At 58.3% G+C, this 533,782-nt stretch overlaps 1 protein-coding gene, 1 long non-coding RNA gene and 1 other non-coding gene across 6 annotated transcripts; all 3 read right to left on the bottom strand.

The window, feature by feature from the left end:
* Positions 1 to 47,713: 47,713 nt before the first annotated feature.
* Positions 47,714 to 47,786, bottom strand: TRNAG-ACC (transfer RNA glycine (anticodon ACC)). Its single transcript has one exon. It is a non-coding gene; the product is annotated as a tRNA-Gly (tRNA).
* Positions 47,787 to 53,119: 5,333 nt separating this feature from the next.
* On the bottom strand, positions 53,120 to 437,814 carry PTPRN2 (protein tyrosine phosphatase receptor type N2). Of its 4 annotated transcripts, none has more exons than XM_072964044.1 (21): positions 437,571 to 437,814; positions 427,899 to 428,001; positions 426,648 to 426,807; positions 418,191 to 418,551; positions 405,094 to 405,312; positions 403,791 to 403,831; positions 402,332 to 402,678; positions 391,984 to 392,070; positions 380,582 to 380,661; positions 278,179 to 278,243; positions 159,009 to 159,221; positions 137,782 to 137,976; positions 110,036 to 110,183; positions 96,546 to 96,619; positions 90,512 to 90,589; positions 79,849 to 79,968; positions 78,640 to 78,806; positions 73,670 to 73,723; positions 71,599 to 71,663; positions 61,595 to 61,668; positions 53,120 to 54,689 (listed from the first exon to the last, which is right to left on the bottom strand). In XM_072964044.1, the coding sequence occupies exons 1-21, from the start codon at positions 437,722 to 437,724 to the stop codon at positions 54,618 to 54,620; spliced, it is 2,877 nt and encodes a 958-aa protein (XP_072820145.1). In that variant the 5' UTR covers positions 437,725 to 437,814; the 3' UTR covers positions 53,120 to 54,617. The 4 variants fall into 4 exon arrangements, with proteins under 4 accessions (XP_072820145.1, XP_072820147.1, XP_072820148.1 ...); XM_072964046.1 differs by lacking the exon at positions 437,571 to 437,814 and adding an exon at positions 436,147 to 436,314; XM_072964047.1 differs by lacking the exon at positions 437,571 to 437,814 and adding an exon at positions 435,164 to 435,241.
* On the bottom strand, positions 272,152 to 272,607 carry LOC140697256 (uncharacterized). Its single transcript, XR_012074096.1, has 2 exons — positions 272,460 to 272,607; positions 272,152 to 272,350 (listed from the first exon to the last, which is right to left on the bottom strand). It is a non-coding gene; the product is annotated as an uncharacterized lncRNA (long non-coding RNA).
* Positions 437,815 to 533,782: the final 95,968 nt, after the last annotated feature.

The following is a 533,782-nucleotide window of genomic DNA, read 5'->3' as shown; positions in this document are numbered from 1 at the left end:
CCACGTCCGCGGCCACAAGGGGAAGGTCCCTCAGGACTTAGAGCCCCCTGTCAGTTGCTCACACCCTAGAACTTCCCTGTGTGGGACCAGGGAGGGAGGTGACCCCATGTGGGAAAATGTCGCCATCCTCGAGGCTGGTCACCTGGGACAGGACAGTGTCAGGGATGCTGTTAGAGCCCCCAGGGTCGTCTGGGCCCCCACGCCTTCACATGCCCCCGCGGTGGGGCAGCTCCTGAGTGAGTGGGAGAGGCCCCTGGTCACAGGTGAGGAGAGGGGCAGAGGTAGCGGTGGGCGGTCTGTCCACCGGCCCTGCCTCCTGCTGGAGAGTCTGCTCCATGGACCACGTGTTGGGGCCGGGGGGTGGGGGGCTGGCCTGAGCGGGCCCGCAGCCCTGCGCAGGCTCTCGGGGGGTCTGGGTGACGCAGAGAGGAGGGGGCCTTCTGCGTTGCCTTGTGATCTTCCCCGGGGTCCTTCCTGGGGGTGCTGGGCAAGCACCGAGGGGGTGGAGGACGGGGTGGGGGCGGCAGGATCAGGGCCCAGCCTCCAGCCGCAGCTCCTTCCCCCAGGAGGCCCTTCGGGGACGAGCCTGCTGGGCTGCAGGGAGCCGCCCCTCAGTCCCTCATCCCTCCCCTGAGGCTGGTTAGGGGCTTCAGAACTCACTGAAGCAAATACTTTGAAACGTCCTTCTAGAGATGCTTGTACTTTCACAGGAAATCCTGCCGCGTGCCAGGTGAGTGCCGCCCCAGCCCCCAGGGGTGGGTAGCACGAGAACCAGGAAAGTGACGTGGCACCATCCACAGGGACACTGCCGGACTGTTGCTGGAGCCTTAAAAAAGTGGGACCGTGGCAGTGGAAACCACACCTGACTGATTTGTTTATTTTTTACCTTTGAAAGTTGTTTGGCAGTGGGGAGACCGCGGACTCACCAGGCCTGGAACCCAGTTTGCGTCTCCGCCCTCGCTGGTGGTCCTGGTCTCCCTGACGGCTTCAGGGGCGGTTTCTGCCCGAAGCTGGAGCCGAGACCTCCAAGGGCGCCCACGGCCCCTTCCCCACTTCCTCACCATCTGGTCCTGCCGCCCAGAGACTGTCCTCTTGGGGGTCATTTGGCCTCAGGTTGATCAGGTTGATGTGTGGGCTCGGGGGTCGTCACCCACCTGGGACGGCCCCTCCTGGTGCTCCTTGGTCCTCACGGGCGCCCCGTGACTGCTCTGCATTCTCCCCTGGAATTCGGCGAAGGCGAATTTTTCCAGGTCCTCTCTGGATCCCTGAAGTACAGATTGTACAGAGAAAGCCTGATAGATGGCGTCCGCCCTGGTTCCCGGTCCTCAGAACGACCAGTCTTCTCTCTGGCCGCCTCTGTGACACCAGGGTGACCAGTCACTTTCGTTACTCACCACCAACCCCCAGGCTAGAAGCCCTTTCCTGTGTTCTGTCTGTTGCAGCCCCAGCCCGGGGCCCCCGGGGGCTCACGTCCTGTCGGTCCATGGGAGACAATGTTGGTGATCGTAATGAGCACACATTTCACCAAGGGTCATTCCAGGACTCGGGTGGTTCTGGGTGCTGAGCTGGGCCTGGTGCGCACATGTGACACAGACGGAGACGTGGCATGGAGCCCTGGCCCGTGACAGCCTCCCTCAGGAGGGCACGTGGGCCCCAGAAGTGACCGCCACGGCGGGGGTGTCTGTGCCATGACGGGGGGGTCCGTTTGTTATCAAACCTTGAAGTCCTTTGGGAAGAACCCGCGGGCGGTACTAGGAGGGTAAGAAGGCAGCACAGCCCCCCCGAGTCCCCGTGCCCCCCAGTCCCTGAGGAAGCCAGGCGCGAGGAACCGCAGGTCTGACCTCAAAGGACCAGCAGAGGCCAGGTGGCCCCAGGACTCCTCCCTCCCCCGGTGCCCCTGTGCCCCTCAGCCCCTTCCCCGCCCACTGGCCTAGTGGAGGAGGGGCCGCTGGGCGTGGATAGGGCCACCGTCACCCGCCCTCACCCAGCACACACTCGGTGTGTCCAGTGTGAGCCAGGTGGGCTCGTGGGGGCACCACTGAGCGAGCGGCAGCCCTGGCCTCCAGACCAGACAGACGTGCCATCCACAGGCAAGGTGACCCCCCTGTCCTGCCTCGTCAGGCCCTGGCCCAGGGCTCGACATTGGTGTGGAAGGAGGGCACCTGCTGGTGGGGGACGGAGGTGGGCAGGGGGTCCAGGCGAGAGGAACCCGTGGGAGGGGGCCAGGCCGCTTCCAGGGCAACCAGGGCTTGGTGCTCTGCCCGCAGGGCGGGCCTGGCCTGGACTTGGGCAGCCTGAGGAGAGGCGGCTGAGCTGCCTTCCTGCCGCCCCCGTGCGGCTTGTACTCTGGTGGCCCTGGTGGATGGGCCGCGCTGGGTCTGCCCATCTGAGGACCACGTCCATCCTGGTCCACCCCGTGAGCGCCCCTCCCAGTGTCGGAGAACCAGGGTGAATGGGCACCAGGGCAGGTCCCTGGAGCTCAGGCCTGAGTTTGGACATGGAGCAGCAGGAGCCAAGGGGGGTCTTCCAGATGCTCACACGCTCCCAGGAGATGGTCGCTCCTTCAGGACCAGTGACGTCTGTCTGGCAGCCTCGAGGGTCACCCGTGGCCTGACTGACCACTGACTCCAGGCAGGTCCCCCTTGGCTCTGGGTGTCCCTCTGCTTGGCCCTCATCCCCAGGACCCAGCCTCTGGCAGCAGCCGGCCAGCAGCCTGTGCGAGGCCTCCCACCCTCGTCCCCTGCGGGTGTCACCCAGGAGGGGGTCAGGAGGAGAACCCGGGATTCAGAGCCATCTGGACGACCTCCGGGCGGAACAGGCGAGGGGAGAAGCAGCGCTGGGTGTAGGACCACCCAGGCCGCAGGCGCCCCCCTGCTCCTTGCCACTGCTGCGTCCGGCCCCCCAAGACCCCGTGCCCTCCGCAGGGAGAGGGTCCCGCCCCGAGCCTGGGAGGAGCTCGCAGAGGCCGTCCAGCCGAGGGCCTGCGGTCTGGCCCGGCGTCCTGTAGGGGGAGCCCGCGGGGCGCGGCCACCGCCCCGGGCGCATCCCTGTCCCGCGGGCCCTGCTCGCGCAGGCGCGGAGAGTGCAGTTTCGGTGCCGTGATCCGGCAGCTTCCCAACTCTTAAAACCCCGCGCCGGTATTTTCTGAAAACTCCGCGTATCCGCGCAGCTTGGAGGGGGTTTTTCTTTGTCCAAGGCCCCGTCTGTGTGGGAAGTTGCTCTTTTGTGGCGCAATATTTTCCGTGGCCACAGGAGGGCGCCTCCACAAAGGAAAACAGGACTGTGGGCAGGAGCCCCGCCCCGCCCCCGCCCCGCCCCCGCCCCGCCCCTCCCGCGCACGCGTGCACACACGCCCGCGAGTAAATCAGCCCCAGCTCCAAACGAGGCTGAAGCGAGTCGGAGGGGGGCGAACAGAGCAGTCCCGCAGTTCCGTTGGCAGAATAAAGGAACTCCCCCGGGGGTCCGGGGTTTCCTTGCGCAGCGTTTGCCGTGGAGCCTCGCGTCAGAAACGGCCCGTCAGGAGTCACCGGAACACAGCCTTGAAGGTGAAGCCAGGCTCTGCCGGACGTTCTGGGTGTTCTCCCCGCACGCCCGCACCCAGAGCAATTTCACATGTTTTGCTCAAGTAACATCTGACAGCTGGTAATCGGTAGTTTCCTGGGCTCATAGAGACAAGTGAAATCTGCTGTTGCCATTTCTAGCAATTTCTGGCCGAAGCAGTCCCATGACCTCCTGAACCCTGCCCTGGTCCCCCAGCAGGAGGTGACAGGAGGTGACAGGAGGAGACGCCTGCCCAGACCCGCGCGGCCTGGTCGTCCCGGCTGCCCGGGCCTCGTCCTGGGAGCAGGAGCCCGGTCGTCTCGGGAGCAAGGGGGAGGCCTTGCTTCTCCGAGCTTGACGAAACCCGTCTTGGAATTGTTTCTGACGCTCTTAGAGTGAACATGCGTCTGTCTCATTAATCCAGATTTTCACGATGAGTTGCTTCTCCAAGGTGCAGTTTGACATCCCGGTAAATGATGTAGATCTTCCTTTTCCCCTCGGTTCTTCTGCGTCTCCTCACCTGAGAGCACGTGTGTCTCACTCCTGACACTAACTTCAGAGAGGGCGACCTCTAGTGTCCCCCACTGTCCTTCACTCCCCACCAAATTGTTACTGAAGCCAAGGTTAGAAAAACTCAAGCTGACAGAATAAATAAAATAAAAGGGAAAGAAGGCAGTGGCCAAACCTGGAACCACCCCACTCCTGCCGACAGTGGAGGGAGAAGTCACGGCCCCTCACCCTCATTTCCTGTATACAACGTGCAGGAGGACTTCGAAATGCGCGACATGCTCCGACGTGCCGGCCGCAGCCCCTTCTTCAAAACAACACCCCAACTCCAGGCTCAGACGGGAACGCAGACCCGGGAAGACCCTGCGGTGTCCCCAGCCGGGCTCGGAGAAGACCCTCCCGGGTTAGGTCAGCTGCAGTTTGATGCAAGTCAGTTGGCTTATGTGACTCCCCGGTTAACATAAGCCTTCTACTTGAAGGGTTTATTGTGTGAATTGCAAATGCAGTATCTGAGAGTAGAGTGTGTCTTCAGGCGTCCTCCTGTGTGGTTGTCAGAACTTCGCTTCACCTGGGGGCTGGGAGGCATTCCGGACACCACGTCCCCAGCTGAGCCCCCAGTCAGACCGTTTATGGTCTAAAGGGTTGTAGAAGTCGCAGCGAGCCCTTCGTCCAGATTTCGGAGCCAGGAAGTACAGCAGGGGCCAGGAAGAAACTCGCCTCTCCGTTCCTCTGCACGCCCCTTCAGCAGTGGTGAGAGAAACCTTTCAGTTTTCCGCTGCACCGACAAGTACTGCGCAGCAGGTGCCTCGCACCTCGGGAGAACCTAGATACTAGTCAGATCTGCCGGCTAAATCCATTGTATTAGAGCTGGGCAGCCAACGTCATTTCGGATTAAGAGGCTGCCTGCAGATTTCTGGAATTTCGTTTTTGTGTACAGCCTCTACAGTTTACATGCCTTTGGCGCAACGCCCGTCGTCTGCTCAGAACAGCAGGGCCCACGCGGAGGTGCTGGTCGGACGTGAGTGTCCTCTCACCTTCGTCTGAGCTGCAGATTTGCCAGAGGTGACGTCGCAGGCTCCACAAACACCCCAGCGGTCCAGAGAGTCGGCATTAATTAGGGAATGTCCCAAATGTCACATTGTTAAGTGAAGCTGTAAAAAGTAAGCTGTGGTCTTCGGCAAGCAAGTACTTCGTAAAATAAGAGTGCCTGGATTGGAGAGGTACCCGCCTGCTTTTATCGCCACTTTTAGGGACGCAGATTAACAATGGAAAAGGTTTAAACTTGAGGTGAACAGCGACGTGTCACAGCTGCCACAAGGAACCACGGGGTTTGGTGTCTAAAACGTGGCCAAAGACCGAGGGAGCCGCCAGTTCACACACAGTGCTGAGGTGTGTGTGTGAGAGAGACGGACACCTGCCTCTTGTGCTTTGCATTTTAAAAGCCGTTCACAAAGACAGACAATGTGGAGAACACTGGAAGCAGAAGTCAACAAATACAGGAATCTTCTTTGAAATAAATGATCAAACCGCTGGGAGATGACCTGGGGCCCCGGCAGCAGGGACGCCGCCTGGACACCGGCCGCCTCTCCTTTGCAACACGCCATCTGTGGTGACTAATGAGGCAACAGTTACCAGCAGCCTCAGAAACTTCCCCAAACTGAGATCTTGTCTCCTTTCTAAATTTGGCTCTGATGACACAGGAACAGTTTCTGTTTCGAGGCACCGATGTTCCACGCACTGGACAAACTGACAAGCGGGTCTAGGGGAGCGTTCGCGATTTTTTCTTTATTTTCAGTTGTTTTTGTTGAAAACACTTCTTTTTCAGTCTGGAAGGAATTAGTGAGAAGGTACAAGCAGCCTGTGTCTGCAGAAGCCTCTGCTGGTCTCAAAGTCCGGAGCCACGACCGCCAACGTTTGCTGCAGGACGCACACGTCTGGGGGCCGAAGGGCTGGCACCTCTGCCCGGAAGTGCAGACACCCTCCATGTCGCCAGAGAGAGGAGCTGGGGGACAGTGTGCAGACTTTGACGTGGGAGCGATAAAGCCCTGGTGTGCAAACACGATTGTGATAAAATCTGTCTCGTTGGTCCAAGCTGACAGCGTCTGACTGAAATGAGAGCAAAGACCACTTGTGCACAAAGGCCTCACGTGCCTCAGTGTGAACCCATCACAGGAAACTGTGGCCCTGTCGTGGCCATCGTTGGACGGTCCGGGGCGCTTCTCTGCGACATGAAGTGGCAGGACACGCTGGCCCTCAGGCCCTGGGCGCCACGTGCTCTGTGCGTCGCAGCCTGAGTCCTCGTCTTGCGCACACTCACACACACACACAGTCACGCACGGAGCACACCCAGATGCATCGCCCCCCAGTAGTCGGCTTGGGTCGGCTGTGTTTTCCCGGTGACGCTGCAGGGAAGATGCTTTGGGATGACGTCGGGTTGGGGCCTCTGTTCTCTGGTGCGAGGGTGTTTGATCTTGGGAACAACCAGGTGCTCAATGGGCGCGCCTGGCGAGGATGGAGCCCGGGAGGGGACCGGGGCCGTGGGGGCTCGGCGAGAGAGGAGAGACTTAACCCCAGCAGATCAACCGCGAGGCTGGGTTTCCCTAGCTGTTCCCTAAAGATGGACCCACGAAAGTTCTGCTGGTGACAGGATGACACCGTCCTCCACGAGGGGCCACGCCAGCGTTCTGCTGAGCGTGCGGACAGCTGTCAAATGTTAACTTGATGTTTCACGGGCTCAGCTCCAGTGTTCTGCCACATGCGTGTGAGCGCACAGACACACACACACACACACACACACACACACACACGTGTGCGCGAGCTCCCACTGACGCTGACTTCTCCCGGGATGGGGCCTGGGGTCGGCTCTGCCCCCCAGGAAGCCCCCAGCACAGCGTCCTGCCTGGGGACCCGCCCAGCCTTTCTCTGCAATGTCCTGAATCCTCATTTGCCTCCACACACGGTCAGCGCCAAAGCGGGGCTGAGAAGAGCCCGGGAAGGGCCCTAGGAGTGCTGACTGCAGGGCTGGCCACCGGCTGGGACTGCGGGGCCTGGCGGGAGGAGCAGGCAAGGCGCCAGGGGCAAGTGTCCAGGGAACCCAGGGCCACTGGCTGGCCTTGGAGCACGTCCTGGCCCAGGGGCTTAAAACCCTTCTTACTGAAGAGTGACACACGTACTGAAGTTCACACGCCCAGGTACACAGCCTGCACCCAGGACGGGAGGCGGACAGTGCTGTGGGCGCCTCACCGTGCGTGTCCCCAATTCCTAAGTGGGGCCCTGACCCCCAGTGGGGGCCTGATGGCAGGGGATCAAGGTGAACTGGGTCGGAGGGTAGGGCCTGATCCTCCTGAGGAAAGAGAGACACCAGGTGTGCACAGAGGGACGACCGGGTGGGGACACGGGGAGGGGCCGTCTGCAGGCCCAGGAGAGAGGCCTTGGGAGGGCCAGGCCTGCTGGTCCCCAGTCTGGGGGACACTGGTCTGTCCTTCAAGCCGCCCGTGAGGCGGGGGTGGGGTGGGGGGGCCCATGTCTGAGCCCCAGGCTGGCGCTGTCGGAGAGGAACCGTGCAAGCTTTGGTCCGCCTGAGTTCTTCCTGCCGCTTATGCCCTGAGACCCCTGGGAGGAGGGGGCGGAAGGAGAGATCTGAGTATTTTTAAGTATTAGAAAGTTTCCTTTTAAAAGCTGGTTCAATAATTAACGTTCTCTAGATCCTGCTGTTTCTCAAGTAGAAATAGAGAACAACGAAAGAGTCGAAAATAAAGCAAAATCACCAACAATGCGATCCGTGCACCGAGCCCCCTCCAGGCAGCCATCAGAGGGGGTGCGTCCACATCGCGCCCCAGTGCTGGGTCCGGCTGGGCGTCCCGCGGGTGGCGGCACCAGTCCTGGACGTGCTCCACGCGGGCTGCGCCGTGTAGAGACCTGGCACAGGGTGAGGAGCTGGCGCAGAGCAGGTGCTTCCGTGAGTGTTTGGGTAGCGGGGGGCCTGCCACCGCGTACACACAGTGGACGGAATCCTGACGGCCACTCGGTCCAGCCTCGGAGCGTCCACAGAGGGCCAGCCTGTCCATTCTGGGCCCCAGGTTGAGCCACTGGTGCCCAGCCTTCCTGCTGGTGGGGCCTTGGTTTGTCCCTGTCTGCACGTCTCCGCCTTGGCGGGCCCTGACTGTCCAGATGAGCAGACGCTGGCCACGTGGCACATTGTCCCCGCCTGGAAATCCGCAAATCCGCTCTGGCACCGCCTGCCCCAGGTTTCCTGGTCACGCGACGCGGCGCTGGCTCCTGGAGGGTTGGGCCCGACTGCCAGGGAGACCCCTTCCCTGTAGCTTGTGTTCTGGTGGCAGAAATGAGATTGTCTTGGCCATTCTGGGTCCCTGGAAATTCCACGTGAATATTAAATCAGCTGCTCTTTTTCCACAAAGATGTCAGCTGGAGTTCTTTTTTCTAAGTTCTTATTTTTAGCTGAAGTGTAGTTGATTTGCAGTGTTGCGTTAGTTTCAGGTGCACAGCGAAGCGACTCAGTTATACACGTACATACATACACATGCACACACATACGTATATGGTTTTTTCAGATTCTTAGCTGGGATTCTGACGGAGGCCGCATTGACGCTGTAGAGCAGCTTGGGAACGTGGCCATTGTAACAGTATTTTGTCTTCGCATCCGTGGCCACGGGAGGTTTTCCATTTATTTAGACCTTCTTTCATTTCTTTCAACAATGTTTGGAAGTTTTCAGAGTGTAGGTTTTGCATTTTGTTGTTGTTGTTGAATTTATTCCTAAGTGTTTCATTCTTTTGACACTTTTATGAATGGAATCATATTCTTAATTTCGTTTTCAGGTTGCTCATGGCCGTTGTACAGAAATACAGATGATTTTCATGTGCTGATCTAGTGTCCTGTAACCTCGTTCATTCATTCTAACATGTTTTTAGTGGATCCTTCAGGGTTTTCTATGTTCAAATTACGTCATCAGCAAATTTTTACTTTTTCCTTTCCAGTTTGAATGTTTTTTTCTTTCTCTCTCTCTCTTTTTTTTTTTTTTAACTCATTTGGTTTTCATTGTTTTTTGTTGGGGGGGAGGTAATTAGGTTCACTTACTTATTTACTGGAGGTACTGGGGATGGAACCCAGGACCTCGTGCATGCTAAGCACGCGCTCTCCCCCTGAGCTCTACCTGCCCCCCCAGTTTGGATGCCCTTTTCTTGCTTTCTTGCCGCACTGCCCTGGCCAGACCCTGCAGCACGGCCTTCAGCGGTGGTCGTGTTCCACAGACTCCGTGTTCCAGCCTAAGCTCAGGTGGGGTGCCCGCGGCCCCTCCCCCTCAGGTGCTGGGCTTTCTCAAGTGGAGAGAGTTCCCTTCCGAACTTCCTAGTTTCCCTGAGTGTCTTTTATCATGAAAGGGTGTTACATTTTGTCAAATGCTTTTTCAGCAAGTGAGATGGTGACGTGACGTTTGCATTAATTGATTTTCAGATGTTAAGCCGATCCTGCCTTCCTGGGGTAAACCCCGAGTGGTCACGGTGTGCGTCTTTTTCTGTGTTGCTGGATGTAGCTTGCTAGTATTTTGTTGAGGACTTTTGTGGCCATATTCACACGAGACACTGGTTTGTGGTTTTCTTGTGAAATGTTTGTCCAGTTTTGGTATCAGGGTGATACTGGCTTCGTAAGATGCTGCATATGACATCACTTATATGTGGAATTGAAAACGTGACACCAACGATCTTATTTACAAAACAGAAACAGACTCACAGACACAGGAGACAAACATGGTTACTGGGGGGAAGGTGGGGAGGATAAGTTAGGAGCTTGAGATTAACAGATACACACACGACTACACATAAAATACACAACAAGCACCTACTGCACAGCACAGGGAGCTGCGTTCAGCATCCTGTAATAACCTACGATGAAAACGGATGTGTGTGTGTGTAACTGAATCCCTGTGCTGTGCTCAGAAACTCGCACGACACTGCCAGCCGACTAGACGTCAGTGAAAATTAAAGGCCTCTGCATCTTCATAAAATACACCCCCGAGCCGTGAGGCACTCGGGCGCTCGGGGGGGTCAGCGGGAAGCGAGCTAGTCCTGCCGTTTCTGGACTCTCAGTCTGCTGCCACCTCTCTTTGGCTTCAAGATTCCATTGGGAAACAACCCTTGCTGCCTTGCGAGGACTTTCAGGGCGGACTCAGACTGACGTGTTGGCAGTTTGACGGTTGGGATCGGCTGCGTCTCACCTCACGGTTGGTGCGATAATTAATTAATTAACACCCCCTCACCTGCCACCCCTTACGGACGCCCACCTCTGCAAAATCCAGGGTCCTCAGAGCTCTCTTCACCCCCCGGCCTTCGGAGACGTCTCCCAACCTGAAATCTCGTCCCTGCGAGACGCCCGTTTTCATGTTGTCACTGCCACTGCTGACGTGGCGCTGGCCCAGCCCGCGTGGCCACAAAGCCTCCGCACGTGCTACCTTGTTGGGCCTTCACAGAAACCTGAGGCCGCCTTCGCTGCTCAGTCTATAGACGAGAAACTGGAGGCAGCGGGTGACCTGCCCTGCGTCCCCCAGTAGGTGACGTGGTGGGGGGCACCTGCTGACCGTCCCACGATCTTCCACCTGCAGCTGCACTCCCTCTCCCCGCCTCCGCTCCCATCAGCGGCCCCGGCCTGTCCCCGGTGGGGCTGAGAGCCACCAGGGGAGAGCCAGGTCACTTTGCGGGGCAGAGGCAGCACACGGCTAGTCCGGCTTGCTGGGCAATTTGTTCTTTAATCAGAACCTTTGCAATCCGAGGCCCGGCCTTGATTTCGCCTCCCCCGCGGGCCGCTGGTACCGTGCCTCAGTCCTGATTTTGGTGCTTGATTTCCTTCCCACTCTGCTGAGTTCTGGGTCGGGGGCTTTGAGACTCACTCTTGCTTCCAGTGCGCTTGCGCCTGAGTGTGGTCTCCCCGGAGGGCGCGGGCCGGGGGCGCCGGCCTCTCAGAGGGGCCGCAGCGCCACTCCACGGCACCCTCCGGCCGCCCCCACGGTGCCTGGACCCCAGCCCCCTGCCGAGCCCGGGGCTAAGGGTCACTTTCTCAGCCGCCCTGCTCTGGCTGGGGCTCATACTGGAAAGTGCGACGTCCCGGGAGGCCGCCGGGCTGCCCTGGGAACCAGGTGGGAGGGTCTCTGGTCTCTTGTCCCCTGCCTCTGGGGGAGGGCTGCCCGGGTTGGGGTCCCTGGTCTGGATGCAGTGAGGGCTCCCTCCTGTGCTCCCGGGTCAGCTCTGGAGGGAGGGGATGCTCTGCTCTGTGTCCCCTCTGTGCCCCTGCAGGGAGACGGTCAGTGTCACTTCACCGCCTGTGAGCTGGGTCAGCGAGGGTCACCCCCTCCGAGGTTCCAGGCGATGCCTCCGTCCTGTGAAAGGCGGTCAGCGTCGTCGAGACCCCTCGCCCTCTCCTTCTGGGGGAGGGACCAGCGGGGGTCACCACCAAGCTCTTTCTCCAGCAGAGAGGGGCTCACCGGCCGCTTCTTCTCAGAAGATAGCCCCTGGGGGTGCTCAGGCCGTGCGGGTCTGACGGGCCTGCGCGCAGGTCAAGTGCAGTGGGGCCGGCCCTGCCTCCCGCCCTGGGCCGCGGGCACCCCTCCGCAGCCCACCCCCGCCCTCGCTGGCCGCCCGGAGCCCCAGTCCTCACAGTCCCAGCACCTGCCTGGAAGCTGCCGCAGGCCGTGGTCTCTGGAACGTCTGACAGACGAGTGTTTGCTCAGCCCCAGTCTTTGTTAACTGCACCCCCTGCCCCCAGACACAGACGATCATTCGAGAAAAGCTGGACAACAGCAGGAAGTCGGACCAAGGCCCTATTGTCATCGGTCACCGTCACTCAGTCGGCCGGCCTGGGGCGCCTTCCTTCCTGCACTTTGACTTGGTGGCAGATTTTGTGTAGGCACGTATTTAATAAAAAACAGCAGGTCAGGGGGAGGGTGTAGCTCGGGGTAGAGCGCATGGCTGGCGTGCACAAGGTCCTGGGTTCCGTCCCCAGTGCCGCCATCAGAACAGATAAATAAATAACCCTAACCACCCCCACCCCCGCCAGAAACAACAAACAGCAGATGAGCAGCAAGGTCCCACCGTGCAGCACGGGGAGCTGTGCTCGACCCCTCGGAGTGGCCTCTAGTGGAGAAGGAACGTCTGTGTATACGGACAGCTGGCCCACCACGCTGCCCTCCGGAAGCTAACACAGAAGCGTAAACCTGCTGTGCTTCGGTTTTAAAAACAAGTGAAAGCCTCGTGCATATAGTTTTTGTTTGTTTTTTGATAGACGATTTTTTTAGAGCAGTTACAGATTTACAGAAGAACTGAGCAGAAAATGCAGAGAGTTCGCAGAGCCCTCCCCACCCACACGTGCATCCTCCCCTGCCCTCAGCCTCCCTCGTCAGTGCGGCGCATTTGGTGCACGTTATCGTCAAGCAAGGTCCACAGTTTACACGAGGGCTCACTCTTGAGGTTGTACAGCCTGTGGGTTCTGACAAATGCGTGATGACATGTAGCCACCGCTGTGGTATCACAGAATAACCCCATTGCCCTAAAAGTCCCCTGTGCCCCATCTGCTCATCCCGCCCTCCCTCCCTCTCCCCAGACCCCTGGAAACCACAGTCTTTTACTGTTTCTGTAGCTGCGCCTCTTCCAGAATGTCCTTTGGTTGGAGTCGTACAGTTTGTGGCCTTTTCAGACTGGCTTCTTTCACTCAGGAATGTGTCCTTTAAGTTTCTTCCATGTCTTTCATGGCGTGATAGCTCATTTATTTCACTGCCCGTATGTTTTTAGATTGACCTCTATGTACTGTTCATTGTTTCTAAGAACACTTAGAGCTTTAGCTTTTTAAACTTACATAGCTATCAAAGGAATAAAGCCAACCACAAAATAAGAATTAATTCAAAGATGCTTTGCCATTTGTAGCCCTTCATTCACTTTTTTTTTTCACTTCAAAAACCAGAATTTTATAACTGGCAGAGCCATTTCCATTACATCAAAAACAACAAAACAGCTAGAAATAAATTTAACCAAGGAGGCTACCTATACTCTGAAAACTGAAATGACACAAAGAAATGGAAAGATTTCTTGTGCTCTTGGATTGGAAGAATCAACACTATCCAGATGGCCACACTGCGCAAAGCAACCCACAGATCCAACCCAACCCCCATCAGAATACTCACGACATTCCTCACAGAGTGGGAACAAGCAATTCCAAAATTTATAAGGAGCCACAGAAGACCCCGAACGGCCAAAGCAATCTTTTGTAGGTCTTTTTTTTTTCTCTCCTTTTTGTTCTCTTTTCTTGTAGTTTGATGACTAGAGAAGGTCCTTTAACATTTGTTGTAAAGCTGGTTTGGTGCTGAAATCGTTCAGCTTTTGTTTATCTGTGAAGCTTTTGATTTCTCCCTCAAATCTGAACGAGAGCCTTGCTGGGTAGAGTATTCCTGGTTCTAAGTTTCCCCCTTGCATCACTTTAAATACACCTTGCCGCTGCCTTCTGGCCTGAAGGGCTTCTGCTGAGAAATCAGCTGATCACCTACGGGAGCTCCCTTGTATGTTTGTTTCTTTCCTCTTGCTGATTTTAATATTTTCTCCTTGTCCTTAATTGTTGTCAGTTTGATGACTGTGTGCCTTGGTGTGCCCCTCTTTGGGTGGATCCTCTGTGATTTTGGGTGGAACTCTCTGTGCTTCCTGGACTTGGGTGACTGTTTCCTTTCCCAAGTTGGGGAATTTTTCAGTGATTCTCTCTCCAAAAATTTTCTCAGGTCCTCTCTCTCTCTCTCCTCTTTCTGGGACCCCCCATGATGCGAATATCAGTGCACTTCATGTTGTCCCAGAGTTCTCTTAAACTATCCTCATTTTTTTTTCTTCTGTTCTGCAGTAGTGATTTCCACTCATCTGTCTTCTAGCTCACTGATCTTTTCTGCCTCATTCAGCCTCTTCTTGGTTCCTTCTAGTGTGTTACTCATTTCAGTGATTTTATTCTTCAACTCTGCGTATTCTTTATATTTTCCAATTCTTTGCTATAACTTCGCTCTGTGCATCTGTACTCCTCTTGAGTTCTCCGAACATCTTCGCCATCGTTACTCAACTCTTTCTTGGGTAAACTGCCTATCTCCTCACCACTTATTTCTTCTTCTGGGATTCTGTCTTGTGCCTTGGCCTGGGAGACTCTCCACTGCTGCCCCACGTCGTCTATCCATGTAGTTTTCGGTAGGTTAGTTACTTTCTCGCCCTTGGCGAGGTGGCCCTCTGTGGGAGATGTCCTGTGTGTCCCAGCAGTGCACTCCTCTTGTCCCCCAAGGGCCAGGGTCCTGTTGGTCCCAGTGTGGAGTCTGGCCTGTGTGTGTGGACTCCTTCCACGGGCTTTGGGATTGCTGTTTTCTCATTTCTGGTGCCTGCCCTGGTGGATGGGGCTGGACTAGAGGCTTAGGCAGAGTTCCTGGCAGGAGGAGCTGGTGCCTGCCCACTCCCTCGCATATACAGTTTTGAATCCTGCCTTCCACTCAGTAGTGTGTGTCCTGGACTTTTTTCACGTCTGACCCTTCTCAGGCACATCGTCTCGGTCACTGGAGGCTCCCGTCATTCAGAGCAGACACGATGGGCTTCGTGCTGTTGAGCTCAGTGTGGAAGCACTTCTGAGCACCGTCTCCACACGCAGCTCCAAGACGGAGCCACTCTGGGGACACACGCCCTGCCGGGCCCTGTCCGGCCCACGGGGCTGGGAAGCGGCCGTCTGGAGGCACAGGAAAGCTGCAGGTAGAGGAGTAAACCCGCATGTGCGTGTGTCCCATGTGTGTGCGTGTGCACACGCGTGTCTGCTGGCGACACGGAAACCCTTGACTGCTTCTCTCTGGGGACTGAACTTGGAGCCGTGAGGGTCCAGGCTTGTCTGGAGCCGGGCTTGCTGGGGTTCCGGGAGTGCTGAGCCAAGGGGGACGCCGAGTGCCCTGGGGCGAGGCCAGCGGCATGGCCGCCGCTGGGACGGGTGGGGGTGCGGGGGCGCCGGGCGGCCTCCTGCAGCTGTGGGCGAGGAGCAGGGCAGCAGAAGCCTCCCGCGGTCTTCTGCCTGCTGCCACCTGGTGGAGGAGGTCGTGGGGACGTTGCCGTGAGCCGTCTTCAGTTGTGGCGCACCTTTTCCGGGGAGCTGTGCCCTTGTCCTCGAGCGGTAGCCTCCGCCGCATCCTGTCACAGGCGGAGCTCGCCGGAGCGCTCCCCTCACTGTGGCGACCTGATCCTGACAGGCGTCTGCTTAGGAACTGGGTCGCCGGCCAATTTTCAGGATTTTTTTTCTTTTTTAGGGAACACTCTGTAATAAAAGAGAAATGTGCAAAGTTACTTAAAAATAGCAGGTGTCCTTTGAGCCCATCGCTGAGTTTTTACCGACGTGAGAGGGAATGAGACGCATTAGCTTACGTTTTTTTGCTCCCCTGGCGGCTTAAAAGCCGGGGCTTTTCCCCAGCGGACGCCTGCAGGGGGCGCGCCCCGCACCCCGAGGGCGGCAGGCGTGCGAGGAGCCACCGGCCGCCCCGGGTGCTCCTCCAGCCGCACAGACCAGAGGGCCACGGGCGTTTTCATCGAGGGCAGACCCGCCGTGCAGTCGTCTCGCTCTGTGACTACCGCAGCACAGAGCAGGTCATTACGCATCCGGCGTGCCTCGGGTCCGCAGCTGCACCCGCAGCCTCTCGCATTTCCATTGTGCTGACTGACCCTGGGTGTGTCCGTTTGTGCGTTTTTCCCCTTAAAGCGTGATGGGCTCTGTGGGGCCCGTTTGAACGCTGCAGCCGCGTGAGTGCAGTTTTAAGCCTCAGTCGTTGTTGGAGGTGATGCTTCCGTGTGACTCGAGGGGAGCCACCCGGTGCCAGCGCAGGGCAGACCCGCCGCTGACCGCTCAGCAGGCACCGGGCAAGGGTGCCGTCTCCCGCGAGACCTGCTCTCAGGACGGTTTCGGGGTGAGGCCCTCCCGCCTTCCAGAGGGGGTTTCGGGGGGAGGGGGACGCAGCCGCGACAGGGAAGCTGGGTTTTCCTCCTTGTTCTTGGCGGCTTTTGCTAATTTACTCAATTCGTCAAAGTTCAGCATAGGGCAGTGGACCCCGAAGTAGGGTTTGGAGTGCCCGTGGGAAGTGTTCCCGCCACTCACGCTGCGGGAGCCACAGTGCAGGCCCACGGGCACCTCCAGGAGAAGGGGCCTTGCCCTGGGCTCTGGCTCTCGGCTGCCCCAAACCCAGTGCAGAGCAATGAGCTCCTCGTTTTTCTGGAAGAGAAACACGGACGATTTCCTGTGAGCTTATTCCAGCAGCCAGCGCACGTCTGGGGAGCGTCAGGGCGGCCCCGGGGAAGGTGGTGCTCACGGCATCCCGGAGACTGCATCCTTGGGTGTCTTCCCGTGGGACGGACGCATGAAACACTCTGCCCGCGTTGGCTCACCGTGATTTTACAAGGAGTCATCAGGCACCTTCGAGTGAAGGAAGGGCGGGCGTCTGCGTGTCTGATGTGCACTTTCAGAGACGCCAGACGGCCAAGCTCAGCTTCAGGCAGAGGCCACTCCCGGACCTCGGGCCCGAGTTGCCATTGGGCCACCAGCTCGCGCTGCTGGTGGGTGTTTGCTTCGTCTGTGTTGGGGGGCAGCTGAGCAAAGCCTCCTCTGCTTTCTGGAGAGCCGGCCGGGGTGGGCCGCATGGTGTGAATTTGGCTGTCGCTCCATCGAGGGGCAGCTGGAGATTAGGCAGTCAGAGCTGCAGTGAAGGCGTCATCCTGAAAGACAAAGGGAGGCCCGGCTCCTGCCCTCTTGATTAAAGGAACGTCCGTGGCTTTTAACGGGTTTCAGGGCTCCTCCCGTGCGGGTTTCCTGTCGCCGTGGAGCGGGTATAGACGTGTCCCTCCGTGTGGCTGCAGGTCCAGCCACAACCGAGTGGTCAGAATCAAGTAGGTTCCTGGCTGGGTGGTGGGAGTCGAAGGGTTAAGGTGTCCAGAACCCTCCTCAGCGGAGTTTTAAACCCAGATTCATTCATCAAAAACAATCTGATAGAGAATTTGTGGTGTATTTATACAACGGAATGCTCCTCAGCCATAAAAAAGAATAAAATGATGCCATTTGCTGCACCATGATGGACCTGGAGATGGCCATTCTAAGTGAAGTAAGCCAGAAAGAGAAAGAAAAATACCATGTGGTGTTTCTCACATGTGGAATCTACAAAAAGGACACAAATGATCTTATTTACAAAACAGAACAGTTTCATATAGAGAACAAACTTACGGTTCCCAGGAGGAAAGTGGGTGGGAAGGGATAAATTGGGAGTTTGGGGTTTGCACATATTAACTACTAGATAAGAAATAGATAAATAAGACCCCACTGTACAGCACAGGGAACTATATTCATATCTTGTAGTAACTTGTAAGGAAGAAGAGTATGAAAATGAATACATGTATGTATATGTATCACTGAAACATGATGCTGTGCACCAAAAAGTGACACACTGCAACTGACTAGACTTCAATTAAAAAATTTTTTAAAAAAGAAACTGAAACGACAGACACAGGATTCTTAAATAAAGCTCTTTGCAATCTTGGAAAAACAAACAGACAATCTGGTTTTCTGTACATAAAAGATAAATAACAAGGTCCTGCTATACAGCACAGGGAACTGGATTCACTGTCTTGTAGTGACCTATAGTGAAAAAGAACATGAGAATGAATGTACGTGTGCACACGTCTGACTGAGACATGACGCTGCGCACCAGAACTGGACGCAGCGCTGTAAACTGACTGCACTTCAACTGAAAAACAAAAAACAAAGAAGAAAACAAGATTCGACTTGCAGACAAAAAGGGAGGGTTGAAATCTCTATTTTGGCACAATGGCCCCCGAGTGCCAGCAGAGCCCCCCCCAGAGCCGGCAGTCAGGGGCCTTTGTCGCGAGGCACGTTCATTCTGTGAAAACTACTGGCTAGTGAGAGACGGTGTTGTTTTAAACTCAGTAACCGGCGTGTTCACGTCCACCCGGCGAGTGTGGCAGCTACCTCTGCTCTTCACCAAAACGGGATCCTGCCCAGATTTCAGCTAATATTTTCTGCGGCTCAAATTCTCCCGCCCACACCTCTCCGCCCCCGCCCCAGGCCCGCCCGAGTAATAGTTCATAAAAAGCCGGTACAGATGCGCAGAGTCGGCACCGCGTGGCCCGGCCCGTCCCCTCCTCCCGGCCGGATTGGCTGCGCCGTTGCCAGGACTCCGTTGCTAGGACGGCGCTGCCTCCAGCCCCTTCAGGAAACATGCCATGAATTATGGATGGTTGATTTTCTCCGAGAGGCCTGGTCTGTAATGTAGATGAGCTCCCGTCCCCCTTTCTTCTGGCTTCTTAGGAGGGAAAAAAAAAAATCAGAGTTTTAAATCAGAAGCTGGCATTTGCGAAGTCCCTGTTGCCGGTGGAGAGGCTGGGCTGCCCGTGTTAATTCTTATGCAAAGAGAGGCCAGGGGTCAGTGTCTGTTATTTGTTCTGGAAAAGCCTGTAGGATTTTCACTGAACTCTGTGACCCTCGGGGGGCATCCTTCTTTGTGTGTCATCAGAGACAAAACGGGATAGAAACACTGGAAGTGGCATTTTCTGGATATTAGACGCTTTTCCCCTGCGCCTGCGGAGCCAGGGACTCAGGGGTCAGGTCTCTGGCTGGCGGATCAGATGGGACCCTCTCTCCCTCCCAACCTCCCGCTCCCACCTCCACCCCAGAGGCAGAGAAGCATTCGCCCAAAAGGGACCCAGGCCCTCAGTGCGTGGAGCGTGGACCAGTGAGGTCTCGGCGTGGGCCGCCCTCTGCCCGTTTTGGTTGGAAAGGGCCTCACGCCCCCTTCTGGGGACTGTTGCTGGGGTGGTCTCTGCAGGGTGGCCTCAGTGCTCACCCCTGCCTGGCCTGAGGGGGATAGAGGGCTGGGCCCCGCCTGCCCCTCCCCGCCGCCTGGCCCAGGCGCTGGTGCTGCAAGCAGGAGGTCACAGGAGCTCTGGTGACAAGGGAGCACTCCAGTCCCACTGAGGGCGCTTTCCAGAGAAAGAGCCCCCCTGCGGGCCTCACCTCCAGTGGCCTGCGGGGGAGGGAAGAGCAGCTGTGAATCCCACGCTCCAACTCCCGCCCGCGTTCCCACCCCTCCTGTGCCGCGGGCTCTTCCTTGCAGACGGACAGGGGGCTGCGTGAGGACAGAGGCACCGGGACTCACGGACACGGTGGCGCTGCCTCCGGGGCCCTGGGGCTCCGCACCAGAGATGATCGGCCAGCTTTCTGGGAGGCGCTGGACTTGGCATGGGCAGCGATGGAAAATCCTTGTTGTTACCTGCCTCAACCAGCGGGCAGCCTCTCACCAGTGCGGAGAGACCCACCATCACTGAAAGAAGGAAAGGGGAGAAAAGGAACTTCATCTCAAAGAGGCAAGGTCTTTATTCCAGAATGACAGAAAAGCAGTGGAAGTGAAAATTACAGTCGTCACCCCCGTATCGCAGTGTTTGTTGCGCGGGGACTGGGTCAGCCCAGAGAATTTCAGAGGCACGGGGCACCAGAGCCGCGGATGGGCGGGACGAGCTACTGAGGCTCCTTCCCGAACATTCCCTGTGCGTCTAAACATGATCCCTTCTGTCCTTCTGTTGAGAGGATGGTGTGGCTGTCTTGTTTCAGAACCTCGGGGACTTTAATGAGGGGCCGTGCGTCACCTTTTCTGGTCAGGGTCCCCAGGAGAGAGCAGCAACTGGTCACAGCCTTTGTCTAAGGATTTACGAGAGAGCAAAACAGAAAGCCGGGCGTGCTGCTCTCACCCGTGTCTGCCCACGGTGGCGGGGGGCGGGTAACCGGACGGAATCGGTGACAGCCCAGGGCGTGCAGGCGGCTGGCGTAGGTGGCGTTCCCTTTCTGGCCTGAGTCCTCCAGGCAGCTCCTGCGCTGTGCGTGTGTGGGCGCGGCCGGGGCCCCACTGGGGCAGGGACAGCCACGCGACAGGAGGCCCCGGGGACAGCCATGCGATGGGCTGGAGCGTCCGGCGTCCGGGGGACGTAAAAGGGTTCTTCTCTCTGGGAACGTCGCGCACGGAGGCGGCTCGCAGGAAAGTGCTGCTTACAAGACACGTTTGTGCCATCAGGTTCTTTTCATGGAAGCAATGGGACCAACCACCCGACAGACAAGCGCCAAGGAGGTTCCCCTCGGACGGCGACTTGAGATGCCCGTGCGCTGGGACAGAAGCAAAGCCCGGCGCCCGCCTCTGCCCGAGGAGCAGCAGCTCTGCTCCCAGGGCGCGTGCTCCTGTCGCCTACGCGCGGCCCGCTGGCCTCCCCGCTCCTAGCTGCCGCGAGCGCGTTATGCGTTCTGCCGCGTGGCTGTCAGGTCCGTTAGGCAGCAGAGTGATTGCCGCAGGGACGGGGTCACACCTCACGCTGCATCCTGCTCGGGACGCGGGAAGCCTCCCGCAGCCCAGGAGGGGGTCTGTGTCCGGGGCCCAGACAGCACGTGTGTTCTCAGCAGAGCTGAGACCGGGGCTGGGGAGGGAGGCTGGCTCAGCACGGCCCGGCCGGCTGGCTGCAGGGCGCCTGGTCCGGGGCTGCTTCTGGTTGAATTTAGGAGGTGAAATGTCCAAGTTAAGACCGAAGTATTTGCCAGCAGCCCTGCTGCTGAGCACAGGGCCTTCGGGGCGCCTGGAGACCCGAGGGACCTGTGCCTCGCCCGGTGGACGTTTTAGCGTCGAGGCGGCGTCACTGCGGGGCAGGATTAGCATGAAGGAGCCCAGCGCCGTGGCCGCCGCCCGGGTTCTACCCGGGGTCTGCGGCGCGAGGACGATCAGAGGGCCTTCAGGAAGCGCCGGGACGGTTGCTTGGTCTGATTTTCCAGAGCTGCTTGAATTTCTCACGGTCTTTTTGTAGATTCCACTTGCTGCGGTTTAACGTGGGACATCGGGCCGACAGGAGGAGACCCATCCCGTCCTCAGAGAAGGTGCTGCTCACCCCAGTTCAGCAGCCATCGTGGGGTGTGGACGGGCCGCGGGCGCTGACCCGATGAAGCGTGTGTGTCTGTCTGCGCCGTAACTATTGCCTCTCAGATCCGTCAGGACGGGGTGGTGTCTGGGGCTGGGAGGGAGGCGACCTCAGGCGCACACCCGTCACTTCTGACCTCGCTCCCTGGGTCAGCTACGTGACGCCAAGTCAGCTTCACACAGTCTCGCAAATGGACAGAATCACTGGACCTGCAAGAATTCCAAAGACAGAGGCGAGTCTCAGTCAGAACCTGGTAAACTGTGGGGCCGGGTGGAGGTCCCCCCAGCTCGCCGCGCCCCCACGCATGCTCCGTGCACCCTCGCCCTCCCCCAGGGGGCCCACGCGGAGAGGAGCCTGAGCACGTGGGGGCCCTGGACAGTCAGACGTGCGCACGGTCGCGTGAAAGTAATTCCCTTCTGTTGCGATTTACAACATGCTGGCCTGCGCCTGATGGGACTCAAATAACAGCTCGTGACACGTGGATCTGAGCTGCCTTTGCTTCAGGGGCCCTTCCAGACCAGGAGAACCTCCCCCACGATCATCGTTGTGGTCTCTGCTCCAGGGCCGAGCATCCTCGCACGTGGACTCACGGCTGAGGCCCAGGCACTTCTGTGCAGCCCTGAGCGATGCCCGGACCACTGCCAGGTGCTCTGGTGCGGATGGTGTGGACGCAGGATCCGCGGTGGGGCTGAGCGTGGGTCGTGGCTGGCCGGTGGCTCTGCGTAGCCCTTTCTGAGCGGGGGCCGCCGCACCCCCCGACACCTGCGAGGGCCTCCCAGCAGGGGCGTGGCCAGCACCTGCTCACTGAGAGGTGTGTGCACGAGGGCCGTTCCTCGGCCCTGGCGGAGCCCAGGCTGGCGTGGGCGTCGGGCCCCTGGGCCCCTGGGCCCCTGGCTGCTGTGGCCTCTGGCGGGGGTGCTGACAGGGCAGTTTGCCAGGTCGCGGGGACAAAGGGGGCTTTCTGCCCCTCACAGGGAGGTGCCACTGGACGGGCCACAGCCCACGTGGGCCTGTGGACCCCCGCAAGGCAGGGTGCAGGAATGTGTGGAAGGACATGTATGATTGAGCACTCAGTGTGACCCCTGTGCCACACAGTGATGGCCACTGGACACTGTCTACCATGGGAGGGGGACTGAGCCGCCCAAGTAACCTGGCGACTGCCACGGGCGGCCTCTGCGACCTGCCTGCTCAGTGGGCCCCAGAATGAAGTGGCCACGGGGACAGCGTGTGAACCAAGCGCACACGGGTCACAGCCTGGACTCCACATAGCCAGGCCGCTGGGTGTCCCGTCTGCTGGCAGCAATGTGGGGCCCCCGGCCCGGCACCGTCCTCCAGGGGCCGGCCCGGCCCTCGTGGGGAGTGACCGCAGGGAAGAGCCGTGATGTCTGGTCTCCCCAGCCCTGCAGCCGTGCCTCCCTCACTGCGCACACTGGCTCCCCACGGTCTTCCCGGGCGCTCCTCCCCGACCCGCCCTCTCCACAGTGCCCTCACCCTTGTCCCGGTTACCCCACTCCCGCTCGTCTTCCAGGACCCGGCCAGCCGCCCTGTCCTTTTGGTCTGTGGTCCCTTCTCTGACTCCCAGGGCGTGTCCTGCCATTTGCCCTTCTCCCGGGGGTGGTCCTTCTGTGCAGCGTGCGTCCTGCCCTCCACGTGGACTGAAGGCCCCGGGAGCAGGCGGGCTGGAGGCTGCTGTCCTCTCGGGTCCCCGGCCGCTCCCTTCCGGGGCCGTGGGGCCCTGAGACCGTCCTTCACGCTACTGTCTCCCTCTTGGCATTTTCCGCGTGGACACACTGATGACACCCTTTCCTCTTCGTCTCCCGAATGTGGACTTACACCTGCGGTACCAGCACATTACCAAGGAGGAGTTTCTGTGGCACCCGGGAGTCTCCAGATCCAGAAAACAGCCGGACCAGTGGCAGTGGCTTCTCGCACCCTCGATCCTACGTCACGGCCGACCTGCTCTCGGAACACAGTGCGGGGTGACGGCCCCTCTGGCTGCCAGCTCCCTGCTCTGCACGGGGACGTCCACTGCAGTTCAAGTTCTTGGTCTCCCGCCTTCCCCCGCCTCGTGCCCCTCTCCGAACGCCAGGACAGAAGTTCTCTGCTCTCAGAGTCCCAGGGATGTTTAGCAAGCGGGTGCTGTTCCATGAAAGCGAGCACTTCTGCCCTGTCTGGGGCCTGGGGCTCGGCCTCGTAATGCCTGAACCTCTGGCCTCTGCTGGTGGGACAGGTCCTGGCAGGAGGCTAGTGTTCCAGGGGCTGCAGGGAGGGCTCCCGGACCGGATCCGGGCGGGCGGTCTCTGAGGGCGGAGGCAGGGGTGTTGGGGAAGGTCAGGGCGCCCGAGCAGCCCGTGGGTTCGGCAGCCACGAGGGGTTATGTGGGGACCAGGGCGGGAGGCGTGTGGTCGGGTTTGGGTCAGTGTTTGTGCTTTGTTGCTCAGAGAAGTGCTGTTCGCCTCGCCACCTCCAGCCACGCAGAGCACAAGCAGAGGTGAGGGGTGGGCAGCCACGGGGAGTGCACGGAGTCGCTCAGACCGTGGACCTGGCCTCGGGGTCAGGACCCTCTCCCCACGGGTTGCAGGAGGCCAACATCAGACTGGGCAGTTGAGGGAGAGCACATGCCCTTGGTGTTTCCGTGGACGTCTGTGAACGTGGGCTCCTGGCTGGCGGCAGGGGGGCCCGGCCAGAGCGGCTCAGGCCGTGGGGACCAAGAGACGAGCCAGCATCACGGGCACGTGGGGCCCTGCGTCCTGCACCCAGAGCCAGGCTCAGCGCTGCTCAGCTGCCACCGTGGCCTCGGAGGGGATGCTGTGAGTCCTGCAGACCCGCAGATGCCCCTGGGACCACCCAGCTGGGGGTGAAGTCGCCTGCTGGGCCAGGAGGGGCCCGGCCTCCGGGGCCTGTGGTCGCTCCAGCGAACAAAGATGGCAGAGCAGCGGAGTTTGGACGGAGGGACGAGAGCTTGGGGTCCCTTCCTCCGGCCCTTCCCCGTCTCGGGGTGCTGCGTGCCGGCTGTTCTGGAGGGGCCTGTCCCGAGCCCCCGCCCACAGCGTCGCCTGTCTCCTGCCTCTTTCAGTGTAGGAGCCGGACCCCGCCCACCAGCCCTCTGCTGTGGGAACGGCCCTACCGCCCGGCCCTGCACGTTGCTGGACTGGCCGTTACGGTTCTAAACTTGGGGCTCTTAGTCCTGGCCTTCACACGCACAGCACATGCCTGGTTTATTTCTGGCATTTCTCTACTTTCAATTTTTCAGACCCTTTCATTGTAGACACCTTCTTATCAACTGTATCTGCTTTTTTTAAAACTCTAAGTTGAGATTCTATTTTAACTGATAATTAAGTTCAGTTGCATTTATTGTGAAGACGACTCACTTGGGACTTTGCTCTGCAGTCTTATTCTGTGTTGCTGATCATTTTTTCCCGTTGCTCTTCCCTTCCTGTGCCATTTGCCGTTGGATCGATCAGGTTCCTTTATTCTTTTGCCCCCTCCAGTGCCTCAGAGGTGCTGCCGCTCACGCTTTAAAGGGGCACCTGATCGACGCACCTGCCGTGGCACGTCCCCCCCCAAGCGCACAGACCTCGAATGTTCACCGCGACGCCCCTGCCCTGCTCCCATGCGACTTTCATCCGACGCTTTAGTTCTGTTTTGTTTAAAGTCGGCCCTAAAAATCGGTCGCTACGATCACTGCTTTTTACAGTCGAGTCTCTCTGAGATGCGCCGGGTTTTCACCAAGTCTCCCGTGTGTTCTGCTTCTGCGTCTTTTCAGCTTTCACCATCCCCTCCCCTCTGTGTTCCCCTCATTTTACATTGTATTTCTTTCTTCGCATTCTCTTTTTCCGATTTTTTATTCGGAAACACTGCAAACCTACAGGAAAGTTGCCCACAGCAGAGGGAACGCTCTGTGAGCTTCACCTGGACTGGCTACTCCAGGCTGCCCCGCCTCTCTGTCCCTAGGGTGTGCGCTTACTTGCACATGTGCAGGTTTTAATCGGCTAAACCATTCGAGAGTGAGATGTGGCCGTTACGACACTTCCCGATCCTTGAATATGTGTCTCTGAAGACAAAGTCCTGTGTGACCACAATAAAATTATCACAGGCAGGAAATGTAGAATGTTACAACAGCCCTGCTCTCCAGCCACAGCTGAAGTTGTGCTTTTATCTCAGTAATTTCCTTGCGGTTCTGTTTAAAATCAAAGAGTCGATCAAGCTGCACTCGGCTTTCGCGTCTAGCCCGCACCTCGGCTTCCTTCCTCAGACTTGTCTTTCTGCCTTTCATGACGGTGACATGTGGCGAGTCTAGGGCATGTTCTGTAGAACGTCTGCCCCAGTTTAGGTTCGGTGGTCCTGGCTTTAGGCCCCGGCCCCCTCGTGTTTCAGGGCCCAGGGCCCGGGCTCCAGCGTGAGGGGCCAGGGCGGCCGGGGCCTGGCTGGCGGGGATGGGGCAGCTCGGCACCCCTCACCCGTCCCCACTCCTCGCCCAGTCTTCCCCCTGCGGACTCCCTCACTCACGCTTCAGCAGGACACTTAAAGCGTTCCTATCCCTCAAAATCCATTTCCAGGCATTTGTTGGCAGAAAGGCTTTTCTGAGCTTCTGTTTCCACAAAGTGGGAGTTAACTTCCCTTGGGAGAGCCGCTCCAGTAAGTCCCCCTCTCGCCAGGACCGAGGTGCGGGTCCCCGCTGAGTCCTTGTGCCCTGGGGCGAGGCAGTGACTTCCAGGGCCCCGCACGGGCCTGTGAGCCCAGGGAGGCGGCACATGCCGCCCTGAGCCTCCGTCCTCGGCGTGTGGGCACGTCTTCCCTGTGTCCTCACACGGTTGTCCCTCTGTGTGTCTGTGTCCCTAGCTCCTCCTGTAAGGTCACTGGTCCTGTGGGGTCAGGGCCCACCAGTGACCCATGATTTCAGCCTTAATCACCTCTTTGAAGACCCCATCTGCACACACAGCGCGCCCCGAGTCCCAGGGTCAGGACTTTAGCGCGTGGATCCGAGGGGCCACAGCTCAGCCTCTGACAGGGCATAGGCCTCTGCCTTTGCTCCTCCTCCGTCCCCAGCTGCGTTCATCGGCCACGTTACGGGGGTTCAGTTCTGAGGTCACGGGAGGCCCCTGCTCCCCACACCCGCCCGGAGGCTTCCTTGTCTGAGCTCCCCCACCGTGGCCAAAGGCCTGGCCTCCTGTGGCCCAAAGGCAGCTTTGGAACTGAGGAACCTCTTTCTCTCTCGAAGAAGGCTGTCTCCAGGGCTGTGCCCTTCTGCGGACCCAGAGAACCGACTTGGGCCGCCCGTGTGGCTTCGGCTGGCACTTTATCACCGCCAGCGATGCTGGCCTCAGGCCCAGCCCCGCCGGGCGGGCCCACAGGGCCAGCAGCCCTCCTGGCTGCATGGATCTCTGGTTGTTTATAGAAACAAAGATGACCAACACTGCATTTGGTCCAGCGAAGCATCCAGTCCCTCTCGCTGCTTTAGCCAGAAGAGCACCCTGCCCTCCCGCCCTTCCTCCTCCTGGGATCGGAGCTCAGCGTGCACTCCGGCCCAGAGGTGACTCCGGCTGTCCTCACGCAGGGCTCGGGGTGGGGGAGGGCAGGGTCCCCGCCCCCTGGGAGTGGCCCCAAGGTCGGACACGAGTGGCCACGGCTCCCGGGTTTCTGTGGCTCCTGAGAGCCCAAGGGAGTCACTTGCTGCAACGCTTGGCAGAGGCCGTGGGGGTTGATGTCTGCGGGTGTCACAGAAGAGGAGGGATGGAAGGGGAGGGACAAGGACTTGGGGATGTCGGGTGAGAGCTGGGCAGCCTGTGCTGCATGTGGCTGGACCTCTGATGGGCAAGGCCTCCTGGGGCAGCCGCCCAGCGCCGGGCCTTCCAGGTCTCCGAGATGCGGTAGCCACTGCCCAGTGGTACCCCGGCCGGCCCAGGGCGAGTCCTGCTCGTGAGTGTGGGGCTCCGGCAGGTGCCAGGGAGGGACTCACATGCCCACAGACCTGAGCACCCCTCCCCTCCCCTGACAAATGCACCTTCACCTTTGTCGACATCAAAGGGTTATGTCAACACCTGAGTTTCTACAACTGGAGTTTGCAAACCGTCAGGCATGAACCAGCTTCTGCCCAGCCTGTCTGCATTCTGCTGATGGGCCGGTGCTCCCTGGGTGAGGTTTAGGAAGCGAGCTTAGTTTATAAATGGTTACACACTTGCTCCACAGGGTTATTTTCCTTCCCTTTACTTCAGCAACGTAACCAGTTATCATTTCATAATAAACATTTTTCACCAGGTCTTATACTATGGACGGTAACGATCTGAAGGAGAAAATGCAGCTATAGTTCCGTGTATAAAATTTGAATTAAAATGTAAATTGAAGTAAATGTAAAAATTAAAGTGTTAAGATTATTTGTTTTCAAAAAAGCTTTTCCTTTTAGAATGTTAAAATTGGCTCTTAAACTTAAAGGGCTTAGTGCAGACCAGAATGAATAAGTATTAAAACTTTAAACCAAAGTCATTTTTAAAAACCTCGCGTTTTATTTAATTTTCAAACACTGCGGTTAGTTGGATGTTGTGAAACATTGTTGTTAAGACGCAGCTAGTCTCAATTCTCGCCCCCGACAGCCGCCTGGTTTCCAGGGTCGGGGGCCGGGCAGTTCGCACGCCCACGTGGGGTCCGCACATGTGCCGGGTCGGGAGGGACGCGACTGATGTCCCAGCTGCTCCTCGGATGCCGTGTGCAGCTACTGGAACCCAGCGTTCGTTTCTCAGTGCCTCTGCTGCCGCAAACCAGAACGCACAGAAGCAGGGGGAGGGCTGCCCGGCCCTGCCGGGAAGATCCTCCGAGTCTGTGGCCTTCCTGCCACTTGGGAGGAAAGACTGGGCACTTAATCTTTCGTGGCTCCGACTCCAGGCTTCCACCGTCTGGTGCTCCTCCCCGTCCCAGGGGCCCCAGTGCGCGGAGGTGCAGCCTGTGGGGGGAGGGATCTGCTCTGGGGCCCGGGGGGCCCGTCCTGGAGAGGGGCTTTAGGGTCACGGGCTGGGCTGGGCCAGGGCTGAGACACCGGGTGTCCGTTGTGGAACGTGTGTGGTGTGGGCTCAGGCGGGGGCCCGAGCCACGGCATGTCCAGGCTGGCACTGCAGGGCCCTCAGGCCTCGTCAGCAGGATGTAGCCTGTGGGCAGGACATGGTCTCTACCGCAGCAGCCCTGTCGTCCAGCGCTGGCCCCTGACGGTGCGGAGACACCAGGGGGACAGCGGGAGCAGTGGCGCAGTCCCCTGAGCCTCCTGCACTTGGGGTCCGGCTCAGACACCGTCCTGACCCCTGTGTCACTCCATGGGGACCCTTTCCCGACTTTAAGTCAGGGCGTGACATTCCGAGCAGGCCTGGCCTTGTTCACTCGTGAGGGCAAAGTTTACGCCACACTTTGCACCTGCGTGATGGCTGACCAGGAAAACGCACAGCTCCAAGCGCTGGCACGGACGTGGAGCCCCTGGGCCCTCAGGGGCCGGTGGGGCGTGAGCTGGTCCAGCCACCGTGGACAGTGGCCTGGTGGTTTCTTACGACATTAGTGAGAAACCCGCCCGCGACCTGGCCCGTCCACTCCTCGGTGTTCACAGGAAGGACGGACTCGCAGCTCCCAAATGTGCACCAGCCTGTCCAGATGGGCTCTGCTGCTGACGGCCCCGAGCTGCTGCAGTGTGGTGTCCCTTCAAGAGTCCCAGGGAGTGAGTGGGAACCCGGTGGTGACCCCGCCAGTGTCCACGGGGAAAGCGCTCCCCGGGTGGAGGGGACTGTGATGCAGCGTGAGGAGGGAGCCCCGACCCTACGCCGGAGGACGGATGCAGGAGGCACAGCACGGGCCGCACTGGGTCTCTGGGGACGTCAGGTTCCAGAGTGTCTGCCTCCCTCTCCCACTTTCCCAAGCCTTCCTTTGGGCCTTAGGTGATGAGGTGACCATTCAGGTGACACCCCTGCTCCTTGGGGAGGGGACACAGCCAGGTGCTGGTTCCTTCCAGGCGGCGGCCGACCCTCCAGCTCCCTCGTCCAGGCGTCCCTGCAGGCGGGGCCGCGGCACCAACCCCTCATCTCTCCCCCTTCTCTTTCTACGCCTTATTTTTTAATTTAGATTTTGCTTTTTCCCACTTTTGTTTTTTTAGTGGAGGTGCTATACACACTCTGCCACTGAGCTGTGTACTCTCTCCCCTAAATCTTACTGTTTATTCAAAGTAACACAGGTCTTTTACAAAATAACCTCACTTTACAAGCGGCAGCGTCTCATCTCCTCTGCTGTTCTGCCGTGTTTGGGAGCAACACGCCTGCGCCGCCGCTCCCCGCTGCTCCTCTGGGGCGTGGCTCCGGCTGCGCCATCACGGGGCCCTTCCTCCTGCACCCCGTGTGCTCGGGATGTAACTTTTAATGCTCACAGTATTATACTGTATTGTTCAGAGCTGAAGCCACTGACTAAACAACGATTTTGTTTTGTTTCTTGAATTAAGTTTCGTTTTCCCGCGGAGTTAGAGGCCCCTCTTTTTGCCTCAGTGTGCTCTGTTTTTCATGCCTGGATCACCAACCCGGACACAGACCTCCCAGTGAGCCGGTAACACAGCTTCTGAGGTGCCCGGCACCTTCCCGGCCGCCCGCCCCCCCGTCCCGGTGGCCCCTCGGGGCGGAGCCCCCAGTCTGGCCCCTGTGCCCTCATCAGGGGCGTTTCTGGTTCTCTCCATCCGTTGGCTTCCCTGATTCCGAGAGCCGGTCTCCTCTTTTGGCTCGGCCCCTCGTTTGATGTAGTGCGTTTTCCGTGAGTTTCCTGAGAGGGTGTCTGGGAGACCTGCATGTCTAAGAAAGCCATGTTCTCTCCTCATCCTTGAGAACGAAGTGGAGCAGGAACCCCGCCCGCATTCCCCGCCTCTGGTTGATGGAACAGTGTCGGCCCCCTCGGCTTCCCCGAGTTCCGCAGAGCAAATTTAAGCAGAAAAATGAGAAAGTGCAGGAACAGAGAAAAACAGTCAAACGAGGAAATAACAACAGTTCCGCCACAAAATAAAGCCCGTCCCCTCCAGCCGACCCGAGGGCTGCAGGCGAGCCCTGAGCTGCACCCGGCTGCCTGGCAGATGTTGGAGGCCCAGCCGGTGGGAGACGCTAGCTGTGTGCTGCCCACCAGCGCGCAGCCCCCAGACCTGCGGGGACCAGAGGCTGGAGACGCTGACCCCCAGGGGCCTCGCCCCCAGCCCATCAGAAGAACGTCTGCGTGCGCCTCCAGAGGCCATCCCGAAGCCGCGGCCCGGGCGTCCGAGCTGCCCGCTCTCCCGCGGCCCCGCGCTGGGCGCCTGCAGGATGCGCCGCGTTCCGGCCCCGCGAGCCGGTGCCAGTCGACTGGCTTTGCTGCTTGTCGGACGACGGGACCCAGTTTGGCTCAGGAAGCAGACAAAACTCCGGTTGGACACAGTCTCCCTGGAACACGAGGCCGCCTGTCTCCCGGCGTCCCGGGCAGCTGTCCAGCGGCCCAGCTGTGGCTTGGGTGCCGCGGGGCCACCCGTCCGCCCGGAGGGCGCTGGAAGCCGCCTCCGCGCGGGCTGAGGGCTCCCGGCTGTGACGCGGGCGCCTCACTCCCTGGGCGGGGCCGGGGGGACCCCGCGCCCCCCCTCCTGCTGCGGGGGCTTCCTGGGGCCCCGCCCCTCCCCCGCCCGAGACCCGCCCGCTGCCCCGACTGAGCCGTGCCCCTCTGTCCCTGCACCTGTGCTCAGCTCCTGCTTTCACTTGTGCCATTTCCTCAGGCTCTTCTCCCAAACATTCTATGCAAACGCTCATTTTCACCGTCACAGTTCTTTCTCAGTTGTTCGTTCTTTTCCATTGTAGGTGGCATCCTTTCTTCTGTGACTGCAGCGTGTCTCCTTGTCTCTCTGAACATCCTCATTCTATTTTCCGTGGCATTTTGGTCTTCTTACAGTTTTCGTTCCATAAACAAGTAAGTTTATTTATTCGCCCACAGCGCTGGCCTCGGGGACGTGCTCCCGCAGCTGCCTGGTGCAGGCGCCGGCCGTGCCCCTGCAGGGACCTCTGAGCCCCTTTCTGGGACCCCTTCTCGGGAGGCCAGGGTCCCGACAGGTGGCCTCCGGTCTTGCTCTGGTGTCTGAGCCTTGTGCCCGGACTGTGGACCTGCCGTGTTTGAGTCTCAGCCTGACGTGGGCGAGGAGGCGCATGGCAGCCTGGCGACAGTGTAATTTGGGGGGACCCTTCAACAATGCAGTCACGAGGCTGGAACACGAGAGACACATTTAGTTAATGAGCCAAATTACAATCTGTCTCGAAACCATTGTCATCAGACGTAAGATCACGCTTCCGTCTGCGTGCAGCCCTGTCCTGTGCTGAGGACACTGGCTGTCCTTGCAAAAACCCAGAGCGAGCTCTGCCCGGAGGGTGTGGCGCTTCCACGCCCGAGCCTCAGGGCGCTCTGCTTGGGGTCTGTCGGCAGGTGACGGCAGGCTTTTGTGCAAGGGAGTGCGTGTGTTTCTGTAAGATTTTTTTTGAGACAGGCTGCTGTTTCTCTGCATTCAAATAATAGCCTAATTAATTTTAATATTCGCCCGACTGTGCATCTAAGTCAGTTGGAGGATGTGTCACAGGAGGAAAATACTAATAGGATATGTGCCAATTTGCAGCTTAAGTAAGGCTGCCTCTAATAGGCGCTGAAGGGCTCTGCATTAACCCCCGACCATGGGGAGAGTCAGCCTGGGTGCTGATCACTTAAGCAAGCCCAGATACACGCGTGCAGCCCCATTGAAATTCCAATCACTTCCTCCTGCTGTTCCCACCTATGTAATTGTCAACCGGCCTTTATCATCATTTATTATGCAAAATTGAATTTTTTTGAAGCGTGGAGAATGAAGTAATTTCGTATGCAAACAGTTAAGACTCCCCTGTGGACTCTGATTACGTACATGTTGATAAATTCACTTATGATGAGTGACAGTGTGAGATTCCGGGGTCGGGCTGGTCAGTCCGTGGACGACACTGATGAAAATGATAAACCAAGTGCCAGAAGTGTCCCCAGCGCGTCTTGGGATGAAATGTGCAAAACGTCAGTCTGGCCGACGTCTGTTAATAACGAAATATGATTGTGTGCGATGAGCAGAGATCTCCACGGTGATTGAAGGCGGCGTCTCCAGCCCCTTCCAGCTGTCGCTGCTCAGAAATCCCTATTGCTTTTTCACTGATAAATGCATAATGACCTTTGAAACCTTTTAACTGTTAAAGCTCCTGTAATTCGTAGCTCGAGAGGCGGCTGGGCTCACATCCCTTTACACGGGGGCCGACGTCCTGTCCTTTGTCCGAGGTGTCTTTCTCTTCCTCCCACCTCCACCGGATCTGGGACAGGCTGCACTGCTGCGGGGCTGATAGCAGAGGTCCCAGCTCCGGGGGGACGGTCCTGGCCGGCCTGTCCCCTCCGCAGAGTGAGAGGGTTTGCTCTCAGGGCCTGACCTGGTGTCGCCCGTGTCCCAGCATGTTGGGACATGATGGCCCATCCCTGACTCTCCGCAGGGAGCCCTCGGGCCCACGGCGCCCAGGAGCAGGAGGGGCTGGGGCTGAGCCGGGTTCCGGAGAAGCGAGACTCTCCAGGGAGGGGCCCCTCGTGAGTTACTAATCAGAGCGTCTCTGCGGGGCTGGACGAGGCGTGTGGTTATCCTCATGCTGTTTGTGAGCTTTCCATCTGCAGAAGCTTCTGAGGAGCACCCGAAGATGTCCCCAGCACGTGGGGCAGGGTGGAAATTTGAAGATGCACCAGGCAGTGTCCCCACCCTCCAGGACGGCAGACACAGAAGCATGAAGGCAGCAGACGAGGGGGCAGAAAAGTGGAGGCGCCACCTCTGCTGGGCCCCCCGGAGCAGGAGAGACTCAGAGACCGCGGGTGGAACCGGGCGGGGCTGCCTCCCTCGCTCTGGTCCTGCGAGCCCAGGCGGGCCCGCGAAGCGTGAACCCGCTGTGTCCAGGTGCCAGGCATCCCTGACGTCCGTGCTGCTCCGGCCACAGTGGGAGGAGCGGCATTTCCCCGCCACCTTGGTGGCGCTTCATTCTTCCCACGCCATTCGTAGGGCAAACCCCTGGTCTCAGCTCCAGTCACAGACGGTAGGGAGTAGACCCTCAGCGCTTCACAGACACGACGCGTGTGTGACGCTCAATGTCTGCACTACGAACACTGTTTAACGTAAAAAAAGAAGCACTCGAAAAGGTAAACAAAGAGACCCATGAAGGGACAGCAAATGAAGCAGGAGACAGCAGGACCGGAGCCAGCAGAAGAGGGCGCTCTGGGGTTCACGGCCTCCCTCCTCCTGGGGCCTCCCACGGCCAGAAGAGGAAACTCCAATAAAACGCGGCTAAAGGCAGACTCCCGTGGCCATTGTGGGTGGGGTTTTGTGTCCCTCAAAGGAAGGTTCAAGCCCTGCCCCTCCTTGTGCTCGTGGGCTTCCCTGGAAGCCGGTCTCTGCCCTCGTCCCCGAGGTGAGAGGAGGTCACCCTGGAGGAGGGGGGCCTGATCCAATGCAGGCGTTGGGAGAGGAAGAGGGGAGATGCAGACACAGGACCCCGGGACGGTGGAGACAGCACTGGGTGGTGCAGCTGTGAGCCTGGGAGCCCCGACGGCCCCCTGACTGCAGACCCCGAGCTGCGCGAGGGTCCGCCCCCCGCCCCCCAGGCACCGAGCGTCCACTTCCTGCCTCTGCGCATTTCCCCCCGTGGGCCTCACGTGAACGGAACATGTGCCGCGCGGGCTCCCGTGCGTGGCTTCCGCCCTTGAGCGCTGTGTGTTCAGGGTCCGCCCGTGCCGCGGCGGGTGCCGGTGCTCCAGCCCTTTCTCAGCTGACGTCATTCTGTGCCTGCACCGCGTGGTGTTTATCCAGCTGTCTGTCAAAGGACGTGAGGGTTGTCCCCACTTTTTGGCCGTGATGAGTAACTCGACCATCAACGTTCAAACCCAGGTCTCTGTGCCCACGTGCTTTCGTTTCTCTTGGGTGCTGCCTCGGAGTGGGGCTGCTGGGCCACACGGCAACTACGTCGGAGGAACTGCCAGGCTGTTTTCCGAAGCAGCTGCACCAATTTACACCCCCGCCCGCCACGCACGCGGGCTCTGGTCCCTCCACACCCGCCAGCGCTTGCTGGCGGGCTGTCTCGATTCTGCCCACCCAGGTGGGTGCGCCGTGCTCCTCACCGTGGGTTTCCGCTTGCACCTCTCTGACGACTGCTGGTGTGGCGCGTCTCTTCATGTCCTTGCTGGCTTCCTATGTGTCTTCTCTGAGGAGATGTCTGTTTAGATCTGTTGGCCATTTTCTAGTCATATTGTCTTTTTCTTACTGCACTTTAAGAGTTCTTCCCACAAGCCCCTTTCAGACGTGTGACTGGAAAATCTCCGGTTCTGTGGGTGGTCTAGGCACTTTCTTGCTGTCCTTTGAAGCACAAAAAAAAGCTTCAAATTTTGATGAAATCTAATGTAATTTATTTCCCCTTTTGTTGCTTGTGCTTTTAGTCAGGTGTGAGAATCTTTCCCCAAACCTAGGGTCATGAACGTTCACCCCACGCTTTCTTCTAAGAGCTTGTAGCTGTCGCTCTTACACTGAGGCCTCCAGCCAGTCTGAGCTCATTTTTGTGTGTGGTGTGAGGCGGGGGCCAGCGCCGCCCTTTTGCACGTGGATGTCAGGCTGTCCCAGCAGCGTTTGCTGAAGGCTGTCCTGTCCCTCGCTGAAGGGTCTCGGCAGGCAGCTGACCGACCGTCGGTGTAAGGGCTGGTTTCCTGGCTCCTGGCGCTGCACGTCTGTCCACATGCCGGTACCACTCCTTCTTGCTTTGTAGTAAGTTTCTAACCAGGAGGCGTGACTCCTCCTACCCTTTTCTGCTTTTCCAGGATGATTTCAGTTACCCCGGGTCCCTCACTGTTCAGTACTAATTTAGAGTCAGCACCTCAGTTTCTGCAAGGAAGTCAGCTGGGACCTGCTAGGTGCTGAGGCGGCTCTCCAGATCAGTGTGGGGAACGCGCCGTCGTCACGGTGCTACGCCTTCCGGCTCATGGACATGAAGCATCTCTCCATTTATTTAGATTTTCTTCGTTTCTCTCAACCATGTTTTGTAGTTTTCAGAGCGTAAGTGTCACAATTCCTTTGTTAAATTTATTCCTAAGTGTTTTATTCTTTGGATGCTGTTGTGAAAGTGGGACAACTTGACATCCACGTGCAAAAGGGCGGGGCTGGGCCCCTACCTCACACCACACACAAAAGTGAGCTCAGAATGGCTGGAGACCTCGGTATAAGAGCGACAGCTATAAAACTCTTAGAAGAAAGCACGGGGTAAACATTCATTGCAAGTGTACAGAAATGCAGGTGGTTTCTACAGATGGAGCTTGTCTCCTACCATTTTGATCAATTTATTAGCTGTGATAGTTTTTTAGCAGATTCCTTAGGCTGTTCTATATACAATATCATGTCGTTTGTGACTGGGGACAGTTTTGCTCATCCTTCTCCTGCTGGGATGTGTTTTATTCCTTTTCCTGCCTAAGTGCCCTGGGCAGAGCCTCCGGCACACTGGGCAGCAGGGGAGTGGGCATCTGTTTTCTTCCTGATCTTTGGGAAAAGCGTTCAGACTTTCACATGAAGTGTGACCTTAGCTGTGGGTTTTCCTTTGGCTGCCCTTTGTCAGGTTGAGAAATTTCCCTTCTGGTCTTGGTTTGCGGAGTGTTTTTATCATGAGAAGACGTGGGGTTTGCCTGATGCCTTTTCTGTGTGTGTTGAGATGGTCACGTGGTTTTTTACTCTGTTGATAACGATTAACGACCTTAATCGATTTTCAGATCTGAACTGCTCCTGCATCCCCAGGATAAGCCCCACTTCGTCACGGTGTTTAATTCTCTCCTTTTTCACGCTTTTTCAAAATGGAGGCGCTGGGGACTGAACCCAGGACCCCATGCACACTAAGCGTGTGCTCTGCCACCGAGCTGTTCCCCCTCCCCACAGTGTTTAATTCTTATGTTGCTGGGTTCAATCTGCTAGTATTTTGTTTAGAAGTTTTGCATCCGTCTTCACACAAGCTACTGCTCTGTGGTTTTCTTAACTTGTGGTGTCTTCGCCTAGTTTTGGCATCAGGCAGCACTGTCCTCATAAAATGTCACATGTTCTTAAAGAAAACCAATACTCCCCATCTGTCGTTTAATAAAGTGCTGCCTCCTCACTGGTGCTCAGGTCCGCACCTCGCATGCTTCCCCTCTGCCAGGGCCGGCCCCACGTGGGCACCTTCCAGATGCTACCGCATCCCTGTTAGGGCCACGCTGCAGCCAGAGTCTCAGAGGTGCTGGCGGCAAAGGAGAGGGAGATGCTGGAGCCAGGGTGCGTGATGAGCCCGAGGTGCGAGGGGGCAGGACCGGCAGCTCGCTGCAGCCTGGCTCTGGCTTCCTGCTGACGCTCCCGGTGTCTCCACACCGGCTGCAGGGGAGGAGGTGGCTCCGAACACCAGCTTTGCCCAGTTTCCTTCTCGAGGCAGATCCTGCAGAAAGCAGAAAAGCTGGTGGGCTGAGCAAACAGCAGCCTTTTAGTGGGGAAGGAGCCTGGGGAGGAAGGACTGAAAGACACTGACAGATTGGGCTCTGAAAAGCCTGGAGTCATAGACAGTTCTAGGACACGGCGTCCCGGCCAGTGTCTGTCCCCAGCGTGTTCACTTTGCTGCTGAAGCCAAAAACACTGAGATTCGTGTGGGAATCCGCCCTCCTCCCTGCTCTCCCACTGCCAGCCACGCCCCGTGCACCGTGTCCACGGCAGGTCCGGCAGCAACATGGTCAGGTCAAGGGTGTCCCGAGTCCGGTTGCTTCCCCACATCTGCGCCGTCCCCTGTGGGGACCCCTCTCTGGGTCCTTACACTTGGCCTGTCCTCCGTCTGGAAAGCTGCCCCGTTCTCCAGGTGGGCTCTGCCCGATCCCTCCTGCTAGTGCCCCCGCCGTTCCCGCCTCCTGACCTGCTCTGTCTCCTCCGCAGCCTTGTCACAGCCTGACCCCATAGAAGGACGCCCTCCCGCCCTGCGCTTGAGCTGAGCGGCAGGATGGCGCCCCTGTGTCCACGGTTGTGGCGTCCCTCTGCTCACCCAGCGCCTTGCAGGTGGGAATTCCAGCAAACGTTTGCCTAGTGAGTAGACAGACAAGGCCAAATCTGTCAGTGTCCCTCAGTCCTTCTGCCCCGGCTCCCTGCCCGCGCCTCGCCTGCCATCATCTCTTCCAAGCGGGTCAGGAGGAGGCCACGCCCGTCACTTTTAGCCGTTTTCTTTAAGCCAAGATGCTCCACTGATTGGGCTCGCCCTGTCTGCTCCCGTGAACCACAGTATCAGAATTCTGGAATTCCAGAGTTGGGAAGACCTTGATGGCACCCGGCCCAGCTCCTCTCTGCACCGTGGACCCCAGAGCTGTGGGTGCCTCCCGCCTGCCTGGCTGGGGTTCCTGAAACCTCTAGAGGTTTGCCCCCCGGGACGGCCCAGCTCCTTGGGGAGCGTCTCAGGATTAGAGATGGAATAAACGGAGCCTGTGTTTTCAGCAGCTCTTCCTTGAAGGATGGAGAGGGGCTTCTTGCCACCTTCCCCCTGTGACCGTGTGTAAACCAGTGGGTGGCTGTGCTCACACCCAACCCCCCCCAGTGAATGGCAGGGCTGGGCTCCCTGAGACTGTCTGGGGGAAGCTGGGCGTGGGACGAATGCGTATTTGTTGACTGAATGAATGAATTTATAATTTCAAGCCTCCGGCTCTCTGAGCCGGTCCAGGAGTCCTGGGAAGTCGCTCTGTGAAGTTTTGATCAAAGTGGCCTTAGATCCCTCTGGGGAAAGACAGGACAGAAATAACAATTTTACAGGTGGTGGATGTCAGCGCAGGGGAAGGGAGGGAGCAAGTGGTTTCCCACATTCCACAGACACTCGCTGACCGCCCACCACGCGCCAGGTTCTGAGGGCCGGGAAGAGGAAGACCCTACCACAGCACAGCTCGCCGGCTAGTTGTTGGTGGGCGCGGGGCGGGAGGGGGCGTAAAGAAACCCCAGGACTGCGCTGTGAAGTGAAGCGCCGAGCGGCCAGCTGGTGAGAGACAGGGGCTGGGGGGCTGGTGTCCCCACACCCAGCCCATCCTTAGGGACTGGCCAGGGTTTCCCGTAGGGACCAGGGGAAGAAGCCGTCGTCACGGCAACAGCCACTGAAGGAGACGGCAGGGATCTGCGGCGGCTGCAGTGACTGGATTTGCCTGTGGAAGACGGAACCATCGACGTGCGGACATGGGGTGGGGCAGAGGCAGGGGGAGGCAGCCGGGGGTGGGGGGGCCCGTAGAGCCGGCCCGGCAGCCAGAGCAGGCCTCCAGGCAGCGACTGCGCGGCTGGGGGGAGGGGTCTGGCGGAGCTTAGGAGGAGGGTGCGGACAGGGAGGGCGGAAACGCCAGGCAGATCTTCCGTGGACTTGAAGTCTGGGCAAAAGGTGTGTCCTCTACTTTGGAGGCAAACACAGGAGCCTTTCGGGAGGAGGTGTCCATTTCTGCCACACCAAGTTGGGCGTGTGGTGGGATTTTAGGCGGAAAAGTCGCGTGAAGCCATGGGTGGGGGAAGGTACGAGTGAAGGACAGACACGCAGGTGTTGTCGTGTGTGTGGGGTCTGCGGCTGGTGCCGGGACACCGCGGGAGCCCGCGGGCGAGGTGCAGCGATGGAGATAGGGAGACGGCGCCAGTGGGACGCCCGAGCAGTTCCCGGAGCCTCTGCCCAGGTCGCACCTGCCCCAGGCGCAGGGGCGCAGGGGCTGCGGGGCCGCTGTTCGGCTTGTGGGGGGTCCCGCACACACGCTTCTGTTTGTGTCGTGATCCTGTCAGCAGGTTTGTCGACCTCTTTCCCAAAGTGCGGCCCGTGAGTCTTCCGTCAGCCCCTCTGCTGGAAAAGGACCGCACGCGCCCTGACAGGACTTCAGGCGCGGGAGCGCGTGTCCCTGCCCAGACCCTCAGGAGCTGCCCCAGGCCCAGGCCGCCTCCCGGGAGCCGCGGCGCAGCCCTGCTGAGAACCTGGGGGCCGCGCTCGGCTGCGCAGCGAAATGATCCAGTCTGTCCCGTCCGCGCAGGTGTCATCACAGAGGAAGGAGGACAGGTCAGCCGTCCCCCGAGAGCCAGGGGGTCCCCATCAGGGTTGGGGGCAGGCCAAGGGGGCCCAGGGCCCAGAGGGAGGGCCGTGGGGAGGGGACCCCCGTGCCGGGCAGGCCACGGCCGCAGAGGACCTCGCCAGCTGCCCAGCTGGGCCTCCCGCGCCGCCCAGCTTCTTCGCCAGGACGGCTCAGGCCCGAGGTCACCTGCTGTGTCAGTGTCTCCGGCGAGCCCCTCAGAGCTCCCAGTGCCTCAGGGAAAACCACGCCTGTGGCCAAGCCTACGTGGGGTTCAGACCACCCCCCAGCCTGCCTTCACTGCGGGAGCCGGTGCCCGGCTCCGCCCACAGGTGGGCCCCGTCCCCGGGGCCCCGACGCCTGGCAGCCTGCTCTCCACCCCCAACACCCCGGCTGCACCGTCGCTGCGGACACTTGCTGCTCGGTTTTTAGGGCCCCTCAGGTGACCTGCTTTGTGGCCTCTGCTGACGCTCTGAAAGGCAGGGGCTGCTTATGTTACTTCCCTGAATTCACGCCACGCGCAGTACGTTTTGTTCGGAGAAGAAACGTGTAGGATGAATTGAAGAGAAAAAACCCTCTAGCTGTTTGGAAAGGTCTGCCTCCTAGAATGAGGTGCGTTACACGTTCACGGGAACCAGTCTGAAGGTGGGGCTGGCTTTCCAGACGCTGGCGGGAGAAACGGGCACGCAGTGTGGGGGCACGTCTGTCCCGTGGTCAGGAGCGGTGTGGCCAGGGCGTCCGCCTGTGGACCAGCTTCACAGGGGCACCCCTGCTACCCTGACGGCTGGGAAAATGGGAAAGACGCGCAGACGGAGGCAGACGGGGTCGTGCCCAAGAGCGACACGTGGGGCGGGGGCAGTCACACTCTCTTTTCTTCGATTTCGGGATGTAAGCGTGTTTTGGGGGTGGGGAAAAGGGAGGCGGGCAGGAGGACGACCCGCCCAGGACCAGGGCCCTGCAGCCCCGGGTCAGCTGTGCATTCACACCCTGGAGAGACAGGGCTGAGCCCCCACCGGGCGCAGGCCAGGCTGGTCCCCGCCGCTCTGCCTGGTGCGCGTGGCTGAACGCAGGTGGGTGAGCCCGCGGCTCTGGTGGGCGGGCGGGGGCGGGGGACGCTCCCGGCTGAAGGCTTATTAGCAGCATCAATCACCGTGGTGTCACTTCCAAACGCCCTCTCCTCACCTAATTTGCTAAACCTAATTCTTTATCACACCCAGAAGCTCGGATGAGAGACGGGCCTGCTAATGAGCACTGGCTCCCGGCTCCGTGGGTGGCGGGCGGGGGTCCGGTTTCCTTCTCTGGCCCCTGGGCCGGGGCGTGTGCAGGTCCCCTCGGTCTGGCCTGGGTCTGGCAGCCTGAGCCGCCCCCCCGGGGCCCCCCCCAGCCTCCTCCGGAGCCCCGGCTCCCAGGCTCGCAGCCTGGGAAATATTTGCTGCTCTCCGTCCGCTGAGCTCACCTCCGACGCCGTCTTTGTGCTGCTGGATTAATGGAAGGGAGGTGGGGGGCGGGGGAGAAACCCTCACCGGCAGTGTGCGTGGTGTTAACTCACATCATGGACTCTGAGCCACCACCCCCGTGTGGACCCGAAAGGCCCCTACAGTTGGGAAAGGTCAGTGGCTGTTGACCGAGCGTCACGTCCGAGCCGCCTGCCGTAGCGCGGGGGCTGCACACACCACTCCTCCGGCCGTGCCCTCACCCGGCTCGGCCCCCAGCCCCGCCTGACCAGCCTCGGGGCAAATCTGCAGCAGGAAGACAAAGAACACAGAGTTAGTGCTCCCTGGGGTCCGGGACCTCCGCCGGAAATGACCTTCGGAGTCCTACGGGGGCGCCTTTCAGCAGCGGAGACAAAGCAGGAGCGGGTCCACGGCCGGAGCGAGTGGCCCCGAAGCAAAGGCAGCAGGCGGCCTCCTGCGTTGGGAAACGGAGACACTGTCATTCTCGGTTTTCTTTGCGGCAGAGAGAGAGTGGCCATGCAGGTCCGATTTTCTGCGTCCTGGGTCATCCAGAGCCTTAGTCCCTCTGAAGTCCTGGAGGTTTGATTCTGCACCAAATCAGAGGACATGAGCAAATGCGGCAGCTGTGAGCTTCCCCTGGAAGAAAACAGGGCGGACCGGCCCCAGCGCCCTCAGGCTGGGCTAGGAGGCCACGGGCCGCCCAGGGTCCGGTCCGCATGCCTCTGGTTCTGGCTTTGTCTACAAGGCCTGTGAGATGGAGAGATTTGGGTAAAAACGCTTTTGCCAAGTCAGAGTGTGGTGGGCAGACTAGCTCTGAGCTGGCAGCCGCTGCAGGGATGTGGTGGGAGGTAACCCGGGGGCCACCCTGACCTGGGCTCCTCTTCGGCCCCCACGCGCCTCCCGCCATCTGCCAGCCGGGGGGCAGCAGGTCAGGCTCTGGTCCTGGCGTGTGCTGTCTTTTGCCACCTCTGGGACCCAGGCAAGGCGCCCACCCACTTGTCTGAGCCCCCATTTGCTCGTCTGTAAAATGGAGTGGTGAGCTCCCTGCTGTGACTCTGCCGTGGACACGGTCACGGGCCTGTGTGCACAGAGTGGGAGCTGCTTCCTTTATGTCTGCTGGACATCCCGACTCTCTTGAGCGATGACCGGGCCCCGGCGCCGTCTCGGGGCCGAGGTAGGAAGTGGCGGCATCAGAGGGTCGCTCCCACCCGCTGGTGCATACGGCTAATTTCACGTCAGGTTCACGGCTGACTCGCTCCCGTGTCACTGACGGGCGCCCTCCGCCCAGGGAGCTTCTGTTTTGGGAAATGGGGCCAAAGGCCGAGGGGAAGTGGTCCCACCAGCCACGTGGTGTGTGTCGTCCACGTGGTGTGTGTCGTTCAGGTGTGCAGGACCTCGCACATTTCTACACGAGCTTTTTCTCTCTTCCCAGGCTTTGCCTGTGTTTTGACCTGGGAAATCCTGCAGTCCCTCTGGGCCCTGATGCCCTGGTGTGCACAGGTGTGTGCGCACAGGTGTGTGTGTACACGTGTGCACAGGGAGGTGTGTGCATATATGCACCAGGTGTGCATGTGCGCACACATTTCTGTGTGGGTGTGTGCATGCAATGCACATGTGCCTGTGCACAAGTGTGCCACATGTGTAAGCCACACAGGCATGTATACACGTGTTTGTATGAGCACATTGTGGGGGGACACAGAAGATTTCTGAATCTCCCAGACCTGAAATGCTCTTGTCTCATCAGTTTTATCAATCAACAAACACTTCCCGAGTTTCCTTCCTGCATCAGGCCCTGTTCTGGGTTCTGGGAGCTGGCGGGTCAGGTGGGGAACCAGGCAGAGGGCTCGCTCCCCCAAAGTCCTGTCTTCTCTCAGCCTGTTCACCACCCCCACCTGGACTCATGTCCACCATGGGGGCCCCCGACTCCTGCCGGGGCGCTGAGGCCCCATGGTCCAGGTAGCAGCATCACATGAACCGCGGCCAGCGCCCCCGCTCGGACACTCCCTGCTGGCCCGGCCTGAGTGTCCCGGCGCCAGTGTGAAGGTCTGGGCTGGGGAACCGTCCTGCCTCTACAAACACTCCCATCTCTCACCTCTTGGATCTGTCGTCCACGTCAGGCGGTTCAGGGCCCCTCTGGCTGCTCGAATGGAGGAAGCCACATTGGCCAAGACCACCGGAGGGCCTCTGGCCACTGCTGCACCCTTGGGTTTTATTTTTAGGAGCTTCCGCAGCCTTTGTTCCGGGGGGGGGGGGCGGTCCCTTACCGTGTGCATGCTGGGCCTTCAGGTCCGACCTGCGATGATCATGGCGAGTTGCTTATTGTCCACAGCCTGACGTGGGTGCTGGGACGCTTCCAGGGACGTCCCCCGAATTTAGTCACTCATTGATTCATAGGCTTCTGAACCCAGGGTGTGACTTCAGAGGGACCTGGGGTACCCGAGACTGGGCTGGGGGACGGAAGACACCCCCAGATCGTACCTTACAGCTGTCACGGGGGTGCTTCTCACCTGCGCCTTTGAGGGGCTGACGTCTTGGCAATGGAAATTTCTATGGGGTGAGACGGTCGGAAAAGGGGTCACTTTAACGGCAGGACCGGCTCGGGCACCTGGAAGTCACTGCACTTACTGGATGGGACATGAGGTCTCCAGAGTTAAAATGCAAGTGTGTTAATAAGTCAATTGTCTGAAATTCAGAGTGTCTTCCACAGAGACAGTGTCACCAATGGTGGTACGATTCCCAGGCCGGCTCGGAAAAAACCTTCAGTGGCAGAAAATGACGCGGCTGGAGGGCCAGCACCCGGACGAAGCCCCAGCGCGGCGCACGGTGAGGCCGCGGCAGGCCGTTCTGACCCCCAGCGGGCCAGGGACGGACGCTGTGCTGGGGCCTGTGGCGGGAGAGCCGGGTGCCCGCCGGCCGGCCGGCACGGAAGGGCTTTTGAGGCGGAGCCTCTGATCCGCAGACGGGCCTGGCGCATTTCTCCACTTTCTAAGAGGATAAGCGTGAAATGGAGAAACACTGTAGACGGAGCTTTTCCCCAGGTGCGGAGGTCAGATCAGAAGAGGGAGGCGGGACTAGGAGGCTGCGCTGGGGAGACGCCCCCGGCGGAGGAGGCCCCTCCCTGCCGAGTTTACCGCCGGTCCCGGACGCTCCGTCACTGACCTCCGGCCTCTGGAAGGTGGGCCGAGGTCCCAGAGGCCCTTCCAGGCGTGGCCCTGGAGATGCCCGGTGACCGCCCAGGTCCTCTGCCGCGCGGGGCGGCCGGTTGAGCCCTGCTTCCCGCTGCAGAGCGGGTCACTCTCACCAGGTGTGTTCAAGACTCTTCGGCAGGCTGACTGCAGTTCTCCCAGGTGTGTTCTTTTTTCTTTTTTTTTCCCTGTTTACCCTGCTTGGGACTCACTGAGTTTCTGCAAACTGTAAAATCATGTCTTTCATCGAATTTGGGGATTTTTGGACTATTAATCTTCAAATATTTTTTGCCCCATTCTCTCGCCTCTTCGTCGGGGACCCACCCCATGAAAGCTGGACCTGGTAATGCGGTCTCGCGGGTTCTCAAGGGTCCTTGTTATTTTCTACTGCTGCGTATCGACTCACCCCAAGTTTGGTGGCTTCAGCCAGTAATAGCAGCACTTTGTTGTCTCTCCTCGGTTTCTGTGGCTGAACGGTCCACACAGGGCCCTGTGGGCCGCCTGCCTCGCCGCCTGGCGCCTGGTGCTTCAGCTGGAAGACGGGAGGCTGGGGTGGGACTCACCCTCCAACCTGGCGTCCGGCAGGCAGTGATGGCCGCGGGCCGAGGGTCCAGCTAGCAGGACACCCGGGCGTGGGCTCCCGTGGCCGGGACTCCCGTGCACGCTGTGGGCCGGGCCTGAGGGCGGGCGCGGGAGGCAGAGGAGCAGGGAGAAGCCATTAGGTGTCACCTCTGCTGTCTTGTTTTGGCTGAGGAGGTTACAAAGCTCTGCCAGGTGGCTGCCCGGCTGACTGTTCCAGCAGGGCCGCTCCCCGGCTTGACCTCACACCACAAACCCTGCCTCTGGGGGCCGCTCCAACCTCCGTTCAGGTTCTTGTCCTGGCGGGGCGCCCCGAGCCTTGCGCTTGCACCCTTCAGGGGCAGGAGGGGCAGGAGGGGCAGGAGGGGCAGGGGCGGAGTTTGAAGCCCCAGCCTCTGGGATTCCACCTGACTTTTCCAAGGCTGTGGGGGCCCTGGATTCTGGGATCTGGCTCCTCGGGCCAGAGCGACATCGCCTGTAGCTTAAGCTGCCCAGTGGCACCAACCACTGGCCGCCCTTAGGATAAAAGTCTCAAAGGGGGAAGTCGTTCTGTGTGTTCTCTCGTTCAGGGGCAACCCCTCCAGGACTCTGCTGCTGTGACTCACTACCCACCGCCATCGGCAGACTTCATTTCCCCCTGGGGTTTGTAGTCATGATCTACACGGTACGAGCTTACCTCGCCTCCACCAAGGCAGAGTCCAGTGCCTTCCTCCAAAGAGGAGGCACCTAAAGCCCCCCCATCCCCCTCTCCGGCCACGCGGGCGCTCCCAGAGGCTGTGGCACCCTGCTCTCTACCAGCTCAAGGCCTGGTCACACGCGGTGCTGCCAGTTTGCTCAGTTTCAGGGGGCACATTGACAACCCGTGATGGGAATTGTGCAGTGTGCGTCCTGCACCACTGTCTGCAGCTGCCTGCTCACATGCTGTTCCGACCTCCTGCAGCCCCTCCTTCTGCCTCGTCCCAGCGGCTAACACCAGCTTTCAGCTAACAGTGAGCCTCCTCCAACCCTCACTTCTGGGCTGGGGTCCTACATGCCGTTCTAATCCCCCCACACCGTCCTCTGACACTTGTAATCAGACCATCTGGGCGTAGGATCATGTGTCCTGAGCCAGGCGGCAGGAGCTCCGGTCCCCACCACCTGGCCCGTCCTTGGGCATGTGCGTCTCTGTGCTTCAGTGTCCCCATCAGAGAAGTGAAGGTAACAGCCACCCCTGCCCCGGGGGGTGGTCATGGGCCCCAGCGGGTTAGCACGTGGGGGGACCGGGTGCTGACTGGCTGGCCGTGTACACCTGTTCCTGCCTCCGCCACCTCCTTCACCTGCCAGGAAGTTGGGCCGCACCTCTCCCTCCCGGTAGTCTTTGGAGCAGACGTGCAGCCACGGAGGACGTGCCCTGGGAGGGACTTCCCTGGGGTCCTGGGAACTTGCTGTCCACGCCTTGGAGAGGGTCCTCTCACGGCCAGCTCGGTGCAGGGGCTGGGGGGCAGAGCTGGGCCTCTTGTTGCCCTCCTGGGGGTCCTGGCCGGTCTGTCGTCAGAAGGCCCAGCTCTGATGCACACAGACGCCATCCGCACCGTCTCCCCAGAGAGCCGTCGACACCCTGGGAAGGGCTAATTAAACCCGTGCACAAATATGACGAGGACTTAAAGAACTAATGGAACAGTTCACTTATCACACAGCCCTAGCTGGAAATGACTCAGGCTAAGAATGTCTGCTCAACAAGGGTTTAATTCTAGCCGACAATTCTGAGCCAAGCATTGATGAAAGGCAACTTTTCATTCCCACACCAAAAGGACACTCTCCCCTTTTAGATAAAAAGAGAAATTGCTCAGGGAGCTGACTGCCTCCTGGTCTGAGGGTCACCAGAGGCGTTCACGCTTATCCCTGGGCCAGGGAGGGGTCTGCTGCCTGGGAGGGTGGTGTGGGCCTTTCAGCCTCGGGGATCTGCCCGTGGGGCCCTGATGCACACGGACTGTTGTAAATTCTGAGGAGAACACTAGGAATGCGTGTGTGTGCACGTGCAAAGGAGAGAGAGAAGGGGGCAAAGAGAGACACAGAGAGGAACCGCAGGGGTCCAGCCCTGCTGAGCCCGGGTGCCCCTCCTGACAGCAGCCACACGAGAGACCCCAGTGACACCAGTAGTTGAGCCCAGTCAGCACCAGAGTCGCGAGAAATAGTAAAGCACTTTCTGCGTGAAGCCTCCAGGTGGGGGATGTTTGTTACCCGGCAATGGCTGACGGGCAGAGAGGCACTGGGCAGGGAGGAGCTCACAGGCTGGTCCAGGAGACAGCGCTCGGACCTCGGCCCTGATTCCGGCCTCCACCTCCCCCAGCCCCTGTGCTCCCTAGCCCTCCCGTCTCAGGGTTGGGAGACCTCTCACATCTCGTCTCGGACCCCGACCCCAGCACCACCTGCAGCAGCTCCACGCCCTCCTCGCTGGGCCTGCCCTTTTCCCGAATATCGTAGGCAAACTACCAGGTGCAGGTCCAAGGCAAGCCCCGGGGAGGGGCTCCGGACCACAGCCCCGCCATCTTCACACACAAAGGCCTCCTCCCCGCCTGCCCTCCTCCCCGGACCCTCCCCGGCCAGTCCATGCCCAGGTCCCACGTGTTGGCTCCACCCAGCGCATTGTACCCACATGTGTTCTGTGTGTGTCCCGGCTCCGCGGTTTCAGCCGGCTTGCCTGGGACCTGCTGGGACCCGGGTCATCCTGGTCAGGAGGGACAGTGGGAGGAGGGGCCTCGGGGGGCTGGTCACCGTCTGGGTCCAGCAGGGATCTGACTAGAGGTGCACAGGTGTTCACCTTCTGGCCCAATGGTTTATGACCAAACGGTCCAAGTTGAGGCAGAAGCCAGGTACCCCCGTCGCAGAAAGCGCTTCAGACCAGCTGTGCTGCAGCTACGGCTTGTTACTGGGAATCAAGGCAGCTGGTATTGAAGCCATGCAGCGGGTCGACGCAGCAGAGCAGCTCCTTCCCGGCGCGGCCAGCTGCTGGCCGGCGTCGGTTCCCCCGCGCACGTCCGGCCAGGTCGGGGGACTGGGGACTTCTGGGTCCCTCCTTGCCTTCTTTTCCCCTCAGACTCACTGTATTTTTTGCAGTTGAATCAAAGGGGATGCAATTTTGGATGGAAGTGGATGTCAGTCTGGACTGTTTCCTGCTTGTGAAATTGAGAAACTACGAAGTTAACGTTCAGCTTTTAATTCATTCTCAGAAGTTGAGATGTGTCCCCGAGGCAGAATTGTTCTAAGTACAGGCAAATCATTGAAAATTCTTAAAAAATTTTTTTACAGTTTTTTTTGAAGGGGGAGGAATTAGGTTTATTTATTAATTATTGTTATTTTTAATGGAGGCACTGGCGATTGAACCCAGGACCTTGAGCATGGTAAGCACACACTCTACCACTGAGCTATACCCTCCCTTCTGAAAATTCTTGTACGTGAATTTGTTTAACTTTATACTTGGACACCAAACGATCGTATAGAAATAATAATTTTGTTATCATCTGGTTGCTATATCCTGCCTTATGTTATCATTCACATTTTTATGAATTTCTTCTGAGCCCCAAAGCATGTAACGTTCCCCCTGAAGTTCCACAGGTGGCTCTCCTTACTGGTCATGTAAGTGCCCGCCCCCAAGGCTGCCCGACGGCCGCTGCCTCCTTGCGTCCATGCGCTGGCTCCACGCTCCCGCCCCTCCACCCTCGCTGGGCAGGGAGCTGTGACCTATGTCTTCCTGGGGCGGTGGCGGGGAGCTGGGCCTGGGGGAGGCCAGAAGGCGACCAGAGCGTGGGCTTCTTCCAAACTTGCCGAGGTTTGTGGACTCGGCCTTTAGTTTGGATCAAAGAAAACAATTTTGGTTTCATATTTTTGCTAAAATTAAATTTGAAGGCTGACCTTTAAAGCTACTTCTGTCTCCCACCGAAAACGCTCCTGCCCCTTTGGGTCCTGGTGCTGAAATCGAGGTCTGCTGAGCCGTGTGGAAGATGCAGTCATTTTGGCTTTTGCCTGAACCTCCTCTGCGAATAAAGCTTCCCTTGTCGTCAAGCTTCACTTCCCTTTGCTTCGTTTTAGAGGCTGTGGTACGTCTCCCCCTTTCACGGGAGCCCGGAGTCTGGAAACCAGCAGCCCCCCAACCTGGGCTGCATGCCGGCTCGTGGGGCCGGGTTCTCCGCCACCGGCCGCTCCCTTGGTCGGCTGGGGCCGCCACCTTCCTGACCTTTTGTTTCAAAGATTTCAATGCGTAAACAGCTGGGCTGCGGGCTTCTGCTGTTGGCCTCCCGCCCTCACCAGCCTGCGCGGACCAGGCCTGCGGTGTCGCGAGGAGGCCTGTTGACGCAGGGGGTCTTAGAATCACCTAAAATGGTCACAAGCTTCTGTATGTTTAGGGAAGTTTGATTTCAATGTAAGAAAAAGAATCGAATTTTTATGCAACCTAGTAAGAACAAGATTAAAATCTGAGACGCACACCCTGCTGAGCAGGTTCATTCACAGAGCAGGTCTCCCCTGCGCCTGTCGTCGCTGCTCGGTCTCTGGGGTGAGCAAGTCCCCCAGGGCCCTGCACGTGGCAGGTGTTGCTCTGCTCACAGGACACAGCAGACGCTTAAGGCTGAGTCACGGCACTGCCACACATCAGGGCTCCGAGGCCGGGGGCTGGGGCCGGGTGCGGCCCGCCCTGCCCCAAGCAGGTCTGTCCACAGCACAGGCGAGGGTGGCAGGTGCAGGGACGCAGCTTATAAGCGCACTCGGCCGGGACGCCCTTCCCTGGGCCCCCCCATGCAGACGCCTGTCCTCTGACCCCAGCCTCCGTGTGGTCTCCAAGTACCCTCTGGGCCCTGTGGCCCTGCCACCTGGCACGTCCCTGCCTGACTCCCTCCCCTGATGTTCAGGAGGGAAAGGGGAGGGGAGGAGATGCCTGGCTTTGCTGGCCCCTCGCCCTCCTTGTGCGGAGCTGACAGGGGCTGAGGCAGCAGCAGAGAAAGACCGTCAAGGCCGAGCGGTGATCTGGGAGGGGGTGGTGGCTTGAGTTTGGGGGGGAGCTGCAGGGGTGCTGGGGCTGGGTCCCGGGTGGGGTGTGAAGCATGAGAGGAAGAGGGGCCACCATGACCCCGCTGGTCTGCTCGGGCATCTGCAGGTTGCAGCTGCCACCATGGAAATGGGAGGACAGAGCAGGGCCACCAGGGCGGGCTATGGCCTCTTTGGGTTTGAGACCGTGGCTGGACGCCACAGAGGCTGGCAGGATGCAGTCCTGGGCTTCAGGGGGACGACTGAGTTGCACGAGACCATGTGGGGCGGGTGGCCCCTGAGGACTGCACAGCAAGGACTCAAGCCGCGTCTGTCTGACAGTTACCTCCACTCCCCAGCCCTTGTGGTCTGAGGGCAGGACTTCGATGCGAGGTCCGCTCTGGGCAAAGGGGTCCCTTCAGGCCAGTCAGCAGACATGGGGCTCAGGTGGTCTCTGGGGCATGAGCTCTCTGTGTGATGGACGTTGCCTCAAGCTGCTGTTTTTGTTTTCTGTCTTGTTCCAAAATAGAATTTGGAGCAGTTTGCAGAGATGAACACAGCAGAGGAGGTCAGGGAAGGGAAGAGGCGGAGTGAGGACCGCTGCCCTGGTCCTCTCCCCTTGCACTCTGTGCACCCGTGCTCCCGCCTAAGCCCGAGGCCGAGGGTCTCTCCAAACCACGGGCCGAACACTCCTGCTGGCGCTTGTTAAACACCCAGATTCCCAGCTCCTCCCAGGGAGACCCCGACTCAGTACACTGGGCCCTGGAATTGGCCCCTCCCAGCCCCGGGAAGAGCGGAAGCTTCCAAAAGACGTTTTGGAATTAGAAGCCGTGCCATTCCAAGCCATGAGACTTCTGTGTATGCTCCTCCTTCAGAGCAGACGCCCCCGGAGGGAGGAGAGAGCGAGATAAAGACAGAGAGACGGACGCAGGACAGAGGGACAGAGAGGCGGGCAGACCGCACACAGAGGTGCGCAGGCAGAGGCAGGGCGAGCCCAGGGGGGCGCGGAAGTCAGGCTCAGACACAGACGTGGGAGGGACGGAGGCGCCTGCTCCTTCGTGCATTTCCATCCTGTCTCTCTTCATCCTGAGAACCGACCTCCCCCGGCCTGAGACGGCCTCTCTGGGGACGAGGCTTCTTTTGGAGCCGGAAGCCAACCCACGAGGCTCAGATCCACCAGGTGCCTGTGAGCGGTCCCGCAGCGCCGCCCCAACCCAGCCCCTGGACCGAGTGTCCACCACGGCCTGACCCGCCACATGGGAACAGTCACACGGCCTGGAAGGGTGCCAGCCCCGTGGGGGCACCGCTCGCTCCCGCTCCAGGAGGGAGAGAGGGCCTGGCTCCCAGAGCGCCGTCCAGAAACCCGCGGCAGTGTTCACCAGCCGCGCTCAGCTCGGAAGACAAACGACACCCACCATATGGTTTGTCTCATAAACGGAGCAACCGAAATGGCTAAGACCAGCTTCAAAGCAAATATCCAGAATAAAATGAAAATCAGCCATTGTTTGGGAACAAAGGTGTCATCAAATTCTCATTTTCTATTCCAATAAACATCTTTGAGTTAATGCCTATTCCACTAATTATGAAGGTTTTTTATTAGCGTTCTACTTGATTAATAAAGCACACAGCACAGATTACATATAATATTGCCGGCAGTCCCCGCGGGACAAGTGTGATGGCTTCACGCACACAATTGAGAGCGAGAAGGGGGAGACGGCTGAGTGCTCGGGGCCGCGGGCAAACCCACTTTTCACACGTACGAAGCTAATTTCATAAGAAATAAATAAAGCATCTTAGTGTGCGCGCATCCGTGTACACCGTCCAGCAAAATACGCGGACAGCACCGGCTGGTCCTCGTTGGGGTGTCTTCTCTGTGGGCTGCACGTGGTTCGTCGAGCGGATTGCCTCTGCTGGCGCTGGGACCACAGGGCTTCGCTGGGGCGGAGCGGACGCTAAGCGCTTTTCAAGGAGGATTCCCTGCGCCACGTGGGTGGGGGACCCAGACCCACCCCGGCAGACAGCACCCGTCTCCTTCCAGCTGGACAGCTGCACCTGCCGCCCTCCAAACTCCTCCCGTCCTCACTGTGTGGCCCCGAGGGAGAGGCGCATCTCCGCTGGCTCGTGCCCACTCGCAGGAGCAGATGGCTAATTTTTTAGGAATTTTATGGGCTGGTTATTAATACAGCCACTATTAAAAATTAAATCGTGTGAACTGACAGATTGATACACAGGTAATATATACTCAAAACTTACAGCTCCCTGATTGATCTCACTCTGTCTTACTCTCATCGTTTTCACCTGCCGAGTCCACACTGAAGCCCTTCACGGCGGTGTGTTCCCGTCAGAAATCAGCAGACACGGCAAGTCAAGGCTTTGTTTTTGTTTTGTTGGTCGGCCGGCCAGACTGTAAGAAGAGGCGGAGACACCGACGATACTGATTCACCCTGAAAGCGAGGGCGTCACATCTGAACAGCACACAGCAGCTTCCTCCAGAGCCGGGAAACCACCGTCTGACTCGGCAGAGAAACGCGTGCCCCACGGATGAGCCAGGGAAGTCCTGACCCACGTCCCCTGTCGAGGCGGAAACACTGACCCGTGTCCACACCGAGGCCACAGCTGCTCCCCAGCCGCAGCCGCAGGCTGGCTGCAGACGCAGGAATCCCCCAAGACCAGAGCGAGCCTCCTGTGAGAACCCACGAGCTACGTGGCGGAGGACCGTGTGTGTGTTTTCACTGGTGCAGGCTGAGTGCAAATCTCGTAACAAACTAAGCACGCCTCTGTCCATCGTTTCAGAGAGTGGGCTGTGAGCTCCGGGTGGACACGCCAGGGACCAGCCGCACCTGCACCGGGCTCGGCATTGGCTCTGCCCACACCGACCCCCGTCTTTACTTCTCTGTCTTCAGAGCTGGCTACGCACTACATTTTAAAAGTGCCTTTGGTCCAGTGTTCCTAAATATTCCCAGAAGGAAGGGAATCTTGCAGCTCCCCAGTCTGCCGCCTGCAGATTCTGACATGTGTTTCTCACGAGACGCGCCACCTATCGCTATGTGCGCACGTGAAACGTCAGTGAGAGTAACTTTGTGGCACACGGAAAGCAGACGCTTCACGGCTGCCGGGCAGGATCCTGGCACGAAGCAAACTCGGGACAGGAGGTGCTGGGCGAGACGGAGCTGCTGGAATGTGAGTGGACGACTGTCTGGTGAGACGGAGGGGCTGATTTCTGCAGAAATGAACACTGACACGCTGGTGGACACCACAGGCCACCAAGTCTTGCCCCTGCCTGCTGACATGGGCCAGCAGGAAGAGAGGGACACCATCGCCTCACGCCCAGCAGGGCCGCCCCTCGCCGGGGTTCAAATGCTCCTGGCGTGAGCGCCAGCTTTGAGGCCGGCCCGTCTCTCTGCGAGGTGGTGGGGCGCCCCCTCCACCGCGGGCAGGAAGGAGGGGGCCGCCGCGGGGTTCCCCGGACACTCACCGGGTGCGAGGACGGGGCACAGGCCGTGCTCAGAGCGCACACCACTCCTCAGCTTTTGACTGAGACTGTTTAATCACTTTTTAATGAATAAAACCTTAGTGACACCTGACACTCTGGCCCTTAGCAAACAGCCAGCCCTGCGAATAACGCAGCACCTTGGCAGAGAGCCCTACGGCGCGCACTCACCTTGCGTCTGCGGTCGAACGCCCGCCTTCGAGGAACGGAGGTCGGACGGGGAAAGACCCTGCTCGCCTCCCAAATGAAGACCATTCAAGTGTGAAATCAGAAGTTTAATCAAACAAACACAGTTAAATACAGTCACGTGTCTCACACCGAGGAAACAAAAATGTCAAAAGCCACAGGCAGGTCTACGCTCCTATATTCAGGTAAGTTATTTCCTATTAATCATTAGGTTCCCGATAGAGAAACGGCTTTGGGAGAGGAATCAGAGCTATGTTAAAGCAGATTTACACGACAACGCCGTTAAAGACACAGACAATGTTTTGGCATCTTTCTCCCCACTCAGCCAGCCATGTTCCCTGGTCTGCTGCTCTCTGAGCTGCAACATCTGGTTAAGACGGAAGGCGTGGTGTGTCAGCCTGGAAGGACAAGGTACCAGGGCGTGTTTCATTGCCGAGACACACCTCCCTCCACATCATCGCCCTCGCCTTAATGAAACTCTCCTGCTGCTGGGGGCCCCCACTGGCAAATTTGGTGCACAAGTGCTTTTTGGCAAATGCAAACTCTGTCCAGACGCTGGTATCTGCGTGATGTCAGACAAGTGGGCAACCTAAGGGCCAGGGGTCTGAGCCCTGGCAGGAGCCCAGGGCGGTCACTTTTCTCCAGTTGCTGTGATCCGTGTTCCTCCCGTGGGGAAAGCAACCTGTCTTCTCTGGATGCCAGCAAGGCGCCCGCCGCCCCTGTGAGGGGCCACACGTGCCTGCCGGGGGCTCACTACGTGCTCCTCCCAGCCCTCCCTGAACTGGGTCAGCCTGCAGGAGAGCGTTCACTAGCTGCACTTGATTTTGCAAAGTGCAAATCCCTATTACAAGTTAAAACCGTGTCTGGAGATTGGAAGCCACCCTCTGCCTCTCCCAGGTGAGGCGTCTCGGGGGCGGGGGGCCGGGAAGCAGGTGCTCCAGTGGGACGGCACTTGTCCTCCGGGGCCCCCGCCCACCCTGGGGTGGGCGGTTGAGGGGGGCTGTCAGCCGTGCCTGGGGGGTGTCGAGTGGCCTGGGTTGAACCAAGTGCGGGGGTGGTTCTCCTGTCGCCTGCCCCCAAGCTGCGTCCGGCCCGCACGTCCCAACTAATGGTTTCTCCCCGCAAGGGACCGTCATGAAGACAGAGCCTGCGGCCGGGGGCCTGGCCAGCTGCCCTGGGCCTCTCCACGCACAGCAGAAGCTCCTTCAGAAAGTTCCGATCACGAGCCAGCTCTCTTCTGGGGGCCGTCCTGGCTGCGTGGGTCACTGCATCGTCAGGACGACAGGGTTTGCAGCAAGGAATGAAAGGTGTGCTTTAAGGAAAAATAAACCTTTTTTCCAAGAGAGTGAAAGTAGATGAACCGGCCGCCCCGTAACTGCATGTTCCCACAGACCTCTGTTTAGTACTGTCTGGCTGAACAAAAATACACATTTTAACTGCTGAACGGCACAGACCGCAGAGCCTCAGGGCCGACCACCGGGCAGCCGCTCCAGGAGACACAGCCGAGTCGTCCTCGGTCCCGACGGCGGCAGTGCCCGGGCCGGGGCTCCTCCGAGGCCCCGGGAAACGTGCTCACTGGGGAAAGGCTTGCAGAATGGCGTTCACCTCCTCGGCCACCGCCGTCAGCGCGAACTCGAACTGCTCCTGGAGACAAAGGAAGGAGATGTAAGCGGGTGTCCCTTCACTCGGGCCCTGAGCTCCGAGTGCTATTTTGCAGAAAGAAACCGTCCAGAACAGAAAGGGGACGCTCGCAGACTTCCGTGGAGAGAGAGGCACTGGTCTGCAGGGTGAGCCACGGCCGCTCACGCTGGGGAGCCTCAGCTCTTACCACTGGGAGGCGCTGCCGACAGAAACACCAGCAGGGAGACGGTGCCCGAGGCTCCCGGGACTGCTCGGCTCCTTCTGACTCCAGCCCTGAGCTTGCAGACCTCCTGACGGACGGGGCTGGACGGCGCCATCGCGCGTCTAAACTGCCCGTGGAGACAGTCACAGCAGCGCCCCTCGGGGCTTCCCATCCTTCCCATCCAGAAACATAAGGGGTGGTATTGTCCTTGCTCTGGAAACCCACCCATCACCCAGCCCCATCCCGCTCAGTTCCGTCTGCCCAGAAACCTCACGGCACCCACCACCGTCCAACCTAAGACGTGGGCGCACACACGTGCCCACAGACGTAGGTGCACCCGGCATGGGGCACGCCTCTCGTGCAGGTGACACCTGCCAAGACTTCTGGGGAGAAGGGATGGACTGTCCACCCCCAGGAGACTGGGGCTCAGCAGACGGAGGGCGAGCCCCCCCCCCCCGAGCCCCCTGTGCGCCCAAACTCTGTGCCAAAAACTTGAAAGCAGCTCATCAGGCACGTTCCAATCACGCCAGGGAAGTCACAAAAATAAGTGATGTGAACTCCCACCTGGTCAAGGATTTAGCTCAGGGAAAGCCCTGCCAAGGCTTGAACACTTGGCAGTTCAAGTCCTAAGCGGACTGGAGCACGAATGATTAATCTCCACCTTGGCCAGCACATCACAGAAAGTAGAAGCAGCTCCCGTTAGAACGGCAGAAAGTCAACCTAACTGAACGCTCACTTTGGGGCAAAAGTGTTTCTCACTAGTGTCCCCTTGGCCTGACACTGGAGGGAGGGTCTGCTCGGTTCCAATGTGGAGCCTCTGCTCGTGGCCACCAGCCTCCAAAGGACGTCCTGGAAACCCTCGCGGAGACCTTCCGGCGCCGCCTGCAGTGACTGCGTCCAGACTGGGGCTGTGGGAGGCATGTCCACGTGTGTCCAGCACCGTCCAGCACCGAGTTCCCAGGGACACGGTCCCTCCCCTCCCCTCCAGGGGCTGGCGCTCGGTCCTGCTGTCACCGGGACGCGCGCAAACACGCCCTCGGGAAGCCGCCTCCCGCCGCGTCTCTCACGGTCTGCTCAGAGGAACGGTCCGTGCAGGGCAGGGGCGGCCACCGCAGGTGGCTTCCTCCCCGACGGTGACTTGCCGACGGGCAGACCAAGGTCTTGTGAGGAGAGGGAGCCTCTGGGAATCTGCCTGTGCACATCACATGGTGGTTGCTATGGAAATTTGTTCTAAGAATTCATCTTTAAAGGGAGAAACAGACAAGCACGGGACAGGCACCATGGCCTCACTCCGTGAGATGCCGGAAAGCACCCACCGCCAAAGAGGAGTCCGTTATTTTACAGAAAAGGGTCTAATAAGAAAGCCAACGTTTATGGCCGCATGTTAAGTGACACACGCAGAGGCAGACTCGCGCCCGTGTCTGGACCGGAGTTACTCAAGCACTCCGTCCACAGCACAACGCAGCGCAAGGGGCACGAGGGCCAAGCAGGCGTCGTGCTGACCGTGCGGCCGAGGGGCTGACCTGCGGGCTTCCCGGAGCTGGGGTCTCTAACCGGGAGGGGCGCCGACAGCCCAGCTGGGAGGAGGGGGTCCCGGATGGAGGGCCTTGGCAGGGAGGGGTGCTGCGCCCTCGGGCTCGTTGGCGCTCTGCACCGTCACCCGCAAGGTGCCTGCCAGGCGGCAGCTCTGGTGCCGGCGGCTCGCCCCGTCACGGGGCCGGGGGACCGTGTGAGGCCCGCATTTCGAGGAGCCCCGCCTCGGCTGAGACATCTGTGTAGGAACCCTGGGACTTGGGAAGTCCCCAGCGTTTGAAGTCCTCTTGGGATTTTAAGGAAACCATTAGAATAACAGGCAGAAGCTGCACTTCAGGAATGAAACACAGTAAATGACAAGACAACACTGGCGCAGACCCACTCTCAGGACAGGCTCCCTGAGCAGGAAGGCTCGGAGCTCCTGGACGTAAGACGTCCGAGCCGGCTGGCTTTGCCAAGACAGGAAGTCAGGAAGCGGGCTGACAGCTCTGAATGAGAAAATGTGCTGAGCGAAACGTGGGCCCTGCAGGGCCCGGTCCACGGCGTGAGGGGTGACTGAGGCAGGACAGGGGAGCGGGGTTCAGGCTGGAGGAGTGTCTGTCCCTGCCCTGAGCCCACCCAGGACAGGGACAGCGAGTGGGAACGGCCCCTACCGGCCGGCCGTGATGGCTGGAGGACGCGTGTGCCAGCTGGGCCAGCTGCTGGACGGGCAGCGGGCAGACTGCCCGGCCCTGGGGCTCGGTCCCTCACCTCACAGGTCAACATGAACTGAGGAAGGGACGGAGCGACTCCGGCTGTGGGGTCTCAAATGTCGCGGCTTCACGTCGGCCACAGGAGGGGCCTGTCCTGACTGCCCGGTCCGAGACCCTGTGCATTTAAAAGGCCCGGACTGAGTGGCAGGAGAGGTGGGCTGGGGCTCAGCTCTGCATGGAAGCTGCGTGGCCCTGGGCAAGTCGCCGGGACTCTCTGAGCCTTCCACGCAGAGTTGGGGGGCCAGGTGGAGAGGCCGTGGGGCGGGGGTGGGGCTGCTCGCGTGTGTTTGGATTTGTAGTTCGTCTCAGATTTGAATCTGCCATCCTCCGGCTCACACGAGGACTGGTGGGTTTATAGGAACTGAGTGCACTAATCTCCCTTCATCAGCCCTGATGGCAGGGCCCAGGGAACGGCACCTCTACGGGGCTCAAGAAACCCCCTCCAGGCTGTGCTCCCAGCACCTCCCTTGAAGGGGTCAGGACGGAACCCCGCCTTGCGCTCAGATGCCAGCCCCTGGCTCCACCCGACCTCGGGCAGCAGAGCAGGGACAGGGCCCAGGCACGGCGTGCAGGCGTGCACGTGTGTCTGTGTGTGTGCACAGAGGGGAGACGGAAACAGAGACGGAGCAAGAGGACGGAGAGACGGAAGACTTTCGGCTGCGTGGGGAGGGTCCTGGTGGAGCGGGGACGCTGGTCGGGGTGGTCGGGGGATTCGACCCGGAATTACACTCACTTCAACCCGTGTTGTTCATCCAGGCCCCGTGAAAATGCCTGTATCTCCAGGAAGAAGGGGGCTTAGGGTGGGAGGGATACACGGAGAAGTAGGTCACAGAAAGGGTGAAGTCTCAGTGCAGAAACGGGACAGGCTGGGGGCGGTGCGCCGCCCGCCACCTGCATACACCGGGGCGAATTCCAGGCGGGCACACGCGGCATCATTGCCTGCAGGTGGTTGAACACAGCGGTCAAAAGGCTTTCACACCTAAGTGACGATTTAGTGCTTCTGGAGAAGCAAGTGTTAAGGCCTTTGGTTAAAAAGGCACCTTTCAGAAGACGGACTCGAGGCCAAGGCAGGAAGGAATCTGCTCAAAGACACACATGGTAGAGACGAGACGGACTGCTCGTTTGAAGTGTGTTATTCTCACCACATCCTGTGATTTCATCTCTCTTCCTAAAAATAAGCGTTTCGCGTGCTGGTGCGGATGTACAGCGACGGGGTCGTGTGGACAATGTTACGCCCCACGTGACGCCTTTCTCTGCTGGTGTCTTTTTGGCTCTGACCCTCGTACTGCCGCCCCACTCCCGGGGCCGGCCCGCCCCCCCATCTCCAGGAGGCAGCCATCCCTGAGGCTTCTGGGGTTTGTCTGACCACAAGTTTGTTTCCAGGTGGAGAACTGCTCTCTGCAGCTTTTTCTGAACATGAGACGAAGTTCTGCCGCCAGGCTGGGCATGAGGGGCTCTGAGGCCGTCCCAGGCCCCAGTTTCAGCGAGTCACAGTTTATCATTCTGACTGCATTCAACTCAAATGACGCGACGTGACCGTGGACGACCTTCCCTCGGCTGGCGTGGAAGCGTGTTCAGCTGGTGCGGCACGACACTGTCCCAGGGAATTGTCTCTTCCTGTTCAACTGAACGTTAGGGGGAAGTTCAGTTTGTGGAGGGACAGTGGGCAGAGCAGCCGTCAATTAAGACAGGTCTGGGGTTTTCTGTTTACTGTTCTTTACACCTGAGGTTCTGGAGCCGACCCGCTGTCGCTCTGCAGGACACACCTCTGACCTGCACCCCTGGAGGAGGGTGGGAGCCGGCAGACAGTCATCCAGACCAGAGGTCACGTGTGGGGCCAGCCAGGCTCTGCCCTCTGGCAGCATCAGACCCTGGGACCAAACACTCTGGCCGATACGACGTGCACATTTTGCTACTTGGTCGCTTAAAGAAACTGGGGTCTGTGACCACACGAGGCGTGACAATCACGAGGACAGCCCCCCCTTCCGCTCAGGCTGGCCCGGGGAGCCATGCCCGTGGGCTTTGCGGCAAACAGGCTGCAGACCACAGAGGGCTGAACGGTGTTGAGAGTATGAGACTTGGTTTTTCCTGCTTTGGTGAGAAGATACACCTTTCCGATGGCCGTGCCTGGACCCATCCCGGAGTCGGTCCGATCTGAACGTCCTTGTGTCCTCCGTGGGCGGGAGAGGCCTGCCTGGGAGGTGCCAGGCGCAAGGAGGGAAGAGACAGGTTTGGATTCGAGATCTGTGTGTTACCCATGCGGCAGGTAGCTGGGCCACGGCAAAGGAAGATTCGGCCGGAGACTAAATTAGCTTTTCACTCCTGGGTACGAGGGGTCCTTGCTCTCCCAGCCCCAGTTCTGAGCCGTGTGACGTTCCGAGGCTCCCATGGCCACGCAGGGCCCAGACCACCAGGGACACTGGACTGACCCTACATTTCTGGATGACCAGCCCAGCCCCCAGGACACGGTCAGGCCTGCGGGACGGACCTCCCACGGCACTAAACCCATGGGCTGCTTGGCACCAGCAGCGTCACTCCTCTCGCAGCGGCCTCGTGTCAGGACACAGCTTGACGGCAGACAGATGCGAGCAGGGTTCAGCTTCTGCTCGGGACACGACCAACGGCAAAGGCAGAAACAGTGACCAGCAGGGAACCCTGGGGGGGCGTGCCTCTGGGGTGAGGACACACACCGAGGCTGAGAAGCAACCCCAGAACCCACCACGGGAACACAGACACAGCCACGCCAGAGACAGCCCACAGGAGCCCAACCAGACCTGCCAGTCCTCACGGCCACACGCTGGCCACTAACGGAGGTGACGGAGACATGACCGCTGAGCGCACTGCGGGGTGGGCCTGAGGGCCAGCTGCAGGGGAAGGTCCTGGGGGCCGGCGGGTGAGATGTGAAGGTCTGCGTGGGAGCTGGTGGCACTGAATCACCGCCAACCCCCTGGCCGCGGCTGGCCCCTGTGGTCACGTCAGGTGTTAACCTTGGGGAGCTGGCCGTGCGTACATGGGGATTATTTGCATTATTTCTGCAAGCTTTTTGCTTAAAATAACTGCAAATTTAAAAATGTCTAAGCAAACATGAAGTGTGCGTTGACCTACAGAGCACCTTCGTGTAGTAGTCACGCTCCACACCAGGTTCCTGCACGTTACGGGGCCCAAATGAAGCAGAGGGACAGAGGGGAGTCTCCATGCTTGTGTCACCGAGCTGCTTCCAACCTCCCCCCAGTGCAGGCAGAGACCAGGGCAGGTGTGACCACCCACTGGACACGGCGTGGCTGGGCAGAGACCCTAAGCGCTTCCTTGGGTTCTACTTAGAACAGTCCTGTGAGTCTACAAGCGAGAACGAAGTTACTCCTGCCTCAGTGCTCGGGGCTGGCTTTGGCAATGTAGCACCAGGCAAATGACCATGTTCAGGGATCGTGAGAGATGAGCCCGTGTGTGTCAGGGCCCAAGTGTGCTGCCCAGCCGTCCAGGCTCGTGGCCTCTTCCCGCTCAGCCCACGTGCCCCCGTCGAGCTGAGACCCAGCGCTGCGCTGTTTTTCCTCCTGTGAGAGCCAGACCGAGGGCTTAGGAACTGTGTGCACTCTGTGGGGGACAGTAAGACCCCACCAGGGCGGGACGACTGGGCTGGGGTCCCAGAATAGTCGCCCCCGGGCACCAGAGCCCGATCCAGCTTGACCTCACCGGAGTGCTTCTTACAACTTACAGTCCCCTTACGTATAAAGCAGTGACTCTGCACGAGCAGCCGTAGTGATTTTAGGCCTTCTGTGCAGGCGCTAATCGCATCGGGAAGGTTGGGACTACGCTGAGAGAAAACTCTGTGTTTCACGGCTTCAGCGCCAGCGGGAGCTTCTGCTGCTGGGTGGGGACATTCCCGGCACGCTACAGGACCGGCCCGTCCTGTTCCCCCGTTCCTAGCTCTGGTCAAGCCCAGGTTAACTATAATCTTTCGTCTTTTGCAAACTTGGTCTTTTCAGTAAGTACGCACACGAGTGGCGCTCAGGACCCCGGGCACCCTGGGGACTTGTGATGACCGCACAGCGGAGCCGGGGCCGTGGGGGCTGGAAACACGGCAGGCGGCACAGGATGTTTCGTGAGTGCGGAACATTCCACGCGAAGGTGCTGAGGTTCACCACGGACCTGTTTCTATAAAAATGCCACGTTCTCCCCCTGCTCCCGAATCTGGTAAGTGGGGAGATCCAGGAACTTGAGATCTGACTGCACTTTCTTACGCTGGGATGTCGGAGACGCTGCCAGAAATGCCCAAGACCCTCCCGGGAAGGGCTGGCCGCGTCCTGCCCTGCCCAGGACTGGGGCGGCGGGTGGCCAGCGGGCCCAACCCTCGCTCCTCCGGGAAAACCAGCACAGAAGGACACCGCCAAAGCCCCTGCTGCCCCAGGGACCGGCCACAGTACCTTGGTCTGGACCATGCCTGGTCTCTGGTCCCTCAGGTGCTCCAGCGTCGCCGCAATGTCGATCTCCTTAGCACCTGCAACAAACACAAACTGGGCTGAGTTCCGACGCAAGGCAGTCCGCGGGCGCTCCCAGGCTGTCCCTCTCCTGATGCCAGGGTCCCTCTGGGCTAGAGGCCACCTGGAAATGACCCCTGCCAGCCCTCAGCAGGCCGGCCGGCAGTGGCGGTTTCAGCGAGCACGCGGAAACACAAGCCCAGGCTTGTCAGCACGAACTCGAGAAAGCTGGGCTGGAAAAGCATTATCAGGCGCCTGTCAGAGATTCGCCGCCAGCTCGCCAACGCCATTAGAGTCTAGGGCGTTCCTCATTTTGCATTTTGTTTTTGGTGGCATTTTAAAGAATGTTTTAAACCACAGAAAGCAGTGTAAGAGCTTCAATTTTTATTGCCTAGAACTTTTAATTAGGGAAATGAAAAATGAGGCTGACAAACCTCACACATCTCAACGTTGGCCGTAAGCGCAGAGCTCCCTCCTCTCAGAAGCCAGCGCTCCTAACGCACAGAAAATGCGAGGACGCCCGCCGTGTCCACAGGTCAGTCGTGTGGTCGGGAGCCCCCCCTACAGGGGTGCCCACCAGACGTCACGTGATCAGGAGCCAGGGACATAACGCTACCTGAGTTTTAAAATGTTCCTTTATCGTGAATTCCACATGGATTCTTGGTTTTCCATTTTGCTGGGTCCCCTGGTGGATGGACAGTGAACAGGACAGGCTCCCCAGTGTCTTATGGTGCAGAGGGGAGCTCCTCCCTCCGCAGCACCATGATGCTGAACGCTGCCGGGCCTGGGAGGGGCGGCACCTCTGCAGGCGGCAGGGACCCACATGCCAGACCCCAAGCAGGTGCACGTCGTGTGCAGAACTTCCTCTCTCAGCACCAGACCTGTTACCGCCCTGGGTAGAGGACGCCGAGGCTCGCCCAGGGTGAAGGCTTGTCCCGGTCACACAGAGCAGGTGGCCGCACTCATTGGGCCCGGGTGTGGAAGACAGACCCAGCCAGGCCATCAGAAGTGCTCCACCCCTCCCTCTCGCCCCAGCGCACACACTGCTGCCTCAGCTGTCAGCCGAGGAGGGGTGGGGGGAGCCTTACACCTTGGAGGCCACGCCCCGCACTGTCCTGAGCTTCATCCCGGGGCTGTGGCTTCGCTGGGTGTCCGCTGAGCAGCCAGCGCCGTGTTTCAAGCAGCAGGCTGAGACAGACTTTGGGAGGTGCCGTGGGGATGTGCGGGTGAGAGTGGGAGGGAAACGGGGGGGACTGCAAACTCTTGTGGGCGGCTGGCGGCCGGGAAGGAAGGCAGACGGTGGGGAGGGCCTGGGGGAAATACGTCCCAACACCATGTTGCATTTGCAGAAGGGGAAACGGGAGAATCTGGCAAGAAGTCGCTCAGGCTGGAGACCAGGGTCTGGGCTGACCCTGCTCGGCCCTTAGCGCCCGGAGGCTGTGGGTCAGCCTGGGCTCCACAGATCTCAGCCCGCTGCGCTTCCAGACAGCGAACGTGTCCTCCTGTGCAGGGCATCGCCTGGTGCCCCCGGCTGTTCAGTCAGAGCCTTTCTAGGAAGGGGAAGAATCTCGCTTTGGGAACAGCAGACGCCCTGGGCAGCTCAGCCGTCGGGGACCCCGCGACCCTTGTCCAGGCCGAGACGTGGTGACAGTGCTTTTGCTGCCATTTAATTTCACGTGTGACGCTGCCCAGCTGTGGGCGGGGCGCAGACTGCCCCACGGGAGGTCCCGGGTGGGTGCGGAGCTCGCTCGTGAGGACCCAGCGGCGGCGTGTTTACTCCACGACGCGTGGAACGCGTTAGGTGCTCAGTGAACCCGACTCTGCGGATCCTGCGGCCAGAGCCCTCCCTCGGAGCCGCCCTGCCCCCCAGCCGGGGGCCCCACTGCTCCGTGGGCCCCAGGAGGACGGGGCGTGCAGTGGGGCGTCTGAGCCACCGGACGGCGAAGAGCCTAGACCTTCCAAATGAAGTACTGGGGGTCCCTGTGGGATACGGACCTGAAGACCCTGTCTTTTTAACCTTGTTCACGGCCCGGTTTCTCAGTCTCTGAAACTGGCTTAAAAACTCAACGGCCGTTTTCCTCTGAAGGGCAAGTCTGAACTCCACAACCAGCAGTCGAGTCCCAAACACCCCTGGTCCTTCCTCGGGGGCCCGGGATGACTGTGTGGGGTCCTGCCTGGGGCCACGGCCGCTCCCGGCGCTGGGCCTGGAAGGGCAGCCACGCGGGGAGGTGGTCCTGCTAGCGGGACCCTGGGGTCGGGTGCTACGGACACGTGGCTCTCGTTTCACTGCCATGTGACTTCGGACGTCCGTTGTGAGGGAAGCGGGAAAAAAGGGAGGAAGTCTCATTAGGTTTTCCCCGGACAAGGCACTTAAACCTGAGACGCCGCAGGGATGGCATCTCAGAACCACGCTTCGCCTGAAGCCAAGACTGAACGGTGGAGGAAATCAAATTAATGCTTAAAAAACGTACAGCCCTGAAAACAGAGAAGCACCGGATTTATCACGTGAACCAACTGTCGGATGCGGACGACTAACCTCTCCCTGCGTGCTCGGGTTACGAATAATTAATTATCTGAAGCGTGTGCAGAGGCAGCAGTTTTCACAGAACGCACGCGCGCGGTCTCTTCTGTGGGGGAGGCATGGTGCTGCGCCCCCTTCAGCCACCCTGAGCCTCACAGCAACCTCGACCTCGTGGAACGTGAAACACACGATCCGTTTATAAAATGGAGTCTCGGGGTTGGGAGGGAGGGGGAGGGGTACGCGTCCTCCGTCACTTTATAAAAGGCTTTACTGAAGGTAAAAGGATTTATTTAAATCCCCCAAGATCCGGAACCTCCCCTCTAGCGTATTTAAAATGGAATCCTCTCTTTGAAAATCCCATTTTACCAAAAAGATGTCAAGTTCCAGGTGGACAGGCAGCTTGGGTGCGGCGCTCAGGTCGAAGGGCACGTGGAATGTAGAAGAATCAATTTAACAGGCAAACCAAAGCCAGAGGCCAGAGGGCAGAGGGCAGCAGGACAGCCCTCGCAGCCCAGGCCGGGATGCGCGGGGCGTGACCCCGGGGAGAGGTGGCCGCGAAGTGTCAGCACTGTGCTGATGGGAGAGGAATGCGTACCTACGTGCATCATTCTGGGCTTGGTGAAAGCTGGTGAGTCCATGAACAGATGTCCGGGATGGAGGCAGCCTGTGCGGCTGGTGTCCCGAGAGGGGACGGCCCGGTGCACCCCGTACCCGCTCAGCACACCCGAGCACCCTCGGCCGTGGTTTCCAAACACGCTCAGGGGTCATGGGTTTCCAAGGTCACATACTGGTGAGACACTCTTAAGACAACAGAGGCTTTTTAGCTTTAGATTCAAAAGTATTAACCGTTAAACAAGAAACGTGAAAAGAACGCTGGTATTGAAATATCGCAACTGTTCTGTACGATGTGAGAAGCAATTTGAAGCGAAAGAAAGCCAAGCATATGTGCCTCTTTACAAGGTCTGCTCTGATCTCTCCTGGGCTGGCTGGCTGGCTGAGGGAGTCCTGGATTCGCCGGGTGGCGGGGGCGCCACCTCCTGCCCGGGGACCGCGGCCACGGCCAGGAAGACGGTCCTCGCCAGGCTCTCCACTCTCTCTTTAGCCGACGCCCAGTAACCATCAAGCAATAGACAGAAACATGTTTTGTTGCAGACTTTTTACCCAGGAGATCTTGCAAATTGCAGGGGTTCCAAGTTTCCTTTTTCCTTCGGTGTGAAAAGGACGTTACGTGCCAGGTGCACGAGAGAGAAAGGCCTTTATTTTGCAGGAGGAAACGGCCTCGATTCCACCCCTGGGAAGAAAAGAGGAGACGCTCTGCTTCTATCTAAAGACACTCGAAGGACAAAGGGAAAAACGGTGACAATTACGAATCTGAGAACGGAGTAGAACCCCTCCCACGCCCAGGAGGGCGGAGCTGTTTGGCCGCTGGCGCTGGGAGTCTGCTGTCTTCGGTGGAGCTCCGTTCTGGACGGGAGGGCTGGACGTGAAGGGCAGGGGTGGGCGGAATCCACACCCTCATGGGCAGAACCTCCCCCACATCGGGCCGGGCGGATTCACAGCCAGAGCTCTCTCTGGGTCAACAGGACGACTGAGCCTTGAGTCAAGTGACCGTGAGTCAGGGAGGCTCCGGGGCACCAGTCAGAGAGCTGCCCTGGTCCAGCCTCCGGGGGTCAGTGCCTCCCCCAGGCCTTAAGCCCGCGCGGTGTCTGTGCACAGGGGCACACGCAGGGGCACGCGCACACATGGTCCTGGTCGCCTGTGCCCGACAGGGTTCCCTTCATGTCTCTGGATGCTCTCGGTCAACTCAGGATTTATCAGAATTGCAACCAGGAAGGTTTTTTGCTGGCTTTCTGGATTAAATTAGAATCTCTCCGCAAAGTTTCACTGGGATCCAAGGAGACAAATGGGCCTTCTAATCACTTGAAAATCAAAAAAATCAAGTGTATCAGGACCCGGACACAAGAGGCGTTTTTCATGCTTTTTTGAAGAACAAATGCAAAGTCACTTTACAGGAGAAACTGGGATGCCTCCAAATCTATAAAAAATACGAGTTAAGCAAAGTAGGCCCCTGTACTGCCTCTTTAAATTCACTGTCCGTCAGTACTCCGGGAGAGCGGGGAACGCAGAGCCGTGTGCTGGTAGTTTTCTGTCACGTGCTGGGACTCCTGGCGGCATCGAGCTGAGAGCTGGACCTGTGCCCACAGGCACTCGGCCACACAAGGAGGGCGCTAGGAAGGGACGCCTGTGGATGGAGTGCAGGCCGTGACCATCCCGAGGGCCGAGTGTCTCCCGAGCACCCTGCTCAGACCACGGTCCCCGCTGCCCCGTGAAAGCAGGCACTGCAGGCGCGGAGCGCGAATGAGGCGCAGATGCAGTGACGCCTTGATGGGGGCGCGGACGGCATCACGGCGCCACCCCACGACAGGGTGCCGCCGGCGAGCCTGGACATGCCCGGGGCCTCGGCTGCAGGCCTTACGAGCCGGCGGCGTGTGGGCTGCCCCGCGACGTGTGACTGCAGGGGCCCACTGAGCCGTGAAGGATCCGGCAAGGTTCAGGAGGGCAGAGGGGCTTGGATGACGTACCCCCGTTTCACCAGGAGACGACACGTTTGGGTCTCTGCCTCACGGAGCCAAGTGTTGGAGTAAATGAGCTGCCAGGTCCCCTTTGGCGAACGGTCTACGATCTACATGGTGTGCCTGGTGGGGGCAAACACACCCCAGACCCTGGCGCCCCCAGGGCCCCCATGGTGCATGCCACCCCACAAGCTACCAGCTGCAGACACGGTCTGTTTCTCTGCACAGAGTGTAAACCCCAGGAGGACAGGACTTTCCCTGTCTTGTTGGCCATGTGGTCCCGACACCCAGACAAGGTGCCCAGTAAATACCAGGTAGAAATAGTGCTTCCGTGGCCTAGTCTAAGATCTGCCAGAGGAGGTACGGGACTGAGGTGGCGGCCAAGATGGACAGCAGGACCTGCGGGAGGAGAAAGGGGCTGGGGGCCAGAGTGCACGTGCCACACCCAGACCCGTGCCAGGACCTGCGTCCTGCAGGAAAGAGCCGCGAGGCCCCGAGATGATGATGATGATGATGATGATGATGATGATGATGATGATGTGAGAGTGGGAAGAGGGGGCTCCTGGGGCCCTTCTCTTTGAGACATCCCACTGACCACCAGGTGCAGAAGAGATGGGGACAGAACCGGGCGGGGACACTGGTCTAGAGGCAGAGGCCTGGGCACACCTTCACCTCTGTTCCCTCGAGCGGAGCGCCCAGTGCAACTTACTGCCTTGGATGTGCTCTCCACCTGCACTGCCCATCTGGCAGCCCGTGCGCACCTGCGGCTCCAGGGCACAGGGCACGTGGCTGGTGTTTCAACCTTAACTCACGGAAGCTGCCACGTGTGGCTAGTCAGGTCCGGGGTAGTGCTGGCTTTCAAAGGTTCAGTGAGCCAATGAAATATTACCTCTCCCCGGATGGGAGAAAATATTTGCAAGTCACACCTCTGAAAAGGGTCTGATAGTCCCAATATTTAAAGAACTCCTTCCACTCAATGACAGCAAACAAACAGCTCGATTAAAAAATGGGCAAAGAGCCTGAACAGACCCTTCTCCAAAGGAAACATCCAACGGTCCACAAACACAGGAAAAGAAGCTCAACATCTCTCGTCTTTAAGAAAATGCAATCCTAAACCACAGTGAGACGCTGCCCCACACCCGCGAGGGCTACTACCCAAACCCAGAGAACCACACGTGCCGCAGCGGCTGTGGGGCGGCAAGCTGGAGCGCTGCTGGCGGGCGTGTACAATGGGGCAGCTGCTGTGAGAGACGGTCTGGAGGCTCCTCGAAAACTGAACACAGGACCACCACGTGATCCAGCAGTTCTGCTCTAGGAACACCCATGACCCTGGAAAATCGGAAGCAGAAACTCAGAGATACCTGCACACCCGTGGTCGCAGCACCATTATTTCCGCAGTTGAAAGCTGGAAGCAATGCACCTTATCCGTCCATCCATCGACAGAGGGATAAGTGAAATGTGGTCCACACGTGCGACGGGATGTCGTTCAGCACCAACAAGGAAGGGATCCTGACGCCTGTGGCAACACGGATGGACCTCGAGGACGTGATGCTCGGTGACGTAAGCCAGGCACAGAAGGACGGGTGATGTGTGGTTCCACTCCTGTGAGGCCCTGCGGTCGTCGGATCCACAGGGACCCAAGGCAGAATGGAGCTATGCACCCCCTCCTGCGGGGACATGCTCCCTGACGGCACCGTGTGACAGGAGGACAGGTCGGCTTGCTGAGGATGGAAGCCGGGTGCTGGACCGATGGCCATGCGGGCGCTGGGCCTGCACTCACACTGTGCTGCGGCCCCTCAGGAACAAACTCCCAGCCAGCCTGAGCGTAAGAGGCGGTTCCCGGCACGCCTGCCCACCCGGCCCGGTGGGACAGTCATGAAAGAAATTCCAGTCCCACGGCTCCTGCCAAACGAGGGGGCGGCCTCCCAGGACAGTCGGGGCTGGTGGCGGCTCAGCGCCAGGAGGCTCGGGCAGGACTGCTGCTTCGCAGAGGTGGGGTTTCCGCCACCGCCCCTGGGGACCGCATCTGCTGGGTCCCCGGGAAGCCCGCCGTCCACCCGGCACTCCCCGTTCCCTTAAAAGCTGTGATGAAAAATGGAAAACCCTGGGCAGACTGCTGTCACGGATGAAATGTAAAAGGCACAAGCTCGCACAGTGTCCCGGCTGCAAAGGCAGTGTCGCTGTGTTTGAGCCAGGGCCCTCAGCGAGAGAGGTGCGGGCTTCCAAACACTGACTCTGACCCGGAGTGTGAACGGCGAGCTAGAAGCATGTCTGCAGCCACAGGAAGAATGTGCAGAAGAATGTTACAGGTCGACACCTACTTTCCCACCACAAGCCTGGCGCAGAGGGCCAGGCCCCCCGACCGCTCAGACTCCACGCTGCATCACTGTCTGCTTGCAAATAGACCAGGCGGTGCAGAAAGAACTGAAATTACCCCTGGTTTGTTCTCAAAGGCCCCAAAGTGGCACCGAACGCCTTAATCCCTGAAAGCCTGTGTGAACAGCCATGGCTCCGAGGCAGTGGCCGCGGCCGGGCCAGCTCAGTCGGCGGGGCTCACACCCGTGCAGGGGCACTTCGGACAGCCATTCTTTGGTCCTCGTGCAATTCACCCCTTTCAAGAAAAGGAAACGGGAAGAAAGGGTGGGTGTCCAGGCCTGGGGCCTTTGATCATCTGATGGACGCGGGGCCAGCAGCGCAGGCCCCCAGCTTCTCAGGCCAGACAAAGGTGGCCCGGCAACACAGGCCCCCGAGCCCGGGCCAGAACAAAGCGTGGGCGGCCGCTCCCCGCGGCGGCCTGGGAAAGGCCCACCTCGGCTGGCGAGGGGCCGCCCTGCCCTTTGATCTCTCCCGAGACCCTGGTCTGGGCCCCAGGTCAGGGGATTTCACATCGCACGCCCCCCGGGCAGAGGGGAGCGGGTCAGGAACAGAATGAGGGGTGACCAGCCTCAGAAAGAGCCTGGAGGCGGCCCTCCCAGGCCGGTTCCACATGGCTGGGCTGCATTGTTGCTGCCGGCCCACCCTTCAAGTGGAATTGGACGGACGTGGCAGACGGAGCTGGTGAATGGCAGGCGGGGGTGGACGGGGCGGGAAGGGCCCTTCTCCCCAGCTGCCTCTCCGTGAACAGACCTGTGCCCCCAAATCTAGGTTCCATCACGTGGGTGAGGGGACCCCGAATGCTGAGAGGCACAGTATCCCCCGACCTGAGGCTAGGGCTCCCCGCCCCCCCTCCTTTCCTTGGGGTGAGCCAGGCTCCACGCCATGTAACCTGCGTGGGTCACAAACACAGGCGCCCCCCACAGACACGCGAGACGCTCTGTGTCCTGGGAAGGGAAACGAGGGACACTACACACGAGGCCGCGGAGAAGGGAGGAAACACAGATTCCCCTGAGCGCTCCGCCCGCGGTCGCCGCAAACTTGCAGATGAAGAGACACAGCTGCTGGGACGCAGCAGCCGTAATGAACAGGGGCAGGTGACCTTTCAACTAAAAAAGGTAGGACTGTGTTACGACCTGAAACCGAAACGTGCTGTCAGAAGCGCCGGCCTTCTGCCTCGGCTGTTCCTCTGTTTGCACGTCCCCGCGCACCGTGGCCTCAGGCGCTGGAAACGGCCCCCGGCGGCTCGGCGGCTCCCCCCCCTTCCCCCCGGCAGGGGCCTGGGGGCCGGGCGGGCCCCGCTCCGGGCTCCGTCTGGCCCTCTGGTCACTGCTTGCTGTGACAGCCTGCTCGAGCTCCCCAGCCCCTGCGTGTGACACGACAGCGATGGCGTCATCGTCACACGTCTAATCCTTGGGCTAAAGATGTGTTCCAGTTTCCTTTCTTTCTCAAATCAGGAGAAAACAGAGTCCGGAGAACGCCTGTCTGAGTGGCGGCATTTGTGTGAAAAGACATCGGGCAGGAGACAAAGAGTGGGGGCCCTGGAGGGTGGCCGTCCCACGTCACAGCGCACATGTGCACGCGCGCACGGGTGTGTGCGTGTGGACACAGAGAGGGCGGCTTTTCCACAGGCAGGAAGGAGACCATAAAACGCCACCCCCCATCACCCCCGCGCCTCCCCGCTGCTTCTTCCTCAAGCTCCGGGCGGCATCCGGACGGCGGGGAAGGGTCTTCCCAGGCCCTCTGCTCTGTGCTGATGCGCGGCTCCCCCAGGGGCGGGTCTGCAGAGTCTTCTCCCAGACATGCCCGTGGTGATCTTCCCGGCCTCTAGGGGGACCCCTCACGGGTTTGTCCCGGGGAACACACTTGAGGGGCCGCTGGCCCCGCTCAGTTCCCGCACTGTCCTGGGACGAGACGCGCCCAGAGGGTTAGACTTCACCCAGGTGATGGCCTCGCTGCTGGGCTGCTCTCGAGCCCAAGCTCCCGGGCGCCGTCTTTAGGAGGAAGCGGCCCAGGCCGCAGGGAGTGGGTCACTTGGGTAAAACAATGTTACCAGGGGTGCCCAGCAGTGACCTACTTTAGAGACAGCCCCCACCAGAGATTTTAGGTAGCTCTGGAGTGAAGCCTGAATTTTGCAGACGTAGTCTTAACACCAGGAAGGATATACTGAAGGGTATTCTGAGCCTCTACAACACTGAAGGACCCAGGCGGCCTCCTCCCAGTTCCGAAGCTAACACACGCCGTCCTCAGCAAGCAGCTACCCAGCACCCACTGCGCACTCTGCCAAGTGCTCTCCCCCAGGGGGACATGGCGACCAGGGAGCAACTGCGGAAGCCAACCTGCTTGCTGCAAACAGCTTTCCCATGATCTGGGGAAGGGACAACAGGCTAATTTTCCCCAAGGCCTCCCGTGACTAGTGCACCGCGGTTGCCATGGCAACGCCGACCTCAGCGCCGAAACAAAGCAGCGGCTCTGAGTCTTACCTTTGGCCATCTTATTGAGGACCATGTCGATCAGGACGTAGGTGCCACTTCTGCCTGCGCCGTCACTGTCAACAGAAGGAGAGAGGTGAAGACACACTGGGCCACGCCGTCCCCACTCCCCACACGCCAACCACAGCGTCTTCCCTCTGCTCGAGTGGGGCCCACGAGAGGAGGCAGATGGAGGCGGGGAATTTGAGAAACAGAAAGTGGGACGAGGAAGAATCAGGGTAGGAGGGGGGAGGAGGATGGGAACAGAGATGGGGAGGGGGTGAGAGAGGAGGGGGAGGGCGAGGGGGGAGGGGGAAGAGGGGAGAACTGTGGGGGAGGGGAAAGAAGAGGAGGGAGAGAGGAGGGGGAGGGAGAGACAGAGGGGTAGGAGGGGGAGGAGGGGAGGGGGAGGGGAAGAGCGGGAGGAGGGGGGGAGGGGGCTGGGAGAGCTTTCAGCCCTGAGCTAACAGCAGTGCGGATTAGCTATTGTGCCTGTGCTGATTTGTTTCTTTCTGCCTTTTTTCCCTCCCCCTTCGGCCAATTTTGACATGGCAAATTTTATCAGGAAAAAAAACGAAATAAAGAAATGCCCGGCTGTGTCAGAGGTGAGGCACTTGTGTTCCGAGCATCTGCAAGAGGCCATGTGTGCCAGGGGAGAGTGAACGGCCGGGGTCGGGATCCAGGACCCTGGGGGGCACCCGGCCCCCACTCAGGAGCGGGGCCGACACGTTGTCTGGTGCACGTCTTCTTGTCCCCTGGTTATAACTGGATATTTACCATCTGGACCAGAGTTGTAAACGTGTTCTTAATTGTGGCTCAAGAATCACAAATGCGAGAAAGGAAGAGTCCTCTTCCGGGAGGAAGGTGGCCCCAGCGCCGTTTCCGCGCACGTTTCGTCACTCGGCCGCCCCTTGTCAAGCAGGGCTGGGCTCGTGCCCACGAGCGCTTGGAAGTGCAGGACGCTGACATTTGTACCCTTGGCAAAATCCTCCGACTTCAGGAGAAAATGAGAGTTCCCTTTCAGGACGCCGGGAGCCCTGTGACCGCACGAGTGTGCTCTGAGCTTCCGATCTGGAGGCCCGAGGACCCGTCCCTGTCGGCGCGCCTGCAGGCTGACTTTCTCCAGAAGGGCCGCTGAGTTTGGCCTCAACACATTTCTCAAACAAATGGTTGGAAAAGCTGTGGTTGGAAAGAGACTCATTCCACCTGTGTGCTGTGGAGGTGGGGCTGCAGCCAGGCCGGCCCTCGCCGCTGTCACAAGTGCCTGCGGTCTCGCTCCTGGTGTCAAGGGCTTCCTCGCTTTTCTTCTGTGCTTGTTAACTCACAAAGCACGACTCTCCCCAGATCCACTGCGGAGACCGCTGCCTCCCTGCTCCCGGCTGGGCTCCGTTTACGGGTGAAAGATGCTTTAGTCCACTCTTTCCAGGGGGACCATCCTCTGCTGTCACAGACCGACACGGAAACACACACACGCACACAGACTCAGACACACCCACACAAGCAGACACACACTCACAGGCACACGTGTGCACTTCTTGACTGAATGGATGGACTTGGTGTCGGGCCTTGGGAGATCTAGTTCCTTTTTATCCCAGGCTGAAAGGAATATTCTGGGAGGCAGGTCTAGATGATGGCGCACAGGTCCTCCCCGAGACGGGCGAGTGTGGAGCCCAGGGGCGCGGCCCTCAGCACGAGTTTTCTTTGACTGGATCAGCTCTTCCAGGTTGGGAGTAACCCGTGTGAGTGCATGAGCCGCTGACTTTCACCCAGAGGACTCCCCTTGTGACCCCAGGCTGTGTCCCTGCTCATGACGGGCCCCAGCTGAGCATCCACATGGGGTCCCGAATGCTGGCCACGTCGCTGGTGCCGAGACCCCGCCCTGCACAAACACTCCGTCTCAGAGTGTGTGTGGTGGTGCTGTGAGGGTTCGAAACCTGGTTTGAATGAGTTTGTATCCCTGGCTTCCCCTAGAGGTGCAGTTAGAGGCGGGCACTACGCAACAAGGGAGCTCAGCTCCTAGACTTAACCGTGTTTATTCTGAGGTAGCGAACACTTCTGAAACCAGGTTAAAAGTTGTACTTGCCTGCAGTGGACAATTATTGGACAAGAACGGCCCCTGTAGCACTTGTTTACTTTTCTGAAATAAAGAGAGACAGAGAAGTTACAGTTATGCACTCTGCCTCTTGCGGCCACCACCCCAAAGAACAAACAGAACAGCTCCGGGACGTCCTTTTGCCACAGCCCGTTTTGACAAAGGAAATCAGAACTACACACGCGTTTTCAAAGGTTTATTTTTCTTTTCAAGGTTAGTTGTTCAACAGACCTTTGAAACATTCCTCACATTTTCAGTGTTCCTTCTCCCTTTACAGGTGTGAGCTCTGGCCTGAGGTCCGTGCCCCCCCCCCCCAGCCTGGCTGGCCCTGCCCTGCCCTCCCCCACGCCCCGTGCTGCTTCAGCTCATGTGGCGTCCTTGCTGCTGCTGCAAAACGTCTAGATGCCTCACTGAAAGTTCTGGTTTTGCCATTTCTGCTCCAGATTTTTTACAGACTGGGCAGCACCCTGGAACGTAGTATCACCTTGGTATCTCGCAAAGCATCTCACAGACACTTTTTGGTCGGTCAGTTTTGCAAGGATATCTAAATCACAGAGAGACCGCAGTTACACCCAAGACGAGTCTTTCTATTTTCATGAATTTGATCATGTTCAAAAGCAACTCTGTGGTGCAGACTTTAGATCAGAGTTTATGAAAACGAACAATCAGCATAGAGGAAGGTTCTGTAACCGAGTCCTCAATCAAAGCAGCGCCGATTTAAAATTCACTGTATAAGCTTGACATTTTTGGTAATTCAGTGAAACAAATAAACAGGTTTACAAAGTGTATCAAAATTCACAGTGAAGTATTTCTAAATAAAGAAAATCAAAGACAGAATTTTGGTTAATTGGAAGGGAAAATGCATGAAGGGTGTGCCCTAAAATGTGTGGTATGAATTTCCACAAAATGACGTGAAGCAAAATTTGGAATAGAGTGACAGAGCAGAGGACTCCGTCCCCAGCCGGAAGCGGGACGGCCACAGCTCTCTGCAGAGGCTCGCCTGCTCAGCACAGAACAGTCCGTTGATAGTGAAAGTCCAGCTGGCCAGCTTTTCTGCTACAAATGCCTAAAAGCCGAGGGGAAAAGGAGGCGGGGCGGGGAGGCGGAGCAGGAGCTGACTGGCGAGCAGAGGGGGTGTGGCCGGTGTGGAGCCCGGCGACGGGGTTGTTCTGCTTTCCTGCTTCTGCTGTGGAGCGAACAGAATGAGGTCCCGCTGCAGGGAGCCCCCGTCCCCCTGAGCAGCACAAGGTGGGTGGCGGGAGGCACCTGAGGAGCGCCCCACCCAGGCCCAGCAGGGCAGCACAAGCCCTGTATGCCCCGGGTCTAAACCCAACATGGAAGCTGTGGGCCTCGAAGAGCTGGGGGGTGAGCACCCAGAACACGGGCAGCACAGGCCCCCGAGGCCACGTCGCCGTTCCTGCCGGAGCCTGGCCTTGTTTTTGACGTGCACCCCGATATTAAGGTTCAGGGGAGGTGAGCAGAGGAAGGTGGGCTTATTAAAGTCGAAGGCACGTCAGTGCCTGAATGCCCTCAGCCTTCCCTGCCCTTTGAGGATGAAACAGATCGGAAAATAGACCCGCTTGCTCCTCCTCCTCCTCAAATCTCCTGTTCTCGACTCGGGTTGTCAAGGCAACGTGAGCTTCAGTTCCGACAAATAGGTGCCAGGCCAGAGGACGAGCCTCCCATGTGCGCGGCGGGGCGCCCGCCAGCTCAGTGAAGGCCGTGCGCATGCAAGTGTGCAGACGTGCGCTGTGTCCCGGCAGGTGCACAGGCGCGCGTGCGTGCACTAGGGCTGCGTGAGCTCACCCGTCAGGCCAGAGCTGCCGGCTCCGCACCTCCCAGCCGTGTGCTGCCGGGGAAGCTCTCAGTCGCTGAGTCTTTGCAGTGGGGGCCGCCTCGGCTCTGCAAATTCGGCATGTCGGTGCTCCCGGCCTGATGGTCTGGCCTGCGTTTCTAAAGACTGAACTCGACTTTTGGTCAATTGCTAAGTTTTGCTCTCTCTTTTTTTTTTTTTTGATGGGACCAAGCACAGAAAAGGTATGTTAAAAAAGAATAAACATACCAACCAGAGACCCTTCTTTAAATGGTCCTGCTTTCAGGAAACAAGAATGGAAGGAGTCGGCAGGCAGAAGTGCTCCATCTACACCGGCCAGGCCCTGCTTTGACAAAATGCAGCAAGAATAACCTCCTTGGCTGAGACGTGCTGCTAACAGGCGACCTGCTGGCTGCCTTGGCTGTGCCTTGCCTCTCAGTCCTGCAATTCCTGTCTCTACGGCACGTCTAAAACATGACTGTCTCCAGCAGGGCTGTGCCTGGGCAGGACCAAGGAAGGTTTCACTGTAATGTCAGTGTCCAAGCCGGCCCCGCCCTGTGCTAACCCTATTTACAAGCAGCCCCAGGCAGTCGAGGAGACGCGCAGTGAAGACATGTGTGCTGCTGCGGTGGAGAAGTTTATTCACAGAGGGCCAAACACTCGCATCATCACAACACAGAGCACCAGGTCAGGGGGCAGGGGCACCGCAGAGTCAGCAGAGGCGTCCATCTGGTTGACCCGAGGGAGTGGTGCACACGATTGGTGAAGATGAGCGGTGCACAGCGGTCTTATTTTACTTTTTCTAGAACAAATCAACAGGAAGCAAAAGGCCGTGGACACCGAGGACACGGATGTCGTATACACTCCACAGGAGGAACGCACTGAGAAAGAACGGTTAGTGATACAAACCGACCCGCCGGGCACTGAGTGAGAAGGAACCGCCGTGCAACCAACCGCAAGCAGGGCTCAGAGGTCGTTAGAGGCTCAGAAAGGGGCTTCCCACACTGTCCCTGCAGTACAGTCACAGTTTCCAATGATCACTTTTGTGACTATGCAACTGGGCTCATATTACTAGCTGCAACATCACAAAAATGACACTGGCCACCGCTAATTAGCTGGCAAAGTAAGGATTTGTCCACTCTTACAGTGAGCAGCGTTAGTGGTGTCATTGCGCACAGCGGACATGAGCAGCACAGAGGATGGAGAGAGAGAGAGAGAAAGAGGGAGAGAGAGAGAGGGAGCTCTTCTGCAGCAAAGACCTCAACATGTGATGCTAATTATCTCTTAGCTTAGCAGCTTCTCTTTAAAGTGTAAATGTGCTCCCTCTGGGCGCCAGGAAGATTTAATTACACATCTCGGTGTCTGAGGAACACACAAGCCGGAGCAGGGGCTGCTGGTCTACTGCTCCAAGGAGGCTGAGCAGCCCTGTCGCGTGGAAATGACCAGCGTCTTCCGCGGGGGCAGCCGCGCCTCCCGGTTCCGGACACCTGGGCGCTGTTGTACAGAGGAGATCCCAAAGCAGCAATCCGTGTGTAAGCGTCACGGGCCCTGAGAACGCGCTGTCCCAGGGTCCGGGGCCCGCGGGAACGGCCTCGCCGCCACGTGAGGGCAGGAGGCGCTGGCTCTAACGGACGCCCCAGCCCTGTCTGGGCTCACCGTCCTTTCAGCTGACACAGCCTTCTGGGGCCCTGTCCCCTGGGACTCTGCACAGAGGGGTTTGGGAATTCGACGTTTCTTCATGGTGAACTGCGAGCACAGAGGCTGGTTCTGTGTTGTGCACGTCCCTGTGGGGATGTGGAGACAGACCCGCCCACACGCACACATGTACAGACACGCCAGCGGGGCGTGAAGACCAAGAGAACGGGGAAGCCGCGGCCCGGCAGCTACGCCCTCTTTGCCAGCAATGACTGTGGTTTGAAGACTCCATCTCGGGAGATGTGGACGAGGTAAGGTCTTTAGCAGTACACTTGCACTAAGAAAACGTAAATAATGGCCAGGCTACCAGGACGGATGAGGGAGGACCTGTTCCAGGTGCGTCCAGGTCTCCGTGCGGTGCCCCTGGGGAGGGGACGCTGTGTCACAGGGGTGACAAACGCTCGTCTCTGCTGGAGCTCTTTCCCATGCTATTTGACACAAAGAGCTACTCAAATTAAAAAAAATTGTTTTGCTTTTCAAAAGTGGACTAACAGGCAAAAGAGGTGGCATCAGAATCACTTTCAGAATCTGAGGCACAAATTCAGGAAACCCAGGTACGCCTGGAACCCCACCTTGCCGACAACTCCTGCCAGTTCAGCCTCCCTCCGGTTACAGGACTGCGGGCTCTTCAGACACAAACCGCTTTACGGTCACGTGCAGTTAAGGGGATTCAAGTGCATTTTGTCCTTACTCTCGAATTCCTGGTTTGAATACTTATCTGTTCCCCGTCCTAGGTGGGTCTCCAACCAGATAAACGAGAGAGGCTCTAGAAAGCTCGGCGCCTGCTCCACATGCCGTTTGCGGTTCACCGGCTTCGTTCTCTCGGCAGGTGCTTGTTCATCCACCACCACCGACAGCCAGCGCCCACCGACTGCCGTCACCAGCTCTGACGTGCAGGCAGAGCTTCTGTCCTACGCTCTGCTTTTCCTTTTGCGTTGTCAGTATCCTCCTAGCATTTATTCAGTCAACACACTCTAAAACCATGGCCTGATGGGCGACCGGCTGACTAGAGCTTGAACGAAGGACTGGCTGTTTTTAAACTGGCAGCTTCAAAACTGCACTGCAATTACGTGGTCACGTGCTAACTCCAGCCAGGCGTTCATCCGAGACCGTCCAGTTCAGAATCTGGGCCTACACCTAACTCACCGCCGTGTCTAAGCAGATGAGTATCCAGACTAACATCCTGTGACGTCACCACTTGAAGGCCCACGGATCCAAGATCTCTGTCCCCCTCACTCTGTAACCCCGCGAAGGCTAGAAGACACCTTGCAACTAGTATGTGACTAAATGTAACTCCCCTCCCTTCTGCCGCATAAAACATAAATGCATCTACAACATGCACGTCTCACAGCCGTTGGCACCGCAGACACGGCAGCCCTGGCGCTGAGCGGCCCTCCCTCCCCTGGCGCCCACGCTCCGGACGCCTCCCTGGCCAGCGGGCTGCGGGTTTTACCTGCGGAAGTCCAGGAGGGACCGCGTGGAGGCCGGCACGGCCTGGTCGTGCCAGCTCAGGAAGTGGAACTGGCTCACGGTGCGCGTCTCACTGGTCCGCAGGTTCTTCAGGTAGAAGCTCCTCACCAGGAAGTCCTCGCACCAGATGTGCTCGGAGACCAGGTTCACCTGGGGGAGGGGCGGGGCGGGGACAGAGGCAGGCGTTGGCCGGGAGCCCGAACACCACGGAGCCAGTGGGCGGGGAGGGGGGCGGGGTGTGGGCGTGACCGCAGCGGCAGGCGGGCGCCCACCTTCCCAGCTATGACACGTTGTGCACAAACCATTGCTGCCTGGTTGTTTTTCTTAATTAAAAAAAAATTTTTTTATTAAATTTTTTTCTTAAATGTTTTAAAATTTTTTCTAAATTTTTTTGTCACTGGAGGGCCCAATTATTTGAAAAATTAATTGAAAAAAGTGGTACAATCCGAAACTATTTAGTGTTGGTCTTTTCTAAGCCATTTAAACCTTCAAGAAAAATCATCAGAGAAAAATTACACTTCTGACCAGAAACAGCAATGGGTTCCACCCAGCGGGGCCCCACTCGCTCTGAGACTTCACCATAGACAAGCTCCCAGCTCAGGGCAGGGACCCGAAAGCCCCAGCCGACTCGGGGAGGACTCTACGCTTCCAGCCAGGTTTCTGCTGTGGGTCTTGGGCGTTCTGACTAATTTCAGAGCCCGACACGGCTAAAGGAGGCGCTGGGCACTGGCTTAACTGCCGGGTTTATTTAGCCCCTTCTCGACGTGGACAGAAAGTCCAGGAGAAACAAGCTCCCAGCAGGTGACCCCCAAGTAAAGGGCCAAGCGTCACGAACACAGACGCCCGCGACCCTCGAGGGCCCGGTGCGGGGGCCAGCCACCAAGACTTAGGGTCACCGGAGGCCTGTTATCCAGAACTGGGCTCAGCTGACCACCCAGTGAGGTCATTTTTGAGGTCCTTTCTGTCCGAACTTAGATTCATAAAACTTGAAAATGAAACCCATGCCATTCTGCCAGTCCCTGGGGCACAGCTGCCTGGAGGGTCTGGGTGTCTGCTGCCTGCGGGAGGGGATGCCTCCTGTGGGCACCGACTGCCCGGTGAGGCCTCAAGGGACAGCAGCCAGTATCTGCACAGGGCAGGCCCACCCGCACCCGCCATGGCCCATGGCCCGTGGCGCCTTTGGGGCCAGTACCTCGTAGATGTGGTAGAGGTTGGAGCCTTCATCCGGCCAGTAGTGGTAGCACTGCCTGACGCCGTTCTCCGAGAGGGGGGTCAGCATGACGATGACCACACAGCCACTCTCCCACACCATCTGTGGACCGAGGACGCCAGCGTGAGTGGCTGCGCCCTGCACCCATGGAGTCCGTGCACTCAGAGTCCAGGTCGACCCCGTTCCCAGGAATGTAGCTCATTTCCATTCCGCGGTTCACCCTGCCGCCCCGCCTGCCTCCTGAGTCTGCTGGCCCCGTGTTCTGCACGGGCCATAAAACGCCTTGAAGAACCTCGGGAACTCCTGCCGCGCCTCTCAAAGCTCCCCGGCGCTGCGCTCCGCCGCCTGCCCGCCCCACTTCTCACCTGCCAAGGGGGCTTTCCGGAACACAGCACAGAGCAGGGGCAGGGCGCGGGCGCGCGCGGCCCACGGCGGGCGGGCTGACCCGGCAGGGACATGCCGGGACGCCGGGACACGCTGACTGTTCAGGTGCTGTCGTCACTTCGTGGGACTAGGGCCACCGTTCGCGCAGTGAGGCTGCTGTCCTGTCAGAAGTGCGCTCTGAGAGGACCTCCCCCAGGGCATGAGCGGGAGACGCCCCAGCCGCGTTTCATTTACTTCTCCCCAAACAGATGCAAACACACGCAAACATGACGTGCCTCGTCACGGCCACACCAGCGCCGGCTCCTGGACACAGGAAAGCAACGGTCCCCTGAAAACGTGCGGGGACGACAAAGGCCCGAAGCCCCGGAACCGGCTTGTCTTCAAACGCGACTCAGCACGACCGTGCGGCCCACGCGCTCGCTGGCTTTTTAAATTACACGTGAGGAGGGGTCTGCTCCTCCCGTGGTGGGTCGCATTACCTTCGCAGAAACATCTGTAAGCAACTGCATCTGGATGTAAATTTTGAGCCCAAGGGAGCGTCTGTTTCTTTCTAAATACAGATTTAACAAGCCAATGAAGGTCTCATTTAAAAGAAATCCACGTATCTCACCTAGAAAACGTTTTCTCTTCGTGTTCTTGTTACGAAGTTCCCCCTTTTAAATCACACTTAAAAAAATCAGACGTGCGCGGTATCTTCCTCTTTTGATATTGATTTATACTCCCCCGTGCCAGGAACAGTCAACATTCGGAAGGCACCTCACTGCGTTTCATTTATACCACAATTGCGTGGGACTTGCCGAAGTGTCGACAAGAAAGCCCACGTCAGCATGAATGATGTTCAGGCCACACATCTCCTTCTCCTCAGCGCAAACCCAGCCAGACGGGAATTCGAAGCAGGGACCCCATTTTGAGCTTTTCAGCCCCTCAGATCTGCCCCACTAACGGGTCCCTCCAGCACATGACAATTTAATGCGCCTTCACAAGGAGGAGACGCTCACTGGAGCCATCACAAAAATGAGGAGAAACACAGATTTTTATGAACATAATAAAAATACAATGATCCAGACCACAAACTATCGTCGAACAGCCTGCCTGGGCCACCCAAGCACGGCTTTCGGAAGCCCCTCACCTGAGGAGGGTCCTTCCGCTCAGGGACCCGGCTGGCTCTCTGAAGGTCTCGGGGAGACTCAGCCCGAAGGAAGCTTGGTTTAAACAAACGCCTTAAGGCACTCTGGGGGATGATATCTCTCTTTAGGTCCCCGTGTGAAAGCAGAGAAGAGGGTTTACTAACCCAAACAAATCCCAGCCCACTCGGGCACTGGCATCACATGGCTGCGCCCGGCTCTGCCCGCGGGGCCTTGGATCCGTGCGGGAAAACCACCGCCTTCCCCGCCTCTTCCCACCTCCGGCCTCGCTGCCTGAGCAGCCGACCCTCAGGACACACCAGCGGCGCTCAGTGCGTTTCCGCGGGGCCGCCGGACGCCAGCAGAGACTCCAGGTCAGGCGGCGCCCTTTCTGAAGAGGGGACGTCCCACTCTCGCGTCTTCCCAGGCTTGGTTTTGGCAGGGTCCTGCCCGACACCAAGAAGGTGCTGTTTTCAAGCCAAGTCTTTGAGAAACTGAAATCCTCCTCTTCCAGGAAGCAAAGAGCCCCCAGAGTCCCCACCTGACCTTGCTGGAGTCCACTGGAGTAAGCAGTTGGCTGAATTACAGAGCAGAACTCTGTGATTACAGAACTCCAGCAGTGGTGATTTCCAGCACCTTCCGTTTGGTTCCGTGTCAGAGGACACAGCATGCGTGGTCCCTGCCGGTTCACCGGGCACAGTTACTGAGCACCAGGCATGAGTCAGGAGATCAGAGGCCACGGTGGGGGTGGCGAGAGGTGGCCTGGCCGAAATCATCCTGCGAGGCGTAAACAGGGGACTTCCCCGCACAGGAAGCAGAGCCGCCACCCCAGGGTGGACAAAGCGCCAGTCGGGCAGAAATGAGCCCGGGCGCTGGCTCGCGAGCATCAATCCTTGGTGCTCGTCCGGAGCAGGATGGGCACTCTCGGGCCCTTCTGCGAGCTTCCCCGCGGACACGCCAGCCCGCCTGGGGAGCCCACCTGGCGGCCTGTTGCTGCCCGGCACGTGGGGGCGGGAGTGGTGGGAGCCTTCCCCGTGACGGTGCCCCCACCTCCCCGCTGGCGGCTAGGGGAGCAGGAGCAGCCAGCCCAGCCATCCTCGGTGACCGTGAGACATGCGGCTACAACCACCTCTGTGAGCCCGCCTGGGCCGAGCCCCTCAGGGGTGACATCGAGAAGAAGCCACGAGGACAGCACAGCTGACGCCACGCAGCCTGGGACCCCGGTCACGGTCATCAGCCAAGCAAGGGGGACGTTAACACTCCGTTGTTCAGACAGTTGGCCCCAGTGACAGGAGATACATACTGGGAAATAAAACCCATATTTTATGGCAAGACAAGAAAAATCTGCCCTTTGACCTCCTCTCCGCGCGCTGCGCACCATGCATCTGCACTAGGTATCGCCGAGCCTCCCCCGCCGGCAGGAGCACCTGCTCAGCCCAGCATCCTCCCAGCATCGACAAGACAGCCCCGTAAAAACCACGTTCCTCCTTGATTCTGTGCGGGGGCACATGCCGCACCAGGAGGACGCTCAGATCTGGATTATGCAAACTGTCAATAACACGTCATTTGATGAACAGCCCTCAGTCTCAAAAAACTTATAAAATTGTGCCTTGATTTCTAACCAGTGGAGCTAATTAAAGCAGATGGAGAGAAACAATAGGGTCTCTTCCTTCGAAACTTTTTTGAGGACTAAGTGTTTAGTAAACAAAGCTCTTTCGAAGCCCCGCTGAGACCTGATTACAGGGAAGCTGAGCCACCGGGGAGACGCCCAGGCCACTGTCTCTACAAAGCGCGGTCCCTCCAGGCTGGAAGCGTCTTCCGCCCTCCCCGCGTCTCTTGTGAGGCACCCGTTTCCGGCTGGTGTCATCCTCGTCTTGCTCGCATGCCTTTCTTCTTCACACTGTCGCCTCCTTGAAGCGCTTCTGGTTGCTGATTCTGCCCCCGAAGGCATCCAGCACAGGGATTTATTCTAACTGATGCTTCATTGAAAACAATACATATTTTCACAAGGCAGCATTTGAATATTCCTGTAGAAAGAGAACTCAGAGAAAACGCTATCAAAGGCTTGCCTGGCAGAGGTCCTCCCAGGACCTGCTTAATGTACAGAAACGTGCTTTTTTTTTCTTTTTTTTTTCGACGCCCATGGACTCTCGGCATGCACGCTGTCACTGCCACTGCGTGGAGTGGAGACAGTCTTCCCCAGACCCCATGCGTCCCCCCACCATCTTGACCACACAACTCATTTCCTTTGCAATTTCTTTTCACAGGTTGAACAGACATCGCCTTAATCCCGGCAATGGGGACGCTGATGAATATTGAAACTGGGAGTCAATCACAGAGGTCTAAGAACACTTGCGTTAGAGGTCCGTCAGCTGTAACCACGTGGTCTGGAGTGGGCGAAAGAAGAACAAGCAGGGGCGTCTGCAACCCCGCGGGCAGGCAGACCCCCGAGTGCCCCGCCCCGCCCGTGTCGTCCAGCCCTTCCAGCACCCGGGTGTGTTTCAGCCACGCAGTCACAGGCTTGTGTCAAACCGTGGATAGCTGGGACGGAGATCTGACTGGATGCAGAAGAGGCTATGAAGTCTTTGTTGTGACTTGCAAGCACGACTCGGGACACACCCACCTGACTTGTTTCCCAGTAACCCTATCGGTGTGGGCTTCCGTGAAGAGGTAGAACCAGGGGGTGCAGGTGGCAGAGCTGATAGGAAATGTGGACGCGCAGGAGGGCGGGTGGGGAGGGAGACACCCTGCAGCTGTTGAGATTGGACCCAGGCCCCCGCCAGCCACGCAGCCACAATCCGATATTTGATAAACAGGAGCAGACGCCTCTGGAATTTTTTTCCACTGTCGGTATTTTTGCTCAGGAGGGAAATAACCTGCCATTTCACTAGAATCAAGAGATCTTTTGCAAAGAGAGTGGCCAGCTTACTTCTCGAGCAGAGTCCACATGGCTGGTGTGACCACCAGCTGTGACATTTCCACGGTGGGACCACGTGCTCACAAACGAGGTGCGTTTTTTATCCGAACTTTGTGCAGTTCCAAGGGAGGTATCTGACCGTACGAGAAATCACCTGGGTCGAGGGAGCGCTGTCACTTAGAACCACGTACAGTCCCCTGGTCTGTGTTCACATTTCACATTAAATGTGCAGGTTGACGTCCCAGACTGAAATGCCCCTCAGGCTGCCGTTTTTTTTCCCTTTTCAAAATCAAGACCCGATGCATTTACATCAGGTCCGCTCGTGAGGCAAGAGGAGGAGGAAGAGGAGGAAGAAAGAGGAAGAAAGAGAAAGACAGGACAGACTAGGGAGCCAACATCACACATCAAAGCAGGATGTTTTCAGCTGAGAGCCACAAAAATTGGTTAAAAAAGAAACTCAAGGGACGTGTTTTTCACCCAAACCTAAGCTGATGTTCTGACACATGTGTGGCGGGAGGACACGCACACTTCCTGCTGCGGGGCCACCAAGCAGCGCCATGCTCACCCCTGCAAGATCCTGGCCTTCAATCCCCAAATTTAGATAAGATGGTCTGACCAAAGTTTGGGAATTCATGTATAGAAAATCCAGCAAGACTGCTAAATCCTTCTGGTCAAAGGACTTCTGAGCTCACGGAAATGAAAAGTCAGGTTTTCCAAAGAAATGAGCTGTCTTCAACTCTTATCATCCCTTTAATTAAATCAAACAATGTGCTTTAAAATCACCCCACCAATCCGCTGCTGAAGGAAATCTCTCCTACAGCCTCTCAGTCCAGAGCCGCAAAGTCTGCAGATCCTGCTCCACCACCCCTGCCCAGAGCTGTCCAGGACCAACAGCCGGGCGCGACTCACCCGAGAGTCACAGAGGCGCAGGGACGGCCTCCCCTCTCAGCCCAGCCTCTGAGGATAACCGGAGATCACGGGCCCTGACAGGATGTGGTCTCACAGGCAGGAGGGCGCCCTGCACACAGGGGGCCCAGGGGCACAGCATGGCTGGGCGGGGGCCACCCCTGGGTGCTCAGGCTCACTACCCGGGGCTTGGATGACGCCAGCCGTAGAGCGGTCATCTGTTGGCTGCCCCGCCCGGAGGTGGACACGGGCCGCCACCTTCGGCTCCCCATTGGCCGGGCCCAGCATGCAGGGGCAGCGGGCAGCGTCGCCCCCCCACCCGAGGCCTCCGGCACCGTGGCACCGGGCACGGCTCGCTCCTGTGCCTCTCGGTTGCCCTTCTGCTTCTGTCCCCGCCCCCGGGGCAGCGGGTCCCTGGAAGGGAAACCCTCACATTCTTTGTGTCTCCCACAGCACCTGGCTGGGCATTTTTCTTGACCACCCTAAGGACAATGACTGATGGCGATACGGAGTGACCCCTTTACCTAAATCAAGCCCACTGCTCTCAGAAGAGAGAAAGCGCACCCACCCTCCCCCGTGGACGTCCCAGCGGAACACACTTGCAGGAGGCAGGAAGCTGAGTCTCCAGGTGAACTTCTCTCCTCGGAAGGACAGCAGTCATAGTGATGAGCGCCAACGCGACCTGGGCGCCACTGAGCTGCCGACCGGTCACCTGAGTTGAGGCTTCAGTGACGGAGACACGAGGATGCTACCCGTGGGGAAGTTCTTAGTGCTGCTGGCTCAGTCAAAAACATGGAAGGAGGGACAGACAGCGGACTCCCTCACAGACAGGGCTCCTTGAACAAGTGGGGCCGGAGGAGCCCCACGGCAGGTGGCTGACGCCTGCCCGAGATGGCACGGGGCCCCTCACCTGTGCCCAGAGTTGGCCCCCACTCCTGCTCACAGCCCGGAGCCCGCTTTTCTCCAAAGAGCTGTCCAGATGCTCCCAAGGTGCCTGGGTCCTGGCAGGTGCACAGACCTCCCCTCCCGGTGGGGAGACCGCAGCCCCAGAGAAGCCTTCACCCTGACCTAGCCTTGGACACGCACACACTCTGGGGGACCTACTCACATCTTCTGTGCCTGGAGGGAAGCACCGTTGTCCCTCCGTCCCAGCAGGGGCTGGCTGCGCACCCTGGCAGCCCCACAGGAAGGGTCCCTCTCTCCTTTCACGGGGATGCGCCTGCCCACCCACGCACCCTCTTGGCGGTAAGGTGCGCGGTGCAGGGAGCAACGCGTCGGATGACGTGGGTGTGGGTCTGCGACGTGCTGGCCTGCCGCCGGCCGTGGGCTGGGGCCGCTGGCCTGCCACTGGCTGTGGGCTGGGGCCGCCGGACGTGGGCTGGGCGAGCTGCTAGGCGAGCTGCTGGGCTCCCGGGGCCTCAGCTTCTGCTGGGACTGGGATTACACTTTGCTTTATTCTACTAAAATACACACAACGTGAAAACACCCTCCTAGCCGGCTTTTAAGTGCCCAGTTCGAGGGCACTGGGCGCTTTCACACTGCTGTGCAGCCTTCTCCGCCACCGTCTCCAGGACCTTCTCATCGTTCCAGACTGAGACTGGCCCCGTCACCAGCTCCCCAGCCCCAGCCCCCACCACCCCGTCCCTGTGGGACCGCACCACAGTGTCTGTGTGTCACATACCGCACCGTGACGTCCTCGGCCTGGTCGTCGGGGCGTCACGTGCACTCACAGATGGAAGGTGCTCCGTAAATGGCATCTTCCTGCTGCACTCCTCCCCCAGGGCGCGTCTGCTTCCCTCTGCAGCCCTGTCGGCCGGGGCAGACCCACCGTCCTCACAGAGCAGAACACATTTCTATGGGAAGGTTGTCCAGCACGTGTTTGACTTTGGAATCAAATTCTTACAACCCACGATGTGAATTTAGAGAAAGCACTCTAATCGCAGGTGGTGAGCAGTGCTGGGTCAGGCAGAGGAGGGGAGTAGGGAGTGAGGGGTGCGGCTGGGGCTGGAGACCCCAGATCATGGTGACCGAGCTGAGGGTGGAAGGGCTGGCACTGCTGGCACACCTATGATGGAATGTTCTAGAAGGGCCGTGTCCCCGTGAAGACAGAGCCTCGTCCCTGTGAAGACAGAGCCTCCCTGCCCCTCCTCTGGATGTCGCCCTGAGCCTGCCGGGCCCACCTCGCGTCCCCCTTGCTGATGGCCTCGGGCCTCTCCGTGCCTCTGCTGCCCCTCCTCCGCCCATCCGTCCATCTGTGCGGTGTCCACTGGTCCTGCAGCAACAGCACCACACTGGGGCTCCACGCCTGTTTTCCTCTTGGCCGTCGTACTGGGTGGAACGACGTCCCCCCAGATCCACGGCCACCTGGAACCTGGGACCGTATTTGAAAACAGGGTGAGAGGGTCCTCTCTGCCATCTCCAGCTCCCAGCCTGGGCTCCTCTGTGCCTGGGAGCTGGGATGCCACTGTTTACATCTGCTTGCCCCACAGCGACCGTTCCTGCGTAAACACCCGTGAGCGCCTCCCAGGGAGGGCTTCAGGGCGGCACACGGAGACGCTTCGATGTTTTCCGTAACATGTGCTGAGTTCCTCGGTCAAAACTCATTAAAGGCCATAAATCCAGACAATAAGGTGAGAGCTGATATTCCTGGACAGCCCGGAATTTTTATGTTTCCAATCAGGCTTTATTCTTAAAAGCACTTACCCTTGACAGTGGCCTTTGAACGGCCCCGCCTTCTGCAGGAAGCCGTAAAGACAGGCAGTGCTTCCTCTGCAGGCATTCTGCTGGGCCGCAGTGGCCAGTGAACTTCCAAGCGTCGAGCCTGTGGCTTACGGGCAGGTACTGATACAGGGCTATGCTGAGTCGATGCCCACGTCTGAAACAACGGAGTTCAGAGCTGAGCCAACAAGCGTGGCTGTGCTGAGAAGCACGTCACAGACAGGACCAGCCCTCCGGCCAAGGCCAACATCTCGTCACTGGGTCCTCCTCGCGTGTCCCCGGGAGACCTCACCGTCTCGGTCAAGGGCGGTTGGAGGAGACAAGTGGGGCAGGACCTTTTGCTACAGGACTCCTCAGAGGCTGCAGTGTGCTCACGTGCCTGTTGACGTCCCCGAGGGTCACCTATCGGCCACAGCCCTTCTTGTGTGGAGAGTCTGTGACCACCTGGAGGGACGTCAGTGTCCCCTGGGACAGTCAGATAAATGCCCGTTGGGGTGTGTCTCAGAGCATCCTGCACGCCATCGCACCTGCATGTTTTCTCTGCTTGTGTCATCTGGAGACGCTTTCGTGCCATTTCAAGCAAGCACGCTCCTGACATCAGACCTCCATGAGCGCTCCGGAGCGTCCTGCGGACCGCGGACGCTGACACGTAAGCTGCCCCCGACAGCTGCAAGCGCTCCGAACAGGCAGGAAGAAACCGCACCAGCCCCCCGTTTACCAGCTGCGTGAACCGGGCGTAGCAGCTACGCGCCTCCAAGCCTCGCTGGCTGCACAGACCACGGGCCAGGACACGCGGAGCCGGACACAGGGCTGGCTCAGAGTGAGGGGTCGCTGGATGTGAGCGATCATTATGCCAAGTGTCCATGTGTCCTGAAGAAAGTCGTGGTTCTGTCTGTGAGAGCAGCTTTGCCCACAGGACGTGATGACTGGGGCTGACGGGCTGGTAAGAACGAAACAACCCCCCTTTGGGGCACCACGCACGCACCACACGTAGACTGCACAGCCTGGGCAAGGAGGAGGGCAGCCGCGGTGCTGCTGCGGTGCCGCGGGCATTTCTTGCTCCACCCCACAACTCAGTTTTCTTTGTTCTGTCTGTCCGAGCACCAGGAGCCTGGGGGGTGGGCACACGCTTCCGTGGAGTTCCGACGACGCCCCAGGAGCAGAGCAGGACCGGGGCTCCCGGCGCAGGAAGGCAGCTCTGCCTGACGTCAGGAAGTACCTCCTAGAGAGACACGGTCCCCAGACCCTCGGGCCCGCGCACCCGTGCCTGGAGGAGCCCCACCCAGGCGCCCAAGCTGTCGGAGGAGACAGCTCCCAAGGCGGGAGGGGCCAGCGCTTCCGCAGACCACCTGCCGCCAGAGCACGTGCCTCTACGGCACCGCCGCAGGGGCTCAGTTTGGTATCTCTCCCACAGCGCGAAGGCCCAGGACAGAGCAGGGCCACGCAGACGCGTCCGGATCTCGGCTTCCGACTCACGGGCTGGGGTGCTCTCGTGGGTGCTCGCTTGTCTCATGGGGATGGTGACGCCAGTGGTTAATACGCTTTTGAGGCAAAGCGCCCTGGTGGACACTCGGCGAACCCTGGGCCCCTTCTGATTTCCCAGAAGAGCCTGCAGGGACTGTTCCCGAAGGTGGAAGGGAATACTGACCCTCCTCTGGGTCAAGAGTCAGGAGAGGGTTGGCTGGAAAGTTGGGAAAGGGATCGGAAGTCCACAGGAACAGGGATGTGGCGCACATGCAGCTCTGCCTACTGCCAGCCCGTCTACCTGCCTGTGTGAACGGCCAGGCTGCAGCACAGCGTCACCACAGGGACCGAAGCCCAGCTATGTGGACCAACGCACTGCCCTGGTCCGACCACTGCGCTCCGGGACCCAGAAGGCACGACCTCCTCCTCTTGTCCTCAGCTGCCAAGGGGCCCTTGGAGCAGTTCTGGGGACACGCGGCGTCCCTGACACACAGTAGGAAGTTGCTACACTTGCTGAGCAGGAACATGAACTCAGGCGCTCATCACCGGTGCATCCCAAGGCCATTCCCACCACGCTCTGCTGCTCGGTGGGTGACCGAGAGGAAGTGAGGGACCCACTTGCCCTCCTGCTTCTCCTCTTACTGGCCAGTGCGGACGTTACTTCTCAACGCCTGAGCCCGTCTGGGCGTCCAGGGCTTTGCTGAGTGAAGAGATACCAGCCTGGCCTTTAACATGCGTTACAGAGAATCCGCAAAGAGAGACTGTAACTTAGCCAGCTTTCTACCTTCAAACGATTAAAACCATAGATAAGAGACACATTTGAATGAACTATAATGAACATTTACTACTTCATTTCTTTATATTTCATAAAATGAAAGTGTAAGTTGCTAAAAAACAAAGTGAGAGTCTTTAACTAAATCTCCCAAAGGGACCTTCTCACATTGTGTTACGGAAAACAAAGACTGATAACAGAAAATGTTAAAAGCTTCATATAAATGCTGGAATCAAGTAGCATTTGATGAACACCTGGGAACACAAGTTTGAATTGGCTTAACTGAATCCAAGCGTTATTCATCATCAACTTACTAAGATCTTACTTTCAGAAAAGAAATTTAATTAAAAACAGGCTCACCTGCCAGAAGTCAGCGACAGTCGCGGGCAGCGGTCCTTGGGTGGCGATGTACGCGGGCTTCCTCGGGTCGTGGTCCATCTGCGGAGGCAAGACCACAGGAGAGAGATGAGCTGAAGCACCACCCCAAGGCCTGGAAGTCAAGCGTCGGCTGCGGTAGGGCACCTCCAGCCCTCACCCGCACGACCCCACGACCCCACGTCCCCGCGTCTGTGGAGGCCGGAAACCCAGCCGCTCCTCTCCTTCTTGACGCAAACCCGCCTGGATTTTAGGCGGCTGGAGCCTGGGGTCCGGCGCCTAGACCTGGCCATCAGCGCTGCAGGTTTCTCTTGTACCTGGAATTGAGCAAACCAGAGACCAGATACCAGGATACTGTGCACGGACAGGCCAGGTGAGGCAGGTGCTGAGAACGAGGGGGGAGGCGCCCAGGGCAGGGCCACCGCACAGTGACTTGTCTGCGGACATGTGTGACTGCAGAGGAAACTGCAGGCTCTGGGCTGGGGAGAGGGGGCCTTGGCAGAGGCGGGGTGCTGTCCAGGGTCCTGGAGGGACCACCGACACTGTCTTCTGCCTCCCTTGCTGGCAGAGTTAACTGCCCCCAGGTGAGGGCTTGTTTCTGTTTCCCCCAAAAGGCGCTGGGGCACAGCCGAGTCATCCTGGGGTCTGAGAGCCACGTGGCAGGCCCTTCCCCGAGACAGGCCTCCCAGCAGCCAACTCCCTGGTCTATTTCCGCCCCCGGACAGGGATTGAAAACACACACACAAGAGCGCAGTGCTGGGTTTTCTGACTAGGTTATCTGTCCAAATGCAGCGTGCTAGTGTTGAGAGAGGAGGTCTGGCTTAAAAGAACTTAATCGTAACATTTAGTTCAAAGACTGACTAAGCAGGAAAAAACCCGAAACAAAACCGAAACACGAGAACAAAGCCTGGAGAAGCAAAGAGGATTAAATCGGACGGATGGGCTCTTCCCCTCCTGCTGGTGTCCGCAGGGGACAGAGCGGTGCCAGGGGAGGGGTCGACAGAGCTGTCCTCACCGTCACCCCGGGGCGGCGGGGACCAGCCCCGGAACACACTGGGCGGGTCTCGCTCTCCTGTAAGGCAGCCGCTCACTTGTCTGATGTCCACTGGCCTTGGTTCTTTCATGTCCAGTCCCAGTGTCCACTCGGGACCCAGGGCTTGATTAAAGACTGAAAATAGTCCATGTTTAGATTCTTGTTAAGAATGCATTTCCCAATATGTAGAAAACAGGAAGGTTTCACCCACACACAATTCCACAGCGACACGTGGGATGTCAGCGGTGAGCCCGGTGTCACCTTAGAGCCCGCTTCGTGCTTGGGTTTGAGCGGGGCATGAGGGAGGCACGTCTCCTTTACCAGGAACCCGGTGAAGGCGGCACTGCTCGTCCACACTTTCTGAGGTGGCGGTCGTCAGCGTGAGAGAGGGCACCTTGTAATTACTGTGCTGCGCAACAGGGGACGCGCGTAAAATGACAGATGCAAGTTATTCCAACAGCACAACAGTGGGACGCTGGCTGCTAGGCGGAGGGAAGACGCTTTCTGAGCATCTAATTCAGTGACTCCTAATTAAAACTGGAAGTTCACAACCACACACTCTACACAGGTAAAGTGACGCTCCTCCGGCTGAAAGCCTCAACTGAAATATTTCAGGAGAAAAGCGCCTAGCAGAAGGAAGGAGTCATGACATTTAACACAGCTGTGTATGCAGACCCCTGTCACATCCCCAAAGCAGTGCTGTGTGGGCAGCAAAAGCCCACCCCCTTTGCAAACGGACTCCCCCAGCCCAGAGCAGTTTAGACAGCAGCACATTTAAAAACCGTTAGTATGCTCGCCCTGGCACGTTTAGGTGCTCTCGCGGTGAGAAGTAATGTGACTGAAAGTAGACGTCTCAACAGGGCTTCGGGAAGGTAGATAAGGCGCCTGCTGGGGGGGGGGTCTGAGGTCACGGGCACCCGTCTCCCCATCACCTGCTCCGCCTGGAGGCCGAGGCCCGAGGATGCGGGCAGGGCACCCACCCCGCCGTCACCCCCAGCCCCCTCACCCCACCACCTGGCCGGCAGTAAACCGTGTATGACCACGGAGGGTGAAGTGTGCCACCGGCTGGACAACCACTCAGAAGATGGTCACCATCACTCCATTCCGCGCACATTCCGGTGAACAGGAAAGAGCTCTGGGCACAAGCACTCCCTGCGCGGAGTGAAGAGGGGCCACAGAAGCCTCAGCCTGGTTTTGCGCATCTTTAACGGATGAAGGCTCATTACACTTAAGATTCCCAAGGCAGGATCAGCGTAATCAGAGGAAATCACGTCAGTTTCTACGAACCTGGCTCTTCCACCAGGAGCTTTGGCCGGCGCCGCAGTGCGGGGATGGGGAGACGCCTGTCTCCTGTTCCTGGCGGGGATCCGCACCGGCTCCCCCCAACAGCTGTGCCGGGTCTCACCCCGGCTGCCCCGGCGCCTCCCCCTCCTTGTAGCTGCTTGCTTGCTTGACTGTCGTGGTCACAGCACGAGCCCCCGAGCCAGGCATGAAGCTGGTCAGTGTCTCTGGCCGCACTCTAGGGTCTGCGAAGTGCCATGGGAGGGCGGGCGAGGGCATGTTCCCTCCTGACTTGAGCTCTGGGATTCCGGGATTTTTTCAGAAGTAAAGCCATTTGTTTGTGTTGAATCTACTGTCCATGTGGCTGACTGATCCTCTGAAGACACCCCATGAACCAGGGTACCCGCCAGGTGCACTCTGTGAACTTCCAAACGCACATTTAAAAAACCCCAGTGACTCGCTTTACGCTGCAGAATGACAATTATAAATAAATGTGAGTGACCGCGTCTCACCTACATCACACAGCACGGCAACACCTGCCCAATGCTCCAAACAAAACTCACCCTGAAAATCCAGCCTTCAGCCCGCGAAGACAGGACGCCCCACTCTGCAGCCTGGAAGGGTGGTGGAGGGGCTGCCTTCTGGCGCGCAGGTGAGGGCGGGGCTGGGTCTGCTGCCCAGACAACCACGGCCCGGAGTGTCAGGAAAGGTCTGGGCCAGCCTCTGGGGTGGGGTCGCGGGGACCGTGCCTCTCAGCCTGCAGCCTCACACCAGTCCTTTCTGACCACCTAACGCCCGATTTTTCTAACATTTACAGCAAATTTTACAGCAAGCCTGAGTTTTCAAGTCACTTTTCCAGATACCAAGCTTTTTTTTTTAAGCTTTGTTTTGTAACTTGGTGTATGTGGGGGTAATTAGGTGTATTTATCTGTTTATTTAATGGAGGGACTGGGGATTGCACCCAGGACCTCGTGCACGCTAAGCACATGCTCTACCACTGTGCCACATCCTGTGTACCACACCCCTTCTCCACCAGACACCAAGTCTTCATGTGAGAACTTAGTGGGAAATTGTGTCTTTAATAATCAGTGGGAGAGAGGCTGACTTAAGAACCTAAATTACTTTCGTATTTTATTCTTAGGAGTTGAGATTTACTTAAGAAAAATATTTGCTATACACCAAAATCACACACACAGAGATGCCTGCTTGTGAACATTTTCTGAAATCCAAAGAGTTGGCTTCTGCATTTGGCCAACTTCTTACGATGTGCAGGACATCTGGGCGGTCATCCTCTTCCGCGGCGTCAGTTAGTTAAGCGCATTCCAAGCTAAAAGTCCCACGATTGTCCCTCTAAGGGGTGAAGCGCAGGCTTGCTTCCTGGCGTCGCTGGGACCTGCAGACCTGTTCCTGGTGGCAGACTCGTGCGCTGTGGTGTTGAAGCCGTGGTTCGTCTGAGTCCCCAGCAACCGGGCTGAGCTTCGGAGGTCTGGCCGGTTCCCCCAGGTGGGAAAACAGAATTCCCATTTACTTCGTGCCCTCTGATTCCAACGCTGAGACTGCGCATTATTTACTGCTGGATGCCTCCCCCTGGAATTTAGTGAGGACTGCGTACGAATACGACGGATGTGACTGTACAGGCTGCTCTGCACAGCCAGGGTCTGTGCGGGCTGTGGCCACACGCGTCTCACTCTGCTCTGCCAGGAAGCTCGCTTGCATCGTACCTTCAGTTATCGCGAGGAGGAGAGGTATCGGGGGCTTCTGCTTAATTGCGCTTATAGCCCAAATGTGGGCAAAAAAGACCTGTGGTATGAAGTAAAAGGAAAACATAAAAGACGCTGTATCTTCTCTCCTGCTTCACCTTCTGCCCCAAGTCCCCATCAGGCCTGGGAGGCCATCCTGAACTTCCGCCCGTAGGAAGGAGGCTGCGGGCTCGGCAGCCGGGGAGCTGCTGTTGGCGGCTTCTCGGGGCGAGGCGGTTTCTCACCAGCATCCCTGTGCTCACCCAGTCCTGACTTTAGCCTGAACCGGCCCAGACGTCTGGAAGCCAGAACCCAGGAAATGGGGAGTGTTGGGTGTCCCCCAACACTGAACTGCTGTCTCTGAGACCTGAAAATAACTGCCCGGTTTCTCACAGTGGCCTGGTCCACGGCTCACTCCAGGGAAGGACCCCAACAAGAGGAGGACAGTCCTCCTCGCTCCGGACAGTCCCGAGCCGCCCTCACCGCGGCCCTGGGTGGGGGCGGAGCCCAGGCAGCGACACAGCCCAGCCCCACCAGACGAGAGGCTGGGGCGTGAGCGAGGCTTCGGCTTGGTTTTCTAAATTAGCCCGGCCGGAGAAACACCGAGCACACCAAGAGCGTTCACCGAGAGAGCCTGGCCGGACGGCGGCAGCGAGGCCTCTGAGCACAGACGGAAGCAGCGTCTGAGGTCGACCCCCGTTGGGAGGGACGGAGCTACTTCCTCCCCAGAATAACCCTAGAGACCAAGTCCTAGGTCTGCTGGGTGTGGACGAAGTGCTTCGCTTTGAATTCACTCTCCCACAGCGAGGCTGCTACGCTGCGCCCTCACTGTGTGGGGCGTGAAGTCTGAGCAGGGCCTGAGGGACACGCTCCAGGCAACAGACCACTGGAACAAGTGGGACCCACAACCATGGCCCTGGTCACCCCCAGGGCGTCAGACGGCAAAGGCCTCATCTAAGATCACCACTGCCTCCCTCGGTCACCTACCCCGAAACCTCACTGCGTCAGGACCGGAGGGGTCTCCTGCACGCACTGTATTCGACTGGAAGCCAATTTGAGAATTTGGTGAGAGATCCTGAAACCCCCTGGAAACCAATGTTGAGGAACAGGGTTCAGGGGGACACCCCAACCAGCCTCCCGCACAGCCCTCCTCCCCGTCCCCACAGCTCTGCCGCGCGCTCCGAAAGCTCTTACTTCACCAACTTGTCACCGGCACTCACTCTACTTAGTCCCGAAAGGCTGCCAATCACCACTCAGAGTGACCTTTGGCCCCTTTTCTCCGTCCCTGGGCTGCCCGCCCCGGTGCGGAAGGACAGGAGCGGCGGGGCGAGGCCGGCGGGGGTGGCTGGCGCGCCTGCTGGCCCCAGGGTCTCCAGGAACAGGAATTCCTCCCCTGGTCCTCTGACACCTGCTGCCCCGGGAGGCCCAGCCCTGGCACCTGCGCCCTTGGAAGGAAGACCCCACCCAAGGAAAACCAAGGAAAGCAGCCCACAGCCTTGGGTCTGCCTCTAGCCTCTCCGTCCTTCTGGCAGGAGGCAGGTTTGGGTCTGGCGTCTCCTGTTTGTTTCCCGTGTGAGGAACGTGTGGGCCCAGGAACCCGCCACACAACCAACTAAGAATTTTCCTAAAGTCTTGGGTTCCAGCGGTAACTACAGCAACTAACTCCTCAGGTTGCTGCTGTGAGCCCCAGGGTGACCAGGCCCAGCGCCCCAGCACCTCGTCCCCTCTGCCTCATACGTGGTCCCGCCTGGGGACAGACTGCAGTGAGCCTGCCCGCGAGTTTTCAGGGTGCGTGGCCAATGGCGCTCTGAACCAGGGTCCGGGCATGGGCAGGGGGCCGAGTGGTACCTGGTGGAGGCTAGTTACTGGGCAGAGACTGGTTGCCAGCTTGTGGCCCAGTGCCGGGTGGGCGGGTCCTGGCCACACCCCCCTGGGAAGCCGGCGGCCTGGCGCCGCGGGTACTCACGATGGGGCTGGCGTTGATGTAGTCGGAGCTGCTGTGGCTGTTTCCCGAGTTCAGCCGGACCCTGGAGTGGTCGTCTGCAAGTCCAAGAGCAGAGAATCAACCGTGTGCAGGCGTCCAAGCACCACGCGGAAGCGGAGCGAGCCCAATGGCCGCCCGCGGACATCCCCTGTGCGCCCCTTGGCGCCGCCCGGCCCTCCTGAAGGCCTTTCAGTGAGCGCCCCCTCCCTGCCCCGTCCCCGCGGTCCCACTCGGCAGAATGGAGATATCCCCCCCGTTCTTCTTGTGTGAAGTCTGAACGCCAAGGTTTGGTGTTCCTCTGCGATACCCTGTCCAGTGTTTGCCTCTAAGTGACACATGTTTGGCAACATGCAAATTATAAAATCAACGTGATATTAGGCTGTTAGACCACCACTCAATATACACAGTTTTGCAGCCTAGAGAGAGTTAAATCCTCAAGACAAGAATGCAGGTTTAAAAGGAGGGTGGGAGAAAAAGAAGATGCAGCCGAGGAGGGGGCAGGGGAGTGAGGGCACGTGGAGACTCGCAGACACAGGAACGCGCCTTAATGGGCACGTTAATGTGACTGATGTTGAAACCAGACGCTTCCACGGGGATTCGTCCACGTGAGCTGTCGAGGCTTTTCGGTTCAGTCAAGGAATCGTCCTGAATTTCGGTTCTGGAATCACCACCCATCCACGTACGGCGGCGTCTCTCTGCCGGTTTTCAGGAGCTTTCACAGTGAGCAGGGCGCCCCCGAGAGCCCCCTCCTGGCCCCCTCCTCCCCTTCCCCTGAGAAGTGCAGACTTGAAAACGGACAGTACGGAGCTGAGCTCTGTCCCCTGCTGCTGCTGTGAGTGCCTCTCGGTGGCCACACACCACCTGCTTCTGCTGAGGCAGCAGAGCCAGACTCTCCCCAGCTGTGAGAGCGTCACCCCCAGATTCCCGGCCGGGTCTCCCCGCTTCCTGCCCCCGGCAGCTCGGGGCAGGACAGGGAAGCATGGGGACCTCACTGTGCTTTGTGCTTCTTCATTCTCCAGCAGATTCTGCTTACTCTAAACAACTCTGGGGCTCGGGAGACCTGGTGAGCCCCCAGACTGACCGAACTTGGAAGGTACTGTCCACCACACTGAATGCCGTCCTGTCTCTCGTTAAGGTGTTAATGTTGGCAGGTGAGAATCATCCAGAGACAGGGAGGGGCTCACGCCTGACATGTTCACCTGAGCACGCGTCACACAAACCCAGGCGACGCAGAAACATTCGGAAGGCGTTTATGACGGGAGATTCGGAAGCGCCCCGCCAAGGTGCAACCAGCGACCGAAGTCCCCTGGAGCCAACGGCTTTGGGTCCTGCCAGATTTATTCTTGAGAGAGTGGAAGTTGGCTGTGGCAGGAAGATGAACTATGACTGACTAGAAACACTGGTCAGCCGCGACTTCCCAGCACGCCGCGAGCACGAGCTCCACAGCGAGGTCCGAGAGGCCCCGTTTCTCAGTGGGCGGCTGCCATCGAAGCCCGACCCTGGGCCGTGGCCCGCGAGCAGGCCTTCTGAACGCACAGGTCTGGGTAAACAGCAGGGCTTCCGGCTGCCTCTGGAGGGCTCCCGAGGGCCTCCCTGGAGTCCACCTCATCACACGTATTTCAACACGCCGGCTTCAGGTCCTGGTGAGAGCGGCACTCCGGCCCCCCAGTGCCTGAGAACCGCAGAGCAGGCTGGCTGGCGATCGGAGGGAGGGGAGCAGGCGGGAGCCCCCGTGAGGACCCTGATCCTTCTTGGAGCAGAGCAGCCCCCGGTCGCGGAGCCGAGCAGGCACCGGCTTGCGGGGCGGCCGGGGCCTGCGGGCCTCCCGGCTCAGTGGGCAAGCGTAGCTGGGTTTTCTAGTCAGAAAAACAAGAACTCGCGGCCTAAGCTGGGAGTCCCGTGAATGCCTGATGGTTAGTGAGAAAGTGCTCTGCGCACCAGGGCCCTAGCCTGGCTGTGAGGACAGCTCGCGGATGACCCCGGCATCCCGGCAGGGGGCCCTTCCGACTGCGTTCATGCCTGAAGGACCCCCTTTCCAAAAGGCCACTGAGTCAGGGACCAGGGCTTCAAATTTCAGACTTCCACGGCCTTCCTACCACATATCTGACTGCAGCAACAAGTGGATTTTAAAATTAATGGTGAACTTGTTTTGTTGTTATTGTGGGACCATCTTGAACCTCCAGCTGAAACACCTGGGGCCTTCCCGGAAGGGCCAGAGTGATGCTGGCCAGAGTCCAGCGGGGGGTGGGTCCACGTAGGAGGGACGGTCCAGCAGACATTTCACTTGGGGGCAAGCCCCTGAACTGCTCTGTGGCTCACGGTTCCTGTCCATCCCTTTCAAAGGGATGTTCTGGGCGGGGGTGTGCTGTATTCTCCGAGATGCAAGTCAGACAGCAAGGCCTGGTGGTTGAGGGGATTCACTCGCAGTAACACGCAGGTAGAGGCGAAGCCAGGGCCTCTGAGCAAATGACCCTCCCCCTCCCCCACGCGTGGTCGGCTGAATGTCAGTCCTTCGTCTTCCCAGCACAAACATACGTCTCGTTCCTGGCAGCAAATTCAACACGGGGACCCAAACACAGAGCAAGAATTTTTGCAGCCTTGGCGCTGACATTTGCATTGAGAAGTGGGTGTGTCCCTCTGGATCTCGGTCTGAGATGTCGCTCAGGCGTCAGGAAGCACGGACGTGCAGAAATGCAGGCAGCATCTCCCCGCCTGCGTCTGGCTCTGGGACGGAGTCTTCTCCTCTGACAGGACAGAGCCACGGCTGTGAGCCTTGTCGGCGGGGGGGGGGGCAGCTCTGGGGGCACCGCTGAGTCTCCCGGGGTGTGCGCTGCTTCTCAGAGCCCGGGGCGCTCAGCAGGCACCACCGTGCTCAAGGACGCTGCTCCCAGGTTCTCTCTTTCCCGCCTGCCCTGACACAGCGTTGTGTGCATCGCCCCCCTTCTTCCTGGGACGCTGTACCGTGGGCAGAACAGGGACCACTTTCCTGTTTCAAGTTGAAGCAACTCAGGCCCCAAGGATCAAACACTTGACCTGACAAAGGCCATGGAGCTCAGGGCCCAGACCTGGCCCAGCCCTGCCACCTGCCAGCCAGGTGGTATTCGAGTAAATGCCTTGGTGTTTCAGTGTCAGATTCATCACCCACAACGAGGGCGGAGCCCTCTGACCCCCAGGGCTGCCGTGATGTAAGGCTTCCACAAAGCGCTCCCGTAAGGCCGGGCACGGAGCAAGGGCTGTGGGAACAAGCTCAGGGTTACAGGCGGCCACACGCCTCGCTGACTCAAAGTCAGCTGAGCCGGCAGACGTTGTTTACAGTTCACAGTGCTGTCAGCAAACACAGAGAGAGTCCCAGAAACGCCAACGGGAGACCCAGGCCCCAGCGCTTCTCGATCACGACCGGGGCGAGGAAGCCTTGAGGACAGACGTGCTGGGTCGTCGTGAGGACCCGGAGCTCGGTCGCCAGTGGAGTCAGGGCCATCGTCCAGAGCCTTCCTACGCTCCCCTGACCCCCTCTGAGGAAGGTGTGCGGGGGCCCATGGCATGTGACCTCAGCCTGTAACGGATCTCCAAGGATGGCGTGTTCCCAGCCCCCCGGTTCTGGCACTCACGCGAAGTGTGTTGACCCACTTCCGAGTCAATGATCTCCACGTCTCTGGTGGGTGGAGTCTGTGGTGCTGCTGCTGGTCACCGGATCAGGCCTCCGCGGGAGCCGTGGGCTGACACAGTCACAGGGGGGCTCTTCATGAGAGTGGTCTGCCAGTGTCCCGCTGGGAGCGCCGGCTGCCTCAGCGCTCTGTGGGGATTTAGATTCAACCACCTCACTGCCTGACGGCATTTGCTCTGCTTTGATGGGGTGGCTGGTGGAAACATGGGGTGTCTGGTGACAGGCCAGCCCTCTGTCTGGACGGTCAGGGCTCCGAGTCTTCAGGGGGACTCACACATCGGGACATGCTCACAAATGGCACCAAAGACCACGGGTTCTTCTCCGATCCCTTGGGTCCATGGATGGGTCAGTGAGCCGTGGATATTCCTTGTCCTTCTCCGTCAGTCTCCTGATTCCTGCCAAGCACACCTGGAACCGTCTTTGTTGCTTTGGACTTGTCACAGTGGAGGCGAAGCAAAAAGTGTTGACACCGTGTTTGGTAACCAAGGCTCTGAGAAGCTGCTAGATGTCGTGTTTCTCTGCAGCTCTGGGGACCTGGGGACAAATGTGACCACGAAACACCCTTTCTCTCAAGCGTTTAAGAAGAAAAGCTGCAGCATTCTGTGCAGTGTCTCCTCAGATCAGCACTTAGGCAAATTGGGCATCTGTGGTCCCAGGTCCGGACACTTGCCTACGTCCAAGACAGTGAGAAAACAAGGCTGGGTCTGTCCCACAAGATGCTCGCCCAGCGCCTGAGCCGTCCCATGACGCAGAGGCTCCCCTGGCTTCCCGGCCCCGAGCACAGCAAAAGCAGGTCCCGGAGTCACACACGTGTCCTGAAATGTGGTCAGACGGCTGGTCTCCTGTCTCGTCTCTTGGTTTCACCAGCATCTCTGCAGATCTCCCAAGCAGCAACCCCAGGCAGGACTGCTGCCCAGCCTGCCGTGTGAGCAGCAGTGTGGGCAGGTCACACGGGCTGGGGCACGGTGGCCGCCCCGGTCCAGCTGCACACCAGCATCGTCGCCCAGCATCTCCGTGGAAAAGGCCCCTCTGGGCACAGCCCCTGTGCCGAGCAGGAACAGACCTCAGGGCTCAGGGTATGGCTTCACACCACCCCCGCTACTGAGCGGCCCCGGGCACCTGGTGTCAAAGGTTGAATTGTGTACCCTGGAAAGATGTGCTGGAGCCCTAGCCCTCAGGACCCCGGGACGTGGCCTTACTTGAGGTCTGTACAGGTGACTGTGTTACAATGAGGTCATATGGGTGGGCTTAATCCAACGTGCCTGGTGTCCTTATAAAGGGGGAGTTGGGACTCAGACAGGCACGGAGGGAAGACGCCGTGAGGACACGGAGATGACTGCCGTCTGCAGGCCAAGAGGAGGCCCAGGAAGATGCTCCCCCAGAGCCCGGGGGGCCGGCCTTGTCCTGGACACCAGCCTGTGGCCTGTGAGGACACATCTCTGCCCTGGACCCTCCTGCGCCCGGAGTCAGGGGTCCACCCGGGTCCGGCTTTCTCGCGATTTGCCTGTCTGCCCTTTCCACGCGTTTAACTGCTTTTGGGTCCCCGCTTCTTCAGGAGGAGGCTGACCTGATGATTGGGAAGCTCCCAGCAGCTAAAAAGGCTAGTTTTCCACAAGTTATCAGCAAACAGACACGCGGTGCCACCATGAGCCCGGGAGCAGCTACAGGGCTTTGTCTCTGTGGGAGGAGGCTCCTGGCACTGTGGGTACAGCGGTGCAGCCAGCGCGCCGTCCTTGCTCCCCGAGGCCAGGGTGACTGCGAGCACAGTGTGCGAGGGTTTGCCAGCAGCAAAGCACAGAACAACTGTGCACAGTGAGAGCACAGGCGTCAACCAAGCAAAACCACGCCACCCACACAGTTCCACCCAGAGACCTCGATCAGCCAACCTTGGCTATAAATCTCTGTGCAGGGACCGCATCCCACACGGCAGCTGAGACGGGAAGGCAAGACATGAAGACAGGCGAGAACGCGGCCTCCCAGGGCCCTGGCGGGTGGGCAACTCGCTTTGTTTAAACAAAAGAGCAAAAAAGCCTGTGTTGTCCTGAGCACAATGCTGTCACCAGGAACAATCCTGGTCTCCATCTGTGCTGACCGAGGGTAGACAGAGGGCGAACACAGGTGTCACCTTCAACTGACAGTCACAGCCGCTGACAGGGACCAGGCGCACGGGGAGACTCTGACCTCTGAGGACAAGATGGTTATCCCCCTAGGCCTTGCCAACCAAGATGTTTCTGGGAAAGTAAGGGGAGAAAACTTGGCAGGAACCTTGCCAATTACCTTAGTAGAGATTTACCCGTAGTGAGCAGGTGGGAGGATCCCCAAACACCTCACAGAGCTGACGGCTCACACAGCCCAGAAGGGAAGGGGCCGTGGAAGGTGCCCAGGGGTCTGGGGACGACGTAGCAGGAAGAGGGGGCAGAAACAAGACCTCAGGCGCAGGATTACCTCTGACCAGCCGTGGGGGTGCGGCGCCCGGCGTCCTGCGCAGATGGAAACACGGCCTCGGGCGCCCAGAACAGCAGTGGAAGGTTGATCTTACTGGAAGGAAGGACCTTGGGGAGGGAGGGGGCTGCACCTGGGAGGTGGGTCCTGGCCAGACCCTCACGCCGTCAGGGAGCAGAGGGACGGAGCCTGGGTCAAGACGAAGGAGCCGGGGGGCACGCCCAGAAGCTCCCTGAAGCCCTCGGCGCTGGACACTGCTCCATGGATAAGCCCTCCTCCCAGCAGGTGCCAAAGTATAACCAAAAAGTCCGGTTACACGTTCAGGCCCGGGAGAGGCCTATGGATACAGGCCTGGGTCACTGATGATGCGGTGTGCTGGGCTAGAAGGCAGGCGTGCTGGAAGCGTCTCTGTTCCTTCATTTCCGTCATAAGGTGGCAGCTGACCTTATTCCCAGGGTGGTTTTTCACACAGAACGTTTTCAAACATTTTCATTATCACCTTCCAGTAGTTGTGGCAGAGCTGGGGTGTCGGGGGCAGTGCTCAGCTGCGCTCACACCTCTCGGTGGGAGTCCCCTCCTCCGCAGACGAGTTCCCATGGCTGCTGGAATGAATTTCCATAAACCTACTGTCTTGAGAACCAAATCTCTGACAGTCCCGCCGCTCAGAAGTCTGAAATGAGTCTGGATCTGGGCGCCGGCCGGGCGGGTTCCTCCTGGAGGCTCCGGGGCGAATCGCTTCCTCGCCGTGTCCGCCTCCAGCTGCACCCGTTCCTGGCAGGCCCCCCACCTTCAGCCTGCTTGAGGCCCCTCTCTTCTGCATGTAAGGACCCTGGTGATCACCTCAGGACCGCCTGGAAAACCAAGCTCCTCTTCCTAAGTTCAGGTCAGTTGATGAGCAAACCTTGTTTCATCTGTAACCTCAGCTTCCCATCGTCGCGTAGGAAGTGCATTCACGGATCCCCAGGGTAGAATGTGGCGACTCGGCTTAGAAACAGCACAGCGCCGAGATCAGCACCACGGCTGTGGACAGCGACCGGAAGCCTTGCTGCCGAGAAGGACAGGAGAGGTGGGAAGACAGAGAGAGGGGAGGGGACAGGTGGGAGGGGACGTGGGCGTAACTAAGCACAGCCTCTAATTCTGGTTTTCCTGCTAAAACTTGATACTGTGGAAGTTAAAGCAAGCAAGCGTGTTCCTGGATGTCCAAACTGAATTCTAACAAGGAAAGAACTAAACTGACGGTAACCTTGAGAGAAAAGCAGCCAAACCATCTCGAAGTTCTCAGTTGCCAAGAAGAAGAATGCTGGGCATTTAAGACATAACCAGATGAGAGAACTTTGTTCCGGAGACTCCAGAACGGGCCGAGCCAAAGAGGCGGAAACATGAGAATTCTGCTGACACAGCTGTAGGCATCCTGAGTGAGAGAATGAGAGCGACAGCCCAGGAGACCAGGGCTGTCCACGACTGAAAAGGTCACACACAAAAGACGGAAGGGGATGGACACAGATGGACACAGACTAGGGGCTCACACTGCACAGGACGGTTTCAGAGAGGCTGGCACCCCGAGGGGGATGGTGAAGAGAATGCTTTTTCGAACCAGAAAGGACAGAAAGGAGACAGGTACGGGGTGGACAGACGCTGGCAGGACAGGGGTCACTGGCAGGCTCTAGTTGCAGGAACGGGTTTTACAAGTCCTCTGGGTGCGGCCACAAGAGCGTGCTGCCATGTTCACAGCAGCATCCTGGGGATGCAAAGTCCAGTCGCATAGTGTCCCTAGGCCACTGGGTCTTGGGTGCACGACCAGAAAGGGGGAAACAGCAGGTCTGGAAACCAGGCCGCCAGCTCCCAAGGACCTGGCAAAGGGGCCGGACTCCTGGCTGGACAGCTCGTGAAGACAGAGGGGGCAGTCCCTGGGGGAAGAGGAGCTTCTCAGGAGCAGGTCACGTCGGAAAACCCAGGGGGCCATTTCAGAACTAAAATGGCTAAAGAGACGTGAAATCCAAAATGCAGTTATGAACCCTGACTTCAGCAAAAAACTGCTGTAAGTGATGTAACTGGAATATCTGGGAACAATGGAATATGGACCGGAATTAATGAAAACGGAGAGTTACTGATTTTCTTAGTTACAACAATGGGGACGTAGTTATGCGGGAGAAAGTCTTCATTTTTAGGAGGCATGGGCTAAAGCATTTAGCTGTCACGATGCCTAGAACCCACTTTGAGAAGCCCGGCCAATAAACTAAGCACACGCATACGTCACACAAAAGTGGCAGAACGCTGAGCAGCAGCTGCGGGAGCCTAGCTGGTGGGAACGCAGGCGACCACCAAATTTCCATTTCAACCCGAGTGTTCCCAAACTTCTGTGATAAAAAGTAGGGGGAGAAATCACATCAGGCCAGAAGTCTTGCTTCTTTGCAAAGCGCCCCGGACTGGCCAACAAGGACTCTTCTGGGGGGTCAGGAGGGCAGCAGGGGCGGCCACGTCACCACCTCACGCTCCGGCTCCAGGGCGAGGGTGTGAGGGGGACGCTGCACACGCGGCCTGCGCCGCCTGCTCCCACCCACTTGCCGCACAGCAGAGCTGCCGCCAGCGCCTGGCCCACCAACAGCCACTGGGATGCGCGTCAGCGTGAGGGAGGCCTCGGAAGGCAGCGCCGTATTCATCCTGCTGGAAGTGACTGTAGCAACGGCCTGGAGGCACGTAAACCACGTTTACAAAACGTGCGGATGGGAGAGAGCGGCGGGGGGGGGGGGCTCTTGTGCTGACCAGGAATCGCCCTCGTCTCGTTTCGACAAGGATCCGTTTCTCAGAGGTGGACGCAGAGTTCAGCCCTGCGTGGCGGGAGGCCTGGGGCTGTGCCCTGGGACATGCCCATGGCACAGGGAACGTAAGCCAGACATGCCCACGCGGAGGAGGGAGCATGCCCCCGCCGTGGCCCTTCTGAAGGGCTGTGATCGGCTGCTTGGGGCACGGAAAACTAGTGTCCATCGAGGGGCCCGCTGTCGGCGCCACCCCCAGGTGCCAGTTTCCCAGCGCCCTCTGGGGGCCCTCCAACATGAGTCTCTGGGCAGCGTCGGGACAGAAGCCAGGCTACGTGAGGTCAGGTGTCCTGTGAGCCTAGAGGCGGAGCCTCAAGGAAAGGAGCTGAGGAGGGAACCTGAAGCCTGAGCGGCTGAACCGCGTGGACAGCGCAGCCTCCACCTGCCAGGCAGCCCCTCTGCTCTGGGAGGCGTCGGGGCGGTGCCCACGGAGGGGCGTGAGCCGGCGGCCCGGCCCCGCCCCCGAGGACCTGCGCCCTCAGACGCAGCCTGGCGACTGGGCGCCCTCTGTGCTTCGAGGGCGGCCCCCTGCCCCCTGCCCCACAGACCTCCAGTCTCAGGAGCACGGCTCCCGCCGAGACGTCGTCGTCAAGAAGGAAGCCCTCACAGACCCTGCTGCTGGGACGTCTTCCTTCCAGCACCAGCACACCCAGGCCTCCCCACCCCAGCTGGTTCTGAGGCCGAAGAAAGGAGGAGGAGAACCCGGCCAAGACAGGGCTGCTCCCGACACGTAACCTCCCCGCCCGCTCGTCCTGTCTGCCTGTCAGATCTAGGAGAATCTTCCGTGGCTGACTGCTGCAGGCAGACCAGGTCACGCACACGTGACCAGGCCAGAACATTCACTATGGGGACTCTGCTCAGGGTTGGGGAGAAACTGTAAAGCAAAGCTTTGTTTGGACAGAACTTGTTTCCTGCGTGGTTTAAGGGCAGCACGGCAGTCCTTGTGGGCCCCAAACCCTCCCTCTGCGGATGTCTGGGAACTGGGTTCATTCTCCTGACACGAGAAACCTCAGGTGAGCCCACAAAGCACGTGCGGGGCAGTGTGCGGTCAGCACAGGGGACGTGGGCTCAAACCCCAGTGTCCTCCTCTGTCCAGTGAGGCGGGGTGGCTCCGGGGGGGGGGGTGGAGGGGCAGGCCCGGGGCGCGTGCTCGGCAGTGGCCTGTGATGTGCTCAGCCTGGGGACTGTCCTTTTCTTCGCCTGCAGTGCCACCCGGGCGACCTGGCCCCCAGGAGGAGCCAGTCCGGAGCCAACCCTCCCCCGACCCGGCCCCGTTGGCTGGGCTGTGGTCTTGTCAGCAGCAATGCCCTAAAAAGCCAAACCATGAGAATCAGCATCACCAGATTTCCCTCCGACTCTACGAACCTGCGTCTTCGGATTTACCTGCTCTCCGGTTCCATCTGAGCGTCTCCGTGTCTCTATCTCGTTATTGTAACTCAGAATCAAAAACATTTTTTTGTTTCACATGGCACACCAAAAACAGCATCATATGACTGTTCTTAATTTAAAAAGCATAAGAGAGGAATATTGCATAATTCTTTTAAAAAATGCAAAAAACTTAGAAACCATATTAAATTCTTTGAACTTCTGAGGTATCGCCAGACCCAGCACAGTGCCAGCCAACATCTCATACACGCTACTTGCCTTTGCCTTGGGAAGTAATTCGTCGGTAGCTAGAATCTCCAGGCTGTCAGGAATTGAAAAGTCACTCACCCGGACACTTTAAATTTCCCGCCAACCTGCCTCTGGGATGTCTTCCAGCCTGGCTGGACCTGCCCCAGTGCGGGGAGCAGAGAGACACTTCAGAGGGGCACCAGATGTGCACGGGGCGGAGGAGGCGGGAGGCGGTGGGAGGCGCGGGCCGTGGGGCTGCCCCGGGGTCCAGGCAGATGCCCGGGTGGATGTGGCACGGAAGCCCGGCCACCACTCCCATCTCTGCGGGGAGGACTTGAGGAGAAGCAGGGCCAAGCGAGCTGGTTCCAAGGAGAAGAGCTGGAGGAAGGAAGACCGGGTCCGGTCGGGGTGGGGGCGAGCAGAGATGGCAGGTGCCGGTCAGACCCAGAAACGAGGGCGAGACTACGGCAAAAGGAGCAACTGTGGAGAGAGGACGGCTCCGGGGTTTCCATCCGAGACCCGAGGGTGGCTGAATGACGCCCCTGTCAGAGCAGGGGTGTGGGGGACGGCGCCGTCCATACTGTGGTGTGTCAGGCGCCCGCCCGCTCGGTAAGTCTTCTTCAGTGGCGGAGATGGGCCGTGTGGATGCCCACCATGGTCAACACCCTACGCTCTGTTACAGGCTGTTTCCGCGCGGTCAGGAGTGAACAGCCAGACGGAAGGAAGCAGGTTTTCGGGATGAGGAGGCCCTTCTCCCTGGTGGGTCTGGTGAGACCAACAGGAGTTGACGCACTGCCACCCCCGAGAGCCCGCTCGGAAGGGACGCAGTGTGCAGTGTGACAATGCGACCTCCTTCTCAAAGTGAAGACGGAGGACGAAGGAGGGGTGTGCCTGCAGGAAGTGGACCCATGCGGCCGGATGCTCTGTCTCAGCGGGTGTGGGCCCCACCTTCCTCCTGGGCCTGGGGCTTCTCCCACACGACCGGACAGGCGAGAATCCGGGTCAGGCTCTGGGGTGGAAATGGTGATCGAATGTGGTGGCTTCTTCCTAACTCCTGGCACTAGAGCCCAACAAAGAAAGAGCTTCCTCTTTGGAGCCCTCACTCGGACCCAAGGATGGCAGCCACGAGGTTCTGGTCCAAGGGGAAGTGCCAGGGCTCCCAGGGCTGGAGCCTCGCCCCGAGGCTGCCTTGAGAGGTGGCGCTGCCTAATGGCTGAACACAAGATGTCCTGCGTCACTGAGGTCCTGGCCTGTGGACCTGCTGCTGACACGGCACAGACGGGGCCCGGTGGCCAGCCCGGCTGGAGGGCACGTGGACGGGGATGTGCCACGTTCTGGTTATCGCTGCAGAGGGGTACTCAGGGAAGAGCCTTTGAACCTGAATATTTACAGTTCGGTACCTGACAACCAAGGAAGCCCCCAGGCCCAGGGGACGCGCTCAGCACAGGCTATTTGCCCAAACCACCAATTACTCAGGGTGCAGCTGTCATCACCCACCCACGCCCCGTCTAGAACCTCTGAGGACAGAGGCCAGCTCGGCTCGCTGGATGCCCCAGTGTCCGTCCGCGGCCCTCGGCACACAGCAGGCACTTAGTAAAATCTTAGTCATCGGCTTCTCTTCTCAATGTGAAGCTTGGATGTTGCAACGGCTCCTACTTTTAGAGCTCTTCCGGGAAAACCCCTCAGACGTCACAGAGCTTTCCTGAACGCTGACCACACTGTTAGGGACACTCACACTCACGTGGGTCAAGGTTTTACAAGGGCCTGTAATGCCCAGGCTGGTGTCTACAGCAACACATCAGGGACTCTTTGGCCTTCCTGTCCTGTGAGCCCAGATGGAACTGCTGCCGCTTACCGTGAGGCAGGCAGGGCACCTGCTGCTGCCTCCCACAGGCCAGGAGTACGGCGGGACTGCGCCGTTGGCTGGCACCTGGCTGGCTCCCGCACTGGCCCCGCAGGACCGGGCTGGGCCCGTGACCCCGGGAGCACAGCCCCCACGGTGGGTGCTGGTGCTCCCCGTGAGGCCCAGGTGGCTTTGCTGTGCCCTCGAGAACATCAGCCCGCAAAGTGCGTTCTCTCTTGTTCCCTTACGTTACTAAGAAAGACAGTAACCACCCCCACCCCCACTTACCACCCGTGAAGTCGGCATCTATGTGACACTTTGGTCAGAAGCCCTCAGCTCCCCTCCCGCTCCCGGGGAGGGGTACGCATTCATCACAGCCGGCCTGGCCTGGAACCCGCTGGAACACAGGAGGCCGGTGCATCACTAGCTGGGTGACAGGGGAACCGGAACAGCAGGTCGGCGGGGCGCAGACTCAGCCCGTCTGCCCCTCCGCGGGCCTTTGCTTCTGCGGGTCACTCGTCACCTCAGACACACCACACTGTACGTAAGACCCCAGGTGGCTGGTGTCTTTCTGTGTCTCTGCTTTCTGGTGACGATTCATGGCCCGACAGCAGGTCCCTGGCATCGCTTGCGGGGACACCGGATGGCTGAACGTGGCGGGGGCACCTGCTCACCCAGGGCCTAGAGCATGCGGAGGCCGGCGGCATGGCCTCGTCTGACCCTCGCAGCTTTGAGATTTACGGACGACAGCGAGACCCCAAGTGCAGAGGAGAAGGAGGCTCCCAGGGCACAGACCCCAGCCGCAAGTCACAGAGCAACAGCCAACGCAGGGCCGTCTGCCCGCCCCGCCGCGCAGCTTGGGGGGCAGCCCGCCGGGCCAAAATGGAGACGCGGGTTCTGTGGTTTGAGGCTGCAGGTCCCCCAGGGTGATGTCTTCCTGCTCTTTAAAGTGAGGGCACAGTCGGCCGGCAGGGAGAGCAGACCAGCAGCAGGAGGGGAGGGCAGTCCTGCCGCGTGAGGGCTGGCAGGCGCGGCCCGTGCCCGCCGTGGCGGGCCGCCCTCCCGCGCCCAGGGGCCCGCGGGCGGTACGTACAGGTCAGCACAGCCGGGCAGCGGTTCTTGGGCACGTTCTCCTCCCTCTGGGCCACAAGCGAGCAGCTGGGCTCTGCCTGGTAGGCGCACAGGGCCTCCCACTCCCGCTGCAGCCGGTTCTTGTCCTCCAGGTGGTCCTCCATGTAGGCCTGGAATGCAAGTGCAGAGTCAGGGGCGCCCCAGGGCTGGGGGCAGGATCCCGGACGCTGGGCGGCCAACACAGGGGGCCCACACTTCACCTGCACGGACGAGGTGGGAGCTGGCTGGCACTGGGCCCAGTAAGGAGGGCATGGACTAGCCAGACGCAGCCGGAGCAGCCAAGGCTCCAGCCAGTTCATTGGTTCAGAGATGTTCGTGGCATGGGAACCACGGTGCTGAGCGGGGCCCTGGGAACACTCAGCCATTGTGAAAACAGGCCTCACTCACCGCAGACCAGATTGGATTGACCACCAAGAGCTGGGACAGGAAGTGCGTCCAGCCAGGACCCAGTGAGTTAGCAGGACGGGAGCAGCCAGGGAGGTACGGCGCCACGTGCTGAAGGGTGAGGGAGGGGCAGGCAGGCACACAGGTGTGTCAGGCAGGGCCTGGGGACAGCCAGTGCCAAGGGCACCGGGGCTCTCAAGTCTGTCCGGGGCGTCCGGGCTCTGAGGGATGGGCTGAGGGAGGTTAGGGAGCAGGTCTGCGTCCACCTCTGCGTGGGACATACAGGAGAGCCCTCGTCTCTACATCAGAGACAGAATAAACACAGAAATATGAAACAGCCGGAGCAATGCCACGGAGGAAGGAAACTGAGACTGTGGCCGGCCTGAAAGCACAGGGCCAAACCAAAAGGTGTTCGTGGCCGCAGGCTGGGAAAGCACCTTGGGAAACAGCGTTCTGCATTGCAAGCCTCATTTTCTCATCCTCCCTCTCAGACAGCCACTAGCCTCCGACAGACAGGGCGCCGCAATCACTAGAAATCGGTCACGCATTACGGGGCAGGGGAGCTCAGACCCGCCCCTCCACAGGCGGCCCCGCTCCGTTTCTGTTTACACAGAAGTCACCTTTCTTTCAATTGCCCACTTTTCTCAATCCTCTGGGGCGATGCAGTCCAGACACAGGCTGGCTCTGAGGTGCTGCAAAGCGTTGGCAAACAGAACAGCACAGCAGATACCTGACCCTCGGCCACTCTGACCCTAACTTTCAGGGCACTGTCTGTTGGCAGTGACACTCGGAGAGGCGCACAGGGAGCCAAGGCCTCCAGACGTTCTTCCCACAGAGACTCCCGAGCCAGCCGCAGTGGTCTGTCCACTCGGGAAGTGACTGTGATTTTAAGGAAAACCAGAACCAGACTGGGTGGCTCTACTGCGCTCAGAGGCACAGCAGTCTCATCCTGTGGTGTCGTGTCCACAAAGTAGAACACACACACGCACACGTGCGTGCACACGTGCACACCGGGCTCCAGGCCTCTGGAGCTCAGGCACCCAGTGTTCACACCCTTCCACATCTGCCCCGACCCCTCTGTCACCCAGCTCAGGTCACCCGGGGGCCAGGGCTCCTGCGTTCCCCACCCCCACCCCGGCTCTGGGCCGTCCGCTCACCCGCACCCACCCCAGTGGACACAGAGGCACAGAAAGAAACTCAAGCCAGACAGTCGGGCTGGTGTCCCACACGTCTCAGTGAAGTTTTGACCACAGCTGACTTGAACTGTTTTCTATTATTCACTCAATTAACACCAACTCTATTCATGTTGGTCTGACTGGTTTGTCTATCGGCATGTGTGAGCAGAGCCAGGGCATGGGAGCCGGGGAGGAGCCGCCCTCGGGGAGGCCTGGCCCAGCCGCTGAGGCCCTGCTCCCACAGGTGTGGCTCCGGGAGGCCAGCAGTGGGGCCCCTGCTCCAGTCACTCCGGGAACCAGCAGATGGCTTTTCGCCCAGATGACCGAGACCTGTGACTGTGCACACCTCCTCCGGGCCACACCATGAACCTCAGGAGCTCACCTCCGCTGGGAACAGAAACATAGCAGCTGCTCCAAGGCCCACCCTCCCTGCCAGCTCCTGACCCCGCCACCTCTGCCCACACAGCCCTCGGGTTTCTTCGGGTCGGAAAGACGCAAATTTAAGTGGCACAATCTAGAAAATGTGAACTACAGTCTGCTTTCTTTGGGACAATCATTATGGAATATCTGATGCATGTTTTTTGGGCCAAAGTTACCCTAATAAGGGAGACACTTTTGCCTGGTGTGACACCTAAGTTTGTGCAAACTGACTAGCTTATCTGCAGCCTGAAGTGCGGTGCGTGAGGGTCCCCGGGAAGGAGAGGGCGCTCTGGATGAAGTGCTTCTGCAGTGACTTTTCTCAAGAGTGGTTAACACACAGTTTTACAAATGGATATAAAATGGTTCCTGGCCAAATGATTTTAGATCCTCACTTTTCTTTGGAAAATGTTCTGTTCACAAAATCCATCATGAACGAATGAGCTTCTTTCAATAGAACATGAGGGATTCTAAAATGACGAACCTCGGCGGGTTTAATCTAATCTCATGTTGTCTGCAGGAGGGGCATTAGATGTCACCTTAATTCCTGTAAACGGCAGCTGCTTAAACGCTCACTTTATCTCAGCTCTGGAAGGTGAGATCATGCGCAAGCTCACTGGTGTTCCTGAACGGACGGCAAGAAATAGAAGTGGGGGCTCCGGCAAGCAAGCGGCAGTGTCGGGGGCGGAGACTCTGTTTTCCATTGAGAATTCGGTCACTAAAGACACTCTTGGCTGTATTAACACTGAGATAAAATTCCCACCCTCTCAGCCGTGTTGCTCCAGCAGCCTGCCTCTGCCCGGCTCTGGCCGTCTCGATTCGATCTGTTCTGTGTTTTCCTGTTAATATGTTCGTTCTGGGCGTCACACGAGTGTTGTTCCCACTCGCGTCTTAGGAGCCTTTGCTCTTCACGTTTGTGGATCAGATGCTTTTCTTCTGAGACACGAGAGTGTGTTTCACGTCGTCTGAGGGGAAGCGAGGCCTTGGTCGCGAAAGAAGGTGTTTTAAACAAAACGAAAACTGCCACAGCAACAACGCTAGGCGGCCCCTTCTCTTCAAGGGTGTGGGAACAGGTGCGGCGATCCTGCCCAGACACCACCAGTCCTGGAATAATCAGGGATGTTAACGGGGAATTTAAACACCACGCACATTCCTCCCCCAGACCGTAGGTGTTCAAAAAGCTGACGTCTAAAATCCTTTGTGTGTGTACGTGGGGTGGGTGTGGGGGGGCCGCAGGAGGGCTTAATTAAAAAAAAACTAACTTTTTCTTCCATAACTAGCGCACACAGGAAAGAACAGGAGATGAACGTGTGCAGGATGAAAACAAAGGCCGCTGATAACTCCCCAGACGAGCTAACCGTAAGGCCGCGGTGAAGCCCCCTCTCCCGGCACATACGTGGGCTACTTCCTTTTTTGTTTTTCTGCTCTGAAAATGGCTGCTTAAGCTTTGGATGACTCAGCATGGTAGCATTTTCTTATTTAAGTTGAAAAGCTGCTGACATGAGGCTTGCATCCTACCCACAGGGAAACCAAGGCCTACGGAAGTTAAGCAACGAGCCCCAAGCACCCGCAGCCAGGGCGCCCGTGGCTCGGATCCAGTGTGCACAGTGCGCCAGTGTCATCCTGCCCCCGCACGGCCCCTCTCCCTGCACGGCCCCTTCAGCTCCTCACAGGGCACCCAGGCCTGCATCCCTGGTTACAATACTGCCAGCTTCAAAAGACACCAGCGGTGTCCAGAGCAGCACTGTCCTTTGTCCAAGCTTCATTTCACTAACCTACCACTCTGTCCCAGGGAGACTCCTGTTGCAGCCCTTCCCCCGTCACCGTCGCTCCCTATGCCTCGTTCGCGCTGATCCTCCCGTGATGACTCTGCCCAGACCTCGAGGTCAGTGCAAACACCACCTCCTCCCTCACACCTGCCACCATCTCTATGACCCTCCCTCCCTGTACCACCCCTCCCAGCACCATTATGGAAACGACCCCTCTGTGACACTGACCCCACTCTGCTTCGCGCTACAGCTGTGAATGTCAAGACCTTCCTCTTCTAGTGAGATGACCTGCCCCAGGGTGGGCCCGTGTCTCATCCACTTCGCACACAGTCAGGATTTGTTGAATGATTGCTCGTAACCTGGAAAATTCTACAAGTAGTCTGCAGTACAGGCAAAAATTGTGTGTTGATGACTGGCATTCTAGAAGCTCTGCCTTCAAGTTTTCTGAGGCTTGGAAGAATTGCTCAAGAAAAGCACTGTGAGGGCCTTGGAGCGTGTCATTAAGAATTTCCTGCTGCCTCTCCCTTTCTGAGCTGTCCAAGGAACACCTTTACAATGCGCGTCAAGTAGGGGCCACGTCCTGATGTTCCCGTGACAACCCCAACGGCACAGCAACAGTTCAGAAAGCTCTTCTCCCAGACTCCCCTGCTCATTAGCCTTCAAGTCCAGGTCTGGTGCTGTCTCCCTGAGATCTCCCAGGCCTTCTGTGGACTCCTGTGCCCCCAGTACGCACCTCTCATCTGGGACACAGTATGTGCTGTCACTAGTGAAACGGGCAGGGTGTTTCTAGGACCTGCCTTCCCCATGGGTTCTGAGCTCCTGGGGGTTAGGGACCGTCTTACTCACCTGCGCTGCCCTGCACAGAAGGGAGCCCTGAGACACGCAGAGCAGAGCCCTGGTTACATGCACTGGACAGGAGTCAACACGTGAAGGGGCCACCACGTGCACCCTGGAAACCTCAGCCCCAGGAAGAGCTGGGGCTCAGTGTTGGCTGATTCAATGTGAAGAACTCAGATCAATTACAACAGTGACCCTGGTTCTTTAGGAACATTTGGAAGCATGTCTTTAATCTCGCAGTTTTTCATTACACTCAGCAGTATTAGGGGAGACCGAGGCAGGGGTTCTGAAGAGTCCTGGCTGGGAGGACGCAGCCCTGGTTTCTGCACCCCTGGAATCCGTCAGGGGAACCTGACTGGGGCTGGTTCCTGAGTGGGAAGGTGTCTAGAACATTCCTGAGCTGTGAGCCTTTCCAAGGCCTAGGTTTGACGCACTCACATAAAAGATAACCCCCAGCTCAAACATTTACGGAAAAACGTCCCGAGGTTTCAGAATGTGGGTTTTCCAAGTTTGGAGCCAACGCACACTGGCTGCCACAGACCCCATGGCCTCCGACCACACAGGGCATCTACAACAGGGCCGATGGCGGACCCGCACTTCTGAGTGTCTGGTCCCTTGAGCACAGCATCAGCTTTCTTACTGCATGAGAGACTAACTCAACCTAAGGCTTTCCTCCTTAATCTTATTTCCGACCTTGCACTTCCAGCTCCCCACCTCACACTCCTTTCCTAGCCTACGTGATGGGACGGTTTTTAGGTCACAAGACCCAAGTACCACCAGATGACTTTTCAGGAAATGCTCTCCATGTGTCAGACAAACCAACTGGCTTCCACATTGAACAGAATCATTTTACACAGAATCCCAAACCTTTGGGACAGAAGTGTTGTCGTGGTTAGCAGGCAGAGACGTGCGTCCACAATGGGTTAACGTAGCCCAAATGTTTCCTGCACTGTTTTCTGATCAAACTGTCAACACCTTCAGGTCAAGAGAGTGAGTCCCAGGAACACAGTGCACCTGGAGTGCTCCGGAGTGCAGCAGGGTTTGCTGACGGTCACAGGAGCCGTCTGCACCTTCAGGAGGCGATTGTACCCGTCACTCACGGCGCCTTCATGAGTGCCGAAGGGAGCTTTCGGCCGGGAGGCGACTCTAATAAAATGGACAAGGCGTTGGGCTTAATTTTGAAAGCATTCTTAACAACGTAATAGGCACAAAGTTTGGTCCCCACTCAGCGGCTTTTGGGCCGTGCACTCCTGGGCAGACCACCAAGTCTCGCTGACCCTTGAGTCACTGCGGCCCAGAAACAGGACTCACTTCCAAGGTGGGGCTGAGGGTCGGCTGACTTAATATATGAAACAGACCTCGCGAGCTGTGAGGTACATGCAGATGGAGGCGACGGTCTTTCTCATTAAAGAAACAGGGAATCAGAGAACCTCTCGACACCTCTTCCATGTTCTGTGACTGTGCGGTTCTGGAGACACTGACCGAGACCTAATGAAACACGATGCTGGGAGTGCCCGCCACCAACAGCGGCTTGCGCGCAGGGCTCGAGGGGTGACCGCGGGTGTGCGCTGCTGCACGTGCGGCCAGCGCCACTGCTGCCAGCCAGGAGGTACGGCGACACTGCCGAGCGCAGGGTCCCAGCGCAGCTTCCCAGTCACAGGCAGCGGTCCCTCTGACAGCTCAGTCCCCTCACCGCGTGGGAAAGCCTGGCGGGTGACGTAAGGGTCACGCCCACGCTGCCAGCCGCCGCGCCCCGAGATCAGGGAGGGTCTGGAGCTCGTGCCCACGCCCTCTGGGGGCTTCCTCATCCCTCTTTTAAGACGGGGTCTTTCACGACCAGTCTTGTGACAAAGGTCTGCTGGAAATGCCCGTTTCTGAGACCACATGCAGTGACACTGCTCATCACCGAGGCTGGTTTCTGGTGTCGGGGGAGCACGGATGCCCCCGGTGCTGACTTAGCACCTCAGAGCCTGTCGCCGTCTGGATTGTTTCACAGGCACCGTTATACCAGCTTCAATATCAAGGATCCGTTTCCAGAGTCACCAGGAAAGAATCCCACTCGCTAAAAATCTTCTACTTCCCCGCCGGCCACCGGCGGCCTCTGTGGTCTCCGCGGTGTTGGACCGTGATTACCCCAAGGAGAGCCGAGGGCCCCGGGGGCCCCCCGGCCACCCTCCCTGCGGCAGGTGGCGGCGCTGGCCGCCTCTGAATGCTGGGGTGAGGGGTCCAGGCGCCTGGGAAAGTCCGTTTGGCTCCAGTGACAGATCCCGGCTGCCAGCGTGCTCACCCAGGCCTGCGTGGAGAGGCCGCGAGAGCCCGGGCGGACGACATAGGCTTCGCTCAGCTAAAAGCCACAGAAATGGTGTTATCTGGCGTCTCTCGTCGCTGGCAGTGACGGTCTGGGACGCTGGGAGGGGCAAGACGATGCACTGTCACTAAAGAGAGAAATGAAAACACGCCCTCAGCACCAAGCCCGGCGGCGCGGAGCCGTTGCGCAAGCCCGCAGACGGGGGCGCAGTTGGCGGGATGTCACGCTGCTCACAACATCCAGAATCCACTGCTGTCAGTGCGGCAGGCCCCCGCCCCGGGCCTCTGGGGGCTTCTGCGCAGACAGGAAGCCAGCGGAGACTGTCCCGGGGCGTTCCCTTCACAGCGGTGCTGCCGGGAGCAAGCCTCTGCTGCTGCGCTGAGGGAAGTTCGGTCTGGGGAAGACCTTCATCAGTGTCAGGAGATCTCTGCCTCGGCTCTGTTCTCTGCACGGGCGCCCATTCCAACAACCAGACCTTTTCAGGCAGTGGGAATGCAGCCCACTCACACGCTCTTCCCTCACGGGAGCACCGGAGGTCTGTGTGTTAGAATCAGACGGAGCTGGGGCCGTGCTCCTCAGAGCAGGGAGTGAGCTGTCTCTGCTGCCATTCTGGGGATGACGACCTTTCCCTTTAGAAACAGACGCTGTCACCTGCCTTCAGTAATACACGACAGGGAAATGTTTATGTTAAATGTCTTTGAATTCCCAAAGTGAGCCGTGTAAATTCCAAGCAAAAAAAATGAAAGATGAAAGGAGAAATCAGCAGGGGCACTTGCTTTGGCTGAGCACAGATGGACACACAGACACAGGGAACAGCAAACTGCTTGCTTACAGAAGGTATTTCTGTTGCCCACAGATTGCTGCGTCTGGCATATTTTACACGTTATTTATTAGTGGCGTGCATGAGGCAGGCTAAGACGTTTGCAATGAGAAATTCAGAGTGGTCCGCTCAAACTCCAGGACGGACAGACACGGGTAAATGATCAGAGGGCAGTTTTGCTGTTTCTTAGCTTAGGGAAGAGTTGCTTGACTCGGGAACCACAGGCCACACAACCGTACTCAGACTGCCACCTGACTGCAGTGAAGACTCACGAGAGGAGCGCAGCGTACAGGGAGCCGCCCCCGGGCCGGTGGGTCCTGCACCTGCCCCGCCCCCGGGCTGCAGCCTTGCTGGATCGGCCAGGAACTTCAAACGCAGAGCAGCGATACACAAGCCGTATTTAAAAAGGGAAAAGACGCAGACCCAGAACCGGCCAGCCCGGAGCCCGGCGTCCACAGAGCCGGGCTGGCTTGGGAGACGTAAGCTCAGTCTGGAATCCAGCCTCGGGCTCTGTGTGCACAGCCTGCAGGAGGCGAGCAGGACCAAAGGAGTTAATTAGAATAAATGCAAGGCCATGCATGTGGTCCTTTTCCTGTTATTACATCCTAAATATTGCCTCCGTGGACGTTCGTTTTTGAGGAGGAAGCATTCCCGCACGGGCCTGCAGTAAGCAATTAGCTTCCTTTGTCCTGGCGAAGCGGAAAGCGGTTAAAAACAGATGAAATTATATTCAATCCCTTGTAATGGCCTTTGGTGAAAAAGAATATGGAAAGAAGTGTGTGTGTGTGTGTGTGTGTGTGTGTGTGTGTGTGTGTGTGTGTAGCTGAATGACTATGTTATACACCAGAAATTAACACAACTTTGTGAATCAACTTCAATTAAAAAAAAAAACTAAGTTGGGGAGGGTAGTGCTCAGGGCTAGAGCGTGTGCTTAGCAGGCACGAGGTCCTGGGTTCAATCCCTAGTACCTCCGTTAAAACGAACAGACAAACCTAATTACCCCCCCAAAACAAACCAAACAACAACAACATTTTTAAAAAGTAAAAAAAAATCCTATCAAAAAACCCAGATGGAATTGACCGGCACAAGCATCGCATGTGGGCAGCAGGGCCGGCTTCACCGGTAAGTGTGAGTCGGAGTCATCTCCCTGCAGACCCTTCCCTGGAAGCTTGGTTTCTCAAGCTGGCCCAGGCCGGACCCTGCAGGCCCAGCAGCCTCGGGCGCCGCCCTCACGCGGTCTCAGTGTGACTCCCCCACTCCAGTTCTTTGCCGCATAACCAAGCAGGCTGTGCAGGATAGAGATTTTCAGTAGCTAAAGCAGGGGAGGAGAGTTCAAATGTCCCCAGATACAGAGCCTTAGGGGGAGGCGCAGCTCCCACTCACGTGAGGGGCAGGAGGTAACAGCCGGCGGCGGAGGACTGGGGAAGGACGAGTAAAGCGCACCGCGCAGGTCTGGGGGCCGTGAACCCCGAGTTGTCCGTGTTGTTTAAAATCCTTCTGGTAACTGAAAAATAAAGTCCATGCAAGAACTAGGAAAACAGACAAACACAAGCTCCAACGGAAACGACGTGTCTTTTCAAAGTGCCGCTGGGGGAGCATCCACGCGGACCTGCTCCTGGCTTCTGCGTGGGGCAGAGGCTGGACGAGCCGGGGGAAGAGCCGGCTCTTGGTAAAGTCGTGAGTTAAATGGACGCATAAATTAGTTAAGTCTCGATTCTGTGGAGCGTAACTAACTGGAAGTCTCGGTGAGCGTGTTCTTATTACAATTACGAGCTTCGGCATTCCATGTCTTCCAGAAGAGTCCAGAACTGCAGGAAAGCACACTGACAAAAGAGCGCTTAAACACGGCGCAATGACGTGCAGGGTCCTTCCTGGAGCTGGGGAACCACGAGCCCAGCCGCTGGGACGCGCGTCCAGGGAGGGCCGTGCGGGCGGCTGACGCTCTGAAAGGCCCTGGTGCACTAAACATGTGCTCATCAAGCCTGGCTGTGACCTTCACTGACCTCGACCACAGAAATCTGCAGAAAAGGAAAGTCAGTCTTACGAAGACTTACAACTGAAATCCTGGTAAAAAATAATGAACACATTCTGTTCCAGAAATATTCTAATGAATAAACTTAAAAAATTAGTAATTTTTTGGGGGGGAGGGTAGAGCTAGTGGTAGAGCACATGCTTAGCGTGCGCGAGGTTCTGGGTTCAATTGCTAGTATGTGCATTAAAAAAAACAAGCAAGTAATTTTGTCCTGGGGCAGGGGGAGGGACGAAGTAGGAGTCTGGGATCAGCAGATACACACTACTGTACGTGGAACAGATAAACAACACGGTCCTACTGTGCAGCACAGGGAGCTCTACTCAACACCGTGTAGCGACCTGGAATGGAAAAGAACGTATATACGTGTAAACGAATTACTTTGCTGTGCAGGAAACTAACACAACATTGTAAATCAACTATACCTCAACTAAAAATGTACGTATCATCAAGCCACAAAAGGGAACTCCGTCCTGACCACCTGCTCTTGCCGAACAGGGAGACGCGCATTCTCCCACGTGACTGGCTGGGCACTTACGGGCGACAGTTTCGGGTGTGCGCAGCTGCGGTGACCGGTCTTCTGCCGGAGGATTGCGAGGAGCCAGGTGGTGACAGTAACGAGGACAGTGGGTCCCCGCCTCCTTTCCAGCTGCCGTTTTCAAGCAGCTCGAAGAATTTTAAAGGAACAATTTTATGAACCTTATGTCTTAACATCTTAAAAATCAAGGTTCTGCGAACGTCGGTGACACACAAAGATGAATCCTTATAAACAACGGGAAGTAATTAAGAGAATTACACCCTGTTCCTATGAATGTACAGCTATTAGTATTCAAATTTAAGGCAGACGAGCTTGGCTTGCCGTTATGAGGGAAACCTGGGTTCCTCCTCTGACTGGGAGAGAGATTAGGAGCTGCAGTGTTATTTCAGATTCATGCTCATGTTTTGACGGGTTTCACCATTCACTGATTCATTCATTCATCCACTCACTCACTCATTCACGCAACTACCTTTATTAAATGTATCGTGTGAGCCGGGAATGTTGTCGGTTCTGAGGACCCAGCAGGGAGCCGGTCAGAGCCTCTGTCCTCACGCGGCTGAATCTCCGTCTGGAGACCAGACCACACACAAGTAGATAAATACGGTTGAGAAAGACAACGTCAGACAACCGTAGGGGTGAAAGGACGCAAAACAGCCACGCAGGAGTGGCTGGGGCGGGTGCGGGCTCAGGGAGGGAGGGCCCTCTGAAGAGCTGATTGCTGAAGGGTGGGAGGGGCTGGGGCGCAGAGGACCACGGAGGCATCACAGGAGGAGCACCTGGGGTGAGTGCTGCCGTGGGGGTGGCCTGGCAGCTCCAGATCAGAGAGGAGGCCGGGTGGGCCCGGGGGTGAGGTGGGGCGGCCAGGGGAGGAGTCTGGGGATATTTCCAGAGCAACGGGAAACAGCTGGGGTTGTAAGCAGAGGAGTCACATGATGGTAAAAATGCTCTTAAAAGTTCATGTCGGCCACAGGCTGGGACTGGTCACGCCGGCCGGGCGGTCCCACAGGAGCGCTCAGTACCTGAGCCGGAACCGCAGTGGGAACAGAACTACCAGGGTTAGGTAGAGAGCACACTGGAGGCTTTAAATCTGTTTAATACAGATTCAGCTCATTTCCTCGTCCGACTTGTTTTTTCTTACACGCCTAAAGCTCTGCAAACCTTAGCCAGTCATGGTTTAAACTCAGCCCGCACACGACCATGGTGAGGAGAGATCTGATCTGAGAAACAAGGCCACAGCCCAAATTCACCTGGCGTCAGAAATCCGGGGCACGTGGGAAATGCTCCCTCGGCAGCCCTGACGTTTCTAGCCACCCTCACACCTTTGTTACGCGGACAAAGTGCTCAGATACGGGACGCACTACTTAGTTTTATCTTAGCCGTGCTCCAAGAGCTCACGGAAGACAAGTTTGCCCAAAGGGCCACAGAAAAGCAACAGCCAGTAGCTCAGCACAAACTGAAAAGGTGAAAGTGGTCAACAGCCAAGCTGGCCCGGACCACGCGGACACACTCACACAAGCAAGGCACTGACGGAAATACAGGGCGTCTCCAAACACAAGCACGGCCACGTGGCGGGCGGGCGGTCGTAGTCCTAGGAGCACATCGCCCCCAAAGGTCGGAGGCACCGTCTCAGCTCTTTCGGACCACCTGGGTCCCGGGTACTGAATTTCCACAGCAGTCGTGCCTGGCTCCCAGACGACACAAACACGTTCCGTGAGAGCGTTGCAACCCGGAGTAACCGACGGGGCCAGTGCATTAAGGTACATTCCGACGGAGCCAAGGCGACATCAAGCTTGAGAAGGCCAGAACTCACGGGGGTGGAGGGCACACTGCACCGTGTGCCACCCCCTGCTCGTGCCCCGCAGCACCACGGGGGAGGGGAGCTCAGAACTTCCGGGAGAACCGCCCAGGGCTCAGGTCCCGCCTCTTCCACCCACCCGAGCAGGGCTCAGCACGACCTTAAACCCAGGACATGCACGGGACTTGCCACGGGCCCTAAGAGGGACGTCCCTCCCGGGCCAACCTTCCAGAGCTTCGAAAAATCTGAACGCTGCCTTTCTCCTGCTCCGAGTGACACTGAGCTCTAACCAGATGACGCTATAAACTTGGGATGTTCATCTGTGCCTTCGGCTCCGTGGGAAAAACCAAGACAAAGAGACGTGCTTTCAGGCACTCCCAATAACCAACTGGGTCTGGTGCAGAGCCCGGCACATCCCAGATGGCCAGACGTCGTCTGTGGGATGGACGAGGGGAGCCCGGTCCGGAGTATGTGCCCCGGCTCCGCTGCCTCTGACTCGGCCCCCGCACCGAGGCTGGAGCTGCCCGCCGGACACATGGGCGTGCGTGACCACCAGCATCACTCTGGAGACCACAGTGGGAGACACTGAGACGCGGCGGCCTCGCCAATGAGATCTTTTTGGAAAAATGGGTATCAGTGCTTCGTTTTACAGTTCTCTTCAACAGTATTTACTTTTCCACAATCTTAAATCAAATAAACACTGAGAAGGGGGAAAGGCAGACCTCTGTGCTATCAAACAGACTTTAACCCTTTGTAGAATGTTCTCCTATAGTTTAATCTTTTTCAGCCTCACTTCTTTCCTCTGGCTAGCTGACCGACTCTCACCTGCGCCGGCATGTTTGGGAATATTGCACAATCGGTTCCTGGAACACACGAGCAGCTCTGGAGCCTATAAAATATTCATTCACTCTCAAAAATATTTGCACCCTGCTGTCAAACATGGACAAATTCACGTGGAGTATCAGAAAATGGCCATTTTTTAATGGCAAATGCCTCCCTCAAACCTCTCTTTCCACTAAAACATTTTCCTCAAAATTATTTTCCTAAGAAAGATTAACAATTTCAACATTAGCTGCTAATCCCCTTTCATTTAAAACTCTGCTGATAAAATTCTTTGCTTGTCATTCAAATAGTAAGTAATAATTATAGATTTGAGGCTTCCATCTCTGGATTCATTAAGGGTAAATTGCATGGAAGTCTGACGCATAAGGCGGCTTTGATACATCTCGAAATGCAATTTCCATAGCTTCCCTTGGCTATGTACAATTAATTATACAGCTAATAAGGGAAATATGTTAATGAAAGAAACATTATTCATCCAGACCACCTGCCTTTACCAAATATCTTTTGTGTGTTTCTCTTCTTTTTGTACTTTTGGTCTATAGACAGTAAAAAGGAAAAAAAACCCCTCACAATTGACAATGCAGTGATTTTCAACATCAGTCTGCCAGTCAGCTTCTACTTCAATTAACACAAGTTGAAAGAAAAATTAATTCAACTTTATGACATTTCTACTAATTTCTGCCCTTTAAAATTTTAAAATATCTACCCTTGGCATTTTAAACTCCTGAAATAGCTGCTTATCAAACAAAGAATTACTATTAAATTGTCTTATTTCTACCAGTGACACACCCATCTTCATAGATAAATGGAAAACACTGGAAAACTTAGAAGAAACAGCGAGAAAGATGGAGAGATAAACCCCATCATTCTAAATAAAATCTCCTCACTCATTTCTCATTCGTTTAAAGCCTCTGTGTTTAACAACAATTACATCCTCTCATTTTCTGGAAAAATCAAAGTTTGATTAGACGGTTTAGTGCAGAAACCAATGTTAACCTTTACAAAGAAAGTTAGTGTGTCTGAGGCCTTAACGTGGAAGAGAAACCAAACAGTTTAACAAGAAGAGTAAGCCGCCTGCAGAAAGCTACGTTTCTATTTCCTTGTCATGAATACGCAGACCACGTGAAGGAGTGCACTTGCAAACGTTCACCTTACAACAAATTCTTATTAATATGAATCAGTACAAGTCTTCACTAATGAGAAAGTAAGAACTTGACTCCAGCCGCAGCGATGCCTCTTTGGCATATGAAAAATACTTCCAACCATGAGTTATTCAGAAATTCCATTAATGTTCAAAACGCAACAGAAACCAACCTTGGATTCCAGAGTTGACAGGAAAGGAATCAGAGGAAAAAAGAGTCATGACGATGCAGTTCTAAGACAACCAACCCTGGAAGACGTTCTGATACAGTAACAAATGCTCAGAGGAAACAGAAGCTCCAAGTGTCCCCACCGCCTCTGCCACGGGGGGTGGGCGCCCAGATGGGGAGTTGTGCGATGCAGAAGTCAACGACACCTTCGCTGGTGTTCAGAGAGTCGGGCAGTGCTGGCTTAAGAGCTTCTTCAAAAGCAGTTGTGAATAACGTTTCTGTACGTGCACCTGCAGATCCTGCGTGTAGAGGGCCATCCATGCACCCCTCCCCAACTCGACGGCTACCTACAAAACGCAATGGCCTATTCCAGGGCACGATCATGGGAGCAGACTCTAAGACCCAACGCTTCACTACCACCAACCGACGTGAAACGGCCCAGAGGAGACAATTTTCACTCGAGAGATGACGACAGCCACTTAACAGGGAAACCTTTCAGGAAGAGGCAGGAGGAGGGAGGGTTGCCTGGCAACACGCAGACCGCATCTCGTGCATCGTAAAGCAGGAGGGCTTTTCTTAGCAGCAGCCTTTCTTGTTCTGTACCAATGATGTCCTCATTACGATTTTCTGATGAAGTTTTTAGGGAGAATAAAGAATTCTGGATGGTGCAGTAAAGGTTACCTAGGCAAGCAACACAGACGTGAATTTTCTCTCCTATACCCAGATGGGAAATGCTGGGTTCTGCATCCATTATTAGAAGATATTTGCAGAAGTTCTCGAAGTGCTCATTGGAAGGAGAATGTCTGGTTTTTAATTTCCCAAAACCAACAGGCTTCGCGCTCATGAGCAATAACACAAGAATGGAGGAACAGACATGGTACCACTGTTGAGAAGGTTCACCCGAGACTCACAAAGCTACCTTCATCTTCTCACCAACTCCACTTGCAAGGAGGGAACGAAGCCTAGACGTCTCCTCTCTCTCCCCCAACCCTCCAACCAGCACTGAAATAGCTTAAGTTCAGTGAAGAAAAAGGAGGAATGAACAATTCCAGAGGCAGTCACAGGAGCCACGAGTTGGCCGACGGACGTTCTTTATTCGATCGCTTGGAAGTGAGGAGCTCGAAGCAGAAGAGAGAAGAGTGTTGATCTTTCAAAAGTCATTTTCACTTTTTAGGGTGAAAAGTTAGAGATAAGACCGTCAAGTGTGTTTTTCAGCTTTTCCTAGTTCAGCTGCCAATCGTGCTGTGCACGGCCCCAACCCCACGCCCACGGCGCTCCAGGTTTGACGGGTGAAGAGGGAGGATGATCAGATGTCAGCCTTCCTGCTCTTCTGCTCCAGCACAACCCAGATGCGGAGCCTGGAGCCCGCGCCTCCAGACGGCTGCCTTCATCACTGCAACACACGTGCCAGCTGGAATTTCTTCATGCCGCCCGCTGTTCGCATTTAGGGTCCACCCACCTGCCCACCTGCCTGCTGACCGAGGCACCTGTCAGTGCACATCCACAGCTGGCTCCTTTCGGACACGCAGGTGTGCAGGCACTTCCTGAAGCAAGGTGCCCCCTTGGCCCGTGTCCCGAGAGGGCAGTGTGGGAAGTGGCCTGGGTGAGGTCGCTGATCGCCCTCTTTGACCACAGGCAGCCACCGTGAGGTGTCCTTTGCTACGCAGAACATGAACGCTCTTAGACGTGACTGTCAGGGTGATGTGAAGTTAACTGGCAGCATCCATCTGCGCTGTGTGTGACCTGCACTGAGTCTCACGTTCCCAAAGTTGAGAGAGCAGGAGGACCCGAACGGCCTCCCCTACAGGACACCCAGAGCTGCGGGGCGAATGGCACAGCCGCCTCCCACAAAATAACGGCGCATCCTCAGGAACCCACATGAAGAGAGGAGTGAAGTGGGGGACACGCGACCTGAAGTCACTCAAGCCTTTGGGGGAGGGGCAGGGCACGGTGACTTCCTGTGCCTGAAACCCAGGGTCCTGGCTTCCACTGTCCACCAGGGGCCACAGGGAAACCTGGCATGCAGGAGTGGGGGCTGGATGTGAGACCCCCACACAAACCAGCATGTGCAGGGGACCACGCTCTGGGTGGAGGGGCTGCCCGGCCACCAGAAAGCTGCTCTGTCTCCACACGGACTCGAAATGGGAAGACAGCTGGACCCTGGGCCTCACCTAGGATGAGGCTCGAGTTTACAGTGCCGCCCTCGTTTGGGAGTCTCTGGGTGGGAACTGACATAAAGATGGTAGAGGCTTTATGACAGCCTGGAGTGGCTGGAAAATCAATCTCGAAACCCGTGTTCTAAGGTCAACACTGCCAGCACACAGAGAGGAGCCGGTGACCTGAAATGACAGGCCCCCCAGATGGCAAACACACCCAAGAGCAAGGCATTGATTCACAGGAACCCAGAAAACAGCAGTACTATGTGGAAACAGTCAGCTGCTGCACTCACAGAGGTGCAGGTGTGGAGGGGGAGCCGCAGTCCAAGGGCAGCACGGCAGGCAGGTGTGAAGGGGGCAGAACGCCGCACACGGCAAAGATGCTCCCGGAGACGACAGGCACAGCGGACGCACCGCACAGCAGGCCGGATGCTGCCGAAGAGACACAGGCACGCCGGGCGGCAGGTCTGAGGGCGTCCCCCGGACGCAGGGCAGAGGGGCGGCCCAGCCGCACGGTGCGGGTGGGCAGCTGTTTCCAGAACTGACAGAAGACAGGGTTTCCCTGACTCAGGAATCACAGGAAGTCTGGAGCAAGTATGTATGTGTGTGTAAATGTGCATACAGTAGGGCCACACGCACCAAGACAGGGCGCGAGGACATCCCAGGACAACGAGGCGCAGACGGCAGGAAGGAGCAGCCCCGGGCCTGCGCCACAGCCTTTCAGCAGCTGCAGCGCTGGCGGCAAGGGAACAGCGTTTGCAAAGTGACGAGAGAAAATCAGCTAGACGCCGATCCTTGTCTAACGTGCTGCGCAAGTCTGAGGATTAATTAAAGACGTTCTCAGACAAAGGCAGGGAGACCTTCCGACGGAAGGACTGAAAGAAGGGTGTATTTCTGGAAACAGGGACGTATTACCCAGAAGAAAGAACCGAGAAGCAAGGAGTGACGGCGAAGGAAAGAAAACCCGGTACGACGAGGGCCGATCTGAACAAGTGCTACCACGAAAGTCAGGAGTAAAAACGGTTGATTCAAGGGTGTGAAAATAAGGCAAAACTAAAATCCTGGGCACCCACATGCTGCGTGTCAGAGTCACCACAAGTTCGGAGTGTCTGGGTCTATTTGGGACGCCGGCAGAGACGGTCACTTCAGATCCTGTTCAGCTGTGCCTGGCAAGACCACCTGGACAAGTATGAGGCCGTAACTGCTGTGGCGTGGCGGGGAGAGGGCCTCGCCCGGCAGGAGTCAGGCGGCGGTGCCGCGCTCCCACGACGGGGCAGGGTCACTGGAGCCCCATGCGAGCCGCACACGCAGAAGGGCGCCTTTCCCACGCCTCTGACAGTGCGGCCACGGTCGTCTCCTTCCCTCACCTCCGGCACCTCTAACGCCAGCGATGTCTGGACGACACTCGAGCAAGCCGACAGGCTCTCCGGCAGCGGGCGCCCCCTCCTGACAGCCGCGCTGCCATGCGGGCTCTGTGAGCAGCCGGGTTTCACGGGTGGGGAATCCCAGGCTGACGGTTCTGGGCTGCCCCAGGTGTCACCCCGGGGGCAGCGCTGGATTGGGGACCGTCTTTCAGCAGAGCCCCATGCTCTTCCCAGCATCTCTGGGCCCCCTTTCCTTCTGACTCGGGCGAGAAAACATCAGAGGACAGTGGTCGTCACCCGTTCAGTTCCCGCCTGTTTGTGACAAACGTCTCACCTTCTGGTAGGTGTGCTCAGGTAAGCGAGCAAACGAATCACCAGGCGTCACTTTCTTGTTCAAGAAACCGCAGGGGCCACATCCAGATGGACGCTGTGGGAACTTCTATCTCTCCCACCAGACGCGCATCCTGGGAGCGGAACCCGCGCTCCTGGAGGGGCTGTGATCTTTCCTGCTGTGCGTTCTGCCCCCGGCCCCCAGCCCCCGGCCCAGGACTGCTGCTCCACCTCGACCACAGCCGCGCTGGGATACCAACTCCGCCCCTCCCCAGGCTCCCTCCGCCTCCCCGACCCTCACGGGGCTGGAGGCGTCTCTGAGCAAAAGAACACGAATTGGCACTTGGCTGCGTCTTTCTAGCCATGCACCCCTTTTCACTTCAAATAGGCTGTAAACTTCTCAGGGCAAAACACTGACCGTCAACTTCACTCAGGAGATTTTTCCTGGACGCCTGCTATGCCCAAGAGCAGCGCTACTCGCCGCAGGTGACACGGTGAGCAAAGCTGGGCCGTCCAAGAATGACTGGCGGGACGCCACGGCTTAATGCGATTTCAAAAGCTACATTTTATGTACTGTTAATTTTACACATGAATTTGTACCTGAACAATCAGAAGGCTCCATCCTGGGCCTGGACTAACCCTGCTGTCACTCTGTTCCCTGAAAGTCTCTCCAGCTGCCAGACCAGGAGGCGCCCAAGGGTCAGGAGAACGCGGCCTGTTCCGGTGTCTGGTCAGGTCCCGCCGGCCACGGGGACCTCAGGAAACATTTCTCGTTTGTATGTACGAATGGAGACCTTCCAAGCGCTTCGTGGACGCCACGTGGCGTTTCCTCCCCTCACAGCTGCAAACTCTCCATCACATTCAGTGTCTGACATTCACGCTCATTCAGCAAATACTAATTGGATGCGTGATTCTCCTCACTCTAGGAGGTAAGGCATCCTGCATCGTTCTAACATTTCACACAGTAAGTCAAACCACACCCCTACTGAAAACACAGCAGTTCTGCTCCCCTCCCCACCCCTGGCGGTGAGAGACGGGCAGTGGAAGCCGCCCTCTGCGCCCACTTCAGCACCAAACCATTGTGAGCCACTGGCGTCACAGCTGCAAGGGGAGCTGTGTGGTGGGGACGGCCATGTGGGGCGGCAGCCGGGTCACAGCCCCCGCCGAGGGCGCCAGGCACCTAGGAGGGGCTGCAGATCATCTCGGTAGGGAAGCACCCGGCCCAGGGCCCCAGAGCCTGTGTCCGTGGGCTCGATCCCCTGCCACCTTCTCCCCGAGGGGCGCCCGGCCCCTCCCTCCCATACAGCGCCTGGCCCAGGGCCCAGCTCCTGGGGGAGAGACTGACCGGCCTGACCCCGTGACTGCCACGTGCACCCCGCCTTCCCCGAGGACGCTCCTGAGATACGCCTTCTCCCAGGGAAGGGTGGCGGGTGGAGGTCAGCCCCCAGGAAAGTGTGACCTGCACCAGGGAAGTTGAGGTCCACCAGCCTCTGTGCCATCCCAGCCGGCCGTGCTCGGGGAGTGGGGGCCGCAGAGCAGACGCCCCAGAGTCCCCTCGGCAGTGTGACCCCCGCTCGGCCCCACAGTGCACGCGACCACAGAACATGACGTGGCCTCCAGCGGCGTCAAGCTACCGAAAACCCCGGCCCAAGCCTTGGTCCTTGCCACGGGCTGTGTCCCCCCGTTCACACGTTGGAGTCGTGACCCCCCACACTTCAGGACGTGGGTGTATTTGGAGACGGGCTTTAGAGAGGGGATCACGGTGAAGTGAGGTATACAGGTGGGCCCTGACCCAGTGCGACTGGCGTCCTTATAAGAGGAGGAGATCGGAACGCAGACAACACAGAGGGACGCCCGTGTGAGGACATGGGGGAAGACGGCTGTCTGCACGCCAAGGATGAGGCCTCAGGAGGAACCAGCCCTGCTACACCTGCATCTGGGACTTCCAGCCCCCAGGACGGGAGACAATGAGATTCTGTCATTTAAGCCACCCTGTCTGCCTGAGCCAACCAAGACCGGTCCCTTGAGGCCCAGAGACCCCACAACAGCCAGGCGCTCCTCCCCCAAGAGCCACTTCCCTGTGACATCACCAGGCAGGTTAGTTTTGGAAGCCGTAACAACACTCTGCCGTCCCAGAGCACTGGCGCTCAATTCTCACGCACAGGAAACACAGGCTCGGGGCAGTCAGCTGGCCAGCCTTCCAGCCAGGTCACTCATCCCTGTGGGATGTCCAGAGGGTCCCTGCCTCTCTCACGACGACCGTGGCTGGCTGTCACATGTGGACTGGTCACTGGGCACACAGGACAGACAAGAGCAGGCTGGTTTCACAATGACACGTTCCGTGAACCCCCGTTGGCGTCCACACCTGCTGACCTGTAACTACGTGCAGAGCTTCCACTCTGGGGTCGTGGCCCCCCACCCTGAGGGACACTTCTGAAATCACTCTTGGAAGGAACAATAAGTGGCTCCCAAAGCTATGAAAAATCACGTGTGGCCAGAGAAATGTAAACTAAACTACTCTGAAATAGCACTTCCACTCACCGGTGGAAGGTCAAAGTCGGCCAACACCCAGCTGGGGAGGGTCTGGGGACACGGGTGTCATTTTCTGCAGAGCTGGTGGGAGTGTCAGGTCGTCCACGTTTTGGCAGGAAGCCTGGCGATACCTCTCAGGATACACACTAAGCACCCTCGATGACCCAGGGTCTTACTTCCAGAAATTCAGCCTACAGTCATCCTTACGTACGCTGTGACGGAGTGGTGACGTTTGAACACTGGCTCAGTCACCTTGAATCATGTACAATAAACAAACCGCTGTTCACTAAACAGCAGAATAACACAGACTGTCCAGACGAGCGCGGGCACGCGCTCCATGGGGCCACCTCCCAGATGCCGCGGCACCGGGAGGCTGTGCACGGCTCCGGGCAGCGACGCCGGCTCTGCGCGAGGGCCTGGGGTCCCGGACGTCGGAACAGACCGGAAGACACGCTCTCCACCACTACTTCCCACCAGGTCGTCATGAAAACGTCTCCATTAACACAAACACAAAACACAACCCTCGAACCTGGGCGGCTGGGACTCAAACAACAGGAAAACGCTAAGAAAACCGTAAATTTAGGCCACTGTAAACTTGCTTTTAGGAAGATGCAGGATTTAAAGCTGGACATCACTCTTTTTTATAATTCATTTTTAATGGAGGTCCTGGGGATTGAACCCGGGACCTCACGCATGCGAGGCAAGTACTCTGCACTGAGCTCTACCCCACCCCCAGCCCCAGGGCATTACTCTCAGTTTGGAGATGGGCAGATGAACGCCCTCCTGTGAGGGTGAAAATGGGGAAGGCGGGGTATAGCCCTGAACTCCAAGGGGGGGCAGAGCAGGGTCCCGATTCTGATTAAACACCTACGGTGCTCCAGGCACCCGCCGGGCACCGCCACACACTGTCTGGTCTGAGTAACCGGGCCTCCCCGAGCAGTTAGAAGCGGGTGTGGACTCGCTCCATGGCAGCTGTTTCCAGGCTGGAGAGGCGGTGACTTGGGTGAGAAAGTGCACAGACACAGGAGGCTCTAGAAAAGCCTCCAAGCCTGTGAGACGCCATGACTCAGGTTGGGGCTGAGCCCAAGGCCAGGGCCGCCGTTGGGAGCTCAGGCTGACTCTACCCGAACTGGACTCTGCTGATGGCCTGGCTCTTAAGTGTGTCCCCGGTTCATCTGAGTGGGAATTTCTCACCCCTGCCTGCTCCTCTGACCCCGACTCATCTCAGGCCCACCTTCCTGCTCTGGAGACTCAGCGCAGCCCAGGACCTCTGACCTGACACCTCTATGTGGTGTGGCCTGGAAGGCTCCCCATGGCCACCCCCAAAGTGCTGTCACCCCACGCCCACCAGGCAGGGAGAGCTGGGGGCTGCGGGCCTCTGCTTTGATGCGTTTGAGCTGTTTCACTCCCAGGAAGCCTCTGTCTCAGTAGCAGGACGTGGTCAAACAGCAGGAAACCGCTTCCAGGCAAGAGTGTGCTGCTCCGAGCATGAACCACAGAGACCAGCACCGCCAGTGGGAGCCACAGCCTCAGAGCTCCATGTCTGAGGATGTGGTTCCCCAGCGGCAGGGAGACCCCGGCTCAGATGGACTCGAAGCCCCTGCCACCACTGGTGTCAGAGAGCGGGTGCACGGCTGCAGGGAGCCCAGCCCAGGCACCTTCACCACCAGGACAGTGGCCAGCTGAGCCACAGACACACGTGCAGGCCACAGAGAGCAGGGCTGGGGAGAGCACGGTGAGGAACTGTGGAGCCGCCCCCTTTTAGAAACACAGGTGCTGCAATGAAAGATGGAGACACGGGAACCGGGGGCCCCCAACGGAACCTCTGCTTCTGTTCCATTCCTGTGGCTTCCAGGAAGAGGCGTCTGCTTCCTGGTTAAACAACTGACTCATACCATCAATGGGTATAAAAGTGTAAGTTAAGGAGAGAGAAGACGACCAGAGAGAGAGCTCCCTCAAAGTGCAAGGGTCAAAAAAGGCTCTTCCTTGTGAGACTCCAGGCGTGCAGAGGCGGCCGCCCGTGGGGAGGCCACGAGTCCTGCGGGCCGGGCTGCGAGGTCGGAGGGGCCCAGCTCCGCCAGCACGTGGCCAGGTCCACCACGGCCGCCTGGTCCTCACCCTCCGTGGGCCCTCAGCCACCACGTCCCCAAACACTCCCGCTTCCGTCAGCTTCTTCTCTTCTGGGGCCATGGAAAGCCGTGGGTGTGAGGCTGCGATGTTGTGACTTTTCAGGGATTTATCTCACTGCTCTTGGTTTTGTTGCCTTCATCTGTGAAATGGGCTAAAACAGTTCCTCCTCCACGGTTTCCTAGGGCAGTGCTGTTACGTAAATGCTCAGCGACGCTCTTTCCTGTTTTATCGTATTTTCCAAGAATAAAAGGGACGCAGAGATTCAGCCCAGACCCTCCCCTGCATCATGGATGAAGATGTCGGCCCCTCCAGCTACACGGCCCTGTGCTTGGCGGCCGGCGCCCGAGGAATCAGGGCCTCAGGACCGCCATCTGCCCTCGGTGTCGCCCACGAAGCCGTCAGGCTGACACGTCAGCCTCTGAAAACAAATGTGGTTTAGAAACAGATCTTCTCGAGAGGTAATTCAGAGGTGATGCTTCGCCTCACAAAAGGAGGCACAGCTCTTAAGTCATGTCCTGGTCGCATGTTTAAGGCACGACATTGTAAACTTACTATACCTCAATAAAAATATATTAAAAAAAAACCCCCCAAAACAACGAAGTTGACGACAGTTCCACAAAGTCAGTCGAACGAGGCCTCCTGTTTCCGGAGCGCTGCTCCGAGCCCGATCGGACGTGGCCCTGTTGCCTTGGAAACCGACAGGCTTATCGCTGGGGCTGTTTCCCTTCCCGTCTCCTCCTCCCGGCAACGCTGGTCCTTCTGCAAACGCCGCGGGGCCGCCACCACGCACAGAGCCCTGCGCCCGGTGCGGCCTCAACTCGCTGAGGGAGGGGCCACGGTCACAGCCTCCCGGAGACCGCCCCCCCCAGAGCACCTCCCCGTGCGCCCGGGGCTGCTGGTTTCCGGGGCACGAGACGCTTTCCGTGTGGAGAAGGCCCTGTTCTCCCATAGTTTCATCAAAGGAAAACTGGTTTGTTTTTCCCAGTGATCCTTTCTGGTGGATCTACAGTTGGAGACAGCGACGCCGGGGAGGTTCCACGATGCATGGCACCTCTCAGGCCATCGAGTTCAACCCTCGCGGGGGCCCTCGCAGGAGGCACTGCTCCTAAGCCCATTTGGCAGATGAGAAAACAGAAGTCGAAGGGCTTGTCCCGGGACACGGACCCAGCGAGCGGCTCAGCTTCCCAGCTTTGTCCCAAGTTCACAGGGCCCCAGAATCCGTGTGCCACCCCTAGACTGGCCCTCAGTGCCCTGGGCGGTGGCAGCTCTGATGCTGGTCAGTCTCCAGGGGAAGACATGGCTCCTGGGAGGGGCTCTGACAGCCCCACCAGCTCCCATGTTTCTCCTGAGCAGCCTCCTGGGAACACCTCCCCCAACCAGTTTCCTGCACCTGCCAACCCTCGTGGTCCCTGAGACCTCAGTGCCCCTGGCCTCAGGCAGCACGTGCTCCCTGGGCCATTTCTCCGCCTTGTCCCCCAGCCTGGATGCCTTGCCCGGGGTGGCTAAGTTCCTCAGCCTCCTCCCCCATGAAGACTGTCTGGATTAAACGGGCTGGTCTCGGTGGCTTCATCATCTGCACCGCAGCCTGTGACCTCTCGTCAGCAGGGAGACCTTCCTGCCTCCTCCCAGGGGAAGGTGAGGCTGCTCACCCCCCAGGTGGAGCGTTTATTTCTAAAATTCTATGTGAGGGCTCCTAGCATTAAGTCACAGCACATACACTAAGGACACATTGCAGTGGACGGAGTGGCCGGGAGAGGGAGGGCGCTCGGGCCCCCCGCCCCACCCCCAACGGTCCTCCAGCGGGACGGGTCAATATTCCGCTTTTTACCTTCCTACGCCACTCATTCCTTCAGAAGTGCTTCTGTCCTTTCACTGGTGACTGGCCTCGGGGACAAGTGTCCTTCCCAGACAACTTGTGGGGGTCCCTTGCTTCCACCTGCTGTCCAGACGCAGGGAGCTTTGCCGCTGACTCCACCACATCTTCAGTTACGACGGAAGCAGCTGAACACCAGGAACAGCGGGTTCCTGGGATCGGCCTGGATCTCGCGTGACTCACCGCCTGGTCTCTGAGTCCCCGGCACGCAGTTTGCGGGGGTCGTCATGCCAGCCTTCTGATAAACATAAACGTTTCCTCGTGGCGCCCGGATGACTGACCACCGCAGACTGGTCTCCCTGTGGTCTTGGTGAGTCCTGAGGTCCCGGCACACGGTCCCCACCATCCACACACCAGTCACCAGAGAGCCAGGTCCCCGGATGGTGACTCTGGTCTAGTGAACGTGCCCCACGGCCTCTCCTGTGAGACTGGGCCGCAGCTCCAGAGCCTGAAGGATGGGTCCTTTCACCTGCTTTCTGTGGGTGAGAAGCTGTACAAACGGCCAGTGGGGTTCACATCTGCCATGTCTCCAGGTGTCTGGGTCCCAGAGGGGGATGATGCCCGGCACAAGGACAGGTGTGGGGCTGGGAGTTCGCCCAAACCTGCCATAAGGGGTCAAAGGGCAGAAAGCAGGACCCGGGACTGAGGGGCAGACGCTACCCATTGCAGGTCCCCTTGGCTTCCCGGCTCCAGCTGCCCACAGCCTGTGCCCTTGGAGTCGAGAAAGTACCTGGACGCCCACTTCAAATAAAGCACCGGTTAATCAGAAAGGCCCGAGTCCAGGGTCTGTGGTGGAGAGCTGGGGACGCTGACTGTGTGGGTCTCCAGGCTGGCCGGGTGGTGGACATGCGTCTGGACACATGATGGCGTCTGAGCTGGGCAGGGCGCTGTCATCTGGGCCCCCTCGCACCAGGCGTAGCAGCCACCCGGCCGGCTGAAGACTGAGTCAGCTCGCAGCCGGGGCAACTCAACTGAGAGGCAATCACCCGGCTTCCTTTCCATCTGCCTTTCACACATGAGCTCAAAACACAATTTTCTACCCCAAATACAATGTTTCCACATCCCACTTAGACTTGAGACATCATCAGACTGCGACTCAGGTGACTTGAAATCTGAAAACCTCACAGCACAGCAGAGGCTCTTGGAGTGAACCTCTAGCCAGCCCGCCTGGCAAGTGCATTTGCTGGTGCTGGTCCCCAGACGGTGTCTCACTAGGAGGCTGGACTTCTGGTCAAGGTTCTTTTTCCAAAAGGGACACATACCCAAATGTTCTCTGAAAGGTCAGCTCTAACGCAGCGTAACCATTATCCATCCAGGGAAGAGGCTCTCCGAGTTGCTGGCTCGGCGCACAGCAGGGTGTCAGCACATGTCTGTGCCTCGAGCTGTGAGCCGACTGCTCCGGGAACTGCAGGCACGGGACTCGGGACCCAGCCGCGCCCGCACCAGAGCCTGAGGAGCACCCTGTGAACTCAGCCCCGGGCGCCCTCCCACCGCGAGGCCGCGCGTGTGACCGGGAGGAAGCAGGCACAGACGAGTGGCCCGGCCAGCTGGACACCTCCACTTCCTCTTCATTTTGTCTTCATGCCCTCTGAGGCCAGCTGCTGCGTTCATCACTCTCCTCATGTCTGGTCCGAACCGGTCCGGCATCTGTGCCTCCCGGCCCAAGACTCAGACATCCCTGAAGCGAGTGCCTCAGCCCCCGAGGTCACCTCCAGGCTCTGCTTTTTGGTGAAAACGTGGACTCCTGGCTGCTCTGGGAGGAATGTCTGTGTTCCCTCAAATTGCTGTGTTGAATCCTAACCCCCAAGGTGGCAGTGTCAGGAGGCGATGAGGTCACAAGGTAGAGCCATGGTGACGGGGTGAGTGCCCTAGTAACAGATCCCACAGAGCTCCCTCGCCCCTTCCCCACGTGAGGACGCAGCAAGAAGCTGCCGGCTGTGGCCCAGAAGCGGCCCTCCGCCGGACACGGATCTGCGGGCCCTGGATCTCAGACTCCCGGCCTCCAGACGGTGAGAAGTGTCTGTAGCTGAGGCTGCCCAGTCAGAGGTGCCTGTCACCGCGGCCAGCGGGACCGAGACCCCGGCTTCTGTGGCCTAACTCCCCTTGTCCATGTTGTTATTAAATAAACAATCAAGGAAAGTCCCCACAAAAAATAAATGTTTAGCGCAGCAAAAACATCTTGCAGGACCCACCCTGCACTGGGTTTTGGGAAGTTAACCGCAGAGGGAACCCCTCCCCGACGGGAACCCCGTCTCCAGGGGAGAGACAATGGCAAGGAACAGTGTGTCCACTGACAGTCACTGGACAGGACACCTGCGGCCGGGGAGGGGGAGGGTGGGGGAGGGGTGTCCACACGGCCTTCCGGACTTGCCAGCAAGAAGGGCTGAGATAGAACAAACGCCTTTCAACAAAACCTGGCCATCGAGGGGCACGTGCTGGGGGGCGGGGCCCCTGGGAGGTGGGGGAAGGGTGGGGCCCCTGGGGGTGGGGGCGGGGCGGGGCCCCTGGGGTGGGGGAGGGGCGGGGCCCCTGGGAGGTGGGGGAGGGGTGGGGCCACTGTGGGGAGGGGTCACTGGGGGGGCTTCCCACTGGGAGGCTTCTGCACCGTGGCCTCCAGAAGACGCTTACGGAGCCCCTGATCCGTCCCGTGTCACTTTTAATTAGAAGATGCCCGTGAGTGATGTGAATTCACCTGAGGGGGGCTGGGGGCAAAGACAGGACTGCTGCCTGCTGAGTCGGGCTGGGGGGAGCCATGCACACAGCAGGCACTAACCGATGTGCACCCACCACCGGCACAGATAGCCAAGGTGTAACCCCGCACTGAGGGGTGTGCTCGGGTTCTGAGCAGAGCAGAGGGGACCCCAAGTGGCCAGTTCTCAGGTGCCCACTCGGGGGGACCTCGGTGCAGAGGGGCTTGGATGTGTGGCTGCCCTCCTCCTGCCCCTGAGCCACCTGTCAAGGTCAGGTTCCCCCCACCTTACATCTGCTGCCGCAGGAATCAGGGCGTGTGAGTGGGGTAGGGCCCCGCAAGCCTCTCCCTCCTGTCCCCCCGACAGAGACGGCCAAGCCCGTCCCAGCACAGAGGATGCGCGCCTCACCAGGACCATGTGGCCGGTCGAGATGTCCATGTTGGGCTGCACAGGCTCCTCCGACCAGGACGAGGTGCTGCTCCGCGCAGAGGGGCTGGGCATCGGCCCGTCGCTGAACTGAGACGACACGCTGCTGACGCGGGACGTGTGCGGGGCCTCCGGGCGCTCGGACGTGCGCACGGCCATGCGCTGCCGGCACAGCTCCTGCAAGACAGGGAGGGCGCGAGTGAGTGCCGGCGGGGGTCAGAGCTGGGTCCTGAGAGCCAAGGGGCTGGGGATTCACCTGTGACCACACACACCTGCAGATACACACGCAGACAAATATGCTGGAGACACACATGCCACATGGTACACACAGGTACACATACACAGACACACAGGTTCAGAAGAAGGTGTGCTCTGACCCAGGTGCCCTCCTCCTGTATCAGAGTGTGGGCCACGGAGGGAGGCGAGGGGTTTTGCACGATGGACGGAAACACAGACACTGGCACCAGAGTCGGGGGGTGTTCAGGGAAAACCCCTCTTTCTGTTCTTCTCCTTGTTCCCTAAACTCCGCCCAAGCCGACAGGACAAAGTGCATCTGTGGAGGATGGTGCCGGGCTGGTGGGAGACGCCCGCTCTGCTGGGCACACCGCCGGGCAGGGCTCGGGTGTCGGCGAGCTGAAGGCCCGGCCCCATGGAGAACCACAGAGCCCCTCCGGGTCCCCGCGGAGTCTTGGGCCGCCTTGCACAGGGACGTTTAGCCAGCCCTCGTGGGAGGCCCGGCCGCGCCCTCGGCCCCGCACGGCTGCCAGACATGGGGCTCCGGCTGCCTCCCCGTCACCCCAGACCCAGCCGGATGCCCCCGACTCCGGAGCATCAGCGGTGATAGGAACATCTCAGCCTTCCGCTGGAGCCTCTGAATAAACCACACGGAGGGAAGTCTGTCAGAGTCTGAGCCCACGAGCTGCGCACGTGCCCAGGGGCCACCCCGCCTGCCCTCCGGCCCCAGGCGGCTGGGTCTCCGCACCCTCCGTGGGCTTCCCCTCTGTCACCCGGACTGCTGCTTTCCTCAGCACTGGAGGTCCCTGAGAAGCCACCGAGGGCGGGTGGCAAGGCCCCCGGAGCTCCCTGGGGACGCTGCGCTGGCCCCGGGGGCCTGTCCAGGTGGGAGGACGGCCTGGGTGCGTTGAGGGGGCTGCTGGGCACCACCAGACGTGAACCCCCTCCCCACTAGAGCGACTGGTCACAGGGACCAGTGTGGGTGCCTGCGGAGGACCGTGGAAAGGACAAGTGAAAATGGAAAAGGGCCAACGGTGAGGTGAGGTGGGGTCTCTGACGAGAGCGTCCCACCCCCCAATCCCTGCCCCCGTCCCTCCCCGGCCCCTCCCCCTCCCCCTCCCTGCCCCACCTCGTCCAGCGCTCAGAATTACACGTGGTTTCTAAACAACAAATTTGTTTGAAAAATCCACCCATGTTTTCCCAGAATCTCAAAAACACAGAGCCCCAGACACAAGGAGCCAAGTCCACCTCTCACTTCCCACTAAGGCACACGGGACGTTGCTCGAATGGGGGAAACACACCAAAAACGTTTCTGCAGTAACGTCTACGGTTCAACACAGCTCACCCAGGACAGGTCTGACGGAGCTGAGGCCAAGGGAGCTCAGAGCACGTCCGCCGAGAGAGGGCTCCTCGGGGAAGAGGATCTGAGGTGCGAGGTCTCCTCCCCGAGAAATGAAGCACCAGGCCCGCCCGGCGGCTGCCTGTGAAGCTGCTGGTGACCGCCCAGCCTGCATGCGGCCTTCCTGGCTCCCCGGGGGAGGCCAGGCTCTGTGAGAACTTGGGCGAGCCACTCCAGGTCCCCGAGCCTGCGTGTTCCCATTGAGAGGAGGAAGTAACAAAACGGTACAGAAGAAGGAAAGGATCTGTGCAGGTGGAGCTCCCAGCACGGTGCCTGCTGCCCCATCCCCTTCGTTGCCCAGAGCAACAGCGGAGGAGCCGCAGCGACGAAAGGAAGACAGTTCTCTGAACCAGAATCGAGTCTCGGCAGCTTGGCGAGTTCAGAGATGTTTCTAGAGGAGACGCAGGATTTCAGAGCTGGCCGACTCAAACCTCCTCATCTGACAGGTGATCAGTGCCGGTTCAGAGGCGCAGCCAAGGCCACATCGGCGCCCGCTGGTCCCACCAGGGCTGGACCCAGGCCCCGCACCCTACCCGGTGCTACAGAGCCCTGATTCTCCCTGTGGGTCTTCATTTTTTTTTTTTAAATAAAAGTGTTTTAAAAAGAAGGAAGCTGCAGTGAAGATCCAAGAAAAATCAGTTCCCCCCACCCCCCAACAGCAAGGGAAACCCAGCCCTGGGCGCCTTGACTGGGGAGAGGGAGCCGGAGGCTGGGAGCCGCTGGGGACGGGTCTCCGTGGGGGGTGGTTCCCGAGCTGGCAGACCCACCACCTGCGGGGAACCCCGGGGGGTCAGGCCTCTCTCACTGCACGCTCTCACCTACTGGTGACAGTGGGTGCGTCTGCTAAGGTGGGCACTTGACTCTGAACTGACTGCTGACAGGTTCCCAGGAAATAAACAACGAGGGGGCAGGACCGTGCGAGGTGGCGAAGCCCGGGTCTCCCTGCAGGAGGGTCAGGCCGGTGGTGGGAACCCCGGGCTTGAAGCCACTGCCCGTGCGAGGGCCCGACCTGGTGCCAGTGGACGGAGGGAGGTGACACACCCGAGATGCAGCAGCTGCCGTGCAGCTGAGCTCCTGGGTCACCCGCCGAGGCGGCATTCCGGGCCCTTGAGGTCCTGCGCCCCATGACATGCATGACAAGTCCCCAAGGCTGTGTGGTGGAGAGTCCTCCTGGGTCCCAGAATCAGGGAACACCTGCTCCCCCAGAGGAGCTGTGGTGAGAACCGTCCCGTCTCTGTGACCTGGGTTCTCGCCCGGCTTCCAGGAGACTCACACCTACTCACACCCTGGAGTCAAGACGCTGGATTCCTAGAGCTGGCTGCAGCAGCCAGGGCTGTGTGGCCCCGGGCGAACCACCTATCCTCTCTGTGCCTCAGACAGGAACCCGCAGCAACTGCATGGCTCCCCGGAGGACTGGATCACACCATGTGCTCAGAAGGAGCCTTCAGAGCTGAGCCTGCACACCCCAGGTGACGACCTCCTACCACCGTGAATCCACGCACCGTCCAGTTATTAGCATGTCCGACACTACGCTGGACTCCAGGAATGCTGGGGTGAATGAGACCGAGGTGGGGGGCCCGACCTGCTGGCGCTCACAGTCCAGACAGAGCTGAACGGTGACAAGGAGGCGTAAGGACATCTGCTGGGTGTTAGGACGGGAGCCCAGGTGGGTGGGGAGCCGCAGGCGGGAACCAGAGAGCTGAGGCTGGGTCACCGCTGAGGCCAGAGAAGAACTTCCCGGGGGTGGAGCCACGGGGGGTGAGCAGGGGGACGTGGCTCCGTGTCACCCCGCTGGCAGCACCGCTGAGACCCAGCCCCCATCTGCAATCTGACCGCTCCTGGCAGTGTGACTCCGCCGTGCTGCCACACTGTCTGGAGGTGCAAGTCTGGCTGGAGGCCCTGCCGACGGGGACGTGGCCTCTTGTGTGCGTGCGGGCTGGAGCCCACCTGCACTGATGGGCTGTGAACGTGGCGGAGAACTGCGCACCTGCAGCTGGCATCTCCCTGCTGAGGCAGCCTGGCTCGTGGCCGAGCTTTCCTGGGCCGACTGGAGGCAGTCCCCTCAGCCCACAGCTCGCTCGTCCACAGGGGTCTGCCTGCCACTTTCCGCGAGGCTGGGGTCCGAGCTCCACCCTGCGCAGGAGTGGGCACAGGGGGCCTCTACTCCATCTGCCACTCCTACCTCGTCTTTTGGACCTGAGGCTGGGTGGGAACAGTGCCTGGGCCACGGCACAAGGCCAAGCAATCGGGGACTGTGGAGCCGGAGTGATGACAGCTGTGTGTGGGTCTCAGGTACTCTGAGGCTCACTGAGGTGTCTGATGGAATCCGGAGTCCGCCAGGCAGGGCTGGGAGAGCCAGGCTGCACACCCGCCGCAGGCAAACGCCCCCTCGGCTGCTTCCCTTAAGTTGACACAAGAAGCGCCGATCCACCGGCTTGTGACAGAGCCCGAGATCACTCACAAGTGGTTTAGTGCGACACGCCCCAGTCTGATGGACAAGCCCACCAGGAGGGGACACGCCATCCCGCTGCCTGAGGAAGGGGCTCGGAACCCGCATGTCTTCAGCACCGCAGGGCTGATTCTGCGTGCCGTCCCTCCACGTCACTGAGGACCTGAGCCACGAGCTCTCACGCCTGCCACGGCCTCTCGGCCTCCTCCCCCACCTGCTGCACAGTCACAGGACCCGGCAGGTGTCCCCAGAGAGGCAGGCAGGAGCCAAGAGATGCAGAAATCTCCGGGGAATCACCACACGACCTTTAGAACTGGTCCCTGAGGTTGATTATCCTTTGTAAATTATTAATAGAAATCCTATACGCTGTCCATTCTCTGTACTGCGACTTCAAAATTAAAAACGTCTAAGGAAAAATGAGCTTCTTTTTAGAACAGAGGAAAACAATGCAGACAGTGCCTGATTTAGCAGTGCTCTGGCCGGGGTCAGGAGACGAGCTGACGGGGCCTGAAGCCCCTCGGCTCGGATTCACGGTTTTGTGGAAGCCTGTCAGTCCTGTGCGCTGCTGGTCCGAGCCCTTGGGAAGGGAAGCCCGTGCTCCCACACCCTCCCGCCCCCAGACCAGAAAGTGACCCCGCGGGGCCTCAGCCTGGAGCCGTGCTCCTCATTTGGAAGTGTCACCTGTGCCTAGAAAGGCGACCGCAGTCCACCCGGGGACAGATGACGGCACGCTCTCACTGACCCCTCTGGGGGAGAGAGACCCCGGGCTGGGCTCAAACATTTATTTAAAATGCAACTTCAAGTTCACAGCATTAGTTCTCATTGCAGGGCAAGGCTATGAGACCAGAGCACTCACCCGAGTTTATCGCCCTGCATTCGTTATCAAACCTGCAAGGGGGCCACGCAAGACCGGACAGGACCCCCACGCCGAGGACAAGCCGAGACCAGCCTCCTATGAGTGACGTTCTGTCGAGTGAGTTTGCAACACAGGGCTGTGACCATCCGTGGAGGGCGTTTAATTTGAGCAAAAGGTACCTGACAACAGCAAATACCCTGCAAAGCATGCTCTGAGGAAGACAGATACCAGCCCACTTCCGTTCTGAGCTCTTCCTGGTTTGGCAGGAAGGGCAGAATCTACACTCAGGATGCAGACCCCCTGGCTGAGGTCACGGAAACCCTGACCTGCGAACTAGAGGGGCCGGCCAAGGTGCAGACGCAGTCAAGCCATGGTTCCCTCCAGCGGCACACACACCCTGAGCCCGGTGGAGGCTTCTGGCCAACGGTCTTCACTTTGCAGGACGAGAAGGTGCAGCACCTTCCAGCCCCTCCGTTAAAAAAGTCTTTTAAGGTGGTTGAGATGCCGGCTGACTCTGCTTTACTTGGAACAGTGACTGCTCCCGACCTAGGATGGCACCGCTGCAACAAACTGCCCCTGAGCACTTGGCCTGATGCCCTGGAGTTAGAAAGACAATTACGACTTTGTGCAGCAACCCAGGGACTCAGTGCCCAAGAGGCAATTAATTATGAAGGAAGGAAGAAGACAGACAGATTGAACCAGTGAATCTTCCAGTCATAGACCTTCATGTGGGGTCGACCAGCCGTCCACGTAATTCGTCCCTAATGGTGCTTCCTTCCACGTCTGCAGAGCCACGGGTGCCGAGCACAAGAACCGCACCTTCGCAGACCTGGGGTGAGCCTCTCCCGGCACCGAGAGCTCCGCGGCCGGGAGCCGGCGCCCTCCTCCCAGATCTGTTTGTTTTCTCATCCCAGCGCAGGAAAGGAGAAGCCGGTGTGTGTGTCAATTAACAGAAAGTTGTTTTCTGGCAGCGAAAGCGGAGATCATGTACGCGGGGGTGGGGGGGCGTGCTGCTTTGGGTTTCAAGGCGTCCGTCTCTTCGGAGCTTCTGGACCCTCCCAGGAGCAGAGAAAATCACCAAGGGAAACAGACGCAAGCCATTCCAGCTCCGGGCGAGAGGGACGCTCACAGTGCAACGGGGCGGACGTGACCCTGGGCAAGCCCACAGCGGGACATCGACGCCTGTCCTCTCAGGAGGCAGGTCTTCCAGGGCCACCAGTGTCTCGGGAGGAGTCCCACGGAGGAAAGGAAGTCATCGGTGGTGGAGAAGGCAGAGCCAGGCCCGCTCTGTGCAGCTGGGCGTCGGGGGGCCCAGATTGCCCCAGTCAGAAGCGGCGCCTGGCTGCTCGCGAGCTGCGTGACCCTGGACAGGCTGCCCGAGTCTCTGTGCCTCAGTCTGTCACCGGCGAAGTGGGTGTAACAGTGGAGCGGCTGCGCTGAGCTGCTGGGAGGATCCTAAGAGTGAACGGGTGACGCAGTGAACTCGGGCTGGCTCGAAGCGAAATCTAGCCACCATCAGCGTCCTCCTCATGCTGGACACAGCCTCCCCGCAGAGCCTCCTCGTCTGCAGACGGGGGAGGACACGGGAGTCAGGACACCACACCCGAGGGGCCCTGATCCACACGGGCCGCTGCCTGCTGCACTGCGCCACCAAGGGCCGTGCGGAGCCCTGTCTGCCGACCACCACTGTCTTGAGCAAGAATCTCTCCGCTCCCTTCCTGGGGAAATCGGAGCTTGGAAGTTTCCAAGAAGAAGGAAGCAGCATTCCCTCAGCCCCTAAACTTAAATGTTCCGTCGCAAAGCGACCAGACGTGTGAGGCTTGTGTCCCGCTGTTCTACCAGATCCAAATGGCTCCTCACCTGCCAGGAAAGCTAAGAGGGGCACCGACTCTCCAACAAGAAGACAGGAAACGCCCATCCTGGCGCCGCTGCCTCCGACCTGTCCGGGGCCAAGGGGCGTGGTGATCAGAGTCACCCCAGCAGCACACGCAGCCTCACTGGCCACCCGGAGGCCTTGAGCCCGGTCGCCCCCTGCCCGGGGCCCGGTCAGCAGAGCAGGGCAGCACCGGACGTGCTTCCACACAAGAGCTTCCGAGTTTCAGAGGGAGTCCTTAGGGTGCGAGGACCCAGGCTCAGAAAACATGGGCACACACTGCGTGTCGAGCCACAGTCATTCCTTTCTGGAGAACCGCAGGGCACAGGCCCTGGGCGTCTCTGCAGCGTCTCGAGGTGTTTTGTACGTCTTTGTAACACAATTTGCTGAGTGCGTCGACTAGGATTCTGAGGCAGAAATCCACGCATACACGTAATAACGCAAACGTCCCCTCTCCGGCTGTCGCTGCCGAGCGAGACTCACCCCAAGAGAAAAGACCCGCCGTCCCTGGATTCCGCCGAAGGAGACAGGCCGCCAACGGCTTGAGAAAAACCCCTTTGTACCTTTCAAGGAACAACAGGAACAAAGCGGGCCCGCCGGAGAGCACACACAAAGGCAGCCGGGGTTTAGGGTTATTTGGGGACGTAATTAGTGGCAACAGGGCCAGACGAAGGAGGGGTGCACAAAGCCTGGGAGAAAGAGAAATGGGTTCATTAGGGTGTGCGGGGGCGGGGGCAATCACTCCGTGGACAGGACAAACCCCCGAGAACGCGCTGCAAGGGGGGGCTCCCTGGGGCGGGGCCCGAGCCCAGCAGGGTGAAAACAGGGGGGCAGAGGCACCCCAACCCCACAGAGGAGGAGGAGGCCGCCCGCCTCGTCACGAGCAGGCGGCCACAGGGCCTGGGGGCACAGGGAGGCCCCCACAGAAGCTTGGACGTAGAGCCCACACCCTGAGAGAGCAGGGCCCCTGCGACGCCACGTGGAAGGGCTCCGCTCGGGGAGGGGTGCAGGCTTCCCCTTATTTTTTACTTATATTTTCTAAGTGGAGCAGGCGTGAACGGTTGTAATAAAAAACAATACCAGGCAGGTTTACACTTGGTATGATTAAACGGGAGTGAAAGGCCTGGGAAGGCAGAGGCCAGCACTGCCTCGTCAAGAAAAAGCACAGAAGGGCCAGCAGAGCGGCGTCTGAGCGGCCGGCCGGCCGGCCTCGAGCGGCTGCGACCTGGAAGGAGCTGCCCCTCCCGGGCCGGCTGGGCTGCTCTGAGCCCACAAGCGGTGACTCACGGCTTGGTTTACGGGAGCTATTTCAGGGAGATGTTCTCACCGTAAATGGCTCGTCTGATTAGTGCTGCTCTGGGAAGTGGAAACGGGCGTGGGCTGTGTGCGCTGGGTGGGCGCTCCCGGCTCCGGGGGCCCGTGCCGCCTCGGGGGAGGCTGAGGGGCACAGGGCCACGGCCATCGCTGAGGGAGAAGCAGAGGAACCTGCCTCCTCCTCCCGGGAGGGCAGAGCCAGAGCTAAGCCCTAGGTGACCGGCCCTCACCCAGGCCAGCCCGGCACCTGTCCCCGGGGCGGAGCCTCGGTCCTCAGCCCCGCCTCCCTTTCACTGACTCGTGAAGCGAAGTCAGCAACGCTCGCCCGGACAGTCTCACCACCCCCGCCCGGCTGCTCAGCGATGCTCAGACGGCCTTTACGTCTCCAGGGCGGGACGGCACACTCACGTGCGCACACACGTGCACACCCCCCACGGGGAGAAGCACCTCTGCAGACGGAATCCTAAGGTGGGTCCCAGAGCTTTAACTAGGGACGCGGCGCCCCCCAGCCCCCGACACCCCAACAACAGCTTCGGCTGCAAACCCATGCTCTTCTGGTCGGATGCAGCTGCGTTATTTTAATAACCCAGGTCCCACAACGTCAGTAAAGTCCCCGAGACGCTCCACCACCAGCAGTGTTTACTGAGCAGCATGGAGTGATCGTTCCCATTCTGCAAATGTTTTCTCAAAATAACAGTTAAAGATACAGACACATTTTAACTAAGAAGTGAAAATGATTTTCAAGTCTCTTCGAAGTCTGGAACCGACTGCAGTCAGAGCAAACAGAGCGCCCCCCCCAGCCCCACGCCCCGTCCGCGCCCTCCCTGCCGCCCTGCCCGTGCCCCCAAGCCAGGCTCCCCCAGCCGGTCCTGTCCTGGTCTCTGGCCGTCTTCATGTTAGCGACCTCTTGCCTCCCAAGCTCGAAGACAGAAGTCCCTTTCCAGCTCCCTCATGCCCAGCACAGATCCACGGAGGCTTCAGTAGGTGCCAGCTGGCTGGTGGGCATCACTGCCTGCAGCAGCCCCTGGGGGACCGAGGGCCCCGGGCAGCAGCCGAGGTGACGCAGGAGGTGCGGCGGGGGGAGCTGGAGTCAGGTCCTGCTGCCGGAGGCGCAGACGAGGCAGCGCTGTGACATCCTTTGGGAGCCCCGTGGACGGCTCGGAGGGGCCATCATTCTCCATGGTTGTGAAGTGCAGGAGAGCCCTCGGCCTCACAGACTCTGCGGCTGGCACGCTGCCCGAAGTGGGGCTCAGAGGGCACGTTACTGAGCGCGCTCCGCCTCCTCCAGGACGCAGCTCACGCCCCCGCTGGGGCGCAGGCCGGCCCCTCATCCAAAGCCTGTCAGTCCTTGCAGACCAGACACACACTCCTCTTCCTCACGTGCTCTGCTCCTGATAAGTCCCGGGGCAAATCAGGACAGAGTTGTGAAAATGGAAGCGCAGGGAGGAACCACACAGCTCAACAGGCATCTTCTTTCTCCCCCGACTGTCGCTGACGTGGCTTCTGTAACGACCTTTAACGCTTCAGCTGAAAGCTGGAACTGGAGACGTGGGAGGGGGCGTGTCTGACCCGCAGCCGTGGCAACACTCCAGCCGACCCAGGAGGTCTCAGTCCCACTGCCAAGCCCCGCTCCCCAAGCCGGGCCACCAGCGATGGGCAAATAACGCAGTAGGCACAACCGGAAGCTTCCTGGACTCCTGCAGCTGACGACTCCCCGACCTTGACGTTCCAAGGGTTCCCCAAGTCAGACGTCCTGGCTCAACTCGGGCGAAGGAGGTCTGCGCGGCCCCACCTGTGTGCCCGGGCCGTCCAGGCTGGCACGCAGGCGGCTGGAAGCGGCCACGCCAGGCGGAGACAGATGCCCACCTCCTCAGAGCAGCCTGGGCCAGACATGGGCTGAGTTCTACCGGAAGCCCTGGTCGCCTTCCTAACCCTCGTCTTGCTCAAGAGATGAGGAGCCCTCACCACCCGTCCTCACTGCCACCGTCACTGTGTCCTCATCCACCACCCTCAGCACCCACGGAGCGCCTCCTCTGGGCCGGGTGCCGCCCCGCACGCTGGCAGTCTCGGCTGACGGGTTCACGGGGGCTCTAAAGCACCCCCCACCTCCAGCTCTTCCCACACCGATACCTCAGTTCAACGTGTTGACGAGGTTTCACGGAGCATGGGGAGGGCCCCCCTGGTGCTGCGTGTTTACCCCACAGACCTGGCATTTCAGAAACGCCTCCTCTGGAGGGAGGGCACAGTGGGGACGGTGAGCCTGGTCCCCAGCCCAGGTCTCTCTCAGCCACAGCCATCGCTCCCGACGCGAAGGGCGATGCGAGGATGGCAGGAGGGTTCGACGGGAGGGCCCTGTGCCGGGCCGGGAGGCGGGCGGAGAGGGGGTCTGGGCCAGCTGACAGATGGGTTGCTCTGCGGATAAAGCAGGGCTGGAGGGCTTTCAGGGTGGGAAGCGAGGGCTGCACAAAGGCCCAGAGGCAGGGGCACACAGGGGACCTCCCTGGGCTGAGGAGGAGCCGGCCAGGAGCACAAAAGGGATTCACAGTCCCACTCTGCATCCAGCGCCTATCAGGCCAAAGGGCAGGGCCGGGGTGGGGGCGGGGCGGTGGCGTCACGGAAGCAGCTGTCCCTCTGGTCTCAGAAATGGCACGTCACGGGGCCCAGTGCCTCCCCGGAGATCTGCTGGGAACTGCAACCGGCTGCGGGGCACACGGATCTCTGACAACGGGTCTGGTGGCTCTGCCGCTGACGCGCTGGTGGCCGCGGCCAAGTCACTCCTGGTCTGTCTCTGCTCCACCTCTGCAGCTGAGCAGGGCAGGCTCTGCCCTCTGAGCCTGCGGGAGCTTCTGAAAGCCGCCACCTCCCGCCCAGAGGGAGCGGGGCGGAGCTCCCACGGGACATGGGCGTCTGCATCGGCCTTCGAGTCAAGCCAGCTAGGGGGTGTCCTGCATCTCAGGCCGGAAGGGCTTTGAGGGCTGGGAGGAGGTGCCCGGAGAGGATCCGAGAGCAAGTGGATACCTGGGACACTGCTGGCCGGGGGACAAGGGCCATTTGTCACACGCAGGGCCTCAGCTCTGTTTGCTGCCCTGCTTGGAGTTGATTTGAAACCTGCAGACTCAAGGTGTGCCAAAGAAACCCACCTCTGGACAGGGGCTCCCAGGAGCCGAGGAGCCAGCGCAGAATTAAAACGCCCGTGTCACCGCCATCACTGGGAAACGCGGGGTCCAAGGTCAGAAGAGACACAGTTCCAGAGCGGCTGGGGTTTTTGCCCAGTTTTCCCCCTCACATTTCAATTTCAAATTTTGGGGCCACTTAACTCAGTATTTTTCTTCTCTTTGAATGTGGCAGAGGATGAGAAAGCCGGGGTGGGGGGAGAAAATCCTGCAACACGTGATCTAGGCATGACTCCCCTCCAGCGGGTTGTTACGTTTCACACACCAGTCCATGTTTTGGTTCCTCCTGCAGGAGCACCTCGGGCTCCAGTCACAGGGCGTGTGTTGCGCGTTTATGGGAGAGCTGATGCTGGGAACACTCCCCTCCTGGTTATTCCCTGGCTTCACTGTCTTTACAAAAAAATGCAAATGATAAAGTGCTCACCTATAAAGCAAACCCAAAATTTTAAACTTTAATTAGAGGGTTTACACGTAGCTTCACACTGACACTAACACCCTGCGTGCACGAACAACCCGGCAGCTACCTGACTTGCGATTAAACGTCACAAAGTCAACCCAAGGGTAAACCTGCCTGCCTGTCCCTCCCTCCCTTCAACACCACGGAGCTGTGCGGGTTAAAACATCTGGCCTTGCTTGCCAATGTAACCGCCTGGATATTCTCCAAATAACCCTAAACACAGACACACACACACAGAGCCTTCCTTTGACGCCTGCTTTCTTTTTCACGCTCACAAGTCTGAAGAGCATACTTTTTCACAACTGTCGCCGCCCGCACCGGAGGGCCTCCGGTGAGTGTCTCGCTCTTGCTGACGGAAAAACGACCCCCAGATTCCCAAAGAAGAACACCCCCGTGCAGACTTAAGAACAGCCGGTTCGACGCAGAAGAGAAACGCTGTTCCGTGGTGTCTCTCACCGTGGCTGTGGCCCTCCTGAAGAACGACGAAGGCCGGCACAGACTGGCCTGGCACAAGTAAGAGGACTCTCCGCCTGGTTCCTGGAATTCCCTCCGTTTCATCTGTGCATCCAAGACCCTCCCAGACCTGGGCTCAGCTCTTCCCAAACGTCTCTCTCTCCTCAGCGTGAGCTTCAGCTCCAAGAAGACTTCTCCGTCTGCCACCCAGACTTACGGCGTCATCGGTTCCATCTTCTCCCGGGCACCTGCCTGTGTTTCTCCCCCTCTGAGCCCCCTTCCCCACCTCCTCTGGGAAGCCCTCCCTGACCTTCCCAGGCTCCCTGTGGGCCACCACAGAGCTGCCTGTCTCAGGCGCGTGCTTAACACCGGTGCGAACCGGCCTGACATTCACGCTCTGATGAGATGTAAAGTTCTCTTGTCCCCGTTGTTTCAGAAAATGTGACTCTATCATTATGAGAAATAAGCTTTCTAGAAAAAGGATGTTCTGGAAGAGTTCCCAGTTCAGCCGTGCAGTCTTCCCCAGGCTCTCTGAGGTGTCTGTGCCTCAAGGGTGACCCACGCGCCGACAGGGACGCAGTGTTTGGGAGCCACACACAGGCCAGGCCCTCAAGCAGAACTCCGCGCCCAGAGCAGCTGCCAGCCAGGGCTGGGAAGACGAGGGGCGGCCACGGGCTGGGAGCCACGGAGAACTCCAAGCCCAAAGGGGCCTGGGGCCCTGGGGAGGGTGACGCCAGCGCCCAGTGTCCCTGGGCAGGAGGCGGCCGCCGGGCCGACTGCTCTGTGTCGGGGACTCGTGCTGGGGCCCGTCTTCCTCTGTCACGTCCCTGAATGTGCCTCCTCTGACATTTGGAAACTGCTGTCCCCTGCCGATTCCCCTGGGTTTGACCGGTTTGCCTTCCTAGCACTCTCTCCCCTCGAAATACGCAGCTCCCATGTGCCTCTGACAGCCTGGGCCACCCCCGAGCGGCTGTTCCTCACTCTGCCACCTTCTGTAATCGCCCCTCTTCGATGCCGGGTACGTGTCGGGTTAAGAGCTGGGCTTGGCCATTCTTGACAGGCTAATGCATTTCACTGCAGATAATGCCACTCAGCATGGAGACGTCCTCCGGTGCCCACCGAGGGCGCGTCAGGGTGGACGACCTCAGGGCCAGCCCGAGCCTCCCGCTGCGGGTGCTGTGCGGGCCCACGGGGTCTGCTCACAGCCACCAGACGGAGGCTGTCCCTGGGGGAGGCGGCGTGCAGAGAGCTGGGCTCTGGTCGAAGACGGCCCTGCATGGCCACCCCGCCCTCTCCACAGAGACACGACCCCCCCCCCCCGCAAGAAGGGTGCCCGGGGCTGTTGCACTCGGTGCGGACCACCGCTGCCACTTCTGCTGGCCCTCCGACAGCCTGCCCTGGAGAAGTCCTGCTCCCTCTCCCCCCGTGGCTGTTTTGGTCTAAACCCCTGTCTAACCCATCTTTCACACTTCCCTTTACTCTCTCAAGCTTCTCCTCCCCACACACACCTGATGTCAGGGCGGCTTCGCTTCTCTGAGAAGCAGTCCCATTGCAGCCGGTCCCCAAGCGCACCTGCCCGCGCAGCCGCCACGTCCCTCTCGTCCCAGGACCGCCCGAGCCCAGCCCTGGTGTGACAGGAGAGACATATGTCCTGGGTGGGGTGGGTGAGGGGACTGGAGGTGGCCCGGGCCCCAGTCTACACCCCGGGTCCATCTTCCTCCAGAGGGCAACCGAGGGCTGACTTGGCTGACCTCTGGCCCTGGACGGACGGTGAAGAAGACCCCCTTCCCGGAAGCCACAGTGTCGCCGGAACCCTGTCTTCACACCCGCACCTCGCCAGATGCCTTCCTCAGAGTGTCCTCGACTTTACACGACCGTCTGGGTCTCCGGCTGCTTCCTCCGCAGGCTGGCTGCCCTAAGTTTTGCTTGAGAAAATGTGCCCAGGTCTCTGGATCAGGGCCCAAGGCTGAGAGCACCCCCACAAAGGCAGGCGAGTGAGAAGCACACACTGGGGGCCCAGAGCCAAGCCGTCCGGATGAGCCCCCACAACAAAGACCGCTGGGAGCCCGTGATCCCCACAAGCAACAGGTCCTCAAACAGGATTTCGAACTGAAATGAGCCAACACCCCCACGACCTTCTCTGACCTCCAAGAGCGCCGTGAAGGGCACCCAGCCCTTTCCTGCCTGTGTTGTGGCGAGGAGGGCAGGGCTGTGAGAGGTGCCAGGCCCAGGCTCTGGCTGGTGCCACCAGGACAGGGGGCTTCGCGGGCTCTTCCATGGGTCCAAATAGCGGGAAAGAAAGAGTTAACAAGCAAAAAGCACAGCAAGAGGGAAAGAGACTCAGAAGGAAGAATGTTGGGGGAGACTAAGGGCCTTGTCCATGGAGCCACTGTCAGCACCATATGTAGGGGAGACTAAAGCCTTGTCCACAGAGCCACTGTCAGTGCCAGATGTGAGGGAGACTAAAGCCTTGTCCACGGAGCCACTGTCAGTGCCACATGTGAGGGAGACTAAAGGGCCTTGTCCACGAGCCACTGCCAGCCCCATGGAGAGCTGAAATCCTCAGAGGACACCGTGGTCCTTGGTGCCGATGCCTGGGTTTGCAAGGCTGCCTGGGATCTCGGCAGGGGTCCTTGCATGGTCTCTGCAGCCGCTCCCAGCTTTCCTGCCTCCGGTCCCTGCTCCCTAGGCCTGTCCTGGTGGAGTCTGTCGCCCAGTGGTGAGGACCCCCAGTGCCTGAGTCCATCCTCTTGCCTGGAATGTCTGTCCCCCCATCTACCCACAGGTCCCTCCTTCCCGGGGCCCCCATGCAGCCTCCATCCACCTGCGGGCTCAGGTCTCCTCCCTGTGACCCTGAACCTATCTGATTTCCGTACCACACTAGCCACCTCTTCACCATCGCTGGCTTCTTGTGCTGCTCACTGGGCTTCACGTGGTTTTATGGCAAACGCCTTGGCTACTTGAAATTATCAAGAGCAGAGACGTGGTGTCAGTCTTTCCTGAGTCTCCTGCAGCGCCTGTCACCACGAGGAGGGTGGGGGGGGAGGGGCCGCCAGAGCTTGAGACCAGAGAAGGTCCTGTCCCGTCTGCTGAGGGTCCCCAGCCAGCGGGCCCACTCTCTGGGCGTCTGGGGCTGAAATGCCCAGTTCAGCTCTGCCCCCTCCCCCGCAGGCCGGGGACAAGTCACACCTTCTCCTATGCCCTTTCTCCACGTGTATAAGGCGGCCCTGACTGCTGGGAGTGGCCACATGGCGTGGCCAGGCAAGGCTTTCAAAGCCCCTTTGTGGGCATCATTCACAGGAGCTGGTGGCTGAGGATGAGGGCACCAGGGCGGGGGGCTCAGAGAGCCTTCCTGGGTGCAGGGCGCCATCAGACGCGCCCCTCTGGCTTTGGCAGGATGGAAGTGCTCTCTGACTCAGACAGTGAGCCGGGCAAGCAGACTAGAACATGCCCCGGACGGAAGCAGAGTAAATGGGGCACCTGCCCTGCCCACCTCCCACACCGCCCTCACCTGGCAGCCGAGTGAGCACACGGAGCTCCCGCTCAGGGACATGTGCTCCCTTTGGTCATTCTAGGACAGGACGAGAGAACCCAGGAGAAGCCCCCGGCACAGACACAGAAGAGGGAAGACGCTTCCCAGCTTCCTGGCCTTCCTTGAGAAACAGGTCTCCACGTCAAACCCAGACGCACGGCCACGCCACGAAAACGCAAACAGATCAGCGCAAGTAACTCAGCATCCGGAGGAAGCCACGGACTCCAGGCCCCGGGCTTCTCAGCATTAGACGTTCCAATCTTTTATTTTCCAAATATCTCATTGAGTGGCCTGTTATTTTTAATTAAGTCTGAGCTAATTATCTCTGTCTGATCGGGGGAGTGCCTGGCTATATTAGGGTGGCAACATGTTTCCTTTGTATGCTTAGCCATTTCCCTGGCAATCGTTCCAGACTTCAGCCTCCCCTGGAAGATCTATTTCCAAATCTCAGGAGCTATTTTTGAGGAAACACGTTGCACAGGAACCAGAGAAGGAGAGAGTCGTTGCTGCTTTTGGAAACTGCGTGCTGGAAAATTTAAGATTTAGGAGGAAAACATGCTACAAATTCATGTTCTCCAGAAACATGCCCGGACCCAGAGTGGAAAGATCTCTGGAAGGTTCAGCCGAGCTTGTCAGCTCTGATACTGATCACCTGACACCAAACGCAGATGCGAAAAGCAGGCCCGGACACCCCCAGGGCTGACGGGTCCCTTCGCTCTCCTCACTGAAAAGGTGAGCAAGTTTTCCTTGGTTCTCGCAAGGCTGCCTCTAGGAGCACCCCCCGGATAGCAACGTGGCACTGACTGTGTGTAGGGGAGCCCAGGCCTGTTCTGGGGTCACAGAGCACAGGAAGGCCACCTGGCTGCTACCTGACCAGACGGAACACGCACACCTGCAAAAGCAGCCGGAACCTGGAGAGTTTCCGGGGAAGTCCACCTGCAGACACTGGTGCTGTCAGCTCCTCCCGCAAAGGCAGAATGTGCACAACTCTAACCCAGCTCTCCAGCTTGACGTGGTGGCAGCACACGGAGACGGTGCTGGGTAGTATTTTAGGGCAGCGTTTCATTTTTGAAGCAGGATAGATTCTGCTTACCGGAAACTCACCAAAAAAAAAAAAATTCTTCTGACTCGAAAATTTAAACATAAAGCAAAGCAAAGGCCCTGTAAGACACACAGCCAACCAAGACAGGAAGGGCCGGCGTGGGAACCTGCGGTGGGATCAACGAAGCCGCAAGTGACGTCACAGGTTTTCGCCCGAATCGGGAAACGTTTCTGCGACCAGCGATACACCAAGCAGAGAAGAGTCAATGCAGCCAGGAGAAGGCCCCCTAATTCAAAAGCCAGGAGCAAAGCCAGCCTGGGGCACGTCCCCGTGGCCAGCCCAGCCCCCCCGGCTCGCAGGTGAGCGGTCAGGCGCTGGAGCATCGGAGCAGCAGCTTCCAGCAACGGCAGGGGCGCTGGGTGGCTGTTTACAGGTCCTGCGCCCACCGCCGCCCCTCCTCCAGGTCTGGTTCCAGAGCCTCCAAAAACAAGGGAGCCTGCTGGGTATTGTGGGATAAACTATCAAAAGAGGCCCTGCTGAAAATTCCGAAGCAGCCTCTGCCCGGCGCGGGAAGGGAGAGGGGCCGGCAGGATGCGCAAGTTGCTGCTCTGAGATGATCAAAGCTTCAGAGACACACATGCAACATTCAAAGAGACTCGGAGAGGAAAAGGCGGGGAACGTCTTCTAACCATCTAACGACTTGTTTCTGCAGTTTTGCCCAATCACCGTCCGCAGAAGTGGGACACCTCCCGGCAAACGTGCACAGCGCGCTGCTCACCCAGCACCACAGCCCGGTGCGCACGCGCCACCTCCGTGCGCGCTTACGAGCGCAGGTAACACGGATGCGGCGTGACACGCCAACTCGGGGGAGAAAGCCCAAAAGCAAAGAACCTAGCTTTTTCAATAATGAAGTACAGGTTTAATCCAAACATATTATGTTTATCTGCTTAGGAGGAAAAAATAACATTCACTAAAGCAATGGGGGAAAGTTTGGTGGCGGTATTCCATTGAAACATGAGCTTTAAAAGTGGGTTTCAGTTCTTCAGAAAGTTAACACACCTGACCCTGGCACGTGTGAGCAAGCTGAACGTCCACGGGTAACCTGGCGAGACTGGCGGCTCCTTAAGTGCTTAAGTGCAAGCGTCTACCCAGGGAGCTCTGATTTCCCAGTAGGCAAAGCAAACAAAACCCACACACTCACACGTGTAAACCAAGAAAACTTTGAAATGCTAGCTCTGTCTCTGAAGTAGTTCTATTTTCAGGGAGAAACGGAAAAAGGTGTAAACATGTTTGCATGAGAAGCTAATACTGCAAACTGCTCACTGTGTTGAAACAACTTAAGGAAAGCCCACGATTACTCAGGAGGGTTCCGTGGGCCCGCGGCCCCTCACCCCACATCACTGACCATGCACGGCCGGGGGCCCGCGGCCCCTCACCCCACACCACTGACCATGCACGGCCGGGGGCCCGCGACCCCCACACCCCACACCGCCGACCACGCACACACCGGGGGCCTGCACACACGGCCGGCGACTTCAGGGCGCGGATATTAGCAGGCGCACATCTAAGGGCTAAGTCGGCCCATGCTTTATGAAGGGTCAACCAGAGGAGGCCTTCCCGCTAGAAGAGTCCTGCAACGACACCACTGCTGTGCCACGTAACCGGGACACGTGGGTCCTCTGCTCACTCTCTGGGAAGAAGGCGCCGGTCCCTTCTCCAGAACACCAGCCCCGAGCCTCCCTCTCCACCGACTCTCCCCGTGTAAGAACGTTAGTTCTGTCTTTAAAGGGTGACCTCGGACTCTGATGTCATTGAAACTATGACTCTGCACCCACCGTTCTGTCATCTCTAGGTCACTTAACTTCTACCCCAACTTACACAGAAACCTTTATAGAATGAATGGAATATTTCCATCACATCTCCATAAAAGGAAGAAAGCATTGTATCAAGTTGCTCGGTCTTCCTCGTGGCCAGTGCTGAGAAGGGTGACGAGGTCTGTCTGCAGACTCCCTGCGTCACAGAGTTAGCGAAGTGCGGAAGTTCGATGTCTTGAAGTGAAGCATTGAAGCAACAAGATACTATTCCCCAAATTGTTATTTTACATTTGAAACACTCAAAAAAACTTTTCAGACAGACTTTTAAACTTGGGTCTGTGGCAGCTCTAGAAAGGTCCCGACACGTCAATGAACTGATACCTGCTCCATCCGCGCACGTGAACCCCTGTACGTGGAACTATCCTTTCACCCTCCTTAACCCATGACTCAGCTAAATTTAGAGCTAAAACTCGTGAAACCCCCATCTCCACTAGCTGAGTGTGCCCCGCTCAGCCAAGCCAAAATAACACAGCAGTCCGGAGCCACCATGCTCTCACCAGGGGACGGTCCTCTCTGACGCTGCAAACCTCCACATCTAGTTAAGCAGCACCCCCAAAGGTCTTCTGCGCTGATTTCAAAATGCAGCTCACCAGAAAATCTTTACAACAGTCTCATTTCCAAATTTCCCTGCATATTTTTTAAGGAAAAGTTTTTTTCCCCTGTACTTTCTCCCTTTTTTATTAGTCTGGATTGAAGAAAAGCACACATTTCATTTATTGTCTAGATTACAGATTCTTATTAAACAAACCAGAGCTCATTATAAAATCAATACCAACTTAGCCACCGTGCCCCCAGGAGGGACAGCGTAAAGGTCACTCCAAGAAATTCAAACAGTTTTCCTGCTGGAAGGGCATGATTTTAATTACAGATACTATTAATTAGAGCTGTCACGGGGAAGCTTTTTTTTCCTGTTAATTATCACAAACTCAGTTCTAAGTATGCATTTGCAACATGCACTTTTGTCAGAATGAGCCGTTTCTGCATTCAAGTCCAACCTTCCCTTTCTATCAATATTTTATATTCGAATTTCAAAGTGTATCAAAGGATGCTATGCTTTCTAAAAACCTACCCCCGTATGATCTCCCGTCTCTTGCACACGGAACAGAACTGGTGTGATAATTTATTTATGTCCTGGCACAGACGTGGCCCCGAAGACCCGGCATCCTGCACTGATGGTCCCTGCTCAATAGGATTTCTGGTTACTTTCTTACTAGTTTATGTGACATTTTTCCCAGGCTTCTTCTTCAAACGTGATTTTTCTTTTGCTTTGAAGCTAAGCTCACTCTGCGACTGAAATGCCATCTCCCACACATTTGAAGCTGCCGTTTCTTTATAAGAAAAGATCATACTGGCCAGGCTTGTGACCTCCTCCAGAAAACTAGAGTTTTCTTCATTCAACACCATCACCAAGAATTTTGAAACAGGAAAAAAAATGCTCTCTCCTGGTCTCTTTTAAGCAGAGCAATTTTATAAATATAGCCCAACTCCTTATGTGAGACACGGTCAGGGTGGCTCTCAGACAACTCCTGGAGGGCACCTCTCACCACACCTCGGGGGCAGGTTCTAGAAAGAGCTTGAGCCCCCCTCCCCCAGCGGTGTACTAGGATGACAGAATGATAATATTTAACTTAGATGTGACTGTCAGACATGATGCATTATTTACATAACATATTCCACATCATAATCATGTGACTTGCGAAAACAAAGAATCTACTCCAATGGGAGAAAATCTTCTACAAAATATACTGACTGAACTTTAAAAATGGTGATTAATGTTCTTGGAGTTAAATTATATTTTAAGTTAAATCAGATGCCCTAACTTGGATATTTTCTAGGCTTGCACTGCTGTTACAACCAAAGGTATGTTTTCATTACAGAATGTTATTAACACTGAAGTGTTTGCTGCAGAACTTCCACACATTCTGCAATTTTTTTTAATGTCCAGTTTGGTCTGAACCTGCCTTCCTCCCACTCTCATTGGTGTCCAGCGTGTTTCCAGGTGCGTCTGGTCTCTCGAATCCCCAGGACACAGCTGCCCCCACTGCTCTCCTGAAGTCACCATTGGTTTACTTTTCATTTATCAGCGTTCTACTTCACTTATCCAAATACTAGTGAGGGCGGCAACAGAGCAGGTCGGAGGGTCTTTGCACAGAAGACCCGTGGAAGTCAGTGATTTCAGAGACATCTTCAAACATCTACACAGCCAATTTATCTTGCAACTCTGACTTTTTTAAAATTAATACTGGCCAAACTAAGGAAGACACAAGTAATACATAATTCATGTAGCGTACACTTCCCCCCACATTTCTAATTAGCAACTCGCTTTCACAGCTAACACGAGACTATCCAAGAACAGCATAAGATTAATATAAAGCAGGAAAACTGGCTGCCAGGTATTTACATGAATGCTAATGAGAAGTTTCATATCGTCATCACAGAACCCAAACTAGGAATAAATGAACTGCTGGGGCCGGGGGAGGGGCCGGAGGGGAGTCCAACGTCTGCTCCAGGACAAGTGCACCTGAGGCAGCGCTGAGGAAAGGCACCTCTTACCTGGTAGGCGCTGGGCGCATCCGGGCCCGGGCCACCCCCGAGTCCCGAGAGCTTCTCTTTCAGCCTGTGGTGAGAGCTGTGGCGCAGGCAGTAGAAGACGCTGGACGCCAGGAGGACCCCCACGACGGCCACGATGGAGACCAGGGTGAGCACGATGAACTTGGCGGAGTCGTCCTGCTCTGCCTGATGAGGCAGGAGCCTGAGTTTGCTTCTCTGCGGAACGGGAGAGGGGGCATGTGAGTACCCAGCGATTCAGGAGCTCCAGAAAACCATCCTTTGCAAACAGCAACCTAAGAAGTGAAGCTGCGCACAGCACAGCCCTGGGCGGGCACCAAAGCAGTGGCCGGAGGGCAGCCCAGACACGCAGCCCTGGGACCCGCCGCCAGAGTCCCTTCCAAGCAGCGCACCACAGACCGCCATGTTTTCAGAGGGCACGTTGAAGGCATCACTTTTCCCTCGCTTTATGGCTGCTGTTTCTCAAACTTAACAATATCCAGCACTGGGCAGCTAATTCACTGCCTTAAGGAAAACGGAGCGCTCGCCCCTTCCTCTTAGCAGGTGGGAGGGAAATAACACAGCAAGGTGCCCAGACCCAGCATGCAAACCAGCAAGCGGGCGGGAGGGGGGGTGCTGAATGGGTGCCAGAGCCGCTGTGGCTAAAAGCAGCAGCAGAAGTGGAACGAGTCCAGCCCGGCTCGAGGTGTCTTGCTAATACTCTCGGTAACACTGCAGGGAGGTGCCGCCCTGGAAGGCCCTCGGCCTGCCTTCCGAGGCACGTCCCCCGGTACAGTCCGCGGACCTGAGCCGCTCTCCACGCGGGGCTGCCCCGCAGCCCAGACCCCCGCACGTCGCACCTCTGCACTTTCCCCCTGAAAGGAGCTGCGAGACGTGGGAGCACGATGGCCCGGGAGTTCACCTCTCGGATGCAGATGCGGATGCGGCGGGTAAGAGGTGAGGGAGCCCGTCCACCAGATTCTCAGGCTTCAGGGGGGTGGGGTGGGAAGGCCCTTTGGGCGGTTCACTAGTCTCCGTGTGCACGAAGTTGCAGAGCGCTCGCCCTCATTAGCTTGGTTATGAGGAATATTAGCAACAATTAAAAACGCCAGGGGAAGACGGAAGCGACTCCGGCCAGCACAGCCCTCCACGACCGCTGGGGGGGGGGGGGACGGAGGCGCGCGCCCCCGCCTCAGCCGGCGGCTACAAGATGAGCGCAATTAGCAGACTCCCTCCGCCGCCTAATTCCGCGTGGTGACAAAATGGACTTTTCCCCATGAATGCCTGGCCGGCCTATTCATTATCTCTCTTCTATTGGTAATTTTCTGCTCCGTATTCAGCCTCCCAACTCTTCATTTCCTCCCGTCTCCGAGTGTACACAGGGCCTCTTATGTCAGGCCGGGCCATTTTTATCTTGTAATCATAAAGGCCACCAAAGCAATTATCGCCGGTCTTGACTGGAAAAGCTGGTCATTAATTAGCCTCCTTTTGCCTTCGGTGCCGCGGATTAGCTGGTGCCGGGACTGGGTTAATGGAAACGCGGGTGAAATGAGAAAAGACGCCGGATTTTCTTGCCTGGATGCGCGGCTCCGAGAGGACGGCAGGTTCGCCAGCGGCGGGAGGGATGAAGGAGGGGGGCGGGGGGCGGCGCGGAGGGAGGGGCGGGGGGAGGGGCCCGGGACGCATCGGCTGGGTAGGGGGAGCGGGGCGCCGAGCCCCCCGGGCCGGGCCGACCCTGGGCGCGGAGGGAGCGGCGGGAGACCCTCCCCGTCCCCTCTCCCCCCTCCCCTCGCCCCTTTCTCCTCGGCCCACACAGCCGCTTCCAGAAAGAAGTCACCCCAAAGGCTGCCGGCTCCCATCCCCGCTGCCCTGCTCCCCTCGGCACCCGGTCCCCGACCGCGCCGAGAGCCAAAGCCACAGAAATAAGCACGAGGGGCCGACCGAGGCCTCGGAGACCCGCGCGGGCGGGGAGGGCGCCCGGCACCCCGCCTCCCTTCCCGGCTCCCGGGCCGTGCGGTGGTTCGCGCCCGTCCGCCCGCGGCGCGTTGAGGGCGAGCACGCCCCTCTCCACGCCCTCGGGGCCGGGCGGGGGGCTGTCCAGACCCGCCCAGGACGCTCCCCTGTCCAGGCCGGCCGCCGCCCGGGTTCCCGTGCCGCCGGAGACCCCCATCCCCCTCAACTGTCCCCTCGGCTCCCGGAGAGAGGCCCAAATCCACACCCGGGCCCCGGAGCCGCTCCGAGCTTCGGCAGACCGAGCAGAGAGGACAACAAAGGAGGGGGCGCGGCCGACGGAGGGGGTGTCCTGCTGTCACCCCGCCCCGCCCGCCTGGCCGTCACCACATGCCCCCCCCCCCCGCCCGGGCGCGTCCCCGCGCCCCCACCTAGAGGGTCCCGCCCAGGCGTCGGGAGGACCCCGCGCGCCCACGTGGCTGACTGCGCCTGGGAACAGGGACTTCCCGAACCTTCCAGCCCGGCGACGTGAAGCGCACACGCATGCGGTGAGCAGCTTGGCTCCGAGGGAACGCAGTGTCTCGGTGTGTGGCAGACAGCTCCGTGCGCACCCGACAGGCGGCCGCACGCGCGCAGGGGACCAAGACTCGGAGCGAGGCCCCATCCGGCTGGGCGCGGGGTTCTGCCGCGCTGGGCACTCGCTGGCTCACCCGGCAAGGGACACAAACGCAGCCTGGTTATCACTCGGTTCTAGGTGAGAGGCCGTGAACGCGCATGAGCCCCACGGAGGAGGCCGGTGGCGGTGCCTATACGTTACCCTGGCCCAGGTCTGAGGCGGCAGGAGAGACTCTGGCTGGGCGCTCACCTGAGGCCGCGCCGAAGCACTTCCCAGGGAGGCTGGATAGGTTAGGCGCAGCCGCCAGGCCGGCTGGGTCGTCGTTGCTGGAAACCGAGGGTCACTGTGACCCGTGATGCGCTCAGCCCGGGAGGGGAGCGGAACGGGGCCTGCCTGGCTGCCCCCAGCTGCGCGCTTGGAATTTACTCGAGGTCAAAGAAAAATGTCAAGGAGAGCTACTGCCTGAAGATCCCGGGTCCCTCCTCCCTGGGCCAGCTCTGCCTCCTGGCAGCTGCCCCGCCCCTGCTAGGTCCCAGGTGCTCCTGGAGGGAAGAGGACGGGGCCCTATGCCCACTGAATTCCATTTTCTTTGGCTTCGTCAGCACTCCACTGCCCAGCAGAGAAGGTGTGACAGTGGTCCCTACGCTGGGTGGGAGCCGCCCAGGCTTACCTCCCGCAGCCCACCCTCAAGGAGGCCCTCCTGGAGCTAGGGGAGAGTCCAGTGAGGCTGGGGACTGTGGGCACCGGGTCACCTCGGGGCCTGAACGGCAGGGACAGTTGGAAATGGCGGGGGAAAGAAGTGGTCTGATCGGGAGGGGAGAGAAATTGGGCAGAGAGGAATGGTGAGGGCTCTGACCACTCTGACGTTGAGGTCGCAGGGTCTTAGGGCCTGGCTGGGACCCCTCCCCCTACGCTGGCCCGCGGGCAAGCTCAGTTGGAAACCGAAAAGTCACTCTTCTCTGGGCTCCCCCTTCAGTGACTCCAGCGTCCTACCTAGTGCTGGCAGGAGGGTCAAGCGAGGAGGAAAACCTGTGGGCTGCAGGTCGGGTCTCAGGAATCCGGAAGAAACGACATTCACAGATAGTCTTCTTTTGTGTGTTTTTTTTTTAAGAGAGTGAACTCCCCTCCTTGGCATAGTGATTGAGTGTAAATAACTACGATTATTTTATGTTTCTATTTCATGGAGTTAAAAAAAATTACCTGAATACCCCTGTTAACCAGAAGCTTTAGAAGAAAGAAGTGTCTGCTTTTGCTTGAAAGCTAGTCATCCGCCGCCTTGCCCAGGAGTGACCGGGGGCGCCTGCTCCCCAAGGCTGGGGGCAGGAACTACAGGTGCTTTCCTGAGGTCTCGTTCTGGGGCTGAGCCCTGCAGAGAGCCCTTGACTAATCAGAGGCATCCTGTCAGTCTTGACTGGAAATTGAAAGAAAATAATGTTTAAATATTTATGACTTTGACATTTACAGTCAGGCGTCTTTCAAAAGCGGAACGCCTCCTCTGTACAGCGGTGGCTCGCCTCACGGAAAGTTTGGAGCAGGGGAGGAGTGAGGGGGAAGACCGAGGAGGCAGCAGCGACTCTGAGCAGCCTGGTCACAGAGGAGCTCAGGGTGTCTGTGCACCCCAGGATGCAGGAGGCTCACATACAAGCACTTAATGCTGACTTGCAGGAAAAGTGTGATTTCAAAAATGATTAGGAATAGTTAAGTCAACTTTATATCAGATTAGATGTATCTTGAGAGTAAAGTACAATATTGCATATTTCTTCCACTCAACCACCTCCACCTGCAGCTTCTTGAATTTATAATATAATGTATTGCAGAAGCTGTGATTGGAAATACTCGTGTGACCACAGAGACAATCAGTGGAATTGCTCATAGAATCTAGGCATTGCCCTGACCTATTTAAACTACTTTGATTTGTACTTATATGTGAAGGTGCTTGAGGCTTCCTCTACATTATCTTCTGAGCCATTTATGGCAAAATATCTTCAAAAAATTTTTTTAAACGGTCCATGTGGTAAGCTTAAAATAAAAGAAGAAAGAAGAAAAAAAGAACATTCTATACCCAAACTTGTCTGTGAGAACGGAGGCAGCCACACAGATACAAAACTTTATGGTAAAAATATCTGTTGACAGGTAGGAAAATTTAGTATTTTCCCAGGGCTGTGCAGTGAAGCCAATTAGCAAGAGCAATGCGTCATCTAAGTCACTGACTTCAATTTAAAATACACTTGTACCAAAAACCTATAGGCACAGGCATGCACCTTCACTGATATTAAACTTCCAAGATCAGTGTTTTCACTTGTATCATTTCTAATGAATGTGATTTGCAAACCAAGGCTCAGCCTGTGTTCCTCTGCACTTCTATGTTAGTATAATTATAAAGCCCTCTTTCCCTGTAAAATTCAGAAATTAATTTTAGAGACTACTAGTGAGTTGCTAAAACAAATCTGTCTTTGGTTTTCCAGATAAATCATCTTGGAATCACTTGGAAATTTCATGCTAAGTTTACTAAAATATATTTACTAAAACGTAGTTAACTATCACTGTAAAGCTGATCAAAAATATTAACAGCTTTGGGGCCATAGGAATGATCAGACTTTAAAAATATGAAGGGGGGGTCTTAAAATATTTTAAAAGTATTTTTTAAAGCTGTTAACTGGACTATTTTTAATTTGGAACTCGCCACAGAATTCTAATAAATGAGAGAAGTCAGGCGGAAATAATCATGTATTAATTCTCTGCATTACAAAATCTTTTCAGAAGCTATTATCAGAGCAAGAGGCATTGCAGTCTGAATTCAGGGTGGGAGAAATCCTTTGTGCGACTGAAGGCTATTGTTCGTCTGTGCAGATGAAATTGTACTTGCAAATCTGCCATTCAAGTAGCCAAAAAAAAAAGCCTATATGAGCAAAAGAAAGCAATCTCCAAGAAATAATTATTCTTAAATATAAACTTTAATGAAGATAAGTGGGGATATGGTGTTTTAAAAGAGGTTATTTGTGAAGCCTTTTCCTGGCATAGGCATAAAAGTAGGTGCACAAAAGGTTATACACTGTTTGCATCTTTAAGCACTCCTAGAACATCACTTTTGGGGAAATACTCTGTTTTAAGGTATCAGGGAAGATTTACGATATTTATGTTTAAAGTGGGAAAGGCACCCCCGTGTGCACTAATTTTCAGCAGAGCCTGATAAACAGAAAATCGTCTCCGGGAGGAGAGTGAGCGACTCTGAGAACACAGCGAAGTGGCTCGCCCCCAGCAGAAAGCCGGCTCCAGCCATCTTTCAGACTCACTGCCGGCATTTTTATGGCTCCCAAACTCAAACTCGGCCAATAAACTTGAAGCGCCGCTCCGGGCCCGCGCGGCTGGTGCACGTCCGCCCCGAGGCCGCCAGGACCCCGGCGCGCGCCCCCAGGGCCAGCGCGGCCTGAGTAGCCAGTGCTCTGGAGGGAGTTTCCCCTCCGTAGGAACCAGGCCCTTCTCAGGACTGGGGTCTGGCTCGCTCTCCTTCACGGAAGCTCAGAAGGCGCATCCTAAAGGCTCGTCCAGCGGCGCGGGTCAGGACCCCGCGGCGGCGCCACTGGGACCGTGGGTCGGGGCGCACGACCGTTTTCGGCCCCTCCCCGCCCTGCAGGCCCGGGCTTTTCTCCCAGCTCCTGCCCAGTCCCCCCCCCCCCCTTTCTTATTTACAAGATCCGCACGGAGGTCGGAAAGATCAGACCGCAGCGCCGGACACAAAGGGTCGAGGTTTCCTGGGAGCCGCCGGCATTCACAGCACTGAGGGGGTCCCCAAGCAGCCCCAGCCCGCTTCCCGCAGGGACAATGCCTCGTCCCAGTCTCCCCCGCCATAAAGCGCGCTGGCCGCGGGGCACGGATCGAGGTCCCCAACGACGCCGTCGAGCACCCCAGGATCCGGGGAGCTGCTCAGGCCCCCTGCCTCACCTCGTCACCCCTCTCGGTAGCCAAGTGGGGTGTACTTGGCTGCGTGGGGGCCCTTCCTCCCGAGTTGGCAAAAAGAAATGAGCGTCTGTCTCCCGCCTGCATGCACACCTTCACCTCCCCGCACTTTTGCTCTTGCCTACATTCAGAGAAGGCCGCCTTGGCGAAGGCCACTTGGGCCCGCTGCACCCTTGACGCAGGCGGGGAGGCTCCTCAGTGCCGACCAGGGGCCACTGTCTGCGGACTTAGCTGGGCAAATGAACCCCAGAGCCCGAAGATGCGCTGGAGCAGAGGTCGGCCTGGGACGCAGGGAGGTGGGCAGGAGCAGGGCCATGCGCGGTGCTTCTGGCCACCCTCTGGCTGTGCGTTTAGGGGTGCAGTGGGCACTGGCGACTGTGACACAACCCCCCCCCCCCAGCCGTCCAGCTGGGAGCGCAGCGAGCTCTAGCACTGATGACACAAAAGGGCGGGAGTCTCTCTCCAGCTCTAAAAGGCCTGTTCTGCTGAGATTTCAACCCCTAACTTGGGGTCTGCCCGACTGTCCCCAACGAGGCCTCTCAAAATCCTCCAAGCAGGTCACAGTTCAAAACCATATAGACAATTAATGAAGGAAGGAAAGAAGTCCCACCTTCAAACAGCTCTGCAGCAGAAGTTTCTCTGGCGAACACGCGGCTGCCTCACCTGGGGGAGTGGGGGGGGGGTGGTGGCGGCGGCGCTGAGAAAGCGCAGGTTCCCTTTGGGGGAGGGGAGGTGGCCACTGCGAGGCGTTTCTCCTGCAGGCTGGGGGGTGGGGGTCAGAGGACCCTGCACTCTCACACACAGCCCCCCCCCCTGCCTCTCACACTGTCCTCCCTGGTGCCCATCCAGTGTCCTCTAACTGGGACACCCTGACAGTAGCGAGGCATGCTCCCGGATCAGAGTGAGGTGGGCGAAGAGAGCCCTAAAACGGGCTGGGAGGAAAATGGCCCCAAGATGGGTTCTCTCCACCCTTGCTGGTCATCCTGTCCTTCATCTTCTCCCACAACCCTCCCCATCTGTGCCCTCACCCCCCCCCCCGCCCCCTCTCTCTTGACAGTCTGAACTGCCCGGAGTGGCTGGCGATGCGACAGGCTCAGGGCGAAGTCCGAGAGGCAGCGGCCCCAGCCTCGCCACAGCAGTCTCCGCGGGGCGCTAGGGGGTGGGACAATTGCTACCCCCTCTCAATCTTTGCGCCCAGGAAGAGCTGCCACCAATCGGGTCACTTGGGGATGTCCACCCCTGGCCTACTTGGGAGATGACCTCCTACGCAGACCTCCCCAGCCATACAGAGCCTTTGACAGGCATCCTGCTGCGAGCCAGAGTTAGCCCCTGGACTGGGCTCTCCGACGCCCTGGTCGCCCATCCGAGTTCCCCCAGGCGTACCCTCCGCCCTTCCCAGGCTCCAGTTCCGCGCCCCATCGCCTACATGCGCTGGTTGATGCCCTCAGTGGGTCGGTCCCTCTTGATCCCTCCCGCCCCCAACCCAGCCCGTGTCCATTCTCCTACAACCCCACCAGTGCCCACGACCCCGGCCGGCGCCCCTGGTTACCTGCAGCGGGGCGAGCGCCGGGCACCCAAGCCGGAGGAGAGGGGGACGTGTGAGGGGCGGAGCGGCCTCGGGGCTCGGCGGCCGCGGGCAGCAGCGGCGCCATCACCACCGCCAGCCGTTCCCCTGCGCCGGAGCCACAGACGAGCGGGGCCATCCTGCTTCTGACCACAAACTTCTCGGGCAGCCGGCGGAGACAAAGGTGCCGCGCGCCGCGCGCCGCGGCTCCACTGGCCGTGGCGGCGGCGGCACCATCTCCGAGCCCGCGGGAGCCGGCAGCTCTGTTCTGCCGCTCGGCAGGGCTCTGTGCGCTCCGCCCGGGCCCGGCCTGGGGCAAGGCGCTCGGGTCAGGGCGCGGCGAGGACGGGCGCGGGACGGTCCCCGCAGGGCCACCGGCCGCGCGCACAGCTCCATCCAGCGCGGCCGCCGCGCCCCGCCTTATATCCGGCCCGGCGCGCACCCGGCCGGCGGCGGCGCGGCTCGCGGCCCAGCCACCGGTTGCTATAGCGATGTCCCCCCCCACATGTTGCTGACAGCAATTGGCTAAGGGGCCGCGGCTCTCCATACACCCTCTCCCGCCCGAGACTATGAATGGACATCGGCTTTGTCAGTCATTCGTACAGCGCGGCAGCCCGGGCCTTCGCCTTTTCTTTCTTTTCAGCCTTTCTCCCTTTCATCGTTCGAATCGCCTTCATCCTGGGCAAGTTCAGGGTAGCGCTCGGGGGAGAGGGGACTCGGCAAGAAGCGTCAACCCTCGCGGCCCGACTGCGACCTCTGCTTCGGGAGCGGTGGGGGCGTCGAAACTCCTGCAAGAGAAAACCTCAGGACGAAGCCGTCTTCCGAGTTGGCTTGAACACTTTTGCCCCGGGGCCCTTTGCTCGCTTTCCAGATTGAAGCAAGGCAGTTACGCCGGCAAACCAGCGACTAGGTGCCCCTCAACCCTCACCTTGACATGAATCCCGATCGAGTATTTAGGTCTCGAATGCGCGTACAAAGCGCCTTGCCGGGCGCGGGAACTAGTGAGAACTTGGCCACCGTTCGGTCCAGGCGAACTGGCGGCCGCCAGCCCAAAGCTGACTGAGGCGGCGGGGAAAAGGAGGAAATCGAGCTCTGTCCGGTCTTCACAGGTCCAAGGCCTTGCCGGCAGGTGGAGCGGAGCGGGGTCACAGGGCCGCGCTCCCAGGCGCTCGCGCCTCCCGAAGCTCCCTGACCTCAAGCGCGGGCCCAGGGCGCGAGTCAGAGTCTGGTCCGCGACGCGACAGGCCGAGCTGGGGCCTGGGGGGCGGGCGGTGGGGCGAGCGGGCCCGTAGGGCTCAGTGATTGGCCTCCCGCCGGCTCCCCGCCGCCCCGTCGCGCTCCCCCGGCCCTTTCTCCCACACTCTCCCTCCCCACACTCTGGACCCCTGCTCGCAGCCACAGGTTGGGGCACCCCCGGTGCGCGGCGCCCCCCGCGGAGCAGCCGAGAGCGGAGAGCAGAAACCCAACATCTGTGTGTACAATGCTCTCTCCGCGGCCCACAGCTGCAGGAACAAGGGGAAGAAAGAAAGGAGTGGGGGAGCGATCTTGTCACATGCAGATGACAGTCTGCGGAGAGCTCTTTAGTTTCTCCTTTTCTGGAAACCCTGACGCCCTCCTCCCGGTCCCCCTCTCCCACCGCCTCCCCATTGTTCCTGCGCTCGGGACAGCTGGAGACGGCGGCCCTCGCCTAGCAAGGCGGCCCCTCCTAACCCGACGCCCCTCCCGCCCACACCCGGCGGCCCCTGCGCCCGCTCCGGCCCCTGCTGGGCAAGCTCGGCCCCCGCCCCCACCTCGGGCAGCCCCGCCGCCTAGCTTGCGCCGCTCCCCCGCCCTCCCTTCCCGCAGGCGCTGCCCCCAGGCCTGCCCTGCGCCGAGGGCCTCGCCGTCGCGCGTCTCTCCGGGAAACAGAGGTGCACAGCCCCCTGGGCCAGGGCTCAGGGGAAGGGGTCGCCAACAGACGTCGTCGAGCGCCTGTCTAAAAGCGTCCAAAGGACTCCCTTTCTCGGATCGAAGGCCTAAGCGAGATTTACTTTTATTTGGTATTTATAGGGGCCAGGAGTTGAGCGCTTCAGAGCCCAGGCCCGGTAGGCCTGAGTGGGCCGGAGCTCGCCTGGGGCAGAAGGCTTCCATGCCGCCTCGCCAGGCTTCGAGAAGCGTCCCGGGGAGACCAAATGGGAGCTGCGGCTCCTCTCGGGTTGTCCACCGTGGGGCACCTAGCCCCCATACAGTGGGCAGGACAGGCGAGGGGAGCCACCCCGGCTCTCACGTCCTCCCGCCGGGGCAGGGCCTGCGGATCCCAGCCCTCTGTCCACCTGTCCGGCCTCCCTGAGAGCTGTCCGATCCCCCACTCCCAGAGCCCACGCCCCGCGCTGCGCCAGGGGCGGCCATCTAGGGCCAAAGATCCGACTGGCTGAGGTTTATGTCCCTCCCTGCAGCCCTCCACGGGGCTCGGGTCGGCCCTCGCTCCCGGGGCCTGGGCGTACCTCTCCAGCCTCCTGGGCGAACCCTGTCCTGACCCTAGAGGGGTGGAGAGAACGGGGGTGCGCGGAGGAGGCGGGAGGGAACCTGGGGAGTCCTGGTGGGGCGAGGGAGTAGAATGGGGGAGAGAGGGCTGGGAGGGAAGAGAGGCTTCGGGAGGGGACCTGCCGCCCTCAGCCTGGCTGGGAACCCGCCTCTCCATAGCAACGGCCTGTGCGCGCGCGCGCGCGCGCGCGCGCGCGAGCGCGTTTATATCTGGGTAGGTGGGTTCCGGGGACTCCCCAGCCCTGGGTGGGTGGAGGGGGTCTCAGAACCCTAGGGGCGGAGGACAGGGAAATCCTCTCCAGGGCGAGAGGGCTAGCCTCCGCGGTGCTGGGGACGTCGTGGGGTCCGGAGACCCCGCGCCAGGCACGGGGCGAGCAGGGGGGACGTGCCCAGGCCCCGCGCTCGGCCGTAAGGGCACCGGAGCGCCTGGCCCTCGCGGCCAGAACCCGCTGCAGTCATAGGGCCCTGGGACATCGGGGAAGTGAGCGCGGGCGCTGCGTCTTCGTCGCGGCCCAGCGCAGTGTCTCGCGGGGCGCGGCGGGGAGGGCTCAGTTCTGACGGCCGCTGCGGCCGCGCCTCCATTCGCCGCCGGCCTGGGGTCGGCCAGGCACATGGGCGGCGGGGCTCGCGGGTCCGGGGACGGCGCGCCGCCTCTGGGAGCGCTCGGCCGGCTGACACGCGCCAACTCCCAACCCGCGGCGACGCGCCAAGAGGCTCCGGGAGCCCACGAGCAGCCTGGCCTTGAGCGCTGCAGCCCGGGCCAGTCCCGAAGACGCGGCCTCCGCGGCCACCCTCCCTGCCCCTCTCGCTTTCCTCGCCCTCTATCACCAGGAGCCACAACGAGGTGTGAGGACCCTGTTCGGATCGGATGGGCGGGGGCCCGAGGGGCAGCCCGGTCCAGTCCCTCAGTCACCAAGGTGGTGCGGACCCCGCGCGGCCACCCTGGCTCTACAGTAGCGCGAGGAGGACCCTGGCCACGTCGTCCAGAGCCGCTGGGGCGGCCAGAGGGTCGCAGACCCCAGGGAAAGCAGGAACACAGACGGGGTGCGGCTCAAGCCAGGCGCTGTCTTCCTTCCTTACAAAAATGATATGGTACGTTAAACAAGACAGTAAATACATAATAAGTAAATAAATGCATTAACTTATTTTGCTAGTTTTTCAGATGTCCCAAAGGGTTTCTCTTCCAACATCAAAGCAGCACATTCCTGATTTAATCTGAATTTAGTGACCTACGTGTCTCTAAGGCTTTCAGAAGGGCTGGGTGGGGTGGTGGGGGCACAATTTAAGTTTGCTTGTGGTCACTTTTTAAATAGTTAGATGGGCCTTAAACACTTCATGCAGGTTTTCAGAAGCAGGAAAGTCCATTTTCTCACTCACACCTTGCGGCACACCACACAGTACACTCTTTGTGGCACCAACGTCTTGTCTTCTTAAAGTCACCCCAGCCCTCTCTCCCCACCCTCCCTGAGCGACGCCTGGCTGCGGCATCCTCACTGCGGGAGTGTGAAGATGAACGGGCACCAGGGGATTCGTTAAGAGAATGTATTCGTGTTTTAGGTGCTGGCCTTTGGAGTCTGTTTCAGAAACTGATAAGTTAATCCACCAGATTTTCATTCTGTTTCCCTTTATTTTTAAATCCTTTCTTATATCCAGGGCTGGAAAAATGGATCTGGCTTTTAACTCTTGAAAATACTTTAGTAGGAAAGTGTTCTGACAATAAGGTAAGGCTAAGTCCAGCTACTACCTTGTGGGATGAATGATGATGTTGGGGTTTTTGTTTTTTTTTTTGTCATGAGAGCTTAGACTTCATTTAATAATACATTTCAATTTACAATTTCCACGACATTTTCAGAGAAAACTTAAACATGAGGCAAAATGGTTTTGAGAAGCATGTCACTTGAAATCATTTATATATGATAATGAGTATATTATTCATATAGGAGTTAGGGTTGTTTAGCTGATGAATAAAAAAGTATGTAAAATTCACCAAGACCTACAAAATATCTAAACAATATAAGTAGTTTAAAATGATCTGTTGATCTTACAAAGGCTTCTTTTAAAGTGAAGTTCATGTTTGTTATGTGCAAAACCTAATGTTCTGTGATAAGAACCTCATTTTCAATTTAGGGAACAGCATACTGTTATAGATCACATGTCTAAGTGATTAGAATAAATTTCCAATGAATTAAATTATCAAAGACAATGTATTTTAAAACAAAAGAGAGAAAGACTGTCATGGGAAACAGAGTTATCATAAAGCAAAACAACACCTACTTCAGGAACTTGAAATATTGTGGTGAGGCAGAAAGTGGTAAAAACACCTTCTGGGATACTTGCTTGATTTCAGAAAACTTAAATCAATTTGGTTTTAAAAAAGAAAACAATAATTTATAACAATGTCACACAAATTATATTTAAAATAATTTGATTTGTAAATCCACTTATAAAAATGATTTTAAATTATAAAAATGGAATTTGATCCTTTTGAATATTGTAGGTATGTGTATATTGTATTTTCTTATATATATAATGTTAAAGAAAATAACATTTTAATCAATGAGTGGATTTTGAAAAGCAAGATGTTTTAATTGGTCAGTCTTGTAGAGAAACAGTACCGGCACAGAGATAATTTTCTAGAAAGGATGCTGGCACAGGTCAGTGAGGATGACTCTGAACTGAACTTCGTTACTGTCAGCAGCAGTTGTTTCAAGGACAATATTTGGAGGCGCATTTGATACTAATGACAAGTCTTTATTTATAGTGACACAAGATAAGCCTATTGCAATGGGGGTGGTGGTGCTACATTTTAGTAGATTCCTCACCAGTCCCCCTTGCATATTGGAAGCAGGACAGTGGAATTCACCAACTGGGGAGACTCTTTAGCAATTTTAAGATATTACTATAAAATCTTTAAAATTGAGAAGAATGGAGAAATAATGAAACTTTTGGTTCAAATAATTTATTTCAAGAAAAAGATGAGTTATTTACTCAAAACTGAAAAAAACAAGTTTTTCTTGTTTGTTTTGAAATAAAATGACCAACATAATCCAGCCTCCATTACTAGTTGTCATGTTGGCTTATTTTCAGATTGATCAAGAACTTCTGAAATACAAAAATAGGAACTCTGTTATGAAGTGGAGTTACTACCCCCTCCAAGGCTTGCCATGAAACCGCTGTATCAAAAACAAAAGATGGACTTCAGTAAGAATTTATGACTGAAGGGCTGGTTAACAGATAAGCAAAAATTATTTTAGACTTTCTTTTTCAAACTTTGAAGTTACAATTCCTGTAAGGACAAGAAAAAGCCTCCAGGCCTAATTATCGCTATTATTAGTCTGTCCATTAGAAGCAGCGTTCTGAAAAGCTCTCCCCAGGGACAGGTGTTTACCCAGAACCGTCTCCCTCAGGTTAATTTGGTCCTCATTCTCTAGGTGCTAGCATCTAGAAGACACATTACTTTCAATTTACTTCTTTGTAAAAATCTAACCTTTTATTAGTATAAAATACCAGTATTTTACAAAATACTGCCATAGAATAAATACTTAATAGTTGAAGTTTAGCATAGTGTATATATTGTACGTTCATGACTAGATTTTAATCTTTACAAAATTGAGCTAAAATTCCTTAGAGTGAAGGTTTGTAAAAAAGACTTACTGCCACGTGAACAAGAATCTAACTTTTTTGCAAATGGCCAAATCATGCCGTCATCTTTAGGTGAAAGGAGACGACATAGCGCTGTCAAGAATACACAGGTCCTCCCTCTTCTTCAGTGAAAGGCCGTTTCCCTTACGTCGGTGGTTACATACTACAGGCCCACCATCATTGCTTGGAAACCGTTTTCCCCATAAATTGCTTTGGAATTAAAGGAGAAAGACAATCCAAGCAAACGTGTGCGTCATGATCACACATCTCAGCTCTGCTGTCGGCACAGACTGTTAGGGAAACCTGGACGTGTGCTTTAACGTATGAAAACAGGCTCCCATTAAGTGCAAAACAGCGACAGCCTGACGAGTTTGGCTTAGTACCTGGAGTCTATGCAGAGCAGTCACCGTGAAGTGATACATCCCGATTTCAGGCTGCAAACACGTGTGCAGGCGTTGAGATCTAATGGGGACAAAAATTCTGGAAGCAGCCAGTTGCCTGTCATTCTGACACAACACGGAGGAATCCCAGAAGGTTCAGGGCCAGCTATCATTCTGAAAAACTCAGTAATGGCTCTTCAGAATTCCACATGAATTCGCCCAGAGCAGCCAAATAGCCAGCTGAATAAAACATACCTGAATCTTCTCTGTGGACGCAGCATGACGTGTGTGCACTGGCATTTTAGCAAGTGTGGTGCAAAGTGAGCCTGTCATCTGACACAGGTGCTGGATGTCTGAGACAGCTGTTAAATTCTTGCAGACATACCCACTACATATATATTGTACACACACACATATATTTCAGGGCATTTACATACACACACACGTATCAGGGCATTTATGTACCTCAGGATATAAGTATCAGGGCATATACATATATACGTATATTAGGATAACTTTCTTTTTTTTTTTTACATTTTTTATTGATTCATAATCATTTTACAGTGTTGTGTCAAATTCCAGTGTTCAGCACAATCTTTCAGTCATTCATGGACATATACACACTCATTGTCACTTTTTTTTCTCTGTGATTTATCATAACATTTTGTGTATATTTCCCTGTGCTATACAGTGTAATCTTGTTTATCTAGGACTTCAGTAAGTCTTCTTTTTTTACTTGTTATTTAACTTATTTACTTTCCAAATGCAATTGTTGCAGATCTCAGAAGATGATTTACACTCACTGCTATGGCAGAACGTTGCGGTTAGTAGACCCACCACTGGATCCTCTTAATCAACACGTTCTTCCAATAATTCAGAGATTACTGTATCACAAATGCCCCTTTCCATATTTTGATATCTGCTTTTCAGTATAATTATCTTCCTTCTTTATTCTCTAAATCTTTTGTTTTTAAAACATGTTCCTGAGAAGGGGTTCTTTCCTCTTTCAACTCAGGTGCTTTGGGAAACCACCTATTTACTTCATTCATCCTTTTCCCGTTACATTTGAAGCTCCCGCTCTGAATTATCTGAAGATGTGCTCAAGTGAAACCGGAAATCTAGTCTTACATTTTCTAACCGTTTTTCACTTCTGCTTCCCCAAAACTCTATTACTTAACTAGATTACCCCCATTTCCCTGTCCTGACCACCAAATGGCTCTTGAGTATTTATAAAATAAAACAAACCTTTGAAGAAAGCCCACTTCCTTCCATTAAGAACAGGTTTTGAAAGGCCATTTCCTAAGAGCAGCGCCCAAAGCGTGGGCCATGACGCACGGCTGGAGAAGCGGTGGCTTCAGGGGACGTCTCCAGGAAGAAGCAGGGGCACCTGTGGTCTCAGTGGGTTGAGAACAGAAGTTGGTACTTCTCTTCCATTGGGTGTCCTGGTTTCCATGACAACGGTCTCTCTGTCCTGAATGTCCTTCTTTGGGGTGAGGCTGGAGGCCTTCCCAGCCTTCGTCCTTCTTTGAGGCCACGACTTGGCCCCTGCCTGTGCCAGTGGGGGCTCGTCCTGGTGTCCCATCTCTGTCCCCTCAGGGCGCTGCCCTCAGCCCTCAGTGTCCTCGCCTCAGCCCCTCGGACCCGCTTCCTTCTCATTAGGAATTCCACCAGCTCTTCCCCAGACCCACCCATGGTTGCTCCCTTCCCCACAGCCAGCCGAGCCCACAGGGTGCATCCAGAGACCCTCTCCTCCCAGGCCCCCTGCGCCGGCCGCCAGTACTGGGTCCCCTCGGCTCCTCGCCTGGGCTTTTCCTCCCCATCCCCCTGGACATGGCTCCCCCAGGCTGTCAGCTCAGAGCCCTTCAACCCAGCAATGAATCCCTTGCCTTCAGAATAATGGAATGCTCCAGCTCTCACACATACGCACACAGCATCACACAGTCACACAGCACCTGCACGCATGGATCAGCCATGTCGCACACACACAGTGCTCCACACGTACACACATCACCTCACACACGCGAACAGTTCTCTTGCGCATGCACCTCACACACGTGCACACAGCCTCTGACACACACCACCTCACACACGTGTGCGTGCTCCTGCACACGTGGAGAGGAGGATGCCAGCGTGAGTGCGGCTGCAGTGACAAGTTGCTACCAGCCCCTGCGCTGTCTCCAGACCCTGCAGAGCCCTGGGTTTGCGTCTCACTGTTTCCATTTTCCCAGGTGAGAAAACCAAAGCCGTGAGAGGTGCAGTGAGGGTCCAGGCTGGTCGGGGCTGGAGCCCAGTGAACACACACACCTGCGCACACCTGTGCCGTATTATGGGGGGAACTCGGGTTCCAGCCACAGGCTCCCTGGGGGCCTAGGCAGCAGCCCACGTGGGGCAGGGTCCCCAGTCTCCAGCAGGTGCTCCCGGCTGCCCCAGAGTAACAGCTCAATAGCAAGGCCTGTCTGGAAAAGCTGCGGCCCCTCATCCTCGGTCTTCTGTGGAATGAGACGGCGGGCCCCGTACACGCTTTGCCGTTTCCGGAGCCCCAGCGTGCACCCCCTGGGAGTCAGCGGCGGGGCCACGGTGCTACAACACAACTCCACACGCCTGTCCTCGGCCCTCCCCGACGCTGCCCTTGGCTTCCAGCACCACATCCAGAACCACAGCTGTGCAGACGGCATCCGGCGCTCCGACCCACCCACACAGACACAGAGTTTTAGGCAAGGAAGGCCCCGGCCCGGGCCACGTGCCACCAGACAGAAAGGCCCGCTTCAGTCCTCGGGGAGAGACGCCGAGGGCCTGTCCTCTGACCTCCTCACCCCTCTGTGCAAAGCCGCCTTCCTCTGTCCGGTTTCTCCCTCCGTCAGGCGCGGGGCCAGGCTTCTAGGCCATGTCACCTAACGGTTTCTGACAATGCAGCAGACGCTAGCCCTGCTCACGGTTTCACCTTTTTATCAGTTCTCCACATCCATGGATTTTAAAAAGTGATTTTTGTTCAATGATTACCGCAGTCCAGACAAACAGAGGGGGCAGCTGTGCCCCCACTGTCCGCCACGGCTCCCACGGAGTCCCCACTGGCAGACGGGGACCCGGCATCCACAGGGAGCCTGGGGGCCTTCCTCCCTCCAGTCACCCAAACAGCTGTCCTCGAGTGTCGCCGTTTTGAAACAGGACAGGTCCGCGGAGGGGACTGGCGCTGGGCTCTTTGTGGAAAGCCTTAAATAAAATCTGAAAGAAAAGAGGAAGACCGCATCCCAGGAAGTTCGGAAAATGGGGGAACGGAAACTACTCGTAAGCCCAGCCTCTGGCCGAGCGACCGGAGTAAAGGTGGGCGTGCCGACTCCAGCTGCCGCCGCGGCGGGCGGCCTGCCGGCGGCCCGGACCTGCTGACCCTAGTCTGGCGGGTGAAGTACGGCCAAGTGAGGGGAGGCCCTCCAGGGACGAGGTTACGGAAGCCAGCCGGCACGTGCCTCCGGGGCCGGGGGCCGCCGCAGCGGGCACAGAGAGTCCCGGGGGCCCGGCTCGCGACGTGGGGCGGACACCGTGCTCACTGTCCTCGGTTGCGGGGCTCGGGGAGACTGTTCTGCAGTGAAGGGCAGCAGTGGAGTCGGGATGATCTGAGAGCAAAGTCCAGCTGCTCCCACCCACGGCCTGGGGGAGGCCGGACTGGGAGTGCCCCAGACGGACGTGCCTCAGAGGCCCATCCACTTATCCCAGCTGAGAAAGCCGGCTCTCAGTGAGTCCTGGCCCACGTGGGCAGGTGTCCTGGGAGGTCAGCCCTCTGTCACTGCCCGACGCCGCAGCAGAGCTCGTGCCTGCCTACCTGCCACACGGGCTGCAGGGCTCTGGGCTGCACGGCTCCGGGCGCAGGGCTCCAGGCGCAGGGCTTCAGGGTGCTGTTACAGCCACAGGAAGAGGCCCAACTGGCCACCGACTCCCCTCCCAACAGCAGGCACCAGAAGAGCTGCTGACCAGAACCATCTCGCAGGTCACTTTTCCCGTAACCGTAACGCCGGCGTAGTTGACCCAGTGACCGTTCTGAAAGCACCTTCATGACGGGGTCCAGGGTCCTCTGAGGAGCTCACCTGATGTTCAGCCAAATGGTGCTGTGACTCCCACCTGGAATTCCTCCACGCCGTCCCACGTGGGCTTCAGGCGACCAGGCTGGTCACTTCTCTACTGTTTCAGAGCCAAGCACTGGGAAGCCCCTCTCGTTCCTCTCGCATCCCTGGGGGCCCGGGGGGAACTCCGTGTGGTGGTTCAGAGAAAGGATTCCAGCCCTGTTTCTGCTGCTTCCTGACTCTGACCTCAGCAAGGGCTCAGCGGTTTGGTGCCACGCTTTCCCTGTCTGCAGGTGGGGACGGCTGGTCCTCGCCTCCTGGGCCCACGGGGAGGATCAGAGTAGAGGTCCAGCCCATGGAGGGCGTGGGGAAGAGCACTGGGGCCCTTGCTGCTTGTTGTATGTTACCTCTGCCCTGTGGCTCCACCTTCACGTCCACAGAAGCAAATGGAAATTCTGTTTTCAGACAAACGGTGACGCTGTAATTTAAAGGGGTTGTAATTTGGTAATAAAAACACGAAGAGGAAAAATTACGTGCAGTGAAAGAAGTGCCACAGTTTGATCTGGGAGTGAAGGACCCCTCCCCACCGCGGGGAGTGACCCCACTCCCCTAGCCCTCCTGGTCCGGCAGCTTCTCTTCTAGGGCCATTCGGGGGGGGGTCTCAGATCGTCCGTTTCTCTGCTTGTTAGGACCTCGTGGGAAAGCCCAGGACGAGGCAGAATTTGGAATCTAGTGCCCGGTGGTGGTTTGCCTTCACTGGGGTGTACCGTATCCACCCCATCATTCTTGCGGCTTCCAAAGTTACCTGCCTGCTGTCGTAAGAGCAGCTCTTCCCGCCGGGAACCTGCTGTGACCTTTCGTGGAAGCCACTAACCCATGCCCGCACCCCAGCCCACCTGCCTTGTATGAGGCTACTTCCTTAGAATCAGCAACAGTTGGTGAGGTTGGAACTGTCATCCCCTCCATCTGCCAGATGGGAGATGAGCCAGTGCAGCCAGTCCCTTACGGAGGTGCCGAGGGCGGGACCTACCTGAGGGCAGGACACCAGGGCTTTCTCCGTGTGTCCCGCATGGCGAGCGGGGAGCGCCTGGCAGGAGGTGGACCTGCCCCAGGAACTCGAGGGTCTCCTGAGGTCCGGACCGGCCCGGGACGTGGCGCCAGCACTCAGGACGGCAGGGTGTGTCTCACCGACGGCACTGGGTACCGCAGGGCGTCTGAAACAGTTGTGGACGGGACAGCGTCCAGTGACAGTGACAGTGACCGTGAACAGCTGCGTGTAGGGAGAACCAGGAGAGGCTCCGGCCTGTGGGCTCGGTTACAGCAGCGCCCCCCCACCGTGCGCTCGGTTACAGCAGCGCCCCCCACCGTGCGCTCGGTTACAGCAGCGCCCCCCACCCCCGTGCGCTCGGTTACAGCAGCGGCCCCCCCGCCCCCCCGCAGGGCCAGGCTGCCGAGATCCTCCTGCAGCTTCGGAAACACAGTACCAGGTTCTCGAAGATGAAGTCCTCGTGGCTATCCCACTCAGCAAATGCCACCGCAGAGGTGGGAAAGCCGCGGTCCCTAGGAAACCGGCATCTCTTCCGTAGAAGCCAAGGGGATGGCAGATGGTGACAACCGAGGGACGGTCCCCGGGCTCTGTGGTGGCGGGGGGCGGTGGCCATCTGATGGGCACCTTCCACTTGGAAGCAGGCCTCTCTCCCACATGCTGTGCGAGCAACACGGCTCTCCTTCAGTTCCCACCTCGTTCCTCCAGCAGGTGAGGCGTCCCGTCCTGCCCCTGAGAGCACCGTCTGCTTTCGGAGGCGTCTCCCTCCACGTTCGCCCGTGTCCCCTCTGTCCATGGGGGCCTTCTCAGGGGCTCATCAGGGAAGGCGCTGTGGCTGAAGGTGGAACAGCCCCAGCTGGAAGGCGGCAGCTCTCTGCTGAGCCAGGAAAGCGTCATCATCTCCAGGTCCTGCCTGCAAGGACCGTGTCTGGGCAGGACCCACTGTGCCTGGATCTCTGTGAAACTGCACAAGCACGGCCAGAAGTGAGCTCCCCTTTCCACATCTTAGAGTGATTTTGGCTTCGACACCTAAAATCAGCCATGAAGGTGCCTGTGATGGATCACGCTCTCTGTGGGACTCCCAGGGGCGTGAACCAATGAGTGCCGTGGATTCGCCCCAGGTAGGTAACCTTTGTACCTTACGTCAGACGTAGCGCAGATCACAGTCGCAGCTCAGTGACAGACCAGGTGGGCTCAAGGCAAATTGTCGTTAACAGCTGGACATGCCCTTCCATTCGTTTTCTCCGCCAGAGCCCGGCTATCCCGCAGGGTCCCAATAGAGGTTGGTGGTCCCCTGAGAACCGGTACCCTGTTCAGGGCGATGAGAGGCCACCTGGGGCTGGATGCTCAGACTGAGCCTGGCAGCATCACCTGTGTTCCACGTCCTCTGACGGGAGGGAGGCCACCTGCCCAAGGGCGGAGCTGCCTGGAGCCGGGCGCCGCTCCGGACGGAGCCAGGCCTGTTTGCTGGGGCCACGTGGTGTGTTCACAGGGGTTCCCCGGTGGGAGAAGGTGAGCCCAGGAGTTAGACATTCTGTACGAAATCTCCTAACCGGCGTACAGTTTGGAAGACACTGTTTAATTTTATTTCCAAGAAAATTACAAAGATGATTTGACCTTTGACTAAGCTTTCAGCCCCTCTCCTCCTGCAAGTCAGTAAAAGCACGTTTGAGAGATGGAAGGCAGGGTGCTGGGTTGGGAAACTCTCTGTGACAGACTCGACAGCTTGACTTCTCAGAGACGTGGGAGGCGCGGTGACAGGAGGGCAGGGCCCCTCTCTCCCCTCCGCACGGGCATCTCGCTGGCGGCCTCCCAGCACCAGTCCGACCTCTGCTCCCTCAGGGTCTTCATCCACAGCGGTGCAGCCCCGGGCCGGGGAGCCGAGGGTCTCACATACCTGCTCCGGGAGTCAAGCGGCATCTCCTCTTATTGGACGCACCGTGACTGCCTGCTCTTCGAAAGTCCCAGGGGCAGATCACAGCCCTGTCCCTAACTGAGCTGGGGCATCCTGAGAAGCTGGAATTCAAGGGGGGGAAATGAAAACCTAGAGGGGAAAATCACCATAAATGATCAAGGAACAGTCCGGCAAGGCAGGCTCGCCTGGGGTGCATGGCCTCGGGGGGCCGGGCCCTGGGCAGCCTCTCCAACTCGGGAGTCAGGGCTGGACCAGCCCCACCAGGAGGTCACGTCAGGAGAGGAGGCCGGCAGGGGTTACCTGCCCGGCAAGCCCCAGGCTCCCAGAGGAGACCCAGGGGGGAGAGGGCTGAGATCCTGGGCGGGCAGCGCCTGTCGGCCCCTCCCGCGGCCTCACGGCCCCTGTGACCCTGCCATCTCTGACGAAGAGCCCTCCCGTCCCGCCCAGGCGAGCCTGCCCCATCGGATGAGGGCTGTCCTGGGGCAGCTGCTCTCCCTGGAGAGGCCCGAACCCGGGACGTCTGCCCCTGCGGCTGAAACGAGGCTCTCTTCTTGTGATTCTCCTCCCTGGGGAGCACTGACATGCCGGCCCCTGCCTCTGACCTGACAGTGCCGGCCAGCCCCTCCCCGCCCCCTCCTCTGGCCTCGCCTGCAGGCCCCTCTGTTCTGCTCTTGTTGGCTCCGACTCTCCGCAGGCTGCATGGGGGCAGAGCCTAGAGCTGAGGGCTGCCCCACGGAGGAGGCCAGGCCAGTGAGCCCTGGCCGCGGTCCCCTTCCCGGACGCCGCAGTCCTGTCGGAAGGTGTTCAGGCTACACCGGTGAGCCCCTCCCTCCTGTGGCCACAGGTTTCCACTTCTTCATTTCGTCACTATTTTAGTGCTCCCGTTCCTTCTAAGAGGTGCCCAAAGGCTCCCTGGGTGCAGCAGGTGGAAGCCAGGGCTGTGACCCCGCGTTCCCGGCGGCTGAACGGGGCAGGTAGGTGGAGCGGCCAGGCGTAGCGGCAGGAGGAGGCAGGGTCTGACCCTCTCCCCGCCCACCTGCTTAGCAGGTGCGCCAGGAGGGAAGGTGGGCCTGGAGGTCAAGTCAGACGTCTGAAGGTTCTATACAGAATTTGTTTTTGAAATTAGTGAGTGAGCTGTGACAGGCCGAACTGTGTCCCCCCAAAGTCATATGTTGAAGTTCTGACCCTCAGGACCTCAGAATGTGACTGTTTGAAGATGGGGTCCTGGTAGAGGTGATCGGGTTACGGCGTCATCAGGGTGGGTCCATCACCACGTCCTTATGAGAAGGGGAGTCTGTTCACGGGGACGTGCAGAAGAAGGTGACACACGAGGCTGGAGTGATGATCTTCGAGCCAGGGACCACCAGGGACGCCGGGAGCCCCCAGGGCTGCCCACACGTTGGTTTCCACTTCTGGCCCGAGACCCACGAGACAATTCCCGTCTGTGGTTTGAAGCTGCGGTCTGTGGTGCTCCGTTACCGCAGCCCCGGGAGATGGACACGCGGGCAAACAAAACACACCTGGGGCTGCATCTGCCCCAGAGAAACAGCGCGCGTCCTCTGGTGAGAGGCACCAGCACGGCGGACTCACGGAGCCGAGACACCCTCAAGCCGGTCCCCCGACCCGGGCTCTCGGGCAGCCTCGTCTTAGAATTCCAACACAAGAGGGACTTCCACCCTCGCGACTCTCTTTCCACTGCCCCTCTGGCCCCGTATCCACGACCTTTAGGAAACCCGAATGCATGGCTTCTGTTAAGCCTTGGCAAACACGGTGAACAGAGCAGGGCGGAGGCGGTGCCCCACAGCATGGCCCGAGGGAGCCTCTCCGGTGGAGCCCGGCTTTCCCGTGGCTGGCATTTACTCAGCGGCCTGTAGGAACAGGCTGGCTCGCTTAACTGGAAGTCTATGTAAAGGTGCCGTCCTCTACCTCTTTATCTTTGCGTTTGGACATTTCGTTAAAAAAATGAAAACCCCTAGCACCCGCACTGAAGTCGACAGCAGCTCCGCGACCCCCGGCGAGCCACAGCCTCAGGGAGGCCCAGCTGGCCCGCCCGCAGGCTGTGAGGACACCCGGCAGGCCTAACAGGTAGAAGAGCTCACAGACTTAGAAACGGTGGCGCATAACTGCCGCCGAGTACGACGTTCAGACTGCTTCCTTCCTCAGAGAGTCAGCACCCTAGAGGCTCGAGAAAGCCAGCGCCCGGACCCCGGCTCCCGGGGGGGCGCGTCCCCCAGCCGTGCGCTGCTCCTGGACGTGGGCTGCCCTCCAGCTGCCCCGCAAAATGCACCTGCTGCCTCTTGTCCACCTTCGTTGTGACGTATTTGCTCAGGGTGGTCTCTGTCCAGAGATGCCTCCCCTGCGGGTGGGGGGCTCACGACAGGGGTGCCTCGGGACAGTGGACACCCCCACCTGTGCTGGGTGGGTCAGGGCCCAGAGCCCGTGTCCTCCTGTGACGGCCCCACAAACACGCAGAAGGATGCAGGGCAGGAGGAGGGGCGGGTTGGGACAGAGCACACAGGCTGCTCGCGCGGGTCCAAGGAGTGGGCCCAGGTCTCCTGGGTTCTGTGTGGCATGTGGCTGACCCTGGCTTTGACCTGAACAGTGGCCCATGGCTGAGTGGACAGGCCCTGCCCCAGGCTCAGGTCCTTCCGCCTGGCCATCGGGTCTCTGAGCCACTCCAGGGACATCAGCCCCCGACGCTGATGTGACTCCCAGCAAATCCGCCAGGAGCCAGGACCGCCGAGGGGCGCGGGCCCCGGGGACGCGGCCCCGAGGTCTGGGGTGCTCTCACCTCCCCAGGGCTCCTGTGGAAGCAGAAGGAGGCAGGCCTCCTGGACTGAGAGGGCCGTGGTCACGTCCAAGTGGGGAGACTTCTCTTTTTTTTAAACCTCTTTTAAATGAACTTTCGTAATCGCTCCTAAGCCATTTTACAAGGGGGCGGGCAGCAAAGCACAAACAAATCTGCAATAAACGTGGGATTTGGGACGAATGATAAAATCAGAGCAATGTGAGTGAACGGGTCCAGTGAATTCAGGGTGTTTGAAGGGAGGCTGTTTTCCAAAACAACTCGTTTTCTCTGCTTTCACGTGTGCTCCATGAAACAGCGATGACGGGACGCACCCTTCCCACGCCAGCCGTCCCTGAGCGATCGGGACAGCCCAGGAGAGAAACCGCACGGCCACGAGGCAGCCTGCCGGGGCGCACGGAGCACAGCTAAGTCCCCTCCGAGGCCCAGGCGTCCCTGGGGTCCTGCTTCCCCGCCCGGGTGGCCCCCGGGCGGGCACACAACCAGCAAGGTCCTCAGGGGCGGTGGGCAGCAGCCGGTCCTTTCTCAGTCTGGCCAGCGGCCTCCGATGGGTGCCTCCCGAACACCCAGGCCTGCATGCCCCCGACCTCCTGGCACCCTCCTCCTCCAGGCAGGCACCCTGCCTTCTTGTCCTGGCTCTGACCCCTGTGTGGGTGCTCTCGGGGCCTTGCCTTTCTGCAGGATGTCAGCCCCAAGGAGGTGCCCCCAGCACGTTCACATGGTGCCTCTGCTGCGGTTGGCTGCTCATGAGCCCCACCCATTCAGTTCTGCAACCAAAACCAAAGCCCCAAGTTCTCTCTCGCAGAGCTGTCTCCCCCACGAGCAGGGACCCTCCTGTTTGGGCCCCTGTAGAACCAGGTCCAGGCGCCCCATCCCCCGCATGTGGGAGCCCTCTGCCTCCTTTCCCACTGGCAGTCGAGGCTCTGGGCTGCTCAGGCCAAGTTCTCTGCAGGCCTGTGCCCGCCCCCCCGAGTCTCCACCCCAGGAAGGGGGTCAGTCTCTCCAGGGGGCCCGAAGGCCCCTCTTCCTTTAGGTTGAGGAAGAGGAGTCTCCCCAGGGGGGCAGGAAGGAAGATGCTGGGCCGCCCTCCTCCTGAGCCCCAAAGGGACGCTTCCCCCACCTCCTCCAGCTCCAGCCCCATGTCCTGGGTGTCATGTGGACGCATTGACCAGCTCCCGGCACGTGTGTCCGGGGGACCGGCCCCTTCCTTGGGTCGCAGGAGCATTGCCCCCTTCCTGCCTGCCTCTCAGCACTTGGAAGCTCCAGGGCAGTGAAGGCAGAACCCAGCCCACACTCACGGGCTGGGAGGCAGGAGGCGTGAGCTCCCCTCTGGGACGGGGCCTCGAGAAGGACCATGCGGGGTGGAGGCTGCCAGTGTGGGGAGGACCACAGAGGAAAGGGTTTAAGGAGAGTTAATGAGAATTTCTCTCAGAATGAGAATCCAGGACACTCATCAACTATTTAGGCTTATTCTCTATTTTCGTCTCTCTTCTGTCACCCTGGACAGCGGTGGGACCTCTGGCCTGAACTTCTCACCGAGGTGCTGGTGTGGGATGCGGTGGTCAGCTGCCTCCAAACCCCGCCCTCGACAGGGCTCCGTGTGCTGGCGGCGTGGGCAGAGGAGGCGGGCGAGCACTGTGAAGTCTCCTTTCCAGGGAGACTCTCCGGTGCCCTGCCTTCTGGCACCCCCACGCACCTCCCTCACGCCTCAAAGGCTTGTTCATCCAGTCTCACTGGACCGAGAGGTGCCTCAGATATATTACCAAGAAGGTCGCACGTGAGCTAATTAACTCATTAGTGTCTAGTCGTCAAACGTGTATTGAGTCCTTGTAAGTGGAGGCACTGCGCTCGGGCCGTGGGGGCCTGTAAGATAAGACAGACCTGGTTCCCGTTGTAAGGGTCTTGGCACCCAGGGAGGTGGGCAGACAGCCGTCAACATAAGTGACTCCCACAAATGGCACATGTGACAAATGCTGTAAGAGATAAACTGAGCTCTCTTGGAATTTAGAGAGAATAATGTATTCGGCTGGGGGTTAGGCACTCATTTATAGGAGCAATTTCTTACTGGCCACGTGGTGCTGCCAGGCCAGGCCCAGACACCAGCGCTGTCTGGCGGGCCAGGCGGGGAGCCCTGCTGCGTGCTTGGTCCACTGCCCCACTGGACTGTCCCCACTGGACGGTCTCGGGTCCGAGCAAATCAGGTCGCAGGGAGGCAGTGCCGCGAGCGGCAGGTGGCCGCCCTTCCACCCGTCTGAGAACAACACAGAAATGTTAGCCTATCAGTGATTTTCCCTCCCTCCTACAAAAGCAGACCGCGCCTCAGGTAGTGCCTGGGTGAGCTGTGCCACTTCTAGAACAAGAGATACACTGAAGTCCTGAGCCCCATGTTATGGGCTGAGTTTGTGTCACATCCAAAATTCATACATTGAAACCCCAATCCCCAGCATGATGGTGTCGGAAGCGGTGCTTTGGGGAGGTAATTAGGTAGGAGGGGTTGGACAAGAGACCCTGGAGAGCCCTCTCGTCCTTCCTGCCTTTAAGGAGGACACAGGAGAAGACAGCCATCTGTGAGCCAGGAAGCGGGTCCTCACCAGGCACCGAATCTGCCGGCAACCTGATCGCAGGCTTCCGGGCTCCAGAAGCGTAAGGGACAAGTGCTGGTTGTTCAGAGAACTTAGCCGGTGGTAACCTTGCTACAGCAGCCTGGACGGCCTAAGACACACCAGACCCTTAGGACGTGATCTTACTCGGAAGTAAGACCGCTGCACGTGTAATCAGCTGAGACCAAGCCCCAGAATGGCCCTGGATCCAGGAGGACTGGTGTCCTTGTAAGAGGCTGCGCCGCGCGAGGACAGACGCAGCAGAGCGCCAGGTGACAGCAGCGGCAGGGCCTGGAGCGAGGCTGCTGTGAGCCCAGGGGCACCGAGGACGCCAGAAGCCCCTACCGCCGAGGGAGACAAAGAAGGGTCCCTCTGAAGAGACGCTGTTCTAGGGAAGACGTACAGCAGGCCAGCAAGCACGAGAAAGGATGCTCAGCGTCACTACCGATCAGGGAAACGGAAATCAAAACCACAACAAGACGTCATCTCACACCCGGCAGGACGGCCGTCACCAAAAGACAAGAAATGACAAGTGCTGCAGGGGGTGCGGGGAGAAGGGAGCCCCCGGGCACCGCTGGTGGGAGAGGAAACGGGTGTGGCTGCCGTGGGAAACAGTCTGGAGGGTCCTCGGGAAATTGAAGGCAGAGCTGCCGTACGAGTCAGCAGTCTCCCTCCTGGGCGTCTGTCTGAAGAAGACAAAAGCCTAATCTGGAAAGACACATGCAGCCCGGTGTCCACAGCAGCCGAGACGTGGACGCGAACTGAGTGCCCCTCCGCAGACGACAGGATGAGGAAGACGCGGGTGTGTGTGAACGGGGGAGTACGACTCAGCCGCGGGAGGAACGGAGTCCTGCCCTGTCGGCAACGCACCTCGAGCTGCGGGGGCCGTGTGGTCAGTGCAGTCAGTCAGACAGAGACACAGGCAGCGCGGGGCCGCTCTTACGGGTGGACTCTAGAAACCCTTCAGACTCACAGAAACATAGCGAACAGGGTTGCTGGGGGACCAGCGCTGTCAGAACGTGCACATTTCGGTCGTAAGACGATTACGTTTGAGGACCTAACGTACAACGTGGTGACTGTAGGTAACAGCGCTGGACTGAATACTTGAACTTTGCCAGGAGAGTGGGCCTTAAGCATTCTTCCCACGAAGACAAACAAACCCCAGCGCTCACCTGTGGAGCTCTCAGAGAGCCCGGCCCTGCGGACACTCCACTTCAAACGGAGCCTCGGACAGCGAAAGGATACCTGCCTGCCGCCTTGTCAGCCAGTTCGAACCATGTTGTTACAGCGGCTTTAGGAACCGGGTACGGGCAGAGGAAAACCACTGGGACACGCTGTCCGCCGAGCAACTCCGTGACGCCCACCGCCGGCTGACAGCCCGCAGCGAGAGCCAGCCGGATACTTACCTGATCAGTGCTGGAGTTCCTCAGTGAAACCCATGTTCAGTTATTTAAAACCTAAACCTTTTAATACGCAGCCCTCTCTTCCTGGCCAAGAAGTTCCCCTGGTTTGAAGAGCCCACGGAGGAAAACTAAAGTGAGGAAGAAATACCAAATATGGGGAACATCCTGCTGGCCGTTTTCTCAGGACAGCGCCTCCCGCGAGTCACGGTGTCGGGTTTTTCCGGGAGCTCACTTGTCCCTCCACTGACTTGTGATGCGGGAAGCACGCTGGGTTGAGAGCATGTGTTGAAGGGGCCCCAGCCCTGGCTAAGCGGGTGGGTGGTCCCTCGGGCCCTGCCCCCCAGGCTCCCGGCTCAGCTGTGGCTGTGGGCCGGGTCCCACCTCTCCACGCCAGCCCCCGTCTGGCACAGTTCTCAGAAGCCGAGGGGCCTCCTGAGACCCAGGGGCCGCAGCCAGCCTGCACCTGCCCCGAGACCGGGCCTGACCCCGCCCGGCCGTGCGCTGGGTTTCTTCTTGCCGGTCAGTGGGTGTGTGGCCCGTCTCCCCCTCGTGGGCTCCTCGGGGAGCTGGTGGGGCGACCCCCACCCCAGCCGGGGTGGCACATGTGCTTCAGGGCTGAAGCATGAGCACAGGTGCCTCTCGGCCAGGGTGCCACTGCCGCTTCCCTTCACCCACGACCTGCTCAGCCCCGGGCCCAGGCTGCACTGACCCCGCCCGAGCTGGGCGGCCTGAGCCCCTGGCCGACCCAAGGTGGGCACGCAGCCTGGGCAGAAACCCACCTCCTCTCCTGGGGTGTTTGTCACCGCAGTGATGGACAGACACAGAAATGTTTCCTGGCCACCCCAAACACACAGGTCAAAGTTCACTGGATACGGATAACACACACCTCCAAGAGCAGCCGTGAGGGGAGGTGGTGGCCCTGCCTGTGAAGCCCCTCCAGCTGTCCTCTGAGAGGCCCCCACACTCACGTCAGGGGTTCCCGGGGGCTGGTCCCCTCCAGACACAGCCTTCCAGGCCTGGCAGCCTGGCCTCATGTTGGCAGAGAGGTAGGTGGGAGGGGCCTGCACGGCTCTCTGCTCGCCCAGGTGCGGGGACTGTGGGGTCTGGGGTCAGCTGCTTCTGCTCTTGGGGGGTCATCCACTGGAGCTTCGGGCAGGGGGCCGAGTCTCTGGCCGCAGGTGCCAGGGAAGAACCAGACAAGCTGGCGTGAGAGAAGTATGGATGGACAGTGACGCGTGTCCCCCAGAGAGAGGTGGGAACGGGCAGCAGGGAGGCAGGGCCCCTCTGCTTTGCTTCAGCAGGTGTGACGTGGGCTGGACAGGCTTCACCAGCTTGAAAGGCCCCTGGAAGGTGCCTGGTGAACAGCCGTGGAACCAACGCCCCAGGTGCAGACACGCAGACCGTCCGCGTCCCCACCCGTGTGGATGGCATCGCCAGGAACTCTCGGTCCACACTGCAGACCCTGAGACCTGCAGATCCCGACTGTCTGCAACGCGGCCGGCCTTCGGCTCGTGGTTAACGATGGGAGATCTGCCAGGAGGTCAAAACTGCACGACGTGTGTCTGGGCTCGGGGGCTCCTGGGCACGGGGGTCCCTGGACGCAGACAGCCCTCGCTGCTCTCTGTCCCCCACGCCCAAGTGCCCCGAGTTCAGGCTCTGGTTCTCCCATCGTAGTGCTAGCCGGACACCTCCCCTGGGGCGCGTCCGGGGCACATCTCAGCCCGCACGTCCCCACAGAGCTCAGGTGTCCCCTGCCCAGCCAGCCCGTCATGGTGAGTGGCACCAGTCCCAAACCAGAACGCAACCTCTGTCCTCCGGACTCACATCCAGCCGGGCACCCCATTTTTCCTGCTGGGGTTTTATTTCCAAACCACTTCGTCCCTCTTGCATTGCTACCACAGTGAGCCCAGCCTCCGCCTCCTGACTGTTCCACCTGCTTCGTCCCCTCCATGACGCCATCCCCCCCGAAGGTCCTCACTCGGATGGCTCATCTTGGCCTCGGACGCCACCGGCCAGCATGGAAGGTTCACGCGTCACAAGGTCTGGACCCCCGCTTTCATACTCAGGTGGGGGGTGAAATCAGCTCCGGTGATGGAGAAGCGGCAGGGGCAGGACACGGAAAGGTCGGCGCTCAGGGAGCCTGTGGGACGTGGGGACACCGGCCTCCCGCAGCCCCTCCGCCGAGCCCGGAGCCCCCACTTCAGACACACGCTCGGAGCTGAAAACCCAAGGGGAGTATGTCCAAGCTGGCTTTTAGCTTCTTAAGATTTTAGACCACCCACGACTGAAGTGTGTTTATTTGCCAAAGCTTGCTTACAAACAGTGGCTGAAACTTCATTTTATCTTGTAATCCAGAAATAAAACATAGAAATTATAAAAATGCACCATTTTTAACTGAAAAAGGAAGAATTTCAAGCATCAGGGCATTAAGGTATCTTCTGTCTATTACGGGAGTCGTAACACCTGGTTAAATTTCAGTTTACACTTTAATGCACCTTCTGCTCCCAAACTGCACAGGAGACAAGCTTGTTGAGTTTACCTCCCATTAATCATGCTTTCCTTACGGAATTAATTTAAAGCCGATTGGAAAGTACGCATCATGTGTTAAGCAGGACAGTCAATACTTCACTTCATACGTTATCAATATTTAAAGGATGATATTAAGTAAATTTTATAATACAATACTTCAGAAATACCACCCTGAAATGAAACTCTCTTACTTAAAAATAATGTTTTTTCCACACGCTATACAAAGACAAACTGACTTTCACAGAAAGCTCTGCGGGGAAGGACGGTCTCGTGGAGAAGTTGTGCCGGGAAAACCGGGTGTCCGCGCGCAAAACAGTGGCGCTGGGCCCTCACCTCCCGCCGGGCACAGCGATGAACCCACGAGGACGGGACACCCTAAGGCAAGAGGAAGAACTCCACACGCTTAGAAGAAGACATGGGAGAATCGTCATGACACTGGATTTGGCCGTGATTTCCTGCAGAGGACACCAAAAACACACCAGCCAAAGGAAAATATAGGCAAACTGGACTTCATCAAGCTTAAAACCCGTTACGCATTAAAGGACACTATTAAGAGAGTGAAGAGCACACCCCACAGAGCAGGTGAAACCAACTGCAAATCACATATCTCGTAGGGGCTGGTATCCGGACACACAGAGGACGCCTGCGATGCAAATGCAGCAACAAACAGCCCCGCTGAAGACAGACGGGGGCGGAGCAGGCGTCTCTCCAGGAAGGTCTACGCGGGGCCAGCAGGCACGTAGTGATGCTCAGCTGTCGGTGGCGTCGGGGAAACGCGCCTCGACACCGCCTCCCCCGTCAGAACGGCTCCTCCAAGAGAGGACAGCAAATAACACAGTCTGGGGTCGTGGAGAAACTGGGATCTTCCCGATGGCTGGTGGGGACGTGAGCGGCAGCCACCGTGGAAAGCCACTTGCTGACTGTTCAGAAAGTTAGACCCAGAGTCACTGTGTGACCCAGAAATTCCACTTCTCGCCGCGCACCCGCAATCACTGAAATGAGGGACCCAAGCCCGTTCACAGCCGCGCGCGTCCCAGTAACCAAAAGATGACGAACTCAGTGTCCTCCTACAGAGGCTGGATAAACACGGCGTGGCACGAAAACCGGAAGACGACTCAGCCTCAGAAAGGGAGGAAGTTCCGTCACCTGCTGCAACATGGATGGACCTGGAGGACATGACGCCGCGTGAAACAAGCCCGTCACAAAAGGACAAACACTGCGGGACCCCCTCCTGTGCGGTGCTCGCAACTGCCAACCCATAGCCTCCGACAGCAGAAGGGAGTGACCAGGGGCCGGGAGGCGGGCAGGGGGTCCGTGTGTCACGGGACAGTCTCAGGTTTGTGAAATGAAGAGTCTGGAGACGGTGTGGTGCCACTCACACAACGAGGTGAACGCGCTTAATGCCCCGAGCTGAGCTGAACGTGCTCAAAGTGGTCAATTTGGGTTATATGTATTTTATCACAATAAAAAAAGGATATGTGATACTGGGGAGAAAAACTGAACTGGTGGACTTTCTAGGGCTTATCCGTCCCCGAGAAAAAGTCTCGAGAGGCCAACACGCGTGACTGAAGTCCGGAAGCGGCTGAGAGCGGCGAGGCCGTGGTGGCACGCACGGCGGGCCTCTGCCCGCCCTGCGGCCCAGCTGAGCCCCTGGCCGGGCCCCCGGGGCGGTGCGCCATCCCTCCGCCGGTGCTGGGGCCCCTGCTCTGCCAAGCTCTGGCCTCCTCCGCCCGGGCTCACTGGGGCGGCCCCGTGGGCTGCACCCCGTCTGCACCCCGTGCGGGGCCTGCGGCGTGAGGGTCCTCCGGGTGGACGCCGCCCACAGACGAGGTGCTCTCTGCCCCGCCAGGGCCCCGGGGAGGACCGCTAGCACCGACCACGTGAAGGCAGCCGTACGTCGGTGCTAGTGCTTCCCGCGGCCTGACAGCGCCCGGGTGGCCCTGGTGTCTGAGAGCGAGGCCGCTGTCACACAGAAGACTCCTCAAGCTTACGGGGAAGGAAGCCTAGAAAAGTCTTTGTTGAAAGGACAAGAGCTGGAGCTCTCTGAGGTGGTGGCTGGGCCGGCACATCTGGCTGGGGCCTGGGGGGGCAGCGACAGAGGCCGGACAACGCCAGCTACGAAACGGGTCACGTGGCATCTTTTGGCTCCACCGACAAAACAGCTTTAAAGTTCAGGGATAATTCAAATTGGATTTTAGAAACCGAAGTCTTAAAACATTTGTACCAAACTAAGGGATTACATTCTTATCTTATCCTCAGAGAAGCTTTTGAAGAAGTGGGGAAAAAAGGGAGCTCAGATTTTAAACGGGCCTCAAACTTGCCCGTCTACGCCCCCCCCCACCCCATCCCCGGCTGCCTGTTATCAAAAGGTAGAAGCCTTACCCTATTGAAAAAAGGATTTGCATAAATTGCTTTCACCTGCTTCCTTACATGAGGTTAATGAAACTGGAACAAAAAGGGATGAATTCCCCAGCCCGGTCCAGACTCCCAAAGCCCCAGAACAAACTTCCCAGAGCCCCTGACCCCAGCCTGGAGACGGGGTCGGGAGGGCGCAGCCCGGCAGAGGCCCCGTCAGAGGGGGTGGGGCCGGGCACAGCCGCGATTAGGCAGGAGGCCCCCTGCGCGGGCACCGGCCAGGGCACAGCCGGCAGAATTCCAGTGCTAGGGGCCTCCAGAATCCAGGTGGTAACGCTGGAAATGAGAATAAACAGGGAGGCGACCGTGAAAGGTGGAAGGTCAGTAATCACTTTGATCCACGAATCTTCTGAGGCAGAAGCTTCATTAAACACAATACAGGGAATCTGATTTTTCCATCTGCCCATCTTTGAATTTCCGTGTGTTTAAGGGAAGAAGAAATGGAAGACACTCATCTCCTGGTGCAGGTTTGTTTATCGACAGTGGGATCCCCATCCTGGTTTCCAGAACGGGCCGGAGTTTGCACAGCAGCCCGGGGCTCGGGGACTGGACACCTGCCCGGACCCCGGCTCCACCTTGAACTCTGCCGTGTACTGGAACTCCTAGAAGCTTCTCTTGAGGAACAGCTTCCCCTGTTAACACTTGCGTGAGGAGTGCTGTCGGTTTGAAGGGCAGACTTGGGAAGTTTGAGAGCAGGAGGGACCTTTGCACTGGAGACCTCTGTGAGCCCAGTGCCTGCGGTGCTGGTCCTGGACCGCGATGGGGGAAGTGGACGTGCTCCCTTCAGCCTGGGGGCCAGGACAACAGGGTGGGGGCGTGAGGGGAGGACGGTCCGGGGTCGTCCGAGGACTTTCCTGTGCTCAGCTGGCCCCACGGCGGGTCCGGGCCCTATGGGTGATGTGCGTGGGAGAGGGAGGGCCGGGGGCGTGGGGACCCCGGAGGAGGCACGGGGAGCGCCGCGGGCACAGGGACGCCAAGCTCTCCCTCTGTCCTCCTTTCAGAAGAAAACAAAGATGAGTGTGAAAGAGACCGCCGTCTCCCAGAGGCACGTGAAGCTCCGAGATGAACGCGTCCATCTTCCTCGAGGGTCAGGTTTACTGGAAGGCTTGGGGAAGTTATTTTTACGCTACAACAGAAAGTGGCCCTGTCGTGTGGTGGGGGGCCACACGCACGGACGGCTTTAAGCAGGGCAGGGGACAGAGTCCCGTGGTTCTAGGCTCGAGGTCCAGCCCTGTGCCCAGGCCCCTGCTGTCTGTGCCCCTCTCCCCGCACCCCTCCCCCACACCGTCCCCTCTGCGCCTCGCCTTCTGACGTCCGCCCCGTCTTGCTCTTCCGTGTTCCTGGCTCCCCTCTGGCAGCAGACAAGCACCTGGTGCCGAGTGGACCCCCCGGCTGTCCTGAGACCTGCCTTTGTGGCCTCATGCCTGACTCGCCCGAGAAGTTTTCTGGGAGGGCCTGGACCCTCTTCCGTTGGCTCACAGTGGGACGTGTCGTCTAGTAGGTCTGCCTTGCCCCCGCGGTGCTCACGTGTGCCCTCCCCTCCTCGCGTTCCGTCCGCTCCGATGGTCAGCTTCTGGGAGAATCAGGCCAGGGTCTCCTCACAAGAGTGAGCCATCTCCCCCCCCGCATTCCCACCTGTCTTCCTCGTGTCTGAGGCGTGCTGCTGGGTGCCCGTCCCGGGAGGAGCTCGGCCTCCGTGGAGTGGCTGCCCCCACCCTGTCCGTGGTTGGCGTGAGCCCGTGGTCCCCGCCAGAGACCCCACTGTCGCAGGTCACCTGCCTCCTCGCCCGGAGCCTTCCCCACCTCAAGCCACTTCCCAAGTATTTCCCCCTAAGACGCAAGTCTGCTCACGTGGTTCCTCTGAGCTAAACCCCTCAGTGGACACGCCACACCCGTCGGCTGGGCACCGGCCTCTGAGTCCAGCTGGAGGCCCGTCTAGGCCCGTCTCCGGTCATCTGGTCTCGGCTGGCCACACCTCAAAGTCTGTGTCCTATCCAGACAGAACTCCTGCAGTCACCCGTCAGCTTTCTGATCGCTTTACGGCTTTACCGTTGCGTCTGACTTGATGCTGCCTCGCCTCCCTCTCCCTGGAACGCTCTGGCCGACCACTCCCAGCTGTCAAACTGCTTCTTGGCGCTGGACCCCTGCCCACACAGCAGGTCCTCGAAGTCCGCCCCGGGCCCCCGGGCAGGTGGCCAAGGCCCTCCCGGCCCTGCCCGAGCCCGTGGACGGCCCTGCTGCAGCCTGACCGCTCGTGCGCACCGTGAATCGTGCAGCTACATCTGGCTCGTAACAGATGCTCAGTGAAAATTTCGCGAAGGATAATATGTTAATCCGAGAGGTCTCCCTGGGGACGGAGACCCATGTCATGCACCCTGCATCTCAGGCACTAAGCACAGTAGTGGAGGCACAGCGAACACTCCATGAATGTTTATTCCAGAAAAAAACACAACACGGTTCTTAGAAAAGATTTACAACCCGCTGCGGTGGCCCGCGTGGTTTTCGGAGACGGCACGCTTTCCCGAGCGGAACTCAGCTCCTCGGTCTGCAGTGGAGAGGGAGGCAGACGCAGCATCCCAGCGTCTCCAGCCCCAGAGACTCACAAATATTTTAACAACATCCCAGCGACTAATCGGTGACTCAGCCAACACACCCTGCGTAAACAGTTTTCTATTCTTAACCCTGCTCCCATCTTGCTAAAGTTACAAGGCTGTACTTCCATCTGGAATATAGCCGCTTTCACTTGGCTTTGAAATGGTAACACGAAACCGCTGTGATAAGTGGGACCACAGGGGCCACCCGGCCCCTCACTGCATGCCACCCACGCCACCCACGCCATGGCTGAGGACGCAGGGTCCGAGGTCGCCAGTCAGGAGCAGAGCCGTGCTGGTACCACTCTCGGCTCTAACCAGCGTTTCCCGCGTATCAGGTGCTCGCCTGCTCTCGGGGGACGTGCGTCTGGACTATGCGGTGGCAGTGAGGGCCTGGCCCTGACGAGCAGTGGTTCCGACACTCTGTGTGGTCAGGACTGGCCGCGTCTCCAGGGCGTCCACGTGGGTGGACCTTGGACGGGGCCCTGGGGTGATGCTGGTCGGCCTCCGATGGCAGCTGATAGGCACTGGCGGTGCACCGCCTTTGAGCTCAGAACAGCCACGACGTCCACGCGTTCTCCCCGACCTGCGCCCCCACCAACCTGAGCTCCCTTCACAGCTGGACTGGCCTGCATTCACCTGATTCACAGCTGGACCGGCTGGTGCTCCCCTCACAGCCAGACGGGCCCTCTGACCAAGCAGACGGGCCGGACGAGCCTTGGCTGAGTTTGGCTGCGGGCCTGCCAGAGCTGTGGTTACTAGGCAGACGAGTCCCAGTCCCAGGCAGAGAGTGGCCCCTGGGCTGCGCGTGGACACAGGCGGGCTCTGCTGAGCTCAGTCTGAAGCCCCCCAATGCGCCTGTGTTTAGAGACAAAGCCTTTAAGGAGATAATTACAGCTCAGTGGGGTCACTGGGGTGGGCCCTGCTCTGACAGGACTGGGGTCCTCACACGAAGAGGAAGAGACACGAGAGGTCCCCCTCTCTCCCTCTCTGCATGTCACAGAGGACAACCTTGGGGGACACAGAGAGAAGGTGGCCGCCTACAAGTCAGCCAGAGAGGCCTCAGGAGAAACCCACCCTGCAGGCCCCTGATCTGGGACTTCCAGCCTCAGGACCACGAGACGGTAAGTGTCAGGGGTGCTTGCTACACAGCAGCCTGAGCTGACTGAGACTGAGGCAGCAGGCACAGGGCGGCTCGGGGACCACAGGCAGCGTCCACTGTTGGGGGAAAGCGTGGCCAGCATCTTCCTCAGGACCACCGGGGCCACGCTGCGTAGACCCCCCATTTCCCTCCTCCACGCATCGTGCGCTCTTCATGTACTTTTTTAAAAGGCGGTCCTGGGGCTTGAACCCCGGCCCGCGTGCAGGCCAAGCACGCGCTCTACCGCCGAGCTCCACCCTCTCTCCCACTCATGTACTTTCGGTGCAGTTCCTGCCACGCTGAGAGAGAGTGATTTTGAAAGCACACAGCGACCATTGCCAGACTGGACACAGCCTTGTTCCGGAGCCGAGGGCTCTCCCTACAAACGACAGCCGCTCTCTGTCCTGGTGAGACGGGAGGTGACATTTTTAAAGGACGGAATAAACTTGCTTCGACTTCAGCTGCCCTTTTCAGAGGCTGCAGGAGTCTCCTGGGACGGCGCGTCCTCCTGGTAAAAGGAGACCTCGGCGGGCATCACGCAGGCCCCGTGGGCAGGCACGAGTGGGTGAGGCCCTGGGTCCGGCTGCCTGCGCTCCACGCGTTGGTTGAACATTTGACGTGGCAAGTGCTTCCCGAGGCCTCAGCACACGCTTGTCAGTCATTTGCGCTTCTTATCTGGGTACATCTCCCCCCACTGGAGGGCTGTGCCAGGCTGCTCCTTGACAGCAGGGCTGGGAAGCCCAAGTTGTCCAGAGGACAGCCAGCGAGGGTCCCTGCGGGATCACGCGGGCACCAGCCGAGGGCCGGCCGCAACTGCACGCAGAGAGCGCGTGTGCACCGTCAGCTGTGCACGGAGGGAGCCCTCGTCCCCCGTGGGGCTCCGGCTTTGTGCCTGGCGGGGCTCTGGAGGAGGGCCACCTACGGCCGCTGGCTCATCAGAAGCAAAAACCCGACGGGTGGGTCTCGAGGCTGCCTGACCTCCATCTCAGGGTTGGGGCTTCCCTTCTGGTTCCATGGTCCCCAGTCAAAGCAGGACGGAAAGGATACTGTCTCTCCCTGTGAGGCAGTGACGCGTGGCAAGGGTGGAACCCTGGCATCCACGTTGAGGTGCATTCAGTTTCCTTGTGTCCTGGCTGAAGAACTGCCTGTAATTTCCAGGGAAAATCACAGCGCCTGCCTAGACGGCCTGGAACAGACCGGCCTACGGATCAAAGGCGCTGTGTGCTCGGCCAGACACCACTGCTGGCCCTGGGAGCACGCGTGGCCTGGGGGAGTGACGGGGGCCCTGCGAGGACCTTGGTGGCCTGGGACACAGGGCTCACGGGGACACACAGGCAAGGAAAGAGAGGGCCCTGCCACCGGTCCCTGTCCTCCCGGCCCCCAGCCAGGACCAGCTCGCCCACCCTCCTGGGAAGCCCTGTCGAGGTCTGTGTCTCCGCCTCACTCGTCTCGACTGCCCGAAGGGCCTCCCGGCTCAGGGCTGTCATTTAAAAATTTTATTTTGTCGTGAGTGCTTCCACTTTTAAACAATGTTCACTTCAAGCCCTCCTGGTACTGTGTTTCTTTTAAGAACCTATTTACAAATTGTTTATTGCATTGATTAAAATAAGGCTGTCACAGGCAGCTAACTGCCAGCCACAGGCCTGTGGTTTTCTGCAACAAACCACACACTAACTGCTGGCTGGCCCCCAGGGCTGCGGGAGGGCGGACACCCGCGAGCACCGCATTTGAACTCTCACGTGCCGGAGAGAGAGAGGCTGCGGGGCGGGCTGGCGGCTGCTGGTGGCGGGAGCGCACCAGCGGAGCAGCAGCAGAGGGCTGCCAGACGAGGGGATGTTCCGGAACCTGCGGAGGATCTCGGCCTCCGGGGAGCAGCCCCTTTGCTCCGAGTCCAAACACAAGATAGCAAACAGACTGGCGGGTGGACGAGGTCAGTCTGCAGCCGTCCCGGGGCTGTGCCTGGTGTGACCACGCCGCCTCGCCCGCAGGCCGCCGCAGCCTCTGCGGAGGACCCACACTTCCTTATTTTAAATGACGTAATGTGATATCTGACGTTCTCAGCATCAGAGTCAGCGTCGTCGCAGGAAAGCATGGCACTCTTGGCTGTTTCTAGACCTTGATTTCTGGCTTCGTGCTGTCATTTTTAATTCCACGAAGGAATTAAGATGTGCCCAGGTCAAACTATGACTGTTCCGCCAGCCACCATCCCTGGAAGACTTCGACTTGGAGGAAGACAGCAAGGAGTTCGGGGCAGGGACAGGGAAGCAGAAGGGCCGCCTTCCAGCTGCTTGAATTTGTCAGGTTGTATCTGTATCACGTTGGCACCTCCACCTGAGACAGTCTCTTCTCTTCCAAGGAGCTTTGGGCATTTTGCACACAGTGTTCACTGCTTGTCCCCAAGTGCCTGTGGGAGGGGGACAGGTCTCACTTTATGAAACGCCGCAGAGAAGCAGTGCTGAAGCCCGGGAGAGACATGGCTTGCCCTTGACGTACCCGAGGTGAGCGCCCGCTCGCCAGGCTCTCAGCTGGGCCTCAAGTTCATGCCTCCAAATCGCCTAACCACGGCAGCTCAAAACACACAGAGGCAGCAGCAGCTTGTCGCGCTGGCCGCAGCCACCACCCAGGAGACTCGGAAAAGGTGCCCACTTTGCACCTGTGGCCCCGGCCTCCTGTCTGCGGTCACCCCTCACTTCCTGACACCTGCTTCCCGAGCCTTAGACGCCTTTGGGGAGGGACCCACGGGCCCTCACGTTACTCCCCGAAGGACCTGCACCCTGTCCCGTCCTTTCCTCAGGGAGAAGAAAGAGGTCTCCTGCCAAAAAGTTTACAGTAGTGGCCAGAAACCTGACCATGGGCTGGCCCGGGGCTGACGCAGAGCCCTGCGCTCTGGGGCACAAGCGCTGCCCCACAAGGCTGTTATCAAACCAAATACCGAATCACTGACGATGCTAAGTTCAGTCACTGTGCAAACAACACACCTCTAGAGCCGCCACATTGGTTCCGGGGATGTGCGTTGGTACCGATGGACGGCAGGTGGACAGCTCAAAAGCGACACCCCCAGGTCTGAGCTCACTTACATCCACACCCAATCTCCACCCGCTCAGCTGGCGTGAAGGCCCCCAGAGCGGGGTGCCCCACGAGGGGCTCCAGCCAGTGGAGGCTGTGTTCTCACCATCTTTCCAAATGAGGACTCACGATTTCCAGGTGGAGCCGAACCACAGCGCCCACAGGGGCTCTTGGTCTGTGTGGCTGGAATTTTTGTTACTGACTCTTACACCTGCGTTTGTTCAAATGCGTATCTGAAGTGTGCTTTCCTGCTGGCCATCGAGCCCCTCCTCCCCAGACTGTCGGTCCCTGTGACCATGTCGTACACACAGACACACTTCTCTTAACGGTGCGCTGCCTTAAGCCCTTTTCCTGGGAGTAGAGATACTATAATTTACAAAATTCTTAATTAACATCTTCTCTGAGATAATAGGTTCTTCCAGTGCGTGGGAAAAAATCGATCTCCGCCACAGACACGTCACCAGACACCATTAAAGCAGACCCTTCAGCTGTGGTTCTCCAACTGTCCCCTCCCCCGGCCCACAGGCGGTGGGCGTCCCAACCCCGCCAAGCACTTGAACGCGGTACCAAGGCCACCCGGTGGTAGGGGGCTAGAGATCCAGGGCAAATGAAAAACACAAGTCAACTGAAATCTCACCACCGTTCTGCTCCGTTGGGAAGGGGCTCCAGCCTAGAGCCTGGGTGAGGACTGTGCCTCCCCCTGCCCAGTGGCGTCGGACGGGATGGGCCACATCGTTCCGCCCCTGCCATCCACCTTCTCGCACTCAGATGAGATGGCTATTTCCTGGCTGACCGGCTTAGGTTCTGGCAAGGACCCGGCAAGGACGCTAAGGAGATGCTAAGATGCCCTCCCACACCGGCCTGCCACCTGTGGGTCCACGTGCAGCTGGGCAGGACGTCTCAAGGGACAGGAAGGCCCTGGCTGTCTGACTGTTTTCTGTGCTCGACGCTGACAACCCTGGAAGAACTGGTGTCTGCCGCTGTCTAGATAATCTTTGCTTTCTGTTTTTGTGCAGAGTTCTTAATTCAACAGACATTTACTGCCCGACTGCCACGTGTTAGTGATAGTCTGGGGGAGGGGCAAGTGCGCACAAATGAACACGAGCCAGAACAGGCTGCTGAGGACAGACTGGGGTGCTGTGCTGGGTGGGGGGACACCTACGGCGGGGGGCCAGGAAAGCACTCCTAGACCCTGACCTAGATTCAAAGAGTCTGAAATCCAAGTGAGTGGAAGCTACTGGAAGATCCACCTACATGCAGGTGACCGGGTCCCCAGCCTAGTGACGGTTTTAACCAGCCTGACTCTCCATTCTTACCACGCAGGCCGTTGTGTGGAAGCCATGGCAACCCTGGAATCCACTCGGGGTGACACAGGTCTCCTCTGTGCACATGCTCAGAATCCCACTTCAACAGTAAAACAGGACAACTGGTTCTTTACTTAAAACACGATATAAATAAAGTTACAGCAGTGCAGCCATTCACAGTCTCAGTGTCAGGTACGAGGTTGGTCTGATTTTGCGTGTTAGAGAGTAACGCAAGCCTGCTCTCTGCACGTCTGACCTGGGAAGGGCCCAGGACGTACACGGAAGCACAGAAAAGACGGGGCGGCCAGCATGTCTGCAGTTTACAGGGAATCGGGCTGCGGGTGGAAAGCCTGCCGTTGTCCTCGTCGCCCAGGCAAGTGCGGCGGAGCGAAGGGCTTGGGTCCTCTGGCTGAGCGGTCTGGGAGTCTCTCCCGGCCCTGGGGTGTGGGGTCCAGCCCCTTCCCGGCTCCCCGGGGTTTCTGAGGAAGCTGCACTGGCAAGAGGAAGTGAGAGCTGGGCCCCTCTGAGCCCTGGCCTGGCGGGAAGAACCGCCTCTTACAGTCGCTGACTTCCGTAACCTGCTGAACATAAAGGGGCACATTTCACCCTAAACCGCTCCTGGCTCTTCGGTGCCTCTGTGTCCGGGATCCGGTGCTCCGAGGAAACACCCGGGGCAGGGGCTTGGCCGGGGTGTGGGAGAGGGGCCCCTCCGGCCACGGCGACGGGTGAGCGAGGCGCGGGTGAAAAGATGGGAATGGGGCTGGCGTCTGGCTGTGACTCCGATGTGACCGGCCAGGCAGCTCCCTGAAAACCGCCGCCACCTGAACGTGGGTTCGTGGGCGCGGTGGCCCCAGGAGTTCGCGGAGGAGGGCGCAGCGCTGGGCCTCCCCGACACCGCACTCCCAACCTCCCCGGAGCGCTGTGGACGCCCCGGGCACCCTCCCAGCCTCCCCTCCTGCTAATCCGTCGTGTGATCCCGGCCGAGCCATCACTCTGGGGTCTCAGCTTCTGCACGGTGCGGGGGCCTGCCTGTGCCAGCGCTGGTGGCCTGCGGTTTTCAGTCCAAGGCTGCGGATGTGCTGGGGCCTGTCGAGCCCCGAGGGGGGGTGAGGAGGGTTACTGCCTCCGCAGACGGCGTTTCCTCCCTCCGGGGCGAAGGTGGCACTAGGGCTGGGAAGGAGGTCCCTCAGCCGCTTACAGGTGAACGTGGGAGAGTCACACCTGCGCACTCCCTTGGGGTTCCTCCTGTTGGCTGCTTCCTCGTGCCCCGGGGCCCCCGCACAGCAAGGGGAGGAGGGTGACGGAGGAGAGGCCGGGGGCCCTGGACCCGCCTCCCCTGGAATTCTCCCGCTTCGGCTGGCACTGACTGGGGTGTGTCTCCATTTCTTTTAAAAATGGGTTTGGGCAGCCAAGCGAACCCCTCTGGCGTCCAGCCCCTCCCTGCCCCCAGCGCCGTGGCCAAGCACCCAGGCGCCTGTTCAGAGGAGACCACCTAAACGCGCCGGGAGCCGGAATCCCCGGGCAGTTCAGAGCAGCGGGAACTCGGGGGTCTGAGAGGACCAGACCAAGCGGGACCAGCCTGGAGAGACGCCGCCTGCTCGGGACACAGGGCACTGCTGCCCGGGCTCGGGGGGCGGCTCGGGGGGGCGGCGCCGGCTCGTCCTGCTGGGCAGGCACGGGCTCACCCTCAGGCAGCAGGATGCCCCGGGCCACGTCTTACGTCTGCGCAGAAAGGGTTCCTTGACCAGAGGCTCCCTCAAGAAATTACCCGCCCATCAGCACCCGGCCCCCTGGGCAGATCGCCCGAGCGGGGGCCACTGATGAGGAAGGTGCGGGGGGAGGCAGCTCTCCAAACGCCCACCAGCAGGCCGGGGGTCGTGCGCAGCAGCAATCCTGGGGAATTGATTTCTTTCTCGGTTACAAATTGCAGGTGGAGACATCCTGCCACGCAGAGGGGAAGCCCGGGCCGGGGGCGCACTGGGGCGACATCTAGAGCAAAGACAGCTGGATTCGAGCCTGAGCGAGCGGGCAGGGTGAGGCTGGGGTCGGCGAGGGGGAGCGGGCAGAAAGAAAGAAACCCACCCGGCAGCAGCCGGCTTCCTTCTGAATGAAAGCTCCGCGCACTTAAATTAAGCGTCAGATACGATTTAGCATGGAGGCATCACACAGCCCGGGCGAGCGCGGGGCCGACAGCTCTTCTACGTGGTTAATTGCTGCGCCTCCTCGCGCCCTCGGAGAAGACCTCCAGCAGGGAAGCGAGCTTCCTGTCCACTCTCAGGGGCGGGTCCCCTCAAAGGTGACAGGCAGGCGTGGCTGGCTGCTGGGGCAGAGGGGACGGGGTGCCCGAGGCTCCCTTCCCGTGTCTCTACTCCCTGCGGACTGGTGGAGCTGCCCTTGCTTGGCGCCTCGGTTAAGATGGGTGGCGCGGAGTCCGGGTGGTGAGCACCCTTTGTTTTCAGTGCCCACCAAAGAGGAGGGACCCTTTCCCAGTGGGGAAAAGCGCCTTGGACACACTCCTTCCCTAGGAGAGGAGGAAGGAGGAAGAACAGAAAAGAGAGGGAGGGAGGATGGGGGTGGGGGGACATGCACACAGCTCCGCTCTTGACTTCGACAGGACCATGGCCACGTGGGACCCGGAAGCGCCCTGCAGAACGTGGCCTCAAGAAATTTCCAGTCCGGTGTCCTGACCAGCGAGGGTCAGACATGCCCAGATCAACACCAGCTCCTGGCTACGAGCAGCTGGTGCTGATGCCCTGAGCCTGCATCTCCCCCTTCGGGCCCAGCCCAGCTTCTGGAAGGATTTTCCAAGTCCCCAGCTACTCCCTCTGCAGCTCCTGCTCAGCGTGGCCACCTTGTTTCTCGGGCAGAGACATCAAAGCATCGGTTCAGTGCGGCAGGGAGAGGTCAGGTGTCACCAGTGCGGCGGGGGTGGGCACAGCCAGTTTCCACCCACTACGAGGTCCAGGCCAGGCCTGGAGGTCTGTGCCCTCAGCCCGCCTGCCCAGCCTCTCCTGGGGCAGTCGTCTGGGCCCCTGGCCTGTGCTGAACACCCCCCTCTCTCTTGCTTCTCTGCCTGTCTTCCAGCTGCTCCCTCACCCAGACTCCAGGTCCCGCCTTGCCAGATGCCCCCCTCCGACTGCAGACTTCTCCTAGATCTAAACCCCTTCCAGCCCAGTCGCTCGGTTCTTGTTCCTGGTTCCAGAACCTTCGTCTCGGCCTGGAGCGCCGGCCGAGATCTGTTCCTCTGGTGTTTTAGGCAAAACAATCACAGTCAGATGCGTAGCTACCCGCCAGCACCGGAAACGTGATCAGAGACGGCGGGAGTGAGGGCAGACCCGGGGTGGGGGTGCCCAGCCGTCGTTCAGGAGGCCTGGACTTCGGCTCATAAACTGCTTGCCGTGGGAGTCCAACCACGGACACGGCCCCAGATGGCCTCACTGGGGCCAGCGGTGTCGGTAACAAAGAGACAGCCTGGGCAGGGTGCCGGCAGTGGTGGCGCTGCGGTTCTGCGGGAGTCGGGCTGGGCCAGAGCAGGGCTGGCCAACCCCTGGGGGCAGCCCCTCCCAGGCCTGGGGGGCCGTGTGGCCCCCAGAGCACGAAGTCTCCCTGTGACGCCGTTTCATGAGTCGCTGATCTTCCAGGGAGGGGACGTGCTCAGCGGACCCCCAGCGACAAAAACGCTGGGAGTGTGCGCTGCAGTGTGCCTCCGGGGCCCTCCGCTAGGACGGTCACAGTGGGTGAGCGCGGCGCTCCGTTACCACGTTCGGTGCGCTTTTCTGCCAGCTTGCTTCCCCTCGCGCCGTCAGGACACCACCTGAGAAGAGCCCAGTAAATGTGACCAGCGCCCCAGCCGGTCCTCCTCCACCAGGACCGGGTGATGCCCCGGCCCAAGCCTGCAACTCCAGGGGCGTGTCTCTGGCCCCCTCGGCCTCCCCACCCGTCTCTGGGAGTGTCCACCTCTCCGGTCTGGGTGGGGCCTCTCAGCCGGCCCACCTCCTGCCTCGTTGCTTCCTCACCGCCGACGTGGACCTCGCCTCCCGCCCTGAAGTGGCCTGTTCACCTCCAGGTCACACCACCGGCTCCTGGGAGGCTGGGAAGCGGCTCCAGTCAGCAGTCAGGCCTCGACTTGGCAACCCCAGACCCACGTGCACCATGGCCGAGCACTAGCTCCTGCCAGCTGCCCCCCACCCCCGGCTCGACACCAGCGACCTCCATCCCTGGGAAGCCTCGCTCTCCAGCCCCCCACGCCTGCCGGGCCTGCAGTAAGGGGTCCCGCAGGACGGCGAGGAGCACGCAGGTCCACTCGGCAGACACGTTCCACAAGCAGGAAGCACGGAGCCTGGTGACCATCCTATGTTCCAGAGGAAGCTGATGGCACCCGAGCCCCCAGCTCTGCCCGCTCCGTCCGAGGACCCCGGAGCCACCGCGTGTGCAAACGCCTGACACGGCACGTGCCACACGGAGCCGGCCTCTTCAGATAAAGACTGAAGTAGACGCTTAAGTTGCACTGAAATTAAGGTTTGTGATGAAAAGTCCACAGTGGGGCCTACTTCAATGGAATTTTTACTTTTAAAATTCTGTCTGGGACTCAGACAGAGAACAGACTCATGGTTACCAGGGGGTAGAGGAGGTGGGAAGGGATAAACTGGGAATTCGGAATTTGCACCTCTTGAGGAGGGATGGAAACGTGAGCTGTCTCGATTGTGGTTTCATGGGTGTGTGCACATCTATCAAAATTCATCAGATGTACATCTGAAATATGTGCAGTTTACACACAGGAATCATCCCACAGTAAAGGTGTTCAAAAAAAATCTGTCTGGAAAACAAACATTGCCATCTAAGATGACGCAAGCTGGAAAGACGCTTCCCCGCGACCCGATGCCCTCACAATGCGGAGGAAACTAGAACAGCTGTAACTCGGAGCACTGACTTCTGATGATTTTTGTTACTTTTAAATTGTCACTGAGAACTTGGGTGCAGCGAGAGAGTATTTCAGTGAGCCTTCCTTTGAGAAACTTCTCACCAAACTTCAGAGCTTCACATTTATACCCGTGGGTCCATGGGTGAGTTTTGTAAAGTTGAATCATCTCTGACTGGGAGAAAGAAGGGAGGACTTTGTGCCATCACAAGTCCTGCCCGGGCTGCGTCCCGTGCCCAAGTCCCCGGGCAGCGCTGGGTGACGCTGGGCGTAAAGCGACACGCAGGGTGACCATTTTGACAGTTTGTGGACAGGGTCTGTGCACCCACGAGGGCAGTTTTAAGCGAAACACACATGTGAGAAGTTGTACAAAATGTAGTGACCAGTTAAGAATTTTTTACATTAAAAAGTATTAATGTGTTTGTGTTTAAGTGGAATTCTCTGGGAAAGTGGTATTTCCAACAAGGACTATCCTTAAACGGGTGGGGCTTTGGCAGTGGCTGCCACGTGGGGCCTGGGCTGGCGTTTTGGCTCTGTCTTGCTGGAGGCGGCAGTAAATGTCACCATCTCACTGTCATCGCCCGACAGCGGCCGAGCCACCACAGCGATCAGAGCAGAAACGGCCTGGGAAGCCGTCAGCACGGGACTCAGCGCACACCGGCTGCAGCTCAGATTCGCAGGAGGCGCGAGGGAGCGTGAATCAGGGGGAGGGGGGCAAGAAAAAAAATCAGTATGCTCCTGGCGGATGAGAACCCGCTCAGAGAAAGTAGAAACGGCCTTTCCACTCCATTATCCTCCTGCCAATGCAGAAGGGACTGAGGCGCCGGTCGATAATCAGACGGAGGAGACAGTCCCCGTGACAGCCGCGCACAGGAGCCGCGCTTCAAGGACGCGTCAGATGAAGGAATCCTCCGTGGCTGGGCCAGGGAGGACAAGACCTCACTGGCAGGTGGGCCCGGGCTCCTGGCAGGAAACCGGGAGACCACAGAGCGACGTCAGGGGATCCCGGGGCGACTGGGTGTGAACCTTCCAGGCGGAACACTCGGCCCCCAATAGAAGCAGCTTCGCAACGGGGGCCACGCTCACCGGGTGCTCGAGATACGGGAAAGAAGGCCAGGCCTCGAAGGAAGGTCACACGGAGGAACCCCGCACATCCCCAGGCCCCACAGTGACCGACGGCGCCAACGAGGGGCTGGCAGGTGCAGGTGCCGCTGAGCTCTCAGGAGCCCCGGGCCACCTGGGAAACGGGGGAAGGACAGACAAGTGCGGAGAGGAGGCGTCTGGGGACGCATGCTGGCTGCTTAAGAGACGCGTCCGGTCTCAGAGCCTGCATCGTCCACGTCTTACTGAGCTGGCTGGCACGTGGCCCACGGAGGGAGGTGCGGACACTGTGTAGCTCGCTCACTGATCCCACTGTTTCCTAAATGTGTGTTTTTAAAAAAGTAAAAAGCCCTCGTCACTATAGTATGCTATTTAAAAAAAGTCTAAACTTGCAACACTCCTTTTGAAGAGTAAGAGAAGTAATTGCCTGAAGACCCCTCTGCGCTGCAGACAGACGCTGCAGGGCTTTAAACAGAGGCCCCACGACAGGGCTTGAGGTAGGACCTCCCTGCTTTCAAGACCCCGAAGGAGCAGCGAGGCTCCCCGGTGGGGCCCAAAGGGACCCCTCTGGTCCAGGCTTTTAGGCGACCACCTGCTGGACAGCGTCTGGATCCAGCCGGGGACGGCCCGTAGGAGCCGACACCCTGGAGTGAGGAGATGCAGGTGCGGGAGCCACGAGGCTGCCTTGCGGGTCTGATGGAGGAGGAGGGGAGGCGCCTCCTCCGCTGACTTGAGCACAGACCAATGAAAACGAGATCTGAGCATGGACATCATGGGTGCTCACTGCAGCGCACGCCTACCTGCCCTGGTGAGCCCCGCCCTCACTCTGGGTGGCCCTGGATGGCAGGTGCCAGGGAACTCCCCGAGGGATGTGGGCGCAGGGAGGCCCCGTGGATGGTCCCCGTGAGATCTGGACGTGGCCCTGGAACATCCCCCTGGCAGTGACTGCACAGACGTGAGGGGAGCAGCCAAGGAAGGCTGGTGCAGAGCGGGCAGCCCTGCCGACGGGCACAGGGCCCGCGGACCTGGGGAAAGCATGCGAGCCTGCCCTCGGAAGCGGCTGCCTCCGCACACGCATGCCTGAGCTGCCACGGCCGCTGGCAGCTCCTCATCAGAACACACAGGCCTCGCGCGTAATGCCAAACTGAAGGCTGGACTTTGAAGGACGCGGTGCTCCCCGGCCAGTGCCTCCTTCTGGTGGAAGCCAGGTCCGGATGGGGGCGGGCGCCCGGCTTGGCCTGGACGCTCTGCATCTTCAAGTCCGTGCTTCACTGGTCAGCCATTTTCACATTCAGATCCGCAAATTCTGGGCTCGTGACTCACAGGTCTCAAAAGAGACTCCATCAAATGACGGGCGCCATTGGAGCTGAGGTTGGCGTGTGCTCTGGGACCAGCCAGTCCCTGCGGGCAGGCTCACACCATGGGGGGCGCAGCGCTGGTCCAGCCTCCCTGCGCTCCTGGGGTCTGGGAGGTCCTCCTGCGAGGGGGGTCTGCGCTGGCAGTGCCCATGGGACCACCATGTCCCGAGACCAGGTGGGCAATGAGGGCGACTCTCAGCGCCCCCTCCCAGGGTCTTCATCTCCTCTTCTCGGACACGCTTTAGTCGTTCTGCTGTGGGACCACCCTGGGGATGTAAGACGGCCCCAGAGAGAGCCCCGGGCGCAGGGACCTGACGTGCAGGCCGTGGGAGCAGCTGCTGCTCCCCGATCCAGGGGCCCCAAACCGTCTGCTGAATTCCTGCAACAAGGTGGCCGTTCCCCCCTCGCTGGGGCTCACTAACGAGCCCCACACCCTCTCCTGACGCGTCGCGGAGCCAGGGCCGTGCAGGCCCGTCCCACACAGGGGCCACAGCCCCGGGAGACCGTGCCCAGGCTCGCCCAGGGAAACAGACTCTGCAGAGTCGGGGGCAGCGCTACCAGCTTGTGTTCCCTGGGCCTGAAATTCTACTCCACACGCCCGGCCCGAACTTCCTAAATGCTCATGATGCGAATAAAACCACAGTAAGTCCAGCTCCTGAGCTGACCATTATCTGGACCCGGGACAGACTCTCCACAAAACTGTAAAGGGAATTTCGGCTCCCCCGGGCCGTCCTTTCTGGGCCCCCAGCACCCCCAAGGCCAGGCCTGGCCTCACTCCACCACCGCTTCCGTTCAGCAGTCTGGCCCCAGGCGTCTAAAATTTGGAAGAACCTTTAAGAGCCTCAGGAGTGAAAGGTGAGGGGTGAGCACTGGGAAGCACACAAAGGGTAGGTGGCAGAGCCCCTCTGGAGGGGGTCCCCTCACTGTGGTGACGACCCTGTCCCACCCCAACACCCGCGTGGCCCAGGTCCCTCCCTCGGGTCCCACAGCCACTGCTCACCGGCTCGGAGGCCAGCGCAGGGTGCAGAGGACAGTGCCGGGTGGTGGGGGCCTCGCTCCCAGTCGTGCACACTGCGGCCCGGGCGGGGACGTGACCTTGTCGCACCCTCTCTCCCACCTGTTTCCCAAAACAGGAGCCCCCACTATGTGCCAAGTGTGTGCGCTCTGCCCAGGGATGGTGGTGTCCTCCTGGACTCAGCCCTCCCAGCTGGAGGGGAGGTGACCAGTGGCCAGTCATGGAAAACTGTGACCTGGTCCTCGTCCCGGAGCACAGCTCGCTGGCCGGACGGAGTGGGCCTGGTGGTCTGCGGGCTGCTCTTCCCATGGCCCGGGACTCAGAGCCGCGGCCAGCACCCGCACCCGGCCTGCCACACCGGCTCTGCCTGCAGAGCAGCCTGCTCAGGGCTTCATGCGCTTGTTGGTTGGTTTCTCCTTCATTAAGAATTAACTTTTCACTTGGACGGCGCTGTGGCTGGTGGCAAGCTCTCCCTCCTCCCTCGTGGAGTCTCAAAGGGCAGGAGGGAAAGGCACCACTCAGAGGACCAGATTTGTGTGGGGCGGGGGGGCCCACCGTCTCCACTTCACAGCTGGGGAAGGAGCCGGCCTCGGGCAGACGTCCTCGTGGCCGTGCAGGTCTCCCTGGGGAGGGGAGGCGGCCCACAGCGGTTGGGAGGCCGTGATGAGGGTCCGCGGTGGGCCCTCCTCACCCCCTCTGCCCTGGCGTCCCCCACCCCAGCTGCGCTGGCGGAGCTGACCACTCCTGGGGCAATCTGGCTCCTGCCAGCACCCTCGCCCTCAGGGACACCAGAGAACCAGTGTCCCAGCTGACCTGCCACCTCGTCCCGTGTCCCTTCCTGCTCAGATGGTCCCCACAGACCAGGGGCTGCTGACTGGTCCTCAGACAGCCCCGGCCTCAGTCACAGCCATGAGACGAAGCAGCGAGGACAGGAGAGGCTGCACGCACGCCGCCAGAGAGCCGTGATCTCACACACACACACACACACACACAAAGTGGCAAGCGTCGGTGAGGCTGTGGACAAATTGGAGCCCCTGTGCAGTGCCGGTGGGAACGTAAACCGGTACAGCTTCTGCGGAGGACAGATAACGGTTTCTGAAAACTTAAAAGCAGAACCTCCAGTTGACCCAGCAAGCCCCCCTGTAGGTGTTCATCCGGAAGAACTGAAAGCAGGGACTCAGAGATCTGGGCACAGCCATGTTCCAGCACGTGGCTCACAGCAGCTGGGAGGTGGAAGCCACGCAAATGTCCACTGATGGCTAAACTACGTGCGGTCCATCCTCACAGTGGAATATTACTCAGCGTCGAAAAGGAAGGAAGTTCTGACACCTGCTGCAGCCTGGGGAGCAGGAGGACTTGTGCTTGGTGTAGCAGCCAGTCCCGGAAGGATGGCTCCCATGCGAGCCACCCTTTGAGGGCCCTCAAGGAGGACAGTTCGCAGACCCAGGGAGCAGGTGGGGGGCGGGATGGGGGGGTCTGGGACTCAGGTGTGATGGTGGCAGAGCTACAACTTGGGAAGATGAGAAAGTCCTGGAGCTGGGGGGGAGGCCGCACAGCCGTGTGAATGCACTAACACCACCAGACTGGGCTTAAATAGTTAAAACGGTAATTTGTGTGTTACGTCTTTCACACAAGAGAAGAGGGAGGGGAGACACGTGGCTGACGGGTGGAGAAGGCGGAGAGGCCGGTGTCTGTGGTTTAGGGCCTCCCCTCCCGAGTACAGTGCCCAGGGCTCCCGGGTCCCACCTGCCTCCACTCCCTCCCTGCACACGGTGCCTCAGTGATATGCAGCGGGTCCTCCCCCAGCCGTGTCTGCACCCGCCGTGCTCACCACAATCTAACAGGACGTGGGGGCCATTCCCACACCCCGCAAGTGAGGCGTCAGGGGATCACCTCTGCAGTCCTTGTGCCTCTCCCCGCCTGTCACCCCCGCCCCAGCCAGAGCCCAGTTGAGGGAATGGGACCCACCATCCCTGGAACCATGGCCATGGGCGTCCTCTCAGGGCCCAGAACACCCAGGAGTGGGCCCAGGGCATTGGCTCAGTCCAGCTCCACGGTCCGCCTGTGCCCCAAAACTGTAGGCTGAGGGTGGTCCTCTCCAATCTCGCACCAGGAAGCTGCACCCGGAAGCAGGCTGGTCTTGGAGCCCTGCCCCTCTTCCTGCTCCACCTCCTGGAGAACTCAGGCTGCCCTTGCCTACCTGCTCGCAGGACAGGGTCTGACAGCCCCGTTCTCCTGACAGGGTGGACACAAGCCCCGGGGCTCCCTCAGCCATGGGTAGGAGAAAGTGGGCTGTTCTGAATGAAGGGTGGTTGTGCGGAGATGGCCAGCGTTCTTCCGGCCTCGGAAAGCCCACACCGGGATCCTGTCTGTGGTGGGTCTGTGGTCCAGACCCCCTGGCAGCGTCCCAGAGAGGCAGCCCCACTGGGCACTGACCAGTCAGCCTCTGTATCCATCCATCCACCCACCCATCCAGTCAGTCAACAAACATCTTGCCGCAGGTACGACCATGGAGCAAAACCCGAGCTGTGTGGGAGCTTCTACTCCGGGGGACCTGCTGTCACGTAGCGTGCGTGCTGGTCCCAGGCTCTGTCCCAGGGGCTCACATGGGACTTGGGACCCTTACCCCAACCCTGTGCCAGGGGCCCTGTTCTCACCCCATTTCATGGAGGAAAGGCTTAGGCACCGGGAGGTGAAGTGGCTGGCTCTCCTGGGTGCTGGGAGCTGAGTGATTCGCAGGAGTTTTGCTGCTGACCTTCAAATGCCCCCGAACCCCTCCCAGCTTTCCTGGCCTCTCCACCAAGGGCCATGCCCTGCCGCGAACGTGACACAGGAGTCAGTCCTGTGGTTCCTCCTCGCCCCGCACACCCGCTCGGGGGGTTCCTGGCTGGAGCCCCCACAGTGCACGCAGCCCCTCCGGCTCCAGGGGAGGCAGCCGTCCCTCCCACGCACCGGCCTCCTCGGAATAGCCACCTTCCGCCTTAGTGACACACCCTGAGCTTCACACCTTCTCTGATCACTCCTGCACGTAAACGGTGAGAAACCCTTACCACAGCCCCTGACGTGGGAATTATTAACGCTCTCGTTTACGTGTAAAGAAACCCAGTTCTAAGCAGTGAGGACCATCGGGGGCTGATCCAGTGATGGAGCCAGGCCGGCCCGGTTCTTCAGATGCAGGCTTTGTTCTGTACATGTTCTGTTTCAGGCTCTGGGCCTGAGATGCAGTCCTGGTGTTGCTGATTCTTGCACATTCAGAAACACGGCTGGGAGGGGACCAGTGGTCTGCACGGTGCTCAGACCAGAGCAGCGTGGCCCTGTGGGAAGCAGCCACCTGGAGCACGTGTCCAGGCCATCAGTGGTTTTTAAGGTGGAAAGGCAGCTAGGACCTAACAAGGGGCTCAGCAGGGGCGTCCAGGACCCCCCGATGCCGTGATGGAAACGTGCCCCCCACAGCTCCTGCCGCTGCAGGTGCACAGGGAAGGAGGCGCTGCCACCAGCCCGGACCAGCTCCCCTCCCAGAACACGCCTCAAACCAAACGCTAGAAGAGCGGACACCGCCCGGAGGTCCAACCACTAACACCTTTATTCAGCAAAACCACCACCACGCATTTCGTGAACGAGACACACCTCTGTTGGTGCATCTCGATGAGCTCCCTCCACTGCTGGAAACTCGAGTCCAGACCACAGGAGATGCACAGAGAACGTCCAGCGAGTCCATGCTGCGTGGGTGACGGCACGCTCCTCTGAGCGGCTCACTCACAGCCCTTGTGCTCAGCACGTCCCTGTGCGGAGTGCGCGCTGTCTCTCTGGCTCTTCTCGGGGGCAGGAAGCGGCCCCACCGCCCCCCTGATGCCAGCGTGTGCCCTCGGACATGCAGGGCTCATCTTCACGAGGTGACGGGATGCGGACAAGCAGAGCGCAGCCAGGGGGTGACCCCCCGCCCCACCCCAGCCAGCCTGGCCCCGGCCCGGCCCAAGTGTCTCGGCCAGGAGAGAAAAGCAGTTCTAAAAATAAAATAAAAACCTCACCCCTCAGGAAAAATAATTTGAAAATAATACTGAGTTCCTTAAAAATTTTAAAAAGCGCTGTATCTTGATCTCACGCACTCTGCTGAAGGGAGCAGCTTTCGCTTTACTTGCAGGCTCTTTTCTTTCCTCGACAATGAGAAGTGATCAGGGACGCTTCTGGCACCCGGAGTCCAGGGCCACCTACGGAGGCTCGGAGAGCGGAGCGGAGGCTCCCTGGGAGGAGCTGCTGGCCCGCCGGCTCTGGTCGGAGTGGCCCGGCCCCGGGCCCCACCTGTCACCACACAGTGGCTGTCACACTGCGTGTGCCCGTCACACACGCAGTGGCCGTGATGCCGGCCTGACCTCGCACGGTCGTCCTCACCGAGCCCGGCGAGCGGGGACACGCTGGCCCGCCCCGCCGTCGTCATGGCAACGGCCGGCAGCGCGCCTGCCCAGTGTCCATGCGAGAGGGGAGGCTGAATGCCCTCATTATTCCGCCTCCCGCCCGCCCGGCCCGTGCCAAGGGGGAGCCGCCGTGCACGGGCCGGTGATTTATCCCCCGCGATGGCCCCTGACAGCCTGGCATGGTGTCCGGGCTGACGGCTGGTCTGATTTCACAGTTTAATTACTGCTAATCTGAAGGGGGCAGCGCTAATGAGCCGCCAGCGGCCCCGACCACCACGCTGCTCACCCCGCTGGCTCCCAGAGCCTCCGGCCCACACCCGCCGCCGAACTTGGCCCTGCTCCGAGGGACAGGGCGCTGCAGGGCCCCAGGTGTGACACGATGACTCAGCAAAGGTGCAGACCCGGAGGCTGGAACCACGCGCATTCAAGCACGAGTCCCAGCACCACACGGAGCGAACGCAGATGGGCAGACGTCTGGGGGTCTCGTTCCCACCAGCCCCGCCAGGCCGATGGACCCTGGCCCTCCCTGTGGACGTGGGCACAGGAGCCCTGCGGTTTCAGCCCCGCCCTGAGTTCCCTGGGTCCTGCGCAGCCACCTCCACGCTTGTATCTTCCCTTGGATTCTGAACAGCAGAACAAACTCCTCCCGCCTGTGGGGCCTCCTGCAGGGTCCCCTGACTGCCCGCCCCCCACGCCCCCTCCCCAGGCCTGCCACCCCAAGCCAGCCCACTCGGCTCCCGCGCAGACCCCCGACTGGCCTCGCTCCCTCCACTCTGCCATCTGCCCCTCCCCAATGTGTTCTTCCCATGACCACGGCCAGCTGGCCAGTCTGAAAACTCGTACCAGACGGTGTTCTCTCTCCCTCCAGCTAAACTCTCCGTGGTTTAGGAGTCCCCAGCTCAGCTGCGAAGTCCACTCTGACCTGTGAGGATCGCGCAGCTCCCTCCCCGCCACGTCTGGCATGTCCTTCCTCCTCCAGGACACCGTCCTGTGCCCGTCCACCTAGGCCTTGTTCTTCCAGTCCCGGTCTGGCCCAGGGGAGCGCACCGAGTCCCACAGTGCAGACCATCCCTCCCACGGACGCTAAGCTGGGACTGGGCCGTGGTCACCAGGGCCTGGTGTGGAGGCGCATGCAGTAATCACTTGCTGACTGAACAGACACAGAACGCCCTTCACGCCGCATCGTGTAATGCCCGTGTAAGGAAATGTTAAAGGTGAAACGTGCATCTGATTCTCCAAACTCCTCATACGGTGAAAGCCAGCATTTTTACATGTTTATGGAGTTGTCTGTTTGTGCACTATAGTTTATTTATCTTTTTTTCCTAGAAAAGACAAGAATGCATACAATAAAATGGAAAAATAGGTAAATAAAAATATCAGGTCCAGGGAAAATATTGATAAATATGAGAAAGAAAAAAATCCCAGTGGGAGATTGTGCTGCAGACCTACTGCTGAGACTGGGCTGTGACTCCGATCCCGAGCTTCCATGAGGGCAGGAGGAAACCAGTCGCTGACTCACAGCGACTGCGATGACAACGCGCATCAAGCAGACGCGCATCCCCGGGGAGTGTCAGTGGCGGCGGCCCCGTAACAGGCGGGCGGGTGGGTTCTGCAGGGTGTTTGTGCAAGGTCCCTCCAAAAAAGGCAAGGAGGGGAGAACACCCCGTGCTGTGGGGAGAGGCTCCCGAGCCGTGCGTCCCGCCGGGGGCTCCACGTCTGGCCACTGCGGATCTTTCACGACAAAGACCGTCTGCAGACACGAACGGTTACGCTTCCTTTTGGGGAAAAAAGGCTTTTCATTGCTTTCGCCCCACAATGTGTAATTTAGATATGAGATGCTGGCGCCCTTGATTCTGTTTGCTTAGTCCAGTAACTTAGTTTCAGAAATGTACTGGAATGGAGCTCAGCTTCAGAGCAGAGATTACAGAGACAGGACACGACTGGCTCAAGCGCGTCAGCCACAGGACGCACAACGTCCTTACCGCACGCCGCTGCTGCCTAGTGGTGGGCTCTTCACGGTGGCCTGGAGAGAAGCCACATTTTCAGTTAAGCATTCTCTGTGTGGAAGGTCTAAGCGACTCCCCGTCTTTCTGCTGGACTGTGAGTTTCCTGTATCCAGGGGATGTGCAAATTGGGGTGCAGGAGGCTCGCTGACTTTCATTCCCTCCCTTCCAGACGCTGGCTCCGGGCAGAGCAGACCCAAGAGAGACAGAGAGAGAGTTCTGGAAGTTCCTCCGCTGACACGCTGCCCCGTGCGACTCCATCCACCGCCCTTCTAAGGCTGGAGGTGCCGGGCCAGGGTCTGGACGCTCCTACCAGGGCTCCTCCCGTGGCCCCAGATGGAGGTTTTGCAGTCACTGGGGCGCGTTTCCAACGCTGCACGAGGATCGTCGCTCTGGGGGATCACGTGGGGCGGGAGGACTTTTTTTGGGGTCGGGGTAGGTCAGGCCAGTGTGAGGGGCATGACACGACCTGCAGGAGATCCTCCCCAGAGCTAGCCTCTGAGGGCCCTGCCTGGGGCCTCCTGCCCACCAGCGTGGGCCCCACACCCACCTCCTGCCCACAGGGAGCGAGTGAGATGCGGAGTCTGGGCCCAGGAGAGGCGGGGTTTGCAGAGATCTTTGGCATCTGTGAGGCCAGGGGCCGAGCACCGAGGACAGGGGAGGGTCCCAGGACTGACCCTGGTGGGCGGGGGGGGGTGGTTCTGGGAGCTGGGGATGGGCTGGGGGAGGAAGGGCCCTAACAGGCTTCTTAAACTCCACATACCCATGTCCTCTAGGCACGTGTCCCTCCCCACTTCCTGACCACCCACTTCTTCTCTCTCTTGGTTAGGACTCAACACCATTCAAGCTGCTAGAATTTGGGGGAGAGTCACGTAAGTCAGGAAATCTGAGCTGAAAAAGGGGTTATGCTGAAGAAATTGGAAGGAACAGGAGCTTCCTCCAGACCTGTGGCTTGCTTTCTTTACGTCTCTGTAGCACCCTGCGCCTGCACCCAGGTTCTTTGCTGGCTGGATAGTAAGTGTTTTCTCTATTGGAATTCCACCGTTAGAAATGCATTCCTTTGGGTGTTCCTCTCCTATAACACAACATCCCTGAGAGATTGACACATTATGCCATTGAGCTTTTAGTCTATAACACAAATGACCCTTTGATATTCATTCAAACAGCATGCTCACAGAAGTCCCCACGGAAAAAGGCAGACAACAGTGGGGAGCCGGGGTGGGGAGGTTCAGAGCTCGGAGAACGCTGAGCCCCGCTTTTGCAGAGTCTGTCAACGATCGCGGCTCAGTCCTCGGGCTCTAAAGGACTTTAGAAATGGCCACACTGCGCTCAGTGATCTGGCTCTGCCGTGCACGGCCGCTGGATTCACGTCCTCGTGTGGAATTCCCGTCTGACTGTGAGCAGCGGTGGGAGGAACATACAGGACACACAGGACACACAGGAGCGCTCTTCCTGCTGCCACTCGGAACTGGGACGGGGACAGCCAGACTTGGAGGCAGCTCTCACCACCTTCGCACCCACAGCCAGAGCTCAGAGCTGAGCCCGTTCCCTCCTCCTCTTCCCGCTCTGGTGACTCCAAACCCCAGATTCTGACGCCTCCGCCTGTCCCTCCTCCTGCTCCTCCTCTCAGCGCCGACCCCACCGCCGCCGCACGGAACTCCTGCCCCATCGCCTCTCAGCAAAGCCCGGCCCTCCTCCCGACCCTCAGCGCCGCCCCGCCACTCCAACGACTTCCAACAGGAAAAGCCCCAAGCTCATCGCAGCTCAGGGGAGGCTTGTCCCTTGACTTCTCGTTGCGTCCTCACCACAGCTGTGCTGCTTCAGGGAAGAAGACCGTGTCGACGCGCACCCTAGACTACGCCTTCATCTGTGGCCGAGCAGGGAACGGCCTTCCTGTTGGCACAGAAACAACTAAACAGGTGTGAGTTACACTGAGAGCAATGAACAGCTTTAGGATCTGCGTTTCTAGCTTTAGAGAAAACCAGGTCCTCCAGGGCCTGAGACAGGCTGGGACGCCCGGCCCCGCGGGCGCGCCCGGAGTGAGGCCGTGGCCCTGCTGGAGTCTGCGGGGCTGCAGCCCATGTGGGGAGCGGGTGCAGGGGGCCTCCTGACCTGGCCCCCGACGGCAGAGGAGACGAGGGGACCCTGACGCCACCTCGGCTGCTGGGATTCGCACACAATGTCGGTTCAGTGTTGGCCAAGGAAGGGCACAAAAAACGCCTTTAAAAATCAGTTCGCTCTTTCTGATTAAAAAAGAAAAACTGAAAAATACAGAAAAGCCTAATGCAAACAAATTATTTCTAAAGCTGTGGACACTTCTGCACACTTCTTTCTGTGTTTTTTCCTATTTTGACACCCCCCCAACAGACCACTTCCTCATCTGTGAACACAAACGAAGAGAGACCCTCTCCAGGCTGTTTGTGAAGGTTTTTAAGGTCACCTGGAAGTCCTGGCGCCACAGGCTGCTTCACGCACCTCTGTAAACGCTGGGCAGCTGGACTCTCCCTGCTGGTGGCCGGGGAGGGAGGACAGGACAGGACGAGGAGCCCTTCCGGCGCCCTCTGCGGGGTGAGGACCATCCCTGAGGTGTGTCTGTGTCTGGTCACTGCTGCGTGTAGTCAAGAGTCTTCGGCAGGACGGCTGCATGATGGGACACGCCACGTCCCCCTGCGCCACCCTAGGGGCACCGCACGCTGGCAAGGTCCCCTTGACCTCTTGCTGGTTTGTCCACTGGAGCCCCCACGGGGGTTGGGGTCCCTCCTCCTTTTGTAGCAGGTGAGTACCTGATGGTGACCCTTGCAGGCTGTGAACGCACCTCCCAGCACCTTTCGCCAGTGGGGGCGGCTGGCAGCTGACCATCCTCACTGGCTGGGAGCACTCGAGCCCTCATTTGAAAGAGTTCTTTAAAGACGGAGGGGGAGCCGGAAGAGAGAAAATCGTTCAAGACGAAGGAGAGGTGTCTAATCTAACTTCATCTTTGAGGTGAAGCCGGGGCCCCGGGGAGCAGCGGGCGGGCAGGTGGCTTCTGGGAGGGTGACTCGGTGTTTGGAGACGATGCAGGTGGAGGGCCACATCCTCCTGCAGCGTCCACGGGACCGAGGCCCTGGTGGTCCCCCTTCCTGCTGTTTCCTCTTCCCTCCCCGCCTTTCTCCTTCCAGCGTGCTCTCCGCAGTCTCTCCCACACACAACATGCCTGGGGAGAGCATCGGCCTTCCCTCAACAGCAAACAGATCCACGAGTCCTTGTCGGGAACGGAAGCATCACACACAGCGAGCTGGAAACACGAGGGTCAGGACCAGCCTTGGGGGGCAGCGTGGGACGTCCTCATGGGGCCCCCATCCCTCCGTGGGCTCCCCGGTGCCACAGGCGCGTCCTGCCCCAAACTGAGGAACCAGGGACAGCAAGCCCGTGTGCCTGGCGGGTCCTGTCTCCCGGGAGCACCAGCTGGTGACTCGCCCACGCGGACGCGCAGAAAACAGCATCTCGATGTGCGTTTGTCATCGTCATTGTGCGTCGACGGGCGTTGGGCCCCGTCCGCCCGTCTCTTCCTGGGACAGGACTGCTGAGCACAGAGGAAATGCGGCGTCACTCACCGACGGCCGGTGATCTCTGATGACCTGTTCACGTGCGACACCGCAAGTCAGATCACGGGAGGGTCACACACGGAAACTTGCCCGCCGTCCTGCACCTTCCTCTTTAGCTTGGAATGCAGAGGAAACGCAGAATCAATTGCCTGGAAGCGGGCTCTTCTCAACCAGCACCGAGGAGGGTGTTTCCGTCCGTGGTGTTGGTACAGGACTGACTTCTATGGTGTTAAAGTGCCTTTGGCCAAGCATACAGCACAGCTCAAACCGAGCGAGAGTGAAGTCAGCCCAGACAGGACTCACCAGGGGAATTCAAAGTCACAGAACAGGAGCTTGAAGAAAGCAGACGAATCCCTGCGGAGAGAACTGGAGTGGCCATGTGAGACGCGTGACCTGACGGCCCCGGGAAGGCCGGGCGGGACGGCCGCAGAACGCCAGAACCACCCCGCCTGCCGGGCGCCACTGGGTCCGAACTCGCCCTGGGACGTGGGTGTCACTTCCCACCGGAAGGAAGCGGTAACTGCAAGCCAGCATCCCGGGAGCCGCAGTGAGGCCGCTGGACCACTCCCGCGGTCTGCCCGACCTGCTCCCGTCTCGCTCCAGGAACAGACCGAACCGCTCACGCAAAGCATCAGCGTAAAGCGACACCGTGTGCGAGCAGAGCGTTCCTTCTGCCTCGTTAGAGGTCCTCAGAGGGTCCCCCAGGGGGCCTTGGGCTCCTCAAGCAAATGCTGCTCGAGTGCAGAGCTTTTTTTTTTGTCGCCAGGATGCAAGCCTTGACTACAGCTGTGGGTCCAGCTTGACTGGCCTACACCTTGACTTTAGGACCAACGGGGCCCCACCCTTCTCTCCACGGGCCGGGGGCGGGGAGGCCGAGCCTGTCCCATGAACCTGTTCAACAACTCGCACGGCGGAGGGGAAAGTGCCTGCTTCCAGCTCTGCCCTGGGGTCTCGGAAGGCCAGAGACGGACCCTCGACTCTGGACAGGAAGGCTGGGGCTGGGGGCCGGCCAGGGGCACGCCCTGGTCTGCAGCCCCCCGAGCGGTCCCGGTGGGCAGTGTTTCCTGGGTCACAGCAGACGGAGACTGGGGCTTACCCGGCCCCCACCTGGGCGACCTGAGTCACGCCTGGGCTCCATCAGCCTGCGGCTCGCAGCCTGCGGACAGAATTCTCCGCGGTTGTTAAAAATGAACAAAGCATGTCTGTCCTCTTAGGCAAGACTCTCCAGAGTTATCAGTCAACAGCTTGAAATCGTCACTGTGACTCAGCCCCACAGAGAGGGGTCCACGGGGTGACGGGCAAGGCGCGTCTGTGACACTCTGTACCTCCCCCACCTGGTGCCCCAGCCGCACGGGGTTTGCAGTCTGGGAGCCGGGCCCCACGTCCGTCCGGCGGCACAGGGCAGAGCGCCTTCTGTGCTGGGAAAAGAGGGGAGAGGCGTGTGGCAGAGGGGGCCGGGTGGCGCTGGAGTCCGACTCCCAGAAATTCTTCACAGACAAACGCCACTACAAGTCAGCAGTCCTCTCGCTCACTGAGAACAGACGTGACGCTGGCTTTAATTGAGGAGCAGCTTTGTTGAAATTATTATTAATTGAAACGATCAATACTCTGTCTAAAAACAGCTTTCAAGGAATGAAATCGTTTTCCAGCGGTGTGTCCACCAGCGGTCAGTAGTTTCACGTCCACGGGGTAGGATTTTGCAGACTTCTCCACGGACGGCTGACTGCTTCTGCCGATGGTGTCTGACGGCTGGAGTTCCGAGCAAACGGCGTACGGTGAGGCACAGGCCAGGGGAAGCAGGCGGCGTCCACCTCGCCTGGCGACCTGCCCGCCTTCCTCCACCCACGTGAAGCTCCCTCTACGTGAAGGACAAGGGCAGGCCCAGGACGGCCCCTCCGGCCCTCCCCTCTTCCTGCACCCACCCTGCCGCCCAGCCAGCTCTCCCTCCCTGACCTGAAGGCAGGCCCCAAGCTGCAGAGAAGCAGCCAGCCTGATGGACGCCCAGGCCAGGCTGTCCCGAGACGGGCCCCCGGGCCGGCGGTGGAGGACAGCGGCCCAGGGCAGGGAGCCGCGCCCACACGCCCGGGCCAAGCCCAGCTCTGCGCCCCCGGCTGCGCGAGGCGGGGACCAGGCCTGCAGGCTGCGCCTCCGCCCCGTGTGTGTGCGAGGCCCTCACGTGCTTCACGGGGCTGTTACGAGGCTCCTCACATCAGAACCGTGGAGGAGACACGGGGGCGGTTCCCGCACGTACGAGCACTTGATGGGGTAAAATTTACCTGCGCCCGAGACCCCCCAGAAAGTGAAGGTAAAGAACCCCCAGTCCGTGTTCTGGGAAACCCTCCTGCAGAGGAGCCCCCTCCCAGGCCTGGAGGAGACACGGGTGCCCCCGCTCACCCGACAAGGCCGAGTCCCTGTTCGCTGCCTCATCAGTGAGCAGCCGAGCTTCCGTCCCCGATGCGTGGGACGGAGCGCCCGTTAGCCCAGCTGGCTGACGCCTCCTCCTACCCCGGGGCCGGGGCCGGGGCCGCGGCCCATCCCTCCCGAGCCGGGCGGCTCTCCCACCGGGTTGTCACCCTCTGCCCCACGGTGGGCCTTCTCCAGTCTGTTCGCTCCTCGCTGCAAAAAAACACAAAACGAACACAAACCCACCGTCCCGTCCCGCCCCCGCCTAGCTCTGGGCCTCCTTGCAGACCTCGTGCTCAGAGCGCTCTGTGCTCAGCAGAATCTTTTCTTCCCCCACCAGTCCTTCGGAAGAGAGGCCCGCCCGAGCAAGTCCAGATCTGGTTTTTGTGCGACACATTCAACGAGTGTTACTTTCATTGTTATAATCACAGGAGGCTACCAGCGAATCCATCCTGACCTGGATTTAACAAGAAGTTCTCGGGGTAAAAGCTGGTTAACCTTTACACATCCAAGCTCTTGATGTCAAGAGGAGTCCTTACCAAATGCGAGCTTTTCTCTGTCCAGTAAACACAGCAAACGTGACTGGATCGGGCTGGCCCTGTAACTGTGACCAATTATGCCGTCGCACCGAGACTTCAGGTGAAACGAGCCTGCGCTAACCTGCCAGGGATCCGCCTCCTCAAGGTGCCCCCTTGTTTTATTGTCAAGGGTCTTGTCTCCTAAAAAGCAGGGCGTGAGACGCACAGGCGGTGGCCCCCGGGGCAGCCCCGCACGTGAAGCTTCACGCTGAATCGAGGCCGGACGGGTTGTCTCCCATCTTGTGTTCTTACCCTCAGTTAAATCATTATCGTCACTGTCTTTACCCAAGTGACCTGACTTAACAGCATTCAAAATACTCTGTATGATTTTGGCCTCAACCTCCCACGCCAGCGCCTGGCCAGCTCCAAATCGCATTCCAGGGAGCCATCCCCATCACTGTCTCGGCTTCGGGGGACGACTTCTAAATACCCACGAAGCAGCCTCCGAACCTGAGAAGGAGCCTACACTGCAGCCGCTGCTTCCCCAGGCGGGTCACAGATGGCCCTGGGTTTCGGGTTCGGGAGAGCAGACATCGGCCTGCAGGCCCCATGCTCGCTTATTCCGCCATCCACGGCGGGAGGCCCGGGCTGGCTCCTCGAGTGGGGCAGGTGGATTGGCCCGACCGCTGGACCACACTTCATGGGCCCCGAGCAGGGATGGAGGGAGGCTGACGGTTTGAAGCTCTGGCCCAGAATAATTGGTTCACACGAGAATTCAACTCAGAACCTGGGCACCAACCAGCCGAGCGGGTGGTCCAGACCAGGCGTCCAGGAACTGACGGCCTGCAGGGCCGGGAGCCCCGGGCATCGGGGGGCCAGTCACAGGAGGAGGGACTCAGCAGGAAGAGGAAAGAGCCGGAGGCCCACCCCGCAGAACCGCGGTCATCCAGGCCCGGAGGCTGCTCGGGCCGCCCTGTCGGAGGTCTGCTGTCTGCAGTCTCCTCGGAGACAGCAGGAACCAGCAAAAAACACACCCGTGTGCCACGTACCAGCTGCGCCCGTTGTCCCTCCGAGAGAGGGACACCGGCGTCAAGTGGAAAATGACCACCACACCAACGTCCGCTGCAGGAGGAGGAATCGGGGAGGCAGGTGACGGAGGTGAGGCTTTGTGCCCCTTCCTTGCAGAGGCGTCGGGCGGTGGAAGAAGGCTGTTCCTTCACGGAGGGCCCCTGCGCGCCCGCGGCCTGGCTGCGACTCACCTGACACGCTACCACGACGAGCCGCGCGGGCGCCTGCAGGGAGACGCAGGGGGCCCTCCGAGCCCCCTCGACGACCGAGGCCCTTCACACGAGGACCCGAGCTGGCGTGACTCAGGCCCGGCCGCAACCCTGACCACCACACCGGGCTTCTTAAATCGAGGGTGAAGTGACCTTGGTGATAGGAACTGCCCTGACTCCGAGCTTACGCCACCCAGCAGACCCACCCTAGCGCTGACCGACCCTCTCCATGAAAAGCAGCGCCATAAATGGGGATCTGACGAGCCTCAGGCCCTGCGGTTCACACCGCCACGCGCCACCTCGGACCAGACTGGGGCTTCTCCCCGCGAGGGGCTCTCGGACGCCTGCCCTGGGTCTGCTCGCATCTCAGCTTTGCTCCAGGCGCCTGGGGCTCTGCCCGCTTTGGTCCAAGTGGAAGTGATGCCAAAGAGAGGGCGTCTCCCGAGGAGCTGGGGCCGGTGTGTGGTCAGGCCACTGAGAGGGCGGCCCTCTGGCTCTGTAAACGTCCCTGCCTCACACACCCACTCACAGGAGCGTGCCTGCCCTCTGCCCCCTGCCCCTGCTGGGGACCGTCTACCCCTCTGGCCGCAACGGCTCCACCTGCTGGTTTATTAAAGGGAAACACCTACCCTCGGAACGATGGTTTGCCTGAGGGCTGGGAGGACGCACCAAGGCGGCAGGTTTCCCTGTAGCTGAAGCCCACCTGACGTCAAGTCCCCTGGAACCCGCAGCCTCTTTCTCCCCCGAGGAGTGAAGGCCGCTGCCCTGTCCTGTCCGCGGTCCATGCTGGTGTCGCTCCAGGACCCTTTTGCTTGGACATGTAAGATCCCCCGTCCAGTAACCCCGATGGCCCTACTGCCACCTCGGGGCCCCTTCTGCAGCCTGCGTACAGGCCTGCGGGGTGCAGCCCCACGGGCTGAGCTGCAGGGGCGCCCTCTCACTCCTTCCTGGTGTCTCCTCCGTGCACTCTGGGACAGGGCCAGGTCTCTCCACAATCCGTGCATCTGGAACCCAGGACTCGGGTGTGAGGGCCAGGCCAGTCAAGCGAGGCTCGACTGCGCCAAGGAATGGCAGCTGTGCACATGGCGGGCAGGCATGCGGTGAGCCACGGGGAAGAGACAGGATGAGCCCCGGCTTCTCTGGTAAGCCCTGAGAGTCTCCCAGAGGGGCCTCTGCAGGACCCAGGAGGGACGCCACCCGGAGGACAACAGCAGACACGTGAGCCGTCGAGTCCCAGGGCGAGTAAGGGCCAACGGCTACACGTCTCTGCCCGTCAGTGCCTGTGGGCTGGCTCTTCAGTCGTGTAGGAGTCAATGAAGAGGAGGAATGCAGGAGCCCCCAGAGGGGACAGAGTGAGCCCTGGCGCGGGAGGCTGTAACAGTCAGGCTCTTCTGGCCAGGAGGTGGGTACTGCACAGTGATTTCAGGCCAGCAGGTGAATCCACCTGGACCAACTTCTGCCCACGTGCCCACTGATGCTGAAAACTCTTTAAGGAGCAGAAATCCTTGCATTTCCCCAGTAGGGAAATTGGGAGAAGGCTGAAAGGCCAGAGTGATGGTGAATTTTATGTGTCAGTTTGGCTGGGCCACAGCACCCAGATATTTGGTCAAAACCAGTCAAACTGTTGCCATGATGCTATTTTTCAGATGAGATGAACATTTACATCGGTGAACTTGGAGTAAAGCAGATTGTGCCCACCTCCCACTGTGGGTGGGCCTTGTCTAATCAGCTGACGACATGGATAGAAAAAAGACTGACTTCCCCCAAGGAAGAGGGAATTCTGCCTCCAGACAGCCTTCAGACCTGAGGTCTCCTTCCTGCTGGCCAGCTCTGCAAACTTCAGACTTGCCAGTACCCACAATGATGTGCCCTAAGTCTTTAAAATAAATCTCTGTACATACATATTATCTACCTATCTGTCTCTGATCTCCCTCTCTTTTTCTTACACACACACACACAGTTGACCCTTGAACAACCTAGGGCACGGGGGTGATGGTCCTCTGTGCAGTAGAAAATTCCAGCATGACTTACTGTCTGCCCTCCACATACGAGGTTCCTCCATATCCAAGGTTCCTCATTCTTGTGATTCAACCAACTTCACCTGGTGTAGTATTTACTACTGGAAAAGTCTGCGTGTAAGTGGACCCACATGGCTCTCATCAAAGGCCAGCTTTACACACACACACACACACACACACACAATTAGCCCTGGAGAACCCTGGTCCCCACGGCCAGTCTCTCCAGGTGGGTAACTGTGCCGACGGAAGGTAGGTGCAGGGAGGGAAGGCCTGTCCCTAGACCCTCTCCTGAGGAGGGGGCTTTGGGCATCTGACGGTGGGTGTAGCGGTGCCACCGGGAGGGGAGGACACAGAAGGTGCAGTGGGCCGGGCCCAGAGTGGGACCCCACGGACGCCCAGCTCACCAGGGCTCGGTTTAAACACTCGCAATAAGCTCACTGGGTTGGATTTCTTTGACAGAGGTCTTGGTGGGTGTGTGGGATGCTGTGGTTCTACTGACGCACAAGAAGAACACAACGGAGAGCCCGGCCCCTAAGAACAGTCCTCAGAAACACGGGACTCTGGCCAACGTCAGGTACGGGACTAGCGAGGCTGGGGGGGCGCGGGCAGCAGGCACCCTCACTAGGTCGCTCCGTCACATCGGGGCTGTGCCCCCCCAGCTGTCTCAGGGTGGGGTCTACTTCTCCCGGTGGCTAGGACGTGAGCAGGCTGAGCTCATGACAGGAGGGGACATGGTTCAGAGACCAGCCAGTACCCTCACATTCCACGGGCAGCCTTGAAGGTTGAGGGGTCCCACGTTTTCCAGTTTTTCTGGCGAGCAGCGATCTGACCAATGATCTTAAGGGGTAACATCGTAGTCACCACTACCGAGTGCTGAGAACCAGAGGGCACCACACGGAGTTGGGGTGGAAAGGGGTGTGGAAGCAGGCCCTTCCTCGTGACTTGGGGTGTAACCGGGCGGGCAGTGCAGGGTCCTGAGACCACGGGTGTCGCAAGCCGGGGGGCACCTGTCACTCGGGTCAGCCTCAGAGCGTTGAGCTACTGCAGTGCCGTGTCGCCCCATAAGCATCGCCACTGACAAGATGACTCCTTGGAGAAGATATGATCGTGCCTCCAGGGGGTCCCCAAGACCCCGTTACCCGCGACCGTGCCGACGGGGGTCCAGCAGGTTGGCCTAACGAGGGCAACGCTCAGTCAGCCGCTGCCGTCTCTCTGCAGCTCTGCTCCGGAAGAGACTGAACCGGGGAGAAACCTCACTCACGGTGACAGCAACCACAGCAACCCCACAGCACAGCAACAGGACAGGCGGGGACGTCTATGGAGAAGACACAAGGCTTTGCTGGGACACATGAGGCAAGTCCTTCAAAGGTGGAAAAATTAATTACACTTCTGGGCTGAGAGGCTCCCAGCTGTGAAACGCCAGTCATTCCAAAGCCACATGTAATTTTAACACTTCGTGATAAGAATCCCAATCAGGCGAGCTTGACGTGTGCGTGAATGTGAGTGTGTGTGAGAGAGACTTAACAACCTGCTCTGAAGATGACTGGGGTTCAGGTCCCGGAAGGGTAAATGCCGAGGGACAGACAAGAAGTTGAGGGGAAGAATGAGTAGGTTACGCCAAGGATGTTAAAATCCGCAGTGAAGCACCGAGGGCATTGTGGCGGGGCAAGAACCCGTCGGCACCGGCTTGGGGATGCAACGGGAGCCAGTCAGGCCCGGGAATTTAGCGACAAAGGCGGCACTTCACGCCCGCTGTAGTGGAGGGATCGGCCAAGGAGCACAGCTGGGAACATGAAATGTCCTTTCGTAAGACAGTCCCACATGGACAACTGGTCGACCCAAGATCTAAATGTGAAAACCCATGAACTAGAAGAGGGAGCGTCTCGCCCAGCGGCAGAGCACATGCTTAGCGTGCCCCAGGTCCGGGTTCCCTCCCCAGTACCGCCACTGAAGAATAAAACAGAACAACCCATGAAAAGATGAACCAGAAAGCAACCAGAAGAAAACATAAAGGCTCGACTGTCACAAAACCTGTGCTATTTACGGAATCCGTAAATCTTAAAGGGTTATCTCCAATGTGCCAGTAGTCCCTGTAAGTCGGTAAGGAAAAGAAAGTGAACAGTGAGCACAGACTCTGATCAGGTAAGTCAGAGAAGAAGTTCCAGGGGAAATAAGAACGTGAAGAGACACTCAACTTTGTCGTCATTAAAAAATAAAATTTAAACAATATTTTACCTACTGCATTGGCAGAAGTTAAAAAGCTTGATAATGTCTTTTTTCCCCATATACTTCTATTATATGTATAAATTGGTAAAGCCCTTTTGGAGGGTAATTTGGCAATAAAAATGCACATACTCTATGAGCAAAAAGATCCCATTTCTTGTAATCTAAATTTACAAAAATTACAGCATAAATGCTTATTTTCATACAGAAACAATAACTCCAGCATTGTCTGCAACAGCAAATAAATAGGAAACAAGCTATCACTGTGGGTATTTAAATATTTTGTTCTTAAAAAGAGGGTGCGAGATCTCCAGGTTCTGGCTGGGAAAGATACCCACGCTCGACCGCCGGTTGTAACAAGTGTTTCAGCCAACACCCGACTGCACTTCTGAAAACAAACCAAAGCTAACAAGAAACGACGACGCAGCGCACGCACCTGAGCGCTGCGCGCGGGGCGGGGGCCCAGGCTCTGGGCAGTGCGTGCTTCTGGGGCTGCGGCGGGTGGGGGTGGCGCGGTGAGACCCTCAGTGCTTCAGACACTCCTGGGTGTGGCCCGAGGGAGGGCGAAGGGCTGTGCCCATTTTCTCTTCTTGTTTGGGCTTTTTGATGTTTCTGAAGTGAGGAAAAATCTTAAAAAAGACAATCGCTCACCTGACTCAGGAAGTGGGTGACGTGGACAGTGTGGACGGCGGGTCCTGCTCGAGGGAGGGCAGGTGTGCGAGGGGACGCCGCCCACCGCCCGCCTCCTGGAAGAGCCCAGGTGGCCCCGAGCGTGGCTCTGAGGTCCAGACGCACCCGGACGCGGTGGCTCGGGACGCGCCGGCTTCGGAGGCGCGCCTGCTGTGCGCGGGGCAGGTGGCCCCCGTGCCTTCCACGCGTCCCCTCCCTCGGGGTCCTTGGCATCCGCCTGCTGGGCTCAAGTTTCCATGGGGCGGGGGCCCGAGGACACAGTGTCCCCTCCCTTCACCCCCGAGTCGCAGACGGACCCCAGCTCTCAGGGACAAGAAGAGCTGCCGTCTCCCCCGGCTTGATTTCTCATTTTCCTGTAAACAGCCTCTCAACCAAGAGTTCCTTCTCGGCTTTGGAGTTAATTGGGCAACAAAGGGTCTTAGTGAACAGTTCTGGCTTTGACTGAAAACCTGGATTATTATGCTGGGAGCTTGCCGGCGCCAGATCGTCTTTCTCAGGGACCTTCGTTTGGAGGAGGCCTTGCACCCGAGAGCCCCTCCCTGCCACCCCATGCTCCCTGTGGAAGTGGGCAAGTGCGCCTCCCCGGGCCCTCCTCGTCCAGCCCTGACACCCTGGGGCTCTTGCCGGCCCCTGGCTCCACCCCCGGGGCTCACTCCCACGTGCCCTGGACGGCCCGCAGCCACACCCCTGCACCGACGTCCCCTGGCCTCAGAGTTTCAGCAGCTCTGAGGCCGTCCCTGGCCAGACCCTGGCCGGTCCCTGGGCCTCCCCTACACAGGTGCCCCCTCTGCTTCTGAGCTGTTCGTGGGTGGAGACAGGTGCCCGGCCAGTTCTTCCAGCACCGGTGGGGTTCCCAGCGGCTGGAGCCAGAGGTCCAACCGGGCACAGCTCCCCGTCACCTCCCGGGCAGCTGTGGTATCTCTGCGCCCCTCCTGGCCTCCCAGCCCACGGGGCAGCTCCCGGGAACCTCAGGTGCTCACAGAGGAGAGTTTAACTGAATGACTAAAGCTCGTTCCTCTGCCCACCAGGCTCTCTCTGCTCCCAGCCAGGATGTGCAGGCCTCGCTCGCTCCCCGGGGGCACGTGTGGGCGGGGCTGTGCGACTTCCTGCGGGGAGAGCGGAGGGTGGGGACTCCCCCCCCCGGGGCCTCTGCGTAGAGGGGGGCCTTGCTGTGCAGTGACTGCAGGAGCTCAGAGCTCCAGCGCCCTCATCCACGCGCTTTCCATCTTAAAGCATCGCTGGTGATTTAACGTCAGAAATCAATGAACACTCCGTTCTAACCTCAGAGCTCGGCCGGGGCGGATCAATTTCTCTGTCATGCTCACACGGCCACTGATGCAGTTTTAACACCCATCACTTCTCTCCAAAGCGGAGGCTAGGGACTTCGGTTTGGGATTAATCAACAGTGATGAGCTTAAATAAACGAGATGAATTTTCTCTATACCTTGTAGGGTTTTTTTGGCCCAAATTAATGGAACCCCTCTGTGCCGTGCGGGTGGGGGTGGAGCGGTGCCTCTGAGCTGCTCTCTGGGGACCTTGGGGACAGCGCTCAGCTGCAGGTCTGGAGTTGCATCTGCACAGCAAAGCAGGGGGTTCAGTTACAGTGAATGTCCTACAGTAATAAAAATCACAAGGTTTTCTGGAGAAGTGCAAGGGGCACTTGATGTGAGATGGCAGACCTCAACGTCCACACCAAAGGTGACATGACGGTGGAGAGGTTTTAGTTTGAGGGCCCCCTGGGCTCCCCTTGGGTGCCAGCACGGCGACGCCGGTGTGTCTGTGGGGAGAATTTCACTCTTCAATTGTTCAAATGTATGAAAATCACAGAATCACAGTGATCTGGGGCAGGACGGGCTCCGAGGGCCCCAGTCTGACACCCCCATTTCCGATTTCTCAGGCGGTGCCGGGGGAGGGGCTTGTGGTTGGATCCCACATGAGCTTCTCCGGAGCTCCCACTCGGCTGGGAGGAGCAAGAGGTCGCTGCCCTGCTTGGAGACGGAACCACGGCTTCCGTGGGGTCTTCATGTGGGGTCCACATGGGTCAGCAGCTTCAGCCTCGAGGAGACACCATCACGTCACTGCAGGGCCACCAGGACCTGGCGTCCGAGCTGCCAGGAGCACCTCCATGACCCCGTCCTGCTGCACTCCACAGGCCCTCCCATGCAGGCCACGCCCCCTGTCCCTGCAAGGTGACCACAGGCTGCCTTTCCCTCCTGCCCTGCGCCAGGCATGCTCTGCCTGGTCGCCGGCTGTGCCTCCTTCCTGTTCTTTGGGAATTTGCTTGTCCTTGATCCTGGGGCCCTTGGGAGCCCCTGCCTTCTGCTGTCATGTAGCACAGGGGGCAGGGCCATAAGCGCGGCAGGTGCCCTCGCGCTGACGCCGGGAGCGGAGTTCCCGAGGGCAGTTTTGGGAATGGCTTGCTCCTTGAAGGCCCCTTGGAAGCCACAGGCAGAGGGGCTGGCGGCTGATGTCAGAGGTGGATGGAGCTTGGCTCCAGCCCTGGTGTCCTCCCTTCCAGCCATTCGCTCTTTGGAAACTGACTGAAGCTCTCAGGACTCAGCTTCCCTGCTGTGACTGGGGCTGACAGAACCCACTTCATAGGTCAGCCTGGGATAAGGGGCACCGCATGTGAAGCCCCGGGCAGGGGCTGTTTCATTCCACCCTCTCTCCCCCTCCTCCCTGTGGGGCCTGGAGCAGAGGCCCCCACCCCGCCACTGAACCAGGCCCAAGGTGGAGCCTCTGGGTGTTTTTGAGCCAAGCTGTGCACCCCGACATCCTTCAGGCCCTGGGCCCCTATGACCAGCAGGACGGAGCCAGGTGAAGGGGGCCCAGGCCACAGCAGGGCCACGGGCACAGCTCACCCACACCGGGGGCCAGAGGTGCCTGTGGCACGGCCTGTGGGGAGGGGACCGTCAGGCGGTGCCTCAGGGCTATCCCGGGTTTCCTGGCCCCGTCCATGGCCACGCGAGCTTGCACCCCCATCTCAGAGCCCTGTCCCTCTGCCCCAGCCCCCACCTGCGGGGTCCAGGGCGGGTTCTGCAGGGGTCCTGGCCGCCCTGCCCGGCTCCTCAGCTGGCCCATAGGAGCTCGGTCACCAGGGGGACAAATTACAGGCCAGCGTGGCAGCGAGCTCTCTCCTCCCAAGAAGCCCGCCGGGTCAGCCCCGGTCCCTGCAGGACCACTGCTTCCGGACGCATGAAAGCAGCGCCTCCATCTGTCTGTGAGCGAGTGGACGGAGGCGCTGACCACAGCACTGACCCAGTGTCTTTGCCCTGTTGGGCTGGGACGTCGTTTCTTCACTGCTGACAGGAACACACAGCAGACTCGCACAAGGAGAGGTCAACCTGACTCATTTTGTGCTTTTTATCGCGTTTTCTGCTCCAGAACAGCCCGGAGAGTCTGAAACACCCCGCCCGAGAAAGAGGGACCGGCTGTGGCTCCTGGGGTCGCCGCCTCCGCTGGCAGAACACCGGCGCGTTTCTTCCCAGCGGCTTTTCCAGCTGAAACCTCTTTGAAACAGCACAGGCAGAATTTAAATCACAAAGCCCTGAAGTTCCCTGCCTGTCATTGTCCTGCAAAAGCTCCGTGCCCACCGCCTCCCTGGAAGGGTTTCCAGCCCAGAGAAGCCAGTGTGTTCATCTGGGGTGTGCAGGACCCCAGGGCCTGGCCTCCCAGGCCAAGGGCAGGAGGGCGCGACCGCCAGGGAGGGGCAGGTTCTGTCTAAACATCCCAGGGTACTGTACCTGGAACTGGGGCTGAGAGCCTGTCCTCCCCTCCTCCATCCCTGGGCATCGACGCTGGGGTGCTGGTTCCTCCAACTTCCCAGAACCCCAACCAGCATCACAACCCTCCCTTACAGGTACCAACTCCCACTTCTCAAAAGAAGTGTGGTGGAGATCCCTGCGGGGGCTCTTGGACTGGAGGGGGGGAGCTCACCTGGTGCACGTCTGTCCGTCTGTCCAGGGGGACAGCCCGCCCCACCCCCGGCTCCTCTGAGGAGCCCGTCCAACCTGCTGCCCCGTCTCCCGTGGCCTCTCAGGGAGAAGCCAGCACACACACACAGCCCCTCTGGGCGGTGCGTGGGCAGCGAGGCCAGCCTGCCCGACTCCCCTGGTGTCACCACCACCGCTCCAGGGACCACCCGTCCCTTAGGAGTTGGTGACCGAGGGCAGGTCGACCGGGGGCCCCAGAGCCGCCCATCCCACCTCCCGGCTGCAGACGAGGGGCCGACGCGGTGCAGGAGCAGTGAGCGCACACGCTGCGGGCTGGGAAACACAGCCTCGGCTCAATCGCCGGGAATCGCAGGCCCGGCGGCCCTCTGTCTAAGTGGCACAAGGCTCCTCCCAGGACCGGTCAGAGCTGCAGTCACTGGGTTATCTCGTCTCTGAAGACCAGACAAAAGGGTCTTCAGCTTTTTTCTTTCCCAGCGAACTTTCCGGATGGCGATGTGTACAGAGTACATTGTTTTCCTCCATGCTAATGGCTCGCTCACTCCACCAGGATGACAGCCTTTCTTGGGGGCGTCTCGGGGCCCCAAAGAGACTGTCAACCAAGGCACGTTTCCACGCAGTCACAAACAAGGCTGCTGCGTCTACGAGAGACACACAGAGGATCCAGGGACCGGAGGCTCTGGGTCAGCCGGGAATTAGGTGCCAGACGCTTAGATGTGGAAGTCACGGCCCCTGTTACCAGGAGGGGCAGGGAAGGGGCAGGAGAACCTTGTTCTCAGAAAGTGACGCGGCTAGTCAGAGAGAGGAGACAACCGAACAGTGCGGGGCGGGAGGCAGTGACCGTCCCGAACCTGGTTCGGATACATGTATCCGTCAGCGTGGGGAGTGGGGCGTGAGCTGAAAAGCTTGGCTTAAACAGCACCCAAATCCCAGCAGCCCATGGTGTGTCGTTCAGGACTCCTGATGTGAACAAGCAAAACAAAGACCGTCCCATCCTTGAGTTTCCGTGCAATGTGCAGAGTCAGTGAAACCTTTGGTGGGAAGTGAAACGTGTGACCCTGACTCAGCAAATATGCAGGAACATGCACATCTCATGTTTTCATGGTATTTCAAAGAACATCTCACTGCAGGCCTGCCGGTCAGCTGTAAGGCTGCTTCTCACGAAGGCCTCAGAGTTGGGACAACGTGGTGACCGTGAGGGGAAAAGCGGGCTTCATGCCAGCGCTGTCCAGCCTGGTTAGACCCGCTGGCTGAGAGATGGTGTCCCCGGGGCTGGGGCCGTGGGATGGTCCCCGCGGACCACGCGCAGACTGTCAGACGGAAGTTGCTCCAAGGTTGAGACAGGAGGGGATGGCAGGGACAGGGCGGAGGTGTGTGGCGGGGCGAGCCCACCCGGGCCGGGCGGGCACGGCAGATGGGGCCTGGGGAGGGCCTCTGGCTGTGGGTCCTTGACTCCCGATCTTCTGAGACCCTGGGTTCACCACCCGAGGGCACATCTCTTAAGAGGACGGGCAAGGGTACCTGCATCTACGTCCCCATTAAACTGTGACAAAGTCAACGCTCAGCCCTCAGCCCACGGAAAACCCCAAGACTGGCATCCGATCACTGGCTGGGACTCCGCAGCGACTCAGACAGCGACGCGGCCCCGGCCCCGCTCCCGGGCCTTGTTCCCCCTGGGAACGTAAGACATCTTGCGTGGTCTTCTGAGCATCCCTGGACCCACGAGCGTCTCTCGAACTTGACGGCTAAGGAAACGAGCCTCCTCCAAGAGCACTCGTGCCCCACACGTGGGCCCGCTCGGGGCCCTGCCCCCCGTCCCCGAGTTCACGCTCCGCTCTGAGCGCGACTGCCCTCTCCGACTCGCCTGTGTGCTCCAGGGCTGGGCTGTGGTCTCCCAGACGGGACTTCTCTTTGAAAGGGGAACCTGACACTGAGCACCGTCCCCAGGCTCTGCGGTCTCTGAACCATCGCCAGGGGCTGCTCCAGAGCTCCTCCATAGGCACCTCACTTCCCGTGGGACCAGCGGCCAGGCGTCTCCGGAAGACGCAGGTGTGCACACCTGTGATGAGCCCCCGGGACCTCGGCCGTGTCTGCCGTCTCTGACCCTCCTTCTTCCTGACAGAGAAGGAAACTTGACTCGCGCCCCTTCTCCGGGCGCGACGCCCACGGCCTCAGGCGGTTGCCTCTGCTCACCTCTTTCCTGCTCCAATCGCAACTTTAAAAGCTTCTGGGCTCTTTTCACAAGTCTCACGTCAACCTGGGCTTCAGCTTGTGCGGGTGCGGTGGGGGGGGCTCCCGCTGCCCTGCTCACACCGCCCCGCCCCCTCCGAGGGCCCTGGGCCGGGCTCCGGCGCGTCTCTGTGTCTTTGTAAGGTGCAGAAAGAGAAGTAGAGCCTGGGCTTTTTCATGAGAGGCCGCCAGGGGCTGTCTCCCCCTTCCTGCAGCACAGGGCGCCTGCCCGTCCCCCACCCCTCCCCTGAGGGGTCCATCCGACGGCCCCGCTTAAGGCCACAGAGCAGGAGGCGGCAGGACCCAGGAGGTGCGGCGCAGAGGCTGGTGCTGCCCTCGGGGCGGGCTGCCGGGTGACAGGCCGGGACGGAGGCGCTGCCGCATGGCCTGCGGGGCACTCGGGGCCACTGGACTGTGTGACAGGAAGGTTCTGTTCCAGCAGCTGCCCTGGCCTGACCTCTGGCCCCTCAGAGCACGGCCACGGGGCTGCACGGACCAGGCTGTCCGGCTTGTCCTCATGTACGTTTTCTACTCGCCCATGTCTGTCTCTGGGTCCCCCCTTCCTCATCCGCACCGGGCCCGCCGTAGTCTCACCCGAGGAGGGTACCCTACGGCTTCAGGGCTGCCTCGACCCCCAGACCCGAGCGCTGGGCTGTGCCCCTGTCTTCCGGGACCCCAGGTCTGGCCTCCTACCTCGGAAACAAGAATTACCTCGTTTCCTGGAATGGGAACTGCTTCCGAGACAAGCCTGTGATCTGTCACCTCTAGGAGATGCCAAAGTGCCTTCTCCACTTGTCTTCGGGCCTAAGTGTCCTGTCACCAGGCTGGCCTTCCTGTCCACACCACGGACAGAGCTGCTGCTGCTCCTGACCGCGTAGTCCTGGCCGTGTCTCACGCACATGCACATGACACGTGTGCACACGCAGACGCAGGCACACGCGCTCAGCGCGTCCTGTTCGAGGCCCTTGCCCACTCCCCTCTCCCTGCCGAGGTTATTCCCTCCTCCCCCTAATCACAAGCACATCTCTCATCTTAGTGATGCTGATGAGGGAGAGACTCACACGCTGTAATTAGAACTTCGTGTTCATCTTACTCATCACCTCTTTTCTGCCCGTTGATACGAGGCAACCGGAGGCTGCAGTGTGGCAGGCCCTCTCTGCTTGGTGCTCTGGAGGCCGCTCCGTCCAGGCAGCCGACAGCGGGGCTGTGGGTGCTCGGGCTCCACACCCGACACGTGCCAACACCTTCACATCTTGCTCCCGGCCTGTGAGCTGAGCACCGCCGTCCCTGCTCACTGAGCGGGGCGGCCGAGGCCACAGGAGGAGGAGGTGGCCGAAGGGCTGGCGGCCACCACACAAAAGCCAGGACAGGGCTGGGAGCAGCCTCTGACCTGCGCTGTCACCACGCAGGGGTGCCCTCCCTCCACAGGCTGCGAGGCTGGCAGTGTCCACACACCCGCTGACCACCCCTGCCTGGCAGCATCCCGGCCCACCCAACGAAGAGGGAGGGTGCGGCCCTGCCTCTAGGGGTCAGATCTGACCTCGCCCGAGCTCAGACTCACATTGGCGACCCGTGTGTGAGCCCCGCCTGAGGTCCAGCCCGGTTTGGAACCGTGTGGAGGAAGGACACGGCGTTGGGTCTCGGCCTGAGACTTAACTCGGATGGGTTGCACTCAGGGGCACTTGCGTCCGCTCCCCCTGGTCGGGAGGGCGGGGCCCGAGGCCGGACGGGGGACCGCTGGGCACAGGCTCGTCAGAGCAGAGGGAGAGGCCGGCCTTGCGAGGGCGCTGGAGCCTGGGCGGCGTCCGCTGGCCTCAGGGTCTTCCTCCTCTGACTTGCGGGTCCCTTGGCCGACTGCCCCGCACCTGCCCACTCCCTCCCAGCCCCCGGCCAGGCTGGTAAACGGCGTCCCAGCCCCACGGCTCCTGCCGCCACCTCCTGTTTCCCACGCTCCGTCCCTGTGGCTGAACCGCAGTCCTCTTTCGACATCGTAATGTGAACCACGTCCCGCTCCGGGCTGACCACCTCGCTGGCTCTCGTCCAGCTGGGGCAGAGCCCACAGTCCTTCAGCACGTGGCAGGCCTCCTGGTCCTCGGCTGCGCCTGATAGGACGCGACGGGGTCTCGGCACTTCCCGTCCCGGCTCTGGTCCGGGCTTCTCACCGCCCTGGTCCGCACGGGCCTCCCGCTGCAGGTGGCCAACGTCGAGTCACTGCGGTGTTTTCTTCCCACTGCTTGTTTTCTGAATAATGAGCGTCTTCTTGTTTACAAAGGACGCTCCGCAGCCAGCGTGCTCTCCCAGGCGTGGTTCCCATCCCCGGGCCCTTCGACGGTGTCGGGGTCCTTCCGGGGGTGCCCAGTGCAGACGCTCGGGGAAGCAGGCTGGTCTTCCCCACCTCACCTTGTGCATTTAAAACTTAGCCGATACCTCGTTAAAGAGAGGAGTTAAAAAAACTTTAAAATCTGAGTAACCCCTTCACAGCCTGCCCTCAGGGCGGTGACACCAGGCGTTCTGCACGCCGGATCTGACCCCGTGAGGGGCAGGCGCCACTCCAGACCGGAAGCTGACCTCTAGCCGGGGCATAACCGCTCGCGCCCGGGGCCCCGGACGACAGACTACAGCTTCTCCCGTCCGGAGCGACGGCAGCAAAGCAGGACAAATGCCACACTTACTGAGACTGTCTCCTCGTTTCCAGAAGGTTCTGTGGCGATTCACTCGCCCGGCCCTCGATGACACGAGGGGACGTCACGTGGGTCACTCCTGAATCCATCCCCGGGGTGAGCGGAGACACGGAGCTTCAAATGCCAGGCTCCACGTGGAAACAGCACAGACCCCCGTTTCTGCCCCACTGGGCGGAGAAACCCGGGGGTGACAGGGTGCAGTGGAAACACATACTTCCAGCCTGCTTGAAAGCACACGTTATCGTGGAAGCAGACGGGCCCACACATGATCGAGAGGTGCACAGACCCTTCCTCACTCTGGGGCAGAGCTGGGGGGCCTGGTGTCATCCAGAGGAGAAGCCGCCGGAGGACATCCCTGTTTCCGCTGGAGGAGAACCTGCTCCAGTCCTTCACCCGTTTTAAAGTCAGACCACACGTTCGCTGCTGTCGTCACTGAGCTGCGGGAGCTCCTCACACACGTGGGCCGCATGTCCCCCGCGCGGCGGCTGCCCTCTCGCTCCGGCGCCCGTTCCCCTCGCGGGCGGGCGGCTCCGCAGCGCGACGTGGCCCCACTTGCCTGCTGTTGCTCCTGTTACCTGAGCTTCTGGTGTCACGTCCAGGGACGCTGTCAAACCAGGTGTCACGGAGCTCTTGTCTGCTCTCTCCCGGGAGGTTCACCGTCTGAGGTCTGATGTTTGATCCTCCACCCGCCGTGAGCTGACTTCTGCGCATGGCGCAAGACGAGGCGCACGTGGACGCCCAGCCCCCCAGCACCCAGCGAAGGCCCTGTCCTTCCCCCCGGGGTTCTTGGTGCCCTTGTCGCAGGGCCCAGTTGACCACACACTCGCGGGCTTATTCCTGGGCTGTCCATTCTGTTCCACTGACCTCCGAGCATGCCCTCACACCAGTGCCGCGCCACTTCCACCCCTGGAGCTCGTCGCGTAGCCTGAGGTCAGGAGCGGTGTGTGACCTCTAAGTGGCGTTCTGGGACATGCCACCAGCCCCTTCTGGTGTAACTTCTTCATTGCCAGCGCACACTTTCCTTCCACAGTGAAATAATAAATGGTTTCTAAAAGCCCCTTGAGAGGAGCAATTGAAATCATTCGATATAAACGTGCAGTGAGGGTAATCCTGACGTAGCCATCAGCTACCTGGAGTTGAAATAAGAGACCTCGTTGTGGGAAACATAGAAATCGCACAGTCCTAGGTTCCCTAGGAAGCAGGCTCCAGCCTTGGTCTCCAAATAGTATATAAACCGTTGTCACGTACAGACTGGCCCGGCAGGGGACGCTGCCACGATGTCACAGTCTGGTCACGTCCAACCACAATGGTCAGAAAAGACCAAAAGGTTCACAAGACAAGTTGACGAGGCTGGGAATTGCTCCCAGAGACAGCTGTAAGTCGCCGGCTAAGCAGTTCTGGACGAGACCATGACACGTGTGCGTGGACACACACACGTGTGCACACACCTCCCTCTGCCTCCCCTCTGGCCCTCTCGCCCTGCTGGGAGGCCAGCAGGTGACAGAAGAGACCGACAGCCCATCACCCAGCCCGAGCCTGGAGCCCTGACTCCCCGTGGTGGCGATTTTTGCAGAGAGCTCTGCCATCATCTCCTGCCCCGCACCCCGACCCGCCTGTGCCACGGGCAGCTCCAGGCCGGGCCTCGTCCAGGGCGGACTAGCTCCCTCCCTGCTCTTGCTGCTGTGACTCACGCTCTCTGCCCCCACATTGGCTCCCACTGTCCTGGGCTGTCAGAGTGACCGGGGGTCCCGTTGGCCGAATAATCCCAGCACGGGGGGTGGGGGCACATGGGGCGCTGAACTCCCAAGAGCAAGGTGTTCCCTTCCAGCTCCTGGAAACAACCGCAAACCCACAGGACACAGCCAGGGGCCTCGCCAACACCCTCACGTATGTCTTCCACTAAAACTGAAAATCGCAAAATTCCTGTGAGAATGAAGGACCCTCTCCCGCTCTAACAGTGACGACTAATTTCCCTCCCACGGTGCCTTCTATGCTCTGCGGGTGGAAGGTCCCTTTCAGGCCTCGTCGTTTTCTTAAGAAGATAAGAAAGAAAAAATACACGTAACATCGACAATGCAAGGTTCGAGGAGGAGGAGGAGGCTGCCGGCTCCTCAGGAGCGGAAGGTGGCTTATTCTCCACATCCTAGTTAAAAGTTCAAAGCACATTTTTCTTACAAATTAGGCGAGGGTAAAATTCAGGGAGATGGGAAGAGAAGAAATAAGACATTAAAACACGCAAAGAATTTCAACGGGCAGCAGGGAGGAAAACTAGACGCGTGGAGCACACAACAGACACACCGTGCTTGGCGTTTAAGGGGCACTGAAACCGCCGCTGGTGTTGGGGACGGTCCCCTGGCCTCGTCCGTCCACCAGTGGGAGGGGCAGGGCAGGACTGGGCTAACACTGAAGGGAGAGGAAGATCTTAATAGCTCAGCAACGTAACTGCAGGACAAGGACCGTATTTCGCAGAGCGGGACAGAAGTGACTCAGCAGGGAAGGAAGCAGCAGCAGTGAGAGGCCCTGGGTGGGCCCCCCGCAGGCGCCACACACCCAGGCCGGGGGCCGCGCTCTGGTCCAGAGGGCAGGCACCCAGGGGCGCCCGGCAGTTCTGTCCTGGTCTGCCGTCCAGGAGGACATGGTGGGCGCCAGAGCCCCAGGGACCCCAAGGCTCCCAGACAGTGAGCTCGCCGGCCTGGTGGGAGCGGAGGTCCCAGCACACAATCCAGGTGATGGCAGGGCCCACGTGGTCTAGAGCAGGTCTTTGCTGCTGTCCTGGTGCACATGGACGACCCCCGGGACCCTGCGTGTGGAGGAGCCCACACTGGAGCACAGAAGCATACAGGATGTGTGCGTGTACATGCGTGCTGTGTGTGCACATGTGCGCACACATGCGTGTATATGCATACGTGTACAAATGTGTATATGTACGTAGTGTATATGCACACACGTGCATGTGTCTGTGCACGTGTATCTGCACACGTGTGTATGTATATATATGCACGTGGGTCCACACGTATCTGTATGTGTGTATGTCTGTGTACTTGCATATACTTGCATGTGTGTACAAATGCACATGTGTGTATATATGCACACGTGTGCGCTCCCCTCTCTTTCCTGGAACCCCTGGTCTTTAGCTGGACACACAGCGACCCCCACGGCAAGCTCAGTGACTCCCGTGACGGGGAATGTCACAGGTTGCCTCCAGGCAATGTCTCGTGGTGTGTGCTTCTTCCCCTCTCCACCCTCACTGCTGCTGGAATGTGAGTTGACGGTGGGAGCTCTGGCAGCCACCTTGGACCACGAAGAGGAAGTCCCGTAAGGCGGGTGTGACAGCAACAGGAGGGAAGGTGCTCGGTGACCTCAGAAGGCTGCCCGGTTCTTGTTCTTGGATCATCTGCCTCTGGACTTTTTCTTCTTCAAGAAATGAAAATAAATTTCCAGTTGTTCAAGCCGCTACTATTTTGGATTTCTGTCACAGACAGTCACACTAATCCTGACTAATACACACGTGTTTGCCAGTAAATGGATTATCCTCTCAAATATGTCAGGACGCCAAGTCGATCTCCGAGTCGCACCTCTGAGCCGGGAAGGCTGGCACATCAGGACTGTGACTGTGAGGCAAGCGCGCCACCGGGAAGGGGGGGTCCCCACATGCACCGTGTCTTCACGAGGCAGGCAGCGGCCAGCCGGCCCCTCTGGGAGCCTGAGCCCCCGCCGCAGCCCTCCCGCCTCTCCTGCCCCCGGTGGCATTTCAGGGGCCTGCGGGCTCTGAGCACAGAAAGCAGCTTCCGGGAAAAGCTCGCGGACGCCCCCACCAGGCGCGACACCAGGCACATGGCGGCCCTCTGTGAACTCGGCCAGTTTCTCCAGAGGGTCTCAGCGTCCCTTGTTTTCCATTCTGTGCCTGCCCTCCTCCGCGTCAGCGGGTGGGCATGGTTCGCCCTTCGGGGACAAGGACACCCAGGCGGTGATGAAACCACCACAGCATGTACGTGCACACGTGTCCCACACCAGGCTCCCCAGTTTTCCGATGGGCCCCTGAAGGGAGGGGGCCGGCGGAGGTGGGGAGGGGCATCCTGACAGCGGCCGGGCAGGGACCCAGTGTCCCGGGGAGGGCAGGGCAGCCGCCGGAGACGATGGGGCCATGGAGTCAGCTGAAGCCGGTTTGCAGGGAGCCAGGCAGCCCGACGCCCTGCAGAGGGGCACTGCCTCTGCTCAAGCACACGTGCTACCCCCAGGGGCTCTGCGCACGGGACCACATGGCGTGTTTTAAGACGTGACGTGTCTCCAGCGATGCCACCAACAGGGGCCTCCCACCAGGGAGGGCCTGCTCTTTGGTTCAGTCTTTGGGCTTCAGGGGGGCCTGTCCGAGCACCAGGCAGGCTGGGAGTCTGTGCACGTAAATACCCTCCAGACCCAACCCGATACCTGTGCAAACGTCTCTAAAACACCCCTGCCGCAGCAGCATTCGAGGATTCTGTGGTCGTCTGGAGAGACGGGCGCCCTTCGTGGAGGAAGGCGGGAGCCTGGGCTCCTGGCCATCTGGGGGCAGCTCCCCAGGAGCGAGCCAAGGCTGTGATGAGGCATCGGGCCACGTGCTCACCTAGAGGTCCGGCTGTCCAGGGAGCACCACTGTGTCGGCATCTTCAGGAACGGGCTGTGCTCCCCGAGCCGGGCACTGGGCATCAGACGCCGGAGGGACGAGGGTGATCGGGAACAGCTTTCCCAAGAACCCCACCCCGACGCGCTGGATCCGGGCCCTGGGGTCTGGGCCCCCGGCTTGCTCGCTCTGACACTGCTGTTTGGGATCGCCGTGCTCTCAGGATCACTTCAGAGGATCAGTGACTTCTGTGAACTGCCCTTTTTGATTTTGTTTTTCCCAAAAAAGTTAAACTAAAGAAAACGCCCCTTGTGTTTTGAGCCAGGGGTACAGGCAGTGGCCCCATGGGTGGGCGCGCAGACCCCACCCCACAGCAGCTCTGGGTGGTTCCGGGGGGGGAGCGTTGCCAGCGTGAGGCCCGCCCACGGGGCGATCCAGGAGCGGCAGCTCTGGGCCCGGGACCAGAGGCGGTCGGCACAGGCCTCAGCTGACCCGGGGCGTGGGGGCCCCGCACTTGCGACCTGGCCCGACTGCCAGGCTCTGTGATCTACGACCCTCCCAGGCTGTCCGGGTCCCCAGCTGAGAGCACCTGGTCTGGGGGTCAGCGTCCTCAGAACCAAGCCCCAGCTGCTCATGGTTTTCCAGAGACCCGACTGCTTCCCTCATCGCAGGGGTCCGTGCTACCCCCTGCCCTCCGTCGGGACGCAGCGGGGCCTGGGTGGCACTGAGTGGGGCAGGAAGCCGCTGCTGCCCCACTGCCCATGAGAGCCCCCTGTCCCGCACAGCGGAGCGATCTGCCCATCTGCACACGGAGTCCAGGTACAGCCCGCGATGCTGACCTTACACAGAGCAACACGTCTGCAAAACTAACTTGCGAAGCGCATGCCTTTCATTTCCCTCGAACAAAACGTACAATACGTTAAAGCCTGGTCACTCCCCGTGGCCTTTTCTGGAGGAGTGGACACAGGGCTGCAAGGAAAGGGGTGCAGGGCTCGGGGGGACACCCCACTCAGAGGGCCCAGGAACCCACTTGGCGTGACGTGAGCAACCCCAGGGGCAGGACGTGCTGGGAAGAAAGTCTGGGAGAGCCTCACAGAGACCACCTGGGCTGGCGACCAGGTCACCCTGACGGCCACTCTGTGTTGAGGAAGAGTCTAGGAGCTGGTTCGTGCCCCTGGGCCATTTCCCGCCCCCCTCATTTCTTCTCCTTTCTGCTCCCGTTTCAGGGTAAGATGTGTGACCATATGAGGCCCTTTCTCGTGCATTATTCAAAGAGGAAAAGTGGAAGGCCGCCACCAGGAAGGTAGAGCCAGACCAGCTGACGCTCCCAGCCGGGTGCCCGGCACAAAGCTCGCTGAGGAAGGCCGGACGCCCTCCCTCCTTGGATGAGTTTTCCTCAGTTCAGGTGAGGGCGGGACCCAGCCTGACCGTCGGGGGTTACAAGAAAACAGGACGTCACCATCACGTCTCACAGCCAGAGACGCCGGACGCCCCCCCACGTCCGGCCCCAGCTCACGCCGGACGCCACCCCCCCCTACGTCCGGCCCCAGCTCACGGGCGCCGCCCCACGTCCGGCCCCAGCTCACGCCGGACGCCCCCCCACGCCCGGCCCCAGCTCACGCCGGACGCCCCCCCCCACGTCCGGCCCCAGCTCCGGCCCCTGCGGGACGAGGGAGCAGCGGGAGAAGGGGCTTCCCGTCCTGGAAGAGGCCCTCCATCCTCGCCCGGAGCTGATGAAGGAGACGGACTGGGGCCGGCAGGGACGCAGTCCAGGTTTTGCCTGCCACCTCCAGGAGGAATGAAGATCGACCGCATCTGAGTGACCCTGAGCAAGACCCCCGCCTCTCTCAGCCCCGGGCCCCACACCTGGAGGCCGGGCACAGCTTCACAGCCTCGCCGGGGCTCTGCTGAGACGGCACGCCTCCGCGGGTAATCCCAGGGCTGGGAAGGGTCAGGCGGGTGTCATGGCACGCGTCGCACGGGGGCTGCGCGGGGAGGCAATCAGGCCCATCAGAAGCAGGCAGGGCGCGAGTGCCTCCCACGGCCTTGATTTCAGGGAGACTGAAACGAAGGCCAGAGGGTCAGCTGCCTTACTTGCAGCGTTTTAGCTCGTTTCCTGAACCCCAAATCAGACTTCCAGGTTGCTGAGCGCCGTGGACACAGATGTACAGGGGCGAGGGGTCACCACCACAGCAGAGAGAGGACGGCGAGAAGGCTGGCCGGTACCCCCCCAGCATCAGGGCCAGCGCACGGGACAAGCTGGTGACCTCCTTATGACTCTCCACCATGAGACAGAGTTAACGGAGGCCCCGCGCACCCCCTCCCTCACAGCGATGCTGCACCCAGCTCCCACCCTGCGGGACGCGGTCCCTGGCAGACGACACAGGCGGGTGTGAACGGGGCAGCTGCCGTCCAGAGGAGACACGGCCTCAGCCGTGAGCCCTGAGACGGTGAGGACAGGGCACCGCTGCCTCCCAGACCCGTGGCGCCGTCCCCAGCTGCCTGAGGCCTCCTAACAATCGCTGTGGCCGCAGCTGTCCTCTCCTGGCCTGCCTGGGTACCGAGGGGTCTCCTCTTTGGATTCGACCTGTGTCGTACTGCGGCTGACATCGGAGGTGGAGCGGATCAGAGAGCTGGGCGTGAAGCAAGCAAGCACCATAGCGCACCCGCCCCCGGCCTGCCGCCTCGCGGCCCCGCGGCCTCGTCAGACGGTAGTGGGCAGATGGTAGAGGTCGGACGGGGGGCCTCGTTACTGCAGACGCGAAAGCTCACAGCAAACGTGTGCTTATGACAAGTTCATCAAAACCGCGCCCACGTAACTGGATGGCAAGTCCCACCTCCCTGCAAAACAGCCGACAAGTCACAGGGCAGCCGTCTCTGTCGCTGAATCTGAACGTGCCCCTTCCGGCTGCGAGGAGGACCTCCATGGAAGGCGCACTGGGACCCGAGCGCGGCCCGTGAGGCCCTCTGTGGCAGCACCACCAGGGGTCAGTCACTGAAGGCGTGAATTCGGTAAAACGTGCGTCACTGTTTCTTCAAACCACACTCCTCTCTGCACCTCAGTCCTCCTGCTAATTTTCAAAGGGAAGCCGGTTGCAGCCCTGTCTTAAAACTGAACACGGATTTCATTCCAAGTGCACCCAGGGAGCCTCCTTTCCCGCTGCGTCCCCTGAAGCGTCAGAGGCACCACGCCTGGCCTCCTCCGGGCCCTGGATCCAGGAACCTGTGACACATATTTAATGTGGACGTGACTACACCTGCCTTTTAGAGTCATAAGAAGCTGTCTTCTACAAAGAGGAGCTACTCAAAGTCAGACAAACAGCAGGGAGACCCCTCAGAGCGAGTGGGCAGGCGCTTCCGCATCCTGGACTTCTTGGTGCCAGAGGGAGACCAGGTCTCACCGGTGACTCGAAGCTGCTGGTAAGTAGGCATCTTTCAAAAAAATGACAAATAGAGCTTTTCCACATCACTCAGGCCACGACCTGGGGGGTCCTTCTGTGGTCACCCTGCCCTGAGGCCACACACATGACCACACGTGCCTGTGTAGATCCTCAGGTGACCGGGGGCCTGAGAACCGCCGCGGGCAAGTCTGTGCTCTGGGGGTGTCCCTGAAGGCCGCTCTGCTAAGTGGCGGGAAAGCCTGCTGTTCGAGGCTGTAGCCAGGCTAACCAGGGTATCTGGTGCTAAGTCAGTTTACCAAGGACTCACTGAGAAACGCAAAAGGGACCACACCTCTGTGAGCCCCCCCCGTCTACGTGGAGACGGTAAGCGGCTTCCCCCACGGCCCTGCCGCAGGGAGGCCGGGGCTCCGACACAGCAGGGGGAGCGGCCACGTGGCTGTTCTCCCCAGGAAGGGCCCGTCTGGTCCCCGATCCTCCTCGGGCTCGCTGGTCGCGACGCTGATTTCGGAGCAAGGCATCTGGTCTGGGGTGAGCCTGGTCCCGTCTGGACAGCGCCCTCCAGTAGCGCAGCGTCTCCCCTCCTACCCAGGGCCTCCTCGCGCTGTGGCCCCTCAGCTGTGCGGTGCCTGGGCTGGCGCTCCCTCACAGAGGGCAGTGTCGCATTTAAGTGCATCACCCGGCGGGTCCCGGGCCCTGGTCTGCACAGCCCTCTGCCTCTACTAGCGAGCCCTCCTGACTGTCGCTTGTGCCAGGGCCCTCGGCGTCCTGCCTTCCTGCTTCCTGGGCCTGCGAGAAGCTCCCGCCACGGAGAGACACGGCGCTGGCTCCTCTGTGCCCGCACGTCCGCAGGTGGGCGCCGTGGCAGTGCACGGCTGCCTTCTCTGCACAAGGCCCCCGACTCCCCCGTTCAGCTTGGAACGAGAGGTGCACAGCGGAAGGCAGCTGGGGCCCAGGCGAGCCTCGCAGCCTCCGAGCAATCCAAGACGGCGGAGAGAAGTCACCTTCCTGGGGGAGCCTGTGCCGGGCCCCACGCTCACCAAGATGTCGCTCAGCAGCGCCCAGACCTGGAAAGACTGGCAGGCCCTCCCGACAGGACGCATGTGCAGCCCCACGGGGGCAGATGCCCGCCCAGGCCTTCCACCTGCCCCTTGTGACGTGGGGCGATCGGACAAACCGGGGCCAGGCGTTCCGCATGACAACCGGCCGGTGTCTTTAAAAACTGCACTTTCGGGGCAAACCAAAAAAGAAATGAAATTAAAAACCGGGAAGAGCATTCTAGAAGGAGGAAGTTCAAGGAGATACGACCACAGAAAGCAGCATTGCTCCTTGACGGGATCTGGATCAAAAGTAAAACCGCAGCCGCGAGAGGCGGTCTTGGGACGAGGGGGGCCCAGCGGTGAGCTGTGATCGGTGATATGACTCGTTGACACTGTGTTTTGGAAGATGATGTGGGAGAAGGTCTGTCCGTAGAAGACACGTGTTCAAAAGTGGGTTTCACAAAAGAACTGAAACCGGAAACACACGGGCGGTCAGAGGGCTGAGCCTCCAGCGTCCTGACGCGGGTGACGCCCATCCCACCCAGGGTGCTGTGCCCGGAGTTAGACTGGGAGGGACAGTTCCCTGGCTCCCGCTGGCCTCTGCATGGGAACCGCGGACGGGCGGGACTCTGACATCGCTCCAGGCCGGTGCCTCGGTTTACTCCCGAGGACCGGGATCCTCCCACGGCCGTGTGGCGGCTGCTTCTCCAGTCGCCCCAGAAAGGGGACGGCGAGCCCGGGCGGGGCTTGCCTGCCCCCGGCACCACTTTAAACCGGCTTTACGAGCGTAATTGGCGTCAGGCTCGGTGCCGCATCTTATGTTCTGTTTCACAAACAGGAGGATTATTTCAGATTGATCAGAGGCGACTGCACTTTGCAAATCACCTTGCACCATGGCTGCTTCACTTTGCTAAGTGGGCTCCACGGGTACGGACGCTCTAATCCAGTTTGGTCTATTCGGGATGGCTGCCTTTTGTGAACTGGAGGTGATAAACGCTTTTGTTTTTATTTTGAATATGAATCTGAGGAGCAGGTGGAAGGCGGGAAGTGCGGCGGTTCAGCCCTGTTGATAGATGGACCCACCGTGTCAGAGCTGCATCTGTGTTTTGTCTGACCACCGAGCGCGGTCAAGCGCTCCCGAGACCAAGAGATTCCTGCACAAAAACCGCCATGAAAAAAGGAATAAAAACCTGAAAAACACGAAGGCGATGAAAGGGGTGAGGAGGGGAGGGGGGCGAGGAAAGAAAGGCACAATCTGTCGCCGTTTCCAAAACCACGCTTCGCACAGGAGCCTGGGGTTGACCTAAAGGCCAAACGGAGAGCCTGTGTCGCGGGGAGGCTCAGCCCACGTGTTTGTGTGTGTGGAGCTGCTCCCCGCCTCCCAGCGGTAAAAGCAGCTGCAGAGAAGACAGGGTCTGCGGTGAATTCGAAGGCGGTAGTGAGAACACCTGCCAAAGGGAAAAAGCCGCCTGGTCGGGACGTTACCCAGGAGGAGGGAGACGTGGTCCCCGACGTCCAGAGCGAGGGGCGTCCTGCTGTGGGTCTGCGTGTCAGCCGTGACCGCGGGCCGTGACCACGGGGCCGCGCCCGGAGCCCCGGTGACTTGGGCGCAGCACGGAGGCTGAGGCGGAGGCTGGTGAGCTCTGGGTGCGTCTAGCTAACACGCTGGGACCCCCTCCCAGAGAGAAGTCACTGTTTCACATTTCTTCCGGTCAAAGCTCTTCACGCTTACACAGAAGTTTTAGGGCTGAGTCACTCAGCTCCGTAAGAGTAAATCGGGGCAGAAACTGGGCAGAGCTGACTGTATAATTCCAGTTTCAGTGGTGCTTGAAATGCCTGGTACTTCGGGCCAGACCGCGGGGCAGCGCCGCCCCGGCCCCTCCCCCGCCCGGCACCGAGAGAGGCCGCGGTCCTCTCCCCGGGCGTCCTCGGCCCCCGGTGCCCTCCCTCGCCAGCCCATGGGTCACTGACGGTGGATGCAGTCCAGGCACCGAGCTGGTGCAGGGGGTTAAGTGCACTTGGACTCACAGGACTGAGACCAGAACCAGCTGATTCAAACACACTGAGCAACGCACCTCACGGAAGGGGTGCGCGCGGCTGCAGGGTCCAGCTTGACGGGTGGTTGAAAAGCTACATACAGGTGTCAAAACTCATCAGACTGGTGGATTTACCGTAAGTCGCACCTCAGGAAAGCTGATTAAAACCTGCCTTAGAAACGGGATTTTCCCAGGAGCCCAGCAGGTGGGCGTCCCCACCCCACCCGGGGACTGGGACACACGACGCGGCCAGAAGGCAGGCTGACACGGGAGGCCCTCCATCAGGATCAAGTCAGGCGCAGGGCCAAGAACCAGCACCAGGGCATCTGAGGGAAACTTCCAGGACCGGGCAGCAGCGTCCCGAGCCTCAGCCGACAAGCAGAGGCCAGAGGCAATGGTGCTGGTCCCCAGAGGAGAGGTGGTCCCCATGGCATAGGCAGAAGCCGCCAGGCAGCGCTCAGCCACGGGGGAGACACCAACAGACCGGGGTTGAACATAACTGCCAGGAAGTGAAAACGGGGGTTGAGTTCAAATCCCCCCCGAGGGGGTGGGGGGGGGGACTCGGCGGAACTGCCCGCTTCCCGGGGGATGAGGAAGGGGCGGCACTGGCATGTCCAGGAAGAACCCAGGACTGTCAGTGGAGGGACGGCAGACACGAGCCTGAAGACTCCGGTCCAGGAGACGCAGGCGAGAGACCAGGGGTTCACACAGGAGTCGCACTGGTCACCTCACTGCGCAGCCTTGTTTAGGGGGAGAGGAGGACACAGCTCAGGACGCCTCGCAAATCAGCGGGCGAAGGACGGGTTACTCAGCCAGCGAGGGCATGTCTTCGGAAAGGCCCCTTCACCCCCGCTCACAACGCAGGGCAACAGCGCCCAGACGACCCAGGTGAAGCAGTGGGGTAGCAGCAGGAGCCACAGAAACTAAAGCACAACAGGGACCGTGCAGCCGACCAGAGACCGAGGGCCCCTGAACCAGAGCGTGACCGGTCAAACCTGAAACGAAACGCCAAATACTTCTGAATGCACCAAAGCCTCATACTCTGAACCTCAAACAGTTGTAACAGGCAAACTGACACAGGCAGGACGGCCGACAGAGGAAGCGACCATGAAAATCCTGAGCGGCTTTCTCCCTGAGGCCCAACGGCCCACGCGCGAGCACCTGCATCTACTTCGCAGGATTCAAAGCCGCACGTGGAAGCAGTGATGAGACTCCACGGCTCGCCTTGAAGGACGCCAAGGTTTAAGCCGAGCGACTGTCCTAGTGCTGCTCAGAGAGCCACTCAGAGGGCCGCTCAGAGGCACCGCTGTCCCAGACGCCCCCAGGATCTGGGGTGGACGCTGGTGCACCTGGACAGTGAAAACCAAGACCCCTGGGAGAGTCTGCGCCTTTAGACACAGCGCTTAGATGTCTAGGAGCGTGTCCTAAAGGAGTAACACGTCAGACGGGCCAGATCTGTGTCTCAGGATGGTGACTGCAGCAAGATTTACCAAAGTAAAACGTTCAGCAAAGCGGGCTGGGTCTCAGACCAGCGAGGGTGGGACCACGCGAAGAACGCGGCGCCCCTCAAAGGACACTTCAGAGACCGTTTGACGAGGCCGAACACGCTGAGTGAAAGGAAGATAAAACCCTATCGCAGCGTGCGGCATGCGTGCTCCACGCAACGTGTGCTGCACACATACTCTGAAAGAAAGACCACTAGCCAGTGAAGCTGGGGGTGGAATTACTAGTGATTGTAAGTTTATTGTTTGTCACTTTCTAAGTTTTCCACACAAGTATTCAATAAAGTGAAACAAGTATTTTAACAAAAATATGCATCTCCCGACTCTGAAAATGTCAAAGTTTCCCGATGGCCCACGTCATGACCCAAGGTACCGACCTGGCCGTCCTGTCTCCGCAGACACTTTCCAACAGCGTCACCAGAGCTGCATTTGCTGCGTCAGCCGTCCATCCGCTCACCCACCCACCCACCTGCCTACGCATCTGACCATCCACTCACTTCTCCAACGTCGTCCGTCCGACCCCCCACCCCCCAAGCCCGCATCCTCCATCCTCCATCCATCTATCCACTCATCCATCCACCCAATGGTCCGTCTGAACAGAGGACCTTTTATTCACAGTGCACTATGGGCCAGGTTCAAGGTGCACTCCTGCGATGGCTGGGACAAAGTCTGCGTCCCTGAGGGATGCAGAGTCTGATGGAGGACGCAGAGCCGTGGGAGGGAGCCCAGCAGAGGGTGTCCTGGGAGCACAGGGCGAGGCCGCCTCCTCCAGGGAAGGCAGTCAGCGCTCCCTCAGACACGCGTCAGTAATGCCCACAGTCCCGGACCCCAGCAGGGTCGAAGCCTCTTGGGCTCTTTGTCTCTGCCCTTCTGGGACCGGCCCCTCAGCAAACCTGACCAACGCCCGAGGCCCAGCACCGCGAGCCCCTGCGGAGTGGTGACACCCCCTTCTGTCCATACCTCTGCCCACAGCCCTAAGTGCGCTTTGTGCCAGACTGCAAGGCCGCGGTCGTGTGTCCACCTGTTAGGCCAGGAGCAGCCGGCGCGGGGTGGGTCCTGCACATCTCAGCCCCGGTTTGCAAGTAAACGCATAAACGTTCCTCCTGGGTCGCACCACCCCTTCCACAACGTTGTTCAAATCCCTCTCACCCTTCAAGGAGCCACAATCATTGCAACGTGTCCCTGAAGTCGCCTCTGATCATGCCAGCCCTCCCCTGAAAGCCAGCAGCTCCGAGTCGTCCTTTAACAGCACCGTGTGTGTGTGTGTGTGTGTGTGTGTGTGAGCGTGGGGGTGGGTGTGAGTCACTGCTGGGGACCTACTCTGGGCCCAGCAATGCCGCGTCTTTGTCACAGGGCGGCCAGGAGGAGAGGGCGTGGGAATTGGGGCACACGGGGCCGTCCCACGGGTCGAGGGCAGTGCCTGCAGGAGATGCTCCAGTTTAGACTCTGTTGCAGACGAACGCGCTGCCCGACCTGCTGTGACCGGCTCCCCACCCCTCAGGTCTGGCCTCTGGTCAGAGGTTCTTCCCCTGGATGGTTGAGGGGTGGGACCCTCGCCCGGGGTTGGGGGCAGGCTGCAGTTGGTCCTGGGAGGAGGAGGGGGCTTGGTCCAGGGGCTTGGTCCTGGAGCTGCTGCCGCCTGAGGCTAGCCCCTCCCCGTGTCCATCGTGGAGGGTCACCACGTCCCACGGCCTCTGAGCAGCGGGCAGACAGACCAGGGCCCTCCGGGGTCAGTCACTAAAGCCAGGGACGTCCTCGGGCGAAAGCAGCTCCGTGGTCAGACACCAGGAGCTCCGTGGTGGCGGGACAGGGACTTGTGACTCCCCGGAGCACTTCCTGAACTGGCTGCAGGGTCCCGAGGAGCTTGCCCGCGTTGGTCCTTCACATCCTCCTGTGAGTCCGGGGAGGTGGGGTCCGGGGCGGCAGCACCACTGGGCCCAGAGCAGGCTCCCTGGCAGCGACACACTCAGAACCACACCGTGTCGGCTCCAGATGGAGCCGCGCACCGCCGCTGCCCGAGACTTGGGCTGCTCAAGGCCAGCCGAGGGGCCTCTGACTGCACGAGGGTTTAAATGAAACCTGGGGGAAGCTCCCACTCCGCCGCCCACTCCGCAGAATGGCTTTTTAAAGCCCCCTCAGGAAACCCGAAATTAGCCTCAACACAGACGCAAATCTATGTGGGGCAGGAGCAGGCAGGAGCAGTCATGACCAGAGCTGCGGAGGGAGAGGTCGCTGAGCCCGCGACCCCGCCTCCCCGACCTCTGCACCTCCTGGGCTGACAGGGCCCTGATCACACATCACTCAGGAGCACAGGGGACCGTAAATGGAGCCGGCTTTAAAAAGAGAAAGTTTGGTTAGTAAGAGGGAAGCTGGGAGTAAATAAACGTTACTCAAGAAACCTTACTGATTGTCCTACAGTTTACGAAAAGCTCGCAGCCCGGGGGCGTGGGCCACCCTCCCAGTCGTGAGAGGCACGGCTGACGCTGCCCTGGGCCCCGGTTCCCGCGTGACGCGGGTGGCTCCTGGACGCTTCTTCCTCTCTGCGCCTCTTCCTCTCTGTCTGCCATCAGGCGGAGCTCTGCCAGGCTGACACCTCAAGGACCAGCGTCAGAACTGGAACCTTCTCCCTCCGCAGCCACGTGCGATGAAAAGTGCCTTCGGCCCCCAGCAGCTCCCCGCCGGGCGGCCCACCGGCAGAGCCTCGGAACCACTTGCACGTTTTCATTCAGCGCGAAGGTCTCCAACCCACACACAAGACGCAGGCGGCATTATTCTCCGGCGCTCTGCGCTCGGGCTGAGGGAGATGCTGGAGTCTCGCGGTTTAGCCCCCACCACCACGTCCCGCTTTACGGCGTCGTCTCGGTGCATCCAGGACCATCGGGCGTCGTGTCCCCGGCCGCCTGCTGATCACAGATCTACCTGCACTATTTTCCTGCGGGACCGGGGTTCTGGGTCTCAGACGGCACGGTAAGGGCTTCAATGCCATTTTGTGAGCAGCCACGGGAGCCTGGCTGCTTGCTTCCCACGTTCGGTGGGCGCCATCAGGTCTGTGCACGGTGGTGCCAGAGGGTCTCCCGAGGCACCCAGCTGGGCGGGGCAGCCACTCGCTCCCGGTCCTCAGGGAGAAGGCGGCGTCAGAAAATTAACACAGGAGGCAGGAGAGAGGTGACTGGCAGCATCTTCTCAGAGAAACGGCCGTGACAGCTCTGTCCACGCGGCGGACGCGGGAGCCTCGTGCCGGGCCCCACCCGTCTCTAAAATCACGCTCTGTGAACATCGTTGTGACAGTGAAACAGAAGACTTCTCCCTTGTAAAATTAAGTGTCACTCCTGATCGCGTAATATCTGAAACATCCTCTTCCCGAGTCCACACCAGTGATTCACACAGAAAATTACGCTCTCTCTGTTTATTGAGTGCGCAATGCAGCCTTCAGATGTGCGAGGACCCCCGCTAGGTGAGAAATTAAAAAAGCTGCACTATAAGCCCCGATGGCACGTATGAAATACAAAAAAGGTAACTTAATTGGTAATCAGAAGAAATCATAAAACTAATCATGCGATTAACGTCTTCAAAAGCAGGCGTGCGGGGCGTGTGTAATTACAAGAAAACAATGCAGCATGGTCTGGGGCGCTAATGAATTAATCGTCGCCGGGGGCGGCGTGCTGGCTCCAACTCGCACACTGCTTCCTGGGGTCGGGCCCCGCCCCTGCACCTGAGCTCTCCCCACAAGTGAAGGGCTCCCCACCTTTCCTTGGTGCCCCCTCCCTGGGCACCCATCCCCCAGGGGACACCTCCGTGGGGGCAGCAAGGCCAAGCCGGGAACATCGAAACCTCGGAGGCTGACGGCTGAGTGCAGTGCCGGAGTGAAGAGTGTGTATTAACACGCGTGGATGCCTTCGGGCACCTTCCGAGATGCTCACAACGCACTCAGACACACAGCTCCTCGCTTTGCACACGTGGTGGGGAGGGAAGTCTCTGCGCAATGCTGGTGACCCACGTGGCTTCGTTGATGGGGAGGGAGACTGGGGTGAGACGAGGCAGTCATGGCTTCTCTCCAGACGGCCGCATTGCATGTCTACACACAGGGACCCTCGGACCTGACGTCGTGAGCTCGGCTAGGGCCGGAGGACAGAGGACCTGCTGGTGGGGGCCGGGGGCAGGGGGGAGCCTGGCCTCCTGTGGGTAGACGCTGAGCTCAGGTCTGAGGCCGAAGGGTCAGGTCCCCCATCCCGCCTGCTGGAGCCCCTTCGCTGGGGCTGGGCTGGGCGCCGGCTGAGCCCCTGACTGGGGAGGGGACAGGCCAGAGGAGGCAGGGGACGGCGGGGAAGAGAAACGGCCCTCGGGCTGAAGTCCCAGGACAACAGGACGTCTCAGGTGATGGCAGCATGCCTGGGGCCTGGAGGGAAGGGGGTCTGGCAAAGCAGGGGGTGGGGGCCCCGAGTCTGAACAGGAGGCCGTGAGCAGGGAAGCCCAAAGCCATTCTCAGGAAAGGGAACTTGTTCTACACCCCGGACACAGGCCAGACGGGGAAGGCGGGCTTCTGGCAGCCAGCAAGCCCTGCTGTTCTATTACCAGTCACGAGGGCCCCTCACTGTGTAAGCTGGTCTACACGCCCCACCACGCACGTCCACCACCTCCCAGCCCGGGGCTGGGTTCCGGCGGCTGATCCGAGCTAACCGCTCTGCAGGGGTGAGCCGGGTGCTGACGGGTGACCACACAACAGCTGGACCCACACGCACGCCACCGGCCCTGGCTACCTGAAGTCCAAGTGACGTGAGGACACGTTCCCGTGCGCCCATGGTCTCTGTTTCTTCTGTTTTGTTACTATTTTTGTTACTACATTTCTGTAGGCTCTGACTATGACTCAGGTCTCCATCCTAGGAGATCTAAAAAGCAAACTGACCTTGAAAACTGAGACCATCTGAGTTCGGCTGTAAAGCAGCCGGACGGTCAACGAACTCTAAGAACAGCCCAGACCGCCTTCAGAGGAGACGGAAGGGCCCGTAAGTGAGGCTCTGAAGGCGAAGGCCTACCCTGGTGACACTGGGGACAGGTGGGGGCGTAAGGCAATCTGGAGGCTGGAACAGGGGCCTCCCCACCAGCCCAGGGCGCAGGTGCCAGCCCCCGCCCACCACTGCTGGGTGGTCGCTGTGACGGCACTGGACTGAGGTGATCAAGAGACCCCGGGGTTTCCCTGTGGGGTGGACACGGCAGCCTGTTTTCCAGGTGAGAAAAGAGTCCCCACCATCCAGGAAGTCAGGGAGCTTGTCAGCACCACCCAGGCCTCCACGTGGAGTGGCCACGAGGTGCCTCCTCAGGGCCCCACGGAGACCCGCTCCCTCACGTGTCTGACAGGCCCCTCCCGAGTCACCGACGGCGCCTCAGCTCGCTGTCCTGCCTCTGCCTCTGCGCAGCCCGGACCTGCCCCCAGCTGGCCGGCGGCAGCCACACTGTGATGGAGGGGAGGGAGACTGATCCCCATGCCCCCTGCTGACTCAGCACCCCGCCGTGCACTCGGACCCCAGCCCCACACTCCGACCCGATGGCCGGTCCCGGGCCAGCGTCCGTGGGCAGATTCATGTGGCTGGCTCCCAGGACTCCAGAGCATCTGTGCCAGACTGTGGACCCCGTGATGGGCAGGGGTCTCTGAGGCAATGGGGCCATTCCCTGGTTCCTTTCCCAAGGTCAGGTCTCACAAGCTGAGGGTCCTACTGGACCTGGGGGTGGTGGGTGGCGGGGAGACAGCGAGCAGGAGGCCAGCCCCCTCCTCTGGCTGGAGGGCCAGAGGGATTGCGAATCTGCTCTGGGTCACACAGCTCCGTGGTGGGAGGTCAGGCCCCCCGGCTGCATCTCAGTGACGCCCCCAAGCTGGGGCTGCACTCAGGAGTGATGGCCTGGGCTGGGCCCCGGACCCGGCCTCGTTTAGGACAGATCCAGCGGCACGCGGCAGATCTCCAACAGCACAAGCTGGAGTCTGCGGCGGTCAGTTCTCGCTCACACGGCGCGAACCTAGGGGCCGTGCAGGGCGGCACCCGGCCTCTCCACCCTCCCACTCAGCTCCCTGGTTCTGCCCTGGGCTCTCCTGACGTCCCAAATATCCTGAGTTCTGCCGTCCGTCCGCAGTCCTGGCAACAGCAGGGAGCGTTACCCCCTTGGGGGGCCGTCCACCCCGACGGGGCGTCCTTGTGGCCTTGCAGTCAGACCTCAGATCATCTGCTCCAGGGAGGTGGAAACAGCTCTCCTGGTCGCGGCGCTGGGCGCAGGAGGAGACCGGGGCCCATCGCAGGAGGAAGAGGAAACGGCTCAGACTGGCGGCTGCTGCTCAGGGGAGGCTCCCCTGCACCCCGGACTGTCTTCCAGGAACGGAGCCGTTAACCTCTCCTACTCACACACCCTTGGATTAAATGAGCTACAGATCAAATGTGTTTGAAAACATTTCACGGGGGAAAAGGAGTGCCGCTCACGGAGAGACCGCCATCCTCGCACAGTGGCGTGGCCGCTGGCAGCCGTCCCCGACGTGGGGGCCCCGCAACCAGCTCAAGGGTCTCGGTGCCTCGCAGAGCTCGATTTGTGAGCCACACACGAGGCTTCTCAGCTGCGCTTCTGCAGGGAAGCTGGGAGGAGGGAGGGAGGGAGACACACAGTCTTGCTGTGCTTCCAGACTCTTCCTGCTCAAAGCGCCAGGAGAGCGGTTTCCACCTCCCTGGAGCAGACGACCTGAGGTTTGACTGTGAGGCCGCGTGGACGTCCCGTCAGAGTGGACGGCCCACCGAGGGGGATAACGTGAGCCGTTTAAGCCGCTTTAAGTTCCTCCCAGAGGGGTCTACCGTGGGGGCTGAGGGGGACCCCGATCCCCGAGTTCTTCAGAGACGAGGGTCCAGATCCCGTGGGATCCCATGGGGCCCCACAGGGCAGACCCAGTCCGGGCAGAGGGGACCTTCCTTCAGCAGCAGGTAAAATTCTTGCCACATCAACGTGTAACACGAAGCTGAGGCTGACCACTGAGGCGGCTCATAAAGTGGGTTCAGGCCCTTGCTCCTCTTCATCTGCCCAAAGCAAGGGGCGTTCCTGCGGCAGGGGCTGAGAGACGCAGAGCAAGGATGGAGGGCCCGCCCTGGGGCTCCGGGCCTCTGCCCCCTCGCCCTGAGCTAACCAACACAGGGGCATTACCACCCTGCCGGGGCCTTCATCCGGGGCCTTTCAATCACCCCTTTAACGGGACTGTCTGGGGGCCTCTGCCCCGTGGGGCGCCGGTCAGTGCTTAGATAGCATGTGCACCACTCAAACAATGAAAGAACATCAGCTGAGAACGTGAATTGTCCCTTAGTGTCTCCAGATAATCGTGACGTGTGTTTGGAACTCACACGAATGCAGCCCAGGGAGAAAACGCACCTTTGTTTCTAAACCGCGAGTCCACAGGCACAGGCGGCCCAACGCCCCGCCTGTGGGCGCCCCGCCCTGTCCCCGGCTGCTGACAGCGGCTCTTCCGTCCTGGAACCGGGACCCTGCTGGAGGTCGGGGAGGCAGCAGTCAGCCGGGGCCCCAAGGGGAGCCCACACGTGGCGTGAGCTCTGTGGCCTCAGCCTGGAACCTTCCTGAAGAGCTTTCTCGGTCACGGCAGCTACTTCACCCACAGTCATTCCCGCTCTGAGGCCTTTCCCCGCAGGGCTGCTGCTGCTGCTGTTAGAGGTGCCACCCGCCCCTCTGCGCGCGTCTCCTCCTTTACGCCTTCCCTTTGGAGGCCCAGGTCTGTGAATCGAGGTCTGGTCAGCACTGCTCTGCACACAGGCCCCAGGCCCTTGGGAGCCTGTTCGGCATTCCGCCCAACGGCAAAGTCGGTGAGTGCCCCCCTCACAGGAAGTCGACGCCGCTGGCCTGGGGAGGGGGTCCACGGGAGCAGCCGCCCTGCTGGGGGTCTCCGTCTCTTAGTGGCCCAGATCCAGCCCGTGTGGTCCCGCTGCTGGCTGGGCAGTGGCTCTTCCCCGGACGTCCCTCGGGTCTGTGGGAGCCACTTCCTCGCCTGCCCTGTGAGGGAGGCCACCTGGCCCGCTCAGCGTGCGGGGGCACCTGCTGGAGGCAGCGCCACGCGGTGGGGCCAGCCCCGGACTCGCGGGGCCTGGGGCTGCAGATGGTGCCCTTTCCAGACCACATGGCGCCGTCCCACACCCACGTCCCCCCGCTGGCCGTCCCGGTGGGCAACAGCCTTCAAACGGAATCCGGTCTCCTGTCTCGTCAGACACTCCTTGGAGATGCACCACTTCGCATTTAGGAAAAAGGCAGAGTTCGTACATTCTGAACATGGCCGTGAATTCTCGTCTGTTCTCCTATAAGGACTTTCCAAGCTGGGTCTAGACACCTAACCGTGTCCTCTGTGAATGCCTTTCCAGTCTGGAATTAGACATCGTCTATGCAGATCCCATTTCTGTGTTTTAACGAGGCTTTTAATACCTAACCTCTGCTTTAATATCTCGGTCGTGCGGAGACAACGCGGTGGCAGAGCGGGACTGTGGGCAGTGGCTGGCGGTCTCCCATGTTTCATCTAAGTGCACAAGCTCTAAATAAAGCGCCACTGAGCGCAGGCGTGGCCCAGGCGGCTCGAGGGGCCGCCTGCCCGCGCTGGCTGGTGGGTTCAGTCGGCGGCCGGCGGCTCGGGCTCAGGGCTGTTTTATTTTCCGTGGAGCTGCCCCAGGCGACGCAGTCAACGTGGTCAGAATCGGAGTCCAGAGCAGGCCCCGCCGGCCCTACCCCAAGTTAATCAAGAACCAAGAGGAGGACAGAGGAACCGCGGCTCGTTCGAGGGCCTGCGGAGAAGCCTGGGAGCCCACCGCCTCTCTCTTAAAGGGGCACAGAGAGCAGGGCCTGACCTCCAGCGCAGAGGGGGTGGCACAGCTCTAGAACACGCCCCGTGAGGCCCAAGCCTTCAGTTCTTGTATTTTTAAATATAAGTGACATATAAAAATAGACGCTTTCCAGAAGCCGGGCGCAGGTGCAGGTGCCCACTCGGCCCATGGGGGTCCAGGGGGTGATCTGGGCTCCATACCCCGCCCAGGAGCCCACCCTCCTGTCACCTCCCTAAACAAGCGTTTGGCTCTCGACTGGCTTCCCAGCTGCCCCCGGGACCTCACGGTTTCCAAGCACAGGTTCCTGCCAGTTCCTCTTTCTCTGCCCAGACATCTTAACGTCGTTCTGAAACCCAGCCACGAACACATCGCCACACACGGGGTGGCTCAGAACAGCAGAAGCGTCTTCTCTCAGGCCCAAAGCCTGAGGCCAGGAGTGGGCAGGGCCCCCCTCAAGTCCCCGGGGAGGGGCCTCCCTGCCGCCCCCTCGGTCTGCAGACGCACCCTGCAGCCTCCGCCCTGTCCTGTCCTCACCCAGTGTTGTCCTCTCTCCAGGGACACGGCTGCCCTGCACTCCGGGCCCACCGACTCCCGCATGGCGTCTCTCAGCCTCGGTTATCCCACCCGGAGCCTCCCGGGCTCCAAACAGGGTGGCTCCCTGCACCCTGGGGGCTGGGACTCAGGGGTCCCGCTGTGGGACTGAGTCCGACCTCCACACTGGCTGGAGCGCCTGCTCTGCTATGAAGCTCCCTCAGAAGGAGAGAGCCCACTGCCACGGGAGTCTGCCCTGAAAACTGAGAGTCCGTGTTCACCTCATTCGCTAATTCCTCACACACCGTTGACTTGTTTGCTTTCGACGCATCCATCCTATTTCTTCCACTAGATTATGAGGTCACTGAGGGCAGGACTCAGGACTTCGTGTTTAAATTCATCTCTATTTTCAGAACAGAAGCCGGCCCCCAGACAGCCAACTGATATTGACCGCCTCGCTCTGAAAAGCCTTGAGAATGGGGCCTCTGTTCCAGTGTGTGTGGTTCTGGAGTCCAGTGTGGCTCCTGAGGTTACCACGGTGTGCACGGAACGGAAGAATGAGTGAACACTCAATACTCACAGATCGGCAAAAATAATAATAATAATAAAGCCCAGGGCCTCTCATCTGGCTCGAAAACAAAATCCAGTTTGGAATGCTTTTTAAGAGGGATTCACAAAGCTCGTGTCCATGGGTGCGCTGTTTAGACGCAGGTCCTGGAAGCATCAGGGCCACGGTGCGGTGGGGCCAGTCCCCGCCGTGCACAGCCAGGCCGCGGTGCAGGCGTGAGTCATGTGCAAACGCACATGGGAGACGGACCCGCTGCGAGGAGCTGGGACCCGGACATGCAGCTTCAGGAAGGCTGGACTTTCTCATAAGAAAGCGGAGCATCCGGTCTCTGCGTCCCTTGAGTCCCCGACATCCTCCGAGCTCTGGTTGGGACAGGCTGGCGCTCTCCTAAGTGAGCTCCGCTGGTGTCACAAGAAAAACAGGCTCTGTGGGCAGGGACGCCGGAGGAGGTCGGGTTGTCACCTGTTGAAACTCTGCTGTGGGACTTTCCGCCCCAGGGGTGGTGGCACTCAGGCCCTCCGGGTGGGACGGTACACAGCCAGCCTGCAGCGCCCCCGTCCCTTCTCTGGAAGACCCTGTGCGGCCCGGGCTCGGAGGGCACACAAGTGAAATGCGTCAGTGCACCCAGACCAGCCTGTCTGCCTCGATGGCAGGGACGTGTCCTGGACATTCCTGGCCGACCCCGCCCGTGTCGGAGTTGCTGGCGGCCGTCAACAGCAGCCGGGCCGGGCTGGCGCCTGGCGGAACTTCACACCAAGGAGCAGTTTCCCAAGGAAGAAACACTCACTGAAAACCCTGATAAGTTAAACACAATTCGTCTCAGGCCTCAAGTTCCCTCAACACACGCTTGCACACACTCCCATGTGCAGGAAGGGACCCGCACAGCGTCCGCAGCCACAGCGCTTCGTCACTGCCGACGTCACCACCCCAGTGATCTCGAGGCTGAGCCCTGACTGTAGCTCTGGGGTTGTCCTGGGATGACGCAGGGTCAGCCGTGTTCTCTCCCAGGCTCACCGTCTAGCTGGGGACAGGACAGCTGCTCTCGCTGAACAGCGCCGACGGCCCTGGGATCCCACCAGCCCCCGCTCCTGGGGTTGGGGCCCTTCCAGCCCTCAGCCTCCGGGGGGAGGGGGCGTCCAGGGGTCTTTGCTGTGCCCTTCCTGCATTTGGGCACCAGTGAGCTCCCAGGCCAGCCCCGCGAGTTCTCGTTTCCACATGAAGCTGTGGTGTCGTCTGTGTTACAGGACACTTTCTGGTCCAGCGAAAAACCCGAGCTCAATCTCAGATGAAGCCAAAAAATCCACTGAGAGGGAGGGCTGCCCAGCCAGGACGCCACCGCCAGCACTTGCCCGCTTCTCGGCTCCCAGGGCCGAGACTCTCACTCCTGATTCACGCCAGGGTCTCCCTCTCCTCCTCCCGACCCGGCCTCCCACCCACACCCAACCCAAACCCCCATCAAATCCCAGGGCCTCCCGCAGCCTGTGTTCAGTTGGGGGGTGGGGGAGGGTGACGGGTGAGCTAGGTGGCCCCCACCCGCCAGCCCGCCACTCACCTTCACACCACGTGCACGTCTGACCAGCCGCCGGGGCCAGGGGTGGGGGGCACCCCACATGTCCTCTCCGTCCCTCCTCCACCCTGGTCCCAGCCCTCGCCGTCTCCTCGCCAGTCTCTGGGCTTCCTGCTTCTCCCCTCCACCTTGAAGGAAACTGGACAGGCTGCTGTCCCTCCCGGGCCCCACGGCCCCGTTGCCACAAACACATCAGGCCCCTGCTGCCCTCCCGCCCGTTTCCGCCACCACGCGCGGGCGTCAGGGACCTCACCACTTCTCTCCTAGAAGTCGCCAGCCCCTCCCGCTTCCTCTGTCCCCCCACCCCCCACCCCCAACACCCCGCAGCCCCACCTTACGACACAGCCCCGCCCTCTGACTCTGCTTATACCCCCCCACCCCAGCCTGGAGGCTCCTTCTCGCCTCTGGTACCCTCACAGCCACTCTTCTTTCAAGGAATTTCCATTTCCCCCAACTGAGATTCTCAGAGAAACTTCAGGGCCACCTGACTGTCCCTCAGTCAGGGAACTTCCGACCCCCGGCAGGCAGCTCGGGGGGCCGGGGGAGATGAGGAAAGGGGGCGTCGGCGGCAGCACCAGAGCAGCGAAGCAGCACACTTGCACACGCGCACGCTCGCACACGACACGCTCGCACACGACACGCTCGCACACGTGCCCACAGGCTCACACATCACACTCGTGCGTAGGGAGACGGAAGCACAGGATCCTGTAGGGCAGACCCTCCGCAGGGGCAGAGGCGCGTCGCAGGCAGTCGCCCCGCTGCCCGTCCTGCACACGCGGAGCGCTGCTGCGGGTTCTGCAGACGGGGCCGTCACGGGTCTGGACGTGCTCTCCCAGGAGCCCTGTGGAGCCTCACACCGGAGGAACCTGGAAACTGGGCAGGCCTTCCACGGGCACGGGGAGCCGTTGAGGGCTCTCCTCCCATCGGCGTCAGGTGCTTATAGCAGGAGACGGAAGGTACAAATCAGCGACCCCTGGTGCCCTTGCTGGTGACCTTGCTGGCAGGTGGCACTGCCTCCCTGCCGTGCTGCCGGTGGGGACGCTCAGTTAAGTCACCGAAACTGCTCGTCACCCACAGACTTTACTGCAGTCCCGGGTCCTTAATTCTGCAGTGCGGGGTCACCCCAGAGACAGAGCTCTGGACACGTCCCGTCTGCTGTTCCTCCACGTCCCCTTCCTCTCCTCTCTCCCCTCTCCCCCATCCCTCACATCCTGGTAAAGTCCTGCCAGCTCGCGGAGGAGGGAGCGCCGGATCCCGGAAGCCCACTGACTCCGGATCCAGGGATGTAAGTGTGACCCCTAGTGGTCCAGCGGTGGCCACGCGGCTGCATCACAGGGAGGCGAGAGGCCAGTCCTGCGCTGTCCCTCCCGGAGGAGGGCTGGGGTGGTACTGGCCCCCGGGGCCTCGTGGCATAGGCCACACCCGCGGACGACAGAAGCGAGTTCTCCAGCAGCTCCTGGCCTGGGAACCACCTGCTCCAGCTTCTCCCAACAACGGTAGGAATTGAGGAACCTGATCACACGCCCACTTCCGTCCCGCACTCACCTGCCTTCCCAGGTCCTTCTTTCACGTAACAGCCGGATGAACCAGAGCCCGTGAAGCAATGCCCAGTGGGTCCATCAGAAAGTCCCTCTGGTCTCTTCGGCTGTGAGAGGACCCTCGCCAGTTACGCCAAGTCTCCTGTCGGTCACCGTCTCTGGGACGACTCCGAGGACAGAGAAGCAGTGCCTTCTCCTCCGGGTCACCGCCCCGCAGACCAGCACTGAGGAGACAGGACTAACCCAGGGCAGACCGCACCCCCGAAGCCGCCTAAGTCCTGACACTATTTTTGGGGTTGTCGTTGTGGGTTGTCTTCCCTTGAAAGAACAGAACTGATATTCACACCACCCCAAATAATAATCCCAGTTAGGCCCAAGTTCCCCTTCAACGACCATGGTTGGTGGCTCCGAGCCCCGCGCCCCCCGCCCCCGGGAGCAGGGCCACAGCAAGGTCTCGGCAGGAACACGGGGCTGGGATGCTCACGGGTCTTCACCCCCAGGAAGGGAAGCCCGGGACCCCGCCAGCGCATTCCCTCCAGTGTGACAAGGATGACCCCTGAAGGTCATGCAGCAGCGGGAACCCCAGCTGGCCAGCCCACCCGGGAAGGCCGCCACCACCCTTGTGGAGAAGAGGACGTTGCCGTGCAGCGTCTCCAGGTGTCGGCTGCGGGGAAGAGGAGTGCCAGGACGTGTGACCGTCAATTCCAGTGTCACCTTGCCTGGGCTGAGGGACCCCAGGTGGCCTGGGAACACCATTTCTGGGTGTGTCTGTGCCCGTGTTTTGGGAGGACGTGGGCGTCTGAGTCGTGGACCAGTAAGCGCAGGAAGAGGCTGCACCAAGGACCAAGGTGGGGGCGTCACCAGTCCGTCGAGGGTCAGGACAGAAAGGCGGGGGTGGCGAAGGTGCTCCCTGCTTGAGCTGAGACATCACTGTCTCTGCTCTTGGACACCCGTGCTCCTGCGCCTTGGCCTCAGACGGGTTGGGACGCATGCTGCCGGCTCCCCGGGCCCCGCCACGCAGACAGCGGGCTCCAGCCCGCACGGAGACGCCAGCTGCTCCTAACCCTCCACGCTACAGGGCACAAGAGTGTCGACACAGCACTTGACGGCTGAGCACGGGGCCGGCTCGGCTCCGTACAACATGTGCACAGAGACCAGGTCACACAGGGAGGAAGCGGAGGTGGCAGGTCCCCCGGGGTGACGAGAGGCTGGGGCGGAAGGGCTGGGCGCCGTAAGGCACAGGTAACAGCGGGGGAGGCCTGCTTGGGGGAACCAGGCACAGGGACCCAGGGGACGGTGCCGGCAGGACACGCGCCGAGCCTGACTTGGAGGAGGAGTGACTTCTCCTGGAGAAGAGGCGTTAGCTCCGCATCCACACAGCAAGCAGAGCACAGCAGCACTGGACAGGGAGGAGCCCCGGGCCACCAGGGAGAGCGGAGCTGGCGGGCAGCTGTGACCCACGAGTCCCTCCCCATCTCCTTTCAGCACCCCCGCCCCACCCCCGAGGGACACGGCTCTGGACAGACACACAGACACACACGCACACACAAAGCAACACCCTGCAGTTGCCATTTTTTCTTTTTAAAATCATACATATTTCATGAAGCTCCACGCCGAGCATCTTCTGACTTATGGTAATTGTCAACAAAAGCAGAAACACAGATGATTTTAACCCTGGAGTAGCTAGGAGTTAACGGCATGAAATTACGTTGTTTTTTCCTTAAGAAAGGGTGGGAAGGTCCAAGTGACTCCACGCATGAAGCGCTAAGGACCGGAGCGGAGTGACGCCGTCCGCCCGCAGCAGTGCACGCCAGCACCTCGGACCCGGGGACACCCCAGCCGCGGTGTCCGCGTGTGGGGGCCTGGAGGACTCCAGTGAGACTGATTTCCATATCAAACCCAATTTAGATGAAACGTCTTGGTTAAAAAAAAAAAGGCCAGCCCATCAATAGCCCCTTGATTAGATTTTCATCTCCTGAGCAGACAAATATGAATATTTATTACCATGAATGCAGACTTTCCTCTTTCCATTGCTCTGATCTTGAATATTACCCACTGCTAATTTTTATGAAAATTTGGGCAACATAATGTTTTCACATAAACTGACAGTTCTTGATATAATCCTGTCATTGTCTGGCTGAAAATGACAGCTTCCGCTTATTCATGTGTTAACGAGGGATTAAATATTGTTTTTCATCCCATAATCTAAGATGGACTGGAAATTAAAAATTGAACATTGTACATTAGCAGGGCTTTGAGGACCAGAATTTGTTTGCATTCACTTAGAGAAGATCCGAAAATTAGCAGTTTAACAAGCAGTCCCCTTCGTGTTGCGCGAAGGCAGCACCACGAATCAGCACCGACGCCCCAAACCCACTGAGTCCACCAGCTGAACACCAAAACGGAAACAAGCCAGAGACTCGGGGCCCTTTGCCAAAGAAATGAAGTGGCAACGTGACTGATACCGCGTCAGATGTCAAGAACTGCTCGGAGGCCTCCCTGCGGGAGGGGAGTGTCTGCCTGGCGCCCTGGTCCTCACATCCCGAGACATGCTTGCCCTGCAAAACCACCCAGCGGGACCGGCCGGCAGCCAGCACGGCCAGCACCCCCGCACCCTGGACACCAGCCCTCCCGCCAGAGCACCCAGCACCACTGGTGACAGTCACAGCCTCTGCACCGAATGGTCACTTCATCACTGTGACTCAGTGTCCCAGATCAAACCACGGATTTGACGGGGTTTTGGACGAACTGCCCCATATGCTTCTGAAAACGCACACTGAGTTTCACTTACTTATTTTTATCTCCCCGATCGGCTTGGTAGACCCTTCACTTTCTTATGTGTCGTCTGGCGCAGCACACGGCACACAGGTATTTCTCAGAAGCGGACTTGCCCGAAGGCGGTCCTTTGGGGCTAACATATAAAAGGAGCCCCGAGTAATGAGACGTGAACAGGACAGACTGGATTACGGGTCCATGTCGGAGCTGAGCTGTGTCCCCTCCAAGTCCCCGTGTTGAAGCCCTAACCCCAGGACCTATAAGACAAGCATTTGGAGACGGGGCCTTTAAGGAGATAATGAAGGCAAAACGAGGTCCTGTGGGAGGGCCCTGATCCAGCGTGACCTGCGTCCTTACAAGAAGAGGCGATCAGGACACAGACATGCACAGAGGGACAGCCACGTCAGGACACGGGGAGAAGACGGTCGTCCGCTCGCCAAGGAGAGAGGCCTCAGGAGAAGCCAACTGGCCGACACTGGGTGTCAGATCCCGGCCTCCGGGACGGGAGACACCAGACGTCTTCTGTTTAGGGCCCGACTGTGGGACTCACCGAGGCAGCTCTGGGAACGAGCCTGGAGGGACAGCCCCTCGGTGACTGCAGGGTGTGTCACCAGCAGGGGGGGAAGGAAGCAGGTGTTCTTAGTGTAGCATTAGGTCCGGGTGCTTCTCAAGGGAAGGGAGTTACCTCTTAAACTTTTTTTTGCTTTATGCTCTCTTTAAAAAAAAAAAAAGCTGTGTAATTCAGGGTCTGTACACACGAAGTAGCCTTTAATAGGGCCTTCATCCCACAGAGACAAAGGGTGAAGTCTGTGCAGACAGGCTGAGTAAGAGTCTGGTGCCCCCCATCCCCGCTCCGCACGGCTTGATGATGCCCCCAGGCTCCCTGCGCCCACGGTCCTGAGGACTCCCTAATACACGATTACAAGACGTCCCACACAGATGGAGGTGCAGTGTAGGCGCCGCAGCCACAGCCCTGGGAGGGCTCCGGTCCGTGGCCAGCATCCAGGGAGGTGGGCCCTGAGGCCGAGGCAGAACCAGGTGCCCAGCTCAGCTGCCCGCCCACAGCTGTTGCCCAGCACCTGCCAGGCCTGCATCTCTCCAGGCTTCTGGGCCCGAGTAGAGGGTGTCCGGGGTCAGGAAGGAGGAATGTGTGTAACAGGGAAGAACAAATCTGACCCCATATTGGATCTGTTTCTTTTTTGTTAATCTTCGTATCTATTGCTTTTACTACAAGTTAATCACTAAAAGGATGTGGCCTATAAGCTTACATTACACATCATGGCCCACCTCTGAGAACCTGCCTCCCAGTGATGGGCACTGAGCTGAAACACCTCTGTTCAGCTCACAGGCCACATCCTGACCAGGCCCCGCTGCGAGTGACCAGGAAGGAGGAAATTAACACGTCCCTTCCGGAGGCTGAGCAGAACCAGGAAACGTCTGACGTGACCCCCTCCCCTTTTAGTATAAGACAAGCCTGAACTCTAACTCAGGCAACGTGGCTCTTTGGGACACGAGCCCCCACCTTCTCGGTCTGCTGGCTTCCCAAATAAAGATGCTCTTCTTGTCCCAACACCATGTCTCTCGACTTATTGGCCTGTCGTGGGGCGAGCAGCACAAGCTTGGATTAAGTGAGAGTCTGGCCAGCACCACGACGCCCCTGCATGACACGGAGACCAAGCCAGGTGCTCCCCGCCGGCCCTGCACGGCCCTTCCCGGGGCTCCCCACCAGGTCTACCAGGAGCAGTTTATCCAGAAGTCGGAAAATTCGCGTTTTGTCCTGGATCTCGGCAGCTTCGTGGGTAAAGATCCTGTAAGTGCACTTAACCTACCGTCCAGTTGAAAAACTCGTCATATTCGTGGAGAACAGCAGGTGTCCCTGTGCCACGGGGATGGGGCTGAGGGGATTTCAACTTTCAAGAATCGTGATGAGAGAAGGTGGCAACCCAATGCAAACAACAAAAACTATTTACTTTTCATGTTTTCATGAAAATACGCAGCTATCCAACAGGCCTGTAAGTGAGCCATCGCCATGCCTGTCTCTCCCTGCGACGTCTCACCGGACAGGTGCGGTCAGCCACAGCCCCGACCCACGTGTCGAGCGCAGTTCTCTCCGATTTTCTCAGCCCCCGCTTGCCGGGGTCGTTCACTCAGGCGGCGGCTGTTGGGAGCACGTGTGTCTGTGTAGGGGAGGGGACTGCCGAGGGGATCCAACTTGACCCGAGGTCCTTTCAATCCAACTTGACTGTTAACAGGGAAACCGATCTGGCTGCAGACGTGAACTCCGTTATGAAGCGGGTGGACAGGGCCCTGTAACCCCAAAGGAGGGAAATTCAGTTGTAGGTCAGTTGATAATCGATCCTGGTGCTTCGAGTCAGGAGGGTGGATGACATCTGTGACTTGTGGGTCCTGAGGGTCAAACTGCATCTCCCCAAAAGGTGTGTCACGGCCTAACCCTCAGCCCTGGGAGGAAGGGCTTCTTGGAAACAGGGCCTTGCAGACGTGATCAGCTCAGGTGAGGCCATGACCAGCGTCTTTATGAGATGAGACACACAGGAAGGCTGTGAGGATGGATGCAGAGGCTGGAGGGAGGCAGCTCAAGTGTAGGACGCCAGCGACACCAGAGCTGAAAGAGGCAGGAAGGATCCACCCTGGCGGCTCTGGAGGGCGTGCGGCCCGAGATGCCCTGATCTTGGACTTCCGGCCCCCTGCCCTGGGGAGAGCGCATCTCTGCTCTTCTCAGCCCCGGCTTGGGGCACTTTGCCACTGCAGCCTTAGGACCCCGATACCCAGACCAGTGGTGGCCGCGGTCCGGGTGGGACCCTGACAGGCAAGACCCCGGTGGCTGAAGGCCCTCTGCCAGTTGTGGGAGGCCTGTGGGATCCGGGCAGACCAGAAGTCCAGTCTCGCAGATTGGCACTGATGGTGCCACATCTGGGGTGACACGTGGTGACAGGGGCACCAGAGACATCCCAGCGCCTCGTGGCCCCCACAGGGTGGTGCTTGTGGAGCAATTTCAGGGCCTGGAGTGGAGCCTCGGAGATGGCGCTGCACCTGGGAGTCCAGGGAAAGGGAGGAGGGAGGTTGGCTCTGCGGCCCACCCGACCCTGACGCCCCGACGCTGCCCAGAACCGAGCCCCACGAGGGCGGTTCCTCCAGCACCAGCTGCCCTTCCCTCCTGGAACTGCTCTAGTTACATGCAGGGCATACGTTTCACTGCTGATTGAACACTAGGGGCGTTTACGCTGGAGAACTGGGCCCAGCTTCAGGGGCACCTCAGTGAGGTGGACCCCGTTCTCACTGCAGGAGAGACGTGGACACACGCGGACGCACCGAGTACCTCCAAGCCGCACTCCCCTCCGCGGAGCTCGCCGGCGTGGCACAGGCCGCGTGTCTGCTCTGACACGAGGTTGCTTTGAACTTAGCATTTGATTATATTTTCTGTTGTATCGATTACTAATTACTCCATATGGCTGAAAAAGAATTTTTGTTAAGCCCATGGATTGAGCTACGGCAGGTACTCAAACCGGCAGTTGAAGGATCAGCTCCGTTGCAGGGAGACTGGCCTGGGGTGGGAACGGGCTGCGGACGGGCCACGCGTGGCTGCCTTGGGGCCAGCACAGAGGGGAGCCCCCGGTATTCCGGTGGCAGCAGATCAGGTGGGCACGGTGGGCAGGGAGAAGCCTTTTCCAGAGTAATGCACCTTCCGCGGAGATGTCAGAGCAGGGAGAGAGCAGAGGGACGACCCCTGGAGCAGACGGCGCAGACGCGCGAGCCCAGGAGGGGCGTCAGGCCCCGGGTCAGTCTGTCCCAAGGGTTCACCGAGCCCCTGCCGTGTGCCTGGCATCATGCTCAAGGCGGGAGATGCGGGTGATTACCACGCGTATGGCTTCACTCTTGAGCTCACGGACAAGAGAGACAGACGTGGACTGAGTCACTCAGACGCTTGGGGACGTTACGGAAAAGCCGGGTGGGGGAGGCAGGGACTCTGGGCTCCTCCACCCTCTGGACTCTGGATCCCTGGGATGGGGGTTCCTGACAGCGCAGCCATCCAGCGGAGTGGGGGGGGTCTCGCACAACCAGCTCGCTGTGTGTGGGCTAAGCTGTGTCCCCCAAAGTGGGCAATGTTGGCATTCTGACCCTCAGGACTTCAGGATGTGACCTTAACCGAGGGGATCATGGTACAGTGAGGTCACTGGGGGGGGGGGGAGCCTGAGCCCCTGGGTCGTGGGGCTGTGTGACTGCAGCCCCAGCAAAGAGATGTCCCACTCACCCCTCCCCTGGGAGGACGTGGAGCAGCAGCTCCCGTGGGAACCCAGAGGGTGCAGGTCTGTCGCTGGAAGACCAGGAGCCAACTCTGAAGCCACCCCCTCGGTGGCTGCACTTCCAAGTGACAGGAGCCAGCAGGGTCCTCTAACCAACAGGCGGAAGTCAAAGCCGATGTGGTTCCATTCAGGGAAGGAGACACGGGCTCTGGGGTTGGCCGCCCGCAGGGCAGCCTGACCACCGTCGCTGCTCTTGACCTCCCTGTGCCGGTTCCTCGTCTGTGACGTGTGCCCACCTCGCGGGGCCAGGGCGAGGACGCCCGTGCGGCGCCCAGGACAGCGCCTGGGGGGTGAGCCTGGGTCGCACTGTGGGGAGCCTGCCTTGTGTGTCTTCCTTGAAGTCTCTCCACTCCTTCAAGCAATTTCAAGTCTTACGGGCTGAGGAGTGAACACGGGTTTCTGGGATATTACATTCTGAGGGCTCTCGGGGGTCTCCCTGGAGTTCAGCTTTTTAAATGAAAAATTAACTGCTAACCGCCCCGGAGAGGAGGCAGCGGGAACCACCTGGCACTGTGTTGCAGGGACCCTCCGCGTCTCGGGGGGGCCCGTCCAGGCCCCGCCCAGACAGAGCGCGGGACACACATCACACACTTTCCACGAAAACGCAGCTGGGGTGTCAGAAGGGGGGGCTGCCGCAGCCACAGGCAGGCAACACTCATTTCATCTGACGTGACTATTTGCTCCGATGGTGAATAAAAACTGAATTTGTCACTATAGCAACTGCCTCATCGCAGGGCCCCTCTCCTGCCTTAAATCATGAGAAGTATTGAAAAGACGTCCGTGGGCCCACGTGACGTGGACTTCACACGGCATCTGAGAAGGAAACGTCGCTTCACAATGAACTTGTATTTGTCACTATGCCGTGGGCAGTTAATTACATCGAACACATTTTTGTGTGATTTTCTTCACTCCTGAGCAATAAGAAAATAGTATGAAGAGCAGCCAGGGCTGCGCTGGGGGTGCCGGGGGGGTGCGGGGCTCCGGGGGCCGTCCAGCGACCGTCCACAGAGGGAGGTGACCACAGAAGCGCTGGAAGCCCAGTGGCCCCTGAGCTCTGACCTTTACCCACCGCTCAGTGCGGGGACCCCCAGAGCGGTCTGGACAGGCCCCTGAAAACGTTTCAGTGCATTTTCATGTGGGTTTCCCTTTCCAAACACAATTAGGAATATTTACAGGTAAGCAGGCCTTTCTTAGAGCTGATGTACTTTTTGCGTTTAGAAGAAAAAATACCAGTTTTCTCCGTCCAGAAACACAGACCAGAATAAAGTACGGCGACCACGCACACAGTGACAGTGCTGGGAGCCGGGCTCTGGGGCCGCCAGGCCTACGTGAACGGGCAGAGAGGCCCACGCGGCCAGGAGGGGGACGCCCAGCTCCCTCACAGGCCCCAGGGCCCGTGGCCCCCAGCACAGATTCTGTCCCCAAGCCCTCCCACACCCCGGAGCTGAGAGGGCCTTGCGGGTGCGGATGCCGCGAATCCCTGGACTGCCCGCGTCTGGGGTCCCAGACCTCCCTGGTCCGCTGGTGTCCACCTTCTGTCCTCCGGTCACAGCTGGCCTGTGGCTGGATGGGAAGGGAGCCTTGGGACGGGGGAGGGCCAACCACATGCCCCTCTAAGGAGCCGCAAAGTCTTCACCACGGGTTCGGCCGGTCCTTGCAAACACGCCAGCAGCACCTCAGACGCAGCTTGTGGCCTCGTTCCCCAGGAGCCCCGCTGGCGCCGACATCTCTGGCTCACTCAGCAATGCGTGCTCGGATGCACTGCCTCCTTCAGCCAGTCCCGAGTCTGCTGCCTCTTCTCCCTCCTGACAAGACCACCTTGTCATGACCCCTCGTTGGCCCATCGCCGCACGGGACACCCTCCCCACCCCTCCTGCTCCTCTGCTGCCCACACACCCAGGGCCCTTCCTGTTGAACTCCAAATACGGGTCTGGATCCCAACCCGGGACATTTTTAATTACTTACTATGTCCTGCCCATGTACATGCAGTGTCATATACGACCTTCACAGAAGTGGGGCCAACTGGCTCCCGTCCCAGTTCAGTGACCCCCCTTCCTGGCCTCCTAGACGCCTGCCCGCGATCCCTCCTCAGACGAAGCAGGTTCTTCACGGCGCATGCTTCCCCTGACAAACTCCCTGTCTGGAGAACGCCCAGTCTCACGGGAGCTCAGCCCACATCCCCACCTGTAGCCATAAACCTCACGGCCCTTCGTGGACGCCAAACCTCTTACCTCACCGACAGCCAATCAGAGGCTTGCACACAAGCCGCTGGAGCACCCCGTGGCCCCTCGGGACCTGTGTGACCCCCTAAGGAAAGACCTCAGCCACTGGCCCTCGGGGCGCACGCAGGCACCTGTCGGCTGCGCGGCCGCTGCTGCCTGTGGCAGCGTATCTGTTACGCCGCTTCTTAGCCTCTTAAATTTTCCCTTGTCTCTGGTACATGCACCGGCCGGCCGTATCCCCCAGCAACCCAGGAGCCGCAGTGGCTCACGCGGCGGTGTGTCCTCGTGCGTCCTCACGTGTTTAAAGACGAGTTATGTGCCCACTTCCTCTGGCTGCATGTTTTGTCTTTATTAAAATCGTGAAAACTGGTATTGAAGATAACGTGACAAAGAACCACACACACTGAACCGACAGCCTCCTCCTGGTTTCGCTCTTTTCCTAGAATCACGTGGGTGGAACCACTGGGGCAGACTCGGCGACGTGTACACAGGACATCTCTGTGCCGTCTTTACGACTTCCTCTGAATCTATAATGATTTCAGAAGCAAAGTTTAAAAATGGCATTAACAAAATTTCGGGAAAGGAGAAACCTCACTCAGAACCCCCAGCCCGTTCCAGGACGGGCCTCCCCCACACCTGGTCCTCCGTCCCGCGTCTGAGCGCAGAGCTCCCTGAGTTCAGGCTCGCCACAGCGACCTTCAGTGGAGCCCCCCGATTCTGTTACGTGATGACAGTGATGTGATTAGTGGCCCCCACTGGCTCGGTATCAGGGCAGTTCTGTTTTTCCCAAAGCCCGTGTCTTCGTCTTCCAGCCGTGAACGCTCCTCTTGAGCTAAGTTTCTGGGAGCACGATCACCGGGCTGAGGGGTGAGAGGGTTCACAGGCTGTGGCTTCTCACGGTCCTGCTGGTTTCTGAGAACTGGGCATTGAGTTTGAGCACCTCTGGTCTTTACTAAAGAAACCGAGACTGTCACCTGTGAGCCACCTCTGTCACCGCCTCAGGGACGAGGCTCTGGACTAGACTCTGGGGGGAGGTTAGGGTGTCTGCCGGCTCCTCACTCGGGTCCACTTGTCCCCCGCCTCCCCGCACGGGGCTTCCTGTCTCGGCGCAAACTCCCTTTGGCCGCAGAGCCGCACGGAGCCGCGCGCAGTGCTTCAGGTCGGGGCTGCACCACCTGCGGGCCCTGCCCGAACACCTGCAGGAATTTACTGAGTGCGACGAAGGCAGGTGCCCCTTCCACCCACCGCGTGAAAAGGGACACTTGTGGGCTGGACCACGCCCCCTCGACCTGACGACCACGGGGAGCTCTGCCCCGGTTCCCCCAGGGGGTTTACCGTGGTGCCTCCTTCACTTTGGAAAGGCCCCTCGACACCAGGTCATTCCTGAGTCCATGCGACTGCAAATGGGCATCTGGGGACCTGGCGGGACACTGGCTCGGCCTGAGCATCCCTGTGACTCGGGCCATCACCGCCTGCATTTCTGCCCCCGGCCTGGCCCACGTCTGCTCGTAACACCCAGCTCCTCTCAGGGGCTCCCGAGACCACTGGACTCAGGTTTTAATGAAGCCGTTTAGAGTAGTGGCTTTGGGGTGGGGAGGGTTAAATCTGGGAGTCTGAGGTTTGCAAAGGTTAACCACTGTGCATAAAACAGATGAAAAACAAACCTCTTCTGTAGAGCACAGAGAACTACATCCAGTATCTTACAACCACCTTCAATGAAAGAGAACTGAAAGCGTGTATGTGTGTGTACATGCATGACGGGGACACTGGGCTGCACGCCGGAAACCAACACACGGTAACCGACTGCACTTCAGTAAAAGATGAATAACCAGGGTGCGGAGCAGCGGCTTCTCCCCCGCCAGACGGGCAATGACCAAGTGGTGCCTGGGGAACACCCGTCCTGCATCCCTGTCCCACCCGCTGGGCCTCCAGGTGACGACCGTTGGGGACGCGCACGCCCGCCAGCACACACCTCACATAACGAGGTCACTTCATTCCTGGAGGAGGAACAGACTGGAGACTCGAGACTCTTAGGGGACTTTGGGGCTCGGCACAGTCTTGGCCACAAAATCCTTTCCTTGTACAGAGAAACCCACAGCCCAAAAGTGACAGAGGCAGGGGCAGACCTGGTTAAACCGGGGAGTGGACAGCGTGCGGGGCTGGCTCCGAGCCCTCCTGCCCTCCCCCAGCTAAACTCCTGAACCCGGGGCCCTTTGAAGTATCTGAGAACCACGTCTGACATCACACTGCACTGGTGATGGGTCCTGGACATGCTGCCCCCAATGTGGCACCATTCTGGGCCGAAGGTCCCTCCTTCCTGCCCACCCTTCTCCCCGGAGCAGATGTAGGACCCTCATGGGAGAGGTGCCCCCTGAACCTGGAGGAAAGGACCTCCTTATCTCTGAGAAGATTCTGGGCAAACAGACCCCCCGCCCCCGTTTGCTGCAGACCCAGCGTTTCTCCAAGGCCACCCCGCCCTTACCATCCCCAGCACGAAGGCTCCGTGTGCCCACCAGGGACCTTCACCTCCAGGCCCGCACGCCCCCCAGTCACACAAAACAGCAAATAGAGGTGGTGCTTTGCCCTTGTTCATCTGTCTTGGCCAGATTAATTTTCAGAGCCAATCAGCAGCCCTACAAGGCTCCGGGAACACTTTCTCCTCCCTCTTCCAGAATCTGAGCGGGCGGCCCCTCCCTCCTGCCTGAGCCTGCGGTGAGGGGCTCGTCACCGCCACCGCCGAGGTGGAGCCCTCCCTGCGCTGAGCCCCAGGGCCGCCGCTCCTCCCACTGAGCTGCTGGGCAGGTCCATGGCACCGTGTCTGTCACACTGATGAGAAACCAGGACGTGACTGGTTTCAGACACACTTACGGAGCCACACTCGCGAGTCTGCTCTCCTGGTGACACCGCCTCAATTACTTCTCTTCCAAATATTTGAGTTTTTCTTTGTAATGTTATAATTTTCCTTTGGAAGACACGTGACTTTATTAATTTGAAAAAATGAGAACACTTTCAAGATATCGGAAATTAGATTTTGAAACACGTCAAAATACCACCGATCTATCAGGAACTGTAATCTGTTCATTTCCTTTAGATTTTGTTTTGAGACGTTTCCATTTGGCTTAAAAGGTTTTAATGCCGCTATCTGTCATCACACGCTGAGTCCCAAGCACCAGGGAGAGACCCTGTGGATGCTGCCAGACTTCTAGCAGAGACCGAGCTTACCTTCCAGAGTCAGGAATTAGCAGAGACATTCATACCAAATGCATTTCAAAAAAAAAAAAATCAGAAACATCAAAATCAGGCTCAGTCCTGCACAAGGCTATGAAAATCAGAGAAAGGACTACTGTTAGCTTTTTAAAGACATTGCAACTTGCCCCTCTACTCCCATTTTCACTTCCCCAAACCTGCTCCAAATGCACGGACGCCTCTTGTCTCTGTCCAGACTGGAGACCGGTCAGAAGAAGCTACGTGGAATGTGGGAACCTGGGCTTGAGAACCATCAGGATGACCTCAGACAACTTCAAAGGTGAGAGCAATACTGCCTTTGAAATGCAACACTGCCATGTGGAAAAGGACAGGGGGCGGAGAGCCGGTCTCCAGATATTTGTGGGTCCAGGGAACCTCTGGGGACCCCTCACTGTCAGGGAGAGCCAGGGCTGGGCGAGCCTCTCACCGCCACGCTTCCATTAGTGGATGAAATAAATGGGCTGCGGTTTGGTCCTTGTCTGCCCCCGGGGAGGGTGAGGTCAGGCTTCTGGCCACTTGGGGCCAGAGAGGAAGCAGAGGAGACTGGACGAGGACGCAGGGGCCGTGCAGTGGGTGTGGGGGGGTCTGCCCTGCCCTGCGCACTCCCCCAGCAGCCCACCGGTCTAGGCAGAACCTCCGCGCCCGCACGCAAGAAGGGCAGGCACCCGGAACAGTGACCCTCCGCGGTTAAGAGACGGCGGGCAAGCCGGCGTCACGAGTCGGGTCCTCCCAGGTCCCAGACGGCACTTCCCCAGCTGAAGCGACACCGTCTCCACCCAGGAGCCGGGAGCCTGGGCGGAGCCAGGCTGTGGCAGGACGCCCAGAGCCCGGCACTGCCCCGGCTGGGTCCACACCTGGCAGGTCTCCAGGGACAGACGTGCAGGGGCTGGTGTCTGCGCGTGTGTGGATCACAGTGAACCGGCTGGGGCTGGAGGTGTGACCTGGGGTCATCACCGTACACGTAACATAAAACCCCGAGGCCTGGGTGAGCTCCCTCGGGGGCGAGGGAGGAATCAGGAATAGGATCCAATGATGGGGGGGGTGTCTCAGCACAACCGGCCTCAGAAAGGAGGCCAGTCAGCAACTCCGGGAGGGCAGGGAATCTGCGCGCAGGAAGTGACTCTGGTGCCGGGAGCTGAGGCCCTGGGGACGCCCTGAACGGTAGGACCAGGCCTGGTGGGTGTCAGGAGAAGCCGCGGGGTGCGGACACAGTCTGGGAGAAGTCTTTCTGTGAAGGTGGCGGGTGAGAAGGCCTGGCTGGGGAGAGACTGGTGTCCAGGCGGCTGAGCACCTTACTGAGGTGGGAAATACTGCAGCAGATCTGTGTGCCGACATTACTCAGCCAGAAGGACGGAGCAGCGATGGCACAGGAGAGAGAGGGGGCCCGACCGGGTGGCAGGAGGCGGCCCCAAAGCGAGGTGGGAGCAGGCGCCTTGCCCCAGGCCAGGGGCCCCAGTGTTCACTGGGCAGCGGTCCGATGAGGGAGGGGCAGGGCCTCCGCGCAGTGAAACAGGCGTCTGCGTCACAGACGGGATGACCACGCACGCACGCGCAGGGCGGCTGCCTGGGTGAGGAGACCTGACCTCCGCGGTTATGGCTTTCGAGTGAGACGATCAGCAGAGCGAGGAGATGACGCGAGGACGGCCAGTGGGGCGGGCACAGGAGGACCCACTGCTGGTCCTGCCCCTCCCCGCCCCTCCAGCCCTTCCACAGACACGGTGGGCCCAGCCCAGCCCGCTGTCCCTGTGTGGCCGGAACTCCGCCCAGGGGGGGCGGATTCTCAGCACCAGAGCATCCTCTGACTGGGCCGCCCTGATGGCCTCACCCCAAGCCAGTCTGGATGCGTTCCCAGTCTCTGGACACCACGTGGCACCAAACAGGATCCCACTGGACGGGGCTGAGGGGGCAGGAGAAGAGGGGCTGAGGATCTGAGCCCTCCATCCCGGGCGCGGGTCCTCACAGCCACCTGGCCCTTCCCACCACTGTCCCCGCACCTCCACGGGTACACATGGTCTTGGGGCCCCACAGACCCCTCGGCCTCTCCCCACCCTCACGGGTTGCTAAAGTCACACACAGCGCATTTTGGGTTTCGGCCGGAAAAGACCAGGATGCCCTCCGCTGCCAAACCGTTCATCAGGCCGGCCCTCCCCACGCTGACGCGTCTCTGCGGTCTCCGGTCTCCTGCCTGCGCTTGGCAAGGAGCCCCCGCCCCTACTTGCCAGGCAGGGAGCCTCCGTCTAACAAGAACCGGCGGTTGAGTGAGTTCTCATTTCAGGAGCCAGACTCACAGCCACTGAACAAGGGCTTCCCCAGGAGAGGAAGACAGTGGCCGATCTCCGAGTGGCTCCGGGAGGAACCTGCTGCGGGCCAGGAGCGCCGTGAACAAGCGCACTTCATGTTAATTAACCGCCAGGCCGTAAAGCCGAGCCCTGCAGACGCGGCGCAGGTCGGTTTCGGGCCGCGCTGACTTCCGAGTGGCCGCACACCGCCCCTGAGAGGGAGCACGCCCGCCCGCGTGAGTGCAACTCACCGCGGGGCCCGAGACCGGGCACCCGCGTACCGGGTCCCTGGGGCTCAGCGCCGTCAGCCCTCACTGCTGACGGGGCGTTTGGCCAAGGGCCCCCTTCTGACGCCCGCACAGCAGCGTCAGGACAAGGCCCTGGATTCGCCGCAGAGACACTCTCCTTGCACGCTGCCCCCACCCCACACACGTCTTTAACAAGGAAGATACAAGTGCCCCCCCGGCCCCAGAGAAGAGCCATTTCTCTCGGCTACAAACTCAGCAACTGTGGACCATCTGAAGAAGGAAGTACAGGTTTCCAAAAGTTCCAACCTTTCCTTAGCCACAACTGTTGTTTCTCAGGGAGACACCAAATTGCAATTTCAAAGGTAACCAAAACCAAAACTGTCCAATTAGCCAGGCATCGTGGAATGGCATCTCAGCCAATGGGAGGACCGGCCTGGCCCCAGCCAGCGGCTCCTCTGCTAACGCAGCATGACGTCGCGTGGACAGACCCTCCCACTGTCCCCCGGCCGGTGCTCGCCTGGCCTCTCCCCCGAGACCACACGGCCGCCTGGGTGTCTCAGCAGACAGCCTGCAGCTACTCACCGAGCCGACTCCCGTCTGAAGGATCTTCAGTCCTGACACTTCTTCCAGTTTCTCCTTGTTGTCAGCTGTTAGGAGAAATTAAGAAGCAAGAGGTCAGCTTGGAGAGGCAACGTTCTCAAGACACCCGGAGCGCTCCCTCTCTGGACACGTTCCAGGAAGGCCCCGCTCGGACCACTGATCCCATCAGTGCCGTGGACGAGCCTGGGTGGAAGGCTCCCACCGAGGGGCCAGTGGATGTGTGCCCCCAGCTCTGCCCATAAAACGTCGTCTCAGGAAAGTCACAGCACCCTTGGGAAGCCTGGGTGAGAAGCTGTGGGCAGACCTGCTTTGCAGACTGCGAAGTCTGATTTTAGGACGACGTGAAGGTTGTTAACTATAATCACTGGGAAACAGGTTCTATTAACGAGCATTCCGTGTCCACAGAACGGCTCAGTAGCAGGCAAGACTGAGTGGTGCCTCCATCCCGTTAGCTCTGGGAGCTGCTTCATTTATTCCCTCTTATTCCTGCCCCTACAAGACACATCCTGCGACCATTTAGCTCCGGTGCCATCCTCAGCCTGGCCTGCTCCTGACTTCGGATGAGGAAGACTTTCAGAGAACGCGTCACGCTCCGTATCAGCCCAGGCGGGGTGAGCCCTAGAAACAGCCAGCAGTCGGAGCGAGAGCGCAGCTAACTCTGGGGCCCGCACCGCAAACCCCCAGACCCCTCCTGGAGAAGAAGCCGTGTCACAGAGCGACTGGCCGTGGCTTACGATTCTGTGGAAATATTCCTCTGGATAAAGTCCCGTTGTTTTGGAAATGAAAACCAGAAAGAAACGGAATTTTATTGCAAACCTTAAGAATGAAGAGTGCCTTGCAATTGTGATTAACGCAGAATGAGAGAGCAAGAAAACAGAAATTACTTTCACCCCTTATTGTAAAACGCCCACGTTAGTCCTGGAGACGACACTGCACCTGTTCCAAGGACACACCCCAGGCCCTGCTGCAGCCGGCCTCCCCTGCCTCTGGGGCCCTCCCACCATCTCCCCTGGACGGAGGAACGCCACTTCCACATGTGGGCAGTCGTGTGGGCACTGAGAGGGGCAGACCCCCGGCCCGGGGTCGGAGCAGCAGCACTTTAAGGGGCTCTGAGCTGGGTGGCGGCGCCGAGGGGGCAGGGAGGGGCGGTGGCCCCAAAGTAAACCCTGGTGGAGGGGAATATTCTGTAAGAGGCAGAGCACAAAGCAATTGATTTTAATGTTCTCTCGCGAACAAAGGAGACACTTGGCTGAATGACAGGCCACTCTGGGGGGATAACAACGAGTCTTCGGCGGACTGAGGAGCACAGAGCACATAAAGACGGGAATTAAAAATACTCCATTTATTGCCTCAGAGAAGTAACAGACAGTTCAGGCTCCGAATGAACAAACCAGCCTGGCAACACTTCCGCAGGTCACCCAGTCCAGGGGCAGCGAACGTCCTTCCAAGAAACGGCCAGCTTGGCCACCGCGGGTCTCGACCCGGCTGTGGGGACAGTACTAAGGAAGAGGGACAGGTCTGGCTGTGTTCCAGCAAAACCTTCTCCACCAAGCAGGGGGGCCCGGGGTGACCACAGGCCGTGCCCACTGGCCCACAAGTCCACCCCCACACCAGGCGGCAGGTGCGACGCTGGCCGTTCTGCACCTGAGCACCTCCCGGGTCACCTGTCTGGGGGGAGAGTCAGTGTCAGCATAGCTTCCAGGTTCCTCTGTCCCCCCACCAACACCTCAACCAGGCCCGGGCAGGTACCTCCCCAGGCCCTCAGCCCTTTCCCTCCAGAAACCCACCCGACCCCTCCCCTCCGTGAACACAGGACCGTCTCAGAGCTGCCAGGTGCGGGGAGACCTTTCCAGCAAAACCACGTCCTTGTCCTCACATGTGACCAGGGCAGGCTCGCGCAGCCCCAAGTGGGACGGGGCGAGGGGAGTGGGGGAGGGGGTCTCAGCAGAGGCGGCATTCCCCCGCCCCGGGGGGGGGGGGACATGACCTCAGCGCACAGAGAACCACAGAACATAGTGGACGACCGGCTGGGTATCTAAGCCTTTGTTTCTGACATAATTAATTGCAAGTGTGTGGAATTTAATTTTTCATAATGGCTGCGTTTAATCACTGGTTCAAAACGTTCTTGGAAAAGTGAACATGATCTCTGGGGAGCCAGTCCCAACTGGCTCCAGCCCTGTCTGGACGGCACTTTGTGACCAAAGTTTAGGTCTTAACCCGCCATGCTTCCTCGATGCTAAGGTGTGCGTGTCCCCAGGAGGAGGAATCCGGGTCGGCGGTAGTGCACGCGCCTAGCGCGCATGAGGTCCTGGGTTCCATCCCAGTACCTCCACTAAATAAACAATAAAACAAAATGTGTGTTTCCCCAAGGGGCCCCTTGGCCTTTGCGCCCACGCCCTCAGGGGCCATGGCAAAAAAACACGCATCATCGCTTCTACTGGAAAATCTCCCAGGGCACCTTCTGACAAGCTCCAGAAACTTCTGGAAGGGGCATCCACCTCCATTGTCGCTAGAGTGACAGTGCCCCGTGGGGTTCTTCCGGAGCCCGTCTCCTGCTCCTGGCGGAGAAGTCTCCGTGGAGACGCGATGGGCTTTCCCAACACACCCGCGAGGCGCCTTGGCGGCCGGGGCCTGCACCGTCTCTGGGACTCACACCGATGCCTCGCGGTTTTGCGCTCCTTTGTGACCTTCTCGGTTGGGCATCAGGCCCCTTCCAGCAGTGCCTGCTTGCTCTGTATTTAATGTAACTTTTTGTTCCTTGAAATGTCTCGTTGGTGGGGGTAGCAGACAGACACCCAGTGGTGCCTTTTCTCCAGCGCGTGTACAAGGCACACAACTCCCCCTCAGCACAGCCCTTCTGGGGTTTCTGTTCACTTGCATTTGTTTGTTGGCACTCACACCGACCCACAAGAGAAACCGGCCCAGCGCTCTTCAGCGTGCTCTGCCGTCCTCAGGACATCCCGGAGCCCTGCTCAGCGCTGTTTCCACATGCTGTCATTTTGTGTGTTCCCTCGCAGGGTTCCCTACATGGCTGCACGGGTTCCTGCCCCTGCGTCTCTCCCGCGGAACCAAACCGCCACAGAACGTGATCCGTGTGCTCCTAGACTGTGTCCCTCATACGGACGGCACCTCTAACAGGCGTTCAGACCTGGCTCAGAGGCACCCCCACACCTCCGAGCACCCCCCCGCAACACACCTTCTCTCTGGAAACACGTGTTAAGTTCAGCACCACCTCCACCTGGGTGCAAAATTCTCCCATTTTTTTTTCAGGCTTTGAGGAAGCATTTTGAGGGGGAAAGAAAAGCCTTTCATTGGCCAGATGTTCTGTCTGAGTTACTTCCATGGCCAAACATGGACCCTGAGCTGGTGGGCGTGAGCCGCCGGCAGGCCAGGACGCAGAGACCCCGGGAGAAGCTGCTTTAATAAAGGCAAGAACAATGCATAAAGCCCACTCTTATCTTCACTGGAGACAAAAAGGGTTTCCAAACACAAAAAGAAGTCCTTTAAAATTAAATTCACTAGATGAAGGATATGCAAATTACCTGGAGAAGCAGAACCCTACAATGTTCTCAACATTCTGCAATAGCCTATTTAATTAGTATTTTAATTTATCAGAATAATTCTTCGCACTTGACAATGTATGCAGCATTCCATATAATTAAGCACGTAGCGACAGTGGAATAATTTTGCCTCTTTCTTTATCCTCGTGATTTTAACCTGAAAGGATGAGCAGAAGTCCCTTCTGAGACCTAAATTGCGACGGGACGACTTAATGCTGGGCCGCGCTAGCAAGCCCGAGGGCGGCAAGCAGGGCTGCGGGAGGCGGCAGACGCCAGGGGGGCTGGACGCCTGCAGGAGAGGGCGGGGCGGTTTCTGGCGAGCCACAAGTCCTGCTCCCGGGGGAACATCCGTACCTGCTTCCACCTTAGGAGAAACGCTGCGCTCGGCCACCTGCTTACACCCAGAGGCGTCTGTGGAAGCAGACAGGCTGGACGTCTGGGGGCTGCTGGTTAGACCCACCAGCCCTCCTTGCCCTGAGCCGGCCTCACGGAAACCCGCACGGCCACCAGCAACCTTCCCTTTCCATCACCGGGAAGTGACTCGACCTTTCCTTAGAGATGCCCCACGTGGAACCTGTCCGGCTGAGGTCAGTCCTGGGAGGGAGCAGATTTGGGAGAAAGTTGACCTCGATGCTCCGGGTGCCCAGCCCCCACAGTGCCCAGGCCATCTCGCCCACACCTCCCCTTTTCTGTGTCAGGGCCAAGGGGGTTTTCAGAGCCAGGGCCCAGGTGAATAGTGGTCCTTCCAGGACCAGAGGTGAGCCGTTGACACCTGACCTGGAGCTGGGCAGGGGGTCCCTGGGCTGCAGCCCCACTTAGTCTCAGTCTCACTGAGACTGACCCCTCCACCCCCCCGCCCCGGGGCCAGGCACTTGGGCAGTTGGTCCCGCCGCAGACCCGCTGGGTGAGGGACAGGACCACAGCAGGACCGCAGGGGTAGGCGCCTGCTTCTGTGGTCTTCTCCACCGGCCACCAGGACACGCCTGGTGGGGAGGGTCCCCACATCTGGCCTCCTGTCCTCTGGACAACAGGCTGCTGCCACCTAAGGCCACAAGGGCTTGAGACGGGAGGGGCTGGGGGTCTGAGCCTCAGGAGCGCTGGGCGGGGGTAAGACACAAGTTAATTAACTTGTCAAGCCTGCTTCTCAGCTGGAAAGCAAAGGATTCCTGGCTCGAGAGGCCCCCTTTCCCAGCAGTGCTGAGCGTCCACCCCGGCCTATCTTCGCATTTTGGTTTGCGGTCCTGCAGGCTTTCCTGGATGACTGTGGACCTGCGGCAGCCACACACGGTGGCCCAGGAGCATTCTGCACCCAGAACAACGTCCACTAGTTACCAGTTCTCCTGGACGTCAGGTTAGACACCGTGTCACGAGTCCTGGTCCTGGCTGGGGGCTGGACGGGTCCTGAGGCTACAACTGCTCGTGTTTTACCTTTATAAGAAAACTACAATTTTACTTCTTTTTAAAAAAATAGAATTAAAAGTTTAGTTAACACTTTAAAGATTGTTTGTTTATGAATTATATTTTGTCTAATAACTATCGTAGTTCGTTTTGAAAATTTTAAAGAAACATTTGTTTTATAATAGCTTATTTTGAATATTTTAAAGAAAAATATTAATTATATTTTGTTTTATAATAGTTCATTTTGAATTTTTAAAATACGACTTTTTGAAGGCATATAATTCTAATTTTCAATTTCATATGTATATTTTTGATAAAATTGCTTTCACATTTTATACATTGTATGAAGTTACAGTTGGATCATTTCTGTCTAAATGCAGTTTTATGAAAATCTTTGTTAAACAATATTATTAATAATTTTGTAAACCAAAGTGAAGAAAATATATTTACAAATATGTTCATAAATTTATTGTATTTATACACAATAATTTAGGAATTACATATGTCTTTAACTCAATGCTCATCCAAACTCCGCTCAGCCAATAAGAGAACCACCAATAATTCAGTCCAACTGTCCTTTATATTCGGCTGATTTTCAGAAACAAAACCCATAGCTTTATGCATATTTAAACTTTCTTTTCATTATGAAAGTATAGTTTCCAAGTATGAAGGCGGAATGTTAACAGCTCATTCTCCTGCTGTAGACTTTTCACTATTACAAACCCGGCAGGGCTTCCTTTCGTGCTCTGCAGGGTCCCCCCTGTGGCCTCAGGCTCCTGCCACGGGAGTCAGGCCTTCAGATCCGAACCTGGGACGCGGCCCTGCCAGCCGGCCGCTCCTTCCAGCCTGGGCGCTCCTAGGAGTGGGCTCTCCTGCCTCGGGGCCTCTGCACTCGCTACCTGTTTCCCGGGCTTAGAATGCTCACCCCCAGTGTCTATGGGACTCCCCTCCTCCACGTCTCAGCTGTTAAGTCACTTTATTGCCACCCAGCGTCAGCCCATCTCCCACCCCTCCCCACCAGCTTCCTTTTTCTGCAGAGCGGTTGTCCCATCCAACACAGTGTGCACTTACTTACCAGTTTTCCTGCCTAGAAGGCGGCTCAACAGAGCAGTTCTGTCCTATGAGGCAGGCAGCCCCGCGCCTGGGTCAGTGTCAGATCACCGGAGGCTCTCGGTGACTGTCTGTCAAGGGAACGGAGCCGTGACCCGCAGAGCGCATGAGGAAACTCAGCTCTTGCGGGAGGTTTCTGCGCCATCCCTCACTGTGACCGTGAGTTACCGTGTCATCACAGCCTCACGTGTGCGGGTCCTTTCCACACCCGTGGTTGGACTTTCTGAATAAGCATCGAAGCAGAGAAGACGTCTAGGCTGCCTGCTGGACTTGGAGTCCTCACCACCGGAGGCGGCCCTCCGGGCGCTCGGGCTCAGGACCGTCGGGCGCGTTCTCAGTCCCCCATCCCCACATGGCCGTGCGGGAGCTGCTGTCTGCATGTGGAGCAAACCGTGCAGGATGGCCTGTCAGGCCCTGGGCTGAGCGTCGCGGCAGGAGGGCACCTGGCGGCTCCTGAGACCGCGGGCAGGGCAGGTCCCCGCAGCGACACCCCTGCGCGGTGACAACACAGTCGCCCCACGTTCTTCACTGGACGCTGCGCCATCTGAAGTAGAGTTTGGGTTTTCGCTGTCAGAAAGAATTAAAATAACCCTGGAACGTGGCTGCTCTCCAGACACCTGTTTACCAAAACCAGAGACACCACGTGAGGCTTTGCTCCAAAGGAGGGGAGGAGAGGGTGGGCGCCCCCGTCCTCTCTGGGGATGGGGGGTGGGCAGCACCTCCTCCTGCAGGGAGGCAGGCTCGTCTGCTCCCAGCCAGGGTTCCAGAGGCCCTGAGCGGGGGCGCACCTCGTCGTCCCCCAAAGAGCCCACGTCACCGTGCAGGCGGGGAGGCCCGGCTGGGAGGGAGGAGCGGGCAGGGCACAGGCCAGCAGGACTCCCGTCAGGAGCGGCTGAGGCAGCCGGCTTCCTACACGGGTTTCCAGTTTGGGGAGACACCCCCTTAGATATTTAAAACAACGCAACGAGGCTGGTTTCTACGTAGCCCGAGGCTCACTGTGCAGAGGAAACAGCAGCGCTGCTGTGGTGGGTGAAATACTGCGTATGGCGTCCGTACATGTGAAACTCCGCGATTAGACGTGTGTCGCAGGCTTCTGGGAAGCACCTCCCTTGTCGCTCATGATGACTTTCCCTTGACGGTTAGAAATATTTCTTCTGTTAGCTTGTAATTCAAAAGTATCCATACTTTATATTTATGTTTGAAGATTAGATGTTTCATAAAATATGTGTTGGTTATAAATAGTAAGACAGCACCTATCCAGGTAGCCACTCTCTGAAAAAGACGCGCAGCCTTAACATTCCATCCGGCGCTCGGGGCTCCCCCACGGGGCGGATCAACTCCCCTGAGCTCTGGGGCGACGCTTCCCTTTTCTGCAGACCTGTCCACATACGTGCACACCGCTCACTTTTGCTGGGCCCGAATGTACTGAGATGAGACACTGTCATGCGTGTCCTCCAGCTTGCGGCCCGTGCTGAGCCTCATGTCTCCGAGGCCCGGAATTGGCTTTGCGTTGGCGGTGACTCATATCTGTTCACTGTCTCTGGCTGCGTTCATGATCTCAGCACATCCTGATCTGTTTCTCCCGCCAACTGTCCAAGCCAGTGGACCAGGGGCTGCTTCCTCTCCCTCCGCTCCTGATCGGCGTGGGCAGCCGTGGGCATCCCTGCCTGTGGCTCCAGGTGCACGGAGGGGATGTGCCCTGGTGGCGTTGCTGGGACAGAGCCCCAAACTGCTCATATCAACTCACACTCCTGCCACCCGCTCACAAGCGTTCCTGCTGCTCCAGACCTGCGCCTGTTGTCAGACACTTGCCGGTTTGGGGGTGTCACGTTGCATCTCCCCATACTGTCAACTTGCGTTCCTCTGTTACAAGCCAGGCTGCATACCATGCGTGTGTCCTCGCCATTCCTGCCTCCTCTCACGTGAACCTTCTGCCACGCCTTTGCCCGTTTTCCTGTTGGGTTGTCTGCCTTCTTCCTGCTCTGTAGGAGGTCTGTAAACATTCTGCACACTGAGACCTTGCCAGTTACGTGTGTTACTGTCTTATCCCCATTTGTGACTTGGCTTTTTATGTTTCTTAATGTTAATACAGTCTCATTTATCATTTTCTTTAAGGTTTGCGCTTTGGGTATCTGGTTGCAAAACTTCTCTATCCCAAGATAGTAAAGATGTCGTTGTATATTTTCTTCTGAAAGATTTAGGATTTGCCCTTCACGTGTACGTCTGACGTCCAGGGGCTGATTCTGTGGAGGAGAGGTTTTCTTCCAAGCAGACGCCTCGTTTTCGCAGCACAATTATGAGAAGGTCGTCCTTCCCCTGATCTGCGATGCCGACTCCATCAGGAACCAGTTCCACAGGAGGGCCGACTGCTGGGGTCCTGCTGCTGGGGTCCCGCTGTCTCTGCGAGCCCAGGCCTGCCCCGTCTCCAGCCCCACGCCGGTACCGGCTGCACCCCAGGACGGCAGGCCCCTCTCCCCGCTTCCTGGAGGGGGTGCTCTGGCTGCTCCAGCCCTTTGCACCAAGACACTTTAGAATCAGCTCATCAAGCTCCCAAATAAACATAAAAAATAAAACACAAAAATAAACAAAGCTGCTGGGGTCTTTGTTAAAATTTTTTTGACTCAGGAGGTTTGGGGAAATTAACATCTTCAGTCCCAGTCTGTGCGTGTGTAATCTCTCCACACGTTACGGCTTTCTTTCACGTCTTTCAAACACGTTTCATAGTTTTCTCCATAAAGGTCTTGCATTTGAAAATATTTATTCCTAGTACCTTTTTTTTATTCTATGGTAAACAATTACCATTTTTTAAACTATATTTTCTAATTTTTTTCTAAGTATAGAAATACAATTGATTTTTGCACGTGACTTCATACATGGCAAACTTTCTCCGCTATCTGACCAATTCTATTAAATTATCTGGTTCTTCCTCTGTGTTTCTGAGTGAGTGAATCGCCTGTCAAAGCAACGTGTTTCTTTCTTCCTTCCTCCACCTTCCTTCTGTTTCCTGCTTGGCCGGTGCCGCCGTGGCTCCTGCAGCACAACAGGCACACACACCGTCTTGCTGCTGCTCCTACGGGGGCACGTCCAGTGCTTCACCGTGAAGCATGATGCTTCTGCAGGACTTTATCAGGTTGACAAACTCATCCTGTTTTGCTAAGCATTTTTATTATGAATGAACTTGCTAAGTTTTAGCAAATGCTTTTATCTACATCTGCTCGGATGGCCAAATGAGGTTTCTTCTTTAATCTATGAATGTGGTAGGTTATGTTCATCATCTTCCTGATGTGAAAACTTAAACTCTTCACGACGTAGTCTTTAAATAAGTTGCCAGCTTCACCTTCTTGTGTTTGGTTCAGCTTGTGCACCTGTGTTTCAGAGGAAATTTGTCCCTAATTTCTCTTCCTTGCACCGTCATTGCTGAGTTTTGGTAGCAGGGTTCTCCTGACCTCAGAAGGCGAGAAGCCCGGGAGTTTTCTGCAAGACAGGGTTCACCTGAACATGCGGAGTATCTGCTTATAAAATACGCGGGCCTGGGGTTTTCCTTGTGGGAAGAACGTCAACTACTAATTCAATTTCCTCTTTGGTTACAGGATCATGAAAGTCTCCTGCTTTGTCATTTTGGTCACGATGTCTGCATGCTGAAGTGAACTCTCACGGCACTGCCGTCCCTCTGCCGACCTCCTCTACGCTAGAGCCCCCGTGTGCACACCCCACTTGTCATGCCCAGTGCTGTTCCGCCTTCCTCCCTTATCTTGATGTTTATGATAGAGGTTTCTCAATTTTATTAGTTCTTCCCAAGAAGAAGTATTATTTGCCTGTCTTCCGTTGTGTTTGCTCTCTATCTCGGTCATTTCTGCTTTTATCTTTATTATTTCCTTCCTTCCACTTTATTGGGGTTTATTATGTTGTTTTTTTTCTTATTTCTTAAATTTAAAATGTAGTCAATGTTCGAAGTCTTGTTTCCTTTCTAATATGAACAGTTGAAGCAACAAGCTTCTTTCAACGTGCTGTTTTTAAAGCAAACCCTCGGGTATTAAAATATACCTCAGTGTTTCTATTATCCATTATCGCTGAACTGTATTTTTAAAATTTCCGTTTTGATGTATGCATTCTCCCTCTCTCTCTCTCTCTATATATATATATATATGTACATATAAAACTTTTTGTGTCTCATAAACAACATACATATTTTTCCAGTCTGTAAATCTCTGTTCTGATTGGGACTTCTGTTCATTTACATTTATTGTGATTCCTCACATATTTGAATTCACTTCTAACAGCCTCTGCTGCCTTTATGTTTAAACGTGACACTCCCTGTTTCCACGTTCAGTGGTCTCGCAGAGACCTCTGTGTCCCCAGGGAGCAAACGCTCACGTTAGTGAAGACCAGCTCTGTTCCTAAGCGTCCAGAGACCCTGAGCACTCCCACCCAGCAGCCTCACCTCCATTCAAACGCTACTGTTTCCACCCCCACTGTCTCAGCACTACCTTGTTTCTGGCCTTGCAAGGCTTTACTGCACACGGCAGACGCTGTCCCCACATTTGCGGCTCTCTTTGCTCCTTGTTCTTCTGCACCCCAGGTCTTCCTTAGGGGCTTACTTTCTTTTGCATGTGGTAAATCTTTAGAATTAACTTAAATGAAAATCTCTTGGTGACAAACTCTTTTTTTTTTTCCCCTGAAAGTATCTTTATTCAGCCCTTACCTTTAAGCCGTCAGTTTTGGACAGCACTTTTTCTGGGTACAATTTGAGGTGGACAACAATCTGCCAGTGATGTGACGACGTTGCCCCCCCCCCCATCTTCTGGTTCGTTTGGCTGCTGAGACATCAGCGGCGACTCAAACTCCCGTGCCTTCCTGGGCAGCTGTCTCTCATCCTTGGCTGACTTCACGGTTCTTGCTTTGCCTTGGGCGTTCTGCAGTCTCACTGCTGTGAATCCAGATTTGAAACTGTGTTCACGCCAACAGACTTCTTGAATCTGAGGACTGGTGTCGTCCTTCAGTGAGATTCTGAGAAATTTCAGCTTCTTTACCTTCAGATGTTTTCTCTTGACCACTCGAGGGGGACTGTCTCCGGGAACTTCCACTAAGCGTGTAAGATTTTCTTGCTTTGTCTTCTAGGCGTACGTACTTTGTTTCTTTTCTTTTCATGTTTTCTATTTCGTTCTCTCTCTAGGCTGCATTCTGGATAATTTATTCAGTTTCATGTTTTAGTTCACTAATTCTCTCTTCAGCTAGATTTAAACACTCCTGAGTTTAAAATTTCCATTATTATGTCTTTCATTTAATAATTCAATTCTTTTAAAAAGCACTTCTGGTCATTGTCAGGCTCTTGGCTGCTGGTTCACATCTCCTCCCCCTCTTCGTTCCTGTAAACAGGTAAGACTCTGGAATTCATGTTCCACGTCTACGAGTCTGAGGTTTGCTTCTGTCCCTGCTTTCAGATGACCTTTCACACGCTGCCTTGTTCCACAGCATGTACTGAAACCCCTGTTTCTTGGGATTTTGTCTGTGGGAGTCCTTTGCGGACAGAGGAAGGAACGAGTCCTTGAGAGGATGTGCATGTCCTTCTTCTAGGCTTCAGGACGCTCTACCAACGCAGGACCAGCTTAGATTGAGTTGCTTTCTTGGGGCGTGGGGCCACCAGGCGGCGTACAGGTGGACAGCACACTCCTGTGGGGCTCTGTGCCCCGTGCCACCCCACACCCGGTGACCATGCTGGACACAGGAGCACCCTCCTCAGGGCAAGCAGGGGTCAGCTGGGGCTGCCCTCACCCCTGTGATCTTGAGTGGCCCAGCTGCATGTGGCCGGCCCTCACCAGCCTCATCATGGTAGTCTGGCCCAGCTGTCCCCTGCCCTCCACAGTCCACGGGGTCATGCATGCAGAAGTTCAAGTTCAGCTTGGTTTGGAAAATGCCCTCAAGATAAAGGTTAACGTCGGCGTCCCTTACATCCCGGGTTCCTGCTTTTAGTTAGTTTGGGATCTCTAAGAACTTGAATATTGCCAAATACCTAGTATGTTTAAAATTGTCTATTTCTTCATTTTCCAGCATTTTGGTTGTTTTCTGAACGAGGGTCTGTCCCAGTGTCTGGTTCTCTCAGTGATGAAATGGAAGGCCAGCCACCCTCCGGGAAGCCCTTGTCCACTCCTGACTGCTCCACACTCTGGAAGGTCAGCTAACTCAGTGGGCTCTGAGCAAAACCGTGTGGACTGCTAAATATGAGGTACGGTAGACACTAGATGACATAGCAGTTTTATGTCACGCTGAGCGTAACTGCCGGTAAGCGTGTATAAAAGCGTCAGAGGAGTGAACGCCTGAGACGGGCCGCAGGAGCACCTGTCTGGACAGGGAGACAGGACTTCAGCACTCCCCACCCCTGACGCCCAGTGCCCCGGCTCTGGACTGGGTCCCGCCACCCGCCACCCGCACTTCCCTGCAGACTCCGTCTGTCTCCAGCTCCTCGGGGGAGCAATGCTGGCCCTAAGGGCCACACCCCAAGCCATCCCTGCTCTCAGACCAGCGGTTCTCAGTGCAGCTGTGGGCGGTTCAGCCAGGCGTCTAGGCCATTTTTCGCTTCAGGACTCAGATCACAGAGAAGGTTCAACATGACAAACACCCCCTCCTACCACCTTCGTCATGAACAGGGAGGTGAGGGTGGCCCCGAGCAGTCGTTGGGGGCATGAGAGACAACGTGCCAGGCACTGCCATGCCGGGTCCCGAGATGGGTCGTGGTACCTCATCAGCAGGGCACTCGCTCGGATCCAAGGACCCCCTCAAAACCAGTGCAAACCCGGGGCTGCCCTCCACCCACACGTGGCCCTTGCAGCGGGAGCCTGGAGTCCCTGCTTTCACTCCAAGCCCGCGTCTCTCTCTTTACTGCCTTTGCTAAGTGAAGCATCACACACGGTCCAGGCTCAGGCGCAAGAGTGCGCGCTGGGGAGCCATCCTCTCCATGGAAACTGCGAGTCCTGGGCGGCAGACCCCACACCTCAGGGTCCCAAGACAGGCTCTCGAGGCCTCGTCTTCCACCTCGGCCGAGCACACAAAGGAGGCGTTCATCTGCCCGGCATCCTGGGCTTCAGGGAGGCACGGCTCTGCTGCACGGTGACAATAATGACAGGCCGGTAAAAGCTATGTCAGCTTCAATATCCAAGTCATTTTTCAAATTATTTTAATTAGATATTGTTTCAATCTCACTTACATTAATTTAATATCTGATATCAACATTTCAGTTTTCAATTTGTTCAAATGATTTTTTCCAGTCTGCCTGGTTGCCTGGAGTAATTCAAGATACAATGTTTATCTTCAACAATTTTCCACGCGTGGGTCCTGGCAAACCGCTCGCTCAGTCAGTGACGGGGGAGGGAGGGACCCTGGTGCGTCGGAGACACAGAAATCTGTCTCCTGCTCGTTCATCTCCAGACATTAAAGTGAGCAGGGAGAGCAGGGGCTAGGAGCTCATAATAATAAGATTTTCCACCAGTTTCGCTATGTAATTGGCTTTCCCAAAGCAAATTGCAGTGAAATCTGACGAAAGTGTTTTTATTAAACACATCTAAACAGCCACATTCCCTCATCAACACATTTTTTGACAACTCTCAGCCACGAGGCCTTGAGCCTGTCCCCGCAAGAGCCTTCTCTCCAGACACACAGCCGCAGTTTCAGGTTCTGAGTTTTCTCACAATTTTTTTTTAAAGCTATTAGCAACGACACAGGTAGAGACGTGTTTTTGATAAGGTGAACCTGATGTTACACCAGGCCTCCACCGCATCCAGCGTGGGGGCCAGGTGACCTCGATGCCCTCCTGACACGAGGGAATTTGTTTGACTCCTGAAGGTGATCGTTAGAAATACGCAGATCCAAACGAGTTTTGAAAAGTCTGAAGAACTTAAAGCAGTGAATACAGGTTCCAACTCACTCGAGAACAGGAAGCCAATAGGATCTACAGGGCACAAGGCAGACGGTGAAAGAACCGGAAGGAAGCGTGGGGGGCGGAGCGAGCGCAGACAAGACGGCAAACACATACGCGCGTCGTCACGACAACCAGCGCAAACGGCGACGGGACGCCCGCACGGCTGAGCAGACGTGGGCCTGAGGGCAGGCCTCTGCAATTCCCAGGCTGCATTCCCGAATCATAACCTAATAAAATCGGAAATCTATAACCCCAGAAAAATAAACCCTCCAGTCAGCTGGGCACTGAAAGGCACACTCTTCAGTGAGTCTCAGGTCAGAGCAAAAATCAAAACTATGGTTGCGGGTCCTTAGAAAACAGCGGTGATGGGGCTGGACAGACCTGAGCCGGGGCGAGGTGGGGCGCGCCCCACGGCGGCGGGCGGGACGCCGACACTCCCCTACCACGGGAAGGAGCGGCCCCGCAAAACCAGGCCGCCGGTTAGGGAGTCGGACAGCTACCACTCAGGACTGGAAGCAGGTGATGAAGGTATAAATGAATAACCCGCACAAGGGAGATGCAAGGATGCGTAAACCCAAGAGCTCGATTTTAGGGAAAAGCACATGAACTCTTTGCAGGGGTTTGATACAGGGGACAAGAAGACACCTGCAAGCCAGAAACCACCGAAAACGGACAATGAAGAAGGAAACACACCACAGGCCCAGCGGGAGCGGAAGGGCAACGAGCTAACGATGCTACTTACAGCAGGAGAGCCCGGAACTCCTCAGGCACTGAGCCACGAGCAAAGAAAGCGTAAGTCGGCAAGCTGGCCAAGCGCGAAGAGAGACCTGCACGGGTAGCTGTGAAGAAGCAGGGAGGGCTGTCGGCGACATCTCCTCCAGGAAAAGCTCGGGGCCGGGCTTTGAGGAAGGAAAGCGGTTTTGAGGCTCCAAGGAGCGAGCGGCCCCTGGTCAGCCCCTCGCAGGGAGCAGGGAGGGTGAGCGCGGGGTCCTGTGGCCTGCGGGGTAGGGCCCGCCTCCTCCCCTCCCACGGTGCGTTCTGGGCAGAGGGTGCAGGTGCTGAAATTCCAAAACCACCTCATCCCTACACTTCACGAGTCCAGGCTGCGCAAACAGCGCCCGCTGACCTCCCAAAGGAGCCGAGGTGACTCGGGAAGGAGGACAGCCCCTCAGACGGTGGCGGCCCAGCCACGGTCACGTGCGAGGCTGAACCCGGGCGCAGACCCCACACCTCTCACAAAAGTTAGCTCCAAATTAAACCCAAATGTAAAACACAAACCGACGTGACTTCCAGATGACAAGAGAGGAGAAGCCGGGGCCTGGCGGCGGCCCTTGGACACAGCAGCACAAGCACGGTCTACGGAGGCACGGCTGCCAACGGCCCTCGTTCCAGCGGAGACTCCGTCTGCAGAACACACTGCAGAGGACGGAGAGACAACCCAGACACCGGGAGACAGTATTTGCCAAAGACACACCGGAGAGCAGACTTGTATGTGTGCAAAATACACAGAAATACACTAAAAGCGTATATAAGGAACTCCTGAAGCTCACCAGCAAGAAAACAAAGAACCCAGTTAAAAAACAAGTCAAAGACCTCAACAGACACCCCGGCACAGAAGATACACAGACGGCAAACGAGCACATCTGAAGAGACGCTCCACACCGTGTGGCATCAGGGAACGCAGATCAGACCAGTCAGATACCACTACACACCTATCAGAACGGCCAAGATCGAACACTGACAACACCAAACCCTGGCGAGGACGTGGCACAGCAGGAGCTGCAGTCACTGCGGGGTGAGGGGGATACAAAATGGTGCAGCCACTCTGGAAGACAGTTTGGTGGTTAGTTACAAAACTCAACACAACCTCAGCACAGGATCCAGCAATCGTGCTCCCGGCATTAACCCACAGGAAGTGAGAACTCTGCACACACAAACCCTGCATGTGGATGTTTACAGCAGCCTTACCGTAACTGCTAAAACCTGGAGGCAACCAAGACGTCCTTCAGCAGGTGAATGGATAAACTGGTACACCCAGACGACGGAGAGGAGGTATATGGGAACTCTCTCCACTTTTTACTCAATTTTTCTGTAAACATACAACTGCTCTAAACCTAAAGCCGATTAAAAATAAGATAAAGCCTCAGTGGTTCTCGTTTGAAGTGCAGGAGTCCCTGGGCAGATGTTCAAGTGCCTTAAGAACTTCGGGAAAAGCACATCTATGGCGCAGAGATTGTTACCCCTAGAGAATGTTCCGGAGAATTTTCAAGTGTGAATATTATTTTCCAGTTCAACTGACTGGTGTTCCATGTCTAACATCTCAACACAGGACTTTTAATTTTCAATTTTTAGAAGCTGGGAGACGGGACAGAGGGGAGGGGTGCCCACAGAAGGACTGGGCTCTGGCTGGCTCCTCACCCTGCCTCAGGGCCCTTGCACGTCCTGACACGCAGCAAAGAAGAAAGTGGACCTCCGGGCCACAGCCCTGCAGTACGAGAGGCCAGCGGTGGGGCGTCTGAGCAGCTCTGCACAGAAAATCACGGGTGGGACGCACAGAGGAGACCTGCACCCCCAGGCAGGTGCTCATTATACAGGACAGCCTCCTCTCAGCTGGAGATGAGTCAGCAGGTGCAGTCCTATTTCCATCTCGCTCTCCGGGAGCCCCTTTTGCTGGGGAGAGGGCAGCCTCGGGGGAAGATTACGGTCTTCCCTTCCAGACCCGTGAGGCAGCACGGGAGGGACGTCACCTGTGTGCACGTGCGGCACCACAGTCAGCTGAGTCGGGAAAACATTTTCAGTATTTCAATGACTGCTTCACTAAGTCACAAATAACACAGCTAATCCACGAGGCCGCTCGCTTACAAAAACCTACCTGCTCTGCTTTAGAGCAAAATGAAAAGCCACACAGCGAGGGATGCGGCCGTATCCGCCGGCCCTGGGCCCAGCCGCCCCCCCGGCTCCCCACCACCGCAGTCACGATTTCCTCTCTCCTTAAAGCCATTGCAATAAAGACCCCAGAGCCCGTTGACTCAGATGGAGACATTCATTTGTAAGCAGGCCTCAACATACAGTTTAGCCTAAACGGCGTGTGTTTCAATGCAGGTCTATAAATAAAACATCGCTCGGATTTTCATCTCACCCCCACACCCTGCAGAGCACGGGGAAAGCCTTCTAACCCCAAGCTGCAGGAATCACATAAGCCCCAGGAGGCTTCCCCCCAAGGGGCAGGGAGGTGCAGGGGCACAGCGGGGACTCCTGACCACGAGCCCTGGGCCGAGGAGAGACCGGGCCAGCGGGCGTGTCTGGGGAGGGGGGACAGGGGCTGGTCCTTCAGAGGAGGTGGAGGGCAGGCGCCAGCCACCCTTAGCTGGAAATGCAAAAACACCCTCCACATCTTTCCCCTGCACCGGCGGGTCCACGCCGAGCCGGAGGCAACCTCTGAAGACTCTGTGCAGATCGTTTGGGGCAAAGCAGAGCTTGGAGGGCCCGAGTCCCTCCCCCCATCCAACAGACGGAGCCAGAAACTCGGAGAGGCCGTCTGCAGAGGTGACGGCCTGACCCGCAGGGCCAGCGAGGGAGGCAGAGGGCGAAGTGAGATCACCTCCTTTGGGTGAAGACAAACCCTCCAAAGACAACTGGCAGTTCCGCTGGGGCCTCTTAGAGCCCACGGCTGGGAGGGAAGGACCACCAGGAACAGCGGGCTCTGGAAATCCCAGCCAAAGGCTGTGCTGGGGGCGGGGGGCAGAGCGGTCCACGGTCGTGAGTGTTGCCCCGTCTCAGCGGGGAACCCTCTCACGGACAGGACAGGAGGAAGGACGGTATCGGGGACCCGTGGGGCGGCTCTCATGGGAACACCCTCCCTCGCCTCCCTCCACTCCTGCAAGGAGAGACTCTCAGCTGAAGCATCACAGGAAGAATCCTGGGCTTCACGGCCGAGGATGTCCTCTCTGACTGCAGCGTCCAGCACAGGCAGCCGCTCCTCCCGATGGTGGCTCTGACCTGGGACCCCTGTCCCAGGAGGGCCTCCGAGGCCCCCTTCACAGGGACCGGCTCACAGGGACCCCAGGCTCAGTCCCACGGCAGAGCCGTCACTGGACGGCCAACAGCAGTGTCCCTGCTCCCGTGAGGGTAGTTACACTCTTGAGCCCCCAGAGAAGACAGGGCGTCAGATTTCCAGGCCACGGAGAGCGTCCCTGGTTTGCTGGTGACGCCAGGGCAGGAAGCCCTCTGCCCGAGCGCCAGGAGCTGTGCTGTGTCCAGCTCACCCAGCTTTGCCCAGTTAAGACCTGGGATTCCCGCCATCTTAGGTGATGAAAACACTTCAGGCGAAGGTCACCGGGGACACAGCAAATGCGGGTGTGCCACCAGGGTGCTAGGCCCTGTGTGTGGGATCTCAGTTTACTGGGTCAACTCGCTTCCAGAATTTTCAGAGTCCCGAAAGCCTAAACGTCTGTGTTTGCTGCGCTGGAAGCCGCTGTCAGGGCAGCCCATGACAGGTCGGCTCCTGGAGGGTCCCTGCCCCACCCAGGCCCCCTGGAGCTGCCGGTGGACCCGTATCTCCGGGACTGGGGGCTGCCCTGCGGGAGGAAACCCGGGGGCACCAGGGCGGGGCTTCCCATGTGTGACGCTTCGTGCACAGCCGTCCCCTGGGCCCTGTCCCAGTGAGGCGCTGACTCAGGACACCGCATGCCTAGCCGGCCCCCGGGCCAGGCCCCAGAGAGACAAGCCCCAGTCGTCACGGTCCAAACGAGAACAGGCAGGAAACAACGAGATGATGTTTGCAAAGGAGACCGTGGAGGGAAACCTGGCCAGCCCCTCTCTGCGCGCTTCAAACACGTCCCCAGGTTTCTCTTTTTCCGAGTAATTATAAAACCCCTTCTCCCGGAGATGAGAGGATTATGTCCCTACAAAACGTATTTCACACTTTGTCGTAATTCCAGCAGCTGCCCTGTAACTGCGGCGCTGGTGCAGCCTTCATCAAGCTCCGGGTACTTCTGCGAGGTGCCCGCATTGGATCTGCGTTCGTGTGCTAACCTGCCTTAGCGCCGAGGCTCTGTCGCACGGTACCTCCGTGTCTATTTACCCCCCGCCTCGCACACCGGCTGCAGGGAAAGGGCTCCGACCGTGTCGGTGGCTCAGCCTCCCCAGCATGCCCGGAACACGGGGCAGGAGGAGCTGAGCCCACATGCCCACTTCAGACGGGAAACCCAGCCCCAGGGACATGGGGGCCTCGCAGAAAGTTATAAAGGAGGAAAAGCGGGTGTCTTCCGTTTAGCCCCGTAACCAGGTCCCTGTGCTCTGGCCACCCTGCTAGCCAACACTCTGCTCTTTCCTGCTCCTCTGGTGGGCACCCTGGACGGGCTTCAGGAGACCAGGTGCCAATCCTAAGGGACCCCCATCACTGCGGCCTCCTGGAGGCCTGGGCCTCAGCTCGGGCCTGGGGTGACAAGTGCCTGGCTGGCTTCCTCTGCGCAGCCTCAGGGAGCTGCCGTTGCTGGGGTGAGGCTAGTCCTGGTTCACACCCAGACGCCACTCTTCTCCACATTTGCCACCTTTGTCAAACACATTTGTTAACAGTCCTCTGACCTCTCCTTGTCCCCGACACGGTGCTGGAGGCAGCCTTCTTCTTTGGGCCTGGCATGCAGGGCCCTCCCCGCACCATCGCCCGCACCATGTTCCGCCTGCACCAGGTGTAAGCAGCTCCCACAGCGTTGTGGGGCTGAGTCCCGCTTGCATGCTCTGCCCTGGACACGGCTCTTGGCCCAGGAGCCACCACCAGAGATGGGATACCTGTGCCCTCCACGAACAGAGGGCAGAGTTGGGGAGTCAGCTCCTGCTTTGCCTCAGGGACAGCCCGATGGTCTGCAGAGTGTGCTCGGGGCCCACGGAGGGAGGCCACGTCCTGGGCAGGTACCGGGGTGGGGCCTGCACCTTCTTCCAACAGGAGCCCACGCAGCCACAACTGTGAAACAGCCCCAGCACAGGGTGTTAAGCAGTAGCAGTTAAAGTGGGGTCCGACCTACTAGCGTTTCATCAGAGATGTAGCACCGTGCGTCCGGACCCTTCCCCAGAGCCCCCGTGCCCAGCCACACACCATCCTCCAGGGGCGTGTTCTCCCGCCCGCGTGCGCGGACTCTGCAGGCCGGGGAGCCCAGGCAGGCAGCGGGCAGGTGAGCGTGGAGGGCCCAAGATTCCCGCCAACGCCATTCCTTCCGTAAGGGGCTTCCCTAGGAGAGGTGGACCAAGGGGCAAGGAAGGAGCTGGACACCTGCCCGGGGTCAGGCTCCCAGGGAGGCCAACACGTGTGTGGAAGTGAAGAGAGGGAGAAGCTGCGTTTTCCTGGCCTGCTCCCAGGACAAGCTCTTCTGCGGATGAAGTGAGCACTTCCGTGGGAGTTAAGCCTCCATCTCCCACCACGTCTGCCTCCCGTGTTCAGAGGTTTCTTCAGGCAAAAGGCAGGCCAGCTTCCCTGCCCCAGCCAGACCACGGCTCCTTTCCCGCGAGGGTGCAGGCGCGGAGCCTGGCCCTCCCGCCTGGGCTTGGGGGGACCGGGGGAGGATAAGGAAATCAAGATTCTCTGTGGCAGCTGTGGGGCCGCAGCCAGACAGGGTTTCAGGGACATGGTCTCCGTGTCCCCGGGGGTGGGGCCCCATTCCTCCCAGCGAGTCTGTGAGCCAAACAGCACCCTCCAGACACGAGCCTGCTACGCACACCCGCTGCTCCGGCATAATTCTGGCTGACACCAGGCGCGGGGGGCGGGGCGGGGAGGGGCAGGGGCTCGGGGGTCACTCGGGTAACAGTCACACTCCTGGACGGCGGTCCAGCGTGTGCTCCGCCGAGGAGCGCGCGAGCCCGGCCCGAGCAGGACCGCAGACGGGTCGGTGCTCGCGCCAGCTCTGCCTCCCAGGACAGGCCAGGCAGGCCCTTCAGGAGAGGCGGCTCAGCCAGCAGCCAGACTACCGCCCTGACTCCAGGGCCGCTCTTCTGCGGGGACCAAAGGGCTCGCGCCGCGTCCACGGCCCTCGGCACCTCTGCGAGTCATGAGTGAGTCAGAAGCTGCAAGTGCTGTGCAAACGTCTCGCGGGCAATTCCACAGAACCTCACTTCTACGTACGACTAAGGCTATTTGTGGGAAACTGCTAGGAGTTCAGCGTTGGTAACTGAATTCAGTGAGTGACTGGTGTTCACCACCGACGGCCCCTGCGCTCAGCGCCGTCACGGGCTCCTGCCATGACAGCCGGCCTCCGCGTCTCTGGACTCTACACCTGCAGATTTAACCAACCGAGGACTGAAAATGTTTGAAAAAAATTCCAGAAAGTTCCAAAAAAGCAGAACTTGAATTTTCCGCACAGCAGCAACTGTTCACACAGCACTTATGGTGCATCAGGGATAACAGGTGGTCTGGGGTGACGTGAAGTTCACAGGAGGATGTGGGAGGGTCTCTGCAAACACTGCCCACTTCACAGAAGGGACCTGAGCACCCGCGGACTCTGGTACCAGCGAGGGGTACTGGAACCAGTCCCCTGTGGACTCCGAGGGCCAGTGGTACAAGCAGGTGCGTGAAACAGGAATTCCACCGATTTCACTGGCAGGGAACCAGTTTCAGCTGGCCCTGATTTTCTATTGCTACCCTAAATTGATTTACTTTAATTTTAAAAAACATTTTATTTGACATATGTCAGGTTCACAGAAAAGCTGTGAGAATCTCATGCGAGACCCTCGTGTTCCCTTTATCCGGGTTCCCCAATACTGCCCTCACATCACACCTCCCTCTCTCCTCCAAACTCTCCCTGCATTTGCATTTGCACTTACACTTTGTTCCATCATTAGTAGCCATTTGAGAGGAAAGTGCAGACACGACAGCCCTTTAGTCTAAAAACTTCAGTGTGCATCTTCCAGAAACAAAGACATTCTCCTGCAGAATCACTGCACGATTATCAAGATCAGGAGATGAGCAGTGACGAGGCACCAGGTGTGCACACCTATCCAGCAGCGTTTCGTACGGGGAGCTGGACGCGCAGGTCACGCACCACGTTCAGCTGTCGTGTCTCTAAGCACTGCCACTGGGGTAACGTGCCAGCCTCCCGCGTCTCTCGTAGCACCGATGTTTCTAAAGAGTGCCGCTCAGTTATGCTCTGTCGTGCCCCTCGATCCGAGCCTGTCTCACGATAAGAGCAGGTTTCGCACATGGGCAAGAGCCCCGCAGAGGTGCTGCGTATCCTGGGTGGTGTGTCAGGGCTGGGTGCCTGTCCCGTCGCTGCGGGCGCGCGAACCTCCGTGCCATGAGAGGGCCGTGTCGGCCGGGCCTCTCTGTGTCAACATGACTGAGCTCCCATCAGAGTTAATCCGCATCTCGGGGCCGCTCCTCAGAACCTCACCCCTCCTTTCAGCAGGCACTGGTGTTTCTCGTCCAGACCAGACACTCTCAAGACTGTATTGGTTCTAATGTAAACACCGCCAAACACGAGGAAATCAAGCATGGAGCCACAGACGGCAGGCATGAGGACCGTGTTCTGTCCTCCTCTCCAGGGTTGGAGGGGAAGCCCGGACACACAGTCCGTCTGCACCGCAGCCTTCCTGCATCACCCGCATGGACCGACCACGTGACTGGGCGTCTGCAGGTCTCCGTCCTGTGGTCTGTGGCTTATTCTCGTGGCTACGGACGGTGCCAGCACAGGCAGCCCCTTCCTGCTCTGCTGTGGGAGCCTCCCATTCCTCCCCGCTGCGCCCCATGCTCCGCCCTGCTGCCTGGAGCACCGAGAATCTGCCATTTCTGGGCCCCCCACTCTCCCTCAGATCTGGGTTTCCAACTGCGTGTCCTCCCTCCCCTCACAAGAGCTTCCTCTGGCATTTGGGTGGGTCCTGGGCCAAAGCCGCAGACTCGCTCACGACGGGCTGACGTGAAAACACTTCATTTCACCCTATTTGGGAGAAGATTTCTGATGGATGTGTAACTCTGGGTCGACTGTTTCTCCCCCTTGCAGAACTCTGAAGATGCTAAATGTTTCCTGGTTGCTGCTGTTTCTGCGCTGAGATGAAGCCCCTGCCGTCCGTGTCACCGCTGCTCAGGAAGCGGGGTCTCTCCTCCCAGCGTCTGGAGACCTTCTGCGTGGACCCCTGAGCAGGTGGACTGCAACGTTCTCGGGCCAGTCCTCTTCATTCACCCTGCCTGGAGACCTCTGCGCTCCCTCCTTCACAAATTTTGGGGAGGGCTGTGCACCCCTCCTCCCCCGCCCGGTCCCGTCTGTCTCCTCTCTTTCTGGGATTCCTCTGGCATGTGAGGCCGAGGCTCTGTCACAGTTTTCACTGTTTCCTCTGTTCTTCAGGATGGATATGCCCCCGGTCTTCCTTCAGGTTTGCCAGCCCTTCACGCTGCAGCCTCGCGTGCTGACACATCCACCCGGTGAATGTCTACAATTTCGCATGTGCTTTTCTTTCCTAAACCCTCTACGTGTGTTTGGCAGAGCCTTCGTTCTCCCGCGAGGCTCCCCGTGTGTCCCCTCGTTAGGACCCCACTTCCCCGTCCAGCCCTGGGACGCGTCTGTGACAGCACGTCAAGCGCTTGCTGCTCGTCTCAGAGTCCGTGTCTATCGGCGACTTTCTTTTTCTCATTACGGGTCACATTTTCCTGCTCCTTCACATGCTTAGTACTTTTTGATCGTATGCTGGACATTCTGAACGGATGTCACAGGAATCTAGGGGCACCTCATTCACTGCTTTTTACATCAGAAATGAGTGTGAGCTGCCAGCATCTGCACTCGTTAGCAGGTGTTCCCTGGAGCTGTGATCCCTGGGATGCACACCAGCACCGCTATGACGGGCCGCTCTGCAGCCCCAAAGTGAACTAATCACACACCGATTACTGAAGTCAACACACAACGTTCTCTCCACTTAGACTTGCTACCAGGACTTTGTACACAGGACACTTCACGGTCATTACTGGGCTTCACCAGGGCTGTGACACTCCTGCGACAGAGTCTAAGGCATTTTGCCTGAAGTTAAAAAACCAGACCGAGATTCCCAGGGCTAAGTGCTCAGCTGTCCTGAGGAGACAACACATGAGGCCACCGTCCCCGTCACATCCAGGCCACCATCCCCGTCACGTCCAGGCCTCCGTCCCCATGACATCCAGCCCACTGTCCCCATGATGTCCAGCCCACCATCCCCATGACGTCCAGGCCACCGTCCCCATGGTGTCCAGGCCACAGTCCCCGTGACGTCCAGGCCTCCGCCCCCGTGACGCCCAGGCCAGAACCTCTAGCCGTGGCCCTTCCCGTCTGCACACCCCGATAGTCTGACCACGCCCTACTGTGCACCCTGCTAACAGTGCTCTGGCCATCCCACCTTTTTCTCTCCCACCGCAACAACCATGCCCCCAGACATCCCCGCAGACTCCGCCCTGCTCTCCTGGCTGCAGGAATTCCCGCTCCCAACACCTCTCCTGTTCTGAAGCCGCAGTGAGAGTGCTGGGCCGCAAGTCTGACCGCAGGAAACCTCGTGGGGAACCTTCAAAGCCCATTCCCACCTGAGAATTCCCGAGTCCCCAGCCAGCAACAGGCTCGCTTTCCTGATGGATGACGCATCAGGCTCATTCCCGCCCAGTGGGTAATCCCCACCTCCCGGCCTGCCCCCCCGGGCCCACCTCGTGAACCCCCTTAAACACACCACATTCCCCTTCTCTCCTGGACCTTCCTGCCCACGGCTGCCTCTCACCCCCACACCAGGCTCCTTCACTCGAGTAATTCCTGCTCATCTTTCAGAACCCACCCCGGCACCTTCTCCAGGAAGGCCTCCTGGAGCCCCAGGGACCTCAGGACAGAGGCCCAGGCCAGAGGACACCGTGACACCCCAGCCATGTCGAGAGGCCAGGCCTCCGGGGGGGCCCGTCACAGCTTCCAAACCCGAGGGACAACATGAGCGGGAACTGATCTCGTTCGGGTGAGTGAAGTCCTGAACGATCCTGCCAGGCGGCAGGTCCTCTTCCCACCTGAGCCTGAGGGGACGCGAGGATTCCCTCAGGAAGTGAAAAGGCACAAGAACGTGCTTGTCCTGGAGTTTCGGAGCAGGCTGTGCGGCTGCCCTGAACCCCCTGGTGTTTAGAAGGGAGCCGGGCCACAGGTCTGAGGAGAAGAGGCGGCCATGGCTTCACCAGCCTAACACGGCTCGGGCGAGGGGACGCCCAGCGGGGCAGCTTCCCCTCTCACGCTCGGCAGAAAACGTTCAGAAATCCAGAGAGGGGGTGGACTCGTCAGTCCTAAGACTCCCTCCGGCCGCCACCAACCCCCTTCACCGCCAAGGCGAGGCCCGCCTCCCTGAGTTTTGCCGAGTGAGTCGAGGCCTGGGGACCCCGGCGCCCGAGCTTACAGACCAGGAGGAGATGGATGGATTCGTGTCTACAGAGAGCTGCAGCGTCCGCCGGAAAGGCCTGCGCCCCTGGGCTGCTCACTCCTCCCCAGCCTGACGAGGCGAGTCTGCAGCGACCCGCGCTCGGAGCCGCACTTACAGCTGCCTGTGTGTAAGTGACTCGGGCCTTGATGGCTGTTGGACACGTTTCCTGTTCTCGGCCTTGCTTTGCCCTCTTTGACAATGTCAGGCTGAAATGTGGAAACGGTGTGGCCCACGGAGCCTCCCAGACCTGAGCAGAGCGCACGGTGGGGCTGCGCCGTGTTACCACGCGTACGCGGCCCCGGCTGCTCAGAGCGGAGGCCGCTTTCCACGTGGGACTGTGGCTCTGGGCGGGAGGGGCAGCTCCACGGGGCTGTCACGTGGGGCTGCCGAGCGCACACGCGCCTGCGTCTTAGGGAAGGTCTCTGTTTGGAATAGTTGGCAGCTGCGGAAAGATGGGAGAACCCACTGTGCTGAAAGTCCCACAGGAACGGAAGTGCAAACGCAGGGGAAAGAGCAGCTGAACCGGGACCACGGGGCAGAGAGGCCGCCGTGCGGCGCCCGCAGAGGAGGGTGCCTGGCCTCCGGGCAGGTCTCAGGGACCCTCGGCCGGTCGTGGTCCTGACTTGGGCGGAGGGGCTCAGGTATGAGAATGGCACCACGGGCTAAGCGGACCTCCAGGCACAGCCGGCTCCCACACCACCCCCACCAGTGTCAGGCACAGGGCTCGGACCCCCCAGCGGGTGGGGAGGAGGGACCAGGAGCCACAGGGATGCACACGAGACGCAAAGGCTGGGTCTGAACCCAGGTCTGTCTAGCACCAAACGCCACATGTTCCATGTTAGACCTGTCACATCCACACGTTAAAAACCAGATGTTTAAGTTGTGCTAAAGTGATGGAACTACAGGAAACTCTTCCCAAAAGTTCTACTTAACATCAAAGCCACATCGTCTTTCTGACCCACTAAACATGGTCGCTTTTTAATGAAAACCACCGCATTCTGGAAGGCTCTGCACTTACACAGGATGACCGAACTCCTGAGAGAGAAGGGGAGGGTTTTCAAATCTGTGCTTTGGCTGCAGGGTCACACAGGCACTAAGGCCAGTGGGCGGGGTCCTCAGGACCACAGGAGCGTCCTCAGCACAGCCAGGAGCCTCCAAGGCCCCACAAATTCAGCTTACGTGAACTGAGATCAAGTCAAACACAGAGTTAAGGTCCTCGGTCACACTGGCGACACTCCCAGTGTCAGAGGTCGCATGACCCAGCGGCTGCCATTCTGGGCAGCAAAGACCTGCAACATCCCCGTCACCTTGGGATCTTGGCCAGCGCTGCCCGAGGGTGCCCGCCAGGCTGGCCGTCAGGACCCAGGGCTGGGGGATACCGGGGATAGCACCGAGAAGAGGCTCGGGGGTCGGGGCATAGCCAGCGACAGCCGGCACGGGACCGACAGAAGAGCTGTGCCGAGGTCCCGAAGGGTCTGCCTTCACGCCCCAGGGGTCCGCCCTGCCGCTGCGTCCCAGCAGTGTGAGCCTGGGGCGGCTCTACTGAGACGGAGACTCCTAGCCTGGTTCCTCCGCCCTCGGGGCTTCCCGCTCACCTTGGCCTCTGGGCCCAGAAGGCAGGGAGCTGACGGGGCGCAGCAGCTGGAGGCGCCCCCGCGCCCCCGCCCCTCCCGCCGGCCGCCTGAGCTCGGGTGGAGCTCTCGCCAGCTCCGCAGTGACCTCCGCGCTCTTGGAGGCTCCGGTCAGGAAGAAGCCTCACAAAGACACCAACTTCCGTCAAGTCGTGGCAGAGCCGCCACCAGGAGGGGACGAGCCGGAACTGGTGTCCTAAGTGAGCCCCCCGTGGGCGCTCCCTGCAACCCAGGAGCGTGGCCGTGGCCAGTGCGAGGTTGGGCCGGAGCACCCAGCAGCGGGGCCACAAAGCAGGGTGGGGGGCTGGCACCCCGAAACACAGGGGTGCCACTGTCTGAGGCGCTGCATTCCTGCACCAGGTCTACCTGGCCTGTCACGAGCCCCCACTCAGCTTGGTCCACGGGTTCTGTCACCGCATCCAGGTCCAGTTTGAGAAAAGCCACCAGGAAAGGGTGAGACTGCAGACGGGCTGTCTGCACCGCCACCACGCCCGCTGCCCTCTGCTCCCGGGCCCCAGACTCAGGGCAGGGGCAGGCCCAAGCACAACAGGAACCAGGGCACAGCTTCCTGCTGGGACCTGCAGCCCGGCCTCACTTCCCAGCCCGGGCCCCGGAGCCAGCAGGAAGCGAGAGGGAAGGCACTCCATCGTGTCTCAGAGCGGCAGAGCTGCTCCCGACCTCCCACACTCACTTCGGGGGGCGTGGAGGGAAAAACCCAACTTTCTGCTCCTGTGAAACAGCCACATCAGCTTTCTGAAGTCTCTCCAGCTGGCTCTTGCCTCGTGAGGGTTTTCATAGATGTTTTTCACAAGAAGCCACTTAAAAAGGAAAAAGTAAGGTCCAAGTAGTCCTCAGAGAACGAGGTTTCCTCAGTCTGGGGGATCCAGCGGGAAACCTTGCTCGTGCATGGAGTGGAGTCACGGAGACCAAGAACGCTGGAAACCACTTTTCCACACCATTTCACACGTGCCACGCAAGGACTCTGTGTCATCATTCTGACACGTCTGCACACAAATGAGATGCTTTAAATTAGTAACATGTAACCCAGGCGTTCAGGCCCGCGGCCAGCAACGGAGCGCCCACAGCCTGAGGAACGGGCACAGGCCGCCCTGCCCGCTGCCCTGGCCGTGTGAAAACCCCTGCTGCCCTGAACGGGTAGCCAAGGTTGACCCCCAAGCCGCAGACACCAGATGTCACTACTGTGGGACTAAATACTTTGAAGGCTGCATTAGTTCGTGTTTCCACAAACTAATGAATACGATGTGGGTCCACGTAATTTGCCTGGGAGGTGATCCCAGGAAACAGTTGGAGGGAGGAGGGACGTGGGGACGTGAGGACAGGAAGGGAAGAGGCCGACCGCTGGGCAGGAGCGAACGTAGTGAGGGTGACAGGCCAGTCCCGCCGGGGTCCTCTGAGACAAGAACGGGCCCGCGTGTCGTCCAACCCCAGGGCCTGCGCCCAGCAGAGGGCGCTCTCGCTGCCCAGCCGGGTGCCCGCTGGTGGGTGCTGGGCGCTCCTGCGTGTCCTGCTCGCCGCTCTCCGTCTGGGGTGTCCTCCAGATGCTCTATTATACAGTCTCCAGACTGGGTCTCATTCTGTGATTTTCTGCCAGATTTCTTCAAAGCTCACGAGCCAACTGCCGTATGCCCGCCACCCTCAGCCCCCGACAGCCTCTGCGAGGGTCAAAACGCAGAACAAAACTGCCAGCTGAGCTGAGAGCTGGCCGCTGGCCTGGGGAGGAAGAGAGGGGCTCAGAGCCAAAGCTCCTCTTGGGACCCGCTCCCCAGCGGCCTGCACCTGCTCCCGCCCGCAGGAGAAGCTGTGTGGAGATGTGCTGGTGTGAGCGCCCAGCCTGGGGTACTCGGGACTCTGTCCTCCCCACCAGCCTGTCCACTCTGTGCCGCTGGCTCCCGCAATGAGTGTCCCTCTGCACCACACTTCAGCCTGAGTTCCCGTTGGACTTCCCCATCACCACTGCCCGAGTTATAACCCCTGTAGGACGTCCCAGGTGGCCCTCTGTGGGACACCAGGGCCCAGGCCGGTCTTGCCCCCTCCACAGGGCGCAGACCAAGTTGGAAGGACGGTCTCACCTGCCTGACACTGCAGTTCCCTGGACAGCGCCCTCCTGGACACCCCAGGCCAGTCCTTCACGGGGGCAGGGTACCTGCCCGGACCGCTGGGCCCTGAGTCACCCCACTGGCCAGCCCTGTCCTGCTCCAGGCCTCAGAGACGGTGTGGCTCCTGTCCGCACCCTAGGCCTTGGAGAGTCCTGCCAGGACGGGCGGACCTGTCCGAGGGCGGCGGCGGAGGGCTGTGTAGCGGCGCAGCGCGGTGGGGCCCGGGGGCCGGACAGAAAGCTGGCTTCGGACGTAGGACTGGCCCAGAGACAAGAGAGAGGAGTGGAGGGACCGTGATAGCTCTGACAGGAGAATGAAAGCATGCGGGCCCGAGAAGTCCAGGGAAACGAGCGTTTTGAAGCAGAAGCCGCTGGTGTGCCAGTCTCCGCCTTCCCTTGCCAGCCGACGCCACCCTTTGAAGATGGGTGCTTGCGGGAGCAGCTTCCCCCAGAGGAAGCTCTTGAAAGGCAGTTCAAAGAGTTATTATTTTTTTTAAATGTCACATTAGTGGAGGCTCCAGCAACAGTGAGCCAGTTTCGGTTTCTGGGCTGAGAAGTGCACTCTGCACATTTGATCTTAAACTGTTATTTCCTTCCTAATTGCCGGGAGGACCTTTAGATGGCGGGGGGCGGGGAAGCCAGAGACGTCAAGACAAAGAAGCAGGGAGTCTGCGGGGCTGGGAGGGGGGCCTTTTGGTGCTGCCAGGGAGCCCTGCTGTCCTGGGGGAGGGGGCGCCGACCTGTCACCCGCTGTGGTGCTCGAGGGACCCCGGCCAGTTCTGCCGGAATCTCTGGAACAGTCGGGTGACATCTGTAAACATCCCACATGTTGTTCAGTCATCACGTCTATTCATTTCTACTAAACCATCTTTTAAGATAAATTAAAACAATAATACATCAAAAATGGTATTTTAAAATATAAACATCGGGGCTTTGCGGCATTCTCCTCAGCTCTACAAAGCACTGCTTCTTCATGCGGTTTCACGTCCCGCCCAGGAGCGAAGCGGAGTGCCGCTGGGTCAGCGTAAATAAATCTCCTTTTCCTGTGAGACGAGCACCCCTCCAACCCCGTTTTCCAGAAATCCTGGTTCGCAGAGGCCACCTGTGCACTAGAACAGCTCTGGGATGTGCTCGCTGACGCTGCAGAGCCCGGAACTCCCCCTCCCAGCATGTCGCTTCACCGCCGAATAAGCGACCTCTTTCTGCAATAAATATCCTGAATTTATGTCAGATCATAAGTACTTTGGTGGAGAAAAGCAATACTAAATACTACAGCCAAAGGTTAGTCATGTTTGTGATACTTGAGATCCCTTGCAGCTGGAAACCCATCACGAAACGTGAGACAGGCTCACATCTTCTCCGCAGGGAGCAATTTCTGGATCTAATCAGAGGACCGGGAGGCCCTGCCAGTAATTTTTAAACCGCATCAACTCTTCTAAAGGCAAAAACCAGGAATGCACTGCCAGCCCATCTCAGACCCCTTGAGAAAAGCAGCCCCTCGGTTCTGCACAGACAGCGCACAGCGGGGGTTACTCAAGCACTCGAAGAAACGGTCTCCGGAGCAGATCCCTGCTTCAGACATCCCGGTCTTTTCGGTTTTAAGCGGCAGCGCACAAAGCAGGAAGGAGAGATGGGGAGGGTGAGGGCGCGCTGCCGGCCTGGGCTCCAGAGGCCCCGGCGGGACACTCCCAGACAACACTGCTGAGAAAGTCCAAAACTCGGTGCAATTTTCGGCAACAGAAAGTGGCCTTTGCCTACGTCTAAGGCGAGCCAGTGGTCAGCGAAACCCAGAAAACAAGAGAAAAACACGCCAATTTTGACAAACGCGTCCTCTAACCACGGGGTCAGCTGCCAGGCCGTCAGCCTGCCGGCTGTGCCCCCAGCGCTAGGGCGCCTCTGTCCTGGGTTGTATGACGTGTACCCCTTCCATATGCTGGTGCCCAGTGCACTGCTGCTACTGACGGCCGCTTGGTGGGGGAAACTGGGGAACTGCTGGGATTAAGCTAAGGGCTTCCCTGGGGCATCTCTGAGCGCAGGCGCGGTGCTGGGCAGCATGGAGGGTCAGAGCAGAGGACCCAGCCGTTCCCAACGGCACGAGGACTGGTTAGAGGTGCAGCAGGACCGCAGGGCAGTGACATTTCCTGCAGAGCTGGGTCCATGTGCTGGGTCAGCACAACATCTAAGAAGAGTCTACGTGACTTGGCTTAAACATGCTGCTCACCAGTCTCGGTCAGTGCGTGTGCGACAGGTGGGGCTCCTGGTCTGAGGAACACAGAGCTCCTCAGGCACTAACAAACACAAGAGGTGTGTGGTGCGCACGCCTGCACACGGGGTTCACGGCTCCTCCCGGCCCTAAGCTGTCATGTGTGAACAAAAGAAATAACTTAAAAGATGCCACAGCTCTGAGTCCCGGGGGAGGAATGACCGCAGGGCACTCAGTGGGGTGTCCTCCCTGTGCAAACATCCGACTGATGCCAAGAGGATGAGGGCCCACAGAGCTAGCCAAGTGTCAGGGTCACTGCTTCAGTTTTTAATAAAAACCCTACTTTTCCAGAGAACACATCTTTAATACAGGGCCTGATGTCTTTTGGCTCATGGGTCTGTGAGTTGGAATTAAATTGCGTGACTGACTCACATTAGAAATCCACAAAATTAATTTATTGCCACAAACCAAAGGGATCATTTAAATGTGCTTCCTGCCTAGAATATCAGGTTCATACTTTCGTAAATACCTGAGTCTGAGCTCAAATGGGTGGGAATATGACAGAGACGTCGCACCTGAGCTAGGGCCTGGACAGGCAGCCACTCAGAGCACACAGGTGTGGCTGAGACTGGCATCCAGGGAGCAAGTAGAGGTTGAAGGAGCTGTGAGATGCTCCAGGGTCTGCACTTCTGGCCTTCACAGCACTCGTGTGGGGAGACGGGACCACACCAGGCAGCATCAGGTTTCCAGACTCGAGCACACGGGGACATGCACATCCCAGGACTGCAGTGCCCATTCCCGCCACGAGCACAACGGTGTGTCATAACTGTGCAAGCATGAAATGCTTGCCTTTGGCCTTAAATATGAATCCACACAGGTGAATCTCATAAACTAACGACAGGGCAGTGAGTGGATAAGAGACTTCAAAGAAAGTATATTTATAGAACAAAATCAGAATCAGAGTACGGAGAAATAACCTCTAGAGAAAAATGCCTGTAATACCTATAGATGAAAGATGAAAAAGTCAAATCAAGTAATGCTTTACAGTAGCAACAGTTGATGCTTTCAAAGCACGCTAAGCGGTAAAAAGCATCACAAGGGAGTGCTGTGAGCAAGCATCTGCCGGCAACCTGGACAACCCAAAGAAGCGCACGAGGTCCTAGAGCAGACCCCCTGCCAGGGTTAAACCACAGAGAGACACAAAATGTGAACAGACCTGCAACTAGTAAGAAGACTGAATCAGTGAACAAAACCTCCCGACAACAAGAAAAGCCCCGGACCAGATTTAAACCAAACTCTTACCAAACTCCTCCTAAAAACTAAAACAGAAGGAACACTTTCTAACTCATTCTATGAGGCCAAGTAATCCCAATATCAAAGCCACATAAAGACACTACAAGAAGAGAAAACATAGACCAGCATCCCTTACAAATATTGATGTATAAATTCTCAACAACATGCTCGCAAGCATCATTCAGCAGGATGTTAAAAGAATTATACACTGTGACCAAGTGATACTTACACCTGGAATTCAGGGACGGTTCAACATACAGAAATCAATCAATGTAACACTTTAACAAAATAAAGAGAAAAAACACATGATCATAACAACTGATGCAAAAAAACAAAAGCATTTGACAAAAGTCAACACCTTTTCACAATAAGAAACACTCAACGAATGAGGAGCAGAAGTAATCCACCTCAACAAAACAAAGGCCAGACGTGAAAAGCCCACGGCAGCACACACGCAGGGGTGGAAGGCGGGAAGACTTTCTCCACGATCGAGGACAAGGCATGGGTGCTCACTCTTACTGCTTCCATTAAACGTAGCACTGGAAGTTCTAGCCAGAGCACTTAGGTAAGAAAAGGAAGTAGAAGTCATCTAAACTGGAAAGGAAGAAGGAAGATTACCTCTGTTTGCAGGTGACATGATGCTATAAGGAGACAAACCTAAAACTTCCACAAAAAATGTTGGAACTAATACATGACTTCAATAGAATTACAGAGGACAAAATCTACAAGCAGAAATCAGCTGTGTTTCTATACAGCAACAATGAACAATCTGACAAGGCAATTTAAAAAACAATTCCATTTACAACAGCATCAAAGCAATAAACTTAACCAAGGAGATGAAAGATTATACAGTGAAAACTACAAAATATTGCTGAAAGAAACTAAAAAAGATGCAAATAAATGGAAAAACATCCCATGTTCATGGATAGTAATACTTAATAGTGCTAAGATGTCAATACTACAGAAAGCAACCTACAGACCCAGCGCTGTCCCCATCAAAATCACACTGACATTCTCTGCAGAGCCCCCACTTTTTTGCAGCGCCCAATTTAGGAAAAATCCACACTGAAATTTATATGGAATCTGGGAAGACTCTAATTAGCCAAAACAAACTTGGAAGAGAGTGACAAAGCTGGAGGATTCACACTGCATGGTTTCGAAACTTACTGCAAAGCAACAACAATCAAAGCAACGTGGTGTTGAAACAAAGACAGAGACACAGCACAGCAGACAGAGCAGAGCCCCCAGGATTAAACGCTCACATACACAGTCGGGTAATTTCTGACAAATGTGCCGAGACCATTCAGGGCAAGGACAACCTCTCCAGCAAATGGTGCCGGGACAACTTGACATCCACAAGAGAAAGGAGAAAACTGAACCTGCACTGCACTTAATATACAAAAATGAACTCAAATGGACCAAAGACCTAACTGTAAGACGTAAAACTGTAAAACTCCTAGAAGAAAACATAGGAGGAAGTCTTCACAGCGTTGGATTTAGCAATGATTTCTTGGATATGACACCAAAAGCAGAGGTAACAAAAGAATAAAAGAGTAAACTGGACTTCACCAGAATTTTGTGAATCAAAGGACATCATCAAGAAAGTGAAAAGCTACCCCACAGAATGGGACAAACACTTTCAAATCCCGTATCTTGTGAGAGACTAATATACAAAGAATTCTTAGACTCAGTTAAAAAAAAACACCAATTAAAACTGGGCAAAAGACCTGAACAGTCGTTTCTCCAAAGAAGACACAGAAATGGTCACCAACACACGAGAAGACGCTCAGCACCGCTAACCGTTAGGGGAATGCAAATTGAAACCACAATGAGACACAACCTCACAGTCCCGAGGATGACTGTTAGCCAAAAAGCCCGCAAAAGGATGTGCTGGCGAAGATGTGGAGAAAACTACAGCCCTATGCATTGCTCACGGGAAAATAAAACTGTGCAGCCGCTATGTAAAACGGCATGGCAGCTCCTAAAAAAAGTGCTAAAATTGCTGGACTTGTTAAATTATCACATGAATTGTTTTATTATAAAGCACTGAATTACCATATGATCCAGCACTCACACTTCTGAGTATACACCCCAAAGAACTGAAAGCAGGCATTCAGAAAGAGGCTTACACACCCACGCTTCCAGCAGCAACCAAGAGGTGAGACGACCTAAATGCCACTGACGGAGAAACAAAAATCGAGGTCCGCCTCTAGAGAGGAACAGTGTTCAGCCTCAAGAGGACGGGAGTCCCGACACCTGCTACCATGTGGGAGAACCTTGCGGACAGGACACTGAGCAACAAGCCAGACACAGAAGGACCGACACTCTGTGATTCCACGCACACGAGGTCCTGAGGGTCGTCCCATCCACAGAGACGGAGAGCAGCATGGGGGGTCCAGGGGCTGGGGGAAGGGCGGGGAATTAGTGTTTGATGGGGACAGAGCTTCAGTTCTGCAAGATGAGGAAATTCTGGAGAAGACGGTGGTGATGGGCTCTGGCTCTTGTTAGAGCGGCAGGGAAGACTTCACTCAGGTGTGCTGTGGCGGGGAGGTGGGGGCTCAGCTCTGAACACAGCAGCGACAGCTGGGCATTTACAGCCACGAGCAGAGTGGGGTCAAGGGGTGGAAAGTCACAGAGAGACGACAGCAGGGGGAGACCAGGGAGATCAGATACCAGGGCAGGGGAGGAGTCTGAGTGACTCTCTCCTTAATTTACCTGAAGTGTTTATAAATCCTGTCCATATGTCTGTGTCCTGCCGGGACAGGCCAAGGGCCCCGGAATCCCAAGACATGGCCACTGCCTGACCTGGACGCGCTGCAGGGCCCGGGGCCTCGTCACCAGGGAATAAAGCTCGTCTGTGGAATCACCATCCCCTGGCTCCTGGGCCCCCGATCCCGCTGCACTCGGAGTGTCCATGCTGATTCAGAGAACCATTCATAACCCACAAGCCTGGCCATCACTGACCGGTGCTTTAAACTCTGTCTGTGGATCAGCATGAGTGGCCCAGTGTATCTGCGTGTTTCCTGGTTGTGAGGGTACCGTGGCACTGGGAGGGTGAGATGTGAATTTAAATCACACGTTTGCGAGCGGGGCAGGGGGGTCACTCCCCTCCAGCTTCCTGTCCCGTGGAGTTGACCAAAGGCAGGATGTTCCGGAACACACCCTGACAGCGGGACTGTGAGGCCTGGCACCAGCAGGCTTGTTTTCAAGGGCACGTTCCGTCATGAGAAATTAGAGGACGTGCTGGTTGAACCCCGAAGCTCGGGGCTGTTCCCTTCATATTTGGGCAATATTTGGCACGTGGTTACTTCACATATGTTAAGACCACAGGCTCCCTTCGGTCAGGGCCTGTTTGTGGCGTCTGTACCGCCTGGCATCCAGCACCTGTGATGGGGGGAGCCCTGGGGGCGGGTGGGGTGGGAAGGGCCACGGTTCCTGAAGTCGCTCTCACTGCGGACGTGGGGAAAGTTCCAGATGACGCCCTCAGGAGCCATCTCAGCCACGGCCTGAAGGGACTCACGTGGGTTGACTGGACGGGTCTGTTTTTGGGAGAAACTGCTATTATCCAACCGGCATGTAGTGTGGACGTGGAGTCCGACACACCGTGGATGGTGGGATGGACCCCACTCGCAGGGACAGGTCCCAGCCTCTGTCTCTGAAAGAGGGGTGATATGCCCACCCCCGGGCTGGCCTTCGGGGTTAACGCACGCAAGGCACTCGGCCCGCATTCAGCAGACGCCCCGCACCTCCTAGGCCGTGGTGGGTGGCGAGTGTGGCCATGTGGGCAGAGCTGCAGCCCAGGGTGTGCGACCCCCGCCCGAGTCCAGGGGGCAAGGGGGGACGAGAACAGGACCCGGTAGCCCTGCCACCCAGGAGGGGGAAGGCGGGAACCCCGGAACCAGCCTCTCAACGAGGCCTCTGACCATCTGTGGACTTTGCTTACCGAAAACATCCCTGTGTTCCAGGACTAGGATAACTAAGAATCTATCTGGTTTTACCGTTTCTCCTCAAGCACTACGGCCGTGGTGGAGACGCAGTTCTCAGAAGGAACGACCGGGGTGCGTGTTAAAGACGTCAGCTCAGCCGCTAAGCAGCCCATTAGCTTGGATTCAATCACCTCACATCTCCTCCCAGAACGTGTCCCACAGACGGGAGGAATCCCTGCAGAACCCCCACCTAGCCAGCAGCGGCCCCGCCCCGGAGCTGGGAAGGCTCCCACCCTCCTTCCCAGGGCCCTGGGACCCCTGCCGGCTGGGACCACCCTCATTCAGCACCGGCAGAGAAGGCCACGGCTTGGGTTTCTGGTTTTGCTTTAAACGGAGGTGGTGGGGGCTGAACCCAGAACGTCACGTATGCTAAGCACACGCTCTGCCACTGAGCTGTACGCGCCCCGTTTTTAGTCCATGTTTAAGAGGCCAAATCAGTATTAATTCTAGTCACTAAGTGGTCTCCATTTACCTTTCCAGTTTAATAGCAGTGGTTGCTAATCTGACAAAATGTGATTTCTATTATTAAATCCTATTTACATTACGTGCTTAAGTTCAAACAAAATACGTATTTCTAATGAAGACTGTTCTCATGGGGTCTTATCCCGTGTCCGTAAGAGGCTGTTAAGGGGCCAGCACGTGGGAGCTCGCCCTGCTCCTGTCCTTGCCTCGGCTGTGGCTTCCTATCCCCCCAGGTCCTTCGGGGACACCAAGTGGAGGGCTGCAGGGTGTGGGGCAGCCCCGGGGTCCTCTGCACCCTCGTTCCCACAAGGTCACCAGAACAGCCCGTGTGCACAGTAACGTCTCCTGAGGGGTTTGGGGGGGCCAGACTCCACTGCCTGCTGCCGATTCGTTGGTCTGGGGTCTGGACATCCGTGTTTAAAAGGTCCCCCAGTTGATTCCTAAGTCCAGCCAGAGGTGAAGTCGCCGGCCTGGACGGGCCTGAGACGCCGAGATGGCTGCGGCCCTCACACCTGGCTCTGGGCCAGCACCGAAGAGTAAGGAGCCCTGGAGTGGGTCAGGACAGCCCACCTGGGGGCAGTCCGGGCTGGCGGGGAGCTGATCCATTTGGATTTAAACAGGCTACATTTGAAGCTTTCCACTCCTGTGGCTGTCTGCATGGTCAGCGGTCCACTCTGTGACCCCGTGCCAGACAGTGCGGCCCTGAGCACCTCCTCCACCTCACAGTCCCGAGCGGACCAGCTTCCGCGGGTGTCACCGTTACCACGTGCTCCGGCCCAGGACATGTAGCCAGGCTCGCCGGCGCCCCTGCAGCCCCTCCATCCTCAGCACGCTGTTCCCACCCGCCGGGCCGGCCCAAAGCGTGCATCTGTGAGACCCCCTCCCCACCCTGGCGGCACCTCACGGCCGGTACTCCTGTGACCTCCTCCCCCAGCCCCAGACACGTGACCACACGTGGGTCTGGGATTGGATCTGCCGGTGGTTGTTCTCTGTAAGTCGGGTCACAACATGACGTATCTGCCACAGAGGGAGCCTCTGGAGGGGGTGCTGTGTCCCTGGGGACTGTCCCCCAACACTGGGACCTGCAGACACCCCATCTGCAGGTGACACATCCCCACACAACAGGAAGCTCAGGTCGCCTCCCAACCTCCAGGGTTGACAGAATGAGGAGGTGGGGGGATGGAAGAGGAGCTGTGCCTGTGGCCCCACTGTGTGCTAGACACTGACTTACTTAACGCTCACATATGAGCTGAGGGACACCACATTTCATCACTTCCAACTCACACAGTTTTTCACATTCTAACGTCTTTGATTTAAGGTGCATCTTACTATCGTCAACAGCAAGACATTTCTGGCACAGGGGCGCCTCTCTCCTGGTGGCACGTGAAGCAGGCGTGTCTCACCAGCCGTGCTGAGACTGGATGAACTGCAGCCTCCCAAATGCTCACATGAAGGTTGTGTCACTGCCCCAAGTTCACAGCTAAAAGCGGTGGCGCCAGCGTTCAGATCCAGGTCAGCCCCCGGGGAAAGCTGGCGTGCCTCCCCTACGAACCCCTGACAACGTGGGGACCACTCGTGCTGCCCCACCCCTGCTCTTCAAGCCTCTGGCCCCTGTGGTCCCGGGTCAGGGGTGATCGGGGCCAGAGACGTTCCCAGCTCTCAGATTCCCCAGCCCCATCCCTTCTGTCTCCCCCCGCGGAAGCCGCTGCCGAGCTCTGCCTCACGTGCAGCTCAACCTCCTGATGCTCAAAAACGTGAAGTCTCACTTCGTGACTTTGAAGAATTCTGAGCCGGCTAATTACCCAAACCTACAGCACATTTCCCAAAACTCGTCCTAAGGAAGAGGTGAGAAGCCCAGACCCCCGGTGCCTCCGGAGCTGCTGCGTCCCTCCCGCAGGCGGGCACCGGGCGGAACCCCGGGACCGGCCTTCGCTGGGCCTGAGCTTTGCGGCCTTCCGCCGTGCAGACAGGGACGCTGGGTTAACTCGCAGGTGGGCAACGGGAGGACCGCTTACCGGAGGGCCCGATTCCAACCCGAGAGCTCCCACAGCTGCCGCAACCCGCGGAGAAGGAGAAGAGAGCCCCTCAGCGTCTGAAAGCACGTTCCACCCACGACCCACGCGGCGCTGCGCGGCTGGCTCCCGCGCCTTCCCGGAGAGCGGGGTCTGCGCCCGGCCCCTGACCCACCTCCTGCTCCCTGCCTGCCCCCACCACTGTCATCACCATTTCCAGAAGGCACTGGATTCTGAACAGCCCTGGTCTCAGTGCGTATCGGCCTCTCCGGCTGCGGTAACCGAAGACCACAAACTTAGCACAGCACCGCCGCACTGGTCTGCAGGTGCGGCAGACTGTTCCCTCCGGAGGCTCCGGGCTGTTCCCATCTTCTCCAGGTCCCCTGCGTCCCTGGGCTCCAGGCCCTCCCTCCGCAGCGCGGCTCCCTCTGGCTGGCCCACGTGCTTACACCAGGGCTCTGCGCACAATCCTCCAGTTACCTGCATCGCAGCTGCAGAGTGCCGTGTGCCGTGACAGGCCACACCCTCACAGCTTCCGGCCATCGGGTGAGGACACCACGTGGGGCGTGATTCTCCCCCCAGAGCAAGGGGGCGGGTTCATGGACAGAGCAGTTGCGCTGCTACGGAGGACCCTGGTCCTCCAACGGGAGACGGGAGGCCTCACCACACCCTCCTGTTTATCGCTCACGGCAATGCGTGCTCGGGACTTGGGAGAGTCGCTCTTCCAGGTGTGAGACAGAACACGGCTGAACACTGTAACCCGAGTGGCAGTGACTGCGTCCGGTGGCCCTGCCCCCCTCACCTCCCATGATGCCCGGGGACGAGCCTTGGGGCCCCCGACACGGACGATCACAAACAGGACGGGGCACGCAGGTGAAATCTCTGTGCCATGTCTGTGCCCCCTCGGAGTTGGGACGTAAGCGTCAGTTGCTTCTGTCGGTCAGATCTGTAAAAGGCGGCGCAGTGGCTGGAATCTGTCACCGGGGGGAGACGGGGCAGGAGCCCACCTGCTCCCAACTGACCAGAGTGACAGGTCAAAGCGTCACCTGTGTCGGTTACACCCTCAGAGCTGCCAGAAACAGCGACGGCAGGAAAAGCAGACGAGAAGGAGGCTGGAAACGGAGACCAGAGGCTGACGGGCCTCCTGTGAGTGACGGTGCTCTCACCTGGGGGCGAGTCATCAGGAAAGATGAACACAAATAACGAAGGACGCTCAGCCTCCTCTACGGAAGCACCGCGTTCCAGACACTCCTGTTTCTGAAGGTCCAACAGAAGCAACCGAAGCCACTCAGGGTCCGGAGCCACACAGGCTGAGACATGAGAGGAGGCCAGGACCCGGGCACCACAGGGGTGCGAAGCAGTCCCAGGGGACCTGACTGGCTCACCCCTTTCAGAGGAACCGGAGCTCAAGCCATTTGAACGCCGCATTGTTCGGAACATCGGCCTTTAAAGCACTCAGACGCCGGGCCCCTGCTCTCCCAGGACCCGCTGCAGTAACCTGCCCGGCGGGGACGCCCCACCCGGTCCACTGCGCCGTCTGCAAGGGGCTGTCGAAGGCCGTGTGTGAAACAGCCACGTGACGCGCTGCCGTTTACAACGTGCCTCTGCCCGCCTTACACCATTTGATTCAAATTTCCCACGAGAAGCAGGCATTACAGGCCCAGCCCTGACGCAAAACCCTGAGACACCGTCTGGGACACAGAACCCCCCCGAGAGGCCCGATTGTGCCCAGACACCAAACACACCCAGTGGGCGGCCCAGACGCGGGCACTCGTCTTCCCCGAGGGTATCAGGAGAGCAGTGACGCTGTGCCCGCCGTCAGTGTGGGGCTCATGGCCACCCAGGGCTCCCCGCAAGGTGGGCCGTGAGGCAGCGTCTGGCTTCCAGGGCACCTGGGGTGCAGAGCTGCACATGAGGTCGGGGTGGGGCAGCTCGTTCCCGTTTCCAGAGGTGCTAACCCAGCGCCTGGACGTCGGGGCTCGTCCAGGAGGATGCGAGGTGGGGCCAGGGCTGACCGGGGCCAGGGAGGACTCCAGGCCTCGGGGAGGCAGCTGGAGTCTCACGGCCTCCATTCCTCCTCCTTCCTGGCGGGTGAGGGTGGGCCCGGCTCTGCGCGTCCGTCAGCACAGACGGAGGTTCTGGACCCTGGGATTTAGCTTGGAAGTTGTTCCGTGTGTTTTTTAAGGGAATTCCTGACGTCATCTTACTTACTGTACTTCCACGCATGCAGTGAAGAAAGTAGAAGAGAGGAACATGTAGTGAGGGGAGAGAGCCCAGTCTACTGGTCGTGTGGGTGTGTGCAGACCACGTCCACGTCCTGGGGGGCCAAGCGGGCAGCAGGCGGCTCCCCCTGCCGGCTCTGCGGGGCTGCCCGGGGGGACGGCCTCCTTCCTGAGCCCCAGGGAGCCACACAGAACAAGCAAGGGGCCTCCCATCCCATGAGTCACAGGGTAACTGCCCTTTCAAACCTGCTCTTGTTTCATCTCTTAATCCCGGCCGAACTCCCCCCAAAAGAGGCACGAGGGCTGCAGCCCCACGTCCCCTTCAGCCCTCCTCCAGCCCTGGGCCTGTGCACGCTGAAGTGAAATCACAGCGGGAAGGTCTGCGGGGGGCGGGGGGCTGCAGGCCAGCGCTGGGCCGGGGCGTCTGCCTTTCATCACATGGCCTGAGAGGACCTCCAGGGACCAGGTGGTAACCATGGAAACGAGGAACCACGAACAGAGAGGAGGGGGGCTTGAAGGAGGTTTGAGACTCTGGTCTGAATCCTGGGCGTGGACGGGAGGGGGGCCCTGGGGCTCCGGCCCGAGGGAAATGCGTCCCCGGGAGCAGGCACCCTGGTGAGTCTGGTTCCAGGCAGATTCAGGTGGCAGGGAGGTCCCCAGGAGAGATGCTCTTGAGTGGCCGGGGCTGTAGGCAGAGAGGGGACTGCAGGCGCGATAGAGGCCGGGAGAGACCCTGGGCCCCTGGGGAGCAGGGAGAGGACCCTGGGGCTGTGGGCGGAGGGTCCCTGCAGGGCTGGAAGGAAGAGGGCCAGGAAGGACACAAAGGAGCTGCCGAGGACTGGAGAACGGCTGCAGGGGCGTGAACAGGAGGGCGTTCTCAGGGACGGCCACGGGGGCCACTGCAGGGGCAGGCTGGACAGAGCTGGACCCGGGGAGCACAGGAGACGTGGGACCACATCAGTATTCTGCACAGCCAAGGCCCCACATGCTAGCTCTTCGGCGACTTTGGGGGCAAAGCGGTGGAAGCCATCATTCAGGGGCAGTTTAAACACACCAGCCACCTCCACCCACGATGTCTCCAGGAGCTCAGCGAGCACCTGGAAAGAGCAGAGCGCGGGCGACTCAGGCAGAGCTGGGAGCCGCGCAGACCCTCTGCTCCAGGCCCTCTGCCCAGACCCACGGCCTGTGCGTCAGAAGCTGAAGGTCGCGACGGGCAGGGAGTCACCACCTCAACTCCCACCCAAGGACCTGATGTCATAAGACAGAGAACCAAACCCCACAGGGGCTCGGACAGCGAGTGCGTCACGGATGCCTTCACCCTGGCGACCCGGTGCCAGAGGACGCTCCCATCGGGCAGGAAGGCAGAGCTGTGCCAGGCCCCACTCTGGGCGGCTGCCAGTGACCGGGCGCCGACTCCCCCGCCCCACCCACTGGGCTTGGGAAGCTGCTCGCAGCCAGGTCGGCAGCAGGACAGCAGCGCGGCTGGGTCCTGTCAGGGGCGCCGGCCCCCCGGCCCAGCCGTCCGCCCCGGCCCGCAGGGCTTGGGCGGGCGGCAGCCGCAGGGTGTGCAGGCCCTCTTTGGTGCTCACTCCCGTGTCTCCACCCCAGTTCAGAGGGGGTGCAGCCCACAGACCCCCTCCTGCAGGACAGCCCTGAGAGCGTGATGCTCGGCGTCTCCATCTCAGCCTCACGGCACGCGGCTGTCACGTACCCTGTTTACGTGGTGCTCCCTCCCCCGAGTCTCCGAGGAAAGGAACCATGTCACGTCCGACTCTGCCTCGCCCCAAACACTGAACACAGCACCTCGGGCACAACAAACATTCGTGTTTGTACTCAATATTTTTTGATGTGAACAAACGAAGTTTTGGAGCATTAACGTCTCAGAAAAATTAAGTCTATTTTCTAACCCGTCATGCTCCCACATTTGAATCCTCCTGGAAGAGAAACGAATCTGGAAGCAAGCTCCAGTGGCCCGGTCCGAGGGCGCGCTGCACTGACGCCCGAGCCCAGCGCGCACGCTCGGAACACAGGCGCGCACGGCGGTGGGCTCTGGAAGCTCTCGTTGGGATGAGCGACGGTCTCTGAGTGCTCAGCACCACTTGGAAGCAACGGCCTGACCATTGTTAGTTCCTCTGGTATCTCCATGGCAACGTTAATCACAGCAAACTCGTTTGGAGTGAACGGAAACTCGTGGCCTCCGGCAACATTCCCCTGCAATCCCGCCTTCATTGACTGGGACATCACGTGAAGGTGTCACCGTGCCTCACGACTGAGCACGCGTCTCGCACACTTTGACTAAGATCCAAATCCTGAGCCGATAAAGCAGCAACACGGGGAGGAAAGAAACGCCCTGTTGGCATCTGGGAGTGAAGCCTCGTGGAGTGGCCCAGCCTTCACGGCCGTGGCCACCGAGGCTGCTGCTGGGACGGGAGGGAAGGGGGCCCCGGGAGGCAGGGCACCGGGAACACCTCTGCCTGTGCTTGAACGTGTCAGCTGCACACGCACGGAAGCAGTTCAGAAATGTGTGTTAAACACTCCACTGAATGAAGGAGGCTAACTCACAAAGACACAAGCTCAGCGTGCATGAACGAGGTGCAGGAAGGCAGAGATTTATATGCAAACTTATACCAAGGTGCAGAAAACACCTTTTTTACCACTTAAGGTAAGTGTTCAATTTCCAGAGGATAAATTGCAGGCCACCTCATTCAGCAGCGCAATTTTCTCCCCGATGATTGGCACTTGGAGATCGAGGTGGGAAGAGGAGCGATCACAAGCCCGCACGGCCGGCAAGTGCGGCAGCATCGTTAGAAGAGGTTCCCCAGCAGACGGCGTGCCGCAGCCTCGGCAGAACCGAGCCAGAGGTCACGTCAATCACCCGGTTTTTGCTCTGTGTGTTCAAATGCGCATCTTTCCAGGGATGACAGACACTCGCAGACGCACCTGGAAAGCAGCAAACAGCGCCTCAGATCTTAAAGGCTGAACCGGGCACACGGGCGAGGCATTCAATTGCTGACTGAGAAACATGCAGGACAGGAGAACGCTGACACCGTCCTGACACAGAGGTTGCTGTGGTCGCTTTGGGGAAAACTGCCGGAACATCACAGCAGGAGAATAGAGGCCCTGCGGGCCGCACCCAGGCCTCCGGAGCCGGGGACCACGCCTGCCCCACCCCTGCCTCAGGACCCAGGGGTGCGCAGCAGGCTTCAAACGGGGCGTCCTGCCCGGCCTCATCGGCTAAGGGGCCCACGGGATGGATACACACGTTCTAGAGGCTGAACACAGACAATCAGAGAAAGCCCACCAACATCAAACAGCACATCGCACTTGTGGGGAGGGGCGGTGGAAGGGGGAGGAGACCCGGGACGCACTTTAATCTTCCCCGTCTCCAGACCTCTTAAGTCGTTGTCCCACCTGGAGGAACTGGCTTCCAGTGTTTACACTTACGTTAATACTCGTATTTATATAACGTGTCCCCCCCGTATCCGCGGTTTCACTCCCCAAAGTTTCAGTTACCGAGGTCAACTGTGGTCCAAAACTACTACAGGGAAAATTCCAGAGGCAAACAACTTGTAAGTTTAAAGCTGCGCAGGTGCTGAGCGTCTGATGGACTCTGGCCCTCCAGCCCCGTCCCGCCTGCACCACCCCCACGGACACGGCTCGCTCCCAGCGTTCGCCCGCCCCTTCCTCGCGGCTGACGGCCCAGCTCCCCGAAGCAGAAGAGCCTTCTTCTGACCGCGGTCAGGAGGCCGGCGGTAGCCCACGGCCGGGTCACAGCACACCTGCTCGCGGCGCTCGTCGCCAGGAGGGCGGGGCAGCTCAGCAGAGACCAGCCACGTAACTTTCTTCGCAGTCGGCCGTCAAAACTGCCCTAATCTGCTATTACTGTTGTTAATCCTCGCTGTGCCTGACTTACAAATTAGGCTTGATCCAGGGGTGTACACGGAAAAAACAGAGTATTTGTGGATTCGGTGTCACCCTCGCTGCAGGCGTCCAGCGGGGGCCTGGAAAGAGCGCTCTGAGGACACGAGGGGGCCGACTGCACAGGTAATTTACAAAATAATCGGAGGTTTTACAGAGGAGACTCGCACGGGCCAGGGGTCCCGTGAGAGGTTAACAGCTGTGAGGCACGGCTTTTTCTGTAGCAAACAGCCACCTCCAGTGGTAGGTGACGGGGGCGGGGCTCCCCGCGCACCTCACTCAAGTTGCAGTGGCTTCCTCGAACTCCAGACGCCTGGTTTCCAGGTAATGGGCAAGGAGCACGTCTGTAAGATGATAAAAGCACTGATGCAAAATGTCTTTAAATCTGTATTAATTTTTAATGTCAATGTAAAATAACAAAAAAAGAAAAACAATGAAGATAAAAACAGTTTACTTTAAAAAGACGACGCAGATGGGAAACATCCTTCTGGTGTTGGACTCTTTCTGGAAACTCATTGCAGGGGCCGCCTATCAGCTGCACCGAGAGCCTCCGCGGGCTTTTCTGCAGAATAAATCCCCAAGGACACACCTCTGACTCGATCGCTCTGACGGTGGGCGGACGCGGAGCCTGGGGCCGCGGTCCAGTCGGGAAGGCTCGCTGCCCCCGGGTCTTCAGGCGGATGTGCTGCTGGCCGCAGGGACAAGTCCAGCGCTGAGACAGGGCTCTGACCCGCCTGCAACTCTGAGGCGTGAGTCCCGGGACTGCACAGCCCACCCACTGCAAGACGCTAGGGCTCTGTTTTGAGAAGATGAAGACTGGGCGAAGGTCTGGGCGAAGCCCTCTGTGGGCAGGGAGGGCTCGAGGTGCCCGGTCAGCACGTCACTCAGACACTGCGACGCGGAGGGGATGCACCCCCAGCCTTGGTTTCGACATTCGGTTTCAGCCACCAGAGACCGGGCTCATTTGGATGGGACCTCGGCCCCCAGAGGCCACGGGATGGGGGCACTGGGCGGGGGCTGGGAGGACCGAGTGTAAAGGAGGGCCGCCAGAGCCAGAGCAGAGCAGACGCACATCAGACAGGCCAGCGAGCTTGGCAGGCAGAGAAAGGCTCTGGCGGGTGGGGGACGTGCTGGCTCAGAGGGGAGGCGGCACTGGCCGAGGACCCGGCCTGGGCTCAGCAGGGGATGACGCAGCCTGGTGCCTTCACCATCCTTCCTGTCCCCGGGGAGCGTGCAGCGCCTGACCACTCCAGGCTGTACGGGACAAAGCCCATGGCACGCAGGCCGCTTCCGACGGAGCACGACCATCTCAGTCCCTCGCCAGCTCACCGCCTGGCAGGTGCGCGATCTCCCTAACCCCGCTCTGACCTCAACCCCTCCTGACTAAGGAGCTCACTGGCTGCCCTGTTCACTCAGGAACCCACGGCCTGGCACCAACGGTGGACAAATGACAGCCCCTCCCCTCCTGGCCTTCCTGCGACATCCCGGAACCCCGACGGGTGGTTTCCGAGCCCTGAACGTGTGGTCCCGTCTCAAGTCCCCTGTTCCATTCACTCCCCGGGTCCCGAGTCGCCACCCTCAGCCTCACCTGTCAAAGTCCAGTGCGCGGCCACCCCAGGGGCCACCTTCTCCTCCCTGGTCTCCCTGAGAGTCCGGCGGGGTTTGGTTCCAGCACTTGGTGGACCCTCCAAGCAATGCTGCAAACCCTGCCTTCTCTTCAGTCCACTGTGTACAGACAGTCACATCCCTACTGAACCCCGAGGACCTGAGGTCACCAACCAGTATCCTCCCCTCTGTGTCTTTCAGAGCGTCTGGGCGACGCCCCGAATACGACTGCAACACTTGACAAATGTGTGCTGAATTGAGCTAAATATTCTGGCATCAGGTAATTAGGATAAAATGCTTTTAGGATGTAATTAATGAGACTGACTATTCTGTTTTTAAATGTATCTAAACTCATTTCACCTTGTTTATATTAAACTGCATTGGGATGAGGAGCGTTTTACAGTCAATAGAGAATATAAACGCCTTCACCTAAGCCCCAGAATCACCAAAGCCAGAATCAAGGCAAGGAGAGTGAGTTGAATCAAATCAGAGGTCATTAACCCAGGGCACTGAGCGTCATGGCTTGTTACGGGTTATTGGGTTTCACCCAATTTCAAAGGCATGTGTAATTACTAACAGTAAGTTTCAATCAGGAACTATTAGTAGGTATGGAAGACGAAATAGATTCCAGGACAGGAGCCAGCGGTAGCAGTCCTCGCACCTAATTAACCAGCGCACTAATTATCGAAGGCGCGCTGATTAAGCGCCGTCCGTGACAGCAGGTGCCCTTCTGGGCACGGGGTCCTGGGGCGGACCCTGTGGGCAGGCGGCACGGAGCTCCCCACCCAGGGCTGCTCGGACCCTCAGCAAGCAGATACAACTCAACAGGATCATCTCGGATCGTGACCGGGCTCTGAATGGAGGAGGAGGGGGCTGCTGAGCGGGGGGCGGGGGCGGGGCTGCGGAGATCTGGAAGCCAGGATGCCCACCGGGGATGTCTGGCTGACGTGGGAGGGGTAGAGGCTCAGGGCCCTGGGTGGGGACGAGCAGGGCAGTGGGGACAGGGTGGAGGCAGGGGTGGGGTCATCCCGGGGTGGGGTCCTCAAGAGTACGAGAAACCCCCGAAGAGCCTTCAGCAGGGACAGCACACAACCTGACTATGCTCCAGAGATCCTGGGGGCAGCTGTGGGGGGAGCGGAGACAGTGACCCCCGGCGAGCACGGACGCTGCTCTGACGAGGAGGCGGCCAGCGGGGCAGGTGCGCATGCCCTGGTTACCCACAGGGACACCCACAGTTTAAATTCGAAGCAACATTTTTAAAAAGAGTTGAGTGAAGGGCCAAGTGGATTTTAACAGCTACCACCATTTAGGACAAAAGAGGCTGATGGATGCCTGCAGGTGGCTCGGCTTCCTGGGAGGCTGCGGGCGGTCCTGGTCTCCAGCCTCCGTCCCGTCTTCGGGGTGAAGGCTTTCCTCCCCCCCTTCCTGGCCGCTCGCGCAGCTCAGGCTGGACGGGCCCCCTGAGTCGTCAGCACCGGGTGTGTGCTGCGTAGTCACTTGCTAGATTTATCAGTTGTCTTGACCTTCCTATTCAAGAGCCAAACCTCTCTTCCTAGATAACATATGAAAATACTCTGACTCCACATCCTTCCTGAGCAAAGAGAAACCACAGACTATCGGGGAAACTGCTGGCGGGTGCTCGAGTCCTTCGCTCCGCAGAAGGCTGTGAGCCCCAGTGTCTCAGCCCCGGGCAAGGCAGCCGTTCCTTCATGCCCACAGCTGTAATGTTGGTGAAAATAATGGAGAGGGATTAATTTGAGCATCTTCAACAAACCCCTCAAAGCCACAAACCCAGGAATACAGAAACCAGAGCTAAACTTTTCTCAAAGCTGAGAGCTGGCTGTCTGACGCCTTTGCAAGGAGTGATGCCTTATAAGACAGGAGGAACTCCTTCAGCCTCCCAGATTCCCTCAGGAACCACGTGTTTCGGCTCCTTCTCCAAATACGCCTCTCTGCCCTTTCCTGCCATTTCTCAGAGGCTGGAGCAGCGTTTCACCCTGCTGAAGCCAGCGCTTGCTCTGCTGAACGACCACTGTGCAGACATGTGCACTCGGCCACGGTGAACGGAGCCTCGGGGGGCCGGCTCTGCGCTGTGGACACACCCTGATCATTACGGCTAACCCGTGAGGCTAGATACTTCAGCTCTGTTACACACAAAGGGGTCTGGAGGGCAGGGAAGTACAGTGGCTAGCTCAAGTTCACTCAGCTAGAGCTCTGTGACCTCCGGAAAATGGACCACGTTTGCTTAGGGTCACCCCCTCCTGGCCCCCACAGGGCACTCGCGCTGCCGGACTTGTGTGTTCGTCACATTGGCCCTGTGAGTGCCTGGGCGGAGGGACCATTTCTTTTCCTTTGCACACTTAGAATCTACTACAGCACCCAGTGTGCAGTAGGTAGTTAATGAATGTTGAATGGGTAAAAAAGAAAAAGAACAAACCTTAAATGTTTGAAATGCTCAGAGGAGACGAAGGGACATTGCTCAGGTTAGCAGGAAAAGAAATTCCCAATAGAAGAACGTGTTAACTGTGAGGCAGAGCTTAAACATACTGTCCTTACCTCCGTGGTTTTCTCTGGAAAAGCTACTACTCTTTGGAACTTTAAACACCTGAGAAAACACTCTTTCCATAGCTGTGGCTGAAGCAGCAGTAACAACAGACATAGTGATGATGGTGGTGGTGGTGGTGGAGGTGGTGGTAATGGTGGTAGTGGTGATGGCGGTGGTGGTTGACGGCAGTGGTGGTGATGGTGATGGTGGAGTTGGTGGTGATGGTGGTGGTGGAGATGGTGGTGGAGTTGGTGGTGGTGGTGGTGATGGTGCTGATGGTGGTTGTGGTGGTGGTGGTGATGGTGTTGATGGTGTTGATGGAGTTGGTGGTGGTGATGGTGATGGAGTTGGTGGTGATGGTGGTGGTGGAGATGGTGATGGTGATGGTGGTGGAGCTGGTGGTGGTGATGTTGGTGCTGATGGTGGTGATGGTCGTAGTGGTGGTGATGGCAGTGATGGTGATGGAGTTGGTGACAATGGTGAAGATGTTGACACCACACAAGTGATCATGATGACAATGGTGGTGGTGGTAATGGTGATAGTGATAATGATGATAATATTTGTTAACAACACTGCTTTGTTGAGTGTGCACTATGTACTAGGAATCATTCTAAGTTCTTACATCATATTTAATTCATTAGAATTCTATGAAAGTGGTACTATTATAACCCACATTTTATAGGTGGAGAAACTGAGGTAACTTGTCTATCTATTACTTGGTCAATATGGAGAAAAGCCAGCATCTTGACCCAGGCAGCCTGCCTGAAGAGGAATACCACATTTTTAGTTTCTCTTTTTATTATGGGTATGTGTGGTGTTTTAACGAGGTCCACAAGTTGCTTGATACTGTTCCCTTCAAGAGGTGGAGCCAAATTCCCCTCCTCTGGGCTGTGACCTGGACTTAGAAAGTCACGTCCAGTGACTGGAGTGGAATGGGAGGGACCCGGTCATCATGGTGCTGTGGCTTCCTGCTGGTTGTCCTTCTCTCAGACCACTTGCTCCTGGGGCAGCCAGTTGCCATGTGTGGACATCCCTGTGGACGGTCCTTGTGGCGAGGAACCAAGGCCTCTGGCCAACAGACGTGTGAGGGTGCCATTTTGTTAGCAGACACTTCAGCCCCAGTCAAACCTTCAGATGAGATCTCCCGCCAGGCCTGCAGTTCAACAACTGTCTCCTAAAAACCATTTGACTTGGCAGCTCCCAGATTTCTGAAACTCTGTGAAATAATAATGCTTGCTGTTTTATGCTGGCAAGTGTAGGATAATTGGTTGTACATTACATACTGAATACAGCTCATTTCCTCAGTGAACGAAGGCTTTGTGAGGATCCATCCCACTGGACCTTCCTTTGCAATGTGATCCTACTTTTATTACAGCTCAGTGGCCACCACGTTTTGATAACCTGGCAAAAATTCAGCAGTGAAGGGAGTGGTGAGAGCATTACCACGTCACTGAGATTTTTCTGCGAAAGCTGGAGCTTGGTATCACTGTGACCACGGTGTTCTTTTCACACAGTCGATCTGTGACTCTCAGACCAATGGGATGAGCTGGACACTGAGAGGCCTCTGGTCCCTCAGCCTCTGGCTGGGAAAGTTCTTAAACCAGGCACTCTTTTCATTTCAAGAAAGAATATTCTTCAAAAATCTTAGAAACACAGTTACGTTTTCTCAAAGGCCAAACTAAATTATACCACCTCTGCAAGAGAGACTTCCAGGACCGAGGAGCTCCACATTCCACGTGAGGGTCAGCGCTGTGCCTGCAGCTACCCCGGAAGACCGGCGGTCCCCTCCACCGAGGGGGCTGAGAGCAAAACAGTGAAACAGCTGACCCATATCTGCCTTCCTGAGGTCAACAAACCGGCTAATACATCTAAAACATACAAAAACCTGACTCCAGTCACAGACATGGATGTTTTAAGAACAGTACTTTCCACTCCAGGTCCTTTTGGTTGAAAGCAGGTGAGTGAAGAGATTTTCTTCTACAAAGAACTGCAACTGCATAAAGGGTCGATTCTGAGTCTCTGCAATAATGCCGAAAGGAAGGTGCTCCCACAGCCGGAGCCGCCGAGAGCCAGGAGGGGCCTGCAGAGGCGGAAGTGTCAGGGAGGGGCGGCCCCCGGGAGGCCTGGGCAGAGCCGCCAGCCCACGGCAGCAGCGGACGTCCGGATCCGTGCCCTGCAGAGCACATGCACCAAAGTCCACTGGACAAACGGGCTTTCCTCCCACAGCACCTCAGACCCTGAGTGAGCCCACACGTTCGTCGTCTTCATACAGTTTCCGGGGAGGAGCTGCAGACGGCGCAGTGACAGGAGAGCCACAGCACGAGTGTGTGCTGATGGCGAACTGAGAAACTTCCTGCTGTAGTAGGAATTCTGCTCTAGTACAGATGGAACTTACTGGAACAAAATCAGCTAATAAATGTTAAAAAATAAGAAAAAATCTGACAAAAATCATAGGTAAAATAGGAGATTTTTTTTAAAAAACAACAATTTCTTTCTAAAAAATAATCATTTTTTTTGTTTTAAAAGGAATTTTTCTCTTTGGCTTTATTGAACCAGGGGGTTCTTTTATTTCTTTTTTTTAATAATTCAGTTCCACCAAATTAAAAAAAAATCAGTACACCAAATGATTTAATGACCCAACGTCCTAGAATTCTGTTGGCCCATCTCTTCTCAGGCCCTACATCTACTGCATAAGCAAGGCTTCTCTGAAATTGCCTTTGGGTTTTACGAGTGGTCCATGTCCAAGTTAATTAACTGACAACACTTCCGGGATGGCACAGCTATGATCTGAAGACCTCAAGTTACTATAATTGCGGCCCCTCTGTCAAATGAAGTGATTCTTCATGGGTTTCTTAAAGCCACCATCCTCCAGGTGTGGCCCTAGACCAGGCATCACCTGGCAGCTGTTGGCTAAGGAAGATCCCCTCTACTAGAGCGTCACCTGCCCTGGGTGCACCCCTCCCCAGCCCTAGCTCCACCTGGGAGCCTGAGCCCAGGACTGGGGTGCACATGCAGGGCCCTTGAAGTATCCCTGGGACCCGGCCCTGCAGCACTGGGCCCTCAGGGTCTGACCTGCAGGCCAAGTGACTGGCTAACTTCACCAGCAATCACGCCCACGCTGTCTGACCCGTTGGGAGGCAGGAGGTCCTCCTGACACCTTCTCTGCAACTCCAGCCTCCCCCAAGACACCTGAGCCCCTCCACTCACTGTCTGGGCCAGCCGAGCCCTCTATCTGCCCACGGTGGCTCCCACCACACGATGTGGTGAGTCCCATGCTCACGTTTGGCTCCAGAATTCTCACGTCTGGGCAGCACCTCCACCCCCACCCCCATCACGTCCCCCATTCTCCAGGCTCCTCCCTGGCCCGCAGCTCCTTCCACACCCAAGATGAACTCCTTGCCTGGATGCCCACACTGCTCGCTTTTCCCAGTCCCACCATCTCTCCAGCCCCCAGTTTCCCTCGATTCCACAAGCCTCCTGACACCAACTCAACCACAGTCCTCTCCACAATTCTGGAAACATGGTTTGCACTCACTAAAAATTTCCTTTTGGAAAATTAATACAATGTTCTGGGCCCTGTTTACACCTTCCTTCCAAAAAGCCAACATCTGAAGGAAACTAAATAACTTAATCACAGCCAATCCCTCTTTCCTCACAATGAAAGCAGAAGCTGTCTCATTACAGACCAATTTACATCCCTAAACTAGAGGCCGGAGCAAGCCATTTGTATCTTGCAAGTTTTAACATATCTGCCCGCTGACACCCCCACTGATGTAGAGGAAGTTATTCTGAGCACGTGGGGTGCTTTCACAAATAATTTCTATGGAAAACAGCAGTCAGACAGTAATACAGGCCCAAGGTGACCTCATTACCAGAATTTGTTCTAGCTGTCATTAGACATATCACACCGTGTCACTCAAAATGGGGAAGAAATCAAAGACACTGACATGCAGCACCAGCGAGCAGAGAGGGGGGGCACTCACACTGGAGAGCCCTCGCTGGAGAGGACCACGTACATATCTAAGACGCAGTCAGTTCTCGGGTCCATCGCTGTGGTCTCGAAGGCGCCTTCCTTTTTCTATTACTTTTAACTTTTCTTCTGTGTGGGACACAGCTGTGTGTCTTTTGTGAATTGCAAAGCCAGCCTCACTCTTGAGCAAAGTCGTGGGAGGTTGACCCGAATACTGAGAACCAGAACCACGAGGCAGGCGCCCCCCAGTTCATGAGGGCAGCGTCCACAACATCCACCCCCGTCATCAGAAAGCACCCAGGACGGGGCCCTCTCTGGGGCACATGCAGCTGAAACGTGACCGACTCCAACAATGACAAGAGACAGGCGAGAATACTCAGACGCTCGCCCCGCACAGCTGGTGGGGCAGGAGGGAGGGCCGCAATCACACCCTCTCAGGCCTGCGTCTGAGCAGCCTGGGCCGCGCTAGGCTGCAGCCCAGAGCCACCACATCCGGGGACAGCTGTGGAGGAGGCTGGTGGAGCCACAAACCACTTGGTAAGTTATCATACAATACGCAGCTCCTGCCACAGAGACGCTTTTCCAATCACCAAGGCCACCCGCCCTTTGGAGCTGAGGCTTTCTAAACACACACAGGTTCTCCCGACAGATGAGTCGTGCTGCCGGTCGTCGCGGATGAGAAGCTGACGTGGGTTTACACTTCCCGCTGCAGGACCTCAGCCTCATCACCAGCTCCTCCCAAGAGAGCTTCCTCCTCAGCCTCTGCACCACCCTGCGTGGGGTACACAGTTAGAGGCATCTCCACTCCTGGATACTGACAGTCCCCTTGGGTGCCAGGAGACAGGACGAGTCTGGGCTGGCAGGGCACCTGCCGCCCGTGGGGGCTCCATCTGCCAAGGACGGACCATGGGGCGTCAGAGGTACGAGGCACCCAGGGACCTGCTGGGGTGGGTGCCCACAAGTGATGCCACCCATGGCCCCAACCAGGAGGGGTGCCTCCAAGGGGTCCCAGGATGGGCCTGAAAGGCAGCTTCTCCAGAAAGGGCACTTGGGGGAGCCCACGGGTGCCAGCTCCAGCTTGTCCCCAGCCGGGCACGCAGGAGGCTCAAGATGGGTGTTTAGAGTGAGTGAGTGAACACTGTTCCTTCAGGACCGTCGCCACGCCACCTGAGCTGTGACATACAGGGTGTTTCTTCAAGTCTCACTCTTTAATTGAATAAATTAGTATTCCAGGAAAAGTGTCACTCTCGTTGCTACGAGAAGGCAATTTTAAAGATGAGAACAACAAAAACAAAATACAGTATTATGTTAAATTAAAAAAATAAATGCATCAAGAGGAAGCATCCTGCAAGAAGAGGGTGGTCTGTGCTTATAAGCATCGGGGTCTGGGGCAGACCTGGCCCCTCTGATGGGGGCGCGGGGTTGGGAGTGCAGCGGGCAGTGGGCCCCTGTGGCCCCTGGGCGTCTGCACAGCGTGGATGGAAGCTCAGCCGTCGGTGGGGGGTGGGAGTTGGACACGCCTTCCGCTTCAGGAAGACCTGCTGCCCCCTTGCCCCGCTCATTACAACAGCACTGGTGAAGCCACGGTTCCCAGGCTGAGGTTTTCCATTCACATTAAATAACGCACAGAAGCTAAAGGCCGCACACAGCTTTCCCCGGAACACCTGTTGAGGTGGGCTCAGCCCTCAGCCCAGGGTTCGGGGACTCAGGGAGGGTGAACCAAGGGCAGAGGCAGGAGACAGAGGCCAGGCTACACCAGAGCCTGGGACCCCCTGACCACGCCCAGTAGTGTCCCTGCGGTTTCCGGGTAATCTGCTCAGATACCACCTGAGTCGAGGCTCTGTTCTACACACACCTAAGTGTTAAGAATGAACACGAATACAAAGACCCTATGACTTCCCCGGAAGGATTAGGAGGTGCCTTCTGTATCCCCCACAGGTGTATCCCCCACAGGTGTATCACCCTCACAGGTGTACCACCCCCACATGTGAATCACCCCCACAGGTGTACCACCCCCACAGGTGTACCTCCCCCACAGGTGTATCACCCCCACAGACACCCCTGAAAGGGGATAAATGGGTGTTGGCAATTCCCCGCAGAGGAGGGCGGTGGGCTCGGGCATAGGTCCCACCCCGTACTCCCCGATGCCCAGCCCAGACTGGTCACAGCAGGCGGGCTGCCAGGAGGCCTGCCCTGCACCTCCACTTTCTGACGGCTGGCTCAAACTCATTTTCCCACAATGTATTACAGGCTACTCGAAAGATTTCCATCAAACATAAATAAATTCGGATTTCTCTGAAGGGCAGGTTTCCCATATCGGCATACCAGCCCAGGTTAAGATGAAGTCCCAGGACGTGGAGGAAAATAGAGTTTATTCCAGGTGGTGTTTCTTGACAACATTAAAGAAATATTAATATCTGAGCAGCAGTAGCGTCTCGAAAAGAGACCCACAGCCCATCCCTGCACTTGGCCAGAGCTGACACGCTCACCGTGGGTGTCAATTTGCTTTTCCTTTCAGAAAAGTAATTTCCATGATGCATCCACCCAGGACTGGGGCCTTGCGAAGAGAAGGCACAGCAGGAAACCTCCGAGGTGCCCCGAAACGCCCCAGAAAGACAGGAAAGGCACCATTTTCATCAGCTGATGGCCTGAGACCCAGAAGCTGCCCGGCCAAGAAGCGTCCCCGCCCCGTCCCCCCACGTGCAGAGGGGAGGGAGTGCAGGAAGCCGCTGCCGGCTCAGGACCAGGGGCCAGGTCATTCCCCTCTGTGGACCAGCACTGCCCACTCGGGGGTGGAAGGACATGGGGCAAGCAGAAGGGTCTAGAGCCGGAGGGCTGCTCCAGAAAGTGCCCACCGCTGGCGGCGGCTACGCTGAGGCCCCAGGCCACACGTCACACGTCGCTGTTCGCACAGCTGTCATTTCCCTGCCCGAGGTCACATGCACGGCTGCGATTCACACAGGGAACGTGATTTGTCCATTGTTAGGGTCGCAATATTGCCGAGGAGAGCGTGGGTGCTTCCGTGAAACCAGCAGAACAGCCCTAACACACCAGTGTGGTCTTCATGCTCCTTAAATACCTGCTGGGGGCACGCCACCCAAAACCTCCTGCTTCTGGAGGGCAGGCACCTCGCAGCTTCGGGGCAGGACGCCTGTTGGGCCCCAGCAGCCAGCTTTCCTGGGGGGCAATTATAAGCCCCTTGTTTCCTTTCTAACTTATTTCAACAAGTGAAGTTTCCCAAGGTTTCTGTCCTTAGAGCTGACCAAACTCAAACAAGCAGACAGGAAGCCAGCATCCGGCCGCAGAGGAGGCTCAGGGTGGGCGCGGGGTCTTGGGCTGCGTGCACACCAGGCGCTGGACCCTGACAGTGAAGGCCGAGCTCCCAGCTGAGAGACCGAGTCGTACTCCCATGTCTCGTCCTGCTCTCCCAGGGCCTGCCTGCTGCTCAGGGACCATGTGACCACTCTGGCCACAACTGGGAGATAAAAATGCCCCTCTTCACCAGGAAAATTGCCCGTCTAGGTTCAGTCAGCATTCATGAAACACACCCCAATGATCCGAAATTCCTGAAGGTTCCAGGGCATGTGCTTTCTGGTGTCCAGAAGGTGCGAGCTGATGGCTCCTGGGGGCCCCGGCCGTGAAGGCACAAGTGGCCCGTGCGAAGCCGAGGGGTCCACCTGCACACCCAGCTCCACCCCTGATGGAAAGAGGGGTCTCCCTGCTCACAGCTCAGTGCGTAGGGAAAAGTCACCCACCGAGACCTGGTTTCTCTGGCACACACTCAAATTTCAGCAAAAATCATTTTAAAACTAGACCATCCTTAAAAAATACAGTTAAGATTTGAAACAAACTATTGATTCGATCAGGAGGCTCTGCAGGGTCACCCGACACTGGGGCAGATTTTTGTGGGTGGACATTTCTGTTTCTTGTCTTTGCCTGGGCCCTTCCTCCCATGGCCACGGTCACAGCACGAGCAGAACCACGGGCCTGGGAGGCGCCTGAGTGTCCCCAGCAAGCCCTGGGCCCCCGCTGCATCCTCTGGACCCGCAGGGCTCCACACCAGGCCCCCACCCCATGGGCGGCCCAGATGCTGCGATTTGTCCCCGGGTCCCCAGGAAAGGCCTGGTCCCGCAGCTGCACCAGTATCTGAGATGAGATGTTTTCCGCTTGTCTTCAGAGGTCACCCAGGCTTCACTGTCAGACACCAAAACAATAACAAAAGTTGCCAGACATGGAGGTCCTGGGACAATCATCCTGCAGGCTGCTCACTTCCCCACCTCCCCGGTGTAGACATAGCATAAGTGCCTGACACGAAACACTTGTACTCCACAGGGTCTTGTGCAAACTCCCCACTTTCCCTCCCCTCCTTCCTCGGGACAGGGAGAGAGACGGTGAAATCAGACGGGCCCACAGGTGAGGCAGACGCACGGTGACCTTCTAACGCTTTCTGTCCACGATCTTAGCTCCAGATGCTTCACTGTATAACTGACCCCGTTGACCAGAGACGTGGGGTCTGTCCTGTCCGTTAGAGCAGCCACTGTACACGTGGCTACTTACAGGTAAAGTGAACCTCCAACCCTCCAGCAGACCAGCCACGGGGCCAGTGCCCAGCAGCCACCTGTGTCGAGGGATGTCCGTGCCGCGCCGTGCGGATTACGTAGCAGAAGGAGAGGCCCTGCGAGGCAGTCACTCAGCAGCACGTGGGCACCACTTGTCACTGGAAGTCAGGGTGACGAGATGCAGCCTTAAACGCGGGGGTAAAAGCAGGGCAGAGAAGAACAAAAGGAGTAGCACACACAAGCAGCGCTGGAAACACATGAACTGGGGGCCCAGACGCCCCCAAGTCCTCCTCCTGCTCCTTCTTCATTAACTGTCCGGCCCCACAGCCGTATCCATCTGAGGGAAAGGAAAGGGCACGGCATGTGGGGGAGTGACAACAGCGGCTGGGGGTCAGAGTGTACCCTGGCTCCGGCACCAGCCGAGCGCTGTGTGCCCCCGGCGGCACTGCGGGGAGGGGAGGGGAACAGTCGCCACAACCCCCGACACCGAGCTGCAGGGGCACTTGGCTGAGACGCAAGGGTTGTTAAATGTGCACTTTGCGCTCAGGGAACGTGATCGAGCGTTAACACCACCTTACGTCCTGCTCCCAGCGCTTGAAGCCGTCTGACCGGCTCCGTCCTACCTGGTGGGGGTTCCTGCGGACCCCTATGGGCCGGGCTCTGCCGGGACAATCTGGGCCACAGCAGCACCAAGGCCTGATATGCTACCGGCTTGAGGTGGGTTTGGGGGTCCACCCCTCAGCACCCCCTGCCCCCCACAGCCCACACCCACTCAGCATCCCTCCCGAACGCCAGCCTCACCCGGTGAACCACCGCCGTGTCCTCACTAACTCAGGCCTTCGTGGAGTCAGTCCGTGTCGTGCCCTCGTCCACCCGCACATCCCCAGCAGACCCACCTTCACCTCACCTCCCCAGCAAAATTTCTGTGACAGACACTGTGCATCGTCACGGGCCGTGGCAGCACAACCGGTTCTCTCCTCCCGCGCGTGGGGCGGCCTCTGCGGCTGGGACAGCCGCCCTGGACTGGGGTCTGGGCCCCGTCCTGCCTGCACGACCCTGGGTTGGGGGGACTCAGGGCCGTTGTTTAAGCTTAGGAGCTGGGACCTGGGCCCGAATCCCAGCAGAGGGCTTCACCTGATGAACTTTGGCCTCTGTTTTACTTTTCAAAAAGAAAGTGCTCACCTCACTGATATGACCACTTTCTGGAGCCACAGGTGACCTCAGGCTGCAGCTGGGAAATCACCCGATAAAAACAAAAGGTGAGAGTCCCCAGTTCAAAGTGACAGCCAGGCGGCTGGACGTGGGGACAGAGGCGCAGGAGCACAGGCCTCCGTGAGAACGCGCCCTGTGTGCTGAGGGGCCCCGGGAGACGCCATCCTGGTGCCTGGACTCTGCCCAGGGCCCTCTCACGGGGCCTCGCTCCGCCTCCCTCACGGCGGCCCTGAGACACAGAGCTTAGGTCTGCTTGGCGTCTGTAAGGACCTGAAGTGCAGTCTTGCTGGATTTGCCGCAGCTCATGCAGCTCCCGGAACCAGAGCCAGAACGGGGATCCGGGCGGCCGCTTCCAAGGCCCCTTCCTCAGCGGTGAGCCCGTGGGAGGACGGCGGCAGGGCACCTGGACGTGGGAGCACACAGAGGGTGCTGTAACCGGCGGGTCTGGGGAGGGCCGTCTCCCGTGCGGTCCCTGCCCGTGCCAGGCTGCATGACTGCCGTAGACGCTCCGAGACGCCGTTCGAGGGTTTCTGCTCGGAAGCCTGAAACGTGGGGCGCGGCCCACGAGAGGTCTGGTCTGCCTTGTCTGCTGCAGTCTCACCCAGAACTAGACCCGTTGTCTTTTTTTCAATTTCTTATTTATTTATTTACACTGGGGGGGCAGGCAGTTAGGTTTCCTTGCTCATGTTCGGAGGATGTACTGGGGATTGAACCCAGGACCCTCTGCATGCTAAGCATGTGCTCTACCCCTTGAGCTACACTCTGCCCCCCAGGCCCGCTTGAGTGAAGCTGTCATGCTGCACCACGTTTGAGGATCTGAACACGGACACTGCAGCACCTGCTCTCAGAAGTCAGGCCCACCGCCTCCAAACGCCTGGACGTGGTTTATAAGCAGAGACTGGGCCATGGGCCTTATACTGAGAAAGCACAGCTGACGTCACCTCCCTCTGAGTAACAGGAGTTTCGGGCCACACGTCCTCACTCGTGTCTCTGTACAGGAAGGGATGCAGAAACCGGTGCTCACAGGCCAGGCTGCCTGCCCCCTACTGTCCCTCACTGTCCCCCCCAGACGGAGCAGGAGTTGTGAAGTCGGCACAGACAGGACTGGACTGAGACCACGCCCCTGCGAAGACCCCCAGCTCCCAGAGGCAGCGTCCAGCCTGGTCCAGGTCCGCGCTGGCTCACTCGTTCGCTCATTCCCGCACGCGCCCACGTGCTCACTCAGGCGCTCAGTCTCTCAAGGGCAGCTGTCTGAGGGGTCCACTCCGTCGAGGACAGAAGGTGCAGGGGCCAGGGCCTGGGGGGAGGAGTACAAGGTCAGTGCGACCCAGTTCTGGACATTCAAAGGCTGGCATTAGCGAGGAGGACGTGGGCACTGAGGCCTCTCGCTGGATGACCTTGGTGTCCTGAGTCCCTCATGCAGCCGGCGGCGCCCAGAGAGCTTCTCGACGCCCAACAAAGTCAGGAACACTGTGCATGAGGAAATGACTGAAATCCCCACGAGGCACCTGAGGCTCAGACCCAGTGCACAGACCTCGGGGGATGGGGGACAGACCCCTCCCGCACACCACCGTCTGGGAGCAAAGAGGACAGGGTGGCAGGTGCGCGGTGCCCCAGGCCGGCCGTTGTCCAGAGAGATACCCCCAGGCCTCGTGGGTCCCGCCAGGCGCGGGGAGGGAGGGAGCGGACGGGCAGAGGGAGATGGCCGACCAGGTCAGGGTCCTTGAAGCGTCACCCGCCCATGGGGCCGCACGCAGAGCCAGGCCGTGCGCCCTCCTCTACCTGGTCAGGGACGGGGGTCCACCCATGTGGGCACCCAGTGTGACCGGCAGTGCTGCCCTCCCGGGGTGGGGGGCTCTGCTGGGGCCACTGACCAACAGGTGGGAGTGGACACCACGGTCTTTCTGTCTGTGCTTTGCTCGGAGCCCCCCTGGGAGGGAGGGGCTTCCTTCCCAGAGGTCTGAAGTCACTGGCAAAACGGAATAGAGTTTCCCAAGCTCTCTCTCTCTTGAAAGAATAGCTCGAGAGGATCTATTAATTTCATCCCTGTTGCCGACTTAATCGGAAACTTCACTTACAATTCCATAAACTGCAGAAGCCACTTGCTGCTCAGTCGCACATCCCAGCGAGCCTGTCAGCACCTCGCTCCCGCCGAGTCTCCGAAAATCGACACTGAGCAGCACGGACCAGGTCTGAACTGAGGTGCTGTAGCTCCCGAGCGCCCGGTGCCCTGGGGCCGCGGAGAAGACACTAGTTGCTCTGCTAATGTCTCCAGAGTCCGATCTGGGGGTAAAGAATGGATTTAACACCCAGAACAGACACGGTGACGCTGTGCCTGAGGAAAGACGGCGGGTTCAGCGGGCTGTGGCCGTCCCCACGACTCTGCTGGGAACGACTCCTCCCCCGGCCCCACGAGAAGCCTCGCGCCAGGTGCGCCAGCCCAGCCCCACCCGACGGGACCACCGCCCGCACCCCTCCTCCCGGGGCCTCTGCCGCCCCTGCTGGGGGCGTCCCCTTCACAGCGAACGTGAAGCTCACCGACGAGCTCGACGGGCCCCTCGCTGTGACCGGCGCCTTGCTGGACCCGCGAGGAGGGAGTCAGAAGGTGGGGCTTGGCTTTGCGGGCTTTGCAGCGTGTTTACAGCATGTTTCTCGGAACGGAGGCACGTGGGCCCCGCCCGCTGACGGTCAGCCTCCGGATGGGGCACCCCAGCGGGGGTGTTAATCCCCCCGCTTGTGCTCCCCCAAACGTGCTTCCATTTTTTGAAGACTCGTGAGGATGTCTGATTCCTGTAACATAATGTGACTTTCACTCCCGCGACGCTGAGCTCCTTTTCAGAAGGGTCCCTCCGCCCCACCAAACCCTGCCTTTGAAACTCTTATTCCCGTTCTTCCCACAACGGACAGGCTCGCGGGGGGGCCGCGCCGCTGGAAGCCTGCGCTGCGCCGTGGAACCGAGGCGCCGACAGGCCCAGAGCGCCGAGCCAGGGCCCCCTCCCTCGGAAGACGCAGGGCTTCCAGCCGGAGGAGGCGCCTGGCGTCCGGGCCACCACGGGAGCCCAGCCGAGGCTGCCAGGCCTCTTTCTTAAGGTCAGCACAGCTTCTGGGAGTGAGCGTGGAAAGGTTACCACTGTTGTCTTCCGTTATTTCCTCTAGAAGATGCAGAGAAGAGAAAGGTCACTCGGCCGCACGCGTAAACTGGCCTGGAGTCCTGAGCCCACCACTGACAGGAGCAGGAGCTGCTGACAGCCCTTCAGACTCGGAAGCAAGATCACAAGGCGCTGGTCCCTCGCAGCCTGGGCCTGGGAGAGTCAGAGACGGGCAGGAACCAGGCACAGAGCTCGGAGCTTGGCACCGACGGACAGGACGGGGCCACCCAGGCCTGGCAGCCATGCAGAGCAGCCAGGCGCGGGGTGAGCATCTGCGTCCCGTGACCTCCTGTTCCGGTCAGTTGGTTCAACCGTGCAGGCACAGGTCCCACAGCCAGCGGGCCTCGCGGGGCCTCTCCACTCCACAAGGACACAAATGGAAGTGACCACCACCGGCCTGGGGCCCATTTCCAGCGTCCGGTCCTCCAGGCCCCGCCCCGCCCACATCTCTGCTCCCCGTCTGGTGCTGCCGCAGCTCCTGCTCCAAGGGGCGCACCTGCCCGTGCCCGGACCCCCAGCTCAGCCCAGAAGCTGCCGGGAGGCGGCCCACCACGCCGGCCAGGCACTGACACGACTCCCAAAGAAAGCAACGTCACTGGACGCCCGCCCTTGGTGCTGAGGGTCTCAACTCTCTTCCGGAGCAGAGGCCGGGCTGCAGCGTGGGGGCCGAGTCCTGCCAGCAGCGTCCGGCCTCCCCATCACAGAGGCAGGGGGACGAGTGGGAGGTCCGTTTTGGTCACTATGGAAGTGGGCACTGACCACGGGCCACCCCGACAGCCGCCCTCTTCCAACAGGAGACAGCAGCTCCCAGGCTGCCCGGCAGCTGCGGGCAGGACGGGCGCCCGGGTGAAATCACAGCCCTGTCAGCGACGCACGGGTCGGATCTGGGGCGCCCTGGACGGGGCGGCTCAAACAGCAGACATCTGGGTGTCACACCGGGGCCTGGAAGCGGCCATCCAGGTATGAGCAGGCTGGTCCCCTCGGCACGCGGGCACCGTCCTGCCCGTGTCCTCCCCACGTGGCCGTCCCTCTGTGTGCAGCCGTGGTGTCTACGTGTCCGTGCCTCCCCTCCTTAGGGAGGCATCAGAGGGGCTCACGGCCCCCCACACGGCCTCGTTTCAACTCAATCATCTCTTTAAAGGCGCATCCTGGGACGCTGGGCGGAGGACTTTGGGGACACACATTCCACCCTGACAGGAGGACATCAGAGAGTCAGGAACCGGCGCCGCCCCGGGTGTGGGTGGGCGGAGGGCAGGACAGGCAGCGCCTTTCGGTTCCCTTTACTTTTCGGTTCCCTGTTACTGTTCCCTTTGCTTCTCTCCCACCTCAGAAGCCCACCGGCCACTGGCAGCCATGCCAAGGGCAGAGGTCTGGAGAGGACAGCCTGGCAGAGGGGAGAGTCAGAGACCCGGCCCCGCGGGGGCGAGGGGCTCTCAACATAAGCGGATACAAACTCAGAGCAGCTCAGTGTGGGGCTCCTGATCAGAGCGGCTGTGTGCATCCCACAGAGGGATTAAAACAAACAGTTGGGAATCTGTGAGAAAGAGGGGTGGATGGGAAAGACACCAGAAAGAAAAATATAAGTGAATGACGTGTGAGGTTGTGAGTAACTGTCACACACGCAGTGTGCTTGCTGAGGAACAAATGGATGAGTGAGTCAACGATGCCACCAACCTAAACTGCCATCAGCACGGCGGGGAGACCAGGACCGCGACTCCTTCCGAGTTTCATCCTTAAGAGGAGGAGGGCGGGGTCCTGTGGGACGCTGGCCACCCAGGCCTGTGCCCGTCCAGCCCCGCCCCCGCCAAGCCCGGGCTGTGGGCGAAAGCGGTCCACGTCCACTGCGACACCTTCAGAACATCCGGAGGGGCTGCCCAACCGTCAAAGACGGTGTAGGGTTTTTGTCCTCCACTGATTTCTACCTCTTTCGCAAACTGCCCCCTAGCTGCACCTCCTCCCTGTGGAGCAGGCGTCTCCACCTCTTTCGCCTCCACCCGTGCCCAAATCCAGGTGCATGGCGGGCACACAGCCAGCGTCTGGACCCTGGATAAGGCCTGCACAAAACTTCTTCTGTGTCCTCCCCGGTACATGCATGTCATTCTCAGGGACTGGTCATCGCACACATGGTTACTGTTAAGAATGTGTGTAGTGAATGTGATAAGAACACATCTGCTATTCAGTCAGTCTCACCCCAGCGCTGACCTTGACCTTCCTCTGCAGTCACAGGCTGAGGCCCTGTCCTCTCGGGGCTCTGAGATCCCGGAGCTCAGTCCAGGCGGGCCTCCCTGCAGGACCTCCAGCTCCGCCCCAGGGCCCCCGGGCCGGCCGCGGGCCCGCTCTCGGGAGGAGACAGGCCTACCAAGGGCGCTCGGGCCCAGCGCGGCGTCCCGGCATCCTGTGGTCGCCCTCTCCAGGCTGGAATTGAAAACACCCACCACCCAGGCTGCAGCCTCCCGACCCAGCCCAGCCACCCTGAGACACAGCCACACCCACGAACTCCTGCTGGTAGCTGCACCGCCAAGCTGAGTCCTGTGCCAGCGAGGAACTGCCTAGAGTCTCCCTCTACGCAGGCGCTGGCTCCTGTCCATGGGAAAGCCACCACTTTGTTGTAAACACGAAGTCAATTCCGTGTTACAGAGCGAAACCCACACATGAGGGAAACGGTGGCTATCTGGTCCGAAGCAAGAACGTCATAAAAACACAGGTTAAAAATGTTCCAGCGATGGACTCGTGATTCTTACTGACAACTGGGAGTTCTCGGCCAAAAATCTCAGACGAGTGAAACTTCCCCACTTACGCGAAACCCTGACATCGTGCTGAGCATCAGGACACGTGCAGCTTCTGACCCAAAAGCCAATTTGTTCAGCACCGCGGCCTCCCCGCACCCACCTTCCCCCAGGAGCCCCAGCATCCCCCTTCTGGGCTCAAAAGAGCGGGGTGGGGGGAGGTCTGTCACCAAGCCTCACACGGAGATGCCCCCTGAGGTGACAGTGGGTGTGGGGTTCCAACCCAGCACACACGTGCCACCTCCTCACCGTTCCATGTTCTGCACTAACTGATCCCTGGGTTCTGGGACCTCATGCCCATTTCTGATCTGCCTTCTGCACCAGCTCGTCCTGCTGAGAAGTCACCCTCCTCCGTCCCCAACCCGGGCGGCCTCACCAACCCCCTCTGTCCTCCCAGTCCCCCACACGTTGTGCGTCCACAATGCTGCCCCTACCCAGTGCCCTGGGAGGGACGGGCAGGTGCATCCCCTGTGGTCCTCGGGGCCACGTCTCCACCGGGCTGGTGGGGACATCTGTCTCCTGCCCCAGAGCAGAGGGTCCTGGGGTGCAAAGCCCCTATGCACAGATGCACAGACGCTCTGCTCCTAACGCTGAGTTAACAGCGTCAGGCGTTCCCAGGCAGCTACACAGGCTGGACCCAGTCCCACGTCAGGGACCCACACGCGCAGGTACAGGCAGTGGCAGAGCCTGGCAAACACGAAACCACTGAAGATTCAGGCTTTGGAGATGACGCAGAAGCACCGGCCGCATGCGCCACCCAGCAGGCGAAGGTGCTTCCGAGCGGAGGTGTTTCCAGGGCGACTTGGACAGGGTACATAAGCAGCCAGCCGGGGTTTTCATACTTTCAGGGAAGCTTGTTTTTTTTTAAGCATTTCTTATTTCTCTACGCCCTGAGCTCAGGAGAATGAAAACCACCAATTCATTCTCGACAGCTCGGAGCCCTCATTTCAAACATCAGCCTGGCGCTCCTGGTGCCGCGGGAAGGCCTGTGGTTCCAAAGGGCCCCACTGGGCTGGGAAGGAGGGAGCGACTGTGACAGCACCTTTCCTCCCTGAATAAAACCCGCTCTGTACACAGAGGGCGTGAGAAGTTCACCACCTTGTGCGCCCAGATGGGATCACGGACGGTGACTGTCGGGTGGGCTTGAAAACAACCGAAGGAGTTCACGCGGACCGTCTTCACCGTCATGAGACCCGTCCTCACGTGGCTGCGGACGAAAACAAAAGGTGCCCGCGGGTTTCACTGGGCACGGCGCCCGAAGGACAGCGCCATGCTCTTTGCCGCCCGGCTACTGCTGAGAGCTGGCGGAAGACTCTCTGTCATCTTTGGCTCTGGGTCCTTCATGGGAGTGGTTTTCCAAAGTGCCAGCACCCTCAGCCGCAGGCTGGCTCCATTCCAGCTGGAGCGTCCACCCTCCAGAAGAGGGAGCACACGTTTACAGGAGCCCCGAACAGTCTGACCCTCAGTGTGGCTGGGATGGCCACCCCCGGGAGCGGAAGGCCGCACAGATTAGACCCCTTGTCACGCGGGGGTTCACAGGAAGATGTGGGGAGAGAGAAATGAAAGTAAAGATGACGAAACAACAGTGATGAAGGCGGGAAACGCCCTTGACCTGTGTCCACCCTGCTGTTTGTGGACCTGAGTTTGCAGACCCCTGACTGTAAGCCTGGGAGGCCCGGGACCAGGGTGTGAGCAGACCGCTGCCCTCACCCAGCATCCCACACAGAGGTTCCACTGAACCAGCGAGAGGACAAGAGAAACCATGTGCCAGACCAAGCTTACTTTTAAAAGGAAAGCAAGAATAATCCCATTTTTTTAAGTTTCATTGTGATGATGATGTGGAGAAAAGGGAGCCCTGGGCACCCCTGGGGGTGGGAGCCGGTGCGGCCTATGGAGGACGGCGTGCAGGGTCCTCAGACGACTGAGACCAGACCTGGGTGGGGGTCCTCTCCCAAGCAAACGAAGTCGCATCTCAAGGAGAGTCTGCGCCCACACTGACTTCTGCACCACCCACAACAACGGAGACAGGAAGCCACCGCAGTCCATGCGTGCAGGACAACGCAGAAAGAAATGAGGTGCACACATGGCGGAGCACCACTCAGACCCGGCCCTTGTGACAGCGTCGATGGGCTTGGAGGACGTAACACCAAGTGAAAGGATCATATTGTTTTTAAGTCCAGCTGGTTCAGTCGGCCACCCGTGATCATTTTATAGTGAGGTGCCTTTTTCAGCTCTCAGTACAGTCATAACACAGGAGTCTTTTTTTTCCTTTCATTATTCCTTCCTTCTTTTCTTCTTCTTTCTTGTCAGAAAACTAGAACAACAAGAGATCAAAAGGAGCCATCTCATAGCTTTCCAAGGACTTCAGCCTCAACCTGGACAGAATAGAAGCCTATTACTGAGTGGGGACGAATTCAGGATCATTATGAAAGTCACTCAGCTTCTGTGTTGTATACGGTTATTGACTGCGTAATCACTAGATAACCGTTCCCTTTCTAGAACGCTCCTTAATACTTATAAGTGCACAGAGGGCAGGGCCCACAGCCCATTGGTCTGTGTATTTTTCATAGTGTTTGACATACACTTTTTACAGACTCATGTTTAAAAACACCTGCTGGGTGAGTGGTTAAACGGAAGGCACTCCCGGGCATGTGATGCTCAGAGCAGGGAAAGCGGCCTTCCAGCCACGAGTCACGGCGAGGCAGACGTGGGCAAGCCTCGGCATTTACTCAGCAGTGTTTCCAAAAAATACGGTGTTCAGTAAACCATAGTGGAAAATTTTAAAGTAAGGGATGACAAATCCACATGGAAGAATTACCAAAATTTACAACCTGTAGAAGGAAGATTTTTTTAAGTAATTAACATGGGGTAGGATGAGTGGGGTTCCATCCAGACCCGCACAAACCTAAAGACACGCGCGGCACAGGCCCCACCAGCAGGGACTTTGGCACGAGTATCAGGAAAGACGCGAGAGACAACACAGGCGCTTTGTCTCTCGGGCAGAAAATTTGCAAGTTGGCAGCTCAGGGCTCACGAGGGACTTGGGCTTGTGAGCCCTTCTTTCTCCTCTCTTGCTTCCTCCCTGAATTCCCGCTTCAGAATCCTAGCCCAGTGCCTTCTCTTCTCAGCCAGTCAGCTCCCAAGCAGACTAGGCAAGTTTCTAAGATACCACTATTCCACTAGACAGGGATCGAGGAGTTTTAGCCACTGCTGGACATTTTCCTTTCACCCACCACCATCTGTTTGTCCATTCATCATCCATCCATCCACCCATCCATCCATCCACCATTCGCCATCCATCCATTATCCATCCATCCATCTATCCATCCTTCCCTCCGTCCATCCATCACCCATCATCCATCCACCCATTTATCTATCATCCATCCATCCATCATCCATCCACTCACTCATTGTCCATCCACTGGCCCTTCATCCACCATCAACCAACCATCCATCCATTCATCCACCCATTATCTACATCTATCCATCTATCTTTCCCTCAGTTTTGAAAAAAAGATTTGAGGCTATTGTTTTTCATGCAAACTCTTTTTTCACATTCAAAAGCTTACTTATGTTTCCTAATTTTAAACATAATACAAACTTTTCCAGTCTTTCTTCCCTTCTCCTACCTCATTTGTTTATTCTTTACATTCCTTTCATTTTGCAAATCCCACAGAGAAAGGCAGCTGGCTGAAACAGGAGGCCTGGGCAGAGCCGAGGGGAAAATTCCGGTTCCAGATGCCCAGGAAGCTGGCGCACGTCGCTGACCTGCCTTCCCAGGTGCGGCCGAGCGCCAGCCCGTGCCTCACTCCGTGCTCCAGAGCAAGCCCGGTGACTTGGTGTCCACCTTCGAGCTTCTCTAAGCCATAATATCTCCCGTTACTTTTTCTCCACTTGTTCTCATTTTTTCATTTTGTCTGTAACCTAAAATCCTACAATGAGTGAATCCCCAGTCTGTTGACAGAGTAAGTCCTCGAGGTCCTCGGAGAGCCTGTGACAAATGAGAGCTTGGACACAGCTGCAGCATGAAGCGCGTCTCTAGGGGACCAGGGGTGGGCCTCCAGCACCAGAGGCAGGGCTGCTGGGGACCCCGTCTGCTCAGCGTGGATTCTGCCCCAGTTCTGAGTCATGGCAGTGACCCCGCCTCACACTTCCTTCTCCCCTTACCTGCCTCCTTCCCCACCTACGTATTTACAACCCACTTTCAATCCACTTCCAAAGGAAGCTGAACAGATGAGGTCTTTCCTCTTTTTCTGCAATTAAGCAAACAGCTATTCATAAGAACTCAAAACGAACACGTGTCCCCGTCGCGGCTGTCTGACAGTCCTCAGGTTACACTGAGGGGAAGACACATATTCCTCAGCACCTGGTAATTAAGACAGAGACACACAGCGTCTAGGATCTAGGCGGGGAAGGCGGATGGAAGGAGAGGAAACAGGAGCCTGATTTCGAGGCCAACGAGATCTCAGGTCTCTGGGCAAGCTCGCGTCTCCTCCCGGGGACGACTCTGGATGGACGGTGTCGCCCCAGCCTTTTCTGGCTCTGGGAGCCTCCACAGAAAACTCACAGCACGCGGCTCGCCCAGTCGGCGTCCTCACTCAAGGAATGAGAAGTGCTTCCGCGGCCTGTCCACTCAGGCCAACGAGCAGAATTTCTCTGAGAGAAAGAAAAACCAAGCTGCTTTCTGCGGCGCCACCTGACTGCTCTGGAAGGTTCATAAGGAGGGAAGGGGAGAGGGGGCGGTGGGACTTCGTTTCCGGACAGATCAGGCCCTCTCTACGGCCCACACGCGTTTCTGGGTGGAGCGTGTGTGCTTCGGCCGCCAGCACTGACGCCTGGGGTCTCGCACACGCAGGGCTGGGTCCTGCGCTCAGGCTGAGCTGGGCTGGAGCGAGGACACACAAGGGACGCGATGTGTCCGCACTCGGCCGCCGAGGGGCAGGGGGCCCTCCAGGCTGACTTCCTCTCCAAAGGTCATCAGGGACGAGTTCCAGTGAGCACCCCTATCAGATTAGCAGACCAAGGGGTTTCCCCGGCAACAGCTGGACAAGCCTGTTGCCCGCACTCGGCATTAATGTAAGATGTTTTCCCCGGTCTCCTTGGAGTCGGTCCTGCGAAGCACAAGTGCTCGCGAGCTCTCTAATCTGCAGTATCCTTTGAAATTCCACCCAGTGTGTGCTGAAGCCAAGCCAATTAACGCGAAGAGAACTGGGTGGATGGCAGAAAAGCTGGCAAGACTGTGTTTACCAATTAGTTTTTTTTATGATGCAAATGTTGCACAGCGTGCAGCAGAAATAAAAGCCGGCTAAGCCGAATGTGAAACTGTTAATTGCATTTTCGGAGACACAGCCACAAGGTGAGACTGATCGTGCAGACGTGAGTGCGCCTCACCGCCTACAGAGCCTCGCTGTCGTGCCTGCGGAGCCCGCGTTAACACAGCCCCTGCGTCTTTGCCGGAGAGGAAAATGGCGCACTGGCACAACCTCCCAACCGCAAATGGAAGAGCGTGCAGGTGGGGAGCAACACACAGAATGCTCTTCACTTAAGTCAGGTTAGTGATGTTAACAAACACGATGGCGAAGGGCAGGATGCTGCTTCGTGAAATGCGTTTCTTTGCCTGAAGGTCACAGAAAGGCCCACTTGCAGATGACCACCGGCACCTCCTGACAAGTGTGGCTCAAACTTACCAGAGGAGAAAGGTCTGGTGATTATCCACCATCAGCTTTCCCAAGGGGGGACATCGCGCAGAGAGGCGTCCTCGAGCCGAGCCGGGGAGGGACAACCTGACGGCCAGGCTGGGGACAGGGCGGGCCTCTGGGCGGGTGAGGACCCTGCACAGAAGAGGGGTGCTGCCCGGAGCGCTTTCACTGATGACTCCCGGGCTGGGCAGCATTGCTCGGCGTTAGGTCTGGCTGTAAAGTGCCCCAGAAGAATTTATATCCCTTTTCTTGTCTCTGAGAGTCAGCAGCCCCAGTTCTGCCTAAGGCAATGTTAAAATGCACGGACAGTGATCGAGGAACAAGCCAGCAGCCAGGAAAGGGCTGGGTGAAGGCAGTGACCCTGCCCCTCATCCAGACATCAGGTCCCCGGGCGTCCCCAGAACCCCCTCCCAGGAGCGAGGAGCCAAGGACGTGCTGCACAGCGTGGGGTCCAGTTAATAACACCTCATCATTTCCTTGAAACAGGCTGAGGGGAGATCTCAAATATTCTCACCAAAATAGGGAGAAAAAGGTAAGTACACGCAGTGACAGGTGTGCAAATTCACCTGACCTGGGGACACCTTCACAAGTGTACGTCTGTCGAGTCATCCCGTAGGATGTGTTCAGTGTGTTACAAGTCTATTCGTCAGTGACTCGTCATTAACCTGAGAAGAAAGCAGGGCATGGAGATGGGTGGGGAGGGAGGGCGTGAGGGACATGGCCCCACGGCGCCTCCAGCTAGAATGTCGGTGTGGGGGGCAGGCTGTGACCTCACGCAGAGGCCGCGGGGCCTGCCCACACCAGGGCTGCCCCGCGTGTGGCCCCAGAGTCTTTTCCAGCTGACACGCTGGAAACCCATCAGCCTGACACGCGATGTGGGGACAGATGTGGTGCGTGCGCGCCTCCAGGCCACCGGTTAGAGCCTCCTTTTCTTTCTTCCCTTCTCCTCACTGCGGTGGCATCACTGTCGGCACAGGGTCACGTGGGCTTCAGTCTCTGCTCGAGGACGAGCATCAGTCTCCCCTTCACATCCATGCCTGTGGTGGGGTCGGCCTGGAGTGCTGGCGCCACTGGTCACTCAACGGTGGGGGGTGACTGGGGGAAAGTGCATGTCCCCACCCCTCCACCGGGACTGAGGCCCAAGAAGCACCCCCGGGGGCCACGTCACCATCCAGACAGAACGGCTCCCCTGCAAGGTGTCGCTCCTGCACGTGCTCAGACTAGCACCGGGGGTGGGGGTGCGGGCACCCCCGACAGAGCTGCATGGGTGAGATCAGATCCACGTGGAGCTGGAGCTTCTGGGAGATGACACACGGCGCTGATTGTGTAAGTTGTGAGGCTCGAAGGCTTTAAAGTCCACAACGCACAACAGGCCTTGGACCTGGACTTCACTTCAGAAGACATCTGCCCCTACGTGGGAAACCTGTGTGGGGGCTTTGCCCCACATGGTGGCGATAAACACCACCACGTTCGGCGGAAACTGTCTCTGCTCGAAGGCTCAGTCGGGTTCTCTTTAAGAATATAAAAAAGGAGAGAGAGGTAGGCCCCGATGGCAGAGTGGAAGGACCCCGAGCTCCCCTCCACTCACAGGCACAGAGGAATCACGACCTCAGAACACCGAGGGACGGAAAAGGCCAAAGCCCTCCAGAAGAGACCTTTCACACCAAAGACGTGAAGAAGGAACCACAGTGAGACGGCGGAAGGGGCGGAGCCACGGTACAGTCAAGCCCCAGGCAGGCCCCCCACCGACGGGAGGACACGACAGCTGCAGAGGCCCTCCCTACAGATGAGGGGTCTGGGCCCCCCCAGCCCGGGGTCCTGTGCTGGGAAGATGGCCCCCAGAGCATCTGGCTTTGAAGAGCAGCAGGGCCCGCAACCAGGAGACCCAGAGGGCTGCGGAGACAGCGACCCCGCTCTTCAAGGGCACACAGCTCTCACATGCTCCAGGACCCGGGGCAGAAGCAGTCATCTGAACGGAGCCTGGGTCCCTTCTGCCGATCTCGGAGAGCCTCTGGGAGGAGGAGGGACGTGAGTGGGACCCTTGGTGACAGAGACACTGGCTGCAGCCATTTCTGGGAGCTCACTCCACCACTGGACACTGGCACTGGCGGCCCCACTGTGGAGTCCCCCCTCTGGCCTGCTAGCAGCAGGACCTGTCCCACCGGTCAGCACATCAGCACCAGTCCAGGAACGCCTCAGGCCAGGCAGGCGGGCGGGCAGGCAGAGACACAGCCCTGCCCAGCAGCAGACAGGCTGCCTCAACACTCACCCCGAGCCCACAGCTGCCCCTGGACACAGCCCTGCCCAGCGAAGGGCTGAGGACCTGGCCCCACACGCCAGGGCACAGGCGCTCAGGCACGAGAACTGGGACCCCCAGGGCCCTGCAGCCGGAGACCCCAGGACCCGCTGCACCCACCAGCAGGCAGGCACCAGCCCCCGCCTCCTGGACTCTGCTGCCCAGCAAGCCTGCTCAAGATCTGGGACTGTCCTCGCCGACCGGCAAGCTGACACCCACCACAGAACCACCACAGCCCCCCACCAACAGGCTAGCACACGCTTCGAGACACCAGGAGCCCCACAGCCGGCTGGGTCAGGAATCGGCCCCACCCACCAGTGGTCTGACACTGGCTCCAGGGCCCTGGGGTCTCCTGGACCTGAACTCCACCCTCCAGGGAGCCAGCACTAGCCATGGGCCCCCCCAGGGTTCCACAGTGGCCTTGTGACCCAGCCCTGCCAACCAGTGGCCAGCAGCATCCACACAGGGCAGGGCCTGGCAGCCAACTGGACCAGGGACCAAGCAGAACGGGACCAGCCAAGCCCACCAGGCCACCCACAGCAGTCAGTCTGCCACACACAAGGCCCTGCACAGGCCACACAGGGGTAACAACAGGGGAGTGCGCCACAGGACATACAGGGCGTCTCCTGCAGAGGCCACTGCTCCGAGGTCAGGAGGCGTAACCCACCCACAGATACACAGGAATGAGGACAGTAAGCTAGGCCAGGCGAGGTGACAGAGGAACAAGATAAAACCCCAGGAGGAAGCAAGTGACATGCAGACAGCCCACGTATCTGGGAGAAGGCGCACGGCAGAGACCACAGGGACGGGAGAGCTCGGGAGGAGAGCGGGCGCACAGAGCAAGAGCCAGAATTTCTTAACCAGGAATTAGGAAACATAGGGAACAATTTAACAGAGGTGAAGACTACAGTAACTGAGATGAAACGTACACGAGACGGAAGCCACAGCAGAGCGAACGACACAGAGAAGCGGATCAGGGCGCTGAAGACAGGGAAGTGGCATCACTGGTGCTAAACGGGAAAAGGAAAAAGTGAAAAGAAAAGACCGTTTACGAGACCTCTTGGACGGCATCAAGAGCAGTGACGTTCCCCCGAAGGAGAGGGAGAGATGGGTGGGGGCACGTTTTAAGCCACAATAGCTGAAAGCTTCTCAAACCCCAAACTCGAGGAGGAAACAGACATCCAAGTCCAGGAAGAGCAGAGTCCCCAGCAGGATCTCCACAAAGAAGCCGTGGTACATTCATACAGTGGAATACTACTCAGCCATAAAAAAGAATAAAATAATGCCATTTGCAGCAGCATGGATGGCCCTGGAGATTGTCGTTCTAAGTGAAGTACATCAGAAAGAGAAAGGAAAATACCATATGGTTTCACTCATATGGGGACTTTAAAAAAAAAAAGGACAAACTTATGTACAAAACAGAAACAGACTTACAGACAAGGAACAAACTTATGGTTACTGGGGGGATGGGGTGGGAAGGGATAAATTGGGAGTTTGAGATTTGCAGATACTAACTACTACACATAAAATAGATAAACAACACGTTTATACCATGTAGCACAGGGAAGTATATTCGATATCTTTTTGTAGTAATACATGGTAAAAAAAAGAGTGTGAAATGGATATATGCACGTTCACGTATGACTGAAGCACTGTGCTGCACACCAGAAACTGACACAGCATTGTAAACTGATTGCACTTCAATAAAAATATATATTTAAAAAAACCCACAGTGAGGTGTCACCACACAGCTGTCAGGACGGCCATCACCAAAATGACCACAAATAACAAACGCCAGGGGGGACGTGGAGGAAAGGGGGCCCCTGCACGCTTTGCTGGGAATGTAAACTGATGCGGGCGATGTGGGAAGCAGTGTGGAGGCTCCTCAAAACACAAAAAGCAGAACTAGCACGTGCTCCGGCGACTCCACTCCTGGGCACGTGCCTGGAGAAAATGCAAACACTAACTCAAAAAAGCAGACGGGCCTCGGTGTTCACAGCGCTACGTGCAATAAGCCAAGACAGGGAGCAGACGGCTGGTGAAGAGACGCCGTGCTTGAGTGCCTGAGGGATGACTACTCAGGCACAAGGAGGCTGGAACGTGCGGCTCGCAGCAGCAGGGATGGGCCTGGAGGGCGCCGTGCTCAGCACAGTGGGTCAGATGGAGGAAGACGAACACGCACGACGTCACTCACACGTGGGATCTAAAACACGCAGCAAACTAGTGAATATAACAGAAAAGAAACAGACTCAGACACCAAGAGCAAACCGGTGGTGACCAGTGGGGAGGGGGGGGGATGGTGGGGGAGGGATCACCAGACACAAACCACCGTGGGAGAAAAACAAGCCGCAAAGGTGCACCGCGCAGCAGGGAGACGCAGCCGACACTTCACACTTACAGATGGAGTGTGACCCTTATAAATTGTGAGTACGTTGTGCACCTGAAACTTACATAACGTACATTACCTGTATCTCAATTTTAAAAATTACATGTAACATTTTAAAGACTGTCAGAAATGTATAAATCAAGTGCAGCTCGTTGAGATGATGAAGTAGAAGTCACTACAAGCCGACGCACACGAACTTGGAACACAGAGGGAGGGGAGCCCCAGGAGGGCCGCCCCACCCGTCTCGGCCCCCAGGAGCCACCTCAAGGGCCAGGGTCATCCTGACCACACGAGACACCACGTTGGGCCCCAGGCTTGGTGGACGCTTTCCACGGCTGTCTCTTCTCTTAACAACACGTTTTGTCAGCAAATAACGTTCATTTTTGAATCACGTGTTTCCAATGCACAAGTATGTATAACTCAGCGAGCACCATGAACAACAGCGCGGGGATGGGACACGTGACCCATGGAGGGAGCGGGGAGACGAGGAGCCCCCGCCAACCCCCGGCTCCTGCATGTGCGGATGCGGGAGGCGGGAGGAGGCCAGGGGCTGCCCGGTCTCGCTGGACGACTCACCGCAGGAAACCAACCTGCCTGCAGGAACCACGGACAGAATCCGCTCATGTACACAGTGACTTCTTGTCCCTCCTTAGTGTCTTTCCTCTAAAGAGTGCAAAGGATGAGAGAGGGAGCTTAAATTGAGTCAAATAAAAAATAACCTCTTGAAAGCCCCTCGTACAGAAGACTTGCATTAAGCAAGCAAACTGCGGAGTCAGCGTTTGCTGGAAAGGGGGTGCAGGTCCTACTCGCTCACCGCACAGCTTCATGAAACCACCTCTGTAGGCCCGGGGTGGCTCCGCACCCAGCGGGCGAAGCCAGCAACAAGGGGGAGGCCCGGCCCGCATGACCTACGCCCGAGGTCAGCCCTGCTGCCCTGAGCGGCAGCCTCAGTGTCGCCTGAGTGCCCGGCCTCAGGCCACAGGGAACAGGAGCGCTGCTGCTCCCACTGTCCCTTTGGCCTCTCCAGACCTTCTCCTGCAGGCTGGGCTCCCCACCTCGCATCCCAGCCCCTGCCCTGGATCACCCAGAATCCAGTGCTGAACCAGGTCCCTGCCCAGGGCCGGGCCCTCCACGTTCAGTGTGGTTTGGACTGGTACCCCCGTTGCCCTCTCCAACCGCGAACATCTGACTTGTTGCTACGTTCAACTCCCTTCCTGCATCTTAATTCTTGGGATGCAACCCTTTCGGTGCAAACGCTAGGAACACATGGGGAGAGGGAGGGGCCACCCCTGCTGCGTCTCGAGAGGCTCTGAGGGGACCTCCTGCTCTGCCTGACCTGAGCCTTCAGAGGGCCCTGCCGCAGGGGCGGGGTGAGAGCGGGGGTTCCAGGCAGGAGACTCCCAGCGCCAGAGCACAGAGCGAGATGCAGGTGGCTGGGGGCCCACGGGGCAGGCAAGGGGTGGCCGGTAGGGACGCAGGAGAGGTGGGCAGCAGACCACAGACAGTCTGCATCCAGCACTCACCGGAGCCTTTGACCGGTGAGGGAGGGGTCGGGGCTGGGTTGGAGGGAGCAGGGAGGGCGGCGGGCGGGTGGCTGCCTGTGCTCGGGGCCTGGGCTGGGGATGTGGTCAGCAGCCAGGGGCAGGGAGACTCCAGAATGATCCAGGAGGAAAAATCGGCATGGTCTGGTTACTTCCGATGTGGCTGGTGAGGCCCCCAAACGCTGCCTTGCCACTGCTCCAAGGACCACGGTGGAAACAGACTCCCAGGTAGGACAAGGATCGCAGGCAGGGAGAGGCAGTGCTCTGACAGGCGCCACGTGCAGGTGGGGGCCGCACAGGTTGTGTCTCGTGGGATATAGAGAGCAGAAAGTCACCCGACCTTGGGGAGCTGATGACAGTGGGATCCACACTCGGCACTGCGATGACCCGCCCTCCTCCCCGGTCCACCTGGAGCCACGTCTGGTCTCATCCTGCTGCCTCCATCCCCCCACGGGACCCAACTTCACACCAGGTCTGTCCTCCACTGACTTCCGGTCAAAGTAATTAAGTTCCCTCTGCAGCCCTAAAGCAACCATCTCTCCCGGGGACGGCTGCCTTCAGAGTTCTCAGCTGTGTTTCTGCCCGTCTTGGGGACCACGTTGCCACGGCAGACACACTCAACTCCTCTGTTTTTCTCACAAGTAAACCTTCCAGCCTCCTGACCGTTTCTGTGCTTTTCTCTGAATTTCCCCAACCTGCTGACCTCTCGGGCTTCTCAGCCTTTACATGCCTGTGTTTGCTTTGTCAGCACCCAGCAGGCACGAGGACCGAGCTTGGGAACATTCGCGCCACAGTGACTATGATGGAGAAGTTCAGAAGTGCAGGGTGAAGACAGCCAGCAAGAGGGAGAGAGGAGACCACAGCGACCAGCAGATCTCATGCGTCCCTAACTGAGGACCAGGCAGCGAGGAGCGCTGTCAGTGACGGCGGCTGAAAGCCGGCACGTGGTGGGAGCGCACGAGGAGGTCCTCGAGGAACGTCGACAGCGGGCACACACCAGCCACCGACAAGCGCAGCGCCCACCCCCGCTCTCCGTGCCAGGCCCGGGAGGGCCTGCGTCACATGCCCTCACACTGAGCGTCCAGGGCTCGGACCCGCAGCCAGGACCTGCAGCCGGAGCTTCTGCACCGTCGAGTCCTGGTCCTGGGCAGTCACTGTGAGTTTCACATTCTCGCCTCCCAGGGCTGTGCCTAGTTTCCCATGTGTGTTTTTAAAGGAGTTGGGGTCGGCTGCAGTTCCCTCCAGCCACTGTAATGTGAAACAGCCACAGACAAAAGCTACCCGAGGGGGGTACGACTACGTTCAAAATTAGGGCTGCCAGGTGAGCCTTCAGCCGAATTAGGACTTTTTAGATTTAAAGTGTGTCCGACAGACAGCTTGCCATTTACCTGAAATTCACATTTAATTGTTGTCCTGTGTTGTAACTGCAGGGTCTGATGTCACAGGCTGAACCGCTTCTCCTCAGATTCAAATGCTGAAGCCCCCGCTCCCAGCATGTCGTAGCGCGGCTTATTGGGAGACAGGGCCTTCAGAGGCGCGATTACGAGAGAGTGAAGATGCCAGGGGGGCCCTGCTCCAATAGGACAGGGTCCCCTGAGAAGAGGACATCGGGACCCAGAGGCAGCAGGTCTGCACACAGAGCGGGCGGAGTGAGGACGTGGGGAGGGGGTCACCTGCCGGCTGAGGACAGAGGCCGCCCTGTGAGAAACCAGCCCTGCTGGCAACCTGGCCTTGGACTTCCAGCCCTCAGAGCTCTGAGATCAGCTTCTGTTGTTAAAACCTCCCTTAAATTCTTACGAAACATTAACTTTATGTATAGGGAATGTGTTTTGCATGTTTTAAATTGTAAATGGAAATCGATCGAAGGAAAACTGAACTTGAAGCAATCCTGCCACAACCTTACTCACTTAATCTCTGCCATCCTCATGTTCACCCGACAAGCACGCTTTAACTGGGTTTCCACAGGCATTTTAAACCTGAGGTCGCGACTTGTCAGGCGGCTGGTTTGGTTTCCGTACATTCATGGGACCAAGCAGGCAGCAGCCTCCTTCTGGTGTCTGACTGGGTCTCCCGCTCGGGTCCCCTCAACATCTTCACGGAGCTTGGCTTTCGGCCGTTGGTCAGTGTGCCGAGGTGCGCTCTTCCCTCATACAGAGCGCTGAGCAGCGAAAGGTGCCGCACTGAGCGACGTTCGTGGGGCTGGTGTGCGCGACCTGTCACACTCAGTGGGCCTTCCACCCGCAAGACTCCGAGAGCTGAGGCAGCGGAGGGACTTAGGGAAGACGCTGTTTCACAGGCAGTTAATTTGCCTGCAAAGTTGCTGTAAGTGATCGGCTGTGCAGGTTTTCTGTCCAGATACTCGCTTGTAAACTTCCTGTTGAGACTTACGTTTTTATCTCTTTTGCACAGAATGACATTGCAAAAGTAAAAAGAACCTTCAAAATAGGGTGTTTTATTCCCTGTCTTAAAAGCTTTTCTTTCATTCACCAGCACTGGAGACAGGTTCGATGCCAGGTGCCCAAAGAAAAAAATATTTCGGAAAAACATCCATGAGACCTATGTCTCACAAGGAAAATAAAACGTGAGAAGTTACTAGGATTTGGATATGCAGCCCTGGAGACCGGCACACTGACAGCCCTAGTTTTATAAAAGGCCAGTTCATGGGCCAGTTTGCCAACCCCTGGTCCTGGGGACAGTCTGGAAACCAAGACCAAGGTGACCTCGCCAGGTCCCCAGGGAGGGCGGGGTGGGGTAGGGAGGCGGCCAGGGTCCCATCCGACTGCAGGCACCACGAGGCCAGAACACTCACTCCCGTGGCCGCCTGCTCCACGCACTGGGTAGCCAATGGGTCCCAGACACGTCAGCCCTGGTTTGCCCTGGTGACAGTGGTGTCCAGAGACGCAGGGAAGGGAGGGGAGGCTGTGCCTGGCCTGAGCTCGCGCTGGGAGGTGGGAGAGACCGTTGTGAGGGTGTGCGCCCTCACCCAACGTTCACCCGGGGAGCGCTGGTCATCCGGGCTCGACTTGGAATGATTCCACCTCGGAGGGCAGCCCCCCAGAAGGCCTTCGGGCACCAGGCTGCAGAGGACCCTGCATAGGATAGTGCTCCCCACTGTGTCCCCAGGGAATTCACTGACTGGACACTAGGCCAGCTCTCAGCTCACTTCTCCCCAGGGAGGAAACGCAGCACCGTGTTTGGGGGTGTCTGGCTTCTATTGACGACACAGACTCTGGGCCCTCGGAGTAGGGTCTCTGTCACCTACTGCGGTTCATGTGTTTTTGACATGAAACTAGTTACTACGAAATATCTTGAAATTAGGAAGCAAATCTTCATGTCCCAATTGTTCATCAAATCACCTTCTTTCTCCTCAACTCACTCCCTCTCACTCCCCAACACATGCATGTGCACACATGGGCCAGACGTGCACCTACAGGCACACAATGCACTCACGCACACACAGCCATGCGCACATGATGTGCACACACAGGCACACCTGGATGGGCTCACACGTGCACTCACACACGCACACACACAGAACACGGTGCGGGTGTTTACACCCAGCAGATGCGGGCTGACCCCCTAACAGAGCTGCTAAACGCATGTGTCCCGTGCCATTTTCAACTCCCCCTGAAGCATGAGGGCCATTTCCACCTCCTGCTGAGATGCCCATCCGCTCTGCAGCACAGCTGGAGGACGAGGGAGTTCCCAGTCCTCGCTGCCACTTGGCACAAGGCACCCAGGCCCTTGGAGCCAGTGGAGAGTCTGACTCAACTGACAGTCGATCTGGACACACCAGCTGTCAGCTCATCCCAGGAAGCAGATCAATCACAAGCACAGTCGGCCACACTGAACGCTCCGCTCGACTGAAAGAGCCACTCAGCGGCTCTGGAGTTTAAAGATGTCTAGTGAAACGTTTGCATCTGAATTTTTTAGAGAAAAAATGACCAGAAGATTGCCAGTGGCTACTGAGAAAAGCAGAATGAAGTGACTCCAACGCGGCCCTCCCGCCGCGCACACCCCCCGCTCAGCTGGGGCTCTGTCCCGCCGTCTCTCTCCGCGACTCCCGGCGCCTGTGAGCCCACGACAGCCGAAGGGCGCTCCCAGCCCTGCGACGACAGACGGCCGGTCGGGCTCGCCCCTGGAGCATGTGGGCCAGAAGCCAGGCAGACCGCTGGCACCCACGTCTCGTCTGCCCTGACGGATGCAGACGCTCTTCTCGGCATCGGGCCTCCTGGAAGGAGGGTCCTCTGTCCCCGTCCCCAGACACAAGCTCCTAAAACCCTGGATTTCCCGAGGACAGGGAGGGCTTGGGGTGGGGGTGGGGCACCAGAGAGATCAAATCCCGGTTAGGAGCCCCAGCCCCCAACCTCCAGGGAGGGGAGCCAGGGCTCTGACCTCACCACCCGCTGCTGGTCGGTGCCTCCACCAGTCACGCACTCAGTCAATCCCGGTCCCTCCATGAACCCTGAGCCCTGGGGCCGGGAGCACTTCTGGGCTGGCGGGTGCATGGCGGGGCACGGGAGCCCAGCCCTGTCTCCTCCATCCGGCTGTCCCTGGCTGGTGTCCTCTGTAGCAGATGGGCGGGAGCAAGCCCAGCACGTCCCCGAGTACTGCGAGCCGCTCTAGCAACCGCTGAGCCTGAGGGGGGGCCACAGGAACACCCCAACATGCAGCACGTGTGAAGAGGCGGCCTCACAGGACTGAGCCCTGACCTGTGGGTCTGCACCCACTCTGGTGTCGGAGAGGCCCGGCGCTGGAGCAGCAGTGCTGGGAAGAACCACGAACAGCCGGAGAGGGGACGAGGCGGGGCACAGGGCCTGCGTCCCCGTCACCGCCTCCAGAGCAGCCGGCCAGACAGTGAGCCGCAGCCCCGGGCGCTGGAAGTCTGGGAGCCTGGGTGCCGCCGGCAGTTAGAAACCCCAGACCCCCACAAAGCAGACACCCGACAAAGACAGGAAGACATTATATACGTAAACCGTCATCAACATATGATTTCAGGTCTCATCGAAGGTGAGGGAACAGACACACCATGGTAACAGCAATGCCAAGCGCGATCAGGACAGACGTCTCCCTGCACCGAAGCCACACCGGCCAGGCTACAGCTGAAAGGATGAGGAGCAAGTGTCCACGATGGCTCATTAGGGGCAGAATTTCAGGCTGAAATTCGCCTCCAGGGAGCACCTGGCACTGCCGACACCCTCGGCCTCAGGCCCTGGACTGTTTAAGCACCAGGCAACCAGCCGGCACCAGTGGCGTGCGGCCCCGCACCGCTGCGGCCAGGGAGGGGCTGCCCCGGGTCTCCCTCACGACACCGGCACCCCTCCCCCGCAAGCCCCCTCCTTCCGCCCCGCGGCTGGGAAGGTGGAAACGGGAGAGAAGGCACCCTGTCAGATAACACCGTCGAGTCATTCGTAACACACGCTGAGAGCCAAGGACAAGCCGCGGGCGGAGGATGCGGAAACAGCACGAACTGGTCTCTGAACCACCGCTGTCTTTAACGTCTTCCTCGTCTGCCCAGGTTGCCCTGAATTTAAAAACACCTGAACATCTGTCCAGGAGACTGTGTGACCGCACAGCGCCCTGACCCCACCGTGACAGACGCCGACGCCGGGCAGCATGTTTCACGGACACTCCTCTGAGTCTCTCTGGGTGCCCACACTCGCACGCTCCCACACTTGACATCTGGGGTCTGTTTCGTGTTCAGGGAAGGACAGGTCTCGCCAGAGGGCAGAGCAGCAAACGGTGAAGCTGCAAACTGTAACAAGACGCCCACTTACAACCAGTGCGTCTGCACCAAATGCCATCGCTTTGGGATCAAATGTCCACAAATGAGTGTGAAAAAAGCTCTTTAAGCTGCTTGATGTTTATTTTTTAAATGAAAAAAAATACCATGCATATTCAGGGACTGGGAAATGAATGTTTTTCCTGACTTAAGATAAAACCAAGTGAAGGGCAGGCGACGACATTTGGTAGGAATGGCACTTTCCAAAATGTGTTTGAGTCTCCAAAGGAGTTACTATGCACTTGCTTAAAACAAGGGAAAGCGGTCAGGGGCCAGCGAACAGCCCAACGGGCAGCGCTGGGAGGACGCGTGCACAGGGCAGGAGGGGCGGGCGGCGCCGGGGCAAGCAGTCTGCCGCCGCAGTGCCCTCTCACCAGCTTTAATCACTGCCGCAGGGAACACCCCAATGGAGGGGCCACTGAAAGCTGGGGGCCCCCACTGCACAGAAACCTTTCAAGTTTTTCTGTTTCCTGTTTCTCATTCCAACCGACTCGGAGGACGCTCGGGAGCAGGGAGCTCGCCCGCCTCCCTGCGCAGGAAGGGCACCCGGCACAGCCCAGACGGCACAGCCCCCCGCCCGCCCTCGGTCGTCAGCGCTGCTCCCGGGAGCAGACGAGCGGGGGCCAGCGGGAGGGGTCGATGAGGGTCCTCCGTCCCACCCCTGCGAGCGTCCTGGCAGGAAAGCGGGCTGGGACACCCCCATTCTTGCCCCAAGAGAGCAGGTCCTTGCTGGCCGAGAGGACCTGGAGGGAGGCCTGGGACACGGCGTGTGGACACCACCCCCTCAGTGCCCGCTGCCTCGGCACGTCTGCAGGAGAAGCGGCTCCGCCAGACACACCCCAGACTCAGGCAGGAAAGCCCATCTCGGTGCCCGGCAGACAGTGAGGCCTCAGAACAGGTGACTGTGAGGCCTCAGAACAGGTGTCTGGTCTCAGCTCCCAGGAGGACACAGTCCCAGGGAGATGCTAACTCACAATCCACCAATTTACATACACGTGAAACACAGCTGCATGAATCAGCCCCTGTAAGCATGTGTTACATCTTTTAAAAATGCCTTATAAGTGCCTGTGGTTTAAATATTTACCAATATAATCCTTCCAAAACTCATCTGGACACAGCGCAAGACAAGCAGGGCCTGTCCGGGCCTCAAGGCAGTGGCGATCTCGAAGCCCTGGTTCCCCTGAAGCATCGGAAATGTACCCAAAATACTGGAGCAAAAGTCAATACTGTGGGTCTCCAGGAGCTGGGTTCCCCTCAAATCTAATTTGAGGAGCCATAAACATTTCCAGGGGGAAACAGTAAAAAAAAAAATGTTTCAGAAGTTTCAGTATTGGGGAGATGCTGTAGAATGGTGGCAAATCAGGTAACCAGTGTGGTAGCAGGTGTATGCGTGTGTGCACATGTGTGTGCAGGTCTCAGAATAAAGTCCAGAGGAAGCACAGGAAAACCAAACTAAAAGAAAAAAGTCTATAATTAATACAGATCTGGAAAGACGAATGACAGAGTGGAAAAGGCAGGTTGCAAAGGTTTGAATTAGGCGTGTGGAGAACCTAAGGGCGCACTTGGCAGTTTCCACGTGTTAGGTCAGATGCGGTGAGGTTCAGACTAGGTGAACCTAGGACAAAGGGCACGCAGTGCAGGTGGTGAGTTCATACAACTGTCAACACAGAGAGAGTCTAAATACGCTTGGGCGTGAGCTCACGGGGAAGCAGGCACCCAGGCCCCCCGGCCACTCGGGTGACACGTGGAGGGCTGACTGTCCTACTGACGTGACCGGGCAGAACTCCGGACCCGGGAGACCACGTGTCCAATGCAGTCACCGTTTTTGGAACTCCAGCCCAGAACGTGCGGCCTGTTTAGTGTGTCTGAACTCAGGGAGACCAGACACCTGAGGTCTGACCGTCTAGAAAGTCTCACGTGCGGCTGTCTTTGTAAACATTCGTGTGGCAAAACCGTGCACTTCGAAACACTAATTTCACAGTCAACGGGCATCTCCTCACGGGACGCTGAAGGGTCGGGGGGACTTCGGGTTGAAGCAAACCCTGCAGATACCCACCCGGAGGCCGGAGCCGGCCCGAGGGCACCGGGCGCAGACGGAACAGCCGCCCAGAACCATCCGCCACTGCGGGGCAGGAGGCCGCCTCCCTCCTCCTCAGGCTCAGGATGGACACAGACATGCCTCTCGTGAGGAAGCAAGCCCCCGAGTCTGTGTCACACAGGGTGTCACATCCTGATGCGAGGAAGTCCTCGCACACTTAACACTCTAACGGGAGTCGCTCTGCTCAAAGCCCCTGGAGGAACATTTCCGACAGCGAGGGTTCTTGGGACATTCAAACAGTTCTCCTGGGGAGAAAGACACCGAAGATGTCTTTTTCACAATGAAAAAATCGTAAACCACAGAGAAAATCAATCCTAATGAGGAAATGTCAGCGAAATCTAAGGGAGGAAGCAAACCAGAGAATCAGCAACGTAAGAAATGGAGGCCACACAAGCCTCTGACACAGACGGCGAAGCAGAGATCGATGGAAAGGAAAAGGGCAGAGCACAGAGGCAAAGGCCCAGAGGCCGGCCAGTTGAAGAGACCAGTAAAACAAGAAAACATCTGTCTAGATCATCGGGAAAGAAGACAAACCAAAAGCAAATGACATCAGTTATGAGCAACGACGACCAACATACGCAGCAGAGAGTTACAGAACCACAGACGACACTAGGAACAACATAAACGCAACTGAAATCAACCATTTTCAGGAAAAAATACGAAGTTCCAAAACTGAACTGAAGCGAACAGAACCCGACCATTACCGCCACCGTGAAACAGCTGCATTGCCACTCAGCTCCCACGCTGGGCCCGGCCCAAGCAGCCCACCCCCACGTGGGACCCCCGTCCCACGCAGACGCGCTGCCGTCAAGAGCCAGACTTGCTGGTTGTGAGGTTCGTGTCCCCTTGAGATGAAAACTGGATCAGAAAAATGCAAGGAAGAAAAATAGGTGAATTTCACTTCTCAGAAAATATTAGCAACTGAATCTAACAAAGGAAAATCAAAACTTTAATAACCATAAAGAGTCTATTCCAGAAACAGAAAAACGGTCCCACGGCTGAAGTCTGGCGACGTCACTGGGAGATCAGAGGGATTAGAAACCAGTGACATCTCAGAGACTCAAGACTTAAGATCTTTTAAGGAACTGGGAACACAGCTTCCTAACTCAATAGAGGTTTTCCATTAAAATCGCTCAGCAAGCATCAGTCTCGGCCGCTTGAAATAGTGAAAGAGCTTCTCTTGGTCTGGGCGAGACGGTGACGACTAACACGACTCCTTTTACTGAACGCTGCACAGAGAGCCCTAAACAGCTTAGCAAAACTGGAAGAATCGTAAGGGATGCGGATCGGAAAGGAAGTAAGCAAACGTTCATAGCTGCAGATGGCAGGTTTGTCTGCGAGAAACACTGGGAATCTGCAGTCAAGCAATGGTGACTAACACAGGGTTTTCTCAAGGATGAGAGACGCAAGGTCAAAACAAAAGCATGCACCACACACCTGAACAGCCAGCGGCAAGACGTCTCTACCCGGTTTTCAGCAGAACTCGTGCTCACCATTCGTCCAGCTTCGCTGAGACAGAAGCGACGGGAGCACTGTGTAACTCCGAGGTGCATATGCACTGATCTGACACGTGTGCCCACAGCAGGACCAGCCAGAACCTCCACCGCCCAACACGTCCCTTCCTGGGTGCGCGGTGGGAACGTTTAGGATCTACTCTCAGCAACTCTCAAGCATATGATTCACGCCTCCAGTATTTACCCATCTTCCAGCTGAATGCCTGTGCCCTCTGACATCTCCCTACTCCCCCCACCCCAGCCCTGGTAAGCCAGGCTACTCTCTGTTTCTCTTGGTTTGGACTTTCAGACTCCACGTGGAAGAGAGCTGGTGCAGTATTTGTCTTTCTCTGCCTGACTTACTTCACTCAGCGTAAGGCCCTCAAAAGGTCCACCCAAGTTAATGCAAATGGCACAACTTCCTCCTTTTCGTGGCTGAGTAACATTCCGTGCATATATACAAGGTAAAATATTGTAAAGAGAAATACTGCTAAACTTGATGAGACTAATTCTAAGCTCTATGCAGTACAGAAACCACATAAAGTGAAAAGATAAGCCACATCTTTATCTCTGTAAAATAAATACTCTGCCAACAAAGAACCAGTATTCAAGTATGATGCTGTAGACTATATGGTGTTGTTCTATTTGTAATAGACGGTGTATATGTAACATACAGTATTTTTGTGTGAATAATTATATTTATGTATTGTTACCTAACACATCTGACCGTTGAACAACGTGGGTTTGAACTGCATGGGTCACTCACACAGGGCTTCCTACAGTGGTAAATACCACAGGACCACACACTCTGCAGTTGGTTTAGTCACAGATGTGGAATGACTGATACGAGGGACCAACATGAAGTTACATGAGAATTTTCGCCTGTCCCTGACCCCACGTTGTTTTGGGGTCAACTGTGCATATTTACATAATACATGAAATGCATATGGTGTTTGTAACGTGTATACAGCACATTGTAAATACTCCACACGGACTACTTATAAGACACACGTTTCACATATACTCCCAATGCCAGACCCTCTAGCCCTCACGCCCCACTGAAGGGAGAAGAGCGCTGAGGAGCTCACGTGAAGGTCGCAGCCCAGACTTGCTAAAACACGGAGACCTGCCCATGGCCAGGGGACGCATCCCCTCCCTCCAGCCTTCACCACGTCTTAGGGCTTCTGTGCAATAACAGGGAATTACAGGTGAAAGAAAAGCACATTTCAGACTTTATTCAAGAAAAAGTCTCTAGGGAAACTCAAAGAAAGCAGAGGAGACAAAACAAAGACACTAGAAAGAAATATTAGCCTCTGATACCTACCTCTGCGTGGAACAGTAAACGTGGCCTGACCCACACCGATAAACGTGAAACCCCACACCGAAGGCCTCCGTTCCCTTCGCCCCGAACATCTTGTCTGGCTTCCAACAAATAAATCAAATTACAAAGCATGCTAAAAGGCAAAAAGCAAAATGAAACAAAAAGCAAGCAAAAATCAAAATAAAATGTATTTGTGGAGGTTGTGGAACGGTGCAGTGTGCGTCTCAGGCAGAGGGAGGAACTTGGGCGGGGGGGTTAAAAGGAAGCTCCCGGGAGAGCCAGACCCCGGGCTGCAGTGGAGGCTCTGCTCCGTCTGCTGGACAACACGCCGTGGTACCTCCTGTGCAGCAAAGATGCGTCCTTCGCTGACGATGTTCTTCCCCGCGGAGCTGGGGTCCTGGGTGCAAGCACGCCCCTGCTGCCGCGTGCCCAGCAGGGGGGTCAACAGGGCTTCCACTCTGGCTGCTGCTAAGCTTTTCAACAAAAATGCTCACCAGCAAAACCATCTCCCTCGCACAAACTCCACGCGGGAGGCGTGCACTGGGCAGCAGACCCCGCTGGGGTAACAAGGCTGCCTGCAGCGGAGACTGGTGGCAGGGCACGAGCTGGGGTGCCTGGGGCAGAGCCGGATACGCACACACCTGCTCACAACCTCTGTCATCATCCCAGGGCAGCAGAGTGAGCCCACCTTCCAGGATCCTTGGACGACTCAGAGAGGACACTGACAAGCGCCGGCACGGCTGTTCCATGTTCACTGTCACGCGGGACGTGTGAGATTCAGTTTTCATTCAGACACTCGTGAGCACCTACATGTGCAGACCGACGGCTCCACCCGACGCAGGGCAGCGTGCAGGGAGCGGGGGAGTCGGGGTCCCACAGCCGGAGACACGCCCGTCACCAACTGTAGCTCACGTTTTTATCCTACACCACGGCACACTCAATTTTCATAAATTTAATTAACCCCCGAAGCAACCCTGTAGGGTGCTTGAGATCGGAAACCGTTAAAGCACTTTATCTGAGATACATGACTTTATAAACCAACAGCCCACGAAATGTCCAAAGCAGACTTTGGTTAAATAAAAACATGACTGAGTGGCACAGAAGGCAGGAGAGAGATCATCAGGCTGGGGCAGGCAGGAGGCGCTCCAGGAGACGAAGGGCAGACCACCGGGAAGGGGGCGGGAGCACCCTTATAGGCTGGCTCTCCAGCCTCTGACCCGCGTGCCCCCCAGACACCGCCCCCGAGACAGCTCCCCTCTGCGGAAACTGGAAAATAAAACAGCCAAGCAGAAATCCAGCACGGGTGCCTTTCCTGTTCCTCCTCAACAGGGAGACCCCGAAGCGAGAACAGTCGTTGGGGTCAGGACGACCCGGCGTCAGGGGAGACGTGGGGGGCTGCGCGGGGGCTCAGGCTTGAGTCACCTCGGAGATGCCACCCTAACCCAGGAGGGCGGAGCTGGGCTGGGGGCAGAGGGTGGGTCTGAAGCGGAGCCGGAGGGATGGGGGCAGCGTGCAGCAGACAGGCCGGACTCTCCTCGGGACAAGAGGGCGGCCTGGGGGCTCCTGCCACGGCCCCGCAGGGGGACAGGGAGGCTGCGGGCTCAGGGCCCCAGGGGGACAAACACGGGCGAGGCAGGCGCCCGCCAGCTCCCTGCCAGGGATCCAGGCCCCCATCTTACCCGTCCTCCCGTCCCACACCGCCTCTGGTCCAGGCCCTCGGCTCCCCCTGGGGGCGGCCCCGCCTGCTGTCCGGCTCCTCTGTCCTTCACCTGGCCTTCCCGTCCTTGCTCCTCCCGGCCACCCCAGCTCAGCTCCCTGTGGCTCAGGCTCCGGACTGGACGCCGCTCTGACTACCCGGCCTCTCCCCTGCTCATCAGGACCCTCGGTCGGTGCGGAAGCACTGAGGGCCGGAGGCCAGGCCGCAGCACCCAGACCCGCAGCCCATCCCTGCGTCCCGGGGCTTGGCCAGCGTCGCGGGTCCCACCACACCGGCCCAGGCCCCGCCCGAGCTGCCCAGTGGACACCTGGTGCTCGGTAACTGCGTGGCGGTTGCCATCGGGGCCCCAGGAGTTAAAGAAGACAGGACGGTAACCGACTGAGAATGACCCCATCTCATCAGAACAAAGCGTAACACACGAGGCAGTGGGCGCCCGACCCACCCAGACGCGCGTTTCCCGGAAAGACGCGTCCAAGCAAACCGCGGCATAAGTCGCCTGAGAACAGTTACAGCTACAACGCTGCCAGCAGACTTACTTCGAAAAGAGTAGAACCACTCGCTCCGGCGGGTTCTCAGGGTTTGTTCATGTTTCAAAGCAACTATGCTTGTATTTCTACCTTCTCTTTGAATCAAAGAGAACCACGGCTCCCGGCGTGAAACCCCACGGCATTCCTCGTCGTAAGTGCTGGGCCGTTCCCTTTCCTCTCACATCTCCTTTGCTCAGTCCTCAGGCTCAACCCGCAAGAACAAGCCAACATCAGCTTCCACCTGACTTTACTGACTCACCCGTGCGGTGCCTGGAGCCCACCACCTTGGGAACCCGCTGCTCAGGGGTCCTGCCCGGGCTCAGAACAACCTCCCAGTCTTTCTCCCCAGGCCTCCCAGACCCACGGGCCACGGGCCGCTTCCCCAGACGCACCCCCCAGTCCCTGCTACCTCCCCATGCCATGCAGGCAGCCCCCACCCCGGCCCGGCCCCTGCAGCCAGGCTGTGCTCCTGGACAGGGCCGGCTGACCACCTCCTTCCCACGCAGGGTTCAGAGGCAGGACACCACCCCCCATCCCATCCCCTCACGTCTGCCTCGCCTGTTCCCGGCTCCTCAAGTACCCGACACCAAAAAGGAAAAGTCTATCCACCTCTCCAGGCATGTCCATTCAGGCAAAAAGACACTTGAAACAGCAGAAGCCCTGCCAAACCCATCTCCGTCCAGCCGCAATGACCGTCCACGCCCACCCCTGCTCCACTGGGTAAGGCTCCCTTTGCTGTTGCATTTCCCAAAGGAAGCCCGCTCCCTCGGGGAAAAGCCCGGGAAGCACCCCACCCATGACTGTGCACAGGCACCTCCGAGCAGACATGAGTGGGCAGGGAGGAGGACTGGGAGATGTGGACCCCACAGCGGGGGCGCCCAGCCACCTGGGCCCCACAGCCTTGGCCTCCCTCCCTCTGCTGGTTTCCGACTAAAGGATGGGAAGCAGCAGAGAGGCTGCAGCAGCTGGTGAGGCCCACGGAGGGTGTGCTTGTGTGGGCGGGGGCCGTGTGCACCGCAGCCCCTGCGCAGTCTCCGAGAGGACCCTGTCCTCCGACCGCACCATTCACGGAAGAGGACACAGCCCAGATCTGAGCTCCAGTCAGAACTCAGGCGCTGGGCTGCAACACGGCTCTGGGGACAGGCTGGGAAACGCACCCTCCTCTCCACGACTACGTGGTCGCACACTCATGCTCATACACAGGCACACGCCTGTGTCGGCACGTCCACACACGTACGCTCACACACGCATGGCCTCACGCTCACACTCTCCACTATTGTGCGTGCTCATACTTGTGTTTGCACACACCCGCACACACTCACACACGGAAGGGTTTCGCAGTCGCCCTGTCAGGGGCCTCGTGCTCCTGCAAATCAGCACCCTGGAGAGCGGTGCGGCTGGTCACAGGTCCGGCCGCCTCTCAGTGAGGCTGGAAAGCAGCCACCTGGCCCGGGGTGGCCGCAACCCCCGCATGTCCGAGCATCGACCCTCTCGCATTTGGATGACACACCGCACTGATCACAAGGTGTCTCAGCTGGCGGTAAGTTCACTTCCTTTTCCTTCAAGTGTGTGTTTTCTTCGGTTCACAGGTGAATCCAATTAGCATATCATTGTGACTGACTAAACACGCCTCATGTAATGTGCACGTCAAAACACACCCCCGAACTTCAGCAGAGAAGGCTCCCGGGCGTCCGTAAACAGCTCTGCAGGACGGCCAGCTCCAAACTCAAGAGCTGCAGCGCACGCCTGCGGGGCTGCGGGAGACGGGAGGAGGGGCCGAGAGCCGCGGCAACTCGGCACGAGCGAGGAGGGAAGACACCATCCTCAGCGTCTCTGACGACACGCTGTTGTCGAGAGGCCCCCTGCACCGAGGCGGTCGCGCTGGACCAGCTCATCAGGTGGTGGACTTGGCCTCTGACCCAGAGAAGGTCCTGGGGGAGTGAAGTCGAGAGGCTGTTACGAAGAGATGCCATGATCTCAGACATGGGGCCTGAATTAATGCGGGAATGGCGTCTGCGAGGAGGTTCTCCTGCTAAGCACGTGCTGTTCATCTCCTGCAGCGCCTTCTCGTCCGCAGGGACCGCCCTCATGCCCTGTGCACCTGTTCCCCGGCTTCTCGCTTCTCTTCAGGAGGGGGCAGAAGCGGTGCGTGGACACTGAGCTGTGAGACTGGCGGGAGGACTGAGCACCTTCCCTGCGTCCTCCCAGAGCGGCGACTGTGGACTTGTGGGTGATTTATGGGAATTCCCATGCAGTGAGACGGTGTTATGTTCGGCTCAGACGCTCACCACCGGAAACTTCGGGCCCCGGGGAAGCACTTGGTCTCACGCACCAGGAAGCGGGCGTCCTCACGTCTCTGCCACACGTGGGGGCCCGGGGGCCCCAGTCCCAGGGCCAGGCTTCCACAGGCGGCTGCCACGTGGGACAGAGGGTGCGGCCCTGCTCTCAGCCTGGGGCTCTGCCCCTGCCTCCCACGCGTTACACCTCATGGTGGGGGGGCCTGCCGCACCAGGTCCTCCACGGGGCCGGCCACGGCCACACGGCGACATGACAGTTCTGCTCCTCCACCCCCTGCTTTGTCCTGGGGGGTAGCCTTTCAACCATGAGCCACGTCAGCGGAGGTGGCTTCCCTGTACTGGCCCGGGAGGTCGCCTGCAGCTGCGTGTGAGGCTGTCTCAGATGCCGCGAGTGGGCGTCAGATCAGCTTGGATGGTGGCAGAGCTCAAGACCCGGGCGGACGGCCACCAGGAGCAGACAGAGGACCAGCACGGCCACTGCAGCCACGGGCATGAAGAGCGGGGAGCCTCTGCGTCCCCCCCAGGACCGTGACACCCCCGCTGCAGCTCCTGGGGAAGGTCGCTATTTAACTCGTGTGGAAAAGAGGAAAACAGACTTTGCAAAAGAGAAAGAAAAACAGTCCAGGACCAGCTGCCGAATCTCACACCTCACGTGGGGCTCCACAGAGCGAGGAGTGTCGTGATCAAGTGGAAAGTTCGTCAAAGGGACCACATCTGCTGTACGTGGTAAACGAAGAACATTCACACCTAACAGAGGCGCACGTAAGTTTCTCTTCATTTAACCAGCGTTTAAATGATTAGGGGAGACGTGAAGAAACCCCGGGGCGGGGGGTGGTCCTACGGAGAGAGGCCTCATTTCCAGGACCCTCGGCTGGAAGTGGACGTTCAGATCTGGGTCCCCTGGAGGTGGGGGTGCCCTGGCTCTGCAGGCCTCTCTGTCCTGTAACTGGGCTGTGCTCCTATCCTGAGGACAAGAAGAAACCACCACGGTCCAGCGAGGGGACGGGAGAACGTCCCTTCCACACAGGAGCAGCAGGGGCTGGCATCTCATGGCAGGGGCTTGGCGGGCCAGGGCGCTGGCAGGGGGCACAGGGGATGGGAAGGGAAGCGGACACTCTCGCAGTGACAGGTGCAGGGCTCACATCCTACCCTCTGTGAGTCCAGAATCTTCCAGACATTAAACTACGCTCTGCGATGTAGCGTCCACCCAGCACCTCAGAGCGCCTTCCCGTGGTCAGCGGGCAAGGCCGTCGGGCAGCCCAGCTCTCCAGTGTCTAGTGACCACGGGCAGCGGGGTTGGACTCCGTGCCCCTCAACTGACACTGCGGCCCCCTGGGGGGCTGAAAACAAGGCCAGTCCTGCCCATCCTTGAGCCGCCGTCTGTGGGTGGCACACATCTCACCACCTCGCAGTGTGAATTGTGGGAAGTCTGTAAGGAGGTCGGCTCGAGTCTGAAGGAAGGTGACAGCTCTTGTGTGGTTGGAAGGTGCTGACGAAGCCAAGGGGAGGAGGGTGGCCGTCCCAGGCAGAGGCGGGCACGACAGCGCAGGACCTCGTGCAAAGATGTGGCCAGGCCAAGGCCACCTGGGGAGGCGGGAGGGCCAGAAGGGGGCCGCACAGCCCACTGACCGCCGTGCAGGGCACGGAGCCGGCAGGTGTGGAAACCAGGCAGAGGGGAGGCCTAAAGCTCGAGTCCTTTAAAAGAGACACACTCAAGCAGTGGCCCCTGGTGCCACAACGTGGACTATCAGTGATGGCAAAAGGGGGCCCAGACGTGGGGGCCTCCGATGGACCTGAACCTCAGCGGCGGCCATGCTAACAGCAGCTGCCGGTGCTCACAGGGCTCTGGGTGAACTGAGATGGGCTCCGTCCATCCTGGTGCCCAAGACTCCTCAGGACCTCCAGCCGCTGACCCCTGACCCCACTCAGGTGAGCTCAGAGGGTCAGACCTTGAGACTGAAGCACCAAGGTCAGATGTCCCTCAAACTCCTGGGGGTGGATGACAACAGTGGGGCCCTTTCCATGGACAAGCAGAAGGGGACGCTGACAACCTGAGGAAGATAAGTAACATGATCCAAAGTGACGGTTGATCCTTGACCCAGGAGGGACCAATGCCCCCACGCGGGGCTTCCGTACACTGGCCACACCCCTGTCGTGGTGCAGGCCCGATGGGTGGGGGTCTGGTCACGTGAGCACCGGGCCCATTTCCTGGGGACGCTTGTCCACGGCAGTGGGTGGTTCTCAAGTGCTGGTTCCGGTGGCGTCACCTGTGGGGCCGGTTCCAGCACAGACCACAGGGTCCCCAGGGGATGGACCTCAGGACACCCAGGCCCAGAAATTTGCCTTTTCACAAGTTCCCAGCTGATGCGGAAGCCCCAGGGCCACACTTTGACGCCTGCTGTCCTGGCACCGTGGCTGGAGAGTTAGCAGCGTTGGCTTGGTGGCCATACGGTTGGCGGCAGTCAGGAGCCGGTCTGCACCGCGGATGCGGGAGCAGAGCCAGCACAGCGGGCTGCCCTGCAGCTGGCCTGGCTGACCTGGCAGGAAGACAGGGAGCAGCGCGGAGGGGTGCACAGTGGCAAGCCAACGCCGCGGGCTGCGGGGACCAGAGGCCCTGGGGGACTGGTGCGGGTCCAGCAGCAGGGAAGAGGCAGGACGGTGAGCAGGACAGGAGGGGGGCCGTGTCTGGGTGGGGTGGGTCCCAGCAGGCGTGGCCGGGGCAGCGCCTGGGTGAGCAGGTGGCTCCTCAGCTCTGCCCGGCTGTTCCTCTCACTCCTCAACGTTCAGGAGGAAGAGACACGGGCGATGCCGTGGGCACTGTGTCCGCCGCCCTGGGGTTCACCCTCCCTCTGCGAGGTCCCTGAAGTCCTAATGGGCTCGGCACACGTCTCTGCTCCCGCTCTTCACCCAGGAACCCTGCCCTCTGCCGGAAAGCTTGCTGACAGTGTCGCTGTTCCCACTTTTCTAAAGTCATAAAATTAAGCACAGCATTGCACATGGGTGACATGCACACGGCGAGGCCCAGCCTGCCTCCTCCTCGCTCAGCGGGGGTCTCACCTGCTCACCCTGAACAGGGGGCAGCTCAGGTTACCTCCACGAGGGTTAGTCTGGGGGTGCGGGTTTGGCTGTGACCGTGGCAGGACGCCATCTGTGCCATTTTATACCTCGGGAGGGAACCACATCATCGCTTTGCTGAAGATTTTCCCCCTTCGAATTTGCTTTTTCATGCTTTGCAATTGTAACAACACAAAGTGTTGAAAGAGAGCAAACTGTCTTAAATGTAAAAGGAATAATCGCACAGCTATCTGGTCAGCACCCGGGCACCGACGCCTCAGTCTGCCCCAAGCTGCCCTCCGAGCAGGTGCTGCCTCTGTGAGTGATGCTGCCCAGGTGACTGTCAACAACCAGGGCTGCTGGCACCTCTGCAGCCATCGGCTTGGTCTCCGTGCAGAAGGACGCCTGGAGAGATGGCGGCTGTGGGCCCCTCCCGCTCCAGGAGGATCTGGATCCACGGCCAGTGACAACAGAGTCTTGTGCCCACGACCCCCGATCTGCACACCCACATGGGTTCTTATGATCCCAACCCCAGCAGACGCCCCGCAGTGCCCGGCCACGTGGAGAACCCACACGCTCCAGACAAACGAGGCCAGCGGAAATCTGAGGGGGGCAATGACAACACCCTGCCAGCCCATCAGAACCCTTCCCCCCTGCTCTGACCTTTCGCAACCCCAGGAGCACAATTCTAGCCTGGCTGGCAGACAAGGAGCCGGGGCCTGATGAGAGCAGAGATCGTCACCAGAAGACGGAGCAGAACAGGGCCTCTCACGGGTCCGGGTCTGTGTCGCCAACCTTGGCTGTGGTGAAACAGTCAAGCAGGCGCCCAGGCTGGGCTGGGGCTGGCACCCCTCCTGACTCGGCTCACAGGTCACGGGCGATCCTGTGGCCAGTGCGTCCGGGACGCTGGTAACAGCCATGTGGCTCCGGCGCCTCTGAGCGCAGAGACGGTGCGAGGGTGGCGGGCGGGGTCACACGTCGCCTGTTGAACCGATTTGCCTTTCATGGGCCCGTCATCACCCCAATGAGTCTGTCCCTAACACAACCACCGGCGGTGTCACCTCGATGCCCCTGACACACACCCTGCGTTTTCGGGGAGCTGGGTCTCAGGGCCAGATGGACTTGGGTACCCACGTGCCGTGTAAATTGGAGGCTGGTTTCTGAGGACCGGCCATCAGAGCTGCGGTGTCCCTGTGCAGGAGGAAAACAGACGAGGGGGTGGGGAGCAAGCCCAGGAAGGCGGTGCTGGCCTCAGCAGCCCGCTGACAGGACACCCACCTGGGACGAACCTCCTACCACAGCTTCCAAGGGCTTCCTGCCCAAGTGCCAGAAGACTCAGGCTGGTCCCCAAAGCCAGGGCCCGGCCCACACCCACCCCAGGCAGCTCTCAGTGTCTGCTCCTCCCCTGCCCATTGGCCAGAGGCTCCTCTCCTGACCCCGGCACCTACAGGACGTGCCCTGGCCAGCCAGTGACCACCCCAGGCTCCTCACGTGTGCAGGGGCTACGTGCCGCCCAGCTGCCCAGAGGAAAGGGCGGGAACTTCAGACGTGCTGTTCAATAGGCAGGTATCATGGAGCCTCTGCAGTGTAGCATCAGGAAGATTCAAGTGTCAAAGCCCTGGGCTGGTCTGGACGATCCGCAGCAGGAGTGGAGTCGGCGGCACAGGCACCTTAGAGGCATGTGACTGTGCAACCACGTGACTGCACCGTGTAACAGCACACGCCGCCACAGCCCCTCACGTGCTTCACATGCTGCGCTGTGTGGTGCCTGCCCTGCTCCTCGTCGCAGACACGACAAGCCGTTCACCACGTCACACTACACGTACATCCCGCCGCCCCGCCCCGCCACGCCACAGTACGTTCGATGCACATTCATTTCCTCGTTCTCCGTCCTCCCTGCTGGGCCGCACCTTCACTGGGGCCGAGTCCCTGTCCTGTCACTGCGGCATCCCCACCATTCGCACAGGGTCTGGCACGCGGCCGGCCCCCAGGAGGCAGCAGCTGAAGGGCGCAGCAGGAACCGGCCTCAACTAAAAGCAGCTCCTCAGGACACCTCGACCTCGGAGACAAGAGCTCGGGACTCGGTGCGGCGTCTGCCCCTCCTTCGACGCCCTGGTTGTGCTCGCGTGTGGCCAAGGAGGAAGCAGGCGGTCCCCGGATCCGCATTCCCACTGCTGCTCGACCAGCCCGATCTCCGAGCTCTGGGCCCCACCCCTGTCCAGACTGCAGTCTGACCCTGGCCCTGCCCTCACAGGACCGCACCGCATTAGCACCTGGTTCTGGTGCTGACAGCCCCGCACAGCCGTGGCGCCCAGGCTGTGTTCCAACCCCAGGCAGCCCCGGATCCCAGCAGGAAAGAAGCCCGTTCCCTGACGGCACCTCGGCCTCCCGTCTGCTCTCCTGGGGGTTGGAGCAGTGGAGGGGGCACTAAAAACCTGCACGAAAGTACCCTTCTGGGGCCGAGGAGGAGAGGAGACATTCCTTCACAGCCTTTAATGTCTCTGAACAGAAGCAGATTTCGTCATCGTAAGTGTGAAGAGGGGGCAGCCCCCCCGTTACCACAGGAGTTTCTCGAGCTGAGTCCTCCAAAGAGTGAACGTTCCCCAAAGGACGGTGTTTTGACTATTAATAGATTCATTTTTCTCAGTAGCAAGAGCCACATCTTTCTCCCCGACGTGTGTTCTGAGCTGGTCACTGAATCAGTCCAGGATGGAACCCGCACGCCCTTCGCTTCCTCTGCACGGAACGAGGGCTGTGGCTCATCTTCAGATTCCTTTTCTCATCATCAAACAGCACAAAGTCCGTTAAAGCAGGGCTCCTCTGAGCCACACCTCCCTCACTACACCGCCGCCCGGAGCTGAGCCTCCTCCCGGGGTGCAGACGGGGAGAGCCTGCAGACAGGCCTCCTTCCTGCACTTGGCTTTCGAAACATCATCAATCAGCTCAGGTAAACAAAGCAAATTCTTCCAGGTAACAGTCAACGCAGAATACACAACAGCCAGGGAGGGAAAATCATTCTGTTTCTTCTTCCAGAATTGCCCTTTCAGGGTCTGCTTCCCTGCGCTGATTCCGAGGCACACAGTCTCACAGCGACGAATGCCCCGTCCCGCTCACCACGCTGCCCGTCTTCCCGCCTTGGTCCTCCTGTGCAGCGTCCGTCAAATCACGTGGACTCCCCATGCCTGCGGCAACCCCTGCCCATCGCTGATGCCCACAGGCCAGCCAAGCTTTGCGGCCCCTCCACAGGGAAGCTGCCCGAGCTCCTGGGCAAATGGGACACGCACTGAGACGCGTCAGACCCAGCAGGATCGTTCGCCTGGAGAAGTCAGTCAAGGCCGCTCACACCCCGAGCTGTGGGCAGGTCAGCGGACCGCCAGCCCCACCCCAAACCCGCCAGCCACGCTGGCCAGAGTTTCTCATCTGTGTCGCGAGGCCCAGCTCAGGAGGAATCCCAAGGTCCCTTTACCCAGAAGTCCTCCGGTTCTCTAACGTGACACCTCGGAGAAGATGTGCATCCTCGTGTGCCCGGGCTCCTCCTGACGTCTGACAGCTGGCCTTCACGTGCAGACGAGCACGGCCCTTGGCGCTGGGCTTTGGGGGCCTTTCCAGGGACCCTCCTTATCCTCCACTGAAAAAGCATGGCGTCTTTCCACGTCACGCTTCCCCAGTTCGCTCATACCTGTCCTGGTGTCTCGATCACACCAAGGTGCACGGGCCACCTGTGTCTGGTGACGCACACAGCTCCCGGCCGCCGGCTCGCGGTCCTGAGCAGCTGCGTCGGAAGCCAGGACAGAGGGTGGGATGGAGGCCAGCTGGACGGGAGGCTGGGCCAGAGACCTGTGTCCACAGCTGACGCTGCCGCTGCCGCTGCCGCGAGGACCCTTCCTCGGCCTCTCGCCTAAGGCCTCCCGGCTTCTGGGCCCCTGACGCGGGCACGGGCACCTGGGCCAGCAGCCGAGCCCCGGAGGTCAGGAAGGCAGCGGGGATTCCACCAGTGCCACGAATCCACTGAGCACTTCTTGTGACTAAGGCCCCGCCCCACGTTGAGATGGGTGAGCGCCCAGACCGCTAGCCGGGCCTGCCCACCCACGTGTGGGCTCCTGCCCCCTTCCTGCTGCCTTCACACAGTTCCCTGTCTCCCCTTCCAGCCCCCCGGGACCCTCACAGCCCTTGGAGCCCCCCAGGGCCTGCTTTACAGTCATTTTACCAGGAGTGACCACGTCACTTTCCAAAGTAGATACACCTGCCCCCATGCAGGGTCCCAGGGTTAAACATGTGGGTCCTGGGGTCTGGCCGTCCCAGCCGCCAGCATCCCTGCGTCGAGAACAGACGCCCACATATGCTCACAGCCTCTGTGTCTGGGGTCCAGCCCTGGCGGTATCCAGGAAGAAGCCACAGGAGGGCAGGCCCCTCCTTGCACAGAGCAGACGAGATGGCCTGTAAGTCACAGAGCACAGAAGACAGGGCAGCGGGAGGAGACCCATGGACCCCATGGGGGTGCTCAGCGGGGGAGGGTGGCAGGGGCAGTGGGACTCTGGGCACGAGACCCTCTGGCAGAATCCCCACGTTCTGTCATGAGGAGGTGCCGCCACGCAAAATCACGATGAGCTGAGCGCCCAGGCTGGAGCTTGGGTTAGACCCAGGCCCCTGGGAGACGGGGTGCTGAGGACGGGCTCCTGCCTGACGGCCAGCGAAGCAGACACAGCCACGAAGGGAAGTGAGGAGAAGCCCCCGGCCCCCGGCCCCGGGGAGGGCGGGACAGCTGACTTCGGGCAGGAGGGACACACACACCGCAGGCGGCGAGACCGCCCCCCGCGAAGGTCCCGGGACCCAGAGGCCATGTTGGGGGGGGGCAGAGCTCCCAAATCTCTCCAAGGCGACCCACCGGCCCTCCTCTGAAAGGAGGAGCCAGCAGGGGACGAGAAACGTGCTGCTGAAGGGCAAACAGGCAAGAAGGTGAAGAGTCACACAGGGCTCCCTGTTCTGCTCAGTTTGACGACACAAAGGGAAAGTCACCACCCGCCCTTTCTACACACTGAGGACAGCGGGTGTCTCCGTGCGCAAGACCCCGACTTTATGATCACTTGTGCCTCCCGTTGACGCCCAAGCCCACAAACTGAGCTGAGCGTCCAGAAAAGGGTCACCCCGTGAAATCAAGAGAGCGGGTCTGAGTGAGGCACGCAGCACTGGGAGGAGCCGCCGGGGCCTGATGGGGACGGTGCGCTGAAGACCAGGCGGCCCTTCCTGGGCTTTGGGTCACAGTGTACAAAGCTGGCAGAACGAACGCCCCTAGAGTCCATCACGGGGAGTGTCTCCCTTCCTGGACGATACAGACACCAAACACCACAGGCAGACGGGGCAGGAGCCGTGCACCTCGGTGCCTCTGCCGCCAGACAACACGATCCTCATGGTCGGACTCCTCCTTCATAACCCCGCTCCCGTGCAGCAGCACGCGGTCATTCGAAATGTGAAGGGAACCGAGCTTTCTGCCGTGCGTGGGCGTGACCACCTTGCGCGGACGAAGCGAGCCCAAGGCGCCCGGGCCGAGCGGCCACGAGGGTGAACGCAAACGCACTGGTGTCAGCAGAAGCCCGCGCGCTTGGCCGTCGACGCAGCCCTCAGGCCCACGAGGGGCGCGCAGGCTCCCCTTCAGCACACGACGCGGAACGCTGAGAGCGACCAAGAAAGTGGACTTCAGATAATCAGCCTCCCTCCCCTCAGGAAGCAGTAAAGTAAATGAAAGGCCACTGTCCTGAATACACTGTCACAGTGCTGAAAAGATGGAAAGCCTTCATTCCATCTCACTCCACTCACAGCGCCCATCAGGCCAGCAAACCGGATCTCGAGAGGGTTACGTCCCAGTGTTGGGATGCGCTGCCAACTGCGAAACGTCATTAATGTATTTCTGGGTAAAAAAACCCAAAACTGGTAACTGATCTGGTCTTAAATACATTCAGTGATCTCCTCTGCCAGGGAACAAGGATGTGAAATGGGTGCTGTGCAGGGAGGGAGAGCCCGTGGCCCCCCCGCTCAGGCGGCGGAGTGTCCAGGAGACCCTGCGACGTCCTCCCTCCAGACTGCGTGGCGGGCGCTGCACTGCTGGCCGTTATAACCCAGCTCGCCTGCCTCACGGCGAACACACAGGCCCTGCCCTGCGCTCACGGCTGCCCGGTTTCAGGGTGCAGGGCAACTGTGCAAGAAATTCTCCTTTAGGCAAACATTCGTGGCCCCAAGTCACTACTTTCACAAATAAGAGTCACAAAAAGCATCCGCAGTAGAAGCAAGGGCAGCCGCCCTCGGGAAGCCCTGGAGTTTGTCCCGCTAAGTGCGGGGCCGCTTTGTTCACTGTCGCCGGATAAACCTTAGGGTAACAGGATGCGACACAAAGACACCTCAGCCGATGCAGCTAAACGTCCAGATCTCTGAGTCAGCCAGAGTGTTCTGCTGCATTTCACATGAATGTCGTGTAAAAGCAGTTCACACATTTAGCAACACACAGGACTAGCTGAAACAAAGCCGCCTTCCGCCGCGTCTGGGGTCAGTGCACATTCAGACACGCTGCCTACAAACGACCATGAAATACGAGTCCTTCCCCTGAGGTACTGGAAACCGGGGGCTCCAGTTCCGTTACGTTTCCTGTGTTTTTCTTACCGGGCAGAAAAGCTGCACGTTTGTACAAGGTTTCAGAAGCTGAAAACAGACTCGGAGTTGAGAGGAGGCAGACTTCACACTCGCCCTACATCCCATGTGACAAACACCAGCCACATGCCGGGATTCGTCCGTGGTTTCAGGACGGGCGAGTGGGAGCCAGGTCCAGCCCCAGTCCAGCCCCGCGTCCTGTGCCGGCTGCAGGGGATGGACGCGGAGGCCGTGTGCTGCTCGCCTGGCACAAGATGGAAATCCTCAGAGCACGAGGGTGTTCCATCCACATCAGGGTCACCGCAGACGCCCCGCACCAGCCCTGTCTCAGAGCCAGCACTGTGGCCGCCGTCCCCCCGCCCCGAAGCCTGGCCACGTTTCAGGGCGCCGCGCACAGCCTCCCCTCCCCTCCCTGTCCCCATCGGTATCGGGTCCTAGGAGACCATCCTTCCTCATGAACAGATGGCTCTCCCGCCGCTTGAGCTGAAACAGCCTTACCTGCCGCCTTCACCACATCCGCCGGCGTCACATTCCGGGCATTGGCACTCACCCTGAAGGTCACTGCGGGCCCCGCGACCCTGGAAAAGAGCATGTCACAGGTGTCAGAGCGACTCCGTGCACGGCCCTGCAGCTCTGAACTCTCCGCACACCCACGGCCGCCGCTGCGCCACACCCGGCCTCCGCGGGTTTGGGTTTTCTTGGTCACTGTGACTCTGTTCCCAGATTCCGGGAATGCTATCGAGAGGCTCTGCCCATCTAAACCCCGGAAGCACCCTTAGAAAAACTTCAAGTCAGCCCAGTAACCCAACAGTAACCGGCAGATCCTCCTGCGAGGGAAAAAGAAACATTGTTATGGAAACAGGTTTTAGTATTTGGTTCCCAAGGGAGCCGTAGGCACCAAAAGCTAAAGGAAAGAGACGGGTATTTTTAAAATTCTCTTGACAGGAGCTGTTTAAAAACTTATCCAAGTGTTTAAGAACCACTGAGTACAAAAATGACTGGCAGGGGACTGCCAGACGGCAGCTATCGAAAACCTTCAGAGCTTTTAAAATGCCGTGTTGAATATGATTTTAAAAAATACATCCCTATTTCAACAACTGCTTTATTGGGGTGGTGCCGCAGGGCCGCCTTCGTCAGGACCCCCCCGCCCGGCTCCCACCTCCTGGCCCGTCATCCATCTGGACGCCCCACTGCCATCTTTGTTCTCTGGGTCTTGCGGACGGGGCGCCAGTGCGGAGGGTGGACAGGGCGCGGGGATGCCTGGGGCTCAGGGCTGTGTGCGCTCGGCCCTCCCGCCAGACCCCGAGGTTTTCAGGGGTCCCCGGCTGTCAGGACGCCCCTGGCAGGACAGCTGCTCCTCATGGTGACCAGAGGTCCTGCCGACAGGCCCTGTTCGGTCCAACGTCCTCCCATCGGTCCGGGGGCCGGGCTTCCCTCGCTGGTGCCGCAGAATCGTACTGACACGCACTCTCTGTGGTCTAACTCCCCTGGAGGCACTGACAGCCGCTCCTCTGAGGTTTTCCAGCAAGTGCAATGAGTGCCTGCCGTGCAGTGCTAAAGCGGCGCACTACCTCACAGGGTCTCCGCTCCTTCCCAAGGGGATGACGGGTCCACGTCTGGGACGGGGCCAGATACCCGAGTGCCAGTGCTTCCAAGATCAAGAGAAGGTCCTCACCAACACCCACGGCCAGCCAGCACCGACAACAGACCCGAGGTCGAGACCCCAGGTTTGCACGTGGTCCCTGGGACGTGCCCAATCCCACATCTGAAGAGCCCCGGCAGGCGGGATCCCCAGATCCTGGCCTCCCCCAGGTGCCAGAATTCTTCTCTAAAGGCCCTGCCTCTCAGAGTCCAGAGACCCAGCACTAGTGGGCAGGGGGAAAACGCGGTTCCCCTGTCCCTGCACCTATGGGACAACAGGAGCGCAGACGGGGCACCATGGCCGCCTTCCTTCCAGGACGAGTGAGTCACCGGCTTGTGGTTAAGGGACACATGTGACGCCCCGGGCGTGCACAAGTGACCCTGAGATACGTACACGGGACCTTGGACTGTGCACACGTGACCCTAGCGTGGGAAGCACTTCCCAGAATGGGGGGTCGGTGTTGCCATCACCGAGCCCCTACCTGACACTGCGTCTGTGATGTCCCATGCCCCCCTGACCGAGCCCTGGCCCTGGCACCGGCAAGGGGAGGTCACCCGTTACAGAGGGCAGATCCAACCCCTCGGGGCCAAGCTCGGTGTGAGCTCAGACGCTCCTTCCCCAGCACCTGCTGCGATGAGTGACGTGACAGTCTGCACAGACGTCTGCATCCTGCATCACGGCTGTCACCCGCTTAGACTTTCAGCCACACAGGCCTCCGTTTACTCAGCTGTAAAATGGGAGGCGGTTTTGGTCCAGAGGCTCAGCTTTCCCACAGAAAGCTGCACGTGAAGTCAGTGCCCCGGGTGGTGCTGCCACTGTCCCGCAGTGTCCCGGACAGGGGATGGGGGACGGGAGGGCAGAGACCACCAACTCGCCCCGGTACCCTGCTGCACACAGGCCACTGTGCGGGGAGCACTCAGAAGAGTCAGCTCCTCTGCACCTCAGGAAGATGACACTCCAGGAAGACACATCTCAGGGACACGCGGACCCCCAGTCAGGAAGCGTCAGGTCCCTACGTCAGCAAGGACTCCTGAAGAATGCTGGTGGGAGCTCAACCCCCCCACACAGGCGCACTGTGCGGGGGCCAGAGAACACTCTGGGGGCCTCGAGCTGACAGCAAGGCTGTCTGTCCTGATTCAGCAAAGACGCCCTCGCTTCTGAGCCCGCGGGCCCTGGAGGCTCTCCAGCCCTCCCGGGGGCAGCAGGCGGAAGGCGAGGAACAGGCTCACAGGAGAAAGACTCTAAGAGTCAGACACAGGCACACACACCAGGCGGCACCAGGAAGAACAGCCCAGACCCGGGGAGAGAACTCAGGACTGGGCCGGGCACCTGCCGTGCGACTCAGACCCACGCTGCACACCCACCCAGCAGAGCCCTGCTTTTACACAGGAAAACCAAGACACACGGGCTTCAAGGACCAGCCCCAGCAGTCCAGTTCCAGCACAGACGCCACCCCTGGAACAGTGATTTCCTGACCCTCCGCTGGGAGCTCTCCGGAGGGGTGCCCCCCCCCACTGGCCGGACAGTCTGCTGGGCCCGGGGGCACCCAGTGCTCGTGCCACGTCGTGGACGCGCGCTCTCCCTAGAGCTGGTGCTGCCCCGGCGTCTCCGAGTGCCGCTCCCTCCCCTGCTCCAGCTCGGGAGGCCCCCTGTACTGGGCTGACCCCCTGCCCACACAGAACCTGGCTGCACAGCTTCATCTTCCGGCCTCAACCCTTCCACGTCACGTGACAGGATTCCAGAATTCCACGCAGGTAGCAGAGCCACGCCCACAAGTGCTCCTGAAGCAAATTTTCCATTTTGGGATTTTCTGCACAATTATCTACTCCTGCCTCCCAAAAGTCAGGCAGTAACTTTCCAGAAGACCTCATCTGAGGGCTGACCAAGGAGGAAGGACTGAGCAAATCGATTCCTATTCGGACATGTGAGGAAACAAGGACTCACAGTTACTGCAAGGTAATTCCACACAACACAGGCCTCGACCAAGACACGGCGGTGGACGAGGCTGTGCCCTCCTGAAGGCCTGAGCGACCGCTTCACCCTGCAGGCAGTCTCTTACTTGCAATCACTTTGTGATTGTGTGCAATCCAGAACTCCTTTCTGTCGTGGGGGACTGCCCGGCCTTGAACGCTCTCCTCCTCATGGAGAATTCGGAAGAAAACAGAACTTGTGTGTTGCCTTTAAACTCCGAAAGCATTTGCTCAGGTCTGAATCTCACAGCAGTTCACACTCCTGCTGCAGCTGATGGGCGACGTGCCCGGTCACGAGGGACCCTGCGTGGCAGCAGCAGACGCTGAGCGCGGAGCCCTGTGTCTGAAGGCCCTTCTGCAGTGGGAGGACCCAGCCCTGAAGGACTGCACTCCGCAAACAACAACCTGGAGAAGCCAGGTGGTCATCTCAGCACTGGCCCAAGGCCTTTCCCGGACGCCTCAGAGAACTGGCCCGATGGTCTCTCAGGGCTGCGGACGACAAGGGGGACCTCCCTCCCCGGTGGGCCTGGATTCCGAGCTGCCGCATCAGCCTGTCCCTCAGGAGCTCCTATTATGTCTCGGCCTTATCCTGGCTCCTTTGGACACCAGGCTGCTTAACTTCTGGGGGAACTGCCGTCATGTGTGTCCCGTCAGGGATGCGGAGAACACGGTCAGCTTCCCACCCAGACGGCCGGTGGGCTCGTTGGCAGAACAGTCTGCAGCCTCCTCCTGCCCCTCCATGGACATGGTTCCACACGTGGAAGGGGAGGGTGTCCTGCAGGGATGGACCCAGAGAAAGTGTCCTGACCTGCAACCTTAGCACTTGCCCTGCTGCCGACACGGGAGAGGTGGAGAGGAAAAGCGGCTTCTACTTTGTCCTCCTGAGAAAAACAAGCACGAGGCTGCAGAGGCGACCAGGACGGGCGGCGCAGGCACCAAACATGTGTACGCTTACAACAGCGTCCAGTTCTGTTTCCGTGTAAATCCAACTTTCCCAGGTGTTTACGTATTTCTCTGTAAATAACGCTGTGTTACTTCCATGGTACAGGGTATGGAGAACACTACCCTCCCTGGTGCGGAGATTCCGCATGCATGGTAGGCCCCACAAAAACACTACCCTAGCAGAAACCTGCCCATTCTGCGGACGAGCAAACTGAGGCCCCTGTCCAAGGCCTGCGGCATGTGGAGAAGGAGATGCAGGCCCGGGTGCCCTGTGTCCAGAGCCTACTGACACCTGCCGTGTGCCCGGGCCTTTGACATCACTGAGGAACGGAGACCCGCTCCCCATCTTCGAGGAGCTCAGTCAGTCCTCCAGGAGAGGAAAAGACTCACCCTTCCTGGTAACGGGACCGTGTGAGAAAGCACAGCCTCTTCCAGGCCCCTCATACTAGACCCCAAACTCCAGCCTTGCCCAGCACCTGCGAAAGTCCAGGAGAAGGAGCTGAGAGGGTCACTGCCACAGAGGAACTGACAAACAGCAAGTGATCTTAGAGTCCCTTCTAAACAACAATGAAGACAATGGCCGAGCCGCACACCTGCTCCCGGCGGGCTCTGCTCCCAGCAGGTTCCCCTGCCGGGTCTCCCCACCACCCGGACCAGTTACACAACAGGGTGGGGGGGCCGCACAAAATGGAAACCCAGGCCCCTGTGCTGAGGAATTAAATGTTAAGAGTTCTAAGAGGGCAGAGCTGCACTGCACCAGGTGGGGGCCCCCTGAAGTAGGGCCCCGGACCCCAGCCACGCCGCACCCCGCTGCCCACGTCTCAGGGCCGGGAAACCGAGGTCTGGGAAGGCCGAGTAACTCAGCCCTCCCCTAACCATGATGTCACTTCCCAGCAGGAAGCAGGGCTCAGGCAATACCCTGAGCGCTGCTGTCTTCAACCAAAGCACGGGATCTACTTCGCGTGAGGCGTGGCCACCTTGCGCCCAACCTGAATCACTGTTCCTGAACCACAGGGGCTCCTCCCTGCTGTCTTGTCTTCAGTTGAAAGACACAGCTGGGGAGGTTTGGGCCTCTTGTGATGTTTCCCTGAAATTTCATCCCCAGCCAGTCGGTGGGCCTTGGAGTCTTGCAGGTGCACAGACGGCCTTCCTGCCCCGGCCTCTGAAGGTGGCATTGCTGAGCAACTCCTGTCCCAGGCACCATCCACCTGTGAGTACGGGCCCGTGGGCTCGGGCCCCTGCACAGGGGCACAGCCACGGCCCTGGCCTCCTGCAGAGCTGGGTGTCACAGCTGGAGGCTCCCGGCCGTGAGCCACCATCACTTCCCCAGAGCGAAGGTGACTGCTACACACTCCCAAGTTATCCAGGGCTCTGCCTTCATTTGGGTTCAGAGAGAAGCAGAGGGTCCCCGACCGGGGAGTTCAAGGCCACCCTCCACTTCCTTGTCGACCCTTCGTGAGTCAGACAAAACCAGGAGGCAGACCAGCGCAATTCTGCCCCAGGGAACTGAAACATCTTCCAGAGCCTCCACCTCCCAGGGACCCTCACACGTGGACGGGGGTGTCGGCGGGGCAGCAGGATGGGCAGGAGTTAGGGAGGGGCTGCATCCTTGCTGGGCTCCTCTACAGTCGGGCTGGGCTCCACACCCCCGGCCCGTGCACACGGGAGCCCGGGGAGCATGTTGGGCTGCGGGTTCCCGCCGCGTCTTCAGTAAGTCACCTCACAGGAACTAACGGCTCCTGCGTCGTGGGAAACAGAAGGCGCTCCAGGATCAGCCGCTGCCCTGCCTCCCGGGCCGGCCTGGCAGCCCAGCTGAGGCTCACTCGTTCGGCAAGGCTGTCTCGGGCCCCACAGCGGCGGGGCCGTGAGCTCAGACTCTTCGCGGCACAGGGGGCCCCGCGGCCGGCCCGCCTGACCGGGAGGGGAGCAGCCAGAGTCAGTCAGCACGCCTGGACGGCCGTGATCAGACTGTAAAATCATAACTGGCCTTCGTGCGCCTGCCAGTGTAATTACATCAGCAGGCTAATGCCGTTTTAATGGTCTCTAATGATGTAATAAGAAATAATGGAATTTACTTGGCAGCTACATACCCATTAACAGAACATATTAAGCATCATGGTACTCCCACAGAAGCGCAGACGAGGCTGAAGGGGCCGGTCCGCATGGCGGCCGCCTTCCCTCCCCGGGAACAACCATCAGCCTTGAGAGCCTGAAACGTGGAGCCACGGGCAGGCCGCAAGGTCCCCACTCCCCCAAGGGCCCCGCTGCCCGGGTCAGTCCGTCCAGCCAGCACGTGTCCTCACATGTGGCTTCACAGTGCAGGGCCCAGGGGTGACACATGGACCCGTGTGCACGGCTTGGACCCCACACGCGTTCCTGCACACATACAACATTCTTTAATAAGACCCCCCCCGTGTGGGCGGGCATTAACTGGCTAGGTCTGGGGCTCCTGGGTGCTGTGGCACCAAGAGCACACGCTCTCAGAGCAGGGGGACGGGGGACGTGGGACGCGGCCGGCCGGGGCAAGGCCTCCAGGCAAGGACTTCATGAGGGTCTGGCTCACATGAGAGCTGTGGCCCAGCCCCCCCCCCCGGGGGGGGCGTCCCGGTGGCTCCTGGGAGAGGGGTTCCCAGCTCTTTGAGCAGGAGACCGGACAAGTAACACTGACAGAAGATCCGGTGTCAGTGGCTCAGCGGGCAAGCTCTGTGCTCATCCCCCTGAGGCCAGAGGGCGCCTGGCCGGCCGTCAGGCCAGGGATGGTATCTGGGGAGGACTGCGCGGGGGTAGGAGCAGGTCCCAGGAAAGGCAGGGAGAGGGTGCGCCAGCTGGGTGCAGGCCGCGTCTCCGGAAGCCCCCAGCCCCAGCAGCCCCTCCCACGGAAGCCCTCAGTCCAGACGCCCGCAGCTTTGCTCTGGTGACTGAGGGTCCTGCCACCTGGCTGAGATGTGACAAAAGGTCAACGAGACGTATGTGACTGAAATGCCTGGGAAGGGGAAGTGATTACGGGAGCCGCAGGCACCCTGACGGGGGGGTCTCCCTAATGGGGGGACGGGATGAACGACAAGGGCCAAGAAGGGGGCTGGCAGGTGGGCGACATCACTGCTGTAATTGGCGTCTTGGGACACGTCCCAGGTCTGCAGCGTCTCTGGGTGAAGAGACACAGACACCTTCCTCCAGTGGGACCTGAAGCCTTGAAACCACATCACTCCCAAGAAGAGCAGTGCAGGTGCAAGCCCACGGGCCATGCGCAGAGGCCGCGGAGCGGGCCTGACTGTGCACCGGGTGAGGTGGGCGGCGATCCAGACCCCGTCAGCTTCCGGTGTGGCCCGAGGGCTCCCCACCCTGCGCTGCAGGCCTGGGTCTTGCCCACCAACTCCAGTCATGGGGTGGCAGGTGTCTGGGGGTGGCGGGAGGTGGGGGAAGGGCAGAGGGGCCTCCTCCGCTGCTCGCGTCCTGACCTGCCCCACGCCCCGCAGCAGCGCCCCTGGTCCTGGGAACAGACTTCCCCCTGGCACTTTCCACCCCTCATGTCCCAGCAGCTGGGGCCACCTCGCCCCTCCCTCCAGTCAGGATGGTTTCTTGGAAACAAGGAGCAGTGAGGAGGTCTCGTCTCCAGGAAACACAGGCCCTGGCTGGGCCCTCTGCTTTCTGTTTGCTGCACCGTCACCATGGAGGGTTTTGCTAAATGAAAGTAACGAAAATTCCATCAGTGCAGCCCTGTGCAGGTCTGATGGCTTCATGTCACAGCTGCTCCACGTGAGGACTGTCTCCAGATGCTCCAGGCCACCCGCTGCCCTGGAAGCTTCACGTGTGAGTGATGTCACATGGCATTTTTCTCTTCTGGCTGACTTCACTTAGTGTGACGAGCTCCAGGTCCATCCATGTTGCTGCAAATGGCATCAGCTTATTCTTTTTGTGGCTGAGTAGTATTCCACTGTATAAACACACCACAACTTCCCCATCCAGCCATTTGTTGATGGACATTTAGGTTTTTCCATGTCTTGGCTACTGTAAATGGTGCTGCTGTGAACATTGAGCTGCGAGTGTCTTTTTGAGTTAACATTCCCTCTGCACATATGCCCAGCCGTGGGATTGCTGGATCATATGGTAACTCTATTTTTAGGTTTTTGAGGAACCTCCATACCGTTCTGCATAATGGCTGCACCAAACTCCATTCCCACCAGCAGTGAAGGAGGGTTCCCTTTTCTCCACAGCCTCTCCAGCATTTGTTGTTTGTGGACTTTTGATTGATGGCCATTCTGACTGGTGTGAGGTGATACCTCTTTGTAGTTTTGATCTCCATTTTTCTGATAATTAGTGATAATGAGCATTTTTCATGTGCCTATTGCCCACTTGTATGTCTTCATCGGAGAACTGCTCGTTTAGGTCTTCTGCCCATTTTTGGTTTGGGTTGTTCATTTTTCTGTGATTAAGCTGTATGTGCTGTTTGTATACTCTGGAAATTAAGCCCTTGTCAGTCACATCATTGGCAAATATTTTCTTCCATTCAGTATGTTGTCTTTTAGTTTTGTTTATAGTTTCCTTTGCTCTGCAAAAGCTTGTAAGCTTAATTAGGGACCATTTGTTTATTTTGCCTTTTATTCCTATTGCCTAAGTAGACTGCCTTACGATGCTAAAACTTGTATCAGAGGAAGTTCTGTCTACGTTTTCTTCTAGGAGGTTTACAGTGTCTTGTTTTATGTTCGAGTCTTTAAGCCATTTTGAGTTTATTTCTGTGTCTGGTGTGAGGGAAGGTTATTTCATGGATTTACATGTGACTCCAGCTTTCCCAGCACCACTTGCTGAAGAGACTGCCTTTTCTCTAGTGTATATTCTTGCCTCCTTTGTTCAGGATTAATTGTCCATAGGCTGTGGGTTTATTTCTGGGCTCTCTGATCTGTTCCCTCGATCCAAGTGTCTGTTCTTGTGCCATACCACACTGTTTTGGTGACTGTGGCTCTGCAGTGTTGTCTCAGGCCTGGGACGCTTATTCCTCCAGCTTTGCTCTTTTTCTTCAGTGTTGCTTTGGCAGTTCTGGGTCTTTTGCGATTCTATGTAACTTTTAGGGTTATTTGTTCTAGTTCTGTGAAATAGGAGCTGGTGGTCATTTGATATGGATTGACTTAAACCTGCAGAGTGCTTTTGGGCAGTGTGGTCGTTTTAACAATATTAATTCCTCCAACCCAAGAGCATGGGATACCTTTCCGTTTCTTTAAGTCATCTTTAATTTCTTTAATCAGTGTTTTATAGTTCTCTGAGTCTTTCAAAAGGTGATAAACTTTAAGTAAAATAATGGAAGTGGGAAAAAGCATGTGGAAAGCTTCTCAGAGGGCTAGACTCACAGAGGCCAAAGTGTGTTTTCAGGACTGCTGGCCCCCTGGCCGGGCACAGCAATGTGGAGTCAGGCCCAGGCCCAGCCCTATAGGTGCCCACAAAATGCTCCTGGCCCTGCGCAGCGCCCTGGACTGGAGGGCACACCGGGGTGTCTGCCAGCCTCCCGCAGCGCACACGCCTTGCCGCGGCACCGTCCCCAGGGCTCTCCTGTGCGTGTGTTTCCTCGGCCAGACTGGAAACTGCTGTGGGTGCCCCGTGCCCAGCACAGCGCTGTTTCTGGTCTATGATGACACACCGAGCTATGGCCTCAGGGTCTCGGCCTCTACATCCACCCAGATCCCCAGAACTTTGAAGTCCTGCAGCATCCATCGGAACAGGGCTCCTCAGGACATTCTCCAACCCTCCCCCTTTCTAAGCCCAGGCTTCCTGAAGGCCACCGCACACCCAGCCTGGCCAAGCAGGCGTCCCTCTCACGAGGACAGTGAGCCCCACCCAGCACCACAAGACATAAGTGTTTCCCTCCTGGGGGAGCAGCTGCTGCCCCTCCTCCCTCCACCACCAGCACCACCGGGACCCCCCCCTGCCAGCCACCCGTCCTCTCTCAGCCAGATACTCAAGCCTCTGTGTCTGTGCCAGCTGTGCCGTGGACCTGCTGGACCGGTCTCTGCACGTAGCTGTCAACCTGTCCTCCGGGTCCACCCCGTTCTGCCTCCCAGGTGGAAACCCCCGCCCGGTGCACACTGCTGCCTCCTCACAGCAGGCCTCTGCCCACCCTCACCAGTTTGCTGCAAACCCTCCCACTCTCGGCCCCTCTGGCCCCACTGCAGCCGGGCTGCTGCTTCTCAACGCAACTCCGACGGCGCTCTCTCCTCAGACACCCCCCCATCCAGGCTCCTGAGATAGCCCCCGTGCTCTCCCCTACTCAGTGCTCCTCCCCTGCACAGCACCCCCTGCTCCGTGAGCCCAGGTGTGCACACCAGGGGAGGTGAGCTCCCAGCAGCTCCCAGGTCTCTGCCGGTCCCCAGGCATCTTCATTCAGAAGGTCTGTGTGCGCCCTGCGCTCCGGGCTGGGCGGAGGATGCACTCCTCTGTGCGACGGGCTGCTCGCCCTTCTGCTCTCTTCTCCTAGGAGCTTCCAGGAACCAGGCTGGGTGACAGGCTCCCCATGCACGTCCCCACCCCCTCCACACTGACAGCATGTGGTAGGGCAGGGCAGCAGGCGCCCTGGCAACGCCAGGTCCTGGGAAGTGCTTGGTCACTGCCCCCATGTGACCAGTGGGGACGAGTACACGTGCAGCTGCTGTGGTCAGGTCCGTGGGTGCAGCCCTCCACGCGGGTGGGTCCGTGGGCGGGTCCATGGGTGTGGCCCCTGTGGGGGCGGGCCTGTGGGCGGGTCTGTGGGCGCGGCCCTCCACGCGGGTGGGTCCGTGGGCGGGTCCATGGGTGTGGCCCCTGTGGGGGCGGGCCTGTGGGCGGGCCTATGGGCGCGGCCCTCCACGCAGGTGCCCTCCACTTTTGCCAGCAGCGTGCTCCCACCTGTGCTCCACACACAATACTCCCTGCACCTGCCGCGTGCCAGCCCTTCGTCCAGATGTCACAGCTCTTTCCAAAGCCTTGGCCACGGATGAAAAGGGGCCGCGGCACCTGGGGACCCCAGCCCTCCCTCGCTGTGAGCGAGCTTTTCAGAGGGCCAGCGGCAGGGTGTGTCCAGGCGGGCACCCTCCACCGCAGACACACGCTGTCCAGGTGGCTCTGACTCACCTGTGGGGGCAGGTGCCTCCCGGTGGTTCTCCGCAGGCCTCGGCCAGCTCTTTCAGGAGATTATAATTCTTATCACACTCAGGCTGTGCTGAAAGAATTTACCGAAACCCCAGCAGGTTCTCCTTTCATTTCCCTCCTGAATACTTTCTGTGATACAACTAGGAGACCCACAGACACACGGCTCTCTCTCCCGAAACCAGTTTATGAAACAACCTGCCGTGAGCGGAGAGGCCCAGAGCACCCGCACTCACCCGATGTCCACGAAGACGTCGGCGGGCACCTCCAGGAGACGCGCCACGTGCTCCAGCAGCACCTTCCCCTCCTCCGGGCTCAGGGGGCTGCGGGGGGAGCAGAGAGTTAGGGGGGACTCGTCGGTGTCTGAGGGCTGCCAGGCCCCACCCAACCCTGGCCCCCTGGGGACCCGCCCTCACTCTGTTCCGGTCACATCTGACCAGCTCTGGGGCAGCGGGATGCGGTGCTTCCCCAGCCAAGATGAATAACCTCAACTTCCCGACAATAAGGCGAATGACACAGTGCGAACGGGACCGTCAAGGGGTGTGATGGGCCCAGGAAGCAGCAATCTCAGTAAAAACATAATAGGGGAGGGGGCAGACGGCAGAGGGGGCGCAGAAGCAGAGGCTGAGAACCCACGTGCAGGAGGGGCATCAGCCCACAACGGAAATGCGCGTTCCAAAGTGGACTCTGTGCTAGAGTGACTCACGTGCCGCGGGGATGCTCAACTGTGAGCCGTGAGACAGGAAGGACAGCCAGTGGCAGCCTCTCCCTAAAAGGGGCTCCCCTTCTCCAGGAGGGGCCCCACCTGCCGCCGCCGCAGGGACTCAGGTCCCGCTGCAAACCCTGAACCTGGCCTCGGGCATGCAGCTCCCGCACTCCTGTGAGCTCCTGTCGGTGCCCCTTCAGAGGCGTTCCGGCAGTGCTGTCGTGTGGACAGTCACCAGCCAGAGTCCCCACCCACCCATGCACCCATCACTCACTTATCCACCCATCCATTCAGCGGTGTGTGAGCGGCCCGGTGCCGGGCGCTGAGCAGGGGACTCAGTGGCAAAGGCTGAGCCCCGCCTCTGGGCCAACACCCACGTGGGGCACAGGCAGTGAGTCACCCGCAGAGAAACGGCATGTTATCAGGCCTGAACTCTGTCCCCGGAAATGCACACTTTCACATCCCACACCCAGAACCTCACGATGGCCTTACGTGGACACAAGGTCTTGCCAACCATCAAGCCAGATAAGCTGGCTCAGAGAGGCTGGCCATCACCCAGCCCCACAGCAGGTGGACGGCAGGCCTGGGCTATGTCCAGGTCGGGAGGTCTGGCTGGGTGGTCAGAGCCGTCTTTCTGTCTGTGGTCACTTGGAACATGCTTTGCCCACAGATGTGCCTGTTCTGTGCTGAGGGCTCCCTCCTAACTGGACCTGTGCAGGGCCTCCGTGGTTCCTCCCTCCCAATCCTGTGCTCTGGGGACAGGATCAAAGCTGGAGTCCTGGCCCTGCCATGAGGATGAGCAAGGGAGTTCCTTCCACATGGCCAAGGAGGCATCTGAGAAGATGCCACGGACCCCCCAGGTGTGCACACATGCACCTGCAGACACAAGAGACCCCCGGGGGGCACAAACATCTACAGATACCCCAAGAGGGGTCTGCACTGGGCAGGAGAGGACAGAGCAGGCACGCGGGTACACAGGTGCTGTTGTGGGCAGGTCCTGAAGACAGTGGCAGTGGTGGTGAGGACATCCATTCCTGGGTCGACACCCCCTGGGCCGCCTGTCTGCCGTGCCTGACTCCCCCACGCCCCCCGGGGTGATACCTGAGCTCCAGCTGGCCCAGCCACCCCTCCCCTCAGCCCCTCACAGGCAGAATTCAATCACATTCCGCGGCATCCCGCCCGCCGGGGAGCCCACACCACCAGGCTTGCCCTCCCTCCCCGAGCCCTGGCCCCCACGCCAGCCCCCCGACTTCCAACCATGAAGGCCCAAGAGGCGCCTCCTTTTCCTAAAACTCCCTCTGCACTTTGACTCAAAACCACCGAGCTCACTGCTTCTGTTAAAAGGTCTCTTTTAAGCTGGGCCCACTGTTACCCTCCTGACCGTATCCTGACCCCTGACCTCCACACCCAAAACGCAGGATTTTAACACTTTCCTCCATTACAAGATGGTCTACACCAGCCCTCAAGACGATGGTGACACTCCCCAGCCCGGGACACCTTCAGGAGCCAGCCCTCCCCGTGAAGGGGATGCCCTGGTGACAGGAACCGTGACGGCCCCACCCCCACCCCTCCCCCCAGCACTGCAAGCTGTCAGGGCCCCAGGCGGGACGGACACACGACAACACGGTTCCCTTCGGTCCACCGGACAGGCGAGATGGTGCTGACTGCGCTCAAAATGCACGCGCAGCTCTTTCCATTTTATTTTTAAAATACGTGGCCATCAGCTGTCACTTCATGGTCTGAACTACCTTAGAAAGCAGCTGGAGTTAATCTCCAAAATCAATGGACGGACACTGCTCAGGCAATTTCCTCTGCCCTGTGACCGCCGCCACCCTGATCGCCTGCCCGAGGCCACCGTGGAGGGGAGATGGGAGCATTTGCAGCAGCTTGGGGTCAGAGCTGGGGGGCTGCTGGGCCCCCACCACTGCCTTGCTGTCCTGGCAGGACGGGTTTTCTGTCAGGAGCCGGGCAGCGTCTCCCCGTGAACGCACTCCCCTCCTGAAGCACAGCCACACGCTATTACTGCTGCTCGATCATTTTAAATGAGGCTGCCTTCCGGGGGTCACTCAATAAGCAAAACAGGGGGATCTAAACGTCCATGTCCCTCACTCGACGGAAGCTCATCTGACACGTGGCCACAGCCTGACCTCCATGACAGCCCCACGACACCACCCACCGCACCACGGATGTCCAAGGCGCCGACACCATCATGCGGCCAAAGAGTGGACGCAAAACAAGAAAACCGGGTACGTGAGACGACGAAGGCTCCTGGGAGCAAATGAAGACTCGGGAGAGTGGCTTCAGGGCCGGAAATACAAGACCAGAGAAAACATCCTGAAGGTTTCCCTAAGTTCCCCGCCATGTACGACCCTGTGGAAATTATCTCATTTAGTGCTCGCAATAGACCTGCAGAGATTATCATAGAGACCATGATTAACCTCACTTGAAAGAAGTGGAAACTGAGACCAGGGAAATTAAATTCACTGCCCAAGTTCACGACACCAGAAAACCCCCAAGGAAAACGCAAACAGAAATGGGAACTGAACATTGCAGCACAGGCTCCGGGCGGTGGGGCGAGCGCCCACACCCAGAACGCCTCCACGTCTCGTCTTCCCGGGCATTACTGTCTCTTGCTTCGGAGACAGATGGAATCTGGCTGCGGGGCCAGAGGTTTCCACCGATCAGACATCCACGTGTGGGACTCTGTGTTCCAGAGCTGTTTGTTCTTTGCTGCTTCACTTCCTGATTTTGAACATTTTACTGCTTATTTGAAAACTCACCAAAGGTTAGGAACCAAATGATGGATGGACTGCAAGATGAAAATGAGCCAACTTTGATACAAATTTTTTTGATGAGCTGATACTTGAAGCCAATTGATAAAATGAGATTTTCATGGGATTTGCAGATTATTCTAGTTATCCGTACCATCACTATAACAAATAATGGTTTTTATCTTTTTAAATAATCTTACAAGTTAGTTAAAATTTCTGCTACTCCACAGGAACTCTCACCAGTGCAGAGAAGTGATGCTTCTGATGAGCAAATGATGGAGGACAAAGGTATCACAATGATTTAAAATTCCAACTTTGCTTTGGGGCCGCCTTCTTCCCTGCAGAAGTCTAACAGAGCTCCAGGTTTTCAGAGCACGGGGGAGTGAGCTATCAATCTGTGCAGCCACACACTTGCAGTGACTGCTGAGGTCCCAGAGCACACGCGCACTCACCTCAAGTCTCCAACAGTCCCAGATCACGCTCATTAAGGACGTGTTCATTAACAACCGTCCCATCTTCACAGGTAAAAACATAAACAGGTGAAAAACTGCTGTATTCTAACAACTTATTATTTTTTAATGTCAGGATGACTCTATGCTTCTCAATATTAAGTATATTCCAGTCTTTGAATAAACATGTTCTCCATAATATATTTAAATGGATGTATTCTTCATAATATATTCTCCAAAACAATCTTATTCTCCAGAAAAAAAATTGCCAACAGCCTACTACAAATCTAAGTACATATTGTCTTAAGAGTTACCCTTGTAAAAAGAATGGACATTAAAAACATAAAAGGTGGTAGTGTAAAAATGTAAAGGTTTTGTATGCATTCAAAGTTAAGTTGTTATCAACTTAAAATAGACTGTTATAAATATAGGATGCCTAGGTAAATCTCTTGGTAACTACAGAACAAAAGCCAATAGTGGACACTTAGATAAAAGAGAAAGGAATAATATACAAAGACACAAGATCATCAAATCACAAAAGAGAGGAAGGAAGGAAGAAGGGAAGGAAGGGAGGGAGGAAGGAAAGGAACTACAAAACAAGCAGAAAGCAATTAACAAAATGGCAATAAATTCACACCTACCAGTAAATACTTTTAAGTGTAAATGGGCTAAATTCTGCAAACAAAAAACACAAAATGGCTGAATTGATTTTTTTTAAAAAAGACCCAAGTATATGCTGCCTATCAGAGACTCACTTCAGCTTTATGAACACACACAGACTGAAAGTGAAAGGCTGTAAAAAGATAGTCCATGGAAATGGAAAACAAACAAAAAACAGGGGTAGATAAATCTATACAAAACAGACTTTAAGCCAAAGACTTTGGTAAGAGACAAAGAAAAGAAGCTCATTATATCGTGTCAAAAGAGTCAATAAATTAAGATATAATGTTTGTAACTATATGTGTGCCCCACAGAGGAGCACCTAAATATACCAATATTATCAGATCCAAAGGAGGAAACAGACACTAATATAACAATAGCAAGGGACTTCCATAAGCTGCTTCCAACAGTGGATAATCATCCATCCATTCAACATGGTCCTGAACAGCCAGTGGGTCAATGGAGAAATCAAAAAATGAATCTGGAAACTCAACTTACCAAAACATAGGGGAGGCGGCACGAGCAGCACTAAGACAGAAGTTTATAGTGAAAAGCATCTACATTAAGAAAACAGAAGGATCTCAAATAACCTAAGTTTACACCTCCAAGAGCTAAGCCAAAGGTAGCAGGAGGGAGGAAACAACAAAGATTAAAGTGGAAATAAATGAAAAACAGACTAAAAAGACCGTAGAAAAGAGCAACGAAACTAAGAGCTGTTTTTTTAAAAAAATAAACAAAACTGACAAACTTTTAGTTAAGACCCCCCCCCAAAGGAGGACTCAAATAAACAAAATTGGAAACAGAAGAGAAGCTACTACAAATAATACCACAGAAACCCAAAGCACCATAAAACACCGCCATGAACAATTACACACCAACAAGCCGGACAACGTAGAGGAAACAGATAAACTCCTAGAAACACATAACCTACTAAGATTAAATCAGGAAGGAAAATTGTTAAAGTCCTAACGGGCCAAGAACATGTAAGGAGATTGGATCAATAAACAAAACTTCCCAGCAAAGAAACGTCCAGGACCAGATGGCTTCACTGGTGAATCCTGCCAAACGTTAAAGAAGAATGAATGTCAGTCCTCCTCGCTCTTCCAAAAAAACAGAAGAGGAGGGACCACTTCCAAACCCATTTTCCAAAGCCAGCATTTCCCAGATGACATGCGAGACAAGGACCCCACGAGAAAAAAGCCTCTGAGGAGCACAGAGGCAAAAATCCTCAACAAACATTAACAAATCAAGTTCAACAGCACAGGAGAAGGACCACACGGCGTCAGGTGGGACCTACCCCAGGGATGCAAGGATGGTTCAACATCCACAAAGCACCCAGTGTGACGCCCCACAGCAACAGAATGAGGAGCGAACACCATGGTCATCTCAACAAGTAAGAAAAAGCACCTGAAAAAATCCAACGAGTCATGACAAAAACTCTCACAAAGTGGGCACAGAGGGAGTGTGCCTCAGCACAATGAAGGCACGTACAGCAAGCCCGCCGCTAACACCACACTCAGCGGTGAAAAGCTGAAAGCTCTTTACCTAAGATCGGGAACAAGACAAGGACGCCCACCCTGGCCACTTTCATCTGGCCGTTTTGGAAGTCCTGGCCACAGCAACTGGTCAGGTGAAAGAAAGAGCATTCAAGTCAGAAAGAAAGAAGTAAAATTGTCCCTGTATGCAACTGACATGACACTGTACACAGAAAATGCCAACTACACTACCAAAAACCTGTTAGAATAAATAAATTCAGTAAAGTTACAAGACACAAAATCAATACACAAAAATCAGTCGTTTCTATACACCAACAATACACCATCAGGAAAAGAAATTAAGACGACGATTCCGTTTATAATTGCAAAGAGAATAAAACACCAAGAGAAAAGCTCCAGCCTAGGAGCTGAAGCCCCTGCGTGAACAAGGCCTTTGCCGAGCGGCTGCTTCACTGGCACCGCCTCTGCGTCCACGGCCTCCGCTTTGTGTCATGCTGTCTCCAGCCCTCGGGGCGGCCCCTTCATGCCGCTTCTGGCCTGTGTCGCGTGATCCCAAGGAGACACAGCTCAGTGCAAATGCCTCCCAGGCACGTTCCTCCACCCCGGTTTGGGGCCGCGGAGAAAGTCACTGGGGCAGCTGAAGGGCCAGACGTCTAAACCGGGTGGAGGCCCGAGGTGCCCACGGGCAGAGTGGCCCCCGACCCCTGGACTCACTAAGAACAATCACCAGCAGGGCTGGAAGAGGCCCTGCAAAGGCAGGTGCCAGGCCTGAGCGCCTCGTAGTCGGCTGCAGCGGAGAGGAGCCGGGAAGGAGCGCAGGGACCACCAGGAGGTGCCACAGGGTGGCTGGGAGAGCCTGTCGGCACCACATCCTGCACGATGAGCCACAACCACATCTGCCCTCAGAGGCGACGTCCACAGGGGAGCCACTGTGGTTCCCGCCACTCTCACCTCTTCCTGGACGCTGAACGCAGTGCAAACACAGGCTCCCAGACGGCCGCGCGATCAGGGTGCGGGAGGAGGGGAGGGAAGCCTTTCTCTCCTGACTCCCCTCCCACGCCCGCCTGCGTGGTCTCAGCCTCCCCCAGCAGCACCCGTGTCAGATGGGCTTTCCGCCAAACCCACTCCGGATGCAAGGCCTCCGCCAGTACAGCCCCAGTGAGAAGCAGTGGGTGGGCGCTCTGCTGTCCCCTCTCCCCCCTGGCCCCTAGGAGGCTGGAGTCATGGGAAGCTGTCTCAGATTTAAGTCCAGCCCAGTTCACAGCATGCAAGGACGCCGCCTCGCAGGTCTGCCCCGCAGCGCAAAGGGAGCAAGGTGGGGTCACAGAGCTGGTGGGCCGGTCCCCTGTTCCCTCTTCTCCCCTCGGCAGCGGAGGACACAGGAGAGCGCACCCTGACCTCACCACCCACCTGCCTCGCGCCTGCAGGGGCCCCAAGTCTGTGGGAAAAACCCAAATCCTGGTGGCGCCCGCGGCCTCGCAGCCTGTCCCTCACCACTCTCGGCCCCTTGCCCCAGCCTCGTTTCAGCTCTTCAAATCCTCACCCCCCTGACGCAGGGGGACCTTTGCAGGTGCTGCCCCCGCCCACCAGCCCTTGGAGATCAGAGCAGGGGCCCTCAAAGTTCTGCCTAAAACCGACTCCTTCTCACTGAGCACCCACAGCAGCTCCTCCAGAAAAACATGCTTTTTAAAAAGTCATCATTCCAAAAAAAAAAAAGCATTTTAATTCCTTAAAAAAAGTCATTTTTCCAAGTAAGCCAAGATTCCACAAGCGAGCTACCTCAGGACACTATTTTTTTCCATTTCGTCTTTTCCCTCTGGCTTCCCTATTCATTTGCAGACTTACTACTATTTTGACAGCAGAACAAATCTTATCTTTTCATATTTTTCTCCCTCCTTCCTATTCTTCCATATGCAGGAGTCAAATTTAAACTGCTCGCCCTTGAAAGATTTAAGTCTAGGCCAATTTATAATGCAGATGACACTCTGCAAAAAATCAATTGCAGGTGTTAGGACATGAAGGCCCCTGGGGACTGCTGTGGAATTTTAGGGCATTGCTGAAGAGGGAGCGCTAAGCTTCCCAATGACTATGGAAATCCAACACCAAGTCCGGCTGTGGCCTGTGCAGACACAGAGACAGACGTAGGCATAGATGATATAGATGTGAATACAGATGAGTAAACGTGGGTGCAGGTGTCCGTGCACCTGCAGGTGGAGAGACGGACAGATGTGCGGATGTGGATGCAGAGAGACGCAGACACAGAAACGCAGGTGCCATGCAGGTGCGGGTGCAGATAAGATGTGGGTGCAGGTGTCGGTGCACCTGCAGGTGGAGACGTAGATACAGAGATGGGAACTTATGGTGATCTCTCACTGCCATGATGTCAACACGGCTAAAAGAGAAGGGGGTCCTGACGTCACCAGGGCCTTCTGAGACCCTCCTACATCTCATGGACCCCAGCTGAGCTGCAGAACTCGCTCCAGGCTGGTCAGAGAGGGCTGGGCCGTCTGGATCCTTCCTCCCCTCCCTGCCCCCACCCACCGACAACGGAGCTTGCCCTTCGCGCAGCAGAAAGATGGCAGGTGGGAAGGAGGCTCACAGTCAGAGACCACAAAGGCCCCCACACACCATCATTTCTGGCATCTTCTGGGGGCTGGACATGGCCGAGCAGACTTGGAAACCACCAGGCAAAGAGGCGCAGACGCTGTTTTAACATCCACCACGTTTGCACCGCCACTGCCACTAGTCAGAGGGCAGACAAGTCTACAACGTGGTCCCATCTGGAATTTCAGCCACCAAAAGACATGGACTCCCAGCCCAGCTCTGCAACCCCCGCTCCCTCCACGAGATGAAAGGAGCCTACAGGTCCCTGAGACCCAACGGCCACCTGCAGGGGTGGCCTGCACGGATCCCGAGTCAAATAGCGAGTAAACCAAGTGCAGCCCTGACACAGGTGGGACGGCTGCCCTCATGAACACAGACTACAGAGCTGGTGTATTAAGGCACTTTTGCTACTTTTAGGTGCCACGTGGCATCACGGGATGTCAGAAAGGAAGAATCCTTCGGTCCTGAGATGCTTCATGAAACGTTTCTAAGACAGCACAAGTGGGGTTTGTTACAAAGGAGGAGAGGTGGGCGTGAGTGTCTGGGTCACTGGGCCTGGGTCATTATCTTGCTTTGGTGTATGTTCAAAATTCTGTGTTAAGAAAGAGCAAAAACAAGTCTGTTGCCCCAAGAAAAGCATGACACTGACCACTGTGGACTGGAGGCCTGTGGACTGGGGGCCTGTGGCTGCATCTCATCAGCAGGGACACCGGCACTCGACCTGAGGCCACAGGGACCCCGCCTGGCACCTGGACATGGCCATCAGGGGGTGTTCCCAGACACTACCTCCTCCCTCAGGGCAGCGCCGAGGCCACAGGGTGGGGTCTTTGAACTACACCCTGGAGGAGTTTCTAAGTAGAACCTCTATTTAGAGGCAAGCAGCTTGTCACAGGTGCTCTTAAAGAATCAACTCTGTGACTTTGGGTTTCTGTAATAATCTGATCCACAAACCACCAAGTGCCTTCGGAGGAGTCAGGACACCACTGAGCAAAAATGGGCTCACCCCTGACTCCATTTCACACCCAGGTAAGGTTCTGAGGGGAAGGGTGGGGCTGCACTGGCTGAGGGATTCCGACTGAGGCTGGAGAATCTGGAAGGCTGCCTCGAAGAGGTGGCATCTGAGCCAGTATCAGGAGGAGGAGGTAAAGGGGCAGCATGACGCAGAGACTCCTGGCCACGTGCACATGATACCAAAGCAAAAGTACATACCCACACACACCTGCACCTACACACACCCCTGCACAACATGCACCTGCACCCACACACCTGTGCACACACACCTGCACACACATGTGTGCATGCCGCCAGACAGACATGTTTTGCCTTGGCAACACCACTTCCATTCCCTGAAGAAAACACAGCACTGTTACAAAGCCCAGGGTCAATGTCAGATTCACTAGCGAGGAGACCAGAAGAAAAGGACATATGACTTCTGTGCCTCCTTCCCTCAGGACAGAATGAGAGCAAGGACAGAGCACACGGTGATGCGAGGCACGGGCCCCCTCTGAAGGATGACTCGAGTCCTGGTATGTGGGCAACTGAGAGCTTTTGGACTTGTCACCGGAGTGGAGCCTGCACTCAGCACAGAGCCCGGTCCCACCCGCCACCCCAGCCATGCCCGCCTGCCCTCCCGCCCGCCGAGACCCCGTGTCTAGGCTGCAGGGTGACCGGCTGGGGGCCAGGACCGAAGACCCGGAAGGGCTTTGTTTTGGGTTTGTCTGTGGAGAATTGCCCTGGAACTCGGTTCCCAGCTGGGGACACTGGGTGAGAGGGGTGGGCCGGCCCCTGGTGCACTCCCACTCCCGGGATGCCCCCTACCCGGTCTCCAGGTGACAAAGGGAGAGGTGAAACTGAGGCCAGGACCCACCCCCGAGCAACGAGCCCTGAGCCCCACTCACTCGTGCTGCGTCACGATGTAGCCGTGCTGCTCCCCAGAGGACTTGGCTTCCAGCCGCAGGCCTTGGCTGGGGGGCCCCCCCAGAGCCCAGCGCTGCAGCCCCCCTGGTGCGCCCGGCCCCAGCCCCGGCCCCGGCTTCAGCGGCCCCTCCGCCAGCTCCTTGGTGTAGGTCCGGCTCCTCACGCTCTCCACCCCGGCGCGCTCCTCCTCAGAGGACAGGGGCGCCGCGGGGGCCTCTGATTTCTTGATCTCTGTTTTGAAGGGCTCTGCAAGTCGAGGGGCTCCAGGCAAGAGTGGGGACCCAGGACCTTGAAGGGGGTCCCCGAATCTGACACCCGAACGGCTGACCTGGCAGAAAGAAAATCAGCTTGAGGATGAAGCCCAAGTAACAGAGAAGTGACCCGCGCTCGGCCCACAGAAAGTGGGACGCCACACACGTGAGCCAGGCCACGCAGGGCAGCTCGGGCCCTGTCTGAATGTGCGCCGTCTGGGGACCCTGCAGCTCTGTGGGCCTCCTCCCCCACATCCTAAATCAGGAACGTGTCCCCAGACCCACGTCTCCCTCCGCAGCTCAGCGGGAAGAGCCCATTCTCTCTGATGGACGGTTGGGAGAACTGTTGGTGCTTCCTTCACTGCTCGCTGACAGGCAACAAACCAGAAGCCACTGACACGATGTGACAGGAGGCGTGCTAGCCAGATCCTTCCTCCCCACAAACCAGGTTCCCAGAAGCACACCGCTGTCTCGTTTGTGAGCTGACCCGCTGCAGCCTTAAGACTCGTACTAACAAGCAAAGGTCCTCACGCAGGAGACGCCAACGACTGGCTCCGTGGTGGGGGGGGCGTGCCCGAGCTTCTCCCGGACCCCCGCCTCCCCGGCCAGCGCCACCCAGAGAGCCTCGGGCAGCGACCGGGAGGCTCTGCGTCCGCCCATCCAGACCACAGCACTAAGGAACGTGGGATGTGTGGCTGCGCCGCGGAGACTCTGAACTCTCATTTACCTAATTTAATGAATTTAAGCTCTACAGACACATGTGGCTGGTGGCCACCACCGTGGACAGTGCAGGTCAAATGACCTGCAGCCTGAGAAGGTCTGTAAGTGAACCCTGGAGACCAGCACCCACGGGGAGACCTCGACCTCACAGCGTGGGCGTGGCGCCATCGTGCGATGTCACTTCACGTCCCCAGGTGGGGAACTCGGAGGAACACCGAGTTTGTTGTGTTAACCGTGTGGTTCGTATTCCAACAATGGGTAAGTATTAGTATGTAATCGGAAAACCCTTAGTGTGTATCTAAAGGAACACGATTCTACGTGTAGTCTGTATTTTTTCTCAATTTTGGGATTTTCCTTATTTGTCTAGAAGAACTGTCTATTTCCTGTATGTTCCCAAACCACGAACGAGAAGATGTCCACTGGTCCCGGCTCCACGTGACCCGAACGAAGGCGCAGACGCCCATCTCACCTCCTTGTGCACGCTGCCACTGTCCTCGGACTCCCCGTCACCTGTGGGGGACACGTGCTCATCAGAATTCACATCAGGAACCTCGGCCCCGGGGCCCCAGCCATCAAGGGGCCCCCACGAGAGCCCCTCTTTACGGCGGTCAAGCCCAAAGCTGCTGGCATAATTCCTTCCACCACCCCCACCTCCTCCGCACCCCGCCGAGCCGTGAGAGACGCAGGTCGCCGCTGGGCCAGACGTGAGCCGGCCGTCAGTCACGGGACCGGCCCCAGGGACGGGCGAGCTGCCCTTCACGTGGGCTCCCAGCAGGAAGGAGCCCCGGCCGGGGTCGGCGAGCAGCCAGGAGCAGCGGCGAGGCGTCTGAGCCAAGCTTCCTGGCCAGGTGTCTTTGGAGTCACCATTTCTCTGGGGTGCTCGCTTCTCTAAAGACATGTGCGGGAGTTGGAGTGGGACTCGCTGAGTCCCTGTGCTGGGCAGCAGGGACACCAGCACCTCCAGGCCCTCGCAGCCTCCGTCCAGGCCTCATCTTCTGCCCATTGCTGCCCCTCGGAACGTCATCTGGGTGGCGTCCCAGGGTCTTTTCCTGTATCAGTTCAGCCATGCACTCAGCTTGCCAGCAAGCCCTGTCCCAGCCCTCAGAGGAGAGACGTGCACCCTTCCCCTGGGCTGCAGCACACCTGTCTGTGCACCTGCTGTGTGCAAGGCGCACCGTGAGATGCTCTGACGTAGCTCCAGCGACTCTGAGAAGCCGTCGGGCAGGGAAGACAGAGCCTGCGCCACCCAGGGCCCCTGCTGCTGTGCATGTGCATGTGTGTGTGTGTGTGTGTGTGCACGTGTTGTATGACTATCTGTGTGTGCATGCATACGAGTGTGTTACGCACATGTGTGTGCATGTGTGCACATGCGTGTTGGGGGTGAGGGCCTCTACTCTCCCCAGAGCAGCCCGAGTGGATGTGGGCCTCAAGCAGGCGTCTGAATGAACCCGTTTCACTTTATTACTCCAACATCTGACTCCCAGTCTCCACTCACACTAGCCAAACAGAAACCCTTTCCAACACTCCTGTGTCTTCTAACCCAAACCTCAGCATGGAGGAACCACATGCCTGCTAGAGAGCAACTTACCTTTCAACATATTTGCTCTGGAAGGCTCAGCCTGTTAGGGAAGCTTTCAGAGGAGGAGTTCAGACAAATAAAAATCATTACCACAAACCCCACCTCCCCAGCAGAAAGCGCATCACCGCTGGGTGAGCCACGGCCTCGCACACCCCTCGTCCACATGTGTGCCGGTGGCAGGGCTGGCGCTCACCTGCCTGGTCCCCGCCGTGGGGCGCCACCTCCGAGCGGTCCGCCTGCCCCCTGGGTCCTCCGTCTCCTGGCCGGGCGCCTCCCTGCTCCCCGTCTGCGCCCCCACTTGGCAGCGCACTGGCGATGGCACGGGCCATTGCGTCCATGTCCAGGGGGCCCAGACCCTCCACGCCGCCCAGGCGCTGCGGCAGGCCCCGCAGGAGCGTCTGCACACGGGCTTCTGGAAGATCATGCAAAACAGCACGAGCAAAGTGAGAGAAAAGCAGCGGCATCAGAACAAGGGGATGGGGACGCGAGGAGCCGGCGGGCGGACACGGCCCCGCAGCGGGGGTGGGGTCGGGCCGAGCCGCGTGGGAGCCCTAAAGGAGCAGGCAGAGGAGCGTAAAGTCGTTGGGTGGACGTGGGCACAGACGGGATGATGGAACAAGGGGGGAATCTGCAGGCAGATGAAAGAAGCAGGCGTGGTCTGCAGAACAGGGTGAAGGGCTGCACAGGCCTTGGTCGCCTGCGGACGACACAGGTGGCGCAGGAGCACTCGGGTCCGGGAGGCCAAGGCACAAAGGAGGAGGAAACCTCCACAAATCTCCCCAAATCGGGGAAGAGCACTAGCTCGGAGAGTCAAGGCGGACGGTAAACCCCGAGAAGAACTAAACAAAGACCCACCACCACCTCTCACGGTCGAGCTCCCAGAAAACCCCCGGTAGAGAAGGTCAGACGGTTCAGGTGGTGGCCCCGGGACACACCGTGCATCCTGAAGGATGACATGGGGACACGGAATGCAACTGCACGTTTGACGATGGACGCGCGAAGGAGCCCGGAGGTGCTAGCAGGGGAGGTGCTGAATCTGGAGTCCAGCCAACCTGCTGGAAACGCTCGTCAAGCACGAGAGCGGAAGGAATGTTCTTCATGTTGTTTTAAAGAGTAAAGATCGTCCCTCAGCAGTGGGTGCACTGCAGGAAATGCTATGGGAAGCCCCATGGGCTGGGGAGAAGTGGGGTTGGCCGCAGGGTGGTCACACCCACCGGCCTTGGCTCCGTATTCACCACGGACGCCCTGACCTCTGGTCCTCGCAGATCCTGGAGAGACTGACCCTCCCCGGGCGGCCCACGTGTACAAACAGAAACACTGCTTCCAAACGCCAACCCACCCACAGCCCCACCCTCCTCCGGCCACTGGCCCCTGCCCCGGTCACCCCGGGGCCAGGTCCCCACCACAGGGCTGGCCCCCCCGCCCCCGGCGCTGGCCATATTCACACTGGCCAGCCCTGAGCCTGCCCCCCCTGCCCCCCCGCTCCTTCCTGCAGCAGCACAGAGGGCCCCTGCCCAGGGCGCCCCTCCCCGCCACCAGCCTGGGGACCTGCCACACTGAACAGTAACAGAACCTGCCCCTCGGAGCAGCTTCCAGTGGAAGGAAGTTTAGACCGATGCCTTCCCGAGGCTGCTCCCCCGGGGTCCTCACCCTGACCTGGTCCCCGGGAGGGCACTGCCCCCTGCATCCCCAGAATCACACGGTCCCACACAGACGCCCTCCTCAATGTTCAGGGACCAAACGTCTGCCTTAAAAATACCTTTCAGCAGTGAGCCTGGAAAAACGCTTCTCACCTCCTCATAGACAGAAACACCGTAAAAATGCAGAAAAGCACGCCTGACCCAGACCCCCTGGCCCACAGACGTGCGGGGGTCTCTGCTCTTCCTGGGCCAACAAAAGGCGCGTGGTCTGGGAGGGCAGACAGAAGATGCACTCTGAGTGGAAGGTGCACAGCCCCCGTCACCGCTGTTCTGACAGCACTGCCCTTGTCGCCCTCAGAGCCCGTCCCACGTCCACACGGCCGCCCAGGGCACTTCCCTTCCCCCTGAACAGCTGCCGCCCCCAGACAGCCGCCTGGCTGCGGTATCCGCTCCTCCACCCCGTGGGCCGCCTCCCACCACGGAGGACCCCTCGCCTCCAGGGGCTGGGGGTGCGGGCATCAGGACAGGTGGCCAGCAGGGCGCCAAGTCCTGCAGGCTCCTGCTCCACGGGGAAGCCCTGCCCCACAGGGCAGCCCTGCAGCACCCATCCACCTCTCTCGAGCGCCTCCAGCTGAGCCCACGGACCCAACGTGCGGTCTTGCGGGAGGGCCGGCGGGGCGGCGGAGTGACACCTGGATCAGACAACAGCTGCACGTCGGACAGTGCGGTCCTGTGTCCTCTGGGTGCGAAGGCGAGGCCGCGCCCTGGACGCCCAGCAGACCCCGTGGGACCCCGCCATGGGTGCCAGGGCCCTGTGTGTGGATACACCCGAGGGGTGGATCAAAATGACAACTCGCAGAGGAGGAAGTGTTCTCCATGGAACACGACCAGCTGACAGCAGCCTCAGCAGCTCCTCCTCCCAGGGCCCAGGCAGGGGCCGCCTCTGGGGCAGGTCCCCGTGTCCTCACAATCACGTCTGCACCACGGACCTGCCCCCGGCGTGCAGGGTCGCCGGCAATCAGCTCCAGAGGTAAAGGGATCCCCACACCCAGCCTGGGGGTGGCGGGGCAGAGGGGCCTGCCGCCGAGCCCCCAGGCGGCGCGGCTCACTATCCACCCCACCAGCCACCTCACCAGCCACCCTCCCGTGGACACAAAGCCCGCCGGCCACACGGCAAGACCACCGCGGCTCCCGGGAGTTAGTGTCATGTCTGGAGTCTGGAGGGCGTGTTTGTTCAGTGATCCTCTGCCGCCCGCATCTCTGGCCTGAAAAGTGGTCGTGACACTGCGAGGGATGGTGAGGGAGGAAAAATCGGTGGCCTCAAAAAAGAGAGGGTCAGGGTCCCTAGTCGTCAGCATTTGCCGTGAAATGAATCCCGTCCTCGAGCTGATCAACGTGCACTTCTAGAAATGGGGTTTTCTCAGCCTCGCAGGTTTATGAAAAATTGTGAGTGGGAGTGCGCGTGTTTGCATGTGTAAGTGTGAGTGTGTGTGTGCATGTGGGTTGCAGGTATCTGCTTCGGAGCAGCGACCACTTTGCCAGGAAGAAAGGTGAGCAGGAAAGAAGGGAAGGCACGGGAAACACCCGTGAGCACCTCACCTCACGTCCCAAACGCAGCTCGGCCCCCTCCCTCGGAGGACGGGTTCTGAGCGTCTGCCACAGTTTCCTGTGCTACTTCTCATGTGGAGCCCGTGTTTCCCACGGTGGTGCTGTCACCACTGTCTACAGTCACGTCAGGCACAGGGAGACAGGCAGGCGGAGGCCACTGCACGACATGGTGCTCACTCTCTCACAAATCAACAGAGCTGAGCTCTGGTCTGAAACAGTATCTCCGGGAAAAGGAACGTCCCCGGTGACCATGTGTCGCTGCCCACCCAGAAACCCGCAAGCACCGTGAGCCTCCCTCCCTCCCAGCAGCCCGAACACAGTCCTGATCGGAGCTGCGTCACAGCGCGGAGCGGCGGCCACCCTCAAGGAGGTCCACATGCGGCGCCCAGCCCCACTGTCTCTGGGAGGGACTTGTGGCAGAACCTTTCCTCCTAAGATCTCAACTTTGTCTGCAGCCTCCCTCCGATTTCAGACCAAGGAGGTGTGCACGGGAGAACCCGACCCATTGGGTGACTGTTCGGGCCCTGGGCTGCAGCCAGAATGAGCTAGGCTGAGCATCTGGGGCAGCAAGGGCAGCACCTGGGGCTCCCTCATTTGGCACCCATGTAGGTGGCCAGCCTGCATCACTGTCCCCTGTGCCCACTCCCTGTGGTCAAGTGACTCGCCCAGGTCTGAGCCACTGCCCCTCCCCCCGTCCTCCCCTCCTTCCACAAGCGTTTACTGCACGTCTTCTACGCACAGCCACCTGTCAAAGTGCAGGAATGATGCAGTTAACAAAGCCATGTTTCACGGGACACTCATTAGTAGAAGAGACAAAAAGTAAACAATTCAACACAAGTACACAGAACATCGGGTGGGGGGATGGGAGGGAGGAGGGTGCGTGACACAGGCTTGCTGGAGAAAAGCGCACAGAGAAGGGAGGTTTCACCAGAGACCCGAAGGAGGCGAGTCCCAAGCCCAGTGAACTGCTGCAGGAAACAGCAAGCACAAAGGCCCTGGTGCAGGGGGACAGAGAGGACAGGAAGGCGGCCCAGGGAGGGGTCGTGTAACACGGTCTCAGACCATGAAAAGGACCTGGGTTTTAACTCAGTGGGATGAGAAGCCCTCACTGGGTTTTGAGCAGCGAGATTTACAAGTTTAAAAGGACTGCAGGCTTGAGACAAGGTCCCAGCAGGGAGGCCAAGGAGGGTCAAGCAATGACCCAGGGAGAGGTGACAGTGTGTGAGCCGGCAGAGCTGCACTGGCGGGAGTGCGCTGGGACCTGCTGATGGGCCCGGTGTGAGGAGCAGGAGAGAGAAAGGAGCTAGGTGGGGGATGACCGGAAGCCAAGCTGCAGGAAGCGTGCGAGTGTGAGTCCCTGACGTCAGCAGAGCCGGGGACTGGAGTGGGAGCTCTCGGCAGCCCTTCGAAGCATCCCCCAGGTGCTGTTCTGTCTTGCGATCAAGGACAGGAAGGATGCTGGTCAGGTCAGGGCATGTCAGACCCACAACCACAGAGAGGCATGACCCTCCGCACAAGGCAAGGTAACCACGTCCCCGGAGGTGTGTTCTGGAACCAGCCCGACCCAGGCTCACTGCGAGCGTGGTTTCAGGTGCCTCTCCAGCCCTGCAGCCTCAGGTTCTGTCTGTTCAGATGGAGTCAATTCCCACTTTGAGAGGGTTATTGAGAAAATGAAGTCAAATGTGTAGACTGTCCGCCACACTAACAGGCAGTGTCACTAAGGAGAAGCTGTGCCCCTCTTGCGATACTCTGTCCTGGCATTTCACAGTGTAGAGGGTCTCCCGGAGGTCACTACACATCTCTTTCCCTTCAGCTTCCCTTAGCTCCAGTCTCCTTATGTGGAGGGAAGCGCAGAAGCAGACTACAGCATGAGAGAATCATGTTCTTTAAGATAAAGACCAGAGAACTGGGGAGACTCTCTGTGGGCCTCTTTGACTGTAGTAAGAAACACCCACCTTCAAAATGGACTAACAAAATATAAGCCCTAAAATTGCCTCCTCTCATCCAAAAAAGAATCTTTTCAGATTCCCATTAGCGAAAATAACTTCAAAAAACGTTCTCAGGTACACAATGGCAGACTGTAAGTGGCTGGCCAGCGAGTGAGAACAAGTAGCGTGTGTTAGAAGCCAGGCCCCGCGTAACCACATCAGCCATGCTGCATTATCTCAGAGGCTCTCACTGTCAGTCATCTGCAGATGAACAGATGAGGAAATCCTTTTCAGAGTTCAGCCAGCCCCAGAGGATTGGAGAGGGACCGTGGCACAGAGCACAATCAAGTACCACACGCATCAAAGTGGAACGTTCTTTTGTTCCATCAACTGCACCGTGTAATTCTGAGATCTGGCCCGCTTATAATGACATTTTAAGTAGCTTTCAATGTGCCAAGTGGGCTCTAGCAGCGCAATTACACGAAATGTCAGGACATCAAACACGCAGGGCCTGGAGTAGGCAATCAGCTCCCATGCACAACTGCTGCCGGCCTGCCCTATGGAAATTATATGTCCTAATAGGGTCCCTAGACAAATGCTATCAGCTTCAGAGGTGTGCAGTTAACCTCCCTGCAGAACTCCTTTGACAAAGAGGACATGCCTCACGCACTAGGGCTTTTGCTCCTAAGTGCTTTTATTTACACCATGTATGCATGAGAGTATGGTTTAGCCACATCCAAACACATCATCACCACCCTCATCAGTATCACCACAATCACCATTACCGCCAAGACCAGGCCATCACCATCACATCACTCTCACCACCACCATCACCACCATCATCACCATCATCCCCACAATCATCATCACCACCATCACCACTGTCACCACCATCACCATGAGGAATCTACTTGATCCCTTTTGTTCAGAGAGTATGCAGTCCATTTAATTGCTGGAATCCAGTTGTCTTGTATTTGCAAAGGATTCAGATGAATTTGGTGGGAGGTTATTATTTGATTCTGACCTCATCTGTGCCTCCACCCAAAAGTTATGGGAAAAATCAATGATACACCAGCTTCCTGTCTATTTTCACTGAAAACAACATAAGCAAAGTAAACTGTTCTCTTTCCAACCTCGGGGCCAACAGTATCACAGCCAAGTGGCATGTATCACTCACAGGCTGAATGAAAAGCCCCAACCTGCACCTGGGATGAAGGGCTCGTCACCCACACAGGCCATGCTGTTTATACGCAGAACTCTGCGCACACCCAGTCTAACTCTCTATTACATGCAACAGTGAGTCAAAGAGCAAAGATCAAACCAGCTTTGGCATTAATCCCAAGATTCAGTTGGTGGTGTGGCTGGCAGTCGAACTGCTTTCTGAAGGAAGTTTCATTTAGATTCACAGTAACATGAGGCCACACTCAGGATGTGAGCTGACTTCTGACAAGGGAAGCAACCTAGATACACGCTGGGCAGCAAATGCCAGGCTCAGATAGAAAACTTCCCCAGAGCGGCCGCCCGGGCAGTACCCGAAAGCCATCTACACTAACCAAATGGACTGAACCAGCCAAGTATTTGGACCCCGTTCAAGAAACATGCCCTGAAGGGTGAGAGCTGTCAAAGTCCCTCTAAGGAGCAACGGTCAGCTGGCAGACACCTGGTGTGCTGGTCAACACCACAGTTCTGCAGCTAGGAACTCAATTTAGGACCAGATCCAAACCAACGTGGATTTTACCACCACTTTTAAAAATTTAAATATAAAGAGTGGACGTGGCACCTTTTATTACCAAAGAGTGACCAGAGTTCATAGGATCTGCCTGAATTTTAATCCAGCATCAGAGGTGGCACCAGCCCTGGGGAATCCACTCAGGGGATGGGGGGATGGGGAACAGCTGCATATGGCCGCCCCCGAGGGTCTGCTCAGTGTGATCCCTCACGGTCGCACACAGAGCACCAAGGGCACCCGGATGCTGCCAGGACTGGCCCGGTGGTGATGAGATCAGAGGTGACTTGCTTTCTTCTTTCTCCACACCTACTGTTTCGGTTTTGGATTTATCACTTTTACAATTGGTAAAAAGAACAACAAATAATCCTTTACAAATTGTCATTTAACAGGTCAGCATCTAGGACCAATTACCTGAGAAACAAAGCAAACTGTTAAATCTGCATTAGACACTTGGTCCTCAAGAGCTCTAACCAGCTTTGTCTTAAGCGATCTGACTTTGGCGTAGGTATCATCATTTCCCATCTCAGGGCGCAGCTTCCTCATAAGGAAAAGGAGGCTGGCGATAACACCATCTTTTATGGTTGACGTGAAGAGCAAATGACACTTTAATTCACTCAGCAGTTCCTGGCCAGGCACCTGCTGAGCCCTGGGTGCTAACACGAAGAAAGAGGCACGGCTTGCTACCTCCCTTCAGCTCACAGCCTAAAAGGAAGATAAACATTTACCAAGTACACACGCACGCATAACTCAGACGGCAAGACGCATGTTCCAGGAAAGCACCGGCCCGGGGTGGGGGGGGGCGTGTCTTGTTGGGATTGTGCACTTTTCAAGCTGAAATCTGCCAGAGAGGCTGCATGGCCCGTGGCTGCTGGACACCAAAGGAAACCATAGGCAGTGCCCCCCTCACAGAAGGGCACAATGCCACCTCTGAAGCCATCTTGACAAACGCTGAACACAGTGGTCCAGTCTCTGAGCTCCTCCCTCGCAGGGAGCACAAACAGAGGAACGAGGTACGCGCTCTCTCTGGGTTGCAATCAGAAAAACACAGAGCATGACAAACTCTATGAGACAAATGTTTTAAAAAGTTCAAGATGGCAGCCTAGAAAGATTCTGAACTCTTTTCCTCCCACGGACAGAACAGAGGCACAACTGCACGTGCAATGGCCCCTTCAGGAAGGGACCTGGACCCCGGGGAACACAGCCTCCACCACGAGTGGAAAGACAGCAGCAGGACCAGCAGGGGGTGCGGGAACCGTCTCGCCGGGAGCCCACACCCCAGCCTTGGCGACTCACAAACTGGGAAGGAGCCAAAAGGGATGAACCCTTTCCATGAGGAGTGAGGGACTCAAGCTCCATGTGGACATCCCAATCCCTAGATCCTGCTCAGGAGAGATGAGCACCCAAAACACCCGGCTCTGTAAACCAACAGGAAATCTGTCCGGGAAAATCACAGAATCACAGAGAATGGGAAACGCGCCCTTACACAGCCCACTTACAGACTCGCCCCAAGACCAACACAAAACATCAGACTGAAAGGTTCCTGGACCACAGATGAAGGGGACCCACTCACAAATCCTCAGGTGCCTGCAGAAGAAACAGGAGCCACTTGGAACTCCCCAGGGACAGAGACACTGGAGGGCACCATTGTGGGAATCGTCACCTAACCAGGGAACACAGGAGGGCATGGTCCCCCGAGAGCCCGCCACCTACACCTCAGTCCATTCACAGCCCACCAGGGACAACCCCGCCCACCACCACCCCACTGCAGTCCTGGCTGCCCCACAACCATGGCCCTGTGGCAACAGAGGCTCACAACAGGAGGAAGCATGCAGCCCACACAGGGACACCTGGAGCGCCTGGTGCCCAGGTGGGACTGCGCCTCTGAGCCCCACAGGACATCTCCCTCAAGACCAGGAGAGGCAGCTGATACACCTAACATAGGAACAGACACAGAGAATCAGGCAAAGGGAGGGGATAAAGGAATACATTCCAACCAAAGAACAAGATAAAAACCTCAGAAAAAAGAACTAAAATGATACAGAAATAAGCAACCCACCTGACAGAGAGTTTGAAATAATGTTTGAGAAGATGCTCACTGAACTTGGGAGAAAGATGTATGAATACAGTGAAAACTTCAAAAAAGAGACAGAAATTATAAGAAAGTACCAAAAAGAAGTTATAGCTGAACAGAAAAATACTGTAGAGGGGTTCAGTAGTCGACTGGATGAGGAGGAAGAATGCATCAGTGAGCTCGAAAACAAAGCCAGGGAACTCACCCAGTAGAGCAGCAAAATGAATAAAAAGAACATTAAAAAGTGAAGACACCTTAAAAGACCCTTCAAACAACATCACACGTTATAACATTCGCATTACGGGGGTCCCAGGAGGAGGAAAGAGAGAGAAAGGGCCAGAAAAATTACTTGAAGAAATAGTGGCTGAAAACTTCCCTAATCTGGGGGCGGAAACAGACATCCAGGTCCAGGAAGCCCAGAGAATTTCAAGTAGGATGAACCCAAAGAGAAGCACACCAAGACACATCATGAGAAGCAAGTTAAGGATACAGAGAGGATCTTAAAAGCAGCAAGAGAAAAACAACGTATGACATGTAAGGGAGCCCCCATAAGACCGCCAGCAGATTTTTCAGCAGAAAATGTTGCAGCCAGAAGGGAGAGCAAAGTGCTGAGAGGAGACCTCTGATGAAGAATTCTCGACCAGCAAGGTGATCATTCCTTGCCCGTGGGTTTCAAGACTCAGTATTGTCAGAACGACCCTACTACCCAAGGCAATTCACAGATTCAGTGCAGTCCCTCACAAAATTCCCATGGCGAATTTCACAGAACTAGAACAGATACTTCTAGAATGTGTATAGAATCACAAAAGACCCAAACAGCCAAACCAAGCTTGAGGAAGAAAACACTGGAGGCACCACACTCCCTGACTTCAGGTTATACTGCAAAGTTGCAGCGATCCAAACAGTGTGGTACTGGTGCACATGCGTGCACGTGCGCGCGCACACAGACACAGATACACAGACACATAGATTAATGGAACAGGATAGACAGCCCAGAAATAAACCCACACTGATGGTCAATTAATCTACGACAAAGGAGGGAAGACAATACAATGGAGAAAAGACAGGTTCTTCAATAAACGGTGTTGGGAAAACTGGACATTTACACATAAAAGAAACTAGACTACAACCTTACACAATACACGAAAAGTAACTTAGAACGGATTAAAGACTGGAGTGTAAGATCTGAAACCATGAAATTCCTAGAAGAAAACAGGCAGTAACTTCATTGACATGAACCTCAGTGATGGTTTTCTGGATCCGACGCCAAAGGCAAGGGAAACAAAAGCGAAAACAAACAAGTGGGACAACATCAAACTAAAAAGCTCCATCATCAAAGCAAAAAGGCAGCCTTCTGAGTGGGAGAAGACACCTGCAAATCACATAACAACGAGGGGTTAATATCCAAAATATTAAAGAGAACTCGTATGACTCACTAGCGAAAAACCAAACACGATTGAAAATGGGCAGAGGATATGAACAGATATTTTTCCAAGATGCTACAGCTGGCCAGCAGGCACATGGAAAGATACTCAGCATCATCAACCATCAGACAAACGCAGATCAAAACCACAGTGAGACATCACTGCACTCCTGTTATAACAGCTGTTACAGAAAAGACAAGAAATAACACATGTTGGTGAGGATGTGGAGAAAAGGGAACCCTTGTAAGTCGGTGCAGCCACCATGGAAAACAGGATAGAGATTCCTAAAAAAGTTAAGAATATAAACACCGTGTGGTCCAGCAATTCCACTCCTCGGTGTTTATCCAAAGAAACCAAAAACATTAATACAAGAAGACACACATACCCCAATGTTCACTGAAGCATTATTTACAGCAGCCAATAAATGGAAGTAACCCAAGTGCCCATCAACAGCTGAAGGGATAAAAAAAGCTGTGGGGTATGTATATTTACATACAACGGACTGTTACTCAGCCATGGAAAGAATGAAAGTCTGCCATTTGCTGCAACACAGATGCACCCAGAGGGTATAACGCTAGTGACGTAAGTCAGAGAAAGACAGACACCGTGTGATTTCACTCAGACATGGACTCTAACATCAGATAAACAAAATGAAACAAAAACTCAGATACAGAGAACAGACTGGTGATTACCAGAGGGGCTGGGGCTGGGGGCAAAACGGGTGGAGGGGTCAAGAGCACAGTATGGGCAGCAGGGAGCCCGGGGGTGGTCACTCCAGCGTACACAGATGTCAGATTCTGAAACTTATATAATTGTTTAAATGTTGCAAGGAAAGAAAAAAGAGGGAGGAGAAAACTTCTGTATTTTAAAAGCGGCTTAACAGGTACATTCCCCGACTCACTGGCCTTTCTTTGGATCCCGCCGCCACAGAACCGACTATAGGGGAATGCACAGCATCTGAGAAGTTTGAACACTTACTAGATATTCAACGATATTAAGACATCACTACTAGTTTTATTATGGGACAAAGCGGTTGTGGTTGGGTTTGTCTTTTGGCAACACAGCCCTGAAATATGGACAGATGGACTCCAACAGGGAGTGTGGGGAGGTGGTGGGTGCACAAGTGGCAAGAGACGCCGGGAGCTGCTGCTGCTGAGGCCCAGCGATGCCTTGTGGCCGTTCATCCTGCAAGTCTCTCCCCTTGTTTTGCGACCGAAATTCTGCACAACTCTTTAAAGCACTCAGCACAGCTGGAAAGACAACGTACTAGAAAGATGACCAGCACCGCGACTCAGCACAGGAAAACACCAACCAAACCAGCCACTGAGAAGAACCCCCAGAGAGTGCAGAAGGCGCGTTCAGAGGACGTTCACGAAGACGCGCAGCTCAGCGACCATGAAGGAGGCTGAGGAGGAACCCGGAAAGGGAGGAAGGAAGCGCCTTTTGAGCGGGAGAAGCAGCGGGAGCAGACTCGGGGGCTCGCCTCGGTCCGTCTGAGGACGCCGGCTCTGGCGGGTTTCAGCCTGCGGTGGGGCAGGGGTATTTCTCTCTTCCTATTTCCCGTAACTAGCGCGGATGGGCTTTTTTAAGTTGTGGGGGATGGGGAAGAAGATAGAGAAGGGGTGTTCAGGCAGAACAGACATTGCGCAACATTGGGGGTATGGAGCACAAACACAGAAGACGGAAGTGGCGTCAGCACCATGGAGAGGGCTGGCATCCCAGCAAGGCCACTCAGACGGGCAACCTTCAACAGTGCACCCGCGGCAGAGCTGTGAGCTGGTGCTGGGCTGGGCGAGGTGCCCACTACCAACAGAGGTCAGTGCCCAGGGGAGCGCAGGAGGCAGCGGGGCCAGCCAGAGGACTCTCTCTGAGCAGAAGCAGAAAGCAGAAGCAGCCCCAGAGGGAGGGGAAGGGGCGACTCCAGGCAGCGACTCCAGCCTGGCCAGGCTACGCTCGTGGGCAAACCGCGCTTCGTCCGTGCACAGTCTGCTTCTCAGGACAGGAACCAGAGGAAGGCATCACCAGTGCCCACCCACCCCTCCCTCCCTCCATGATGACTCTGCACCCCTTCCGCTTAAAACCCACCATGACGGCCATTTGGACAAAGAGAGAGGGAGACCAGAGAGCCACCCAGCCTGGGAGAGAGGCACAGAGCCGCTGCCACGAGGCCTTCGCTCACAGGGCTGACGCAACGTCAGTCTCCGTTTTTTTTCATCTGTCCTCTGTTTGACATTATTTGCATATCTTCGAAGAAGGCACATTTTAACAGAATCTCACTTTCCATGTCGTGGTCTCAGTTAGGAGGGAGCTGCCGAGTCTTTTGGAGGAGTGGGAGCGGCAAGCGCCCCTCAGTGGGAGGACCGAGGCGGGGCGGACTCACGTGGAAGGACAGCCCCTTGGCTCAGGGGCCGAGCACAGCCTGCCCTGGGAGCCGCGTCGCTGCAAGGGGGGTTCCTGTGGGGTCACCACAAATGACCACCAAGCACTGAGCTGGGCAGCCTGACCACGAGCAGGGGAGGGGGAGACAGGACGCGGGCACTTCGGACTAACCGCTATGGGGGGGTGTGGTGGGGGCGGTGTGGCCGGAAGTCGCACCCCTTCGTCTTCATCAATAAAGTCATGAAACAGCGAAACTGTAGGGAAGAGCTTGAAGGAGGCGAGGACTGAACACCGAGGGCCCGCCCCAGGAGACCCGACCCCCCAGTCCACCGCCTGAACCCTCCCCGCGGGGGAGCAGGACCCGTGGCGGGCTCCCTCCCCATCCACGTGCCCCTCCGCAGGCCCCCGAGGGGGCAGGACTGCGTGAGAAGACCCGAGAAGGGCAGGCCTGGGTGGGTGCGGGAGAAACAGAACCCCGCTGGCAATAAAATCACCAAAGAGCGTGACTTACCATCGTCCAAGCCCGGGGCATTCCTGGGGTCTCCTGCAGGCGAAGGCCATCTCTGGGGGGCAGCCGGTGCCGAAAGGACCCTGGGCTCTCTCCACGCTGCGCTCAGGAGGTTGCGCGGCGCGGGGTCGCCCTGCCGGGGGGGCAAAGGGGACTTCCGAGCAGCGTAGGCGCTCAGCGCGGCGACCAGATTCTGCCGGTCCACACCGTCCGCTGACTTGGGGGTGAGCTCGTCGGGCTGGAGCCGGTGGAGCGTGGGCAGCGGGCGCCCCCCGGGGAAATCCGCCCGGGGCTCAGGAGCATAGGTCAGGGCGGACGTCTGTGCCATGAAGGTCAGCGTGCTCTCGGCAAGGGGGTCCTCGCCCTGCAGGGTCGGGAGACGGACAGCAGGTGAGCGTGCATCACCAGCCACGTGTCCAGGCAGCCTTGGTCACCCAACAGCGCAGGCACCTGAAACCCATACCCAAGCAGGCACAGCCCTTTCCAGGCCCTGACTGGCCCAGTTCCCAGTCCACTTCCCTGCCGCGCTGCTTTCTAACAGCTTCACTGAATACAGTCCACCGGCCACGAACTCACTCAGTTCAGAATTAATTTTCAGTATATCCACACAGTCGTGCAAGCGTCACCACAGTCAGATACCAGAAGACATCCTCTCCCCAAGAGAAACCGTGTGCGCTTCCCCTCCCCCAGGCCAGGCTAGTCCACTGCCCACTTCCACAACTTTGCCCCCTTGGACATCTCATTAGATGGAAGCGCAACACGTGGCCCTTTGTGCCTGGCTTCCTTCATAGGATGCAATGTTTCCATGGCTGCAGCGTGTTGGTGCCACATCCCTTTAATGACTGAAGAATATTCTGTTTTGAGGACACAGCACATTTTGTTTCCTTTTTCATCCACTGGGTTGTTTCCACTTTGGGGCCACTGTGAGCGATGCTGCTATGTACATTTGTGTCCAAGGTTCTGCGTGTTGTGTCTGCTTCCCTGGGCATCGGCTCGAGAGTGTGGACTCATAACTGGCCCAGGACTGCCCACTGTGTCCCTGCAGGGCTGCACCACGTACCCCCCTTACAGCTGCAGGGGCAGCGTGTGAGGCTCTGGGTCCTGGGTGTCCTCGCCCACACTCGGTGCGGGCGTCTTCCTTACACAGCTGTCCCATGGCTGGGCAGTATCTCTGAGGTTCGGTTTGCACTTCCCCGATGGCAAAGGAGGTGGAGCACTCACCCTTCGTGTGTCCCCCAGCCCCGCCTGCAGCACGCTGTGGTCACATAGAGCAGCGCCTCTGGCTGAGCGGCTCCTTCAGCAGGAGCTCCAGCTGCTCATCCTAGCTCCATCCTTTGCTGGTCATTTAAATTCCTTTATAACCTACTCCTTTTACAGCGATGTTCCAGCTGGTGATGCTGCCAGCATCTCTGGTTTGACACCTGATGTGGACCCCAGGCCTCTGAGCCCCACATACTTTCCCTCCACACCCACTTAGTACACAGTCCCAGGAGGACGCATCCCCGTCACACTTTGTTCTGTCCACTACCCCAAACAAGGCCCAGCTCCCCAGCCCGGGACAGCCGTGAAGACGTGAGCAGTCTGTGTCCTCCCTCTGACCGCAGCACCGTCAAAACTTCACCGACAGACACAGTGATGTCCCCCTTGGACCTGACTCAGAGCCCCTTCGTAGTGCGCTGGGCCCACAGGGTCTGCGGGCCATGAATCTTTAAAGGTCTTGCCAGTTCACACTCTCTCCACGCACCTCCCACAGGGCCACGATGAACGCCAAGTCACTGGCTACACACTTGGGTTAAGATGTGTGGCCATCACTGAATTCAAGATGGTGGTTCAGGCTCCCAAGTCTGCCTCGTTTTTAAACTGCTTGGCCTCAGCTTCCCAGGACGCATCCCGGTGGAGCGAGCGAGAGCCGGAAAGTGGGGTGACTGGGTTCCAGTTTCCCTCTCACACATGAACTCGGGCAAATCACTCGACCTCTTGAGACTCACTTTTCTTCTGTCAAAGAAGGAGATTGGACATGATCCCTAAGGTGGTTATTTCTAAAATGATGTGATTCTAGTTGTCATCTGAATTGCTGAATTTTGTCCAAGTACTGGCTGAAATCAACTGCTTTTCCTTTAGAAGAGAAAAAACAAGCCTCACGAGAGAGAGAGGGAGAGAGAAAGAGAGAGAGGGGGACACGCTCCACAACAAACAGCCCGCCAGCCCCCCGCACAAACGGGGAGGGAGTGTCGGTCTGAAGTCCAGCCTGAACTCTATTCAGAGGGCTGTCTCTGCACAGCCGGTCAGGCCGCAGCGCTGGGGGCCAGGGCTGCCTCGCTGCTGTGCCGCGAGCCCTGCTCCTCTCTCGCTGCGAAGGCCGCCGAACCCAGAGCTCCCACTCGAGGGCCTTGAAAGACAGTCGAGTGGGAGCTCGGCTGCAGGACCCAGCAGGCCGAGCACGGTGCGGCAGAGTACTGCAGGGCGCGATCCATGTAGCGGACAGCAACAGACACGCTGTATGGGTCTTTCATGCTCTGAACCAAATTAGGGTGAAGAGGGAGAAGGAGCATTTCAGCAGGCAGGCTGTGGAAAGATTGAAAGCACGGGCTTCCACCAGTCACACCAGGTCCTCTGAGAGCGACGTGGGCGCGGCAGTGTCCTCCCGGTGAGGGCGCCCTGGTCTCCGGGGAGGTGAGTGAGGAAGGCAACCTCGTGGTCGCTTCACATCCCGGAGGAGAGAGTGCGTGGAGGGAGCTGGGGTCTGGGCCAGGCTGCCAGGGTCTGACTCCACCTCCGCTGCTCACAAGGCTAGTGACCTTCGCTTTGGCGAGTCAGTTAACCTCTGAGTCATCTGTGAAGTAGGGAAGATGGCCCCGGAACCCAGAACACGGTGGCTCCTGGTGCTGTCCCTGCGGTGCCTTCTTACACCTGTACCTTCTTTGAAGCAACAGGAAGCCCGAGGGTCAGCCCCTGACGGGGGCCATCCAAGTGCACCCCTTGTCACACTGTCAGCTCTGAGTCTAAAAGGCTCCAGCTCACTTTCAAACCCCCTATTCTAAAGATGTTTTAAGCCTCAATTGAACAAACCTATGAGTCAAATTTCCTACAATAATGCTGAATAATTATTGAGACTGTACAGTTGCCCAAATCTGCAACCTAAAAGGACTGGCTGATTTCCAGCACATGGTCTGGCTCCTCCAGGCACATTCATGCTTCACGCTGCGTGTCAGAGACGCCGAGTGTGGGTGTCCGCAGTGCGATCCCCTGTGTGTGTGGAGCGGTGGAGAACGGCTGCCAGTCTCGCTGCCCTTTGCACTGAAATGACGTCCATCTAGGCTCGTCCCTTAACTCATGGTGCTCCCACGGGAGAGGGGGTGAAACCCACTCACAACACACCCCACAGGCGTTGGCTGACCAGACCCAGGAGGAGACTGGCCCCGTCTGGCCAGCACAGCTCAGTGGGGCCTTTGTAACTTTGCAACCTCTTCGAACTTCACTTTTACCACCTGCAAAACTGGGGAAAAGTTCTTTTTTTCTTGAAGCACTTGTGAGTATTAGGGAGAGTATAGGGGAACGTGCCTAGTTCAGCTCGCAGCTCCGAGGAGGCATCTGATAAACCACAGGCAGCATCAGCATCACTGCCTTCAAGCAGCATCACCACCATCACCACCACCATCACCACCACCATCACCAGTGTCACCACCATCAACATCACCAACTTTATTACCACCATCACCGCCACCGCCGCCACCACCACCACCACCACCACCATCACACCCACTGCTGTGCTGAGCTCTGGGCTACATTCTGTAGAGGAGGAACATCTCAATCACGGACCTATCTTCAGACAGTTTGCAGACTGAAGTGGGAGTTGAGTCACAGACATCAGTAACTATAATTGAAAGTGTATTAAGGAGGTTTGCTGATGGAGTCTGGAAGGAAGTGACCACAGTCAGCTGGGGAAATCAGGGCAGCTTCCTGGAGCCAGCGGACACACTTCCTAGACCTGACTGCCCATCAGTGAGGCAGCCATGGAAGTGCCTTCCTTACCTCCCAGCTGCGCCAGCACCTAGGTCCTCGGGCTGCAGGTCGGTGCCTTCCTCTCACGGAAACCTACCCGCCCAAGTCCCAAATCGCACAATTATGAATTCAGACTGCCAGGAAGGCCTGCGGGCCCTCCGAGTCCCACATGCCAGCAAACGCTGAGGGGATGAGACCCACGTCCACACATTGGTCACTCATGCTCATCAGATAGTCTCTGGTGCCAAGGATCCAAAACAAATTAGGAAACCCAAATTGGGCCATCTGTGGACCAGATGACAAACATTTCCTCCAGTTTGTCTCACAGCCCGAAGGCAGCGCTGACAAGCACACTGATCAAGACACGCTTGCTGCTGGCGTGACAAAGTCCACAGCAGTGGGGCTGCCACAGGCTCCCTAACGAGATGGCCCTGCGGCACTACCGGACGCAGCCGGACTTGGGGGCTGGGGCCTCAGGGACCCCCACCTCCAGCTCATTAATGTAAGGGGGTGTTACTTTGCTCTGCTTCTCTGTGCTCCGGCTGCAGAGGGAGATCCTGGCCAGTTGTTCTCTGTCTGTCTGTCTGTCTGTCTCTCCCAACACAGTGGAAAAGTTGTCAGAGCTCAACAGTGTTCAGGCTCTAAGCTGCCCACCACGTGCAGGGGAAGGAGATTGGAGGTGTCATGCTTACTGACAGCACTGTCGCAGGACAGGACGCTCCTGCAGTCAGAGGAGCCTTGGGCGGGTCTGTCTCTGACCAGGGTAGCTGTGCTCTGGTTGCTGAGATACAGAGCTTTCAGTTAGAAAAATAAGCCCCACACAGCTTCTGCAGAGTTCACACACTCTGAGGTTGAAGAGGTGTTAGGATCTAGACCCCAGGATCAATGATCCTGCACAAGGTTGAGAGCAACACGGAGCGTGGCTGTTAAATCACGGGCATCAACAAACGTTATGCAGCTGGAATTACTCTACAGAAACCCCAGCGAAGCACGGAGCAGGTGCCGTCCTCATTCCGTCCCGCCCTGCCTCTCCCTCCGGTGTCTCTGCCTCAGGACACGCGCCTTCTGGTTGGCGTTCTGTTCTGTCCTGTCCAGCAGCTGCACCCGCAGCCTCACACCCGCAAGCAGAGAGCAAAGGGACTGGACGGAAGCAGAGGTGCAATCAGCTTTCCCCTCCCCCTTGGATGCGCACGAGGCCTGAGCTGCAGGCCAGCCGACCAGAGCACCCCACTGAGGCCGTCAGGACAGCGGGCACAGCGCGGGTCGTGTGCTCTGAGGACCAGCGCTAGGCCCTCTGGCTTTGAGTGCTTGCCATTCCCTTTGACCCCCTCAGCAACCCTCTGGTGTAGACACAAGCATCCTCAGCTTCGGGGCAAGAGACAAGATCTCCTGTGAGTTCGGGCAGAGCTGGCTTTGGCCACAGAGAAGCAGGCCCACCCTGCAGTCCGCCCAACGGAAAATGCAGAACCACGCTCAGCTGGGTTTAAAGAGCCAACTCGGGGACCTTGTTTCGGACTTAAAAAATAAACACGAAAAGGCTGGAGGAGAATTTCAGGGCTCTGGTTTCAGCGCTGCCAACAATTAAGCGTTGAAAGTGGACAGGTGCTGTTTCCCTCATCAGCGGAGGTGCCGAGCAGTGGTCTCAAGGGACGTCTCGTCCTCCAGAACGTGTGACCGCAGAAGGCCAGCGCCCCTCAGTGAGGCGGCGGGATGGGTGAACGCCCGTGGAGACCACCCAGGCAGCGTCGCACATGGCGACACAAGGAGTCAAATCGAAACTGAAGAGAAAAAGAGAACGTCTTCTGCGCACACGGAATTCGACAGCGGAGAGGAACCAGTGAGCGCAGAGCCCCCCGAAGCTTGGCAGGTGCTAGGCACGTGCTCAGACCGCCACCACCTCCCCCGGCAGGGGTGCTGCAGAGAGCCAGCCACCTCCCCAAGGCTGCAGCGTACACCCTGGGGCCAGGAGCGGCTCAGGTCCAGCTCACGTGAGCCCAGGACAGAAGAGAGGCGGAGGGAAGGGCCGCGGGCCTGGGTGGGGAGGTGCTGTGATCACACCACGAAAAGACACGAGCTGAGCACCTGCCCTCCTGCATCCACACCATGGCCACCGCCCCACCGGGCGCACAAGCCCACCACAGCCGGGAGGTTGGCTTGCCCCGCAGCTCAGCTCTGAGCTGGTAAGAGTCCTGGACACCCAGCCAGGAGAGCGGGCTGCTCTGCAGCGGGACGTCGTCCGGGGATGAAGGGGGTCAGGACGACAGCTGGGACGCCTTGACCCTTCCTCCGTGGATGCACACCACCAGGGCTCCGCCTCCCACCCAAGATCAGTACAAATGAAAGCAGGAGCCAGAAATTCAAAATCAAACGACACCGGAGAGGTGGCACGCTTAAGCGCTGTGGCCGCGGTCCTCTGAGCTCTGCAGTTTTGCACATGCTGCTCCCAGTGGCGTAGCTAAGTCCAGGGCAGGAGGGACCCCCATGTTCCCAAACTCATGTTCCCAAACTCAATCTCCGAAGGTGGCACCTCTTCAGAGACGAGAGACGAAGTGGCGGGCCTGTTGGTGGACCCTGGGTGGTCTCTGGGTGGGGCCCTGTGAGCGAGGCTGCGGCGACGGCCGCCTGCAGGACTTCTCCTGAGCAGCCCGGGGGCACCTGCTGCGTCACAGGACAGATGGACGCTCAGCCATAAATAAACTGCCAAGTGATGGCTGAGCAGCTCATATTCCCACAAACTGGAGCGTTTCCATCACTCTTCACCCCGCAAGGAGCAGGTACTACGGTTCTTTTAACTTAAGCCAGTCTAGTGGACGTGAGGTTTGCTCCTGAATCTCCCGAATGAATGATGATGGTGAGTGTCTCGGGTGCCGTTACTAGCCACTTGTTTGTCTCTTTAAGCGAAGCACCTGTTGAGAACTCGCATGCTTGCGCTGGCCGCTCGTCGCTGAGGCGCAGCTGACACGCAGCAAACGGTGTGCCTCTGCTCTCACGCGCTCTCGCGCAGGCGCACCCTGGGGGACCGGCAGTCAGGACAGTGCATGCCGGTCACCCCACACGTGTCTGCCTGCCCTCTGGACGCCTCCCCAGCCTCCGTCTCCAGCCCCCGCCCAGCCTGCCTTCCGTCCCTTACGCTCTAGTTCTCGTTTTCTAAAATTCTGCATAAATGGGATGAGAACATGTGCTCTTTCCTGTCTTCCAATGAGCACAGTTACTCTCAAGTTCATCCATGCTGCTGCGTGCACCCACGGTATTCACTTTTACTACTAACCAGAGTTCCCTTTAACGGGTGAAATGCAAGGTGTTTATCCACTCGCTCACTGATACGCACTTGGGTTGTCTCCACTCGCTGGAAATTGCTATTGCAGCCTCTGTGAACATTCCTGTTCCTGGTGGACAAAGCTTCCCTTCTCGGGCAGGAGTGGGAGGCTGGATAGAGAGCAGGTGTGTGTTTTCCAAAGTGGCTGAACCCCCTTCCACTCCCACCAGCAGTGTGAGAGTGCAGTGCACCCACCTTCTCACCAACATGCGGAGCAGTCAGTCTTCTGCGTTCAGCCGCTCTGACAGGCATGCAGTGGCCTCTCACCACTGCTGTAACTCGTACCTCCCCAGTGAACAGCCACGTCCAACACTTCACACGAGCTTTCTGCCTCCCGTTTGTCCCCCTTGGTGAAGTCCTTTTGCTCATGTTTTATTTGTCTGTTTTTTTCAGTGAGTCTTGAGAGCTCTCTACACACTGCGGAGAGAAGTGCTTCTTCAGGTGCATTGCTGGCAAACACTCTTTCCACGCCTATAACTTGTCTTTCCCATCTCATCGGTACCTTTCTTCCCAAAGCTTCTGTGAGGAGTGCCTCCGAAGGCCACGGAGCCACCCACCCCGGGCCCCTTGGGGACTAGCCACCCTAACCCTCACCCCCGCCCTCACCCCAGGCAAGTCAAAGCCTGGCAGCTCCCGTTCAACCAGTTGTCAGAAAAAATCACGCACACTTGCCCACTAAAAGTTACCAAGATCTCTAATCGTTTCTGTGAACTGTCCTTTTCAATATGCTCCAAATCTTGGGTGGCTCTAAAGCAGACTGGCCTCGGTACAAAACGAACTTCCATCCTAGGGCCCGACAGCTGGTGCCTACACGCCGCCCCAAGGGCGGTGTGTGGAAGGAGGGCTTTCCGGGGACAGCGACTTGCAGTGCAGGCCCCAGGACAGTCTGGGGCACCCCGGACCCACCTGCTTCCCACCCTCCCCGAGCACAAGTGGGCCCCGTGGCCCCGGCCTGTCCAAGCGGGAACACAGGCCCTCCTTAAGGGTGGAGACGCCAGGCCTCCTGCCCCGCCCACTGACCAGGATACAGCAGAAAGCCCAGAGATGCTGCGGGCCTGGGAACCACTGTCCCCATGTGCCCAGAGGGAACCGCCTGGCAGGTACAGACATGCCCCAGACTAGAGAGAGAGCTCCGAAGTCACCTGCACCAGCGGCCTGTCCAGCTTCAGCCCGGGGAGCGTGTTCGGGGCGGCAGCCTGGGCCAAGGCCTCCAGGTAGGGCAGGTAGCGCTGAAGGACCTCGGCCAGCACGTCGCCCTCCAGGCTGAGGCCCCGTTCATCCTGGACGCTCTGCTTGGGGCTCCTGAAAAGCAAAGGGAAAGCTTTTGCCAGTCCAGGGCCCTGGCATCCACCCTGCACTCCAGCCACGGCGGGAGCCTCCCACGTGGTGGCCTGGGGCGGCGCACCACACTCAGGCACAGCTTCATAAAGAGGAAGAAGTGGGCGGCACTGAGACGCCCAGCGTAACGTAAAGTCCAGCATGGAGAGTCTGAACTCACCCAAATAAAAATTGAAATTCGAGACAGCTTGACGCTGGGTCTGTGTTGTTTCACACAACAGATGACATCGCACATTCTCCTGGATGAAGCCCAGGGTATCAGCACAAGAAACACAAAGAACAGCTCTGACCCTCAAGAAACCCTCAGTCCAGCCAGCGAGAGGTACTTCGGTGACCAGCCATCAGGTTCACACTCACACGTTTGTCCCCAGGACCTGGTGGCCCAGCTGCTTCCTGTCCTCGAAGGCCAGAGGCAGAAAGGCAGGCCCTGAAGGCTAGCGTTCAGGGGCTGCTGTGGCTAGGCCTGCCATGTGGGACGTTCTCTCTGAGGGAAGAATGGACTTTGCACGTGAAGCCGGGGGGTCCTCTTCCTGCTCAGTGAGTGAGAGGGACGGCCTGCTGACTGCACCGTGTCCTTGGATGGAGTGCTCAACCCGGGCCTGTGTCCCCTGCAGGAGTGGACGAGGCCCCGGACCCTCTGACGGGGCGGGTGAGGACGCAGTGGGGATAGCCCTCCGCTCACACAGGCCGCGGTGCTCGGGGAATGGGGTGACACTCGGGGCTTAATCCTGCTTTTTGTACCAAAGTGAACAATAAACTCCCCCTGGGAGATGAGAATTCTGACTTCTCTGCTTTCAGCCAAGGCTCTGAGGATGCAGACTTTCCAAGGGTCTCAGGAAGAACAGGGGAGGACCCCTGGGCACGTCTGGGGTGACAAGGGCACCCGGGTGGTGGCTGCAGCACACCCACGGGCAGGGCCCCGTGCAGACACCCCAACTTTGTGGAACTTCAATGCCAGGGAGATGGGGGTACTCTGCCGCATGACACAAGGAACTAGGCTTGGTGGCTGCTGTCTGTGGCCGTTTTCATGGGGACAGAAGGCACATCCACCTTACCTGGCCAGATGGGACGCGTCGGGACGTCGTGGGTAGGTCTGGGGGAGGCGTGAGAGCTCCCGGGCCATCAGGTGCTGGGCGGCGGCGTCCTGCCACGAGGAACCTGTGGGGAGAGCAGCAGGACCTGTGTTAACGAGGCGAAGCCAAGCAGAGCTGCTGTTCCCGGCTTTCCCGCCACGTCGTCCCCTCGCGGAGGGCGGTTCACGGCCAGGTCTCCTCCTTACAGACACTCCGGCTCCCAGAGGCCCCTGCACCAGAAACTGCTGGGTGCTTTGCTAGTGGAAAACCAGGCGGGAGGAGGCTGGACAGCTGGAAGGCAGGAGCCCCCGGCCAGGCATGCACTCTGGTCCAAAGAGGGAAGCCGTCTGCAGAAAGCGGCCAACTTCCCTACCTGGAAAGGTTTGGCCACGGCCCCCAAGCACACACGGTGGCCACCAGACCTGCTCGCGGCCATGTCTGGGCAACTTGCTCCTCCTAACCCCACCCTGCTCGAGAGCCACACGTTTGAAGTGAAATGAGGGGTACTGTTACTGGGAAAGCAGTTATCGTGGGGCTTAATGTACTGTGTCTGGAACCAATTACACCATATTTATACTCAAATGTTATGACAAAGAGCTTTATATATAACAAGGGCAAAGCAGTTATGAAGGCAAAGTCCATGTGATTATGCATTAATTACATGCACTGCAGATCACATGATAATTATGCTCCGAATTACCAAATAACTCCCAAGAATAATTATTATACAATTTGTACATTTTAGATCTTATGGTAACACTGTAGCACTTAGCGCTATCCCGTGCAATTATCCATAATTATCTAATCACTAAATATCATGTAATTACAGAGATATATTTTTATGCCCTGTACAAAAACACATTACCAAAATCTTCAAATCAGGACGGCTGTGCGTTTGTGTGCATTGGTGTGTGTCTGAGTGCAGCACAAGAAGGTCCAGGACTCACTGAGAACACACGTTCTCAGTAGAATTAAAAGAACAGCTCTTACATGTAAACTGTCTTCATAGACCCACTGGAACACTTTTTCAAATGCAAATCTAACATTTTTTAAAACTTACAACTGGCAAGATTCAAACTGTTGGAACAGTTTCCAACTGAGTCTAAATCTCAGAAGACCTGACAGCATTACCCAGAGTGAAGCTGACGGAAAAGTCGCCCGCTCAGCTGCCTCCTGCGGCCACCAGCAGCTGAGGGTGATGCGACGTTTGGAGAGAGGGTCGGAGACCCAGCCTCACAGGCACTGTCACCCTTACTTTGGGGTTAAACATGCTTAGAAGTAAGCTAGTCTGTTCCTTTTGTTTGACAAAAGCACCTAAAAAACTGCCCCACATGCGATGTGTTTGTGTGGCTGTTACTGGTCTACCCCCAGGAGGCATGTCTGCAGTATGAGCATGTGGTCCAGCACTGTGCGCTGGGGAATGGGCATGGTCTCAGCACGCCACTCCCAGAAGGATGGTCTTACTATTATTATCTACCAGGAAACAGAAAAATCAAGAGCACAGAAGGAACTTACTATGAAAAAAAATCATTTTAAAAATTTAAATAACAGAACTGCAGTAATATTTTTATCTAAAGAGCAGAGCAGTCTGAGCCGTGCCCATTCTGGGGTCTGTGTGGAGGCCACGTGATGGATGTGTCTGTCGGGGCAGTGAGGGACCCCTGAACCTCTAAGCGCTCCTGGCAGCACTCGGGAACCAGGCACACAGATATAGGGGCTGGACGTCCTCCATGAGCATGTCTCCTAGGCAGGTTGGAGAGACAAAACCCTGGGTGAGCACACACTTGCCTGCTCTTCCCACTCGGTTCAGCCACACCCTGGGCCACACGTGAGAGGCTGTGTAGGGTGGAGAGGAGGCGGCAGGTGGCCAGGGGCCCAGGACCTGAGAAAACACATGTGGGGCCCCCATGTTTCCCTTGGCCTGTCATCTCAGACGTGGAGCTGAATCAACCAGCAGCCCAGATGCCGACGAGGCCCCAGCTGAAGTCGCCTCTCTCTAGTCAGTGGCCAGGAAAGGAGCAACTGAGCACATTGTGGACGATGCAGCTCCCCTACCCCCAAAACCTAGAAGAAAGCATGACCCCACCCCCACTCACACAAAGGCTGAGAGGGGGCCTCCGCATCCTCCACTGTGAGGCCAGTGACCCCGACTGGGTCCCCTCTGGGTGGTAACCACCTGTTCTTATCAGTGGAGACCATGTTGGGAGTTCAGACTCCCACCCATCCCTCTCCCAGCTGTGAGGACAAGACCCTCCCTGCAGATGTCAGCAGAGGTCCAGTGAGGAACCCCAACTTCCACCTCCACTGTCAGTAACAGAGCCCCCTCCACACCCCAGCAGAGTGGTGCCAGAAAAAGCCAGTTAAAGCACAAGGTTTACATGAGACCCAGAGTCCCATAATATAACCCAGATATGTCCAGGTTTCAACAGGGAACCACTCTTCTCAAAACCAAGAAAACCTCAAACCAAATGGAGAAAGATGATCAGTAAACACCAGCACTAACATGACATAGATGCACCCATTTTCTGACAGAGACTGTAAACCCACCATGTTAAAGATGCTTCAGTGAACAATTATGAACACACTTGAAGCAAATTAAAAATGGAAAGCCTCAACAAAGAAATAGAAAGTCTCAGCAAATAGATAAATGCTGAAAATACTATAACTGAAAAAGACAATAACCAAAACAAACAGGTCAGTGGATGTGCTTTATAGAAAGATGGAGGGGGCAGAGCAGAGAGAATCAGTGATCTGGAAGACAGAAGAGTAGAGTAGAAATTACCCAATTCCAGCAACAGAGAGAAGACAGTCTGAAAAAAAGGGGGCAGAGCCTCTGGGTTGTGGGGCTGTAACAAAAAATCTAATGCTTATGTCATAAGAGTCCCAGGAGAGGAGAAGGAAGACAGTGCTGAAAGGCACTCCAAAAAATGACTGAAGATTTCTTTTTGACAAGAGTAAACCTAAAGATTCCAGATGCTGAGCATCACAAATGGGATAAACTCAAATCTCCTCTGGGACACACGATAATTAAACTTCAGAAAACTAAAGGCAAAGGAAACAGTAGCCAGAGAAATAACACCATACCCATGAGGTGAACATAATTCAGTGACAGAGGAGTTCTCATCAGGAACCACAGAGGCCACGTGAAATCACACATTTTTCAAATGCTGGGAGAAAAAAAAGCTGTCAATCCAGAATCCTGATAATCCTCCAGTCCAGACACCCAGTGACAATATCGTACAGGAGTGACAGGGAAATGGAAACATCCTCAGGCAAATGAAAATGAGAGCCTCCTTTACCAGCAGGCCTACCCTGAAAGGCCTGCTAGGAGAACTTCTGTAAATAGAAAGGTGGTGACAGAAGGAGAAGCCTCAGAACATCAAGAAGGAAAAAGCATGAAAGTGAAGGTCTGAGGGAAATGCGACCCCTTCTCCCTCCCTTGAGTTTCCTGAGTTACGTTTCACAGTTGAGGCAAATGTTATTAACATTGTCTGATGTGCTTCTAGTTATATGTAGAGGAAATATTTTAAGTAACTATAATAAACCAGGTGAAGAATCACTCAGGGAGGTAAGGGTTTAGACCCCACTCAAAATGGTAAAAAAATGATGACACCAGCAAACGGTGACAGTTTTGTACATATAATGTAATATCCATACCAACCAAGAGATACAGTCAAAACACTGTAGATAAATCAATATGGATTTGAAAAAAAAGTAAATATAACCTAAAGGAATGAAGGAAAAAGAATACACAGAAGAAATAGAACAAACAGAAAACAAAAATAGTAAGATGGGATTCAATAATTACATTAAACATAAATGGGCTAAATACACCAATGAGGACAGACATTGACCAAGCGGATTAAAAACGCATGACCCAAATATATGCCATTTATAAAAAACTCACTCCAACTTTCAGGTTGAAAGTAAAAGGATTAAAAAAAAACTGTCAGTCAAACAAAAGCAGTAATAACAGATAAATCTTCAGAGCAAACAAATCAGAGAGAGACACATGCCTCAGGGACAGAGGTAAATCCACCAAGAAGACACACACCCTAAATTCATGTGCACCAAACAACAGAGCTGCCAAGTATGTGAAGCAGAAACTGACAGGACCGAAAGGAGAAACAGACAAATCCAGCTAACGTGGACCAGATCCTGGAATATAAAATAAAACTCAGCAAAATGAAAAGAATCAAAATCATTCAGAGTATATTCTCCAATCAGAATGGAATCAAACTAGAAATCAATCATAGATACAACAAATCTCCAGACACTTGGAGATCAAACAGCACTGCTAAAGAGTCCATGGGTCAAAGGGAAACTTAGATGAAATGTCCCATTCCTCATAAAACACAAACTACCAAACTCATCAAATAGGAGACAGGTAATTTCATAGCCCTTTAACTATTAAGGAAATTGAATCCATAATTTAAAGCCTCCACAAAAAGAAATCTCCAGATCCAGAAGGTTTCACTGGATAATTCTACCAAATATTTAAGGGAGAATTAACATGAATGCTACACAATTCCTTCCAGAAAACAGAAAAGGAGCAAATGTCCCCAGTTAATTTTAGATGTTAATATTAGTTAATACTAACATGACACCAAAAGCAGACGAAGACAGTAAACAAACAACAAAAAACAACCCTGCAGACCAACATCCCTCATAAATATAAACATTAAGACCCGTAAGAAAGTACCTTAGCATATAAAATGCAGCAACACGTGAAAATAATTATACTTCATACAGTTTACTCCAGGGATGCAAGGCTGGTTTAACCCTAAATCAATCAATTAGTTCAACACCTACTCACGATGGAAACTCTCAGGAAAACAGGGCCGGGGAAGACTTCAGGGCTTCACCGCCTCGACAACGAGCATCCGCACGAGCCTGCGGCCAGCACCACACTTAACGGTGAGAAGCTGGAAGCTTTCCCACTGCGGTCAGGAATGAGGCAGGGTGTGCTCCCTCACCACGTTCACTCAGCAGAGCTGCAAGTTCTCAGCACCGCAATGGGCAGCAGAAGGAAATGAGAAACATGCAGGTGAGAAAGGAAGAAACCTGCCTGTTTCCAGGCGATATAATTTCCCACATGGAAAATACCAGTGAATCTACAAAAAACGCCTAGAATAAATTATTTGTCTGTATATTAGCTACAGCCACATTGACACTGCAACTAAAATACTATTTACAGTCACTCCAGAAGGTGAATACTTGGGTATAAATCTGACAGAACGTGTTCAGGACTGTGCACACTGAAAACTACAGTGTTGATGAAAGAAATCAAAGATCTAAGTAAGCCACAGGCATGCTGTGTTCATGGGCTGAAAGTCTCAACATAATAACGATGTAAATCCTCTCCAAACCGATACAGAAGTCTCACTCAATTCCTATCAAGATCCCAGCAAGAGCCTTTGCGGACACAGACAAGAAACTTCATTGGGATAGCAGAGGACCTGGGAGCTAAAACAGTCCGGAAAAAAAGAAGAAGAAAGAAGGAGACATTGCTCTACCTACAGATCCCACCCCTGTGACCCAACCGCACCAGCCGGTCACCAAGACCTCATGGTGCCATGGACAATGGGCACACAGGTCACCAGAGCAGAGCAGGGGTCCAGGAAAAGACCCACACAGGAACGTCCAGCAGATTCTGACACAAGTGCAAAAGCAACTTGGTGCTGAAAAATTGCCTTTTCGACAGATGGAGCTGGAGGGTTGAGCTTCCAGAGGGGAAAACAGGAGCCTCAGCGCAGGGCTCAGGGTTTACACAGTAAGTAACCCAAATGGGTTATGGATGCAAACGTCAAATATAAGACAGTGAAAAGTTTAGAGGAATCAAAAATCAAAAATCTTTGGAGCCAAGGTGAGGCAGCGAGTTCTTAGACTTGACACCAAACGTCATCCATAAAAAGAAAGTCCAATAAAATCGATCTCATCAAAATTAAAACTTCTGCTCTGTGAAAGGTCCTGTTAGAGGATGAGGAGGCGAGCACAGACTGGGAGAGAGAACCTCAAACTACACAGCCAGTGAGGGACTAATCTGTGACACAGGCAGAGCTCTCAGGATGGGACAGTGAAAAATCCAGTTACAAGTGGGCAAAAGGCACGAAGAGACATCGCATCGAAGAGGATGTGCAGGCGGCGAACCAGCCCACGTGAGGCTGCGCGACAGCATTCGCCTTCAGGGAAACGCAAACGAAATGCACAGCGAAACACCACTGACCCCTATCAGAAGGGCTAGGGCAAAACACAGCAACAGCTCCAAATCCTGGTGAGGATCTGGAGAAACCAGAACACAGCTACGTTTCCGGTGGGGCCACAAAACGGCACAGACAGGCAGAAAAACAGTCTGACGGTCTTGGAAAACTAAACATACACATCACACAGCCAGCAATTGAACCCCTGGCCATTTATTCCAGAAAAATGAAGATTTACCCCGAATAGGAAGCAGCCCAGATGTCACTCAGTGGGTGAGGGGTAAACAGGCAGGTCCTCCCCACAGTGCACAAGCCCTCAGCAGTCAAGACAACTCAGTGATGAAAAGGAAGGCACTGCAGACACAGCGGCGACCCGGACGCACCCTCACCGCTGTAACTTGCACGACCGGCTCCCATGCCCCCTATCAGGCAGGTCCTCCAGACCGCTGCCCTTTCACGGGCCAGCGCTGCCACGATTGGGTGCACGGTCAGCTAAGGTCCAGGTTGAAGTGTGATGATCATATTATAAAGACATATGCTGACAGCTATGGGAGTAGAAAAACGAAGACACCCGTTTGGAGAGAGGGACCTGGGAAGAGCTTCATAGAGGGTGTGATGCTCGAACCGAGGTTGGAAGGATGAATGAACAGTCCTCACAGGTGGAGGAAGGTCAGGGCACACCCAGGGTGACGGAGGAGCAGAATACGGGGAGTGTCCCCGCTGCACAGCAGGCGCCCGGGCCCCTTCTCCCCGGTCAGGACCGGCGAGGGCCGGGGGTCCCTCCGCCAGGGAGGAAGGGACAGGCCGGCGGCTGGAGAACATCCTCGTTCCCTGCAGGTTCCCGGAGCGGGAGGGACCAGCCTGCGTCTCCAGGCAGATCCTGTGCATCAATCTGAATGGAGTGGGGCTCATCTGGCACCACAGCACAGCAGAGCAGGACTCGGGCGCAGGAGGGAGGTCGCAGCCCCAAGGGTCCCCATGACCCATGCCCCTTCGAAAGGCGTTTTTCTGCCCGAGTTACCGCCCTCTCGACCCAACCACACTCACGGCCTCCGCACCGCCGGGGAGCCCGTCTCCTGGAACCGTCTTACTGCAGACTTGAGGTTTCTTGCTCATCACTCTGTGACCCCTTTCCCTCTGTTCTTTCATGTCGACTTCCTCCCTGTTACGTTGCAAGTCCCCCAGGTGGGGACAAGGTGGGGGCTGTCCGGGGGGCATGGGCTTCACTGTCCCCACAGTGGCTGAAGCACCTGTCCATGGGTCAGCCAATGCTGAGCCCAGGCTGCCTCGGTCCCTCCCGGAGAAGAGGCTGCAGGCGCACGCGGGTCCGAGACCGCACGGGGCCCGGAGGAGCCGGGCGTGGAGCAGGGAGGGCGACGCCAAGGCCTCTGCCTGCTGGGCTGTGTGCGCCCGTCACGGCCGAGCCGACGCAGCTCCGCGGGGCCCCACTGCCTCGCCGTTGGCCACGGGGCAGAAGGTCCTCCTGGGCCTCCCAGGTGTCAGGACGACACGAACTCCCACACGGCTTGCAGAGCGCTGTCCGGACAAGAGCGAGCTTTCCCGGAACCACACGGACACGCCGTTCGAGCCCCACGCCTCAGGCCTTCGTTTTCCCAACAGCGAAGGACAACCGCAGGGAGTGGAGAAGCGCGAGTGCTCGCCCCGGCTGAGCTCGGGCGCAGCCGGGGCGGGGCCTCGCTGCGGGCCGGCAACGTGATGGAGCTCTCCCCCAAGGAACAGGCCCCGCGCCCGTCTGCGCTGCCGCCAGCGAGCCTCACGCGGCCCCCGGGGCCCCGGCACGCTCAGCACGTGGACTGGCTGCGTGAGGCAAGACGCCACCGTTTTCCAAACCGTGACACTGCGTCCGTGCTTCCAGCCAGCAGCCGGTGCTGCAACGCCTCCTTCAAAGCAGGTTTGCTGACGGCCCCGCCCGTAAGTAAAAGCGCTCGCTTCCCTCCACACGGACCTCAAGGCCCACGTCATGCCCCCAAACTCGCCAAACAGTACTGCTTCCTGAAACGTCTACTCACGCTGGTTTGGGCCACCAGGGAGGGATTCCACCGGCATCTTGTGACTGATTCTTAAGTGAACGCCGCACAGCCCACGGGTCCCCTGACAAGGTGTCACAGCTTCAGGGCCTCCTAAGTGCTTATGAGCAAGAAAACACTGGAGAGCATTTTTTACAGTCACGGAGATGCTGCAGCTTCAAAACACACATGGACCTGAGGGAAGAGGGCCACGCAGCTCGAGCAGCGCGGACACCTCAAACGTCCCGGCCCAGCCGCTGACACAAGACGCGTCCCACACAGAGGCCGTGCCTTCACTCGGCTGCTCGGTCCCGTTGCTGAAGCTGCTCTCCTTGCCTCTGTGCTGCTTCCAAGTCTCACTTGAGTCTGATCTGGCCCAAACTGCACCCTAGCGGCTCGCGGCCCACCCGCAGGCTCTCCCCGAGGACGACGGGGCTGCACGAGCCCCTCCGCACCCGCGCCCTCCCCGCAGGCCACCGTCCCTCCCTGTGCTCGGGCGCCAGCAACGCGTGGACGGCGAGCGCCTTCCGACGACTCCGACCGGTGATGGGCGCGAGGGGGAAACCCGCGGCGGAAGAAGCCCGCTGAGCCGGGCTGTCCCAGCCAGAGCAGGGCTCTTAGCCCACAGGGAGCACGTCAGGGAAGGCCCGGCGTTCAGTGACGCGCAGCCGAGACCTCCGCCCCTTTCGGACAGCGAGGCCACAGCAAGGAGGGCGGCCGCCCCACCGCGCAGCCCTGCTGCCTCCCGCGGTCCCAGACAGACGCCCCTGCGAGAGCCACATTCAGGACAGCCGGGGTGACAGTCGCCATCACTGCGGAGAGGGGGAGGGCCGCCGATCGCCCATCGGCTTCAGGAGAAGAAACACTCGGCTGAGGGCTGGTTCCCCACCTTTCCAGGTCGCTCCGGGGGACCCGGGACATGTCGCAGCCGCACTCCGCCCCCGGAGTCCTCGAGGTCTCCGCCGAGGGCCCCAGGGAGCTTCCGGCGGCCAGTCTGAAGACCCAGAGGTCCTGCCGGCCAGGCCCCGACCCCTGGGGGAGGGGTGCTCTGCCAGTTTCTGCGTGTTCCGAGCACTGAGCACGACTAGGTCCTAAGCCCCCTCCGCAGCACCTCCGTAGCCGACCCCGGTGCTCCGCTTGCCCCGTCACTACCCGCCCTCCCTCCCACGGCGTAGCCCACGTGCCCCTCTGACCGCGGCTGCAGCACCCGGCCCCGGCCGACAGCACGCGGCCTCGTTCACTGGAAGTCCCGAGGCGGCCCCTGCTCGGTGAGGAGGGAACGTCGAGGCCGCGTCCTGACGATGGGCATCTCCAGGTCAGACCGCCCTTCCCGGGGCCGTCCACTGGGGCTCCCTCCCTGGGGCTCGGAAGCACTTCCACGGCAGCTTTTACCTCTTAGCTCCCAAGTGCAGAAAAACGAAACTAACCTTCAAGAAGCAGCTTGGGGGCGGCACAAAAGTACCTCAAAGGAGACAAATGGAAAGTGACAAAGTCAAGGTATTGAGCTGGAGCTCGAGGCTGGGAAGTTCCCACAAACGTGTTCCACACCCCAAACGGTGGGAGGAGAGAGACATGGAGCATTCTCTTGAGGCGGGAAGCCCCATAAAAAAAACCGCCGGGACCCCTAGGCAAGGCCGCTGCTCTTCTCCCAGCACCAGCCGGTTCCCTAGCCCAGAGCCTCTGTCTCACTTTTATGCCTCTAAAGCGGCTTACACCTAGAATTCTATTGGTTCCCTGAGCTCACTTCTGATTGGTTATTTCCTTCACTCCTGATTGGTTATTACTCTCACTCCTGATTGGTTATTATTCTCATTTCTGATTGGTCCATTTCCCTAACTTCTGATTGGTCCATTTGTAGCACTTCATTTGCATGGAGCTCACTCCTGATTGGCCTGTTTCTACAAAGCTTGTTCCTGGTTGGTCAACCTCTGTTATACTTTATTTGCATATGATGTTGCCAAGTGTGAAACTGGCAGCCTATAAAAGGCCTGTGTAAACCTATAGCCGGGGTCCAGAGCTTGAAGTGTCAACTTTTCTGAGCTCGCTGGCGTAATAAACCTGAGTTCTCAACTCTTCGAGTGCTCATTAGTGTCTTGCCAGGATCCGGGTGGTTGTTACAACTGAGCTGTAACACCGACACGTTTTTGCAGAGGTACACTGCGCCGTCTGGTGTGTGTGTGTGCATGCACGTGTGTGCGAATGTTCATTGTGTGTGGGGGAGGGTGCGTGTGAGTGTCTAACGGAAACTAACCTTTCTCTGAGCTTGCGTGTGGCTGACACAACAGACGAGCTACACGGGTGGGCCCCGTGGGGGTGGGGCAGGGGCAGGTGGTCACAGGCTGCGTGTCCTGGGCAGTGGCATCACCTTTCAGGTGACCAGGTCCCTCCTCTGTGCTGTGAGCGTCATATTAGACAAAATGTGTTCCATCCTGTGATCGAGGTTCCCACGGAAACGTGACACAGGGACTCACGTGACAGGAAGTCTGATCTTTGACAGAGAGCGCAGAGCCCCCCTCCCAGCCGCTCCACGTGTTCTGTGGGCCTAGCAGGGATGAGCCCTCAGGCCTGTGCCCCAGGAGGCCCGGCTCGCTGGGTGAGCTGTTTCACAGCGAGCCTGGCTGATGGGGCGGAGCCTGGTCGCCTGACCAGGAGCGTGTGGCTGGTGGGGCCTCACTGATCTGGTGTGAGGAGGCATCTCTCCCACGCTGTCGGAGAGCACGTGGGCCGCCCCCACCTGAGCCAAAGCAGAGTCCGGAGCAGGTCTCCTGAGAGAGAACAGAGTCTCCTTATGAAGAACAGGCCTCGCCCTCCCCACCCGCATCAATAAACTGGCTGAGGGAGCTTTCCAGACTGGACCTACTGTGGTGGACAGGAAGGAGCTTTGCAGCCCGAATCCATGACGGTCAGGACTGCCCTACAAACCCTCGGTGCCACTCCCCTGAGGGTCAGGCAGGACCCTGCGCGGCTGCTGTGCAGACTGAGAGGGGCCTTGCTGCCACCCGCCTGGCGCCTCCAGTGCCGTCGGACAGGGCCCACCCCGACCCCCGGGAAAACACCACCTCCCATCTGCCGAGGCACACTGGCCTGCTTGGCAGAGCAGGACTTCCCGAGACCCCCTCCGCCTGTGAGGATAAAACTGCATGTTTCCCTGCAGTAATGACACAGGCCTGTGTGCCATTGAGACTCATTAAAAACGCATCGTCTGGGCTGGGTCGCGTTTGCAGATTGACTGGTTTATGTATTAGATTTGTTTAACATGCACACTTCTCCTAAGCCTCTGGGTCATGTAGCAAAATATAAACACCCATCAAAAATTAAATTCAAGCCAGCACTTCCAGGCAGGAAGAGGGGAAGGGCACCAGCGTCATGGAAATAGCCATGCGAGACCGCGGTGGGTCTCCTGCTGACCTAGAGGCCGCTTCCCTGAGGTGAGAGACAGAGAGAAATGAGGGGGCTGAGAGCTGCCTGTGTCCCAGAAGTGCACCTGGAAGCGCCAGCCCCCAGGGGATGGTCTGGGGAGGTGGGGCCTCGGGGAGGTGATCTCCAGGGTACAGCGTCCATAGCGGGGCCAGTACCCTTAGAAGAAGAGGAAGAGACCAGAGCCCCTCCCTCTGCCCGGCAAGGACAGGGGAAGGACGCCATCTACAAAACAAAACCGGGTCCTCACCAGACACGACCCTGCAGCGCCTTGACCTTGGGCTTCTGGGCCCCAGACTGGGAACAGAAAACGCCTGCTGTTCAGATCAGGCTGGGGTTCCGTCCGGAGTCTGGGCGGACTGACACAGAGGCTTCAGATTTGGAGCCGACATGCCTGGATCCGGACCCCGACTCGGCTCCAGGCGTGCTGGTCTGGAGGAGAGCCCAGGCCAGCAGGACTGACCTGCCAAGGCCGCGAAGGCAGGAGAGAGCAGGGGAGGCCTCCTGACCTGGGAGCATCTCTAAGGAAATGCAGACGGGGACACGCATTTCCCGTGCACACGACCGCAGCAGGCATCCCTCCTGACACCTCGCAGGGGTGAGAGGGACTGGCCAGCGCAGCCAGCGTCCCGACCTGGGCACTGACACATCCATGCCCTGGAGATGCCAGTCAGCAGGGCAGTGGAGAGCAGCCAAATGGGGGGCACCGCCTCCCACGCAGGAGCCAGGCTTCCACTTTCTCCAAAGACCTGGAAACAGCTGCTGTTTGAACCCTGATTATAAAATGTGTGCCACGAACTTAAACATTTTAAAACAGTAAGACCAAGAAATAAAACAAAACACATGCGTGCTCACACACATACACACACGCACATACACACACACACACACACACACCCCACCCATGGGAGCGTCCAGCCCGACTTATAAGTGGCCGGTGAAGGGAAGGGGCTTTCCTTGGTTTAGGACACAGGAAGTTCACTCCTCGGGCGGAAGGGCCACACAGGGCCTGGGAGCTGCCCTGTCACGTGCCTGCCAAGCAGGTGGCAGCTCTAACTGGCACCTTTCATTAGTGGCCGCTCACTCCTAAATTCAACATTTACTGAATGCACTCCAATTCAAGTGATTTTACTCTGCTTTGACGAGATACACCAAATCCTCCCAACGGTTTGTGCAGACGCAGTACACGCTCCCATGGACGTGCACACACAGACTTGCACACACACGGATGTGCACACATGGACAGGCACTCGCATGGACATGCACACACGGATGTGCACACGCACACACGCACGTGCACATGCACCCTTCCTAAATGTCATGCCCACGTGTGTCACCGTATACTTCTCATAAAAGTGAAAAATAAAAACATTTTTATAGGCCTGACAATAGATGAATTATTAAATAAATGATTACACGTCAACTCAAAATGTTTCATGGTCATTAAAATATTCACAAAACTATTACAATAACAAAGATGCTATAATATTATCAAGGTGAGTGGAACAGGGCCCACAGCTGGGTGGTGGTGGTCTGTGTGTCTGTGTCTGGGTGCGGGCGGGCACCTGGGTGTGGTGTTCTGTGCGTCTGTATCTGGGTGCAGACGGGCAACATGAGGAGCCAGGGTCTTCAGGAGGCATGACCGTGAATGTGCTCTGATTTCCACGGCTACACATTGTCCACACTCCTAATGAGCATACTTTTTATAATTTTATAAACTGAAGGCGAAATGTACATGTATTGAAGAAAACGGAAATCATCAAAACAACACATAAATCACACAGAGCAGAAGGGGGCCAGCCTCCCCTTCCCCAGAATCAAGGTTGTGCTTTTTCCTGCATGTACACAGTGCCTGCATACACGCGTGTACATGCACATGCACACACACGCATGCTAACAGTACACACACACGCACATGATGCCTGCATATATGCACACATGCATGCTCACAGCACACATAAGCACACACATGCACACACGCACACGATGCCTGCGTACTGCACTTACACAGACATGTACACGCGCGCACACACGACAAACCCCCAGGCACTCACAGTGTTGAAAGAAAGATTCTTACAGAAAAAAAATTTTAAGTGAAGCTTATTTCTTACATTGGATCTCAAACTGCTTTCTTACAGCTTTGCCCTCGTGTCTGGCTTTCGGATGTGATACAAAACACATTTAATTCCTGAGCCACGGTCCTGGTATCTTCCTTGAAACTGACAACTAACGTTTAGCACCACTATTAGCAATATTTTATATCATTTTCCAACCAGTTACAACTCTGCCCGACCAACCCTGTTGTTATGAAAGACAGTTTCAGTTACTTTGCTACCTGGCAGGGAAAAAATCAACAGTTCACATGTTCTTCAAGTGCTTGTGAGAAATTTTTCTAAAATAAAGAAGGTGAAATTATCGAGAGTGAAGTGAATATATTCTGACTTGATCATAACAAATACAGAGATGAAAACTCTGTTGAAATCTTGGGGGAAACAGTATAAAAACAGCTTGGAGACAATTCTGCTTCTGGCTGAAATGAGAACCCTAACGGGCAGGCAAGGTCCGGAGGCCAGCACCGCAGTGTCTCCCGGCTGACGCCCAGAACCCACCACTCGGGGACAGGGGGTCGGTCTAACGTCCTGCTGGGGCCCAGCAGTCACCACTCATGAACTGGGAAGGCAACACTCACCTCCCAGCATCGATGTTACCCTGCTGTCCACTGTAGACACGCATGAACTCAGGACATGTGCAGTGAGCAAAGCGGGCGTGTGGGTCCTGCACCCGGCAGCCCTGCTGTGACCAGAGCCCACAGCTCCCGGCTTGAGTCCAGGACGGGCATCCAAGGGCTCACAGCATGTCAGGGCCCTCTTGCCTCCTGGTCACCTCACACGACACTCTCATTCCACTAAAAATAAAAGGCTGGTGGGAATCGAAGGTCCTCTGTCATCTGAGAGCTGAGTAGCCCACTCTCCGGTCGCCATGGCAACCCCACGTTCCCGGCTCCGCGAATGGGTGGGGGTCTGCGGGCACGTCCACATCCACGTCCACTGCAGAGTCAGGGCCAGGACGGTGACCCCTACCCTGCCACGCAGCCTGGATTCCTGGTGACAATTGCTTGGAGGTGAAACCATGTCCCCTGTGCCTCTGGCCGGACCGGGTGACGGGAACCAGGCGTCCCTGCGCAGGCAGACCTGGGCTGTTGCTGCTTGACATCTTGTGCAGCTGAAGGTGCCCGGGAGCCGCAGCTGTGTTCTCGCCTGCTCCTGACACTCACCCCGCCCTGGTGTCAACCATGAACGAGATGCACGTCCCCCAACAATATCGCCCAACAGCAAGCGCCCCCCCCGCCCCACAACGTGGCTCTGGGGAGGCTGGCCCAGCCGAGCGGACGGCACAGATCAGGGAGGGTGGGGGCAGGTCCCGGTCAGGGGCCGAAATCCAGGAGGGCCAGACAGTCAATCCTGTCCAGTCGCGTGTCGGACAGAAAACAGCACGCGCTCCCTAAAGAGAAGTGGGTGACACGCAAACCCAGGACGGACTGCCACCTGCCCAGCTCCAGCCACCCGCAGCTCCGCGCGGTGTGGGTCGTCCCGAGGCAAGACAAGCCCGCTTCTGAGACGGACGCCACTCATCCAGGGGGTCCGGTCGTTCTTCCCTGAGCTGAGGTTCCCCAGGTAAGAGCCCATCTGATCCAGAATTCCTCGTGTCCCCCCAAACCAAGAACCAGGGACAAAGGTGGAGGCACAATCCCGGTGAACGGGAATCAACTGTCCCGAGCAGACCAACCGGAGCGATTCCACCCTATTTCCAAGTGCTTTAAATATGTGCTGAGCACTGATCCTGGGAGAACCTAAAATCAACACATGAGTCTGTCACAGACCCACCTGGGCTCCCTCGCTGTCCAGGGGACTGAGTCTGGACACGCGTCGCTGCAGCTGCCAGGCTGGGCTGGCCGCCAGGGCAGGGGCCTGGCCGTGCAGTACTGTGAGCTGTTGGGGAGGTTTTAACTGGTTCCCTTCACGGGACTTTCCCTCAGGAAGCAGAGAGGGGACAGCTACTCCCATCCCTGGCAGGTCCCCGTGGCCACGGTCACGTGTGCTGCTCTCACAAAGGACCCTGCACAGATCCAGGAGGACTGCCCATCGGGAGGGTGGGGGCGCCGTGGCCGTGGTCGGACCGGACGGCTCCTCAGCTGGCGCTGCTCCTGCCTGGGGCGGCTGCTGGGTCTGCGGCCGGCAGAGGGAAGGAACCTGCCAAAGGTGCAGCCAGGCCCCGGGATCCAGGACGTCCCCAGGCAAAGGCGCCCAGTGTTTAAAACGCTCCAAAAAGAGGCAGCACTGAGAAACTGGCTCACAGGAGGGCGGACTAACTCCAAAGCCAACACTGCAGGCTTCGCGTGCAGCCTGGCCACAGTGAGCAGCCCCCAGATCACCGAGCCCCAGTGGTCTCGGGCAGCACAGGCCCTCGGCCTCCCGACGGCACCAGGGCCTCTGACCCCATCAGGAACGGAGACGGCGCGGGTTTCCACTCCCACCGGACGGGGCTGACTTCCATCACCTCTGCTCCTGGAAAACCAAGCACCTCAACTTTCCTGAGCCCTGGAATGTATTTAATGGACATGCCCGCTTTGTACACCAAAACAGATCCGAAAACAAATGAGAAATATGGCTCGCTGCGTTACAGGGAACACTGGAGATGCGGCTGGTCCAGGAAAAACCGCACAGGAGGTAAAACCAACGCCCCAGCTCTCTCTCCGAGTTCTCCCCTTCCTGCCTCCTGCCTCCTGCGGGGACCCGTCCACTCCTGACGCTCAGCGTCCCAGAGCATCCGAAAACCTCCCACAGGAGCCCACAGCAGGCTCGACGTGACGCACACCCATGCGCATCCATGCACACACAGGCACACCCGTGCACACACAGGCACACACGTGACACACAGGCACACACGTGAGTACACTCCTTTTCAAAAGAACCTGCTTAAGGCTTTGGTTTCCCCACAGAAAGAACACCCCTGAGGGGCTTCACCAGAGCGTATTTGGGAGAAACACAGGGGCCTCCTTCCCCTTCCCGCCAGCATCTGCGGTCACTCCACAAAAGTAGCACAGACACACAGCCTCCCTGCGTTGACCCTGCTCAGGCCCTGGGGGGGCAAGCTCGTGGGGAAAAAGAGGTTCACGCATGGGGCAGACTCAAGAGGAGACCCCAGGATCTCAGAGCAGGGATGCCCTCTCCCTTCTTAGGAATGCCCCCTGAGAGGAACTGGGCGTGGAGGGGACAGTGTGTGCGGGGACCTCGTGCGGGGGCAGCTGCTGGCTTCCCCACGGCCCCACACCTGGTCTCTGCCTAGCGGTGCCCCTCCCGCGGCCCAGCCGGGCAGGTCCGCGTCCCCTTCCTCCTACTTCCTGGCCGCCTTCCTCCATCTGCACCCTCTCTATCACCACCAGCAGGGACCTTCCAGTGGACCCTTCTCAGGTCACTGCCTCACGTCTTCAGACCAAGACCCACCAGAACACGGCAGCTGCCTTCTGCCCAGCTGACCTGGGATGCCACAACCACGGTCCACGTAAGCCGACGACGTTTCCTCTCATCCAAGGGACGCCCTGGTCCTCCGATCCGGCGCCGGGTCCCCGTGCAGAGCCGTGCGGGACGGCAGCGTCCAGGCGGGGCTGCCGTGTCCTCACTCACTCAGGGGATGTTGTTGTGGACCGAGGTCTCCCCTCAACCAAGGACTGGCCCCATGGGACTGAGGGTCTAACAGAGACTGACCCAGGGAGGGCCGTGATGACCAGCGCTCGGTGTCCACCCCTGTGGACAGGGCTGGATGGCACTGACGCTTCCCCGGAGGCTGCGGGTCATTCACAGATTCTCACTGACGCTAACGTCCCAGAGCATCCACGCCATTCTCTCTATGCCTGAGCACTCTGTCAAGTCAAGGACAGCAGTGAAAGGTCCTGGGGTGTGACCACTCAGCCCTGGCCTCACGTCCAGCCCGGCCTCGCTCCCCTGGCTACAAGGAGGCCCCCACCCAGCAGCCCAGCTGCTCAGAGGGTCGGCTGAGACGGGCCCCCAGCCACCAAAGGCCCCAACCCCCGCGTGAGGCCAAAGGGCGCCTGAACATGTAACTGAAGTGGGGGGTATGTGCCCCTAGAAAGCTGCAGCACGCCAACTCCATCCACCGTGGACCAGCCTCCTTCCTCTGCAAGACCACACGGGCCCGCGGTCCAGCGTGTGAGCTGTCAGTGAGGAGCTGCGGCTCCCTGCATTCTTACCTGCTGCCCTGCCATCCGGGGAGGGTGAGCGCTCACACCCCGGCCGCCGTCCCGCCACCCTCGAGGCCGCCCGCTCGCAGCCCGGCTGCTTCGTGCCCCGCGCTCACCTGCGTGAGGCCACACGGAGGTGCAGCTCTGCCGGTCGCACGTGTCTCACAACTTTTCCTATGATATTCCTCCCAGTAATTTTTTAAGGTTTTCCACAGTCAGACTTTTTACTCTTTCCATTTATGGCTTCTTAGATTTAAAACATCGCAATTAAAAGGGCACCCACGGCATCGCATCGCCCCACGCCGCCTTCTGCAGCCCCTCTGTATGACTTTCACTTAAGTTATTGATTCATTTGGCATTTATTTTTGCCAAGAGAAATAAGAACTCAAATACTTTTCCCCCAAACAATTAGAACACAGTTTATTGAACAATTTGTCTTCTTCCCGTGGCTTTAACAGCCGCCGTCCTCGTCCTCCAGCTCCACGCGTACTTGAGCCTTTTTCCGGACTCTGTTCTGTTTTCCTCGTAAGCTACTGTGCATGATGCTTGACTTGGAAGGTTTCAGGATTTATCTGCCCTCTGGAATAGTTTACACAGCACAGAAATAACCCACTCCTTGAAGATCTGAAATAATTTACCGTGAAGCCAGCTAGCCTGGTACCCGGGGTGGGGGTGGCGGGCTGTGTGCCAACCCGCGCTGTCAGCTCAGGCCGCCCCCGCCGTCCGTGATCAGACTTAATACGGTTCTCCTGTGAAGAGAGCGGACCACACCCAGACTTCACGTGCGTCTGTGCGCCTCCGCGAAGCGCTCGCTGCCTCTGTTTTAATGATGGTCTTGCTGCTCCTGATTCTGTGTGTTTGTGTTTTTGCTCTTTTCCCTGATTGGCGTGCAGTCTGCTCTCTGTCCTCCTTTCCTCCTCAGGAACAGGCTCCTCGCATCTTAGGCTTCCCTGAGGGCCTTGTTCTTCTTCCACCTTCCTGGCCGAACGCCTCCCTCCTTCACCCCACCTGGCTGTCTCAGGTGGCGTGGGGACACCGGCACAGCACCTGGGCCATCCCTTCCTGCTCCCACCAAGGCTAGAAGACCTGGACACGCAGCTGGGGGTCGGCGGTGACCAGTCCTGGACACTGAACGAGGGGCCTGCACCCGGGGAGGGTGTGAGGGGCTGGGGTGGAAATCACCTCCTTTGCAGTAAGAGGAAAGATGCCTTTTGTCTCTGCTCCCCCCTCTCTGCCACAAATGTGACGCTTGGACTGCAGCGGACACTCGGGGTCACCGGGTAACAAGGACAGGGCGAGGAGCTTGAGAAGGAAGAGCCGGCACACTGAGAACGGGGGAGCACGCCGGAAGCGGAGTCTGGGGCGAGGCCCACGTCACCGGGCGCGGCCCAGGCAGCAGGTCTGGTGTCTTCTTCACTCCCTCTGCGTTACAGCCTGTTCCCAAACCTGCCTGAGCCTCAGACTCTTCCAGAAACGCTGCCCAGCCTCCCTGCCGTGGCCCCCTCCCCGGCACGCAGACCAGGGGAGAACTCGGCAGGGACGGCTGCCCGTGGGGCCCTGCTTTCCACAGGCCTCCTTCTGCCAGAGTCCTCTTCTTTCTCCTGTTGTCGACGTTCTGGTCAAACTGCTAGTGGCTACTGCAGAAATGTAACTCCATGTGTTCAGCGTCCTCCTACTCTGGCCTGAGTCTCCACCCAGAGGGACACCCTGCACCCCATTTCCAGGAGGATGAGGAGGGACCCCACACAACCCCACTGCTGTGGGACCACCCGGCTTCCCAGGACCACGCACTCTGTGGTTTTCCCTGTCTCTTACTTGCCTGTTTTTGCCCCTTGCTGTTCAGGTTGTCAAGCTGCAGGGAAACACTGTGAGATGTGGTTTCACGGGCCACCTAAACCAGAAGCCACGGCCGAGAGCCCCCCGACAAGCAGGCATTGGGTGGACGTGGTGCTGGCTGACCAGCGGGAGCCCCTGGCAGAAGTCATGGTCCCCTAAGGAGACTGTGCGGAGGGAGTGAGGGTCAGCAAACAGTTCTAACAGAGGGCAGGAGACACGGGGACGACAGGAGACCAGCCAGCGGGACAGCCGCCCCCACGGCCGGCTTAAAGCTTACTCGTTCATTACTCTCCAACGCTCCTTGATGCCTAGTGTCTCCGATGCTGAAAATCCTAAACCCTATCAGATCAGAACCTGCCCCCAAACCTCAGCCTGGTAGAACAAGAACGTGCAGAGAGGCCTCCAGGAGCCCACGGTTTCTCAGGCAGACGCTCGGGGGCGGCAGGGCAGCCGCTGACATGCAGAAGCAGGTGGGAAGCGGGCACCAGGGCTGGCGCCCCTGAGCTAGGGGAGGGGGCCGTGAGGTCACGACGCCCCCCTCAGTCTCCGGGACAAACCGACGTGGCTTCTGTAATGTCCGCTTAAGACCGTCTTCACCAACAGCGAGAACATCTTGTCTGGACACTGGAGAAGTGGGCTGCTACTGCCCGGACCACCTACAACGTGGGCACCGCACAGCTTGGCACAGACTGGGAGGAGGATTTGCTGAGAAGAGCCCAGGGAGGGGTGACGCCCCTCCAGTGAACCCCACCCCTCCCTTGGGATGAGGGTGACACCCCCTTCAACCTCTGCCAGGGGTGGACGCAACGGTGTATGCATGTGCATTTCTGTGTTTGTGTGCATTTGTGTCTGCATGTGCATGTGTGCGTGTCTGGATGTGTGTGCATTTGGGTCTGCACGTGCATCTGCACGTGCGCACAGGCATGGGGGACTGGAGTCTGCAGATGAGAAAAAGAATGCCTACATGCCTAACAGCCAAGACGCCTGTTTGTCCGTCCACGGGACTCAGAGATGCGCAACAGTACAGCCACCAGACGTCCCAAACCCAAAGCAGAGCAAACCAGCAAGGCGGAGGATCCGGGAGCCAGGAGGCCGCCTCAGGCTCGACGAGACGCTACACGTCGGTGCTGCGAGGCCACCTTCTCAGCGTCGCTCAGATCTTATTAAAGGATTCCACGGGGAAGTGAGACTTCCTACACAAAATTCTGCCTTATAAATAATTTATCAGTAACATACAGAGACGCACAGTCACCAGTCAGTCAAGGATCCGGATCCGTGAGGCCAGCTGCGCAGGACTTTTCTGAAGGCCCAGAAAAACGCTGGTTGGAGTACAGCCCAGAAGGGCTCTAAAACCCAAGCGTGCCTCCCAGCACCTCCAAAACAAGGCAGCCGCGACACTGGCCCGCAGGCCTGCCCGTGGTCAGGATCAGGCTGAAATCCAGCACGCCAAGCACACGACACAAACACAAATCAGCCGCAGCCACAGGCACTCGTCGGGGTCGCCGTGGCAAGACCCCAACTCGCCACTACTCCGTGCCTCCACACACACGTGACAGTCGCACGCAGTCCCTTCTCCTCAACTCAGGAGGGAACGGCGTCGGGGACCCATGGCAGGCTTCTCCCCAGGAGCCCTCCCCTCACCAGAGCGCCCACCCATTTTTCAACTGGGTGCTGCCCACCCGCTCTCTCTAAGGCTGGCCTGTGCCACGTGCCCACTGGCAGAAAGCCCTCGAACACGCCCAGCACAGCCTCCTCCACAACATGGCCTCTGCCCGGCCAGCGTCACACTCACAGGAAGCCCCCACCCCTTCGGGGCACTTCCCTCAAAATCTGGGGAAGTGAGTCTAGGTCCCAAACTTTGTGTCTTTCCTCCCGTTTCTGCCTCTGTGTGGACGCCCCCCACCCTCTTATCCGCTGGGCAGACGAGACGCCACCTCCTTCCACAGCCGTCCTGGCAAACCTCGGGCTCTCTCCTGTGCACCCCGCTGGCCAGAAGCCCAGAAACAGCCCGTTAGGGTCACCTTCCTACCTGCTCAGCATACCCCACCACGGAGCGCAGCTGCCTGACAGCCTGGCCAACCTGTGCCCTGCCCCGGCCCAGGAGCCACACACGTGGACTACCCCGCGGTGACTCCGCAGAGGCCGGTGGGCACTAGTCGTGCCCCCTCTGATGCCGAGTTCCACACCTGCACTGGCTGTCCTGCTGGAGGCCCTCCAGGTGGCTCCAGGGCAGACGCCCGGGAACGTTTTCCTGCTTCAGCTGAGGCCTCCGTCCCCGGGGCGGCCTCCTGTCCCACACAGCGGAGAGTGGTGGCCCTGTGCCCGTCGCACCAGCACATGTGGCCCTGGCCACGTGGAGGCACACAGACTGCCCGGGAAGCCACGCCCAGCCCACAGTGTGCAGCACGAATACTGGTGGACAAGGGAGAATGAGCAGCCGCGAAGTGGTCCAGACACAGCCCCTGGGGGCCCGGCCTGGGCACCCAGCTCCCACACCCGCAGGGCTCTGACCGAAGCCTTGGGGTGGAGACAGACAGCTCCCGAGACCCCAGGTGGTCCTGGAGGAGGAAGGGCAGGGCAGGGCACCCTCCCCAGGAGAAAGGCTCAGCCCAGGAGAGATGGGTTCATTCCTGGTGAATCCAGAGGCTTCCTTCTTCCTCCTTGGGGGGCAGGGAGGGATACGTGTGACCCAAACCCAGGACTGCTCATGGGGAACCAGCCCTGAAGGAGGACGGAGGGGGAGACCGCCCTGCCGGCCAGTCAGTGTGGTCGCCATCAGCGGTCCCCGCCCCACGGCCCGGCCCCCGGAGGGAAGCACAGTCGCCATGCTGGAATCTGCCAGGAAGGAGGTGAGAAACCAGGAGGGGATGGGACACTCCGTGGATCCAACAGCAGCTCGTCCTGGGCACTGCGGACACCTGCCCTGCACTGTGCGGAGTTCTGCCCTTCTGAAGGCTGAATTCACAGCTGCTTCAACAACTCAAAGCATCACTGTCCAACACCATTAAAGGTGGGGTTCGAGCACGCCAAACTGAAACAGTTCTCATCACTGGCCACACACAGGGGAGACAGGCCCAGGCTGCCCCTGCTGCCAGGTGCTGACCAGGAGCCGCGGCGGGGGTTGGCGGCTGGGCACCCCGGCGAGCACAGCCACCGTGCCCAGGGCCGGCCCTCTGCATCGAGATGCTGGCATTTTCCATCTTCCCTGCTGCTGAAGGGCAGGGATGCCCAGCTCACTTTCAAGCCTTTTTTCCGATGATTTATACATTACATGGCCGCTACCCCTGCCCAGCTTCTGCCCAGCACACAGGAAGCGCCCTAATTTAAGAGGTTCAGGAATGTTTGCACAGCACTGCGGTCTCTCACAGTGCTTAATCAGGAAGGAGCCACAGTGATGCTGCCCTGAGAGCCAGAGCAGAGGGGGTGAGGCTCCCCCGGAGACGGGCATGGGACACGGCCAGGAGGCTGTGTGCTCTCCCCATGGGCGTCTTCAGGCAGCTGAGCAAGCGCATGTCCGCTGAGTGGGGCAACGCCCTGGGTCCAGGCAGAAGCTCTGAGCTCCTGGGAGACCACTCCGCAAGGACTTCTCCATCGGACCTGGGGAAGGTGCAGGCGGGTGCCGTGGGGACGGGCGCCTCCCACTGAAGCCGGTTAGGCCAGAGCTCGGCGGGTGTCACAGGCCTGGGGGTGCAGCACCACTTACAGAGCTGACAACAGCCAGACAAGAAGGTCCGCTTTGGTGACAGAGCTGGACCCTTGACCACCCTCTTTGGACCAAGAAGCCCTAAGTCCCAAGGCCCTCCTTCCATTCAGTCAGCATCAAACCTAAATCACGGCCTGAATAGCCTGAGACACGCTCTCCCCTTGGTGCTTCTGGCTGCGTACAACCCAAGGGCAGCAGACGAAAGCCAGCCTCTGCGACTGGCCGCGCCCGGCCCTTCCTTCTCCTGTCTCCACGGTGAGGCCTGGGCACCTCTTCATGTTATTAACGGTGATCCGTGCGTCACCGGCTTCCGTGGGTAATTAAATGGACGTCTGGGTGGAGCCCACCGTGCCAGTTCTCCCGTGACCTCTGACGCGGAGCACAGGCGGCGATGCTAAGGGGCAGGGAGCGCTAGCCCCAGCACCACGGGCGCCCTTGGGCGCTCCACCAACAGCCCTCCACTGACCAGCTCCGTCACAGCCTGAGCACTGGAGCCTTCCTGCCAAGGAGCATACCCGCTAGACAACAGCAAACCTCACGGTCTCCTGTCGCACAGGCCTGAGCTCAGCCCCGCCTGGAGCTTTCAGACACACTGAGGAGGGGGGCGAGCTTCGCAGATCAGCCCCGGAGCCTGCAGACGCCGGCCGCGCCCCGCCCACCCCGAGTTCCCCGCCTCGCAGCGTCCTTGGAGAATGACTCTCGGCCACGGTCTGAGCTGAGTGTCGGAGACCACCCCCACTCCCTTCCCAGATGTGTCTCTGACACGGACTCAAGTCCCAGGACTTGGGGTCCACCATCGCCCTTGTCACAGCCTACGGTGCTTGTCTGTTTGGTGTATTTCCACAGTCAGTGCCGAGGAGCGGAGAATCTGACCAGCTCCACCACAGCCGGGTCCTGGCCGGCATCCCTTTATAGATGAGGTCAAAGGACGTAAAGAAAAGTGAGGCGTGGGAAGCAAGGGTCGGGGCTGGGGGAGCTCAGAGAAGGAAGAAGAGACACATCTCCAGCCACAGGGGCACGTCCTCATGAAAGGAGACCCAGGGACAGTCCCGTCTCGGGGAAGTGGGCACGCGCCGGGCCGCGGGGGCCACGTCCTGGGCCATGCCGCTCCCGCGAGGCCACCTCATTCCACTTTCTGCAAACCCGGGTATCAAGGATCAAGAATGAGAGTGGGAGCACATTCTTCAAAGCTTTTACGTCTTTGCTTGTAATTCTTTGTCACCTGATTTTACAGGTGTCTTTGGCAGAAGTAGAGAAACTCCTTGAGTCACAGAGCCTTGATCCCACACACTCCACAGGTGTGCCCAGAAAACCCACAGCGTGTGTGCCTCCTCGGGTCGGGAGGGTCCTCCCCTCCCCATCCCCGTGTGTCCCCTTGCTCTCTGCCAGCATGTGTCCCACCTCCGGAAACTACGCCTGTGCACGTGGCTGCTACGGCAACGCCAGGCGAGAAACCCAAGTCCAGACATGAGCACATGCGACGAGAGCATAACGTCTCCAAGCGCCAGGCTCGGGGACACCTGAAGAGATGCTGCGGGTCGGACGGTGATGAGGCTGTCTCGTGGGGTGCCCTGCATGGAGCCGTGACGTGGAGCCCGCACGCGCCTGCTCAGGGCGTCCTGGGAGTGGATGGACGTGGAGGGTGCTACCCGGAGTGGGCGGAGGACCGCCAGAGTCACGACGACCCGGGAAGAGCCTCATTGCGCACCTGCTGCACGCACCACGCTGATTCCCCCGCAGCGCTGGCCCATCGGGTCCTAAACCCCCCAGAAAAAAGCCTCCCCGGGCCAGACCAGGCAACAGTCAGAGGGGAGGAGAGTGCCCGCTCCAGAGGACGCCTTGTCCCTGACGCGTATGTCCCGCTCCCCTCCTCCCGCCTCTGCCCTGCCTGCTCCCCGCCGACCGAGCGGCCCACCTGGGAGCCAGGAGCTTTCCCGAGCAGACCAGGTTGCGTTTCCCCCTCATCTCCACCCACATGCACGGGCACCCACTGAACAGACCTCGCTCACCCCCTCGTCACTGCAGCCGCCAGTTCACTTAATCTCACCGAGTAACATAACAATGTGACACCGTTTATTTTAGCGGGGAAATGTATTTCAGTATCTTTATTAGCTTCCTTAGTCCCATTCATCTAGAATCTTCGAGGCTCTGAAATTTTCCTTAGTTTCTTAAATTACATTTTTACCGTCTTAAGGAGTAGATTACGTGCTGCCACGGCGTTAATTCATGAATTTCAGTTCACAAGAAGCTTACTGCACACCGCCACCAGCGCCACGCTTCTGCTCCGGTTACGGCACGGCAGTATCACTGGCTGTAACCTCCTGGACTAGTTTCCTCTGTAGTAGGCTCTGGCGACACTGCTGTGATAGATGAACCCAAACACGTTCGCAGTGCACACACAAGGCAGGACGCCGCTTCCCAGCAGTGACTCAAGATCCAACCTGCTCGACTGGCAGGGAAGAGAAGGGGCAGGTTTTAAATGCTTCGACCCAAACCCGATTTAGGACCAAGAGGACACGTGCAGTAAAGAAGGTGCGTCCCCTCGGCCCCGCGGGACCGGCCCGTGGTGGACCGGCCGCTGCCGGGAACTGAGTGGGCACCAACTGACCAGAAAAAGAAGGACTCCGCTGTGCCCTGGCGCCCTGGCGCGGCGGACAGAGCGGCCGTGAACCTGGCCCTTCGCTCTCCGGTCACGTCAGTTTAGAAAAGGAACCGAGCGCCCTTCGCTTCCTTCCAGCCCGACTGCTCTGCCCAAGGACGTGCCGGCGATTTCCCTCAGAAAGACCAAGTGGACTCAAGATGCAAAGGCCAGAGCCCAGGGCTCCCTGGACAAATGACCAGGGGAGCGGACGCAGGACCACAGCTTCTCCGCAGGTCGGAGGCCCCCTTGCTGGCGTGAGTCCCTCAACACCTGCTCACCCCAGCCTGGTCGTCAGAATGGCCCTCGGCTGCCTGCCAGGAGCTGGGTCTCCAGCATCAGGCCCGCAGGCGGGGGGCAGGCGGGAGAAGAGTGTGTGTTGGGCCCCCCACCCACTGGGCAGCCTGGGGAGGGGCGAGGAACCTTCCAGGGACAAGGGACACAGTGCTCCTCAGCTCCCAGGGTTCCCGGAGCTGCCAGGAGGGAGTGCCCAAAAAAAACCTACAGCCACGTGCACCTCGGGGTCCTGGTCGCCCTTCAGAAACTCAGGGCAGGACTGCAGCCTCCAGAAAGTGGTTCCAGTCATCCGCTCGCCATGTACCCCAGGGCATCTCATCACTCAGCCTCAGCTGGACCCGCGGCAGGAGGAGCAGGTCCACGCTGAGACCCTGCCCCGCCGTGCACGGATGCAGAGCCACACCTGTGTGGTTCACCCGCACCCGGCCTTCCCCATCTGCCCCCCTTTACACCACAGCACCGGATTTATTTGGTCAAGGTTTCGGGTGCTGGGACGCTATCCTATTCATTTTATTTCAGGGTAGTAAAGGGGGTGACTAAATACTTGTTACAGAAAGGTTGAGCCCTGCGGCTGAGCTAGACGCGACCTCCTGTGACCTTCTGCAGGGCTGAGCACCTAGGCGTGAGGAGCTCCGGCCGCAGGGCAGAGAGGGGCTCTCGGATTAGGCAAAGGGACCTGAGCCACCGGAGGAAGACGGAGCAGGGAAGCCTGGGCATGTGGGAGGTGTGGACGGCGTGGACAGCGTGGACAGCAGCAGCTGCCCAGGGAGGGGCGGCAGGACTGCGAGGGGCACCGTGTGAACGGATGGGGCTGCTGCCCGGGGTGTGGGGAGTCACCCCGGCCCCGAGTTTCCTTGGGAAAAAGAACCATGTGTAATCACAGGCGTCTTTCCTCTCTGGTCCCTGCCACACAGGTCCCACATTCCCAACAGAGAATAAATGCGGGAGGGCAGGAACCACACTCAAGTTTCAATTACCGCCAGGACGCAGAAGTCACGCGTAGTTAAATGACTAATTTGCAAGGGAGTAAAGCCCATTCCCAGATGAACCCAAGTCATTTCATTCCTGAAGAGTTTACTCAGAATATTTATCTGCTTCCTGACACAGGAGGAGACTTCATCGCGGATAAGACTCCCCCTCAGGCTGACAAAGGCGCCCCGTCTCCCAGCTGCTTCCATGTGCAAACCCACCATGAGCTGGTCACCCCGGCACAGCCGGAGCCCCCCACGAGGCCCCCACTCCCCGCCCACTGGGTGGGGGTTCAGTTCAGAAGCAAAGGGAGGCCCGGGCCCTTGCAGCAGCACTGACGTCCCGCCGCTGCCCGTCCCCAGGCCCAGCGGCCCAAGGGGGCACCCGGGGAGCGGACAGCACTCCCTGGACGCTGGCCCGGGGGTACCTCCTCTCAGTGACTGGACAGACAGGAGGAGGCGACTCGGTGGGGAAGGCCGGGCAGGAGCACGTCTTCCCACACCTGCAAACGCGGCCAGTGACTCGGCCGGGGCCACCCCTTTGTTCCCACTTCTCTCCAAGGCTTGGCTATTTGCTCCCCCAAATACCCTACCCAGCAAATTTTCCTGAACAAAGTGCCTGGAAAAAAGACTCAGTAATACAACTCAGGGGCACCCCCTGAATAAAGGCATCGCCCAGAAAATGCACTAAATTAGGGTTTAATTGCTAGAAATTACTTTCAATTACAAAAAATTACGATAAATTACTTGTTGAATAGACACATTCTTTCACCACCATTAATAATTTAAAATAGCTAATTGCCTGTAATTGTGAGTAATTTCTGTTCTTTGGTGAGAGGCAAGGTGCTGCTTCTGCCACTGCCTGGCCAGGCCAGGGCCCTACTCGGGGCCGGGTCTCTGGGGGACAGAAGGCTGCCTGTGGGCCCTGCGAGGCCAGGGGTGGCTGCCTCGTCACCCTCGGCCACGCCAGGGATAAGGGCGAGTCCGGGTTTTCAGCTTCACCCGGATTCTCCAGAACACCATCTTGCTTGTCAACATTTCTGGCACCTTGAAACCCCAGACCCGCCTCCGATCCCGCCGTCCGCCCAGGTGTATCCGCCCAACAGGTCTCGACCTCCTTCTCCACCAAGCCTGTCTTCTCCCTCTCTCCCGGGGCTCCTTTCCGCCTCATCGTCCTCCCATCCTCCCCCAACCGGGCCAGCTCCGTCCTGGCTCCCCCAGCGCCCATTCTGACCCCATAGCCCTGAAAGTCCCTCTCCCCAGGGTGAGCCGGGCCCCAGGACTGACCACAGCGAAGCGTCCAAAGTCCCCACGCAGACGACACCGAGGCGCCAGGAGCCTGGCCAGAGCCGGCGGCGAGCCCCACAGACCACAAGGGACAGGCCTGGTCAGGAGGCCCGACCCGCCCCGGCCTGAACTCGGACACAGCCCTCCCATCCAAGCTCACGTCTCTTCTGGGAGGAGAATCTGGAAAACCCTGACATCAGTGAGGGGGCGGGTGACGGTGCAGGATGACCTCATGGAGTGGGGCCCCGTGAGGCCTGGCGGAGGGGATGGTCCTCCCTGACGCCGAGGGCGCGTCTGCCCCGGGCCCACAGGGGATTCGGCGATGGTCACCGTGCAGCCCTGCAGGGCCACTTGTTTCCGGTGTCCCATCTCCACAGCCGAGTGGCCACCCCTGCTCCCTCCCAACTTTGCCACTCCTGCGTCAGGGCCCCACAGCACCCACGTGTCCTGCCCCCTGAGAAGCCCCCGGACAGGACACAGTCCAAGGCGTCACCTCAGACTTGAGCCCTAGGTCCGGGCGCTGAGGAGGGAGGGGCAGCAGGACAGCCACGCTCTCCAGGGCAGAACTGGGGGAGCGTGTGCCCCCGTCCTCCCCACCCCCCACCACCCTGTGCTTCCTCGGGGCCACGCCTCCCGGAGTCTCCTGCATGAGGAGGCACAGATGTCCTTCCCTAGAGGCTCAGCCACAGGAGAGGAAGGTTAAACCTTCGCCCGGGGGGCGTCTTGTCCGGAGGGAGATGCGTGTCAGGTCCAGAGCCTCCCTGGGCGGCCGCACCTGCTCCTCCGGCCTATGCGTGGGTGCTTTCAGAAGCACAGGGACCCACGGATGAAAGAGCAGAGGCTGCCTGCCTCCAGGAAGTCACCGCCCGAGGAAAGAGGGGCTCCAGGTCAGATACCACCGCAGAAAAGCAACCACTGATCAGTAAGGCCCACCTCCCAACGTGGACGGGCAGAGCCCAGGGCCCGGCAGCCTGCTGGCAGCACATGGCCAGCCAGCGGGCAGCTGAGCTCCTGCCCTGGTAACCGTCCACCCAGCCCTGCTCCCAGCTGGGTCCCCGGGCCCCAGATCCGCAGTCTCCCCGACTCAGGGGCTCAGCCAGGAGCCAGAGCTCAGGGAGGTGTACTTTCTCCTGGAAGGTGCCGAGTGGCAGCGGCAGACACGCTGCCTGCCAGGGAGAAGGCCACGCGGGATGGGACGGGGCCCCTGTGGGCCCGCAGGGTCCTGACACCAGCCAGGAGGGGCAGGAAGGGGCCCCCACCTTCCCCCCTCCACCTGGAGATTCAAGATGCTCTCGTGAACCCGGAGACTCCAGTCTCCACCACAAGCCGTTTTAACACATTTAATTGGTCCTCTCTGGGGATGTTTTTCAGACCAGCTCTTTGAAGACTCTCTTGTGGCGCTGAGACCAAGGGCAGAAGCAGAGCGGCTGAGAGAGAAGACCTGATAGAAAGAGACACAGGAGGGGCAGGGGGCACGGCCGGCACTGGGGAGTGAGGACGCCACCCTTCCTGTCCCCGGATCCTCCAGCCACTTCATTCGCTCAACCAGAGAGAAGTCACAACCCTCTTTCTTTCCAAGGACCGTGTCACCAGCTTTTACATTTTCCCAAACGCTGGACAACAGAAGTGTGTTCTGAGAGAGCGTTTAACTTCCAGTTAAAGTTGGAGAAGTGAGAGGCCGAGGGTGGTGGGGGCGGCCGGGAGCAGTGCCATCGAGGACCAGGACAGAGCAGCCCTCAAAGCACCGTCTGCACACGGTCCCCACACCCTCTGCTCAGACCCCCGAGTGGGCCGGAGCTGCAGACCGCAGACCCTGGAGTGGCCCCCAGTCCCCTCAGTAAGGACGCACGCCCACCGTCCTTCCACGGAGAACGGGGTCACCACTGACCTCGAGGTCGGACGGGCATCGTCACCCACAAAGCACTGTTACGCCCACCTCTCCGACGATGCTCCTGCCAATGGTGAGCATCTGGCCTGACGCGGCTGGTGGGGGCCACGGAGAGACTGGATGCCTGGAGCTAGGGCCTCTGTCCCACCACATCCCACTGAAGAAGACACAGGAACCCTGTCCCAAAATCCCATGTCCCCAGTCCACGCTCCTGGCAAGGACGTCCCCCACACAGGCTTCTGAATCAGTAACGTGAAACCAGAAGAAATCCTGCTGGTTTGCTTGAGGCTTAAGTGGCCTCAGATGCCCTGACCCCACACAATTCACGTTTGCTAACAGGAGAAGGGGGTTTGCATTTTCAAGGGCACAAAACGTGAGGAGGGGCATCTCACTCCAGCCCCCCGAGCAGGCTGCTGCCCCGACCGGCCCTCCGTCCGTCCATCTGTGGTCTCTAAGCACACCTGCCCACCCCGCCTGCGGGCCTGCTCTGCTCTCCCACACAGGTCTAGCTGTCTGCATTCCACCGACAAAGTCATCGTGCAGACCCACACACATCTGCAGAGGCGGGAAGTAATGAAGATATTTACTGGAGTGTGGTTATTTTTGTTTTATTTTGTTTTAAGTCTAAGGTCTAGGACCACCCACTTCCCACCTCGTTTTTTTTTCTTTTAACATTTTTTATTGATTTATAATCATTTTACAATGTTGTGTCAAATTTCAGTGTAGAGCACAATTTTTCAGTTATACATGAACATGCATATATTCATTGTCACATTCCTTTCTCTGTGAGCTACCATAAGATCTTGTATATATTTCCCTGTGCTACACAGTATAATCTTGTTTATCTTTTCTACAATTTTGAAATCCCAGTCTATCCCTTCCCATCCTCTGCCCCCTTGGAAACCACAGTTTGTATTCTATGTCTATGAGTCTGTTTCTGTTTTGTATTTATGCTTTGTTTGTTTGTTTGCTTTTTAGATTCCACATATGAGCGATCTCATATGATATTTTTCTTTCTCTTTCTGGCTTACTTCGCTTAGAATGACATTCTCCAGGTGCATCCATGTTACTGCAAATGGCGTTATGTTGTCAGTTTTTATGGCTGAGTAGTATTCCATTGTATATCTACCATATCTTCTTCATCCAGTCACCTGTTGATGGACATTTAGGCTGTTTCCACATCTTGGCTATTGTAAATAATGCTGCTATGAACATTGAGGTGCAGGTGTCATCCAGAAGGGTTCCTTCTGGATATAAGCCCAGGAGTGGGATTCTTGGGTCATATGGTAAGTCTATTCCTAGTCTTTTGAGGAATCTCCATACTGTTTTCCACAGAGGCTACACCAAACTGCATTCTCACCAGCAATGTAGGAAAGTTCCCCTTTCTCCACAGCCTCTCCAGCATTTGTCATTTGTGGATTTTTGAATGATGGCCATTCTGGCTGGTGTGAGGTGATACCTCATTGTAGTTTTGATTTGCATTTCTCTGATAATTAGTGATATTGAGCATTTTTTCATGTGTCTATTGATCATTTGTACGTCTTCCTTGGAGAATTGCTTGTTTAGGTCTTCTGCCCATTTTTGGATTGGGTTGTTTATTTTCTTCTTATTGAGTCGTATGAGCTGCTTATATATTCTGGAGATCAAGCCTTTGTCGGTTTCATTTGCAAAAATTTTCTCCCATTCTGTAGGTTGTCGTTTTGTTTTACTTATGGTTTCCTTTGCTGTGCAGAAGCTTATAAGTTTCATTAGGTCCCATTTGTTTATTCTTGCTTTTATTTCTTCTAGGAGAAAATTTTTGAGATGTACGTCAGATAATGTTTTGCCTATATTTTCCTCTAGGAGGTTTATTGTATCTTGTCTTATGTTTAAGTCTTTGATCCATCTTGAGTTGATTTTTGTGTATGGTGTAAGGGAGTGTTCTAGCTTCATTGATTTACATGCTGCTGTCCAGTTTTCCCAACACCATTTGCTGAAGAGACTGTCTTTATTCCATTGTATATTCTTGCCTCCTTTGTCGAAGATGAGTTGACCAAAAGTTTGTGGGCTCATTTCTGGGCTCTCTGTTCTGTTCCATTGGTCTACATGTCTCTTTTTGTACCAATACCATGCTGTCTTGATGACTGTAGCTCTATAGTATTGTCTGAAGTCTGGGAGAGTTATTCCTCCAGCCTCTTTCTTTCTCTTCAGTAATGCTTTGGCAATTCTAGGTCTTTGATGGTTCCATATAAATTTTATTATGATTTGTTCTAGTTCTGTGAAATATGTCCTGGGTAATTTGATAGGGATTGCATTAAATCTGTAGATTGCCTTGGGCAGTGTGACCATTTTAACAATATTGATTCTTCCAATCCAGGAGCATGGAATATCTTTCCATTTTTTTAAGTCTTCTTTAATTTCCTTCATCAATGATTTATAGTTTTCTGTGTATAATTCTTTCACCTCCTTGGTTAGATTTATTCCCAGATATTTTATTACTTTAGGTGCTATTTTAAAGGGGATTGTTTCTTTACTTTCTTTTTCTGTTGATTCATCGTTAGTGTAAAGAAATCCAACTGATTTTTGAACGTTAATTTTGTAACCTGCTACCTTGCTGAATTCTTCAATCAGCTCTAGTAGTTATTCTGTGGACCTTTTAGGGTTTTCTATACATAGTAACATGTTGTCGGCATATAGTGACACTTTTACCTCTTCTTTTCCAATTTGGATCCCTTTTATTTCTCTCTCTTGCCTGATTGCTGTGGCTGGGATTTCCAAGACTATGTTGAATAGGAGTGGTGATAGTGGGCATCCTTGTCTTGTCCCAGATTTTAGTGGGAAGCTTTTGAGTTTTTCACCGTTGAGTACTATGCTGGCTATAGGTTTGTCACATATAGCTTTTATTATGTTGAGATATGTTCCCTCTATACCCACTTTGGCGAGAGTTTTTATCATAAATGGGTGTTGAATTTTATCAAATACTTTTTCTGTATGTATTGAGATGATCATGTGGTTTTTTGTCATTTCTCTTGTTGATGTGATGTATCACATTGATTGATTTGCATATTTTGAACCACTCTTGTGTCCCTGGGATGAACCCCACTTGGTCATGATGTATAATCTTTTTTATGTGTTGTTGGATTCTATTTGCTAATATTTTGGTGAGGATTTTTGCGTCTATGTTCATTAGTGATATTGGCCTACAATTCTCTTTTTTGGTGGTGTCTTTGCCTGGTTTTGGTATCAGGGTGATGGTGGCTTCATAGCATGAGTTTGGGAGTAGTCCCTCGTTTTCAATCATCTGGAAGAGTTTGAGAAAAGAACTGGTATGAGTTCTTCTTTGTATGTTTGGTAGAATTCCCTGGTGAAGCCATCCGGTCCTGGACTTTTATTTGTAGGGAGATTTTTTTATTGCTAATTCAATTTCATTTCTAGTGATCGGTTTGTTCAAGTGGTCAGTTTCTTCTTGATTCAGTCTTGGTGGACAGTATGTTTCCAGAAACTTGTCCCTCTCCTCTAGGTTATCCAGTTTGGTTCCATATAGTTTTTCGTAACATCCTCGTATGATATTCTGTATTTCGATTTTATTTGTTGTAATTTCTCCATTTGCCTTTATTATTTTGCTAATTCGTGCTCTCTCTTGTTTTTTTTTCCTTGTGAGTTTTGCCAGAGGTTTGTCGATTCTATTTTCCCGCCTCGTTTTAATGAATAAACTAGATTTTGGTTAGTTTCTAATGGTTTACAACAGGTGTTTATCTGTTTGCTTTGTGTCTTGACACCTGGGATTCCCAGACTGAGTGAAACGGGGTTCTGTGTCAGGAGCACAGCCCAGGATAGCTGGGACGGACGCTGGGCGTCGTCAGCACTGCGGGCTGCCTGCCTTACTGCTTCTGGTTTGTGATAATTCATCGGAGGCTGAATACAGTGTTAAAAGAAATTCTCTGTCTGCACCAATGTTCCTGCAGTTTGTAATTCAATTCAAGTAAAAGTGACGTCTTCATAGAGCTTTGCCGTCTACTCCTGTCGGGCCACCCAGAACCCTACAAAACCAGCAAGTTTAACTGGGGAAGAGAGAGATGTAAGGGGGAGAAAGAAGAGGAGGAGGGTGAAAACCACTTCCAAACTGAGAGGCCCAGACACCCACGTGCAGTGTCTGCCCACCCAGTCTAAAGGCTGTTATCTCATGGGGCAAGTAGCACACGAGCCTGCGACGTGAGCCATTTCCGAGATGGGAGTCTGGTTGTCTCTCGACCTCTACAGCACTCAGTGAGGGTTAGGACAGAATCCCATCGCATTCAGCCGGTAAACGGGTGCCCCCCCCCACTTCCTGCATCTCTCAGAAATGCCGGGTTCTCGGTGCTTCTGGAAGCTTCCAGGCGTCTCGACTTCCGCCTCTGCTGCTGCATGTACTTCTCTGGAGGGTGAAGCTCTGTCACGTCTGAAATAAAGCCCCCTGCAGGGTGTTCACAGGCAGGTGCCTGCCCACCTCCCAGTCAGCTCTTCCACAGACGCTCCCCAGTGCCCCAGTCAGTCAAGCCTTCACAGGGACGGAGCCCCCCTGACCTCACACTGTAAAATTTAAAAGCACGCCTGTAGTTTGCATCAGAAAAAAATGCAAGATTTTAAAGTCCTCAAAGTAAGAAACCTCGCCTCCACCATCAGGGCAGTGTATACTTTATCAACGTTCCCTGAACCTAAAGGGCACCTTGGCCTCTTCCAGAGGACAGATTTGCTGCTCAAACACACGTAAATGAGAAAGACTTTGGTTTGTCATCAATGACACTTTGTGGGAGGTCCTCGCCTCATGTCTGGTTCCCACACCTGGAGTGAGTCTCTCACGTGAACCACAGGTTCGCCCTGGGGCCAGCTGATGGCACCCCGGCTGGGACAATGGAGTCCCATCCCTGCATCTGCGCTGCCTCGAGGATGAGGCATGCAGCCCCAGCCGCCGGCTCCTGGAAGACAGATGGCGCCGTGGAAACGAGCCTGCGTCAGCCCCGCCAGTGGAGGGACCACTGGAGGAGGCCTGTGAGGCGGCAGCAAGAGGTAAGAGCAGAGATCCCGGCCGGGCCTGAAGGGACACGGAATCTGGGCCCCCAGGGCCGTGCAGTGGGGACCCTCCGTGGCTGAGCCCGGCCTCACGGCATCCACAACACCCTGCCCTGTCGGCACCTCGGAGCTGGCACAGTGTCATCACGCTGTGACTCTCAGGTGCCACGACAGTGATCAACCACTCGTTAAACAGAGATGAACTTGCTGGCTAACCGAGGCCCTCTCGGCCACCCTCTCATGACCACAGCCCATCTTTCTGAGGCAGGGGACGGGCCAGGGCGTGTGGAACGTGGCCCGGGGTGCTGTACACCTGCCCCGTGGGCTCCTCTTCACACCTGAGGACCCGAGGGAAGGCCAGGCTCCGGCCGGCCAAAAACCGGTCAGACAGTGAAGGGCGGGAGTCCGCAGCATCACAGAAAGCACGAGCCTTTCACGCCTGAACGGCCCAGTTACTCTGCTCTCCGGGAGAAAATGGTGAGGAGGCAACGTGCAGGTGGCCGAGTCCCCTGGAATCGGGTTCCCAGAGGAGCAGGCGGCCCTGCACCGTGTCTGGTATCGCAGCTCCCAGAGGCCAGGAGCAGAGCTTGAAACCCCATCACACTTTCTGTCCTAACCACATGGCTGCCGCCACGTTTCAGGCCGAGCAACACTGGGAAGCAGCTGTGAGCGCTCTGGCTCTGCTGTCAGTCGCCCGGAGCCACTTCTGAAACGGACCAGGAGCGGCCCTGCCCGAGGGAGTGTGCCGGGACGCCGGAGGAGCCCCTCCATGGGCAGAGGGACGGGCAGCAGGGGAGAGGCGCGAGCTCGCAGGGCAGAGCTGGGTTCTCCCTCCGGACTCCCCAGGGGCCCCTCCCTCTAGAGGGTCCCAAAGCGCCGCCCGAGGGCCTCCGCGCATCCAGGGCGCCAGGGTGGTCACGAGGTCACCAAGGCACTGTTTGCCTCTTCGCTTTATTTTCCTTCACACGAGAGTCTCCCAGAGGCTGTGTGGGTGGAAACTGCCTAGAACGAGTCAGATAGGAGTACCCAGCTGTTTTCTATTAAGCCAAACATTAAGGAAATGTGCAAAAATGTAAAACAAAACACGAACGCCACACTTGGCACATTCTTCAATGTTTGGAACACAGTTATTATGGTTACTGTGTAATGAGTTTATTATGATTATTTTTATTTTTGAATGAATTTTTAATGTTCTCAATTTTTAATTTCTACAACAGCAAAAGTGGTTAGTACTATCCCCCCAAAAAAAGCCCAGAAGCTATTTGGGGTCTTCGGTAATTGTTAATAACATAGCGGGTCCTGAGATCAGAAGTCTGAGCACCGCTGCCGTCCGCCCTGCCGTTGGGAGCTCTGATCCCAGCTCTTCATGAGGCGGCGCTGGGACCTTGAACCGCCTTGTGCCTCTGTGTGTGCTTGTTCATTTAATCTACCAGATAAAAAGGTGTGTCCTCCCCAGAGCAAGAAGAAAGCGTTGGGCCACTGAAGCCACAGTTGTCCACACAGCACACCCTTCTGTGCTGCTCTGAGCACTGCCGCTCCCCATCATCCTACGGACACTGTAACAAACACATCACAGCACTTCACTGCACAGGACTGAAATGCCACCGAACTTGCTGTTTGAACGCCTTACAACATTCAGATAAGAAATATAAGACACGAACAGGGAGCAAGTGATTGGTATGTTTGCATTTAAAACAAGTTTCAGGTAACACAGAGACTGTTAGTCCCACTTCATATGAAAAATGTGACTAAGACGTCGGAATCCCCTGGGGAACTGTGAAGAGCGGCTGACGGCAGGCCCCACGAGACAGCAGCCACGTGGGAGTCTTCGGGGTGAGGATCCGACGACCTCCCCTCCGAGGCTTCCCCGGCTGCGTCCGTGTGACCCAGGGCTCGAGCTGCTGTTCTGAACCCACAACAGCTCGCCTCGTCCAGTGCAGAGCGAGTCGGGGGCTGTGTTTAACAAGGAAAGGGCAAGGCAGGAAATGGGCCCTCGTTTCTGTGTTGGACAAAGCAGAGGGTAGACACACACACAGAGAGACTGGGGCGTGGAGCGAGCGGGCAGGAGAACTGGCTGAGTGGTGAACTGACTCTGGGGAGGCGGACGCAGCCTGGCAGCGAAGTGCCGGCTCAGCCCTGATTCCCACGTGAAACAGGCGGAGCAACTGGATGGTGAGCAAAACCCAAGACCACACTAAATTCACACTGAAGTGAAGTTGTCTCCAAGGACAGTCACCCGAGGACCACGTCCAGGTAAAGGGGGGGACGGGGAACCAGACACCTCCGGAATAAGCTGCAGGCGTCCTCCTCAAAAACAGCAGGAAGAGACCGTCAGGGACAGTGGGAACCGGCCCGTTCAGGGCCCCGGGCAGGAGTTGGGGGAGCGCACTCAGGCACGGCCGAGCGGCAGGAGGACCAGCAGACTTGCTTTGTGACCAGCCCTGCGTCCACCCCCACGCCGCAGTCACAGCGGAAACAAGCCAGCGGCCGCAGGAGAGGGCGGGGCGGCTGGAGCCCCTAACGCCTCGTCACCGGGAGACCGTCACCACCTGCTGGCTGCTCCCTCCAGGCCCCACGTGCCTTCATGCAGCCTGACTTGCAGCTCGCCGTGCCTGAAAGCCCCTCCCAGGGGCAGCTGCTGGAAACATTCAGAGACACGCTGACCTTCTCAGCTGCCTGAGGTGGGGTAACGTGGGGGCAAACGATAGGCTAACCAAAAAGCTAAAGGAAAGACGCGGGAACGAGGTGTCCACGGGGGCTCCGTAGAGCTGACCCGTAATCCTGGGAGTCTGGGTGGCCACCAGCTGGGGCAGGGCTGACCGCAGGCCCAGGGCGGTCGTCTGCTCAGGAAAGACAGGAGAAGTCCCAGCGCCCACCCCTGGGTGACCCCGAGGCTCTGAGCCAGCAGGAAGTGCAGGTCCAGGCAGAGCTGTCGGCTGCCCGGCTGAGCGTTTAGGTGTGTCCAACATGTACAGAACCTTCAGCAAAGCCTGGGAGACTTACTGGTTCCAGATTCTTAAGGAAACTGGTCCGATCATTATCTGACCACTAAGCCGGCTGACCCTGACTGTGGTGGCCACGCGCAGCAGAGAGCACGCACGACACCATCCGTTCACCAAAGTCACCGCACAGACGGTGATGAACTCCTGCAGCACCTGGAGGAGGGGAGGAGCCCAGCCGCAGGGCCGTCACACTGTGCCGTTTAAAACACCCAGCTTTCGGTGGACAGTTCTGGTGCCTGCAAGAAACAGGGAAAGATGCTCCACACGTAGAGGGGAAATCACACAGTAAAAACCGGCCGGGGAGACAGACTCATGTGAGATGTTTTAAGTGTGTTCCAAAAACTAAAGGAGACCACATCTGAAGAACTAGTGGAAAGAATGTCTCCTCGAGTAGCAAACACCGATAAAGAGATCAGAGCGCAGTTTTCAGAGAAACAGCAGAAATTCTTCAGCTGAAAGTTACAGTAACCGATATGCAAGCTCACCAGGGAAGCCAACAGCAGATCTGAGCAGGCGAAGAACCTGTCATTTCAAGGATCGTCAAACGAGATCATCCAGCCCGAGGAACGGGAAGGAAGAAGAACGAGGAAAAATGCCCAGAGCCTGAGAGACGCCATCAACTGCACCAGCACACACGCAACAGAAGCCTCAATCGGAGGAGAGAGGGATGCGGCTGAAGAACACCTGAAGAAATGACGGCCCAAGCACCCCAAATGGGTGAAAAGCACGAATCCACACACCCAGGACGCTCGGCAAAGCCCAAGCAGGACGTGAACCCAGAGCCCCCACTCCAGCGTCACGTGGACAGAAGCCAACGCGAGGGTCTCGAAGGCAGCCAGAGCGGAGAGCGCGCGACACGCCACGGGCCCTCGACAGGCTGGCGGCCTGCTTCCTCAGAAGCCACGGAGGCCAGAGGCAGTGGGACTACCTTTTCAGAATTCTAGAAGACCGTCAGCCAAGAATTCTATAGCCATTAAAACGATCTTCTAAAAATGAAGGAGAAATTGACACGTTCTCAAACAAAAACAGAGCCCACTGCTAGCAAACCTTCCCTAAGAGACAAATGTGTGTTTCACTTTACAATAAAAAGATTAAAAAGTGCCTTAAGGGGAAGAGGCCTTAGTGACAGGGTCCTACAGCTGGTCTGCGTCGAGGGTGAGTGAGGTCGGGGTGTCCTGGCCCACGGTCAGGGCATGGCCTGTGCCCGAGGGGCCCCACCGCCCTGTGCAGGTCATGGAGGAGTCGGGGCGCCCGGCCAACAAGGCGGGTCAGACAGGACCCGCGCCCGGCGCTGGGGGAGGCCTTGAGCTCCTCTCACACCACCTCTGGAAGCAGCGGTTCCTCGGAGCCGAGGTGGACTGAGTGACACTTACACGGAAAGTCCCCAAGGAAGAGCCCGTTGGGGACAGAGCCAGAGGGGCAACCTGGGCGGCCGGGCAGGGCACAGGCGAGCTGGTGGCTGGTGACGAGGCGGCATTTTCAGAGAAGGCTCTGGAAGGGGGGTGAGTGGGATGGGATGGCCCCTCCCCACGTGCATCTCCAGGCGGCCCCGGGAGAAGCGGCCTGGACTGTGCCGGGCTGACCCCCAGCAGCACCCCTGCCCGGGCGGCTTCACCCTCTGCCCCTCCAGAAACTGCAACCATTCTCCATTCTGGGACCTGCCAGGGCCCCTCACCTCCTCCACGCTGGTCCTGCCACGCGCCAGGCAGTGCGCTCAGCCCTGTGCCCTGCACACCCTCCGAAACCCTCCAAGTTCAGAGAGAATCCCTGAGCGGCCACCGGCAGTGCTAGTCGGGAGGCCCGGCCGGGCTGCCCCCTTCCCTCACGGCCCCAGCCCGCAACGGCCGCCTGCCCGCCATGTGGCCGTGCAGAATCCAGCTCCGATGCCCTGGCTGGCTACTCAGGAAGCAGGCATGTCTAACAGCCACTCCTCGCAGAAGCCGCCGGCACGGAGCGGGCGGAGAGGTCGGAGCGCGCCAGGCACGGGGCGGGGGGGGCAGGCGGGGGTTAACAGGAGCAGGTGGCAGCAGGCACGCAGGGCGGGGCGGGCACAGGGAGGCCCCACGGAAGCTGGGTCCCGGCGGGGGCGGGGGCAGCGGCAGGGCCGCAGGGATGGCAGCCCTGCCCGCCCCCTGCAGGGCCCACGAGGGGCGGCCGCTGCAGCCACAGGGCAGGTCTCCCGGGTTCCCTTCCTTATCCTTAGGGGGTTTCTTTTCATTCTTTTAAGGCATCACTACACTGTGTTAGGCTTTTAATTCTGCTGTTTTGCTTTTTGCTTCTGACACACAACTCAGGGCGTCAGGAGAGCTCTCCCAGAAAATGGACCCATAGTTGTGTTTATGACAGCAAATTATGTGCCGATGGGCGACATTTAAATGCTGGATTTTAATGGCCTGTCAGAAGAAGTGAAATGTATTTTTTTAATTTAATACGTGAGAGAACAATGTGTCCACTCATGAAACGACGCTGCCTGCAGGAGCCAAGGACGGTAAATAAAGTGAACGTGTTCTGTCCCTTGATGGATATATTTATGTTGAAGAAGAATATTGTGCAATTAACGCCACTTTCCCTTCCTTCTTCCAGAGGAAGGCGTCCCAGCAGCAGTGCGAGCTGCCGTCTGTCGCGGGACTGAGAAGCGGCCGTGAGGACGAGGAGCTGAGGCTTGAGGCAGGGGACGTGGGGTGCTGAGAGTCCCCCACCCCAGGAGCCAGCCCCGCCTGGCCACTGACCGAGGTCAGGACCCCAGCAGGGGCTCCTGGCCAGGCCCACACAGAGCGTCCACTCCTGAGCCTTTCGTGACCAGGTGGGGCGCCTGCAAGGTCCAGAGGAAAAACGAGGTGGGGGCAGGTGACACCAACTGAAGAAACAGAGGAAGCTCAGCTTAGCAGTCAGGCACGCTGGACATGACAGTGTGGGCACACGTACGTGAGTGTGCATGAGCGTGTGCATCTGTGTGCACATGGCTGTGTGCCCGTGTGTGTGTTGGCTTCCATGTGCACACCACTGTGTGCACCCACGTGCTGCAGTACACGCGTGTGCTCACGTGTGGGTGGGTTGTGCGCACGTGTCTGTGCAGGTGTGTGTCTGTGCTTGTCTGTACGTGTGTGCATGTGTGAGTGTGCGTGTGGTCACCGTGTGCACACGTGCATGTGTGTGCGTGTTGGTGGGTGAAGGGGGAGAGCCGGGCTCTGGCTAGCAGCCTGCAATAAGGAGCCCTCACAACAAGGACTATCGCAGCATGAACGCCGGGCAGGGCGGGCCAGGCTCTAAATTACACCAGAGTGACACACCCACCCAGTGTAGGCAGACGCTGTCCCTCACGTGGCCGGGCCAGCAGCACATGCCCTCGACGCAGCCCCGAGAGGAGGGCTGAGACTCGCCAGAGGACCAGGTGACCAAAGGTGTCTCCTGCCTCGGGTACCTGCAGAGCTGACTGAAAACGCAGACTCCCAGAGCCCACGCAGAACCGCCAGGACGGCCCGCGAACCTGTGTGTTCCGAGGACGACTCCTCCTGGTCTGGGGAAAGCCGCGGCCCAGGAGGGAGAGGCAACCAGTCAAGAGGCCGACGGGCACCGGGACGGCGGTCCCTGGGGATGAAGCAGGTTGTCCAGGCCGCAGCATCGGTGTCACTGTCTGCGTCACACATGAGCTGACGCTCCCCCAAAGCCTGAAGCCGGCAGGCGGGACCCCCGGTCCTCGGGAGACGGCACTGGAGCCGGAGCAGCGACGCTCAGCTCGAGGCTCGTGGCAAAGTCGGGAAGACAAGGCAACCGCGGGACGCATCCCCGGGAGGCAGGCAGAGTGAGGTTGCCAAGAGCACGTGCGCCTCTGCCCCCCAGGAGGCTGCCCTCCGTGCGAGGTCCCGGCCGAGGCCTCAGGATGAGCAGGGCTGGGAGGAGGTCAGCCGGGGTGGGGCCCGTCAAAGGCAGTTTCACAGTGAAAACCTGGGGTCACTTCGCCCCCTGAACGTGCTTTTCCTCTGTTTCTCTCTCCCTCCCAGGTCCCCCGAGAGAAGAAACGAGGACTCGGGTGAGGGTGGGGTGGCAGGGGTCCTCCTGGGGTCTGTTCTGCACATCAGCTCACAGGTCTGCGTCCTGCTCCAAAGCAGGTTCCAACCCTTGCAAAGGGCCCCTCAGACTCCCGAGAGTCTCCTCTCCAGCTGGACAAGGATCTTCCCAAAGCCTCATCCTTACCCGTGTGAGAACAGCAGACCTGACTCCGGAAACTGCCCCTCACCCCCGAGGATGATGGAAAGTTTGGAGGGGCGTCTACCCCCAGGCTGCTGGGCAGGGATCTCTGTCGTGCTGGCCGAGGGAGGGCAGGGGCCCAGGAGACCGTCCAGCCATCGGCTGCCTGGGCGGGGAGCGCAGAGCCAACATGAGCCACTGCAGGAAACAAAATGTCCAGAAAGCACTGGGGCACGTGACTGCAGAGTGGACAGCTGACCCCATGGTGCTTCTTTTCAAACTCGCCCAGAAACGTTGTTTCACCCCCACCCCTCCGGTGTTCCTGGGGGAAAGACCCCAGTACACACGCCAAACACTCATACTGTCCATCTTTCTCCCAGCCCCCACCGAAGGGTCCTCCGGCCTTTGACCAGGGCCCTCCTGCACTGAGAAGAAGGAAGTAACAGGGCTCTTCAGTGACAACTGGACACCGGCTCTCAACTAACACTCACACCGCACGTGACCAAACGCCACTGTGGTCCACCCGTCAGACAGGGGCTCACAGGGCAGGCGAGCAAACCCGCCCTGTGGTTATCCCCCAGCTCCGGAATGCGTCATTGGAGGAAATCACTGGAGCGCAGGCACTCAGGGCTGTGCCCTGACCTGTGGACTGGGGTCCACTGCGGTGGGAAGGACACTCAAACTGCCTCCACCGACAAAACCACGAACCCAAACTTCTCACAACAGCGTAAACACAAGCCGTATCACATTGCTGGGGGCGGGGTGCAGAGACTGGCACCCTCCGGGACCCGATCCTTTCCTAGGCACTCACGGCGCCCCACGCCCTCCGCTCACCCGCGGCAGGGCCGGTGGATTTGGAGGGCGGCTGGAGCAGCAGGTTGTCCACCAGGCGCTGGCCTCGACGCTGCCACTGCAGACGTGCGTTCTCCGCTGGGGCAAACGGACACACCCACGGTACCGGCCGCACTGCCACTGACCCGGCGGACGCCTCCCCAAACCTGCAGGAGTGCCCAGCAGCGGCGGTTTGCTCTCGCCTGGCCCGGCCCGCAACACCCCGCCACGGTGCCAGGTCGGAGGTCTGTCAACTCTCAGCCCTCGTCATCACCTCTCTCTCCCCTGGGCACCGCGCAGGGGATGTCAGCGCACGGAGGACGCAGTGCTGAGTGGACCCAGAGCGCAGGAAGCAGACACTCTCCCACGCCCGCAGCCAAGACACTTGCACGCGGGGCTCAGCGGCAGACGGGGAGCCCCAGGAGGTCCTGGAGGTGACCCAGTGCAGGCTCGGATTTTGGAGCAAACTCATGGCTCCTCTGCGGGTGACTCCTCTCCTTCTGAGACACTGCTCTGGGCTCAGTGCCAACTGCGGGCTCGACCGGGTGGTGGGACTAGAACATTAGGAACTGGGTCTCGTGCGGTTTTGTGGGTCACACGCACGGTCGCCCCCTCCACCCCTCGTGGACACGCAGCACCAGCCACAACGGCTCCACTTCCCCCGATTCCTTCAACTTCTGAGACCTGGGACCTGGGGCCAGCTTCTGCAGGACCCTCACCACCAAGGCCACGGCCACAAGACTGGACACAGGCTCTCGTCCACCCTAGGGCTTGGTTTCCCAGCTCGCACCCACCATCCTGTCCCCTCTGCCTGCACTGCAGACCCCTGGTTCTGGCGCAAAGACACTCACCCGGCTCCCAGGACGGCTGACGCCAAACCGCCAGTGTCACGGACGTGGCCTCCCAGAGGTTCTGCTTCTCTGACCGAGCCCAGGACAGCCCAGCCCTGGGAGAAGGGTGCTGAGGCCCCAAGACTCAGAGTGAATGAATGGACGTGAGCCTTCCCTGCAGAACTGTCTAGGGCCCTAACCCACCAAGGGTCACAGTGCACATCAGGAGGGCAGATCAGGCACAGGTCCCCAGACGTACTGGACCGCAGACTGTCTTTCCTTGTGGAGCAACTCAGGGCCCTCAGGGAGCCCTGAGACCCAGAACGAATGGGGGGCCACAGTTGTGGGCTCCCTCCCTCCAAGCCGTCCGGGCAGGGCCATGCGGGTCCCACCAGGAGGCTGCGGACCTCACCCCGCAGCACGGCTGTGTGTGCACGCTGGCCTCTCGCCCAGGCCCCGAGGGCACGGGGAGAGAGGACTTCGCCTCAGTGACGGGGACAGGCCACAGTGACGCTGAGCCTGACGACACGGCGCCCTCAGTCCTGGACAGCACACGTACATTGTGTGTGTGCCTGTACTGTTACGTGGCCATTATGTGTACCACCCCTGTGGAGCAAGCAGGTAACAGGTATCTCCTGTGACAAAAACAAAAACCTGCGTAAAGATGGCAGGCTGGACAATCTGGTTTCTGGAGGCTGGTTGGCAGCCTGGCTGGACTGGTACCGACCACGCCCAGGCCCAGCCCGGCCCCTCTGCCCCCAGGCCTCCGAGCACCTCAGATGCTCACGGGCACGGTGGACCTGCCCTGGCTCCTGTGCCCGGACGGCCTCCGACCCCGGAGGGGCTAATGTGCCAGGCCTTCTATGACCAGACCGCCGGCCCGCCCACTGCGATGGTGGATGAGTGAGTCTCTCTCCAGCTGCTCTGCTCTAGGAGGCCGTGGGTGTTTGAGGAGAAGACAAGAGTCCGCTGGGCCACTGGCCACACACGCGGACGCCTACCTGAGAGGGAGAGCTTCCGCAGGGCAGCCGTCAGGTGCTGCAGGTCCCCGGGCGACGCTTCATGGCCGCGCGTGTCTGTGGCCGGAAACTCCTGACACCGTCCAAACAGCCCGTCTGCGGTGGGGAGCAGAGAAGGAAGAGGGGTGAGAGAGGAGACAGACGGGCAGGCCCTGGCACGTCCCCGCGAGGCCCCGGAGAGGCTTCCGTGAGCTGCCAGAGCGGAAGAACTTGGAGGACGCGGGGCCTCGGGAAACAGACCCCAGGGCCGTGAGCCCAGGGTGGCTGGGTTTCCCGTTTACTCTCCAGCCCCCGCACCAGCCCAACACACGTGCTCTGCAGGGGAACCGCCGGCCACGTGGGAGGCGCTGGCGGTGGGACGGAGTGGCGGCTGGCCTCGAGGGGGCCTTCTGAGAACGGAGGAGGCGGGGTGCTCGCAGAACAGGAGACGTTAACGGGACCCATTTATCCAGCTCTGTCCCATTTGTCTGAAATGACAGGCTCTGCTCATCGACATCCTTTCAAACCGCACCTTCTAATTAATTTAGGGCCTAATTAGTCTTTATTTGGCAAATTGTTCACTTTGAGACAAGCTTCCTGTGGGGGGTTCAAACATTCAAATCGCCGCCTTTGGTACAAAAGGCTAATTCAGGGCCCAGCGCCTCACACGGGGCGTCTGCGGCCTCGGTCGGTGGAGGGAGCAGCTTCCATTGTTCACAGCAGTTTCACTGCGCTGCTGACGGAGCTGAAGAAAGCCATTCAAATGCAACCAGTTTAATTAGCAGAAGCACAGTTGCCCAGAGCCAGGCTCATCAGTAATTGCCGGTCAGATATCACACATGTGCTTAAGACGGCACCACATGACCAGGAGAGAACCATCTTAAGCACCACAAGGATCTCCTGGGTTCCTGTGGGGCTCCACAAGCCCAGAGTGTCCAGGAGGCCACCTGCCTGCTGCTCGGAGCAGGCGGACATTGGCCACGGGAGGATAAACCTCTGCCCCAACTCGCTGGGCCTACGGCGCTGCTGAAATTAACACAGCTGCCCCCCGGCCCCAGGGACCCCGGCAGTGGTGTCTCCGAGGGAGGGTCTGGTCCCCACCCAGCAAGACACAGACAGCCCGGGACACTGTCCTTTGATTGTTTCCTGCGAAGAACTCCGTGCCTGCGGGTGGTGTGTCGGGGGGGGGGGGTGGCGGGGGCGGGGAGGAGGAAAATGATACTCTTTAGAATCAACTGGGACTTTCGCTCCAGTTTGCAAATGGAAATATCTTGAAAGTCGAGACTGGAAGAAGCATTAAGATGGTCCAACTCCACATTTCACAGATGAGAAAGCCAAGGCCGGAGTGTGAGGACCACAGCCACCGGAGGCAGAGAAGTCGGGTCCTTGTCAGCGACCAGCTAAAGGCCCGGGGCGACCACAGCACCACAGATGCGCCAGCCACCCGCCTCCCTCAGGAAACTCACCCATCACTCAGGGTGTCACCGAGAAAAGTGGGCAAGACCTCGCCCACCTATTTCAGAGTGTCCCAAGCACATTATTTCCTTTCTGAGGCAAGGGCCTCGTTTGTTTTTTTTTTCAACATTTTTGTATTGAGTTATAGTCATTTTACAACGTTGCGTCCAACTCCAGTGAAGAGCACAATTTTTCAGTTATAATGAACATACATATACTCATTGTCACATTTTTTTCTCTGGGAGCCACCACGAGATCTTGTGTATATTTCTCCGTGCTACACAGTATAGTCTTGTTTGTCTGTTCTGCATATGCCTGTCAGTATCTACAATTCTGAAATCCCGTCTGTCCCTTCCCACCCCCGCCCCCTTGGCAACCACAAGTCTGTGTTCTAGGTCTGAGTCTGTTTCTGTTTTGTGTTTACGCTTTGTGTGTGTGCGGTTTTTTTTTTAGATTCCACATATGAGCGACCTCGTGTGGTAAAAACCACTGTCTGTAATTTGTTCTTATGATCAGTATTTTCCACTTGTGTAGCTTTTTAACTACCCGTTTTTTAAGTTTGGGTTGTGGCGCACGCTGCTATAAATGTGTCCTAAGGAAAATATTAATTAGATTTTCCTGAAACCTTAATTTTAAACATATGTTTACAATAAATACAACACAATATACAATATTGGTTGTGTCTTTAAAATTAGTTTCAGCGAATAATTCAGTTTTTACTGTTTGAAAGCTGAAGGCAAACGGACCATTGACCCTCTCTGCCCCTAGACTACAACCATGCTGGTGAGGAAGAGACAGACATGGGCCCTGGTGCATGTTCCTGATTAATAAACTTCACTTTTTAGAGCGGTTCCAGGTCCACAGCAAAATTAAGAGGAAGATACAGAGATTGCCCAAATGCCCCCTCCCCAGACAGGCACAGCCTCCTCCACCACCAACACCCCCAGAGGGTGCCTCTGTTACACCTGGTGAGCCTGCACCGACACGCTGCCACCCCCCAGGGCCCACAGTTTACGTGAGGGCTCGCTCCCGGGGCCCTGTGCTCCGGGGGCTCTGGTGTGTAAGGACCCGTGCGCACGACGGCAGTCACACGGAGCAGCTTCATTGCCCTAAACCCCCGCGCTCCACCTGCTCACCCCCCACCACCGGCAGCCGCTGCCTGTTCTACTGTCTCCATGGTTTTGCCTTTTCCAGAATGTCATCTGGTCGGAATCACACGGTGTGCAGCCACTTTGGAAAGAACGGAGGTTCCTGACTCAAAAACTTGAAGGTGGACGCAGCAGCCCCACTTCTGGCTTTGCACTGCAAAGCACTGAAAGCAGAGACTCAAACGACACTGGCACACCCATGCTCAAAGCCGCACCTTCACAGCAGCTGAGCAGACGGTGGAACGCTACTCAGCCCTAAAGAGGGAGGGAATCCTGGTGCCCGCTGCAACACGGATGGACCCTGAGGACACTGTGCTGAGTGAAATAAGCCAGACACAAAAAGACAAACACTGTGTGAGTCCACCTGTATGAGGTCCCTGGAGTCACTGATTCGTAAAGACAGAGGAGGGTGGGGGCCGGGGTGGGGCGGTGGGGCTCGTGTCTGATGGGGAAAGTCCCGGTCTGAGAAGAGGAGAAGGTTCTGGACTTGGCGGTGGTGTTGGCTGCACCACGCTGTGATTCAGGTGATGCCACAGAACTGTGCACTTAAAAATGGTTAACATGGTCAAATTTAAGCTATGTAGGTTTTGCCACAATTTAAAACTGAGGAGAAAGCAACTCAAAAGAAAAAGAAAAGAAAACAGCAAAGCAGCGCAATCTTGGAGAGCGATGTATGTGCTCGACATGCTGGGAGGCGTGCGGCGGGAGGAGCCGCACGGGCCCCTGGGGTCGGGCACTCCGCCGCCCGTGTCAGGACGGCGTCTCTGCCTTGGGGACGGTTCTCACTGGGGCATCCCTGCACGTCCAGCTGTCAGCGTGTGTGCACATTTAGTCCAGTCAGACCCCAGCACACACTCGGCGTCTGCTTTGTCCACACGCTGCCGCCCAGCAGTTGGCGTTCAGGGACATACTGCCCCTCACCTGACGTGAGACCCCTGTGGGCACCAAGATGTCACCAGGGCCAGCGCCGCAGGGCAAAGGCCCAGGCACAGGCCTGGCTCCCCGGAGAGAGTCGTGCTGACCAGGAGGGCTTTCTGGAGGAGGCAGGCCTGCAGCGGCCCAGCTGAGAGGTGCCCTGCTCGGCCTGGGCAGTGAGTCTTCTGCTCGCAAGGGAGCGACTGCTCCCCACCCCTGCATGGACGGAGCCGCGGCGCTCAGCCTGGGGGACTGGCTTCCCGCCGGCACAAGACTCAAGGTAGCTGACGTCGCTGGAGAGCACGGGACGGCCGATTCATCAGCAGGACTCATGGTTCAGCAGGGCAGAGCCGGCTCCAGCTGCAGGGACAGTGCGACCGGCTGGCGTTTCCGCCTCTGCAAGGGGTGTCCCCACCATCAGGACAGACACACCTTTGCTGTTCAATTACACTTGTAACCCACTGCTCCTGGGCTTTGAACCCCAAGTGCACTACCTGGAACCGCTGCAAGAAAGCCTTCAGGGTGTCGGCCGAAATGCCACACAGGAACTTGGAAGTGAGTGCAGACACACCAGAAGCAGGCTCTCCCACCTCTAGGGTGACTCAGAGGCTTCGAACCCCCAGGAGAAAGAATGAGGCCGCCGTCTGGAGGCGACGTCGCCTCGTTCACCTTCGAGCGGAGCAGGGGCGGGGACGCGGGGCTGGACCCGCGGTGTGTCCAGGGAGGTCGGATGGGGGAGCCAAGACCCGCCAGGTGAGAGGCCACCAGTCGGGGGTCATGCTGCGTGAGGTGGGCCCGGGTGCTAACGATGCCAACCCCCAGACAGCGCTCAGACCTCAGGCCTTGGCGGGCTCGGGACAAGGTTCCCACACAGGCCACAGGGACAAGCTCGGGACCCTCCACCAGCAAGACTCTGAGTGAAGGGGAGGGCCACCCTGAGCCTCCAAAAACGTCCTCCCTCAGGGCCCCAGGAATGCACCGCAGCAAGGCGGGGCCCGGGGAGGGGAAGGCTCCAGCCAGCCAGACGAGACTTCTCCCAGCTTCGCTTGGCTGCTGGCTGCCCGGCCCCCACCTCCTCCAGCCAGGCCCTCAGGATGAGAGAGCCTGTCCACTGACGGCCAGAACGAGTCCCAGCTGTGAACTGGGCAACTTCGTTCCCAGGAAAATCAGATCCCATCGCAACCAGCTTCCATGACCCACGTGGATCCCATTAAATGAAACCAAAACCAATTTTGGGGGATCCCGGGGGCATCACACTTGCACAGGGGAGATGGCCTCAGGAACATGCTGGCCAGGAGGGAGAGGGCAAGCCAGCCCCCGGTGGGAACCGCAGGCCGCCCCGCCCCCCACGTGCCGCTGCCCCACACAGCCCCACTCCCGCCCAGGAAGGCCATCCCAGGGACCTGCTTGCTGTCATCAGCTATGGTTTAGACAGTGAAAGGAGCTGTCACCACGCAGCGGCAGGACACTGGGCTGGGGGGGCGCTGGCCCCCAGCAAACGTCCTGACCCCTCTCTGCTGGCCGCACAGTTGGCCTGGGTGCGGGGTCGCCGGGCCGCTGCCCTCTGACTGGCGCTGAGCACCACAGCAGGATCAGGTCTGCACGGCCCCACCACCCTTCACGGCCGCGTCCAAGCCTCTTACTGACTTCTGACCCCTGAAGACGGGGCCCCGAGCTCTCCGGGCAGGGCAGCTGGGGGGCTGGCCCTAGGAATCCTGAGTGCAGCGCTGATGGGCAAAAACGTCACCCCCGAGCCTTGGATGTTCGGCACCTCCCACAGAGAAAACTCGACCGGCGTCACCGAGGACGGTGCTCCACCCCGATCCTGGACAGTCGGTGAGAGCGATGACAGATCCCAGGTGGAGACGGCAACCTTTCTGAACCGCCTTCTCCATCCAGGCGGAGCGGCTCTGCCCAGCCATCTGCTCTGCTCCCCAGCCGGACGGACCCTGGCCATAGGCCGACAGGCTGCACCCCGTGGTCCCAGAATAATCAGGGTTTTTACCAGAGCTGAGGAGAACAGCAGCCATGGTTTACTCAGACTCCTTCGTCTCACAGACGGGAAGGCTGAGGTCCTGAGCCAAGCCACCTGCCGGGGTACCCGTCCTCACCCCTGCCCCGCCCCCACTCCCCACTGAGATGCTGCTGCAAGCCGGTCCTCGCCCCCGGCCCCACTCTGACACCTCATCACCACGGTCCTCCTTCAACTGGCAACAGCAGGATGAAACTCAAGGCCGCAATCGAAAGATAGCATCACTCTGGGCTGAGTCCTGAAAAGGTCCTGGCAGACATTTCCACTTTGCTGGATACAATACTCACGCTCACGCTCACGCCACACCTGAAACTGCGTGCGCCACCCACCAGAAACCAGCTGCTGTTCCCTGAATCCTGCCATCCAGCAGCGAGAAACCAGCAGGAACCCAAACGGGGCCCCAGGAGACCAGCTTCCAGCCTCAGCTTGGCCACCCGCCTGCTGGGCAACCCTGGGCACATTACCTCACTTCTCTGAGCCTCCGTTCCTAAAATGCAACCGCTGAATTAGAACTAGACATTTTCCAAGGTCCAGTCTAGTTCAGGTCTCTGGGCTTGCGTGAAGTCACCTGGGGCACAAGTCCAATCACCTGCACCCCTGTTATTCTGAGCTGCGGGAGCTGCCCACCCTCACCCCAACTGAGAGGCGCTCGCAGCCCCCAGCCCTGCTTCTCTCTGCCCTGTACCCGTCTGTCCACATGCGTCCGAACAGGGAACCGAGGGAGGGCAGGGGCCGCCCACCACAGCCAGCGGGCAGCCCCAGCCCCAGCGCCCTGCAGGGGAGGCCTGTCCTACGACCAGAGCGGGTCCCCAGTGCACCAGGCTCTGCAGAGCTGCTTGGCCACATCCAAAATTTGGTGTCACCACATGGATACCACAGGGACTGCTGTCTCACGGGCGGACAGAGGGGGCAAACTCCGGAGAACCCAGGTGGAGCGGCGAGGCTGATCCTGCACCCCTTGACGGAGGGAGGTGCCCGCCGCCCCGGGCCCTGCTGCCCCTCTGCTCGCCCGGAGGAGGGGGCTTGGGGGAACTCGGCCCTGCAGCCACCGCCCATAGCCCGCCCGGCCGCCAGGACCCAGCGCTGACCATCCTTGGGGTCTCCTTCTCAGTGCTGAGGTCACAGCCATGGCACCTCAAGCTCAGTCTTTTCTTTTTATTATGGAGAATTTTTTCGCATTTTGGGATGGAAACAAGGTCTCTAACGTACAGGATGGTCCTTGAGTGACAGGACAAGACAATAAAGCCAGTTACGACGGACGAGCTGCTGGTGAGACCCTCCCCGGGCTCTGGGAGTCACTCCTCCCCTCGGTCCCACCGCGTCTGTGAACATCTATGTCGTTAGGAAACCACATGCAATGTGTCGTCTTGCCCTTTCCTCCCGCGTGCGGGGAAGCTCCGCACAGGGGCCCGACCAGCATGGGCAGCATGCCTGCTTCCCTATCCTAGGCCAGGATTTCATGTTTCAGTTTCACATTTATCAGGCTCACACTACGGCTCCTTGTTGCTTCCTTAATTTTTTTTTTTGAAAAGGAAAGCAGAACTTAATTAAAACTTACAATAGTAACACTGCCAAAGTAGCTGAAATGCTCCAGAATCCGAGGGCAAACACAGCCCTGGCAGCCAGCAGGGGCCCCGCCCGGCCTTGAGGGAACAGATAAAAGGACTGACTGTGAACGTGCTCCATCTTCTGGAAGTGTCGAGGGGGCGCCCGGAAGAAACCGCCAGGACAGGTACGGAGCCTCGTCCCCGTGGAGCACGTGCCTTCCCCGGGGAGCCAGACCTGCGGGCCAGGCCCAGCGTAACGGGGGAAGGCTGCAGCACGTTGCTGATAGCCAAAGCGTCTTCGCATCCTCTTTCTTTTTTATTTTAAGCATTTAAATACAGCATTTTCACTGAAGTTGGTTTACAGTGTGCTGGTTTCTGGTGAGCAGCACAGGGATCCAGTCCCACACGCACACGCGCGCCCTCCCTCTCAGAGTCTCTGTCATCGCAGGTGGCTGGCACTGCTCACAGTCCCCCGTGCTGTCTGCTGGGGGCAGCCGGCACTGCGCACAGTCCCCTGTCCGTCTGCTGGGGGCAGCCGGCACTGCGCACAGCCCCCTGGGACTGCTGGAAACTTGCCGTTTGTTTTGTTTATAGTAGTTTGTATTTTCTTTTTTTTTTTTTGGTTTGTTTTTTAATGTAATTGGAGTCCTTTTTTAAATTTAACTTTCAAAAGTTTTACTCACGTATTTATTTAGGGAGGTAATTACGTGCTGGGGATGGAACCGAGGACCTCGTGCGTGCCGAGCTCACGCTCCACACTGAGCTCACCCCCAAGTTCCACCCCCTGCCCCCCCCCACCGCCTGTGCAACTTCATGGGGAGGTTAGATGGAGTGACCCAGGCAGACCAACCAGAACTTGCCGTGGTCATTCTCACATTGCTGCTGGGAAGCCGGAAGCACCTTCGGGAGCCTGGCCTCTAGGAGCCCGGCTCTGCTGCCAAGGGCTGTGTGACTCACCCGCTGCTGAGCCTCTCTGGTCAGCAGGGGCTCCACTCATGCTAAAGCTCCATGACCTTGCACAGACAACCAAAGCACACCAGGCAGGATTCGCGGGTAGAGGAGAGGGAAGTGGACACGGGGCTCGTGTGCCAGAGGCAGCTCCCAGACCAGCGGGCTGGTGGGGGGTCAGCCACACCAACAGGCATTTACTGGAAGAAAGACAATTAAACGATGAAGAAGCAAAAACCAGCACCCGGTTTCCAGGCCTTGGCTGCATGCTCATGCTCGCAGGTGTCCCACCTGGGGCTGACCAACCCCCAAAGGGAGGGCCAGGCTTTGGGAAATTTCAGCTGCGTTTTCCGTTCTTTTCTAGGAGGCGACAGGATTAACCAGCCGGCCGGCCCCGCCCCCGGATCCGGGAAGCCAGGCTCCCCCTGGGGACAGGTGGCCTGCCCGAGGCTGGCTCTGGGCTCAGCACCTTCACTTCAGGAGCTCAGGCCCCCCACGCCTCCGCGGGTCGTGGGTGCGGGGTTGCCTGCCGCGGGCCCCAGAGCAGCAGAGGAAGGAAAGGCGGTTTATCTGCGGCAGCTCATCTCCCGTCAGCAGCCCAGGCTCCAGCCGTTGCCGGGCAACCCGGCCTCTCCTCTTATCAGCCCAGGACCTTCCTCTGACTGTTCAGACAGAAGAGAAAGGCCTGGCTCTGAGGGCTGTAAGCAGCACCGAGTGGAGCTGGCACCTTGCGTGGGGTGAGGGGAAGGCACACGTGAGACTTACCTGGACAGTGACAGCTGCCTGTCACCTGCCGCACACCCACTCCTGTGCCCCAGCTGAAGAGGGCCTCGCCCACCTTCCGGAGAGGGGGAGGGGGAGGGGGAGGGGAGGGAGAGGGGCTTGTCCACAGGCAGGTTTATCGAGCGGACCCCCTCCTCTCTTCTCTCTCTCCGCGCTCTCACACACTTCAGGCAGCTCCTAGTCCCGAAGGCCCACAGGCAGGGTTGGCCTGCTCCCTCCAGCCCAGGCGGCCCAGCTGACCCCTGCAGGCTGGGCACACCCACAGCCCTGAGCCAGGAACCTGGGGCCGCTCAGGAGGACGCCCTGACCACCGACTGCCGGGCAGCCCACCACCTGGACCCCCCCCATCCCCAGCTCTGCCCTCGGGCTGCTGGGAGGAGCGCTCTGGACTGAGTGGGCAGGGCAGCAGGAGAGGCCTGGGCCGGGGGTGGGGCTGAGGGTGCCCCGTCCTGGCCTCCAGCCACCCCGGGGGAGCCCGCCTCAGGGCCCCGCCCTCCGGACACGGGGGGCCCGGTTCTCTGTGGATGGCGAGGCCCACAGGGTCCCTGTGCCCACAGACCAGCCTGGCCTCGCCAGCCCGCGGGCCCTCGAGGAAGCAGCAGCCGCACGTGCTGGGGGAGGGCGCTGGGCGCGCCCTGCCAGCACCCGGGAAACCGCAGGAGACGTGTCCCGGACGGACGTCCCAAGTCAGGCGTCGGGGAGCTCCGGTGCCCCGCCTCCCCGTTCCCTCCACGTCCTCTCACCGAGGGAGGAGCAGGCATGTCTGGGCGGAAGGCCCCCCAGCAGTCCCGGGACAGACGCGCCCCACACCCCAGGGGGAGCCTGTGTGCTGGGAATCTGCCCCCGACTCCCCCTGCCTCGCATGCCAGCCCCGCTGACGCTCCCTGGGGCCCAGCGAGCCCTGAGTTCTGGAGCCATGGTTGTCTGCCCGCCCCCAGGCAGAGGGACGCTGGGTCCCACGCACCACAATGCCTGGCCCTAGGAAATCACTGAGTAATAATTTACCGCAGTCGAAAGCAGGGACTTGAAGAGATAGTTGCCCCTCCACGTCCACAGCAGCCAGGAAGCAACCTAAGTGTCACTGATGGGTGAACAGCTGAGAAATGTGGCCCATCCGTGATTCAGCCACAGAAAAGAGGGGGTTTCAACACCGGCTACAACAGAGATGAGCCTTGAGGACACTGTGCTCAGTGAGATAAGCCACCGCGGCAGGACAAACACGAGATGACTCCACTCACGTGAGGACCTAGAGTGGTCCCTGGGGCTGAGGAGGGAGTGGGGTCGTGTCTGCCGAGGACAGAGTTTCAGTTTTGGAAGATGAGAAAGTTCTGGGGGTGACGGTGGTGGTGGTTGCACCGGGAATGCACTTAATGCCACAGAACTGTGCACCCAAATGGTTAAAGTAAATGGTAAATTTCATGTTACATTTATTTGACTACAATTTTCTAAGAGCAATAGAAAATTGAGCAAATGAATGAAAACCTGAATGGGAGAGAAGCTCTCCACGGGGAGGAGGTGACGGAAGACAGGAGGCTCGTCGGGCTGCAAGCTGGAGGCGGTGCCGAGGGCCAGTGGGGAGCCGCCCGAAGATGAGGGAGCGGCACTGGTTCCCGGTGCCTGCCGTCCAGACCCCACGGCCGGCGCCGTGCACCCTCGAGACCCTAAACTGGGTTAGAGGCCAGCAAACCCACAGAGGAGCCCATGACTCAACTTGGAAAACGTCGTGGTTTCGATTTGGGCGAGCCCAGCTCCTGGGGCAGGTGAGTTACTTCAACGGTGGATTCGCACAAGCACCTTCGCTTGGTTTCCTGCTGGCAGAGACCTTGGGTGAGGCTGATGGTCCGTCCAGCCCCCCTCAGACCCAGTGGACCTCCCGACGGAGAGCCAGCTGTGCCAGGCGCCTCCTCCAGACCAGGACAAGGTCGGCCACAGCCTCACGTGGCCTCCACGTGTCCCGTTGAAGGGACCAACTCAGCAACTCTCTGCTGTTTCCTCGAAGACTGAAAACCAGTAGCTCCTAAAATGAATATATGGTTCACGTATGACCGAAGCATCGTGCTGGACGCCAGAAACTGACACAGCACTGTCGACTGACTGTGCTTCCATAAATGTATACACAAAAATAAACGAATGAAAGGCAGTAACTCCTGTGAACCAAGGTGGGTCCTCCTGAATCGCCGAGCTGCAGCCACGCTGATGAAATCCAGCCTCAGAGAAGAGCTGGCAAACATAACGAGCAGAGATGTGTGTGTGTGATTGTAAATGAAGGGATAACGAAAGCAATTTATTTGAAAATTAAAATAGGATTAAGAATGGCAGCCTGTGCAAGAGCCCAGACGCCGAGGAAAGGGACCCGCAGCCTCGTGACCTGCGGGGCTGCCGGACTCGCTCTCCTTCCCGACAGCGTCAGGATAGGCAACAGCACCAGCATCGGGGTCCCCTTGGACCCCAAGGCCTGGGACACACGTCGACGTACACACGGAGGGCCCCCATGGTGGCATGGCGCCAAGACCACGCTCAGACGGGGCACAGACCCTGGTGTCCGCCCGTGCCCGGGACACCGTGGACGCCTGACGGGCCCTCCGAGGTCCGTGCTCTGATTCTCAGACTGAGACCAGAGTGGCCACGTGGGCAGCAGGTTATTAAAAGATCTCACAACCTGGATCTGGCCTGACTTCAGCATAGGAACTGCCCATCCAGTCCTGAGCCGTCCAAGGAGTCAGACCAGGCGACCTTCAGGTGGGTCCTGAGGCAGGTGTGGGCGTGGAGGCACCAAGAGACCGGTGTCCCCACTCGCACCACAGACAACCCCACCAGAGCCTCGGGATGGTGGCTCCCTGAGGCGGAGGTCACCCCACGTGTGCTGTGACGTCCAGTCACCAGGAGCCCCCACGGGATCGCGCAAGAGAAGGCAGAAGGACTCCTGCCCAGAGGAGGGCCGAGGCGGAGAGCACACATGCACACACGGAGACACACATGCGTGCATGCACGACATGCACACACGCACACACACGCACATGTGCGCATGTAGGAACACACAAGTGTGCGCACACGTACATGCACGCACGCGCAGAGACGGGGAAGAAAACCCCTCCACCCCACCGCAGTTAAGGAGGCGCAAATGGCGGCAGCGAGGGGTTTTGCCCAAAGGGTGCCTTGTGGTGATGACTCCAGCTGCCGCTGAGAGGTGAGGGTGACAGACATGCCCATTTTAGAACGAAGTAATTATTGTTGTTATCAAAACGCTTTAGAACGTTCGAACCTTCCTCTCAAGCGCTTGGCGTCCTCAGCGCACTGAGCCCGCTGACCCCGGCCTTGTCAGCCAGGCAGCGCAGGGGGAAACGAGCCCCGTGGACGCCCGCCGCCCCCAGCACACTGCGGCTGCCGCGGCACCCCCGCGCTGACTCCTCCAGGCTGACGCGGTGAGGCCACATTCCACTGTCATCTGTGCCTCTCTGGTGACGAACGAGGCTTCGCATCCCTTCACCCACCGGGGGGCCACGCGGCTCTCCGCTCTCGGAACGCGGGCGACCCCCTCCAGACGCAGGTGTCACCCTGGCTCTGAGCTGCTGGAATCTCTGTCCTCTGCCTTACAGCCTGGTCTTCAGGTCCAGGGCCACGGGCTCCCTCTCCGACACTTTTCTGTTGGCCACTCTGGCGGTCAAGCCGTAACTGGCCGGGAGGGAGCTCTGGACACAGGGTGGGGTCTGGGCGACGGCGCGAGTCAGCACAGACCGAGGGGCCCAGGCCCGCGGGCCCGTCTGAAAGGGGGGTCTGCGAGAATCACAAGCAGAGACATGCTGCCAGCGGGCTTGGTGAAGCTGACTGAGCGATCGAGGCCGGCGAGGACCTGCTCTCGCCCCGTCCAAGCCCGCACACGCCCGCCTGCTGAGCGGGGGGGGGGGCTTTTTCCCAGCGCCTCCCCTTAACTTTACAATCAGTTAAGTCCGAGTGAGACCGTTTCCTTTTCTGGCTCACACAGGAATATCTGTAATATTTGCCCATGATCTGAGAGCACAGGCAAAGGGGCAGAGGCTCCGTGGACATTCAGTGAAGTTCAGTAAAGCGGTGGGTGCTCAGCTAAACCGAGGGGCTGCGGGAGGCTGGCCCCACCACCCGCTCTCACGTCTGACCTGCGTGGAGCCCCCGCTGATTCCCCAGCACCGGCTGCCTCCGCGCGTCCCTCTCCAAACACAAGTCCTGCCGGGAGCTGTGATCCGAGTGTCAAAGACTGGGCCTCCCGAGGAGGGGGCCATGAAGCCCCGGCCACAGGAACAGGGCGCACGGCGTCTGGCCCCCTGCACGCACACTAAACACGTATGTCGGCGTCAGCTGGGGGCCATGCTCCCCGGGGCACCCTTCACCCCTCAGGGTGCAAATTCTCAGATGCCCAAGCCTCCCCAGACTGAGCACCGGAAACCCTGCAGCAGGGAAAGTGCCCACACAGGCCCCACTCGCCGGGGCAACAGACGGGCCTGCACGTCCAAACCGCGACTGCTCCCCCTCACAGCCAGGGTGCGGGGTGTCCACCCTTCCCTCCTGCAAACCTAGCCCCTGACATTCAGAGCTCTGGTCTTCCAGCCGGGGCCACGTGCCTGCATCCGGAAACTGGCATGTGCCCGGCGTGTGCCCCACGTGTGCCCGGGCAGTTGGGAGAACCGTTCTTTAACGGATGTGCTGCGCACACACGTGTGCACACACAGTCGCTCCGAGAAGATGGCGCAGGACACAAGTAAACTGCCAGTTCCCTGCGCGGCCTCCCCGCTGCTTGGCAACAAGGAGGGGTCGCCATGGCAACTGTGCAGGAGAGCCCACCCCTCATGTCTCCAGAAGCAGTGCGCTGACTGGAGGCAGGAGGCGGTGCCATCGCGGGTGGTTCTCCTGCCACGTCGCCGGGCCCGGCTCAAGGACACGTCCCTGCTGAAACCAGCCATCTGTCACTCTCGGTCGGGGCCCCTGTCCAGGACCCTCCTCTCGGCCTCTGGTTCCAGAGGCCCCAGAGCTGCTGCCACAGGTTTGCAAGTGGAAACAGACCCTGAGGGTAACTGAGAGCACCCCCGGGAAGGCAGGGCAAGGTGCTCCCTCTGCTCAGCTCGGGATGTTTCTGCCGCCGGGGCCCAAGTTCTGTCCTCTCCCACTCGGACTTGAAGAGGGCAGCATGAGGGTCGGGGGGACGCTGCCCACACCAGAGGTGCCCGCCGTGTCACTGGGAAAGGCAAGTTCACCTGATGAGGGCTGAGCTCGTGCCCAGGCCCCCAGGACCCCCCACATCTGCTTTCTCATCTGTGACTCAGCCCTGTGCTCGAAGGAAACGCAGTCCCCTGGGCAGCAGGACCAGGAGACTCGGCTCAGGGCAGGCGCGGGGGAGGCAGTGGCTCCAGTCCAAGCCCAGCACCACCTCACTGGCGGCCTCAGACGAGTCCCTTCAGGCTGCACGGCCCTGCTTCTCACACGTAAAAGGACAGCCACATGGGACAGTGTTCTCAGTCCTTCGGTGATGCTGGAACACACAGGTCGGACAGAGGAAGGCCCCGGGGTCTCGGGGAGACCACACACCGCCCGCGCGTCTGGCGGCACAGGCGTGGGTTGGCAGGCCGGCCCAGGGTGCTGTGCAGAGCCCCGCACGGGCCGAGGGAGGCTGGTCTGCACGTGCGTGGAGCTTGCGGGACGTGCTCGGTTAGGGTTTCCCAGAGAGCAGGCAAGCCCCCCGTGAGCACCCCCAGCGTGGGGCGGGGAGGCCGAGCTCGCTCACCGGCCCGCCTGCAGCTCTGCCTCGCAGCCCCCAGGTGGTCCAGGACGAGACCATCTCTCCAGGGCACACGCGACGCCTGCCCGGCAATGCGTCTGGGGCAGGCGTCCGGCCCCCCCGCCTCCGGGCTCCGTGCCGCTTAGACTCGAGATGAGTGCGAGCCCCTCTGTGCGCCCAGACCAGCCACGTTGCTACACGGGGCCAAGAGGGAGCCTGAGCTGGGAGACACCAGAGCCGCGGTGAGCACACGGCGCGAGCCTCGCTGATGGGGCCACAGGTGAACATTTCTCCTTGTCTAAACCCCAAGTCTGCCCTGCCATCCCGCATGTCACTAACCGGACGCGCGATCACAGTGTGCGCTGACCCGAGGCTGGCTCCGGCGCTGCGGCCCCAAGGCTCGGGGACAAGGTGTGTGCAGTCTCCGGATACGTGCGCCCACAGCCGCCCGCGAGGACGCAGCCTCCCCAGGACCGCGCTCTGGGCAGAGGAGAGGAGGCAGCTGTGAACAACACAGACACCAAACACAAGGACCTGAGGCCTAAAACACGATTCCAAAACACAGAACAGATGAGCCTGCACAGAAGGTGCAAGGAAAATATTTCTGGGGACGACTCTCAGACAGGGGCCTGCGGCAGAGCCGTCCCCAGGACCTGACAGCGGCCTGGGACGGAGAGCACGCCTGCGTGTACGCGCGCAAACCAGGCCACCACGTCGTACGCCTGAAATGACCCAACCCTGTGCCTCCACTGGACTGCGGTATAAACAAACCCTAGAACACGTTTGAAGTTGCTGTCAGGAGCCCCCGCAAATTCCAAACAGCATCTGCTTCGTGCTCTCAGTAACATTTAGGAAAATGGCAACCGTGGAAAGGGAGGGAACAGCGCAACAGGCGGATTAAAGGGGGTCGAGTGAAGACGGGAGGAAGGAGGTTCGATGCGAGAAGGCCGAGGGGAGCCTGGACCACAGACTCACAGGGACAGAACCGTCCCCACGGAAAACCAGACCCATCACACGGAAGCCAGGCTCAGAAAAATGAAGAGCCGCCCCGACATGCCGACCAGGGCGGGGGGCGGAGGGGGACAAGCTGGGAGCCAGCACTGGGGCCGCTGTCGGCAGGGGGAGGGAGCCAGGAGCCTGGAAGGGAGCAGGCCCGACCCGGATGGGGACAGGGCCTCGCAGCACCGAAGGGCCCAGCCTGACCACCAGGGAGCTCGGGCAACACCACTGAAGTTAAAGACACGCAAGCAACTGCCACTTAGAACATGCGATGGGGAGAAGGACTCTCGGTCACAGAAGTGAACCAGAACCTTAATGTCCAGGAACAACCGCCGCCCGAAGGCTGACCGGTGCGTAGAGAGCAAACGGGCACGAAATGAGGGCTGTGTGACCAGGACAGACGGCCAAGTCGCCGAAATAAGACCTTTTGAGAAAACTGGAAGAAAATCTAGGTAGAAAGTTTCCAGATCCTGGAATTCAGAAGTCCTCGTAAGGAAAGAAGGAAGCAAAAGGAAACCTCGATTTGACTCACAAAGCTTTCCTTCCCATCAACACTGCAAGAGCATCCTTGGCGTGCACAAGACGACACTCTTCACGACGTTCACCAATAAAGGTCACAAAACAAAAAGGAAGCATTCTCAGCACAGGACCAGAAGGAAACCCTAGATCAGCCTGGTGAACCCGGGGAGAGTGTGCGGGCCCGCCCCCCCCACCCCAGCTGAGGCCCTGCGCACCCGGAACAGCCGCCTGCCCGCCCCGCACCTGCAGCTCCTCCTGGTCGTTACACCGGCAGTGTTATCCGGCAGAGCAGGGAGGAGACAGGATTAAACCAGCAGACCGCAGGGAAACGCAGGGGGCGGGGGGCTCCTCGGCCCCTGGTCAGGCCCCTGCGTCCGGCAGCCTCACCCCCGAGCCTGCACCCGGGCCCCTGCTGCGCTGGGCCCTGTGCCCTGGCCGGGGCGGCCCTGCGGGGTGGAGGCTGGGGCCTGCAACACGGGGGCTCGGCCGGCCCCCAACGGACGGGACCCTCAGAGCGTTCACTCCATGGCGTCCTAAACCTGCGTTTCCACGCAAGAGAACTGCTGCTGGCGCGAACCAAGGCGGCTGCGTCTGAAGGGGACATCACCAAGGTGCCACGACAAAGACGGAAGTCGGGCGGCTCCACCACAGGCGCATGCGCCACGGACCCCACCGACGATGACCGCCGTGCACCCGGCCCGCCTGTTCCCGACAAGCCGCGCCCAGGGCACGCATGTCCGGGGTGAGGAAGCCTCGGCCTTCGGCGCAGCTCCAGCTCTTCGGCATGTGCATCTACTGCAAGTGACGCTGATTTAAGGAAAACCTGTCCCTCAGTGAGCTGCTCACACACGTTCACTGCGGGCTCCTTTCTCGGCCTCCTCACCGCGGGCGCGAAGCCGCCTCTCCAGGCACAGGCGCTGGTGCTGCTCGGAGACGCCTGTTTCCTGCTGAGTGTCCGCGGTCCATCATCTCCCAGCGGGAGGTCACTCGGTGGTGTGGCCAGTTCCCAGCACAGGAGCCGGACGCCGGATGCCCAGGTCCAGAGCTGTCGCCCAAGGAGTGAGGAGGGGAGGCCGCCCTCCGCTGGGAGAGGCCGGCCCCCACCCACGGTCACACCCGGCCTGGCCCCAGGCGGCCCCGACAACCCCGGAGGCAGCGGGGAGAGGGGACACAGGCGCTCGTGGCGCTGAGCTGGACCCTGAAGCAAATGGGCAGCACCAGATGGACGGCCACACCCAGGAGGAGCAGGGATGGCGGGGACTGCGACCCCTTCCCCCGACGGGCGCGTCACGGTCCCCACCCAATAGAGGGGAATCAGAGTCGGAGCCTGAGCCAGTGGCCCAAGGTCCCAGGGGCGGGGCAGGGGGAGCCAGCTTCCGGACGCTGACCTCTCTGACCCCAAGCTCTTGTGTGAGAACTGGGTGCCGGACCCAAAACGGACACTGAGCCTCTGGCTCTCACACATTCTTGGTTCAACAGGGCAGAAAACCGCTTTGGGGAACAGTTCTCAGCGTCTGGAACACACACGTACCCAGTAACCCAGCAACCACCCCAGGCGTCTGCCCGGGGGGATCGAACAGGGGTCTGTAAAGGTGACTGCACAAGCGCACTCACCCAGAGGAGCTTGGCTTGTGGCAGCCACAGACTGAGACAGGACAAGGGCCATCCCTCGGCAGGACAACGGATGTGGCCTGCGGTGCGCCCGCACCTGGAACACCGCTCCGCGGAGCCAGGACCATACGTCGCAGGGACGAGTCCACCTGCCCGCAAATGACACACAGACCAGACGCCAAGTACACATGGCACGTTGCCAGGGTGAACCCACGACCTTGCAACGGCTTTTCGGCTTAATCTGGCCATCGGGTTCAATGCCCCACCCAGTTGGTGAGGACCCCACACCTGCATGCCCCACCCTCTTCACAGGAACCGAGATGCCCTGAAGGGCGGGCAGCAGGTGCCTGTGCACCCCACCTGCACCCAGGCCGGCCTGGCACCCCCATGATCTCCTCCACGTGGCCCAGACCCTCCCCCTCCCCCTGACGGCCACTGTGTGAGTCAAGGGGGTAAATCTTGGGCTTGGGGGCCGGGGGCACCAGGGTAGACTCTGGACTCGGGCGTTTTCTGCTCGTGTGGCCAAGTGATGCGTAAAGAGGTTTTTAATTAATAAATTAAGGAGAATAATACCATCTACCCCCCCCCACGGCTGTTGGCAGGAGAAGCTGAAATAAAGCACAAGAAATGCTTGGTCACGTTTTTACCAAAAGTGACGGCACCGCCATGAAGACCCGGCACTGACCACCTATGGGACTTGTCAGGGTGGCGGGAACTCCGCTGAGAAGTCCTGTCCTCTCATCTGTGAACTCGCTTAGTAACGAAGATTTCTGTGGTTAAATCCGCGCCGCCTCATGGGACCCCCGCAGGAGACAGCCAGCCAGGCGGGGGGTGGGGGGCGGTCTTCCCGCACCCGGAGCGGCACATGGCGGCCCCGCCTGCGCAAGCGCGGACTCTGCCACCTTCGACCTCTGACCTTCGACATGTCCTGGAGGTGGCAGGACGGCCAGAGGCTGGGACAGGGCTTAGCAAGTCAGCGTTTGCGCCATAAATACTTGTTGAGAGCAAGTCAGGAGGGAAGGAGGGCGTGGGGGGGGGCATCACCCAGGAGGGAAGCCAGGGCGGCACAGGTTCAGAGGCCGCGCGGCGTAGGGGCAACGCCAGGTCCAAAGACCGGTTACAACAGGGCGACAATGAACAGACCCACACCGGCCAGAGGGACACGGCTGTGAGGGGCAGGTCCTAACGCAGGCGGTGCCAGCACTGCCTTCCCAGGACGTCCCCAGGGGGCGGGAGGGACAGAAACCACATGGGGTCAGAGAAGGACAAGGAACCGGGCCGCGACCCAGGAGGACAGCGCCCGGCCCGGACCTCAGACCCTCGGGCTGGAGTCTGCTCCCGGGTCAGGCCTGGGCAGGGGGCGGGGGCTGCCCCGAAGCAGGTGGACCCGCACCGCCCGCAGAGCCCTCCCCTCCTCCCAGCCCCCGCTCCCCGGGCAGTCGCAGTGGAAGGGAACCCCTTTTCTGGGGAAGGAACGTTCTCTCGTCCGCTTCTCCTGCAGCTTGTCAGCAAACACCACCTGCCAGCCCCGCCCAGGATGCTCCGCTTGCTGTCACCAGCCGGCCGGCTGGCCGGCTAGAGAACGTCTGCGCATGTGTGAACGTGCCAGGACGCCCGCGAAGACGCCCCCAAACTAAACATCCTGCGAGACTTCAGAAGGCAGACCTGGAGTAAAATTCTCATTAAACTGCTTTGAAGAAGTATTTCTGTATCTCGTCTGAAGACAGTGATCAGAGGCACGCGTGGCAGGCAGACCGGCCGCTTCTCTTCCAGGCCCAGACGTGTCTGTGGTGGGCCCTCCGGGCCCAGCGTCGGCCTGGGAACGGCCACGACATAACCAGCACTGCTCCTCCAATGACTCAGAGAAGGCAGGTTCCTGAGCGCCCAGCACCAGCGTCTCAGGGAGAGCTCACCCCAGCCCCGGGCTGAGCGTGGACGTGGCCAGTGCACCCGCTCTCACTGCCCACTGACCACAGGGAATCGAAGACGCTACGTCCTACAGAGAAGCCAAGAAATGCTTTTGGAGTTAACTGGCCAGAGCATCAGAAATTTGATTTGAAGTTCAAAAAACAGCACTCTAAACAGCCATCAAGCAGAAGGGCAGAGGAAGACTCGCGTGGTTCGGAAAGGTGGGCGTCCCCCCGCCCAGTGCCCGGCAGTGAGCTTGCAGACGCACTGGCAGCGACCCCGCCCGCAGACCAGGGCCGAGGTGGGCGTAGCGGGCCCTCCAGACGAGGCGCTTCTGTCTTGCCTGGTGCACAGACACTAGCAGGTGTGGTCATGAGAGCGATTTACCCACAGTCTGAGCACGCAGAAGGACTGCATCTCCGCCTGACCCGTGGTTTGAAAAGGCTCCCTATTCTGGCTTGTCACTTCCTGTCAAGAACCTTGACTGAATATTTTCAGAGAAAAGAACATTTCAAACCAAGGACGTGGGTGACCTTGCAGATGAGTGGCCACAGCAAACGTGAGTCTCTGTGGGACTCAGGCTGAGCACCGCTGTCTCCACCAGTGACCGTCCACACGTGCCCTGCACGGTGATCCCGCGTGCCGGCCGCCCTGCACCCACCTCCAGTCCAACATCACTGGACACGTGTGTGTCCCTGACGGCGCCACCCGGAGGTGAAGGAGGAAGACCGGCTGGGGTCCGCATCACCAGCCTCTCAAAGCAGAGGAGTCCATGGCTTTGAGGGCTGGTGGCAGCCTGAGACCGGGGGCCCCAGGCGACACGGAGAAGTAGGAGGTCTCGGAGCTGCTGGGACCACGGGCAGTGAAGCCTGCAAACTGAGGCTGCAGGAGCAGTGATAAATTTCAGAGGTTGTCCCGCCGCACTGGTGCATGCAGCAAGGGGGTTCTCGCGGTCAGACCCAGAGGAAACCCCAGCACCCAGCCCCGCGGACGCGAGCGAGCTCTGGAGGGTGGACGCCCCCTCGGAGGGGACAGAAGTGCGTTCGTGGACAAGAGAAACTTCTCTTCATCCAGAGTCGCCACAGCTACGTCTCTGCATGTTTAAAATAAAGTCAGTGGACAGAATGGTGATCCTTAAGCCTGGAATGCGTACAAGGACAGCCAAGCCCCATTGACCAGCGGCGCCCTTGCAGGGACGGGGGCCGGACAACAGGTCCCCTTCACGGGAGCGCCCACCAGACGGAGGGGCTGCCCCTCCCTACTGCCGCCAGCGCCCTCGGAACACGGAGTGAGAAGATGCGAGGATCCCCTCTCCTGGTAACACAGAGCCGACTGTCCTGCACGCGGTGACCGCTAGGTAAGCCCCACGGTAACAGAAGCTGCCCTCACCACCGTCCCGGAGGCGACTCCCGAGACCGGAGCCTGTTCTGTCCCCTGTAATTAAGGCAAGACACCACAGAGAAGTTTTCTAATTGCACTCGTGAAAATTTCCTGATGAAATTTCAGCTCTGCAAGGATTTAAAGGTCAACACAAAGCAACCAAAGCAGAAGTGCCTTCCATCCTGATTTCCATGAACAACATCTCGCTGCACGGCAGCCCCGGGGAGCCGTGTGGAGAGCAAGTGGGAAGTCACAGGCTTGTCTGGGCAAACAGACAGCGCCCTGGTTAACTGAGCATCGGCTGATCAAGGCTGTGCCGCCTTCCTCTCGGTGATGAGAGCGCCAGTCGCTCCGTCCTTCGCTGTCACTGGCGACTGGCAACTAGCCACCCTCCAGCCCCTCTCCCGCCAGAGGTCGGAGGTGGGGCTGAGAGAGCCAGTCCTCTGGTCGTGCCCTGGTCTTTCCTGGGACCAGTCCCCACCCCGAGGCCACCCTGGGCCCCAGGCACCAGCCGCCACCTCGGTGTACAAGAGACACCTCTTGTCACTCCGACAAGGTAGATGGACTCAACACATGGCCCACCTCCCACCTGGGGAGCCACAGCCCAGCCTGGTGGACATGCCCGCCCCCTCGTGGACAGCCCAGTGAGAGCAGAACTCGGGGGGCTGAGCACTTCTGAGGGACAACACGCAGGCCTCCTGCCCGGGGGGCGTTAGGGGTGAATGACGCTGTGGTTTCTTACTTTGATGAGTTTGCACCTCAGAATTGGAATTCTTCAGACGTAATTTTCATCACATTAAGTTTGTTTTTCAGAGCAATTTCTCTTGGCTTACTGGGGAGCCTCCCAAACAGTGCGATTACTGTAACGTGTTGGTCATGACCCAGTCGCCGAATCCTGTAAAGCTGGACCAGGGAGTGTGATCGCAGCCGCATGCGGAGGTCGGCTCCCCGCCCCTCAGGGACAGCCTGAGGCAGCGGGAGCCCAGCTCCACCTGTGACCCACCCCTCCCTCCCCCACACCCCCACGGCCCCACCTAGGCTCCTGCCCTCACCCTCCTGCCCTGCGCCGGCCCTCGGGGGCTCCCCGACAGCTGCTAACACGAGGGAGCACTGGGGGCACAGGAGCCGGAGGAGCCCGGAGACCAGGAGAAACCCAAGGCCCGTCTGGGGCGGGCAGGGGACAGGCCGCCCGGGAGCAGCGACTGCTGCCCCCAGAGGTCACCCCGACGGCCCAGCGCTGCCCTGCCGTGCCCCGCCCCACAGCGCAGGGAGGACGTAAGACACAGGCAGCTGGACCACGAGGGAAAATTCTCTTCCTGGGAGGAAGATAAATGTCAAAGCTTCGAATTCTCCGGGAAGGGCAGTGAGGGCTCAGAGAAGTGATCCCCGGGGGGGCTCCTCCCCCGACTCTTTAAGACCTGAAGCTCTCGGACAGGCTGCACAGACGCGGGGACACAGCCAGAGCAGTCAGGACTCCGTCCCCACGACAAGCCAGGAGCCGAGGGACAGACATCAGAGGACGCAGCTCCAGGTTTGCCTGCCGGCCACCCCCGTGCCACCACGAACCGTCCCGGCCCGCCTGCCATGGCATCTCGGAGGGAGGAAGCAGCCCCTGCTTTAATCTGGACAGTCTTCCTTGATTTCCAGCCCCTCTTCCAGGCGCTAGGGCGGAATTAACTCTACCCACTTCTGTGGGAATCTAGCATGGACGGGAAGGCTGCAATACCAGAAAGTGGCCACAAGATGGCACCCAGGAGAGGCCTTCACCCCAAACCCCAGGCTCAGCTGAGCACCTGCTATGGGGGCGGGGAGGGGTGCCCCTGTGAACCTGCCCAGGTGAACCTTCCAGCTGACCTGCCCCTCGCTGCCCACCCCTCCCCAGGCAGGAGGGGGCGCGGGCCTGGGAGGCAGGGGTCCGCTTCCCAGGGCTGCAGGGAGAAGGGAACTCGGCTCCCCTCCTGGCCCCTCGCAGGAAGGCAGGTCCCCACCACGGGCCCACCCAGACCACCCAGACCCCCTGGCGAAGAGCCCAGGAGGGGACAGTTTCAGGCTACCCAGGCGGTTCCAGGAGTCCAAGGTGAGCAGCGTGGGCCTGCGGTTCCCTCCCAGACACCCCTCACACTCAGGCTGGCCTCGGCCTCCCCCCAAGCAGGACCAAGCTGCCCACGTTCCAGGCAGGAGAGGAGGCTGGACGCTGCCCCTGGGCTGCTCGCGGGACATCCCGGGGCCAGCCGAGGACAGCCTGGGGGCACTGCTCGAGACCCTGGGGCAGGTCACCAGGCCCACAGGGGTGAGGGGCCCTCTGCCAGGGGAGATGCTGTTCCCCACAGGGCCGCCTCCCTCACTGTCAGAATCAAAGGCCTTTTGAGCATTTTCACCAAAAATAAAGAAGCTGTTTGAAACAGAATAAAAGAATCACGCTGGGGCGATGGTGACTATGTGTATTATTTCTTTCAAACATGCGAAATGGCTAAAACAGAGAGTCCTGCAGAAACAGGCCCAGGAAGGGTGGCGTCATCGAGAGCTGAGACCTGGCGCCTGTTGTCACCTGCCCTCTGTCTCGGACCGCGGATGCTGTCTCAGGCTCTGTGGTCACAGCCACCGTGACTGCCAGACAGCTCAGCCGTGGCTCCCGAAGCAAGACACTGCGTCCCACAGGACGGGCATGACTGGTCAGCATTTCTTTTGAAGGCAGTATCCTGGTGACCTTTGCACCGACCCCATCTCATTTTTAATGGGAGCAGGACCCATGCACTGCTTACACGGACAGAGCAGGCATTTGTCACCAAAATTCATGCTTTCCTGCTGTCTCCACACTCAGGGTTTGCGCAGAATTTGGGTTTTATTTTTATTTTGTTGCATTGCTGTTTGTTTTGTCAGACATATGGCTCCTCAAAAACCTGACAGAAAAAATCTCTTTACATCACCACACATCACCACAACAAAACAACAGCCATAAAGTCGGTGGGGTCATTTTATAATCACTTAAGTCCATTTCCCTGATACTCAAAGCCATCTGGACGTCATAATGGTGCACGGGGGCACATCGATGCAAATCTGATAAAAATGACACAACTGCATTAACCTCTGGTCTCTGGTTTCAATTAAGACCAAAGTGTAGAATGATCGAGGTCCCCGTCTACACGGCGGGCAGCATCTCTCCGGCAGCTGAGACCCACCTCATGAACCAGAAGACCCGGCGGCCGCCCCTCCAGCCACAAATGCAGGCGGGATGTGCTTGCTCCCAACTCCTGAAGCGTCTGCTCGGAGTCAGGCTTTAAGTTCACACCACAGAGTGTCCTGTACGCAAACCAGGGCACTGCCCGTGCCACGCCGGCCGCGCCGGCCAGGACGGGTCTCCAGGCGTCTGGCCCTGGGCGAGCTCCTCAAACGCCAGCTGATAGCCCCCACCCCTCCCCCCACCCTGACCCTGCGGCAGATCCCCGGATCTAGGGTGCTCCCCATTGGGAGAGAACGCTGAGCAGACCATGAGCCTGGATTTCACCCAGATCACACCGGGTTCTGTCCAGCCACCACCGACCCACAGGCCATTGCTGGGAGGTGCTCTGCACGCGTGGTGAGGTCAGGAATAAAAACGGAGCACGCCCTCCCCAGACCCCGCCCCCGTCCCACTCGCTGTGTCTGAACCCGACTCCTCTGGGCCCTCAAGGACTGATCACGCAGGATGTCCTTCTGTGGCCGGCTTCGCTCACTCAGCACAGTGTCTCGGGGCCATCCGTGCTGTAGCAGGTGGAAGAATTCCCTTCCTTCTGTGGCTGAATAATATTCCACTGTATGGATGGACCAGGGCTTGTTTATCCCCTCACTCACTGGAGTACTCCGCGGCTGCTTCCACATTTCAGCTGCTGTAAGTCACGCTGCAGTCAACACAGGGTGCAGGTATGTTTTTGAATCATTGTTTTTGTTTTCCTCAGTTACCCGAGAGTGGGACTGCTGGTAGTTCAAGTCTTAATTTTTTGAGGAAACTGCATCCTGTTCTCCACAATGGCTGGGCCAATTTGCACCCCCACCGCCAACGCACAGCGCTCCGGGTTCTTCGCCTCCTTGCCAGCACTTGCAGTTTTCTTCCTTTTCCTTTCTTTCTTTCTTTTTTTCCGTCTTTGTTTTTGTAGCAGCCATCAGCCTTTCACCACCTCGGCCTCCCACCTCTCTGTGTCCTTGGGTCTCAAGTGACCCTCTGCAGACAGCACATAGTGGGAACACGTGTTTCATCCATCCTGCCAGCCTGCCTTGTGACGGGAACGTTCAGCCCGTTCACATTCCAAGTAGCCGCGCACAAGGCGGGACCCCCTGCCGCAGGCCCCGTGGCACTGGGCCTCGTTTCCTGCTCTCTGTCTTCTTCTGTGTTTAGTTCATTTTCTGTAGTGAAATCCTTAAACTCCTTCTTAATCTCCTTTTGTGTGTATTCTATAGCACACGTGGTTCACACCGTGTGTTACACCACGTGGTTCACCTTGAACACCTGCAGTCGTAACAGTCTCACTTGAATTCACAGCAGCCCAGCGTCAGCAACAAGCAAGAGTTCCGCTCCCTCCCACCTCCGTCTCCACACCTTTCAGTCGCTGATGTCACAAAGTTACATCTTCATACATCGTGTGCCCCAAAACACAAGCTAATAATCATTTTAAATGCGCCGGTCTTTTAAATGATGCAGAGAGCGAGACTTGGAGTCAGAAGCCAAAGCTGCAGTCATACCAGCTTTTGCACTATTTTTTTTCCTTTAAATGTATTAGTCTCTTAAATCGTGTGGGAAACAGTGCAGTCGTGAGCCACCAGCCCAATCCCAGCCTGTACAGCGGCCCACGGAGCCCCCTGACCGAGGCCCCTCCTCCCGCACAGCTTCGAGGAGCTGCCTGGTGTCCGTTCCCTGCAGGCCCCGCAGCATCTCTGGCAGGGCAGCCCGGGGGCCACAGACTCCCCCAGCTTTTGTTCACCTGGGAACATCTTGATTTACCCCCCACTTTTTAAGGACATTTTTGCTGGATACAGGATTCTGGGGTTTTTTTCTTGTAGCGCTTTTACTCTGTCAGCCCCCTGCCCTCAGACCCCTCAGACCTCTCCGTTTCTGTGTGACGTCTGTGGGTGAGCCATCCCAGGTCGCTGTGAGCGAGGACTCACTGCTCACTCGCTGCCCTCAAGTCCCACCGTTCGGCTTGGAGAGTCTGGCCTCCCTGTGTCTTGCTGTGGGTCTCCCTGCGTTCATCGCACCGGAGTCCACTGAGCTTCTCGGGTGTCTACACTCGTGTCTGTCAACAGACTTGAGGAGTTTTCAGCCGTTGCGTCTTCAGACATTCTCTCTGCCCCTCCGTCTCCCTCTTCTCTCTGGGACTCCCACAATGCGTGTCTCGTCGGCTCCACGGCGTCCCCCAGCAGGCTGGGGCTCTGTGCACTTTCCTTCAATCTTTTTTCTTCTCGTTCCTCAGACTCGGCTTCCACTGTCCTGTCTTCAAGTTCGCTGTTCCTTTCCCTGCCTGTTCAAACCTGCCTCTGGATCCTTCTAGTTAATTTTTCATTTCAGTTGCTGTACTTTTCAGCTCCGGAATTTCTTCTTTTTCAGTTGAGATAACAGTAGTTTATAACATCATGTAAGTTTCACGTGTGCAACATCGCGTTTCTGTTTCTGCGTGCCCCACCACACGCTCACCACCAAGAACTGAGTCTCCGCGTCACCAGACAGGCCACCCCCTGCACCCATTTTGCAACCCCCCTCTGGTAACCACCACTCTGTCGTCTGTATCTACTGTTTGTTTTTGTTTGATTTGTTCACTTATCTGTTTGTATTTTATATTCCACGTACGAGTTGAATCACATGGCGTTTGTCTTTCTCCTGATTTCTTTCACTTAGCACAACACCCTCAAAGTCCGTCCATGTTGTTACGAAAAGAAGATTTTATCTTTTTCCTAGAATTTGTTTTTGGTTTCTTTCTAGGCTCCCTACCTCTGCTGATATTTCCACTTTGTTCACATATTGTTCTCTTGGCTTCTCCAAATCTTCCTTTAGTCCTGTCAGCACCTTTGAGACAGCTGCTTCAAAGTCTTTCTCTGGAGGTTAATTGAAAGATCTTCGCCACTAGGTGTTTTTCAGTGACATCTTCACTGCGGTGTCGCTGACACACACCACTGTGTTAGATTCTCAGGTGATTGCACAACGGCTTGGTCTTTGTATGTGTTTCGGAATGGTCACCACAGCAAGTCAGGTTCAGAGCCATCACCCCACACGGGGGCAGAACTCCGTGTGGGTGCGTGTGAGTCACTCTCCTAGCAGCTTTCAAGCACGCGATACTGTAGCCAGCGGGCTTTCTTCAGGACTGAGCCTGTTGACTTTCATCCTCTGACTGGGCCATACTTTCCTTTCTTTGTATGCTTTGTGATTTTTTTTTATTGAACACTGGACATTTGGCTCTAATAATGTGGTAATTCTGGAAATCAGATTCTCCCCCTTCCCCAGGGTTTGCTGTTTCTTGTCACTGTTTTTATTATTTTGATTGTTGTCAGCGGGCTCTGTGCTGAGGATCAGCTAAGGTGTAAACTTACACGTCCTCAGGCCTTTCTTGAGCCCTTCCTCGGGCACACAGGCACTTTCTAACCGCGTCTATGCACTTGTTTTGTAACACCCTGGTCTTTGACACCTGGCTCCCAAAAGTGGAAAAGTGAAGAATGAAGAGGTGAATAAAGCTTTAGATCCCCTGGAGTCACTTCAGCTGGAGAGGGAGGGCATGTGGCAATGGGGGAGGGGCAACGGGAAAGGCCGCTCCTCCGTGCCTGCACCGCTGCCATCAGAAGCAGCAGTCGGCGATCAGAGCACGACGCCCAGTATCTGGAGGGTGGGTCCTCTCTGCACCACCCCCAGCTCCCACAGCGCGTGTGCTCGCTGTTCCGGGAACATGCACAGCCTCCTGTCATATGGCCGGGGTTGGGGGCAGATGCCAGGAGCTGAGAATGACCAAAGTTAACTGCAATTACCATCCAAGATCCTCCCGGAAGTTGCAAGCCTTCAAGAGACTCCAGAGTTCAAAACAGTTCCATCAGACAGATTCTGCCAGTGCAGCTGTGGTCCGGGTGGGAGGTGGGTTCTGGTGCCTCCCCAGGATCCTCCTGTTCGCTTTTGATAAAACTCACCCCCTCAGTTAGACACAGAATTCTCCAAGGACTCTCAGACTTGAGTTAACTATGGAACAGCCCTAGACGATTGTTTCGTGTGATTAAATGTAACCTGGTTGAGTCTCCTGCGGACAGACATCCCATGAGTAATTCCCAGTCAGCCCCGTGATGACTCTGCCCTCTCTTCACGCTGCGAGCGGCCCGGGGATAACGGCGTCTCCCAGCCTCCCTGGTGCTTGCGTCTTGGCGTCGCCATTTACAAGCAGGGCCACCAGCATCAGTCAGAATTTTCACGTCTGTTAACTGCAGGTATAATTAAAGCACAGGATCCTCCCTGAGACAAGTAATCGTCCTTCACAAACGCCCTTAGTGCCGTCCCTGCAGCACCCCGACTCCCTCGTGGCCGAGTTCAGGCTGGCTGATAACTGTGCGAAAGGCCAAAGCCCCCCAAAGGCTCCACCTGCAACCCCGGGGCTGACGGCCTGGCCTGCAGCCTGACCGCCCCGCTGAGCGTGGCTGCTTGCCTCTCAGGCTGTCTGGGTGGGACGGCGCACCAGGGCCCCCATTCTTCTTCCTGCAGCTCCCAGGGCACTTGAGCAGAAACACAGGCGGCTGCTGCACCGCCACACCCCTCCCACCTGGACAGCCTCACCGCCGCTGCAGAGAAGCAGGCACCAGACACTGCCCTGCCGGCCGCTACCCAGCCGTGGCCTGCGTCCCACTGGGCTCCCAGGAGTGGTGGTGATGTGCCTGTTCACTTCAGCCCACCCAGCCCTCCAGGTGTGCTGGGCAGGCAGGGTGCCGGCACGAGGCGCCCCTAGGCAGAGAGACCACCCAGGTGGAAAGCGGGAGCTCACCCTTCCACCCACCTCTGCCCACAGCACCACGTGCATCCAGGCCGCCCGAGGGACAAGACGCAGGACAGGTGAGCAGGGGAATGCTCCTCGTCGAGCCAGGCAGATGGCGGGCTCCTTGGGCCTGCCCTGGTGGGGATGGTGCACCGTTCTCCCCTCTGCTCCCAGATGGCGCTTCGCCCTTCCCCAGACGGCCGTGAGGGCCAGCGAGGACGCCAGGCTGCTGCCTCTCACCCCTGTCTTCTCAGGCCTGCGGTCCTCACCCCAGGGACACTACAGGGCCAGCCCAGCAGACCATCGGCTTCCTCCCAAAACACGAGGCTCCATGCACGGCCAAGAGTTGTGAGCAAAAACAGATGCCAGCTGGAGTCAGAGCTGCAAAGGCGTCTGGGGGACCTGGGAACTCTGAAGAAGCCAACAACACTGGATCAGAACAGGGGCCGAGTCCTGCTGAGAAGACAAGGCCTGCATCAGTTTCCCCCGAATCAGGTGGCTTAGAACAACAGAAACGTACTTTCTCAGCCCGGAGGCCAGCTTCTCCTGAGGCCACTCTCCCTGGGGTGTGGACGGCTGCCCTCCCACGTGTCCGCACCTGGCCGCCCCTCCTCCTGGAGGACACCGGTCACCCCACCCTAATGACTCAGCTCTTACACCTGCATCAGCCCCATTTCCAACAACGCCACATCCTGAGGTGCCGGGCGTGGACTTGAACACGTGAACCTGCGCACGGTTCAGCCACAACCGGACACAGCGTTCAGGGCTCTGTGGGCATTCGCTCTCCAGCGCCTCCTGACCTCCACTTCTCTGTCGAGCACGCGGGGCCCCCAGACGTCCCCCACTCTGTCCCACATGGGACCCACATCCCAGGGAGTCCCGAGGCAGCCCCTTCCTGGCATTTTGGTAAAACTTCTCCCACGAACGCATCACGACGCCTTTCGCGATGTGCACCTGGGAGGCGGAGCAGATCTGGCCGTGTGACAGGGGCAGACCTGCCCCAGCAAAGGTCGAAGGGCAGGGCCTCGGCTGACGGGCCTCCACGAGCAGAGATCCAGCCAAGAAGCTGCCTCTTAAGCTAAAGAAGCCAGCGACGCAAAAACAGGGATTTCCCCTTTGCGCACAGTTTTCTTAACAATCCCAGGGTAAGACCTGGATCCTCCCCGCCCTGGCTGGACGTGGAACCCACGTGCAGGCCCATTAGACCAGCCGGGCGGGGGTCCAGGCTCTGGGGGTCTCCCGGGCAGCAGGCTTCAGAACCAGGGGCCGAGAGCAGGTGCACGTGAGGCCCGCGCTCCTGAGAGAGACCCTGTTCGGGACAGGACGGTTGCGGGGAGGGCGACGGAGGGCGGGGGCTGAGCCCTCACCTGGCTTCCCTGGGGCTCTGAGCTGCCTCCAGGACGACATCCTCAGGGAAAATCAGCAACTGCTGAAGGGGAGCAAACGGGGCTTTGCTCTGCCTCTCAGGTCAGCGTAAACCTCAGCCCATCAAGGTAACGACACTTCAGACTTGGGTTAAAGCCACAGAATACGCTCTGGTTTCGTTTTGATGAGCGCTCGTGCACCCACAGGACTCACACAGGTAGGAGTGGAATCCAGGGTGACTCGGACCGTCTTCTCGGCGGTCGCTCACATCCTCTGAATCTTCTATAACAAAGGTCATCACTGCGACAGTGAGAAAAACTAACGCTGTCAAAATCTCCTAATCAGGGTGCCCTGCCCCCAGGAACTTTAAACATCGAGTTTACTGACTGTAATCGTGCCGCCCCGCCGCCGGGCAGGGAGAGCTGTGGGTGCTGAACAGCGGAATGAAGGTGAAAACCGGCCCCCACAGGGCGGCTCAACCCCGAAGGAGCAGTGGAGACGCGGCTACCGTGAGCCCAGAGGCGCGGGCAGAAGTCACTGCCAGGGGACCCCTCACCAGCTGCAGGCCTGAGAGCAAAGCCGCACGTGTGCCGTCGCCGGGGAGGGACCCGCCCTGAGTCTGCAGGGACTCGGGCCTCCCCGCGGTCTCCCAGCAGCAGGCGGCGCTGAGGTCCCCGAGGAAGGTCTGCAGGGCCACGTGAGGGCGGGGGCTCCCGGGGGGCCCGACAGGGCGCTCCTCTGGCCTCGTCCCTCGCACCGGGGCCTCTGCTGCGGCCACCCCAGGGGCCCCTTCTCCAGAGCCAGTCTTGGGAGGCAGCGGCTCAGCACCAGTCATCTGGGTCCTGGGTCCCGGCGATGCAGAAGCCAGAGCTGAGACTGGACGTGCCCCCGGAGGACGGGGAGATGTGGGCTGTAGACCAGAGCTGGGTCCCGAAGGACCGAGGTCTCCTGGATGGAACCCCCTCTGAAAAGCCGGCTCTCCAGGACAGGCCAGGAAGGAGAGTGTGCCTGGCGCGGGGCCACCGAGCAGGGACACACCGGGCGCTCCGGCGTCTCCTCCGCCCTCCAGACTGGCAGGTCACAACCACGAACGTCCAGAGTTCCCGAATAAATAGTGTCACCTGCACACTTGTCCCCACTGCACAATAGGACTGATCCCATGGTGTGGCGTCCAGTATTTTCCTGAACAAGTTCTGAATCTATTTTTCTGAACTCAACCAAATCCAGGCTCTTTTTAGGCCTGAGAAAGTGAACCTCAGCTGGGGAGCTCCCCTCAGGAAACCTGGAAGCCCCCACAGCCCAGTGGGGAGGCCGGGGGAGGCCGGAACTGCCAAGACTCTCACGGTGTCCAGCTGAAGGCAGGCCCCGGGCCGTGGCGTCCACCACACTGAGGAGGAGGCTGGAGACTTGGGGACGTTACTCCCCTTCCCCAGCGAGCGGGGTGGCACCCGTCCGCTCGGGACACCCCTGACGTTGCCTCAGTCTGAACCCATCGTGACCCTGACAGTGACTGAGTCTGGACGCCTCCCAGCGCCTGTCCCACCACAGATGCTCCAGGGGTCACTTTCTCACCCACCGTCTGCTCAAAAAGTTACTTCCTCACCTCAGCTCCCGTGGATTCCTTCCACACCCGAAAAATGTTCCTGATTTGGGGATGGATTTTTTAGGTTTGTGTTTCAGCCAGTTTTGTTTCCCTTCCTGACGTCAGACAGAGCCGGGTGACGAGCTCAGAGCTGGACAGGTCAGTGACTGCAGGCAAGTGACCTCACCTCCCCCGGCTGTGGATGCAGGGAGACTGTTACAGACACGAACTGGACCAGGCAGGTTCCCCACGGGGCTGCCCCGGGTGACACTCGGCCACAGCCCCGGACAGAAAAGCAGCCCGACCGCCCTCGGGCTGGCAGCAAGGGCCGGGGGTGAGAACCGAGGAGGTCAAAGTTCAGGCGAGGACCCCGAGACCCAGGCAGAGCTGCCCTGGCCCCGACGGGGAGCCGCCGTCCCGACCCCGGCCCGCCTCGCTGCTGCGAGCAGAGGAGATGAACCCGCAGCCCCTCAGGGAGCAAAGCACGCCCCACGAGGGCCCACACACTCGGCCCCCAAGCCCCTCCTGGCTTCAGGTCAGCAGACCCTGTGGCAGACCCCTGACGTGACCAGGAGACTGCAACGTGAGGTTACACTGACACCTGGTGGCCTCTCCCTCTGCAGTCTGAACACACGTGCCGTCCAGACGCATCCTCCCCCTCTCTTCGGTATTGAAAGCAAACATCACCAGAGGCTGGAGAAAGTATTAATGAAATTATTAAGGACGTGTCTTTATGCACTTCTATTTTAATAAACCAAAAGAATACAGCCTGATTTTCCTGCTCCTGGGCCACAGCCTCCTGACAGCCAGAGCAGAGTAGCCCCCTGCACGGTGGAACTTTTCCAGCAGAACGTAGCAAGAAGAGGGAGGGGGAGGGAGGAGCGGATGCCGGGGGGCATCCAGCAGGGGACCCCTCCCCTCCCGGGAGAACTGCTGCTGCCCCTCGGCAGTGAGGTTAGGAGTAAGTGAGTGTTCATCACGTCAAAATTAAACCAGTAAACTGGGTAATTCAGTGGGCTTCCAAATAGTCCAAATCATAACAAAAGGTAATTTCAAGTGTTTCCCCTGAGTTTGCGGAAATACACTCAAACATGCGAGCACCCACCGCTCTCAGCCTGTGTGGTGGTAACTGGCAACTGACCAGAGGTCAACACGTTCACGCCAAACCTGCCGACACGAAGCCCGGACCTGCCCGGCCATGTTCACGTTTGTTTCTTTTCTGTTCCTGCACGTTCCAAACCCAGTCTGAAACTGTGACTGCAAACGTGATACAAAGTCAACCCCGGCACCCGCCACCGTTCTAGTAATAACTTTACTCTCTCGAATTTGACACCCGCGCCAAAGGGTAACCACGTGATGTCCGTCACCAGCAGGCAGGGCCTCGCTGTCACTGCGCCCCAGGAGTCAGACAGTCTGACCACAGTCCCGCCGCACAGAGGAACCAGCAGCAACACAAGGAGTGGATGAGCGACACCCCAGGTTCACATTCCTGGCCTTGGGGACATTCAGGTCCCTGGACGAGCGGCCCAGGTGTTTCTGTTCCTCAGAAAGTACCCCCGCCTCGCCGGCCACACCTCATCCAGGGCAGCGCCCACCCTCCGTGGTAACGCCCACGTCCACTCCCAGAGCCGGCGTGCCTCCTCCGTGAGGCCGCACAGAGCTTGCTCCCCCAGACTGCCCACTGTGCCGTCCAGGGCCAGTCCCTCTGTCCACGGCAGCACCAGACTGTCCTGCCAGGTTCCTCAGCAGCTCCTCTGGGCAGCGACGGCCAGGTCACCCCAGAGGCCGGGGGTGCCTGACACCTGACCGACACGCCCTAATGTGACTGCCGATCGTCTGCATCTCAGGCTGAAGTGATTCAAGTGCCTACCGTCCTCTAAACCCAGAAGGGCCCCACCCACCCCTCTCCCAGTTGTGAACTTCCACGACAGGAAGACGGCAGGGGACCCGGAGGAGAGCAGAGCCCCAGAGAGCCCCAGTGGGAACCCGGCTCGGGCAGTGGGCACAGAGCTGGCCAGCCCGTCCCACAGGCAATGCTGGCTTTACGCGAACACAGCTGTGACTGTCCGGGAAGAGACTGCCACCGGGGCATCTCGTGTGCTCAGGAGGGGGTCCTGCCACCCAGCCATTGGCATCTGCAGCTGGAGTGCCCCCGGGGGGTCAGGGCAGCCTGGACCTGCCTGTGCAGTTACTGACGACTGCCAGGGTCTTGGTGCACCTTCCCTCAGCATTGTTTAAGAAAAATACAGTCCTCCTCCGGGCCACCTACCCTCCTCCACTCCCAGGCACATGCCACGGCCCCCCACCGAGAGCCCTGGTCTCTCCCTGCAGCTCTTTCCCCATCACTGAAGCACCAACCTAACAGAGCAGCAAGGACACACGAGTCACCCACTGGGGTGGGGTGAGGACACAGACCAGAGGGCAGGACTGTGTAGCCCACTGGGTCCAGTGTCACCCACCAACTCCAGACCAATGGCTTCTCTCCCTCAGAAGGAAGGCGAGGGAGGGGACAGTGGCTTGGCTGACCTCCGCCCCCCCCAGGTTTCCTCCTGCTAAAGCGCCGTGACTTGGAGGCTAAGTGGGCACCAGGCAGGGGCAGGAGCCCCCAGGGGGTCCCAAGTCTGCTGAAGCCATCGAGCAAGATCAACCCCTCCAGCAATTGTTTCCTCGGCCGTAAGGTGATGGCAGGGTGTCCTTCACCCACCTGGGGACAGGTCCTGCCGTGGGCTGAAGTCTCCACAAAATCCACGTCCACTCAGATGGCAGCCACGCTTGGAAACAGGGTCTCAGTGGATGTTATTAGCTAAGGATCTGGAGGGGCGGCCATCCTGGACTTGGGTGGACCCAGACCCAGTGACTGGAGCCCTTCCCAGAGAAAGAGACGCCCCGGAGCACAGGGAGGAGGCCACAGGTCCCCAGAGCCCTGCGAGGGATGGAAAGCCCCCTCCTCGCTGGCCCCCGAGACGAGAACCCCGTGTTTCACCCTTGTCCCCCACATGCAGTTAGCCCTTCACGGGGCAGACACGGATGATGTTGCGGAGCTGGGCAAACCAGGGCCGGCAGCACCATGATCAAAGCCCTACTTCCCGCGTCTCCGTGAGCATTTCCACGTGGCTGGGCACAGCCCTGGGCTTCTGCCCCGAACCGGTTGGCACCGAGCTCCTCTCAGACGGGGGTCTCCTGGCTCCTTCTAATGCCCGAGCCCATCCCACCAAGGCCCTGGCCCTTCCAGACCCCTGGTCACCCTCCCTCCACTCGCACGTGGGGCCCCAGGAAGCCACACCCAGCAGCTCGTCCGGCCCTCGGGTCAGGGCCAGACCTCACACCACCATCAGGCCCAGTCCTCGACACCTGCAAGGAGCTACTCAAACCGGCCGAGGGCTCCTGCAACGCCCCATCCCAGCTTGGGTTGGAAGGTCACGACCACCTGGTCTCCCGAGGTTGGGACGCAGCCCTGCAGAAGCTCAGAGGAGCTCACTTCCCAGCGTCCTCGCCCCAAGTCGGCCCTGGGAGTATCCGTCTCCGGGCTGGGTGGGTCCGGGGCGCCTCCTGCCAGAGCTGCTCCCAGGAGATCACACGTCCATCTCTGAGGCTCTTTGCTACGGGGGAGGCAGCGGCCACGGTGCTCTTTGCAACCGGAACCACCCCTCGGGGCCGGGCACGCCGTCCTGGACAAGCCGCGGCCAGGAAGCTTGTGCCGTGACCGCTGCCCCGCGCCGTCCCAGGCCAGCTGCCATCCTCGGGCCTGGAGCCGCTCACACATGAGGGCGCTGCCTGTTAGTAAAGGCTCCCATCCAGAGTGGCGGCTCCTCACTAGAACTACAGAGTCTCTTTCAGCCTCCCCTGCGCAGCGTCACAGGCAGAGGCAGCTCAGAGGGGTCCCCGTGCTGCCCGTCCCCTGCGGCCACAGCCAGCCCGCACCGTCACCCTCAGTCTGTCCCGGGGGAGGGCCGACTGTGCCCGAGGAAGCACCACGTCAGCCCCTTCTGGGCCTTATGAGGTGGTCACCCTGGTAACCACAGCTGCCGTCAGAGGAGAAAGTCAACACTGAGTCCCTGTCCTCATCTGTATAAAGCCGCTTTGCTTCGGGCTGGGTCACGGGTGGACCTGAGGGGGCAGAGCACCACCACCCAGGCTCACGCTGACCATCTGTGCGTGCTGGGCGGGGGTTCTCCTCGGCGGGCGGTCTCCCAGAGCTCCAGCCCCCCCATCAGGTCCTCTCCCCCCTGGAGGCTGGGGTGAACCTGGGAGGGCAGAGACCTGCCTCCTTGGGCTCCATCTAGGACCCGGGGGACCGTGTGCCCTCCCGAGACCACGGGTGCGCAGACCTGGTGGCGGGCCCGGCCACACACACGCACCTCCCCTCCCGGCTGCCCCTTCCCTCTGCCTCCAAGCAAGTCCAGCTCACGGAGGTGCGCTGGCTGAAGACCTATGGCAAAATCTACAGCAAGAAAGACAGGCTTTGAACTAAAGTTTAGTTCAGAATCAAAATAATCCTTTGTTACTTGATTCGTAAGGAGCTGCAGGGAGTTATGGAAAACGATAATTCACTTCCTTGCATATGTTTAAATTTCCTCCACAGTTCACTTAGCATCTGATCCCAAATGCAGGCAAAACTAAAACACAAAGAGACGTTACCTAAAGCAAACAGCACAACAGGCCTGACCACGAGTCTGCTGTCGCCTCCCAGCCTTCAGGGCCAGAAGCTGAGAGAAGGGCTGCCCCAGGCCCGGCCGTTTTCTCCAGAGGAACCTCGGCGGGAAGACCTCTGACCTCTGGATCGGAGGTGAGTCACCACCCAGGGCCCGGCACCACTTCAAGTCACAGGCTTCCCCGCAAGCTTGGGGAGCGCTCCTGAGCGCCAGGGCCGCACAGCCGGAGCGCCGGGCACACGAGGACGCCCGCCGGACACCGCCCAGCCCCAAGTGAGGCCAGGCCCCCACAGGGCGGCTCGGGCAGGCAGGTGTGAGCCGCAGACCCGCAGGTCCGACCGGACAGGGACACGGAGCCTCCCAACAACGGGCGTCGCGTGTGAGCTGAGCCCGCGTGGGGCAATGGCCTCCCAGCACCTCCCGGAGGGGCCGCCCCCCGGGCCCTGCAGCCGCGCCGCACCCAGGCTCAGACAACGGGGCCGGCTGGGAGAGCCTGCCTGGGGGAGATGAGAGAGCAAGTTAACGGGCTGGCGCCGAGCCCAAAGCGGCAGGCCTGGGAGGCTAGCGGGCACTCACATGGCTGTCGTGCCTGGCCTCCAGAGGGGAGCAGTGACCTTACGACAGACGCCACACTTCTCTACAGTAACTGCACCTGTGGGAAGAGAAGAGGGACGAGAGCAGGTGGCTCGCGCCCGGCTGCAACTAACGCGTCAGAGCCGCCCACTGCAGTTCCCAGAAAGAAACGCCGGATCCGGCCGTGAACACGCTGGACGCAGCCCCCTTTCCCCACCCACACAGCCTCGCCCCGAGGCCCCGCGTCCAGCGTAACCATCCGGGCTGCCCTGCGCCCTGTGGCGTCCACACAAACGTGCTTAACGGTTTGAGGTTCCCCCCAACACGCAGGGGGCAGGGGACCTCTGTCCTCCCCAAATCCATCACTAACTGAAGGACCAGGTCATTGGAAGGAAAGTGTCACCAGTGATCCACACTCGGGGGGCAGGGAAGGGATGTCCGCTGGCTGGGAAACCAGGGGCCACTCCGGGCACAGCTCCACTAACAGGACCCGCTAGTTTACCTTCCGGACGGTGGCACCTCGGGCTCCAAGCATCCAGATTCCTCTCTCCTCTCCAGTCACCCTCTGAGACACGCATCTGCACCAACCAACCACCCCAGGGCCTGGGGTCCCCCGGCCCCGCGCCCAGCCTCTCCTCGGCCCTGGCAGCACCCTGGCACCGCCAGGGCCTTGAGGCACAGGTGCCTGGATCCTGCGTCCGGAGGCTCTGATGAGACAGGCCCGGGGGCCCCCGCACTGGCTCCAGTAAAGCTCCCAGGAGATTCTCCGAGCAGGAAGGGTTCAGAACCCCGGGCAGGTTCTGCGGACACAGTGAGAAGCCACAGCGCCCGCCTGACGATTATTCTGACGGCTGCACCCCCACCACAGCAGGGACTCTTCACACACGAGAGACCCCTCATCAAGGACCCCCTGCACGGCCCTGCCCAGCGTGCGCCCCCCGCACGGTACATGAGGAGGGTCCTCGGGAAAGTCAGTGCAGGGTGGGTAGTTCTCAAATGGCCTCTGTAAGAACATTCTGGGGAGAGTGTTAACTGAAGGGCGGGGGTCCCCCCGCAGCTGGCCCTCTGGGCCACGGCCTGGCGCCCACCTTCCTGGGATTCCCTGCAGCAGCAGAGCCGCGTACTGAGCCTGGCATTCCCCTCCCTTGCAGCTGGGCCGTGGTCTCGCGGACAGCGAACCTACCTATCAGGGTCCCACAGGCCTGAGAGCGCCTCCACACGTGCACACGACGGGGCAGGGCCACCATGGGGCCCGGGAACCACAGTTCAGTCCACTCAGGGACAAGCCAGGCCTGGGGCCCTGCTGTCCTTCCCTTGCCCGTCCAGCAGGAGGACAGGTCAGTTTCACAGGCCGTCCCCAAGGACACACTCACCCTTCAGTTCCCCCAGGATGGTAACTGTGACAATTGCCAAAATTGCCTATTGGACAAAGCTTGCTGCCAGGTTCTCAGCTGGCAAGTCACTGCGTGTGTAACGGACCTGCATTGAGGCCGTGACCAATCAGCGCGCAGTCTTGGCACCAGGTCATGGCACACCCGCGGCTCTGTCCCCACACGGACGGCGAGGCACTTGGGCACACTGGCTCCTCCGCTCCAGGCAACAAACCACGTGACATTTCACAGAAGCAACAAACCACGTGACATTTCACAGAAGTGGTCAGAGAAAACTGGCCAAGGAAGCAGAGATGAAAAGTGACAGCGCCAGAGAGGCCACCGAGTGGACCAGCAGCAGGCGGCAGAGCAGACGTGGACGTGGACGCGGCCACCGTCTGGGACACTTGACGTGGGACCCCAGGAGTGCGTGAGGGCAGCACGTCCACATAAACCAGGGGTGTGGTTGGGAGGGAAAGGGGGTGACGCCGGCAGAGACGCACCTCGGAAGGAACCCCAAAGGCATTTCACGGTGAACGTGGGGAGGACAGAATGTTGGGAGGTGGCCCTCACTCAGTAGGTGACGACTCCCCAAATCACAGAAAGATGCCGCTTTCTCACCTGTGAGGACACAGGACACCAGACTCCCAGCTGACCCTCCGTGTTGCTGACGTTCTAAGTCACGTGCATTTGATCAGCATCACGGTTCTGTTTCCACGTATGCACGTAAAACCAGCATTAAGAGAGTTTCATTTTTTTAACAAGACATACAAAGGTCCCAGAACCTCTGGTTTTCCTGGTGGTTGAAGACCAGTAACCACGTCCCGTGTTGGCCTGGCCAGGCCTCGTCAGGGTCCCGACCTCCGTGCGGAGTGAGGCTCGTGGGCACCTTGGGTGCCAGGACCCCTCGCCCTGCACACCTCCGCCTCCACGTCCTGAGGGAGAGCCTGTCCGGCCTGAAGCACGCATCTCGGGCCATGTGGGTCCTGTGCCCGACTGGCAGAGAGACCTTTTTATTCTGGGTTGGGGGGGTGTTCTTTGAATTATTAATGAACTGTTCAGGTTACATTATTGAAACAGAAGCCCTAGAAAGCACGCAAGTGTGCTTGGCAGACTCAGCGCTCTCAGCTTTCGGGCTCATCTCTGGGGGGGCGGCTCAACCCCCTGAAGCCTGCGTGGCTCAGGTCTTTACTTCGGGCTCCAGAATGAAAACAGACAGTTACACAGGTTGCCAGTGACACAGCCGACCAGGAACACATTAGGACGTGCATTTCACACGAACCACCGCTAGTACGTTCAGACAGAAACTTCCACAGAACTTGACCTGCTGCATTTTAGGGAGACCCGCCCCACTAAGGAATGCGAATATAAGATGTGTTTTGTTTCACGGAGTCTTCAAATTTATTTACTTCTAAGTTGGGGGAACAGCACTGAGTGTTCGAACCCTGCGTGGAACCAAACTTCTAATTATTTATGCAAAAACGCACTGACAAAACAGTACCTAAAGTCTCTGCCATATTGTCCTGTTCGTCGCTTCTCCAAGTGAGCCGTGTCAGAGCAGCTTCCCTGCGAAGCCTCAGAAATGAGTGGGGAGTGAGGGGCAGAGCAGACGCTCGGGCCAAGTCTGAACAGCGTAGGCAGTGGCTTTAGGGCAGCCGAGCAACGTGCTCTCTGCTCAAAGACGCGATTGATTGGAAACGAGAAACAATCAACGGTTCCTGTGAAAGTGAGAGAGAGGGAGCGAGGCTGGATTTCTCCCCGACGCACGCTGGGCTGCTTGGGGGCCGGTCGCTCCCCCGGACACGCGCAGGACGGAGCCAGAACTCCGACCTCACACCTGGGAGGGGAGACCCGGCCCTGAAGCCGCCTGCTCCTCCAAGCTGCAGGGGAACGATGACCTGCGGGTGGGGTGAGCGGGGCTTGTCCTGACGCTGAAGACTGGGCCCCCTTCCCTGTGCCCCCGCAGACAGGCTGAGATCGGAGACCACAGTGCTGCTACCGAGGACGTCCGGACACCAGCAACACGGGCTCGTCACAGAAACTCTTCAGTGAAACCCACCGTTCCGGGAATCCCCACAGGAACATGAAGATGCAACTTTTCTGGAATTCGCTCAGTTTGCCAGTTGCTGTATCTTTCCTGGGGGATGAACACGGGACAGAGCCGGCCTGTATCAAAATCCAGCTGCAGCCACAAGGCCCCACGACATTTAAAACTGCAGCAAGTCCCAATTCCTCCCTCCCTCAGCAGGGACAGCTCCCTCCCGCAGCAGAGGCAGGGGGGCCAGGCCGGATCCTTGTCCCCTTGTCTGGGGAGACAGTACTCGTGCAGGTGGGGTCCCAGCAGCCAGAACGTTCCGAACGCCACCAGGTCCTCACCCCAGGGGCACACATGTCCTCTTGCATGTCTCAAAGAAAGCCAAATAAAAGACTCCCCCCGAAGCAGCAGGTGCCTCTTGAAAGGCCATGCCCCACCGCCCGGCATGCAGGGCCGGGGTGGGAACGCGGGCTCCGGCAGTCCCAGCGCGGTCCCTGGTGGTCACAGTGCGCCCGAGCTCAGCCAGCCTTGCGAGCACGTCCGATGCCCACTGTGCGGCAGAGACGGGTCCTGACTGTCCCCACGCAGGAGACCTCGTCTAGCAGAGGGCAGTCCTTGCAGCAGTCCTGGCCCCGGGCCAGCCAGGCTCCCACAGCCCAGCGTGCCTGTCCCCTGGAGGAAGAGCCTGGGTGCCAGCTGCGCCCCTGGCCTGGCTGGGCCGTGGCTCTGCTGTTCAAGCAAGCACTGGTCCGGGTGGAGCTGTGCGGCCGCGGGGCCGGTAGGTATGATGACCACCTGCCGTCAGCCGACTGCACACAGAGGGCCCTGCCGCCCCCTCCACCCGCCTGCAGGGCTGAAGACAAAGACGAGGCTTCCCGAGGAGAAGGCACTCGGCCAAGGCCACGCCTTCCACTCCTGCAGTCCCAGGCCTGCCCCACGGTCCAGATTCGTCAGGCCCACAATCGCACGAGCCAGTCCTCACACACACACACACCCCCCCCGGAGGTCTGTACCCTGGGAACCCAACTCCAGCCCTGGTAGCTTGCTAGCTCTTCTGCTTGTGGCCACCCTAGAAGTTACAACGTGGTCCCTGAGTCACTCCAGTGTAACAGTCACCACGTCCCGGGGCGGTGCCCCCTCCGAGAGGCCGACATCTGTGTGAACGCGCCCCCGGCTCATCCCCCCTGCTGACCTCTGCTCCCTCTCGTCCTCCGTCAGGAGAACCCCTTCACGTCTCCCTGAGATATCTCCTGAGGGGCCTCTCAAGTTTCACTGGTGTGGACACATCGTTAAGCCACCTTTGTATCTGGACGCCAGCTTCAGCGAGGCCTCTGCCTCCAGGCTGGCGGCTACTTCTCTCCACGTCGGAAGCGTCAACACCATCTTCCAGGTTCCACAGCTTCTGTGCCCCCAGTCTCGCTGATGAAAATAAACTGTAAGTTGATTTTCTCCTCAACGTAGGTTTTTACTAATTTTACGAGGTTCTTTAGAGACGTGATTTTCTCTGTATTTACTCTACGATGCTGGACCATATAAAACTACCAATATTCAACCCTCCTTTAACCTGGAAAGTGGCTATTTAGTAAGTCTGTTAAAAATCCATGGGTTCACCTTCTCCCAAGACTCTGTCACTTATCGTCAGCTGCTGTACTGACAGGTGTTCTTGACGTTAATGCAGTTTAAATCATCAGCTTCTTCTCTGTGGCTACTGTCTCTTCATCCTGCTTCAAACCCTCCGTCTGCTCGTGTAGACGCCTTTGTGGCTTTCACTTCAGTTACAGGAGTTGATCCTTCCGGAAGAAATTAGGTCCAACTTCATTGTTTTCTAAAATGGGTCCCAGCTGTTCTGCATCTTGATTTTTTTCATTCAAAGTGTCTTGAGATCTTTCTTTTTTTTTTTTTTACATTTTTTATTGATTTATAATCATTTTACAATGTTGTGTCAAATTCCAGTGTAGAGCACAATTTTTCAGTTATCCATGAACATATACATATTCATTGTCACAATTTTTTCTCTGTGAGCTACCATAAGATCTTGTATATATTTCCCTGTGCTACACAGTATAATCTTGTTTATCTATTCTACAATTTTGAAATCCCATCTATCCCTTCCCATCCTCTGCCCCCTTGGCAACCACAAGTTTGTGTTCTATGTCTATGGGTCTGTTTCTGTTTTGTATTTATGCTTTGTTTGTTTGTTTTTTAGATTCCACATATGAGCGATCTCATATGATATTTTTCTTTCTCTTTCTGGCTTACTTCACTTAGAATGACATTCTCCAGGAACAACCATGTTGCTACAAATGGTGTTATGTTGTTGGTTTTTATGGCTGAATAGTATTCCGTTGTATAAATATACCACGTCTTCTTTATCCAGTCATGTGTTGATGGACATTTAGGCTGTCTCCATGTCTTGGCTGTTGTAAATAATGCTGCTATGAACATTGGGGTGCAGGTTCAACATAGTCTTGGAAGTCCTGGCCACAGCACTCAGACAAGAGAGGGATCCAAATTGGAAAAGAAGGGGTAAAAGTGTCACTATATGCTGATGACATGTTACTATATATAGAAAACCCTAAAAGGTCCATACAAAAGCTACTAGAGCTGATCGAAGAATTCAGCAAGGTAGCAAGTTACAAGATTAACGTTAAAAAATCAGTTGCATTTCTTTACACTAACGATGAATCAACAGAAAAAGAAAGTAAAGAAACAATCCCCTTTAAAATAGCACCCAAAGTAATAAAATATCTGGGAATAAATCTAACCAAGGAGGTGAAAGAATTATACACAGAAAACTATAAACCACTGATGAAGGAAATTAAAGAAGACTTTAAAAAATGGAAAGATATCCCATGCTCCTGGATATTGTTAAAATGGTCACACGGCCCAAGGCAATATACAGATTTAATGCAATCCCTATCAAATTACCCAGGACATATTTCACAGAACTAGAACAAATCATAATAAAATTTATATGGAACCATCAAAGACCTAGAATTGCCAAAGCATTACTGAAGAGAAAGAAAGAGGCTGGAGGAATAACTCTCCCAGACTTCAGACAATACTATATAGAGCTACAGTCATCAAGACAGCATGGTATTGGTACAAAAAGAGACATATAGACCAATAGAACAGAATAGAGAGCCCAGAAATGAACCCACAAACTTTTGGTCAACTCATCTTCGACAAAGGAGGCAAGAATATATAGTGGAATAAAGACAGTCTCTTCAGCAAATGGTATCGGGAAAACTGGACAGCAGCACATAAAGCAATGAAGCTAGAACACACCCTTACACCATATACAAAAATCAACTCAAAATGGATTAAAGACTTAAACATAAGACAAGACACAATAAACCTCCTAGAGGAAAACATAGGCAAAACATTGTCTGACATACATTTCAAAAATTTTCTCCTAGAAGAAATAAAAGCAAGAATAAACAAATGGGACCTAATGAAACTTACAAGCTTCTGCAGAGCAAAGGAAACCAGAAGTAAAACAAGAAGAAAACCTACGGAATGGGAGAAAATTTTTGCAAGTGAAACCGACAAAGGCTTGATCTCCAGAATATATAAGCAGCTCATACGACTCAATAAGAAAAAAATAAACAACCCAATCCAAAAATGGGCAGAAGACCTAAACAAGCAATTCTCCAAGGAAGACATACAAATGATCAATAGACACATGAAGAAATGCTCAATATCACTAATTATCAGAGAAATGCAAATCAAAACTACAATGAGGTATCACCTCACACCAGTCAGAATGGCCATCATTCAAAAATCTACAAATGACAAATGCTGGAGAGGCTGTGGAGAAAGGGGAACACTCCTACACTGCTGGTGGGAATGCAGTTTGGTGCAGCCACTGTGGAAAACAGTGTGGAGATTCCTCAAAAGACTAGGAATAGACTTACCATGTGACCCAGGAATCCCACTCCTGGGCTTGTATCCAGAAGGAAATCTACTTCAGGATGACACCTGCACTCCAATGTTCATAGCAGCACTATTTACAATAGCCAAAACATGGAAACAGCGTAAATGTCCATCAACAGGTGACTGGATAAAGAAGATGTGGTATATTTATACAATGGAATACTACTCAGCCATAAAAACTGACAACATAACGCCATTTACAGCAACATGGATGCTCCTAGAGAATGTCATTCTAAGTGAAGTAAGCCAGAAAGAGAAAGAAAAATACCATATGAGATCGCTCATATGTGGAATCTAAAGACTCATGGACAGAGAATACAGACTTGTGGTTACCAGGGGGGTAGAGGGTGGGAAGGGATAGACTGGGATTTCAAAATTGTAGAATAGATAAACAAGATTACACTGTATAGCACAGGGAAATATACACAAAATGTTATGATAAATCACAGAGAAAAAAATGTGACAATGAGTGTGCATATGTACATGAATGACTGAAAAATTGTGCTGAACACTGGAATTTGACACAACGTTGTAAAGTGATTATAAATCAATAAAAAATGTTAAAAAAAAATAGCACCCAAAGTAATAAAATATCTGGGAATAAATCTAACCAAGGAGGTGAAAGAATTATACACAGAAAACTATAAACCATTGATGAAGGAAATTAAAGAAGACTTTAAAAAATGGAAAGATATCCCATGCTCCTGGATTGAAAGATCAATATTATTAAAATGGCAATCTACAGATTTAATGCAATCCCTATCAAATTACCCAGGACATATTTCACAGAACTAGAACAAATCATAATAAAATTTATATGGAACCACAAAAGACCTAGAATTGCCAAAGCATTACTGAAGAGAAAGAAAGAGGCTGGAGGAATAACTCTCCCAGACTTCAGACAATACTATAGAGCTACAGTCAGCAAGACAGCATGGTATTGGTACAAAAACAGACATATAGACCAATGGAACAGAATAGAGAGCCCAGAAATGAACCCACAAACTTTTGGTCAACTCATCTTCAACAAAGGAGGCAAGAATATACAATAGAATAAAGACAGTCTCTTCAGCAAATGGTGCTGGGAAAACTGGACAGCAGCACATAAAGCAATGAAGCTAGAGCACTCCCTTACACCACACACAAAAATCAACTCAAAATGGATCAAAGACTTAAACATAAGACAAGATACAATAAACCTCCTAGAGGAAAACATAGGCAAAACATTATCTAACATACATCTCAAAAATGCTCTCCTAGGGCAGCCTACCCAAGAAGTAGAAACAAAAGCAAGAATAAACAAATGGGACCTAATTAAACTTACAACCCTCTTGAGGTCCTTCTGTATCTGCACATACACAGGATAAACCATGGTTTGCAGGACATTCAGGGCGTTAGTGGGTTCCCCCTATTCCAACATTTCGTTTCACATTTGGTTACCCCCACACACAGGTCAGCACAGTCACGGAATGTCACAGGGGTGGGCCTGGCGGGTAGAGGCACATGCACTTTAAATGTTCTTAGGTATTAGCTTTTCTGTCTTGCTTTAAAAAATTCTCTGACAATACTATTAAGAACTCCCCCAAGTTTTCTTCTGGTGCATGTAAAATCCATCACACTTCTAAGTCCTTGAGCATCTGGGTTTTATTTGGGGGTAAGGCGACTGGGGGGAATCCGGCTACAAACTTTCCAAACGTCTGGCCAGCTGTCCCCAGATCACCACTGGGTGACACATCTTTTCCCCACAGACTCTAAACGCTGTCATCACCGCAGACTGAGCACCACACGCACGGGAGCCTGTCTCGCGGTTGCCTGTCGTCTCCCTCCGCCCCACCTGTCTGTTCACGGTGTGAAGACTCCTGCACGGAGCCACGGCCCCACCTGTCCTGCTCTCCGCCTTCCCGCTGCTTCTCAACAGCAACTTTAGAACCGTTTGCACAGTTTCAGGGGCAACCATGCATCCCTTAAACATAAAGTTACTCAGAGAGACAGCCTCGCTGTCACATTAGGCTTCCCACCTGGGAACAGCCTTCCCCACAACTCGCCCCTTGTGGCCTCGGGGCAGGGTCCCGAGAGGTCGCCCCGCTGACTCCACGCCGTGCCCCTGTCCCCGTCTGGGGGCACAGACTTCCTCCCTGAAGACCTCCGGGGGTGGCTGCGGGGTCAGGGCAGCTGCAAGAAGTCCTCTCGGTTCTTCGACGGCCCAAGACGTCGTTGGCTCCCCTTCCCCTTGGAAAGGCCCTTCCCCTGGGTAGAGCAGTTTAGGTCGGCAGTAATGTTCTTTCAGTTCCTTAAAGACGGCGTTCCATGGCTGTGACCACCCCGACTCTGTCAAAGCTGGTCGTCAGCTGCGTAAGGAGGGCCCCCCAGGCCAGGGCTCCAAACAAGGGACACGTGCAGTTTCCCACCCGCTTGTGAGTGGGGCCTGCTGGTGGCCTTGCTCCCGTGCCCTCCTCCTCGGGCGGGGCTGGCTCGACTGCACCCTCACGACAGTGTCAGCCGAGCCCGAGGGGCCCTGGTCAGGACCAGCACCTCTGCTGTTCCATCCGCGACTGACGGGCGAAGGAAAGTCAGCGGTCGCGTGCAGAGTGAGGCTGTGGGGCAGGAGGTCCCCCCAGGACACAGGGGACTCGGCCAAGGGCCCGCGTGCGGTGGAGACAGGGTGGGGCGAGGCTGCAGCCCCTACCGCAGGCGTATGTGGCCTCAGGGCTACAAGGTTTAATCTGTGTCCTCGACAGCCGCACTGCGCAGTTCCCCAGGTGCGTGTGTGTGCGTGCACGTGTGTGTGCGTGCATGTGTGTGTGTGTGTGTGTGTTCCTCTTGGCAGTCATCGTGCGCCTCGAAATCCTGCCTGACGCCTGTCACGTTTCGGGAAGCTGTTCGTCTCTCTCTCCACATGCCGCTCTGCCCACCAGCCTCCCACCTGTGGGCTTGGTTCACAAAAAGCTTCCTCCTCACGCCGTCCACAGGTCCCTCCCTCTCCAGCCACATTCTCCGCCTTTGTCCTCTCTGGACGTGGTCCTCTAACCCACTGCATCCGCTGCGTCTGCCCTGTGTCAAGCCGGCCGGCTGTACCCCTCCATGCCCTGCGCCGCTCAGGGCTGGGATTGCCATGCATTCTTTGAACGGACTGAGATGCTCTGGAATTCCCCAGTTGTCACCTGTTGTTTCCAAAATCTGAATTATCGCACCTCAGCGTCAGAGGCCGACGACTTCAGCACCGCGAAGCCTCTACACCTGGCTCCGCCACCTGCCTGTCTCCTCTCAGGCCTGTCCCCTCACACGAGGCTGCTCTGACCGAATGTGGATGGAGTGCGTGGGATGTGGAACGGGCTCCAGCTGACCTCACCCCGGACACCCTTCCCTCCAGCTCCCGGCAGCCAGAGGGGCGGGGCGGGGCCTGCATCCACCCAGGCCGGGCTGACTTCACCCGGGGTGACGACCCCTGCTGTGCTCTGAATCCGTCAGGGGCCCCGACCCGAAGCCTCGCTGGCCCACAGGGACAGTCACCCCCAGCAGGCCCTGGATGAGCGCCCTTGAGCCCCCACAGTTCTGGTCCTGCCCCTCCCCGCCCTCCGCAGCACAGGTCAGTCATCCGCCCAAGCTGGTCCCCCTCCCGAGACCCCGGCTCCCGGCAGAGCCCTGGCTGTTTCTAGCTCCCTGGTGTCTTCTGCCGGAAGCTTCCTGTACTTTCTCCAGCTCTTCTGCTGGTTTTACAGAATCCCACAAAATGAGTTTCTCCACATCAACTTTAAAAGCCTCTGCTTTGTTTCAGGAGAAGCAGAGACACCCTTTGGGTGGGACAGTGTTTCCATCGTGACCACACAGATGTCCCCTCCCCGCGTCCCTGCACCCCCCCTGGGGGCGTCAAAGCCCAGCCTGGCCAGTTTCTGGCACTGACCTCGTGAACAAGTGTCTCCACACAACAGCGAGTGAATGAAGGGACGGATGGACGGGTCTTCCGTGCAGTGAAGAGGGATTGTGACTTGGGTTACTAATTCAATGGCTCAAAACTATTCACTCTGTTAAAGGTTGTACTTAGGAAGAGAGTGAAGTAAGATGGGAAATACTTATTATATAAATTCAAGAGAGCATTCTAAAGCAGAATGTAAAGTTATGAAACGTGCCCACATGCAGGAAAAACACCAGAACAAAGAGATTAAAACCAAGCCGCCCACGGAGAGGCCGCGGGCCCCTTATCTTCTCTCTGCTCTTCTGCACGTCCCAGTGGTTGATGAAGATCATTACCTGTGTGACGCAAAATAATGAATAAAACCTCCATAACACTCTGCACTTTAGACCTTGCCAGTCGGCACCGTTTCTTAAAACAAGCAACGCCAACAGGCCGCCGCCCCAGCACCGACACCCGCAGCCTCACGGTGACTCCGGCGACGGCTGGCGGCCAGGGCAGAGCCGGGTCCTGCTGCCCGCACGTCCGGGCGGCACCTCACCCCACAGGGCAGTGACTCCCACACATGTGTCTTAGGATAAATGGACATGAATGAGAAAACCAAAGTACATTTTTTTGAAACTTGGATCTTCAAGGAATCGGTTAACGTTTGAGAACAGGATCACGTAGGAAAAACTCTTGAGTGACTTGTAGTAATTATTACTCTGTATTAGGCTTTTTCACCTGCATCTGCCAAGAGGAACCCGTAGGATTTTCATTGAGTTCGACTGGATCCCAGCTCTTCTGCAGGGTCCGGCCTTCCCCACGGTCCTCACCGCCAACGACAATATGCAGAACGTACATAAATGTCAGGAGGTGCTACAAACACTCGTGGGTGCAGCCAAATCTCAGACGCGTGCACGACACCCTGCGGGCTCCCCACGTCCCGGAAGATGCCCAGGGGCCAAGCGCATCACGCGTGGACTTGCGTGCAGACTGGCCCCATTTCTTTTCACGGGACGTGGGCTGGACGAAGGGGGCACCTGCTCGCTCCCCCAGAAGAGCAGCCGTGAGACCCAGTGCAGGGATCGGATGACCGGAGGGGGCAGACTAGCCTGGGGCGGGGACACCTTGCCGTCCAGAGAGCGGGCACTCGCAGCACCGCAGGCAGGAGGCCCCTGAGAAACAGGGAGTGAACTCAGGCCCGAGTGTGAGCCAGCCCTGAGGAAGGAAAGAGGGCCAGGCTTCCGGACACAGGCCACCTCGGCACGTGAGGCAGCGCTGGGCAGACTCCCCACGTGGTCCAACACACCTCAGCACATCGCCTGTCCCCACACCTGCCCTTCTTACCTGCTGACTTTAAGAAGCCCGTCCACGACCCTCCTCAAATCAGGGAGGAACTGAAACAGGAGTCTCCCACCTCCTTGGGCAGTGGACGGCCTTCTGGCCTCGTGGCGCCCTCGCTGGGACGCCTGCTGCCCGTCTGTACCCACCCCAACCCGCCCACCTCCCCTAGTGTGGCTGTGCTTCTGTCTCCGCCGGAAGACACCGCCCTTCCCCTCCCTCATCGAAGGCTGTGCTCCAGTCCAGCGTCCCTGACCCCTGCCCGAGAAAGCCCCATCCAGGAATTCCCACAGCGCCAGCTGGGCCCCCGCGGTAGCCAAGGGGTCCGAGAGGACCTCGCTGCCCGCGAAGCCCGCGGGGCTGCAAGTGCTTACGCTGCGGGGGGCCAGAGGCTGCGCTCTGATGCGAGGGCTCCACGCAGGCCTGGAAAGGGCGCAGGGATCTGGCCTCCCTCCTGGACAGGACGGACCTCAGACAGGACGGCAGCCTGCGAGGGGCGGGGGAGGTCTGCCGCGTCTGTTGGAACCTCATGTCAACTGACTACTTAAAGCCATGTTTATGAGTTACCTTGATAAAGTTAATTAAGGGAAACTTTAAAACCCCTTGTCTCATAAATGCAAGGTAAATACTGGTGTCTCCTTTGACCTGGTCTGCAGTGGGCACAGTGCAGACACCAGAAACACCAACCATCCAGCAGTCGAGCCCCTGCCCGGGCAGCTCACGTCCAGGAGCAGACAGACCACAAGCCACACGCACAAGAACCACTGTCCAGGTCGGTGACAGATGCCCACACCGGACGCTGCCCTAAAAGTGTGTGTCCAACAGCCTCCAGGAGACACCCGCTGAGACCCAGTCCCGCGCCACGCAGTGCTGGCCTTGGACGTGGTCCCGGACCCCCTCACCTGCCGCGTTGAGCGCCCATGGGCTCACGTGCGAGGCTGCTCGCCTGGGGACCCACGTGCAGACCTGGAACCCAGATCCCTCCCCTCCACCCGGTGGTCCCTCTGCCGCCTGATGCGTCTGGCAGGGACGAGAGGACCCACGAAGCAAAGCCGACTTCATGTCCTCTCTGCGCGTGGCCACAGAACTCAGGTGATTCTGCTGCCGAAGACTTGGGCGCCCCGCTGGATCTGGCCTCGCTGGGTGAGGTTGGGTTGTCTCGAGCTGTTTACACTCCCGGGTCCCCACCTCCCCAGCCTGTTTCTCTGACGAAACCACAGCTTCCCAATCAGCCAGGCCGGGGGCAGTGTCTGGTTCAAGTGAGAAGGCGCATGAAACGTCCCACACGCTGCGAAGCCTGTGCAGGCCCTGGTCATAACTGCCGCGCTTCCGGTCCTCTGCGTCTCCGGCTAGCGCCCTCAGCGACAAAGCGCAGAACGCCGCCGCTCGGCGGGCCGGGGCTGCTTACCTGAGACAGTCCTGCGCTGCAATCCGCAGTTCCTTAAACGGCAGGTCAGTCATGTGCATTGATTTGCACATCCACAGAGGAGCACCTTTCACACTAACGTGCTCTGCTAACAGACCAGACAAGCTGTCACGAGGCGCTGAGCTCCGCTCCGTGCCTCTGGCTTCAAGGCAGAAAGCACAGCTGGCTCTCAGCGCAGACGTCAGGGAACCTGCAGGGGCCGAAGGGCCTCAAGAACCTCCTGGCCCCGGGGTTTTCAGCTCTGACTACACGTTACAGCCACTTAAGAAGCTTAAGAAAAGAAGAAAAGAAGAGGAAGAAAGAAGCCTGACGCCCAGCCCACCCCCACCCCCACCCCCAGATTCTGATTCAACCCTGCGGGGCCAGGGCCAGCCTGGCCAGCAATGGTTTCAAAGCTTCCAGGCGCTTCTCGGGAGCAGCCACGGCGGGTGACTCCCAGACAGAGCTGAGCTCCTCATTTCACAGGTGAGAAAACGGCCGCTTCAGTGGGAAAGCTGCTTAAACAGAAGGCAGGGCCCGGACAGCCCTGTTTCCTGGCTTCCGGCCCAGTGCTCGTGCCACAGACTTCACGTGCACACGCGTGTACAAAGGGAACGAACGCACACAGCAGGCGCACCAGCGGCTCCAGGCTTTCAGATTAAGGACAAGAAAACGGTAATCCACGGGCAACAGACCCAAAAAGGCATGAGCCTTGGGTCTGGCTCTTTGGCGGTTCCTTTTAAGGAAGAAACAAGCGCACCTTGTTGATACACCTTTGTGGCTGGGGGCAGCCCGCCAGCCCTGCTGGTGCAGCAGCTCCGGACCCCAGCCCCGACCCCCAGCCCACCAGGCCAGGAGGAGGCTCGTGAGGCAGTGGTTGAGTTGAAGTCCGCACCCGGCCAGAGCCAGACCAGCAGCTGGAGTTGACGACCTGAGCACGGACACGTGAGACTGACCACTGGGCCCCGCCCCCCAACCCGCAGGGGTCCTGCTAATGCTGGAGTGCACTTCTGTTCCCTGAGACAGGGAAGGACAGCAGGATCCTACCAGGTCACCACAGCGGCCACAGGGCATTCATTCAGGCGGCTTGGCAAGTGAGAGGGAAAACCCAGCCAAAGGGAAACACAAGGAATGGGGAATCTCCTGCCGTCATCACAGGGTCTGGCATGCTGGAGGGAATAAAGTAGACGGAAGAGATCCCGTCTGCACAGAAGTTACGATCAGACCAGGTCACAGCCTCTGTCTCAACACCTGGGAAAAGGACAGAAAACGTGCTCCATTTTCTGAAGAGCTGAGACTGGCCGACAGGAGCGGACTGCTTGAAAAGACGACAGCATGTTTTCCTAGCGGTGGATGGGATGATCCATTTTTCATTTATTTTGATGTCTGACATTTCTGCGTCTTACCAGAATCTCAGGTAACCTGACGCAAGGGAGCTTCCCAGGGAGGGGCCCCAGGACAAGCCCACCTGCCCCTCACGGGGAGGTGGGCCAGCCTCCCAGGCCAGCACAGGGGTCAGAGCAGCCAGCACAGAGGTCAGAGCAGCCAGCACAGGGGTCAGAGCAGCCAGCACAGGGGTCGTCAGAGCAGCCAGCACAGGGGTCGTCAGAGCAGCCAGCACAGGGGTCGTCAGAGCAGCCAGCACAGGGGTCAGAGCAGCCAGCACAGGGGTCAGAGCAGCCAGCACAGGGGTCGTCAGAGCAGCCAGCACAGGGGTCGTCAGAGCAGCCAGCACAGGGGTCGTCAGAGCAGCCAGCACAGGGGTCGTCAGAGCAGCCAGCACAGGGGTCGTCAGAGCAGCCAGCACAGGGGTCATCAGAGCAGCCAGCACAGGGGTCGTCAGAGCAGCCAGCACAGGGGTCGTCAGAGCAGCCAGCACAGGGGTCAGAGCAGCCAGCACAGGGGTTGTCAGAGCAGCCAGCACAGGGGTCGTCAGAGCAGCCAGCACAGGGGTCGTCAGAGCAGCCAGCACAGGGGTCGTCAGAGCAGCCAGCACAGGGGTCAGAGCAGCCAGCACAGGGGTTGTCAGAGCAGCCAGCACAGGGGTCGTCAGAGCAGCCAGCACAGGGGTCGTCAGAGCAGCCAGCACAGGGGTCAGAGCAGCCAGCCTGCAGCAGCCAGACCCTGAAAACAACCTGAACACCGTCCGCTCATCGACGGGACAGGGCCCAGCAGCAGAGGAACAAACGGTGGGGCGGGAGGGGCAGGCCGGGGGGCCGAGGCAAGGACAGTGCCAATGACCACTGGGCAGAGCAAGGTCAGGCCCCCGCGTAACAGTGGGTGTCGTATAGACAGGGAGGCACCCAGCCCTGCACGCACACCGCACAGAACCTAAGGAGCAGAGATGGCACGGGGGCGGGGAGGGTCTGCTCCAAACCCAGCTGAGCCCCCCTCCCCAGGCAGCCAGGGCATCCTGGGGACCCGACAACACTTCAGGGGGTGGGCGGGACCCGAGCGCCCCCACCCTGGCTGGTCTCTGTGGGGACAGGCCCCGGAGGTCTCAGCACCCTGGCAGTCAGACTTGATATGGCCAGTCCACACCTGGACCGCAGCCTGTGTGATCACTATTTTAATGTATCCATTAATCTTGTGCTACTTCCAGTCTCTTCGCCACGTTACACCGTTCAAAACACTGGACACTTGACCTTGAGCTGAGCTGACTTCTGCGGGTCCAGCGCTGCCGGCTTTGGGGAGCCTGAGGCCCGCCCACACAGGTCCTGACACTTAGCCCCTTCGGACAATCACGTGTTTCTCCCTCTTTCTCTCCCAATCCTCTCAGAGGATCCATTTTGTTTAAGCAAAAAACAGAGCTTTTTCTTTTTTTCAAAACTGGAGGCGGGGACAGGAAGGCAGTGGTCCTCCAGCCCAGCCTGGCAGCGGGACCCTGGGGGGCAGCTGTGCTCTCCCGCGAGGGGCAGTAGGCAGCCGGCAAGCTTCCCTCTGGAGACGGAGAGTGCCGCGGGCCGGCCTTCCTCCACGCCCCTGCCCCTCAAAGAGCCCACGGGCTTGCCAGCAGTCTGACGTCCCAGGGTCCCACCCACACGCATCGTCACCCATTTTCCAGCCGCGGGGGTTTCTCCCACGCTGGAACAAGTCTGAAACCCCCTTCACAAGACTGAGCTCAAGCCAAGTGGATGAAGGGGAGAGCCGTCTACAAGTCATTTCCCTATTATTAATGGGTGAGAGCAACCTAGAGCCCGCCAGTCCAGGGTCCCCCGGCCCCAGGATTTCTGCAGGGTCTCCTAGCTCATCCCATCCCTGAAAGCCATTTTGGGGCCAAAAAGGCAACCCCCGGTCACCAGCTAGTTCCTGCAGCCCCACCAGTGCTTGGAGCACAGAGGTTCTCACCTCACACCGTCTCACCCGTAAACGACCATGTCCTCTCCCTTGCCAGCACCGTGAGGGCTTCAGCAGAGGCAAATCAGGGTCCCAGGAGTCTTAGCAGCAAACCCACCGCGATCCATGCACCTCTGAGAGGCAAAGGGCGGCTCAGCTGGAGGAAGGGCAGGTCGGCCGTGGTTCCAGATCAGACTGTGTCCTGCTTCCCCCAAATTACCCGCTAGGAGACCGCGTCTGTCATCTGTTAAGTGAGAACTGTCTGGGGCTGTTGCAGGAGTCCAGCAAAATAAAGTGCGAAAACACTCGGAGAGGCGCAACCCAGCGCAAACGCACGGCTGCGTCACTGCCGATTCAGGGGCAAAGGAGACGTTGATCCCTCAGAGGCTCCGAGCCCGGGAACAGACTGGGGCGTGCCCCAGAACAGCCCACGCCAGGCTGGACCCCTGAAAACCACCTGGGCTGCGGTGTAACCAGCCCCACTGCTGGTTCCACCACACATGCGGTCCCGTGGCTACGGCTGACAATCAGCTCCCGGGCCCCCAGGGCCAGCGCCCGGCCTCCTCCAACGCCTCCCGCAGGACGGACCAGAATCCACGAGGCTTTAGCAGCTCTCGCTCCACACGGCCACGGTTCTAACCTGAGTCCTACTAGCAGAGAAGTAGCAGCCATGAAAACGTTAGAACTTTAAAACTGTTCCTGCCACAAACCCACGCCCACTCTCCAAACAACCGTCTCCGTAAGGCGCTGTTTCAGGGTGCGGGCGTCCCCACGGCTGGTGAGCTCGAGCCCCCGCCTGGAAGGGCAGCAGAGAACAGAGAGCCAGGCCCTGTGGCCAGACCACAGTGGCCCGCTCCGCCCTGCAGACGGGACCCAGCCCCACAGTCATCATCACCATGGCAGCCGGATGGCGGGGTGAGAGCGCTGGGCGCCTCCTAAGTGCAAAAGCGCACCCCAGACACGGCCCCCAGAAGGACACGGTCGTCGGCCCAGGAAGTCTAGGCTGGTTTGAAATGAGCTAATTAAACCCCAGTATCGGCTTCAAAGACCACGCACACCATCCAACTACCTGACAGTCGACAGGGATAAACTGGAAGAAAATCAGTGTTGTTCCAAATATTGATGTAGAACAAACAGGTTGCTATAAATATCTTAGAAACCAAACGTTTTCAGCATTTGAAAGGAAAAGAAAAAACTTGCAAAGCAGAAACCACTCCAACACAAACCTCAAGCAGGGACATTTCTTGGCTCTCGGGTGGTCTACTTGGCTTAACTCAGGCCCTGGTCACTCCTGCACGACCGAATGTCTCTTTGCTTTTATGTTGTTGACATTCTTAGGCAGACACCAAGATCTGGTCATTGTAAGACCAAAAGCGACACTGACCATAAACAAGTATCAGACTCAGGCCAGAAAGGTGGGCATGGGCGTGACCTCTCCGCCTGGTCTGCCCAGAACCCTGACCCAAGTGGAGGAGGCGCAGGGCGTGGGACCCACACACGGAACTTGCTCATTCACCAGAAAGCTACTACACGTTGCGATCACTGGCGGGAACCCTGGGACCTGCGGAAAATGCTGTCTATAAGCGGCGCCTGGAGTTCACGTCCCCAAGGGAAACACTCTAAACAGCTCTGGTTTGGACAAGACAGGAAACAGGCAAACAGGTTCCACACAGTAGACGGTCCATCAGCCCTTCTGTCTTCACAATGAGAGATTTTGAAGAATTAATTCAACTAATTCATAAATCAATCTAGAAACTGGGAGAAAAGGACCAAATAACATTTCGAGAGCATCTTAATAAACGTGCGTCCTGACGGGGTGCTGTCCGCAAAGTCCAGGTCTGGCAGGGAGACAGCGACCCTCCTCACGCCGGCACCCCAGTTCCTCTGCGGGGAGGGCCCAGTGCAGGTGAAGGCAGACTCCGCACAGGCCGCTGTCTGAGGACACGAGGCGGCGGGGCCCCAGGGAAGGACGTGTCCTGTCGGAGCCCCCGGAGAGGCCCGGCAGGCGAGGGCCCCAGCCGGACTGTTTGCCTGCACTCCATGGACGGGCTGCCCCTGTGCCCAGGGAGGGCGGGACGGGGCCGAGGGGCTTCCAATACTACCTGAAATTCCAAGGACACGCAGGCACTCGGGAAGCCCAGCGCGGCTCACTGTGGACAGGGTCCAGCAGCAGGAGCTCCAACACAGGTTTCGTGAGGACCATCAGGATGTCAGGTGGGGACGAAGTGTGGGCAGCAGAGGGCTCAGAACCACACTGTGCAGAAACCAGCCCTCAGGAGTCGCTTCCTTACTGCCGTGATGGGGGGAAGACCACAGCCTGGCTCTGAAACCACACTTCTTACTTGCTGGGATTTGTACTTCTCTTGCTGCTTTTTCAGAACAATGCCATCCACCCATCACTCTCCAGTGTTGATGATTCTAGTTACAAAGCCACCCCAGGTACGGCCATGCCAGGGTCACATCGAGGACGCCGACACAGGCGCCCGGGAAGGCACAAAGGAGGAGGGTCATCAGCCTCCAACACACAAGGCCCCCTGACCCACCAGCAACCACCAGCCCAGACGCGGGGGGAGCAGACGGTGTCTCTCTAGAAATTCGGGGCAGGGACAGTGAGCGAGGTCCTCACCCAGCAGCTACTCTGCCCGCTCCACCTGGTGACCTGCCAATCACCCTGAGGGCTGGGAGGATGAAAGGCAGGTGACTTCAGGATGCAGGCTTCTGGGTCCAAGTGCAGGGGACAGCCGGGCAAGAGGACGGTGGGGGATGGGGAGCTGCTCCTGCTCCCCTGCGTCCCCCAGACTCCTGACGGACAGGGGGCAGACAGAATCTTCACAGCCCAGTCGCTGGCCATCCTGCTCACTTTCCAGACGTGTGTGTGTGCATGTGCGTGCACACGTGAGGCGTGCATGTGTTCGTGCGTGAGCATGTGTGCACATGTGTGAGGTGTGTATATGTGCGTGTGCGTGCATGTGCATGGTGTGTGCGTGTATGTATGTGTGCACGCACGTGTGGTGTGTGCTCATGTATGTGTGGTGTGTGCATGCATTGTGTGTGTGCACGTGTGCGTGTGTGTGCATGTGAGCATGTGTGTGCAGCCTGTGCTCAAATGGAGCTGAATCAATTTCAACTCATCTCAAGTCATTAACACGAGGCTCAGTGTTGCATTTCTCTCCGGTTAACACGCCAAATTAAACCCTGCCTCACATCATTTAACTCAGTAATTAATTTCCATTCCCTTTTAGTTTTGATTGATTGGAATTTGGGACTGGAACGAGCCTCCCGGTCATGCCAGTGACGTCGTCCTGCACCTGTCAGCGGAGGGTCTGCACGCAGAGCAGCCTTGGACAACACAGACGGCTCGGTCACCAAGCACAGTGCTGAGGCTCAGACCGGCAGGCGTGCTCCTGGCTAGATCTTCTCACAGCAGGCACCTGGCGCGCTCCCTGGAACGCACGTGGGGAAGGGCCTGGCCAGGTACAGAGCAGCGGGTCAAAGCCGCAGCCCTGGTGGGGCGAGGGCACACAGGGCGAACATGCCACTTCCTGATTATTCTGTCTTCCCACGCTGTTCACTCTTCATGAGAACGTGTCCGTGGACTATCCGTGTGATCCGTTTTTGAATCAACACATGATAAACCAAAAAGAGAAAGTCAGGGAAATACTCCAGGGACTAATATTTTCCTCTTTTATAAATAAGACTTCTGCCATCTTCTCTCATCAAAATAACTCAGAAGGGGCCCAAGGGGAGCAACACTGCTCTACCTCCCAAGTGAGGCAGTGCGCCCACCTGCACAGTTCGAGCACAACAAACATCATGTGTGAAATTGTAGAAAAAGAGGAACGAGAACGTGCTCGAACGGAAGAAGCAGAGCGAGCTGCGATGTCACCTCTGGGGTAATTCTTATTGGGTCCTTTCTTTCTTTCTTTCCAGATTTTACAAGTTATAATTAGGAAAAACAAAACAAAGACTTCACTTGAAAGATCTACTTAACAGGTGCAAACGTGAGCAGTGAGACTCCTACACTGACTCACTGAGTTCTAATGCGTAACCCAGAGCCCAGACATGGCCCTGCAGGCAGAGGACGCTGGGTGTCTTGGGCCTGGGGGACGGCAGGGTCGTGGCCGGTGCCACACAGGAGGGCGGAGGGGAGACGGGACTGGCCAGGGGCTCAGGCCCTTGTGAGAATGAAAACCAGAGAAACGGAAGACACTGCAGGGTCGGTGGGGTGGCCGGCGGGGACTGGGTTCCTGAGCACAGGGTACCCGAGACTGAGGGTCACACACCAGAAGGGCAACTTTGAAGAAGAAACTCAAACAATCCTGGCCATTAGAGAAAAAAGAGTAAGTGTTTCAAAGTGACGCTGGCGAGAAAGAATTTACGTCCTCCTGGGAGAGGCCACGGGGGTGTCTGGGTGTAATCCCACAGGCACCCTGGTTAACCCCACAAGCACTCTGGTTAACCCCACAGGCACCCTGATTAACCCCACAGGCACCCTGGTTAACCCCACACGCACCTTGGTTAATCCCACACGCACCCTGGGTAATCCCACACGCACCCTGGGTAATCCCACACGCACCCTGGTTAACCCCACAGGCAACCTGATTAATCCCACACGCATCCTGGTTAACCCCACAACCACCCTGGGTAATCCCACACGCACCCTGGTTAATCCCACAGGCAACCTGATTAATCCCACAGGCAACCTGATTATCCCCACAGGCAGCCTGGTTAACCCCACACGCACCCTGGTTAACCCCACAACCACCCTGGTTAACCCCACACGCGCCCTGGTTAATCCCACATGCACCCTGATTAACCCCTCAGGCACCCTGGTTAATCCCACAGGCACCATGGTTAACCCCACACGCACCCTGGTTAACCCCACACGCACCCTGGTTAACCCCACAAGCACCCTGGTTAACCCCACACGCAACCTGGTTAACCCCACACGCGCCCTGGTTAACCCCACAGGCAACCTGATTAATCCCACAGGCAACCTGATTAATCCCACACGCATCCTGGTTAACCCCACAACCACCCTGGGTAATCCCACACGCACCCTGGTTAATCCCACACGCACCCTGATTAACCCCACAATCACCCTGGTTAACCCCACACGCAACCTGGTTAACCCCACACGCACCCTGGTTAACCCCACAGGCACCCTAGTTAATCCCACACGCGCCCTGGTTAATCCCACACGCACCCTGGTTAACCCCACAGGCACCCTGATTAACCCCACACGCACCCTGGTTAACCCCACAACCACCCTGGTTAACCCCACACGCGCCCTGGTTAATCCCACACGCACCCTGGTTAACCCCACAACCACCCTGGTTAACCCCACACGCGCCCTGGTTAATCCCACACGCACCCTGATTAACCCCTCAGGCACCCTGGTTAACCCCACACACACCCTGATGTTAGGAAGGCAGGTGTCTAAGTTTGTTTTACAGTGGATTTGATTCCATGGCCAATAACTCTAATGGGAAGTCGTCCAAAAGCAGATGTGTGTCCTAAAAATAAATTCCGAAGGTGTAATAATCAACTACCCATACATAAAAACAGAAAGTCAATTTGCAAAGATTTTAAAAGACCGTGCTTTTGCTGGGAAGTGAGGTGTCCCCTTCCACGCATTCTGTGGAAGCACAAGTAGGAGCACGTGCCAGCGTGCGTCACGCGCCTCCAAAGCCCACGGCCCTGACCCGGGGTCTGGTCACGAGAACGTACTCTAGGAGAGCCACCCAAAACACAACTGAAAACATCAAGAACAAGGCTCTTCTTTGCGGAGGTGCCTACATTAATTTAAACAACAGTGGACATATCCCAAATATTTAAAAACACGAAAATGCTTTTTTACAGTTATGTAACACTCACACGACTGGAGTATTAGGCAGACATTAAAGAGGAAACTTGCGAACAGCCAATAACAGCGTCAGAAAAACACAGGTGGTGGCTTGTTGACTGAAAACCTCAGGAACAGTCTGTAGGTTTAATATGATGACAGCTGTGCAAGACACG

The sequence above is a fragment of the Vicugna pacos genome, chromosome 7 (assembly GCF_048564905.1).
Source record: "Vicugna pacos chromosome 7, VicPac4, whole genome shotgun sequence".
NCBI classification, from domain to species: Eukaryota; Metazoa; Chordata; class Mammalia; order Artiodactyla; family Camelidae; genus Vicugna; species Vicugna pacos.
The sequence above is the reverse complement of the archived record's forward strand: the minus strand, read 5'-3'. Positions and strand labels throughout refer to the sequence as shown.

Coding starts and splice junctions, on each gene's coding strand:
- PTPRN2 (XM_072964044.1), bottom strand. CDS start 437,724: ATGCTCCATGTCTCTCTCCTCCCACCGTTTGGGGTGTGGAACACGTTT. Junction 137,977..159,008: donor ATGCGCCCAGCGCCTACCAG/GTAAGAGGTGCC, acceptor CCTGTCTTGCAG/GAGCTGTGCCGGCAGCGCAT. Junction 54,690..61,594: donor CAGGCATGGTCCAGACCAAG/GTACTGTGGCCG, acceptor CTTTGTCTCCAG/GAGCAGTTCGAGTTCGCGCT.